Source organism: Callionymus lyra, chromosome 7 (genome assembly GCF_982586985.1).
Source record: "Callionymus lyra chromosome 7, fCalLyr1.hap1.1, whole genome shotgun sequence".
In the NCBI taxonomy this organism is placed as follows: domain Eukaryota; kingdom Metazoa; phylum Chordata; class Actinopteri; order Syngnathiformes; family Callionymidae; genus Callionymus; species Callionymus lyra.
Window position 1 is genome coordinate 24,833,128 of NC_141824.1, and position 576,716 is coordinate 25,409,843.

The window sequence follows — 576,716 nt, forward strand, 5'->3', positions numbered from 1 at the left end:
CGGATTCCTTCTCTCAACACTTAAGTCTCTTCTTTCTTATTAAGCTGTAAAACAAGTTTTTACAAACCTTTTTCACCAAAACTATTGTATTATATAATTACATTGTTATGTTTATGTTATACCATATATATATATATATATATATATATATATATATATATATCATCATCATTTTTGTTGTATCAAACCGCAAACAATTGTATTTTTGTTTAAATTTGCTTAGCTGTAATGCTAACTATCATTAGCTCAACAGAATATTACAATCATTTAAGCAACACATTCAGGGAAAGTAAAGTGTGCCCTGAATGATTCATTTTTATCACAATACAAAATACAATAAAAAGATTGTAGCAATAAACATGTAATCAATTGAAACATCATTATCGCTGTAGGAACATTACCTCTGAAAATCAGTAGCCATGATGAGATAAAGTCCATCTTATCTGCCGGCATAATAGAGCGTTTGTTTAGCCGAATCTTTAACATGGAAGTGACTGTTGGGCTTATCAAGCCCAGTGTGAAGAACACAATCTACTAATGATTACTACTTACATTACTTCCTAATAGATTGTGTGTTAATTGACATAAAGGTTGGCAATCTAAAACTCAATCAAAATATTATTTGCATGTAATCCAATGATTTGTTTCTGTAATTCTGAGCTCAAAAGTCAAGAGAACTCTTATCGACCCAAGACAGTTTTAATATACTGACTTTAATTTTTCTAGGATGCTACAATCCACAGATTCATACTCATTGGTTATACCATGAAACTCAAAATGAAGTTATGGAGCCAGGGCCCTCAGTTATAAAGATCCTCGGCTGTGGGACCAAAATTACTCGCCTCAGTTGAGAGGGAAGATATCCTCTCTACATTCCTAAAACTCTCCTTTTAACAAAGCCTTGAGTGAACTTTGTATTCCATTACCAATCTGAATACACCAACAAAGAATTGGGAAATTGTGTTTATGCCCCCCCCCCCCCCCGTAATTTGGAGTGCTACCTTGGATAAGACCCAGCAATAAATAATATCTATGAAATAGTGACTTTTAGTACTCTCTTAACCCTTTAGTACGCTCTAAAGTCTTGTATCCGAGGTTTGTAAATTGTACTATCTGCACTTTGTCCGAGATGCCATTAAAACATGCTGAATCGAGACAGGAAACAATGAACGTGGATACTCATGCATTCAAGGATTGTGCAGTTTTCCCAGATTATTTGCTGACAGTGTCATAAGACGGAGTGACTGAATGAAAGGCAATATATTTATATATATATATATAATCAAAGGTTATAGGAAGTGTCTGTTGGTTCCAAGGTAAAGAGGACGGAGATAGTTGACAAACAGAAACAAGAATAGCATGTTTTGGTGTTGACTATACAGCAGCCTTTGTATCAGTTACCAAACAAATGTACAAAAACTACAGACTGTCTTGTACCATTGTCAGTTGGTAACCCTATATTTTATTTAAATATTTATTGAAACATCCACGAAACAGCCAAAGATAAACGCAACATGGTAAGCATATTTATTTCAATTCATGTATTACTTATTCGGATCGCAACTGGAATGCTCAGAACTCGGCTGATTCCCACCTCCGAGTTATGAATGCAGTTGTGCTTGGAAAAAAACTTAGGTTACTTAGATTCACCAGAAAAGACGTAACTTGACAGTTGACTGGGTTGAAGCCTGTTTGGTCTCTTCCTGTCAGCTGTTTCTTTACATGTCAACAGAGGGTCTTACCGCAAACAATCTTTTCTTGTTAGGTCAAATTAAAGACTTTTCCTTTTTCATTAACACTGACGGCATTGTTCATTTTTGACTTTATTTTAGCGATTTTTACTTCACACATATGTTTCAGCTAACTGTGGAATTTCTTGGCGCATACCAAAGGACACCCTTGGTTAAAAAGAACATTAAACGCTTAAACATTTGCAGGCATAGAACTTCCACACATGTTTGCTGCATCTGTTTCATTTTAGTTTAATATACCTTCACTTGTCAAATATTTAGAAGAGTATTTCAAATTATAAAGCCATGTTTACTTGTAGATTCGTTTACTGTTTTAAACAACATCTTATTTTAGCCAACATGTGTGACCCATCCCCCGTCTCACCTAGACGTGCTGAGCTGAGCTTGTTAAACTGAGGCACTCGTGTACAAACCAGCGCTAGCAAGAGAGATCATTCAAAAAATGATATTTAAAAGGAGTTCTCATTTTTTTTCCCCTTTTGGAGAGAGGAGGAGTATCTAATTCAATTCAAAACAATATATTTAAAGTTGATTCATTTTGCTAATAAAAGCAATGTTAACTACACATTTAATTATTGTTATTATCCTGTAATTTTGCTTAACAGGAAGCACAAGAAGTGTGTCCTTAATATCGATTTTAATTATTCTGCATGTTTTGTCTCGTGATGATGACAATGCAATAGTTACCTGCTCCGTGACTCACAGCTCTACACACCCTGTTCTTGTGCTACATTGGGTCGATTATTCCGTCAGCACTTGCATTAAAAGGTTTAAAACAAACATTTGGCTAAGCTCGGCCAGACTATCAGGCGAGACAATACAAGGGCCGTGAGCAGATATCATGAGAACACGGTGTGAGAGTGGGGGGCAGGGGGCGACCTTCATGTGGCTGAGGTCGATCAATAACACACAAAGAGCCTTGTGGTCATTATGGACTTCATTTAGAGATGCAAATTCTCTTTTCTCACTTTCCATCTCCTTCTCCCTCCCAGATAGTCACAGCTGAAGACCATCCACACTGAATAGGGTTCTGCTCAAGGTTTCTGCCTGTCATAAGCAAGTTTTTCCTCGTCACTGTCGCTCACTATGATCGACCTGGACCTGTTTCCTCTACTCAGAGTAATTTAAAACGCTGACATTTGAAATAATATTGAAATGAAATTGCATTGACAGTGTAGTCAACACAACAACTACACAATCAGTAAAGTCCTGTTTTCTTCCAGCGCTCTGATTGAGGTCAAGATCGGAAGTAATGTTCAAGTATTTATTACCTCTCTGATAACCAACAGGGTTTTTTCAGTTCAACCGTTCAGCGGCTCTTGGCTCACATCTTATCACTAATTATCCGGTCTTCACGAGGTCAGCCTGAAACTATGAACCTGTGGATGTGAATGGATTATTCTAAAATTGGCTTATTTTTGTCTCTGCAGTTATGTGCCAGCATAACTGGCTGCCCAAATCCGCCTGTTGATCCCACGCTCCATTCTTCATTCACTCGTGAACAAGACCTTAAGGTACTTAAACTCCACTACTTGGGGCAGGATCTCATCCTCAACCCAGAGAAGGCTTCCCACCTTGCTCCGTCTGAGAATCATGGACTTGGAATTGGAGGTGCTGATCCTCATCCCTGCTGCTTAAAATTTGATTGTGAACCTTTCTAGTGAGAGCTGAAGTTAACGCTTTAATGAGGACAACAGGACCATGTCATCTGCAAAAACCAGTGACCCTCCAAACCGGACTCCCCTCAACGCCCCCAGCTACACCTCGAGAAACTCTGGGTGGATCCTTGGGGCCCTGCCTTCGAGCAGCAACGTCCATCATGTCTACGTCCTTGAAAGACATGATGGTGGGCTTAAGGAGGTCTTCGAAAGTATTCTTTCCAACGACCAATTACGTCCTGAGAAGAGTAAGTAAGTAGGTAAGTAATTTTTATTTATATAGCGCTTTTCCAGACCAGGGTCACAAAGCGCTTAAACAATCAAAACAATACTCAAAAAAGTATATACTTTAAAGATCAAGATAATACTGAGAACAACACAGGAGTTCCAGAAAATCAAGGAAAAGCCTGAACAAATAGAAACGTCTTAAAATGTTTCTTAAAGGAGTCAGTAGATCCATCAAGCGCAAAGAGAGAGGAAGATTGTTCCAAAGCTTAGGAGCAACAGCCTGAAAAGAGGGAAGCATCACCACTGTATAAAGTGTTGAGAGCGCACTGTCTCCCAAACCTGAGACGCCTGATGGCTGTCGTTCTCTATGGCCAGGATTTTTGTCTCAGCTACTGCTGAAGCTGGCCTGCTGATACCTACCAGCTATTTCAAAAGACCCACAGCCCAAAGAGGGCAGATAGGCCTCTTTCTTCAGCTTGATGGAATCCTTAACACACAAGCTCCATCAGAGAGATGACATTCCATGTCCCTGGATCTAGCTTCTGCAACCAGAGATCGGCTCGCCAAGGTCCCCGCTTTAGGCTCACGATACACCGTATTATTGAAATAATTACAATCACAGATAAACAGAATATTTACCCGTAACTCAGATTAATAGGACTTCTGTCAGAAAGAAAGTACTTGAAGTACTAGAAGAAGTCATCTAGCCTTCCAAAAATACTTTTCTCTTGAAATACAGGAAAGAGAAGTTTAACGGTAAGTCCTTGTGTTGAAACTTCATCAGTTGGGACCAGATTAGATGGGTATCAAAAGTTCCCCTTTTCAATGGCAAGTTCTGTAGGATAGAATAGAATAGAATAGAAAATCTTTATTCATCCCCAGAGGGGAAACACACTTTTACAACAGCACAGTTGAAAAAAAAAAAAAAAAGAAGAAAAAAAATATATATATATATCTGATCTGATTAAATCTCTGGTTTACGTCGCCTGAAGTAATAAACATCTGATTCTTCTGAGGATATCTTAGTTTCTGCACCACCTTTAGGACGTCACAGAGCTCCTTCACAACCTCCAAGTGCCAAACTATTTTATAGTGAAGGAGAAAACAGCCCCAATAGGTTTAAGTTAGTGAGTTTAATGAAGTTTTTTCAGTAACAGTATCAGTAACAATTAGCAGTTAATTGTAAGATGTATTATTTAGATGAGAAACCGACATGTTCTCTGAACTACTCTAACATGTGTTCACATTTGTATGAGTCATACTGTCTATATATACCTTTGGGCTTTACTAATTAAAGTTACCCTTCATCATATTGAATCAGCACTAAAACAAACTCACATTTGCTTCCCGGAGAAGTTTCTGTGTCCTTGTCATATTGAGGGAAGTCAAAAGTGTTTCAAATGAGGCCGATAGCTGTAAGACTTTTTCTCAGACAACTTGGCAAAATGTTGTGATCAAGTTTGAACGTTGCAGGCGTTCATGAGCAAGTCGTCAGTCTAGCCGGGCTCTTGTAAACGTCTTGCAGCGAGAACATATGGAGGGAACATGCGGAACAATAAAAAAAAACAGGTCAGGTTTAGCTCGGGCTGTGATTTGCTGGTATTCCCACTCCCTCCTCGACACGCCTTCCAGTTCTGCTGTGAAGTAACAGGATACTTGGAATCCTACAGTTGCTTCTTATCTAACTCCCACTATACTTGCCTCAGAGGTCTTCTTTGTGCAGGGTCTCAACCCTCCGAACTAGACGGAGAAAAGAGCGACTTGTTCTACTTGTTAGCTTCTTCAAGCAAAGAACAAGATCAGACAGATTCCTGTCGCCTCACACAACAAATTAAGTCGATTTTCACATGATTTAGTGCTTTATTTGTGATGAAAATCCAGAAACTTGCAGCATTTTACTGCTCTCGCTGGCAAGTTATGAATCGTGTTTTATGGCAAACCGACCCTGATTCTCTGGTCACGATCAAACAACTCTCTTCATCGTTTCATTTTGATCGTTGGAACAGCAGAATTCCCTCATTACCCATTTTACCTGAATTCTAAAATATCATCTTTTATCTCCTTTATGATAAATAATACACAAAAAAATAAGACTTGGGGTGAGAAAAAAAAGAAAAGAGATGGAGCTTTTCAAAAAAATGATATTTATCTAGAAGTGTTCAACAGTAGTTAAGGTAAGGTAAGGTAAGGTAAAACTTAACGCCACAACATTAGAATATGAATTAATGGTGCAAGCATGTGACTCGAGGCTGCTCCATTATAAAATTCTCCATTCAAGTCATTTTGGGAAGAAGTTGGATAAAGATTCCTTATAATTAGAGCGAGGGACTAGTCTGAAATACAATAATTTAATTAAGATTTATTTTTCTTTTAGCATGTTCTGTCAGAGGCTGTCACAGCTTGATGTGCAAGTGATACGATCGAGAATAATAAACTGAAATAATAAATAAAAAAATTAACAAGTGGCCGAGATCTTTAAGCTGTTTTCTACTATCACCAAAGACAAAGTAATTAAGAGTAAGAGTAATTTATCTAATCAATCTTAATTATATCTGTGTTTTTTCCCCTTTATCCAAATTAAATTCCTTTCCTTTAATATATATAGTATATAGTATATATATATATATATATATAGTTTTACTCATATTAGAATTATCTATAATAATCAACATTATCCTAGTTTAAACATTGGCCATTGTAAAGGTCACAAAAATGAACATTAATCCACTTTAATTTTGAGTCATCCATCCAGCGGGCCACATAAGAATTACTTGGTGGGCCAGATTTGCCCCTGGACCATGAGTTTGATCAACAGTTGATCTATAGGGATATACAGTATATATTTATTATTATTACAAATAGCAACATTGTAATTGCCAACCACAAATGAACATACACAGGAATTTAACACTGTAAAGTACACAATAGTATCTGTAGTTAATAAAATGGATAAACACAACTATATGTAAATAATACTACAAAAGGTCCAAAGGCACCAATTGTTATTCAGCATGTCAAAGTTTTAGACAAATGATACTAATAAAAGAATAAATTAAGAGTTTGAACATGAAACCCTAAACAAAACTGCAAGATTCTCTAATAACGAAGGTGTTAAGTCCATCAATAAGTAATTGACGCAATAAACGCATTAATAAATAATAAATGAGATGACAAGTTAAGAGCAAACAAAGGATTAGAGACAAGCACAACAGCATACAAAGATGAAGGAAGACAGTTAAAAGACAAAACCTAGACACAATCTCTAAAGTACACAAACCTACGTGAATGATATTTTCACAACTTAGTCACTATTTTTTTCTAATTAGACTGCATTAGTGGAGTAAACGTAAGAATATTATCTCTGGTTTATAATCTTCTGTTAGTATGTTCTGTTTCACTATCCAACAAATTGAATATTTCATTGTTGTACAAACCACTGAGACTGAAACTTTTGAAGATGAAAATGCTTTTTTATATGGTTAATATATTTTATATTGAGATTAATTTACTTTAGATCTAATGTTTCGGGGGTTTTTTTGTTCACTTTAGAAACATCGCTAAAGACAATATGTTTCTATATAATTAATATTTTGTCTAAGTACTGACTTCCTGGTGGTAAATAAATGATTGTTTTAAAAAGTTTTGGTAAAAAGGCCATTGTCTTTTGCAACAATTTGGTCATTGAACTAATCAACACATAACAAGTTCTCGACCCGACATCGTAAATGATCTCTAAAGACTTTGGACAGCTTTGTTTGTGTCTGTTAGGAGTTTGTTTCCGGCAAACATGTTTTAAAGGATTTCCTTTTCACACTGTCCACAACTATGTTTGATGTACTGTTTGTCACTGGTCAGTCAGTTCTAGGTACTGATAAGGTTTTACTTATTTCAGACCATAAAGGGGAGATACTAAACATGGATACGATTTTTGTGTATTGAAGGTAACTTTTCGTCTGAGACTAGATTATTGTACCTGAGTTCCTCGCCTTTTTCAATATATGCTACATTACAACAGCAACAGAACATTATATGAGCATATTGATGCTATCAACTCTATCACAGCCTTTTGTATTAAACCAACTCTGCATGAGCACATATGTTAGTGTCAGTGATGTGTAGTGTTAGCGTTGTATTAGCATTAGCATTTGCACCAGCTATGGGTTGTGTTAGTATTGCATTATAATTTGCGTTAGCACGAGTGATGTGTTTCATTAGCATTTCATTAACATTAGCATTAGCTTAACGGTTGGCACCAGCAATGTGTTGCGTTAGCAATTCATTAGCATTTGCATTAGGGCGAGTGATGTATTGCATTAGCATTGGATGTTTGTTGCTCTTTGCACAATTTATGTCCTTAATTAGAATTTTATTTGCATTAGCATTTGCACTAATACAAGTACATTTATTTTTATTTGCATTGATTCTGTGACTGTGTGAGGACAAGTTACACATTCATGTTGGTTTGCATCTTTGTGTTGTATTTTGGTGTGCTTATTTTTTGTGTGCTCATATTTATTGAGAGCTTTGTTGCCAGTGTTTAAAGTAATGCTTTGTGTTAGCATGACTATTGCATTAGCGCTTGCATTAGCATGATCAATGGGTTGCGTTAGCATTGCCTTGATATTGTTTTTTCTTTTTTTGTGTTATATTTTACTGTGCTCGTTTTTCTATTGCGTTTTCTTCGAACTTGAACTCTTGTTTTGTTTTTTTTATTCAGTCTAGTCTAGGCCTCTTTGCTGAGGCTGCTGTCCACATAACTCGACCTACAATAGGTCAAAGAGAACAGATGTGAGTTAGGGCTCAAATAAAAAAAAAGGTAAAATAATCAATGCTCTTCACATCTACACAGGTTGCATTATCCTACTGAATTCAAATATGTGGTTAATATGAGCTGAACTTGCTATCTTAGAAACTTAACCTCCTCCATCTGCCCAAATAAACCTCCTAATTTCTGCTGCCATCCTTTGCCTGTCAGCGCTTGTGTGTTAGCAAAGCCTAAGAGCTTCCTAATCCCCGCTAATGCCTGCTGGCTGGGGGATGATAGTAGTAGTGGACAGAGGGAAATGCATGAGAGCTTTGTTGCTCCGATAAGTTGCACCTACTGACATAGTTTCCTGCTTATGTGTGCTTCGACACATATAGAGCGTCAGATAAATAGCAGGTGTATCTTCATTATCTTCTTCCTTTAGACCCAGTTTCATTCATCCTCATCTTTGGCTGCGTCAGCATTTACACATGCTGACCTTCCGTGGCTGTGGGACGATTTTAGCGTCTGTTAAACACTCGATAATCCAAATATATTTATCCACTTAAAACACTCTTAACAGTTTCCAAAAAATAAAATGCAGCACAAAGTTCACGACAGAATCAATAGTGATTGAGTTGCAGGAGCTCTCACCACGGTTTTAAATCCCATCACAGTGTATGGACGGAAGATCTTCCAGGGTGACGCAGAGATGTCCACAGAATATTTAAGATGGAGCTTAACTGAACAAAGATGACACACAGCGAGAACAGGTTTGTGTAGGTTCTTACTCATCCACGTCTTTTACTCAAAGGATTTAAAAACGGACCCAGGTTTGATCGGCACAAAGGTCACACAGTTCTCATGCTCAATTCTACCGTACAAATAAATAAGATGTTCAACAATCATAATTTAATTTACTAATATTTTACAGCAGAATAAGCCTGCTGGAATGTATCATAAGGTATTTTTATAAATTAATTCCCATAATGCACTGCAGCAGTTTAAGCAATATGTGAAATGAGCGCGTGGACATGTCTTTTATTCATGATCAGTTGATCGGATGTATATATTCAGGAGTCTATTTGCCTCTTTTTTTTTACAGTTGTGTATTATGTTGTATTTACTGCTTGTTGATTTTTCTTCTTCGGCAACAAACCTTTGTTGATTCTGGGCTTTCAAAAGCCACAACTGTTGACCAAAGAGCTTACTTATGCTTTTTATTAACAACCACAAAAACAGTAAATGATAATCTTTTCTTTGCTGTTTTGACTGACATTTTCCTTTGAATATTATATAATAGTTTTGTTGTATAATACTGTTGATGACGCTTCATGAAACAGCTGATGAGGTATCATGATACAGTGTCTTTATTTTGAAAGACCACTAGATGTCACTTTCAGTTAAAACAACTAATGCCAGGTTTAATTGAAATAGGAGATGAAAACCAAGTGCGCCATCTTGTGGCCTTTCAAAATAATACACTGTATCATGATACATCATCAGCTGTGTCATCAACCACTACCAATGTTTATTATATTTTAACATTTCCTGTTTTATATATAAAGTAATTAAGTGCAGGAACAACATACCGCTGTTATAAAAGGTTTTATAAGCTTGCTTCAATCCAGTCAAGGGTTTATTGTGGCCCCCAGGCACATTTCCCAGGTCTGTTTTATTGAAGGTAAGTCTTGTGCAGACTTGTACATTTTTGTGTTTTGGGGTAAAGTTCATTAAGAAGTGTGCGACTTTTAAAGAAAGTATCCAAATATACAAGAGCAGACGCCAGTCAAGGCTTGTTTTGGGGACCTTGAACTGGATTGGAGAGGCCCGACGTAAAGGTCAGACAGTCTAAGCCTTCGCCTGTGTTCAAAACTGCCTTTGGGATAAGTGTTCAAGCCCTTGGCCCACCAACCCCCGCCCTACGCCCCTCCCGTGAGAACAGCAACAGTGAGCGGCTCCCCTGGGATATACCCTGCAACCCTGAACTCCTGTCATGTTCGTGGGGCCACAGTGATCCTCATCAGAAACTCATAAATGCTCTGCTAAGGCCTGTATATCGTGCAATGTGTGCGCAAATTTAACAACAGTATGGACAGCAAATAAGAGCCATCGGAATTTAAAAAATATCAAATTAAATAAATATTTTTAAGTATTCAAAAAACATTAAATTAAACCTTTCAATGTACAAATTATTGAATTAAATTATTCAATAAAAATAATGAAACATAATGAAAACATTTAAAGTCTTAACATTTAAAATGTTAAATTAAACCATACAATATTCTGATGGCACTGATGTACTACCAGACAACAGCCTTCCAGTCCAGGTCTGTCTATTGTCTATTGCGATAGGAATAGGAACAGATGTGACCTCAGAATAGAGGACATGGTTTGGTTTGACTGGTTTGAATATTTCATCAGAGGTGTCCATGGAATATACGACAGGATGTGTCAGAACGAATGAAAATACTATTTTGGAGAATTACGTCGATTCCTTGGAAAGAGGAAAAGATGAAGGATTCGTAGAAAGGCGTTAACTCAGACCTAAAATGGACAAAAGTGAGTCATATCCCGATGAGAACAAGTTTTAAAATGAGTTGACTCGAGTCAAGGAGAAACCAGACTCAAATTTCCTGTCCAGACTGAAGGAAGTCTTCCCGTCGTCAGCCAGGTTTAGATGCATCATTGAACTGAACCCGAGCTCATGTTCGTTTGTCAAGATTGAGATCAGAAGTTAAAGTTTTACTTAAAAAAAGATAAACTAAATATAATGGTTTACTAATTTTTTTCTGATGATTTGTTATGAAAATGAAGCCCTCATCAAAAACATAAATATATGTAAAGTTCTGTCATGAAAATAGAATCTCAAATAAAATAAGATGTGTAAAAAATAAATCACATTATAGTTCATTCATGTAGCATCACACTCAGGTTCTTGAATAAATAAATGAAGGTTATAAAGGAACATTTTAACCCTAAAAAAATCAATTAAGGTCAAAGCAGACATCATAAAGGTTTCCTGGCTATTGTTCAATAACTGTGATGGGAACCAACATCATTGCACCAAGAGAGGTAGAACAATGCAGGTGAATGAAGAAACTGGGAGAGGAGGTGGATTAGAGGAAGATGGATCGATGCTTCTCTATACAGAACATAGGAGTTGGGTTGGGCCGCCTTGAATCACCGTAGGAGGAGGATCTGTGGTCAGCCGTGATTCAGTATGTGCAATGGAAAGGCCAATGTTGCCATGGTAACAGAGGATTGTGTCACAAGAAGCGGGAAGTTCAAAAGGTCATGAAAAATGGTACAGTGTATTTAACGTTAGTTTGCATGAAGAAGGCTGAGTCACATGACCATTCCTATAAGATTTACATTCAGTTCTAGAACACGTGATGATTTTAATATAAATTAATCAATAAAGTAACTTGTGGTCTACCTGTGAGTCACTGGTTAAGAATTCCCAATCGGTCCGTTTACTGAAATCCTGCTGTTGAAATCAATGTCTACTTCCCTGCATTAGTCACATGTTCCACTTTGCTAAACTCTGGAAATGAAGCCCTGAGCGGCGAAAACACAAACACAAACATGTGGGTCAATGAACACAGATGGTAATACAACCATGAAGTTTACATATGCAAACAATTACGAGAGCTATAGTGGCGTTTTTTTGCGACTCCATCCACGCATAAAACAAAAAAAGTATTGCGTCACTTGTTAGTTAAACAGGACATTAGACCAGAGAAGGAAGCGCTCATAAACAAACTCAGATATAAAGAGGGAATTTACAAGGAGGTATATCAGAGTCTGATGGACGTTTATGGCTAAACAAATCAATCATAAAGTAAAGCTTGATGTGTGCTTATGAACACTACAGTCGTTTGACAGCACTTCAGCATATCAACACTTATATTATCTACACATTTAAGTAAGTAAGTAAGTAATGGCTATCTGTACGGCGCCTTTCTAGACCAGGGTCACAAAGCGCATTAACAATCAAAATCAGGGAAAAGCCTGCACAAATAAGAATGTTTAAGATGTTTCTTGAAGAAGTCAGTAGATCCATCAAACACAGAGGGAGAGGAAGATCAGTAGATTCTGATCCACAGACCTAAGATCAAGAGCTGAGGTGTAAGGCTGGATCAGATCACTGATGTAAGGAGGAGCCTGACAATGAGTAGATCTGAAAGTAAGAACTAGAATTTTAAAGTTGATCCTGAAAGAAACTGGCAGCCAGTGAAGAGTTTTAAGGATCAGAGAAATGTGAGTTCTTCTACTAGAGAGAGTCAGAATTATTGCTGCAGAGTTTTGTATTAACTGCAGGCGAGACAGCTTCTTCTTGTTAAGACATGAAAATAAAATGTTACAATAGTCTAAACGAGAAGACACAAACGCATGGATTATAAACTCCAGCTCGTGTTGTGACATCGTTTTCCTAAGTTTAGAGATTTTTCTCAGTTGAAGGAAACAGTTTTTGGTCAGTTTTCTGCAGTGTTGAACTAGAGACATTTCTTTGTCAAATACAACACCCAGGTTTCTCAGGCTCAGTTTGACAGACCCAAATATTGACTCAACCCTGGAACCTTATCATCAGGAGCAATAACCAAAGTTACAGTTTTTTCCACATTTAGCTGTAAAGTTTTTCACTCAGCCATTGTTTGACTTCTAGCAAACAATTGACTAAGCTGTTCAGCCTCTGGGGCTCAGTTGGATCAAAAGAGCAGTAGAGCTGGATGTCATCAGCAAAAATGTGATAAGAAACATCACGAAATCTCTTAATGATTTTAACCAGGGGAAACAAGTACAGCAAAAACAATAAAGGACCCAGAACAGAACCTTGAGGGACTCCACACAACAGATCTGCTGATTCAGACCTCATTTGATTGGCAGATACACTGAAACTGAGCCCAGAAAGGTAAGATGAGAACCACTGTAACACAGACCCAGACAGTCCCACTTCATCCCTCAGTCTTCTCAGCAGGATCTGGTGATCAACTGTGTCAATGGATGAGGACAGATCCAAGAGAACCAGAACAGTGCAACGTTGAATCGTGTTATTAACCATCTCAAATGATCAAAGACTATTAAATAAATGTAGCATTTCTCCCTGAAACAGATACTGCAAGTTTATAAATACTTTTTGTTCTTTCTGAAAAAAAAATGTACTGAGCAAAAAGTTTTCTTTAATATATATGGTTAATTAATAATTGAAAGTATTTATTTATTTAAGTAGAATAAAAAAATGTTGGGGGTTATTTCTGTCATCCTTTCTGCTCTTTCTTTTGGTAAATGTTTCTTCAATCTTTTTGGGGTTCATTTAATTTAGTTTCTTAGTCTGTTTGTAAGTAATATTTTCAATATAATCCAAAATCTTGACAGAACCTCCAACCTGCAGATGACTCCTGACTCCTAGGGCAGGAGCTTGTGGTACAGAAGAAAAACAATAAAATTACCAAAAGAAACAGAAAAAATACCGGAAAGATTAAATCGTAAAAAATGGAAAAAAGTTACTTCAGAAAAAAAAAAATATACAACTTTCTGAAAAATATCTTCCACAAAAAAAGATATGTCATTAAAATGTAGTTGTCACATTTCATTTGTGAATGAATGCAATATGCACTCTTATAATAAATGTCAACATTTTGCAGTAACAGAAAAAAGGCAGTTAAAATAATAAATAGAATGTCTGTCTCGGTGCTTGGTTCTGTTTTTCTATTGCCTATTTTGTGTGTTATTTTATTTCATTATTTTATTTTGTACTGACACCACAAAACAATCCTATGTTGGCAATAAAAGTTCCTGATTCTTGTATGATGAAAATGTGACATCTTTAAAAAATATACATGTTGAAGGGTGTCCTCTCGTTAAATTAGTTGTTGTTGAAATACTGGCAAATATTAATACATATAAAAATAATGCTCTTTTTTGGTGAAATCAATTCATTAATATTTGTTATTATAAACTGAAAGAGTGTTTTACTAACACTTATAAAACTGAGCCTGTGTTTTTATTTCTTTAGTCACAGACTTTTGATGAATAAAGTCATTCCTGCGCTCTTTTAGGAGGTAACGCGCTGCCCCCTTCTTTTGATCAATGGTATTACAGAAACAAACTGACTAGTGCTGCTATGAAGGATTAAAACCACAAGATGGAAGACGAAGACAACATCAGGGAGACGCTGCTTGTAATCTTTGCAAACTTTATTGGGACATTTAACCTTGACAATATATCCGTGTTTCGTACACTTTCTGGCTCCATAACTTTACTATCAATTCAATACTTCTCACAGCTAAAATGTGGAGAAAATAACCCAACAAATAATCCATAAATAAATCTTCATTATATTGTAATGTAATTGCTGCTTTATTTGCCACTAATGACACTGAATGTTGTGGTTATTCAGGTAATAATCGTAGCACATGTTAACTGTCACTGGCTGAAAACCAAATGTTGATTTTGGCCTCTGAAGCTGTCATGACCTCCTCGCTGTGTCTGTGTGGGCAGACTGACCCAGATCATCCATCCCACTGGGGGTGAGCCGAGGACACAGTCCAGTCACAAAGATTCAATTTATTTTCAAGTGTGCGATCATACCTCAAGACACTTCACGGTTGTAATTCCTCTTTTAAGAGAAAAGAAAAACTGGTTCCAGCCAATCAGAGTGAGGGAAATTGGAAGAAAAAAGAAACTTCAAGCAGAGCCAGACTACTCAGTGCAGTAGTATATATATATATATATATATATATATATATATATATAATGTCTTTTATTATTATTATTATTATTTTGTAGTATTCTTGTTTATTAGTTCATTCCTCTTCCAGGGAAAAAATCTTCTAAGAGACATGGAGGAGAGTGTGTTGAGGATGGAGGCCAGCGACTGCTGGGACACTTTGTACTCCAATGAGATGATTGTCACGATAAAGAGAGAACACATGAACTCTGATAGGCATTCATGTCATATTTGAATTCAATAAAGATTTGTAATATAATATGATTGTATTTTTAATTGTTGCATATCATGATCTTTTTTTGCTGACGAGCATCAAGATATCCCCCGGCACTATAAAAAGCTTGTGTATGAAAGTAAATCCTATTTTAAAAACAACAGTAATAACCATTACGTACTTACTTAATTAATTGGATACGCAACTGTAGCTTTTGCCCACAAGATGGTGCTGTTACAAAAGTAAACATGTGTCCTTTGGTTTCTTGTCTACTAATTGATTCTGTTTTCAAGTGGTCAGTGCGCTTGAACCCAAAGTTCATGTACCTCTAACTTAGTTCTTGGTAAGAAATCAGCCTCATCTTTTCCCATTTAAATCAGAATTTGACGGAACTTTGTATTAAATTTAATGACTTTTAATTGTAAATAAATTGTGTCTTTTCCTTCTGTGGAACAGCGATGTTTCCTGTGTTTTCCATCCCTTCAAGCCACTGTGGTCATTGAGGAACTAGAGGAAGAGAATTGTCAGTCAACACTGACCCTTTAAATTTGGCTCTGATAAGCAACATATTTATTTGAACTCTATATACACTTCCTACTGGGAGCACTGTAAAAACTATGCGTTCTTTTTGGATATTCTGGAATGTTAAAGTAAAAAAACAGACACTGTGTATCAAAAATGAGACATTTTTAATTAAATAAATCAAAATTAAGAAACACTCATCATTTGTTCACACTGGTGTTGTTATCTATTGCATTTGAACTATCAATGTTGCTTTCTCACCACACTCGAAACAATAAAGTGCAATTTGAAAAAAAAAATTATATTCTCTTTAGCTGGACACACACATCTGTAAGCAACCAGACATACACACACACACACACACACCTGCAGCTCTCACAGTGTTAACTCGTCATTTTGTACACTTAATAAACTGTAAGGTTGTAGCTTCACAAGCGACACATTTGAAAAATCATTTGCATTTTTATATATGTGCCAAACAATACATGTTCCTATTTAGGGGAACATTCAAGCAGATTCTGAATACTTATACATCTACTAAAGTGAAAAGCTTCATCGCAGCTATTTTTTAGTTTTTTCTCCTGATTTTATGTTCATTTTAGATTCTACATGTAAAGTTGTGCCATAAATGGAGCTTCAATGACATCAATCGTTAATATATTAACATTTTCAAGCTGGTATCGTGAATACTCGTGAAGGAAAAGTTCAGCTACAACTGTAATATCATGCGCTCGAGTGTTCGCCATACGTCGTCTTCAAAGCGAGCGCACATGTAAACATTTCTCTGCCCCGCCAGCGAACGAGCAAGTTGAGAGCGTGTGCAATAATACTTTGGAGAAACACATTCAACAGTTCCACCTGAAGTCAAATGAAGAAATTGTCATCTGCTCGTTGTGCCTTTGTTAACCCTTTGACATCAGAGTCACTCATCAGACCTGATCAAGCGATCGTCTCATTCGGACATCGATAGTTCTTCATGTTGTGCACTTCGCTCTCTTGGTTGTGCTCTTCTCCTCCTGTAGGGGGAGTCGCAGAGACCCTCGTTTCTAGGACTGTCCCGCAAAGGCACAAGATTGTTCCACTTCCTCCTGGTTATGTCCTGCTTTGAGTGACGGGCACTTGGACACCTTTCTGTCCGGTTGCTATGGACACGGGTAGAAGATCGTCAGCGATGATGAGATAGACAAATTTTTGAATTATTGATCACAAGACTCACCCAGTCTGTATTTCTCCTTCGCTTCGGCCCTCTCTTTGGCGTCGAAGTACCAGACCGTGATGGCGTAGCTGCAAACAAGTCGACAATAAAAGTCACGTTCTTTGAGAGGTCAGAGGTCGAGAGGGCAGCAGAGGGTTAATGACAACAGTCCCTCCTCGGTCCTCGGAGACCGTCTTGTTTATTCCTGTCTCTCATCTGCAGCACGAGACGTGCGATCCAACCTTCCTCCCCCTCCCCCCGCTTCACGTTCCCGTCAGGAAACACACACTTCCTGTCTGTTGTGGCCCCCAGCAGACAGGAGGGGCCGGAGGATGGAGCAGCGATACAATTACTAGGAGCTGAAACTGATAAATCGTCGTCCGGCTGCAGATGAATTTTAAGCAAGGACATCTAGATAGATAGACCTAGACCTCGCACACACACCTCTATAGCAACTTATAGTTTCAAAAGAGAAACTGCGAGGAAATATATATGAGAAATATAAGACTAAATAGAAACTTGGGCAAATGTAGAAATGTAAAAATAAATCTAAGATATGAAATATTAACAAGAGAGAAATATGGTAATATAAAGTGTAACTGGTCTGGTTTGTTCGTTTTAAATCCTATACAATCTACAAAATTGATCAGCAATAAAACAAATAATAAGTCAAAATATTAACAGATTCTTGAACCTACTTTTTAACCCAATACTTCTATTCATGGCATATTGTTTATTATTCTCTACAATATAGTCATTTATAAAGTGTCAAAATGTCCCCTCAATAATCTTTGCTATATAAATATATTCAAATATGTTTAATATGAGACGCAATATTGTTCAAGCATATTTGATTTCAAGCTACTTTGACTTCAGTCAGGGGGATCAACTGATCCGACTCATTTCTACATTGTCCATTTTTAAAATTAATCTTAAAACTCACTTTTACTCCATGGCTTTTAACCAAGCACACAGCTGATTGTTTTCTTGTTCTTCCTTTTTTATCCTTAATAATGTCACAGTTTTATACGCTTAAGCTTTCTTATTGTATCATTATTGCTAGTGTATGTCTTAATTATCCCCTTATGTACAGTAGTACAAGTGGCCACCGTGTGGTGTTTATAAGTGCTTTAAAGACGGAATGGTAAGCAGTTTTTGATATTGGAAAGCGGTCTTAAAAATGTAAGTATATTAATGTGCATATTGGTGATAAAAAAAAGATGCAAGTTTTTGAGATAAGAAAAGGAACAGAGATGATGGATGTCACCAATAATATTAAAACTGATGTTGAAGGAAAGGAATTTGTTTGGTGAAGTAGCACAAAATTATGAATTAAATCAAGATAAATTGATGCTAAAAAAATACAATAAAGACTCATTCTTCCTATAAATTAAAAATATTTTCTTATCTAGTTGAGTTTGACACCCTCCAACTTAATAGTAACAGATCATTGTTTAACTGCTTTATTTTAAACAACTGCTTTTCTGCAGACACAAAAACATAATAACATTTTTGCGTGAGTGGGTCTGCTTTATATTTTACAAAAATAATTTATATTAATCATTTTTGAGTCCATGTAATGTCAAACAATCTAACATGATCAACACAAACAATATAATTCTTGAATTAATTTATTCATTACTAGTTAACATTAATATTAACTGTAGATAATTTGAGAATATTATTTCAATTATTTGTATTTAAAAACTCGTACACAGACCATTCTTTTCCCATTTTGTCTTTCGGCTTTACGTGCCATAACAGGCCAGAACAAATGACGAGGTGGACAGGATTGGGCCCCCAGTCTTTTTAGATGAAAATTTTTCCAGAGTTCCTCAAACAACCTTCCCTCCGATTTATATTTTTACGTCAACAGCCTGAAGCCGATTCTACTCACCGAGTTGCAAAAGCAGGTTTGACTTCATGCGGGTTCCTGCGATCGGACCAGAATATGAGCAGCCGGTCGAACAAGGGCTCGATGTTGGCCACAACATTTTTGCCTTCGGGGTAGATCTGCAACAACCCTCCTTGTTTCTACGGCGACAAAAGGCCACAGGGAAATATTTCAGAACACTTGAAACGACCAGTCAGTAAACAAGTGTCTTATAACGGATTATTTACCTCGACATCCCAGTTCTTGTTCAGGTAGTAGATGCATGTGATGCAGCGGCCGTCACCGTTAGGGTTGTCGACATGGCGCACGTATCCCGCTCCACTTCCCGGGTAACAAGCAACCATGGCCTGGAAACAAAGGTGTGGATTGTTAAGCAGCAGGCGAGGAGGGGATGTGAAGAAAAGTAGAGCCTCAGGGATCATCAAGACAGGAGTGACTCCAACATGATGTTCCACGTATAAACACCACAGCCATGAATAATTGAACAGGACGTTCAAATTAAAACCTTCAATAACACTTTGTTGTTGATCGAAGTTTTGACAAGGAACAGTGTGTTCAAGATGATCAATTCAAGCACGACCGTGAATGAGAAACAAGATGGTTTGTCAGCTCGGAGGGAAAAACGCTCTGATATTCAGCCATGAAAAGCACTTGGAACGTTGGAGATAAAGAATGAATCCTTTATTGATTTGACACACATGGTTCAAATACTTTTAACTTTTTGAATTTGAAATTTCAAATATTTTTAACAGTTCGATGGACTATCTAGGATATGTTTACATCTGAGAGCAAAACTCTTAAACATTTCCAATAATTTCTGGAACCACAAAGCTTCCCAATAGTTTATGCTTCATTGACATACATATTAAAATACAGCCACTGAAGGGATTTACTAGGAGTGAACCAAAGCGAGAGATGTTTGAAAAAACAAGCTACACGTTTTTATCAAACTATTAAGTAAATAAAAGGTAACTTCATTAAAATTATAAGGTTGGTTGAGAATTGTTAAATGACATTTATTTATTGTGAGAAGATCATGAGCAAGCAACTTAAAATCAACTACTAGTGATGCGTTGATGAAGCTTCATGAACAGCTGATGAGGCTTCATGAAACAGCTGATGATGTATCACAATACAGTGTGTTCATTTTAAAAGACCACTTGATGATCAAACAGAATGACATCTTGTGTTCTTTCAAAATTAAGTCACTGTATCATGATACCTCACCAGCTGTTTCATGAAGTCTCATCAACACAACAATAGTTAAAAATGTATAACCTCAGTTTTCCATTTAATGTCATCATCTTAACATTTTGTAAAGTTGAAATAAATGAAATGTTTTATAATGTTAACATACTCACAATAATGGTAAATTAAAATAGAATTCATCTTGCTTCTTAGACAGAAACACTCACTCATTGGATATTTGAAACAATTCTACTACACTATAAACATATATTCGTTGCCTCAACACAGTTTAACTGTGACTCCTAATTGACAAAAACATTGATTGGTTCCCTAAATCGGGATGTGGGGAAAAGAAGAATATCCCAGGGAGAGAAGGGAGACACCACCACAGAAAAGTTGCAAATGTCCATTGTTGTCCCACTTAAAGTTTACAAGAGTGAGCAATACTATCATCTAGTGATGTGTTGATGAGTCTTCATGAAACAGCCGATGATGTTTCGTGATACAGTGTCTTAATTTTAAAAGGCCACTAGCTTTAATAATCTTTGACTTTGATCTACTAATTCAATGAAACCTATCATTATTTTCAAACTGAGAGTGACATCTAGTGGTCTTTCAAAATGAAGACACTGTATCACGATACATCATCCATCGTTCCATGAAGCCTCATCAACTTACCACTAAGTATCATCATCCAAGTTCCCTCATATCATGGTTGATGATCCCGTCTTACAACATTAGCAGTGATCCTGAGTCACAGAGCATCACTTGTGTTGGTTCTGCACAGTCAGCAAAGGTCAAAGGGCAGAGAAACAAGTCAAAAGTTCAGTTGTTGTTCCTGGCTGGATCTGGTGTCTCTACTCAAAACAATAGCCTTGTGATGGTATTTCCACCGCTTGACGCCTCTGTGCTCAAGGCTGAGGGGCCACAGTGTCCAGGAGGAGGAGGAGGGGGCTCTCCAAACATGATGGTAGGAAGAGGAAATCTTGTTTAAAGCCCTGGTCATATAAGAAGTCTCAAGTTTGTGTAATGTTTTCCCAGAGTGGACCAAAAGTCAGCGTGTGCTCCAGCAGAGCCTGATAGCCGTATCAAGTAAGAATTCCAGGTTTATCTTTTCCTGCCTGGAAACAAGAGCCTTCTGTCACCTCGCTGACGTCTATTGTTCTGCGCATCACCAGCTTCAGGACAATCTCCTGATCCAAACCATCACTGCAGTCTTCATTTTTATCGATTTCTCTTCCCAGACAACAGATGTAGAACATCTCCGCCCCTGAGGATGCAACACAAACACCGTTGTCGACATCTGTCTTATGAGCAAGGAAGTGTTGCTAGCATTAGACGAGTCGTGTGTCACTGGACTCACGTCTGCTCTGATGACTGAGCGACACTTTCACTGCCAGCTCACCCGTCTCACAGCATTTGGCTCCCGGGCCGGAGCCGACAGTCCGGATAAACCGTCCTGAATGACCAGATCCACGAGGCAGAAAAGCACCATACAGTTTGGAACTCATTAGGCGCCCAATGTTTAATGGGTTGCTTTGTTTATGAGGCACTAAAATGTTCTTTGTGACAATTATACAGCAGTTTGTTTTCGCTTTTACTGCCAATGAACAATGAAATGTGGCGTGTAGTTGACGAAAGAAGCAACAATAGAGCTTGTTGTGAAACAGCATTTGCCCGGTGGCACCATCACCGGCAATCTCCGACCAGGATTTGCACCACAATGAAGAAGTTACTGACTTGGTTCTACACATCGAAACAAAAGACACCATTTAAAACAGGGATGTCAGACTAAATTGCACAACAAGCCAAAATCTTATCACAGGGCCACAAAAAAACAAGATGTAGCTGTCTTCGATATTGTCTTTGTCTCAGTTTATATTCATTATCTCTGTGTTCTCCTTTACCAAATACAATAATTTCCTTTAATATCAGTTTTACTCTAACTGTTGACATCTGCAACCCCTGTTATCTTAAATACTTACATCTTTATAGGGCTGGATTTGTATATAATATAATATCATAAAATAATTAACAATCAAGACAAGCTCCATACCATGAAAACCCCTAGAAAATAAATGATAATCCGACTTCAAGAAGATAGTGCGTAGATAGACCTGTCAGATAATTGTCGCAACATCAAATTAGAATAATGTTCATGATAATATCATGACCTGCAGAGATGCTACCATTAAAGGAACTTATATTATGTCAATAATTATACAGAGACTTCTAATTATAGAACAACGGATGTTGAAAGAAAGGAATTTAATGGGAACACAGAGATGATTAATATTGGCAATATCGCAATCAGAAAACACTTCCTGTTTCAGAAAAGTCTGGGAAACATTGTTGCCTGTGACTTGAAATGTTCACAGATGTGAGCTCCTTACCGTAGTGAGCAGTGAGAACTCTGGTTTATGATGTATTATGATTCTTGCCCCAAATAAGTAAGTAAGTAAGTAAGACAACGAAAAATGAATCTTGAATATTTTGATGTCAAGAGCAGCCTCTTAAACTTAAACAAAAATGACCCCCAGTGGTAGTCGTGAGGGCCTCATGACTTGCCTGGAGGTGGAACTGTTGAATACTGATGTGGTAAATACAGTTTTTCTTCTTTTAGTGTTGCATTAAGCTTCACAAAAATACATTTTATGTAATTTTCCAAGAGGAAATGAATGATAAGAAAACCTGTTGTTTGAGGGGTTTCAGCAGAAAACTCCAGCTGAATTAAATTGTTCTAGGTTTGAAGGTAATTCTGGATGACGACATGAGTAACTATGTGTTCACCCCTGATGCCCAGAGTCTTGTTTATGTCATGGTAATAGTGCTTTAATTCATCTGTCCGGACAGCTCAGCCGTCGCCTGGAGCATAAACTCTCATGACATTTCTAAACCGTGTGATTTAAGGCCTCGCAGTCCGAAACCAAAAACCATCAGACTTTCCGCTTTCACTTTTCACTTGGTGGATGCCTGGATACACAGGACCACCATCATATCCTTCATCTCCGTTCTCTTCCCTGCATCTCCACAGACTGACTCTACCCAGGCAGTGCTTTCAAAGGTTTTTACTGGCATCAATCACCTTCACCTCTGGCCAAAATTAATACATTACACTGCTAAATAATTGAGTATAGAGGTTAAGAAGGTCGACCAGAGGATAAATCTCTACTTGCTTATAATGATAACAACTAAAACTAATAAAGGCGATACAGAAGGAGGACACAACAAAGCCATGAAAATAAAACATAAATGAGAATAAAATACTAAATTCAAACTTATGGTGTTGCCTCTACATTTTAGGAATCTTTAACAAAAGAGTAGCAAACATGTTCCAGATGTTCATGTCACGTTTCCTGTAACCGTGATGAATTAGGCTCAGACTTTACAGCCCTCGACTAGATCAACCTCGTCCAATAATGGTCGGTGTGATCCCGACTGAATGATGATGAAGTGCGTCGCCGCCCCGAGCTTCTATCTCAACCGTCTCTGCTGGTCTTTATACCGCTCCATTACTCAGCAGATTTACTATCCGAGTTACGCGGCAGATAATTGGTCCAGCCGGTGACATCTTTCAGCGACCTGCCGCGGGGAAATCGGGGCATGAGCCTTTGGAGAACGCTCGCCATGATGCCGTGATTGTGAATCCGTTTAAGGACAAACAAGCGGCGTGGTGAGTCAGTTTGAGTGAAGACAGATGCTGCAGTTATTCTACGTGACTCATCCGTTTACAGATGAAGGGACTTTTGTCCGTTAGGCTGGTATTACCAGAAGACAACGTGACTACAAGGTCACGCGTTAAAGTCCCAAACAGAGAAGGTATACAATACATCAACAACAGTCGATACTAAAGCATATGCTTGTCGAGAATCATTGCGACTACTTAACTGACGATCCAAATACAATGCAGCATAACAGAAGTTTTTAATTTTCTTTGTTTTCAAATGTTTCTTTGAGTTTGAGAAATGTACGAAGGTGCATAAGTAAGCTTAACAGTTTACTAAGAAACAGATATCTTCATAAAATAATTTACGTTGGTTCAACAAGAGGCAAAAGGCAGGGGACACCCTGGACAGCCACTTACAGGACACACAACCACTAATGCAATTATATCTATTGAGAAAGCGTACTGAATAAACCTCAGTATATATATTGGCGACTGTAATGGCTGTGGAATACAGTATAATTGTGTTAATATCTATAAATAAAAATGTTTTATCAAATGAAAACGATTTTTGAATAGAAAAAAAGATGACATATTTAGAAATAGCAATAATACATTTTCAAAATTGTATAAACTAATAAGATTATTAATAAAACTTGATTTATATAGTAACAATTATATTTAATTACATAATTTTGATATGGCCATTTTAATGTACGACATATTTTATTCTACTACTAAGTTTTCTCTCTTATTTCCTTTTAGTTCATTCTATTTTATAATATATCTAAAAACCCACAAACCTTCCTGTGCCTTTACGCTCAGCTACGTGACAGGAGAAACATCATAGGTTTCATTTGTACTTAACCTGTTGTTGCCAAGAAACTACTTCACTCATCGTCACTTCTTAAGATTCAAAAATCAAAGCTAGCGTGTTGAGCTACTGCACCATCATCCTGCGTGCGAGCGCTCATGCTAGCATGTGTGGCTGATCTTCGTGCAGTTGTCTGGCTGCATCGTGGCAGACTCTGCTGAAGACGAGGGCATCCGAGGACGCGCTGCTGCAAAGATCTCATTATTCCGAAGCTGCTGCTGCATCGCCCGTTCTCACACTTACACCACAATCCTCTCACACTTCGCAACACTGTCACAACACACGTCATGCATTTCAATGACTTTACAAAAGGGTTTATGTCTAGAAAAGAGGAATATTCTGAACGAGAATCAACGATGTCTCTTGATGGCAAATCTAACGTGCAGGAAGTCTTTGAACCATCTACGGAACAAAACAAGCTGCTCACAGGATGAGATTTTTCTTCACAAAGAAGACCTTCACTCAGTGTACGGCTGTTGCCACGGAAACGGTGATGAAATCATTCTTCAAATAATAGTTCAAGCACTTGATAGGGTTGGATTCAAATACTGGGTACATTTGAGGCTGTTTTTTCAACACCCGTCAGTCCACACAAGACCAGCTGTGCAACACTTATATACTTATATTTCCACAACCAAAGTACATTTATGTTCATGTGGATAAATTGAACTATTAAGATGCCAGTGTTCAAGACAGCATAAGAGACTTTCAATAGAAGTATGTTAATGACCATGGTGTAAGAAAATACATATACACTTAAATATTGCGATATACCGTATCAATATTCAACAGCATTGTATCCATTTTATTGTTATATACTTTTATTTTCTTTGTCATAAATGTCAAAGTCCATCATACTTCAAAGCTAAACAGTAACAATGAAATCCTGCAAGATCATGGCAATGACTTAGGACGAGAGGATACAGTCGACTCCTGCAGCTTTTGGAGCTGATTTTTGGACTAAATTTAGTTTCAAAACAAATGTAAACAGTTACAACTTCATCAACAGTCATGTGGTCTGTAAATTCTTCAACACCAGAGTCAAGTACTCGACAATACTAAGTAAGTATGTTAGTAAGTCTTTTCAAGACCAGGGTCACAAAGTGCCTAAACAATCCAAAAATATCCAATCAAATAAATACTTAAATGGTCAAGACAACACAGAGAAAAACACAAGAGTCTCATAAAATCAAGGAAAAGACTGCACGAATAAAAGTGTCTTAAGATACTACAAATATATTCTTGTTTCTACAGTATCACAATATATCCAATATATTGCACCGTTGCTCCTGTATCGTGATATATGTAGTATCAGTGGAATACTTTTTTGTCAATTTTGCCAAAAACACACCCCTACTGTTAATGGAAACTATTTTGATAAAAGAGAAAAAATACAGATATAATCAAGATTAAGAGGGGGAATGATCCTTCAGTTTTAAAAGACAATATCCCAATCTGAATTATACTTTAGTTTACTGAATATACCTTTTGTCAAAAGGTGTGTGTCAGTCAAAGTCATTGACTTAAAGCAGATTATTTTTGGCTTCACACACACAGACGGGAGTGTGAAGAGAGCAATGTCTGCAGCAATGTGCACACAGAACCTTCCGTGAATGATTCAACATGCAGTGAGGTCACTGTCTGGTGCAACCGTTTAGGTTTAACAAGGTCGACTCTACCCTTTTATTTTGAGTGCTAAGAAAAAAAAGATGAGGTCAAAGTCTCACTATGTTCTAACTGTATTGACGCCTAGCCTTTACATAAGATAACAGATAATAATTCTGGGAAAATGTCAGATATTTCAGTCTGTGTGAAGTAGAGAGATACCAAAATAAATTATTTAGAGCTCAAATAAAAGAGTAGCACAAGTTTACTGAGGCCTGTAATGATTGTTGGTAGATTACTTGAAAACAGTTGTGACTGAAGCACACCAGATGGTGATCAGATAATCTAACACAGGTCAGAGGTCGACCTCTGACTTGTGTTAGATTAGATGCGTCCGATGACTTGCATTATAGACGAGCATTTTTTTTAAACAGACGTCAACAAGCCAATCCATTAATCAATATATACAGAAAAGTGGATATTTTACATGTTAAAAACTAAATTAAATGCCGCTCAATAATAAAGCAACGTTAGCAGAAGCACAACATTATCGGCCAGCTATGGTAGACATCCGTTGACGAGTCAGCAGAAATAAAGAGTTAGGAATTATTTTTGTATATTCAGGAAAAGTTTCACAGGTAAAAAAAAGGGACAATCATCCATTTGTGTTCTCATTCTCAGTTGGGTTTATAAGAGAGTTTAATTTTTTAGTGGTACTAGAATAATAGCTGTAGCAGATACAGGCAAACAAGCCAAATGTGTAATTACCATTTATATTTAATATACATGTCACACTCCAGTATAAAACGCAGGACCAGACAAACCATGAAAAAAGTGCAACTTCAAGTCCAAAAAATACGGTATTCACCTTGACATTATTGTTTACTTTTAAGAACATTACTAAAAGTCACATACAATATTTTTTTTAGTTCCTCTGGTGACCACAAATGTGCAGCAACGGATGTAGTCATTTAAAAAGTGCTTCTTTAAATCTGCTGCGTCAAGACTGCGTTTAAACTCGAATCCCTGCTTCGCAGAAATCTGTGGGTTGCCGTAGCGTTATGCAACCCGTCTGGCATTATACAACAACTTCTACAGCGCGACGTCCAAAGTGGTACAAGCGGGAGTTAAGAAGCGTTGCCTTCAAAGGCAAGAGGAATAGTGATGGCAGTCACGATTATCCTCCAGAGGGGCGAGTTGAAGAGGGAAAAAGCGTCGCATAAATTCAGATTCAGAGCAGTTTTCGGAGGAAATATCCACCTGCAGCAGGTTCTCTTATCAAACAGGTCTGTTTCTAAAATAAACTGGAGTTCTGGTGCCAGAATGTTAAAAAAAAAAGCCTAGAATGGTTACGTAAAGCTTCTCACTTGAACCACGTGAGGTCATTTATAATTCAGTTATTGTGAGAGTTTCTATTGTAGATCGAATGTGAAGCATCTTGGTGACAAACCCAAATTAAAATGAGGTATTGCAGTAAATATCAATTAACAAATGAAAATCAACACAAATGGTATAGATGTATAACTACTAATATTTTACACTTTACACTATACTTTTTAATATGACGCTTAAAAAATGTCTTTGTCTTTCCACCTGTCAAATTGTTTTGTCTCGAGTACAGGTGAAGAGGACAGGTCATGTGACTGGGTACCTCAACCTTAGGTAACCCAGATTATCATTGCTGATCAGTGTTTCCTTTTCGACTTTTCAGGTACATTGGAACGTTTTAAAACCCCATTATTGAAAAACCTTTTAGCAATGTTTGAGAGGCATATTTTTAAATCCAGGTGTTTCTTTTTGCACATTTCCAAGTATAATAGAAACCCATCTTATAATGTGAAAGTGTGATATACTTAAATTATTCAAATTGCAAATATTTGGAAGGGGTTTCTCTATATAAACTATTTTATGATATGAAAAATGTATATATGGGTGTAAAAAAAAGATTAAACTTAAATATCGCTTTTATTTTCATGATACTGTATTAATATCAATTCTTTTTCCTTTTTTTTGCTTTAGAAAATAGTTTATCAAAGTTCTTCTTCTTTTTCTTTCGGCTGAACAAAGTTATTCTTATGGTTAAAATTTTTAAAAAGTGTATGATACATTAAATATTTCGATTTTGTCAAAAAAATATATATATTTACAATTAACATGCAAATATTTATAGCATTTATTAATTTTTGTGTTGCAATTAAACTTCCTACTTATTTACTTAAAGAAACAATGAAATCCTACAAGATCCCAGCTACGACTGAGTATGAGAGGACAAAGTCGACTTCAGAAGTTTTTAAGATGATGTTTAGACATATTTTGGTTTCAAAACAAATTTGCTTTCTGTAAATTCTGCCAAGTCAAAGTCAAGTACTCGGACAATACTACAAATCTATCCTTGTTCTTACAGTACTACAATATATCTGTCATTATCATCACTAGCCAGATCCTTGCTAATACGTCCCCCTAACAAAATATAAACGTGTGTACCCAACAGTAAAATTCATTTTGGGTGGGTTGCAAGTGTTCCAGACTCTCACCTTGGTTCGCCCGTTGATGACGCAGCCTCCCAACTGTCCATTGGCAGCGCTGTGCATGATGACCTCATCAATGTGCGCCATCAGCAGGTTGATATTTTCACAGCCAGGCTCCCGACCTTCGACCCAGGCGATCTGGTCGCCTCGGATGTTCCGGGAGGGAATACTTTTCTGGCTCACGAGCTGCCCGCCCCGGAACTTCCCGCTGCTGTTCAGGACCTCCACCTCCTCCAGGACCTTGTCTCCTAGAGCGGGTCCGAGAAAGTTGTCCTTCATGCACATGCCGAAGAGCTTGACGCAGGGGACGATGTGCTGCATTGCGATGCGCTCGGCCGACCATTCCTCGGATCGCTGCAGAGTCAGGACGTCATTAGGGGACGACGTCTGGATAAGTCTTGAGTTGGGGGTCCCCACTCGACGTCTTTTGTGCTTGATAACATGGTGGCCCGGAGTGAAGGGGGGAGAGTAAGGGGTAACACAGTTTCCAAGATCATAACCAACTTGGTTGCTATGGCAGCTGAAAGCACAGTTCACGGGGGTCACTCTGGGTGACTCGGAATATTTGTTCAACCCGCATCCGTCCGCGACTCTTCTTCGCTTCAGGTCCACTGGATCGAAGATGGCGTCGGCCACACCGGTGTCGGACAGGAAGTCCTGGTTCTCCACACCTCTCCGCTTCTGTCTGGCCTTCAACTCATGGTTGATTCTTCTCGCCAGAGCGCAGTCCTCCAGCGCCGCCCAGTCCTTGTCGTCAAGTAAACACGCGCTGCCGCTAAGGGGGTACAAAGGGTCCCCCAAACTATTTATCGGATCAGGATAACTACATGGAGTCTGAGCCAAAGCGCCCGCTTGGCTTCCCTCCACGGTGGCGGACGGTGAGACCACGCCGGCGTGTCGAGGGGGAACGCCGGTTTTAGACTCCTTGGTGAGGGTCACGATTGGTGAGGGGTCGGTCTTGGACGAGGCCAGACCGGCCAGCAGGTCCACCGCAGTTTGACTCCCGATCGGGGGCGCGGGGAATCCGTTCAGTCCCATATTCGATGTGTGGCGATGAATCTCCTGCGACGACAGTGAAGATGTGGAGCTCAGAGGGTCCGCGTAGGTCCAGCTCTCCATCTCATCTCGTCCTCAGCTGGATGCGCACGTCGCTCACGTCCTCGCTTCATCTTCAGGGGTCGCTGGCGTGTGAGGACGGATCTGCTGCAACTTTCATCACACACACGTGTCGCCAGAGAGAACCCCTCACACACCCCGCAGAGGATCTGTTCAGAGCACAAGTGTAAGTTTATTTATAGCTTGATGCGATACACTTTAATATGTATTAAAAAAAAAGCGTTTATTGCACAGTTGAAAATATAGGTCAATATGACACGAATTCTTTTTTTTATTATTACTTTAAAATATTTAAAATTCGCTTTTGCTGCAAATTACATTATTCTGATCGTTTCTTTTAATAATAACAAATAATAAACGTTCAGCCAGATAAATAACGGTTGAAAATGAAATACATTAAATAACAAATTAATTTGGTTTCACTTACTCATGTCCAGAGATGTCATGGATCCAGTGCAGATATAAAGGGGTCTGACGGGTCCACGGTCCACTCCTCGCCTCCAGCGCCCGCGCGTGTGGATCCACGGCGAGTGTACGTGACAGACTGAGAGTACGCGGCTCTGGTTTCCGGGATCGACGACACGTCACGTCACACCGAGACACGCGCGACAACACTCGCGAGCGTCAAACTGGAGTGAGACGATGATGGTCGAGGAAAGAATAGAAATGTATGTTGAGTCTCTGAGAGACGTCGGTTTGTGACCGTGTCTCTCTCCCTCTCCCTCTCTCTCTCTCTCTCTTTCTCTCTCTCTCTCTCTCCCACACGCCTCCTCCCCCTCCCCCCTCCTCCCCCCGCACAGTCCACTTCTCCCGCTGTCACACACGCGCTCTGACCATGTGACCTCTCGCTACTACGACAGACGCGTACAAAATTAAAAATAACTTTCTTTCGACTGGCTGATGGAGAAGTTCTATTTGTTAACACATATTTTTATTTATTCATTTGAACTTTAAACTTTGCAACAAAGCAACATCACATGAATGACAATATTAAAGAAGATAAAGGTGTATCACCAGACGATGAACTACATTAGCTTCTATTAGATTAAAAATTATTGTACACTATACGTATACGCCATACTTAAATCAACGCTAAAATATCATCAAAATATAAAGTATAAATTACGCGCTTCATCTAAGAGCTTAAACGTTTGAATACACATTCACAATCAACATTTCACTGATTTACACTGTTTCAAGACAAGCTTGAAACGGAATTAGAGGCATGACACCGGTTATTTAAAAAACGTCTGTTTGTCTGCCTTTTCACACCTTGGGTCGTGTATCAAAGAGCGAAGCGGGACACACCCAGGAGACGGAAGCTTCCACCCAAGCAAGAGGGCAATTTAGGAAGTTTCTCTGCGGGTGATCAAGACACAGGAACCATGAAAGAACCATTTGCCCCGGAAAAGACGACCCCCGGGGCGGGAAATTTGCCTTAAATATCACAATGTTTCTACAGCTCGAGACCGTTTCTCCCGGGGCTATTGACCTGTAACGTCGCCGGGAGAAAGTGCGTCCGATCGATCGTAAAGCTTGTATTTTGTTTGACTTGAAGCGGCGAATAAACGACCCGTGACTCTCTGCATTGACCATTTCTCTCCACAAAGCGAAGCATAAGAACCGGAAGTGACGGCGTGTTGGAGCGACCGGAACGGACTCCTGTTTTGACCGTTTTACTTCCAAGGCTATGTTCCAACTTTGGTCATCGGTAACTGAACAAAACAGAAGGAACTATTTTTTCATTCGTTTATAATGCTACAACAGCCTGGTTAACAGATAACGGATAAGAAACATGTATTCATATAATTTATTCAATTAATGTCTGGAGTGTGTTTTATTTTGAAAAAAAGAGACATTTTCTCCAAGTAACAATAGCCTGTGACTCTTGACACAACACTATGTTTTTTTCAGTTTCAAGTTTACTCAACAAATTAACATGTAAACCAGAGAAAATGAGCTATTTTTAAATTGTCTGTACAGGGCCTTTGACTGCCCAGAATGGTACCTTTAAATAAAATGTTAAATGTCAAAATTATTATTATTTATATGATTTGTTTTTACTGTTTTCATCTAAAGGTTGGTCTGTCAATAGTATGCAGACATTATAAGGTGTTGCAAAAAAGGTTGGGGGAATTCTGAACCAGGGGTAACCAACCTTTTCATAACTGCAAGCTACTCCAAGGCCACCATGTGACCCGAAGGGCTACCATCATTTTGGTACACACTTAACAACAGCTAAATAACTTTCTTGACAGGCCCAATTAATTACTACTTTCTTGTATGCGGGGACCATGTTGGTGACCCCTGCTCCACACCGTGATCAGAACCAAGGGTATAAACAGTGAGAGGATGTGAGTTGGTGCTCCTGTCACTTTCCAATGGCTACAGACAAATAATCTCTGCTGTGAAGCAATATGTCACCAATATCTTCACAATAATCTCTCAGTTTTTTATCATTCTGGCCTAAACTACTCAAGCATAGCAGACGAAGTCTATCACTCAAGTACCTCAGCCATTCCATGTTTCACTTTACCAGCTCATCTTTGAGAAGAGATTCCTGCCAGTACTGGTAGAATAAACCAGGTAGTTTTTTTCAGAGCCCATTGTTGTTTTTTCATAGACCAGGACTTAAGAAGCATAAACACACAAGTGTCAGTGCATTTACGCCAAAAAAAACTAGGTTTGGAATATGACTAAATATTGTATAATACATTCATAATATTTTAGAATGGGTTCAATTTCAGATGATCACATTGAGACTAGAACTATTGTAACCTCTTGTTCGCCGAAATTTCAGACCAGGAAAACTTTATAAGTAAGTAAGTAAGTATTATTTGTAGGAGTAATACCTTGATTTTCTGGAACTCCTGTTGTGTTATCAGTTTTATCTTGCCCTTTAAAGTATATACTTTATTGAGTATTGTTTTGATTGTTTAAGTGCTTTGTGACCCTGGTCTGGAAAAGCACTCTATAAATATAAATTACTTACTTACTTACTTACCTTCGGAAAATCATCATGATGAGAGACTTACTGCATCTTGGAGAGGAAGACTTCAACAATTGAAACATGTGAGTGAGTCAGGAGAGTTTTTTTTTTTACATTAGTTGACCTGTGAATTATTATTAGGTCCTTTTAACATCTCAAGACATTTTTATTCTTGCAGGCTTTTCCCTGATGTTAAGAGACTGTGTTGTTCTCTGAGTTATCTTGACCTTTTAAGTATTTATTTTATTGAGTTTTGTTTTGATCGTTTAAGCGCTTTGTGACCCTGGTCTGGAAAAGCGCTCTATAAATATAAATTATTTACTTACTTCTAGTTGAATCTTGGTCTTTCTTAGCTCCGATCGGTGCTTTCATATAAAACTGTTGTTGTATGTTTATGACCTTTTCACAAGACATTAAAAACGTCCACAATAATTAATTAACCATTTGTTCTTTGGTTTTTAACACGTCATAAACTTGGAGCGAGAAAGACTATTGATCAGTTTGAACAAATACGTAAAGCCAGTGCTGACCAGACATCCGTCTGGTGGAAAAGAATAAGCTGACATTCAGTTTAAAAAGTCTGGCCACGGGTTAGAATGCTGGATTAGTGCTTGGCCGTACGGGATTAGGGACGCCGAGTATTGACATGACACTCGCACGCCACATCAATCTCCTGCTTTCAGCGCCCGTCTACAAATAGACCCGTGGCTGCATGAAGTGACTGCACGTTGTCACTCTTCAGCAGGAATATGTACGGACGTGCAAACTGCACGTTAACACAGCGCAGTAAAAAACAAAACAAGTTTTATGATTGTCATGTGTGGATGGAGTGATGAGTTTAACTTGACTTCTTTTATGACGATATGACAAGACAAGAATAAGCAAAAATCTTGTTTTAAAACATGACTCACTGTCTGTTGTTTGTTTTCCCTACATAATGAACTTTGTGTTTGCTGGTTTAGTGCTCATGCATTAGTGAATCATATCCAACACAAACATCAGTGCCTGTAGGAGTAAATATGTTAGTAAAACACAGACCAAAATAAGTTAAACATTTATTTTTAATTCACCCTGTTACAGTTTGTGTCAACTCATGGAGAAAATAGACATTTCAAGCTCCAATCTCAGTTAAGTGTTCTAGATATAATGAAAGAAGTATATTTTTTAAAAAGAAGACAGAAATTGCTAGCATGGTGCTACATGTTGTCTTTTAATTCTGGGAATTGAAAATTAAACAGCAGAATAAGGGATTAAAAAAACGATAGAAGATAGTTTGACAGTTTGTGAATATTCATATTTACAGATTACATTTTCGGGTTTGGTTTAACTTTCATGAGAGGAAGGTTTTCCTGATCAAATAGTGTAGCATAGTTAGCAGGAAAAAGCTATTACAATCTTATCATAAGCATTTTGAACAATTAAATAGTCGTGCCGGTTATATAAACTGCTTGTTTTGTGCCGCATTTTACACTTAAAATAAGACTTGTAAAGATTCTAGCTTTCAAAGAATTTAGCATTAGCAACGCTAGAAATATTAACATGGTTAGCTTGAAGTAACATTCTTTCTATAACCTACTTTTAAAAAAGGAATCAAATGTACATATTATATTTATAATAAATGTAATACATGTTAATATATCCTTATTTTTATAGATTGATGGACGGATACATTACAGAGAAGAAAACAAAATAACATCTGTGCTACAAAAGTTGAAAAAAATCTTCCCTTCGAAGGGAAGCCACAATTGGAGGAAAAAACAATTCTGACACCTGCGACGTTTAATAATGCCAACATGGTCACATCCTGTTTCCTGCAGTGCCTCAGTATCATCGCATGTTGACCACAACCATACTTTGTAGCCCAAAAACAAAGTGAGTAGTATTTGTTAGCTAGTGACACATGGCTGCTCATTGTGTAAAAAAATTTTTTTGCAACATACACAAAATGGCTGTTTTAGTAACTTATCTTTTAAGGAACTTTCTTCTCAAAAACATCCTCTTCAAATTAAACAGCTGTTCAAAATGTGTGTTTCCTGTCACACCCAATTTATTGAGAGCACGTGCACACTAGAACGTGCACACAAGGAGAAGCAGTTCCCCAGAAATGTTGCGAGTATTATTTACACTCGTGTTTCCTGGTTTGATCAGCGGTCGTATTGTGTTTAGATATCTGTCAGACGCTGCGCTGAGGGAACATTTCCTGAGCGCGCTTGGGTGAAACCAAATATTATCATGGAAGAAATTGAACATTTCCGATGTCGCCTTGACTGGCATTGTTCGAGTTGATGTTGTCGTGACCTTTAGTTGGTCAACAGCTGCTGTCAATTGTTGTTTTTATTTTTGCTTTGAATGCAAAGTGTCTCTTCAGGGCCTGTTTGTGCCCATGAGCAGCGTCATAAATCAGTTGTTCTGCCGACGCTTTAACACGGGTGTCGAACACTTGTTTGTTCCACGGACTGAATAACAGTGCAGTCACTGCCAAGGTCAGCGCTCCCCACACAGCTGCCTGGAATGAAAGTCAGAGGAGTGCTGCTCTGCACGTATACATCTCCTCCTCCTCCTCCTCTCTATCACTCCTCCTCTCTCTCTCGCTTTCGCCTTCCTCTCTTGAAACCACAGGAATCAGCAGGAGAGGTGATCGAAGGGTTAACAGGACTTCAGGGCTCGTCAAATGTTTTTACGAGCGACTGATTTGCTGCGAGGATCTGGTCTACATGCACGCTGCACGTACAGAAATACGACCCATGTTTACATCAAACAAATAGATGAAGAAATAACTTTTTGAAAAACTTTTTTTGTCCTCTGATTAATTGTAAATTTTAAATGTTACGTCCAAATGTGTTACTTAAATGCAGCTCAAAAAGCAAACTATTGTCCAAGATCAGACTTTTAATTTTAATCGTATAATTATTTTTTATTAATTATCTTTTTATTTGTGCCTCCAAAAGAAATAAATAAAAATAAAGCCAAATAAATACAAAATATAACAAAATCCTAGTTAGAAAAAGGAGTGAAAATAAGTGAAAATATGTTTTTACTACTTTTTAAATATTCTTGTTTGTTTGTTCATTTACCATATTTATATAAAGATATCCATAAAAATACACAATATTTAAGCACTAATAGCAATACACAACATATATATCGCCTCGTATTATCTATATTACAGAGTATAACATGATATAGCATATACTAAGCAGATATCAATATAAATACATCACATATACACATACACTACATTATACATATAAACACTGCATTATTATTATCATCCCTATACAATTAATTGCAATATAACCGTCAACATTATTTTCATCCTCAATTATAACACTTCCTGTTCCATATTTAGAAATACTCTTTCGTAATTTTTTTGAAAATAAATTTATATTTTTCACAATGAAAAAGTATTGATTTTGACAAAACCAGGTGCGAGGACTGACAGACTGTATCCATGAGAGACAAGTGGAAAGTATTCTTTGTGTTTTACCGTCAGATGAAAAGAAGAAGCTGTTGTGACAGAGATCAGGATCAGAGTTTTGCTTCCTGTTTCCGATGTGGAGGAAATCAATGATGAAAATTAAACTAAAATAGAAAAAAAACACCATTAATGGATAACATCTGGTGGTCTGGACCGAGCTGATGAATCGAGAACAAGGAGGATGATAACAGGAATACTGCTTCATGACAGTGTGGCTCAAGGAATGCTTCGGAAATAATGCTTTTCCAGACCCAGAATCAGGATGTTATGTAACTTGATGTCCTGAGGCTCACTATGACATTTCACTGTTTTGTCCTCGAAACACAACACATTTGTCAACCGTGTTTGACATCTCATGAAACAATATAGTGGGTCTCGCTTGACCCGCCAGCGTCTTCCTCTTTTTTATCTGGTGGTATCATATCTTAATTAATTTATCACAGTCAAAAATATATATCTTTTTAATGACATGAATCATTGTTTAATCTAACTGAACTGCTTCTGCTTATAAGTTGTCGGTTTGTTACTTGTTTATTTCTGTGTAGTCTTCTTGTGCTGGAGTTGTCGGGGTGAAAACAATGGTCAGTCACCTGAAGAGGACATTAGGGTGGTCTGCTGAATGGTTTAATACTTCATTTACAGGACCTCATGACAACCTGATGGTTTATGTTTTTTTCCGCTGATTTAGATGAAAGGCTGCAGCAACATTGGAGTCTTAAATACAGAAGGATGTCAATAACTAAAATTGTATTGTATATTAATGAACTGAAAAAAACTGAATCGAAAAAGAAAATTAATTTAATTAATTAATTAAAGAACAAGTTATTCTCTCCATATTTTCAATGTCTTTACAGCACTTTAATTATTATTATAATAGTTCCTGAAATATATGAAAGGCCAAGTTGTTTTTATCAAGTCTTTTTTTTAATCTTTTGATAATTATTTGTTTTTTAAACTAATGTGCTTAAGAACTTGTCTGTCCAATATAGCAAAACTTACCTCTTCCCTTAATTACAAAGAGTCAGACTTTTTTCCCCCAATAGTTTTCATATTAATGCCGGTTCAAATTATAATAAAGGAGAACACATTGTAGTTCAAGGAGATTTTTCATCACTGACAAGGTAAGAAAGTACCAAATAATCACAAATTTCTGGTCGCTCTTAGTGACCAGTATTATTTTTCTGCATCTTAAAAAAAAGGTACACACAAAATAAAACATATTTTTAAATCATAACCAAAAGAAAGTGCGACAAACAGCCACATTAATAAACTGTATTTGTATCTTATGTAGCTTAAATAATATAATATGAAAAAAATAACATTTAATTGATTATTGTTTAAATGTAACTTGGAACGAATAAAGCAGCGACCAAATAATTTAGTTCCATACTTAATTAAGAAGAAGACATTTAAGATATATTGAATTATAAAAAGAATCAATCTCAATCAGACTCGTAAATTTTGGTAAATATACATTTTGTTCAGCCCACGACTTGACGGCTAAAGGATTTTAGCCACTTGTGTGATGGACTTCGACACCCCTGCTATAGGTTTAGGTACATTTTAGCTTGTTTTCATTATTTGTTAAGTTCCTGGCATGTATCAAAAATGACCAGGAAAGGCCCACATCATCTATAGTGATGGTGAATTCTATTGCAAAGTAAGAGGGTGAGAAGATCCCATCCATGTGGAAGAACTATTCTTCTCCACATCGAGCACAGCCTTCATGGAAATTACTATTGGGAGTAGTTTAAATAAACACGTGATGTTAAAGTGGAAATTTGAGCATGTGTAAGTGTATACAAACATCAGTGGTCCATTGTGTTGTGGTCAGTAGCGTGAGAGCAGAGAGAAGGTCAGAAGTGCATGACATCAAAGATTTGGCCTCTTAAACACAAACACGTGCACACAGGACGTGAGCTCCAGCTCCGAGCTTCATGGAACAATCAGGTATGACAGGCGCAGCTTCACAGGAACCACAGGGACCAGCAAAGACAAAAGACCCTCAAAACGTTTGACATATGTCCCTCACACGAGGCCAGAAACATGTGAGCTACTATAAATATACATATTAGATTATGTTGTTTCAGAAAGATAATTCACCACTAAAACAGTTAAGAACAGATGTCAATTACATTTATAGTCAATTTTGATGAAAACATGACTATGTTTTGACTTGGCCATTGATGGAAACCCATTTATTCTTCCCATAATGGTGAACGTTGTAAACAATTAGTAAACAAATGACGTATTTAAAGTAATTTGTGTTAAAATGTAAGGATAGCAACAGGAATGATGTTTTTTTTAATTGGGAGAAAGATTTAATTTAAATTTAAAATATTAAAATATATAGATATGAAGATCAATGAGGTATTCGAACCATGGTATGTGTTATAATATCTGTGTGCACGGTGGTACTTTAATACAATAAAAAAAACTTTAATTTTAAATGCATTCTTTAAATATGAATTATTGCGCCATCTCGTGGTGGACAAAATAAGAGATAGTGTTGTGGGTTATTCGCGTCCATTTATAACAACGATCAAAAATCAATTGTTTAAAAAAATAAATGGAGAGTTAACATTATTCGTTTCAGGTAAAAATGTAATTCGTCTAAAAGTTAAATACACGTGTAAGGAAGTGGCCGCTTAGTGGCGCTGTTTATTTCTGCTGCTCTCTTCCAGCGCAGCTTCCGGGTGGTGTCACGTGACAGGTCGCAGGGCATGCGGACGTCGTGTTTACGGGTGTGATGGCTTTTCTAGGTTTGTGGTCGAGGCGGCAGTTTCCCTGGGCGGCCTCCCGTCTGGTCCGGGCGGTGACGCGAGTGCGACCCCCTGCCGCGGGTCTGCACGGTTCCGCCCGGCTGCGGGTGACGGAGAACGGCCCGTGGGGGAAGGTCCGGGGTCCGGAGCCGAAGCAGTACCAGCTGACGGACCTGGACCGGGGGGATGCTCTGGTGAGTTCTCAGCGTCACAACATCGATATACGTGTGTCGTTACGTCATGTATGACAGTCGAAACATGTCGTGACGTCAGAACAGCTCGATCAAGTTTGTAAGTTCGTTTAGTTTCAGTTTCGATTTATTTCTAAGAAAACAAACTTCCTTGTTGTCATTTAAGATCTGATCATTCAAATTTCAACACTTTTCAGTCACAATGATAATGTATTTGTTGTCTTTGCAGATGCTGAGGAAGTCTCATGAAACAGGTAAATAAATGCACCTCTTTTATACACAAGTATGAACAAACACAAAAAGATCAACAGTGTTTTAAAATATAATCTTTATTAAAAGTCAACTAATATGAAAACCTAACTCTCCTGACTCACATGTTTCAAATGATAAAGTCTTCCTCTCCAAGATGCAGTAAATCACTGATCACTATGATGTTTTTAAGTTATTACTTTATAAAGTTCTCCCCCGTCTGAAATCTTGGCAAAGGAGAGGTTACGAGAGGGGAGTCCATTATGACGTAATAATGGCTTCGCTCCTCCTTGTAGCCAGATGTAACCCAGAGTCCCTTGGAGGTGGAGACTTCTGGGATTGGTGACGCACTGTGACAAACCTCAGTGTTTTGACCACAGCAGAGCGAGTGTGGTTATGGTAAACAAGATTTAATCTCCAGAAAAATCTTTCAGTGGGTGTGAATTAAGCGCATTTTATGTATTTAAAAAGAGAGTTTTGTACAAATACATACAGTACTGATGAGTACAATAGAGGAACAATATCTATTTAAGACACACTTAAATCAACACATTAGTTGAGCTTTAAACCCATTTTTTCACCTCTACATACCAAATTGAATGTTTTCTAACATTATTTTGTGAATGTTTAAATATTCTCTTGTTCCTTGTGTTGTCTCTGGGTCAAGACATCAGAGGGGACGTGACAATTGTACTTTAATCAATCTTCTAGACGTTTCAAATAATCACTTGATGAACAGGTTATATTTCATATTAAAGTAAAACTAACTAATTGTTGCTTTGCATTAACATTCACAGTCAAATGATCTAAACATGTTTTCAGACAATTATTCTTCTATTAATCTAAACCTATCTAAGCCTCTCTTGACTAGAGTATTAAGTGTTAGTTATTTTGTGGCACAGACCATAATATAAATCATCGTAACATGCTTTGTCTTTTTCGGGAGAGTTTTCAGTTATTATTGTTAGAATTGATGTTAAAAAAGTGGTTAGAAAGAAGTTTTGCTCAGGAACTAGTACCGAAGTAAAGGTATCAGTATCGGTAGCTCTAAGAAAGTGTTCTTCCGCACTGGACTCTATCTTTTCTGTTTAAAAGTATTAAGTATTAATAGTTATTTTATTTGAAACCAAAGCAAAATGTTTTCTAATCAAGACCCGGAGAAAAGATGTTCAGTCGAGCGAACACATCGTGCATGAATGTAGAATCTTTTCATTAGCACTTATCAGTTAATAAGTGAATTACGTTTCAACCCAATTTTAGGTTTTTGACAAAGCGTCGCAAACTAATCACAAGACATGACATAATTTAATTTAATCTCAGAAGCCTATTACAGCCAGTCTTAGTTTAAATAAGCTGTTATCTTTTAATTAAAAATGGCTGATTTGGAAAATAGAAAGTTGTAAAAACACTCAAGAGCTCTGATGTAAATGAAAGATCGGTTCTGTTGGGTCCGTCGGACAGAAGCTGGATCTTCATGCGTCTCTTAAATTCTCTCGTGACATCCTTGTGTGTTTTTCTAGATCAGAAGGAATGTTTTTAATCAAAGTGTTTGAAGAGTGTAATTACATGTCGATGAATATCTCAGGTTTATTCAACACCTTGTCTCGCCAACACTTCAAATGTATCAAATCTAGTTTTTTTTTCTGAATACTAAGTCAGTCTAACTCAAGTCAGGTGATATTAAACAAATGTCATTTTGTATTTTAAGAGGGTAAAAATATGTTCAATAATAAATAACAAAGTCTAATCTATTTATGTTATTACCTGGTGTTGTCTTAGGGACTCAAGATTAAGTGGAAAAAATAATTCGAGCTTATTTTTTATTTTAAATATTGTTAATATTGATACAATTTAATATTTTGTTTATTTACGAACAACTGAATCTTGTTTGTTGGCTCTCACTGATTTTTAAGCAGCTCTAGTTGCGTACTTGGGACGCTAAGGGGCGCTGTGGCAGTAAAGTAGAAAAGCCATGAATTGTATTTTAATTATCTTAAGCTCCATAAATTGTATATAAACATGTGTTCTCACCATTAATATAATAATGAAGGCAAAACATGTAATAAAAAAATCGTTGATTTAAATGATTTAGAAGAAAAATAATTCATGATATAAATCAGATAAATCATGTCTGTTACGTTTTTAATCATTGAAGTGCAACGTTTTTTTTAATTCCAATACTAATCGAATGACCTTCTTCATGATCCAGGCTTCCTGTCGTGGTTCAGAAACGGTCTGTTGTCGACGGGGATCGGTGTCATATCGTACGTCCAGAGCGACGTTGGGCAAGAAGCGGGATATGGTACAGTACCTTCAATAAACCAACATGGTTTCTCTTGATATATATATATATATATATACTCTTGGTCCTTCTCAGCGTGATGGTAAAATGCACAAAGTGAATAAGAAAATATATTAAATTATCTTTTTGGAAAGCAGGCCTTCCCAACTGTTTTTGCACCAGGAACTGGATTAACGTCGTAATTTTATTCATGGACAGGATAAAAACAGTAAAAATACATCACGCTCACTAATTTACAGGTTTACTTTTTGAGTAAACTTGACTGATACAAGTCAATGATACATGTCACGAGTCAAAAGCTGATGTTACTTCAGAGAAAACACCATCTTTCTTTAAAAAATACACATTACAGACAGTAATGTACGAGGTTTGGGACCACATACCTCCTGTTTCCCACAAGAAAACAGTCTGAGGTTGGATGTGTGATTGAAGAGATCATGAGTTGTACTCAGGTTGACCTGGGACCACCTCAGCATCCCCCCCAGAAGAGCCATAGGATCCAGTTTAGAGGGGAGTATATTTTCTCCAGGTACTGCCCTGTAGACCTACTTCATCTTTCGATTACCAAGGCCACTAGAAACTCTCTTATAAATAGTGGTGTGTATTGGTATAAATCTGGCGACACGATATGTACCACGATACAAGGGCAACGATACGATATATTGTGATACTGTATGTACAAGGACATACTATTAGTACTTGACTCTGGTGTTGCAGAATTTACAGACCAAACCAAAATATGTCCAAATCAGCTTTTAAAGCTGCTGGAGTCGATTGTATCTTCTCGTCCTCAGTCATCGTCGGGAGATTTCATTGTTCTTTAAGCAGTAGACGTAATGACTAACTAGTGGCCAGAAGTTTAATAGCAACAAATTAACAAATACCTTAAGTATTCGGTTGTTTATTGTGAGTTTAAATCTCATCGTTTTATTTTACACACAATTTATTGAAATGTAAACCAAAATATCTGCAAAGTATCCTCTCGTCCTCAGTCGTCACAGGGACCTCCCAGGATGTAGTTGTTCCTTTAGCTTCGAGGATGTAATGACTGCTCTAGTGACTGGAGGTTTGATCGCGACACAAAATTCTGTTAATACTTCGTGTTAATTATACTAAATAAAAATGGACATTTTATTTTATACAAACTTTATTGAAACATAAACCATTGAAACTTTGATCAAAATATGATTTTAAAGTCCTACTGCCAGTAAAATATCCTAATATATTGACAAATTGAAACAGTGTTGTTGACGATCAAGATGCTATTGTGAAAATAAATAGAGTAATTCAAGTGAATCTATATTTTTTTAAACCCCTAATCGTAAATGTAGATGAAATGTGTCTTTGCAGCCTTAATGTGTAAACCAGGCGTGAACATGAGTGAGGGCCAAGGATTCCTGGTATTGACTGGACTCTGGAGGTTTGTTTGGACCTTGAAAGATCAGTTCCTGGTCAGACTCGTCCAATCAACCCTTAATGAAGTCCTCATGCTCGTCCTTGACGAGGTTCTATCTCTGGTCCTGCTGTTTTTATTTCCCCACTGATGTCGTTTTGTTTCTCTTCAGCCTTCTTCGTGCTCGGAGGCCTCTGCGTGTCTTACGGCGCCTCCTCCTACCTGGCGAGTCTGTTGATGCTGCGCCGGATGATGCTGATGTCGGCGCCAGCGCTGCTGCTGCAGGGAGCCTTCGTGTGCAGCGCCGCCCTCCTCTGGCTGTGCGCGGTATCTCTGTACGTGGGCCAGCTGACGGTGGAGGTCATCATCGAGGACGACTGCGAGGACTGTCAGGAGAGGCGGGGTCACCGCAGACGCGACGACGACGACGACGACGGGAGGAGCCCCAGGAAGTAGAACTTTTGAACCCCCAGCGTAACTTAAAAGAATCTGTTTACACTTGAAGAGTGTGTTTGTTAAGTTCTCCAAAAATGGTGACGGTTTAGAGACTTCTTCGAACAGGTCATGGAAATGGGAAAATTGTCTCGTTGATTTTTCTTTCCGCCATGTTTTATTTGAGGTTTTGTATATTTTTATATGGCAGACATGGATCATCATGAAGCGAGAGGACTCCTGGTAACATCTTCAAGTGTTTAAACACACTCTTGTCTCCTGCTTCTGTCAAGACTTTTCACGTAAAACACTTTACATGAGAGGTGTGTGTGTGTGTGTGTGTGTGTGTGTGTGTGTGTGTGTGTGTGTGTGTGTGTGTGTGTGTGTGTGTGTGTGTGTGTGTGTGTGTGTGTGTGTGTGTGTGTGTGTGTGTGTGTGTGTGTGTGTGTGTGTGTGTGTGTGTGTGTGTGTGTGTGTGTGTGTGTGTGTGTGTGTGTGTGTGTGCACCACGAGAGGAGCAATAAAGTGAGAAACACTTCTTAATACGGTTGCAACAAACACAAGTGTTGTGAGGACTCTACTGTACGCTGATGTAACAAAGACAAACTAGTTGGTGTCTAGAGGTGATTAACACACTGTAGTTTGTCATTAAATACACAAATCTGAAGCACCACAACTCCCAAAAATATCAATACCGTGAAATGATATTGACAAACGATCCAAATCAAGTCCAAATCTGTTGCTCTACACAACAATCCAACAAAGCTACTGTAAAGGCTTATAAATATTGAGTTTGTTTGTTTTACTAATAAAACAAAAATATTATCAAGTGAAAATGTTGACTTGTGTGAGAAATATGTTTGATCTAAGATGGACATTTTACATTGTGGGGTGTATTGACAAGAATCTGGTGATGAGATGCGTTTCACGATACAGTGTATTTCGAAACTGTAGAAACAGGAATATTTGTAGTATTGTCCGAGCACTTGAGACCACATGACTCTAGATGAAAATATCTCCAAAAAACATCTTTAAAAGCTGCTGGACTCGACTGTATCCTCTGGCCCTCAGTTATCACTGGCATTTTGTTGTTTTTTAGCTGCGGAGGACATCTTGACTACTGCCAACTAGTGGCCAGATGTTTAATCTCAACACAAAAATTAACAAATAGTGTAAATATTTCAAGTTATTTGTAAATACATTTTTTAAATATAAACCATAAAATAACTGATTAAAATAAGATATGCTCTGAAAGCCAAAATTATAATTTTCTAAAATTAATTTGGTGTTAATATTGGTACAATATTGTGAAAAATAACATTGAGATATATCTGTATTGATATTCTCTCACACCCCTCATTTCCACAGCGCCAAAAAACACATGTGCCATATGTTGTTAATGACAACATGATTTTGACATATTATGGTTATTATATCTGTTGTTTAAAGGCAACAAATACATCATTAAATGTGTTAAAGAATAGTTAAAAGAAAATCCTGGGAAGGCCCAGTATTTGTATTAACTCAACACACTGACGTCTGATTTAAACATTAACCCAACTGACCTTATAAAGTTCAAATTGAGTTAAAATAAACAAACTAAACTGAACCAAGTAGCATATTGATCGTTTCCAAGGTAAGTTACTGACAACCTCTCACGCACACTGTCCTGAGACCAAACTCACCTCTTCTGCCCCCTTGTGGACATCTTTGATAAACACACACACACGTCCTAATGCTATAATGAAAACATGAGATCTGTAAGTTTATTTATTAAAACGATCTAAATATATATGTTTCCATCAAGATATTTATGTTTATTATTTAAATTGTGTGGCCCTACTTGTTTTACCACACAATTATAGTTTAAAATATTCACTTACTTGAACTACTTAAATGAAGACTAAGAAAATCGCCTGAAATTTACTGACATGTTTCTTTAAGTTTGTGCAAATATTTTTCTCAATGTTTTGAAATTATATAAGTTTTTCTCACGAAAAAATGATTCTGATGATTCAGGTTTTATCTCCAAATTAAAAACTGGTTAAACTAGGAATTAAAGCATGTTTTTTTTGTTAAATAATTGGTATGGTTTTGCCTAACAGGTGTGATGTGTTGATGAAACAGTTTGGTGTATCATGATACAGTGTTTTTAGTTTTAAAGGGCACTAGATGTCACTCTCTGCTTTATAATCTTAGACTATAAACTACTAATTCAAATTAAACCTTGTGTCGTTTTCAAACTGAGAGTGCCATCTAGTGGCCTTTCAAAATGAACGCACTGTATCATGATACCTCATCAGTAACAGAAATCACAAACGACCAAAAGGAGAAGATAAATCATATCAAATTGTTTGTAAGATTGTTTTCTTGAGACCTTTGTTGTAACTTAAATCAATAGTTTATTTGTAATAGCAAGAACATGTAAGCGTTACTGGGTGGTAACAAGCACAAATATCTATTTTGATTTAAAAAAAAAAAGAAAAAGAAACAGTATCAAGAGCATCACATAAACAGGAAATTGTAGAAAATTAGCTTTGAAAATGTGGAAATTGAAAGTATTTCAGAATAAAATTTAACACATTTTTTCTCAAGATATTTACATAATTCTCTAAATTTTGTGGCCACAGTTATTTTACAACATGATTATATATTTGAATATTCACTATATCTATGTACTAAAATTAATTCAAAATCTCCTGAAAATCAATGACAAAACTTCTTGAATTTGGTTCAAATATTTCACTCAATTCAATTTGTATTTTCAGGCTGATAATGACGAGCTAATGTTCGAAAGACTTCCTCTTTGATGTTTCTCTAATGCAAAGAAAACTGCGTGGGACATTAAATAAGCTGACGTTAATGTCAAGACACAACTGGAGATCATGTTTCATGTCGACTCATTTGAAAAAGACGTCTCCAGGAAACGTCAGCGGCTGCAGTTGTGTTTTCCTCCAGGACTCGAGCGTCCATACATGTCAGTCGACGGAGCAGCCCTGATCTTGATGTCTTTGAAAGATAATATGCTAATATGTTGCAGATCAAACAGCCGTGCTATATAAATATTACATGTCATTAGTGCCGAAAAGAGAACATTCCAAGGTGATTTGAGCTGCAAAAGGTTGTCCAGCCCAAAAAAAAAAGGATTCTTTGAGCATAATAAAGTGATCATCACATTTTTAATTTCTTTCTCTCAACAGCTCGTCACACTAATTGTCTGTAATTATCCATCTTTTTTTTTTTTTTACTATTTTCTCCCTAAAACACTATCTTTTGAATGTATGAATTTATAGGGGATTTGAACCAGCGACGCAAAAAATCCTGGAATCAGCCTGTAAATGTAGAACCACTTATATATTTTTAATTGTGGATCATTAACTCCGGGCTGCAGGAGAACACATCATCCCCAACGTGCTGTCATATTTTGAGAACTAAAAGAAGGTCAGATATGCGTGCGGCTGCGTCCGAAGCTTCAGATGAAACACACACACATCGCACACACACACACACACACACACTCATGCCCACACACACAAATCGCACACACACACACACACACACGAGCTGCTCAAGCATAATTTCTATAATAAGCTGCTCATCTGTAAGTACATGAATATAAGAAGTGTATGTGTGTATGTGTGTGTGTAGGTGTGTGTGTGTGTGTGTGTGTGTTTGTGTGTGTGTGTGTGTGTGTGTATAAGTGTGTGTGTGTGGGTTGTCACTGATAAGTATCTCTGACTGGATGAGGGCGAAGGTCTGTGATATCTTTCGACCATCGACACACAATGTTGCTGTTGATTCTCACCCCAAAGTCGCCCTCACTTCCTCCTCCCCCCGCCTCCCTCACCCCCGTACCCCCCCCCACACACTCATTGCTCTTCTTGGCTCTCAAGGCCGACTCTCCCATCAGGGTGTGTCCGGATGAATGTCCGCCGCCGTAGTCAAGATAACTGGGCACCAGCTCGACACTTAGGAATTATTTGCTTTTGTTGTTTTTCTACCTTCGAGTCTCTCCTGTGTCTTATATATTTACAACTCTTGTTCAATATGTTTGAGATATAGAGTCTTCTTTGCTTATTGTCCTTAAGTTTAATGATGAGTAAACGATTAAGATTATCTTCATGAACTATTGTTGGATGAAGTGGCAACTTATCAAGTTTATTATAAAGTGTGTAACATTTGTTCTCTTGCTGTTTAATTGTGTCTCATTAAATCCATTTCTATACCATGTTACCGCCTCAAAATGAGCAAATAGTTAAGCTAGTTAGTAAAGCTTTAGTATAGTTATGCCTCAGAGTAGTGATGTGTCGATGAAACATCTGATGATACAGTGTCTTTACTTTGAAAGACCACTAGATGTCACTCTCTGCTTTATAATCTTTGGTCCTTAACTACTAATTCAAATGAAGTTGGCATCATTTTCAAACTGAGAGCGCCATCTAGTGGTCTTTCAAAATGAAGACACTGTATCGTGATACATTGTCAACTGTTTCATGAACCTTCGTTAAAACATCACTTGTTTTAACCATTTTCTCTCAAATACGTTGATTTATTTTCTTGCTTTCCAAACCTCTTTTTTTCAGCCAGGGTGTGACTGCTAGCATGTACTTTTGGAACATGCTTAACAAAGATGCAATTACTGCTCGATAAAACTCAAACTGAGAGCGCCATCTAGTGGTCTTTCAAACACCGTTGAAACCGTATCATGATACCTCATCAGCTGTTTCATGAAGCCTCAGCAACACACAGAACTGATCTAACTACCAAAAAAGAGAAAACTAATACTAATTAATTTAAATTGCTTGGAAAATGTTCTGCTTGAGACCTCGGCTCTTGTTGTTGTTGTCTTCGTTACTTAAAGAAACCCTTGTAACAGCAAGTATATATAAGTTTTACAGGGTTATTACCAATATTAAGAGCATGAACATCTATCTTGATCAAATGAAACAGTATTAAGACTATCATGTAAACAGTAAAAAGGCTGTGAGATCCGGTGAAAAGGTGAAACACAAACTTCTCCACAAACATCTGAGCGACCTTGAATGGGTCCTACGGTTCACCATAAACATGACCCCGACTGCTCTCCAGAAGATGTTTAGATGCAGGATATTTAAAGTTGTGCCGCACGTCTCTGACTCTGCCCATGTTGTGTCGAAGATGAAGTCAATCTTTACGTACGGCTGGAGAAACAAGCCTACATATATTCAGATGAAGGCCTGACATGATCAATCATATATCGACTCGCTGCTCTCCTTCTCCCTCTGAGCTCGTCTCCTGCCTCTTGTTGCTCTCCTTCACATCCCTTTCTACCCTTTTGCCCTTTTTTTTTTTCTCTCTCCAGGACCCCCTCTCTGCTCTCCATGGCTGCATCTGACTGCACAGGTCTGCTTGGCATGCAGGAGGCTCCTGAGGCCTGCCGCTTCTAAAGGGCAGGGTGCCTGGAGGCAGGAGACGCGCCCTCACTGACAAACACCGTCCAGACCAGACTCGCTATAGGAGCCACAACATCAGCCGCAGACAAGCCTCGCACTCCACATCTGGCCTCCTGCATCCCCAAACAGCTTCACACCCCAAAAGTAACCTCTGCTGATTTCTCCTCGGCGCGCAGGTGTGAAATGCCACCAGCACGGATCAGAGCATCTGCGTTCTACGTGGCCTGGTCAAGGAGTGGCAGCAGGAGCCCCAAAGAGGAGCTTCAGTCGCCGTAAAAAACACTTCATCATGAATAAAAACCCTTCATTACCTCCTCCAAGGAGGTTATGTTTCGTCTGTCTGGTTAAAAAAAAATACCCACGAAAAATGCATAATTAGATTTCAATAAGAAAATCGGACCAGTTTGTCTTTGTTAAAAATCACCGTCTGCATCCTCACAGTCATTGATATCGATAGTTCTAATGGTAAAATAAGGAATCAAAATGTATGAAAAGCATCAATAAACTAATGAAAATCTTAACTTTATTCTGTGAATGATCTAAAACTTGGTACATTTTCACACCTTTACTTATTTATTTTGTATTTATTTATGTTAATATAATATATTGTGTGTTTTTTTCTCATTGTTTGTCTTTTTCTTTTCACCCTTGTGTTATCTCAGGGTCAAGGTGACCTGAAGGCCCAAACACAAAGGTGTTTGTGGTATCCCTTGTGTTGCTTCTGGGTCAAGGTGAACGAAAAGTATGAAAACCTTTAGGCTCAGTCTTATACATCCACGCTGCAGGAAGGAGAGATTCAAGCGCTCCCTTCTGCCCTCTGCTGTCAGGTTAATTAATTTTTTAAAATCTTTTTAAATGGTGTTTTTAACGCTGTCCCCCCACTTATGTACTGTGTTGAATTTTAATTTATCTACAGTTTATTGCTGTGTTTATATTTATCATTATTTTATTTATTACGGCTTTTGTTTTAATTATTTATTTTATAATTAATTATTTTATTATTAATTATTATTTTTAATATGTGAACTGTATGTTTAATCTTTTTTTTTTTTAGATTTTTCTGTTGATGGAACTCAAATTCACCATATGAGAGAAGAATAAAGGAATATCAAAAATATAACAATTTACAGTTGAGGCCAAAATTATTAGCCCCCCAGGAATTATGGAACATTTTCTTAAAACTCTTTTCAATGTTTTCAGCACTCTGGCCTCTTCTGGAGTTGAAGGAACACAGTCTTCATCGTGGTGGGCTCCACGGCCATCGTCTGAGAGGAAGCCCCTCACTCAAAGAGCAGCAAATCACAGCAAGACTGAAGTTTAACTGTGAACATTTGAAAGATAAAGATGAGTTTTGGAAGTTTTTGCTTTGGTCTGATGAGACTAAACTGGAACTGTTCGGACACATGGATGTGATGTATGTTTAGCAAAGAAAGTGAATGACCTTCAACCCAAAGAACACAGTTCCTACAGTTGGCTTCACGGAAAAAGATAAAATAATATGCAGAAATCTGCTTGTAGTCTATCCTTAGGTCGTCGCTGGGTCTTCAACAAAACAATGACCCAAAGCAGACATTGAAATTGTTTTAACAGTTCCTACATGATACCAAAACCAAGGTCCTGGAGTGGCCCTCAGAGGCCAGATCTCAATCCTATTAAGATCTGTGGCGGGTGCTAAAAGTGAATGTCCGTGCTTAGAAACCATGACATTTGGACCAGCTGGAATAATTTTCAATGAAAGAATGGGTCAAAATCCCTCAGGAGACCAGATCTCAGAGTTGGTTGTCTTGTGGCGAAGAAGTTGCCAATTCAATCCCAGCTCCAGATAGGATAGTGTGTAGTTTTGTCCCTGAGACACAAAATCTCACGATGGTGAGCAGGGGCGCTGCATCGCAGCCTACTCCCATCAGTCTGTGATGGTGTAAACGCAGCACTGTATCGTGATATTCTAACATCTGTTTCACGAGGCCTCATCAACCCATCACTAGTTAGTACCATTGACCATCTCTATTAGAAAATATGCATTTTCTGGACAAACCAGCTCCTACGAAAACGCATCTGCAGTATCTGATAAAACTATCTTGCCTCAACGACAATGATTCATTAGCAAAATTTTAAGGTTTTACCAATGAACCAGACTTGTTAACACCTCACCCATGGCATATTATGCTGATTTGAATTTACACTTTTTGATATCGTAATGTATTAACCTATGTGTCACAGTAAAGGCCCAGGGGCCAAATCCACCTCAACTCAATTCATGTAGCTGGCATGTGATTTAAATACTCATATGGTTATTATAAATAGTTTCTATATTTTAGAAAAATGTACGTCTGTCACCAATGTATGTCAACCCCTCTTAAAACCCTCATGTCTTTCAGGGAGGGGAGAGAGGTTCCAAACCATCTTCTCAGCCGCACTCACTAGGAGATGGAGGTTCTTTAGGCAGGATGCGCTGCAGGCTCGTACCACACAGGGATGCAGCTGGTCAGGAGGCTCTCTATGGTTCCTCTGTAGAACAAGTGCAGGACGGGAGTTTTTGTCCAAAATAGATCCTATTATTTCTTCTCCACTCAGATATCGACACTTTTATCCTCTTAAAGGTAGGGTAGGAGATCTTCTAAATGTTTTGCAAAGCACTATTTTGATTTCAAAAGTTTAACCTTGGATGACCTTCTCTTGAAAATGATTGTCGTAGCTTCTCCTGCTACACAACAAGCGTGAATGACACCGACCAGGGAGAGAATGTTGTCAACGTATGTCCGGGGCGTCTCCCTCCCTCCCCCTCTCCCCCCCCTCCCTCTATTATTCCTTCCCATAATTTTACTCTTTCAAATGCATTTACATCTGCTCAGGTGCTTCCCTCGGGTGCACAACTCCAATCCAGGGGCTAAGATAAGCCATCACTCCTGACATTGAGGTGAGTCAATGACAGCGTCTGAGACTCTCACACCTTCAGAGCACAGAGCAGGAAATAAAGCAGATGTAAAGATGATCATTCTGTGGCTTTGTTCACGTAAACATCCACAGACAGAGAGACTGGAAAAGATAAAGGAAGACTGAAAGAAAGCAGTGAGAGAGAGCAGGGGAGAGAGAGAGAGAGAGAGAATGAAAAAGAAAGATGGAGGGAGTGAGAGTAAAAGAGAGAGCGAGGGAGAAGAATAGAGGGGGGAGAAAGAAAAAAGACTGCAAAAGAAAGACGGAATAAGGATGGAGAGATGCAGAAAAAGTAACGGAGAGAGACAAGAGACAAAATTGTGAGGGGCAGAGAGAGAAAGAAAGAGAGAAGGAGACAGAAAAGGAAAAAGGGAGTAACAAAAACCGAAAGTGGGAGAGACAGAAAAATAGAGGTAAAGAGAGAAAAGAAGAGAGGGAAGAAGAGGGAGAAATGAAAAAGCAAGAGTGAGAGATGAAAAAGGAGCGCGAAGGAGAGAAAAAGAGGGAGGAAGAGAGAGAGAGGGAAGAAGAGAGACAGAGGGAGAGAAAAAGAGGTAGGATGAGAGTCAGAGGGAGAGTAAAAGAGGGAAGAAGAGAGACAGAGGGAGAGAAAAAGAGGGAAGAAGAGGGGCAGGGGGAGAGAAAAAGAGGGAGAGAAAAAGAGGGAAAAAGCGAGACAGATGGAGAGAAAAAGAGATGGAGGGAGAGAACAAGAGGGAAGAAGAGAGACAGAGAAAAATAAGGAGGAAGAGAGACAGAGGGAGAGAAAAAGAGGGAGGAAGAGAGACAGAGGGAGAGAAAAAGAGGTAGGAAGAGAGACAGAGGGAGAGAAAAAGAGGGAGGAAGAGAGACAGAGGGAGAGAAAAATAGGGAAGAAGAGAGACGGAGGGAGAGAAAAAGAGGGAGAGAGACGGAGAAAGGAGGGACAGCGACTGATACAGTACATATGCTCCTGCACGTACAATGGCATTTTCTCCCCGACAACTGCTCTTGTTTAGTATGCGCTTCCTTTGGTCTTGAGGAGGAATGATCCTCACTCTAATGAACTAGGTTCTGCCACTTGAATGTAAAACAGGATTTAACCCGTCTTCAATGTCAGAGCCCCTCCCTGGGGCTGCTTCAGACAACACACACACACACACACACACACACTTGCAAATTCATGGAGATGCACACACACAAGCAGGAACACCATCAAACCACCAATGTACACATGCACACATGCTAATGTCTGGATCCTAAATGAGTCGCAGCCTTTGTTCCTCCACATCTGAACCACATCTGAACCACTCGCTCATTAACGGGTCGTTTGTCAGGATCTGCTGGTCGTAATGTGACGACAAACTCATCTTCAGTCACACATCAATCTTGCTGGGCCTGGACTGATCAGAACAGTTGTTGCAGCGGAGGACGCTGGTCTGCAGGATGATGACGCACACTTGTACACAACATTTTAGAAACTGGTACTACACACGTTTAAGATTGAGTTCTAGTTACAGGAAGTAATTGAAGAGGCAATTAATGAAAGTATTTAAAAAAAAGGTGCATCAAAATGTTTTATCACAACCTACAAGTAAGTTATAGTTATTTGTAAAGTGCCTTTATAGACCAGGGTCACAAAGCGCTTGAACAATCAAAACAATACACAGTTAAAAATACCTAAAAAATAAGAAAACTATAAAAGGCCAAGACATAAGCCAAACACAAGAGTTCCAGAAAATCAAGGAAAAGTCTGCACAAATAAGAATGTCTTAAGATGTTTCTTGAAGGAGTCAGTAGATCATCAAAAACAGAGGGAGATGAAGATCGTTCCAAAGCTTAGGAGCAACAGTCTGGAAAGATTTCTCTCCTCTGGTCCTGAACCGTGTTCAGGAACCATCAGTAGATTCTGATCCACAGACCTCAGAGCCCGAGCTGGGGTGTAAGGCTGGATCAGATCAGTGATGTAAGGAGGAGCCTGACCATGAATAGATCTGAAAGTAAGAACCAGAATTTTAAAATTGATCCTGAAATAAACTGGGAGCCAGTGAAGAGTTTTAAGGATCGGGGAAATGTGAGTTCTTCTACTAGAGCAGGTCAGAATTCTTGCTGAGTTTTGTTTAAACAAAAACACAAATCTATCTAAAATAATAATTACATATAAAAAGATAATTTTCCTATAATAAAAAACGAGTAGACATGTGTCTCCTCCATAACTGGTCGCACTCTGATGACATCACATGATCAGTATTTTACTGCCAAAGTATTTTTTAAGTGTTGCAGGAAAGTTGAGTTGTTTACGATGAAACTGATCACACGTCGTCAAACACACACACCACGTTGAAGTGACGACACGATCAATGCTGGCGCACATCAGAGGGACATCTGTCCAGACAACTGTCTTCACAGCCTCCTGTCATCTTCGAGTGAAGACATTGATGGATCAGTGCCAGAGTGAGACGCAAATGTCAGCAAAACTGAGACACGTCCACAAACTTGTATGTTAGTGACAGACTTTAGTTTCATATGTATGACATCATCCCGTCATCGTAAAGGTTAAATATATTCTGTTGTTGTCATGCACGGCACTAGCCTGTCCTGTCACAGGTTTGATGATCAGTTCTGCAGTGGCTATCAATTAAAGATGACTTTCACTGGTAAAATCCTTTGAAAGAATTGTTGTTTTATAGTGAAAATTGAAAAAAGAACAAGCCTTTAGACTGAGCTATGATGATCCCAAATGATAACTTGTGTTATTACAACAGTTTTACTCTTGTGAACCGTTTTTAAGTCTGTTTTAACTAGTGATGTGTTGATGAGACTTCATGAGGTATCATGATACAGTGTCTTCATTTTCAATCTTAGCTTTTTCAATCCTTGACTCTGATCTACTGATTCAATAAAACTACGTATCACTTTCAAACTGAGAGCGCCCTCTAGTGGTCTTTCAAAAAGTAGACACTGTATCATGATACATTGTCAACTGTTTCATGAAGCTTCGTTAAAACATCACTTGTTTTAACCATTTTCTCTGAAATATGTTGATTTATTTTCTTGCTTTGCAAACCTCTTTATAAAACAGTTTTCATAAAAAAAACTAAATAAAGTTGAAGTGACAATATCTTCTAGTGAAGGTCTGATGAAGCTTCATGAAACAGTGTCATTATGTTCAGAGTCCACTAGATGGCAGTCTCTGCACTATTTTCTTTTGTTTTAAGTGTTCTAATGAATCATCACATCATTTTTAAACTGATGGCGCCACCTACTGACCTCTAAACAACATGACACTGCTTCATGAAGCTTCATCAAACTACTATCTTCCTTCCTCACTGTCACTTTAGTCACTGAGATAAAACGTCCAAACATCTGTCGTCATAAACACGAGTCAACAGAGTTTGTTCTTTATAACGTAAGCTGGTGACAGTTAATGCTTCTCTGTCTGTTCCGCTCTTAAAAGAAGCTGCAGATGTTTTGTGTTGACGTAACAATGAAGAATTGTTTTTCTAACAAGATTATCGTCTTCTAACAAACGTCAGCAGGTGTGACTGCTAGCATGTACTTTTGGAACCTGCTGAACAAAGATGCAACTTCTGCTCGATAAAACTCATCTCGTGAGCTAAATATATTAAGAACTACAGTATTTTTTGGATCATAACATGCACTCTAAATTTTTCTCAAAAATCGACATTTCACTTTATAATCAGTTCAACCTGCTGTATTCATTTTGTTTATACTCACTGACTGAGGTATATAAGACTAAAGTATCTGTCAAAGACCTTTGAAAAGCTGTACCGCAGGGCTTTCCCAGTATTAGTCTGCGAGGCTCAGTAATATTACTCCGAGATAATCATTTTTCTGCTAGGCTTTGTAGTAATACTCAGTGAAACTACATAGTATTACTGCAAGACTCCGTAGTATTACTCAAAGAGGCTTCTTAGGAGTACTGAGCGAAACTGTTGTGTAACTGCGCAAGGCTCGTAGTAGGTTCGTAGCATAACTCAGGAAAACTACTTCATATTGATCGGCGAGATCTGGTAATATTACTATGCCAGTCTTTGTACTATAACTGCTTTTGGCTCTGCAGTATTACTCCACAAAGCTTCGTAGGATAACTCTGCTAAACTACGTATATTACTCTGTGAGTCGTATTAATGAAGGAGCGTCTTAGGAGTACTCAGCCAAACTCAGTTGTCTTTGTAGTATTACACTACCAGGCTTCGGAGTACAACTGCTTGAGACTCCGTAGTATTACTCTAAAATGCTTCTTAGGAGTACTCAGTGAAACTCCGTTGTATAACTGCACAAGTATTTGTAAGTTTACTCAACCAGGCTCCGTAGTCAGTCGCAGAATAATACTACAAAGCCTTAATTTGCCTTATGTATGGAAATACCGATTAATTGATGTTGCAGTTTACAGTAAAAAATACTGTATTTCAATCCGTTGAAAGATCCAAACCATTGCATTCTGTCACAACAAATGGATTCGTCCTTGTTTTGATGCTGGAATGTTGAGGAAATGTAAACGTAAAGATGTAAATCTATCATCACCAGACATAATACACACAAACTTACTTGGATAAGAAGTTCAGTAAAAGCCTTTTGTCTCAGCTCTTGTATTTGTTAACTGAGACGTTACATTAATCCGCCTCATGTCGACACGAGAACGTTCATTAGCAGCGTTTAGAAACATAAAAAGATCGGCCCGGCGTTCCGACAGGAAGTCATTTGTAATCCGGGGTTTTCCGGGATCCAAACGACCTCAAGATGAATACGTGTGTTTGTTTCTGCTTTTAATTTCCTTTTGTTTCATTTGAATTTGCAACGCGGCACAAAGAAAAATGCAAACTATCTCAGATAAAGATGATTTATATTCAAAGTCATTATGCTAATGGCTACGTTAAATATGTGCTCCGGTGATCTGCCCGGAATCCTGCGACGCCACGATTAACTTCGGAAATTAATTGGAATCATGTATGTTTAATTAATATCTCATTACGGTGTTGTTTCTCAGCGAAGGAAGACGCACGCAAACACAAGAGCTGTGCTCCTACTGGAATATTCTTTTATTGTTATCATCATTTGTATCACTGCTTCTCTTTTTACATTTGTTCATTTCATTTGAGGGGTATTCACAGAGATGTGAGGGGGCATGAGATTCACAGTGATAGGCAAGAGGTTAGCTATTCAATAAAAATGAAACACACACGGACGCAGACATAGTACTCAGGCGCACACACACACACACACTCACGCGCACACGCACACTTTGTGGCAGCTACAACATCCGGACAATCAAAAAGTTCCACAATGTCAAATCAAGAGACAAAAACAAAATCTGATATGGCGTCACAAGTAGTTTTGAGCAGAAAATCAGAATTTTTCAAAGTGCTTAAAAATTAGTATTTAATGGGTTATAAATCCCTTTTTTTATACGAAATGCTGAATTAAAATTTCACATTTTTTTTAATAACATAATAAACAAAGAGCATCCTTATTTGATCCTGAGAGGAACGTTTCTTTTTTGTTGTTTTTTTTCCATCGCGAGAATGTTTTTTCAAAGTTCACCATTTCATGTGTTGCCGTCGAATATTTACTTCCTCTGCTCCGCGACCGTTGCATTGTTTTAATCACAGAAAGTGTTAAGTGATGAAGTGCTTCGAGTTAAGTGCTGAGACGGTTTTACTTAAAAGTGTTTTTTTTTTCTTTCTTTTTTTCTTTTTTCTGAGAACAAAAGAGCCAGGATTATATTGTGCGTCACGTGACGGATGTTCTGCTTCCTCAGAAAGACAAACGAGAATATGGCTTTCATACACAAACACATGTCGAACAGAACCGGTAATAAGTCGAACAAACACAAACAGCATCTTGTCATCATTGCATTTTTTCCCTTTTGGATCGTGGAATGTGCGGGACAACCTTTTTTATTTTTATGTCCCCAACAGTGTGCTTTAAGTTTGCAGACTTTTTTTTTTTTTTTTCATTAAAGTTCCATAGAAAAACACCAGGGCCTCCCTTTTTAAGCGGAACCCGATAAATCAAAATCACCCGATAAGAGATGACTCCTGTAATACTGCGATAATAAAAATTTATATTCCAAAGTGACTTCCTCTCACACAGACAAGTCCGTCGCTCTACTGCAGGGGTTAATGGGGTTAATCGGGGGGGTGAGGGGGCGTGTGAGCTGAGGGTCTTCATGGTTGGACTTCTATGTACAATATGGCTTCTCTGAGCGGAAGAGACAACACAGTCACGGAGAGTTCATTATCGACACAGTCTTGAGGGACGGACCGTCAAAAGTTTCCATGTGGCGTTTTATTTTCTCGCCGCCGCTCGTGCGCGACGCTCCCCCCCCCCCCGCGGCACCGACGTGTCACCGGCTTCAGATCGCGGTTATTCGGCCGCTTCTCCAATTAGCCTCGTCCTCCCGAGGCTTATTGTCCTGCCACGCCTGTCTCTCCTGCCCTTTTCAACGTCTCTCTCTCTCTCCCTCCGTCTGATCCGTCCTTCATTTCTCGTCGGTCTTCAGTCCTCCTCGGAGCCGGCGGCCCCCCTCAGTCCGTTCATACAGAAGGACAGGCTGGAGGAGAAGGGGCTGTCAGACGGGGAGAACCCACTGAAGGGTGGCAGACCTGCCAGCCGCTGCAGGTGGGGGAAGAAGGCCGGCGGGGGTCCCTTGTGGTGGTCCGAGCGTAGCTGCAGGCCGTCGCCGTGTCCCGCGCTGTGATGATGGGAGGGCGGGAGCTCAGGGGGGGCGTAGCGGATGGTGCTCGGGGCGTAGAGGCTCTGCGGGCCCTGCGGGCCGAGGGCCAGCGGGTGGAAGAGGACCCGGCCTGCCGCCCCGCCCGCCGCCAGTCTCTGCAGGAGCTCGAAATCCGGGTTGCCGCCCCCGCCCCCGTTTCCCCGGCCGACCATGGCCCGCTCCTCCCGGGGCAGGGGGGACGCCACGGACAGGACGGGGGACAGCGCGGGGGACGGCGGGGTGAACAGGCCCTTGACGGGGGCGTCGCTGCTGGAGGAGTCCGGGATTGGGGTGGTGGGGCTGTCGCCGTTCAGGCTACTGGACGGGGTGTGCGCGTGGGAGGGCTGCGGCTGGTTGGTGTGCGGGTGGGACCCCCAGCGCCCCCCGGTGGTGAGGGCTTCGTGCTCAGTCTTGATGCTGGGGTTCCCCGGGAGCGAGGACGGCGCCACCACGCTCTTCAGCTGCTGGATCACCGGACGCCCGTTGTGGACCCGGCTCCCTCGGTCCCCCCGGGTCGGGGTGTCCCCGCCTCGACCGGGCTTCCCGCCTCCCCCGGCGTCCTCCTGCTTCAGCTTGTCCCCCCCTTGCTCCCACTCATCCTCCTCCTCCTCCTCCTCCTCCTCCTCCTCCTCCCCCTCGCTCTCGCTGGCCAGGTCCGAGGAGGCGGAGACGCTCTCCTCCGCCTGCCGGAGCTCCTCCAGGCGGCGCCGCGACTCCGGCGGCGCTCCTTCGGGGTCGGACCTCAGCGGGCGCTTCCTCCGGTCCTCGGCCTGCCCGGCGGCGGCGGTTGGGGGGAACTTCTCCCTCCCTTTGGAGTCGGGGTCACTCTTCCCCAACGAGGCCTTCCCGGGCTGCGATCCTGAGGAGCAAACTCACAAGTTAACACAACAACAACACAACCGAGGCGAGGTATAAGTATTACCTCTGGTCTGTGGGGAGGGGTCCGGGGGGGACGCGCTCACTCGGAGTCGCTCCGCTCTCACACTCTCGGGGAGCTGCAGCAGGTCCAGCGGCGTGTCGGGGAGCTCGGTCGGACTAGAGGATCAGGAGGAACGAGTCAAGTCACTGGTGTAATTACAGTCATTACGAGAAACAGTGAATTCTGATCCATTTGTTGTCATTATCAGCTTCAATTAGTGCTGAAGCTGCGTGGGCTCGTGTGCTCGTGTCGACTCACACAAAAGCGCAAAAAGAAAAGCAGCGGCTAATGGAGTGTGCGGTAAATAAAATTAAAAGATTAATGTGGTATTATCCCACAAATTGTCGTACCAATGTCACAGCAAAGTCGTTTTCTGGAGCGCGGGTTATCGGAGCTTTACCTGCACCGTTCTCTTCCCTCTAGTGTGAGCGAGGAGCAGAGAATTCCCAGGGAAGTCACTCAATATTCCTTTGTTGTGCGATCGTCATGTTCAACACACAACCTGTGGTGTTGCCAACAATTTTTTTCTATTTGAATTTGAATAATTTTCCATCAAACACGTTGAAATATGAACTTTAATTTGCATGTAGACGATTAGGGATGAACTGACACACTTTTAATCATCAAAGTACACACTGGTTTGTTAAAAGGGACTTTTTTTGTTGGTTTTGTGAGTCATTTGTTAAAAGCAATGTTGAACTGAAATCACTTCCATCCCTGATGGACCCTGGCAGGTAAAATGTTGACGGTCCCTTGAGCAAGTTAAATGATGCACCAACCTATCAAAACACACACACACCTACATATCCACACACACACCAACATATCCACACACACCAACATATCCACACACACACACACCAACATATCCACACACACCAACATATCCACACACACACACCAACATATCCTCACACACACCAACATATCCACACACACACACACCAACATATCCACACACACCAACATATCAACACACACACACACCAACATATCCACACACACACACACCAACATATCCACACACACCAACATATCCACACACACACACCAACATATCCTCACACACACCAACATATCCACACACACCAACATATCAACACACACACACACCAACATATCCACACACACCAACATATCCACACACACACACACCAACATATCCTCACACACCAACATATCCACACACACACACCAACATATCCTCACACACACCAACATATCCACACACACACACCAACATATCCTCACACACACCAACATATCCACACACACACACCAACATATCCTCACACACACCAACATATCCACACACACACACACCAACATATCCACACACACCAACATATCCACACACACACACCAACATATCCTCACACACACCAACATATCCACACACACACACACCAACATATCCTCACAAACCAACATATCCACACACACACACACCAACATATCCTCACACACCAACATATCCACACACACACACCAACATATCCTCACACACACCAACATATCCACACACACACACCAACATATCCTCACACACACCAACATATCCACACACACACACCAACATATCCACACACACACACCAACATATCCTCACACACACCAACATATCCACACACACCAACATATCCACACACACACACACCAACATATCCACACACACACACCAACATATCCACACACACACCAACATATCCACACACACCAACATATCCACACACACACACCAACATATCCTCACACACACCAACATATCCACACACACACACCAACATATTCTCACACACACCAACATATCCACACACACACCAACATATCCACACACACACACCAACATATCCACACACACACACACCAACATATCCACACACACACCAACATATCCACACACACACACACCAACATATCCACACACACCAACATATCCACACACACACACACCAACATATCCACACACACCAACATATCCACACACACACACACACCAACATATCCACACACACCAACATATCCACACACACACACACCAACATATCCACACACACACCTACATATCCACACACACACACACCAACATATCCACACACACCAACATATCGACACACACACACACCAACATATCCGCACACACACACACCAACATATCCACACACACACCAACATATCCACACACACACACCAACATATCCACACACACCAACATATCCACACACACACACACCAACATATCCACACACACCAACATATCCACACACCAACATATCCACACACACACACCTACATATCCACACACACACACACCAACATATCCACACACACACCTACATATCCACACACACACACCAACATATCCACACACACACCAACATATCCACACACACACACCAACATATCCTCACACACACCAACATATCCACACACACCAACATATCCACACACACACACACCAACATATCCACACACCAACATATCCACACACACACCTACATATCCACACACACACACACCAACATATCCACACGCACACCTACATATCCACACACACACACCAACATATCCACACACACACACACCAACATATCCTCACACACACCAACATATCCACACACACACACCAACATATCCACACACACACCAACATATCCACACACACACCAACATATCCACACACACACCTACATATCCACACACACACACACCAACATATCCACACACACACACCAACATATCCACACACACCAACATATCCACACACACCAACATATCCACACACACACACACCAACATATCCACACACACACACCAAGATATCCACACGCACACCAACATATCCACACACACCAACATATCCACACACACACCAACATATCCACACACACTAACATATCCACACACACACACACCAACATATCCTCACACACACCAACATATCCACACACACTAACATATCCACACACACACACACACCAACATATCCACACACACTAACATATCCACACACACACACACCAACATATCCTCACACACACCAACATATCCACACACACTAACATATCCACACACACACACACACCAACATATCCTCACACACACCAACATATCCTCACACACCAACATATCCACACACACACACACCAACATATCCACACACACACCTACATATCCACACACACACACACCAACATATCCACACACACACCAACATATCCACACACACCAACATATCCACACACACCAACATATCCACACACACCAACATATCCACACACACCAACATATCCACACACACACACACCAACATATCCTCACACACACCAACATATCCTCACACACACACACACCAACATATCCACACACACCAACATATCCACACACACACACACCAACATATCCTCACACACACCATCATATCCACACACACCAACATATCCACACACACACACCAACATATCCACACATACCAACATATCCACACACACACACACCAACATATCCTCACACACACCAACATATCCTCACACACACACACACCAACATATCCTCACACACACCAACATATCCACACACAAACACACACCAACATATCCTCACACACACACACACCAACATATCCTCACACACACACCAACATATCCACACACACCAACATATCCACACACACACACACCAACATATCCACACGCACACCAACATGTCCACACACACCAACATATCCTCACACACACCAACATATCCACACACACACACACCAACATATCCTCACACACACCAACATATCCACACACACACCAAAATATCCTCACACACACACAAACATATCTACACACACACCAACACGTCTACACACACACACCTACACATCCCCACACACACACCAGCATGCCTACACACACACACCTATACATTCCCATACACGCACCAACACATCTACACACACACCAACATGTCTACACACACTAACATGTCTACACACACACACCAACATGTCTACACACACACACACACACACACACACACACACACACACACACACACACATACACACACACACACACACACACACACACACACACACACACACACACACACACACACACACACACACATCCAGAGTCCAATATATCCACACACACACACACACACCCAGAGTCCAACATATACACACACACACACACACACACATAGTCCAACATATATATACACACACACACACACACACACACACACACACACACCTAGAATCCAATATATACACACACACACCCACACACACACACACACACCCAGAGTACAACATATCCACACACACACACACACACACCCAGAGTCCAACATATCCACACACACACACTCACAAACACGTCTACACACACACCTACACATCCCCACACACACACCCAGAGTCCAACATATATACACACACATACACACACACACTCACAAACACGTCTATACACACACCTACACATCCCCCCACACACACCCAGAGTCCAACATATCCACACACACACGCACACACACACACCAACACGTCTACCCACACACACACATACAGAGCTGGACACCATGTTTACGTTTCTTGCTCAAAGTAAACTTTTTAAACAAGTGTTGATTAAGAAGTGAAGAGAAAACACAAGTATGTCATGAACACTGTAAAGTATAAAGTAAATCATATAAATAACTATGATTTCAGCCTGAACTGAAAACTCTTCTGTGTGTGTGTGTGTGTGTGTGTGTGTATTCTTCAGACACGCGTGTGTTCGTCACCACGTGCACATAATGTGCTGAGCTTTCATGCAACTTTTCTCATCATCACTTCCTCGTCCAGTGAGGTTCTGGTTTCATCAGCAGACCTTCAAAGCGGCTCTGAACTCAGCAGGGGTCAGAAGCGCTGGTGTCAGCAGTCCTGGACCAGGAGCTCGGGACTGACCTGAGAACGTAGTTGACCCAGATGACGTTGCGCTCGTGCGGGGCCTTGTGGTTGATGGAGACGGTGGCGTTGGACTGGATCCACAGGTAGCCCCCCCTCCTCTGCAGCCAGCGGTAGTACCCGGTCACCACCTGACCCTTCCTCAGCACTGGGGGGACAACAGGTCACCGTGAGCGGCTGCAGTTCGCGGCGCGGCCAGTAGAGGGCGCCTGAGATGCTTGTGTCTGCTGTGAACAGGCCTCTTCATTCATCAGGCGCCCCCCCCCCCCCTGACACCAGATAAAGGACTCACAGTCTTCGTGGCTCTGCCGGAGGTTCTCCAAATCTTCCACATGGACGAAGTGGTAGCAGGTGTGACCCACCACCTCAGCTGGGGTCAGATCCATGTACTCCGATATCCTGGATGTGCATGAGAGTGAGTCACTAACACTGATCTGTGATCAGCTCACTTTTAAATCAAGCTACATTTTCATCACTTAAAGTGATGGTTCACCTTCAATTCAAACGTCACTCATTTTCTACTCACCCGTGTCGACTGATTACGGGATTATTTTCAAAGTAATCTGTGTCCTTTAGGAGTTAAACATGAAATGTATTTCCACACTCAGTTTCCTTCGTCCTCCTTGTCAAAAAACAAACATCCAAACACCTCCAAGTTGCTCGTCTTTAATGTCCATCTTATATCTAAGCCTCAATATAAGGAGTTGTTCTAATTTTTTTTTAAATAAGACAATAATTTGAGATTGTTTTGGGCAAAATGTCACCGACGAGAGTAAATCTTGTGCACTGATACCAGCAATAATTGTCAGTGTGGAGACGTTTGGAGCTTCGGCTACTAACACATATCAAAATATATACAAAATGCAATATTTTTGTCTTTATACTCAACAAATTCTCGTCAAATGTCGGAGCTTCAATACAAGATTTATGTTACAGGTGAACAGCATTGATGTATTTGGAGGTTTTTAAAGGTCAACTAATGTGTTAATTTAAGTGTGTCTTAAATAGATGTTGGACTCTATTGTACACATCAGTAAAAGTATGTGTTTGTACAAAACTCTCTTTTCATTTAAATATTTAAATTAGAAAATGTGCTTAAGCCCCGCCCACTGAAAATGATTATTTTCCTGGAGATTAAATCTTGTTTACCATAGCCACACCCAGTCTGCTGTGATTGGTCAAACTCAAGTTTGTCGCCGTGTGTCATTAATTCTGGAAATCCCCACTTTCAAGGTACTCGTTGTATAAATAAAGCAGGGCCGATTACATCTGGCTGGAGGAGGAGGAGTGAAGCCATTATTACATCATTATGGACAACGCTCTCGTAACCTCTCGTTTGCCAAGATTTCAAATGTGGGAAAACTTCATAAAGTATTAACTTCAAAACATCGTGATGACTTCAACATTTGAAAGAGTAGAAAATGAGTGAAGTTTGAATTTTGAAAGTGTTCTTTCACTTTAAGGAATTAATGGTTTCTCCTGCTGCTCACCTGTTCTCACAGTAGGTGACCTGCAGGTCCATGTTGACCCGGAAGACAAACATCTGGCTCTCCATGCGTACTTCATTCAGCGTGGAGGGCGGGAGAGTGTGGGCCAGAGCCACCAGACCCAGGGGCCTCCGCATGGCCCGCGTGGACCCGGGCACGAGAGCCGGGCGACACCTGATCCTCCCGGTCACATGGATCACCTGAGAAGACGAGGAGTAATAACCATAAAACAACAACCATCAGTCGGCGGAACGACGATCGCAGCGAGCGGCAAATATTCATCTGTGGATGTTTAACATAAACATAAAGCCCATTTTGGATTCTGGAAATGCAGCGGCGCCGCACACTCATCTGTTGTGCAACAATCCCGCGTGAGATAAGGTCGTAACCATAAAACACCGCGAACGAGCTGACAGAGCTGTGAAACACTGGCGGGGAACAACAGAGTGACACAATGGCGCTTGTCATTCGTCCACAACGTTAATGTGGAGGAGAATAAATGATTTAAAAACAAATATATATGCGAAAGAATGCAGCTTGACGCGCCCAGTAGAAATATGACTGTGTAGGAAAAATATTCATGACGTTCTTATCAACATTTTTTGATTTTCTAGAACGACAGATTGAGGTCTTGTAAGGTCAAGATAAAGTCACAAGCTTTTCATCAAAAACATTTTTTTAAACATCGGATTTCATGTGATTTGGTCTTTAACAAACAATGTATTTAGACATACTTATCACTAGCATTGACTAGATTTATTTAATAACATAAGTACATATTTTTTCATTATATTATGTCATATATATTCCACGTCTGCTGTCACACTTTTGGAAAATTCTATTGGATTTTGTTGTGATTCTTGTAACAGATAAAAGATACCTGCTAGCTTAGCTAGCTTATAGCATATCAACTAGCTAAGTTGCTAGCATCATAGCAACTTAGCTAGTTGACAGTGTCAGTACAGGATTGAGACATTAATCTCCTTTAACGTTATAAAATAAAATGTACATATCTAGTATAACAGCTGAAAGGAGACGTGGAAATAAAACTAGAATCAAAATCTTATTTACAAACTAAAATATTCTGACTCTTATCTTGTGTTTTTATAAATAATTTGACTTGTCTAATAAGTGATAAGAGCTTTTTTATCTTCTATACGAGAGTGTTAGTGTTTAATTCACACAATTGCATAACATTAAATTCAGTGTGCTTTTAGAAAATATTTCATATGAAGCCGAGTGGTCATTTTATAGTTGCAATACTTCTTGAAGATTGTAAAAAATGATATGAACGTTGATGAAGCTAACATGTGTGTACATCATCAATGTGGTACTTTAGACATATCAATAAAATCAATAAATATCAATAAAGATTAATGAATGAATCTTTTTATTTGAAACAAATAACTTACAATATCGTACAGTTAGACAAAGTCACCACACATAGTCCATTCTCTGTCCCTCGAATCATTTATGTATGACTCCTTAAATAATAGAGATATTAATTATTAAATGTTTTTTTAATTTAAGTTAACAAAGGTTCGCTGTTTGTCGCCTGTTAACTGCATTACAGAACATAAGAGTCAAGTTAAGTAATGTCATGAACTAACAAGCAACCTAGATCTTGTAGTATCCCAGTTTTAAAATAAATGTTTGTATCATGACTAAAATTGAGTGCATCTCATCTGTGTTGGGGTGAAGGCGGTTCACCATACGTACTCTTTTACATGGACATGTGTTCTTTTGAGGTGCTGCCCATAGCAAAACTATTTATCCATGTATTCAGAATATGAGTTAAACTAAGTTAGAAGTGCCTAAAAAACACTCAGTCTTATCCAAAAGCCCTCAAAACTTTTCGGATTTATCCCACGGACCATCAGTTAGACACGTGTCTTGGATTATTAATTTTCAAAAATGCAAAAAGGAAACGACTCCGGATTCTAAGAACAAGTGTATTAATCTTAGTCTAATTAGTCTTTGTGACTACCTCTATTAATATTATTATTTTAAACTATTTTATTTGTCTTCCTTTATTGATTTATCTTAAGTATTTGAGTTGCTGTTGGTGTCATTATTTTTTCTTTGTTTTCTTTATATTCTTTGTTAATAATTATAAGAAGTTACTGTTATTCCTGTTTATTAATTGTGTCATATATGTAAATCTTGTGTATATATATACATATATATATACATATATAATAATTTAATTTAAATTGTGTAATTGTGTAAAGTTAAAATGGTGGGAAAAATACAATTCTCTTTTTTTGCGCTTTTTTATTAATCTTGTCTTTTGATTTGGTTGTTTTTGAATGTACTAATGACCTTTTGACCCGACTCTCCTGACTTCAGTCGCTTCTCATTCCTTGTTGTGTTTTGTTTAACTCATGCTGGATGGTTCATGGTCACATGAACTGTTGTTCAAGAGCCTCTAAACCCTCACCTTGTATCCAGAAGACTTGACGTGCAGGCCTCTCTTGGTGAGCGTGGACTTCATCCTGATGAAGAATCCACGTTCGCTCGTCTCGTCCACAGGAGTGTGAGGACTGGACGGAGCAGCTGAGGACAGCGGTGGTGATTTTAAACAAACTTTTCACAAACTCCATCTTCGACTTTGACTCAGTACCAGGTTCCGGAGTCCCGGCCAGGGACGAGGCGGAGGCGGAGCTGGACGCGCTCTCGGGCCCCGTGTGGCAGCCGGCCTCGGCCCTCAGGTGCGGCCTGATCCCGAGTCTCTCCGCCATCTCCACGTGGTCCGCAGGGTGGATGTAGTCGAACACGCTGCTGCCGGTAAGCTCCACCTGGAGGCAGACACACAGCTTAGAGCAGGAACACACACACACACACACACACAAAATCAATATGTGTTATGACAGGAAAATGAAAACGTTGCTCTGGGTTACAATTCAACGAGGAGTGTTGGAGGTTGTAAGACATTCCTACACACACACACACACACACACAGATGCATTAGTCTCAGAGGACTAAGTGACTCCAGTGTTACACAAATAAAAGCAGGGAGATAGAAATCAATCGTATTTGCTGATTAAAAACAGGTGAACTCCGAGTCTCTCCAAAGGTCGCATTACTATTTTTATTCCGCTCGGCCCAGCCTGCTCTTCATTTAGTAGCCGCCGGCAGTCCATCCCAGCAGGCATAAAGAGCGGCGCCGCAGCTCATACAACTCTATATGATCCCATCATCATAATACATCACCGTCGCATCTCTAATCATTTAAAGGTAATAATGGCGGCGCTCGTGCATGACATCCATAAAAGCAGCACAATCGTCGCAGGTGCGACTCCCAAGACATGTGTGTACACCGACACACACACACACACACGGGCCGTGCGATACATCCGTGCACGTGGGCAGGAGTGTTTTATCTGATAACGCTGCAGCAGCCTCACACCCTTGTCTGTAGGACACAGCCATTTATTACCGGATTAGAGCCATTTACTGCGAGCTTTATGGGAGCCTCAGCAGGCCCTCAAGGACATCACAGCCGGAGAGCCGGGCAGGCGGGAGCGGGGACGGATTGGAGTGACGGGAAGAAAGGTGGAGGAAACCCCCAGCGGGGATAAAGTGCGGTGAACTGGGCTGTCTCTGAGGGGATGCCCGCTTTAAGGGGCGAGTTTAACACCCGTTATAAAAGGCCAAACTGCAGACATAAAATAACTTGACACTCGTATTTTTATACGAGTTTGTCAGAGTCGCAGATAGCAGCGTGCAGGACGACAAATGGAAAAAAAAGGCGATGACATAGACAAGATGTTTAGCAGCAACAATGTATGTGGCCCTTGATCGAATTTATGGCCAACCGGGGGTCAAATACAACAGTTTTCGTCTTTTTTCTCAAGAAAGTCTGAAAAACAACCTTCTTTTCTTCTTCATTATTCATTTTAAATTTTCCCTCTCAATTTTTGAGACTTCTTGTACACTTATATCTTTCACATGTTTTGTCTACACTTATACAACTTATATTTTAATGATCATAACTGGTAAATAAAACGATCTTCTCTTATTAAAATACCACTTTCTTCAGTCATGTTGTTTCATTTTCTATTTTGTTCTTTCACTTTTAGACGATTAGAGACTAAAATATTTGACCAAGGACAGGCCAGTGACCCATCATCACCGTTTCCAAGTATGTTATGTTCTTTTAATCCTCTTCTTTTAAAGTTTACATCTTCATTTGGTTCTTCACCAATTCCTTCTATTTATGAAAAATGTTCAAATATATCCAATTTCATTTTATTAAACATGCATTTGTTTATCATACATATTGATCTGTTCACTTCAAAAACACTTAAATAATGTACATTTTACATATTTCATTACTCATTATTACATTTTTAATCAATATCCCTGTACATCGTTTCCTTTTACGACCCTGATTTCCCCTTTGAATGCATTTGTCTCTCACAGTTATATAATTATTTTCTTGTCTTAGTTATGAAGTACAATACATCCAGATTTAGGCCGGACTGTCATGAATCTAGATATATTTCTCCTCCTTTTTTTGGATTTGCACTTCAACGCAACTTTTATCTTACCCTCCAAAAATTTAAAATATTGCCCCTTAAAGCAGTTGTTAAGGACACTTAAATCAGTTTAATATACACCGACTACATGATGTTTTCTTACCATATTTTCTTGTCAACATAAAAAGGGTATTTTTAAGAACTGGAATGTGTATTACTGCGTTCATGAAATGCAATAAATGGCCACCCTAGGCAACAGTTGATGTTTGGAATAATAGGCTGAATCATAGCAAAGGCAGGTTTCTTTCAAGGCTTTCATGCATACAGGTGGAGATGAACAAGAGAAGGTTTTCTAAAGGAACAAAAGTGGCCAGTGGGTGAGAAGGAACATCGATTCATGGCGACAATGTGAGGTGCTGGAACAGGATGTGTTGAAGAAATATCTCAATCAAAAACAGTTTGAAGACCTTCAGTGGCGGAGATGTTGGATATTCGAACACTGACGTAAACAAACTTAAAATCCTTGCAGAAAGAGACAAAATCAAGCTAACATAAGCTAATGGGCTCACGATAGAGATGCTTGTCATGTTTACAGAGTCGTGGGATTTTTTTAAAATATCCTTAGATGTTCAATGCAGCAACATTCTAGGTCATATTTTCTGGTATTCACTGGTCGACAGAAACACTTTGACACAAAAGTGATACTGATCAGTCAAATAATGTTTCGTCTTTAACCTTGGCTTGTTGTCATCAGGATCACGCCGAGCTAAAAGGGAATATCTTTGAGATTGAACGTAATCCTCGGAATGTGTGCAGATATATTTAACCTCATAATGTCAATAAAAAGATTAAGTTATAAACAAACCAAAACCTGTGATTCGCTGTGATGATAACTTTATAAAGGTGTGGAGAGAAAGTGGTGGTATAAATATATGGGAACTAGAAAAGAACACAGTTTAGACCTCAGTCAAGCAGCTCTTTTAACCCTTTTTCTGTCCTACATTCTATATCAACAAACTCCTTTTTTAAATTTTCATTGATATCATAACCAGCCAATCTCTAATGAGCTAAATGAAATGTTTTCCGAATGTCACTCGCACAACCCAGTAGAAAGCGAGGGATCCAGAAAATCACCAAAATGTTTTCTTCACTTCAAATCTCTCATTGTCAAAATTTCCTGGTAATATAATTAGAATCCATTCATGCATTTATTTTTTAACTCAACTTCCTTGGTAGAGGTAGTTAAACTTTTAGAAAGCAGAATTTATTTAAAAACATTTGAATCAAGTTTTATTTAATTACATTTTTAAGGAAATAACTTAAGTTTAACTCCTTGGTTCAAAGAGAAATATCATAAGTATATAACAGAAGAAGATTACTGTTTCACAAAATAATTAAAATAAATAAAGATTTGTATTTTTAATTAGAAACAAATTACATTTTAAAATAAAAGCAATGATTCAATGCAAAGAGAAAAAATGTGTCAAAAATAAACTCAATTAGAAAAAACTTGAGTCTCAAAATGTTGATTTTAAGAACTAAATAAGTCAAGTGTTGAAGCAGCTAGAAGTGTCAGAGATGAAGATTACCAAGTGATTCATTGTCAAAGAACACGATCGTGAAGCTTAAATCCTTGAGCTCTAGCTCAGAAGTTTGGAGAGGAAGTCAGAGCAGGAGTTATATGATGACATGAAGATCAGAACATAATCGAGATGTTAAAATCAAATTCCAAAATAAGATGAATGACACAAAAAGCCAAACAAATGTTGTCCTCTGCAGTGAATGTTTAAAAACACAAACATGACGTCACAGAAGCATGACTCATCAGAATAATCTTGCACCGTGAGACTGAAATACAACAGAAACATTATAGAAATGTATTAAAATCTTAAAATCTTTCACTTCATTTCATGATCTATGAAGTTTCAACATGAGTATATCAACTTTATTAAATAACTATATTAAAATGCTGACTTTAGACTCGAGCCCTTCATACGAACACACGGCAGCGTTTGAAAAAAAAAAGTGTTTTGGATTCACTCCTTCATTATGACATTTATATCGTGTGAATCTTCAAACGGCGACCGGCTCTACAGAGTAAATGTTGTTTTTGATCCGGCGTTTCTCCGCCGTGTAGATAAAACATCAGCTGTGCGATAACTAGGTGTGGATTTCTTTTTTTTCTGCCAGATTTCTTTTGATTTCGACATCAAAACTGACTTTTTCATGAATATTTAAATACCAATGTTTTTTTATCTATATGAAAGAGGCTGGATATTTGACAAGCAATTAGAGTGAGTTTATCAAACTCTGCCTGAACCACGGATTTATGGGTAAGATTCAGGAATTCTGGAGTTTTTCCCCCCGGACCGGACCTGAAGGAGACAGAAACGTCTCGGCCCTGTAGTGTCGGGGAAAAAAAAAAACAATGTTGAGAGACAAACGGGTCCTTACAGGCTTTAAGAGGTTTAAGGCCTATTGGAATAATATCACTCCATCAGGAGCCGGAGTGGAGGGATTGAAAGAAGATCAGACAAAAATGGGAAGATGAGAAAGAGCCGGAGCGATGGAGGGGATGAGCCGGGATCAGGCATTAAAACAGGTATAGGAGGCGGCGCAGACGTGTCGAGAGAGAGCGCCATCATCTAAGTGTGTGTGACTGAAGGCGCACAACGCACCTCTGTGTGTGTGACTGGACTGTCTGTTTGCGTGTCATTGCGTGTCATTGTTTGTGCGAGTGGATGTCTCTCAGTGTGTTGGTCCGGGTGACGGGAGGGGGGGGCGGTGAGGTGGGGGGGGGGGGGGGGGACGGGAGGGCATCAGGCAGGGGAAGGAGAGACATGATATAAATAATAGCAGGGGGCTTTAATATGTATGAGGCATCCGGGCAGTGGTCCACAACACACTCTCAGCCCTCACTGACTGATGGGAGGGAGGAGAGGGAGGGAGCGGGCGGGAGGGAAGAGGGGCTGCATACTAACCATTCCCAGATCAATTCTCTCCTCCCTCAATCTAGCATCCTTCTTCCCTTCTCTTTACCCCATTTATCCCCTTCCCTTCTCCTCCGAGCCTCTTCTGTCTTCCCCTCACCTCCCGTGACCCCCCCCTCCTCTGTGCACCCCCACACTTTAAATCCCTGCATGTGTCCGCTTCCCTTCATCCTCAGCACGGCCTTCCCCCGGTTTATCGGGCCGGGAGACCCTGATGAGAGGACAAATGATATCGGCGGGCGCCGAGGGAGCGGGCGGCCAGGCTGTGCCCTTGGTCAAGGTGTCTGACCTGGGCTAAGCCCGCTAAGCAACCCCCTGTCAGGGGAGAAGCCTCCAGTGTAAGCCGGGGCGGAGGGGTCAGACGGTGGGGACAGGAGACGGTCCGCAGGGGCAACATGCCCTCTAAAACAAACCACCAGTTACACTTTTTCACTCAGAACATCGTTTGTTTGTCTGTCCTCCCTCCATCCCGTGAGTCCACCCCCCTCCCCGCCTCCCCGCACCACACCCCCTCGACTTTTTTCCATTTGCGACCATAAACACGAGTCTACACACTCCCCTCCCCGTATATCCGCCAACTCTCCATATCGGCTCTATCTAGTTGTCTCTCTTCCTCATCATAAAAGCTCCTCCATCACTGCTCCAGGTATGCACAAGGTTTTGAACATAATCTGTGATCATAAATAATTTCATTAGAATGCTGATGGCTCAGGCCTGTTTGAGTAGATGTGATGGGTTAGGCCATCTGCTCAGCTGATAACAACAGCTCTGTTTTATTAGCATCTCCACCAAAGCCTCGGCTGTCTTGTTTACCTAGGCAATCCCAAGGTGAATTTCATTCCTACTGCACATTTAAACTCTATTTACACAATCACACTCTCTCTCCCGTTCACCCTCCTCCCTCTCTCGCTCACGGCTTCCCTTTGTCAGTTTTCCTTCATTCCGATAATTGTCTATTTCACTCATTTGCTCTTCTCTCCGCTTCCCATTTGTAGTTCTGGCCAATCTAGGCTGTTGTTTCAGTTTTTATACAAACATGGTTTAAAGAGTCCAAGCCTGCTGTCAGCTCGCTGTGCTAGAGGAATTGCAACTAATGTTCACTTTAAAGGGCAACTAATGTGTTGATTTAAGTGTGTCTTAAATAGATGTTGGACTCTATTGTATCATCAGTATGTGTCTGTTTGTACAAAACTCTTGTTTCATTGAAATATTTACATTAGAAAAATGTAAGCCCCGCCCATTGAAAACACTTTGTTATCCTGGAGATTAAATCGTGTTTACCATAACCAGACATGCTCTGTTGCAATTGGTCAAGCATCAAGGTAAGTCACCGCCCGTCATCAATCCCGGAAGTGTTCACCTCCAAGAGACTCGTTGCACAAACAAAGTGGGCGTAATTACAGCTGGCTGAAGGAGGAGATGTAATGGGCTTCACTCTCATAACCTCTTGTTCGACGGGAGAGAACTTTATAAAGTAATAAGTTCAAAACATGGTCATGATGAGAGATTTACTGCATCTTGGAGAGGAAGACTTCAACATTTGAAACATGTGAGTGAGTTGGGTTTCCTTGGGTTTTCATATTAGTTGACCTTGATTTCCTTTAAAATCTCAGAGTTATCTAAAAATATTGCAAATATCATGCTTTTTAACTGCAAAAGTTGTATTTAAATCTTTTGTCATCAATAACAAATCACAAAACCTGACGCACCCAATCACATTTACTGTGAAGAATATAGCGTGATACGGTAAAGCAATGGTTTGAGAGTCAATCTTCACGATAATGTGCTCCTGTCAGTTCACGACCTGGGAAATCTGCAGGATCTGTTGACGCACGAATTGGCCTCTCGCTTCTCTATGTTTATGACAACACCAAGAAGCTAATTATACAATTCAGCCTATTAGCATATGCACACGACTTTAGAGCCAAAATGTGCACTGAAAACACGATTTTGTCAGTCTGGCGATATCTAGAGAAAAGGCAAATGCCAGAATAATCCAAGTAATGTTGGAGGATCTGAAATTACACATGCTAATGAATTATTAATTTCCTTGCCATACTCATTGTAAACATGTATTATGTATCATTAACCAGCTGCTACCCATAATGAAGAATGTGAACAGAATAATTGTGTCATTTTACGAATTATTGTAGATGATGTATAGAGTAAATGTACACACTTCCACAATAAATGATCACATATATAAAGGTGAAAATAAGAAAACCAGTCATGACTCTATCCCTCCATCTACTTTCTCTTCAGGGTTGCGCAGCCAATTTCAGCATCATTGGAAAAGTAACTGGGAACCAGAAATAAGTCTCATCATAGGGCAAAATAAAACTCAACCACAGACGGGGCAAAGGATATTTATAAACTGTACCTTTTCCACAGATACTAACTCACTGCTTCAACAAACGTATTTCATCTTTTCACTAAATAAATCTTTCTTGACCAACATACAACTATCAAAACACACAATAATGCATAAGCTTTAAACTAATATTGTAGGCAAGTCAGGCTCTTGTTCCATTACAATTTAGGTAAACATGAAATAAGTGACTCTTATCACGTTTTAATTACAATTTTCATCCATTTCAAGAAACTATTTTTAATTTTCTAAATTTTTTCCTATCAAGGGTATCAATAGAAAAGTTGTCCTTCATCTTAATCGAGTCCGATCCATCCTCTTCACTCCACCTTTTCTTTTTGTGTCCAAACCATCAAAAACTGTTCTATGATGAACTCATTTCTGATCATGTCTCACTGACGTCTTATGAAAATAAGCTTCTTCAACTCTGACTTTTCTAACTCTGATGCCATAATTTATTGAACCTAATAAACCTCATCATTACATGCCTATGGTGCACCTGCCTTCACTCTCTTCTTCACCTCACTCAATATCTTTCCATATATCAGGAGGATTCACACCAAAGTCATCTATTGTACATCTCTTTTATTGAAATTAGGAAATGCAATCAATAGTTTATAAATGTTAAGAAGTAGAAGAAGCTGGTGTTGATAAGTAGAATTTAAACTATCAACACCTTCATGTGCAAGAGTTCAAAAAGAAGTTTCTGTCATTAGATGTTTGCAACTGATAATTTGACAAAGTGTTAGAGATTAGTTTGTTTCACGGTCAAGATTTAATCAACTAAAGTTTCACGGAACAATAACGGTTTTATTGCACCAGCTGCAGTTTGGCCGATCCGGCCGTGGAAATTGGACTTGCATGGCTTCATTTTTGATCCGAGGTGTCCACGGCGCAGGGTCGAGCAGGTACGTCGAGACAAAATTGGGTAGATACAAAAATAATAATGGAAATTGATTTTCTTGAGAAAAAAAAAACACAGCAAGTAAAAGCAGCTTCCCAAGGACGTCTTTTCATAGAAGAAATTTAATATTCTTTTAATGATGTCTCTTCTGCAACTAAAAATGTGAGTTTTTTTGTTCAACTCTCAATCCTTCCTTCAAAATAATAGATAACTTAAAGAGTGAGGAGCGAAACAGAGACAGAATTGAAGTCTGGGAGGTTTTTTGGTTTCAGTTCAAATGAGATTTAAATGTTCAAATATGATAATCGACTCTAATGGGACCCATGCTACGATGCTCTTAACTAAAGCAGCCATTTAAGTTCATGTTTGTGTCTGAGTATTGTGATAATAGCAGGATCATTGTGAGGACCATTAAAAGCTCCTTCATCAAGCCCCTTTTAGGGGAATTTAATGTGTCTCTTTTATACGATGAGAGTGACTTTATCTCTGAAGAAAACGACACTAACTGCTTAGTTATTGAGTTAAAATCGAAAGATACTTCAAAATGTACCCCAGCTTTAGACACATAGACTCTTGAGTTCTGTTTATTCATTCGTTAATACACTAAAAGTGGGTTGTTGAGGTCATTAAATCGAATTAGGGAACTGGATAAGCCAGACATAACAGGAGAGGACTGTGAGAATATCTAGAGATGTTGAGCAAAAAAATACATATTGTTTTATCTTTAATGACTTAAACATAAGGATCTTTATTTTAATATAAATTATGTAAAAAATATTAAATGATATGTAATAGGTAAGACGTATGGTCCCAGTTAAAAAAATAAATAAAAATCTGCATTTAACTGTGTGTTTGTATCGTGACAATTTCAGGTTAAAAGTGTGAAGCAAGTCCTGATGATAATAATAATAATACAGATTTCTATTACATTCATGATACATTGATTCTGTTCATCTCGCAAGTAATAGTTGATTTTTACCAGGGGTGTCGAGATATTTTAGCCGTCTTAGTCATCGGCAAAAAAAAATGTACCCTACAGGTCAAGGTGTCTTTTAATTTGAGGCTCAATTTATCTTAGTTATCTTAGTGTTTGTCCTAAAGCAACTTCCAGTTTTACTCTTATTGGTGACATCAATCATCTCTGTCCCTTATATTATCTAAAACAAGCAGAATCTTTATAGGTAAACATATTTGGCCCCCAGGCTTCGAGTTTTACATGCGTTTATAACCTTCCTTTCGTCAAATTTTCTATTTCATAGTAAAGTATTTATGAGCTTTTTCACCTGTAGATAGTCTCACTTATTGGAAAATTATCTTTAGAAGCTTCGTCCTCCATAAGAGGCTAGAACGTCATGTCAGGAGGTCTATCGGGGGCCTCTCTCGTAAGGTGTATGAAGAGGCCCCGGGGCAGACCCAGGAGATGGTAGAAAGGTTGCATCTATGCATTTTTCCAGAGAAGACTGGAACATTTGTGTGGGAAAATATTGGTTAAAAAATACTGAGAGATGTTTTCAGAAGCATTTATCTGTCAGTTAGCATTATCTTAAATTAAAAAAAATATCCAGTCATGTTAAGTTATTTTGCTGACTATAGGAAAAATAATGATACATCTTTGCTGGTGTTGTGGAGTGCCATCTGGATAAATGAAGCTTTTGAAGAATATGTTCTTACTAATAAAAACACAACATACAATCTAGCTCGATAAACTGAGGAAAGATGCTAAGCTAACGTCACTGGTGTCCCAGTGGTTAGTTCTCAGATGTTTCACTCATTGATTTCAAGTTTGTTTTATTGATCCAATTGTTGTGTTTCTGTTAAGGTTCAGGTAAGTATGTTCACAGTGCTTTGAAGTCAAACAATATATTAATAATTTTTTTTTTTACAAAATAGAAAATAAGTAAAGCATAATTAAGGTTAATAATGAAGATAGTTTTTGTGTACGTCAGTGTACATTTCTCTCTCAAAAAAGTGTCAGTTCAATGACAAGCCACGTCGTTGTTAAATAAAATCATACAGCGTATAAAATATGGTTATTACCGGAATGAAATTAGGGGAAAAGCTTGCGTCTCCTCTATAATGCATCCGTGTGTGGGGCTCTCAACAAGTGAGATGCGATGATGAATCATAAATCAAAAGCGTCTTGCATCATGCATACATCCTTCAGAAGAGATAGAGGACAAATAAGAGTGTTTTGAAAAGGCAGGCGACAGAGAGAGAGCTCGTCGATTATTGTCTGGAAAACATCCCAATGTCGACTGGCGACAGAAGCGCAGAGGGGTGACCTTTTCCCTTTAAAAAAAACAAACAAACTTCAGATTGACTTTTTTTTCCGCCGGAGCAGTTAGTAAAATGATGATTAGAGTGAGTGATGCACGAGCCCGGGCGAACATGGCAGCTGCTGTACCTCTCATGGATGCTCGCGACGCTCCATCACCGCACTAAATCACATCTGCAACTGTAGTAATTCTTCTTACTTTCAAACATCTCTTTCTTATCACACCTCTCCTCCCGCCTTCCTCCCCCTCTCTTTCTCTCCACGCCTGTCTCTATCTATCTTCCCATCCCCCTTGCTGTTTTTCCCCCTCCCTACAATCAATGTGGCTTTTAAGATGCTTATCGATTTGTTCCCCTAGACAGGCTCGGCACGTTGGGGCGACACTTTGATTGCTGGGCCAGTAATTACTGTTATTATTTATGCATCTGGGCAAAATGGCAGGACTTAACATCCACGGTACAAGAGGCCACAGGCAATCAACAGAGGTGAGCACCTGGAGGGGGAGGCAGGTGGGTCGGGGGGGCAGCGATGCCCCCGCGAGGGTTACACTCCAGAGACGAGCGCCGAGTCAGAGATATATTCACACACACACACACACACGTGTGCAGGCGGACACACACGGGAGATGATATGAAAGTGTAAGCAGGGATGGGAAATAGAGCTGAAGCGTGTGTGCGCAAAAGATTATTGTTTTTTAAAGCCATGTGCGTGATTGCATGTTGAGACCACAGCCACGGCAGCTTTATATATATATATATGACTATATACGGCTATAGGAAGGAGGCAGTTTTAAGACTGTTTGATGGTGGCGCTATCGAGTGTATCAAGTTTCATTTTTTGGGGATCTTCAATATATAATTTATCTTATAATACAACAATGCAAACTGATTTAATTCAAGCTAGAAAAGTGTGGCACAGGGGCCACACAAGGACCTTTGCCTCCATCCATGTGGCCAGCAGAACTTTACTGATCATATAGAAATGTTTTTGATGGCCATTTAAAATGTTGGAGTATATACATTTTTTTTTTTTTAAAGATACTGGTTTTTATATTTTAGCATTATTTTTATGTCATATTTTTTCATGAAATTTACATAAAATTAAACATTTCATAATTTATCTTTAACACCTTTTTCTGCATGTGATTTTTATTTATTTTAAAATCATACATACATGAAATATGCAATGTTTTTTTCTTTAGAATCATTGAAAAATGAAGATTATTTTAGAAAATCCTTTTAGTTATTTATTTTACCAATTTTTCCATCATATCAAATTCTTTATATGTCCATTCCTTTCTTTTGGCTTGACGGCCTTGAATAAGTCAAAGTGTATAATTTATGTAAATCATTCATTTTTAAAAGATATTAGGAACGGGAGATACATCAGTGACGAAATTTGGTAAATGCAAAAATTACCATTGAAATACATTTTAGAGAATAAAAAAGGTGAATCACGACAGAAAGTAAAAGAAAAAAAGCTTCTCAGGGTCTTTTTTCCTTGAATATATTTCATATATATTTTAATGATCTTTACTGTGCTTCTGACTATTGAGCTTTTTAAACTCTTTAAAATGAAGGATAACGTGAAAAGTAAAAAATAATAATAATAAAACAGAGACACTCTTGAGCCAAAAAGTTGTTTGGTTTAATTTCAAATGAGATTTAAATGTTAAAATGCCATAATTGACTTTAATGGGTTCATCAGGGTCAGAAGATAAGTGACACTCTAGTAAAGAGACTATAGTGTGGAGACTAACTGGTTAAATAAATGATAGGTGATGATGGGTTGATGTTCAGCCTTTGTTTGCTTTATCTTTTGCTCTGAATCAATGGATATAATGTTATAATTGGATATGTTTGGGAGATGTTTCGTTTGGAAGCTTAAGATAGTGTGAGAGTTGATGATAAATGGAGAGAAATAAGGTCAAAATAAGATCAAAGGTAATTTCTAAAACTCAAAATACTTACCAATACCAAATATTTAAGTGTTTTTAAAATGTTTTAATTAAATACATCTTTAAAAAAAAAAACTATTAAAGGAATACAAAAGTGATTGTTACTACGACAGTGAAACAGAAGTGTGTGTGTGTGTGTCATTGACTTACTTGTGAAAGTCCCAGGTAGATGGAAACCGTCTCAGAGATGTAAAGGAATCGTCCTTCCTGGCTCACAACAAACACAAATCCATCTAGAGACTGCACACACACACACACACACACATATACACGCACACACACACAAACATGGAAACAAGACAGACAAATTAGAGCAATTAGTGTGTATCGAACAAATTACAATGAGCGAACAAACAACCCGTCACCCCTCGGCCCTTTTTTTCAATTCAGGAGTGAATACACACAAGTATAATGATCACACACACATACAAGTACACAAACTCAAGATCACACATTCATACGTTGACGTGATCAGACATCAAACAACTCATAAAATGCAGACTGCAGCTTCGCATAACAGCTGGCAACAAGACCCGTGCTACTGCACACATGTAAACAAGGTGTGTGTTTGTGTACGTGGAGCACACACATACACACAGACACACATACACAAACATAAAAAACATTAGAGAGACGGGAGAAAGTGAGCTTATAGACCAGAGCTGTTTCAATCTGCCGCTATAAAATCAGAATCAAAGTGTCATCCTGTTTTATGGCACACACAGACACACACACACACACACTCATTGACAGACACAGACGGACAGACACACAAACGAGGAAAGACATGCATGCAGAGACACACACACTCACAAACACAGACTAGCAAATGCAGAGACAAATTTAGACACAAACACACAACAGACACAGGAAACACACAAACGTATACCTATACAGACACAGAAACAAAAAGACACACAGACACAAACACACACACATGGAAACAAACAAACACACACAGAAAAAAACACACACAGAAACAAACAAACACAAACACACAAATACATATGAGACAAACACTCACAGAAACACAAAGACACACATACAGAAACAAACAGACACACACACAGAAACAAACACACACAGAAACAAACAGACACATAGAAACAAACACACAGAAACAAACAGACACACACACAAAAACAAAAACACACAAAGACACACAGAAACAAACACACCCCAATACACAGAAACAAACAAACACACACAATTACACACAAGACAAACACACACAGAAACACAAAGACACACACAAATAAACAAAAACACACACAGAAACAAACACACACAAGGAAACAAAAACACAAACAGACACACACACAGAAAACAACAGACCCACACAAATAAACAAACACACACACAGAAACAAAAACACAAACAGACACACACACAGCGAAAACAACAGACACACACACAGAAATAAACAAACAAACGCGCATAGAAAGACAGAAACACAAAGACACACACAAATAAACAAACACACACACAGAAACAAACACACACACGGAAACAAAAACACAAACAGACACACACACACACAGAAAACAACAGACACACACAAATAAACAAACACACACATGGAAACAAAAACAGAAACAGACACACACACACAAAAACAAACAAATAAACAAACAAATGCGCATAGAAAGACAGAAACACACACACACACACAGAAACAAACAGACACACACACAGAAAAACAAACAAACAGACACACACACACACATAAAAACAAACAGACACACACAGAAAGCAACACACAGAAGGGCCACTCTGCCTGGAAGAATGATTGCCATTTTGGCGGCCCCGTGTTTAAAGTGGTCATTGTAATTTATGCATGTGACACCTCCAGTATGCAAATGTGTGTCCGGGGTGCGGGGCGTCGTGTTGTGGACGAGCAGGAAAGCAGCGCCTGAATGTCAGAGAACTAAAGTGCAATTATCAGGCTATTATGGCGGGAGGACAGCTGGGAGGGAAGAATCATACAGTTTTTCTGGAGCGTTAATTTGATTTCTATCAACGCGCTCCCTAAGTATCCCGTCTCCTTAAAACAGCGGCAGACCTGTGTCGAGTTCTTTGTTTTACCACCGGCTTCCCACTTCTCATTCCCCACCTCTACTCCCTCGTTCTTATCTACACCTTCCTTTTTTCCCGCTGCCTAATCCCTGTAGTTACCTCGTATCTCTGTGCTCTAGTCGCTCCTCCACTCCGCTCCGACTCATCCTGCACACTGAATCATGATCCACCTTCCCTGCACTTCCTCCGAGTCTTTGTCTCCACATCCCTGGTGCCCCAGAGATGCCCTCCAGCTCCATTCATCTGCCAGCTCCAGGAGGGACGAGGGGGCAACGACGTGCTAACCTGAGAGGAACGTCTGCCGCCGGTTTGTCCGGGAGACTTCGAGTCAAACGTAAACAAGTTCCAGAAGATAAAATGCTGATCGCGACACGGTTTAAGTAGAAACGTACGAGGATATTTCAATTAAATTTTTTTCTTAAAGAATTTTCACTCTTGGTTTCCATTATAGTTCTTTTATAGGGGTTGTATGAAAATATTGATCCAACCATATATTGCGACATTCTTTTCACAGTATTGTATCGGTATTTGACAGCACTGTATACATTTCAAATCATATTGTATTTACAACGTATTTATTTATGGTTTAATAAATAAAAAGGAAAAAAAAAAATTGTGTGATATTTATTTTACAAATACCATGCAAATATGAACTGCTAATTTTTGTGTTGAAATTCAATTTCTGACAACAAGATGGTAGCAGTCGTCACATCACCCACGAATAAAGGATCAAGAAAATCCTGTGATGACTGAGGTTGAGAGGATACAGTCGACTCAAGCAGCTTTTAATGCTGATGTTTGGACATATTTTGGTTTAAAAACAAATTAAAGCAGTCAAGACTTAGTCAAGAGTCATGTGGTCTGTAAATTCTGCAACACTAGATTCAAGTACTCGACAATACTACAAACATATCCTTGTTACTACAGTATCGCAATATATGGTATTGTTGCCCCTGTATTGTGATACGTATCGCCCTATTCTTGCCACTACACAACCGTTACTTCTAGTGTAGTAGTAGATTTTCAAAAATATCTAGTTGCGCTATAAGATATTTTTTAAGATAACATGATCACAAGCACTTTTAACCTTTGACCTCTAGGGCTATAACTGCTGCAGTGCATTTCGGTGCTAATGTGCGACTTGTCAATTATTACAGATTCAGCCCACATGCTTTGATTTCATTTCCCGTTTGTCGCTATATTTTAATGATTTTTGGCCAGACTAGTTATTAACCACCTTTTTAAAAAGTAGTATCGAACCTGGGACTCGAACCCGTGTCATTTTAACGCTCAACCACAAGTGTGTAACGCAACATGCCGAGACTACTAGCTTTCACTCCTATTCTCTTTGCTACACGTTAATAGTCATTTTATATACAGCTCAGCTCTTTGTTGGCCTGTTGGTCAATTTTTTATGTCCGGTTGCTCCGAGTCAAAGTTTCACCTCCATTTTTTTCCCCACCTATCATTCTCTTAGATGGATCATAGAAGGGTGTGATGAACTGGAACATTCCCCTTCAAAAAAATATGATTGATATTTCACAGGTGCCACTTTTCCTACTCACAAGGATTTTATTTTCCCGTGAAAAGGAAGTCAAACAGATTCAGGTACGATGGGGTTCAACCGGCTGCTGCCTGCTCTGGTTTAGGACTATTTAGCTCACTTTTTTAAAATTATTTATTGAGATTCTACTGTGTATTTTCTTTTTTAATGGGTGAGAAACAAAGGGGTGGTGAATCTTTTTTAATAGCACAGGGTAGTGATGGTTTGATGAAGCTTCATGAAACATCTGATCATGTATCATGATACAGTGTCTTCATTTTGAAAGACCACTAGATGTCACTATGATTTATAATATCAGGCCCTGATCTATTATGCCACAAATTAACTGAGAGTGACATCTAGTGGTCTTTCAAAGTAAAGACTCTGTATCATGATACGTCATCAGCTGTTTCATGAAGCTTCGTCAACACATCACTAGCAGACGCAGAGACACTTGTAACCACCTTTCAAGCTAAAGGAAGGAGGGTGAAAGAAATTTAAAGACGTTTAAATGACACAATAATGAAAAACATTTTTCGGTGGTTACCTGCAGGAGGTGAGCCCCGAGATGCTGCTCAAATATGTCAGTGGCCAGAGAACGTGATGACCGTCGTACTGCGAAGAGAAAAGTTGGAGATAAGTTTAGACGCTCATACAGTTCAACTTGTTCTTGGTCATTTTCAGTTCATTGTGTCAAGAACAAGACATTTAAATGGAAAACCTTTGTTTTAAACACATAAAGGCAACAGAAATAGTGTTTATTTTTATGTTTACAATTCCATTAAGTGGAGAAGCTGCAGGTGAGCAACAGAACCGAGCGAACCCGTCGTCTCTGAATCTCTGTCAGGAACTGATAGATTGAATTCAAGTGTTCCAACTAATCCCTATTCAAGACAAACAATATGGCTCGGAGGTGGAGAGAAACACCGGCTTCTTCCTGGAAGATCATAAAAGTTTTTGGCACACAATGTATCTCGGAGATGGAAAGTTACTGCAGAAGGCTGAAGGTAAAAATCTATTTTAAAAAAAGAGGCTGCGGCCAAAAACCAAAAGTTGTCTGCATTAACCCCATTGTTCTGTTGGAGAAACATCTCGATAAGATGATGAAAATAATCAGTTGGAAAAAGATAAAGAAAGCGTTGATCTGTCAGAAGCTGGTACTTCTTGACTCCAGCTGATGATTTAAAGTAGTAGAAATGTCGTTAGCAACACTTGCTACGTAAATATACTTTGTTTGTTTGCGTCGTGTCCACGACATAATTCATTCTTTCATAATGTTTTTGGCATACGGCCAGAGGAGGGACGTGTGGTCGAGTCTCCATGTTCTACTGACGTCTGGCTCGCATCCTAAATCCGTTTATACAGTCGGATGACAATGATTAGCATCTTGCTAACGGCTGCAAAAACCTCTACTTTATAGTGGAAAGAAAATAAAGAATATCACAAAAAGATGTGGCAAATCAGACGATTAAATCAAACATTTTAACTACTATATTGTGAAAACAAACTAATACAGGTTTTTAGTTATGACCACATCAGTATATAATTACTAAATAATATATTTTATTTGTCGATGTAGAGGGTGTAAAGGGTGTCAAACTCAATCACACATGGGGTCAAACCTTAAAACCTTAATAAATGTATCGGAACGTAACTGGAAGTACTATTCTTGGAGGTACAAACCATCTTTATTTTCTCTGTTTTCCCTCCATAAAACACATCCCATTCCTTTCCTTCAACCTCAGTTTACTCGTATTTAAAGTGTCCGTACAATTGTCGACATCAATAATATCTGTTTCTTATCTTATCTTAAACAACAATAGCTTTTCGGGGCAACCAAATGAACATTAATCTACCTTTGATTTTGTTTCCATATAAGACTTGACTGGCCAGATTTGGCCAGATTTTGACACATGTGGTTCAAAAGATTCTTCATTCTGACTGAATACTTTCGGTCCAGGTGTGGTAAGAAATGTTTCCTTCATACATCCATTGATACCAACTAATGGAATTCTCTGACGCAAAAATGAAACAGAACCTGTTGTTACCGAAGTTTTCAAAACATGGAAAAAATACACGATGATGTAACTTTAATGACAGAAGAGAGAGATGTTGAGATGATTTCAATTGAAAACCCTCAACAAGCCCTTAAGGAGGAAAAGTTTGGAAAAAGAACTGATTCCTTAAGTGACGGTCTTGTGTATAATGAGGAAACGATCTGAAATTAAACCCTACGTTTAACACACGTTCCGGCTTTAACGGCACATGACAAGCGAAGCTGTCAAGAATTCTGTGTTGACATTTTACAGGAACTTGAAGAAGACTAGTTCGACAAGCGTCTAATTATTCATAGACGTTCAATTATTCATATTCCAAGACGTGCACAGCATGGCTCAAGCTCAAAACAGAACAAAATTAAAACATTATCTACAAAATCTTCACCATTTCTATACATTCTGTGAACATATTTATCAAGAAATGATCAATTTATATACGTTTATTGATCCCTTGGGAAAATTCCTTAAGTATTGTCACATTTTTTGGGACACCCTGTATATATAAGTAAGTAAGTTATTAAGTAAATGTTATTTGTATAGCGCTTTTCTGGACCAGGGTCACAAAGCGCATAAACAATCAAAACAATATTCAATAAAGTATATACTTTAAAGATCAAGGTAAAAACTAATAACACAACAGGAGTTCCAGAAAATCAAGGAAATTATATATATATATATATTTATATATAATAAAAACATATATATATATAGTATATATGTTTTCAATATAAAATAAATACTTGAATAGTATTTTATGGACTTTCAGTAGAAGACATCTGTTGATAGAAACTGATGTATCCATATTAGTTACAAGGTTCACAAATATTTGTATTTAAAAGTTCTACACAAGTTTAACAATAATCCATGTTTTTATTTATCAATTGATAAAATGGTGAAAGACATTTTGTTTGGACGGACGCGGTCGTTTCATCTGATTTGTTATGATCAACGACTGTCAATCATTTTGATTTAAATCAATGGGTCTGAGAAAAGTGCAGAGAAGAGAGAGTGAAAGGAATCATGGGATATTCAAAGGAAGATGCGAAAGAAAAAGGGTTCGAACGTCATCAGAGATCAGCGGCTCAGACGGAAGGAGGCGCGCGAGGAGAAGCGGAGGTGTTGGGTGGCAACATGGAATTAAAGAAAACAAAAGCGGCACCTATAGAGGTATGATGCATAAACCGCCAGCATTTGTAAATGTGACACGCTCGGCAGAGGAGCTTCAAATCAGCAGTGTGTCTGTGACATCTTTAAATCAGCGGCGAAATAGAAAGAAACTTGAACCAATCACGACGATAAACAGAGAGGGAGAGGGGATACGTGATGCACACCACTTAATCTCCGCCAGACACGCAAACAAGCGCGCGCACACACACACTCATGGTGTCTGCATCGCCACTCTTAATGCATCCCAAACACAAGCTATCAGAGCTGCTTCAGTGCCAAAGTGCTGCTGTTTACCAAGGCAATTACAATACAAATAGAGTTGGAGGTGGTTAGGCAGGGGAGTCGGGGGAGGGGAGGGAGGGAAGGGAGGGAAGGGAGGATAGGTATACGAGAGAAGCAGAAAGGGTGAGGCAGGGAAAATGAGAAAACACTAAGGAGGGCGAGAGTGATCACTTTCTTCCAAGCAAACGCAGGCATGAGCCGGAGCGCTGACATGGAAGATTAATTTAGCAATCTGCTGTATTTACTGTTTTATGTCCAAAATACTCTGTGATGTGTTTGTGTGTTCATGTACGTATGTTTGTGTGTGTGTATCTTCATGTGTATGTGTGTGTGTGTGTGTGTATCTTCATGTGTGTCTGTGTGTTTTCATGTGTGTGTGTGTTTGTATATGTGTGTTTGTTCATGTGTGTGCATGTGGGTGTGTTTTCATGAGTGTGTTCATGTGTGTGTGTGTGTGTGTATTCATGTGTGTATATCCATGTGTGAGGTGTGAGTGTGTTCATGTGTTTGTATGTATGTTTGTATATGCGTGTACGTGTGTGTGTAATAATGTGTGTGTTCATGTGTTTGTATGTGTGTGTTCATGTGTGTGTGTGTATAGGCGTGTGTGTGTCTTTGTGCATACGGGTGTGTGTATCTATGTGTGTATACATGTGTGTCTGTATGTATACATGTGTGTATATGTGTCTATCTGTGTTTAAACATTTGTGTGTCTGATTGAACAAATGTGTCTGTGTATAAAGATATTTGTGTGTAAACATGTGTATCTGTGTGTATACGTGTGTGTCTGAGTTGATTTGTGTGTGCGTATCTGTATGTGTAGATATCTGTGTGTTTGTGTGTATATTCGTGAATGTCTGTATTAAAATGTTGTGTGTCTGTGTAGATATATGTGTGTCTGTATGTATACATTTGTGTTTTTGTTTGTATACATGTGGGTGTCTGTATGTATACATGTGGGTGTCTGTCTGTATACATGTGGGTGTCTGTATGTATACATGTGGGTGTCTGTGTGTATACATGTGTTTTGTGTGTATACATGTGTTTTTGTGTGTATACATGTGGGTGTCTGTATGTATACATGTGGCTGTCTGTATGTATACATGTGGGTGTCTGTGTGTATACATGTGTTTTGTGTGTATACATGTGTTTTTGTGTGTATAAATGTGGGTGTCTGTGTGTATGCATGTGTGTGTCTGTGTGTATACATGTGTTTTTGTGTGTATACATGTGGGTGTCCGTGTGTATACATGTGTGTGTCTGTATGTATACATGTGTTTTTGTGTGTATACATGTGGGTGTCCGTGTGTAGACATGTGTGTGTCTGTATGTATACATGTGTTTTTGTGTGTATACATGTGGGTGTCCGTGTGTATACATGTGTGTGTCTGTATGTATACATGTGGGTGTCTGTGTGTATACATGTGTGTGTCTGTATGTATACATGTGTGTCTGTGTGTATGCGTGTGTGTCCGTGTGTATACATGTGTCTGTGTGTATACACGTGTGTGTATGTATACCTGTTCATTTCTGTGTGAATACATGTGTGTTTGTGGGTATAGGCATGTGTGTCTATGTGTGTGTATTTTTGTGTGTGCTTGTAAGTGCACCTGCAACTTTATGTGGCAACTAATCTTAGAGCAACTGCAGTGTTCATAAGCACAATCTTACCTGTTCATGTGTATCGTTGTGTCTGTGTGTGCGTGTGTGTGTGTGTTGGCTGCGCATAAAGGTAGCTTGTGTGTAACGTTAGGGATCATTGGATATCTGCGTGCCTGTAAGTGTGTGTGTCTGTGTGTGTTCTGCAAGGTTGAGGGGAATCAATACGCGTTATGACAGGAAAATGAAAGGACTGCTCTGGGTTACAACAGAAGACTCGAAGCGCACGCACACACACGCACGCACACACACACGCACACGTACACATACTCACGCACGCACACGCACGCATGCTCACACACACACGGCCAGCTGCCTGCCTCAGATCTGGCTTCAGTGAATGGAAGAAGGAGGCTTTCCATTAGAGTAGCGGACACACACGCACAGATTAACATGCCTTCTGATGAAACAACACAAATATGGGGGGGTAACACACACACACACACACCCACACACATACACAAACTTTCTCACGTAAACACGGAGTTGCCGGACAAAGCCACAGTGGCATTGTGAGATTGGGGTCCCCCCTGTGTGACTGAGTGTGAATATAAATAAGGCTAGTCAATTCAGGGCAGTGAAAGGGGGTCTGGTGTTGGGACCCTTCAGCCGAGCCAGTGACTGCCTGGATGGAAGGAGGTGAAGGGGGGGTGAGGGGGGTGAGAGTGGGGGTCTCTTGCTCTCCTGCCCGCCGTCATCCCTGGTGGGGCTCGGGCGGTAATACCGAGTCCAGGGGAGGCTCATCATATGAGCGAGAATCAAACAGGACACACTGCCATGTCAGCTGCTGGAAGAATGAATGAAGAAGGTGTGTGTGCGCGAGTCCCCGGAGGAGAGGAGGTGACGCCGGGTGATCAGTGGCGCTGAGTAGTGTCAGCAGGGCGAAGGAAACGCTTGATGTGACATGAGGCCGGGGGGGGGGGGGGGCCTGACGGATGAGTTTAAACACACACAAATACACAGAGGACCATTTATTAAAGACTGCCAGGGTACAATAGGGCGGCCAGGAAACCACAACACTAGTGGTTGTGTGTCGCAGTGTGTGAGCGTGTGTGTGTGTGTGTGTGTGTTCGGGCACGCACAGTCAAGTGCACATGTGAAGAAAGTGGGAAGTGGAGTCGGTATCTAACGCTGGGAACAAAGATCCTTCTGTGGTCCTGCTGATTTATGTGTGTGAAAGTGTGAGTTCCAGTGCAGGTCTCAGACCACAACAAGACGTGTGTTTGTAAAAGTACAAATGGCGTCATTTCACACACCAGGATGGATCCAGTATTCCTTATCTTAAGTTAAACACTGATATCTTTACGTGTCATCATATCAACAGAAAAATTCATCTGCTTTGATTTTATGCCAAACATCAAGCGGGCCACGTAACATGACTTGACGTGCCAGGTTTGGCCCCCGGAACCACAAGTTTGGTTTCTTCTAAAAGGTACAGTTTGGACTGTCCAAGAAAGTTCTGGCCTTAAATCAAGTATACGACACGATCCTCACACAGCGACTCACAACTTCTATTGTTACCACAAACACTTTAGTGTGCGACGGCAACAGTAGCCACGAACCCACCGCGATTATGTCATCATGTTATCAATGATCTGGTTGGAATCATTTCTCTTCTCAAACTGTATTATTATTATAGCGTGTAAATGTGCAATGTTGGTCCAAATGTTTTTAAAAACTGTGAAAGCCAATTTCAATGTGGTTTATTTGACTTGAAAAATATATAATTTATTAGATACTTCATTAATGATGCCATTTAATTGCACCTTTAACATGTTAAGATGCAATATTTAAGATTTAATAGATCAATCAACAGTTTTTTTCATTGTTTTAAAAGTGTTTCTACCTCGAACGTTTTGTATATACATGTATGTTAAATAATTTTACCCAAAGATCCTTAATATATATTTGCCACTATTATAAAATAGATTTTTTTTGTAAATTTACTTAGAGAGACACCATGGTCCAAAACTCCATCCGTCTGCTGTCCGGATCATGAATATTGTTTAATTGTTATCTCAGGGTCAAGTTGACCCGAAGGCCTGAAAACAAACGTGTTCAAGGTATCCCTTGTGTTGCCTTTTTATAGTAATGTATCATATTTTATCTTGATTCATTTTCCTTTTTTTAAATTAATCTACCTATTTTGTTCATTATTTCATTTTTATATATTTATATTTAGTTTTAATAATAATACAAAAACCCTTGTCGTGTGTACATCAATTAACCCTTTTTAATTGAATGTTTTTTGACGGTGGGAGGAAACCAGAGTTTGAAGGGGAATCTCAAATAAGCACAAGGAGAACATAAAAAATATCACTTATTTGTTTGAGATAAGAACATTTAGAGTAATCTTCAATGTTAAAATCGACATAAGCATGAACATGACTTAATATATATCTTGTTTTAATAAAAACAAATGTTCATATTTTAGTTAATCCATAAATGTTGGACATGGAATGTTGAGATAAAGGAAAATTAGGAACAGATTATGTCCATGGATGTGGTTAAACAGAAGAACGATGAAGACAGGTGAAGGTGGAGGACGAAGCATGAACGGGATTATTTCAACATCTTGACATGAAATGTGAGCGGAATGTAGAAGAGATTAAGAAGGATTTAATCCAGATTACACACGTGTATTCCCCGTTATTACCGCACTCACAGCGTCGCTTTAATCGAGGAAATTCTTCTGCGTGCCGATAAGAAATTGCACCTTCACCAGGTTGCACACATCTGGCTTCATTTAAATAGAGTTGCCCTTGAGCAACGTTTCAGGATTTAATTGCCTTTTTTCAAGGTCAATGTGTAATCAGAAATGCACAGTTCGTCATGATTCCTCAGAAGCCTGGTAGCTGTTTGTAATTCCAAACTTTCCCAACGTTTCCCTCGTTATCGGCACATTTTTTTATCCATCCATTGTTTTACGTAAAGTTTTCTAATATTTCTACTTGAAAATGTACCTCGTTTATCTCGTTTTTTTACGCGTCTAGATTCCTGGGGTGTTTTCCAAGACTCCAGCATGATGGTCTGGCACGTGGGAGAATAAATGGGTTATTTTGACGTGTCGTCAACACGGCCCGGCTCCTCTCGCGAGGACTCGACGCTTGATTTCATGGTGGGAATAGGAAACAGATCGGGACATGGTGCGATCAGACACGTTAATTATGGACTGACTCGCAGGGTCAACTCTCGGGTCTTCCCGGCGCCTCATGAGAAGAAAAGATGGAAATTTCATTTGAATGATTTTCATTACACCTCTGTCTAATCCATAATTTAGTGCCGCTCAGGTTCATGAGAGACAGTCACACACACACACACACACACACACACTCCCGGGAGCCGCCCACATGCAGATAGATGTCCACGTCTTTCTCTCCTCCCCCATAGTCAACCTTTCTAACCAGGTTAGGATGTTTCCATGGAAACCAAACAGAGGGAAGATTCCTGCCGTTTGTCACTCTTGTAGTCACATGTCGCTCTTTTAAAAACAAGGGCCTGATCCGGTTTGTTTACCCGATGTGACGTCAAAGCAGCATCTTTTCAGACACAATCATCTTCTCAACGGCGTGTCCATCCCCCTCTCCCTCGTCTCTCCGTCATTCCCTCACTCGTTTTCGTGGTGGAAGATAATTTGAGTGCAATTAACTTTCCCTTAAAAGCTCCGACTGCTCTTAACGCTGTGAATCAGAGGGAGCGGCAGACGCGGGACGGAGACGCTGAAGGAGAAGCGAAGGGACGAGGATTGAAAGTCAATGTCAACAGCGCTCTGCAGGAGGGATGCTGCGTCTGACCTCACTGAGCGAGACGCTTAAACACTCCCGACAGCCTGTTGCTGCACTCAGCTGTCGTTCTACAGTAGACTGATGCCACCACAGTACATCCACTGTCACCACAGTACTTCCTCTGCCACAGCGATACATCTGCTGCCACCACGGTACATCATCTGCCACCACAGTAATCCACTGCAACCACGGTACATTTTCAGCCACCAAGGTACATCTTCAGTCACCACGGTACATATTCTGCCACCACGGTACATCTGGTGCCACCACAATACATCTGCTGCTGCCACGGTACATTTACTGCCACGGAAGTACATGTAGTGCCAGCAAAGTACATTTAATGCCACTACAGAACATCTTCTGCTACAATAGTACATCTCTTTCCACCGCAGTACATCTTCTGCCACCACAGAACATCTGCTGCCACCACAGTACATCTCCTGCCACCATTGTACATCTCTTTCCACCGCATTACATCTCCTTCCACCACAGTACATCTTCTGCCGCCACAGTACATCTGCTGCCACCACAGAACATCCCTTTCCACCGCAGTACATTTTCTGCCATTGCAGTACATCTGCTACAACCACAGAATCTGTTCCACCATAGTATATCTCCTGCCATTTGAGTACAACTTCTGCCACCACCATACAACTGCTGCCATTATAGTACATCTGCCACCACGGTACATCTTCTGCCAACACAGTAATCTGTTGCCACCACAGGACATCTTCTTCCACCACAGTACATTTCTTTCCACTGCAGTACATCTGCCACCACAGTACATGTTTTGCCATCACAGTATATGTAACCACCATAGTATATCTCCCGCCATTACAGTACATCTTCTGCAAATACAGTACACCTGTTGCCGTTGCAGTACATTTTCTGCCACAACAGTACATCTGCTGCCTTACAGTACATTTCTGCCAACAAATACGTTTTCTGCCATCACAGTGCTGACAGTAAATGCCAAAAGACAGCAAGGAAATGAAAGCGAAGATCATCCAGATGTTACAGCCCCTTTGCTCGTATCTCAAGGGCCACATGGAGGTGTGGGCCGCAGCGGTAAAATCATCGTATAATGACTTGAAAACAACGACTCAAAGTAAAAGTAAAAACAACGACCGGCCAGTCGGAGGTGTTCCCCGCTTCTATCCCCGAGTAGCTTGGACTGTCTCCATCACACCTGGACCTCTGTTCATGAATTCTCTTTAAACAATCTTTACTAACACAAATGTATAGATGGATCAATAACTCATAACCTGTTAGAAAAAATGTTTTAGAATATTTGAAAATAGCTTTTACTGTTGATTCCGCGTACAAGAATGAGGTACACATGATAAGCCAGTATGGTTGTAAAAGAGAACCATAAGTTTTATTTGTATCGCTGTACTGCCGAGTTAAAGCGTGAATACGTTCGAAACACCTACAGATTCAAACTCGCCTCCGAGACTTTGTTGAAAGACTAATAGCGCTTGAGTTTGATTGCTGTGTGGGCATCACTCCTTTTTTTCTTTTTTGGAGTTGTGATTATGAAAATTTTATGAACTACCGGTTCAGTTTTCAACTCGCGATGAGGAGTGAATCCAAAACCGGAATATTAGCATAAATAAATGGAAGCTGTCACAGATGAATGATCGCAGTCTTTTAAGAGAAAGTCATCCGTGTGCGTCGTTCCAAAATTGCATCTAAATTTGCGTGCGGGTCAAGAAAACAGTCCAACCTCTCGGGTCGCATTAGTTTAGATTGATTAGCATGTGATGCACATGTTTGTTTAGCTTCACGTCCGGCCGTGTGCAGTCAGGGCGAGCGGGATGAAACAAAAAAGCAGGAGGGAATTGGAATGAAAAGCAGGAAAGCACAGGTCATTGTCCTTTTCCTCCCTCCAGCCTTTACTTTTCATTTTCTCCTTACTTCTATAATCTGTCTCTTTCCTCCTCCTTCTCCATCTCTTGCCCTGCACCCCCACCTCCCTCTCTCCCTCTCTCCCTCTCTCTGTGAAGGTCATGCAATTGATTTTACTCTGTCTATTCATTTTTCAGGACTGGCTTTGAAACGTGGGAAGCAGACAAAAGCCACACCGGGCTCCTCCTCTTGGCTCCTCTCTTGCTTCATTCCTCCACCTTCCTGCCCCCTCGCCCATCCTGAGACACCCGGACCGGTCCTCTCCTTCTTATTTTGTCCCTTTGAATATTTCCCCTTTCCCCGTCCTCTCCCCCTCTTCCATCATTCCTCTCTCCTCCAGCGGGTCTCTGACCACGTTCCACTCACGGAATTAAAGTCATGCATCACACTTAAAACCCTGCCAATGCATTGTGGGTAGACTTGTTCAAACTGATGTCCAAATTAGCATTAGCGTTTTTCAGCGCCGGGGCCCCACAGAGACCCGGCTTGTACGATTCTCCAAACATTCAATAAAACCGGCCCGTATATTAGAAGTTAATCTGGTGCTTGAGATAATTCATACTTGTTACTCGCCGGCCGCCGGCGCGCTGTTGTGCATTTGTCAAGTGCTACACAATTCACCATGACCTTCACGTACCTGCTGCAGGCTTCTGTAGATTCGCCGTTATGGTCACCATTTGTACGACATGTCGCTTACACTGGAGCGCTACGAGCATCTGTCTTCCAACAATAAGTCCAGTTTATGCACAAAAACACACCTGGTGTTCCCGAGACCATTTTCTATCAAGGCCAGGGTGGAAAAAAAAGAACAGCGCGAGAACAGTGAGGCAAAACAATTACGAGCATGTAGAGAGCAGTCAGGGTGACAGATGTGTGGAGGCGCCGCGGACGTCACTCAGACGCTGCACTGCATGCTAGTGAAGAATGGTGTTCCTCTTTTCACGATTGATATTTGGAGCCTGGAAGTTTTCATCACGGCTCATTGTGTTCAATGAACACTGTGTATTTCATGTTACGGTGTTGGAAGCTGTAACTACACGGTTGTTGAAATAAAACTCAAGATTACTTTAAAAAGCATCTATGATTTTTTTAGTCTCTCCTGAAGTCTCTCCAAACACTCCTGGGTTCTGCTTGAAGTGAGTGTTTGAATATGTTTTATAATTTCTAACTCCGGACTCACGGTCGTGGCTCACCGGCTTTTTAAACACCAACGCAAGACTGTCTTTAGATGTTTTCCCACAGCCCTAGTGAAAACCTATTGATAGTTATATTGCAATATTCTTTTCATGATGTATTGATATACAACAGTGCTGTATCAATTATTTTGGCTTTACAGTGTGTTCATTTTTGTGTTGCAATTAAACCAACAGCCGCTAGGTGGAAGCAGCCATTATGTTGCACCTAAAGGAACAATTAAAATCCCGCTAGATCATGATTACTGAGGACAAGAGGATACAGTCGACCCAAGCAGCTTTTAAAGCTTTGGACATATTTGGTTTTAAAACAAATTAAAACAATTATGACTTTATCAAGAGTCATTTGGTCTGTAAATTCTGAAACACATGAGTCATGTACTCGACAATACTGTGAATAAGTCCTTGTTTTTACTGTATCGCAATACATTATATCAGTGCCCCTGTATCGAATCTAGAGATTCTTGCCACTACACACCCCTAGTTTACACCCTCATTAAAAATACCTCAACTCTTAAGTGCCCAACGAAAAAAATCGTTTAACTACAAAAATGATCTTGAACTACCACAACAAAACTGTGTAGAAGACTTGTAGTTTGAGATCCGTCTTAGTCTGAAGAGCAGTTTTTCGAGGTCCAGTTGAAGTATCAAGCTACGCCTCATGCAAGTCCAATGCCCATACATTTTTAAAATAGTTTTTATATTGCTAAAACTAGTGATGGCTTGATGAGACCTCATGAAACAGCTGATGAGGTATCATGATACAATTACTTAATTTTGAAAGACCACTAGATGACACACTGCTTTATAATCTAAGTTTCTAAATGATTTCAGGAATGAGTAAATCAGACATGAGAGTGGCATTTAAAAATTAAGTAACTGTATCATGATACATCATTAGCCATTTCATGAAGCCTCGTCAACACATCACCACTAAAACTGTCATGAGACTCTTAGCTTATTATGTATAACATGGCTTGTCACTCAGGAATTCACCAAAACTGTAAGGGCACTTGTACTTAACTGCTGATGTAAACATGAAATTATAATTTGTTATTTCCAACATTTATTAACGCTAACAACACAATGGAGGTGTCTATAGAAAGTTAAAGATAAAATCTACACACACTGAGTGACATTCAATATTCATTCGTACAGAATTAAACATGGTGTATGAGCCCCCCCATTGAATGTGAACAAAAGCAGCATAAAAATTCATCCGTGACCCTGCTCTGACCCCGTCCACTTAGCCGGTATTTCCACAGCTTTGAATCACATCTAATATTCATCCTGGTCTTACAGGTGTCCAGCATAAGAAGTAGCCCAACAGAACATCATATTAGTAATGATGGACTGCCAAGGGAGCGTTGAGGACCAGGAGGATGTCACATGCATCACTCAAAAGTCAAGAGATAGTTAGATAGAGAAGAATCCTCTGTGAAGGGCAAACAGTCTGCCGGGCAAGGTTAAAATACAGGTCATGGGATTTAATTCAAGTCGCGGAAACAAATTTAACATAACAAAGACACGGGAAAAGAAGAGGCTGAGATTGTTGAATTGAATCTTCTTTTTTTTAAATATTATATTGTATTATAGCTTTCGGTGCTTTGATGCTATTTATTTTTCAATGTTCTTTTCCGTCTGCTTATCCAGGTTATAAAGCAGCATCCAACGTTGAAGATAAATGAGTCCCTTACTCTAGATGCACTCGTAAAAACCGAGTATATAAACATGGGAATATCATGAAGAATTCTAAATATCATGTCACAGGCGTAGGTTTGAAACCCCTGTTCTATACCGAGTCGAGTCCTCTTTAAAACATTTTCAAACTGCCTCACATGGCATGCAGGTCCAATACTGTATATGAAACTCTCTTGTCATGGTCATTTACTCTGAATCATCTCTTTAATATCATCTTCCTCTTAATCTCAGGAGATTATCATTTATTTTCTCAATTAAATCCTGACAAGAGCCTGTGAAGTCCAGTGTTCGGTCTCTTTTTCTGCTGAGAACCATGTTCTCCGACTTAATACAAAGCAAATTCTTATTAATGCCAATTTTAATTTTCCTAATTACTTCCAATTTGGTCAAGTAAATGTTGCAGTAAAAGTTGTAAAATTCTGAATTATCCTGTGAAGGGCTTATTTTCTTTGCACCTCTCCTTTCTTTGAAAAATATTTTTCTTCCTACTCCTTTTTTGGACAACAGCGTTTTGTTATGTTTGGGTTATATTTTTTCGCCTATTTTTTAAGGCATGGTTTGATTAGTATTTTTTTTATATTGTATGTAAAAACAGTTACACATTTTAAACACGTTTTAAATCCATTAATTCATCCAGACAGATGATTCCTGAGAGAATAAACAAAGATCATAAATACCGTTTGTTTTTCTTGATATATTTCCGGATCAGTCTCACTTCTTTGATATAAAACTCCTAAACACTCGCCGTGCTGTTCTTTATGGTTCAAACGTTACATCTTATCTGTGATGTTTGATGTCTGATCTGCTTTGTCGTCTCGTCGCACACTTCCACACACAATCCCACGCTGACACGCTCGCTCTTGTAATTGTACTGTAGCTGCATTGTTTCCCCCCCCAGTAATAGTATCAATTAGTCAGGCTGTGTAATTACACTGTCCTCGTTATACAGTTAATTTCTGTAATTACAAATCACACTCTTTCTCCCTCCCTTTGTGAATCATCCATCGCTCCTTCACTCTCTTTCTCTTCGCGGGCGGCCATGTTTGCCCCGCTTGAATGTCACGTGTTATTTGGGGGGTTTACAAATGGATGCAAAAGTGACGCTCACAACCGGACAAAGTCCTGGTGGCGAGGCGTCGGAGGAGATCAGACGATGCTTTGATACAAAGAAACATGTCAGGTGGGGGTTAATTATTTTGGATGCCTGCTTCTTTTCTTCAGTCAACAGTTTGCAAAGGTGATCTGAGAAAGAAACGCTGGCCACGATATCGGTCAGAAAAACCTCCCTCACCGAGCGACGGCCGCCGAGGCGAGATTGTTTGCCGTCCTTGCTCCCGAAAGGTGGAACCATCGCTCCGTTTAAAATCAAACGGCAGGGAGCGAGCACGTCCTCGCAGCGGGTTTGAAATGCATTGATTGCGTCGTTGCGAAGAACATCACGTACCTTGAGACGAATCTCACCCATATGTGGTGTGAGATTCTGCTCCGGCCGTCTCAGGTGTAAAACTGTTGTGACCACGGCTACCATCTGAGAGGCCGTCGGCGAATGATAATTTATCCAGTGGACAGAACGATCGAGGTCAAAATGTAAGCGTCAAACTTATGGCCCCGGGGGGCAAATATGGCCCATCATGTCATTTTATGCGGCCCGCCAGATGATTGTCTCAAAATCAAAGAAGATGAATATTAAAGTTGTAATGGTGATCTAAAAAGATGTCAATATTAGTAAACCAAAGAGACAATTAGGCCGATTTGAGCCACAAATAATTTAAAGATAATTAAATAATAAAAACGATCTTTCTCTCTCTTTGTGTTTGATGGATCTACTGACTCCTTTAAGAAACATCTTAAGACGTTTCTATTTGTTCAGGCTTTTCCTTGATTTTCTGGAACTCCTGTTGTGTTATCAGTTTTATCTTGCCCTTTAAAGTATATACTTTATTGAATATTGTTTTGATTGTTTAAGCGCTTTGCGACCCTGGTCTGGAAAAGCGCTATATAAATAAAAATTACTTACTTACTTACTTACATACAACGGGTAAAGGAATTCTTTTCCTCCTACTTTTTCAAACATTTATTTTTTAAATATAGTTTTCGATGTTTTTATTGAATTTTACGCAATATTTAATTCTTAAAATATCTCACTCAAGTTTCTCCCAGGTCTGGTCTGACAGTACAATGGGCGAAGGTATGAGTTCTGTCAACAGGAGAAGTCAAAATATAGAGATATGGATCTGAGCAAGTTTTCTCTTCGTATGAGTTGAGGATGATGAAATAAAAAGCTGAACTTCTTTGGACTCCATATAGATGAGAATCTTGAGGAGAAGCTGACGCAGAAATGTCTGACCTGGTCTTCAACAGTAGTTTTGTAACGGTCATAAATGATTGTTGTGCAATACTGAGACAGACATGAAATGAGGACACGTTTAGATCTGGTTTCATACAATGTTTGATATTCTCTGTAAAAACACATGTTCAACAAAGTAAATATAAAACACTAAATAGGATATGAAATCAAAATAAAGAACTCAGTCAGATATTCTATACTTCAGTCAGATATTAATCTCAACAGAATTCATTAGCACAGTACTCATACGCTATTAGCAAATTAACTCCACAGTGTACTCTTGGTTTTAGAACATGATGTTCCTGGTCTGTTCATGTTGGAACGATCCACAATCCTTTCTCAAGAATAATGTATGGAATGAAATGATAAAGAGCTGTGTAGACTCGTCTCATTTCCACAAACACCAAGAGGCCGCGCTTTGAACGAGTGAAGGTCAGCATTTGATTTATTATTTTTTACTAAGAAAATATAATAATATATATAATATAATAATAATTTTGCTACTTCACGATGGATTCAAAGTAAACAGGTTATTTGGTATTAATATGATATTCTAGAGAGCGATTAAATATAGAAATCCAATCCAACTGTATTCAGATCACAATAATACCACTTTACATTAGTTACCACTAAAAAGGTAGGTAACATAACATTTAACTTTAAATTGTAGTTATTTGTAGAAAAAAATAAACGTTTTATGTATTTTCGGAGGAAGTCCAGGTGCGTGTCTTATGGCCCCGGACAGCTATCCATGGTTCCCAATTGTGACCTTTAATATGCTTCATACTTTTCTTTAATAAAAACTTTTTTCATGTACAGGTGTGTTCCCTCACCTTTGTTGCAGTTGCTGTCTCCCTCCAGCAGAGGGTTCCACGGCGGGTCCCCTTGGCTGGCGAAGGTGCGCATGTGCAGGTAGCTGATGGTCAGCCGGATGACGGAGGCCTTGTCCAGCTGGCTGGTGATGGCCCCGGGCAAGGGAAGCATCTTGGCCAGCTCAAAGAACTCGAAGTTCTCCTTCCCGCGGCGTGATCGTGCGGCATTGCGAGACTTTTCTTTGCGCAGGTTCTGCAGACTGAAAGGTGGGCAGTTGGGGGGGGAACGACACGGAGACAAAAGTAAAACTGCGAGCTCGAAATCGCTGGCGATGAGATTAGCATCATGCATCTGGAGGATGTCTCACCTCACGGCCATTCACAACCCCATGATTGATCCGTACTTCACAGAAAAACGACACGCGTGTGAATCTAAAAGCTCATTTCATAAATAGATATATTGGTAATAGCGGGTGCGACTGGAGTGAGACAATCTCCATTGTGACCCATCTCTGGCAGATTGGCCTGGTAATTACAGACAAACCGTCTTCTTCTATCCTGCAGAGCAGAGTCCTAATAATGCCATTTGCTCCAAAATCCATACAAGTACACAGAGAACCCACACACACACACACACACACACACACATAAACCTCTCCGTCTGTCTCTCACACACCCTCCCTCGTTTCCCTCCCTCCGCCCGCCGTTCTCTCTCATCTGGTCCCGGGCTAGTGAGCCGCTGCTGTGATTGAGGGATCAATAGTGGAGGGAGGGGCGGAGTGACAGGGGGGGTCCATGGCTCAGGTAGCCTGTCTCTCTGATTGGGTATTGACTCTCCTCAATGGGGCCTGAGTGGTGGAATTATGTTGTCACAGCCACTTCACAATTTGTGTTGGTGCGGCGCAGGAATAAAATGTGTGTGTGTGTCCGTGCGTGTGTGTGTGTGTGTGTGTGTGTGCGTGTTGGTGTGCGTAGAACAAGCCGAATTTCCAGCTTCTGTGTTTGTTTTTTGAAAAACACAAACAGATCAGGTAATAATTGCACGCACCCATGTGTATAAGCTAATGTGTTCTTTTCTTTCTTCCCGTGATTATACCGCCTCGCCCCGGCCACCAAGAACAATCAATACTCCCGCATTGATTGCGCTTAGTTTTTATATCCGCCCGCAAATGACTGGCCATTAATAATTCCAGCCAAATGTACTTCATCTCCCACCCCGGGACGGCGAGCTGTCAGGGCTGGCAGGTGGGCAACAACACAGGTGATGAGAAGCACTGAGGAGACTCGTGTGTTTCATTGACGGGGAATTCTTTTTTTTTCAAAGCTGTCAGCGTAGACAAGAGTGTTAATGCGTGGATGTCACCTTGCCCAGATTAATTCACAGACATGCACAAGGGCTTATACAGTATCAGTGTGTGTGTGGGTGTGTGTGTGTGTGTCTCACCAGGGCAGGGTGGGAGGCTTGGCCAAGAGTCCTTGTAGGAAATCCCACTCCACGCTCACACACTTCCCCTCATTGACAAATGGCATGGTGGCCATCCTTCTCCCAGTCACGTGCCGACGCCACTGTCAGCGGAGGCTCTGATTGGCTGACGACTCAGATCTGCGGAGACCAAAACGAAGGTTATGAACAACCGGTTTTAACTTGTTGACACAAATGAAGAGACGCTGGCGTGTGTGTGTGTGTCCTTTTTTTTTCGCAGTCACGTCCCCGTCGTACCACCGAAGGCAGGAGGAAATACCTCGTCTCAATTTGTCAAGTCGACACAGCCGATTCAATTAGAGACGTTACTTTCATGCATTTATTCATCCTGTTGTGATGTTTGCATGAAGTCATCAACACTCCCGGCTGTAATCCGTCATGTCAGCTGCCACCGTCACGTGGCTCTTATAGGTTGTCACTTTGCGAGATTCGTCTGACGATCAGGGATCCTCGAAAATATGAAACAGAGCTAGTCGAATCACTCCAGCACCACCGCAGGTTCTCGGCACACACACTGCTTTTGTTGCTCCTTCTGAACCAATTTAGAGTCTGGAAACATCTTCAAAGCGGCAAAAAGGCGTCCCACGAAACTGGTGCAATTTACACTTCGCTTTTTTTTTTTTTCCATCTTCCAAGACACAAACTGGAAAAATATTTTCCCACCTCAGGCTTACATCTCTATTTTATTGTGAACCAGGTGACAATTTTCAGGAGCAAATTTTTTTTTTTTTAAATGTATTTAATTTGAAACATTTCCCCATTTATAGTGTGTCATGAAATGGTAAAATTAAGCTCAACTTATATCAAATTGTGTGTTAACTACCTAAGACCTAGGCTCCTGCCAGGGTTTAAGCGATTGAGCCAATGTCAAGTATGAAGGCACAATGTCTTCTTAATAGCTAGAGAAGGCAAATGCTATGGGGTGGCGTATGGACAGGCATGAGATTGGGAAAAAGGCTAAGACAAAGAAAATTGTTGTGATTGTAGCCGTCAATATACTGCCCTTGCTTGAAGTAACGATTAGCATTGTTTGTGTTTCATGTGACTAACAGATTGTAAAGAAAACATGAAATGCCTAAAAGCCTTACAGAATGCCATAGCAAAATCACATTTTGAATGCTTGGGTGAGGTTTTCGGTCTCATGCCTTGACGTCATACCAAAAGGAACAATGAAAAAATGCTAAATCAATGGACAATTAACTGACGATCCATATACACACTCTTGAGATACTTATGAAATGAATTCTGTTAATATTCTCTAAGTTGTGGGCCAAAACAAAACTGCATATTTACCAGGAAGTATTAGTGTGATTGAGATATTTTCTTATACTTGGAGGCTCGATATATCTTAATTATCTCCATGTTTGTCCTCATTCACTTATTAAAGTCCTTTACTTCAGTTTTACCGTTATTGGCAAACTCTTTATAATTGTTCAATAATCTCATGTTGTTACCTCATCTTCAACACAAGCAACTTTATAGCTCAAAATATTAACATGAATATTAATCTCTAATTTGGCCCCCGGGGACTTAAGTTTGACGCATGTTTTGTCGACCATCTAAAATAAAGAAATCGTACCTTATAATTGTGTTTAAAGGGTCAGACTTGGACAACATGTCTTGAGTTTCAGATACACATTAAATGATAAAAGTAGGTCCAGTATATACTGAGGCGTCGATGATGCAATAGCAAAACAAAACTTGCGCAATCAAAACACAAACAAGAGAATTAGTTTGCGCTCTTTTGTTTGTGCTTTTTTAATTAGCTGCTGGACAATACAGTGATGAATATGCATGTTCTGGTCTGAGAGAATGGTTAAGGTATCGAGGGAAACGTGCAATCGCCACAGTGAGCGGAAAAAAAAAACGCAAGTTGATAGAATACGATTAAGATCCGATTATACACAGAAAACCATAATTAGCATTAAATGCTTGGATGAAAAACCATCTTATAATTTCGTGCTTGATCTAATTGGATCATTTGCATTTAAGAAAAAGCTTCTCACGGATGGACGACTGAAAGATTTAGACGGTCTGACGTCAAACTTAACAGAGTGTGAGGCGGACGTGCTCGCGATCCACTCACGAATGTTGATTCTCTCTCCCTGGAATCTTTTGCTGAAGTGTTCAAAGTTTTCAGATCATTTGTCGAGCGTTTCGTTTTGCCCTCCCACAGCCGTTCCCCAAGTTCTCGCCGGGCCTTTTGGGAAAAGTAATTTCCCTCCCCTGATATAAACGCAGAAATGGAGACAGAGAGCGAGCAATTAGGCTTCTCATCAACATAAAGATGAAGGAAGGTTCTGGAGATAAAGATCTCACACATATTTTGTATCTACTGGTGTCTTGAGACAAAAGAAGTTGATCGTCTCCATCACAGTTTCACGCCCGTATCTCCGCTCTCTGTGCTGCATTGACATTTAAAGGGCTAGCGTGGCCCCGAGCACCCTGGTGTCATGCCCTAGGGCCCGAGACGCCCTCTCCATCTCCCCCTCACTCTCTCTCCGTGATCCTCACTCTCGCACTCGCTCGGTCTTTGGCCTGGCTGGGTCAGCACAATAAAGCCAGAAGAGTTTTGGCAGGGCGGAAGAAAATGGATTGTGTCTGGAGTTTCTCTGCTAGCTGACCCCGGCTAAGAGGGGTCAGTAGTAGCCGGTCAGGTTCCACAGATATGATTTTCACAAACATGATCCAAAACGGCAGCGAGCATGCACAAAAACTTCTTGGATCAGTTTCAAATGCAAATGCGGGATCAGAACGGTTGGATGAGTTGTTGAGGAAACTTTTATACTTTAGCTTTGAACAGAAATGAAGCTGTGGATATTGCAAACACGATCTTAGGTCAACTGCAGACTGAATGAGTGGGCATACCAATTCCACTGAATATTTTCAAACTGCTAAAATGTATTTAAAAAAAAACATAGTATTGATCAAAGTTTGAATCAGTTCTAATGACAGAACACAACCGCACTTGAAGACGAACAAACATTTATGTAGGTGGATTTTTTTTTCATCTGTAAGCATCACAATAATAATAAACAATGATTTATTCTTTTTTACATTATAGTATTTTTATAGTGTCCAGAAACATCTTCAAAGCTGCAGGAGCCGTCCTACAAAATTGGTACAATTTACAATTAGCTTTTTTATATTTTTTAATCTTCCAAACGACAAACATAAATCTTTCATATTATTTTTTTTTTAAACATTTTCAGGGACAGGTGACTTCATCTTGTAACAGGAAGTATGTTTTGCCAGCGTTTATCTAACTGGATCCACAATCTTTTTAAAGGATCTCTCACTCTGTGGTGCAGAACTAGCAGTTCTTGCTCTTGCGTGCAGTGTGTTGTGATATCCAGAAAGGGAAATGCCACTAACAATACCAATCTATTCAAACTATTGATAGTTAAAAATCAAAGCAGATTCTAAAAGGCTAAAAGTTTTGTAGCCTTAACATGTCTGAAATGACAGGAAGTCAAGCAGCACGTCAAACTGAACAGGTCAACACCACATCGGGTCAAGCCGGACGAGATTGAAGAGACACAACGCAAACCAATAATGCGGCGATCCCTCATCGACGATGTGTCAGGAGTAATGAGCGTCAGACGCTGAATTAAAAAGGGCGTGTCAACCTTCAGAGAGGAAACTGAAAACCCTGGATACGACCTAACTTCTCCGCCGTCAATTCGCTCTTCCTGCCGCACACTCGGAGACATCATAGTCGTCTGGTCAAACAACAGCTCAGCCAATGGCGCGCCAGGATTGAGTCAAGCTGGACACAGGAGGATGGCTCTAGAATCTACGATCACACTTGGGATTTCTCTGCTGTTCACATCTAGTCAAGTAGTAAAGTAGGTTCTGGCTGATTTTGGGAAACACAAGTACACTAATACTCTACGGCAGTATTGTCAATCTCAGTCACACATAGGTGTGTGTATGGACAAGAATCTTACGATACACAATAAAGAGGCAACGATACGATGTATTGTGATATATTGCGATACTTTAGAAACAAGGATATATTTGTAGTATTGCCCGAGTACTTGACTCTGATGTTAACTTACACAGTCGTGACTGTTTTCATTTGTTCTGAAACCAAAATATGTCCAAATATCAGCTTAAAAAGCTGCTGAAGTCAACTGTATCCCCTAGTCCTCAGTCACCACTGAGATCTTGCAGTCTTTTATTGTTCCTTTAGCTGTGGCTGACATAATGACTGCTACCATCTATTGGCCAGAAGTTTAATCGCAACACAAAAATGAAAAAAACCCTTCGAATATTTGCCTGTATTGTAAATTAAAAAAAACATAATTATTTAAATGTATACACACTTGATTGAATTAATTGAAACAGACTTTGATTGGCGAATATTTATACAGTCTATTGATATTTTTATGACACCAGATACCAACATCTTTGAGGCCGCGAGCTGGGATATTTTATTTTATATTGTTGTGGGATAGCCTATGTTAGCTATCTCTATGTCCTCCACTCCCACCAAATACCTTCAAAGTCGGTCCTACACAAGACATTGATTACTTATTTTCCTTATATAAAGACATCCTGATGTCTCCATATCTACATGTTCATGTATTTACTTTTAATTTTCGACAATCATCCAGAGGGCCACAGAAAATAACCTGGCGGACCGGATTTGTCCTATTATTTGTCTTAACTTTAGGATTAAGGTGTAGGATTTCTCCACACTCGTCCTCCTCCAGAGTCCATCCTGCAACACTTGCTAAAACTCTGCTGAAGGTGAGACGGGCTGGAGCGGTGGTCGCACCACCTCTGTCTAACAACTTCACCTTTGTCACCTCTTCTATGTCACCAGGATAAATGCCGGAGCGCCGGAAAGACGGTCGGAAAAGAAGCAGGGGAGACGATTTACAGTCACTCTATCGTTACCACACACCTTTCACTGTCCTATTTTTTTTTTATCTCTTAATTGACCTTATCTGGGCTTATCTAATCTCTCCTGCCATCTTTCTGTCTTGAACAATCGCTCCATCTCTCTCCGTGTCTCCCTCTATCAGTTCAGACACATCGGCGTAATGGACGACGGCCTCCACAGTAATTATTCAATCAGCCTCATAACCTTGTCGCAGGTTGGACGGGCCGTTAATGCACTCGCCCAAATGGACCCGGCCACTTTGAGTCTCTCTCCGCAAAAACAGGCTGAATGTCAGGAGAGTCATTCCAGACGCAAAACTATCGTCTCTGCGAGATGTAAGGAGGAGGAAAGTACCGAGAGGTGGAAATTATTTGCTTCAAATGAGACATTTATTTTAGCTGGAAGAGCTTAAACATTTTATTCTACTTGAATTGAACACAAACAAGCTTTTGTAGGTTATAAATGTATTTTCATAGATGCCCAGCAAGAGAAAACAACCACCCAGTTCCAGAACACACAGCAAAAGTTGAAGCTTCTTTAAGCAACGAATACTTAAAATCTCCTGGTTCACCATGGTTACTTTCATGAAAACCAACAAATATTTAACCGATTACTGTTTTTCACTCTGCCGACGAGGTGACATGGTCATCAAACCAGGGTTCTAACACAGGGCTATTCAACTTAAAGGGATAGTTCCACTGAAATTATATTTAATATAATATTAATTATAATAATAATTTAGTCATTATCTACCCACTCTTATTTCTACTAAGGTTTGGGAGAAGTTTCGGAATAATCTGTGCCTTGTTTGGAGTTACAGGGTGGGTCTGGAGAGCAAGGCATGTCAATATATATGGACATTTGCTTTTTCTTGATGGAAAATACACATAATACAAAAATCCAAACACCTCCATACTGCTGAGTGACTTGTATTAGACCCTAGACATGAGAATTTGTCACAAGAAAAATTTGAGCTTAACATGACAAAATAGTCTGTGCTATAAAGCCTAGAATATATATATTTTGGAACAAATTCTTATGTCGAGGCTTCAATACAAGAGTGACATTATAGATGATGTGTTTAGGTGCATCTTTCTGGTTGTAGAAAAGTGATCCCCGTTCGCTACCGTCATATGGACAAGAATTACTGGCCGCACCCCTGCTTTAAATCCTTTGAAACTTCTCCCATCCTTTAGTCATCATGAAGGTGAGTCAAAAATTAGTGATTTTCTTTTTTTTAAATTGCAGATTTGGACCTAATAAGGACATAATAAGGGAAAATTACAATACAAATATAGTTTAACTTTGCAACAGTTTTCATCGCTTTTTGACAAAGGCCTATTTTTTTTAAGCAGTAATCCGGGAAGCCCCAGGTTAGGTCATGCAACACGGGAAGAATTAACAACAGATTGACTGAAAAATATCTACACAAAGTCAATGCCAGAGGGATTCCCTTGTCACGATGTTTGTGCCATAGACAGAGACACTTATCTGTTGCTATTTCCATACATAAGTGCTCAACGATGTCTAACATCGTGAATGCATCGTCATCCATTCGCCTAACGTTCAACAGGAAATAGGAGAAGTGGGTTGATCGTCCCACGAAACTGGACATCCTTCCAGAAATCCGGCCCCTCAGGACATTGGAAGTCGAACGGCGGCGCTCTAATGCATCACGCGGAGACGAACCGGGCGTGGAGCGTGACCGCAGGTGTTGTCGACTCGCTACATATTCATAAGTGTGCCGTGCGAGTGTGTACGTATAAATGTTTGTTCGAGACCCCCGACCCCACGGAGTCGTGCTCTCTTGGCTGGCGCTCAACAGTAGCAGAGCGGCTCGCCGCTTTCGGAAAGCCGCTGTTCGCCGGGGCTCGTCTCTCGCCGCCCGCCTTGGCTCCCGCTCTGTTTATTTTCAGTGGGGACGTTTAATTAGGGCCTCCAGCTGTCAGGGGTTCGTTAGCACGCCCCTCCTCTCCCCGACGTGGAGCCCGCCCTATAGGGAGTCGGGGCGCGTGAGGCAAATGAACACATTTAAGTCCGGCAGCACGCAGACAGACAATAGCTCCTGCGTCGTGCCACCAGCTCCCTAAGGTGGAGACATGCTTGTTTTATGCCTCATCTGCACAACCCCTGGGGCGCCATCCACAGTCGGGCCAAGACTGAGAATGTGGCGGCAGCTGAGCTTTCATGGCTCACTAGAGATCACATGCACCACGCCATCATGCCAAGGTGAGAGCCGAGTCGGTTTACGAGGGAGCGACGAGGAAACGGCGCAGAGCCGTCGTTTCCTGTCACCTTGTTAGCTTTGAGTGACACGAACCCCTTCTTGTGATGATAAAACAACAACACACGTTTAATTATATCGGATCTTATTAAGATGAGTCAGCAGGAATCACTTCCTGGATGAAGCCCGCTGAGATTACAGATTTAAGCAGCTACAGAGTTTTCTCAGGACACTTCACTGTTTAAACAATGAAGAAGAGAAAATAGGTTCCAGATCCCCTCAGTTATTGATAGTAGCAAAGAAAAACCTGTCTACAGGCAGAAACCTTGATCAGAACCAGACTTAGGATCTGTTGCTAGAACTATGCATGCATTTGATCAGGGACCCATTTGCTTAAAGTTAGCAAGTAGAATAGACTTGGGTAAAGCCTGGGGTCTGTTGTGGCCCTTTCACTGTATTTATACAACAAAAATAATATAGAATGAAAATATAAAACTGGTAGAAACTGGTTGAAAGATGAACATTACTGTCGTTTTTAAAATCATACCTGTGTCAACCCTAAATATATCTTCTTTTTTGGGGGGAATATTTCCTTTTTTTTCTCCTCAAAAATACTTTAAAATAATGTTTAATAATAAAGTATATCCATATAATATTTATATATTTTTTCAGCGATATTTTTAATCAGAATACATTGATAAAAATGTCATATTACAGATAAGAGGTTTCTATATACAACTTAATTAAAATTTAACTGTGTAGCTTTATCCTGTTACTGGTCAGAAACATCTTAACATTTGCTGAGACTAAAATGTTTTGTTCTGTAGTTGTTTTTTTTACAATAAGAAGTTTTCATATAGTCCCAGTGGTCCAGCTACCAAAACAACAACATCATACAACAAGTCCAAGATTACACTGCAACAGTTGAAGCTTTTTGCAGCCAAATTCATAATAAAACTTCCTGTTTTGACGTTGTCACTTTCATGAAATTCGAGAAATATTTAACCATTTACTGTTTTTGCCTCTGCCAAGGGGATCCTTTCATGTGGATCAAACAAGTCAAGAATTTTAGAAAATGTAAACTTTGGGTAAACATGACTACATTTGGTTGTTCCTTCGGATCAATGAATCATTCCAGATCATTTCATTGAGCTTGTGGCTATCAATAATATTTCAAATGCTAAAAGAGGTACTGAACTTTGTGGATGAAAATAAACTTTCATCTACACTCTTTTAAATGCTCTTCAGCTTTTTTTTTAAAATATATTGAGCTGTTCTGGTATTTTCATTAATATATATATATATATAAATATATATATTATTTAATCAATACATAGTCTTCTGCACTGTTTCCCAGGAAGAGTGACGAGTGAGTTAATTTTCTTTCACACTATAAGCACAGCTGTCAGGAACCAACAGATGCCGAGTCAAAACACATTTCAAAGCTCGTCCTTTAAATACATGCATTATAGAAATGAAAAAAAAGCATCTCACAAAGTCAATACATTACCTGAGGCTAAAAAACCAAGACAATTAACATTATTTAATACTTTTTTTCTGCTCTGAAAGTGAAAACTCTTTCATTATTAAGTCTTTAGTGGATGTTTTCAGCGATTGTTTACCTAGAGATGAACATGTTGAATAACATTTACAGGACGAACATTCCATATCATGCAGGAAACATGCTTGGAATGACACAACAAGAATACTTGATGGAGCTGCTTTTTTTCCCTTCCATCCAGCCTTTCATGTTGTTGAGTAGTTGTAAATGAGTGTCTGGAGCGTCGGGGGAGATGAAGTTTGGTATTCTGGTTGGAGGGCTTAAAGCTACTTATCATGCATTACGGCTCTGGTTGGACCTCAGGATTTGGAAGTCAAAAGACTTTTTTAATGTACAATTTTTCAGCCGCTGATCAATCGACAGCTGCTGGACACGAGCCTCTCTGCCCTTCTCTCTCTCAACATTACATATTCGGACTTGCTCCGTATTCTGCTTCCATATCAGAGCGCCGGCTGCCTTTGACCTTGACGACTCTAGATCATTCCCAACTCAAGGTTCTCTCCAACTCTCAAGGGCCCTGGAGCCCCCCCTCCTTCTTTCTTTTTCCCCCCCTTCTTCCTCCATCCCATCATCCAAGCACCCCCTCGTTGCTCCTGCCTGGCCCCTGCCAGGGTCATTAATTATCTAATGGAATCAATACGCCGTTAGATTGGACCAGAGTGACCCCGCCCGCCCCCCCAGGTATCTCTGGACTGATGAGGAGGAAAAGGAGGGATCCAGAGGGGGTCTTAAGGAAGTCCACGAGTGGCCTGTCCCTATACTGGCGAAGTGTAGAATAAAGAGATCAGCGATAAATAAATGATAGGGAGGGGGGGAGTCGGGAGGGGGGGGGGGGGGGGGTCATAAGTAAAGGTAGAAGCAAATCAGACAATCAAGAGAAAGGGGGGAGAGAGAAATGAGTGAAGGATGAAGTTGAGAGAAAGGAGAGAGAAAGAGATTTGCTAATGTTCACGCTCGGTAATCAATATCCTTCTCCTCCTCCTCTTTTATTACAGCCGGGCTTTGGTGAGCCCGCTTTGATGTCCAGAGCTCACGGGCGCGCCGAGCGACGCAGAATCCAATCCACGTCCGTCATAATTACCATCCACCTCGGCGGCGTACATACAAAGGAAACGCTCCACTTCACCTGCGCCGTATTAAATATCAAGTAGAAATGACCGCCACACAAACCGGCTGCTGCACCACATCAATCCGAGGCAGGCGGCGCCACACGAGAATCAACATTCAAGCTAATTCAGACGTCAAGCTGTGGAGCTATTTGTTAGTAACCAGGCTGGTAATGAAGAAAAATCCTTCAGAAGGTCCAATATTTGACTACTTCCTGTGAGGAACTTCAACTTTTGATTTAACATTTTCTCTGTGGAATAACACAAACATGGTGAAGGGTTTGTTTATTTCTATGTTTATATTATAGCACCAATTAAATGAAGTTAAAAAAGGTCAACAGAAATTATAGTCTACTTGATTTGTTGTGCAACTACAACAAATTGGTTGGCATTCATTTAGTTGCTAGCTTAGCGTTCACCAGATGCCCTAAAGAACATTTTTGTTGAAAGATATTCGTCAGTGGTGAACTAAAACAACCATATGAATAATATAACATAAAATGAAGAGAATAACCTCCACTTATGAAGTGTGGCGTATACTTTCGCCAGCTTGAGAAACTTATTAAATCTAAAGTCTTGATCTTTAAATCTTTAATATAATTGTTTGATAATTGAAAATATAAGATTGTGGCTTACTTTAAAAATTAACATTAGTAGCTCTAAAAACAATTTTGGTTTGTCTTTTTAGCTTTTTAGCTTAGTTTTTAGTTAAGTTGATGCATTTTAAATATCCTTCTGACAAATAATAATATTCACAAATAACCATAAATTACTTTATTTTCACTGACAATTTGGAAAAAAAATTCAGATTTTGAGATTGTATTTGAAAAAAAAAGCTTAAAGATCATTCCTCTCACAACAGTTTAAGATTTAGTTCAGACTTGTAAAGCTTTTTGCGAGTTAAAAAATAACACTGTCAACAGCACAGATGAATCGATTCACTTCCTCCATCAAGTCATTCAAGGTGTTCCTCCCAGAGATGCTCCTGCTGCTGTCCTGAGCCCGAAGACACCAGATCCACTTCCAGAGTCCGACCACATTAAAACCCGACCTCTAAATAACCACAGGCCACAGCCTCAGCACTCGGGGTCACCACTCTCCTCACCGAAGTTTGAACGCCCGGATTTGAGAGAGCAGCAGGGTCCACATGCAAATGCTCGAACATCAATTACAGGGTCAGGGTTCGGAGCAGTGGGGTCGAGATGAGAGGTGAAACGTTACTGAAGCCCTTTTGGAACGTGGCCATTTCAACATGTCTGAAATCTTCACGAAGAATTAAATAAAAACAACTTCTGAAGAGCTGGATTTGGATATGGAAGTGAATGTGAGCGCAGATACCGACACATTGTGTGTGTGTGTGTCACTAAGCAGTGTGTGTGTGTGGATCCCTCCAGGACAGCGTGTGAATGACAGCGGGGTTATGTAAGGAGCCACAGCGGGGCCGAAGTGGACAGTCCGACCGGAGATCAGGTCAGCAGAGTGTGACACTAAACACATCTCCCTGACACTGCACTGACACTCTCTGTCACAGACTCACACACTGTCTGTCAACACTCTGCACACACACACACACGCGCACGCAAGTGTGTGAGAGGCTGTCTGTCAACACACCCCGGTGTGTGTGTGTGTGAGAGCAGCAGAGAGAGACAGAAATATCAAGAGAGGAAGAGACAGGTGGATCGTCTTCCTACCTGAACTTGTCAGCGAGTCATGAGAAGATGCTACTTCAGTTTAAAGAGGAAACTTTGCTGCGCCATAGATTTACGCCTCAAACCTAAGAGGCTACCACAAACAAAAAGTATGTTTAAAAAAACAGTTTTTTTCCACAGGACAGTCCAATAACTTCCTTTTTTCCAAAAGTAATCCACAGTAAAAGGGCTGTCCACTTGAGCTGCCTGTTGGCATGAAGCGCCGCGCCTTCAACTCCGTGTCTGGCTCTAATAAAAAAGGCCTAAAGGTAGGGCACGGCCGGGAGTCGCTGCATATGCATGAGAAGTGCAACGGATGGAAGAGCTCAGTGGATCAGTGGGCCGGTGCACAGACGCAATGACACAGGTCTGTTTCATGTCAGCGTCGCATTCCCAGTTTTATTGAAGCGCCCGCGTGCCAACGCTTAAGTCAAACTCCAAACTCTTTACTAGTTTAAATAAATTAAAAAAAAGACCAATAAACGCTCTAATAGAAAAGAGTTGAATACTTAAAAATTCAAATATTTAGACACACAAATATAACAGGCGATTAAAAAACAATTATCCAAAACACAGGATGTGTTTTTCAGGATAAATGATATAAAATAAGCAGAATTATCGAGGAATAAACGATTTAAACGACTGTTTGATGTTATTTACTTTAGAGCAGCAGCAAACACTGTGTCACAGTCCTTCAGCCAATTTTCGGACCACCTGCTGCAAACACCCCGAAGGCATCGAACGTTACTGAGCCAGTAAACTGTGACCAATTCTGCCACTGCAGGTGGAGACGAAGCCCCTCACTCAGCCTCTCTATCTCAAAACTCCTGCACACACACACATGCCTGAAAGTACATTTTTTGAAGCGGTGGACCACAATTATTCAGGTCAAACACACATAATTATTTTTTGCTTATCTCTAAAGCAAAGCTGGAGACGAATTGCACGGCGTTTGCTAATCAAAAAATGTAATGGATGAAATTCAGCGTGAACTTTGTGAGAAAAAAATAAAAAAAACCTCCAATAAGCTTCATGTAAGGGAGTTAGAGTCCATTAATAATTGAAAATATTCATTTATTATGAATCCTAAATATGCACTTTAAGTGAAGCATCACGCCGGCTGCTCATTGAAGAACGGTTTGAGGGAGAAAAAGTGTGAAAAATGCAAGAAAACATGAAACAAAACTCTTAATTCAAGATGATAACTTCGAGGAAAAAAAACTAACCAGAGAGTTACACGGCGCCTCAATAAGACTGACAACAAAAACTTTTCCAGAGTACGATGAGACGGGACTGACCGAGCGCGAGTGTGTGTGTGTAGAAGTTGTAAGATCTTTTATCTACTCACCTGACGGGCATTTCCAGCGTTCAGGCTGCCGCTGTTAGTGTGATCCACTTTGTCTCTCCTCCTCCTCCTCCTCTTCTTCTTTCCTCCTCCTCTTCTTCTCCTCTGTGGTGCCCCTGCTCTGCCCCGATGATGCCACCCCACCACCGCACCACCACACCACCTCGATCTTAAACACAGCCAACAAACACTGTGTGTGTGAGCCAAGGGGACTGGGACAGGGGCAGCGTCAATCCCCTCACTTTCACAAAAGCCACGCAGCCGGACACACTGAGGACTCCCGTAGCAACTGTGTGTGTGTGTGTGTGAGAGAGAGGGAAACAGAGAGAGAGAGCGAGAGAGAGAGAGAGAGTGTGTGTTTGCGTTTCCGTGGCTCTCAGACTCACTTCACTAACACTCTGCTCCGCTGCCTCTTGGAGATGGACTCGGGATTAGGACACAGCCAGTGTGAGAATCTCTCCCCGGCTTCTCTCTCTCTCCCTCTCTCTCTCTCTCACTCCTCGACTCCCTCTCTCGGCGGCGTGCTCCCTCCCATCCTTCCTCTCCCGCTCGCTCATTCACTCTCCTCGCTCAGCTCTTTTCTTTTCATTTCCTCTTGGGAAAGCCGTGCACACCAGTTGTCTCTGCCTTCAGCTGCTCCCTCGCTCCCTCTCGCTCCCCTCAGTCACTAGTAAATATAAAAGGCATGCTTGTACAGCCCCTCGCCTCAGTCTCTTTCTGCCGCTCCCTCCCCTAACTCAGTGTGTCTCATGCTTTCGTTTACCCCCACCTCGCCGTGCCCCCCCCCTCACTTTCTTTCTCACTGTCAAAGCTGCCTTTCAAATGCTGATTAGCAACCGGAGTAAAAGACAGAGATGGAGAGAGAGAGAGGAAGACGAGTGGAACAAGTGGGAGATTCCATCACATGCAAGCATATTGTAAATGCTGACTCCTGTCCCATACACACACACACACAAACACACACACACTGACACACACACATGGTTCAGATTCCCCAGAGACTTCGACTAATCTCAACATGTATCTTGTTCGAGTGCATTTTTCTGTGAGAGTGTGTAATGAGTGTTGTTTGGATGTGTTTTGATGGACACGTTGTTTTCTGTCGACATACCAACACAACAAGTCAACTTTCTGTTTGGTCAAAGTTTGGAAATCACTTTTTTTTTTACCAAGTACCATGTAGATGTTTTAATTTTTTTTATAAATAATATTGTGGCTAACCTCTAAATGTGTATGTGTAAATGTTTAGCTCTAAAATCTTTTAGTGGGTTTAAAATGTATATATTTCAAATATTAATCTGATCCGATTCATTCATAAATAACCTTAAAGAACTTTATTTTCACTCGTTCATTACAGATTCAAGAAGAAAAGGATGTTCGCAGATTAGTCAAATTGATTCACTGGTTCCTCTGTTCAAGTTGCTCAGGGTCAGAAAGGTACCAAGTAGAACCAAACTTTTTTGGTACTTTCCTGCTCAAGACCTTGGCTCCTGCAAAGGTAAAACTGATGTATTCTGCTGTATGCTAAAGAAACACTGTCTTAGAAATAGCCATTAAAGTGTTATAGGGTTGTATGTAAAACTCCCAGGCAGGCATAGATCATGATTAAATATATTATAGTAAAGGGCATAATTTGTCGACATACTGAATATTTCTCTTCCAACAATAAGTCAACCTTCTGTTTGGCCAAAGATTTGAAAGATTCTAAGATTTATGGACGTTGGGTACCTGCATGCTTAAGACCTTGGCTCCTGCAACTGGTGTCTTCCGCTGTCTCTGATGTCACCTGAAGAAATAGCCAGAAAAGTGTTAAAGTTGTTAAGCCTCTGGACAGGCATGAATCATGATTTTCATATAAGAAATTGTAATTTAAAAAAAACATATGATAGTATCAGGGGCGTCATTTTAACTACAAAATTAGTGAAAGTTTGGTTTGATAAACAAAATTTTGAAAGCATAAGTGAGGTGGTAATTTTGGACAAAGTAACATTGAGCAGGAGCCGAAATCTTTGCTGCAAGAAGATTGAGATGTAAAACCATAATAAGGTAATTTGATGATAAGAAAAGTCTTTTCTCCTGCTATCACCTCATTTTATTTCCTGGAGAGCACTGGTCGAGGCTTTTGACGAGTAACTGTAAGAAAAGTTGCAACTTGTACTTTAATGTCTGAAAAATGGCCTCATGCATGCAACGTTTTTAAAAATACAGATGTTTCCATAACCGCTATTATTGCACCATTAAGATTTTTGGTACATTTCTCAAGACATCGTCATTTTGGAATACGTGTCTTACACTATTGAAAAAAGGCCACTCCAAAAAATTTTTAAATAAAGATGTTTTTATTTGTAATTAGTGAAAACAATCTGCAAGTGAAACAAGATAAAACTCAAGGTACTGAAAAATAACATCTAAAAATGTACCCTTAACACCTCCACTAGATTTTTTTTATTTTTCATTGATCAGCCCAAGACAAAACAGGACCTGATGAAAAATAGCAAAAGATATATTTTAAATATGTTTTTTACAAATGTGTAATTTTTGGATGATTTTTTTTTAATCAGGGTTTGAGTGTTGAAAATATTACAATTAAAAACACTGAATCACTTGGTTAATGGGCAAATCCATTCTATTGAGATGCATAATTTCAAACCACTTCCCATCTAAAGAAGTAATGATGTGTTGATGAGGCTTCATGAAACATCTGATGAGGTATCATGATACAGTGTCTTTATTTTGAAAGACCACTAGATGGCGCCCTCAATGATGCCAGGTTTCATTGAATTAGTAGATCAGAGTCAAAGTTTATAAAGCAGAGAGTGACATCTAGTGGCCTTTCAACATGAAGACACTGTATCACGATACCTCATCAGCTGTTTCATGAGGTCTCATCAAACCAATATACCTTCCAGAAATGTGTACAAAAGTAAGTATGGGATAATCATACTGATTTTCTTGCTCAAGAGCAACATGTCAGCTAAGCAAGACAACATATTTTTTCATCTGCTACAGTTACACGCATCACAAGCTCCTATTTAAAAAAAAAGGGTTTTGAGGAACTTCCTGTAGTGAAGATTGATGTGCAAGTGCTGCTTAATGTGAACAAAAACAGGAGAAAAGTCTGTATTTATTAACTACTGCGTTCTTGTCAACATAGCTTCAAGCTTCAACAACAATTTACCGTAAAATAACTTTAGACAACTTACTATTTTCGCTACATAAACAATGAATTTCTTTGTGGTTTCTCTATTTTTTCTCCATATCTGCCGAGCACCCGCTCTCCTGCCTCATCTGAAGGCATCTGCATGGCAAAGTTTGAAGCAGTAGGATTTGTTTATGAGTGTGTGAAGCACCAGCTTCTCATGCACACGAGCACAAACACTCTCAGAACCCGAGCAGCTGTGTTTCTGACCTTTAGCCAGTTTGTTATTACCTGTGTTTCAGTCTTTTCTCCACTCATAGGTTTATTGGCAGGCACGCTGCGAGATGGAGATTTAATAATATTGGCGTTGACATCGAGCAAGTGGTGTGCGCCGTGTACGTGTGCGTCAAATTGTGGTTTCATCGGAGTTTCATATACACGTCATCAGCGGGTCATCACCTGTGTTGCTATAGAAACACAGGAAGTTCTGACATGATCTGGACGTATCTTAAAGCGACACAATTCATCGGTGAACGCTAACACACTCTCAGAGATGCTAGTCAAGGCAACCGTAAACCAATTATTTTGTTATAATCTTTCATTTGAGAGCTCGACACTGAAAATAAACATGGATATCAGATGAAGTGAAGGGCTGTTTGTTTCAAAACATTCAAGGTTTCATATAAATATTTTGTATTAATCTCCTAAATCTGATGTTTCAAATTCTTGCTTTTTAAATTGTTCTGAAATCATAAAGTATTGCCTTCTCTTTTGTACAGGTATGTACAAAAAAACTGACTTCAGCTAGCAGCGTTAGCAACTCTACAAAACAAATAATCCTCCATTATGTTCAAAGAGGGTGAAAGGTTATGTTTAATAGACATTTTTTAAGAAGAAATTATTACAAATTGTGTGAGAACTTGCCTGCTTAAGACCTTGGCTCCTGCAGAGATACATCTGATGTGTTCTGCTGTATGCTATCAATTAACTATTTCGATCATTTCAAATACATTTCTATGACTTCAACACCCACAAAAATGTAGGTTTCAGTAAGTTAGAAACACCAGAAGCACGAAAAGCTACCTCTTTACATCAATGTCCACTGTTGAGTGAATATGTGAGGAGAGAGTTTGTTTGAAGCAGCAACATGTCGTTGATTAAAGTCAAACTTCCCTGGTTTGTTCCCATGTTTGAGTGGATGACCTCAAAGTGCGGCAGGTTTTTTTTATCCAGTTAGAAAAGTTTAATTGGCGACAGACGAGGGCTGTACCTGTAACCTCTCCTATGGACCGGTGACCTGGCTCCACACTGATGAGGCTGGGCTGGACTCAGACTGAAAACAGAGGAGAAAATATGTTTTTGTTATATTTCTTTCTTTTACTGTTCAAATCTTAACACAAGAAAACCATTTAAAATCTATTTTAATGTTTGATTGACAAAGTGACTGCACATCTGAAATCATATGATGGTGAAACATTTATTATTATTATTTCTCTCACAATATATATATATATTTAAATATATTTAATTCCCTCACATAAATCTGTTGTCAAGTGTTTACCCGTCGTATATTGAGGGAAAAAGGGAAAAATACACAGAGTTATTATTTAGTTATTAAGTACATAAATGGAGTTAGAAATCAGGCAGAAAGGTATGAAACTATACGAGTTCCATCAGAATATTGAATGGTTTTATTTTAGATTTTAAATGTTTAAACTTTCTGTTCTAGAAATCATTTTTTAAGGCATTTAACAAATATATTTGAATAATTGAATTAAATAATCCAACTTTAAGTCAATCATTATCGTTATTGTCTGGCAACACTTATACCAACATTTTTTATATATTTAACCTAAAAGGCTATGAATTAAATGTATTGAATTTAGATTTGTATTATAACCATTATTATTGGAAATGGAATTCAATTCTACTTTCATCTTGGAAAACATAAGATTTCTTTTTAAATTAAAAAAATTCTGAAGAATAGAATGACGAAAAACCCTCAAAGCTGAAAAAAACAACAACATTTCAATTAAAAATGTCAATGTTGGATATGTTTAATCCAACCATTCATTATTTTAATGCCTCATAGAAAAGTGTGTTTTGGTAAAACTCTTCACATCATTTGTCGGATCACTGATGTGAGGAAGTGATGTCACAACCACTGAATAATTGTCATTACGCACCAGTGATCCTCAATGCTGTAACAGAAGATGTTTCCCTCTCACTGCGAGTTACCGAGGAAACACGACTCCCGTTTGTCACCTGAAGGTAGTGACGTCTCCATCCCGAAACTGCGACTGAGATTTGACCATCTGGGTTTTATTTTGAAGGGCACCGCTGGAGTAAATGAGTGGCCATTGAGCCCGTGTGTGATTTCAAACGACCAATAATCGACGAACCTGCCTACAAGTAGACGAACGTCAGCCCGACTGGAGGTGCTCATACACACACACACGTATGTGTATACGTGACAAAATAATCACACTCAGAGACTCACTCAAGCACATTCCCTCGCTCGCCACCCCCCCCTCACCTCTCCTCTGTTCGTTCCCCTTGCCCTCAAACACTACTCAGAATATTGATACATCACCCTCCTCCCTTTTTTTTCCCTCTCTCCTTCTGTCTCTCTCTCTCTCCTTCCATCACTCACTTTCTCTACTGCATACTGATAGGGTGTCTACTTCGTGGTCTGTGTTTCAAATCTCCCCCCCGCCACCCCCCCCGCCGCCGCCGCTCCGCGTACGACAAAATAGCGGCAACATAAAGAGAAACAGCAGAAGTCATTGCACCGAGGCAGACATAAATTCACTTAAGTACCATCTCAGATTATGTCGAGCCAGGAATAGGCTTACCATTGTGGGGAAGGGAAGGTGGGGAGGAAGGGAGGATGGCGGTGGGGTGGGGGGGACAAAGGAAGGAGGGGTAAAGTGTTGCTTTGGTTGGGGGTCTTGCCAGCGGAAACAGGCAGAGCGGCTTCGCAGCGCCGCCGTGGACGAGCGGCCCCGCAACAAAAGAGAGGAGACGTGTGAAAAGTTCAGGCAAATGAAGACGCATTGAGTGTTTCTGTCGGACTCCCACCCTCCCGCCTCATTGTTGGACGCAGGCACAGGAGAGGGGAGTGAATGAGGTTGTCAAAGAGTCCCAGAGAGCCCCCCTCCACTTCACACACACACTCACACACACACATTCAACAGCTTGAAACAGCTGAGAGCGAGAAAGGAAACAAAAAAACAACAACTGAAAATGTCCTGCTTTCTCACATAGATGGAAGGGGCAAGGGCCTTCTAGGGTGTTTGTGTGTTTAACTTTGTGTGTGTAATGTGTACGAGTGTGTGTGTGTGTGTGTGTGTGTGTGTGTGTGTGTGTGTGAGAGAGAGTCTCTTCAGATGGAGCTTTCTGTCTGCATTAGAAGTGCAGCATGTCTGAGAGACTAGGAGAGAGAGTGTGTGATTTTGTCCTCCAAGTCTTCCCGAGGCGTCCTTGAAGCAGACTTGTGGGGAATACATGTCTCTCTCTTGTGTGTGTGTGTGTGCGTGCATGTGTGTGTGTGGGTCTTCGCAGACTAGTACCGCAGGCTTGCCTTACGGAGCAGAGTTACAGGTGTTCCCTTTACGAGCCAGAGAGCTCCAGGAAAGTTGCAAAAACCGTCGGCTGGAGAATGAACTGGCCTGATGAACGAGAGAAGAATGAAGTGAGTAAATAGAAGTGTGTTTGCAGTGAGTGTGTGTGTGTGCATTTATGCAGAGAGGTGAGTGACGACTGTAGCCGTCGGTGAGACGGTCACACCCATGTCTGACCTTGTTTCTCCGCCTGTCTACACATGACATGGGCTCTGGTCAGCTCGGTGAAGGACTCCAAGAAGCGCCTCTGTTCCTGAAGCAACACGTATGAATATCTCAGCGTCTAAGCTCCAGCTTCCTTCTCTGAAGCGAGGCTTCTAAGAATTAGGGGAATCGTCGGGAGTGTTTCTATTCCGGCGTGACATTGAGAGAAAGCGCGAGGGTGGATTTTAAGAAAGTTCTTTCCCTCTTTTGAGGCTTCATTTAACGCCTGAGCCCCGCACGGTTGTGAGTCATGATCTTCAAGTTTGAACTCAAACTTAGACGTAGAATGGGAGCAACATTACTACACCGTCTGCAAGTCAGAGTTTGCACACATATTACTATTTAATCAAACACATCAACAACAGGTATAAACGTTCAGTGAATCTGAATGAAGCTCCTCTGTGGAAACACTTCCTCAAAAATGTTGATACACTGAAAATAAATTATGCTGGGATTAAACAGCATTTTTGTGGAATTAAAAGCACTACAAGGTGCGAAACATTAGTTTGACGGGTTCAGGTTCTGGAGAAGTTCAGCATTATGGGCAGTGGGAGACGAAACACTCGCCATTGCCTCCAGACAAGTTTTGGCTCCAGATTACTGTAATACATTTAAATCAGTGGAGCTCAAACACGCAAAAGAAGCGAGTAGAATATTTAGAATTTTAACTCGTGGTGGGAACTAGTTGTGGGAGGAGTACCTGGAAACTGAAAATCAAATCTTTTCATTTGAAACAAACACGAGCAGGAAACAGGTAATGTGTTTTTAAACTTCAGTCAGCAAAGTCATACACGAGTCATATTCATATTGGGCAAAATTCATATAAAATCAGAAATGTATACATTTTGGGAGGTTTTCAATGCTGCATAAGAAAATAAAAAAAGTTTAATATTTAATGGTATGCAATAACAGTATTGTAGCACTCAAGAGCCCGTCTGTGTGGTGTTTGTATATATTTTTTGCCAAATCAAGCCAAATTAGTTAAATAAACTTCCCATTTCTACTTCTATTTCTACTGATTTATCAGCCTTTAATTGACCCTTAAATATTCCCCCAATTATAAATAGGTCCTGCAAATTTGATGTTACTCATTCAGCAATTGATTCCTGAATTAAAGCACTTTTTTTCATTCTATAGACGACACATGAATGTAACATTGGAATACCAGGTATTAACTGCTGAAAAAGGAATTTAGAAATTAGGCTTTTACCTGCGAAAAAGGTTGATAATACTTGAGTTTTAAAATAAAAATATGTGCTGTGAGGGGTCAAGGTTCAGTGGTTGCACTAGTCTATTCCTTTTTTGTTTTTTCTACGGATTAATAGTTGGGTAATAATATTCTTTAGGCATTCAGAGCGTCGTCTGTTATGTGGTTTTAGGCTCAATATATAAACATTTCTTGACTTTAAACCTAAGTTAATATCAATACACTACAGTAACTACCCATGTGTTTTCAGGAGTTATAAAGAGGTTCCGTGGTTCATTTCTGTGGGGTAAATGTAAGACTATACTAATCAAGCATGGCAGGACACATCCTCTCCAACGCCGCCTGAATCAACCCCCACACTTGATAAGCACTAAAGGCCTGTTAAAAATGTTATACTCCAAATCTATCAGGCAATTCTTTGAGACCATGTGGCCATTAAAGAGTCATTTCGCCTTTTGTCGAGTGTGCTGCTCCATATTTCATTGAGATGCATATCTGCCTCTCGCACTGTCTGGCTGCTCCACTATTCTCTATTCAACAGTGACCTATTGCTCCCTGCCATACAATCCTTCACCTTTCTGGGCTTAAAAGTAATTACCACTTTAATTTGCTGTCTGCTTTTGTGCATGGCTGAGTCTATCGGTGGCCGGCTGTGTGTTTTTCAGCGTGTGTCCGGGCGTGTGTGTGTTTATGGGGAAATAAGAATGTTTTTTTACAATTGAACGGAACATCTCAAAATATCAAGTGAAAGTCGGGAGGCAAATTTAAAATTATAATCCAAGGAGCATTTCTTAAATTAATCTCCTCACTAACTGTGGCCACCAGTACTTACTAGTAAACTCGTGAGAACATGAAGGGGAGAAGATGTGTTATGGACTTTTAGTGTAAATGTGAATTTATATATAGAACTTCAAATATATATATATATATATATATATATATATACAAACACTTTTTAAAAATGCATATTTTGTAAAAAATAAATAAAAAAACAAAACCAAAAAACAACATTAAAATAATGTTAATAAAGAAAAAAGTTGATAAAGAAAAAGGACAGCATCTAGTCCAAATAATCAGAGAGTGAATTAACAGAGGGTCAGTAAGTCCTTTATGTTATGCTCTCAAGATCCATTTACCTGATTTCAATGAACTTGACAAAAGAACACCAGATCTAGAGACATTTTTAAACAATAACAGAAAGAAAAGGATCTTATCTCAGAATACAAGAAGGAAGCCATGTCATTTGACCAGATGTTTACGATGAAGTTAGAATTCCATCACCCAGTAGAAGATCAATATCTCTGTTGTAAAGTTGTCAGTCAATATTTTTAGACCTTCCACAGTCCCTCAAAAACACACAATGTCTTACCCAGGTATAGCGAATGTGGATGAGTTCAATCGTTTCTCGTCAGTTAAATGACATGGAGGGGGACCAACAAAGATCATAATTCTATTAAGGATTTTTCAAGGTCAACTAATGTAAAGCCCAACTCTCCTGACTCACTCTCATGTTTCAGATGTTGAAGTCTTCCTCTCCAAGATGCAGTAAGTCTCTCATCATGACCATGTTTTGAACTTATTACTTTATAAAGTTCTCCCTCGTCTGAAATCTTGGCGAACGAGAGGTTACAAGAGCAAAGCCCATTATTCTGTATCTATTGTACTTATGAGTACAATACAGGTCCAAGATCAATTTAAGACACTTAAATGCACACAATAGTTGCACTTTAATATGTTTCTAAGTCAAATATATTCTTCGACATACAGTATATACATTTTCTGCTGCCTGTTTTTTAACATGGAGCCTGATCCAATAATGGCTTCAAAGGACAGAACCTGCTTGCTCTGAGGATGTGGGACTAACTGTGATGCCACTAAATCTAAATGATGAAAAATTCAGATATTTTCAACCAAAAATCTAATGTCGATGTACATTTTCTTATCACTAAAGTTGACATAATCGACTAGAGCTGGTACAAAATGGTACATGATGGATGATAAAGGTCAGAGACGCAAGTCAGACATGGTGTTGAGATGACATGGGAGTATAACAAAAGACATTCTGTACCCAAACAATGAGTTGAACTAGGGAAACCTGTGTCAGTTTGGATGTAGCAAGATGTTATATAATGTGTATCAACAAGGTTAAGATGAGCTGCAAGATAAGACTCATATTGCCTACTGTTGTAACATGTTATGTCAAAACGTCTAAAAATAAATAAATAATATTTTTTATGTCAAAATGTAATAAGCAAAAGAAAATATTTCATTTTGTGAGCATGTACTTTCGGACGTGTACTGTATTATTTGAAGATGAAATGTGATGATGATGTTATAAACTGACATGCCCGAAATGAACAAATAAATAAATAAATAAATAAATAAATAAAAACTTAGGAATCTTTACATTAAGCTTGTTCCAAAAGTTCAAAGTCCGACTTGATTTAGGACACCACAGTCAAAATATAGCAGCTGCACTAACTGTAACTGTTTGCATTTCTTAAAATCCTGAGATCCCTAAAAAGTAAATAAAAGCCCTTTTACCCCTCATATCCTTCATATCTTTGTATACTGTAATGTAAAGGAGGAGATATTGCATTTATATGGAATACTGTGTATGGACTGTGTGTACTGTATTACTGTATATAGTGGATTCTTGGAATTTAATTGTGGTGACTAAGCGAGTAATTGAGAGACCAGAGGCCAAAGCAGAGCGAGCTGGAAGAATAATTCTAACAAAATATTATAAGAAAGCAGAAAATCAATGAGATAAACGTATTTACCTGTATTTCTGTGTCTTTGCCCTATAAATATGTGCAACTATATATCCATTTAAACATATATTTCAAGTTTATTTAAAAATAAAATCCTGTCTCTATCTATTTCTATCACTTTTTCATGACCTTATTACAGCACTCCTGGAATACCATAGAAAACACTGTATGATGACATCAGGCTGAATCCTCCAAACAAATATTTCAGTCTTGTGCATCGGTTACGTCGACTCATCCAAACACAGAGCGATGCCACACAAACACCACCTAAAGACACGCACAGAAACACAGCTTGCTGCTAAAACCCACTGCAGCTGGGATGAAAACACTGACGCTCACTTTGCTGCTGGACTTTCAGAGTCCCAAAGGTCCGTAGCAACAGGAATCAGATTCTAAAGATATGTGGCTTTTTATTTGTGTGAGGGAGTTCAACAGGTCATGCACTGAAGTCATAAAACATTGCAAACATGTACTGTTTTGACTCTTAATTCATTGAATGTTTTCAAGAATCATTGTAACAAACTCATCATTGATTCTAAAAGAACACACAAAGACGAATATTTCTTTAAGGTACAAGTATATATAATGCCACTTATGTATATCTCAGATGTTTGAATGCAAATATATGGATCTTATTTAAAGTATATGGAGCATTAAACAATGATGCGTATGATTAAATAATAATATGTGTGCATACAAATGGATATACATGTTAATTTGTTGACTTTGTTGAAGTGTGCCTTTGCATAGCTGTGTGTGTGTGTGTGTGTGCGTGAACATGCATGTGTGTTTGTGTTCGTCCTCCCATTGGCCCAATTACTACAGCTCCAAACCTCATCTGCTTGCGAGCTTCCTTTAAAAAATCCCTCACCCCTCTCACCTCACATTCCCAGAGGTAGACCCCAACCTTCCACCCGCCACTGAAACCCCCCCTCCACCCCCCCCATCCCACATGGCCAGATTGTCCATCACAATACACCCGACCCCTCACAGGACCTCCATCACCCCTCCGCCTTCACCTGCCTTGCGTCTCCATGAAATCAACAGGATTGTTCTCACTTTGTTTCATCATCGTGTCCTTCTCCTTCATTTTCCCCTTTAACTCCCCCTTTTGCCCCCCCGTTCCCCTCCCTCCCTCCCTCCCCTCCCCTATTCTTTCCACTTTTGCTTCCCTCTGCCCTCCCCATTCCCAGGTGAGCTGACGACACAAGGAGAGCAGGAACACTCCAGGAATATCAATGGTTTGATGTGAATATTAATAAAGCGTGCATCTTAATGATCTTTAAAAAAAATAAATAACAGACACACTCATAGACCAACGGAAACCTGAGCGCACACACATCAGGTTTAACGTGTGAATCATCCGTCGACATCCATCATCGTCTAACCTCTGGCCCACAACTTGATTCACAGAACAACGTCGAGTCTTTAAATCTCAATTTGTGTTACCGCTGACGCACAAACATGGCTGCCGTACTCACGCGAAAATGTTGTGATGTGTGAGACGCGGTCAAGTGATGACTTTGCTTATGCAACGGTTTTTGTGTTACCTTTGAAACATGGCGGACGTGTTTAAAAAGGTAGAAATATTTCTGCGCCTTATTTCGGGATGTGAGATAAAGTTGAGCATTCTTATGAGGCCAGGGTTTCATTGTCAGAATGTCAGTTTTCAGAAACTCATGAACTGGACTGAGCAGCTTCTCCACCTGTCTGAGGTCATCCCTGTAACCAGGACCCTCGTGAAGAATGTGTGGATGGGCTGGAAGTGAGCCAAGAGCCTGTCCACACACACCTGTCTCTTTAGGATTAACCGTCTTTAACCAACAATTGCCACAAAGGCCTAATTCGTGAAAGGTCTTACAAGGTCAAAAGGTGTTTTAGTTTTCTGTTAGAATCACTTAATTGACATGTTGCTCTTCACCTTCGACAACTCTTTCAGCCATTAAGGCACAGATCTGTTGATGGAACATTTTATCTCTTAAAGTCTGGCTTTAACGGCTTCATCCGTCTTTATACCTAATATTTGATTTTACATTTTAATTTGTTACGTTCATCTGCATGTTTTAATATTGTCTCATTTCTCACAGTGGTTTATCTTTTTTCTGACATGAAGGTCTTTTTCCAGTGGATATTCATAGAACATCTCCCACAGATGGAGGCCTATTGGCTCAGCTCTTTCTTTACCAGGATGCTGTTTTTTTTACAACGTTGCACAACAATTTCAGTTTTATTGATCAATTATTAGTAAAAAATATGAGATTTTATTAAAAGTAACATTTGCTCTTGGCTTTTACTGAGCCTGTAAACGAGTGAACCAAAAACTCTATACAATTTAATTTTACTGTTTTTATCTGAAAGTCCAATGATAATGACTTCATAAATAAGGTTGGAGACCCCTTACGTAGAGGATGGTTGGACAGACTCTTATTTTTGACCAGATCACGTGGAAGAGCCTAGCCTGGTGCTGGTTCCTGAATGCAAGCTTGGATCTATGCTTTCTGGGATGGTGCGCCCCCTGCACCTTCATAAGCTTGTGGTGCCATTACAGCCCTTCCTCTAAACAATTCAAAGCTTGTGCTTGCTAGAAACAGCACTTAACAGACAGAAAAAAAGGGTTTATTCATCTTCTCGTGATAAATATATTAGATCAGCATTAGGCTAAATACAGACACTCATACAGACATTGATTCATCTACATTGTTATCCAAGCATCTCTCCTCTGACAGCATTTGATCTTGCTTAGCAAGCCACATTAAACATACAGTTCATCCCCAATGGGTTTTCTTGGTCAAGGTGACTTGGTGGCCCGACATCAAATGTGTTTATGGTATCCCTTGTGTAGTCTTTGGGTCAAGGTGAATGACCTCCACCACTGCATATGCCTTTCTGGAAGCCACGGAGGTCGTTCACCTTGACCCAGAGACAACACAAGGGATAAAACAATTACATTTGTTTTCGGGTCACCTTGACCCTGAGATAACAGATGACAGCCTTGAACAATTGAACTACTTTACTACAAAACATACAATTCACTTTTCTGTTTATCAAATGCAAAAGAAGCCAAAGAAAGTTGTCATCTACGCATCATTAGAGAAGTCAGACCAAATATTTTCAGATGATTTTCAGGCTCCTTAGGAATTACCCAAGTTCATATTTAGATGGAATATTCAGCTTTCCAAGTCCACAAAGCAAGTGTGTGCGACTAACTCTTTACCTGAAGTGGGTTAAAATGATGCGACCTGCTTGTTTTGTTTACCAGCGTGACATCCTCGCCACCATCATCGCAGCCAAGCTCCGGCGTCAGAAGAATCAAAGGCGAACTCAGCGCCGTGGCATTATCCTTCAGTATCACAACAACGTGTGCAGGCCTCACAGCAACAATTGTTTGAAAGAGAAAAACATTTCTCACCGTGATAGGACGTACACACACACACACACACACACACACACACACACACACACACACACACACACACACACACACACACACACTTAGCTGAACTACACAATGTAGATTAGCTGAAACAACTTCTTATCCGCCAACCCGCTATTTAAATGCGAGCATCACGTTCAAGACAAATGTGTTGTCTTCTTTCCCTCAGTAAATGAAGACACCTCTCCTTTCCCACGTCCTTCTCCTCTATCTCCTCCTGTTGCTCTCGTCTTTTTCTTTTTATCTTTTTTTTTCCACTCCTTTAGTTCACGCAGCCCCCCCCCGCCCCCCGCTCCCGCTACCTTTGCCTCAAATGGTTGCCCCATTTCAACCCCCCCCTCCTTCTCGTCTATCTTAGTCTATCACTTTCTCACCAGATTACCCCATCTCTCGCTCTCTCCCAGCCTCACCTACTCGATATTCCAGCCTTGTTCTCCTGCAGTCTCCAGCACAACTTTCTGACCCACTTCCTCTCTCCTCCCTGGCCCCCTGATCAAAGCCTGCAGGACGGCATTGCCTTGGGCAGTGGAGAGGGAAAACGCAAGATGGGGGGATGAAGGGATCCGAGTTGAGAGAAGGGAGAAATAGATGGATAGAGAAGGGATAGAGTGGCATGAGAGAGCGGGAAAAGACAGATCACAAGGACAGGAAGAGCAGCCAGGTGCCCTCTCAGCCCAAGGACAAAAGCTCTTCCCGACTGATCACACACAAAATTCCTGTCAGCGCCGTCGTTCCTGGTCAAGTACATTATGTGTGACGACTGGGTTGACATTAATAAAGTGTGATAAGAAAAATATCTTTTTCTCCCCCCCCCCCTCCACCCTGCAGCTCTAACCTCCCCAAAAACAACTCAAATTTAGGAGTGATGGACATTAATATTCAACAGGATGTTTAATAAATTACACTTTTAGATTACATGTTGTCCCATCTTGTTATTCTGCTTTGCATTCCCGCGCTGTGCAGGTGAGCGCGCTGACAGTGTGTGTATCTGGTATCTTAGAACGTGTCAGTCAAGGTGTGAGCCCGACTTATCGCTCACTTGCTTTCGGGGTCCCCCCCTTCACTATTATTTTTACACGAGCCGTCGTCAGCCACAATCCTCCCTCCGACAGACGAACATGTGTATCGTTGGCAGGAGAACCGGCCGACCGGTTATTAGGTTCAGATATGGTTAAAATATTCTCTTCATTGGACATTTATGCACAATCAATATTTTATTCATGTGCTACGGAGGCTCGCGCCGTAGACGGCGAGGAATAACATGTTGACAAAACCAGAGGTGATGTCACCGCCGCCATCTAAATGTTTAGAGAGCCGCCGAGATGAGGTGAAGGCGAGTCAGGATTCATCTTAGGACGGGAACGTGGGAAGAAAATACATGAATCTTTCAAAAATACTCAGACAGTTGTTCTTATTAAAGTGTTTTCATTTACATAAATGCAGTTTTAATATTTAACATATCAAAACCCATTTTTATCTTTTTCTTTCAACCTTTACTTAATTCAATTTCCAGAGGTTTTTTTTTTTATTAGATACTAGAATTATTCACAAATTTCATTGAAGGTTATTTTCACGGCGATGCAAGAACCCCCTTCCAACATGATGATGTCACATGCTGCATATACAAACCTTGTTACCCCTTGTGTATTCTGAGGGCCAAAAACAATTGTTTGAGATATCCCTTGTGTCGTCTCTGAATTCATGTGAACCTCACAAAGTGGGCAACATTTTGACTGTGGCTGGTGATTAAGTTGATTTTCTGATGTAAATATTTCAATCAAAAGAGAGATTTGTACAAACAGACACGTATTGATGAGAGCGATTTATTTAAGACACTCAAATCAACATGTGTCGTCTTCACATGTAGCCCAGACAAGTTTCGTTGGGATGGGACGTCACATGCTTCTTTTTGTTGATATAAGTGTTGTGTATTTGGTACAACAAGTCCTCAAATGGTTCGATATGAGTTTTCGTTCATGTACATCATGTAGGAAGTTGCAGCGGTAACAACAACATATCTTCACTAATACTGTGTGTTTTTGAGAAAAAGCTTTGTAACACTACTGCAACACACACGCTGAGGTCATTGCTAAAACGCCGGTATTCTTTATCTCTGATAAAGGTTGGGTATATGTCTGGCAGTAAGAGAAGTTGAACTCATCACAATATGGATGGAAATGAGCTGATTGGTGGAAGTCGGAGCTCTATTGACGAGTAATATGTTTCTTGTGTGGCTTCTGGTTCCATCTCACTTTCATAAGGCCCCTTCAGAGCATCTCTTTTCTCTTCTCAAGCTCCTCCCTACCAGCTGGTAACAGCCAAAAACCGTCCACACAGAGTCTGGTTCTACTCTGGGTTTCTGCCTGTTAAAGGTTTTTTCCTCACCATAGTCACTCATTGTGATTGGCTGGGACCAGTTTTTCTCTTCTCTTAAAGATTGAAGTGAGATAATGGTTATGATTTATCACTTTCAATAACATTGAATTTAATTTGGCTCGTGGGTTATTTGTGAGAGGATGATCCGCGGCCCTTGACACGTTTAAACTATAATAAACATTTTTAGTGCAATTGGACTCCATCTTCCAACAATGTCAGATTGTTAAAAAAACACATTTATCATCACGTTTAATTTGATTACTTATACATTTGTAATTTCATATAGTAAAGATGGAACTGATTTATAAAACAAATAACACTTAAAATGACAAAAAAAGATACACAAATTAAATAAAAAGTAAAATTTGGATCCTAGAGGTGCAAGAAAAACAGCTTGAAGACCATGCGGCCCAGAATTTACCTCTGTCGGCCCCCTGGCCAGTTGATTTTGAGACCCCGACACTGGGTCATGTTCTTTGCAAATAACTAAAAAATATATATTGTTGCCAACGGGAAAAGTTTTGCAGAATTAGTAGCATTTGGATAAACATGATGAAGGTTTGACAATTGACTTGAAAGTTCATTTGACTGGATGCTGTGTTTTGACAAAGTTATTGTGCCGTCGTTTTCCTCTAATACTTGTGATCCACCAACAAGTCACGCCTGTGGTGTAACAAAGCGTTGGCACACTGACCTCCAAAACACGTGCGAGGTGTTCGGTGGAGTGGTGCCAAGAAGACGAGGGACAGCAGCTCTCCCTGGGCGGAAGAAGTAGGATGGCCGCCACAAGGCTATGAAGAGTACACACTGTGTTTGTGATTGGTATGAAGAATGGACAGGAATAATCAAATGTGTGTGAAGGACATGCTGTGTGTGCGACGACAGGTCTGCTGGAGAACACCTTCGCTCTGGCGGGGCTCATCCTTGGTATGCAAGACTGCGGCGCCAAGACATGTATTCCCTCCAGAAGATTATTGAAGAACTATCCTGATGGGAAAACACACGGTAGCGACTAAATAGACCTTGACTCCAAACAATGGGATGTGTCTGCATACCTTCGCTTACTTTAGTTTAATTCTGTCTTTGTTTGGAGGCGTGTCATTCCCCCCCCTTTTCTTCATCAGCGCCATCACGCCATACCAGCTATTCTGCCACAATAAACTAAATTTGACCATGTAACTTTTTTCATAAAACACAAGACAATAATGAATCTTGTACATTTTTAACTCCATGTTTTTGGGTTTTGGTTTGCACTACCTTACATCCGAGTACATTATAGACTTACTGGTTTGCCTAATGTATTAATTATGGTTGTAATTACTTTCGTATACTTACTTTCTTATGTACACGCCACTCAAAAATCTGTCAAAATGTTGGTAAACTAATAAACCGCAACACAAGACTCTGTAGTGAGGACTAGAGCAGTGTATTGGCAAGAATCTGGCGACATGATACACATCTAATCTAATCTAACCACAATACATGCGTGACAAAACTAAATACTGTGATAGATGTCGATACTGTAGGCACAACGATTTATTGTTTATTTTAAATAATTTAACAGTATAATTATGCTATTACATGCTTAACATCAGTCATATTAGATGCACATGAGTTACAGTCAGATGTTGAGGAAACTTATTCACTCAAGATTTTTGTGGAGGAGGCAAACTGGTCCGCATGCCCAGATTTCATACTGCAGATCCCATGGTTCTTAGCAACGTGGCCACTGTCTTTACCGATTTAATATCAATACAGGGCTATTGAATATCGAGAAATAGCCCCAAAGGTTAAGTTTTGCGGCCTGTGAGATATTGAATTATGTTGCATGCTTGTCATTTTGTGGCCTACAAGGTATAAAGTTATATTGATGGGATAGTTCTTAGGATAAAAACTTAAACCGTGTTTCGGGGAACAAATCAGTATATATTCCATCACTAACCACAGCAACAAATGTCCTTGAAGCCTCTCATTCTCATCACTGATTAAAGTTTTATGAAGACGTTTTTCTCCAAGTGGCTTCTTCAGTTCTAAATAACTTAATTGTTCTCCGTCTCGCCGCCAGCCAGATATATACCAGCTTCTGAGATCAGTTATTTCGAACTGAAGAAGCCTCTTGGAGAGAAAATCTTCCTAAACTCAAAGTCCAGTCATCTCACTTTAGAACTGTTTGGATAGCAAAGCAAAAAAATACACATAAATCTGGGAAACAGATTTCCAGTTACTGACTCGTCAGTAAAATAAACATTTTCTTCAATGACCTTGACTGTGTTACCATTAATGGCTCCCCGAAAAGTAGAAAACTGTTTGTGTGGCATAATAATCGCACCGATCAAATGAAAAACTACACAATGATGTGCAGTTTAAAGACAATGCCATATACAAGAAAGTATATCACGAAAATGTTTTACAATGTAAACTCCTCACTTTTGTAGAACTAATAGTGGAGTTTGTCAAAAGTTTTTTTTAATTCATGTTAAAAGAAGCTTAAATTGTGTTTTCATTATAAAAAAGGGATCCCTTATTATTGTTATACAAAATTCAACAGTTAACATTGATGAGGAAACCAGTGGAAAAGTAAAACAAAAGTAAAACAAGCATACTTTAATGCAAACAAGCAAACAAACAACACACAAATTAGGTAACCTAAGTATAAATGGTCGACAACACTTTTTCCATTGGGTTTTGGGAATGCCCAGAAATACTGAAGTACTAGAGAGAAGTGGAAAAGTACAGGTCAATAACTGTTGGTCTAAATAAAGCTCATCATGCCAAACTCGTCATACGAGAGGATCTGTCCAAAATAATTTGTTGTTGATAGACTCTTCACTCCTGCAGGCCAGGAGTATAATTGCCTTATTTTGGAAAAAAAAATAGAACTTTGGATAGTAGAAATGACAAGTAAAGTTTACACTGTAAAAAAAATAAGCTACATTATTAGAAAGGGCAAATGAGTTTGAAGAAATCCTGTTGCACAGCTACCTCAGTAGAAATAATGCATCTCTAAAGTAGATTTATTGGTCATTTATTTTGTATTTTGGTTGATTCATGAGTGGCTTTTATGTAGAGAAAAAAAATTAAAGTAGAATTTAAGATTTGGATCAAGATCAAACCACCTATATTGCCCACTTTTTATTAGTGTAGCTAAAGTTTCACTTTTAAAATATGTTTTCAGTTTTATGGCCCATTCATGAATTCAATTGTTTTATCAATGGAGGAATTTAAAAGGGCAATTCTTAAAATCTGGATGAAGTTTTAAATTCGACATCGTCGCGAGCCCCTCGTCCATCCCAGTGGCCGTGTCACCGGCCAGCCGGGGCCGGCGGAGAGGACGGAAGAACACCAGCCCATTTGTACCCAGAGTGAGGTGGCGTGTACTTTAACATTCCCCGCGCATCCCGACAAAGAGCACTAATTATAAATAAATTAGGGACACGACACGGTGTGCCACAGGGGGACCAGCCAGAGCAGTCGCAGAATAGAGCGACTGATAGAGAGAGAAGAGAGTGTGTAAAAGAAACAGATAGAGGTGGGAGGGAGAGGAGGAGACAGAAAAGAGAGGAGGAGAGAGCAGACAGGAGAGATTTGGCAATGACATAGAGGAGCAAGTAGGAGAAGAAAGTAGATAAGAAAATAGAGGAATGGAGCGCAGGGAGGCCTGGGGATAGAGGGAGCGGCGGAGGGGGAGAGGAGGTGTAAGCGGGGATACAAGGCCTGAATCCTTAAAAATATTGCTTCAACATACATCTGCTGCCAAAAACTGACAAGAGTCTCTCTAGATGACAGAGGCGGTGCAATATGTTTGAACGCAGATAGAGGCGACGGTGGCAGGAAAATTAACAACCAAAACTGAAACGTGAGGAACAATGTCTGCGAAAGAAACGTATCCTGAGGAGGAGGATCTGCTTCGGCACTGCCAGATACCTGCTTGATAATTTGGGGAGGAAATAATAGAAATTTGATGAGAAAAAAAACTAAAAAACACGATCAACTAGAGGTGTCTAGGCACACTTTGGGGAGTCAACCGTTCTGACCTGTCACTCACACTTATCTGCGATGACTTGTCAGGCAAACAAGTGCACGTCGGGAGACTTGTGTGTGTGTTTGGATGTATATGTTGCCGTGGAGATCTGTCTCTTTGTCTCCACCACAGGGTTGTGAGTCTGCTCACATCTGTGTGTGTGTGTGTGTGTGTGTACCACGCCACTATCTAAATGGATCACACTTCAGAGTGTACCACCATTTCTCAGAAGTCGAGACGCACCGAGACAGACGGACGGACTGGGTGGTGGCAGGGTGGCGGTGGTGGCGGGGGGGGGTGAGCCGGGCGACGCCGACTCGCGCCACTCAAGGTTACGTCCCGCCTGAGAACTGATGACTGTTGCCACGGCAGGGGGACGCCACGGCGTCCGAGAGGAAAAAAAAAATAACCATTATCTTTACCGCCGGGCATTTCTCTAGTGTGATGTGACGCCCGGTGTCTTAAATGATGGAAGTTAACAACCTGCCGGGGCGATAACCGCCGGCGGACATTTATCCTGCGCTAAACAACTGCTTTGTGTCGCTCGCCGGCGGCGCAGCTCGGAGGGGTCAGAGGTCGGCCGAGCGCGACAGAGACGGAGGAAGGTCTACCGTCTGACCTGCCGGTGGCCCCCTTGCCACGGCGAGTCCCCCCCCCTTTAGTAGCCATGACGACTGAGCTGCCGACAAACATGGTGTCGGGGTTGGACTATCCGGGCGAGGTGCAGAGGAGAGGTCACATGTCGGCGCAAACACACAAGCCTTCGGATTATAATGAGTAGGGAAGGGGTGTGAGAAAATATCAATATATCGAGATATTGAGGTATTTTTTTGACGACACGGGATCAATATTCAACAACACTATAGATTTTATTTTTGTATTATACTTTCAAATCATGCTTCATACAAATTATAGTTATTTAATGATTTAACATCTAAATAAATGGTGTGTCAAATTAAATAAATGTATTTTTTTATTTATTTTAAATTCAAAATGAACATGCCTATAATATAATAAAGCATTTCTTATTTTTGTGTTGCAATTAAACTTCCGGCCACTAGTCATTACGTCCTCCAACGTTATCGGGACGAATGATGACTGAGCACGAGAGGATACAGCAGGTTTTAAAGCTGATGTTTTGACATATTTTGGTTTCAAAACAAAGCACTTACGACTTTGTTAAGAGTCATGTGGTCTGCAAATTCTGCAACAGCCGAGTCAAGTACTCGGACAACACTGCAAATATATTCTTGTTCCTACAGTATCGCAACATATCGTATCGTAGTCCTTGTGTCGTGAGGCCCGGTATCGCCAGATTCCTGCCGTTACGAACCCCTTAATTATTAGCAGCAAAAGCGTCGACACGAGAGGTAGATTCTCAGGTGTTTCGCCAACAGACTCGAACAATTAACATGAAAGAAAGAAGGTCCGCATTATCAAAGTCTGCCCATGTGTCTAAACTTTCTGCTCAGAGGAGACCTGAAGAAGAAATGGAAAGGTAAAGAGGGGAGGGAAGACAAGAGAACAGCAGCTTGTTGCATTAGCATTCCACCAGCAGAGAGGCTGTCTGTTTGCCTCCGGCAGCAGCCGAGAGAGGGGGACACTCTCTGCATCCTCACACAGCTCGTCTGTCTCTCCCTCTGTCACTGTCTATCTCTCGCTCTGTCTGTCTCTGCCTGTCTCGCTTCCCTCTCCTACCACGTCTGTATGTTATACTTCCTGCTCAACTCTGCTCTCGGTGTCACCGCCACCGTTCACCTGTCTGGAGCGTTTTCACCCCCCGAAAAAAAAAAAGTCTTTTATCTTCGCCCACTTTTGATGTTGCTCCTCACTAATTTATATTTGACTCATTTCCTCGCCGACTGTTTTTCATTCCGGACCACACCGGCTCGCTCACCTTGAAATGATGTTGCTCACTATTAAGCAGTGGCGGTTGCTCTCGTGACATCACTGATGAAAGAGCATTCATGGAGAAAATATACTTCATTTCATATTTCATGTAAATAGATTTCTTTGTGAAGGACTGACACATTCTTAGTAGTCCATTTAACGACCAATATGAATTCATGAGTCTGAGCGAAGTGTGTGTGTGTGTGTGGGAAACTATGTCAAACAATTTAACGATGGACATGGAGGGGAAATTAAAGTTTGTTTGGACTTCGGAGTCTTGCAAATGAAAAAGCTTTGACGAAAACATACAACTTTTTAAAGAAGTGGCTAGAATATGAATGACTTTAACTTCAGCATTAGCTGAAGATGGTTCCTAATGTTTTTATTTAACAGGTAATGTGCATTTGTTTTTAAACACCACGACAACAAGCGCAACTGTTCTTGGAGCGAAGGCATGATTGAGTTAGAAGGAGCGCGAGGGCATATCCAGGAGGGAGGAATATTTTAAACTCTCGTTACAGGTATTAAAACGTGTCTCCAGGTGAGGTCAGGGAATTAAACTATTTTTATGCTAAATTTGGTTCTTAACAGGCACGCAGATGTTTCAGAGGCATTGTTTTCCTCTGTGATGTCATTTTAGTCGATTTGAGTGTAATCGGATTTTAAGGTTTGTCAATGATTTTAGTTTTAGTCCTGACATTTATCCGTGTTGCCAAAATCATGCCTGAGGTTGTTGGTCCATATTTCACAAAGGAAACCAATTTGCTGTTCTAGACCCCGGCAAAGTGTGGCCTTGGGGGCCAAACTCATTTAACAGTATTTAAGTAGCCCTTAAAAGGTCAGACTTAAACTATGAATCTGATCATGTAGAAATGTTTTTTTGACATTTAATAAACAATTTTGGATTTTGCTATATATTCATTATTTTATTTGCATAATATAAATATATATATAAAATGAAAATAAAATATAAACATGTTACAAGAGTATGATTAAAATCGTCCATCCCTGTGGCCGTAAAATCTATTTTATAAATATGCTGCATAGTTAGACTGTTGTTTATTTCTCTTTTTTCTTGTTTTTTAGGTTTAAATTATTCGGAACTTGTATCTTTTGTTCATCATTGGTACTAAACATATTGTGTGATCTTGCTTGCATGAGTTTGTAGCCTCTCCCAGCTACCTGGGGTGAGACGCAGGGGACACCCTGGACAGGAGTCCAGTTTTTCAAGACGTAAAAATCATGAATGTTATTGAATAAATAATGGTAATCGTTTCTACATACATTGCACTTGTTCATTAGAGACTTTGACAAATCTCTGTAGATATCTAAAGCTTTAAACCGGAGTACTTGAAGGAAACATGAATATTTCACCCGGGACCTTATCGGCACGCAACAGTGATGCCCTAGAGGAGGCACAAGTATGTTTTAATTGAAAGCGATATTCCACGGGAGCATCCATACGGAAGAAGGGAATATGCATTGCCACCGCGTGTCACTTAGGTCAGAGTGCTTCTTGCGTGTTGCCATGGCGATTCCAATAAACAGAAGACTTGACCATTTCCAGGCATGCTGACACATAAAAATCTATCTATTAAATGATATTATTTTCTTTTTCAATTATTCATTGAATGTATTAAAGGTTAGTTTTGCATGAATTATTAACTTCCAACTCCTGCATTAAGTGAACATACGAAAGAAAGAAGTAGTCAGCCAAAACCAAATGTACATTTCATTTTTTATACTGGATAATGACCTACATGCTGGACTGTAGTAAGATTTTTCTTTTTTACTTTTATTTCTTTAAATGGGGAAAACTTATAATAATGTATTTATAAAACAAGATTAATGCAAGGAAAGAGAGAAAAAGAGCAAGACAATTGCTAATATTAAGGATATCAGTTTTTTCTAGTATTTTATTTAATAGTAATTGATTCTATATACATTTCTAGTTAAATATGAACCATAAAAACATTTAAATGTGATTTATTTATATATTAGATTAATTCATATTTATATGTATGCTTTATTTCTGTCAACAAAATATCTGTGGGATAGTGAGTAAATTACATCAACATTAAAAATCTGTACAAATTGTTAGATTTTTAAAATATTCCAACAGTTTTATATTTCTACTCCTCAACACCGTGGAAACGCAGTTAAAGGGCCGAAATGCGGCATGCACACCATACTTTGCTTAGATTTGTATAAGCTTTGGATGCAAACCAATCCATTTAAACAATTATGACCAATTGCCTGATACAACGGCTACACATATAAAGGTATTTAGAAATAAACTAGTTGTCCAAGTTAGAAACATGGGTCCACTAAGAAGCTGAGTGCATGACTAAAAACACATTTTCTGACTGAGCATGGTTTCTAAGGCATTGCAAAGTAATAATAACTTATCTGACAAACCTCGACCTGCTTAATGAACAACACGTTCACCGTCTCCACCGTCATGTTAACCCTTTTTATTCGAGTGATTCAATTGTATGCTATGTGATACGTCATATTTTACTTTTACATTTTACTTATTTTTTCTAGACAAAGCACGGTGTGTAAGCAGCAACCCATTATCTTCTAAACTGAGGTTCATAAAGAATTAGAACTTGTCAGGTTAATAACAGGGACACACAAACCAAACACCACATTATCTCTGCTCTTGTGACAGAGACCTGTTTTTTTTTTACATTTTTACATTAACAAAAGAAATAATTGCTCTTGTCACCCTTGTGAGCTGTTTTACAAACAAAGCAGGATCACACAAAGACAAAAAAATAATTATTTCTCTAGGGCACCAATTACAGGAGCCGTGTTCCAGGTCTACAGGTCGCCATACCCTCCTTTACATCATCATTTTAGGGTCAGACTTGACCAGACTTGCTGACGAGACAAGGGGTTACGTGAGAGCGATGGGTTAGGAAAGAGGTCCTTAACCTCCATGCTGGTTCCAGTCCATGAGACACTTTTTACTGGGTCAAATATTAACAGTTTAAAATGGTTAATAGATTTTCTCTAAAGTAACAATCTGTAATTCAAGAAGCTTCCCTTTACTCGAAAACAAGCAAAAATTATAAACGATATGATTACGTTTATTATACGCACTTTATTATTTTTAGCTGTTTTCCTTTACTAGTTGTTTCTTTTAATCGAAAAGTGAGTCCGTGAAAATAATGTCAACATTAAACTGGTCCGTTTGCTTGAACCAGCAAGTATGTCACACTAATTATCACTTAAACGTTCCTTCTTGACAAATCCCAAGCTTTCCAAGAAAGCGCATGAATAACATTTTGATCTTATTTTAAACTTCAGAGGGAGGAATGCTTATTAGGAAGCCATAATGAAAACATGTCATCTCGGGGAAAAGACAGCGTTAGCAATTATGCTTGCAGAGAGAGTGAATTAACAGAGCTGCTCGATAACAAGCATCTCCATGACAGCGCCTCTTTCATGTGAAGAATATAAACAGTTTTTTGACGCCGGTTGTCCTTTTAAACAAGCAGTTCAAAGTAGGTTAACCAGCGACATGCAGATGCCACCATTAAACACGCCGGCAAGTAGATATTTAGTGGTTAAATTGGATTCCCTGATCTCAAGTAGCCGAAAAGAGCCACATAATGTTAACAGAAATGTGTGTCTGTCTACTTTTATGACTCATCTCTTCCGAACGCTCCCCCCTCTCAACATCTTAAATGCCCTAATAAGCCTCACACTCAATCCATTAGTCATCTCTCTTGTCCCCTTTGGAAAAGATCTAGTGCTTGATTGTTTCCTCCCTCAACTGCCGCTTGAATGTCATTTTTATGTGGCGTTGGTGAGAATTATCTGCTGAATAAGTGAATGTAGCCGTCGAGTCTTTCGGGGCATTTTGATGACAAGATGTGAAAGAATTAAGCTCTTGTTAATTCCAGTCCTCCGTCAGTCTCGTCCTACTTGGAAAATATGGCGACAAAAGCCTCAAGAGGGGGATATTGAGGCACCTGAGGCAATTAGGGGTTGAAGTGCCTTGCATGAGGACACGCTGTTATTCTCTGGAGGGAGCCTGGGAACTAGACCATAACCCTTAAGTTGCCAGCGGGACACAACCTCTTAAGCTATTGCACATTTAAGCGTGGCTCGAAGCAGAAGTAGACGGACTGGAGAAATTATTATTGTCTGGGATATTTTGCTAATCAAACATTTCATTCGGTTCAAACTTTTGAGAAAAGATAACAAATCATTCACCGGAAAGAAGTGAAAACAACAAATGGATTGGAGAGGAGTGACACCATCTGAAATGCGTCCCCATCGCGCCGTTCCTAGACTCGTCTATTTGTACAGTTTTGCGCACGATCTTGTCTCAAATCTTCAAAATAGTATTTTTCAAGCTGTCAGACTTCAGCGTGACTGAGCCATGAGAGACGTCAGATATTAAGAGTTTGACTTTTGTCAGCATTCCCCGTCGCACGAGTTGATACCTCGTGAAAGTCCAGGAGAATTCCTGACTGTCATTCTCACTCCTGAGGAACAAACACCATTTTGTTTACCCATGGCTGTCATGAATGATATATATTGAGCTTTTTTATTTACTTGAAAATAAGCAACAATATTGAGTGCAACAAGGTGGTTAAAGCCTTTGAGCATCTGCCTTTAAACGACTGTTTGACGACTGTGTTTTTTTCCCTTTAACCTTTACCTGTCTTAGTCTTTACAGAAATGTGTTAATTAGAACAATAAGTCAACATTCATTTGCTGTCTCACTTCTTACAGGCATTTCTTTAAATGGGGAAAACTAATGATAATGTATTTAGAACACAAGATGTATGTAAGGAGAGAAAAATAGTAAAAGAAATGCTGATAAGGAATACTTTTAAAATGTTTCATTGGATTCTATAGTCATTTCTACTTCAATATGAACCACACAAACATTTAAATACGATTTAATTATATATTAGATGAATCAATGTTCATATTCTTGCCTTTATTTTTTGACACAAAATAATTGTGGCATAGTCAGTAAATTACTACATAAAAATCCTCACAAAAAAAGGAAAAATGGGATAGAGAGATTCAGTATTCAAACAACCGTTTGAACTACAAATGAACATTAAAAATCAGTACAAAATACAATCGTTTTTTTTGTTGAAAGAAGCTCTTTTATCCTTAATCTTCACCTGCCTTACAATTATTATTTCCAAAATGTATTAATTAGTCCAATAAGTCAGCATTTATGACATTTATGATTTTACTGCATCACCTTTTTCTCAAGCTAAAGCAATACTGTTCTTATAATGTTGGTCACTATCAACCAGACATGGCCAGAAGAAGCAACAATCTACAAGAACAAGGAGCAGATCAAGATCCAGGTAAACCTTCCAAGATTACCAACTCATCACTACCTGGAGAAAAAAAGATTATTCCGTCAATCCGGGAAAGGTTGTGTTAGGGTAATACCTAGTTGCCTTCCTTTAGATGAGAGAAACTTTTAGCTTGGAGGAGACTACAGGTAAGACAGGGGTCCAATTAGAGGTCTGCACAGGATTCATTACCGAGACGTGGCTGGAAAAGTAGAGTTACCGAATAAAGATCCTTGATCCTGGAATAGTTTAGAAGACAGTGATGTGAGGATATTCCTCTACAGCTACTATTGGAGTTTTCAGTCAGTAGAAAGTCGCTATAATCTGTGACACATGGACATCACTCTCAGCTCCGTCATATATGACGGTAACTTGGAACTACGTCAACACGGACTGGTGCTAAAGACCGAATCAAAATATAGCGAACATTATGAATCAAAATTAAAAACAATCAAGGAAACTAGCCATGGTACCCAGCCCACATGACTACCAAAAATGTTTTGTCATTTAGCGCAGCAGTATTTTAAACCCACTGCACCACACGTAGAACCAAAAATTGCTTGTTTTGTGCTTTTTCCTCCCACAGAGAATGATATAAATACATCTTTGCAATATAAGCACACAGTTGATAAAGTTAATTTATGTTAATTGGTGATATTTATCAAGAATAACATTAAATATACAGTACAGGCCAAAAGTTTGCACACAAGCCCATTGAAAGTTTTTGTATATTTTCGTAATGGCTGACCTTTCCTAAAGTAATGATGATCACTCGTTTCTTTTAATTTAGCCGATTGGTTCTTGTCATAATATGAATTCTAACAGTTGTCCAATAACCAACCCGAGTTCTGTACAACACAACTGATGATCCAACTACATTAAAAAGTAAAGAAATTCCACAAAAAAGTAACTCAAGACAAGACACACCTGTGAAGGTAACTACCTCTTGAATTCATCAAGAAGAAAAGAAAAGTATGCAAAGCAGTATTTAGAAAAGGTCACTACTTTAAAGAAACTAGACTATAAGACATGTTTTACCTTTTAAATTTGTTTGTTAAATACATAATTACACACAGTTTTGATGCATTCAGTGATGGTCTAAAATCTAAATAGTCAAAGTAAGGAAACACATTGAATTATAGGATGTGTCCAAACGTTTGGTTTGTACTGTGTCCACACTTTGAAATAATGCCAATGTTGTCAGTAAGAATACTCATTATTATTTTTGTTATTATTCATTGTTTCTTTTAAACTAAACGAAACAGTTATTTTAATTGAATGTCTTTGTCAACGTTAGTTATGATAATAATGTTGTTTGTATTATTGTCAAGACTATGAGGTATTTACCCTTGATCATTTAATTGTAATTGAAAATCACACTATGGTAAACAAACGCTGGTTTCCATCCATGAAAGGCGTTTTCCTCCCATTTCCTCGTCTCCATTAAGCGACCAGACTGACTGTGAACCTGCTCCAGCTGGTTTGATATAATCGACACACTTCGATGGTGATTATAATTAGCATAAACACAAACTAATCTTGATTTAAGATTGAAGGTCAAAGCAATAGTAGCCGGACCAGACGCCGCGCCCTCCTAAGATCCCTTTCCTCAGTACTCTCTGGCGCTCTTGAGCCTCGCAAAGAGCTGGGAAAAATGTGTGATTCAGCAGCAGGATGTGACTGTACTGTAAAAACAGATGAAATGCCGTTGAAACTAATTAAAAGTCCATTAAATAGAAGTCAGCGAAAGGTGCCGTGAAGGAAAAATTAGCAGTAGTACCTGTTCCACTCCGAGAGGAGTTAACAGACATTTCCTTCCTCTTAACATACGTGTGACATCATGATGGCAGATTTCATCCCTAAAGTGCTGTGAGTGATGGTGCGACACGACCCCGACATGATCAATTCTTCCTTCTTTTCCTCTTCCCACCTCGTTTCTGGCCTGTCACCCAAACTCATCCCTCTCATTTAAAAGCTACTGTATCTTTCTTGTCTCAATTCATCTCCGACTCTCCCTCTGTTTGCCCTTCCGCTTTTCCTCTCGCCACATTCCCGCATCCATCTTGTACCTGCCCTCCCTGCTCCCTCAGGCCCAGTCGACGCTCTGGTATTCCCAAAGTCATCCGCAATCAGACATCTTCAATGGATTAATTACAGTGTCCTCACACGGCTTGATGGAGCATCGAACATCTAGACCCCACCTCCGCACACTTACGGACCTCGCGTGCTCCCTGACTCATATTTCTTTTTTTTTCCGGTCTTCCCTCCAGTCTCCACCCCGACCGTTAGCCGTTCCCCAACATTAATACCGCGAGCGTCCATCCCCCCTTTTTTCCCTGCTCCGCTTCACTAATTGGACATCGATTGACGAGGCCCTTTTCCATGATCTCCCTTGAATATCGGGATCACTCTAATTGAAGAATTAACTTAGGTGAGGCTCAGGCCTGGAGAAAAAAAAACGGAGAGAATGAACGGCAAAGACGGACAAAATGCCTGAGCTTACAGAAATACAATAAGTACACACCAGGGTGTATCCACGTGTGCGTTTACCTTCCGATGATGCTCAACTAAAAGAGTTGCAATTAAGAAACGAAGCATCGATGTGTGATCGCGAACAGTTGCAGGTGTCGATCAATTGACCGGACAATTGCGATCAAAGCTAATCAATAAGACCACTTGTGTCAGATTTCACTGGAAATTTACATCATTTTTAAAGGGTTCTGAGACCGAAAAAGGGAAAATTCGAATAGTTTAACAAAGAAAACTATTTGCAATTTGAATTCAAACAAAACAAACTAACTGTTAAATGAACTGATGAATATCAAAAGTTAAAGGTTTTGAATTAAACACACAGTTTCAGTTGCATGTGTCTCAGTATACCAGAGTTAACGTATTGGCATAATATGTACATTAAATTAAACTAATTTATATGGAACTTTCAGCAAAAGCAGTATGAAAATTTGATGGCAGTAGATGTAGATCAGGGGTTTCAAACTTAGTCACAGAAGGTGCCAAAAACATTATTGCAGTCCAGTTTATGAGCTGAGCAAATGTGCATATGTACCCAACCAAGAGTTTCATAAAGAGTATTTTCTTTTCATTCTTGAAATCTTGTTAAAGGGCAACGGATGTGAAAGCTCCAAGTTCTCTACCGACTTCCTCACAAGCCCCGCCCACTAACAATGCTTGATCTTTCTGATTAGAATCCTTGTTTACCATTACACCAAGTCTTATGTGATTGGTCAAACATCGGGGTCTGTCACCGCGCGTCATCAATCCTAGATGTCACTACCTCCAAGGGACTTGTTGTATAAACAAACTTGCTTTCCCAAACTTAGAGCTGGCTGGAGGAGGAATGAATACCATTATTACGTCATAATGGATTCTGCTCTTGTAACCTCTCGTTCGCCAAGTTTTCAGACGGGGGAGAACTTTAGAAAGTAATAAGTTCAAAACATGGTCATGATGAGAGATTTACTGCATCTTGGAGAGGAAGACTTGAACATTTTGAAACATGTGAGTGAGTCAGGAGAGTTGAGTTTTCACATTAGTTTCCCTGTAATAATACTTATGATGCTAATGAAGCTATTCAATCAGATACATAAATTAATTTTAGGTAATAATGCGTCTAAACTGAGTGATTGTTTTTTTTTTACGTGTTAAAAGTCATTACTTTTATACTAATGGAATCCAGGGATCTGACCACCGAGGCCTCGACCCGTCTTGGGATGTATTCAGGACAAGATGAAGCGTAATATTGACAGGCAAATCGATGCATCGTCCCTCATCATGTAATCTCTACATCCTTTTGTTTTGGTCGAGAAAGAGCTGAGCCAAAAGGCAAAGCTTTCCATTTATTTGTCCATCCATGTTACTTTTATCATCCTTGGTCACAAACTTTGGGACCGAAACAACAAGACAGCGGATACAAGACATACAAGTTTGACTTAACCTTGGGCGAAGAGCTCAGTCATTCGGGAGATACTCAAAGTAAAACTCCTGCTCCTCCATTTAAAGACAATGCTGCTTTTAAAGAAACCCCCCAGAATATGATTGGCCGACAAAATGACACATACAAGTCTTTTTTTCTAAAGATTCCATAAATCTTCAAACACGTGAGCATAAGGCAGTGAGTAAGACAGCCATGATGGCGGTCGTGTGGAAAATCTTTGTTGTCAGGGAAATGTCAACCAAATGGCAATTTGCAATATTTTCACCCACAAAAAGGTAAAGATCAAAATCCCTTAACACCACCAAGTGGACAAGATACTCAGGTCGCCGAACGCTAGCTGGAACCGCAAACAAAAACAATGCTAAACCTCCTGCCAAGAGAGACAGAACAACTCCTCTACAAGAATGCAGTTTATTGTTCTGGACAAGCATCAGTTTTCTGAGTCAATGTACTGGTACTGACAGCGAGGGGCTGAACTCAACTTGGCCCGACATATAGTCGATAAAGAGTCTCTCAGGTGATCAGACTTTTTTCAAAAAATGTAAAACACTGGTTTAAACAAGTGATGAGTGAGGCTTACATTGTCGTTTTAAATGCTCATTGGTCTACTACTACTGATTATTTTAATTCTCAAGTTATTTATTTTATTTTTAACACTTTGAGTTTTGTATTTGTTGTTCATTTTCTTTTACAATTTTCAATGTGAGTTTTCAATATTATTGTTATCATTTAATAGGTTTGTGTAATATTGAAAAAGAAAAAAGACTTTTGAATGCATTGTAAGTTGCAGTTGGAATTACAGTTGCAGTTTGAAAACATCCATTAGACTAGTTCGGGTTTCTCTCTGAACAGAAATTCTTTATTGTGCTAGAAGTCAAAGTATAAATTGATCAAAGCACTTCTATTTGAAGACACTAGTCCTTCTTAAAACACGTTAAGCAGCAGCGGAAGGGTGCGAATGAGATTCTACAATGACTTGACTCGGGATTCTGGACGACGACGATATCAAACTGGCATTCATGTCACAGACACGGATATGTGAGGCGCTTTGATAAAACAATTAATTTCCAGCAGATGAACCGGTCAATCTCATTCCAAACACACACACAAACAAAACACACAGTCCATCTCTCCTCGGCAACACTTCACATCAATCATGGATCTCAGATCATAACCCCAAAAGCAGAGTTCTGCTTTGAGTCGCTCTAAAATCATGATGGATGACAACTTCCCAAAGCAATCCCTCTGCGTGCCAGCATCATTTAACTAAAGCTATCAACCTGCCTCTCTCATTACCCGGCCTGAGAGCGCCGGACCCCGCCTCTCGTACCCCCGACATCCTCGGGAAAACATCCTCTTGGGGAGACATATGAAAGCTGCCACAGAAGAATGAGCTTCACCCAAGTTTTTGACCGTGAATCTGTTATCTGCTCCTCTTTCATGAGCGGTAAAGACAGGATTGTGAGGAGGTTACGATGACCTCGGGCTCATGCTTTGGAGTGGGCTTACCCTGGAGTGTGAAATGACAAAACATTTAGCCCGATCTTACTTGCAGCTCACTGACAGGCTGAAACAAAAGCAGCCTCGGAGGAATTTTCAAATCACTGAATGAATGTCAATTAATTTCGCGGGACGGAGTTGAATTGATTAGAATATAAAACAATCTTTCTTGAAAGCAAAGGGGAATTGATGTCCAAAGACTTTCAAACAGAGATAGGGGGTTGCAGAGAAATGACAAAATGAAAGAATGACGCGTGTGTGTTTTCACAGGTGTGTGTGTGTGTGGTGTGTTTAGCCGGCAGGGTGTGTGTAAAGTAATTAACATGATAGCCTCCCTCTCAGCCTGATAGCTTGTTCCCTGCAGCGAGGTCGTTCTACAGACACCGGAGTGGCGTCTCAGACAAAACCCTGCAGTGCATCTCTCATGCAAACACATGCACGCAAACATGTCCGACCGACGTTTCCTGGCGCCGGCAAACACTGGAAACATACAGCAATCAGCCAAGAAAACCGTCACTGAGGGAAGAGCATCGGAGATGAAAGGCATATCGAAGATAACAATACATGCAGGAAAAAAAAAGTGTTCCTCTTAAACAGCTAAACTCACCAATAAAATGAATTAATACACTATACATCGTTAATCCCAGCAAGTAAGGATCAAATGGTAGAAAATGTGGCTGTTACACACAATAACCTGTCAACGTGAGCAATCCATTACAGAACAAACTGACTGACGCTCACAATTTAGATGACATGCGTCAAACTCAATCACACAAGGGACCAAAATCTTGATCAAAATCAAAGACACAGGCCAGACAAAATGTATATTTATCCCGATTACTGTATCATTGTATTTTTCCTTTTCTTACATGTTTGTTGACATCAATTTCCTTTGTGTTTTAGCTCATCCTAAACACTGGAAACTTAATTAACAGGAAAAGAAAAGTAAAGTAGGTGCAAGAAGCAGATTCTTACTGAGAGGTTGCTTATCTTGAAGTCACTTTTGAGGCGATTCAATTTAACAAGAACTTTATAAATCAAAGCAAAATTTCAAGAATATTGCAAAAAAGAGTGATAATTGTTCAAATTGCTTCATTAAATTGTCCCTTGTTCAAAACTAAATGTATTACAATCAGGGAAGTTTTATTTTACTCACCAGCCTAAGTTTGTAATATAAGGCATTTCTTTATTAGTAGTAATACAGATTAGATTAAACACCCAATGCAAGACTGCAAAAGCATAAATAATAATAATAATAATAATAAACAATATAATTGAAAATGAATCCTTACAATATAGGAATAGGAATTGCTGGCTACTGGAAAAAAACAATTTTCAATTTTCAAGTTTTACCTTACCTTTACCTTACCTTAATATAGACAATAGTAGTATTGCAATAAACTCAACAACACAACAGTTATAATAATTAATTAATTAATTAAAAATAATTAATATCAAATAGTGGTCAATCATATAACTTTGGTTATCCTACTCAACTTAAGGGAGCGGTTCGCGAACTCAGGTACCATAATGGCACTGGTTCCGACAGTGGTAACCAGACCGAAAAGCAATACAGATTAAAGGGCCTTGTTTCATTTTTTTTGCATTATTGTCCTTCATATTTTAACATTTTTGTCCAAAATAAAAAATTCAAAATAATTAAAATAATAGTAATGACAATGAATCCCTCGGAACTTGCCTGCCAGGCCACTCATAAGAGTCTGTTGCGATTGACAAAATCCTGTATTTTGGGGCAAAATGTTGTTTTAATTTTATTATTCCAAAGTTAAAAAAAATGTTTTAACATATTTTGATTTAAAATTAAATAGTCACTCTTTCAAAACCTAAACAACACATGCTCAAGTTTAGGTAAGGTAAGGTAAAACTTTATTGATCTCCTTCGGGAAATTGTTTCACGTGACTCAAAATTGACTTTACTTGTCACAAATCATTGTGTGAAGCGTTCAGGTACAGATTTGCCAGTGACATTCTTTTCAACTGATGATCAAAGAGTTTTTTTCCTCGACATTTCAATAGCTAAATGAAAGAATGCAGCTCGAAAATTCAAGAGAGGCTCAATACGTTCATTTCATGATAATTAACTCTTTTAAAATGAACCACTGATAAAGTAAGAGATAAATAACTTCAGACTCAAACCATTTTGCGAGTGGAGAATTCAAAATTAGACGATGGGTTGGGGTCAACAGAGTGGGAGATTATGATCTGTTTTTGAATTTCAATAGATTTTCAAATTCAGAAAGTATGAAAAGGCTTCTTTGAATAAACAAAAAGTGAAATTATCTGAATCCCGTCGAACAATGTTTGGAACGAAGGCTGTGATTATTGTGTGCAGCCTCGACAAGTAGAAGTCAGAAGTTTCCATTAAGTCAGAGACCAAAACAAGACTTTTAGCATACAAATATAGACCTGAACCATAATCAGTCATCAAAACAAGCAACAACACAAAAGCTGGAAATGTCTTTTGAGCGTTTTTGTATCACAGGCAAATGTAGGAGAGTAAAGAAGAAATATTGTGGAAACCAAGATCCCACTCCATTAGTGTACTTTTCTGCTCTCTCTCTCTAGTGTGTCTTTGCATCATTTGTTCACCTTAAACTAGAATCATTCAGGTCGGAGTCGAGCACCAGACGCCAACATGACTCGCGGTTCATATGGCTGGAAACCGCCGGAGCGTGAAACGGAAAACTAGTGGGAGCCCTGAGAGACTACGACAGACTATGAGAGCAGAAGACTCTGCAGCTGTAAAGCAGAAATGAAGTTAACAAGCTTTGCTGTGATCACAGGGCCATTACACTGAGGTGCGTGTATAATTAAAGTCGGCACAAAGTGATAATGTGATGTTGTTTGAGGCTGAGAAGCCGTAATACTTTCTTAAGTGGTGCATTTGCATGCTTAATTACTGTCAACACGGCTACTCACGTCGGCTTCTTCATCAACAATACGAGGACCTTGTCATCGTTTAATGAAAGAAACCTTAAAGACAATCAAGTATCAAAGTCAACGACATCTGTTGGTGGTCATACAATGTGAAAAAAGAAATCCCCCTTTTTTTCCTCTGGACAATCCCTTCTTTCTATTCCCTCTATCCATTGTAACCTTCCGACCTCCACCCTGGTCCTTTAATCCTAAAACTGTGGTTTGGCAAAAGACCCCCAGACACCCCCTCCATCAGCTGCACACATCTCTAATTTGCTCAAGGATTAAAGTGGGGGCACAGAGGTCACATACAGGGCCACCACCAGAGACCCTAAAAGAGAAGAATAGTACACACACTGGGGAGCAGAGATCCAGCGATGCACATGCAAACACACACACACATATATTAGCATTGTGGGAACTCTGCACACATGACAATCGCTCGGAGCAAAAGCGTCTGAGGAGCGGCGGCGTCATTAGGTATGCAGGTGCTGTAGGTGTGTTGGCGGGACCCTCATCTCCAGACAGGTAAAACACAGACACGCATTTGCATGAGCAAGTGCAGAACTAAACAAATTGACCTTAACTGTGTGACTTGGAAAAAAATAATAAAACATATTTGTGCAACTTTAAAAACCAGGGTCAAAAAACTTCAGAGGAAAGAGAAAGAGAAAGAGAGATAGAGAGAGAGAGAGAGAATCGTGGCTGCAGGAAGTATACCTTCGAAAGCAGTATAAGAAAGAGAGGAAGACAGGAGGGAGAGTTAAGCGGGAGAAGAAAAGTGATTGTCAGGGAGGGAAGAAACATCACTCTGAAAAGTTCTAAAGAAGGCCCTGCTCTGGGTTTTAAACGCTTCTCCTTCCTCTATCACTCCCTTCTCTTCCCACTTTCTGCTCATCCCTTTCATGAATTAAAAGCACGGCCGGTCTTTTGGGAGAAGCATAGTTAATTCCGATCAGATCTCCTCCACCCCCCCTCGCCGCCTCCCCCCATCCCACTCCCTCCTCCCCTCCTCCCTGGGCGACGGTTGCCAGCAGTCTGACAGACGGAGATGGGATCTGACAGTAAACAGGCGTGTGGATGCCCGGCGCATGATTGACACGTAGGCAGGTCGGCGGGGGCCCGCCCCCCTCCTAATCCTGCCCTGTCAGCTCTAATTGGGGAGGTGGGGCTCCATGTCACCAAGGTGACTGATTGACAAGACCCCAGCTTTGCATAGATATGAGGGAAAGGTTGGGGAGGTTCACGCATGGCATAACACCGTTAACTCTACTACACTGCTAATAGAGATGTGCGCGTGTGCGTGTGCACGTCGGTGTGTGTCACACATTCACACTCACAGGTGAATAGACTCGTGAACACGACTGAGCCCATAAATAAATCCGCAACAATAACCATGAACTAAACTGACATGTATACAAGACATGTACAAGAGTGTGTCTACAAACACACACACACACACACATTTGACACGCTGTGATGAAGATCAGAGGGTGAACACACCCCGGAGCAGCAGGGCCAGGAGCCGGAACATTCTCGGCTAAGGGCACCTGTAAGGCTATGCTAATGGGTTTAAGGGAGGGAGAGAGTTTGATGTGAGAGGACGTTAGGAAAAATGTTCATCCCGTCAGGCCTGACGTTTTGTCGTTTTAAAAAACTTTACAAGAGCACGTGTGTATCGATGCAGATCTTCTACATGAGTTGTGTCAAACTCCGTCATGCATGGAGTCAAAATCTTAACTTAGAAAGATATAAGTCAAAACAAATGTCTGTGTCTTCATTTAATCATAAGAGGTTAAATAAGCCTCTAGTAAATACAAAAGGTGTGCAAGTCAGAGGCTCAAAAGTTACAAGATTTGTACCGTTAATACTAACCTGGAACCTGGATAAAGGAAGCGGCTCAGTGAAGATCCTGTTCCTGGACTTTTCTAGTGCCTTTAACACCATCCAGCCCACTCTGTTCCAGGACAAACTGAGAAAGATGCATGTGGACCCTGGTCTGGTCTCCTGGATCTTGCACTATTTCACTGATTGAACGTCTGACACTGTGGTGTGCAGTACAGGAGCACCTCAGGGGACATCACTGGCCCCTCTCCTCTTCACCGTATACACTTCAGACTTCTGATACAACTCTGAGCGGAGTCCTGTCCAGAAGTATGATGACGACACTGCCATTGTTGGACGCATGAGGGACAACAGTGAGGACGTCTTATGTCTGTGACTTTGTGGACTGGAAGGAGAGGAACCAGCTGAACACATGAAAGACCAAGGAGCTGGTCTTGGATTTGGGAGGTCCAGGACAAAGCCACGTCCAGTGTCCATCAGAGGCGACGAGGTGGAGATAGTTCACAGCTATAAGTACCTCGGTGTGTGGCTGGACAGTAAACTGGACTGGTCCTGCAACACAGACCATGTGTATAAGAAAGTTCAGAGTAGACTGTACTTTCTGAGCAGGCTCCGATCATTTAACATCTGCAGGAAACTCCTCTGCATGTTCTACCAGTCTGTGGTGGCCAGTGTCCTGTTCTATGCTGTGGTGTGTTGGGGTGGGAATGTGTCCAAGAGGAGTGTCAACAGGCTGGACAGGTTGATCACGAGGGCTGGCTCTGTGGTTGGAATGAAGCTGGACTCACTGATGACAGTTGCAGAGAGGAGATCATTGAACAAACTACTGTCCATCATGGATGATGACAGTCATCCTCTGAACACTGTTATCAGTGAGCAGAGAAGCAGATGGAGTGCATGATTGCTTCTTCCCAGATGCAACACTAATAGACTCAGGGACTCATTCATTCCTCGTGCTATTAGCTGTTTAATTCCGAGTTTGGGGGCAAAGATGTTTCTATTCCATGTTAATCTTTGTATCCTTTTTACTGGTTATTTTTCTTTGATCTATGTTTTTTATCTTTAGATTGTGTCATCTTTCACTTTTTTATTGCACTTTGTTCTTGTTTTGTGAATTCATCATCTATGTTGCTTTGGGCTGGAAAAACAACTTCCCGAAGGAGACCTCCAGAAGGATCAATAAAGTTTATCTTTCTATCCATCCATCTATAAATGTAGTGTTTTCCCCTTCAAGAGCAAACAACTATTCAGCTTTTAAAGTTGATATTTGGACATATTTTGGTTTCAAAACAAATTAAAGCATTTACGACTTCGTCAAAAGTCATGTGGTTTGTAAATTCTGCAACACCTGAGTCAAGTACTCGACAATACTTCAAATATATTGTTGCTCCTACAGTATTATATTATATATGTTATATATATTATATATTATATTGCAACATATAATACGTATAGTATCACCAAATTCTTTCCAACACATAACTTTTAATGTGAATCTTCTGTCATAGACGGGTGCAAGTGATTCGTTCTTTCTGTGAGGCCCTGCACCAAACGACCGGAACCGGTCCGTGGGCCGGTGGGTTGGGAACCGCTGTTTTATACGAATTTACGCTCATGCAATCTCAAGTCTCTTAGGTGTGAATAAGTTATGGAATTGTGGTGCGACTGTAACTCTGAGAGCCGCTACATCTACACTTTTGCACTCTTCCCAGAGGAGCTTGATTTCGCCACCACAGCAGCACTTTTCACTTAAGAAATTACTCTCATGCAGAATTATCTTCTCATGTCTGTCGCCTCATATATCTGTATTTATTTTCATAATGCACGCAACAAGAAAGCGTCACAGCAGGATGAGAATCTGTTGCTGTGAACCGTGAGCTGAGGTGGAGACAGACACCATTTCAATGTCCAGCCTTTCACCGACGCAGCATCAACTACTAAAATTTGAAGATAAAAGCATTTGTGTCGCAGACTACACAGTGAAAAAAGTAACTGCTAGTTTTGTGGCAGGAAATGAACAGGTCTTGTATAATAAATGCATCAATATCAAAAGGTCAGCTCTATCAGCCCAGTGTTTCATTACAGCTCTGTAAACGTCTTCATGGGACTATAACTTCGCTTCTCTTTCAGAGGCTGTGCTCAGTTTAGGAGGCTGATGAAACTTCTCTGGGTTCTAACGTGGGTTATGGGATAACCTACTGGTTTAGTATCAAATGTGTTAAGGTGAATAAAATAGCAGAAATCAGAGAGTTACAATTTCTTTTAATTCAATATAATGTGCTTTCCTGTAGTCTTGTAAATCGTTTTTATTCCTCTGCTTATTTTAGATTTTCAGATACTTAAACCCTTAAAAAAGTGTTAACCAATCTATTAAAAAAATGGTACAGAAGCTTGTCGATTTTAAGGAGTAACTCAAATTTAGGGAACCTTTTAATTATTCAAGTACACATTTATAAATCCTAGAACTTCCCACTGGAATTTACAAAATCTGCACCTACTGTATCACCTTTTTAGTACTTGAGAAATATAAGAGTCCCTAAAACTCATAGGAAAGTCAGTTCCAAAGTCAATATTGTCGAAATGGTGTGTTCATAATTGAAACTTTGACTGGGGAAGACATGGCCAGCAGCCAAAACATTCATTATTTAAAAACACCAAACTAAGTCTAGACATTTTTTCCCCCCAACCAGTTTTTTTTAGTTTTTTTTTAAGATTCAAGTAGGGAAAAAATGTTGAAAATGAATTTATGTTTGTGCACAGATGTGTAAAGAGTGTGATAGTAACGTTTGATGATGACAAACAGAGAAAGAAATAATAGCTTTTTAAATCCACAGACAGAAGCGAAGACACCACACAACTATTTCCGATGTAAAATCATCCTTACACTGACAAGTATTTGACATTTAATAATAAAACATCCACATTAACCACCTCAATCAAGATTTCCTATAAATGCCAGGATCATTTAATAACTTATTGGTCCAAACTTACATTTTCACAGAGGTATCAAACATATGCAGCAGGAGAACTTGATATAAAAGTGTGTATTTTGGTGTGTGCCGGCATGCGTTTGATTGACAGCTGCCACTGACCTGTGCCAGACAGAGTGCCATGCTGCGGGGCGGCAGGGTCGATCGCTACGGAGACGACCTTCGCCCTCATCTGCATCCTGCCTTCATTAGCACCGCCAGGCAAGGAGAATAACAACCCAATAAATTAATAAAGAGGAAGAAGGAGCGGGGCAGGAGGACAGGAGGGAGGGAAGAGAGGAGGATGGCAGGAGGAGAGCGAGGAGAGGAAAAGGGCAGGGAAGGAGAGGTATGAGAGGAAAGAGCAATGTAGTGAGGAGCAAAGAAATATCTATAATAATTGAATGTGTGGGTGGAAAGGTGAGACGGGCAACTCTGGTTTTTTGAGGCTAAGACATGAGACGAGCATCTAGTTACAAGGCGACGAACAAAATGAGGTTGGCGACTCAAGAACGACTTTTTTAAAAATTGCTAATGCGGGTGCATCCGTGGAGAGTCGGCAGCGAGTCTAGCGAATGTTTAAACCTATCTGAGGATGGGCAAAGATACTGCCAAAACATCTCTGGGGCGGATAGGAAATGTAAAACGTGTAACTATGCATAAGCTTCTAAATGCCAGATTAGAAAGGGACATGCTTCTCTGCATGATATAGCATGACGACCTCACATCCAACTTTTAAACGTACAAGAATTCAAGTTATGGAAACTCACTTGAAAAAATATTATGGTAAGACGCTGTAGAGCAGTCGAAAAGTTGAAAAACAATGAAATAATTCATTACGAGATCACCGTTTTACTTCCTCCCTGTTTAAGCTGTGTAGGAATCAAAAAGGCATCAGTAAACCTTCTATATACATGACATGATTCCATCATGCTCTTTAATCTCACTCCACCAACTACATCATCAGAAAACATTGTCTGTGGAGACTAGAGGTGGAAAAAAATGTGATTTTTTTTCAATATATTGTTGTGGTCTTTGTCCCAAAAATTAATTGGCAAACATTGACCATTGACATTGATCAAATTGTCAATATTTTACTCCAACACACAATGTGGATTCACCCTATTGTCACAGTTGCTTAATCTCTTCTGTCCTGTCTGCGGGGGCGCTAATCCCATAAATGAGGGTAAAGTAGGCAGTACAGTAAGGAAGTTAACAATATAAGAAGAACCATAGGAGAAGAACAGATGCAAGAATACTGAAAAAAATATGATCAATTAAATATTAAGAAAAACATTTGCTTGGGAGCAGAACAACGTGTTGGTGGAAACGCGACAAAAAGTCGAGTAGAGCTGGTGGAAAAGGTACTAGTGCACATAATTGGTTGTATACTGCCCAATAGTACACTTAATTTTATGTTGTTCTTATCTTGTTTAGATATTGCTGAACTGAAATGGACCCAAGATTACATGAAAAAAAAGTTAATCAAAAACTCATATTGTTCGATCCCTAGTGAAGCCTCCATGTTTTCTTGTTTTTTTTGTTTTTAAACTTTCAGTAGTCATCGATAGAAACAAAAAAAAGGTTGTTTTTTTCACATTTTGACCAGGCAAAAACTTTTACATCATCTTCTGTATGTGGTTAAGGTATTATTGTGAGAAAAGGTTCTATGTAAAAAGTGAGTGACTCTTATAAAACTATTTTTTAAATACATTTTGAATATCTGCATATTAGCTAATGATTTTTATCATGGAAAAAAACTAACCAAATGTGTTCTAGTTTGTCAGAACTAGTGCCATTATGGTACAAATACCCATTCCCTGTAATGAGCTGCTTGGCAGAGGACTGTGTGTCAAGTTTTTTTCCAGTTTAATCCTTAATCAAATTAATAAAAAGCTCAGCAGGTCTTGATCATACGCAGACAAATTCCTTAAAAAGAAAAATAGAAAAACACTTCTCTAGCAGTACCAGAGTAAAACACACACGGCAGAGAGTAGCTAAACTCCCCTTGTCAATAAATTATGAACACGTATGTTATACAGGATGGACTGTTGGATAAAAGCATTCCCGGGAGGACTCTGGTAATGATGCTTTCTCATCTTCTTGCAGAGTTGCAAAGGAAAACCATCGTCTATTACTCCGTCTCCATCAGCGTGATGGATGGAAGGACATCCCCTCCTCGTTAGCTGTGAGATCTTTTCTCAGAGTTACTGTTTATAACTATGGACTTTTTTTTAACTCCTCGTGCTGAGCTCAGAGAGACGAGTACTCTTGGCGTTTAGACACTTCAAGGGCGTCCTCAGCACCCGGTCTAAGCATGTTTGAGCCCTAAAGCCTGCTACATTTGACTTGTACGAGTGCTTGCAGCGCGGTGCTACGGTTGGGAAAAGGTCTACTTGGGCACGCTTACGCATAATTTACGCGGGAGCTTCTTCACAGATGCCTCTGCAAAATGTACTCATGCATGCTGCTCTATTGACCAAACTCACAACCTTGCAGATTATTACTGAGCCTGGAAATTCATCTTTGCTTTCCACTTCATTTTTTATATATGGCTGGCACTGATCTCTGAATAAGTGCCAAAGATTCTCTCCATGAGCGAGTCTATTTTCAATGTTCTCTCGGAGCATCGGTGGGAGTGTAATAACTTCATCATCATCATCTCTCGGGAGGAACCAGGAGTGCGCGCTCACTCATCTGCCGACAAACACTAGTTAGAAGACAATGTGGCAGCTCCCAAAAAACATCTCACCAAACTGAGACGTGCCGGCCGCTCAGTTCAGGGTGGAGGAGTATAAGCGCCTGCTGCGCTCAGGAGGAAATTCTCAGGGCGATCGATGTGGAGGATTAGGGCCGGCTTTGGGGCTCAGAGGCCTGGATCTGAGCAGTATTCTCACTGGGGCCCCTGAGAGAGCAGAGGAGGAGGGCGGGAAGGGGAAGAGGAGAGGAGAGAGGGCTAACCTGGAACTGTCAGGAGGCTGAGAGCGGGTCGGCCTTGGTGGGAATAGAATCATGATCGGGGTCCCATTTGGCGTTGGGATCGGTGTGGACCCCGCCACCCACTCGGATGAAACCCCCCGGCGCCTCTGATTGGATAAGCTGCGAGCGGTGGGAGCGGGGCCAATTCATTGTGACAGGGAAGAGAAAACTGTTTGATAAACGCTGATGAAGTTGATTATTGTGTCTCCTTACTTGCACGTCTTTTCATTTTCTCCAGGCCACATCGCTGGTTGCCTCCTATCTTGATGAGGGCAGCAGAAAACAAAAGGGCTGCCGTCGTCTGTGTGTCTGCCTCTGATGCTCATGATTGGTCAGCCCATTCGCCAGCTCGCCGCTTTCCCCCGGGTACACACAGTCGGATCCTTGATTCATTTTGCAATGAGGAGAAGAAAAAAAAAGAAGGAGAGAGTGCATGTGTGAGAAGAAACAGCCTAGACCACTGGGAAATTATTCGGCGGAGCGGCGTGGTGGATCTGGAATTAAACGGCATAATTAATCAAGCAAAAAAACAAGCACGTTGCTCATACATTTATTATTTGCATTTTTTCCACTTCAGGAGATGTAATCAGCAGATATATACATCGGGGCCCCCGATCCGTGTCACGGGGAATTGGGAGGCCGAGGGCCCATTTCGACCACTGACCCTAAAATTGTGATCAATTCTCCTCACAATGCCCTCTGCCTCCGAAGTAATCTCCACCACGAGCCAAACAAGTCCCAGAGAATCACACAGTTGTCTGGCTCTTCTTTAAATTAGGGAGATTGGGTTCACACATCCACGCTCCCGGCGGAGTAATACCGCATGTTTTGTTCTTGACCCGGCCGAGACAAACCCGTGTGGCTGTATTCCGCAGTACTTTAAAGGAAGGATCAAAACAGCTTTGAGCAGGATTTCATCAGGAGGAATTGGTTTTGCCTAAAAAGTCGAAAATCATGGCCGTTATTAAGCAATTCCTGTCCAGGTTTGAAGAGCTTAAGTGTCTTAAGGGAAAGAAAAACGCAGGTCTCTGTACTGAGCCGTCACTTAAAGAAAGAGTTAAGCTACAAGGAAAGATTTTAATGAACATAAGTTTCTACGAAGTATTGTAAAATTATTGGTGAAAGCTTTTTGGAAATGCGGAAAATAAATTGAATGTACATACTTCCTTATTTATAAATGCATTTCTCCCTTAGCATATAAATTAGTTTATTTAGATCCATTTACACATATGCCGAGATACTTTTTTTTTTTTACTTTTTCCCGTCTACTTCTCCATTTCCAATGGCTTTTTTAAAATGTACGTAAAATGTGTGTAATTATGGCAATCCTTTCATTCCATAGTCACAGAGGGAGAAAAATATTTTTTTATTTTTAGTATTTGTTTCAGTTAGCATTGAGAAACAACGAGCTAACTACAGGATTAAATGGACGTCAATATCCCAACTCACCAGGAACACCACGTGGACTTTTATTATTTCGGTGAACGAACCACAAGCATCCGCTTTTGTTCAGTATTTTAACTGGAGCATAAGTTGTCGCCAGTTCCACCGTTCATCCGTCTCTGATCAACACACTTAGACACTGCTTTACACACTGTCCTGAACTCCATGTTTGGTAAGAACTTTGGTGACTTTGGTTCAGGGTGAAATACAACCTGGCCTGAAAGCAAATGAGTGGTTTAGATAATTTCCCTGGTATTGTTTTTTAAAAAACAACCGATATAACTGTGCATATGTCAAGACAATTGTGATGCGACTTTTTGTTTTAAATGCAGGCGTCATTATGTCTCATCCCCCTTAATGGGACAACCAGCCATCATCCGTCATGTTATTTTATTCCTGCTGTATTTATCTGGCAAACCTTCAAGGTCATAATGACCCGTAAATATGTTTTTGCCAATTCCAAGTGACAAATAATGTTCAATTTCATTATACGTCCTTAATATCTGTCGTTTTGTTGCCAAAGTAGTCGTGCCGCCGAAACCCAATTGGAGACTATTTTAGCAAAGCAAGGCAAACGGTTGAGACAAAACACACAGAGGACTTTAATTAAGACGCAATATGTAGAATGATAGCAGAACAGAATTCCCCCCCTCAACACTTTTATCACCCTCCTCAGTGGCTTCATATAAATGGCAAGACGATAACGAGGAAGATAAAAGTAGACATCAGTGATTCATTTCAGAGGAGCAGGGAAAAAAAAGAGGCTGTGGGTCATTTTCGAAGATTGCACTAAATTCTTAAAAATTACACCAGATGATTCAAAAGGTTACAAAACACATCATAATATGGACATGAAATATTCCTTCAGAAACTGGATAACAGATAGTTTGCCAGTACCTCCCCTTCCCTCGCTTTATATTATTGATAGTTTTTAAAAAATGTATTTTCACCAACCAAAGGAAAGTCACATGTGTGATGTGTTTGGAGAAGATCCCTACAACACAACTTAAGTGATCTAAAGAAAAATGATGTGTTTCAAAGTGTCTAATGCAACTGGATGGATTACTATTTATTATTTTAGCAGTGTTTATAAAATATAATTCCTAGTGTGAAGGATTTACTCACTGGGCTCAGTTTTTCAGCAGCTTGACATCAGAAGTGTATCTTGAACTGAAAAAGAAAGATGTGTCAATGAAGTACTACTGTTGATGAGTCAATTATTTAGCTCATAAGAAATACATATTCTTGTTTACTTGTGAATAAAATTCAGATGAGGATTACTTAAATGAAAAATGTAGTTATGCTTTCCAGGGATTTGTGCAGCAGCAGCCAACTGGTTATCTTGACGGTAATACAATTATCTTGAAAAACCTGGTGTCAGATAACTGGTTTAGATTTATTGGATATTTATTAAGAACAAAAAGGATATTTCAGTAGATTCTAGAAAGAATTACACATTTGTTAATGTCCTTGAATGGAAAATCCAACCAGATAAAAGCAGAAATAAGTAGTAGAAGTCGCCACACAGAAATCAAAGGTTCCATCTCCTGAACATGATCCAGTTCCACAGAACCAGCCTTTGTTCACGCCCTTGATGCGACAAGGGGCAACTAATGGAAAATTAATGCAATTTTGAATTGATGCAAACGTTTCTGTGATTTTCATATGCAAAAACACAATGCAATAGTATTTCCATTTAAACGGAACAGAAAAAAATGGCACCAACCCCTTATTCTTTCACGATCCTGTAAAAGAAAAAGGCAAGTGAACTAAAAAGCGTCAAGAGATTCAAGACGCTTCATGAACAAGGGGTTTGTTTCCAAAGAATTACGTTATAGTAAATATATTTAAATGGCAACTAATGTGAAAACCCAACTCTCCTGACTCCCATGTTTCAAATGTTGTAGTCTTCCTCTCCAAGATGCAGTAAATCTCTCAACATGTTGTCATCTTGAAGTTATTACTTTATAATGTTCTCCACTGTCTGAAATCTAGGCGAACGAGAGGTTACGAGAGCAGAGTCCGTTATTATGTAATAATGGTCCTCACTCCTCCAGCCAGCTGTAATTACACCCCGCTTTATTATTTCTTTATACAAAGAGTCCCTTGTAGGATGAGACTTCTTGGATTGATGACACGTGGTGACAAACCTTGATGTTAAACAAGATTTAATCTCTATAAAAACAAGTGTTTTCAGTGGGCGGGGCTTAAGCACAATTTTAATGTAAATATTTCAATAAAATATATTTTTTTACAAACAGACACATACTGATGTTACAATAGAGTCCAACCTCTATTGAGGCGACACTTCAAATCTGACAGTAAATGCTAGGACAGCGTCTGGAGCCCATTTGACCTGGAAAAATACTTCATTAATAAGCGTTTACAAGTTAGTGACAAAACCTTCACCTCCTTACTAGATCCAGATGGAACTACAGAAGACCACCAATGTAAGATTGTTTCATTTTCACTATTAAAAAGTTCTGATTATTAGTCAATGTTGTTGTATTTTTTTTGTTTAATAGATCATGGATTTTCACCATTTCAAAATAAATAAAGTAGCAATGTTATGTGCTTTAGATTAGAATATTTAATCAACACCATCGTTGAATCTGCAACAAAACTAAAAGTTGATATGTTGAAATATTCTACAACTTTGTTCTTGGAATTTCATCAAACTTAAGAAAATCAAATATTTCAAGCAAAACAAAAGGTCTGAAACTTGACTTCAGTATTTTCCTAGTTCTTTAAACAAGAGTATTTGTACTTGTTAGTACTTCAAGGGTTAGTTCACCCAAATTTTAAAATCTAATTTTCTACTCACCCTCGATTACTAAGGGTTGGGGCTCACTTTTCTTGGTCCAAAAAGACACCAAAAATACCTGCTCATCTGTAATGTCCCTCTTGTATTGAAGCCCCAACTTGAGAAATGTTCCCAAAAATATATATTGTTTGTAGCGAAATTTCCCAGTTTTTCAGGGTAAATCTCAAGGCATGTGCACGGACACCGGTCAGGCAGTGAACTTGAAAGTATTTGCTTAACATCATAATAAATCTGCATCAAAACGTATAGTTTAAATATTGAAATGTGAATAATTAATCTGCATTATTCAAACTTTATGAAGACCAATAAATATTTCAACCAATACTAATTCATTTCAAACATTTGTCTCCAAACTTTAAGCAAGGATCTGGACTCGCGACCTCTCTGTGGTGTCCCAAGAATACCTGGGCTCAGCTCCAGCTGCTGCGACACCGTTAGAAAACAAGCTGAAGAAATGAATTCATAAAAAAAAAAATTAAGAGGCAAAGTCACAAAATGAACTTGGAGGTAAATGACGCATGCTTTCAAGTGAGCTAATGAGCGTTAGCAACCTAAGCTAACAAGTGTAAGCTAGTTTAGCTAATGTGTTCAAGCTAGTTTAGCTAATGAGTGTATGCTAGTTTAGCTAATGAGTGTATGCTAGTTTAGCTAATGAGTTTATGCTAGTTTAGCTAATAAGTGTAAACTAGTTTAGCTAATGAGTATACGCAGGTTTAGCTAATGAGGTTACGCAGGTTTAGCTAATGAGGTTACGCTAGTTTAGCTAATGAGTGTATGCTAGTTTAGCCAATGAGTGTATGCTAGTTTAGCTAATGAGTGTACGCTAGTTAAGCTAATGAGTGTACGCTAGTTTCACCAATGAGTGTACGCTAGTTTAGCTAATGAGTGTACGCTAGTTTAGCCAATGAGTGTACGCTAGTTTAGCTAATGAGTGTAAGCCAGTTTAGCTAATGAGTGTACGCTAGTTTAGCTAATGAGTGTACGCTAGTTTAGCTAATGAGTGTACGCTAGTTTAGCTAATGAGTGTAAGCTAGTTTGGCTAATGAGTGTAAGCTAGTTTAGCTAATGAGTGTACGCTAGTTTAGCTAATGAGTGTACGCTAGTTTAGTTAATGAGTGTAAGATAGTTTACTGTAGCTATTGAGTGTACGCTAGTTTAGCTAATGAGTTTAAGCTATTTTAGCTAATGAGTGTAAGCTAGTTAAGCTAATGAGTGTAAGATAGTTTACTGTAGCTATTGAGTGTACGCTAGTTTAGCTAATGAGTTTAAGCTATTTTAGCTAATGAGTGTAAGCTAGTTAAGCTAATGAGTGTACACTAGTTTAGCTAATGAGTGTAAGCTAGTTTAGCTAACGAGTGTACGCCAGTTTAGCTAATGAGTGTAAGATAGTTTAGCTAATGACTGTATGCTAGTTTAGCTAATGAGTGTACGCTAGTTTAGCTAATGAGTGTACACTAGTTAAACTAATGAGTGGAAGCTAGTTTAGCTTATGAGTGTACCCTAGTTTAGCCAATGAATGTAAGCTAGTTTAGCTAATGAGTGTAAGCTAGTTTCGCCAATGAGTGTACGCTAGTTTAGCTAATGAGTGTACGCTAGTTTAGCTAATGAGTGTACGCTAGTTTAGCTAATGAGTGTAGGCTAGTTTAGCTAATGAGTGTACGATAGTTTAGCTAATGAGTGTACGGTAGTTTAGCTAATGAGTTTAAGCTATTTTAGCTAATGAGTGTACGCTACTTTAGCTAATGAGTGTACGCTAGTTTAGCCAATGAGTGTACGCTAGTTTAGCTAATGAGTGTAAGCCAGTTTAGCTAATGAGTGTACGATAGTTTAGCTAATGAGTGTAAGCCAGTTTAGCTAATGAGTGTAAGCCAGTTAAGCTAATGAATGTACACTAGTTTAGCTAATGACTGTACGCTAGTTTAGCTAATGACTGTACGCTAGTTTAGCTAATGAATGTAAGCTAGTTTAGCTAATGAGTGTACGCTAGTTTAGCCAATGAGTGTACGCTAGTTTAGCTAATGAATGTAAGCTAGTTTAGCTAATGAGTGTACGCTAGTTTAGCTAACGAGTGTAAGCCAGTTTAGCTAATGAGTGTACGCTAGTTTAGCTAATGAGTGTAAGCTAGTTTAGCTAATGAGTGTACGATAGTTTAGCTAATGAGTGTAAGCCAGTTTAGCTAATGAGTGTAAGCCAGTTAAGCTAATGAATGTACGCTAGTTTAGCTAATGAGTGTACGCTAGTTTCGCTAATGAATGTAAGCTAGTTTAGCTAATGAGTGTACGCTAGTTTAGCCAATGAGTGTACGCTAGTTTAGCTAATGAATGTAAGCTAGTTTAGCTAATGAGTGTACGCTAGTTTAGCTAACGAGTGTAAGCCAGTTTAGCTAATGAGTGTACGCTAGTTTAGCTAATGAGTGTACGCTAGTTTAGCTAATGAGTGTACACTAGTTTAGCTAATGAGTGTACGCTAGTTTAGCTAATGGGTGTAAGCCAGTTTAGCTAATGAGTGTACGCTAGTTTAGCCAATGAGTGTAAGCCAGTTTAGCTAATGAGTGTACGCCAGTTTAGCTAATGAGGTTACGCTAGTTTAGCTAATGAGTGTAAGCTAGTTTAGCTAAGGAGCGCAAGCTATCTTAGCTAATAAGTGTAAGCTAGTTTAGCTAATGAGTGTATGGTAGTTTAGCTAATGAGTGTACGCTAGTGTAGCTAAATTTGCTATATTTACACAAATGATGCTAAAAATATAAGAATACTTTTTCGATATCTCTGTTTAAAATGAGATTAATGTATTAGCTTTAGCACAAAATAAAGACGTGTATGGACCAGAAGCCTCGTAAAGACCCAGGATGAAGCCTCCCAGCAGGATCACCGAGGCTCTGCTCACTATTTACCGAGCAGTGGATGAACGTAAACCCGCTCGTGTTCACAGAGGGACCGAGTGTTTGAGCGGCATCACTTCCCCGTCAATACAGCTTGTTCCTGGAGCTCCGTCATCAATCGGGGTATCAATATGGAAACACCGGTGTGACCCAGACATTAATCGATGGCTCCTCGGGGAGGAGGGAGGAGGAGGAGGGAGGGCAGCCGCTCACAGTCATCGATGAGACGGATCGGCCGGGAGTCAAACCCGGACAGTCCGTATTGATAAGAGCGTTTCCACCTGTAGCCGCAGAGACAGCATCTGAATTCAATAGCGGCGCTCAGAGCCGCAGAAAGACACGCTCGAGCGGATCTACGTGCCTCGACTCGTCATCAGAACTTTCTCCATAAATCTGTCTCGTTTCTTTCTAAAGGCTTCACTTCTGCGCAGCCGTGACTCCAAATTAACTTCTTTGTCTGAGATTCACGGGCTTATTTTCCTGTCGAACTTCAGTCAAACCTTCACTTCTGAACTTCCATCTCTTCCGTCTCCTCGGGATTAGAACCTCTCGCTTTTTTCCCGCTGACATCCCAATCCTGACCCGGGTCGGCGGCTCGGGTTCGGTTTCACGCTGCGGCGGAGGGTGGGACGAGGGAGACTCCTAGCGGCGGGAGTGTGGTAGCGCAGGAGCGCTTGCCGAGAACACCTGTTCAAAGGTTTGTTTAATGGAGACACCTGCCGTATAGGAGGAAGAGAGGAAGTACAAGATGGAGTTGTGAGGTCTTATTTAATTCATATTTTGAATTCCCCAAAAGACACTTCGCCCCAAAACATCCCCGTAAAAGAGGAATAATGGTCACTATACTGTTTAGTAAATTCATATCACTCAATAATTCAATGTTTTTTTCCCACAGTTTTCATCATCTCACTTGAGCATTGAGCGACCTTTTGGTTGACCTTGTAAGATTTCACTGTCACATCGTTCATTCTTCTACTTTTGACCTTCATATGAATTGTAATTTTTTTTTATTGATCTATTCATTTAACCTACATGAATGAGATAATGCATATATTATAAATTATAGTTTATATATACATATACTGTATATATAAATGATGATTTAAGACACTTGTGCTGTGATCTTTAAGATATATTAAAACAAGCTTTATGTTTAAATGTTCTTTATCTTTATCTTTAGACTTAGATTGTATCATCTTCTCTTTATTTCTCTTTGTTCTTATTTTATTTTGATTTATTTTTTATGAAAAATTGCTGTATTTTCTGTGGCTATTGGAAGAAAAAAAAAATCCAGAAGGAGACCTCCTGAGGGATCAATAAAGTTTTACATTACCTTATCCTTATGTAATGGCTGCATCTATAACAAGATTAGCTTGTATAGCATTTAGTATAAAATGTTTACATTACACTTTGAAAGTTCTAACATTTTCTAATCTATTATGGGTTTGCGATGGTATAATTACAATTGACCTGATTCAACTCCCTTAGAATAACCATTCTTTTTCAAATCAAAGTATTTTAATTGATTTTAAGATCATTAATAATACAAAGCAACAATACTTATTATTTATTATTTCTTTTCCATCATCCCATTTTTACGTATTTTTAATGGCTTGAAAGCTGACCTAACGTGGCTACAGTAGCAACTGATTCAAGGGTAGAACTTCAGGAAAAAGTTGCATCTTCAAATACTTGATACGCTCCCATATAATTTCCCATAATTCCTCTCCGTTAAAAAGAAAGTAACAAAAAACGAGTCGGCCTGTTTGATTCCAAAAACGAGTCCAACAAACCAGACGTTCATGATCTGGCCGCGGTCTTCTCCTGATGATGTCGATACCCACTTGGACTCTCCATCAAATACCGCAGCGCTCTCCCTTGTGGAATGTTGAAAAGGTTAAAGTTCAAGGGTCGTGTGTCCTGTGCGCTTGTGGGTCTGCCCTTTTCAATCCCAATCAGCTCCTCTACTGTTGCTCTTTTTCTTCCGGTGCCAGAATGGAGAGATGCTCCTCAAAGGTCACGGACATGGATTTTCTTTGCTTTGACTCAATGAAAAGGTCAGATGAGGGCATCAGGAAATGGCACTGAGGCCTCCATGTTGCTCTCTCAGGAGCCCCGGTCCCGTCACACCAGCCTCGCTGGAGGACGGCGACCCGATTGGAGAGAGCTGAGGGAGGTCTCCTGAGCTTTGGTGACCGCTGAACCTCCTGCTGACCCTTTCCTGTGGCTTCCAAACAAAGTTTGCTGTGAAACATTGCAAGGCTGGAACTGAACAAAACAGAACTTTTGGAAGCCAAATGTTTTTTGAAAGGACAGATCAATCACATTTAGAGTTCTGACAAATAGGTTTCTGTGAATTTAGGAACATTTATCATGTGTTTTGGATTCATTAGCTGATGATTAGTGACACTTTAACATATGGTATTAAACCTTTTCATGATATTCTAATTATTTTGGATTTTGGGGGTTTTCTAAGCCATTAAATAACCAGTGAAGGCTTGACATATCTCACTGGGCATCTCATGAGTTTGTATCACATCTGAAGTTCAATTGCTGACATGAATATACTTTTTGCCTTATATTCCAATTACTTTGAATTTCCGCTGTAATTCCAGACTTGAATTGGTGGCACTGGTGGTGACGATGTGACCACCTGAAGGGTCAGAGTCCATAATGTTTCACTCCACAACAACTTTCCAGAATTGATTGCTTGTTTGAAAAAAAAAAAAAATGGAATAATATTTGATGTGGTTCATTTTTCTTTTTCACTTTGAAGTCTTCTGTCGAGCCAAGCAATACAGTTAGCAATACAGTAGTTAAGTTGCCTGGTCGTTGAGGGCCCCTTTAATATTGTGGAAGTTACTGAAGAACAACTCATTGGCCACAGAAGATCCAAATATGTTCATTAAATTTCAGACAATTCAAAGTTGTGATAAGTACAGTGTGTGGGCAAAGACTTCTGCCATGTGTCAATTTTGGGGTTTTAACCAAGTCGACACTGAGAAAAACAACCAGTCTGGACATGTTGGGTTTGGCTCTGATAACTGCATTTATACAAACCGATAATAAGTAGATTTTATCGTTTATATCAATTGCCTTCTACAGGAACAATCGTTAAAGTTTTGGCATCCATCCCTTAAAAAACCCAATAGCTTCATAGTGACCTTCCTACTGTTGGAGCCATTTGTCAGACTGTCTTACCCAGGGTTCTGTCCATTTCCAACCCAATTATCTGTACAGCATTTTCTAAGAATACTTGGTGATGGTACAAGAAGTCTGCCTTCTATTATTGTCTATCGCATATTGGTCACATTTTTCAGCCTCCCATGGAGCTTTATTTCCATGAGCTTAATACAAGAAACCACTGATGTTCTAACGGCTGCCCTAAGTAAGTAAGTAAGTAAGTAAGTAAGTAAGTAAGTAAGTAAGTAATATTTATTTATATAGCGCTTTTCGAGACCAGGGTCACAAAGCGCTTAAACAATCAAAACAATACTCAAAAAAGTACATACTTTAAAGATCAAGATAATACTGAGAACAACACAGGAGAGAAATTCAAGGAAAAGCCTGAACAAATAGAAACGTCTTAAGATGTTTCTTAAAGGAGTCAGTAGACTCCATCAAGCGCAAAGAGAGAGGAAGATCGTTCCAAAGCTTAGGAGCAACAGCCTGAAAAGATTTCTCTCCTCTGGTCCTGAGCCGTGTGCGTGGAACCATAAGTAGATTTTGATCCACAGACCTCAGAGCCCGAGCTGGGGTGTAAGGCTGGATCAGATCAGTGATGTAAGGAGGAGCCTGACCATGAATAGCTCTGAAAGTAAGAACCAGAATTTTAAAGTTGATCCTGAAAGAAACTGGAAGCCAGTGAAGAGTTTTAAGGACTGGAGAGATGTGAGTTCTTCTACTGAAGGCTACCTTTACGATGTTGTGACGGTCACACCTGGGTATTGTGTCCAGTACTCTGTGGTCACTGAACAGAGATGATGGGGCAGAAGTATGGTAGGATGACGGGAGAATTAGGTACGTTCCAGTGAAAACACCGGATCTGTCTTTCCAAAAATCATGCCGCCATCCGACTCTTGGTCAAGAGGCACTTCCACTCGGATTCTCTTTCTGAACAAGGGATGAGAGAAAAAACACTTGCCTGGAGTACACTTGTCTGCAAGTGTTATGTTTGCCAAGTGATGGAAACTCAGATGGTTTACTTAATCTTGCTCACCTTTTGTTTCGGGCACCATGAACAGACACTTTTATTTAGGGGCGAATACTTTCAGCAATACTAGTAGTAATAGGTTGAAATAGAAGCTGAAGAAGCTTCAGGGTTGCTCCCTCTTACAGTACATACCTTAACCAAGTACAGCCTGAATCTACCTCTAGATCAAATGTCACGAGCAATCTCAAAAAGACCCCAAATCTCTGTGGTACGTCTTGTGTCTGACCTCAAGCCTCTGAACATTGAGGCATCCATTAAGAAAACACCTGGAGCAGGAGTTTGAAGCTTGTCTGAGCCTGTCCTGGACGACCAAACTCTTCAAAATCCAGCACAGAAAACTTGTATTCAGATGGTTTTTACTCAAAACGAGTGACAGCAACACTGTTAAATGATCGGTCTGGGATTCAAGGTAATTGTACTTGAAAATGAATCTCAGAACAAGATTTCATGAAGGCTTGATAAGAGTTCTAAATACTAGTTTTAGATACAATTACTTCAACACAATTACATTGGAATCTCCTTTACTGTGAAAAAAAAGAGTATATTTTATTAATTTAGGTTTAAAGATCTTATATCAAGATGGCAGAATTTAAGAATAAAAAGTAATCTCGAACCAACATATTAAACAAGTCCTTAAATTGAATTATGTAATTACTATGATGATAATTATTAATTATATATTACTAATGAAAGACTTGATATCATTGTTAAATGTAGTGGTTTTAGAACTGTTGGCCCTACTTTGTATTTCTTAAAAATAAAGCAACTGGGCCAGATTGGGATTAGAGCCACCAAATCTGCCATCTTTTCTTTAACAAATTAGGTTTTATAAAATACATTTTACATTAAAGTTGTAACTGGAAAGAAGAATTAAAAAGTTATTTTCTTCCCCATAAAAATAAATACTTGAAGAATGAAGTTATTAAATCTTTGTGTTAAAATCACCAACCAATCTTATGCCTTTAATAGAATAATTAAAAAAAAAAATACTTGACACGCTTAACACATTTTTTTCCAAGTTCAATAACAGACAAAAAACAAGACTTTTTAAACAAGATTTCATTTATTAACTATAATACAGATCACATAAGGCCTTGCTGTTCATACCGTTCCCATCAACAAATTACTCAGCAGTTGTTTTTCTTTTTCTTCTTTTTTTTTTTTTTTTTTTAATTTGGGTTACCTTATGATTTATACAGTACTTCATTTTATCACCCCCCTCGCCCAACCTTTTGTTTTCACTCTTGAAACATCTCTTAAATATCGAGAGTGGTGGAGCCCTCTTCCTCAGGGAGGAAGACATCATGCATTATAGCGGGCTGCTGCTCAACACAAAGAAAATACTTAAAAAAAAACAAAAAACACATTTTACATTTTTTTTAATTAATAAAATAAAACATAAAAAAATCTTTTTTTTTATCTCCACTTGCTAGAGTGTTAGCCTCCTCCCCCGACAATATAGTTGAATATAGTTTGCTTGTTTTAAATTAACAGACATCTGTCACCATGGAAATAAAAAAAAAGCTGAACTGAAGTCACATTTTCATTGTTCTTCGACACTTCCCGTTTCTCCCTCGACCCCCTTTTTTTTTTTCCAGTCTTTGGCTGCCTCACAGTCGGTTCACTATTAACACATTGATACACACACACAAGTACCAGTGGTCGACACTCCTTCCTCTCCCAAATAATGATGCCATTCACCCCTTCCCTGCCTTCCGTTCTCCCCCCTCCGTCTCTCTCACACTTTCTCTGAGGATCAGTGTGTGATCTGGACGAGCTAACAGCGGGCAATGACCGCAAGGAGAACCACATTCCTTTCCTTCACGTTTGTTTGGATCATGCTGGTGTCTGGCCGCCCGCCAACCACAGCCCGCTAGCAGGTTAGCATGAAAACAAGTCCACCCGCCTCACACACACACACACACACTCACACACACACAGTGAATAGGTAGTATCGAAGGAAGCCTTGTCATTGGACTTTTCTCCAGAGCTGACCGAGTCCGTGTGATCGCGGTGAGCTTCACACGACTTTAAAAAAAAAAAAAAGCCACTTTAGAAATTATCCTCGAGGCCCATCTCGCCCGGTTTCCACGGTAACGGTAGGCAAGGCCCAGGAATTTGCGATGCTCCTCTCCACTCATGCAGATGGATGAATGGACTGTCTGTTCTGCTGCTCGATTCTTCCAAGGCCAAAACGGGGCTCACTTGGAATGATGGAGCAGGAGTGACAGCGGGGGGGCACTGGGGGGCACTGGCGGCTGAGTTAAGTGGAGGTGTTTTTCTAGGAGAAGGAGCTGAGGGCTGTTTGGTTCTCCCAACTGTGCGCTTGGGAGATTCTAAAAAATGATGTGTGACACCACGTGGTACACCTGCGCGGAAAACAAGCTGCAAGCATATGTCGCTGCAGTACCCTGTTCCCCCCGCTAGATGTCAGTGGTGTGATCCCATTAATGAAGGCCGAGAGTGGCAGCTTCATGTCTTTTTTTTAAATGCCTTTCAAAAGTGCTGGGGAAAGTGCTTTTAAATCGAGGTCCAGAGAGTAGGAAAACTGCAGCATGACTCGCTCGGGGCAGACAGACGGCCAGACACCGGTTGAGGCAGAAGACTGGAAGGAGAAAAACTGCAGGGGGAACAAAAAACTAGTTTCAAGTGTTCACGAGGAGACAACACCCACAATCGTTTGCGCCGAGTGCAGTCCAGCAGATCTAGAGTTCGCTTCCTCCTCTGTGCCTAAGAGAACTTCCTGTTGTCGATGTCGTCTCTTGGTTCTCCACCAACGCTACAGATTTTTTTTGCTTTTTTTGTAATTTTTTTCAAACGCTCTTCTCAATACCACCGCTAGGGGGCCTACTCGCCTCGGTCTCCCTGTACATACTGCATATATGTCAGTGCTCTCAACTTCCTCGACTCATTCTTTCAGTTTCAAAACCTAGTTTTTCCTAAATCCCTAAATCTCTGATTATTCTTCCTCCCTGCGGTTCCCTTGATCCCTGGTTCACAGTGTGTGTTGTTCCGCGGGGGGGAGGTGGGGGTGTAGGGAAGGTGGAAGCAGGGCGGGGAGTGGTGACTGCGGGGTCGTGGGGGGGGAGTGAGGAGGGGACTGGTGGTGGTGGTGGTGGTGGAGGTGATGGTGGTGGATGGGAGGGCCGTAGTGCGGGATGACGGGCGGGGTGGCGGGGAGCACGTAGGGGGTCGGGGACGGCGCCGGCGAGGAGGAGGCGTAGCCCCCGGACATGCAGGAGTACGCCGACGTCCCCCCGGAGGAGGAGGACAGCGTGGACGACGGCGAGCCGGGCAGCCCGTCGGCCAGAGGCTGATTGTAGAAGAAGTAGGCGCACTGGTGGATGAAGCTCTCGATGATTGTCTGGTAGGTCCGGGTGGCCGTCAGGGCGTCCATGGTGAGGAAGTCCGGTCGCATCAGCGTGGGCCAGAAGCAGATGGACAGATTCTCGCTGGTCATCAGGTTCAGCTTGCTGTTCTGACTCACCCTGGAGAGACAAACGCGTCAGTTGGCAGGAAAAACTGAACAGCTGAACGTGGCAACAATAAACTGAATCATGTGCTAATTGTTTGTTTGTTTGTATGAGCAGGAAGTCGAGGATTGCAGTCGTCACAGGTTCATTTTACACAAGAACTTCTTTCAATCAAAAACTACAGTCCCTAGGGGACATGGAATGAAAAAAAGATCTCAGGAAGTTAAAATATTTACAAGGAAAAATAGTAGTTTTGGAGAGAAATATTTCCTACTCAGGAATCGCTCTTGAGGAAGAAGTCTTACAAGTTATCTTCCGTCGTCAAGTTGAATTCTGATGAAGGTTATGGAGGCTCTCAGCAGCCAAAATGAAAAGATCTTGAGAAGAGATTTTGCTAAAAGCAGAGAAGTTACATTGTCCTCTTCAACTTTGAGAACAGTTTTTAAACATTTATTTACTTCTCAAGACCTTTTTTTAACTTCGAGAACTTTTTTAACTCCTCGTGATCTTGGAGAATTTGTTACTGGACGAAAGGATAATTTATTGTGATGGATAGTTTTTATAGTCAATGTACATGGTCACACAACGTAATTGTTGCGACTATAAGTGGTGTTATCAAATATAAAATACATTTAAACACAACTAAAAAGGACATACCAAAGTAGAGGTGTAACAGTGCAAACCAGAGTCTTAAGTGCAAGTATTTAACAAACAACAAGAACATTTATATCTATTGTTTTGATAAATACTGTCAAAAGTTGTTTTATTAAAAAAAAGAAGACCTGATTTTCTCTTAAGTGATTAGTTTGTGACTCCATACACAACAAGACACTTGTTTTGGTCACATCTATTAGAAAAAAATAAACCAGGAAACAAGTGAAAACTCTATATGGGACTAACCAGCCCAGTGCTTCTGATGACTCAGCTTTAAGTTAAAATGTATTTTTTAATGCTACTATTTTTGCAAGTGATGTTATTTTATTTCTACCTGAACCATGTAAATAAACACCAGATTTTTTAAATGAATAAATACACAATGTAAATGTCTCTGATGATTGTGACGGCTGAGAAAGTAAAGAGTGAAAATATGTTTATGAATTTATTTTAATACCATTCTTTTTCAAGTATTCAGTCAGACAGAGGTTAACATTGAAAGTGAAAAGCATAAAAAGGTTGTAATTCAAGAGAGCTGGAGAGCAGAATAATAATAATAAAAAAAGTCTTTATGGTGTCACTACTGTGACTGTGATCTGAACGCGTGTCAGAGGTCGCCTCTGACCCCGTCACTCACTTACTTGTTCAAGTGGCTGATAACATATTTGAAGACCTCATAATTCTCCTTGGGGAAATAGCGGAGAATGTCCTTCATCGTCTGGAAGCGCTGCTCCCTATCGTTGATCTCTGAACGGTGGCAGAGAGAGAAGAGAGATTAGAGGCAGAGGAAAGTGGCTGAAAGAGAAGATTAGGAGAATCTGAGGCGAGGATGGAAGAGACTGGAGAGCGGAGGAGATAAGGATGGACGGCGAGGGAAAGTACAATGGACATGAGGGAGGAGAGAGTGCAGAGCTGGAGGGATTTTATTGGGCGAAGAAGTCGCTACACAGTCCGAAAATACATTAAAGCAAAAAACCTTTTGTTTGTGTGCAGCGACCTATAAAGATGTATAAAGCAGTATATTTAACAAGCATAGGTACAAGAAGTCAAGGGAGATAAAGTTAGTTATTAACTCTTGTGTTGTCTTTGGACAAGTTGAACGACCTTGACCGCTGCATATCTATTGATAGAAGCCAGGGAGGTCGTTCTCAAGCAACACAAGGGACACCACAAACCCATTTGTTTTCAGGCCTCCGGGTCCATACTTTACCATACTTCAGTTTTACTTGATTGAAGTAATCTTCTTTATTTTTGGGCAATATAATGGGTAAGTCTTTTTTATTGATTTGTTTATTGGATTGAAGCCTATTTTTTTTTAAATTGAAAAGTTTTTCTTTCAATTCTTTGTTTTGGATTGAAACAGTATTTTTAATAGAAGACACGATCGTTTTCTCTTCAACTTCTGGTCGACTAAATCATCTTTTAGATTAGTTTCAACAGGGTGAGGTTTTCCAACTTGACCGAGTGTTTAGACAAGGCCTGATCATGTGACTCCAGCTGTCGAAAAAGCGAGACTTCTAAAACTGTACGATTCAGGCTGACATTGTCTGCGTTCTATCAGTATCACTTTGAGGCAAACTTTTGTCTGAGTGACTTGCCAGGTGAGTCAAGTCTGCAGCACATCAGCTTGAAGTTCTCTCATCAATGGTTGTGAAATGTGCGTCTATGTTGTTGGTCACATCGGTTACACAATCCATCTTAGTCCACCTGGTCTCATACGTCAACTGAGGAATAGTTATTACACTATAATTACTGTGATTGTTTTAATAATCCAGTACAACTGTGTGTTAATAATTATATAGTGGCCATAATGCGCGAAGGATTAAAAGGTGCAGCTTCATAATCCTGCGATCCTCCCGACTACGAGGCAACGCCTCATCGTGAGTGATTCTGTGGCTTTGTTGCTCATCAAAGTCGTACTAAACAGATTTTAGTTCAATTAATTTAACTATTATTAAATAGTTTTGATGCCATTAGGTAAAACCAGAATACAGGCAGGACGCACTGGGTTATGAAACGCTTTGTTTTTTTAGAAAATTAGAAAAGGATTTTAAGTGCGTTTTATAATCCGAAAAATACAGAAAGTTACTTTCCAAAAGTTTTAAAACAACAGAAAAGAGAGTCATGCCAGGAATTATCGTAAAATCAGAGTAACAGGCTGTTACAGAAGCAAGTCATTCTAACGTCTGAGACCCACCAGTTGAATAATTTGATCATGTAAAACCTGAATGTCCAGTTAACCATCTTTGTCGCTAAAAACTTCCTGATAAGACAGACGACATAGTTCATGTATTTGTCTGAGTGTTTCATTTATGAAATATGTACCAGACAAACACTGTTGTGCCGCTGTTGCCAAATCCACATGGATGGAACCCGGCCTATAAATGCCTGCAAAAATAATGTTGAACACATATTTATTTAACTAAGAAATGTATAAATCTAAATGTATCTTGTATAGATAACCTGCAGAACTTATGCTGTACATGAGAGTTAAGAAAACACTCAGTGTGAATACACAAGTATACACACAAGCACACAGGGTGTGTTTAGCCTGATGGCAGCAGGGAATGACTCAGAATCTGACGTCATTAACTAACACCGTGTGTGTGTGTGTGTGTGTGTGTGTGCAGGCACTGAGAACAGCAGATGTTCTCCTCCACGTCGCAAACATGATTTACAATCAGGGAATCAGAGTTTTTATTCCCACAATGAGGTCAGTGTGGATCAAAAACAGATTTGAGGCGGAATCGTTGTTACAAGCTCCGGTTACCACGGCTGCACATCCATCACCGGACGACGACCAAACTTCCCGTCCTGAATCTCTCTTTCTTCGGCGAGAAGGCTTCACCACACCGGAGTGTGTGTTTTCTTGCCGACGCCGGGCTTCTATTGGGCAGCGTCTGTTGTTATCAGGTCCGTCACGGCTGAAGGTCTCGCAGGAGACGCTGGAGTGAGACGCTCACAGAGGAGTGACGGCAGCATTTGCGGTCCACGGCTAAATCTCTCCGGCGCAAGCCTGAGATACGCCTTAAATCTCAATTCCAGCAGATTACAGGAGACGAGAGGCTCCAGCCGTGTTTATCCGACGCACGACTGTTTGTCTTCGCCGCCGAACATTATGACCTTTACGTCCACAAATATGCATCCTCGGTGACGCCTGATCTCACGAGCACAATTTAGAAGCCGTTCGACTTCATCCTCTTCTCCACGGCTCGCCAAATCATCTCCGGGAGGCAAATCCAATTCTCTCCATGAGAGGATTTAGACTTCAGGGTTCAACTCGGTGGATTTTGACAATAAAGGGAATAATATTCGATGAAAAAGGAGGAAAGAAAAAAAAAAACTCACTGAAGGCGTCGACCAGCTCGCCCTGCATGCTGTAGGGCACCAGAGGGTCCGGCAGCTCGGAGAAGAAGGCCTTCATGGCTCCTGCCACTGAATTGAGGGTGAAGTCCTTCTCCACCAGGTCCAGGTTGTGATCTGGTGTAAACAAAGAGAAGCTCTTGTCACATGAACCACATGTTGCACTTTGCATGTCATCTTATCCAGACGAACATAGCATTTGCTGATGAATAAACTTGAAGTTCTCTAGTTTTCTCAAAGACAAAAACTTCAAAAAAGATTAAAAAAAATAAAAGATAAAATTAAAGACAGAATACGCAACATTTAAAATTACTGTGAATAAAGGTTTTTCCTGGCTAGTACACTCAACCCAGTAGCACAGATCCAGGACCCTCATAGAATGGTCATAATGTTTGACCATCTGTGATAGCCGTTCCTAACAGTAAGTTTGAATCTGATTGATATATTGCTTTTTTCTTGGAGGTTCAATATATCATTTTATTATCTCTGTATTGTCCTCCTTTATCAAACACTCACCAAGCTAATTCCTTTAAGATAATCTTTACTGTTTATTATCGCTGTATAATTATTGACATGACAAGCTATGCATGTTTCTTATCTTATCTTAAACATTTGCATCTTTGTAGGTCACGATATCAACATGAACATTAATCTAACCGACCACTGAAAATGATTGTGTGGGCTGGATTTTGACGTGTGTTCCAAAATACTGATAAAGTATCAGGATACTGTATCGATATTTAACAGCAATGTATCGATTAAGAAAAATAAATACATATGCTTTTATTTCCTGTCAAATCATGAAGTTTATTATAAATAATTGCAGCATTTTTGTGTTGCAATTTAACATCTGGCCGCTAGATGGCAGCAGTCATTACGTTCTCCACAGCTAAAGAAACAGCGAAACCCTGAGAGATCCCAGCGATGACTGAGGACGAGAGGATACAGTCGACTCCAGCCACTTTTAAAGTTGATGTTTGGACATATTTTGGTTTCAAAACAAATGAAAGCAGTTACGACTTTGTGAAGAGTCATGTGGTCTTTAAATACTACAACAACAGAGTAAAGTACTCGAAAATACTACAAACATATCCTTGTTCCTACACTATCGCAATATATATCGATAAATATTGTATCAGTGTCCCTGTCTCGGGATACGCACAGTAGCATGTTGTACACAGAAAGCCACTGTGATGAGTTCATAGAGAGGTAGTGAGAGTTTTTTCCCTAAGTAGGAAAATAAGTTTGACACAGTTTTGAGTCTCTGAGAGTCTCTCTCAAAACTTACTTGTCACAGCAGGCAAGAGTAAAAACAAGACTGCTCAAGCTGCATTCATCATGGTCAAAATAAGTGATTATTAAATGGCCAGGACTGGAAATAAGTTATTCTACACATGAAAACCTAATTCAAAAACAGGATGTGACATTGGAAAAGAAGTTTGCCTTTACAATTTTAATGAAAAGAATGTGATTCCCTGACAGAATATAATCATATTCATAAGCCGGCAGCGGTAATGAAAACTATTTAGCATTAGCCGGAAAAAACAAAAGCTGCATCAGTTCCTACGATGACAGTTAAAAATGGTTGTGCGTTTGTTTACACATCACTGACAGCTCCGCTCACACACTCGCACAACTGTAATTGACTTGGCAGCTTGGAAAGAAACAATCAATGGCATCTGCTGTTTGGAGGATTTGGAGTAGCAATTATATTTAGAGCAGAGTGGAGCGAACGGGGCGATTGTGCGACTTTTTTTTTTCTGTGCGGTGAAAAAAAAAAAAATTGAGTGAGTGAAACACTTCATTAAAAAAAAAAAGCACTTTTCTGATAATTGTTCAAAACCGGGCGTTGAAGGAAGCAGAGCCACAGACGTGCCAGGAGAGTTCTTAAGAAGAAGCATTCCTGGATGGAGATGTTCTTGAATGGTCTGTAATGAACGGGGCGAGTCTTCGGGGAGCGACTCCGGCGCCATCGTGGTGGTGAGGGTGGAAGACACCTGTGCGGCACATTCATCTGTGGCCGCTGTGTCCCGTGCACCCCCCTCCACCCCGGACCCCCCGGCTCAGAGTGATTCAGCTGTGAGCTTCAACTCTGATTACTTGGGTCGGATATTACCTTGACTGAGCATGGACGCACACACACAGACACACACACACAATCTAATAGGTCGTCCTCTGCTGCCATCCATCTCGCCAGCAGCATGCTTCATTAACCAAACCAATCTGGAGGTAATTAACTGCCCACACCTGACACACACACACACACACACTGGTGCACAAACACACAATGGCAGGTGGAATATTGTGGCGACAGCTATGCAGTCTAAAAGGAAGTCAATTCCAGCGGTGGAGTTGAGGCTCTCTGGTTAATTAAGGGGGCGCGAGCTTGTCACTGATAACAGCAGGCATGTAGGTTCGCATCCCTGCTGACCTTTTCCGCGACACGACACGTGCCCGAGCTGTACACACTTTTATCATGAAGCTGTGATACCTCAGGGCCACTCACGGTTGATGACGACGTTAATTGATGATTTGAAATTCTACTTGGACCGTTATTGGTGGACTGGGCGGCAAAGCATAATTGGAGCTTGAACGTTCAGGTCACCGTTACTAGGAGGGCTGTTAGAGTTGATATGCAATGTCAATTTGCAAGTTGAAATCCGTATTGTTAAATGACTGAGATAACACAAGGGTTAATTTGTTAAAAAAAATTAATAGACATTACTTTTTAATGTGTGGTTTTTAAATACATTTATCCACCGGCAATGTTGATGACACCAGCTCTGATGTAATCCTCAGTAACCAGACTCAGATTCATTTCAGCTTTGGTTTCACTTTATTTTATACAAAAACATAAATCTTTTCTTTTTACTTTGAAAATGTTGCTTTGATTTTTAATAAAAATCAGTTAAAAAGTCTGTCTTTTAATTTGAGATGCAGTTACCTTATATTTTATTAATCAATTCAAATCCCAAAATCATAATCAGAATATGCGTTTTTAGAGCCTATCTTAAAAATTCCAAATACAGAAAATAAGTAATTTCTTATTATATTTCTTATAAGACTTCACGAAAGTTGCGAGGCTTCTGTCCATGACAGTGTTCATGTAAATGCATTAAAACTATAATGGAAGCTCAAGTGAGACCTGGGTCCGCCCCTGAGCCTCCCCCCGACAAACATACCTTGATCAAACTGCCGCTGCATGCTCTCCATCTCGGCTTTGTTGCCGCTGACCCTGTAGATGCCCTCGGTGCTCAGACCTGGACGAGACAGAAAGATTCATGTAGTGTTAAAGGTCTTTTCTTGGAAATACTGCAGTATTGGACAGTCGTCATAACATACAACAACATATACAACAAGGGGGGTCCTCGTTTGTGTCGACATCAGCGTTTTAAATTTGAAATTGATGCAAGTAAGTAGTTAATAGTTAATTGAGAAACAATCGTCATCATGTTTCACGTCAGAGACAGAATATTATTTTAGAATTGTTAGATTTTTCTAAATCACTTGTTTAAATAAATAAAAAAGCGAAATTATCCTTCAATCGATCGACATATGAAATTATTATTAATAACATTCGAAAAGTATATACATATAATTGTAATCTTTTCATAAACTTGTATTTAATTTTACTGAAGTACATTATCAAAAAATTATATTGGAAACTTTGACTTTAAATACATTTCTGCTTCAAATTAATATACAGATTTGTTTTCTGTGTGATTGTGTGTATACCATTTTCTTTGTTATTCAAGTTTAAAGTAAAAAAGTCAAATGGTCCACTTCATTATCAACTCCCTGAGATCTTTTATGAGATGTTTTTTTCAGCTTTTAAAAAAAGTCTTTAATTATTTTACAGAAACTATGAAAAACAAACAATAAAATGTGTTCGTCAGCCCATTTTTATTGTCATCTGAAATAACACACAATGTTTTGTAGCTTCATTTTTATCTGCACATTGTTACATGTTTAACAAACAAACACAGGTTTGCATGACTTTTTCTTTTTTCATGAAATCGTTTATTTTCTGAGCTGCTCTGCAGCACAAAACTCCAACTTCAATCGGAGCGACAAGAGGACACAAAAGAAACTTTGGCAGCAAAGAAGCAGAAATTGTCAATGTCTTGTTGATGTGGATTTTAAAGAGTGAAACAGAGACAGGCGGGGAGGAAATGCAAGTGCATCGATCTCCTCCGTTTACCAATCAATTATCCACAAAAGCTTTTCAAACCAGACACTCGGAAAATGAGAGACGGGAGGACAGATGTGGGGGTGGGAGCAAAATCGCACCCAAGGACGAGTCAGATAGTCGGGGAGTGGACCGTCCAGACCGATGAAAGAAGGAGGAAAATACAGGGATTAAGATAAGAAAGATAGCAGAGAGGGATGAGACAGTCGCTTGAAACAAGACAACAGAGGTAATCTTGGGACACCCTCGGTGCATTCCACAGTATTTCTCCCTTTCAAACATGTTTACCTTTCTATTTACAGAACACACTATTACACATATTGATGATGTTATAACAACGGGATCAGCAGGGACACCTGAAGGTATCCAAAGAAATCCCTGTGAACCTTCCAGCACAACAACTCCACAGATGTGTCGCCGCCACACTGGCGTCGCTCCAGCTGATCCTACATCGACACAGATTTCTCTCCCGGGTCAGTCGCCCGAGGGATTATTTTCCTCGCAGCCGCCGTCGGGTGCTGCCCTTCACGTCACTGCGGAGGCTTGACTTGCTAAGATGCATTCATCACAGCGGCACCATGAGCGCGCCCGGGCTGCCAGGGAGATAACAGCAGTCACCCAGGATTGATTTTATACGCTTGCTTTTTTATTTTTTCTTTCTCGCTCAGTGTGCATGAAAATAACGTAAAATACATTTTCACAGCCAATATTTGGAGCATCAAGAGCTGCTCAGACAAGTCAAGAAAATGTTTGCGTCTGAACCAAGTGTTTAAAAGACAGACGATTGAACATATCATGATGAAAGAAGGAAGAATCTGACCTTTGAAGCAAGAAGTCCCATAGTGTTGACATTTTCTTGCAATTACAATGACACCGTTTCTTTAAGGGTCATCACAGAGAGTATTATATTAAGATATTTATATAGTACAATTAAATTCTAAATCTATTATTTGTAAAGCTCAAAATACACATTGAACTTATAATTTCTTGTGTTAAACGGAGGACATTTTTATGACATACATTTTTGCATCATTTCTCAACACGTGGTAAATCTAAATCATAAAAGGTCATGATGACTTGTGTTTTGTCAAAATTCTTGTTTTTTAATTTGATGTAAACAAATTATTTCATATTCAAAGTCACAGAGATCCGGCTTAGCTTCTGTAAATGTAGAAAAATTCACTTCGTTAATAGGTATGACTTAGTTGTTTAATGAATTGAATTTAAAATGAATTAAATGCAGTTTTTAGTATTTCAATTATAATTTAATGATGGGTTTTATTAACTCAATTATACAAAAAGTAAATAAAACATTTCAATATAGACATGATTTAATTCAATTGGGAAATACATTCAACTTCCCGTTATAAAAATGTATGAACTCAGTCATTCAAAAAACAATCAAACGCTTCACTGAATGAATCAAAATGTGTTGTTTGTTGAATTTAACTTTTCAATATATACTTCCACATTTGACAGTTCTAAAACTGTTTTAAAGAGCAAGTTATCCACACTGAGACAAAAGACGTGGAAAAGCCGACAGTTATTGTTGGGGAAAAATGCAGGAAGGGAAGGATGTGGGTCAACGCTTCAGGGTCAGCATCTCACCGTCACTCATGGCCGCCTCACACTACACACATACAGGCACAAGTCTATATCATAATTTCCTGCACCATTACAGCTGGAGATCGTGGCAGCAGATACCTGCCCAGCGGAGACACAGACTCACAACAACCTCAGTGCGACTTCACTACACATTGTTGTTCATTTCCGCTTCAGGTCCCAGCGTGTGTCCAGTTATTTCTGTGCATCCACACAACAATAGCAGCTGATGAAGAGCGAAGCAAAAACATTCCTTCAACGTCCCTGCACACAAAGAAACGTCCTCAAGAAAAACAATCGAGAGTTATCAGCACAGATAAGAAGGACTGAGAGTTGATGAGCGCGATAGAGGAGGAGCAGAAATAAAGGTTAGCGGGAAGATGACAGAAATCAAGTGTGGCAGGTGATTCAGAGGGAGAGAGATGGAAGGAAGCGACGGAAGGAAAACAAGGACGAAGGAGGACAAGAAGTGCTGATGTTTCGAGCATTGAGGGATTCAACAGTTTCCTCACGTAGGTGACGCCAAACAAGCTGCTCACAGGTGAGACCACAAGTCTTAACTCTGAGATAAAAGCATGTTTTGTCAAGTGTCAAGTGACAGTAACCCACAAATAGAGTTGAAAACCATAGTAAGAAAACACAAACAAACATTTAAATTTGTTTTTATAAGAGTAAAAAATCAACACGAGAAAAGTGTGATGCAAATAGAGAGTAAGAAAGAAGACTGCTAGCATAACGGCATTACAGTTTGACCTCCAGGACATCAGATGGCGCTGTGACGAGGCATGTTGGTGATGGACTAGTAGCCTTTTGATGGTTCTTCGAGGCCTAAAAATTCTACATCACAGCACCACCTGCTGTACTGGGGCTGGAATCACCCATCATTACATGTCGACAACACCAGGTTTTCTTTGACTTTCCAGGTTTGTGAGGTTACTGCTGAATCGTTGAATAAAGAGCGACATCTTCTCTTATTTTAACGCCAAAATATAGATGTTTTATTCAGTGAGTGACGTTTTTTTTAAATATTAATAAATGTATGATTATTTAAGACAGCAGATACCTCTGCCAAGGAGCCAACTTCACTTGAAATTAAATAAACACAGCATTATAATAATTGAAAAAACTTCCATGATTCATGTTAATTCACTAAAACAATTCAAATTAAAATATTTGCTGCACAATCGGTGCATCTCATCATTTATAATCCAAACAGACCTTTAGAACAAAACCTAATCACTTCTTAATAATACTGCTAAGTAAAAAAAAACGCATAATCTCCTTGGCAGGGGAACTGTTGTCAAAAGTGCTGTGGCCACTCACAATTTGTTGAACTTTTTAATTTAATTAGAAATGAAGCTTGACTTACTTTGAAATATTATGGGCTAGTAATGTTGATATTAAAGGGAATTTCTCCACACCCTTCCAAGAAAATAAGACGTACAGCAGAGTTTTGGGAAATACTTCTCCAACAGTCAAGTGCCTCCCCAGAGTGCTGAGAAAACCAGCAGAGCTCAAGACCACCATTCAAGTATAACCGCAAAGCCAAAAGGCATCAAATGTGTGAGCGTACACAGAAGAAAGCGGGGAAGTACACACTGGTAGAAAAGCTGTGTGGATTCGAGCGGGCGACGGAGTGGCACTCCGACTGGTGAAGACCAAAGTAGGTAACAATCCCACTTGGGAGGAGGATTAAGATAAGAGGGAATGCAAAGGAACGGAAATCAAAGAGCACAAAACTGGAGAAGCCGTCTTTGAAAAGAACTTGAATGTGGTTACCAGCAACAGAACAAAATGTATATAAACAAATGACTGGAAAGAATCAAACAGCCTCTCACCTGTGGTTTCAATGAAGCGGATGCATTTCTCAATGAAGACTGGGATCGGCCTCTCGGAACTCACCACGCTGACCAGGGGCATTCCGAAGTAAGGTTTGGAAATGGAGTATCTGGGTTTGTTTCGCGTTTTCTGAAAAATAAAAAAGGGGCAGAGAGGTTTTTTCTCATGTTTTTGTTTACTCAAGAAAGTTTTGAAATTGTAGTTACCATTTCTTACTGGACTTTCATAAGTCACATTTAGTGTTCCTTAAACTAAGTGTTTTAGGATAAAATGTATCACAAATAATGAGAAAAATAAATGCACATCAGCCAAGTTGGTATAAATGTTTGGCTAATTTAGATATACCAGCTTACGTACACATATTCACAACTTAATCATCAAATATAGAACACACGTTTTAAAGTAAACAATTGGATTTCAGTGGAAACAGAATTCTGCAAACCTGCACTTGATTTTTGAGCCCTTTGTTTGTTTGGATTTTTTTTGATTGACGTTGACATTTTTCGATGCATATGATTTGATGGTCGAAAAAAAATTGTTCATAAAAATACTTTTGAAAATGAACCGTAATGCTGTTAAACAATTTTGAAGGAGTGCACTTCTTGGTTTGAATTGTGTATTTTGCTGTCGTTATTGTTATTTACAGCAAATGAAAGTACTCGTCTGAAGACCAGAGATACCAGAATATCAGTTTTTCATAACTGCTTCCCGCAAAAAACTGTAGGCAATTTGTCTATGAAATTAAATATAAAAATAAATTAATGAACATATCGGTATCGGCCATCAGAAGCAGGAAATTGTCAGTTGAAACACATATCCTCCACATGTGTAAGGTGAAAATTGATCTCTATCTTTATAACCCTCGCCTATGACTAATGTAAGTCGTGGGTAGTAACACAAAGAACTTGATCGCATGTCTGGGAGTTAGAAGCAAAGTCATCCGGGAGAGACTCTGAGTAGAGCTTCTTCTCCTTCACGTGGAGAGCAGTCAGTTGAGGTGGTTTTGACCAGAGAATGTCTTATATATATAATGACGAGTCAAATGATGAAAGTGTCGATGCTGATTCCTAAATACTCGAAACGATATTTCATGCAAGTCTGTGTTTTCTCTAGAATCGGGGTCAATGATATATATGACGATACAGGGACGATAATTAAAATAAACTGCACTGTAAATTGAGATATTGCTGGAACAAAGATATATTTATAGTATTGCCCAAGTCAGTGACGTTAAAATATTTACAGACCACATGACCACTGAAGAAGTCGTAACGGCTTTCATTTGTTTTGAAAGCAAAATATGTCCCAACATCAGCTTTAAAAGCTGCAGGAGTTGACGATATCCTCTAGTCCTCAGTCAACACTGCAATATTAGAGGATTTCATTGTTACGTTAGCTAGAGGACGCTGCCATCTAGTGGCTGGAAGTTTAATTGCAACACAGAAATGAACATTTTTATAGAATGTGATTAAAAGATAAATATGATTTTAGAGCACATAAATAAATAAATATACTTCAATTTTTTTTAAAGATAAGATTCTTTACAATATGAATACAGTATTGTGGATCAAAAAATCTTGCAATCGATATTTTCTTACACCGTTACCCCTGATCTGACCCCGGATAAAGCGGAAGAAGACTTGATGTTTGGACATATTTCTCTGACAATGTAAGCCTGTTTTCTTATTTTGGCCGGTTTATACTTGCGTTAAACCCAAACACGGCCATCCCGCACATTCCTCCTCGTAGCCAGCTGATAAGCAATCACGCATTCCATCATGAGCTTTTTTCTGAGTATCAGTTAGATACACATCTGGACCTCCAGCACCAAAGCCTCACCTGTCTCCAGCAACTACCTCGTCTGACCTCCTGGTCATCGACATGCTTCTGTACTTTAGTCTCTATCAGAAGAAAACATTTCACTTCAGACCCCCCTCCTCGCACAGCAAGTTGTAATAGTTGATAGAGTTTGACGGCAGTGTTTTGAAAAGCCCCGAGGTCTGGATCTCTAGTGGTCTATCGCCCCCCCAAGGCAGTGCTGGGTGGTGAGACAGGGCCGCACGGTCGGCTGGACACGTAGTCTGTGGGAGGAACGTGGGTCTGACAGACCGAGCAGAGGAGCTCATTAGAGCTCGGATCTGATGAACCCTCCACTCCTGGTCGCAGCCTGACTGCACAGCAAATACTTTGATGCTTAAATAATCCCTCTTGTGGAAGCAGGAGGAGAAAGAGGACGGCCTTCGGTTGAACGTGCCGTCTTAGACTGAAGAGAATTTTATTCGATTAAGAAAAGTTTTTGTGTGAGAAATATTGACATTATCCAAGCTAATATTTAACAGAAACATTTTAGCTTTATTTTAAACTTTAATGGCTTTCAAATAATATTATTTTAATCACCATTTTATGGTTTGTATTTCAATAAAGAAAGTAAGCAGAGAACGAACAAACCTGGTTCTTAATAATTTGGTTGCAAAATAAGTGAAAAGAAGCTTTAACTTCATCAAGAGTCATGTAGTCTGTAAATTCTGACACACCAGTGTAAGGTAAGGTAAAACTTTATTGATCCCTCAGGAGGTCTCCTTCGGGAAATTGTTTCAAGTAGTTGATTAATTGAGTCAATTAATTAATTGAGTTAATTGAGTCAAGTAGTAGAGCAATACTACAAATAAGTCCATGTTCCTACAGTATTGCAAAATATCACGAAACAGTGGCAACAAAAGAATATTTATTGTATCGCCAAAACACACCCCTTACATAAATGTGTGACTGCACTAAAGTTAGAATACTTATGTTTCTAGTGGTGGAAGGATGAAGTAAATTTAAGGATGTGTGAAGCTTCTTTATTAATAAAGACTATTCAACAGAATATTGAGAGTATTTAAAAGGATCATAACCGTTTCTGACCTACAAATATTTAGCAATGAGCTTATTCGAGTTCAGATGCCCATGAAACCAAGTTATGTTATTTTTACATACAACATTATAATGTCTTAATATTTTTAATTAGAATTTACAAATGTCCAACATACCATACTGTATCTTTTTCATGTTATATTTGATAGTTTAGTTAATCAATGGCAGTGCTAGCTTAGCTTGTTAACAGCAGCGTTAGCATAGCTTATTAACAGCAGTGCTAGCTTAGCTTATTAACAGCAGTACTTGCTGAAGTCATTTTGAGGTAAAATTAAAAATGTTTTCTTTTACATGATGTTAAAATGCCATCTTGGTCACAATAAAAATGATAAAACTAGGTGGAAATTCGTACTTTGTCAAGTCGAATGTGTCATTCACGATGTGAAGGTCTTAAAAACGGTCTCAGAGAAAATGCAACCTTTTTCTTTGAGTCAAATATAAACATTAGTACTTTCAAGAGGCTACATTGTAAAGTGTTTTTCAACGGCAGCAGAATAAGCCGTGACTCAGTGGAAACTGCATCAATACTGATAAGGACACAGTACTGGAATAAACAAGTCAATCTTTGACAGCGTGACATGTTGATTGGTCACTGAAACCCTTCTTATCTTTCCGCCCCCTCGTGTTTTCCCGGACATTCCGCCATGTTGACACACGTCCACAACACAGCTTGCACATTTCAACCACGTGTTTGTGATTTACTGAGCAGTAGTAACAAATGTGACACCGTAAGACAATAGCTCTGCGGTTCTGATCCGACCCTTCATAAATCTCACGCTCCTTTTCATCGAGGCTCGTGATTTACTAGACTCTCATCAAACAGTGAGTCTTTCATACACTTTTCATTCCCTCGTGTTTTCGCGTGGTATGTTTTGAATGTGTCTCAGGGCACTTGACTAAAACTAGGTGACTGAGGAATTTGAAACATTCCACTTGCTGGATGTGAAGATTAAAAATTGAAAAAAAAAAAAAAAAAACAGGAGAGAAGGGGGGAATGTTTCCGGCCTCTTGCTCAGGGAGGAAGGGAAGGAAGTTGGTAGCCGAAAATGGACTCCGGCCAGGCAGGAAGTGCCCAGGACCAAATATGAAGGTTTGATGGAATAAACGAGTCAGGATCACAGAAGCCACTGACTTAAGTTCTACATTCTTTGTATTTATTGTCAATAGTTTTTTCCCTCCACAGCTCTCTTCCTTTCGTGGAACACTCTCAGCTTAATGAGTGACCTCCCGATACGACCATTTATCTACTTAATAAAAGCATCAGCACAATATTGAGTCTGATGAGCCATTAGCTGGATGAAAGGTTACAATTAAAAGCTACGTTTCACTCCACGTTTATCTTTTCATGAAGAACATTTGAGCCGACATCGTAAAGATTCTCTTGCATCACAACTGAATGTATGATGGCTTAATCACCAATTGCTTGTTTAACCCGTTTCAAGCGCTGTAATTATCCATGATGCACCAGGAAAATCGTGCACAGCTGCTTCTTCTGTGCAACACCTTGGGCGAATGATGCCATCCGGATAAGCCTGACACTGTCAAATATTAACTGTGTAACAGACACGAGCAGCACCGGGGAAGTGGGTGCACGTCACATTTATTAATCTTTAGGATAAGAAAAGATTAAAAAAACAAGACAAATGGGTTGAAGGTCTGACACAGAGGTGAGTAATAAGACTTGCCCGTTTGAAAGCATTCATGAGATCAGAGTAAAGAATTAAACCGATAAAGTGGAAATGTTCCTGAAATAAATTTCCAATTTTAAAACCTTGTGTATCTTGCAAACTAAATTGTTATTTTTGTGAGTGCATCTATCAAATACAATTGAAGATACATATACATTTCCTTTTTTAAATTCTTGTTGAGCATAATGACAAAATGTATATTTATACAATCGTAGATGGGGGGTTATTGTATTTTCTTTACAAACCAAATAACCATTAACAGCATTTATTCGTACAAACAATTTCTATACATTTTCCTTTAGAAGTTACAATAATTTTACAGTTTTATTTTTCAGTTTTATATGCCATTTAACATAATTATTTCTATTTCAATTTAGTGGCAGGAAAAAATATATATAAAAATAATGATAAATCAAAAAGTTTAGTCATATTAATCTCCCTAAAAAACGATTTATTTACTAATATTTTATTTTTAAAACAATGTTTAATAAGACCAGTGGCTGCCATTCAATATTACAAATTCACACAAAATATCCTCGAACACATAAATCTATTTGGAAATGCAGAAATTTATGTGTTAGAAAAATATATGAAGGATTTTTTGATCTAAAAAGGTTGATACTCTTTTAGTAGTTATAATGATAAAATGCCAACATATGCCAGTGTTATATAAAAGTGTCTTTTGTTAGTTACAGTGTCAAAGTCCAAAGGTTTATAGAAATGGCTAACAATTGAAAAAGCTGTGTTGTGCGCACAAACATTCTGTGGCTGTGTCCGTTCTCATTAAGGGTTCCTGCTAGAGGATATAGTGGGCCTCTTTCCTCTGATGATCTAGCTTGTCTCAAAGGCTCCCACTGGGGGGTCAGTAAAAACTGCGGCACAGATGCCTTCAGAACCTCGTAAAGTATTTTCACAAAGTTGTGCAGAACATAGAGTCAGACCCATTTGTTGTTTTCAAATTCAATACAAGCCCTTATTTGGCACAGTGACAAGCTTTTAATTTTTTTTGTGTTAGAGTTCTGTGTAATATTTTGCTTAATAGGCCAAGATACTTTTGTTATACAAACTTTTGTGTTTGCTATAAATAATTAACATCCACCAACCTTTGTGTTTCTGCGCAGACTCTTGAGGATATTTCTTCTTTTCGGGTCCTCGATCTCCTCAATGGAATTGTCTTTTTGAGCACTATCCTCAAGGCTTACTTTTGGGGGGGCGCCCATCTCGTCATCACTGCCTATTGAGAAGCTTGTCCTAAAATGACTAAACTTTCCAAGCCGTTTGGATCTGTCCCTGTAAAGTTTAGGCTTCACGCCGATGGCGGAGAATTTTCTTCTGCGCTCCAGTGAACTGCTGTCGGCCTCGCTGTCTGATCCGTTCCCTCCGGCGCTCCCGTTGGAGTGGCCTTTGTTGGCGTTACGAATGGTGATGATCTTGCCCTGTGTGCTGTCGTGAGGGACAGAGTAAATGGTCTCCTCCTCTCGAAGTCGAGGTTTGCTCACAGCGTCCATTGGCTCTGCATAGTCTGAAGGGTCATAACCCCCATCGCTGCCAGGGGCTCTCGTAACAGTCTGGGGTAAAGAACGCCGAGCGGTTCCAACCTGCTGATCCATAAAATGGCCGATGTTTACCTTCCTTACAGGTTTGGGCTTTACTTGAGGGGGGACCTTGTTGTTTAACTTGCTCTCAAATGCACTTAGTTCAGAAATTACAGAGAATGTGTCACTTGACTCCAGGTCTGGTAACTTGAAGCTTCCTAGGTGAGAGCTGAGATTTCCATCGTCTCTCAGTGTAGAGTAAGGAGGTGACGGGTCAATGTCATCCTCCGAGTCCATTAGAATGTTGACTGGACTTGGAGAGCCACAGCGGGGGCTGGTTCTTTCATTGGTACATGCCTCTGCCACGTTATCATACATGTGTGTGGCTTCAACAATAGTGCGCTTTTCCACAACTTCCTTGAGAAAAGCGTGGAAAAGATCAATCTTATGGAGCCCACCAACCACACCACCATGTCCACATATAACTGTGTTGAATCTGGCATCTATTTCATGTGCAAGATCTTCGCCTTGACTTATCTGCTCCTTGGCAGACTCAGAGTCTGATAGCTCCATTTGGCTCTCACCGACGGCTATCAACTGAACGGGTATGATGTCTTGGACCTCACACAGGAAAGCACACAATGTTTCCATGGATGCCTTGCGCCGTGCAGAGAACACAGAGATGTAGCCATGTACAAGCTTTGTCTTTCGGAGAGAAAACGTAGAGTGAAAGGAAAGGATGGAGAGCTCAATAGTTTGCCGTTGACCACCGATGTTCAGATCTAACAAAACAGAGGTACCACTGTTGAGACTAGACACAGGGCGACAATGCTGTGGCAACAGGAAGGGAGCAAGAAGTTGGTCTAGATCATACGTGTCTCCACACATTAGGCACATGACAATCTTGAGATCCGTTTCTACCATGACCTGGGACTGAGGATCTCGCAAGGCAGAGGAAGGTGGTGGTAAGGGAGGAGAACAGCTTCCCTTGCTTCTTCTTAATTCTAAGAGACCTCTCAACAGTTGGTTGACCTGCCTTTCGCTGACATTACGCCCATAACCGACACCTGGAGAGGCCGGGTCCAAATAGGAACATTGTAGCTTTCCTGCTACATGAAGCCCTTGTTGTATGAGTGCCTGAGCTGTCTCCATGCCAATGTCCCCTATGGAACCAACGCCTCTTTTAGTCACAAGAAGGAGAGACAGTGGGGGTTGTGATAAACTGTTTTCCCTTTCTCTCCGACTTATAGTTGACTCCCTAATCTTCTCCAAACTGTCAACCACATAGGATAGAGACTCCTTTGAGTTGTACAAACATAAACAACCATGAGGTGTGAAGGTTGGAGTGTGGAAGGAATTGACTGGCAGGCGAACATTGCCCTCAATCGGACGAAGGGCTAGCTCATAAATCTTACCGTCTAGAATGTACCTATCATCACTGCTGCACATAGCCCTGATCTCATTTGCCATTTCCCTTGCTAGCCCATCTTTTCCCAAAATAACTAGATTAATCCGTTCTGCTCTTCCCCCTTCCATTCTGGAAGTGTCAGAAGCATAGCGTGTCGGGAATTGAGATGCCAATATCTGCTCAATTTTGGTGTCCACGCAATGCGGACTGTTGGGACAGGTGTCTTTTGTGGGGTGGTAGACAAAGTGAATATGTTTCAAAACAAGAGCACCCCTATCATCCTGGAGCTTCTGCAGGGCTTTGAACCTTTGCTCCTCGCCTAAGACCTCTTGAATGGCACCCATTTTCTCTTTACTTGGCTTGGCATCAACTTCTAACTCATAAAAAAGCTCAGAGTATTCTAGAAGAAGTTCCTGGAAGTCCTCTTTGGCTCTGTCGATGATCTCTTTCTGGTGTTTATTGTAAATATCAAGATATTCAACTTCGTCAAGCCACTGATAAAAGTCTTCATTCATGATGAAACTCCGGGCTTCCTCCCATGGTTTTCCTGGAGTAATGAATGGAGAAACGCTTAGCTTTTCCTTGAACTCCCATCGCATCTCAGCGCGTTTGCGTTCATTCCTAAGCTGCTCCAGGTGAGTCTCATATATGGCTTCAGCTGTAGGAGTTTCAAGAAGATCCTGTGGAATACGGTCATCGTCCATCTTATCAATATGCTGAGTTGTCTCCCAAGGTGTGTCATCCAGTACTACAAACCACTGGTTAAATTCTCTTTTAGTCTCCAAGACTTTCTGAACTCCGGACCAACTAAGATGATCAATCTCATCCAACTCGGGTAAGAGCGTGGACAAGGCCTGTGGTAGGGTCGCCAGGTAAGCCTTTCTTCGTTTTTCAATATGTTCCTGCTTAAGTCTGTGCACATGCTGCTGGAACAGTTTCTTGGCTTTTGCCGTTCCCTCAAGAAAAACATATTCCTTGTACTCCGGGTCACACTGCATTCGACGACTCGTAGCGGGCCATGTCTCATTGTGGTTCTTCACAATTCGATTCACAAGCCACTCGTATCGATCTTTTGCAGAGGCAATTTGTTGACTTTGTTGCTTCAGTGCCTCAAAGTAGGGGATGATTTTGGGCTTCCCTCTACCTTTATCTATTAACTGAACCAATGTCAGAAAGGCTAGGTCAACGTTGACGTTTGAGCGTGCAGAGGTTTCTATGACTTGGAGGTTTTTCTTGGCTAGGGCGAACGTGTGCGAGTCTTTGATGTAGCGCTCAACGCCTTCATCACATTTGGTGAGAACTAACACCACAGGTTTCTTTGTTTTGGCTAGCTGGTTGTACAAGTTAGTAACAAACTTCATCTGGTCCTCAAAACTCCGGTTCATTCCCCTGCTAACATCCACGCAGAGTAAATATCCGTCTACCATTATTTTGCCTTCAGGCATTTGTTTTTGCTCAAAATCCTGTTCCAAGCCCAACTGGTCCGTGCAAAAGTACATCAGCTTCTCCGCAGAAGCTAACTTGGTGGAGGCTGCCCTTTTGATGTACGGTTGTAGCGCCGTGCTTCTATGTGGTTGGAACGTCTGATCGTCGATGAACTCGGTTTGCTCGACCACGTTCATACGACACTCCGGTCCCTCCTCCAGTGTCCGTCCAGCTTCTCCCCAAAAGAGGAAATGATCATTGTTGACCACCCTCCCACCAAAGTCGCTGGTGCTTAGGACGGAGGTGTGGTCCAGGTGGAAGTCATCTGCACTTGGTCTGACAAATCTGTTACACAGGCAGGACTTTCCCACACCACACTGGCCTTTCTCTTTCTCGGTACCAGACAGCCCGACCACGACCAGGTTGTAGGTGGGTGCTCGGGCCTCTTGCTTCTTGGTCATCATCATTGCTGTTTGAGGCTCATCCTGCCATGCTGGCGTGGAGCTTTAAGTTGAGACTGCCCAGAGGCAGTGTTTCCTTACGAGGGGAGGTCACTGGACTGGGGTCTTGCCCTGTAAAGTGAAGAAAAAAAAAGGTTAGCTTATTTACCAGGAAAGACAAATCACAAAAGCGAAAAAAGTATTTTTTGAATTTCGTTTTTTTCCCAAAAATCCTACATTACTACCCCACGCCCTTTCAGAAAACTCATTGCAGCTCTAACATTAAGCATGTGCATGCCATAGATGACGTGATTCTGTGGGTCAGAACGAAAAAGTGGATCGCACCTTCGAGACCCTTTTCCTGGGCAAAAAAAAAAAGAAGTGATTTATACATTAAATTCTTTAATTTATTAATTTTCTTTTCCCAGCTACCTCGGACCAGAGACGGGGGACACCCTGACCCGGTCGCCATTCTGGCAAGGGGGACTCAGAGACACAATCATTGACAAGAATAGTCACACTAATGGAAAATTTTAGAAATTAATCAAACTCTGCATGTGTTTGGACTGTGGGACAAAACCAAAGATTCGGGAGTAAAACCGAACAAGCACAGGGAGAACATGCATATTTAATTGAAGAAACCATTTTTTTTTTCATTTTAAGTAGAGCAGGATTCACTAGTCGCTCCGCTTTTACGCTCATTTCACTGCTCAAGTTCTTTCAATCATAGTAACTTTTATCCTATTAATGTTTTGGAGAAGATTCCTGTCGGAAGAGAACCTGCAGCAGAGGCTCAGCGAGAGGTCATTATCCCAGTTAAATGTATTTACAGTTGTGTAGGAGTTGAAGAGTTTAAATCGCACACTCATGATGGCTGCATCATGCTAATGCTGTACGCAAATGTCGCACAATTAAAAATAATCTCCATCCCCCCAAAAAAACAAGTACACAAAAGATGAAAGCGGACAAGTGTAGCAGTGCTGAAGTTATTAATTGGTCGACGAGGGAAGCTTGCGTTTCAAGATCTGCCTGTTGGCTGCTTGACTTGGAAGAAAAACATGTCCCCGTCATAAATATCTCTTCATGAATTTGCTGGAAAACACAGTGTGTTGGTTTGATAAACCAGGTCATTCTTTCGTTGCAGAAAATCTCACTAGTGGCGAGAAGAGCAGTTTAAAAACTGTCAAAACTTTATCACCAATTGGTCGCAGCATGTGTGGCAGTGGCATGTAAAGCACATTATAATGAGAGCTGGATGACTGAAACACTCTAAAATGATCTTTCAACCAGCTTTTTAATAACGTCACGGCGACCTCGAGGGGAAGAGGCAGGTGCTTGTGTGAGTCACATTTACAGCGTTATGCAGTGAACCGTTATGACACCGATACCGAGCCACAGATCGACAGAAGTATGGACACCAGACCTACATTAGCAACAGTGACCTACATGAACATACATCAACATGTATGTGCTGACAGCTCCAGAATAAACCAGATTATATTATCATTTATTCAACCTGCAGTTCACCGCCGCCTGCTCCGGATCAAAATGTGAATTAGCTCCAACACTCGGGTCGATTCATACCTTACCCCAGTGTTTTTATTAAAATGTGACCGGTCTTTTTGGTCCGTGTGTGTGTGCAGTTGTGGTGTGTATTGGCAAAATTCTAGCGATACAATACGTATCATGATACAGGGGCAACAATACTATATATTGCGATACTGGAGAAACAAGGATATATTTGTAGTATTGCCATTGCAGAATTTAAGTACAATGTGACTCTTAACATAGTAGTAACTACTAAACCAAAATATGTCTGACCATCAACTTTTAAAGCTGCTGGAGTCAACTGTATCCTCTCATCCCCGGGATCTAGCAGAATTGCATTGTTCCTTTAGCTGTGGAGGACATAATGGCTGCTACCGCCCTGTGGCCAAAAGTTTTATTGAAAAAATCGATACAGTCCAGTCTTAACCTAAACATTATCTAAAAAAAGGGTTGCAATATATCAGCGTATCAATCATTTTATCACCCCTAGTGTGCAGGTGTGTGGGGTGGTGTATACGAGTGCATGTATTGAGTTGTTTGTGTCTGGGGGGCTGTTTTTGTTTTCATTCACGTTTTTTGCTTGTGCGTTGAAGTGTGCGTTCCGGTGTAAGGGTGGAGTTTGTGGTTCTTTGTTGGCGTGGTGTGTGTATACGTTTGTACACCTTTGCTCGTGTGTCGATGAGTGTGTTTGACTGTTAGGTTGGTGTTTGTTTCGGAGTTGATTTGTATTTAAGCTTGTGTGTTGATGCAAATGTGTGTTTTCATGTGTGTTAGTATTGTGTGTGTGTTGGGTGTGTGTATTAGTTTCTGTTTTCATGTGTGTGTGTGTGCACGCGTGCGGGCTTTTTTTCTATAGGCCTATCGTTTGCGTTTTCGTTCTTAACTGAACACGATTTAGAATCCAACAGAGAATATATTATTAGATTGATATGAACATAAAGACCCTCTGGGTCACACTGAAAGACCAATGTATTATCAAATCCAATCATCACATGATTCTTTTCAAACGGGTCTCTGACAGAGGAATAGACAAATTTTGCTCTGTCCGTTTGAACGGCCCACCTACCAGCAGCTGAAGAGCAACATTAGCAGCACAAAACAACCAGTCATTCAGGAATACACTTCCTCCTGCTGAACACCAATAAAAGCAGCAGTGCCAGAGCTGCAGTTCAGTGAAAGAGCAGTCAGCCAACCAGTCTCCTCGTTCACCCCGGGGCCTGATATCTGCTGCGCATGTCCAACCACATACCAGCGTCTCCAGGCCTGGGGGTGTATTAGTGATGAGCCGGATAGGTTAGGGCCTGTGCTACGTCTGCCCCTGACCCCAAAACACAACACAAAAAAAGTAGGAGGAGGTGAAAGACACGCAGGAAGGAGTGGAAGCTTTTGTTGGGAGGAGGCACAGGTCAGCAAGTTAGCGCACAAGAATGGCTGTGGAGGGAAGAGGGTAAAGGTCGGCAGCGCAGGTCATGTGAGCCGCACGCTGGAATGCCCTCAGGAAAGAGGGGCGGGATCTGGGTGAAGGTCTGGCCTTTCATAATCACAAACAGACTCGCAAGCACCACCAATCTTCATTTGCTGTAATTGTCATTCCTGCCCGTCACGAGGGTCCGAAGAAGGCGGTGGAAAGCGACTGTGATGGCGGTCCTGTGCTGACTCAGGCTTTCTTTCTAGGTCACCGACGTCTAAGGGACAATAGCAGCTGATATGATGGGATGCATATGTGGGGTACTGGAGAGGAGCACCGGGGCGTGAAGTTTATGAAAACATGTGCTACAAAGTGCCGCAGAGAGACACTGTGTTCACCAGCCATGATAAAGAATGATGTAGCACCAGGGACGCATTCCTTTCATTTCCCAGCTAACAAGGGTTAGAGCATTGGCCTGAAGTTTGAGGAAATGTGCGACGTATTGGTCTAAAAAAAGAAAACCAGCCTTAAGAAAGAAGACCAGAGTCCTGTTAACTAGTGCGCTTATTGTCAAAATCCTGGCAATATGATACGCATTACAATGCAGTAGCAACAATACTATATATATTGATACTATGAAAATGTAGGAACAAGGATGTACTTTATGTATTGCATGAGTACTTGACTCTGGCATTGCAGAATAAACAGAGCACATTACTCTTGACAAAGTCGTCATCAACATCAACTTTAAATTAGGATCTCACTGGATTTCATCGTGCCTTTATCTACTGGCCTGAAGTTTAATTTGAAAACAAAAAAGGATTTAATGCTGTGATAATTTGCCTGTTAATTGTAAATAAATTATATATACACATATACATACATTACATTTTTTAAATATCAATACGGTGCTGTTGACTATTGATGCGATATTGTAGAAGAATTGCAATATTTGATTGTATACAATGTTTACAATTTGCTTACGTGATGCATGAAGACATGTTTTGAAGAGAGAGGGAAACTAGCAAAGTGCTTTTCTCGCTCGTCTCCGAGTTGCACAATCGTCTTTACTCAGAAATGCTGGCAGTTGACGGCAACAAAGGTCATGAAATAATTATGAGGCAGTGAAATGGTGGGGATGGTGATGAAAGGGAGGCAGCGTTAAAAAAAAAAGTACTTTCTGCTCGTCTCTGAAGGACATGCCTGGACAGCAACAACCTCCTCTCCTACTCTTGCCAAGGCTCAGGTTTTCAACCATCTTTGAAAATCTATAACACCAGAGCTCAACTTCCTCGAGGTCTAAACATATGCATTGAAACATGGACGAATCGTTTTAAGGTTTCAAACACGACTTAGTTTCATAAGGTTAGTGAATCAAAAGAGTATTCGCTGCCTTCTAAAAAACTGCGAGTAGTTTTGCAGTACCAACTCAAGCTGTTCTTTTTTTCGTCTTCTTCTTCTGCACTGATCCATCTGTGTTTTAGTACATTTTAAATGCATTTATCAAAGAATTATTCGGGAAAAACAAAGCATTTTATTCTTAATATTTTGATTATTGTATTTACTTGCCATTTGCTATCAATATATTGCAATAGGTCAAGAACTCTTCTTTGCCTACCATGTAATGTTAAACGATTTACATAACACTACTGTCATTTATTGTCCATTTTTCGAAGACGCAGCACGTCAATATTGGCCATCTTGCCATTTAATCAGTCAATTATTGAGTTAAAGCTTAGCTTTAGATTTCATTGTGCGTCACACTAGCCATTTGATGACCATTAGCCAAGCTAGAACATGGAGGCAAAAAACTTTTTTCACTTCATCTGCACAACCCATCGTGGACAACGTCAAGGAACAAGCCAATGATGCATATATGGGATACCTCATAAATGAAGAAATTATGGCAATATTTCTTCTACTTAATCCCATCTAGTTGAAGACAAATTTAGGCGTATCACGTCTAAAAAAAGCGGCTTGTTAAGCAGTTCAATTTAATCTGCTAATTTAGCATGTTTAAGACGTTTAAAACAATTTGTATCGTCTTCTTATCAGCGTGTGGTTAAAGGGTTTTGTCGAACAGTATATAATTATTTCCGTGATGAGACATTGTTCAATAATGATCCAGCAAACACTGGCGATGGATCAGTGTTCCGCAAATATTGGCAAACAAAAACGGCTTTTTAATACAGGGATGTGCTCCGAGCCAACTGGCAGCCTCTGCACCGATATTGCCAGAATCAACGGAGGGCTGTTTAATAATCATCACAATTTAAAAGTCAAAGAATTCTGCAGCACACTAAACCTCCAACGGTCTGTTAGAAGAGAGCGTCTGACGCAATCAACAGCTTCACAAATGGCTTTTCTATCCACATGCAGGTTGTGATCCAGGACAGCGGGTCAGTTGTGACTGGGATTACGGATTAGCGTCGGCTGTTTTCATCTTTCCATTTGCACTGTCTGTCCATCCACGCTTCATCCTCTTTTATAATGTCGTATCGCTGACTAATTTCACTTCATTCCTAGTGAATAAATGACAATAAATAATCCTTTAGCTACTAACCATGTCAAATGTGTTCCCCATATCATGGGTAGCTGGAACAGCCATTTAGGATCTTATTAGGGGAAATAAATGACTAACCATCTTCTTTCCTTTAGCCCTCTTTTATGATGGAGAGAATTTATTGAATCATCTATTTATAGACGGACTTCTTTGTGAGTTCCTGTGGGGGATTATAGAGATTACTCCTTAAATGCATCGCTAATCACACAAAAAAGAGTTTTTGATCAAACAATTTAACAAATATAAATTCAATAAGAAGATCAAAGGCTTGTTTGTTTGTTTCATTTTTAACCTCAAAATGGCATCTGAATGACAGCTTGACTGCTGGGAACTACATTCTGGGAGACGATGGGTGGACTTCAGAGACAGGAAGGATGTCGGGGAGACTCCAGCGTTACACAAAATTCATCATTCAAAACTGGAAGCTTCGAAACGAAGGATGTCCAGGATGAGATAAAACAAGGAACGACGCCGGCGACGACCGTGACACTGCGGTGGAACTTATGTCGCGGGAGGACTAACTGATATCACAGCTGGCTACAAGAACACCAGCGAACAATGACTTTTTATCTTCAGACATCGGTATTTTACAGACAAAAAAACAACAAAAATATACTTGGAAGCAATGTGGAAGCACAACATGTACATTTCCTCGACTCAAAGTTGAGAACAAGTGAGATCAGTCGGTGGTCTCAGCGATGGGTGAACATTAGGCGGCAACATCTGCTGCACCTTTCATCCATCTGTAGACCAACATGCTGCATCAACGGAGGAGAGTCGGTCACAGCTGTCATGTTCTTATTTTAACTTAAAGATATGGATGTCTTTCTCGCAAAAAAAACACATCTAAAATGTATTGTAGGTATTTTAAATAATAATTCTAATAAATATTTCCCTGTTATTCAATTAATTGACATTTATGGTCGATTAAAAATCGATCTTTTAATCACTAAATAAAATTCTGACTCACGGTCAAATCATTCATCTCATAATATTTATTGACATCTTTGTTAATGATTTTTTAATCATATCTTTTTATAACCCATTTTAATTGCAATAATGCTTTTTTAAATAGAGTGAATTTGAGGGATCCTCAAAAAGGATTGTTGACATAATGTGAACTGATATTCTATAATCTTGATTCGATTTGCCTTGAGTCGAGGGTTGAGCTACAGGCTGCATGCAAAACTAATGCAACCCTCATGTGTGTATAATAAACAAGTTGCTTCTTGCTATAAATAATGTTTTTTTTATTAGCTGCTTTAGACTGTCCACTCTAAAACACACTTCCTGTCGAGGCAAATATGATTCTTTTTAATGAAGCTGCCGGTTCAAGACGACCCGGAGCTCTTTTGAACCGGGCCAGGAGGAGAGCTGATCTGTTCCACTGAGCCAGTGTGTGCGAGCGAGTATGGCAGCGCGCCCCTTGTCTCAGATTTAATAGCCTCCATTGTTGAGTCTATTGAACGCATTTGCATATGCTCCATATCCGTCTGGGTTGTAGCTGCTTGTTTGTTGCCGTTGTGTGGAGTTTGGCAGCGGTACAGAACAGCTGGGCCGCCTGCACGCGGCGGCGCCGCCGACGCCGACAAGAGCTCCGGCGGTTGAATCCACATCTGTGCTAATATGACCGTCAGACGGCCGCCGAGCCTGACACTACCCGGTTTATGATAGACGCCTCAAAATCGAATGAAAGAATTGGAGGTTCGAGGGCCAACATATGGGCCGCCAAGTTAGTTCATGTGGTCCGGAAGTGTTTTTTAACGTGAATCAAATTCAACTTGCCAATCCATGTATTGTTGACGTTTTAAATGCGACATTCACACATTAGCATCACAAAAACAAGACCCCTCATGTTTTAATGCTACTTCATTCAACTGAGAAATATAATTAGTTTCAATCTGAAGTCTTCCCATCTGGACATGTGACCTGCTTCCTTGTATATATTAAGGTGCCATCCATGCTCTCTGTAGAGGGATCAAACATCGACCAGGAGATCATCCAAACACTTAGTAGATGACAGATGGTCCTCACACATACCACCCTCTGCCATATGCTCTTATCTACAGCCCACAAATGCCCTTTAACTTTGTAGCTGTTGGCTTAAAACAGCTAAATATGATGGAATAAAGTGTGATTTAAGGATCAGTTCTTCCCGCTGCTGCAGTGTAATTCGGTTGGGAAATGACAAGAATGAAGGAAGGAGGCCGGGCCGGAAGGGAAAGTAGATAATAAAAAAAGCTATTTCTACAGGAAATATTAGTTTCACATGCAAGACTGAACTCATTCTGCAAAATGTTGTACTCTGACTTAAGTTTTCCTAGAATGACAATATGAACTGGAATAATAGACTTGTAGTTAAAATTTCGATGTGAAATAAGTGTGAAATTGTTTGAAAGCCATTTTCTTAATATGTTCTGGAGGACATGTTCATCGAATTCTTGTGTTTAAGATCTTGTCAAAGGATTTTGTTTTTTAATGTGGAATGTCTAACTCAATCACAGAGGGGGAAACACCGCAGTGCATCATGGGAGTAAAAGTCTTCAGTTTTTACTGGTTATTATTTCTGTCTGAAATGTGTTCCGTTCATTGGTCAATTGATCTCCAAGAATAAAACTGTAACATGTGAAAATGAGTTAAAAAAAAAACAAGATTCATTTTCAATGTTTTTATCTGAAGGCTGATCTGTGAATATGATGCCGACATTAAACCACATAAAAGAACTTTAGTTTTTAACATCAATTTCCAAGAGAACATTATCACAACCCAAACAGACACTGACATTTTATTTAACTCTGAAAGTATTTGTATTGTATTGTCCTCTAGCTTGTATTAAGACATAACTGTCAATGTGAATCAAACCCCCATTTTTGAATGTCACCTGTTGATGTGCATCCGTTACTTGTTTTGAAATGTTGAATTAGCCGCCACAGTCAACTGTTTTTATTTAATTAAAAAAATAAACAATAACAAAGGCTTTTTACAAGGTGATTGACCCTTGCAGCACACAACCATTTTTCATCAAGACTCAAAATTGAAACTAGTTTTAAATATCAACTTTTTATGCGTCAGGTCAATCTCTCCAGGTTAACAAAGGGCAAAATAAAAGTGTGAACTCATTACACAGAGTTGGATGAAGGGAGGAATAGGAATGAGCATTGTGAGAAGGCAAAAGTGAGGAAGTAAGAAAAGGGGAAGTGGGTTTCGCAGTAGAGCGGGGGTGGAGGAGGGCTAACACCGGCAGCTTCTGGTAAGTGTTTAGCGCTTGTGGTTGGCTAATGGTACACAGACAACAAGACTACTTTACAATCACTCTCTCCCACTTTTACTGCCATTACGCTGACGAGCGTCAACAAGTAGGAGCGACGCCTCTATTGGAACAGACAGTCCTTCATCACGGATCCGACAACCTCTTCAGATCCCACAGTACTAAAGTATCGTAACAGCCCCCACGGGACCGCCCGGCATCGGAGCGGCGGCACGAGGACCACGGTGGGGCGTCAGACCAAAGATGGAGACTAAAACCACCGACGGGACTGGAAACACCTGAACCTGCCAGAGCGTCAATTCAAGATAATTGCTGTTTAAGTTGTTGCCATGGCAACCAACTGTTGGCAGACACTACACCCCCCCCACACCCTTCCTCACTTGCACTCTTTCCAAGAGATGCAGTCTCCCCGCCCGCCAGCTGAAGAGCAGTACACTCGTAAAGAGGCAAAGAAATGAATCATTTCCACAGTTTAATGACCTTCTGAGAGAGTTGCCCACATCTGTTTCCTCGTGGCATCGAATTAAGAGAAATCAAGCAGCAGAAAATAATTCATAAAAGTCGTGCAGTGCTTCACAATGCTCCACATTTGAGGACCTTTAAATAGATCCAAAAAGAAAAATTACCCTTTGTACCCTGAAAAGAAGAAAATCTTCGAAAATAATGTAACTTCCTGCTCCGAGAGGTAGTTTCGCAAAAGAAAAGTACAATTGGTTCCAATTCCGCGTCTAAACTGAGCCCGGAAAAATAAACAATGCACGTAAACAAGCACACGACTCGCCATGACTTGTTTACAGCACTGCAGGACGTCCAAGCTTCTAGAAACACTTCTTGTACGCCTGAGCTGAACCTTTTAGAACCGTTGACACTTAAATGGATGAATTGTTTTCTGCTTGTATTAAATGTTTCAAAATCTAGGGCGGGGGGGAGCCAAAATAAAGTCGACTGATGTGTCCCACAAGAGCTTTTCAAACGATAATTAAAAACATATTCGTGAGCTAAAGTGAAAGTGTTGATGTCAATCCAACACAAAGGGAAAAAAGTGCAAAGGTGTGGTCGATGAGATTACTGTTTTATATTTATTTTCAACGCATCATTACATTTCTGACTAAAGTGATTTTTGCCTTTAAATAATGAATATTTATCTTTATAGAAGCCTCCCATTGAAAGATGATTTGTGGAATTTTTTGGAGCGTAGCTTAATCCAAAAATCACAGTAAGAGCTAGAAAGAGCGAAAAAGATGTTGGCTTGCTACGTAACAATAACATAATCATAATACACCCATGGACTTGATAGACTAGTAAAAGGAACTAAAGTACTAAAAACGTAAGCATAATTTAGATGCATATAAAAACATAAAACATATAAAAAAATTACAGTCTTGGCAATCGTTTATATCATAGACAATCAGGAAGTCTTTTCAACTTTTTTTCTCTACGTTCAAAATAAGGTAAATACCAAACTATTAACCCGTTAAAAACAGATAAGAATAAGTGATACAACTATTTGGGGTAAAACCTTGAATCAAATAAAATGGAAAGGAAGAATATACATTCAAAGTTGACCACAAAATAATATTTGTGTATGTGTAAGGCAATCCAAACAAAAGAAAATAAAGATATGCGTCAGAGGGCAGAGCTTGCCGAGCCCCCCATATGAGCCAAACATTCCGAGAAGAACTAAAAGAAGAGTATTTCCGACTGATAGATTTAAAATTTTGGATGCTTCCATACATCAGTTGTTCACTCCTGACTGATGCTTCAGACTATAAAGGTTCCAGAAGTTAGGCTTCTTGTTTAAAGCTGCAGAGACTGCAACAGCAAACGGTCGACGTCCAATCGAAACCAGAGCACCACCAGCATGGACTTAAATCGACCTTTGATGACCTCCACTCCCCCTCACTTCAGAAAGTTCCATATGTGCCGGCTGATGCGTGAATCTATGAGCCGGATTGTTAAAGGAAGACTAAAGACTAACAGAACATCTCAGGCTGGCACCGCTGCCCCCAAAACTTTATCGTCTTTCAGGCTTTTGTTCAAGTCTTGCTGTTGACAGTTTGCTGACATCACAAAATCATGCCAGAGGGAAGTAATGTGCAGTTATTAATGCTGTGAAGGACACTTTTTATCTCCATGAAAAAGGTTTACTGGCACCAAAGTTCACCAAAGTCTCTTTCCACCAACTTGAGGAATCAAGTCCTTCAATGAGCAGAGATCTGACCAGAGGACTTGAGCTCATAGTGACAAAGAGATACAGATGAAATATAGAAATTAAGTTTCTTACTCCGCCTGAGATGTTATTTTTCTGACCTTTCAACAACGATGACTCATGTTATTTCAGCGCTAGAGTCGCTGCGTTTGTCTTCCTGTTCAGACCTCAAACTTTAGTTCTGATGGCCTGAGAGAAAATATACTGCAGAGTTCATGCATTTACCGCCCAGGCAAATTTTTATTTATTCAACTTATTTATTAATAATTCTTATTTGATGGTATATCCTATCCTTTAATTTTCTTTTTTTTAAATTAATAATTCAGTTTCTGATATATTGTCTTTCGTTGGCTCACATTAAAAATACATTCCCTCAACTATGCATTTGTTTGAGAGATTAATTTGGATTTAACTACATTTTCGAACTAACATGTATTCTTCCAAATATTGATTGTTTTTAGTTTAAATTATCCTGAAACAATACATGAAATATTGAAGATAATAGTATAATTTAATAATGATGTTTTCTCATCCTTTACTGCACATTTTATTATTTTACAAAACATATCATGTATTTTCCGTGACACTTTTACCACAATTTTTATTCTCGTCAGGAAAAACAATAATTATCCACCCAGGATGAGTATGATAGTATCAGTATAAATATTACTACGAGTATAAATAATTGTAAATGCATTGTAAGTCAAAGACAGATGCTGAATATTTCAATGAAAAGTATTTTTTAAAGCATCTTTGCAGACTTCTGATCAAGTCTCCTTCTCTTCAACACCTTTTCTTCAGCCTCTGCACTCGAGAGAGTCTCGGATGCAACAACACTCCCCTCCTCGTGTCGACGTCACCTCAGATAAGACATAGAAATGCACTCGCTCTGTAAGCCTCGGTAATCCTCGATCTCAGACAAAGGCAGGGGGACGCTCACGCAGACACTCCACCTGTCCGTCCTGGAGATTTGGGTCCGTCGATGGACGACCGCTGTCAGGTCACAACTGCCACTGGCCTGTGAGGGGCTTATTTCACCAGCGTCCTCTCAACACATATCAGGGGATTTAAAGTTCTATTTCTCCCCCTCCCTTTAGCAATTCTGCAGCTTACTTTTCACTTCCTCCCTCGTCTCCAGGGGGATTTGAGTGAAGGGAGGCGACTACTCATTGTTTTTCTTCATCTCACAGATGAAGAAAGTATGTGAGAGCTGTCCCTGCTCAACAGGGACCAAATGGTCAAGAGCGGGTTCAGACACAAAGACAAATGCCCAGAAGAGACTAGATATGGCCCGGGTTTGGATAAAATTGAACCAGATTTAGAAGTTATCTTTAGACTTTACACTTAAAACTAGGGTTGTCACTATACAGGGGCAACTATACGGTATATTACGATGCTATAGGATAAATGATATATTTTCTAGTATTGTCAAACATTAGTCTAACACTGAAAATGTACAGACCACATTAAAATGGTTAAAAAAAATTGGAACAAAAAGGAACCCAAACATCAGCTTTAAACGTTGCTGGAGTTGACTGTATCCTCTCATCCTCAGTCAGGATACTGCGGGATTAGTTGCGGATGACATAATGACTCCTGCCACCTATCGACCGGAGGTTTAGTTCCAAAACGCAGTGAAAATTAATGGTGTATCAATTGCAATTGTAAAAAAAAGTTTCATTTCATATACACTTTATTGAAATATCTACAAAACAACCATGTTAAAAATAAAATGCGCTTACAAAAATGATTATATTATGATACATTAATACAAATCGATACAGCCCTGTTGAATAACGATGCCGTAAGTTTTTATATTTTAATACACCCCTACTTAAGCATACAAATAGTGACAAAGAGTTAGTAAAGTGCAGTTTGTTAGTTTAAATATAAACTCCATCGTGTGCACAAATTTATAACCGAAGCTAAATCAAACGTCTGGCACAATCAGACTTTGTTTAGACCGTCAAATATTGTCCTGTTTTAAATAATCTCTCCTCCTCCTCCTCATAAATCCTATCCCCTCATCTCCCCATTAACTGACCTGTCAGACTGTCTGTTTGCCGGGCGGCTCAGCACCACCGTGTGTTTACCTGCGGTTAGATTTCCATTTAGATCCCGAGCCAGGCGACAGAGGTAAGAGTTTGCCAAGTCTGCGATCACATTAATGGATATACGGCTGCTTAAGCCGTTCAAAGAAGGTTGAAGGTTCACAATATTTCACCGTAAGATCAAAGTATTGGTGCAAGCTAGAGGTTTGCTTTAAAATCTGTAGAGATAAATATTGTGATATTTTTAGTCATGATCGATATTCAAATGAACACGTAAATATTCAAAGTTGAGTTTTCAACAGTCAAGATATCATGTGATAATAAATCACAGTTAGCTTGACAACAACTGGTTCCAGCCGCTCCACTGTACCAGACCAACTAGAAATCGAGCGAACAACACACACAGTGTGAGTGTCTGGAGGCCAATTATTCAGCTTCTGCTTTGACTGCATTTTCACACATGGAGGCTGGCACACACTCACATAATTGTCCATGCAAATTAACACACACACACACACACACTGCCATGAGGCAAGTGGTGCACAGGTGCATGCAGGGAAGAGGCATCAACGTCGTGTTCACACGACATAAGGAATATTTACCTGCTACATGAAGACAAACGCCGTCACACTAGAGATGAGACGCTGAACATGCAGCATAAGGCAGCTGGACCTGGCTGGTGACAACACTCCCATTCATCACCAGCCCCTGGAGACCCAGTAACTTCACAGTGACAGCAGTCAGCACAGCACACACACAAGTGTACACACACGTACACACAGTTGTATCACAGTGAGCTCAAAAACACAACAGTCTATGTCAGCACCATCTCCAATTAAACAATCAATGTGTGTGTATGTGCATGTAGTGTGTCTGTACTGTGTGTCTGTGCATGTACTGTGCGTCTGTGCATGTACTGTGCGTCTGTGCATGTACTGTGCGTGTACTGTGTGTCTGTGCATGTACTGTGTGTCTGTGCGTGTACTGTGTGTCTGTGCATCAGTGTGTGTATTGTGTGTCTGTGCATCAGTGTGTGTATTGTGTGTCTGTGCATGAGTGTGTGTATTGTGTGTCTGTGCATGAGTGTGTGTATTGTGTGTCTGTGCATCAGTGTGTGTATTGTATGTTCGTGCGTCCAGTGTGTGTATTGTATGTCTGTGCGTCCAGTGTGTGTATTGTATGTCTGTGCGTCCAGTGTGTGTCAGTGTCTCTGTAGTGTAATGTGTGTATGTGTGTAGTGTATGCGTGTAGTATGAGTCTGTCTGTGTTTTGTGTGTATATGTGCATGTAGTGTGTTTGCATGTAGTGTGTTTGCATGTGTGTGCATATAGTGTGTGTGTGTGTGTGTGTCCATTTGTGTGTCTGTGGTGGGTGTTTGTGTGCATGTGTGGTGTGCTTGTGCACATGTTTTTGCGTATATTTAAAAATGATGTGTACACATGTGTGTGTCTGTGGTGTGCAAGTGTGTGTCAGTTGTGTGCGTCCAGGTGAGCAGCCACACACACACATTATTCATCTTCATGTGAGCACACAGAGGAAGAGTCTCTGGCTGGAAAGATAAGGGCATCTTTATTTCAGTTTCCTGCTCATGTTTGTGTGTGGTAATGTGCGTTTGTGTGTGGTAGTGTGTGAATGTTCAATCAACTATTAAAGAGTCTGTTTCTTAAGAGCGGGAATGTGGAAATGACGAGGAAAATAAGGAAAAGGGTTTCTAGGGCGAGGAGAAATGTGATGAAGCAGCGAGAGAAATCACAGAGGGGTAAAAAAAAAAAACCGAGGGACTGAAAGAGGAAGTGCGGCTCAAGGGGGCTTATCTTGGCCATATTTTCATTTTCGCAGACAACCTTGAATTTATCATAAAAAGGAATTCAGACGCACACGGTACAAGACAACACAGCAGATATGCTTTTTCACACTCAGCATTCATCCGCCCCGTCAGCAACAACAAGCCGGTGCTGTCAACACTCGCAGTGGGATTTACTCCTTACACACAACTACACTCAGAATGAGACACACACACGGCCAGAACACAAAATACATTTTTCTTCTTAACCATCCAGGCATGTTTCCATCATCATTATCTACCACCACAGGTGAAGTCATCAAGGGTTGAGAGGAAATGGTCTTTAGAATCATTCCTTACGGAGGGAAAACCTTCCATGACGGCAATTATGCTGTCATAGCAGCTCCCAGATCAGCAGACCGTTATCAGTGCGTTTTCCTCCATAAATATCACTTGTATGGGTTCATATGCTTCTAGTGGGTCTCATAGGCCCCTTTCTACGGCACACCTCTGTCAGTTAATACTCAAAGACCACCTCTGTGAACACATTATGTGAAGGTCCAACAATCTTTTTTGGATTCATTCTCAAAGTTACGTCAGCTCTCCATGGTCAAAGACAGACCCATAGAACGGAGTGACCACAGCCCTATGTACCAACTAGGAGACGTAGTAGGGCCCTACTGACCCATATGAATAGGTAAGGGAAATTGCCAGGGGGCCCAAATCTAGCACGCCAAGCCATTTAATATGGCCTGCTGGATGGTTTGTTTAAAGCAGATAAATGCTAATATTGTGACAGATAAAGCTGTTGAGGATAAGCTAAGGATAATTATCGATATAAAAAGTAATACATAGAATCCAATTAGAGTTGAACTGAGGACAAAGGATATGTATTTAAATATATTATAAAGATAATATTGCAAGAAGACTCATAGACAGTCATTGGTAATTATAGATTTAGTTCGACCCCCTCAAAAGCTTGAGTTTGGCCCCTTGCGTAATCAAAATTACATGTGAATATAGTGACAAATGTGTCACTATTGGTCGTTAAAAATAATAGTTTGCCGGGTTTCCTATTGATTTGATTGTATGAAGCTCCTTGGCTAAGGTACTGTCCTTTTTTTCAAGGACCTTTTTTCAAAGTCGTTACATTGCATGTGATTTCAGATTGTTTGGTTAACCATACAGGCAACTCTGAGTAAACTTCTTTGATCAAGGCTAGTACTTATAAAACAGTCTCTGGATTACACAGTTGATTTTATGCGTCTTGAAACTCAACCCCAAATGTACAATAGCCAAGTGCATATAGAAAGTGTTGAAACACACACAGCAATATAATTATAATTAGATAAGAAAGTCTCCATGAATAGCTCCACTGGAGGTCCAGCAGAACAATAACATCGACGTCCAGACGTTAACAACAAGAAACAGCAGCGAGGAAATTAACCAGAGGAGAAAGTCTGTCAGTGAAAAGGAGGGAGAGCTGCAGGTGCTGTGCTGGTGGAAGATACGGCTTCTGTCCACCTCAGCATTTCTAAACACTCTCGGTTATCTTCCCTCTCCACAGGCGGAGAGGTCATTTCTTTTCCCCCTCTTTCCTCCTACATCGCAGTCTGCTCTTCATTCTAGCTCACACTTTCAGCTCCCGTCTCATTCATCTGCTCTCCACCTCCGCTTTCATCTTTCCACCCCCCCTTTCTTTTCGCAGCCCATCCTTGCCTTTCTCGCCCAGCTTCTTGTCGTCTCCTCTGCCCATTCAGCAACTAAACAAATCTGCCTCCAGCATCACACTCTGGCTCACCATGCGAGTCCAGACTGCAGCAGCCCTCGGATACACTCAGCGTCACAATGATGCTGGACAGCTCCGGGAGTGGAGCAGGACAAAGCAAAAATGGCTAAACAGTAGTTCCTCGCCATATCGCGGTTCACCTTCTGCAATATCTCCGATTAATTTTTTGCAAATGTTACTGAATATTTAAATATATTCCAGCAATAGAAGTCAGAATATCCTTGTTCTTTCCCCTCTGTTACGAACTGGTGGTATACTTTTATATTATTGACAGTTTAGGAAACGGTTCATAAATAGTGCAAGGAAGGATGTGTATTTAAAAAGTTCAAGAAAATAAATGAACAGTCATCACTTCCTGAATTTTGTAAAATAAAGGAAACGCATAAAGGAGCCACTGTCCCTGAAAGAGGGTTTATGAATTGAATAAGAACAGGCTTTGCTTTCACAAGATTATTTCCACATCACTGTTAGTTAAAAAGTATTTGATCATAACCTAATGATTAAATCAACAATAAAGCTTGTTGTTCCCAAACACAGATCCCAATAGTTAAATTATCAGCTGTGATGATAATAATAATAGACAACCAGGTTGCTAGGTCAAATCTTTTTGTGGCGGATGAGTATCTGGTCTGAAATGTATCATTTTGGATTTTGTTTTTCAAAACAGAAAATCGATTTCCCATAAACAAGATGTAAAAATTTGTTGTGGCCCGTTTCTGTTAGATGATTTCAGAATACTTCAACAGCAAAATGGGAATCCTTAAGTACGCCAAACCATTTTCCAAGTAAGAGATGTTCAATTACCACAATTTGAATCAATATCCATGTGTTTTTTCCCTTTTATTTTCAAAATAAAAGTCAAATAGCCATGTCTATGTGACAAGTGTACCTAGCGCTCCCTACAGTGGACACTTTCCTGACTGACCAGAGTCAATATAGAGGAGCTGATCTGCATCTTGGCTGCCCGATGTCTGGTTCTGAATCACAACAACAACAACTCATCAGATGAGATCTCAAGGTCACCAAACCAAGAGAAACACGCTCCATAAAGTTCACAAACTTCTTGAGACGCCTCCATATTCTGAATCTATCCTTGGTTTCTCATTAGTATGCAAACCTGCGGTATTAAGAACACATGCTAGCTCCATTAGCACCAGCGTTGACTATGCAGCGTTCAATCATTTTAAATTGACTTGTCACATTAACTCTTTTTAAGTGCACAAAAGGAAAGTGCTTCACTATGCATTAGCACATTAGCAAACAGTTTATGGTGTTGTTGTAGTTGAGGTTTCTTCTACAAAAATCCAAATCAAAAACATGACTCGACACTCGAACAATCCAAATACAATTTGTCCGACACACTGCGACACTTTACTTTATCATGTTTTTTGTTTTAGACATTATAAAAGTTCATGGAGATGCAGTCAAACTTCAGCCAACTTGCCCATGCAGGCATGAGTCAGCGCTTCCTAGACAGACCCTTCACCAGCTTAACCAGTTCTCGAAAATATCTACTCAAACGTGAGTATGAACTACTAGCTCATGGGAGCCTCCATAATAAAAGGCCACTCATGGTCAGCCGCCATTTTCAGGTTGCCTTGAGGGTAGATTTGAAACAGAGAAGCTGGTCCTGCATGATGAAGAGATAGCAAGACGCGTAAACATGAAGCAGCAAAAACAACAACGTGGGGCCGCATCAGGAGCCGGCAATGAAAGGAGAATTATTCATTTTCCTGGTATAAATATTTAGACTTACGATCAGGGCATGACTGAGAACGATTGTGATTTGAGGGAAGCAACATGAAAAATACTGCAGCAGAAAGAAACAGCTTCAGGATTTTTTTTTAAACAGAGTGTGTATTATTGATCCGGCGGAGCAATATAATCTGCTATGATGGACACTCCTGTGCTGCTCAGTTAATTAAAAGCATAAAGCAGATCATTGATAGCCAGAAGCCACTACAATCTTCAACCTGCAACATTCTTCAGCTAAACACTGATGATGGGCTAAACTTCTCGCCAAAAACATAACCAATGAAATTGTTTTTTTTTCTACCTCAAGCATCCCGATCAATCCCGATCAAATTAAATTGTGTCAGTTGAGACCTTGGCTCTTGCAAGCACGTGGAAGCTGGGAACTTTAAGTGAAACTGCAGGATGAGCATAAGTTACTAGTTTTATAATAAATTTAAAAAAAATACATTTATTTTAAAATGTTTTAGCTAATGAATATGTTGGCATGAACATGGATATGTGTATTTTTGTGATTTTTTAAAAATATTTTGAAAAACAAAGTGAGTTCTGATCTGATCATAAGCAAGTATACAGTATGTCCAGGACATTTGTTGCCTCATGTGATTTGACAATAAGATGAAAAAAAACAAATCGAAAATGTGTCAGAGTGACTGAAAGGCATGAATAATGAATAGAAAATATTGATTACCCCTGTAACCCTGTTGAATATTTGTTTGTATTGGACAGAATCTGGTTATTCGATATGCATAACTATACAGGGGGAACAATACCATATATTGAGATACTGTAGGAGCGAAGATAGATTGAGTTTGTTAGTTTATTGTAGGAAAAACATGGCATTCCACACACATAAAGTTAAAGTGGCTGTATCCTCTCGTCCTCAGTCATGGATTTCATTGTTCCTCTTGCACGAAGGATATAAAAACTGCTGCCAACCAGTGGCGGGAGATTTAATTGCAACAAAACAATGATCAAATGCTGTTCAAATTTGCACTTATATTGTTTATTTAGAAACATCTTTATAGTCCTGTGGTATATTGATACTATATCAGGGGAGGAAATATCCTGATATTGAAGTGTATCGATAATTTCCATATATTCCTAATGTTGAATAGATTGAAAAGATGATCAATTAATAATTTTCTTGACCTGTGGATAAATGAGGATGCATCCTTGTGTTGCATAAGGAAGTCAAGATGGATCCAGACATGACAGGGAGATCATACGTGTGGTTGACAGCCGGGCGGCAGCGCTGTGAGGATCTGGAGTGTGATGCTCAGAGAGGGCGAGGCTATGAAACGGAGAGAGAGGCGCAAGTGATGGCAGGGAGAGGAAGAGTGTGATGGCAAAAAGGGATTTGAGTCTTTTAACTTCATTAGTTCCGCCTCAGTCTGGGGTCCATAGATTACGTCTAATTAAGCAGCTTAACATGGCTTAAAAAGCACCACACAGAAGAGTCTTATCTGTCGAACCTGCTCAAACATTCTCCTCTTCTCCTTTTCTTCTGGTTAGGCCAACATGAAATCCCTTTGCACGGCCTTCATGCTGGAGAGATTAGAGCCGTGACACGGGCGAGGGCTGGATGGCGAGCATGTGTGATGAGCGGCGGGGGAGGCGGATGCTTTCTTTCAGGCTGCAGGGAAGACGAGTCGATACAGGAGGGTGTAGCCTGAGCAGACACCGGTGCTGCTGTGGTCCAGGGTTGCATGGCCAGGATTAGGCTCTGCAATCTGGTCATTAAGGAGTCCGCTAAGTGTGTTTATGTGCACTTTAACATAGAGGTTACACTCAGATTTCCAAACTAAGCTGATTTCTTAACTGTTGTGATGGTAAGAGGAGGCAGGAGTCGTGTTCAGGGATTTGAAATCTAAACAACCGGCGACACATTACACCTTTCTCAGTCAAAACCTCAATATCTGACAGTGAAACAACATGTTTCGAGTTCATCATCCCTTCTAAAAGTGCTGAAGCCAGAATGAACCAGGATCTGACAGATTATAAATCCAATCTGATTTGGGGAAGATCTCTTGATACATTCGGATACTAGCAGCTTGTTGGGGTTTAGTTTCACAGCAGGTACAGGTGGTCAGTGGCAGAGATTGTGGGAGAGGGTCAATTTTGATAGTCGACTTTCTAGATTACCATCCAGCTTTAACATTCATCGTGGAATATTCTACCCTTTCTAATACAATCAAGAAAATACAAATGACAACTTTTCAGATTTTTTAAAAGGTTTTACCGTTTGACCTTTAAAAAAAAAATATTAGAACGAGACATTTGTCAGAAAGATGCTATTCATTCATGAAAAAGCAACTGCCTCCATGTTGTCGAAGGCACCCATCATGGACGTGGACCGAGGAACATCAACATCCTTTTCTCAGTTTCAGTTTATTTATTTAAAAGGACAATGGTAATAGCAAAATGCCAGTGGAGTTAGCTAGTCAGGGTCAGACATCTCTGATGGTTATTTATTGTCAACTACATCAACTTTAGGCAAAAACAAAGTCCAACATTTCTGTGACTCAGGTCCTGAAATGTGGGACTAAAACTGAGCCTTGAGGTGAGCATCCAAGTACAAAGGTGATTGAAATACAAAGCCGGTGGTTGTTCGTACGAGACCATGTGAGACCAACGGTGTCCAGATGATGTTCATCTACACCTGCTGGACACGTCAGAGCAAAACAGTGCTGACGTGTCGTCACGGCTAAAAGTGAAGCATGAGAGTGAGCCGTATGCAAACATATGGTTGTAAAGTTGGCAGTTATATGCGTGTTGGGAGGAGGGAAGAGGAACTCCAACCAGGTTGTAGAGGTCAACAGAACATTCTCAGACTCTTTCAGTCAAGACAGGTTTTCCAAGCTTGTCCTGTCACATCATTTTTTTATTCTCGCTACGATATGAATTTTTCATATACCGCCATTCCGGTGAATAGCCCAAACACCTTTTTTGTGGGTCGAGAAAACGAACGCTATCACATTCCACCTCATCCAAGATATGGTTCCTGTAAATACTGTAGATGATAATGATGGTAAACTGCACCGATTATGAACACTAGGTTCAATAAATAGTCCTGCAACCATTATCATTCTCATCTTGAACTTAATAACTTCCACCATACTATAAGGGGTCATGCTTTTACCCGTGTCTGGACATGAAAAAAAACATGATACAGTCCTTATGACAGTACAATGGTCTATTTAAAGCCAATCAACTGCAGTTATTATTTTCTTATAAGAAGAAAATGCGGTTAAGTAAAAAAAAAAAAAATACCGTCAAATAATGATATGAAAATATTGTCATACCGCCTAGCTATACCTCCTGCTATAGAGTACGGAAAACTTCCCTGGGAAACGAGCAGAGAAAAACTTAAATACGCTCAACCTTCCTGAAGCAGCTTTTTTTTTCCTGAGCGGCCGAATCAATATCTTGAGGCGCGAATAAAAGAACTAATCAAGCAGCGACTGAGCATGAAAAGTTGAGCGCATTGACTCAAAGTTTGATAACAAAAGTGTCGGACTAGGAAAGAGAGATTGAGAAAGCTGATAGGAGGGATTTGTCCTTCCTTGCAACAGTCAATGACACATTCTGAACACGACCAACTGATAAGACCAGAGAGCTGCACCTCTAGTAACACATAGTCAGGTGCAGGTACTAGTGAGTAACGCGTTACTGTGTGAACCAACTATAGTGGTCCCTCGCTATATCGCGGATCACCCCTCGTTTTTTCTCTGATGCTTTTGTGTGTAAATTTGCATGTTCTTTTTACAGCGTACAGTATGAACGTGCATTGTGATTGGCTAAGGGAGAACCGTATATGTGTTCTGTGTCCTGATTGGCTAAGTACCAGCCAGTATAAGGTGGTATTGTGAGGTGTGCCAATGAAGGGGCCAGCTAAGTTTTGGAATTTGTTTTTTTTTTAAAGCGGGTCTAACAAGGCTCAAGACGCCAGAAAGGCTGAAAATCATTTACTTATATTGTACTTGTTTTTTTTTTATTCTGTGAAAACTTTGAGCTTTGAGAATTTTTAAATAAGAGAGAACTGTGAGAACATTTTCATGTCTGTATAATGTACAGTATACGTATAATAACTGTAAAGAATTAAGCTGATTACTTTGTGGATTTGGACTATCGCAGGTTATTTTTACAACATATCCCCCGCGATAAACGAGGGACCACTGTATACAACTTTAAGGCTCAATGCACTAAAACAGTATGTACAACTGATAGAATAGAATCATAGTTGAAATGGTCAAAACGGACACTACAGAGAATATTAACCAATTACAAACCATTTATCAATTAAAATCAAATCTGCAGCTAAAGAGATTCCTGCGACGACTGAGGACGAGAGGATACATTCGACTCCAGCAGTTTTTAAAGGTGATTTTTTTGCATATTTTAGTTTCAACACAAATAAAAGCAGTTACAACGTAAAGAGTCATGCGGACTGTAAATATTACAGATATATATATATAGACTACAATTATAGCTTTGTTTCTTAAAATACCGCAATAAAATCATTTTTGTGCCCCCTGTATCGTAATACCAGATTGTTGCCAATAAACACTCCTACTTTTAGCCAGTTTTTCCTCAAGTGGCAAATCACAGATCACTGATAAAATCCGGAACAAAAAACAAATTGCAACTACTTGCAATTTACTCAAGTTACCCAATTTCTTCTTGTGAAATACAGTGATAAGGTTGGTAAATATTAAACACCCTAAAATCAAGTTTGTCAAACTCAATGAGACACAGGGCTAAAATTGGAACTCTTGGGGGCTGAACAAATTGTATATTTACCAAATTTCCTTTAACAATTAGTAAAAAGTTCCAATTAAGCTCAGTTTTGCTGTTATCGGAAGTTAGTGTTTCATTGTTGACATCCATAATCTCTGTTCCCTTCGGCATCTTTGTAGTTCACCATATTAGTATGATCATTAATCTACTTTGATTGTAAGCGAAACATCCAGTGGGCCACAAAAGACGAAACCAAACCATGAGTTTGACAAACGTGCCTTAAACACATAAATAAAGGGCGACTATGATCAGAGGCGTATCATCCTGAGAATGAGATCTGACACAAGGATTTGCAGAGGACGACGATGAAGAATCGTGCCGAAACAAAGTTTTCAACAGAAAAACAAGCAGCTTACAAACGCACTGATAACAACGTACACAAACAAACGAGCGGTTCTTGGCTACGAACGCTGGACCATCAACATCCCGTGTCTCCCACTTTAGCACTGACATGTGAGAAAACAAACACAGCAGAACAACAGCAAAGCTGTTCCTTCCCTTTGCTCTGCCATCGCAGCTTCCTGCCTCGTCTTCAAAGCTGGTACCCGAAATCAGAGGGAGCCTCAAGAACTAACCCCCCATCCGTTCCCGAAGCAGCAGGCTGACATCACCCGCCATGTCTCCTGTCAACTACGACCTCTACAGAAGACTGGGAGACGGGAGGGGAAGACAGGCACGTGAGTCACGCCGAGAATCCAGTTATTGTCAAACACGAGAGTCTGTGGGACAAACAGAGGATGAACCAACGGACTTTTGAAAACAGATGACGTCATCCTCACGTGGACGACAGTGAGCCGGGTTCAAGGGCACGTTGTCATGGTCGCTCGGCCAAGCCACACACAAACAAAGCCGTCTCGGACATCAGACCAGCATGACTCGAATGAAACGACATGAACAACACGCAGAACTACAGACTCTAGACTCAGCCCTTTCTTAGAATCAATCACTCGTGTGTGTACACACACTTATAGTGATGTCACAACATTATCATTTTATGAGAAACACAATGGCACGAATGTCAGCAAAGGACTTCTAAATCAGCTGCCAAAAAGAAAAATCGGAATTGTTTCATGTAAAATAAAGTCTAGTTAATAATATCCCTTTCTGTTAATTTTTGTTATCAGTTCCTTCTTATCCTAAATCCCCAGAGGACGAAAATACACACCAGACAAAAGCTCGGGTCTCAAGAGGCTAATTGTTTTGTGCAGAGTCTGATATTAGTTCTGTTCATAACAATGTTCTGTATTTCTTGCCTCTCAAATGTTTTTTCAGCATTTGGGAAATAAATTCTGTTTTTTTAAGTTTTGGTTTTACAGTCAATGTTGAACACGTTAAAAATTAACTTTCAAAATGTGAACCATGTGCACATATCAGTTCAGGAAAAGAGTTTTTAAGAGTGCAACACAATGGAAATATATAAGGGCCATCAGAAATTGAAATCTCTTAATATGTGTAAGTTTTCAAACTTTAAAAAACAAAAGGTTATTTTCTTGATATTCTTCTTCCAATAATTCACAAATAACTTTTCTAAATTCCATGTCTTGTTATTTAGCCTTTAAAATTCATCATAAAAATGTTGGCATAATAGTGCAACGAGCATATGATAGCATGCAATGTAAAAGCACATGATAAAATAACCTCAACATTCATTGATTTCGAAATAAATCTTGTCTTTTTATTCGATTAATATAGATTTCAAGCTTGTGGATATTTTGATCAACAACGACGTCGCACTTTTATTCGTGCAGGTTTTTCCTTGATTCTCTGAGACTCCTGAATCTTGACCTTTTAAGCATATATTTTATTGGGTATTATTTTGATTGATGATGATATTACTTACTTACATAAGTGATCGTCTATTGTCGGAGGCAACATTATGGTAGCTAATAACTCTGATCTAATGACTGACACTTTAGGAAAGACAAATAATCTCACTTGGCCTACATATCACAAACTCTAAACATGTTTTCATGACTGATGCTTGCGTGCCAATATATTACCAAAAGGTCTTCCATGATGCAACTCTGGGTAATCTTGTTTTCTCCGACCCCGGGCATCTTTGATGAATACCACTCCCTTCTTTCACTCCATGAAACATCCACAACATGAATAGTCGCAGGAAGATTCAAAAAATTATTTCTATTAGTTTGTTCCTCCCCAGGTGAAATGCAAATGTGGGTTTTTTTTTTTAATGGACAAGCTGTCAACAAAAAAAAAAAGTGTTGGACAACTTTCTCAATAGTTTCAAGCGATGAATTATTAGTTCATCCTCGTGGATGATTAAGAAGCGTGAGCAGAAGGAAGAAAAAAAAAACTAATTGGTGCCATTACTGTGCGAGCCATAAAGATTCATTGGTGGAACTGCCAGGCAGAAAACACAAAGAACCTTCGTGAAGGAAGCTTTAGGAGTGAGGTATCGATGATAGATGGACCGTCCTTCTCTCCGCGAGGAAATATGATTTAGCAGTTTGATAACTCAACTGTCTACCTCGCGGTCGACTCTGACGGGGAGTTCGTCTTGTTCCGGCGAGCTGAGAAGGCATTATAAACAAGTACTTTCTCCGCAGGAGCTCATCCTGACCTGACAAACGGCATTCCTCGTGACCTTTTCCCTCATTGGGTGAGGAAAAAAAAAAAGGTCTGCATTCTCTCTGAGACACACACGTCTGTCTATCTGCTCCATGAACAACCAAACTGAAACAGTGTTTACATTCTTGCATCTCGCTTCATACTTCATCCGTCAGACTGCACGCGTCACAGCCGAGCAGCTCGACGGCGGCGCAGACGTACAACTAGAGAGACCACAATTAAAGCATCTTAATTTTCGACAAGAGATATTCTGTATTCTTGTCAGGAATGCTGCAAAATGGTGGATGGTCAGGAGCAGCTGCAGCACTGCAACAGGAAATGAACTCTGACATAAGAGCTATGGACTTTCGGGGGCCCCGCTGCATCCTGGGAAATTGAGCAGACTGAGAAGAGAAATGACCCATGTCAACTTTGTGGAAAACCAACTCGGAGTAAAAGCTCTTTACTCAGGGAATGGCACATGGATGCATTAATGTTCTCCGTGTTGAAACATGCAAGACTTTCAGAAACGCTTACATTGATCGACTAAGGCTGTGATGGACTGTATGAGCAGCTTCACATTTCTGAAGTTGAAAAAGAAAATGCCAAGTCACTGCAACACTGAAGGACAACAGCAAGCTGTTCCTTCCCTTGCACTGAATAAAATAATACATTCCTCAATGTTTATTGCAACACAAAAATAAACTAAAGAGAGAAAAGGGTCAATGTGACTTTTATCCGTCACTTCAGTCTTGATTAAGTTAGTAAACAGTTACAAGAAGGCTCAACTAGTAGCATATTTCAGGACTATAAAAGGTGCACAAGATTATAATGAGTATTAAGCAAAACTACACATACAAGTTAAACTTTATTCAACTCATTTACAAACACTATCAACATTGTTTAGTTGTATGGCTGCACGATATTGGAAATATGTGCGATATTCGTGTATTGGTGTTATTGCAATATTTTTACCTTCACCTAAAAATGTAGCCGCGTGCACGCGCAGCCTATATCACCAAATCAATAATAAATCTCACCTACTTCTACACGCACACATAACACTTTATGATCGACCTGATGCTAACAACTTAGCTCATTAGCATACAGCGAAGATGGACGTAGATTAAAAGTACTTACAATATGTTGCTTTGGCAAAGGAGGTTGAAATAGATGAGTGACTGGATCATTCGTGTGTGAGTAGCGTTCATATGTTAGTCTTACTTCCGTGTATATACTGAGCCGCACGCCAGCAAGATGCGTCGCCATAGCAACCGAGCCTAGACATAAACGACTACAAGACAGAAGTACAAATTGACAACTTTACAGAACATGACACCGATTGGTCAAAGTTCTGATTTAAGAAATGCTTGATTTGACTGATTGATTGATCAAAAAATTATTATTATTATTATGTTTATTGCACATGTTTCCCATATGCATATCGCACGTGCCAATATCACGATATCTATATTTTTTCAATACATCGTGCAGCCCTAAGACATAAAATGCATAACGCTAACTTCTTCAGTACATATTATTTTATATATAATACTACGGGACTAATGTGGCTTAGTAGTACTACACACAGCTAGGCTCAAGAAAGCGGTAATGCTCTGACATTCTATCGTGATGCTCCGAAAGCACAGCTTCGTAGCTTAGCAAAGACAAAATCAAAAATTTTGAGAGATTGAATTGACAAATGAATGCATTTGGCGCACCTGACTATATGTCGCACTTTTGATCTTTGACAAAATGTAACAATTGTGAGTTTGGATTATAGGCCGCAAAATACGGTGCGGTATCTTTAACCAACTAAAAATTTCAAATAATTCAGTTTCTCATCGATCATGTCCATTTGTGGCCTTTGAGGGTAAGGAGACAAAATGCTGTCTGTCTTTCTTCAGTGAAGATGGATCAGCAGATCCACAGATCAGCGAAAGCCACGGCTCAATAACAGGGATAAAAGAGCACCAGTTGGCCGAGGCGGTATTCGGGTGAGCCAGTCTTGATGGTAAAACCCATCTCTCCTTATACTCTTGACGGTCGCATCTGTTTTTTACGGCCGTTTTCCCGGCTGCGAGACAATTGTATGGACATCATTAGCTAAGTGGTGGCTGGACGACAGGCCGCGACGCGCCGATCAATAACAGCAGGCACGGCCATGCGCGAGCTGAACTCCCGCTTCCTCATCAGCCTGGGACTACCAGGAGCTATGGCCAGAAGCTGGGAACGGAGCAGATAAGCGATGTGGAGGTGTCGGGGGCCCGCTGCTCGCGATAACAGATGGCTATGAACAGCCACCTTATCTTTGCACTGTAAAGAGAATATGATGCGCACCGTCACACAGCTGAGCCCGGGTGACAGTTGTGTGTTAGTGTGTGTGTGTGTGTGTGTGTGTGTGTGTGTAGGTGAGAAGGTCGAGTTGTTTGTTACCAGCCTCCCTCCACATTAATGTGCTTAATGTGATATGACTTTTTTATTAATAGAGACCTCTCTGTACCAGAGGGGCCGACATATTAATATAGTCGGTCGGGGGTGTCGTTAAATGGTGTGGAACGTTAAGAGTATATTTGTTAAGGTTTGTATTGTTCGGCTAGGTTGTATGAAGCGACAAAAGAAGGTGTAACCATTTATATCGATTCCCTCGCTAGTATATGATGCCACCTGATAGCATACATTAGCTTAACTGTTATTAAAACTGCTATTTCCAAATGTGTTTTTTTGGTAGCATAATAGTACATATCAGTGGTCAATGACTTTTTTGTCATGAACACATCAACACAGTCCTAGCCTTAAATTATTTGTTATGATTGAACACGAGGCGTCTTGGTCTAGACTGGAACTCTGGGACTAAGGACTTCCCTTCAAGAAACTTATAGAACCTTAACAAGTCTAGCTGTGGCAACATCACCAACTCCAGATCAGCAAAATTCATATTTTAATAGACGGCTCCTGATATTTTCTCAAAGTCATCCCTTGTACAACGACACTAACATCAGGGTAGTAGTGTTTGAGTCAAATATTTAACAACTCCACAACTACTCGGGTGTTTAAAACTAAATAATTACCAACTTGGATGAAAATGTAAAATCTAGTTTTACATGCCATCTCACTAACCACCCAAGAGAAAACCACAATCTTTTCCATATTCATTACACCAGACAGGTTTCGACAGAGATTTAGTTTTGGCAGTGATGTCTAAAGACATACAGTATGTAGTGCTGACCCTTCTGTCACTCGACCCCCACTGACCTCCTAAAAAGAACATTTCATTAGTGGGAAAGCACAATTAAACAACACAATAAAATGGCTTCCATTGCCCAAGATTATGTTCATGAAAAAAATTACACAATCACAATTACAACAACGTTTGTCAGATGATATAATTGCAATGATATGATCGTACATTAGCAAGGCAAGGCGCAAAAGCCACACAAACTAATAATGAAGACCTGCCTGGATCCAGGTAGAAATACAAAACACAACCGTAATTGAATCATCCGTTCCTTTTCCCGTTTCCTAGAAACATCAATTATTTGTACGTTTTTGAGTATTCTGCTAACAGAAAATATGGATACCACTTCACCCAGGCTGTATGATGCAGGATTCATCCAACGTGTGCCGTGGCATCTCCATCGTTCACAACATCACAACTCACTGTGTCGCTGAAGCGTTGATGAGTTACAAGCCTTTGCATGCTTGGTGGTTGCAGAAAGCCACAACCACAGAGAGACAGTAAAAGCCTTTATTCATAATGACTATATTTAAATATCATCACGACTTCCTTCTACATGGTTTCATTGTCAACTTTCAGAGCACGAGAAAAGAAATCCCGTATCAGATTTCAAAAAGCAGACCTGTCATTAGCGATTAGTCAGCCTGGACCACGATGACGGCGGATTCAAACAATAGCTACAGCGTAAGCCACTTTGAAAATCTTGATACTAATATACAGAACATTTTGAGCACATTTTGAGCAATACACTTATTATTGCTGTTCCTTTATTTACAGAAAATATGAAACGCATTACCAACTGACAAGACAGTGATAGAAACGATCTAATTATGGAAATTAAATGTTTATTATATGATAATAATATGAGGTTTACTTAAATGATGGTAGCAACCACTATCTGGAGTTTTCACTGAATAATATGGAGAGTTTCAAACCTTGACGCTTGACCAATCACAGCAGAGTGGGTGTGGTTATGGTAAATGAGATTCAATCTCCAGAAAAAGTAAATGTTTTCAGTGGGTGGGACTTAGGCACATATTCTAATGAAAATATTTCAATTAAAAGCCTTTTTTTTTTTTTTTTTTTTTTACAATCAGACACATACTGATGAGTACTATCGAGGTCCAAAATCAACTTAAGATACCTAATTTAACACTTCTAATGGTTCTAATAAGAGTGAAACTAATGTTAAATGAAAGTAATTTAAGGAGTGGTTGAAAGCAAAACAAACCCAGATGACAGTTTGAGCTTTGAGGAATGTACTGTCGGTTATAGACAGTTAGGTAAATAAACACGTTGTTTGGCCCAGAACCACGTTTGCTAAAATATTTTGGTACCTCGTATCACTGAATTTGACACCCCTGGACAATGTGAAGGTGTTTGAAAGTCAAAACTACAGATTGGCATCATCGCGATAATCTTTTTTCCAGTGTTATTAAATCATTTTCATTATGGGCCAATCGGCACTGCAGAATTAACTTGAATATCTCCGACAACGTGGTGATCACGCAATTTAAAAATACAATCTAGACTCAGAAAACCTTGATTGTTGCCTGATTTAGACTGTCGAATTATAATAGTGCAAGCACAAGTGTTCATGTTGCTACTTTGATGGTGAATAATAGTCATTATGTCAAATCTCAGGGTTTGGTAAACAAGAATATGAAATGAGAAAAATGTTGATATTTTCGAATAACTGCGTTTCAGTTTGTTGACAAACTGGTGTTGGAATGTTAAACTGATAATGAGTCATTTTTTTTCTTTTGTGGTGACTAGAGCCGAACAGGTTCACCCTGACACCACGCAGACGTAGAACTTCAACGTATTTACTCGTCAACACGTTCTCACTGGCAGCGTCTCAATCCTAACGTCTCATCTTCGGACATGCTGAGTCATGGAATTCAACTGCAGTGGAGCCGCTGGTTCCCTTCAGTGATTGGCCGACTCCTGAGCTGAAAGGCTACATACCAGAAACACAGCCTGCAGCCGAAACTAAAAGCAGTTTACTGGTTTTTGTTCATTACTCAGCTCCTTCTACTGACAGGCTTACTTTGTGTGGTGGCTCCTTCACCACTCCTAGTTTCTCTGTTGTGTGCCTGGATCAGGAATGGCTTCCAAAGATGCCCCCCCAGTCGCACCACCTAAAACTAAAGGGTTAAAACATGTGTTCAGCCATCAGGAAATTGACATTTTAAAGTCAAACTACTCCAGACTTAGCTTTATAATTGGGTGAGACAGCAAAACAGCGCAAAAATGAGTCTGTCGATCTGTAATGAGCAAGTGTGGTAGGCAAGAGAGACTCTCGGTTCAACTGAGGCAGACACACTTTATCATGGAAATTCAGATACAATCACCCCAGAATGCACTTCTCCCTGCCTCATAATCGGCCCGAAGAACAAGGCGGCCATTGAAAAGGAGAGCGACTGTACTCGCGACCACCGAGCTGCTGCTATAATTAGCTCTTTTCTCCACCAAACACAGGGTTAACACCCACTTACAAGTGACCCCCTCTACATGGGGGGGAGGTATCTTTGGCGGCGAACACACCTGCCGACAGGTACAGAGTGAAACAGCAGGTAGGAGGCTACGGTGGTCGTAGACAAAAGAGTCATTGACAACAAAGAAGATAGTGTCGAGCATGTTCTCTCACGGAGAAGGAGTTTAGATACAGCCGCCAATGAAGCCAATAACGCTCAGTGGTCTTCGTCTTCATCCTTCTCCAAAATTACGCAATTAAAAACAACCATATACCTCCATTTATCTATCTATCCATCTACGGTAAGTAAGTAAGTAGTTTTTATTTATATAGCGCTTTTCCAGACTAGGGTCACAAAGCGCTTAAACAATCAAAACAATATTCAATAAAGTATATACTTTAAAGGGCAAGATAAAACTGATAACACAACAGGAGTTCCAGAAAATCAAGGAAAAGCCTGAACAAATAAAAACGTCTTAAGATGTTTCTTGAAGGAGTCAGTAGACACCATCAAGCGCAAAGAGAGAGGAAGATCGTTCCAAAGCTTAGGAGCAATGGTGCTCGTCTGTAACGTCAATCTTGTATTGAAGCCTCAACGAGAGGAATTGTTTGTGAAAAACTAAAAACATGTCTATGTTTGTTTGTAGCGGACTCTTAAAGAGCTCACTACACGGACCACGTTCAATGGAAAGCGGACCCGCAGACCATCTGCTTAAGAAGTGACAACGGAGGTTTGGGTTCAACTCCCTCTACAGAAGGGAGTTCTCTTCAAAGCAGGGCCACATCTCTGCCCTAGTTCTGATGAATGAAACGTGCCCTCCGCTAATCCCGGCAACATGTTCCGACGCGAGAATTCACAACATGATCCGGACGCCCAGAGGCAGGCCGACCAGGGCTGAGCCGGTCGACTACTGCCCGGGCAAATGGCACAACGATTAGAGGAAGACGAGCCTTCCTGGGCCGGTGTGATGCCGCTGCAAAGGGCCTAATCAAGGCGAGAACAGAAGTGCTGACAGATGCTAATTCATTTACCTGGGAGTACAGACTTTCTTTCAGTGTGTGCGCTGGTGGCACAGCGTGGAGCTGATAATAAAACGCATGAAAACGACCACAATTTAAAAAAACATACTGGCAGGGAACATTCAGTTAGATTCTAAATATCTGTTCTTTTAGTATCACGACAAAAACAACAAGTCTTGGTTTGTTGAAACTAATCTCCCAGCATTGACACGTCGTATAAAAGCCTGAATTTAAGACACACAAGAGGGAACATGATGAAGCTGAGTCTTGCCTCTGCTACATAATGACCTTTGCATTTGAAGCAACTCTTAACACAACTGAAGGCTACACAAGATGCTTGGAGGAGGAGACTTATGGACACCATTAGTAGCTTAAAGAATAATTTCTCAAACCCTCACAACGATGATGTTGAAAAGTCTTTTTTTTCCTGAAGGTATAGGTGACGAGTAACACTTAAAATGATATAAAACGAATGCATACAACGCATTTTATGTTTCATAACATAACTATAGATACCGTATTTTTTAGGCTATTAGACGCATCGGGTATAAGTCAGTTAAGCCTAGCGTTGTGATACCGCGGAGAAGACTCACACTATACCACAGAAGAAGACTAGCGTTGTGATACCTCGGCAGAAGACTCACACTATACCGCAGAAGAAGACTAGCGTCGTGATACCTCGGCAGAAGACTAGCATTGTGATACCACGGAGGAGACTAGCGTCGTGATACCTCGGCAGAAGACTAGCGTCGTGATACCGCGGAGGAGACTAGCGTCGTGATACCGCGGAAGAAGAATCGCGCTGTGATACCGCGGGTGAAGACTAGCGTCGTGATACCGCGGGAGAAGACTAGCGTCGTGATACCGCGGGAGAAGACTAGCATCGTGATACCGCGGGAGAAGACTAGCGTCGTGATACCGCTGGAGAAGACTAGCGTTGTGATACCGCGGAAGAAGACTAGCGTCGTGATACCGCGAAGAAGACTCACACCGTGATACCGCGAAGAAGACTAGCATCGTGATTCCGCTGAAGAAGACTAGCGTCGTGATTCCGCTGAAGAAGACTAGCGTCGTGATTCCGCTGAAGAAGACTAGCGTCGTGATTCCGCTGAAGAAGACTAGCGTCGTGATTCCGCGGGAGAAGACTAGCGATGTGATACCGCGGGAGAAGACTAGCGTCGTGATACCGCGGGAGAAGACTAGCATCGTGATACCGCGGAGGAGACTAGCGTCGTGATACCGCGGGAGAAGACTAGCATCGTGATACCGCGGAGGAGACTAGCGTCGTGATACCGTGGAGGAGTCTAGCGTCGTGATACCGTGGAGGAGTCTAGCGTCGTGATACCGTGGAGGAGACTAGCGTTGTGATACCGCGGAGAAGACTAGCGTCGTGATACCGTGGAGGAGACTAGCGTCGTGATACCGTGGAGGAGACTAGCGTCGTGATTCCGCGGGAGAAGACTAGTGTCGTGATACCACGGGAGAAGACTAGCGTCGTGATACCGCGGGAGAAGACTAGCATCGTGATACAGCGGAGGAGACTAGCGTCGTGATACCGTGGAGGAGACTAGCGTCGTGATACCGTGGAGGAGACTAGCGTCGTGATTCCGCGGGAGAAGACTAGCGTCGTGATACCACGGGAGAAGACTAGCGTCGTGATACCGCGGGAGAAGACTAGCGTCGTGATACCGCGGGAGAAGACTAGCATCGTGATACCGCGGAGGAGACTAGCGTCGTGATACCGTGGAGGAGACTAGCGTCGTGATACCGTGGAGGAGACTAGCGTCGTGATACCGTGGAGGAGACTAGCGTCGTGATACCGTGGAGGAGACTAGCGTTGTGATACCGCGGAGAAGACTCGCATCGTAATACCACGGAGAAGACTCATGTCATTATACCGAAGAGGAGACTAGCATTGTGATACCCCAGAGGAGACTAGCATTGTGATACCCCAGAGGAGACTAGCGTCGTGATACCGCGGAGGAGACTAGCGTCGTGATACCGTGGAGAAGGCTTGTGTCAATGTACCATTATCACATAAGAAATGACCTATGCTATACAAAAGTGCTGAAGTTATTTATGTAACAAAATAACAGGCAGTTTTAATGCCCCCAGAAAAACTTAGATCAATATTAAACTTTTCGGATTTAGAATTGACCAAAATAAAGAACATTTAGTTTTGGATCATGGCAGTTGTGATGCATGAAGGCCATGATAACGGGTGAAAACAGTTCAAAGAAGATCGGACAAATACTAACAACAGTAAAATTAGCAGCGAGTACCAAGTACCAGATCGAGACATCCCTGCAGGAAACTATTGTGAAATCACATTCCGCGAGACTCGTTGCTGACCGTGCAAGCATGTCAGAAATACGATGCTTCAAAAAGTCTAACACTCCTTGTCAGTCCAAGTGTATTACGACAGATTCTCTCAAAATGAACAGATCATGTGACTAGCTATGATTTTTTTTGCAACATGTTTTTATGTAATGGCAACATTACATTTCTCTCCATTACATTAAAGTAAGTAAGTAAGTAATTTTTATTTGTATAGCGCTTTTCCAGACCAGGGTCACAAAGCGCTTAAACAGTCAAAAAAATATTCAATAAAGTATAAAGGGCAACTAATGTGTTGATTTGAGTGCATCTCAAATAGATCTTGGACTGTATTGTATATATCAGTATATAGTCTGTTTCTACTTTTAATAAAGAGATTTACATTAGAAAATGTGCTTAAGCCCAGCCCATTGGAAACACTTGTTTTCCTGGACCACACCCACTCTACTGTGATTGATCAAACACAAAGGGCTGTCACCATGCATCATCAATTCTTGAAATCACCACCTCCAAGGGACTCGTTGTATAAACAGTGTGGGGCGTGATTACAACTCCCTGGAGGAGTGAAGACCATTATTACATCATAATGGACGACGCTCTCGTAACCTCTCGTTCGCCGGACTTACAGCATCTTGGAGAGGAAGACTTTAACATTTGAAACATGCGAGTAAGTCAGGAGAGTTGGGTTTTAACATTAGTTGCCCTTTAATCAAGTATCTATCATTATCTCTACATTTCTGAGGTATTAGCTTGTTGGTATCTTAACACAACCCTGTAATGCGACTGAAGGAACCTTTGAGCAAACACCTAAAGGGCTCCATAATAGTGAGAAAACAATGTTTCTAATTCATTGTTGACCCTTCATTAACGTGTTTCTGATATCCTTGTTTGAAAGGCAAAGCAGTTATCTTGGACTAAAAAAGATATTTTAATCAATGGCCACAGTTGAGTTGGACAGTTATTCCACCAGCGTACACATTAATGAGCTGAAATCTTAAAATGTGTCAGTTTGAGATCATCTCAAATGGACCTGGGTCCGATGTGAGGTTCAGTAGCCCTTCTTGTCGCCGGTGACACAGCAAAAGTGACCCTCAAACCTCAAAGTTCCTCTGACATTTGACTCATCACCTGTCTCTTATAAACAATCCAGCGGTCAGGATCGATACCGTATACAAACATCTCTCTGGTGGGGAAGACACCCAGAAGTCCAGCAGTCCGACTGATAAAAAAAAAAGGGAGTGGCTGGCCAGGATGACCACTCTGTCTGTGGGAGTGGTGTTACTGCTCTGACACATCTGTGACTAGGTTCTGATCCAAAAATAGATTAAAACAATTGACATGGTGAGGTCACCCTGGTTTTTAAACCAAGCAGGTAAGGAGTCAGCCCCAGCTTAAGAGACCCACATGGATTTTCTGCTGGCTCAAGGGCCAGAGGACTGAGACAAGGGTTTAAGATCCATGGAGCCTCACGAGAAAGTCTTCATTGTTCCTATATGTAGGACAAAGTGGGGAGTTTCTCCAGGCCTGACAGCACCATCACATTCTAGGTCAAACACCCCCTCCTTCCACCCCCCTTTTTACGAGCCCCCCAACTTTTGATAAGAACATGCACTAAGAACCCTAAGTGTTGAAGGGCGTAGAACTGCAAGAGGGGTGCGAGGGTTGAGCCCACATGCTGCAATGTGCAGATCCACTGGAGCATGTAAACGCCTCGAACGCGTTTGAATCACCAGAGAACTGTGGCTGGAAGATTGTAAAAAAGAAGAAAAAAAATGGACATACCATCGCTGAACTGCGTCCTCTCCGTGTGGAAGTCTGTTGAAAACACTCCCAGCGATCGGTTTTTTGTCTCGTCAGAAACAAAAACCACTTCCCGAGCTCGTTCTATTCAGAAGTTTTCATTTGCATGAGTCGATTTCTTCTTCTTCTCTCCGGGTCCGAACCGAAGCTCGTCACGAGCAGAACACGCTGAAGAAAAATTCGGTCCAAAGTCTCTCACACACCAGGCTGGAGGAAAAAGGGAGGAGGCGCTGGAAAAGTGCTGCTTCGGTGTGTTTTTTTTTTTTTTTCCTTCTTGGTTTTTTTTTTACCACCACGTTGTTTTGACCAATTATTATTTCCTTTGTTGTGTCCAAAATAAAAGATCCGGAGGAGCCGCGAGCCTGGAGGCAGCACAGCGACGCGTCCAGACAACACTCGGAGGTTCGGGTTCTGTTCGCGAGTGTTTGGTTCCGAGCAGCGAAACGTGTGACGCTGTGTGTGGAAGTCTATTTTCTGTCAGCTTCCCAATAATGGCGGACCTTCTCCCGAATCCAGCATCTCCCCTCCCATTCACACCAGCGAGGCAGAGAGAGAGAGAGAGTCTCGCCCAGCGGTGTGTGCGCACAACTACAACACGCACTCCTTCAACACCCACATTCATGCCACTCGGCTTTTATTTTGACGGGTTGGTTTCCGGTATCTGCCATACGAGAGAAATAAGAGGAATTTTATTGTTGTCAGAATCACAAAATAATTTCTACTTAGGTTATTCCTAAGACCCCAGAATCATTTCCCACCCTTTTTGTTTTGTTTCAAAATAAGAACCTTTTAAAGACTATATTACAATACACATTACACTGTTCACCTCAGGAATAAATAAATTATATATTTATAATCTAATTTTATAGAGCAGGTGAAATTATCTTTACCACCTCTTTAATGGACACCCCCCAAAGACAAAATATGAAGTAAGTAAGTAAGAATTTAGTATTTATAGAGTGCATTGTCACAAGTATCACAAATCGTTAAACAATCCAAAAATACCCAATAAAATAAATACTTAAAAGACAAGACAGAGACAAACACAACACAAACAATTACTGTTTTCCTGTCATAAAAATGTGCTCAATTTAATGTTAGTTTAAAAAATATATATATATATATATATATATATATATATATATAGATATATTATGGGTATGTATTGGCTAGAATATGACATTACGATACAAGTCATAATACAGGTTGCAATCTATTACAAGTGAGTAAGTAATTTATATTTGAGCTTTTCACATACTGTAGGAACATGTTGTTTTTTAACTATTGCACAAGTACTTGACTCACGTTGCGAAATTTACAAAACACTTGACTCATGAAAAAGTTGTTACTGCTCTCATTTGTTGAACAACAAAACGCCCAAACATAAGCTTTCAAAGCTGCTGAAGGCTATTGTATCCTCTTGTCCTCAGTTATAGCCAGGATCAGTCAGGATTTCACTGTATATATCGCTGTATCAATATTTTCTCTAACCCCTAATATGTATATTAATGTATATACTGTATATATATATTGTAATTTTCTCAAACAAAAAAACACACTTCAACAATACACATATTTAAAATAACAGAAAACACAATAAACGTAATAAAAATCAAACAATAAACGAAAATACAAATACATCCACTCACTCCCTTGCACTGCTGTATCTGTAAATAAATATTTACAAAGATGTAAAAACAAAACACATAAGCGATTTTCATATTTACTTGAAATAAACAGATTTAGATTCTAATCCTCATGAAATGAAACGTTTAAGAGAAAATAAAAAAGTATAAATGAAAATGTTAGGAGCTAACGCTAGGTAGGATTTTTGGGAAATTTGTGAGTGTCTTCGGGAAAAGCTTCTGAAAATTTGAAGATTAATATTTATATTATAACGACACGATCATAGTGTTGTACAAATAACAATATTTGCTCCTTTTAAAATGCATTTTAAAAATACAATTTCATAGAATGAACCTAATGCATTATGAATCCATGTAAACGTGCTTATGTGTTCATCACAGCAACTTTCAAAACTCATGATGGAATCTTAAGGATAGAAACTTGAATCAAATGTTTTGCCTTTTAGCTCAGCTCTTTGCTCTACATGCTCCAATCATTTCACCAGTCAAGACTAAGACAACTAGATTAACTGTGCCACCAGAAAAAAGGATTTCAACTCCTACTCGGACAGGGAATTTTGGCCCTCAATTGTGTATTTTGGTTATTTTCACTTTCACTGTTTCGATTGGTTGTTCGTCTATTCAAGATCCAACGTTAACCAGAGATGTCCAGGGAGTCCTCAACCTCACTCCTGAATTAGCTGCGATAGGCTGCAGCTTGTGTATTTAGATGATCTTCTTTTTTTAATACAAGTTGAGCTTTAGTGACTGTCACCAGATCTATTTTATGGTACAGATAGAAATCCAATATTGTCCTTGTATCTAATTTGCTACGGTGCAGCAAGTTGACGGATTGCATCGTCCCTTTCTAGCTTGAGAGGGAAATAAATGAAAGTATTAATCTGCTCTTGGCTTTGCTTGCATTTATTTGTTCTATTTGTCTCTCAACACTTTCTTTTACAACCACAAGCGATGCAGAAATAGAATTATTTGTCATCCCCAAATGGATTTCAATGTTCCACGGCTTCATCATAAATTTACTGTGAAATCATCCGAGCACTTCTCGCTAAATCATTATTGAGCAGCGCGCAGGAAAATATTTAATGCTTTACCTGGGAAAATCAATAACTTCAAAGGTTACTCCCACTTCTGTGCGCTTGTTGAGGGTGATGAAGTGATGAAGTTTCTCTTCTCAGTTTCGTAATATGAAAGAATAAATCAATGACTGAGTGAGACACGTGTCTCTCTGTAGCTTAGATGTGTTTGAAACAACATGCAGAAAACAAACTGATCCTTATGGTTAAGAACTCTGAGTCAATATTAACCCGTAACACTAGAAGTCAGGGTATAAAGCTACTTAGCTAACCTAACAAAGATTACTGATATTTTATTTTTTGACAGATTGTAACATGATGTGCCATTTTGAAAAATGACAAACCCAGAGTGTTCCGATCAGGTCCATAGGCTATTGTCCAATCACATCACTTGTTGTGTCCTCAGCAATATTTGCACGACCCTGAGAACACGGAGCTAGATTAGCAGCAGGTCAAAGTCTGTGTTTAATAATTTGCCCCAGCTTTCATTCCAAATCAGATTCTTTCAAATTAAATGAATTAATAAATTAATGAATGATTTAAATAAATGAGTGCTGTGTAAGCAGTTTTTTAGAGAACGTGTGTCAGACTTTCGATCAGATCTAAATTTTTGAGCATGATGCATAAACATCATTTGTTGTAGCATCAGCATTACAGTCTAAATCATAATCTATTTATAATACTGCATGTCTATTTCATAGCATATGCCCCTTGAAGTCCCACATGTAAACACCAAACAAGGTTATTAAAGGTAAATCTAGAGCATTTGACTTATACTAAGTCAATTTATGATAATAATTATAATTATGTAATTATATATTTCAATCGGATTTGTAATATTCCTTTAACGTCTCACGTGATCCAAAACACGACGCAAAGGCAGTCACCCACTGGAGAACTCTGGGTTCTGTAGTTATATGTAGACTTCGGGGAGGTCTAACTGTGAGTGTATACACTACATCCCCCATGATGCAACTGAAACCTAGTTTATCGTTGCACTTCCGGTTAGCCGTGAACGATAGCGGACGGGCGGTCAAAAATACATTGATGTTCGAATTAAACTAACCTAAAAGCCTTATTTAGCGTTTGATTCTGGAGTTTCTGAGGTTGATACATAGAAGACAAAATGGTAGGTATCTCTAAAATGTGCTACATTACCTGCCAGTGTAGCGTTTAGAAGTAGCTATGCGCGGTTGAACCAGATACGATGCTAACTCAGAATGTCAGAATTCCTAACGTCTGCTCATCTTTGTTAGAACAGTGTGTGTTTGTATACAAATATATTTAGAACGTTAACTCTATGCAATTGACAGCGCTATGCGGCTGTCTTTAATTTGAATTAAAGGGTGTGGTTTTGTGACTACTTACTATAAATATATTGTTAGAATGTGACATTTATGTAAATACTTGACATCTATTATTTCCCTGTCTCTTCCCTCACTGTGATGCCTCGTCCTCCCCAGATCCGATTCATCTTGATCCAGAATCGAGCTGGAAAAACAAGACTTGCCAAATGGTACATGCAGTTCGACGATGATGAGAAACAGAAGCTGATCGAAGAAGTTCACGCTGTTGTGACTGTGCGTGATGCCAAGCACACCAACTTTGTGGAGGTATGGAGAATAAAAATAGATATATGTTGAGATAGAAGCTAGTTTGACGTAATTCCTTATGCTTGTTTTAGAATATATGGATGTGAATAGATGCAGATGCTAGTGTAGATAGTTTTATCTAATGATTCCCCACAACATTTGTCATCCTATGAAAGCTTTTCTACATCCATAATGACTGGAACCACAACGTCGTGTCTGTGGCGAGCTCTTAGTAGAGTTTGTGGTTCACTCTTCGGCTACCTCAGCATCAATGAGTCAAAACCAGAATCCTCCTTATGTCAACCTTATATCAACCTTGCAGTAAATCTGGTCACTTAAACAATAGTTTGTCATCCATGTTTACGCTTTCCTCTAACAAGCATTACAGAAATGTGTATTTGTTTGGCCATTAACAAAAATATTTTAAATTTAAGATCCAACACAAATCTGATTATGATATTCTGCTTTGTATATCTAACCTTCAAATTCTGCTACAACACCACTTTAATCTGATTATTCATGGGAGGGGTAAGAAAATATAAATACACTTACATATTTATTACCTTTTCTTTTAATAAAGCATCTACAAAATATATAATTTGATGTTTTTATTTACAGTTAACAGGCAAATATTTATAGTGTTTATGTCAATTAAACTTCCATCATCTAAATGGCAGCAGTCATTACGTCATCCGCTGCTAAAGGAACAACAACATCCTGATCACTGAGGACAAGAGGATACAGTCGAAATCAGCATTCATATTTTTAAGTCTTAAAAAAGTAAATCATATTACATTTTTAAATTTCCACTGACTGCAGTAAAATCCTTTAGGATCCTAGTGATGACTGAGGGCGAGAGGATACAGTCAACTTCAGCCGCTTCTAAAGTGGATGTTTGGACAAATTTTCGTTTCAAAACAAATGAAAGCAAGAGCCTTGTTGTCTGTAAATTGTGCAACATCAGAGTCAAGTACTCGGACAATACTACAAATGTATCCTTGTTGCTCCAGTATTGCAATATTTCGCAATATATCATTATCCCTGTATAATGATTCGTATTGTATATATATCCTATTGTTGCCAATACACACCCCAATTATTGATCAACCTGCATTAATTTACGAGATAATTGCGCTGTATTGCGATCTGTAGGAACAATGATATATTGTTTGTATAATGTAACAATGCCTTTAATGGCTTTTACAGCAAAACAAATTGACCAAATACTTTTTCTAATCAAATGTGAAAGTGCTTCTAAAAATACGAACAAAAAATGTAAACTTATATTAAAAATGCACAATGAAGTGCATTAACATCTCAAACAACCTGAGGCACACATGAAATATCCAGTATCTGTCAGTGTTCAATTCTCTTTACTTTAAACTTTGTTTTAAAGCCAAAATGCATCCAAATATTGGCTTTAAAAGCAGAGGAAACCTGTTGTATCCCTTTTGTGTTTTGTGTTTAATCATCTGTACAATAATAAGATTGTTTGTGAATTGTCATGTATGCAACATAATAATAACAAATAAAAATCACAATAAACGCTAAAGTAAAGAAAAAGGATCAAACCTTATATTTTCTGTTGTACATGTTCAAGTGATATTATTTTAATGTTCTTGGGTTCTTCTCTGAGTGTGTGACAATCATAGTTTGAAGTCTTTAAACAGACTGACAGGTTGTGTTTACCCTTCAGAGCTGGGAAACAAATCTCATGTAAATCTGCTGTTATTGTACTAACATGAGACTAAGGACCTGTGTGAACGTTCTCACTTCACAGTTCAGGAACTTCAAGATCATCTACCGGCGCTACGCCGGCCTGTACTTCTGCATCTGCGTGGACGTGACCGACAACAACCTGGCATACCTCGAGGGAATCCATAACTTTGTGGAGGTAACACAGACTCGCACGCAGCACATGATGCATAAAAGCTACTCAGTAAGTGAAGTATGATGATTTGGTCGACATGGTCTGATTGATTTTTGGAATGTCGGTAAATGATTTCCTTCAAAACATCCTCTCCGTGACTCTTGCGCTCGGACAGAGATGCACTCTGGACCGTCTACATAAAGACTTCAATTATTCATCTACAGAGAGGAGCTGGCTGCAGATATCAAAGAAGTCTTAAACTATCAAGTTTACTTGTAGTTTAGTTTCGTCAGAACACATATGGAGCAGACCTGGGCAAAGGCCTGGGGGCCACATGCTGTCTTCTTAATGTATTTATGTGGCCCCTCATGAGGTCAAAACTTACATTTTTATTTTGCTTTTATTTTTATTATTCATAATGATGGTTCATGACTAGTTCAACTTTTAATATGGTTATAGGGTTCTGCTGTAGATCTTTTATCCTATTTATTGAATCTCGAAAATATTTAAGAAAAAATAGCTTTTATGTCAGAATTTAAAAACAAATTTTGATTTATTTTTGTATTCTCTTTATATTTAGGCTTTTTTCTCTTTTATTTTTTGTTTGATGGCCCCTTACAGCAGTCACTGTATAAATGTGGCCCCTAAGAAAATGTAATTACCCACCACTAGAGGTCTAGGTAGTTGATGATGCTGATTTGTATGTGTGGGTATTCGTCTCTCTACAATGTCGATGGTCTCCTCAGGATCCTCTCGCCTAGACAGCGGTGTGAAAGCATTTGTGCCCGTTGTGTGATTGAGTTTGACGCCTCTGCTCAACGGATTCTAACATTTGAGTTTCTTCCTCAGGTGCTGAACGAGTATTTCCACAACGTGTGTGAGCTCGACCTCGTGTTCAACTTCTATAAGGTAAAGTCAGATGATGGAGGAAAGTGATGAGATTGATCTCGAACATTCAGAAGAAGGTTTTCGTCGCGGGTTTATTGTTGAGAATCCGACTGAAGCTGCACGAGTGTCGACGATGAGCCTGCAGATCATGTTTCTGATCAATGCACTCCATCAATACTGAACTTGAAACAGAGAGTCAAGACTCTTCTCTCGTGTCCTGGATCGATGTAGTCGTAGTAAATATGTAATCGACACTCGACTACGAACCTCTTAAGCAAAATGCTTCATCTGCTCATTGTGAGAACATCTGATCCCATGTGAGTTTCGAGGTTCACAATCCGACCTAAGCTGCTTGTCGTGTATGACATGAAGCTTCTTGAGAAGTGAAACCGGATTGTTGCGACAGGTTAGTAAAGGAGGCTGTTTAACCAGAAGCATCTCTGCTGCTTCACTAATCACCTCTGGTGTCTGAGCCCACACGGCAAATTAAATCACCAGCTACCCACGTCTGCTGGCGCGGTTTGATGTGTTACAACAGGATATTGACAAACAAGACAAACCCGCAATTGTCTGCTGCTCCCCGAATATTTCACAACTCCGTCGCCCACTTGTGTCGGGCGCTACAACTGCCAGACGTGGCACTTGTTCAGCCGCGCTGCAGAGATGCCTTCAGGCTCCTTCACTTCTTTTCAGGAAACGTTATTTTAGTTTGTCATTCACTGCAAAATTCTACTTTGAAAAAGAGGCCGTTTTGGTCCTTACTGAAGACGGTAACCATGGCAACTGCTGTTTGAAAAGTTATGAGTTAATTTAGAATCAAGCGCGTTTCTATTTAGAGCTCCGGCTCCACGCTAACCTTGAGTTTTATCTCTTGACCCTCAAGACATTCACCACAGTTTGGTTGCTTTTGAATTTAAGACGTTTTACTATGAGAATAATTTAAAAAGAACTTTGACGTTGCATGAGTCAGTCAACCTTTGATCAAGGATCAGTCTTCTCTCCCCAAAACATTTACTCCGACTCCTATTCAATCATTGTAATCCCCATCCTTGGTATCGTCCAGAGCCTCCACCCAGACGGAGAACTCAATTAGGTCTAGGAGTCAAAGAAAATATTCATACTTGAATATATTACTATTGTATCTTTTGTCTTTGTTATTTGTCTTTGATCTATGTTCTTTATCTTAAGACTTAGATTGTGTCTTCTTTTTATTTATTTTTATTTCTCTTTGTTCTTGTTCTTATTTTTATGAATAATTGTCTGTATTGCTGTGTCTAATTTGAAAAACAATTTCCTGAGGGATCAATAAAGTTCTACCTTACCTTACCACATTGTCAAGATACCGTATTGATAATCAATAGCACTGTAACAAATGAATATATATTAATAATGGATGCAAATATTCATTACTTTTTAATATAGTTGCAACTAAACTACCTGCAGCTAAATGGCAACAGTCATACTAAGGACAAGAGGATACAGTCGTCAGATTATAAAGCTATTATTTTGTCACTCGCTGTAAATTCTGAAACGTCGGAGTCTACTACAAATATAAGGTAAGGTAAGGTAAAACTTTATTGATCCCTCAGGAGGTCTCCTTCGGGAAATTGTTTTTTCCAATAGCCAGCAATTTTTCATAAACAACAAAAAAAAAAAAAAAAAAAAAATAAGAAGAAGAACATAAAGAGAAAGAACACAATTACACAATCTAAGTCTAAAGATAAAGACAAAGAACATAGGTCAAAGAAAAACAACAAAGACAAAGGATACAAAGAAAAACAACATATCCTTGTCCCTAAAGTATTGCAGTATAACGAACAGTATTGTGATACAAATTGTATTTTCGGATTCTTGCTAATACACCGCTGACTAAAGAGAGTCCAGCTCTGACTCGTCCTGTTCCCTCCTGCAGGTCTACACGGTGGTGGACGAGATGTTCCTGGCGGGCGAGATCCGGGAGACCAGTCAGACTAAAGTCCTGAAGCAGCTTCTCATGCTGCAGTCGCTGGAGTAGAAACCTCCTCAGAATAACCCATTTTTTTTTGTTTACATTCAAATAAGTGTAACCTGAAGTCACTATATATATTCTGTATCTCTAGTCCTCAGCTGACATTTCAACTCTAATCATGATCCACTTTATATTCGTTGTGTGGCGTCAGAATCCTTCTATGACAAGCGAGCACCAGATGGAAGAGACTGGATGACTGTAGTCCAATCGTGACATAGCGTCGGCGTCATCTTAACGTTAACCCTCGAGCTCACGTTCAGTTGTCACGCCGACCTGACGCCGACAATATAAGGGCATTTCAGGTAATCCAGATTACTCTCGGTAATCTGTGTCCTACTTAAAACAGGTATTTTGGTGAAACAAAGTGTTGAATATTGTCATTCCAGAGATGTTACGTCAGTGGTCCAAATGTGTTGAGTACCATCTATGTCACTTATGAAGTCCAACGTGTGTGTGGATGTTTGCTTTTATCGATGACGTCATTCTCCATGTTCTCCCGTCAGTGTATGTGTGAGTGATATTTGAGTGGATCATTACGTCTCAATACATGTAAATAAATGATCAAGTCAAAGTCGGATTCTTCTGTTTACATGTGTCTTACAATAAAACGTCACTCTTATAAAATTAGGATAATGTTAACGAGGCTCGCGGGAAATTACAAACGTCACGTTAAAAAATTAAATTGAAGTTCACGCAGGGTTGTGAGGCGCCACCTGGTGGCCAAAGCGATTCTCACCGCTCAATATATGACGTCACACACTTGTCTCAGGTCAATAGAGGTCGATCAATTCTCTTCTGCTGAAGAGCACTCAGACTGATGCTTGATGGACACACGAGCATGAAGGTTGACAGAAGACGTTCAATCTTCATCACAGACGCACTTTGTTGACCGACGGTGCTGAGAGTTGAGGTGAACAACATCAAGACACCAGATTCCTCCAACTATCGGTTCTGAATTCAGATTCAAATATTAATAGTTTTTTTTAAAGCATTCAAGTTTCCTCCCCTGTGAAGTTTTAAGTTGAATTTCATAAGGAAATGATAATAAAATATTCAAAAGTAACAAGAAAAGAAGCTAAATTAAACATAAAGCAATGACTCCAATCCAACACCTTTGAGGAAAAAAAAGGGAAATATTTGGTGTTAAAAGTGTTGAGTGAATAAAGCCCGCCCTGATCCAGAGTGACACCTCATCCATCCACACCAAACAGACTCGGAAAGCTTTTGAAAGAGATTTTACTGGGGACAGCTTGATTGTTACAACCGACACCCTCACAGACGAACCATGTCAACACCTCGGGTGAGACTCAGCAGAGTCAAGATGTACAGTTCGACCGCACCACAGGCGACCGCCGAGGTGACTGAACCCAGACTTGCGTTGCCATGGCAATGCAAATAACTCCTTGTTACACATGCGAACGATGATACAAGACGCTGCAGCATCTCCTCTCAGCGGGAGGTTTTAAAAAAAAAAAAGAAAAGTAACTCACATTTAAAATCTTTATTTCTCATATAGTTCTCAGTAAAATGTACATTTCTATAGTTACAGCATATAAACAGAACATTTGAAAGTAAAAGTGCACTTGCAGAAGGAGACAAACTAGCACACGATGCAGATGATGATTGGACTGGTGATGTCTGGAGGACGAGAAACTTCGATTTGTCTCGACAGCAGGACGGGAGTTTCAACTAAAACCAAATCCTTCTTCGGAGTGAACCACGGCGCCGACGCAAGCGGATGATTTAAAGACGACAGAAAGAAGAAGTCGGAGTCATTAGTGAAGACGAATCTTTTTGAGTCACGATGACCGTTTAAATGAGAACGCTCTGATGATCAGTCCTGGTCGAAGTCATGAAATCTATTGCTCGTCTATTCGAGATATTGTGGTACCAAAGTTTGCCTTAATAAACAAAGATTATTTTATGTTGACATCAACCTTTTACTTGTATTACCTTCAATAGAATGAACTTAAATGTAAATAGAAGTCAGTAAATCAGATTTTGTGCTTTTCGCTTTTCTTCAGCATTTCTCAACTTTTGACAAACTGAAAAACATCTGGATGAAAGTTTAACAAGACGGTTCTGGACGGAATCATTCGATATTTGTCGTTAACAAAACGAATTAAATAAAAATAAGTTTGAAAAGTATTGTAAATTTGAAAAAAAAAATGTTGACTGTGCATTAACACATTTTAAATATCCGTTTAATTTTCTTTTTCATAACTTTTAAGCTAAAAAAAAAGGAAGAAATAAATATATAAAATAGAGAAAATTTAGTTAATAATTGCTTCCCATTTATTCATGTCATTACAGTAGACAATTCAAAAAGTCTTTTCGTATGTTTCGCTAGTAGTTTTGTTGTTGTTTGTGACATGATGGTGAAGTGAACGTCCTCCTGACAACCTCACCAGAAGAAGAAGAGTCCGGCCTGCGTGAGGAACCGTGTGGGCGTCAGAACCTGTTCCCAAACACATGAGGCTCGACCCAGAGTGGTTCTCCTGTGACGTCCCAGAACGAAGAGTCTCACAGCAGGAGTGAGAACGAAACCTTCGGGTAACATTATGACCTCGTGTTCGTTTACATTTGATGTCAATACAGTGTTGAACCGTTTCAGAGCCTGACATTTGAAAGTGGAAACCTCTGACTGGAGGAACCGTGTTAAAGCTGAGAGCAACGTTTGCAGAGAAGGATGGACATCGTTTATCGTGAGTATTAAAGAAAAAGAAAGTCAGTGACTAAAACCGAGAATACAGATGTTGGAGCAGCTTTACACTCCAACATCGACATGTCCTTGTTTGGTTAGAATCTTTTTTTTTTTTAACTTCATCAAGAGTCTTTTAAGTCCAGGATCCGAGATGATCTCCGAGCGCCTCACCAGACGTCGGGGGTCGTCCAGGTGGTCTGGGGTGTGCACACCACTGTTTTCCAAAAACACCGCAAAACACCTGGAGCTGCAGGAGAAGGAAGATGAGACCCAAAATATGTTTCCGACCCGAGGTCCCGACTCGTGACTGACCTGTCCAGGGCGTCCCGTCCAGCTCGGGCCTGTGAGCGGAGGCGAGGTCGACGCCGGCGCCACCTAGCAGTTGCAATGCTGCTTGTTCTGTGTGGCGTTCCCTCGGGGCTGTCGCAGCTGCCTCAGGGAAGCGTCTCCGTACTGGATGCCGGAACCCATCCTCTCTGGATCCAGCTCACCTTCACAATGTTCAGGATCAAAGGAGGCAGGGGACAGAAGACGGCGTCTCAAACATCAATACCTGATTCTATCTTGTTGAGGATGGTGCGAGCGCACTTGAGGAAGCCGTCCTCCACGTTCTCTCCCGTCAGGGCGCTGGTCTCCAGGAACATCAGCTCTGCGTCACAACATTCCTTTTTAAAAAAACATCTCACTAAGACTTCCAAGAATCCAAAATACCGTTCTCCTGAGCGAAGCGCGAGGCCTCCAGGAACGTGACCTCTCTGTCGGCATCCAAGTCCTTCTTGTTGCCGCACAGGATGATGACGATGTTGGGACTCGCCAGCGTCCGGGCGTCGCTCAGCCAGTTGGTCAGAGCGTTGTACGTCTCCCTGCTGGACAGCAACACAACACACGGCGGGTTAAAGACGGAGACACCGACCTTACTTACGGTGCCAACAACACAGTGAACACCCCATGAAGTCACTGCTTTATTTAGCAACAAATGATTAATCGCTACAATACTGAGTTTAAATCCGACGTCTATGTTGCCATGTCAAAAGTGATCGGCAGCTGTGATTGGTTGGCTGGGCGGCAAAGCAGTGCAGGAGTTGCTAAGGTCATCATTACTCGTTGAAAGGGACGCACTTTCTTCACTGGTTTCTCTTATAAATGCGGGGGATTTAAACTGTGATAAACGAGGGACCGCTGTAGTTCATCTTGGATGACAGTTCAACAGTTCAATACGCCCCAACACTCCTCCGAAAAGCCAAACCTCTAAATAAATACATCATGATGAACCTAAACACTCAATCATTTTTTCACGAGTTCGACATGTTTCCTCACAATCATTTGGATGATTCAGCCGAAATGATTGACCGGTAGATACACAGTATATACGTTTTTAAGCATCTCAGCATTTTTGGGATCATGTGAAACACCTCCTACACTACAGTTAACGACAGAACACTTCAAATGTGACCAAGTAAAGTGGACACACATGTGCACATGTGACCTAAACTTCAAGTTATTCACCTTCCAATGAATGAAATGATGATTCTCATGAACATCAACAAGGTAATCCTCCAATGGGCGGACATCGCTACACATTACAGTCAAACACCTCAAGTATGCGTGAAGTCATCACAATATTCAAACCTGTACACAATTGTTGGATAATGTTTAAGTCCACATTCCCAATGACGTATTCATCCTGTCAATCACACCCTCGGAATCGTCATCAATGATACTCCAAACTCTGCTTTCTGTGATGCCCAAGACAACTTGGTTACGGTCCAGACCGTGACATCATCACTCCACCCTCAGAGAGGGTGTGGGTCAGAAGACGTGATGTTCAACATCTGTTCAACTCAGCAGTGACATCATTCCTCATCCTCGCGCCGCCTTCAGCTTCACATCGCCTTTGTTTTTCCGCCAGCTTCTCCTCCATCTTCCTGCTGACCTTTGCACCCGGGAAACTGATTAATGCCCGCGACTCCCCCTCTCGCCTGCTCGTCTCCTCCCTCCGTCTGCAGACTCTTCTCTGTGATCTCAGCGTTCTTCTCTGTAGGTAAGTCTGACGTTCTTTTGCTTTCACGTGTGTCGTTCTGATTCATATTCACCAGTTTCTAAAAGTCCACAGACCGTCTTCTCTTCGAACCAATACACAGATATCAAATATTACACTTGAGTCCTCAACTGCAGATGACATACTAGTATTTGAGAGAAAATGATTTAATGGTCAGGCAAAAGTGCCTTCTACTAATTATTTACAAATTTGACGACACAGACATCAAACAGGATTTCTCCTGGTGAAGTCATTATTAGATCATTATTCTCTAAACATATGCAGGCTTCATTAAGTATATTCTTGCTCACATTTCACAATTCATTGACTAGAAAAATAGACTTTTAATGCTTATACTTAAACTTGGATTTAGACTGAATCTAACCAAGTGTTATTGTCTAGATAAAAAGATGCTAGATGAGATGAACAGAAAGGGTGGATGTCAACGGTTACCCTGGTTTGTGACCCTGGTCTAGAAAAGTGCTCTATAAATATAAATTACTTACTTATGATTATACAAAGAGTTCCAAAGAGATTCAAACTTATGTTGAAGGAATTTGATGGAAGTGACAGATTGAACCTCCAAGAATCAAGAGATCAGACTTTTACTTGATTTTGTCCCCTTGCGACATAGAGTTTGACAACCCTGGTCTAAAACAAGTGGATAAAAAAATGGACCAAAGAAAAAAAGAATGATTAAGCAGTGACGTTATAACAGACTGTATTAATTATTCAAGGCTAATTTTAGCCTAAAGCAGCTCTAGTGTTCATCATGAGCTCCTCCTCAAACACAAGAGCCACTAGTTTCTCTTGAAGAAGCAAACAAATCTATCCATCTTTCATTAAACTTATATCTACGTTAAATCTACACATGCCCTGTTGACAATTTTATATTAATGCAGTCTCTGCTTGATAGAAAACAAGAAAGCAAGCTGCTCCTGGGTCATAATAAAGTCATGTGATCTGGTTTCAGACAATTTTACGAGCCACATTTGACCCTTGAGTTTGACTGTAGAACCTCAGGATGAAAAGAATCATTGGTCCAGCATCATGTTAGCATCATTATAAGAGTAAACCTAAGAAACCAAAAGCATTAAAGAAGCAACTATATTCAATTTCAGCCATACAGAGCCAAAGATTTTAAAGAGGTCTTTCAAAATGAAGACACTGTATCATGATACGTCATCAGCTGTTTCACGAGGCCTCATCAACACATCACTACTAGCAAGATATGGACCGGAACATTCTGCATCCTGAAAACTATTCATGTTCACCCGAATATATACAAATCAATAAATGTTAAAAATGATGAAAACACGTTTAAGACTTTTACCTTGTGATATCGTAGACAAGAAGAGCTCCTGCTGCGCCTCGATAGTAGCTGCGCGTCACTGACCTGGAAGGAGACATTTAGTTAGAAAAACATCGTTATATGATGAAGTGCAACAAACTCTACAAACAGTGAACAGGTGGAAAGAAAGAAGCACTTTAATTGGTATATAACTTTGAAATATGGTGGATTTTTATTCGATGTTGGCCTCTTGGATCTCATGGTATTTAGAATTATTATTATTACCAACTAATTATTTATCAGATCTTGTGTTAGAAGATATATTTTCCAAGGTGTTGTATGTCAACACCAGTTAAAACTGAAATGTGATGTTTAATATTTAACTTTTGTACTGTGAAAGCGTGAAACATTGACAGATGTTACCGAAATCGCTCCTGCCCCGCCGTGTCCCAGATCTGCAGTTTGACAGTCTTGCCGGCGACGTTGACCACCCGGGATCCAAACTCCACACCGATGGTGTGGTTAGAATCCTGCTTGACTGCAGGGACGAAGATGAAGGAGGGAAAAGAAAGAAAGTCACAAAGCGCATCCACCAAATGAGGAGTGTCGTCGCCGACAAACTCTTTTAACTCCGATCTTGTAGCATTATGCTTCATCTCCTGCCCCCGCTGTGTTGCATTAGCTGGAAGAGACGTGGACGCCACCTTCAAACAGCTACACGGATCAGAGGAGGAGAACTATCATGTTACCTTCGCTCTTCATATGCATAGACTTAATACAGCGAACATGAAATGTGTTCATCTGTCAGAACATCTTGACAGAGGAGATCAATAGGGGTTTTGTCAAAATTCTGGTGATAAAATACACATCAGAATACAGGGACGACAATATGATATCTTTTGCAATAGTGTAGAAACATCGATATGTTTGTAGTGTTGCCTCAGTACCATTTGTTTTCCAAACAAATCTTTCCAGCTTTGAAAGCTGCTGGAGTATCCTCTCGTCCTCAGTTGTCTCCCGGATCTCAAGGGATTTCATTGTTACTTAAGCTGAAGAGGAGGCAATCACTGCTGCCATCTAGCGGCTGGAAGTTTAATTGCAAAACAAAAATAAACAAACGGCATGAATATTTAATTGTAAATAAAATAATAGTAATAATAATCAATACATTTCATTTTAAATACACTAAATTGAAATGCAAAGCATGATAAAAGAACCATGATGACAAAATAAAATGTGATTTGAAATCAACAACAACAAAAAAAAGTTACTGATCGATACAGTATGGTGAAAATAAAAACGCAATTTATTAGTTTGGAGATATTTTCCTCACACATTTAAAGATGAATGTTGTTGTTTTTTGCTCAAGAGCAGCCGGGATAGGGACAACAGTACTTGTGCATAGGCAAGCAGCATGCAAAGTAATGTTTCCAAAATAAAATTCTATGAGTATGATGACACAAATGAAGATTAAGTTAAGTCAGTTTAAGATAATTTAATGAATATTTGTTTTGGTATTTGCCCCCTCTGTGATGGAGTTTGACATCTCTTAATTAAAGGTTGATGTGTAAAGATTAATCATGATAAGCATTTTGAAAATGTGTCCAACATAGATGGTAATTATTGTACTTCCAAGAACTAGCCTGAAATGCAAGTCCGTCCTGCCAAACATGATTTCATGAAGATCTTCCAAGTGTAGCAATTACTTTGTTGTTAAGGAAATGATTAAGGACACACCTGGCCTGCAGTTTTTTTTATATTTGTACCTTTTAGATACCCCTTTTTAAATTGTTTATATTGTTTTTTTAAATAAATGTGAAGACCACTTCAAGCTCATATTGATTCCTTGACTTTCATAGAAAAATCAAACCCTCAACTTACACTTGTTCTCAATGAACTGGTGAAGAAGGCAGGATTTTCCTGCTCCAGCGCTGCCGATCACCAAGAACTTGAACAAGAAGTCTGAAAGCACAAGAGCAGATCGATGTCAGCGAGGAAACCGTTTGTAGCGTCGCGTCTTGTCGAGAGGAGCCGTGAAGATTCTAGTCTCACGGCAAATGAAATTCAGAGCATGAAATCAACCCAATAACAATCCAGTGTTAAATGTAATCAGCATGAAATGTCACTTGAGATTCTAATTTAATTGTGTGCACCTACGTTGTCATTCAAGGCAGATATTTTCATACAGACAAGTTCTCACTTGGTAGCAGTAATGAGTATATTTGTCTACATAGCCACGTCAATTATATGCCTTGACTGACATAAATGGAACAAATCTCATGCTTAGCCAGTTGTACACAAGAAAAACAACTATATTTATTTTGTTTATTTTGCTAGAATAACACCCTTACTATTTAAACTCAGTCTCAGATGTTTCTACAAAGTAAAACACACAAGGTCTTATGTAGGAGAAAAGAGTTGATGAGCGTGATCCACAGCAGAGCCCTGCCTCCGGCGCCTTTGATTTTACACCTTTGTTTGTAGAAGTGGGAGTTTCTTCAACCAGCATGAGCTTATATTATCAACTTCGATAACCAAAAAAAACAAGCAGTTGATTTTTTTTCCCCTTCTTCCTGGAGCAACCATCTTCTTTAGATCTCATCCACACACCGTCAACGTCCCTGACAGGCGGCTGACAGAATCGAAAGCTCACGGCTGTTTTAAAAGGCCTGCTGCCTCTCAGTGCAGCGAGAGATGATTCCCAGGGTGCATCTGCATACAACAATCAAGCTGTCACTGTGTCAGAGAAATATGGAGCGCAGAACCAATCGCATCTTCTTGTTCTTTACGCGTTATTAAGTAACACCAGCGGGAGCGGGCAGACAGTATCGTGTTCGCTCACTCACTCTAATAAAGTTGATGTCACCGAGTCTCGTCTGGCTTTCGCCACTTTGCTACATTGTGTTGGTTTCAATAAAAGATTAATAGCAGCAGCACGATTGAAGATCAACAAGAGTCTCCAAGGGTTTTCAATACTTGACTGTTATGTTTCAGAGTGAAAATCGCTGAATTTTAATGTTTAGAGTTGGTGTAGTTACAAGTGCTGTGACACAGAAACTCCTATTTCTGCAAAAGCAAAAAAGAAAATGGATTGAGAAAAGGGATTGCGCACTTGCTGTGATAAATGGAGTCAGATATGGGATGGTAAAATGAGACTATTAGGATAAAAGACTTCAATATTGATTGAACACAAAATACGAGATTTTACTTTAGGCAGACAATTGTTCCTTTTGGATTTCCTGTTATCTTAGTTTAGTTACCTAGGTAAATATTTACAAAATATGTGTAGGACAGAATGATACTTGAATATTATTTGGGGTGTGTGTATTGGCAAGTATAACGATATAGTCATCAGCCTTAAAAGCTGCTGAGTTGACTGCATCCTCTTGTCCTCAGTCACCGCTGGGATATTGCGGAATTTCGTTGTTCATTTAGCTACAGAGGATGACTTCTAGATGTTTAATTGCTATGCCGAAATGAACAAATTCTGTGAATATTTGCATGTTAATTGTAAATAATAAAATGAAATTATTTAATACATACCTTCATTAAATATACAATAAGAACACACATATACATATTTATATATTTTCAATAAAGTGCTGTTGAATACCACTAAATATAACCTTTGATATCTTAATTTATCCAAACGACCACTACACTCACTGTAATATTTCAAAACGTATTTATTGGGATCTAAACTTTAAAAAATAAATGTGGAAAACGATCATATAATGCACAATAGAGACAAGACAGATCCGACTTTTGTTCTCTTTCAGCCATTTGCTATTTCCATGACTGGTCCTACGGGAGAAAAGACAGCACAGATGGTAGTCGAGAAGCATAAATCAATGAGAGCTATTAGAGCAGCCATTACATACAAAATTACAGCCGGCTGGTATTATATTTCATGCTAAAGTGAGATGGAGATGATGAACGGAGCAACTGACAGTGTAGCTGGTGGATCGTGTCTCTATTCAGTAGATTGTGAGGCCTGTTGGTTAAAAAAATTAATTTGAGGCATTAGATTTTAATTATCTTACCAAATGAAGTGACAAATGTAAGAATATTTCCATTCACAAGATTGAAATATGTTTCTTTCTGTTATGATTAGATTTTTGACCATCAGAAATGTATCATGAAATACTTCTCTATCGTTTCAATCATGTAGACCAAATTCCCAGTTCAATGATTTTTTTTTTTTTCAGAATCATATGGGAGCTAATATAAAAGAAGTTTTTCATAATAACAGCCATAAGTGTTTTTGCAATTCATTTTAGGCCAAATTAGCTATATTTACAGTACATTTTTAACGAGCAAAATTACATTGTATTAAACCATTTGTGGTATTGACACAAGAATATAATTATTCTACTTGGTTTAAACCCTAAAGTAAGGAGCCCCAGACATGACAGTGTCAAAAAAATAAATAATTTGTGGCCACTTGCTAATTTAAATCTTTCAATTAATGGATGGCAGTTTATTCTGCTCACATCGTCAGCGAGTATAGCTCAAGGCTATAGCATACAGCACTTCACCCGGAATTCAGGGTTCCAGACCCGTCTGGTTGTTGTCATTTTTACGTGATTTGTTTCTTAAATCTTATTGTGACGTCAGAGAGAGAGAGACATTACATTGTATGTTGTCAAAAATGTGAATATTCTTACAGAACTTTTATAGACCACGGTGTTGGTGATAAGATGTCATTTTTGCTGAAATTTTGTTGGAATTCAGAATATGCATTTAACCGAGTTAGAAGCACATAAAAATGGTCACCTTACACGTAACAATTATGTGCACATGTGACACCTTACTTCGGTAGCTGGGTAAACAAACCAGGTGCACCCTCACTAGAAACCACAATCAAAGTTCCTGTTTCAAAGTTGGTTCTGTATAAATATTCAGATGTTTAACTACAATGCAATACCTCTCTTGTAGTCTAACAAATGGTAGTAATATTAGAAGAGTAGATTTTTTACAACAAACTCTCTGGTGTCCATAATGAGAGAATATAAATAATGTCTAAAGAAAAAAAAAAAAACAAGAGTTGGCCTATTCATCGTTTAGTTTTTCTTTAAAACAATTTCCATAATGAGACTAATCCCAAATCTCTACAAGACAATACAATTTTAAAAACAATCACGTAAAAATGATAAAAACTAGACGGGTCTCGAACCCAGAATCGTAGCCATGAGCTGTACTGGCTGATGAAGTGAGCGGGGTAAACTGTCATCCATGAATTAAAAGATTTAAATTATTTTCACAAGATAATTACTTGTTTATTTTGTTTTGTTTTAACCATGTCATGTTCTCTTTAATAAAGAGACGAAACGTTAAATGAACAAAACTTGGGTTCAAGTTGACATTAAGATGAAGAATTAGTCAAATTGAAAAGAGCAAAGTAAAAATAATTCCTGGTTCAGATAGATTTTCTGATAAAAATACAAAAATAACCCACTAGAAGAGGCTATTTTAAAATGAGTTCAGTATATGTTTTTCCAACCATCCCTTTTCTAATATGCAAATAAGTAAGTAATGGTTTTACAATAGGCTTTCTTCAGGCCACTGTTCCTCTTTGCTTTGAATGGGCTTCGGCTTAGAGCATCAAACAAATAAGGACCCAGTCAAGTCATTTAAAATTACCAAAAGTCCCAGAATTGTCTTGTTTTGGTGCAGCAACCCATAAGCAGCATTTTTTTTAAAGAAAAATCATCAAAGTAAATAAACGGTGTGTGTTTAGCAGGTTGTAAAGTGATCGAAACCAAACAGATGGAGACATGACCTGTCAAAAGGTAACTGTAGGTGTAATCCTCCACACTTCCTCATCCAGGCCTTTAACCCACTAACACTCCTCAGCTCTGATACAACTATGACGATGACGTCATCCTGGTGACATACTGATCTATAACAAACTAGCCTTCTTGTTATGACGTGTTTTAGTTAGAATAAGTTTTTACCACATAACACAGGCATCTATTTAAACAGTCCAGCCAGTAAATATATTTATATATTTTTTAATAACACGGATGCTTCACTCAAAATAAAACACTTGACGTATTTGTTTGCAAAGTGACGAGCAGACGTGGATGAGTGTAAGCGGAGGAGGCAGCTAGCCTGGAGCTACAACAAGCTACCATTGTAGCATCAAATTGCGTTCGTGGTCAAACATACCGTATGTCTCGGACATGGTGACCGTCGCTGCAGTGAGGCTTCAGACGGAGGCTGGTGTGTTCGCCTGGTCGCTACGACAGCTGTTAGCCACCTCTTTGTGGTGTTTAGCTGCGACGCTAACGAGCTTCACTTCAACCACATACACAACAGCAGCTGCGTGCTGACGTCATCATGGCGCGCTGCACTCAGTGCGACGTACAAGCGTCGGAAATTTCACTCCCAACTTTTTATGAATAATGATTTATTTTTTTTACTCCCTTCAGTCAATCGTAACCATTTGAAACATTCGTTTAAAACTAAAAATAAGCATTCCTACATAATAAGGCAAGTGTAATGTGAAATTAAATATGAGACCAACTTGACGTTCACAAACACTGAAAAGAAAACAAACCAAAACACTTATAGGTTTAGGAACATTTTATCGTTTTTATTTTAAAATTAAAATAAACACAAGTCCACTGGAAAACTGAAATTCCAGCATGATGATTTTGAAATTTTTACAAAAAAACCCTGTCCATCTTAGACATTAGCCTTTTAGATTTCATACAAATGTTGGTTAAATTCACATTTCGTTACGTAAAATATAACTAAATGTTTTTTTTTTAAGTTTTGAATCATAACGCCTTACTTATCATCTCGTTAAGACTTCAATAAAAATAATAATTTCAGAGATCAATACTCTAAAGCCTTATTTTTACATTCATTAATTTAATGCCTATTAAGTCTTTTAAAGGATTTGCGGGGAAGCCTGACTATATACTTTTTTAAAAAGTGGCACATATCTTGATAACACTTTTTCTTCACTTATTTTGCTGCTTTGTTTTCCTAATGCCTTGTTCTTGCCGCTGGAATATAAAAGATTAATAAAAAAAAATATGATCTACTGTTTAATTAAATAAACTTTCAATTCAGAGACCACAGCATTACGAATCTAATATAATAAAATACAATATCTTTAATGTCAAATTGCGATATAGTTGGGACATTGGTGTACAATGAAACACATCAATTTTGCACACAAATATAATACGTAAATGTAAATCATAATAATAAATTCGAATCTATAAACATGATATAAATAACTACAAATTTATGGATATAAATACATGAAATACGAATGGAGACGAGTCATAACCAATAAACCAATATTTTTTTAAACTACACCTATCCCTATGTTTAAAATGGAAATAATGGGCTAACATCCATAGAAAATAGAACGTAGGACTCACGAGAGAAAAAGAAAACGATCATGTTTAATTCATGCAGGTGCAACTATAGGCCACCAGATGTCAGCCAAAGATAAAAAAAAGTTCACAATAAAGTCAAAGTCAGCTCTAGTGAGTCTTTAAGTGTTGCATAACCTTTTATGAGTGAACTTTTTTTTTGTTGTTGACATTTTTGTTTCACGTTTATAAGTATATATTTTTTAAACATCAATTCGAGATGTGGGTTTATATGTATGTGGAAGTAGTAAACGTCAATCTCTAACGTCCCTGTATGTAGACTATATCTTTAAGGATTCATGTAAAACTTAATATGTTTTATGAGCAGAAGGTTTATTGCCCTTCGTCGACTTTCATGCTCTTTGATGAGAAACTCTCCTTCCTGTTCTTGTACTTGTCAACCCTGCTCAGAGGCCGGTTCTTGAAGCACACACTCGCCCAAGGGCAGCAGGTAATAAATTACAGAGCCCTTGACTCTGCTGATGTCTCTCAGAGTTCCTCTTTGGCTTTGTTCTGATTTGCAGAACCCCTCATCCTCCCAAAACCTGTTAAAAGCTCTTTTCACTCAGATAAGACAGGGGGCTTAGCGATGTGTGGGGGCGAGGATGTTTTCCTAACATGGCCGACAAGAAAAGGTGTGCAGCAGACGAGCTGGGCTTCTTTGGTTTTATTTGTTCCCCCACTTCCGACAGTGAGTCTCTCAGTAGTCATTGTGTCTATTCTCTTTCTTGAACTCTCATCCAGAGTCATCCAAACGGTTCCTATGTGTGACTTGTGTGTGTCTATAGGGGGGTTACTCTAAACCTTTGTGTCTCAACTGTCGTCTCCATGCAAGTTAAGAGAGTCTTGACTCACGCCAGGAGGGAGGAGGGGGGACTCAAACCAAAACAAATGTGCTCACAATGATCCAGCGGGGTAATCCCCGTTTTAAACCCAACGATATTTACAGTGTTTACCACAAACAATGAGTCATTTTCCACGAGATAATGTGTCTGATTCATCTCAGCAGACATAGGTGAGCTCTGGAGGTGAGAATACATGTGTCACTCACTGTAAACCAGCGGGATCGTGGATACCTGCTGTTTTATACACAGCTACAAAGGCCGAGCGCAAAATAAGGGCTGATGAAACTGTGATGAACACACGACTTGTGAATGTGTTTACTGGAAAAATAATAGTTAAGTGTTGGCGGCAATTTTTCCTCCACTATTATTTGTTTTAAAAAAGTTGGAACTATGGGTGTAAGAAAATATCGATACACGGATAAATTGCATTTTTTTTTCACAATTCTGTATCAATATTCAATACCACTGTATCAATGTTTTGGATTTATCATAGGTCTTTTATGATCTGTATTTCAATAAAGTGTGTATTATACATACTATATATATATATATATATATATATATATATATATATATATATACTGTATATATATATATATATATATACAATGTTTACAATTAACATGCAAATATTCACAGTGTTTGTTCATTTTTGTGTTGCAATTGAACTTCCTGCCGCTAGATGGCAGTAGTCATTACGTCCTCCACACCTGAAGGAACCATACAATTCTGCAAGATCCCGGCAATGACTGAGGACGAGAGGATACAGTCAACTCTAGCTACTTTTAAAGCTAATGTTAGGACATTTTGTATTCCAAACAAATGAAAGCAGTTACGACTCCGTCAAGAGTCATGTGGTCTGTAAACTCAGCAACATCAGAGTCAAGTACTTCGACAAAACTACAAATATATACTTGTTCCGACAGTATAACAATATATCGTATCGATGCCCCTTTATCACGTTACATATCGCATTGCCAGACTCTTGCCAACACACATCGCTAGTGGGAACACCGTAAAGTGTGTTAAACAAAAGCCCGTTTGTGTACAAACCAGAGTATCTACACAATTGCTTCACGCACTCACTCTTCTGTATCCTCGTGGGTCTCTGTCTAGACCCAAAGCTATTTGAAATACAGCAACCCCGCGTCAACAAAGACCGCCAGCCGCCTTTGAAATGGAGACATGAATGAGAATAATAACGGAGCTTATTCACAGTCATGCTGGGGTGTGGACATGAAAAAGAAAGAGAAATGAAGGTCTTTAGAGCTTTTGCTAGTTTGATTCGCTTTTTATCTTTCAAATATCAAAAGTCGAGTGATGCAGGAGCCGCTTGATAACGTTTGAAAAGTGTTTTGGAAAGAAGGTTTCCCCCAGAGGACGACCATAGTTCTTTAAAGACTTGAAGGTGAGGTGGATTTTTGTCGTATTTAAAGTTAAAGGTGTTGAGAAAAGTAAATATAAAAGTTGGTATTTCAGGGATTTTGTGTATTTTATGGTTAAGAAATTAAATGATGACAGGGCTACAATGGATTTTGGATATGACATACATTTACTTATTAAAAAAGTCTTTCTGTTTTTTACATTTTGACTCGTTTTTAAAAATCCTATAGCCATGAACTCAGACTAAGAGAACCAGCAACAAGTCTTAGGAAGCAAAGAAGTGTTTTTCTCATGCAGCTGTCACGGTTTCCCTTTTAAAACAAGAGTAAGGACCTTGGTAATCCTCTGTGTCAAGACCTGGGGCCAAAATCCAGCCGGACAGGTCACTTAATGAGGCCTGTGTTAGCTAGAGAGCTTGACTTATTTTTAAACCGCTCAACATTCTCCCTCAAATATTCAAAATGAATTTTTACACAAGCAATTTAAGGACAAACTTAACGTATTTTATGTTGAGTATTATATTCCAATCACTGTGTTCAATACACACCTGGATTAACAATGAACGGCAACAGTTCGCTCTGCTCGTTCTCAGGACCATCTGCTGAGATTTTCTACAACAACAAGTGTTTGTTTGAACAGGTGGGGTTTTCTGGGAAACTTGGTTTAAAATTGCCCGCTGATCGCTATCTTCCAAACCCCATCGGCATCTCCTATTAGTTTGCTGCTATCTGAAACTCACCTCTCTTCACCTTCACAACACAAATTGTGGATCCTTTTCCGCCCGTCAAGCCGAAGCCTCTGGCACTGAGGACAGTCAGCTGCCTCCTGTGGTCAGGTGCAAGAACAGAACCTTGACACTTATGCAGAGAGGCTTGAAGAATCATGGCGAATAAACAAATAGTAGTATACTCTTAAACAAGCAATCTGAGCCATATAGGTAATCAAGGAAAATATCTAGTTTCAAAACGCCAAAATTAGCTAAAAATGCTAACACATGCTTCAATAAAAAATGTTTTTTTGCATCTTTACTACTTATAAGCTACAGTAATTTCTGTTTTTAGTTGAAAATGCTTTAAATTATTCTTCATAAATGAAAGAGTAAAATAATGATAAAGAACCAATTGAAACAAGTGGAAAACACAAACATTTCGGCTTCTGGTTTACATGAAAACAATCTTTTATATAAATATATATATATATTTTTAAAAACACAACCACAATTACACAACAGACTTAAAAATAAAACAACTAATTTGCCAACATTGCCTGATATTTGGTTTAATGTAAACAACTTTTTGGAAAATAATTAATTATTATGCATTATACGTTATAATATGAACATTATTCTTTCTAAATAGTAAGTAGTAAAACATGGATGTAGTGATCTGATCATGTCGGTCATATACCTCCGCTGTCATTGAAAAGATTTGTCACGTTTGTCTCTTATTTTTGTGTATTTTTCTTTAAGACCTCTTGGTACTAGATGTAACTTGTTTAAGGAATTCGGTGTTATGTCACTCAAAACATGTGGAATTCGATTTAGCGGAGATTGACGTGAGTCTTAAGCATAGTTGCCACATCATACCTGTACAAACTGACTTTACTCTTGTTTCCATACCAACCACTCGCTCATGTTCTTCCACTGAGGAAAGTTTGCTCCTCAGTTTGTCAGCTCATCAGTCAACACACACTGCAAACATAAAAGTCTCTCCAGAATCAGTGGAATCCTGCTGGAACGAAAGGAAAACAAAAAAAGTATCTATCTTTTTAATGTTTGTGTGTCTGCAGAGAATATAGCGGAAAAATAGAATTAGTATTAATTATTGGTTTGATAAAGATGGCCTTTGAAGAGGTTTCCTTCGAACACTAAAGTACCTTTGTAATCACTTCTATCTCCGGGGTTATCTCTCACGTTCTCAGATATACTTCGCCCCAGGCAGAAATACTAATCCAGCCAATCCATCTCCTTCCTTTACACACCTGTCAGAGCTTAAGTACACCTTCTTTCAGAGATATAACACCATAGCTGTTGGATTATCTCACCGCATTATGTAATAGAACTCAGCTTTACGTTCGTTTCAATGAAAAAGAACCAAGTGTTTCCTCTCATAGAGAATCCTAAATAGGTCAGTGGAAGCGCTGATGAAATCCAAACATTACGATGGGAATAGGAGCCTCTCGGCCAGCTCTGGAGTTAATTTGTGAGCTTTTGCAAGTTCACTCCTGCCCTGGGTCAACCCTGCGGCGAAGTGTCAGAGAGGCAAAACAGTAACCACAGGAAGATGATGTCAAAGGTTGTGACGGATGACATCAGTGACCACAACATCCATATATATTCTCACACCGGGGGCCTCGCGAGGTTCAACTGTTTCTCTGGGGTCACTCCGCCAGAAAACATGACATTATCTCATAGATTTTGAGATCTTGGTTAAATACTGAAGGCTTCCAGATGTCCATAGACGAACCATAGCTGTTCTTCTCTGAAAAACTCTTTTTATTAATAATGGCGGTATGTATTGGGAAGAATCTGGCGATACAATACAAAGTAGATCCAGCAACTGTACGATATATTGCAATATATTGTGATACTATAGAAACGATAATATATTTTTTGTAGTGTACTTGACCACATACTTTTCCAGAAATTACATTTGTTTTCAGACCAACATATGTCTAAACACCAGCTTTAAAAGCCACTGGAACCGTACATATCCTCTCATACTCAGTTATCGCCGGGATTTCACAGTTTCTTTGGTGTGAATGCGTTTGTCGTATCCTTGTGTTGAGATAAGACATATGAGTTTCTGGAAACCAGGCAGGTAAACCACCTTGGCCCAGAGGCAACACAAGGGATACCACAAACACTTTTTTTTTCGAGCCTTTGGGTCACTTTGACCCTGAGAAAACTCAAGGGTTATAGTAAGTGAGTCCCTGAACGATGAAAGATTGACACAGACAAATCCACTGCTGGGGTCATTGGGATCAAACATCTGAAGACACACTTAAAGAGATAACAAACAATAAAGCGATTCTCAAAAACAGATAATTTCATCATAATCACATCTACAAAGCTTTGAAAACAGATAACGCCTGTTAATGTGTCTTAATTCCTCTTCAGAGAATCCTCGCCTGATACCTGTGGCTGTGAAGAGGGTCGTGGACCTCGGCCAGGCGGGTTAATCTTCAGCTAATGGCCACATTCAAAGGCCCAGGTGTGTCACACAGCTGTGCTCAACCAGGTGAGTGTGTGAGTCATCGCAGAGTCTCCCTCCTTTACTTCTTAAGCCCCTCTTATTGTCTGTTCATCCCCTTGAGACCATCCAATCACAATGAAGGAGACGGTACTTTGATTTTCAAGGTGCACAATATGAATATTTTTAAACATTGTGACACATTAAACACATTATTTACGATAGAAGTATAAATAAGAGTAAACTTGACTTATGATTAAGATTTAGAAACATAATTTCTCCTCGCACATCCATCCGAGAATGAACTAAAGTGGTGACCTCAGCCTCCGTGAGTAAACTGAAAGCGTCATAAGCAGCTTATTCTGGAGGAAACAGTGCAGGCATTTAGGCCTTTGAGCTCAGGTAACAAACCCTTGATTGTAGACTCATGAATGAGTCCAGCTGCTGCCCTGTCCTTACTTCCTCTCACTGGCAGTCACTCAGAGGACAGCGAGTGTGTGCCATAAAACTGTCGTTCGTTTCAAACAAGAGTGGGCCTTCACTCCAGCTCCTCCCACCAACCACCTTCTCATTGTCTCCGTCAGCTGCTCCACCTGCAGCACCGATCATCAACCTTTACGTCAGGAGAGTCAAACCCAATATCACAGGGAGCTATTCTTCTTTTGAAGTCAAGGTAATTGAAGAATGAATCTGATGTAATATTGCAATTTTATTTTGACTTGATCAATCTAAATTAGCTCCATCTTTTTTCTGCTATACAAAGGGTTAGCAACCTTTATTGTGTAAAAAGCCATTTATGACTGTTCCCCGCCAAATTAAAACTGATACAATGAATCTGATACAGGTAATAGTATGAAGCTAGACTTCTTTCTTTATAACTGAATTTAGGAAAGTTTTGTTGCATTATTGAAAAACAAACTAACCCTCCTGAGTCATGTTTCAAATGTTGAAGTCTTCATGTTTTTGAAATGATTACTTTATAAAGTTCTCCCCTGTCAGAAATCTCAGAGAACGAGAGGTTACGGCAGTGAAGCTCATTAAGCATTAGTAATGGCTTCGCTTCTCCTGTGAGCAGCTGTAATCATGCCTGCTTTGTTTATACAACAAGTCCCTTGGGGGTGGAGACTTCCGGTATCGATGAAAAACTGTGATACTTGACCTATCACAGCAGAGTGGGTGTGGTTATGGTAAACAAGATTTAATCTCCAGAAAAAACAACAGAAGTTGCTTTATTAAAAACAAATATTTTCAATCAAAAAATTGTTGCTCCATTGAAAAATGAATGTATTTTGTTTAGAAAACTTTCTATTTGAAGCTGTTTTGATTAAAGTAATATTTTTTGTGTTAGGGCCATAAAATGGATAGATTTTTTTTATCCTAGTTATTATGAGTTAAGTGCAAAATATTTGAAACTCCTTTTTCTCTTTTTTTATTTTTATTAAAAAACCTTTTGTATTTGATAACTGAATGATTGAATAATAATGATTGAAACAAATATACTGTCATATAATAGTCCAATCAAATATTTAGTATAAAAACAAATACATTTTCATTTCTTTTGGAATCAAAACCCCATATAAAAATACAGGCATTTTCATTAAGACCTCTTAGTACTAGATGTAAAATGTGTATGTAGCTAAAATGTATTGTAAATCTGTTGGAATCTATAACAAATAACGTGGAGAAATCATTAAATTAAACAGAATTCAAATTATATGAAAACATTAAATGTTTAGAAACAATAGAAATATAAGGTGGTTAAAAAAGACAACAAGAATGATATTATTGTGAATTGATGTGTGAGGTGTGAACATGTGTTTTGTGTGTTACAATATGGTTGAAATACCATTAGTTAAGTAGAAAGACAAACCTGTGTCTTGACAGTATCGACGTACTCTCAGCGTCTTCACTCAATAACAGCAGTTCAGAAGAGGATCTTTACGAGCTGGCTTTACATTAGCCAGCCTCACGAGGGTTCCTCCCTCAGGGTCCTCGTGATGAGTGACCCCAGCACAATGGCTCACGTGGAGGTGACTAAGTCGGCAGCTTCAATGGCTTTTAGCAGGAAAGTGGCAATTAAGCGTATCCCTCCCTCGGTTGCCGTGGCAACAATGCCCCACAACCGCCGACTTGCAAGTGTTGACAATAGCTAGGTATTAGCCACTCGGCTATTATTAAAAACCGCTCCGGCTCAAATAATGCATTTCTGATTGGTCATTAGTGGAGATCCAAGTAGAGCCTCAGGCAGATTCCCTTCAGGGACCCCCGACTCAAGCACTTTATTTACCCCGGACCCCCTCAAGCCAGGAACAAATAAGCTCCCCTGTGAAGTAGCGGTGAAGAGGACGTTCCCGTGTCCATCAGCTGTCGGCAGGTGTGTGGATCTGGAGAAGCCCTTTTGCTCTGTGTGCCGGAGTGTGACCGGAGTTTACAGTAAACAAGGTGAGGACATATGGACGACATGTGGCCCTTCGTAACGCTCCTGCTTACACATGGGAAGTAGTCCAGAAGAACCTGGTGACGTGTGCCAGTTTGATGACATACAAATGTTGCCCTGGTGCTTTGATGGTGTGTAACCGATAGCAACAGTGAGCAGGAAAACAAAAAACAGGTGGAAATGGTGCCATGAAATCTGATGGTCAAGGACGAAATTAAATGTAATCCTAGTGTGTGTTGTGCACATGTGTGCACGCCTGTTTGGGGGTCTGTTAGCCTGTAGCTAGTTGACTCAGTGTGAGTCAGTGAAGACAACACTATGACTTCACTTCCTTTACTTTACACACCACCATGTTGTGTTTGTAGATCTGCTTCCAACTCTGATGGTACACACTGATCGAGGTCAAACATTTTTTTGATTTGCATCCATTGTAGAATTTTCAGACAAATCAAATCTTTTACAATTTCCACTGTAATCCAAGAATTTTTAACTGTAATCCAAGAATTTTCAACTGAATTCAAAAGGTTTTCAACTGTAATCCAATAATTCCGACTGTAATCCAACAATTTTCAACTGTAATCCAACAATTTTCAACTGAAATCCAACGATTTCCACTGGAATCCAACAACTTTCAATGGTAATCAAGCCATTTTCCACTATAATCGAACAATTTTCAACTGTAATCCAACAATTCTCAATTGAATTCCAAAGGTTTTCAACTGTATTCCAACAATTTCATCTGTAATCCAACACTTTTCAACCGTAATTAAGCAATTTTCCACTATAATCCAATCATTTTCAACTGTAACCCAACAATTCTCAAGTAAATTCCAAAGGTTTTCAACTGTATTCCAACAATTTCCAACTGCAATCCATTAATTTTCCACTGTAATCCAAAAATGTCCATTGTAAATTGACAATTTTCAACTGGAATCAAGCAATTTTCAACTGTAACCCAACAATTTTCAACTGTAATCCAACAATTTTCAATCGTAATCAATCCATTTTCAACTGTAATCAAACCATTTTCAAACCATTTTCAACTGTAATCAAACTTTTTTTTTTTTTTAACTTAAATCAAACTATTTTCATTTGAATCAAATAATTTCCCACTATAATCTGACAATTTTCAACAATAGTCAAACTATTTTCATTTATATTCAAACTAATTTCAGAATCAGAAACCTTTATTGCCAGTGTTTTTTCTGTAACCAAACTATTTAAATTTGAATTCAACAATTTTTCTGTTTTATACATTACAATCTTAAAAAATACCCTGTTATATGTTTATATTTCTAAAGAAAAATATAAAAGGTTTAAAAAATGGCAAAAACATTTTTCAAAAAACATTTTGCACATCTGATCCAGGGACCTCTCAAATCAGACCGTGTACAGACATATTACTGAGTCTGCAGTCAGACACCACCACTAGGCGGAGCTAATGAAGCTCCACGGCAGAATGATCCCTTAGCAACAAACTTGTCATGGGAAGTAACGTGAGGAAACACCAGAGAAACAATTCTACAAACAACAAGAACAAATAAATGTGTGTGACTCTGTGCGTGTTTGTGTATTTGTGACCAAAGCAGCCATTATGAAGAGCAACATGTGAGAGATATCAAGTTAGTTTACACTCACAACACAACAATACACACACGTGACAAGACAGTGAGTCTCGCATGACATCTGGCTATTTTTAAATGTTTGTGGGCGTGAGGTGAAACTCAGGAAGTTTGCCTTCAGCTTCCACTGATTGTGTTTGTTTTTCACTTTTTGTCTGGCGACAGCTCCTCAACACAATGGCTGAAGAGAACTCAATATGGACGCCTTGAATGTCTTTGTGAGTCTGGTGTGAAAGCAGGTCAGGGTTATATTAAGCTAACAGGGACATCAGTGTTGCTGCTCCACCAGAATAAATTCACTGTCGCCAAACACACATACAGAAACACACATACAAAAACACACAACCAAAACATATTCCCCAGATGCTCACGTCAACATATCTACACACACACACCACACACTTGCATACACACGCACACACACACGCACACCCACTAGCATATCCATACACACACCCCAATCTATCCAACATAAACACACACTCGCAGACACAGAAACACACACACATCAACACATCTACACACAAACACAAACATATCCACAAAAAAAAAACATGTCCACAGACTCGCATACACAAACACGCACCAACATACACACACATACAAAATCTACACACTCCAACCCATGCATAAACACACATCCACAAACATATCCAAACACAAACCCCATCCTATGCACAAACCAACTGATAGACACACACAGACACGATGACACACACACAACAAGATATCCACACACACTCAAACACACCCCAACCTATCCACGCACATACACCAACATATTCACACACACCTACACATCCCCCCACACACAACAACATATCAACAAACACACACCAACATGTACGCACGAGAAAACACACACACACCAACATATCCACACACACACACCAACATATCCACACACACACACACCAACATATTGAAAAACACGCACCAACATGTACACACTCAAACACACACACCAACATATCCACACACACACACCAACATATCAACAAACACGCGCCAACATGTACATTACACACTCAAACACACAAACATTTCAACACAAACATATCCACACAGATACAGATATGATCACAAACACCAATGTATCGCCGCACCTACACACAAAACAACATACACACACACTCAAATGCACACACATCCACAAACACACTCAAGCACGAACCAACATGTACTCACTGCCACACAAACAAACACAGACACACTTTAGGTCAAGCCGCGATAAGTTGAAAACATTTGTGTATTTTTGTATGTATTGTGACATCACAGTACATTCTTCAGCAACAGAGAAGTCAATCTCTATATATCACGTCTTTGACGAGTACGACTGCAAAATCAACTATAAATCTGTCAGCAGGCATTTCTCTATGAGAGGATGTTTGGCTTTAATAAGCAACTACACACATCTCAAGAACACACACACACACACACACACACACACACACACACACACACACACACACACACACACACACACACACACACACACACACACACACACACACACACACACACACACACACACACACACACACACACACATATAAGGTTTGTAATTATCATTAGTGGCCTGAGGCAGCGGGAGGCGCTCAAACAATCATTCGTATGTTATTACATTCATCACCTCAGGTGTTACACAATATGACGCGACAATATGCAACATGTTGAATCAACAAGTGAATCAGGAAAAATGTCTATTTAAAAATGCTCATATTTTAAATTATAAATGTAAATTTCTATTTGAAACTCTTGCCAAGAATTATCTTTTTTCTTTGACTCCCCAAAATAATCTTTATCTTCACCTTCTGTATCTCTGGGGTTCAGGTCCTGATTTTTGTTCTCAGTAGAATCGATGGACAGACTGACGTCAGCTCTTAACCTGCAGCGCTTTAAAATGATGACTTGTCCTCACTTGCATGCTTCAGTCATAAACCTTACGATTCTTCCCGCACCTACATCCCATAATTTCATGGTATATATGCTCAGCTTACATCATTCCACGAGCTGTGCATCTCAAGGTCTGTTATTAGGAGTCATTTTGTCAGAATATGAAATCATGCGTGTTGATGAAGAAGCTTCTGTTTGCTCAGAAGTCTCACACTTTAATTACTCACATACAATATATAGAGTTGTATGAGATGAATCAGACAATGTCTAAGCCAAATGGGTCAAACGCAAGACGTGGTATTACTCCGCCAGGCGCTGTGGTATTACTCTGCAAAACGCTGTGGTATTACTCTCTAACATGCTGTGGTATTACTCTGTCAGGCGCAGTGGTAGTATTCTGCAAGGCACTGTGGTATTACTCTACAAGGCGTCGTGTTTTTACTCCACAAGACACCGTGGTATTACTCTACAAGATGCCGTAGCATTACTCCACCAGGCGCCTTGGTATCACTCCGCAAGGTGCCATGGTAATATTTCACCAGGTGCCGTGGTATTACTCAACAAGGCGCCGTGGTATTACTCCGCAAGGCGCTGTGGTATTACTCTCTGACATGCTGTGGTATTACTCTGCCAGGCGCAGTGGTATTACTCTACAAGGCGTTGTGTTTTTACTCCACAAGACACTGTGGTATTACTCCACAAGATGCCGTAGTATTACTCCGCCAGGCGCTGTGGTATTACTCTGTCAGGCGCAGTGGTAGTGCTCTGCAAGGCACTGTGGTATTACTCTACAAGGCGTCGTGTTTTTACTCCACAAGACAATTTGGTATTACTCCACAAGATGCCGTAGTATTACTCCGCCAGGCGCTGTGGTATTACTCTGCCAGGAGCAGTGGTAGTACTCTGCAAGGCACTGTGGTATTACTCTACAAGGCGTCGTGTTTTTACTCCTCAAGGCACCGTGGTATTACTCCACAAGACGCTGTAGTATTACTCCACCAGGCGCTGTAGTATTACTCTCTGACATGCTGTGGTATTACTCTGCCAGGCGCAGTGGTATTACTCTGCAAGATGCCATGGTATAACTCTGCAAGGCACCTTGGTATTACTCTGCAAGGAGCCGTGGTATTACTTCAAAAGACGTTGTGGTATAACTTCGCGAGGCGCCTTGGTATCACTCCGCAAGGTGCCATGGTAATATTTCACCAGGTGCAGTTGTATTACTCAACAAGGCGCCATGGTATTACTCCGCAAGGCGCTGTGGTATTACTCTCTGGCATGCTGTGGTATTACTCTGCCAGGCGCAGTGGTATTACTCTACAAGGCGTCGTGTTTTTACTCCACAAGACACTGTGGTATTACTCCACAAGATGCCGTAGTATTACTCCACCAGGCGCTGTGGTATTACTCTGCCAGGAGTAGTGGTAGTACTCTGCAAGGCACTGTGGTATTACTCTACAAGGCGTCGTGTTTTTACTCCACAAGACAATTTGGTATTACTCCACAAGATGCCGTAGTATTACTCCACCAGGCGCTGTGGTATTACTCTGCCAGGAGTAGTGGTAGTACTCTGCAAGGCACTGTGGTATTACTCTACAAGGCGTCGTGTTTTTACTCCACAAGACAATTTGGTATTACTCCACAAGATGCCGTAGTATTACTCCGCCAGGCGCTGTAGTATTACTCTCTGACATGCTGTGGTATTACTCTGCCAGGCGCTGTGGTATTACTCTGCCAGGAGCAGTGGTAGTACTCTGCAAGGCACTGTGGTATTACTCTACAAGGCGTCGTGTTTTTACTCCTCAAGGCACCGTGGTATTACTCCACAAGACGCCGTAGTATTACTCCACCAGGCGCTGTAGTATTACTCTCTGACATGCTGTGGTATTACTCTGCCAGGCGCAGTGGTATTACTCTGCAAGATGCCATGGTATAACTCCACAAGGCACCTTGGTATTACTCTGCAAGGAGCCGTGGTATTACTTCAAAAGACGTCGTGGTATAACTTCGCAAGGCGCCCTGGTATTACTCAGCAAGGCGCCGTGGTATTTATCCACCAGGTGCCATGGTATTACTCTGCCAGGCGCTGTGGTATTACTCAACAAGACGCCGTGGTAATACTCCGCCAGGCACCGTGGTATTACTCCGCCAGGCACAAGGCTTATCATGTAGTGCCCCAAATGTATAATGAAACACGCATGCATTGATACTGCACCATATGGTCAAAAAAATATGGTAATACACAAAATGTTTCTCTTCCTTCATTTTGGAACTATGTTTTTAAATATCAGTAGTCGATACCAAAACCAGTACATTTCTTGATACTTTGGTACCTTTTCAATATGCAAAAAAATAGGACCCTATTTCCTAATAGGACTAAAAGATAAGACAAGGGGTTCACCTTAAAAGATTTTAAATTGCAGAAGCCGTGAGAGTGTACTCTGGCCCTGTCGCTTCCGCCAAAAGTTTACTTGTATATCCAGTAAAGAAAAGCTAGTATTGTTGTATTTTCAGTGTTGGTACCGAATTGTTAAAAAAGTTTTGGTTCTTGTGAAAACGTTAACCTACTCTGTGAATATTTGCTTGAATTGATGAGGGATAGAAGAGAAATGACGCTAATACTCGTCCCTACGATATATATCGTGTTATCATCACTGGTTTAAGATAAGAAACAGATGTCAACAATTATACAGAGACTTCCTATAAGAATAAAAATAAGGAAATAAATGTTTTACTGGTCAAACACATAGAAAAGTAGGATAGATTGAGCCTCCAAGAACGTAAAGACAATATCACAACCAGACTAGACATTTTGTTCGACCCACATCGAAGTCTGCTCAAAGATTTGGCCCCTTGTGCGATCGAGTCTGACTCTCCTGGTCTATAAGTCTGACACTCCTGCTCTATAAGCAGATGAGAAAAACATCTCCTCCCTCCTGTTGTCTCAGTGGATCCTTCAGTCTGATCCATCTCAGCCTGAATCCTAACAAACTGGTGTTTGGAGAAGAAATTGGGCTAATAAATCACAACTGTAACCGACACCAGCACCACGCCTGTGTTTCTCTGTGTCGTGACCCCAGGAGCCCCATTAGCCCACTCTCACAGCATCCAGGGGAGGAAACGCAGCAGCCTGAACTCCTTCTTCACTTCTGCAGCAGTACCTTTGCGACGCTCGATTCCCACACGCCGCCGAGGCTCACCTCTGACCTCTACCCCCTCCCGAGGAGGAGGCTATGTTTGGTAGGAAGGGCCAGACCACCCAGCTCGACTCTTATGGGGGCCCCCGTGGGGATAGGATGACCGAGGGAAGTGGAAGTAGTACGGTCGGTGAGGGTGAGGGAAGAAGATCAAAGGCTGGTGTGGAGAGTCTTTGTTATTGTTGACGGGTCACTTTATCCTTCATCAAGTGACCGGCGGACTGACTCCAGTAAACACACTTGCTAATAGTGCACACAATGTTGTCAACCTCTCAAGTTTATACATTTAATTACCCCTTTCGAGGAGGTTGTGTGTTTATCTCTCTGCTAGTAAAATAAGCCAAAAAGTTTCAGAAAACTTGACAACAATGAGCATTTTAGTGGCATTTCTGAATAGTTTTATATTTACAAGCTAAGAGTTTTAACAACACGGGAATACTGCTACAGCCTGTCCGAGAAATGTTACTGGTCCGTGAGGCACTTGTTACCAGGCTGCACAGAAAAACTAATATTTTATGTAATTTCTGTTCCCTTTACTGTCTGGAAGGTGTTCTGTTTTGGATAAAAGGTTGTTTTTTTTTTCTGGAGTAACATAAGCCCCTTGCTTTAGTGGACGTTTTCACCCTTGTCGGCAAATATTAAAAAAAGGTAATTTCAACAATGATTTATATGCTGTTATATGTAATTATTATTATCAGTTGAACATTCATTTACATGACAGAAACCTTATCTGAATAAAGATGGTAAGTTAGTTAGCCTATTTCTAAAAGATAATTTCATGAAAACCAAATAAATGAATTGCTTACGAAACAACAAATACCTGATTAAATCATGACCTTGGCAGAGGTAATAATACTCAGTTGATAAATCACTTCAAATTATAGATATTCATATTATTATTTTTGTTCCTTTTTGGTTTGAGTGTATAAAATAATTCTATTTACAAATTTACATAAATATTCACAGGGTTTGTTCATTTTTTGTGTCGCAATTAAACCTCCGGCCATTAGATGGCATCAATTATTACGTCGTCCGCAGCTAAAGGAACAATGAAATCCCGCAAGATCTCGGCGATGACTGAGGACGAGAGGATACAGTGGACTCTAGCAGCTTTCAAAGTTGATGTTTGGACATATTTTGGTTTTAAAACAAATAAAAGTGTCATCTTGTCTCGGATCATATTACAAAAATACTGTATATCCTTGTTGCTTTTGAATCTCAAATTAACGCAGTATCTTATTGTTGCCCCTGTAACGTGATATGTATTGCATTTTATTGAGTGAATAATCATCACATAATGAAAAGTCGTTCTACTCCCTTTCGGAACTACAGTGTTTTGTTACGGATATGATTTTCTTCTTTTTCATTTTCATAAAAAATAAATGTGTACAAGTAGTAACATGTTAAACATGTTCGAAGTTAATGTATTCATTCATTCACAGCTCAGGTGAAGCCACAAGTGCACGTAATGTACCTGAAAACAACTCTTTTGAAGCAGTTGTGTTCGTTTTTCTGGTCAAAAGTGATCAGCTCAGGTGAGCAGCAACCGTCATGGTGTGTTTGCAGGAGTGTGTCTGGAGACGGATGACACGACCGGCCTGAAAGAGTGACAGTGGAAACAGCAACACAAAAGAGGTCTCACAGGAATGTGCTGGTAGGTAGTCGAGGGGCCCAGGAAGCACTGAGACATGAGACAACATGGGATGGGAAACAATGTAAAAGGGTGAGGGTGTGTGTGTCGGTACATGGGGGGCAGGGACCCTCAAAACCCAGGGGTGTATCAGTTTACCTTGCGGTCCCTTACCTGCTAGCACCTCAAAGAGGGGGACGCTACAATGGCCGCCATTCATATCGCCGCAGGAATGTGTGTCTGTGACGGACGCGAGCGGCTAATAAAGTGATGCCGAAAGAAGAGGGCGGGGAGGAAATCTTTCAGACGAGTGTTTGGAAAACAAACACAGATGTTGGAATCACCTGTGTGGGCAGCAAGATTTACCGTTCTTGATTTACACAGAGAACATCACACACCGAGGAGGGTTTTCGTTAAAGGAAGCACACGTCAGACTTCACTGTCCATTTTGAGCAAACAAAACGAAGACGCTGTCGCTCTGGACACAGAGGGGGTCATTCCGAGAGCAGTCCAGGGGATTTTGACAGGACTTTCTACTAGATCAATGCACGAAAGTTTTCGTCTATTTTGTTATAAATATTTTATTGACAAGAAGAAGTATAACATAACGTCAGATATACATTTTATTTTTCATATTTTTTATCCATTTCACTAAAGCAAGCTACTACATGAAGTTTAACACATTCCCGGATTGATCATGCTGTGTGACAAACCTATCACAGCAGAGTGGGTGGCTAGTGTGCTGGGATTCAAAATATTTTGTTATTTTTAAAAAAATCAAGGAAAAAAATAAAAATCTTTTTAGGTGCCGTTTAACCACAAATTATTATCACCTTCAGTCAGGCAACATCTGCATTCCATTAATGAAAGACATTTTCCGTGAACACTCACAACATATGGATTTTCCTCCCACTTTGAGGAAATAAATCACATCTTTGTTGAAACCAGGTTGAAACTCATGGTGGCTTCAGAGATACACACAATAGATGTTCAACAGGTTTTTGGCATGAAAAACACAATTTGTTCAAACCAGAATCAACTTAAATATATAAAACTTGAAGATTTTCACCAGAGAATTCTATATTTCCTTATCAGAGTCGAAGGGGGGCTAGGGTCTATCCCAGCTGCTCAGGGCGAGAGGCAGGGAACGCTCCAAACAGCTCGCCGTCGTTATTCTGCCAATAACAGCAAGGATTTGAAACAGTAAACACATCTCCAAATAATCGAAATATGTCATATTTGACTTAATTACATGTGTTAAACTTAAGGCTCATGGTCATTTGTAGTGAGTTTGTGTATGTGTGTGTGTGTGTGGGGGGGGGGGGGAGGATCCTATAGGGTTTCCTATAAATTAAATTTACACACTTAAGCTAAGCAGAAAGTAGATCTCCCACAATGCAAACTGGTTAAAGAGACCTGCCTGAATAGTTTACACTTCAGTGATAATCAGCTTTTTTCATGGACACATCGTGATTATAAAAGTCAACAACTGATATAAATAAAAGGCACATTTAAATCATAATGAGTTTTATTTTTTTTGTTATTAATCTATTATTGAAGATGAAAGAGGTGAAAGGTCACAAAAGCTAAGCTGAAGCTAAGCTAACTAGTTGGTGTGGAAAATTATGGCATAAGTAAGTAAGTCATTTATATTTATAAAGCGCTTTTCCAGACCAGGGTCACAAAGAGCTTAAACAATTAAAACAATATTCACTAAAGTATATACTTTAAAGGTCAAGATAACACCGAGAACAACACAGGAGTTCCAGAAATCAAGGAAAAGCCTGAACAAATAAAAATGTTTCTTGAATGAGTCAGTAGACTCCTTCAAGCGCAAACAGAGAGGAAGATCATATATTTTTTAATACCTTTTATTTAAAGTAACATAATTGGACACATCCATCCACACTTGCTGTTTTAGACAGATGTCAATTTAAATCATTTGAAAGCTCCTGACAATATGTCATGAAATGTGTTTCAAATATTGTCGCAACATGTTAAGTTGTGTACTCTGATCTGATGAACCCACACTGTGTTGAGGAGACAGTGGGGGTGACCATGTGTGTGTCGTGCAGCAGATGTTGGGGTGTAACACGATCCCCGTCCCTGGTGCAGAACTCCACAGCGACCGGTACAAGTGACCGGCAGCCACTGGGGAGGACGCGAGTGTGTTTCCTGTCGCCGGTGCATATGTTTTGAGAGTGTTGCGTACATACGTGACATGTGATCGTGTAGCGGGCAGATGCTGGACGGAGAGATAGCAGTTGTCGGGTCGTTCCCACGGAGCTTCATCCATGAACGGGCTGCAGGAGAAGATCCACACACTTGTGTTGCTCAGAGAGGAATTTAAAGGGTTTAGAAGATGATGGGAGTGAAACTCTGACAGCAGTCATGGTGTCATATTCTGACACGATATGCTGCAAACTTGTCTAGTTTTGAAGGACCAGCAGTGAAAGTCTACAAAGGTGTAAATCACAGCTGACAACACACTCATAAATCTCTGAGAGTTGTTGAGTCACATTAAAGAAGTGCCACATGTTGCACTTTGACTTGATCGGATGGAAATGGTTTCACTACAGTTGAAAATTGTTTGATTATAGTTAAATATTCTTCAATTACAGTTTAGTATTGTTTAATTACAGTTGAAAATTGTTTAATTGCGGATGAAAATACTTTAATTACAGTTGAACATTGTTTAATTACAGTTGAATATTGTTTGTTAAAAGTTAAAAATTGTGTAATTGCGGATGAAAATGCTTTAATTGCAGTTAAAATTGTTTATTCATATTTGAAAATTGTTAGATTAAAGTTGAAAATTGTTTGATTACAGATACAATTAGTTTTATTACAGATGAAGTTTCTTTGATTATAGTTTTTTACAATTTTCTTTATTTTACTTAAAAATTGTTTAATTAAAGTTTAAAATTGTTTGATTATAGTTTAAAAAAACAATGTTTAATTACAGTTAAAAATTCTTTCATTGCTGTTAAACAATTAAATTTGAAATATTTTAAAATTGTATTTCACTTGGTTGATTACATTTGAAAATTATTTGATTTTACATTACAAAAAAATTGTTAATCATTTCAAGCGTACAAGTTTGGTACACTCTTCTGAAACTACTTAATATATATAATTATAAATTATATTCCTCTAATACACTAATCACATTATTGCTACAAAAAAATACCAATGAAGAAACACAAAAACAAAAATCTTTTCATACATAAGATGTATGAAAAATACTATTTTTACAGTCCCAGGGGCTCCTGCTTTGGTGTCTGGTGACCCCTGGTATAAACTTTAAATGGACACTTAAATAGGTACTGATGCAAAGGACAAGTTGAGATTTAAAAAATAAACAAATTAAATTAAATAATGAAATAAAATGGTATTCCTTTGTTAAATATATATGTATTACCAGTTCAACTTTAAGTATAACTTTTGGTACTTTTTGTATTGTGATTTTCTGTTCTACCTCAAATGTTTTACAATGTTAAAAAAAAATAAAAAAATGAAAATGAATTATGCTTGAATAGCGTATTTTCAGTTAAAATCTATAATGAATTAAATACAATAAAAGAAAATGTATGAACTCTGTTCATTGTCTCTTCTTTCTTTTGGCTTGACAGCAACTTAAACACAGAATATAATGGGGATCTTTAGGAAGTATAAATTTGCGCCCCAGATCTAAAAAGGTCGGACAAGGCAGAATTCCAACCTAAATGAAATTCCACATGTACTAACTGAAACCTTCCTACAATGCAAGTTTGAATGCAGGAACTTCCACTGCTGGTAACAACTGTTTCAGTTCCAGCGTTTAAGAGCAAAGGTAGTAAATGTTTGACATCTTTGTGTGACCTCAGCTCGTGAAAAAGAAGAGTGTAACACGAGCAAACACGGTCAAACCAGCAGATCACACGAGTGACATATATGTGGACAACACCAACATAACACTGGACTTATGAGTGTCTCTGTTAGGTCACATCGTGACAAAGTGCGTTAAACGCTGCCTGATATTTACTGTTCTCACTCCTGCTGAGAGTGTTTGACGTCACGTTGTAAAGACACTGACAACTCGAGTGCACATCTCAACTCTCTGGACACTTTTTACGGCCTCCAGAAACAGAAGATCCATCTCTCGTTGACCTATTTTCCCCTGGAACACTTCAGCAGGTTTCAAACTCTCGCTGACCTCCTCCTGGTTCTTTATCTTCTCTCTTTCTTCACCGCATGTTCTCCGCTATCTCCCCCTCTCAGCTCAATGTTTTCCCTTCCAGTTGCAGCACACACCCCGTTATTTACTTTTTTTTCTACATCCTCTGGTTATGTCATCCCCTCCGTCTGCAGCCCGGAGGCTCCTGTCAATCAACAGTTTGTAAAACTGCATCCTGGCCACGCCCACTTTCCATCAGCTCACCATAGTGTTTGTCTTTTAATCGTAAGTACAGTTTTATACACAAGAACCAGAAAAAACAGAATTTATCGATAAAATGTTATACAAATGATTTGTCATTCATTTATTCATTCATTTCATTTTTATTAAATGTGATTAATAGAAAAATATAGCGGTAAAGGTGAGATTAAATTACTTAACGTTTGGTTTCTAATACAAATGCAAACATGGCTTCAAATGTGACAAATAAAAGTTGTACACGGAACAGACATATCGGAAATAAAACTTGATCCACTGTGAGACTAATAGAAGCTCTTTCCAAAAAGTTTCCAAAGCTAAATACCACATTCTGGACGGACTCTAGAGACCAGGAAAAAGAGCTGCATGTATAATCTATCAGTGACATTAGTGGGATAGACTTTTATTTGTTTCTTAAACAAGTGTTATTAACTTATTTGTATATTAATATAAACACATGTACCTTTTTTAAATCAATTATTGTATTTCTATTATTGTCGCATTTTAGTGTCGAAAAGAAAGTGCTGTGTTTACTCTTCATGTATGTATTTTTAGTTGCTTTTTAATTAATTTATTTTATTTTATGAATTTATTTTTTTATTTATTTCTTTCAAGCATTACAGCCTGACCACACATTTTACTTTTTTAATGGTTTGAACAGCCTTTTTGCATGATGTTGTGCAACCTTACTACATGTGTCTTATGTACTTGCATCGCCTGTTAACATTAAATACATTTAAGTTAAAACTAAAGTGTGGAACCTTATGTAAAGGGCAACTAATGTAAAACCCAACTCTCCTGACTTACTCACATGTTTCAAATGTCGAAGTCTTTCTCTCCAAGACGTAAGTCTCTCATCATGACGATGTTTTTAAGCTATTGCTTTATAAAGTTCTCCCCCGTCTGAAATCTCAGCGAACAAGAGGTTACTGGAGAGGAACCCATTATGACATGATAATGGGCTTCAAACACACACAATAGAGGTCCAAGATCAATTGAACACACTCAAATCAACAATAAGTTAAATAAATAAGAAAATAAATGCTTTGGCAAATAAGGCTAATGCTATTAATGATTACATTGAATTTTCTCTGTCACTTATTATAAATAATAAACCATCTTTATTTATTTTTATTTTCTTTTGACGTCAGTTCACATATATGTAGAGCTTTAAATAAAATTTCATTAAGAATGAACTTCTGTCGAGACTATAAAACTGTTGACATGAATAGAGTTAAGAGTTGAATGAATTCACATGAGTCGAGCTATTGTTTGTCACACAGTGTGTGTGCGTGAGGAGCAACAGTAGATTACAGTGCTGGAGTCGGGAGTGGGTTACGTAACAGTAGGAGTGATGGAAGAAGGGAGTAATGCATCAGACATACAGTCCGGCGTCCTTCCATGCTCCGACATGTTGAGATAGGACTTGTTTATCTTCATCACGCCCCTGAAAAAAACTCATCAAAAAGACTCTTTGACAGAGACAAAGATTCACTGCACTAGTTGACCCCCGACACCCCCGGACACGTCCCTCTGTTCTCCGCCGACGTCAAAGAAAAACAAAGCACACGTTCAAATTGGTTGTAAACATGAGTGGGTTTTTTGAGAATGTTCCAGCTTCTGGGCGACACGTTGTGTCGTGTGTCATTGTTGTGTCATCGAAGCAAGTCCGGGAGCCAGTGATGGTTGAGGAACATTGCATGGAAATGTTTACGTCCATAGACACTATAATGAAGTCAAACTAGAATGTTTCCAAAACAGATGCATTATTTTTTTACATAAAGAGTTTGATAATTACAAAAATTAATACATTTCTAAATTCAACTTTTTCTTGATTTGTATCCTTTTAAATTCACCATTGTCTACAGACTCAACATTTATATAATAACTTTAAAATACTACTAATTAAAAAAAAAATGTAACTGAATTTTTTTATTTTATTTATTGGAATAAGAATATCAACTTTGTTTATATATTTATTTTTATATTATTTAATTCAATTATTTGACAAATAAAAAAACAATTCAATCTTTAAATATAGAAATGATAAATTAAAAAAATGTGATTTGATTGAAAATAAATAAAAAAGATCCTGTGTTTCATCATTTGAAATGTTACATTTCAATATTCAGATGGCCCTAATATACATCCATAGGCTTTTCTCCAAGCCTCTCCTGGATGACTGTGCTTCTCACTCTATCTCTAAATTCAGCCGTTTGGACAGTTCAGTTGGTTTTAAAATTAAATTAAATAGAAATGTGCAGTTCAGAAACAAAGGAGGAAAGTATGGACCTCTTTGCTACCAAACCAAATACATTATTCTCACAATAAACTAATAAAATACAATATTTTGTCTTTTGTTCCCTGTTATTTAAGTACAATGTGAAAAGTCTAAATATTATTCAAACAACGGGAGAATAATACACACACAAATCTGGCCTCAAATGTTGCACTGAGGCTTCTACAGGTGAGAACGTGTGTCATTGATAATCACCAGGTACACACATTATTATTATGTTTATCAAGTTATCACTGATGCTGCTTCATCCAGGATGAAGATCATTAAACAGCCCGTCGATAACCGGGCCCTCGTTGTTTTCCATCCAGGATCCAGGTGGAAAAGCAGACGGACTCTGATGACAGCGCTGTTTAAACAGATGTCAGGTGCCACTTGGTCTCAAGTTTTCCACGGAGAACAGAGCTCAGCTTCTCCTCACTCAGCAGCGACCGCGCACTAAATACAACAGTGTGGTTACTATGCTAGGTGATGCTGTGTCAGCCTCACGCTAAGATCTAAATAAATACATGACTTCAATAGAGTGTCTATTACAGGCTCTGCTCTCAATTGTTTGGATGAAGATGAGGGACAGATTTACAGTGTAAAGTAATGTTACCTCTAATCTAGCTCTAGAAAAACCGTATCATTAAAATTAAACTTCTATCAGAAGTTTTTCTTCGCTTCCTTGAAGAAGATGTTATAGATGAGTTCCTTTTCTTCTTTCTTTTTTTTCACATCCATTTGTACAAACAATATGAATCACCTGAAAATAATATGTATAATTCACTCCTTTCAATTGTGGTAAAAAAAAACAATTTGTGATTAAATAATACTGTTCTTTCAGATTTTCATTCAACTATGTTAATGTATGTATACATTTGTGTATATCTCTGTCATTATTATTTACCCTTACGACTAAATAAGAAATAGGGTTTGTTCTTTTTTAAGAATCAAAAATCGCTCCGATGAGTCGGTCCGAGTGTGACTAGTCGAGCTAATTTTGGCCACGAGATTGACCTGTTGGTCGGGTCAGGCTCTATCTTTAGTGACTGAGACATCTGCAGCAGTCACCAGGCAAAAAGATAATTTGGGGGCCACACTCCGTCACGTAGAAGGTATAAATTAAACATGGATGACAGAATGAAGGCAATGAATGAAAATAATTGATTAATTGTGGCTAATCTAAATTAATCCACATTAACCCTGGGATTAATCTGATTTAAAAAAATGTTAATAAATTAACAGTACTAATTTGAAGCCAACAAATAGGATGGTGAAATAAATGTAGTCATAGCTCAATACCCTATTTCAGAATAACTGTGTTTAAGGTCAAACTATCAGAATAGCAACATAAACTATTTGTTCATAGAGTGGTTGAGCAGTAGTGGTTTTATTTATCATTCATTTAAATGTCTTTGTCAATCAGCTGCATCATATTTTAGGGATTATATTGTCTATATTAAACAAATCTTTGAATGTCAAGCTCGGTTAAAAGAACCGGTAACATACAATTCATAGTGTCATAGAGAAGGAAACAAAGTGTACAGACTTGTGCAGAGATAACTCACAGAGAGACATTAATGCAGTCATATTTAATCCAGAAGGATTTTTCCTTAAAACCCTAAGACTTTTGTTGCCAAATTCATTCCACATCTGTTGTCCGGATATCGAGCAGGTTTTTTCCGGAGCTACAGCTTTAAAGCGTCCAGAATCCCTGAACCAGATTCACATCAAACACGTCAACAAATCCATATGACCCGAGACTAATGGAAAACATGAATTTGTGGCCCTATGATTATGTAACGTATTTGTTGTCCAGGTCTGACCGATGAAATGCAGGAAATGTGTCCACCATCTGTTTCTATAGTGTGTTTCTTAAAGATATATTAGAAGGACCTTTTGCTGTATTACTTGAAATGTACTTTACTGTTGTAAATAAAAAGGAACTGTTAAAAAACCTGCAAAACTCAATGGAATCACTATATCCATGATTCCATCCCCCCTCGACCCTCCCAGTCAGTCACAGCAGGAGGCCGTCAACACTAAGTCTGGTTCTGCTCCAGGTTTCAGTCTTCTACAAGGAAGTATTTCCTCGCCACTGTCACTCATTGTTGATTCTCTGGCATCTGTTTTTATTTTTCTCTAATTTAGTCTTACTTAAAGTGTCTTGAGATAACTCCATAAAGATATGACACTTTAAATAAAATTGAATTAATTAAAGTTGAGTCAGGTTATGACAAAAATGTAGTTATTTGTGTTGCGTTGATGAAGGTACATCAACAAACATTGTACAATAATTCTCAATATATTTATAAATAACAAAATATTTCCAGTAGGCCGATCATTTTGACTTTATAAAGAGCTCACGTGATGGAAGTGTGAACAGTCCTGATCTAGAATATATAAATCGCATATTTACCTATTTCAAGAACTTAACTAAAAAGCAGCATGATAAATACGATGAAGTGAAATACTATTTTTTTTAAGTAAAACACATGCTGTAGAGATGAACACATGATTGATTAAAGTGAGGTTTGGTTGTAATTGATCCAGTCTTGCTTAGATGTCTTGACTTGAAAGTCAGTCCTTGCTCCTTCATGCTGGTTCAGAGGTCGGTGAACTCCAAGAACTCTTGAGACCAGTTAAGGATTCTATTCTGGTCTGAAAAGACTAAATTTGAATGATATTTGGATCATAAAACTCAATCACGTGGTTAGTTATTCCAACTTTAATCCGACATGGTCCTGTGTGGCAGACAACGACGAGCGAAAGCAACTAAAGAAAAGCAGTGAATAAATCAAAGACGTCTCTGACGATGAGTTAGGATTGATGGTCTCGATGAATGGAACACAGCGACAGAGCAGATATTCGGGCTGCGTTAAAACACGCATCCACTGGCCCGGAGGTCTTTTCCTTTCCCTTGTAGTGACAATTAGCTACTGTGAGCGAAGGAGAGATTCTGTTCTCTGCACCGACACAAGGACATCCAAGGAGAAAACACAGAAGCAGAGTTAGCAGATTTTTATCTTCGCTTTTGTCACTTTTCGCTCGCTAGACTGAGAGAAAGTAAGTCACAGATGCTATCAAGAAAACTCTACAGACACAACAAAGACATACAAAAGGGACAACAAAGCAGATACGAACTGGTTAACAGAGGGAAATGGATTTTGCTGTTAAAACCTATTAGAGAAAAAATGGAAAAGTGAACACAGAAAAAAACAATCTAATGAAACAGAATAATGAATTACATCTCAATGAATTAGATCAACAAAAATTGTTTTTTTTTTTGTTTATATCATGACCTAGATAGATGCAAATGTTTAAGAGAAGTAACTGAAATACGATATTTATTACAGAGAATTCAAATACAAATAAAACCCATATTGTAATATGTTGAGTAATTCCTGAAGAAGGTGAAACAGGTACAATAGCCTCCAATAATAAAAAGACAGAAAGACAATCAGGCTTAAGCCCTATTCACACAGGACTAGTTTTATTTGTGGACCTTTGGTGATTTGTAAATGACCCCCTAACTCTGTTATTTTAAGTACATTCGCACCAGATGAGCGTTGTATGTAGAATAGTCTGTTTAACTGACATTACAGCCGGATATGTCCGCTTATCTCAGGCAATGACAAGATGGCTGCGCCCGCTGTACCTCGCGCTCCAAAACGTAAACACCCGAAACAAGGCAATTAATTTAATATCTGTATGGGTCGAGCCCTGATACCAAGGCTCGCAATTACAGAAAGAGACAGCTAACATATATGCGGCAAGGTGGAAAAGCTTGCAATTACAATAATAAACATTATTAGTATTATCATTATTAATACTAATACTTATCATCGCCTGTGTTAGGCAAAATACAGTAGGTTATTTGCGGTGGAATTATTACATTATAAATCAGTTCAGTTCAGACATGGCGCATTTGCACAGAAGTAAATCTCCGACAAATCAAGCCTTTGGTCCACAGGTAATACTTATCCCGTGAAAATCTGGCATTTGTCCGTCCCATCAATCTCCTCATTCCTCAAGCTTGTTGTTAAAGCTCAAAATTCGCGCTCCCGTGACGAGTAAGGGTTTTCCCAATACTCAAAAGTTGAGGAATGAGGAACAAGAGTGAGGGGTGTACCTTAGCTTGGGAGTTAGTTGTTTCCCAGAATGCCTTGCACATCAAAACTGAAATCAATGGCGCCTAAACCAGGAAAACACCTGCTACAAAAGTTTTTTTTTGTTAATAAAGATGTAAAAATTACGAAAACCACACGTTTGTCTTAGTTTAAAGTCATTTTATACATTATCATAGCTTAACTTTTTGAAAAAATCATGATCTTTAGCCAGGTGCAGATGATCCAGCATTGAGCTTTAAAGTGTATTTTTGTTCGCAGGTTGAGTTGTTTTATCAGGATACAGCCCACATGCACCAACATTTATTTAAGATGTACTAATATTAGGCGTTATTGATAACTACGCCTGATTTTTACGTTAACATTAGTAGTCCTAAAGGCCGTGTTATGATGTGATTTCCCGTGGAATATGTCCGAAAACCTTTTTTTTCACAGGTTATTTGGTTTAATATCTGTATACAGTTATACTAATACTTCCTGATAAATGTACATTTTGTTTAAGTCTGGTAAAAAAAATTGGCCCCCATTGAGTTTGACACCCCTGATCTACACCTTGAGAGGATCCTGCAAATATAATAGTACGTTTTATATTATTTTACCTAATCTTTGCTCATAAACTGGAACTGTCTGAGCAACTTCAGAAAGTCAACCCATCAGAATAATCTGTCTCCACTAAGAACCGATCAGGAATCTGTGGTAAAGTCAAAGTGTGGAGAGTTAAGGGCAAATTGACCAATCAAAGTTTTCACAGTTTTATATAGGGGCGGGCCCCAAAAAGACCCCCAGCCTTACTGAAGACTGACCAGCAGAGTGGTTAGAAGGGGAGATTATTCAAATGACAGCAGTGGACAGGTGGAATGTATTTTTTAAGTAGGCCATTCACTCAAAAATGTAAAAAGACATAGTAATAAATTAAATACAAAGTCAAGAGAAAGAGTTGAGAGATAGTTTAAAAGATTATAAGGAATTTAAGGACATAGAATATCAGTCCTATATTTAAATGAGTGACTGTAAGGCAAATGTATGTTTTCGGAATAGTACGGGTTTTTCTTGTCGTTTGTTGTGGTGGGTGAATGCTCAGCTGTGGCGCTCCACAATATGCTATAAAGAACGATTTGCTAATCCTCCAAACTGTGTTTTACCACTACCATCAATCACTGATCTGGAACCAAGAGCTCCTTGAAAAAGTTCTGTAGTTTTTGTCCGACATGGTCTGCGTTAGTTTCTCTTTACGAGGATCAGTGTCACCCACACACGCTTCATTTTTCACGCTCCACACAACCCTGCAACACAATAACCCCCACAAGCGCACACATATTGTCCATTCATATAGACAAACACACGGCTCGACAGAGAGGCCGGTTGTTCGTCCCTCGGCTGAGACCCTGAGAGACGCCATGGGTCTATATTTCAAAGTCCAAGGTCAGAGCGTCCACCATTGGCCAGGAAGTTGCACAGTAATGAGCCCAATTATGAGGCTGCTGCCGGGAGGTATCCAATCTCTCACATTCCCAACAGAGGATAAAGCTTCACTTTGTCCTCTGGAATAATCCACATTGTAGCAGAAGAAGGTAAACACAATAAATTGAACTGCTGTTGCCAGTGGGCCCCTAGAAAGAACAGTGATACTTACTCATCTTGAAGGGAGTTCGAGAGTTTGGGAATTAAAGCACTAAAATCAGAGAAAGTTGACTGTGAATCATCTTCAACTCAAACCTCAGATCTTTTTTTTTGTTTTAGCCACGCAGCAGATGACACTTCTGACTCTCAAGTGTAGGTTAGTATTTCCCATAGCTCAAAATTATATCTAACAATCATGACATTTAAATAAGGAAAACCTTTTAGTTTATTATTGTTTTAAATGCAGAAAACAGGGTAACATAAAATGAAATAAATCTACTTAACTAGTCTCTTAATAAAAAGTATTCATTTGTGATACATCTTTTCCTTTTCAGTTCAGAGTGAAAAGGACAACCTTTTTTATCCTAACGATCAGGGGTCCCACAACTGATCTCTGAGGGCCACATAACTTTTCCCTTCTCAGATAGGGAGCCGGGGTCAGTTTGTAACAGAAAAAGTATTACGATCGAGTTTACCAGAAAGCCACATATAACAAAATAATTATTCTAAATAACATGGAAAAAAAAGTCCATGGAGCATTAACTGTTAACATTTAAGGTCCTAAAATGTTCAAACCAGCCCTTCTTAGATAATATAAGTAGAATATAACAACAAAAAACATACAGTGATTTTTATTTAGCTACTCTAACAAATAATTTATCCCCTAAAATTGGTCGTCCTTTATTTTTTTCACCAGTGTACATGGAAAAAAGTCTCTGGTATTGTTCAAGGGGCCGGGCCAAATGTGAAGTAGGTCGTGGAAAAGCTGTAGTTTGGGGACCACTGCTATGGATATTAAATCTATTCGTTCCTCTGTAGGGCACGATTAAAGTAAATCACAAACTTAATCATTTTGTTGTCATTCATCATGGAACTGTTTTAAGTGTTTGTCTCAACCGATTTCCTACATTATTTGCAATAAGCACAACACTAGCTTTAGGCTAGCAGGACATCTGGGTTTCATGGAAATGCACCGTACTTAGAATTAGACGCACTAATTTTAGACAAAAGGCCACGATGAAGCCTTTTCTCATTCTTCACAGTGACTTTACTGATTGTGATAAACTTCACATTCAAGCCTTCCAAGAAGTCACTTTGCCACCGGCATTTTGATGATCACATCTTATCTAATCATGCTTGGCTAACAAGACATTTCATTGATTCATTTCCTCTGACATTTGGCAGTTCTTGTTATCAATTGAAACTTAAAACAATGTTAACACATTTGACAGAAATTCTTTGGGGTATTTTGTGTTTTTGTTCTTTGGTGTGGGTGAGCAGGCGTGAGAATCATCGTGCTGCTTGTTAGAGAATCTGATGAGATCCAAATGATTACGATTCTTTTGAACAATCGAAGCCCTTGATATTTCACAATGTGATAGTAACTCTGGGAACATCATCTTCCCATTTTGAGGTCATTTCTGGGAACATACCAAGCCACAACTTGGTCATTTATCAGAACAACTGTTGCTGTTTAACCGCTGGTACTTAAACTCTCACAATCCGGCAGCAGCTCTTTGTTCTCCTTCTGCGGTGGTGAAAGGAGCTTTGCTGCTGACACACACCAGACGTCATGACCCCGTCCACAACGTGTCCAAACTCTCTCCCAGTTCACAAGTGCTCAGCTCTTCCTGATGTTTTGTTGGCCGATGATGTGCAGACCAAAGAAAGAAAAGAATCAACAATCCTGAAAAGAGTTTTTGACAAAAAACGATTGACATCATCAAAGCCGTTTTTTTGGATGAATGCTAGAGCTTGGGTGGTGGTTTGGTGTATTCACTGGCGCTAAATCCTGGCTAAACAGCGAAACAAAAGACAGTGAATGACGTAGATTCACATTGGAGTGCAGGAACACAAAAAGAGCTTGTTCTTATAAACATTACTGGCACTGACCGGACACATTCATGATGTCACAGGTGAATGACGAGGATAAAAAAAGAGAGGAACAATGCAGTTAGAGGAAGACATTGTGTGCATCTGGATCAGTGGTGGGCAATAACATTTTCTCAGGGGCCACATTTTATACAGTGAGGGGCCATCAATCCCAAATAGAGTTGTCAAAAATATAAAATCAGGTAATACAACCGAGCTTAATATTTTTAAAATAGTACTTTATTGTATTTTATATAACTTTTTTCCCTGATTTTCTTTTTTAATATTCACCTAAATATTTTTTTGGGACAGTAAATACTATATTTGACAAAAGCTGAGGTTATAGATCCTAAAACAAAACCCTTGAGTTATATATTTAGAGACTAGTAATAGATAATAAAACATAAAAAATAATACAATTAGTTAGTTTCTACATGACCTTTGACCTCATCATGTAAGAAGCCAGATCTTAATGCATGAAGTTGAATCAAATGTTTTAATCAAGGATTTCCAATGGTGTGTTTATGATTGATTATATATTTCTGGATTCTTGAAAAAATGTAAATGTATTTAAGGTTCTAAATAGATGAAAAAAATCTATGATTATGTGAAGGGGTTCCAATTAAAAATGTAATATATTAGTAAAACATTCAAATATTTAAGTTACTTTATTACAAAGTATCTTCAATAAATAAAGCAAGTCTTAAAAACAAAAACAAGTTACATTTAGGATCGAAACAACAACTTATGAAAACATTTAATTATAAAAAAACATGCCTTTTGGTTAGTTGTCAGTAACATATCCACATAATCCCCGTCCTAGTTTCACTCTGACTTTATAAATACAAGCAAAGGACCAGATGTATTCTCTTTTCTCAGGTCTTACTTCTTAACTGCCAACTTTTCATGACAAAAAGATTGAGAATTTTCTGATTTATGAATCATAAGTGACTCGTTTTTGTCTCATGTTAAATTTGACGCCTGATTTCATGACTTTATGGGTGAGTTTCTTTTTTGAATTGATCCTTATACAAACCGTCTATCCTTTCCAAAGGCCAACCCTTCCATTCTCTCACCAAATTAAGACCAGATTGTCTACATGAGAACTTGTGTAGGTGATGTATGATCAACAACTAACCAAACAAACTTATTTATCTGACCACCAAACATCTTGTTATCAGCTCTCGCCAGTCACATGTTGGCCTAGACACCTAGTCTGGACAGTGTCTGGGGTCAAGGCCCTCCAACAGAGCTCTCCTCATAGGTCACATCCTGTCCGAGGGGGGAGAGAGAGGAGGTCTCCCTTTACCGTGGGAGGTGGAGGACTGGGGTCGGAGGTCGGCATTGCTTTCTCAGGTTTCAAAGCTAGCAGGGGATTTAGGTCACTGAGAATAGTTTAGCCGCAGTGAGGCTGCCATGTTTTGCCAAATCAAGGTAATGGTTTCCGCAATTAAACACTAAAATTGGAAGTGTTTATATCCCCCTGGTGAGAGAGTGGGACAATGATGATTGTCGTGACAGTCCATCATGGGATCGGACCCTCTGGGCTCCTGCTGGGAAGCGGCTCATTGTTGTAGGTTCGTTAATGTGGTTTGTGTTTGCAGGTCTGGACAGTGGTTCTGGATGATTTACTGACGTGACAGTAACGTTGGTTGCTAACAATTAGACGACTGTGGCTGAGAGACAATGTCCCACTAGTTCAGGTGGACGAATGAGGAAGTATAAAACTTTCGGTGACCATTTCATTGGTTTGATAACTTTCCTGCAGATTGGTACCTGGATTTTCTGGAGGTGCATTTGTGTTTTTATTAATTCCCTTGTATAACAGAGATGGAACAACATTCGACTGACATCAATTAATGCTTAAACATTTTCTCTAAAAGAGCCGCCATTCTTAACAGCAGCCGACAACAAAGTCGTCTTCTTTCGGCAAATCTTTGGCTCCTCCTCCATCATAATGAGCAGTAAACGATTGTATCTTGATTTTTTTTTATCTAACTTGGAGTCTATGATCTCCTCTATATTTCTTGCAAGGTCCTTACAATTCTACCCGCAGTCTTGGCATGTGTATGACATCATTACCAGAGCTTTCTGTTTAACCCTTGTGTTATCTCAGGGTCAAGGTGACCCGAAGGCCCGAAAACAAATGTAATCGTTTTATCCTTTGTGTTGCTTACTGGGTCAAGGTGAATGACCTCCACCCCTGCACATGTATTTCTGTAAGCCACAGAGGTGTTTTCGGGCCTTTGGGTCACCTTGACCCTGAGATAACACAAGGGTTAAGATTTAATAAAACTGTCTCTATTGTCGAGTGTTATTATCCGTTGGTTCTGATGGAGCAAAATAACTTTTGCCTGCAGTGGACATCCCACCTTTGACACCTTTTGTCACAAACTCCACCAACAACCTTGAAAATATTAAGCTGTTTTCACCACAGTGGTTGTATATAGTCACTCCACTGACTCATAAAACCAAGCATTGCATCAACAACATGATCGAAAGGCGTACTTGCTGCACATCAGCAGGAATGTCTATCTCCTGAAGAAGGACCAATCCAAGTTCTTGCAAATAAAACAGCCTTTCTGCTAACTCAATTAACATTGAATAGCTGCCTCCAGTAGCAAGTTCCTGCCAACATCGTTGTGGACTGAAACCCAAGTCAACCCATAATGAATTGGCAGTTCAGTCAAACTGTTAATTTGGATTATGGACTCTGGAGAGAAAAGTGGGAGGAAAAAAACAAAGGCGTCATAGAGAAAAAGGGGACAATGAAGGGCATATCTTTAATAACAGACAGAGTTAATATTTTTCCAAAGTGAACCCAGCCTAAGAACCAGCAGTACGTAAAGAAACACGCTGGATCCTGTTCATGTGTACTGATCTGTAAAAATGACGACGCTGTACTGGAACACGACTGGAACACTTGTGCAGGCGTTATCTCACAGATAAAGACCTCTGTGCGCAGCACGGCGTGGAGTGAAGGAAGTGGGCCGCGGAGCCAGAGACGGACTCGCTTACATAACCGACAGCTGCCCAAGTCTCAGCTTGCAGTGCCAAAGTCTGTGCTTTACTAGAGAACTGAGAGTCCCGGAACAATTGTGTTGCCGTTTTCAAGTTCCTAATCATTGACACTTTACTTTGCCTTTTCAAACACTTTGAAACAAATGGACAAGCGTTGTATCATTCCCAGCTGCGAGCTCAGGACCTTACACAGTTCAACCAGTGTGAGGTAAACTGTTTATCTTCCAGGGCTCGTACAGGGATGAGATGCAGCTGGGAATAAAACAGTTGTAAATATCAGTTAACACAATGAAAAGCAATCATTTGGACTGAAATTGAAGGATAAAGATGATGCAGTTTCATGTGTTGTTTTTTTTGCAATAGTTATCATCAGAATTATGATCATGATCATCACAACATGCATGATGAATCTGGTTTCAGCTGCATTCGCTTTGAATTTGATAATCTAACGTCATTTTTTAAAAATTGAGATGAGGCTCAGGTTGGCGGTTCTGCTGTTTGAAAAAATTGGTATAATCGTTAATGTAAAAAACTTTTAGTATAAATTACTTATAGTTATTTTGTACTTTAGATGAGCTATCATCAAAGATCTCGTTTTATACTTTAACTTTAAGATGGTGAAATGCAAAAATTGTATTGGAAAAAGAGATGAAAAGAATTCAAAGGGAATTCACCATATCAGTGGTGAAGGCACTGAAATATTAACCTCTTCCCTAACCGAGACCTAGGCTTTGCATGACTCTGGGGTTGTCATAACTACAGCAATTTCCATTTTTCATTGAGTGAAAAATTACACATTTTTGTATTTTTTTGTTACAGTCAACTTCCCTGATGTTGTTGTTTTTTTTTGCTTATTATAAATTTTTAAGTTTATAACGTTTTTTGGGGGGAAATTCTATTGTAATTTGTCATTTCAAGGTCATGAAAATACAATTCACACTTTTGTTGTAACATGTTGACTGGATTACCCTCGGTGTCTTTTCAACTTTTATTAATTTCACCATGTTTACAAATGTAAAATAACAAATATTTCCTTCCTAAAGAACACCATCAGAGACAGAAATGATTGGTTCTGTTCATTTAATTAAGGACCTCATTTGTTGAGCATGTTTGCGAAACGGAAAAAAAAAATGACTTGGACTTTGGAAGAAAGACAGAAGACAGTGTGACCAAGTAACCTAGTTAATAACTTGTTTAGGCCACAGTAGATTCACCAGAGCGTCGGACAGATTATCTAATGGGGCACTAAATTTGATCCACAGTTAGAACGAAAACAGGGTTACATCTTTTCACAATCACCTGCTAGTTAGCAAGTATATCTAGAGCACGCAACTCTCCTTCATCACGTCTGATCTTGCATGACGATAGCACTCTGGTCTACTTTGTTTTTTTTCATTTGTTCCACGGAATGTAGAAGATTGAAGTGGCCGTTTAAGCTGAGAGTTCCATTACCTTCTCACTTGCAAGTATGTCGAGGACTCAAGTCTTCATTCATTAAATAATTATTTCGAAGTAGATAATGAGTGTTTTTTTTTTTTTTAACAGCGACCCACTAGTCCCCAGAGTAGCATCAATAAAAAAAGTAGAAAATACAATTTTGCTGCATTGTTTGTCATGAAAAGGACTTCAGTGTGTGATGCAGGTGAATGATCACATGCGAGCATAAACACACAAAGTCCCCAACACACACTCCTTGGTCTTATCTGAGCATTATGGGAGATCAAAGCGATGCCGTCAGCAGTCCGAGAGAGAAAGAGGGAACGCCAACAACACAAACTGATAACAGGAAAGTAAGAGATAGACAATGACAGGGCAAGATTGAGGAAAAATAAGATAGGAGCATTTAAAGAGGTCAGTTGCGTGTCAAAGCAAGAATCAGGACCACAAATCTATGCTATGTCTGTCTATGTTGGATCATAACTGGGAAATATGAAGTTTAAAGAGCGGGTTTTTCCTCCAGTCATCGATACCGTGTCGTATTAAACCCCTTAAGTCTTCGGTTTAAATTTCACCAACATTATTGCTCATGAGCGCCAGAGGAGGGTCTATTCTATACGCCCCAGATACAACTTGGCTCTTAGAACCGGAACCGAGTAAAGTGTCAAGCAACCCGAGAAGTTTTTGCACACAGCAGTCGCTTTTCTTATCATGAAGCGTGCAACATCTGGTCAACGTCAGAGACAGTGGACGCTCTGACAGTATAGATTCTTGCGCTCAAGGTTTAGAAAGGTGAAGCGCTGACGTAATTCCGGTAAATGATTAACTGGAAAACTGAATGGAGAGAGGTTTCTATTGTGTGGAGTGAGCAGGAGATAAGAGGAGCTTGTGTGCCCGGAGGTCCGATAGCAAAATAGAGAAAGCTTTCTTTGTCCTTAAAATACAAAATTAAACACCTTCTTGGATCACTTGTAGAAATGAAATTTTCTCTGCAGCAATTACATTTGTGAACTTTGTTTGATAATTCTATGAGAGTAAACAATGACGAATCTGTTTGGGGATAAAAAAAAAATTGGGTAAGCTAAGCCTCCTGGGTAATTAACTTCTGCTGTTAACCATCGTGACTGTTGGTCTAAAATAGTTCTCAAGTAGTGAATCTTAAAGGGAGCCTTAAGGCATAAGGAGCCAAATGTCTGAAAATAGATACAATTTCCGTATATATATAAAGAAGTAAATCATCGTATATAAGGGCTGTGTTGTTGAATCTTTGACAACACTGTATGGTCGCACATTTGTTTGGTGATCTAAGATTTAATCTCCTCAAAAGGGATACTATGCCATTTGGAAACATTTATTCAGATGTGAAAAGACCCTGTTTTCATTCATATCAGGCATTTATTCACATTAGTACTAGCTAAGGAAATCAGGTTGACTGAATAATTTATTGTTAGGTCACAAAACAATTTCCCGAAGGAGACCTCCTGAGGGATCAATAAAGTTTTACCTTACCTTAAGGTAAGGTAAGGTAAGGTAAAACTTTATTGATCCCTCAGGAGGTCTCCTTTGGGAAATTGTTTTTTTACCAATAGCCAGCAATTTTTCATAAACAATAAAAAATAATACATAAAAAATAAAGTAAGAAGAACATAAAGAGGAAGAACAAGATGACACAATCTAAGTCTAAAGACAAAGACAAAGAACATAGGTCAAGGAAAAAACAAAACAAAAAAACAACAAAGACAAAGATACAAAGACTAACATGGAACAGAACATCCAGATACTTTCACTCCACTCCTGCCCCCGAACTCAGAATTGTAAAATTTAATAGCCCGAGGGATGAATGAGTCCCTGAGTCTATTTGTTTTGCACCTGGGTAGGAGCATTCGTGCACTCATTCTGCTTCTCTGCTCACTGATGACAGTGTTCAGAGGATGACTGTCATCATCCATGATGGACAGCAGTTTGTTCAACGACATCCTCTCAGCAACTGTCGCCAGTGAGTCCAGCTTCATTCCAACCACAGAACCAGCCCTCCTGATCAACCTGTCCAACCTGTTGACACTCCTCTTGGACACATTTCCACCCCAACACACCACAGCATAGAACAGGACACTGGCCACCACAGACTGGTAGAACATGCAGAGGAGCTTCTTGCAGATGTTAAATGATCGAAGCCTCCTCAGAAAGTACAGTCTACTCTGAACCTTCTTATACACATGGTCTGTGTTGCAGGACCAGTCCAGTTTACTGTCCATCCACACACCGAGGTACTTATAGTTGTCCACTATCTCCACCTCGTCGCCTCTGATGGACACTGGACGTGGCTTTGTCCTGGACCTCCCGAAATCCAAGACCAGCTCCTTGGTTTTTGAGGTGTTCAGCTGCAAGTGGTTCCTCTCACTCCAGTCCACAAAGTCACGTATCAGACTCCTGTACTCGTCTTCGCTGTTGTCCCTGATGCATCCAACAATGGCAGTGTCGTCAGCATACTTCTGGACGAGACTCAGCTCTGAGTTGTAGCAGAAGTCTGAAGTGTAGATGGTGAAGAGGAGAGGGGCCAGTACTGTCCCCTGAGGTGCTCCTGTACTGCACACCATAGTGTCAGACTTGATGTCCTTCAGCCTGACATACTGTGGTCGATCAGTAAGGTAGTCCGTAATCCAGGAGACCAGACCAGGGTCCACATGCATCTTAGTCAGTTTGTCCTGCAGCAGAGTGGGTTGGATAGTGTTGAAGGCACTAGAAAAGTCCAGGAACAGGATTCTCACTGAACCGCTTCCTTTATCCAAGTGGGAGTAGGTCCGATGCAGGAGGTAAAGGATGGCATCTTCCACACCAACTGCTGGCTGGTAGGCAAACTGCAGGGGGTCTTGCGCGTGCTGGACTTGTGGCGTGAGATGTTTGAGGACCAGCCGCTCCAGTGTCTTCATCAGCTGCGAAGTCAGTGCCACCGGTCTGTAATCGTTCAGCACACTCGGTCGGATCTTTTTAGGGACTGGAACGATACAGGAAGTCTTCCACAGTTGGTACTTTCCCCAGCCGTAGACTGAGGTTGAAGACATGCTGGAGTGGCTCAGCTAGTTCAGCAGCGCAGGTCTTTAGCAGTCGAGCAGACACCTTATCAGGACCAGCAGCCTTCCCTGGACGAATCCTCCGAAGTACATCCTGTACCTGGAGTGAGGTGAAGCTGGGAAGTGGTTCTGTGGAGCTGGGGGGGGCACAAGAAGGTGGGGCAGGTCCTGAGGCGGGCAGCAGTGAGGGTGAGGTGACCTGCTCAAACCTGTTGAAAAAGTTGTTCAGTCCATTTGCCTCATCCACCGTGTCCACTGCAGTCAGAGAGGCCTTGGTCTTGTGTCCAGTGATGGTTTTAACACCATCCCAGACCTCTCTTATTTCTTCTCGGCTCAGCTTCTCCTCCAACCTCCTCCTGTAGGTGTCCTTTGCCTCCTTCAAGCATCGCTTCACCTCCTGCTGAGCTGACCTCATGGCGTCCCTGTCTCTGCTCCTGAATGCCACTTTCTTCCTGTTAAGGACATCCTTGACCTCCTTTGTTACCCACGGTTTATTATTAGGGTAACAGCGGACAGTCTTAGTAGGGGCGACAACGTCCAAGCAGAAATTTAAATAATCTGTTAGACCTTACCTTACCTTAAAAAGGTTATACATTAAGATAGGTTAGCTAATCATTAGCTAACCATCATAATAGCTGCTAATGGGACAATGTGTTGAGCTTATTGAAAATTAGGATACTTTTTCAAAAGTGAGGATGCTTTTAATTCAGAACAATTATTTTCAATTATTGTATTTCCAAAATACTCAGATTATCTAAAGCACATAGTCAAACAACAGAAATCAATATATACTTAACACTAATTGTGGTTGCTTGCTTGTTGATCCAACAAAACTGCTATTGTAATGTTAAAAACTGTACATAGAAACCAAATATTTCAGCCAACAAACTGAAGTACAAGTGTGATATTGTCTAATTATTCTTGGAGGCTCAATCTGTGTTTGTTTTCCTTTACGAATAACTCCTTCTACACAATTTTCGCCCTCATTGACATTCATAATCGCCCATCATGAACACTGGCATAGTTATAGGAAACAACATCAATGAGTGTTAAATATCTTGAGAGATGTTGACTTGATCAACTAAACAGCTCACTTCAGAAGAACGGGCAAAGTGCCATCAATGACGTTCCCTGTTTAAACACAAGATCATTTCTCCTTTAATAGTTAATTGAGTTTATAGTCACTTTAATCTTCAATGCCAACATGTGAGGGCACCCGGGGCTGCAGCTGAGGAACCCTGTTACCATGTGTGCGTATGCAAGTGTTATCCACAGCCAAAAAGAAGGCCTTAAGACACACACATGTTCCACAGACCACAGGACAGATGTTGTTTCAGCAGAGATAGCAAAACACAGAGCGGATTAAAGGGGCCGACCGACCCCAGGACAGAGCGACTCAATTAGGTTCACATAATGAGAACAAACTGTGGGGAGTGTTTACATAAGCTTATTAAAACATAATCCTACTGGCTACGCCACATTGTAGCATGTAGACAGGCACATAATAGTTGCCGGAGGGATGGATTGGGGTCGGATTAAATATCGGTTTCATACGCCTTTGAACGAACATTTGATAGGTCGTAGCCTTGAGACAGAGTAGTGCTAGAGTTGTTGACTGTCTTTACAAATGTTCTCAATAGATTCTGTAAACTTTATCTTCCTGTGCGTCGCCTGAATCCTGCTGTTCATGCCCTCACTGACGAGAAGTTCTTTGTTCAATGCACCAGGGATCTGTCCTTCACCCAGGGTTTTTCCCCAACATGCGATCGGGAGTCAAAGTTTATCATTTTATGTTTTCCAGATAAAAGGCTGAAGATGCATTGACGGACACTTTGAGTCGTTTGAATAGTTGTTTACGACGTGCATTCACATATGAAGCTATAAAAGGCACATGAGATAGACAACTATAAAACAGTTGTAAACATTGAGAGTGCTGTGGACGATGGTACACCGGCTGATAAGAGCAAAACAACTGAAAACAAATTCAAAAACTCTGAGAAAAATGTGACACTTATATAGTGGTTTGTTAGTTTTTTTTGTACTTGTCAGCCACTGCCAGGATGAGACGCTAAAGTTTAAGTAGGAGTCGTTACCTGCATGTTGTGTAGCAGTACTTCAACACATGAATCAACACATCACTCCAAAAGAAAGATAAGTAGATGCATGCTAGCAGGGAACCATTAGCATCATAGCTAGTAAAAGAAGTTAGAAGTAAGAGTATGTTTTTTCGCTTAAAAAAATACAATTTACAGAGAAAAGTACATGTCAAGAAAAATGATGTGTGAAGTTTAACAACAAAACTGGATATGTGGGTGTGTTGCCTTGAGAGTAAAAAAAAAATGTAATTCAAAGCATTATTTAAATATCACATACCATTTTGGTATATGACAAGTTAGTTATAAAATTGCAGTACAAAGGTTTAAGAGACTATTGTTCAGATGTTCATGTATTATATTTGGGGTTTAGAGTCTTTTGTTTGAACAGCTTGTCTAGTTCTTGGCAGAACATTGTTGGTCAAAGAACATTATTCAGCAATTACAGTTAATAAGTATTGATTGTGTAAATTGTTTTCAAATCCATAAGAAATGTTTCGTAACAACAATTAAAGTAGTTTCCATAACGCGTTCTTGAAGGTCTGTTTTCAACTTGGATAAGTCTCTGTTTGGAAGAGGTTTCTTTAAAAAATGATGTCATTTATTTCTTGCATAAGACTTAAAGAATATCATAAACATGAAGAGAGGCTGGAAATCTGGACCCTGACTGTATCCATTACAGCTCAAAACAGTCCAGAGACCCTCCTGACACGCTGCTCTAGTTTGAAACAGATTCACGTCCTAATAACGATTCGCAGAAATATTACATGAGCTCAGCCTCCTCAGATCCAGCTGGCGGTCTGGGTGGGCAAAGTCACAAATGTCTGTTTTAAATGAACGTGAGGAGATAATGATGTGAAATGGGTGACCCGGTCAGATGCCGCCTGCGTTAACCGTGAAGACTCTGACGGACGCCGAACTTCTCCCGCCTGTAAACCCACTTTCTTACGCAACTTCTGGGAAACGTTTAGGTAACGATTGAACTCTGACTCCACATGAAAGAGCGGCTCGCTAATCAGTTTGGATGCCTTAAAGTTGGCGTAGGATTTCTCCGGCTCTCCTCCCATAATTGCCTACATAAGAACTGGGGCTCAGCCTACTTGGGGGGGGATTACCGGCGGACATTAATGATGCAAGTCAGATCTGTAAGGGATGGTGGGGGGGGGGGTCTTACTAGCAGGCAGTGGTCCACTTTGTACATTGTCTTTAGGATTAACTGTTTCAAAAGTAATGCGATGCTAAAGGTCTGAGGCACTGATTAGCAGACACCCACACATGGACTTTGAATAAGTACGCTCGATTATTGTTCAGTCTCTTTAGACTCCTGTCACGTTTGAGGAGAGATGAAACTTTAAGTATCTTTAAGTTTACAGAACACCGTGGTACAACTCACAACAACTAATATACAGTTTTTGGACCTGAAAGCATAAATAGGGAGACCATACTTATTCTTTTACCACTGTTTTTCCAGGACTTGTTGGACTACAAGAGAGTTAATACATTGTATTTTATTAAACTCTGTAATAATTTATTAACTTTGTTCTTCATTAGGCTCCATTGAGTGTCTTTTTGGAATTGAGAAAATAAATTATATGCGAAACACTCGAACCCACCCAAAAAACCCAGTTTTTGCAACAACTCCAATCCTATATGGATTCAGATTCCAAATACGGCAAACATTTATATTGATCTATTCATTTATCTGTGTTTTAAAAAACAAGCAAATGAAAATGAGAAATTGCTCAAAGGTAGAGGTCTACAGACCGGGAGCACATTTTTGAAAACCAAATCTGAAGAGAGCACCAGTATATTATGTACCCAACGCAAACATTAAAAAACATTCAAGCTTTTGTAAAACCTTGACTGGGGCAAAGTATTTATAAAAGCATAGTTAAAACAGGTCTGAGATGCTAAGGAAATAAGTCAGGTTAATACTAACAATAGAGCTAGTATAACTGTTTTTTATGCTAAAACACAAGTTATAAATATATATAATACATTATAAAAACAAATTAAAACATTAAAAGCATTTTTCTGGAACCAACCAATTAAAACTTTTTAAAATTTTGCAATTTTCTTTTTCCATATTTTTTTTCTATCTAGCAGCAGTTCCACCCAATAATGACCAAAGACAGTCACGGTAGGAAGACTCGTGACTAAGGTTCCGGTCTTATGTATTTGTGCTAGGCGTGTCGTGCCTCCTCTTGCTCTATGAATAGATGTGCTTTGATTCTGTTGTCTCTTGTTTTTTTTTGCTGAATCCTTCATTTCTATTCAGCTCAGTATAAAAAAAAAAGTACCACAAACCGTCAGCTCCTGCAGACACAACAATAGAAGAGCCGATCTGACTATTATGATCACCACAATTCACCCATTCTCTGTCTGGACGACATAATCATCCTCAGTCTGACTCAAAACCCAAACCCTGTCCTCGCCGCTCGCCCTGTCATTAGCATGTCTAAACAGGCAGCAGACGCACGGCTAACTGTCATTTTCGCCTCCTTTTTGTAAACTGTGCAGACGGCGGAGCTCTGATGAGAAAGAAAGGCAATTTCGGCAAATTATAACCATTCAAGGCCACCATTTTTGGAGAGACTCGTGTCACCAAATGTTTTTAACGAAAGTTTTTATTTGGAAAAAGGAAAATGACTAGCAGTAGTAGTTTTGTATGGTAACAATATAGGATAATTTAATATTATTAAAATATTTATTTCGATCACTTGACTTCTCACGTGTCTTTCTGCTATTTTCTTACATCTTTATCTCTCTTGGTCCACATGTGCCGCTCAAACTTATGAGGTTCATGTGGCTCTAGTTGTCATCATGGCGGCCATTTTGTCTTTAAGATATCAGCAGCCATCAGTCGTTAGAGAAAAGTACAAGTAAGATGGTGAAATGGTGGCCGTTTAACAGGAAATGGTAAAATAACGTAAAGAACTAAAAACATATGTTGTCTCACTTAATCATGGGTCATCATTGTGTGTGCAGGTTTTTTGTTCCAGACAAAATTTGACCAATCAGGTGAATGGAAACTGACTGAAAATAGTCCAGAATGAGCATCCGCAGCTTATCACATTTTTTTCTTGCAGGAGAAATTACAAAATGAACGCATCACAGTTCAGGGAGAATTAAGTATAGAGAGTAATAACCAAGAAGATATTATCGAAATTCTTCGTAGTTGTGTTTTTCTCCCTAAAAAGGTAAGACTTTTTATTTAACTCGCTATATTATAAGCGCTCAGGCTAGCACAACTCCACAGGTAGTTTGTCCAGACCAGGGGTGTGCAACGGAATCATACAAGGGGCCAACATCTTTTAACAGTCCAGGCCGAGGGCCAAACAAAATCTATATTTTGCAAATTATCTGCAAGAGGAAAGATAAGTGAGATTGTGATTCTATTTTTATTTTGTTGTCTCTGTATAATTATTGACATCTATTATCTCTGTTTCCTACCTTATCTTAAGCATCTTATTGGCCATTAAAGATAAGCCAATCATTAAGCAGGCCACATTAAAATTACATAACATTATAAAAACTCAGTATAGAGCTTAAATCAACAAATGTGTTCCTAATCCTGCCTCAAAAGTGTAGTGCAGTAGCACACTTTTGAGGAAAAAGGAATTAACATTGAATTTGTGTCATGAGTCACAAGGACGACCGCCTCCAGAAAAACAAGACGTTTAAATATTTCACATTTTATTTCCTTTTCAATCATCCAGCTCACTTGAGCTCCACGTCGGCACACATTTATGATTCACGAATCATACATAACACACACATACATATCTGCTGTGTCACCGATGACCGAATAACATGCTTCTGAAAAATGAGAAGCAAACATAGAATCTTTGGTGTTTTCACCTCACTTCCTGCTGTGAAGCTTTCCTGTGGTCAAGGCTTTGACTGGACATTTAGTGTGATCTGTGGAGGAACTAACAGTCCTCTGTTGCATTTAAAGTTTGATTCATCCGTGAGACGATAAGTGCAATATTAGTGGCACTGCTCAGCTGATTATTTAGCAGTTGAAAAAATATGTTGCTTTAAAATATGGAAGTATATCAGTGCCATCCGCATTTTGAATGGTTGAATTTATCAATTCATTTTTATATTGAAATTTCAAATGATTTTTTTTTATTAATAATTCAAGTAAACAACTTGTACATTGAAAGGTTGAATTATAATTGAATTTAAAAATATATTTTTTTGTTTTCAAATGATTTAATCTTTTTTCACACATTCAAATTTTTAATAATGAAATCTTATATGTTTACTAAATTCAATAGTGTTAAATCGTAGCCTTTTAAATTCGATACACATTATTTGGTATTATAGTACCACCAGACAATATTGAATTAAATCTATATATAGATTTGTTTGTTCATTCAACCCTTCAATATACAAATAATTGAATACAATTGTTAATTTAAAAGAAATTAAAGTATAGAAATTGTTCAATTTGATTATTTAAAATGGTAAAATGGTAAAATGGTTACAAAACAACAACTCATTTTCTTCCTTATTATAATGTAGCTCCACCTTTCTCGTTCTTTTAACCTCCAAACCGTAGCTGAATACAAATATGTGTGCAAATAGATTTGTAGATCAACAATCAGATTGGTAGCAACATTCCACAAAAAATATGAGGATTAATTTAAAATTATCCGAGAGAATGCTACCACTCATGAACTCCTGCTTTGGTCCTGATAAGGTGGAGGTGGTCTTCAGTAAGATTAGGGTCAGTAGAGGTCCTGATGGTCGACTTGAAGTCAAACTACACAGCAACACACCTTGACGTGAGGCAACACTGGTGACATTTAATCTGGATTAAAGGATATATTAACATAATCAAAGACAAATCATGGTGTTCCAAAGTTAGACGGAAGGTGCAGCTGTGGCTTTTTTTTTAGGCTGAATTCCTGTTTTCATTTCATAGCTTGAGATGTTCAGTGTAGAAAGACGGACACACACTGTTCAAGACGAGTACCAAAATGGCAGTTTGGAAAAAAACAACACAAGGAAAAGTCCATCAGCTCTTAATATGCCTCAAAATGTCCTGAATTTTTGGTAAAAAGCTCACAGTCAATAGTGGTTTTAGCTTCTTGGTGATTGTCCTCATTTGGCACGGATTGACTTCCAACCACTGCAGCTGTGAGAGTCTTGGTGGACGTCAACGGGGGGTTAAAAGTCCTTTCATTGATCCCCCAGAAAAGTTCTCTGGTCCCGATGATGTCACTACTGGACGCAGACGTACTTTTTCCACCAGGACTTCGAAAGCATCTTCATCTTGTCGGCCGTGTTCCTCACCTTCCTCTCGCGCCGGGCCCTGCGGTCGGACTCCCGCAGCCCCACGGCGATGGCGGCGTCGAACACCTCCTTCAGGTTCTTCTGCGTCAGTGCCGAGCACTCAATGTAAGTCACGGCGCCGATTTTGGCCGCCAGCGCCGTGGCGTCCTCCTCGGCCACGGGCTGCTCTCGCCGCCTGGCCAGCTCGATGAGCACCTTGACGTCCTGCCGTAAGTCGCACTGTGTTCCCACCAGGATGACGGGCACCAGGGGGCAGCGGCGTCGGATTTCCGGAACCCATTTCTCCCACACGTTCTGGAAGGAGGCCGGGCTGACCACGCTGAAGCAGAGCAGCAGGGCGTCCGTGCGGTTGTAGCAGAAGTGTCGGAGTTTGTCAAACTCATCCTGGTGAAGACAAAAAGACACGTTGAAACAATAAATCATGATATAAGGAACTGTATTCCTTAAATATTTACTTTTTTTTAAATTGTTTAACTAGTAGTTCATGATACTGTATCAATATTCAACAGCCATATTTAAAAAAAATAAGAATTTTATTTTTATTTTTTGGTGGGGATCACAAATCATATTTTATTTTCATCATAATTCTGTTATGGTATAAATTTCAATTAAGTGTGTGTTTTTTAATTAAAAATTAGAATGCAATTAGACATCTGGTCACTAGCTGTCAGCAGTAAGAACAATAAAATCCAGCGAGATCCCAGCGATGACTGAGAACAGGAGGATACAGTTGACTCCAGGAGGTTTTAAAGCTGAGGTTTACACATATTTTTACTTTATCTAAGTATTTAGATAATACCACAATATTTCGTATTGTTGAACCTGTATTGTGAAACGCACCCTATCGCCAGATTCTTACCAATACCCCCATTAACTAGACAGTAAACAAAGTGTATACCTCCGCCAAGGAGCCAACTTCACATGATTTTACAAATAAACGCAGACAAGTAAGTCAATAAAACAACTTTCAAGATTCAAAAAGTGTGGTGAGTGACATGGTCCATCACAAGGAATTGAACTTGCGCCATTTGGTTCACATGATATTAAATGACAATAACACGACATGCAAGTTAAATTATTTTAGTTACATGATTTGTTTAAGATAGTACTTATTTTTAATGAATCTGGGTGTGATGGCACCCGCGAGAGGCCACACAACTGTATAACAAATCCTTCAAAACCTTCCTTAATCCAGATGGAAGCCCAGAACCAAGATCTTATCATGTGTTCCCTGTCTCAATATAAACATTTTCTTACATTTAAACACGTTATATTGCTAACTGACTAACCAATCAGCTGTTAAACTATCTCTAAGATCATTTGACAAAGTCATTTAGACGCTACACAACTCTTCTTCACTACCACAAACACTGACCACACAAGCGCAACATCACACGAAAGAGATAGAAAGCCAATAATCTCTGGAATAACGCACCGCCAAAAGACTTTTGCTGACACACGCCTGCCCACTCACTTTTATAGTCGGCCGCAAATCTCTTAAACGAAAACTTTGACGAAACCTCTCTAAGACGTAATTACACGAATTAAAGTGGCCACACTCGCTCTCGAACCCTTCAGCCCCGATAATCCCGGCCCGTTGCATAATCGATGTCTGGAACTGTTTGATTTTAACGACAGAATTTTTGAACAAACACACATAATTGGATGTGCATGTGTGCGCATTTCGAATCCAGTCGACACTTATCGTGATTTCTCCGACGACATCATCGCAGTAAATACAGACGTCAACATCTCCCGACTTTGTTTATCAGCCCCGACGGCAGCTGTTATCATTTTACTCCAGACTTCTTCTGTCTCGTCTCACAAACGTTCTCATCTTTTCTTTGGCACACCTCTCTCCGGGACCGACTCCCCCCCCTTTTATGAAACAGCATCAGTACAATAAGTGTGTGAGTCGTGTTCACCCGAGCGAGTGTGTGCGCCACATGCTGGGAGGTTTTTACGTAAATTGGGAGCTTGATCAAACACCTCCACACACTTAAGGGCCAAGTTTTTTCTTTGATTTAGAGTCGAACTGGCAGTCGCCGAGCACGATATGTGAATGTCAAACATGCTGCTCTATTGAGGTCGGTTATGAAACGGCAACACATGCCCGACAGACACCGGAGTATTTTCCATGTGTTCCCTTCTTCACCCCGCATTATCGCTAATCTCCCTCGTATTCAATTATAACTTTATTTTCCCTCGACGAGTCGGGGCAGCAATGGCTCCACGTCTTCTATTCATGATTTCAGATTAAGATTGACTGCGGAGAACTGGAATGTCCTTTTTGAAACATTGACAAATTTTCTGATGAAAGAAGTCCAAGCCCTGAGGATGTACCAGTTGACTTAAAGTTCCAAAATAACTGGGGCTTTCCAGCTTCATAGTTTTATTTTGGCATATGAATCAAAGCTGCAGGAACTACTTGTGTAACGAAATGATACTTTCAGAAGAGCTAGATTTTTATAAATGATAGATAATTAAATAAATGTATTACAAATGGAACAATTTTGACACAACAATATTTAACTTTCTATGATGGAATGTTTAATATTTGTTGCAGCTTTGTAAGATAGTTAGTCAACACAAATGTGACTTTCCTAATAGATTATCATTTATTCAATTGTTAGCTATTTTTCATTGTTCAATCAATGCAGAGTAAATATTTTAATTTTCGTATCTCTAAAGTCTGTTTAAACACGAACCGACAAGCATCTTTATTCTCATGGTCATACTTTTTTTTAAACAGAAGAAAAAGTCGAAATTTGCCAACTTTGTGAAAATTAGCAATATTAGCATTAGCATGTTAGCTTCAATTATTACATTTTTTCAAACCAGACAGAAAATGACTGATAAATACTAAATTTTTCCCCCTTTTTTTAAACTTAAATATAAGTCCTTATACAATACAAACATGGACATTCTCAATATTTGACAGCTGAGGTGAGTCATGTATAGTAGATGTAGCATCATGTTACTTCCACACACAGAGTTATCATGAATGACTTTTTTCTATTTTCATTGTGCATCCGTAGATATTTACTTTTGTGATGGACTCTTACAATACAAATAATTTATGGTAGCTTCGAACAGACATGTGGATGATATGTTCAGGTGTACTGCAGTAGCTCACCTGTCCTGCCGTGTCACACAGCTGCAGTCGAACTGGGTTTCCATCCACCTGAACGACGGCTGCAGAAAACAAGAGACAAGAAATCAGTGAAACGGACTCAGAACCAGGACCAAGTCTCCAGCAGGGAGTACACCAAAGCTTGTCAACTGTTCCACGTATTGTGTAACCAGCGGACCCCTCAGGAGGGGTATTATCATGAACTCTGTTTTGATGAACGTCATTCCTCGTGTACACTTTCTGTGTGTGTGTGTTTTTGTGCGTCTTTGACACACTATTCCAACTGGCCTAGTTTCACGAGGAGAAGTAGACGAGTCATAATGCTGCCAGTTTCATTAAAAGGTCATTTATTCTTCCGAGCACAATAGCAAACAGCAGGCGCATGGAAACATTTAAGTTCCCCCTGGAGTGTGTAGTCGACTGTAGCACCTGATCAAAAGGCTCTTATGGATCCACTCAGACGTGCCAGGAATCTCAGAACCACTCCCAAACTTCGTTCCACTTCAAGAGGTTTAAATGAAAGATTGTTTTCGAACAAACATACAATCTTAATGCGCGATTTATTGGGAAAAAGTAGGAAATTCTTAGATATTATGAATGGAAAATGGTTTAATGTAACTTTTTTTTAACCATTTTCAGTGTTTTTATACAGACTTAACTGAAACTACTACCACAGAAACGTGGTTACACAACTTAGGCAATCAGTGTGTGCAAAAAAGTGTATGTGTATGTCTTTGTGTCAGTAGGTGTGTCCGTATGTCCTGTGTGCATGAGTTCTATGTCTGCATTTGTGTCTTTCTGCGTGTACCTTTGTGTGTCAGTGCATGTGTTTGTGTGTGTCCTTGTGTTTGAGTAAGTAAGTCATTTATATTTGTAAAGCACTTTTCGCAGATCATGGTCATAAAGTGCACGTGTCTGTGTGTGCGTGAGTGCATGTCTGTGTCTTTGCTTTAGTGCACGTGACCTTGTGTGTGAGTGTGTGTGTCTTTGTGTGTCAGTGCACGTGTCTTTGTGTGTCAGTGCATTTGTCTCTGTGTGGCTTTGTGTGTAAGTGCATGTGTGTGTATGTGTCTTTGTTTATTAGTGCAAGCATCTTTGTGTGTGTCTTTGCGAGTCAGTGCATGTGTCTGTCTGTGTTAGTGTGTCTTTGTGTGTTAGTGCATGTGTCCTTGCTTGTGAGAGTGCGTGTCTTTGTGTGTGTCGCTGTGTGTGTGGGAGGGTCTTTGTGTGTGTGTGTGTGTCAGTGCATGTGTCTGTGTGTGTGTCTTTGTGTGTCAGTGCATGCGTCTGTGTCTTTATGTTTCAGTGCGTGTGTTAGCGTGCGTGTCTGTGTATGGTAGTATGTGTGTGTGTGTGTGTGCATGTGTGTAGTTAAAGGACAATAAGAGTGCAAACATTGTGTAATCATTCTCTAATCCCTGACATATGATATTTCTCCAACCCTTTTTATCTTCTGTATCCGAGTCTGATCATGAGTCCCGACCCCTTTCCACTTCCACCTGTGGAATTGTGTAACTACTAAAGTGTGATTCCGGGCACGAAGGGATGACATCATCACTAGTGTGGGCCTCCAGAGTGCACAAACGCTCTGTGTCAGGCGCTGCTGAAAGACAATCTCTGCTCCAGAGCTGCTGCAACAGATGTGCCCGGTCCAGTTTAGAGGAGGGTCTCCCGGGTCAAGGCTGACAACAATAGACAGAGTTGTGCAACCCTAAACCTGTGAAGCAGCTCACTCTCCCCTGACTCTAAAACAAGATCTCATGGGACAATGGAAACTTTTCCAGATCTTTACACTGATTCCGGAGAAGGTTTTATGATTCATGTGTAGAGATAAACCTGTAAAAGTTAATATGCTCTCACTCTTAACACAAAGGTCACGATCAAACCACGACTGCTCTCGGCTAACTTCACACACCAACCTTTTCTTCAAACATTGCTTCCTACTCATCCATTGCAACAGTTAATTCCTCTTCCACCACTGGATGAAGGTGCATCATTGATGAATATTTCAAAATCATGAGGCGGCTTCTAGTCTGAACACGTGTAGTTGATTGACTGTAAAAACATTTAAAAGGTGTGGACAAGTGTCATAATTGGCATCAGTAGAAAAAAAAGAACACAACGTGCTCATTCTTTTGCCTTTTTCAAAAAATATCCACTTTGATTTTGATTGGAGATAAAAAATATATATATATTAACATCTTAAAAAACTATTTTGTACAATAAACGTTTGTGTGACATCAGGTAAAGTGAAAGAATGTGCTATAAACAAGAGGGAAAGTTTCTAAATCAATAAAAAATAAAATACTGCTTTATTCAACAATTGAATTTGTTCATAAAGAGAGTGAAAACCGTGTTCTAGGTCAGTGTAAATGAGACTTCCTGATTAGTCACTTCTATTAATAATATTAATAAATCATAATTACAAGTCATTCATGTCACGTTCCCCTTAATAAAGTATTTACAAAACATTTCTAAACAATTTGTATGAATACATAAATGTATAAGTCAATTATTATTGATTTTATTAATGGTAGTTTAAAATCATATTTAAAAAGTTTTTAAGTAAGTAAGTATGTCTATAAAGAAATATTATGGAAAAATGAAGTTCATATTTTATACAATTCGGTGGTTGTTTCTTTTTTTAAAAAAAGTTAAATAAATATCGGAGATAATTTGATTTAAGAACAACTTACCAGAAAAGTCGTCAAAAGCAGTGGGCACGTACTTCGTGGGGTACCCGTTGGTGGTGTAGCTGACCACCAGGCTGGTCTTCCCCACCGCGCCGTCACCGAGCAACACGCACTTCAGCAGCCGCTCCTGAGGAAGCCCGAGCCGGGCAGGCTGAGGCTTGTGCGGCGGCACCGGCGGAGCCATGGTCCTTCCGTAATCCATGGAGGGTGAGGGAGACATTCACGATCTCTGAGCTTCTCTCCTGCGACCTGCAGGCCAGACAGCCACCATGAGAGCGGGCAGGTGGAGGTTCGTCCCTGAGTAGTTCAGTGCGTGGATCCTGCTGCTGCTGCTGGACCTCTGGACCATCACGACCCCCGAGCGCCTCTGAGGGAGGAGAGGGCGGGTCAGCGAGCCTTTACCCGCAGGTTCATTTGACTAATCCAGCCCATTATTACACGTCCACGCCCAATTCAGGCGATTCAAACTTAGTCAAGTAGAATGATGATAAATCGAGCGTAAAAAAGAAATAACAATGTCTATTAACTGAGTTTACAAAAAACTCACTTAATTGATATACTGTCCCTCTTAGCATTGTTAGCTAAACTCGTGTTAGCATTTTTAGCAACAAAGTTTTTACTCTAACTTCATGCTTAATTTATTAAATTGTTATGTTAAAATATTTTCAGTAAACCTTACGAATACTATTTATATAATAATAATGTTCAAACTTAAGAAAATAGAATGATGCTATTGCTGAAATTACTAACTCTGAAACATCTGAAGCTAATCATGCTAATGCTATGATGAAACTAGATACAAGATGAATTGTTTTCTGTTCTTGTAGTTTTGCTTGATCGATTACACTCTTCTTTTATGCACTAAAATTTTACTTTTACAATTTTTCCTGAACGTAATAAAAGGTTGTATTTGCTACTATTCACCCACATATCTATAAAAGTAAGTAAGCAAGTCATTTTTATTTATATAGCGCTTTTCCAGACCAGTGTCACAAAGCGCTTAAACAATCAAAACAATACTCAATAAAGTATATATTTTAAAGATCAAGATAAAACTGATAACACAACAGGAGTTCCAGAAAACCAAGGAAAAGCCTGAACAAATAAAAACGTCTAAAGATGTTTCTTAAAGGAGTCAGTAGACTCCATCAAGCATTATAGGAGTCAGTAGACTCCATAAAAGATAGTTTAAAAAGCTACTTTAGAATACCAGTAGATCTGTATAGTATTTAAGGAATAGTATTCAAGGCAGGTTGTTGTCAATGAGTAGGTATGTGAGTATTTGCTGCTTCCTGGAAATCGGCAGTGGTCTATCATTGTTCATGTTAGATTTTGATCAAGAATATCAAAATTTACAGCCGCAACAAATCTCTGACAACATTTTCCAAGTTTTCAATCGACCAAACTCCCTCACAAAACAACAAAGACAAGTAAAAAAATTAATCGGAATCTCTATAATAGTATACTTTATACATTTATCTTTTAATGATCGATTCGCACACTGATCTTTTGGACCCCTTGTTATCTGACTCAAGTGGAGTCTGACTAAATGTCATTGACCAGCCATATTTACTGAAACTTTCCATCACTTACAACACTATCTTCATGACTTTAATCATTAAAAATACATCATAACTTTGCTTTACATTTCCATTACTGTACAGTATATTTCAACAATTTATGTTTGCGTGTTTGTTTAATCTGGGGTATTCATTTGCTTTTTCTAGGCATATTTTTAGATCCAAATAAAGTTTAAAAGTTAAAAAAAAAAAGTAAATAAAAGAAGAAAAGAAAATCCATTTTAACATCATTATTACATAATTAATATTTTTTTCTGTTTCTATGTTTAGCCAGAACTCTAAATGCCATAAATGATGGGGTAAATATTAAGCATTTAAGCATTAATTCACAAGCATGAATCATAATCAAAATGTAATCCTGCCATTATTAGTGGAGGAGTCCACTCATCTGGAAATTAAAATGGTACACTGTGAAACATCAAACATTAGAAAATAACATATTATTTATTTTCTAAATAAATAAATTCTGATTCCGATTCTGATTCTGATATTAAACATAAATCCAATACCATTTACATAATGCAATTACATTTTAGTGCTAGCATCTCTCTCTGTAATTTAGGGTTAATTTGGGGATATAGATGTTTCAAAACGGTCACAAAATTCGTGAAAGGTTGTACAAGGACGCAAGTGTCATTTTGAAAACACAGCTCACATCACAAAACACATATTATATAGAGATAGATTGATAAGTAAGTAAGTAAATAACAGTTAAAACAGTATCATCATAAATGTCAACGAGTGATGTAATTATATATATATTTTATGGCAAATGGTTTCCCCCACAAGTTTTCTATTTCTTTGCTTTGGGAAACAGGTCTAGTGGACTCTCATGGTAGAAGTGGTTGCCGACTCCTGGTCGAGGCAATTCCGCCATCTGCTGGCACGATGGCGTCATCGCAACAAATGGGTCAAGATGAACGACCTCTACTACTGCATATTTATTTCTTTGACCCAGAGACAACACAAGGGATACCACAAACACATTTGTTTTCGGGCCTGGGGTCCCGTGGAACCCTGAGATAACAAAAGGGCTAATGATGTCACTGACATCAGATGGTAAGCCTGTAGATAAAGATGGCTGGCCTTCTAAGTGACTGTAGATAGACAAATGGCTGATTGTGAACAGATAGATTTGGTTGTTAATGGAGAAAAAACGTATTGAAGGATATAAACAATAAAGATAAACTGTAGAGGTGTTCCTGAGAAACGAAATCGGCATTTCAGTCGAAATAGTTTTGGTTAGTCCAGTTGATTCAAGTCTCATCTTCAACAAACTATTACAATAATGTTAAATAAAATGTGTGAGAACATGTTTGATTTATTTCAGTGAAGGTGGCACACAAATAAAAGTCACAGGGTTATTTTTCACTATATTTATTTTCAAGATTAAAACTCTAGTTATTGAATACAAAATAACAACTTGTGTCACACAACTGATTCTGAATCAAAAATGCTTCCATTCTGTCATTCACGCGGCACAATTAAACAAACAAAAAGCTTTGGACAGTTTACAACGAGCATCTGGTTTGAGTTAGTTAGAGAAGTCACTACTCCATTACTATCTCTCCATCCGTATTTGAGTTCTTCATGGACTGTTTCCCTCACGTAGAGGAAAACATTGAGTGACGGACGAGTGCAAAACGTCTTAATTAAAGAGAAATGTGACCCTGAATAATTGAAATATCACTAAAACTAAGGTACTTACAATTATTATATGGCGTACAATCACTTGGCTTCTGGATAAGTATGAATAAATATGATCATGCAAGGTTGGAAAGGCACCTGCTGTTTATTAACTCCAGACTTTAAGTTTCCTCCACAACAAACGTCAGTGATTTTTGTTCATATCCAACACAAACTTGTCAAATGTTTTTTTTTTTTTTTTACATGGAATCAAAATCTTTCATCATTGTCTACGTTTGTAAAATGTAAGTGAAGCGTCTCGACTGACACATGTAAACACGTTTTTCTCACAGACACACACATACCTCTTGATCTCCCCTGACCAGGTAAATGCCCTCAAACTCATGCATCCTATTAGTTATACGCTGCCATGTTGATTATGACCCCCTTACTCAGAGCTTCTGTCGTCATGGTAACCTCTTAAAATTACTACTGAATCCTCTTATAAGATCTATTCTCATCTCCAGCATGAGTTGCAAGAGCCTCACTCTCTTGTCATATACCTGCGGTTCAACCTTTGACCCAATAAATAAAGTTAGTTGTAGAAACATCACCACCCCCCCCATCCTCTTGCCATCACCCCCCACACTCCCCCGTTTTGTCTCTGGTGCTGCCGTCTGTGGAGCTGTAGGCGCAGACCGCTGGGTAAGACGTCAGAGTGACCGTCCAAAACTCCGGTGGCGTCGCTCAAGGTTCTGGGTCCACGGGATCTTACTGGTCTTTGGGCTTGGCACCGCCTGGGGTCGTGTCGGGAGGAGGTCCGCCACCGTGGGCGAGTCGTTGTAGGCTGGTGGGGGACGCAGAAATTTGGATAAGAGTGGATGTTGACGTGACCATTTAATATACATAAGAAAAGTGATTTTTTTTAAGGTCTTTACGTCCACAACTAGATTATGACGACTCCCTGTTGGCAGCTCACTGTGGACATCGTCAGTTTTACTTCTGATGTAATGTTTTTAAATGTGATATTTCTCTTCATATGACCTTTTATAAAAACAGTATTTAAGATAAGTTATATATAAGTAAACTGTAGTGGATAGTTTTTACATTTCACATTATATTAATTCCTTTTTTTACTTTCATTTGTGACTTTAAAAAAAAATATTTAACATTTTTTCTCCCAAATTACTCAATCACTCAAATAACAAATGGTTATCATCACAGTTTTGTTGTGATTTTATCCTTAATGCAAACTATATTTTTAAAAGCACTAAATTGCCTAGATCTTTAAAAAAAAATATCTCTCGTATTTAAAATTAAAATGTCCTACTCGTTCAAATGCAGCCTCCATTCACAGATTTAATTTTATAATGAAATGCATTTTATAATTCTCAAAAATAACATTTTAAGCTATTTTTAATTATTTTTTTCAACTGTTATTCAAGTAAACTTAAAAAAAAAGTATTAAACTCTCACGCTCTAAATTATCTTAACACGTGAGTAATTATATTTCGCCATCTTTGCGCGGTGGTCCTTTGATCACGTGGTTAAATCGATCGTTCTGCTGCAGTGGTGTGAAATAACGGCATTAACAGTTTGGCCAGCAGATGGCAGCATACTCACGTATCCTTGACGTTGTCAATCTTGCCCTGAATCTTTGCGATAAAACCATCGACCTGCTCCTGTAACACGAATATATTCAGCAGTAAATACCTTAAACGATGGAATCAAAACATTCAAACATAGATTCTGAGTAGTTTGACTCACCTGGCGTCGACTGTAGAAAAGTGGCATTGAAAAGACTGCAATCACACCTGGAAGAGAAACGAGGGAAATGTCACGGGATGTGTGGGTTGATCTAAGATGATCTAAGAAGGAGATTCTTACCCATGATGACGAGAGTAAGGCCATTACACAGAGCTCCCAGGAACGTGGTCAGGTACATCAGAAAGAGGAACTGAAGATAGACAAAGCAAGACTTAATAAAACCGACTGATACATTTTTATTAGTTCCAATAAATAATAACAAAAATACAAGTGTTAACGTTTCCCTTTTTATCTCGGGGTCACATGTGGGGGATCCAGTGTTGCCCTGACATGGGACACTGTCTCTGACGGTGTCTTGCCGGGACATCTCCACATACGGAGCCCAGCGTGTCGTGTCACATACCGTCCAGGTCAGGGTTGACGCTGCAGGGTCTCGGGGGCTCAGGTGGCTCACACCCTCTCCCCAATTTACTGTCACTCCCCCAACTCTGTCGTACTGCTGATCACAGCAGCGTCCACATATTTTGTCTCATACAGAGTTGGACTCATTTTAGTATGTCGCGAATAAAGTTGAGCAAATATAGGAATAAAAATGACATCTGAGGCCTTGAAATTTAAAAGTCGTTCAATATACTGTATTTTCAATATTCAACATCAATAAGGATACATTTAAATATTGTCCTAATAATACGATATTCATAGAAATAATAATCAAAACACCAACATTATATCTTCAATTTTGTATGTCTTTTTAATCATATTTTCATCTTTTAAAATTTTGTTTCAAAACGTTTTTTTTATAAAAATATTTTGATTTACAATTAACATTATTTTTGTGTTGCATTTAAACGCCAGGTTACTAGATGGCAGCAGTCATTACGTCCTTAGCAAATAGGGGAAGCACAAGGGGAAGAATGACATCTCATGAATGAGGACGAGAGGATACAGTTGTCTCAGGCAGCTTTTTTTTTTAAAGCTGATGTTTGGACATAATTTGGTTGGGAAACAAATGCAAGCAGTTACAACTTTGTCACGATAATACAACCAAAGTATCCTTGTTCCTACAGTATCGCTTTCAGTATATCGTATTGTGATATGTATTGTATCGTGATATGTATTGTATCGTGATATGTATTGTATCGTGATATGTATTGTATCGCAGGATTGTTTCAAATAAACACCCCTTATATTCATTGTTTTCAACAAAATGACTACAGACCACCAGAGAAGAGTTGAGAATACAGGTGAGACATATTTTAAGCAACTCTATATTTTATGTGAGATGGAAATTTTGTATGATGGGTTGTATGACAAGTACATGAAGCATAAAGCTTCAAGCAAAAACTAGCAACACTTTCAACTTCAGAAAAAAAAGACCAAAAATATAATGTATAAATGATGGAGGAAAATTATTAGATAAATGATAGTATGAAGAATACACATGCAGATATGAATCAAATGACTATAAATAAACTAAATTAAAATATTTTCACAGTTTTCCTTGACGAGTCGAGTTCATCAGGCGCCGTGCTCACCTTGAGGGAGTCGAAGACGTTCACGACCAGGAAGAGTCTCCTCAGTGCGTCGACAGCCGACAGAGTCATGACGATGATGTTCTTCATGTAGGTTTGAGCCTGTTCTCCACTCAAACTGATGTCCATGTCCATGTAAGACCTGAGACACACGAAACCCAAGACACACAATAAGATGAAGGTGGACAGAAGGAGTTTGAAGGTTGACAGATGACAAAAGAATATATTATTTTATCCAACCATCCAGCGGGCCTCATAAAAATAACTTCTCAGGCCACATTTGGACCTGAGTTTGACACATGTAACATATTCTATAGCTTTATTATCAAATGTTTCTAATGAGTTGATCTAAGAAAGACCAAATCAAGAACTTTCAACATCCAGAAGTTGACGTCATTAACGTCACCCGAATGGGTCACAATATCAACAAGATAATAAATCGGAACCGGCCTTGACTTTTGAGCCGACCACAGGAATAAGTTAACAGGGACGGATACGATCCCCGGGCCTCAAGTTTGCCACGTGAGACTTATGCAATGACAGCGACGTCTATTCTCAAACCGACTCAAACGTGATACGAGACGACATCTTCCAGCTAGTAAACCAGGGGTGTCAAACTCAATCACACAAGGTGCCAAATTGTTTCTAGCCGTCCAAGTTCCGCGCCAAACTAAATGTATATTTACCAAACAGGACGTAAGAGTCTGACTTTGATATTGTCTTTTCATTCATTGAGTCTCACTTTATCCTAATTATCCCTGTGTTTGGTTCTCCTTTACCAAACAAATTACAGTTTTAAAATCATACATCAGACATACATCATCAGTGTCCTTTATCCTATTTTAAAGACCTTATTAATCCCTCTAGACTTGCAGGGGTGTCAAACTGGTCCAGAAAAGGGCCGAGCCGGTGCAGGTTTTTGTTTCAACCAGTCAAGCACACATGAGGTAACCAATCAGGTGTCGGCTTAAACAAGCAACACCTGACTGACAATTAATTGATAACTGTCTTCAGACGCCTGATTGGTTCAACTATAGGTGCTTGACTGGTTGGATCCAAAACCTGCACCGGCTCGGCCCTTTTCTCGACCAGTTTGACACCTGTGCTCTAGAGAGTTCCTTTGAGAAGTTAGATAGCAAGAACAAGAACAGTACAAATAAAAAGAACAAAGTTCAAGGAGATAACAAAGCGCAAATATAAAGAGCATAGATGATCCATATTTATATATTTATTGGGGCAGGATTTAGCCAACGGTCCATGAGTTTGACACCCGTATTGTAAAACCAAGAAAAAGGTTCCTGTGTCAGAGTGGCGACTTACTTGAAGGGGTGCTCTCCGTCGCCCCAGTTCAGGGCGTAGAGCAGCCTGTAGTAGATGCGTGCCGAGATGGTGAAGCACATGACGGCCAGCGAGACGTTGGAGACCACACTGATAATGCTGAGCTGGAACAGCGACAGCAGGCCGACCACCACCCCGGTCAGCACCATGCCGGATCGCTCCATGTCCTTCCAGTAGATCAGGTCCATAACTGAAGGAGGATGAGACACAATTCAATCATGACTTAGGGAGTCAAATTTAAAAATGATCTTTTTATTCTTTGAGGCTCAATTTATTAAAAGTATCTGTGTTTGTTTGTTTTTTTTTCAAACAAATTCCATTCTTCAGCGCAATTCAACGTCATGAGGTTCAGTGGAGACAGACGGGATTTCAGCCTCCAGCTTTGGGGACACGTCAGGCCGCGGCTCCGACTAAATTTAGCCCTCGGTTGAGCGAGGAGAGCAAGCGGTGGACCAGCACCTGCTGACAGCCGTCAGGCGGTGGCAGCACCTTTTCTACACACGACTGCTCTGGTGGTAACAGCTGTCGGGCAGACAGAGGCGTGAGCGCCGCTCTGAGGTGAGTTTTTAAGCCAGACTGAGGATTGTTGGGAACAAATTTAATAAAAAAATGTATAAAACTTTTCCAGACAATGAATACCCACAATGACCCTGAACAACTCTTGACTTAAATATTTTAAAATTACATGTTCTTCAAAAACTATATTTTTCTCTTATAACTTTCATAATAATAGTCTTTTTTTTATTTTAAATTTTTATGTAATAGTTGTTTAAAAATAGAAGAACGGAAAATTTAAAAAAAATCTGAAAATTCCAAAGAAAATCTGTCAATCATGACAACAAAACAAAGAATTCTAATGCATGCTCGATTGAGAAAGTAAGTAGAATCTCAGTTAGCAGGTATAAATCATGACTATAAATCATATTAAAAATTCTGTTTCAGTGTGTTCAGCGCTGCTGCCTGGGTCGTGAACCCAGTTAACAGGGAAACAAGGAGCCAAATAAACAACCAGCTGAAGTGTTCAAATGCCACTGATGTCATACATGCTCTCTACACTACCATAGGACAATATAAATAATAATAAAAATACCAACATTATGACAGACATTATAAACCCCCAAATATATAACACGTTCGCCTGCATGCTGCTAACAAGCCAGAACAGATTTAAAGACGAGTCATGAAATCAAAGACTTGGTCTCATGAGACTTCGGAAGTGTCTGCAGACACGAGTACATCTTCATTCAAATCTATCAATTAAAAAAATACTTTCAACTATTTCTGCATGAAATTCCCGCCATAAGTTCCTCACCTTTGCTCTCCATTTTTCTTTGTGGTTTCAGGCTTTCCCTTCACACACCCTCTGTCACCTAAACTCTCTGGTCCACTGAGCTCCGCTCGACTCAGCGAGCTGTTTTTGGCCACCGCCTGCTCGCTCAGCAGTCCAGAAGGCCTGCGAGCCCAAAATAATCACGTCTGCTGTTCCCGCCCCGTCACTGACATCTTCGCTCATCCAGAAATGACTGACGTCGGTGACGGGACTCTTCAAAGTCAGTTTAAACGTAAAAGCAGCATTTGCTGCACAGATTAAAAATATTTATCCTGCTTCAACTATGATTTTGTGCTTTTGGATACAAGGGATGGGTTAGTGAGGCTTTATGAAACAGCTGATTAGGTATCATGATACAGTGTCTTCATTTTGAAAGACCACTAGATGACACATGAAAATTATACCAGGTTTCATTGAATTAGTAGATGAGAGTCACAGAGAGTGACATCTAGTGGCCTTTCAAAATGAGACACTGTATCACGTTACCTCATCAGCTGTTTCATGAAGCCTCATCAACACATCAGTAGTTACAAGTGAAATTTTCAGGTAAAACAGCACACAAAATTATTTTTTCTCGTACATGTAATACAGCTGTGTCCAACTGAAGGTCTGGGTGCTCAACAATTTGTTTAGTTTGGCTCAAAATTGAATGGTACAGCTAAGAAGAAAACAAATAATGCATACAAAGTCAAAGGTTTTAATTTTATTGATTATATCTAAGCTAACATTATGGTTTTCAACTTAATTCGACTGAAATGAGTTACAAATTAAAGTACTTAAATAAACATTAACATTAGTTAAAGCAACTCTATGCAAGCAACGCCAGTGGACTAAAGTTTTGTTTAGCCAGACGGGAGAACACATTTCCCATGAGCACTCGCTAAAAGTCGCAAAAGTTTAATTTCCCGGTTTGCAGCAGTAGGACTAATTTTCTGTTTCTAGTCTTCCATTGACTAAATGAAGGATGGATATCGATGAGGTAATGAATCAGATTGTGGATAATGGAATATGATATGCTTTATGACGGCTTTGTAAATAACATAATTTTAACTTTGTTTTCGTACCGTAACTCACCCCTCCACCCCCTACACACACAACAACCAGCGCGATATGTAGCATGTTCACACTATCCCCAAGAACCTTTACAGTGAAAATAAAAATCACACAAAACGTCATTCAACTAGTTTTAGGTCGATGTGTCATCACAAGTTATTTTAGTACAAAAATATTAAGGTACTCAAAACTATTCAGAGCTGCTTTAAATAATGAACTTTCATTTTATATTTGTAACAGCCACACACCTTTGGATCATTTAGAAACCAGATGGAACTGGAGGAAAGTGACAGTGTGCTACAAATTGTTGTACAATAAAACAATGACTATAAATATATCAAATCTAAAATAAAACATTTGGACGTTGGAAGGAAACCAGAGGGTCTTAAGTAAACCTATTCAAGCAACTCAAAAAATAGTTGGAATGTTTTTGCTTAGAGGATGCAAAAAACGTTATGTCAACAATAAGATCGAGAATAGACATCCAAAGATAAATATACACTGTAAGATAAACATCCACAAATCCAAGCAATAAAATATGATCCATGTGTGCCAGTTATATTCTGTCATCAGCATTACCACACTCATCACTGCCCTCCTCTGATGCCTTCTATAATAAGAACAAGCTCTTCTTCCAAGTGATGTCCACTTAAAGTGACATCAGACAGTCGCCTGTCTGTCACCATGACAACAAGGACTACAACCACAACCAGCTTTATTTTGTAGTAGCGGTACCCTCTGACATCACTTCCCGCCAAAACATCAGAATCACTGAAATGCATTCCCGTCAATCTGCCAGTCATTCCTTAAACCTGTCGAGAGGCTGTTGCTAGGAGACATGAAGGAGGAGGAGGAAGAGGAGATAGAGAGGGAGGTGAGGGAGCAGGAGGAAAGTAGGAGGTGAAGAAGAGAAAAGGAGTTGGTGGAGCAGGAGAAAAAGGACGAGGAATAGGAGGAATTATGGAGGAAGAGGGTGGGATAGAAGAGGAGGTGGAGGAATATAAGGAAGTGGAGGAGGAAGAAGAAGAGTAGAAAAAGGAAGAATAAAAGAAGGAAGAATATTGTTGCGGATGAAAAAGGAAAAGGTGAAGGAAGCAGCTGAGAGGAGGGATAAAATGAGGAAGAAAAGGAGGAGAAGAGGTGGAGAAGGAAGAGAAAGAGGTCGGAAAGGATGAGGAAATGGGAAAGAGGTAGAGGATGAGAAGAGAAAAAAGGAGGTATAAGAGAACAAGGGAGGTGAAGAGAAGGTGAAGGAGCAGGTGGGGGAGGAAGAGGTGGATGAAAAACAGGTAGGTGAAGGAGGAAGAGGAAAGGGATAAGAGCAGAAGGAAGAATAGAAAGTAGGAAGAGAAGAAAGAGAAGGAAGAGGAGAAGTAAAAGATGGAGAAAGTGAATGCAGAGGAGAAGGAGCCGAAGGAAGAGGAGAAGAGTGGAGGAGGAAGAATGAAAGGAGAGAGGGGATTAGAAAGAGGAGAAGACAGAGGAGGAGAAAGAGGAGGAGGAAGGAGATGCAGAGTAAAAAAGAGTGGGTAAAGTAGGAGGAGAAAGATCTAAATCGTTGACCTTTTAAGAGTCAGTGAGTACCTGCTTCATGGGCACATCCTGGAGGGTCGTCTGAGAGGTCGAGGGTTGAAAACCAGTCATCACTGAGCAGCTGTTCCTGAGAGTTGAGATCAATGTGGGCTGGTGATGATGATGATGATGCAGTGAGCATCATGGTTCCTTCATTGACACTGGGTTCTAGCTCTGATGCTGTTAGGGAACAACATGATGCTACAAGTTAGCTTTCATGCTACACATAGTTACGTTTTTAGTTAATGGAAGACAAAATAAATCCAGATTATGATTTTCTGACTTTATTTTCTCACCCTGGATGGACTGTGAGGGCACGTGTGGAAGGAGGGATGGAGAGTCAGAGATGGTGTTTGTCAAACACATTTCTTCTCTTTGGATTTCTTCACATCCGTCCTGAGTCTCAATGTTGTCAGGAGAGTCCTGCTCGCTGACGGCCTCCAGCCGCCTCTCCTCCTCCTCCTCTTCCCGTAACAAAAAGGCCTGGGGGTCCCAGTCCGAGTCCGGGGAGTCCAGCAGAGTCTCGAGTGTGTCTGCGTGCACGAGGGGAGAGCGGCTCCGGACTGACCCGGTCCTCCTCCGGTGGCTGCGTGATGCCCCGACAGCCTCCGGCTCAGCGATGGCGATGTAGGAGAAGGTCAGCTCGAAGGAGTTCTGACGCGGCGTCCCCCAGATGGAGGGCGACGACGTGAGTGCCTCCTCTTCCACGACTCCTTCATCCCCCTCCTCCTCGTCCGACCACTCGCGAGCCGTTTGCAGCTCGTACGCTTCAGACTCCTCGTTTCCACCTGAGTGGAGGCAGAAGTAGGTCAGAGCTGAAGGTTCATGGTCCGTTGTTAAGCAACAAACGTGGAGGATTAAATATAAATGATATCTGCTAACTAGCACCAACTGCTCCCTACAACCCTGGCTAGCTTAAATCTCATCACTTGAAGGGTTTTGAGAAAAGCAGTACCGTCAGTGCATGGAGGCGTGGAGTCAGGAGTAGACGCCACCGAGCCATATTCCTCTGAAAGACACACAAAGTTACACAACAGCAGTTCAACATTCAGACACTTTACGGATCTCTAAAGGAGAAGTCGACTGAGTAAACAAGCAGACATTTTTAAGCAGTCTTTTTCATATTCTGGTCGTGACCCCAAGGCCGGTCGCTAGGGGGCGCTAGTGAGGCCTTAAAAACAGAAAAGGTTTCCCCCCTTACATGTGTGCTACAGAGGTTTTACAGAGCTTTTCTTAGGTTCAAAATGACGGTCATGGACTGCTCTGTCTTTGGACTAAGCATGGATTTTGTTTTTGTTTATTCCACTGCAAAGGCCAAAAAGACTGAAAATGGTCGTGCACCAACTGCTCCTTTGTCACTAGTGCTAATAGGATGAATATGATCATTTTCTTAGTCCTGTTCCAAGAAAGGTTTTAAATTAAATAAGAACTCCATAACTCAAATAATAAGCAGGTTACAGCCTTTTGAAATATTGCAAGTCCTCTAAGGTTTTTGGCCTTTTCGCTACGGGGAAAATGCTAGGACTCTATAACCCTTTTAAGTCCACAGAAGATTGTTAAATGGACAATATCATAATTTAAACTAAATGACATGACTTTGGAATTTTTCAATTGAAAATTAATTTGGCGCTGTTATATTTACTTAAAATGAGTAAAGAGATCCTCTCAAACAAATTGTTACGCTTAAAAAAAAAAAAATCAGCATCACTTCATGCAAAAACCTCAAAACAGAGGCCGAGAAAAAAGTAAACTAAATACAATCCGTTGAGTTTACCCAGCAAGCTAGAGTACCTGAGGGGTAAAATGTACATTTTCATTCTTGAAGGCTCAAAGTATCTTAATTATCTCTGTTTGTACATCTTTGCCAATTCAGTTTTGTATTGTTGACATCCATCAACTCGCTCTTATGTCTTATCTCAAACACTGACGTCTTCATAGGTCACCATATCCACATGAACAATTTTGAGCCAACCATTATATATATAGTAAATGTTATCGAAAAATTGTAGCTAGTTTCTACACAACACTACAACACTTTTCATTCATTTAGTTTAATTGACAGCAGCACACTTACATATAATATAAGCTATAGCGATAATAATACGGATCTTTAAATACAAGTCACATGATATTGAGTGTCACTCTTGATGTACTTCAGCCTCGAGGCCTCGACTCTCTTCATCCTCCAGCGCCAGTGTTTACTGCTGGTTACACACATCTCATTTATTTAGCCTAAAACTAAAATGATATATTATATCACGTTGAGATCTGCACAAAAACATATCTGCATATACAACCATTCATCCACGAGAAATACGGTAGTAAAAATGGATGAGGGGAGAGAGGGATGTGAGGAAAGAGATGAGAGGAGAGAGAGTAGAGAGGGAAGAGAGGAGAGAGGAGGGGAGGATGTTTTGCTTTTAGCAGTTAGCAAGTGAAGGTGCTGCGATATCAACACAGTACAGTACAGGAAGTGTAACACACGGGCACACCAGACTCACGGCAGTGGGAGAATCCTAAAACCTGGCCCATACTCCATCAAGACCTTGCGGGGCCCGTCCAGTCTGGAAGACCCATCCCTCCTCCTGCCAGCTATCCCGTGGACATGCGAGCTTCCCTCTCCTTGAGGCTCGTGCACGTCGATGGAGGAGCAGCTTCCTGCCTTCTGCTCCGTCACTCAGCAGCCCCTCCCTGACTCACACCAGCATCATCCTCCCCTCGGCCTCGTCGTCATGACTGCAGCCAGAACAACGTTGCGTGTCCGGAGGTTGAGAAAGAATGCGAGACTGAAGATGCTGAGGTCATCAATGTTAGATGAGGTAACGACAAAGATGAAGACAAAGACCTGCAGTCTGATAATATCATACCTAAAGTCAAATAATGATTTATATATCAAATATAATTAAAATAAATATCAAATAATGAATTATATATCAAATCTATAAGTTATAATTTACAGAATCATATATGTCAAATAATGATTTATATATCAGATATAATTATATAAATATCAAATAATAAAATATATATCAAGTATAATTATATAAGTATTACTTATCCTCATATCCAATTTAATATAATGATTAATATATCAATTATAAGTGTACACATTATCATTTATATTATCATATATTATGTAAAATAATGATTCACACATCAAATATAATTATATAAGCAATACTTAATATTATCATGTGAATTGTAATGTATAATTAATATATCAGATATAATTATATATATATAATTAATCATATATTGTGTAAATTCATAGTTCATATATCCAATATAATTATAAAATACAAAATAATGATTTATATATCAAATATAATTATATAGTTGTTATCTTATAAAAAATAATAAATTACATCTCAAATTATACAAATATAAAATATAATACATATAAATATATCGTTTAATAATTATTGGCTCAAAACATGTTATTTCCCTTTTTACAATCTTCCTTATTTTATCTGACTAACCTAAGACAATCTCCCACATGATGTAGGACACGTTTGACCAGCAAAAAAGCTTCACATTAAACTAAACATTAATATAAAGGTGCCTTTATTGAGACACAGCTGTTATTTTCAGCAGAAAAATGTATCTTTTCCACCAAGTCACAGACAAGACAAATTACATTTGACAAATAAAATGTTAAAATTAAAACATTCATTTGTTTTCTCTCAAAACGTTGTCTTTAAAATAGTGTAGAAATCATAGGATTGTTATCCAATTACTGATTCAGAAAACAAATTGAATCCGTGGGTCCTGCAAAGCTTTGACGTCAGTAAAAGAAAAAGTGTCTCCATAACATATCTCATAAAAGACACATAGAAATCAACATTTGTACATAACACAATCATACTTTTGTCTTTTATGTATCATGATCTTAATAGTGTAAATATTACAAACTGAATGAAAATTTGGTTTTGAAATGAGAACTTTGGATGATTGCGTTACTTTCTAGATCTATCTTTCTGAATGTAGGAAAACTCCATGTTTCTAGTATACATTTATATTAAAAAAAAGGTAGATTTATATTCATAATTTCTATGTTTCGTTTACAAAACTCGTAATAATTTCTGATTCTGATTCAGATACATATATATATATTCACAATAACATTATTATGATTATGTAATTCACAACGCTCTAACAATTTTAAATTATTATATTGCAAATACATTTTCAAAATGTATTCAAATCTCAGAGAAAACTGGAATCACAAGCTCTGACAATTATAACGCTGAGAGAACAGCCCAACAGGTAGACAGTAGAGGGCAGTGTTGAGCGGCTCATGAAGCGTTTCATTCATGAACACTTGAAGGGGTCACTCGTCCTAGAAAAGCTGAGAGAAAGATCCCCGTAAAAGATCATTTAACATGGTCTGCAAACGCCTCTTCTTTATCAATGAAACAATATGGATGTATTTTCTTCCCCTAAAAATGTTGTTAAAATCTACAATAACGCTACAATAAATGAAAAATATGACGTTTCTAAAACATTCTAGAAGATTTGATTCACAGTGTTCACAAAAAAAGGAAAAAAAAGGATTTGGGTTTTTCTAATAAGTTGTTTTTCTTGTGAGCAACACATTGGACAAGGACACGTACTCTTCAGGATCTCAACAGTGATCCGCTGTGATAAATGGTTTAGTGCATCTCATGAGTGGATCAGAGAGACCTATCACACATTTAGACTTTCTCTGCCAAGCAGGGGTCAGAGGCCTGAAATACACTGACTCGCTAGGATTTAGAATTTATACCTGGAGACAAAAATAATCCAAAGTTCAACTGGTTTTACAGATTCGCTAATATGCATTAGCGGGACGTGTGAACGTGTCAACATGAAAAGTACATTTGAGGTCAATCAAAGGAGAGAAAAGGTTTAAAATATTCCAAAAATGACTTTTTTGCTATTCATGTAAAATAAAATAATCTAGAAAATAAAGTTAATAAAAGGAACTTATAAAAAGTTAATTGAGGTTCGCTTATGAATGGGGAATATTGTGTTTAATTTTTTCATATTTAGACTCTGATGAAATGACTTTTGCATTTGTTCGAGGTTAAATAAGTGAACATACGTCTATAAAAGCGTCGGTACCATCAGAATACTGACTGGTTGAATTTAAAATTACTTTACATTTTTTAAGCGTTTCATTAGTTTTCAAATAATTTAATTTAACAGTTTCTACATTGAAACTGTGAATCCATTTTATAGAATAATTTAATTACATACTTTCATATACAGTGCCTTGCGAAAGTATTCGGCCCCCTTGAACCTTTCAACATTTCGCCACATTTCAGGCTTCAAACATAAAGATATAAAATTTTAATTTTTTGTCAAGAATCAACAACAAGTGGGACACAATTGTGAAGTGGAACGAAATTTATTGGATAATTTAAACTTTTTTAACAAATAAAAAACTGAAAAGTGGGGCGTGCAATATTATTCGGCCCCCTTGCGCTAATACTTTGTAGCGCCACCTTTTGCTGCAATTACAGCTGCAAGTCGCTTGGGGTATGTCTCTATCAGTTTTGCACATCGAGAGACTGGAATTCTTGCCCATTCTTCCTTGCAAAACAGCTCGAGCTCAGTGAGGTTGGATGGAGAGCGTTTGTGAACAGCAGTCTTCAGCTCTTTCCACGGATTCTCGATTGGATTCAGGTCTGGACTTTGACTTGGCCATTCTAACACCTGGATACGTCTATTTGTGAACCATTCCATTGTAGATTTGGCTTTATGTTTTGGATCATTGTCCTGTTGGAAGATAAATCTCCGTCCCAGTCTCGGGTCTTTTGCAGACTCCAACAGGTTTTCTTCCAGAATGGTCCTGTATTTGGCTCCATCCATCTTCCCATCAATTTTAGCCATCTTCCCTGTCCCTGCTGAAGAAAAGCAGGCCCAAACCATGATGCTGCCACCACCATGTTTGACAGTGGGGATGGTGTGTTCAGGGTGATGAGCTGTGTTGCTTTTACGCCAAACATATCGTTTTGCATTGTGGCCAAAAAGTTCGATTTTGGTTTCATCTGACCAGAGCACCTTCTTCCACATGTTTGGTGTGTCTCCCAGGTGGCTTGTGGCAAACTTTAAACAAGCCTTTTTATGGATATCTTTGAGAAATGGCTTTCTTCTTGCCACTCTTCCATAAAGGCCAGATTTGTGCAGTGCACGACTGATGTTGTCCTATGGACAGACTCTCCCACCTCAGCTGTAGTTATCTGCAGTTCATCCAGAGTGATCATGGGCCTCTTGGCTGCATCTCTGATCAGTCTTCTCCTTGTTTGAGATGAAAGTTTGGAGGGACGGCCGGGTCTTGGTAGATTTGCAGTGGTCTGATACTCCTTCCATTTCAATATAATTGCTTGCACAGTGCTCCTTGAGATGTTTAAAGCTTGGGAAATCTTTTTGTATCCAAATCCGGCTTTAAACTTCTCCACAACAGTATCTCGGACCTGCCTGGTGTGTTCCTTTGTCTTCATGGTTCTCTCTGCGCTTTAAACAGAACCCTGAGACTATCAAAGAGCAGGTGCATTTATACGGAGACTTGATTACACACAGGTGCATTCTATTTATCATCATCAGTCATTTAGGACAACATTGGATCATTCAAAGATCCTCACTGAACTTCTGGAGTGAGTTTGCTGCACTGAAAGTAAAGGGGCCGAATAATATTGCACGCCCCACTTTTCAGTTTTTTATTTGTTAAAAAAGTTTAAATTATCCAATAAATTTCGTTCCACTTCACGATTGTGTCCCACTTGTTGTTCATTCATGACAAAAAATTAAAATTTTATATCTTTATGTTTGAAGCCTGAAATGTGGCGAAATGTTGAAAGGTTCAAGGGGGCCGAATACTTTCGCAAGGCACTGTATATATATATATATATATATATATATATATATGAAATTTTCCCCTCGTCTTATTAAAATGTTTTTTTCCAAACATTGAGTTTGATATTTTTATTTCAAAAATTTAAAAATACCTTTCCCAAATTCTGTATTTTTTATTTGTGGCCAACGTAAAGGCGTAAGATATTTAATTAAACATTTTTTTCTTTTGAATCATTGGAAATAGAATATTAAGTTCTATGAGTAAGAAAAAATGTTGGTGCAATTTTACTATTAGATATATTAGATATTAGATATAGATATATAAGATCTTTTTTTTTTATTATTATTATTATTGGAATTACAATAAAACTTTTCTATGGTACAAATTCACAAGTTCAAATATTTAAAAAGGAAAAATAAATGCATAAATTCAAAGTTTCAACATTTAAAATTTTTAATTCAACCATTATATTCTGATGGCGCTGATATACCTCTGTACATGTCACAGGTTCCTAAAAACCTTCTGTGAGTCAGCGTTAGCTTCCTGACCGAACGACGGAGGCAGACACAGGTCGGCGGGATGTTGGTGATTATCCATCGACAGACAAAAGAGGGATCAATCGGCAGGAATAGATAACCAATGGGAGCTCAAGGGTAACGAGGGAGTGGCGTGAGGAGAAGGACGGCGAGTAAGTCTTCCAGTCATTAGCTCCAGACACTCACCGTCGCTATGACGATGAAACACAAGTGACGTTTTTCTTTTCTGATTTATTTTTAATTTTCATTGTTTACGGTCACAGCAGGAGTTGCACTGGACATCCTGCGGAAAACAAAGGGCCGGAGGAGGGCGACCAGGAGGGGACGGGCAGGCAGGGCCAGCAGGAAGCTTGAACACAGGTTACGCGGAGTCATGAGGACAGCCAGGAGGGCCAGCAATGTGGAGGTCCCCTCCTTTCTCCGGCACCTGGCCAAGGAGACCGAGAAGATGGTGACCTTCTTCTTCAAGGGGGGGTCCAGAGAGAAGGACCTGGAGGAGGAGGACGAGGACCTGGACGAGGACGGCATGCCCAGCCCGTACCTTGAGCGGCCCATTCTGGAGAAGCACGTGTCCGAGGGGGGGTCTCAGTCTGGGATGAACTACGCGGTGGCGAGCATGCAGGGGTGGAGGGCTCAGATGGAGGACGCCCACACCTGCCTGCCTCACCTGAAGGGCGAGCTGACGGAGTGGGCTTACTTTGCCGTGTTTGACGGACATGCAGGGACCATGGTGGCACAGTACTGCTCCAGAAACCTGCTGGACCACATCCTGGCTACAGGTACCTAGTTAGGGTGTCACCTTGGTGTGGCTCAGGGGTGTCAAACTCAATCACGAGGGGCCAAAATCTTTTAACAAAGCCTAACCAAATGTATGTTTGCTAAATATACAGTATAGGATAATGAAGTCTGATTATTATTATTATTATTGTTATTATTATTATTATTGTTATTATTACATGAAGCCAATGTGTAATTATTGAAATCGCTACTTTAAACACATGCATCTCCATTAACATGAATCTAGCGGCTTCTGGCCCCAGGATCATGTTAATGAGCGTCACAGGAGACAAGTTTAAACAGAATCAAATCAAATTTTATGTGACAAAATATGTCATTGATCAGTCAACATTTTTCTAAATACTGAGAAATAATGACTAAAATGACTAATCGATCACATGTGCAATAATGGTTAGAACCCAGTCACGAACCCGACTATATTGAAAACACAACTCTTGATTAAACTGGGATTATTTTGCAAGTAATGTGAAATAAGGCTCTTGGCAGAGGTATGCTCTAGCTCAGTGCTCTGGCATTGTGTTCTGCTCTTGAGTCTCTCGAAAGACAGTGAAGAGTTAACAACTTTTTAAATCATTATTTGACTCATCACAGACTAAACATCCTGCACAGTCGTCTCTCGCCATATCACGGTACAACTTTAGCTATCTTTGCTTTTTGCAATTATAGAAAAGCTTCTTGTTATTGTTCACACCATTACAAATACAAAAGTTACATTCGAAAATTCTTGGAAAAAAAACCCAAAGAACTTGCCAATTACAACCCCACCAAATATGGATAAATATTGTGCTACAAAACTCCCATGATGCCCTTCTACACACTGCTCCATTAAGTGATGACTATTGGCTGCTAGAACACCTCATATAAATTATACGTCTATGTTGTGTTGTCAAAGGGATCGACCGCTGTGACTCGTTTGCTGGGCGGCAACATATCAATGTTTGTGAAAAGTCACATTTAACAAAGGAAACATGATATCAATCCTAAACAGATTGTGTTTATTAGTAAGTAAGTAAGGAAGTAATTTTTATTTATATAGCACTTTTCCAGACCAGGGTCACAAAGCGCTTAAACAATCAAAACAATATTCAATAAAGTATACAGTATACTTTAAAGGTCAAGATAAAACTGATAACACAACAGGAGTTCCAGAAAATCAAAGGAAGAGCCTGAACAAATAGAAACGTCTTAAGATGTTTCTTGAAGGAGTCAGTAGACTCCATCAAGCGCAAAGAGAGAGAGGAAGATTGTTCCAAAGCTTAGGAGCAACAGCCTGAAAAGATTTCTCTCCTCTGGTCCTGAACCGTGTGCGAGGAACCATCAGTAGATTCTGATCCACAGACCTCAGAGCCCGAGCTGGGGTGTAAGGCTGGATCAGATCAGTGATGTAAGGAGGAGTCGGACCATGAATAGATCTGAAAGTAAAAACCAGAATTTTAAAGTTGATCCTGAAAGAAACTGGAAGCCAGTGAAGAGTTTTAAGGATCAGAGAAATGTGAGTTCTTCTACTAGAGCGGGTCAGAATTCTTGCTGCAGAGTTCTGAATCAACTGCAGGCGAGACAGCTCCTTCAATAGTCCAGACGAGAGTATTAAAGTAGAGAGAGTAGAATGTATAGTAAGTACAAAAAATTGTTTGGATCTTTGAAGGGCAATGTGTTTTTATGAACAGGTCAAATAAAAAAAAGGATACAAGAAGGACTAAATAAAGGGAGGGACAAAGTATTATTAGTAATGGGTCCCTTTAGAAGATGTTAGAACATTTCTAGATTATTTAGCTTCTTCACGATATCTACAAGAAGATCCAGTTGATTGACAGAATCATCCTCTGCAGGTGCGATCAACACCAGCGAAGACATCGACCAGGTGAAAGAAGGGGTTCGCGAGGGTTTCCTGGACATTGACCGGCACATGCACAAACTGACCCGCCAGGACAACTGGGAGCGCAGCGGCTCCACGGCGGCGGGTGTCATCATCTCGCCGCGCCACGTCTACTTCATGAACTGCGGCGACTCCCGCACGCTGCTCTGCCGCAGCGGCCAGGTGGTCTTCTACACCGAGGACCACAAGCCTTTCAACCCGCGGGAGAAGGAGCGCATCCAGAACGCGGGCGGTTCAGTGACGCTGCAGAGGGTGAACGGGTCGCTGGCCGTCTCCAGGGCGCTGGGGGACTTCGACTTCAAGGAGGTGGACTGGAGGCCCGAGACGGAGCAGCTTGTGTCGCCGGAACCGGAGGTGTACGAGATGGAGCGCACGCCGCAGGACGAGTTCCTGATTCTGGCGTGCGATGGAGTCTGGGATGCGATCGGAAACGAGGAACTCTGTGCTTTTGTGCGAAACCGTCTGCAAGTTTGTGACGATCTGAGGGAGATTTGCTCTCAGGTCATCGACCTCTGTCTTTACAAGGTGAGGAGTCAGTGATGGTTTCACATACACATAGCTAGGGGTGTGTACTGGGCAGAACCTGGCGATACCATGCATATCACGATACAGGGGCCACAATTCGATATACTCTGAGAAGAAGGAAATATTTGTAGAACTGTACAAGTACTTCACTCTGGCTTTACAATAGTTACAGTTCACATGACTCTTAATGAAGTCGTAAATACTTTTGTTTGTTTTGAAACCAAAACATGACCAACATCAACTTCAACCCTTGTGTTATTTCAGGGTCAAAGTGACCCAAAGGCCTGAAAACAAATGTGTTTGTGGTATCCCTTGTGTCGCCTCTGGGTCAAGGTGAAGTACCTTCCTGGTTTCCAGAAATACATACGCAGTGACCCTGAGATAACACAAAGGTTAAAAGCAGCTGGAGACCACTGAATCCTCTCGTCCTCAGTCATCGTGGGACTTCATAGAACCTTTAGCTGCGGACGACGTTATGACTCCTGCCATCTAGCGATCAAAAATATCATTGCAACACAAAAATGAACAAACACTTTGTATATTTGCCTTGTTAATTTTAAATATAAAGATAAAATTATTTTATCTTATACACACCTTATTCAAATTATAACAATAAAAAAAATATATTCAAAATAAAAATCAACACAGTGCTGTTGAATATCGATTAAGTGTCTTTGAAAAAATATATTGGCGTATCAATCTCTCACCCCTATAAGTGATTGTGTATAAAGACTTTAATCTTCGGTGTCAACAGAATCTTCCCCCATAACTCCACTCACTGACCGTGGTCCAGGTTCAGCAGGTGGACTTATGAATGAAGAGTCCAGTGAGTCGTCGCACTTGCATAACTTCTTAAAGCTTCTTGGTGGCTGTGAGCAGTGACACGCTCAGGGCTCGCTCTAAGTTTAGATGTTCTGAGATCAGCCTGGACACGGCGGAGGAGGGAGCTACACATGAAGAGGATTAGGATCAGCCCGAGAGTGTCAAGACGAGCAGTACACGTACACCGGCTCAGAGGATTTATGGTTTTATTTGGAGCTTGTGGAAAGCTGCCTATAGAAACACTGGATGTACATTTGTGACGTCATGACTGTCAACAAGGTTTACACAAGGGATTGTTTATTTACTTCACTGTCTTCTGATGCTTTATACGTTTACACTTTTAACACTCAGACATTATCAACTGTTACTAACCAACATTTTAAACAGTAATCCAACTATTCTTAACCGTAATTCAACATTTTTAAACTGTAATTCAATATTTTTCTACTGTAATTCAAAAATTGTAAACTGTAATTCAGCATTTTTAAACTGTAATTTAACATTTTTAAACTGTAATTCAATATTTTTAAACTGTAATTCAATATTTTTAAATTGTAATTCAATATTTTAAACTATTTTTAACTGTAATCAAATTATTTACAAATAAAAACTTCTTTTTTTTTAAATGTTTTCAAATGAATAACTGCAATCAAATGATTTTCAGCTGACCAGTCAATATATTTTAGAGATTAAAATAGGAAGAACAGTTATTATCTGCCTCTTATTTATGTTCCCATTTTACTGAACAATACAATTACTTTAATAAAAAACGTATTTTATAATTATTATGCATGTTCAAGTATGCCATCATGTAATTGCGTCATCTTTGTCATGTCAACACTCTACATTTAAACTAAAGTATGAACTAATCGTACAGTCAAATTATATATTTCCCGTAAATTAAAAAACCTTTCAGACATTAAAGCTTTTCTGTAGAGAGTGCGAGGCTAAAAATAACTTTTATCTCACGCACAGGGCAGCTTGGATAACATGAGCATCATCATCGTGTGCTTCCCTGGCGCCCCCCAGGTGTCACCGGAGGCACTGCAGCAGGAGGCGGTGCTCGAAAAACACATCGACATGAAAGTAGAAGGTGAGCGAGATGAGAGACGAACCACGACATGAGCTTTAAAACGCTGTTATTTTTTAAAACAGAGATCATCACGGCGATGAAATCCAAAGACGAGGACCCAGACCTGCTGTACGTCATCAGATTCCTGGCTGCGGAAGAATTGCCTGGACTACCACCAGGGGGCGGCATCACCAGCAAGTGAGAACATGACGGTTGACGTGTTCAGTGATGAACCAGATCTTAAGTTTGTTTTTCTTTCTCTCCAGACGAGACTGTATCATCTCATCGTACCAGAAACACACTATGACCAACAAGAACCAGGAGCCAATGGTAAATCATGTGGAAAATGAAATATTATATCTATCTATCTATCTATCTATCTATCTATACAAGTATATATATATATATGTATATATATATATATACCATTCGTCAGTGTCTAATAATTTTGTGTTTCAGGACATTGGAGCATCAGATGAGGACTCGAGTTGAAGCAAATTCACAACAAAAATTCCATATTTTTATTAAAATTTATTATCATTCATTTTAACCCATTAAACTTCTATTCCTTTTGTGTTTTGTTGTTTTATACTACAGTACAAACATAGTTGTAGTAGTGGTTTCCTTGTATCCTTAATTTAATATAAATAATTTGTAGCAAGTATGTTTCATTGCAGCACAAAAATGAACAAACACACCTGTTTATTTTAAATTAAAATATACAATTATTTTTATCTTAAGCACACCCTATTGAAATTAAAACCATAAAAAAAAAACGAAGCGAACAAAAATTGATTGAGTTTTCCCCCCTTTAAAATATGCAACAAATATGTGTATAAATAGTCAATATAACACTAGAAAAGGTCTCGTGACAAGTCTCTCGTTGAAGAATGAGTTGACACACCCGCGACAGGAAGGTGACCCTGATGACGACGACTTGTTAAACGTGAGCTGCTGGAGCACAAACCGTGAAGCATGGCTCGCTAACAGAGGGTCAAACCACGGCAAGCGCCTTCCAGGAATTACCTCACGGGTTGCTTTCATGAATGATGAAAGTACTGCACTCTCATGAATACTTGAATACTCCTGCTGTTTATTACATCAGTATGTTTTGAGTGGAAGTCAAATTGAAATTCATTTAGCTCTTTAATGTTACATTCCCAGGCCGGCCCATGAGCTACACAACAACAACAACAACAACAACAACCAGAGGGACGACTTATTAGCGTATTATTTCTATTTGATCAAATCATTTTTTTCAGCCCTGACTTGCTTTTCCTGGGCAAGAAAATAATGTCTGGTTTCTTCACAACAAGCTGGTCTAAAATAGATTTTATCTTCAAGTAATTTTCACCAAAGACAGGTTAATTCTTTGGGTAAAGTTGACAGAAATAATTATTTCAATGTTTTAGAGTCAAAGGCTAATGCTACTTTGGAGATAATCCAGTATTTTCTAAAATGTTTTCTTTCTGTTCAGCCCAGTAACAAACGCCTCATGGACTGGTACCAGGCCCAAGCCCAGAGGTTGGTACCACTGCCATAGAGGAAGCAGGAGGTTTACATGTCATTGTAGGGTTAATTTGCTGAGATCATCATTGTTCCGATCGTTGAGTCTTATTGTTATAACTCCACGTTCTACGCAAGAAAATTATTTCTTACGGAAGTCCGATGAAATGTTAGCCATTCCTCCATCGACATCACACAGTTTACACTTTGATACATCTTTAGTGTATTTATGAACTAATCACTTAATAACTAAGAACCTTACGTTTTTTTTTACTTCTTTTGTTATTTTAAGGTTGTTTTTTTTGACACACGGTATTAGACATCTGTTTGTGATCGATACAGTCAATCATTTTAAGATCCCATTTCTTAATACTGCTGACATAGGTGTTTACGATTTTGAAGTTTAAAGCCAAAAAAAAGTTTCTGCATCGACTGCCCATTAAGATTTCTATTTAAACAGAGTTAAATAAAAAACAAACTTTATTTATTCAAAAACTTGGTTCTTGTAAACAAATAAATAAAGCAGGTAGTAATGTTGGATTCAGAGAATATGATGTTATCCTTTTTTTTTTCTTAAGTTTTGTAATAAAGTAGGACGAGATCAAGTTCGAGCGCTTCATGGCCTCAGTCATGTGTTTTGAGAATGTGTTGTGATGGTGTGGGAAGCATCATCACCTCTGTATGAACTGACCCAGCACGGCTCTCATTGGTCCACAAAACCTTCTCACCTCCTCAGTCCTGACGGGACGCAGTCCTTCGTTTATTTAGTCCACGAACACCAAGCTGGACTCACTGCGCAGAAGAAAAGGTGAAGACAATGAGGACACAGGTTTGTTATTTAGATTTCATTCTATTGTAATCACTGTGGAACATGTTATTGTGAGAAATTCAGGTTGTGAGCAGATGAATTCATCTTCATTTCAAAACATTCACTGTTTTCCTGTCCTAAAATTAAGTCTGTTTAAAATGGTAAATTCATAGAATTGTAATCTTAAAGTGTCCTAAAGTAAGTTTTACCTCAGAATGACTCCAGCTAGCATCATTATTAGCACGCTAAGCTAGCGAGTCCATCAGTGACTCAAATGTACTTTACCTGGAAATGATTCATATAAGTCACATAGTCATTTAAACTTAAGTTATTAAAACATGATTAAACTGAAGTCATTCACAACTCATGTAATTAAAGACATTAAACTTCCTTTGACAGTTTCACTAGATGTTATGTGCTTCTTACCGATTCAACTTAAAAGGACCAACAAGTGCAAATAAATCACATTAAATGTCTGATATTTCTCCAACATAATGACTTTTCATATATATATAATATATATATATATATATATATATATATATATATATATATATATATATATATATACACTGTATATATATATATTATTTTCTTAAAGATTTAGATGAAATAGTTTAAAAGGTTTAATTTGCTTTTATTGAATAATTTGAATATAATTTGATAAAATGTTGGAGGTTTTAAAAATAGAAATATTTGAATAAAAGAAAAAAATGTATATTTTAATCAACGACGTAGAACTCATGGCGGCACAATTATACCCACATTTTTATATTTAATTGAAAAGGCTACCGGATTAAAAATATTGAATTAAGCCAAAATACATTTTTTTAATTATTGGAATTACAACATTAATTCTATGTGTAAATACACCCACATGTAATATACAAATTGCAGGATTAAATTTTCAACCAAAAAAATAAAATGTTAAAAGCTACATTTAATAAATAAATACATAAAAGTTGCAACATTTAAAATGTTTAATTGTAACATTCAATACACAGGGACGTTAAGGCAGGTGGTCATAATATTACGGCTGATAGTCAAAGGTAGAAGTAACGGCGGCTCACCTGAGAAAATCATGACGTCATTAACACACCTGTGTGGAGCAGGTAACAGGAGCAGGATCTGAGCAACAATGTGAAACTTTGGCGGTGGTTCTGTTCCCCCTGCAGGCCGCCATCATGCCTCTGGAGGCCGCAGACTCTGGCTACGGGGCCGTGAACGCACCAGGGACCTCCGGGGCGCGCGCGGACGTCTCTGAAGCGGCGCCGCTGCTGGTCCCAGACGCGGATCTGGAGGAGTCCTGGAGGCCCATGAGCAAGGAGGAGCTGGAGCGGAAGGCGGGGGGTCCCGGGTGGACTCGCGTGCGGCTCTACCTGGTGCTGCTGTTCTGGGTCACGTGGCTGCTGATGCTCGTGGCCTCCGTCGTGCTCGTGTACTTCAGCCCGAGGCCCGTGGTGACCCCGCTCAGGTGGTGGCAGAGGTCGCTGTTCTACCAGCTGCAGCCGCGCCTGGACGTGGACGCGCACGGCGGGAGGTCAGAGGGCATCACCGGTGAGGACACTCTCTCTCTCCCGTCCACAAAATGGTCTTTAAAAAAGAGTTAAAGAAAAAACTAGCTTCTTAAGGTTACAAGACCGCCCTCTAGTGGATAAAACATGCAAGTCAGAATATGAACATTGAATCATTTTGAGAAACTTAATGCCAGTGTTGTAAATACAAAATAGGAATATTGGTGGCGTCAGTACGGAATAAAATAATAAAATAATATAACACACAAAATAAACAATAGAACAACAGAAGCACCAAGGCAGCCATTCAGGTGCGTGTATGAATGGTTGAATTAAACATTTAAAATAATAATAATAATAATATGTTGAAACTTTAATTTTTTTTTAATTAAAATGTTGTTTTGAAGTTTAATTATTCTTTTTTTGAATGGCCATCAATATAATTTTTAGCCTTAACATTTTTAATAATTATACATTTGAAGATTTTTTAACATGAATTAATTGTTACAGAAAGATCGATTTTCTAATTACAACAATTCATTTTCTATTGACTTTGAGAGGCTGAGAAATTAAAAAATATGGAATTTAGAATACGAATTATTTGAATTAGATTATCAAATTCTGTAGACAAAATAATATTAAATTCATTAAGATAACAAGGGGGGGGGGGATGCAATAAAGTGATTAAAATCAGAAAACATTCTGATCTGCTTCTATACCAAGGCGACGTATAACATGTAGAACTAAATGTGTTCAAAATAATTCGTGACACGTGTGTGACGAAGTGATCTCTGCAGCTCTGTGCGCTCAGTTCCCTCACCTCAAGTCTCTGGGCTATGGAGCTCTGATCCTGGAGGGTCTTTTCCACCGGAACGGATCCTCGGGGAACCTGACCGGCGAGAACATGGAGACGTGGCCTCAGATCCACCATCTGCTCGGCGAGAGCAACAAAGCAGGTGAGAAGATGTTGCTCACGATCTGTTGAGTCAGTGCTGAGCATCAAGTTCATGTTGCAGGTCTCAGAGTCGTGCTGGACTTTTGTCACGTGGATGATTTAGAACACAGAGCTGAAAACTCAAGTGAGAGATTAGAAAACGTTCAGGTTGGTGAAACAAAATCTCCCCAAACATGTTTAAAGGCAGTACATCAGTGCCAGCAGAATATTGATGTTTAAATTATAATAATTTAACTTTTCAAATTTTGAAACTTTCATTTATTTCCTTATTGAAAGTTGTTTTTAAACATAGATTTTTTTTTTTTGAAATATTTATTCAAATATTTATTATTTTTATTAAATGTAATGGTTTGTATATTGAAAAATTGAATTAATTTAACATTTTCATTCTTTTTTTTATTTTATTGACATACATTTTGAGCATTGAATTATCTTTTTTTTAATAATTTATCTTTTTATAATTTGTATATTGATTAGTTATTAGTATTGAATTTAGTTTTTAATCATTTCATTTAAAAATCAAAATTTATATACATTTTTTAAAACATAGTTTTAATTCCAAATGCCTTTTCTAAATTCAATTTTTTTATATGTTTTTTTTTAATCAATATAAAAATGTTGTATATTAGTGACACCAGACATCGCTAATCATTGTACCAACGTTTTTATACTGAATTTAAAAAGCTAAAAATGTACAACATAATTTATTTAAAATAATTAGTAGGTGTTTAAAATGTATTTATTTTTTAAATATTCAATAATTTTAATTAAAATTATTATTATTTTGATTAAAAAAGGACAATAATTCAAGGTGTATACACACACACACACACACACACACACGTATATACTTGATGATGCTTCTACAGAACACACTGCGGTTCTGGCTGGACCAGGGCGTGGCCGGCTTCGCCATCTGCGATACAGACGCAACTTTTTCTGAACAGGTAAAGAGTCTGTTGTTTTTTTTTTTGGTTCAAAGTTTAACGCGACGTTTATTTCAGACTCTGTTGATGTGGCGATCCGTTTTCCACGAGTTCAACCATGAAGAGGAGGAGGAGGAGGAGAGGTAACCATCATGTGACGTCACGGCGCCGCCGTCGTTCTCACTTGCGTTTCTCTCTCAGGATCATCGTTCTCAAACAGACGAGCGACGTCCTGCCTTCTCTCAACACGACTCTGGTGGACGTGGTCATGAGGTCTCTGCTCCCATCTTCGTCCACACCTCTGTCCAGTCAGGAGGTGGCCGTTGCCATAGAGACGGACCTGCAGAGGCCCGGAGACATCTGGCCCAGCTGGACGGTACGTGTCCTGGACATGGGTGTTACCGTGATGATGGTTTGTGGTTCTCTCAGGTCGGAGGTCACGCATCGGATGACCTAAAGAAGCTCCTGCTGGTGTTGACCATGACTCTGCCGGGGTCTCCGGTCGTCCAGTACGATGAGGATTTGGAGCAGAAACGGGTGAGAAGATGTTTGAAGAAACCAAAGTCATTTCTGATTAATAATCTCTTATCGTTTTCCAGATTTTTTCTGTTGCATCATCACCTACAGAATCAAACACGACAACGGTAAGTTTACAAAAAGGTCGTCATAAAATCGTTAAATTAAAGTGATTTGGCGTTTCCTTCCACAGCACAGAAAGAAGAAGAACTTGTCTTCAGGTCTCTTTGCGTCCCTCAGTCACTCCAGATCCAGAGAGGAGGCTCTTCTCTACGGAAACTTCACATTCCTCCCCTTCACACCCTCCAACTCCTCCTCGTCTCCTCCCGTCCTGGCCTTCCTGCGCTCGTGGGGGTGCGTCCACTTCCTGGTTCTGCTCAACATCGGGTCAGAGTCAAACCCGTTGGATCCGTCGTGGGCTCGGAACCTGCCGGAAGGCGGCGTGTTTGTGGTCAGCACAGGGATGGACCGACAAGGTCCTGTGTCTCTGTGCACGCTGAAGGTGAAGCCTCGCGAGGCCGTGGTCATCAAACTGTTTGAGTCTGGAAGGTTTTCCTCCTGAGACCTCGAGGAAATGTTCAATCTTTTGTATCTCAGTGCATGTGATGATGAAAGTAAAGAGATTTTGATGTAAACTCGTTTTTTATTTGGACCTTCATGTGTGAATGTTAAAACATGCTCAGTTTGTCTCCGTAGATGTTGAAATCAATATTGTTTCTCCAACGTGTCGAGGTTTAATCTTTATCTTGACACCGTCCATGAAGATAAAAAGTTAATCTCCTGCTTGACTGACCATATCAGAAGCTAAGAATGATGTAGAGTTAAAGGTTTATTTTCAAAAATTGATGCACGAAGGTTCTAATTACCACAAGTCGACACAAGATGGCGCCAGTGTCGCACTTGACAATCTGTCAAAGGCTTTGAACTTTATTTTACAGCGTAAAATAATAAATAAAATAAACTTTGACCGATGTTTTCTTTAGAACCTAATGATTTGCGATTGTTAATCTGTTAACTTTCACAATTTTAGATTACGTTATTAAATAAATTCACTTGTCTCAGAAGTCGGTGTGATGCACATGAGACGGCCAGCAGAGGGCAGTGTTGTGCCTAACTCCAAACGTCTTTTTGAGCAAGCGTGACATGAAATTGATCTTGTTTCGTTGGTATCTTGTTTACAAGTTAGTAAAACGGGAAGTTTAGCTAAAGAACGAAATGATACATTTTTATTTTTGACTTTTTGTAAATATGCATGCATTTAAATGGTTCTAATAAGTAATCCAATTAAATAAATACGAATTTAAATAGTAATGTTTGACTGATTTATTTATAACTATTTAAATTCAAACATAAATAATATGTATAACATAAATTAAGATTTATAAACAAATGTTTAGTATGAGAAGCAAAATAAAACTGAGATGATTTATATAGCAGATGTTATTGTTAAGTAAAAATGTTAGTTATTAGTAAAAATATGTCTCAATAAAAAACAGATACAAAACAGGAGAGAAATTATACAGATGTTCAAAAATGTTGCTTTCTGATGTATAAATTGATGGACAGACATTTAATTTGTTTCGTTTCTATCCTTCTTTCGGAAAATCATTTTAAATAGTTTCCTATGCCACTGGTACGTAACATCAGGTCTTCCAGGCTCCACTATGTAATCTTAAATATGTTTTACTCCTCATATAGTGAAGGCCACCTATGAGTCTCAGTCAGATAGCAGCAACTGTTACTCCAACACAATCGTTGTGTTTAATCCTTTCACGTCTTTTGTATACAACAGACAGTGGCAGGTCTCCACTACCATAAATAAAGTGGGATGAAGCACAGACTCTCTATGTTTACATGATCTGCAGAAAGCTACAGTATCCACAGTTGTTTTTTAATAAATAAAGAAGTAGCAGGTGAATAAATACATTTGTTTGATCGATTTAATGGTTCGAAAAACCCAGATGCAGATTATACACATGTGCATATATCGACTGTTCATCATGCATGAGGAGAATCTCTGAAATGTCAACGTGCAACAACTTTAAAGGAAACACAGCACGACACATCGCACAAGGACACACAACATATCACAGGACATAAATAAACCTGATAGACCACAGCAGAGGAGGATTTTTAAGAACGGCAGGAATGACCGGACAACAACAAATCATTTAAAGATAATTAAACTAGTGACGGTCTGATGAAGCTTCATGAAGCAGTGCCATGTTGTTTAGAGGTCAGTAGGTGGCGCCATGAGTTTAAAAATGATGTTATGTTTCATTAGAACAGTTGTATAAAATAAAGGAAAATAGTGCAGAGACCGCCATCTAGTGGTCTCTGAAAATAATGACACTGCTTCATGAAGCTTCATCAGACCATCACTAAATTTAAGGTAGTTCAGACATGAGCGGGAGTCAAATACTATGAATTGAACAACTCTGGTTTCTACACAGACCATTATGGAAGTATTTCAGTGCCATCAGAATAAGTTAACATTTGCCATCAGTTCAATTTTATACTTAAAATGTTGAAACTTTTATTTTTTTCATTTATTATGTAAAGCATTTAAATATTTATTTGAATAATTTAATTAAAAAATGTATATAACTATATTGAAAAGATGAATTAGTTTTCTTAATGAAAATATGAAAAAAATTCTATATATATATATATATATATATATATATATATATATATATATATATATTAAATAAATGCAAATTTCTTTACAATTTTACACAAAATGTTGGCAGAATTATACAATGACATCTAATGCACGAATGCTTCTTCCCAGATGCAACACTAATAGACTCAGGGACTTCATTCCTCATGCTATTTAATTCTTAGCTTGGGGGCAGAAGTGAAGTGAATAGATTCTATTCCATGTTAATCTTTGTATCCTTTGTCTTTGTTATTTTTTCTTTGATATATGTTCTTTATCTTCAGATTTAGGCTGTGTCATCTTGCACTTTGTTCTTGTTTTATGAACCTATCATCAGTGTTGCTGTGGGCTGGAAAAACAATTTCCTGAAGGAGACCTCCAGAGGGATCAATATCAAATCTATATTTTTATTGCGTTAAGAAGGATACGAATTGAAAATATAATTTAGAATTTTTATTTTTAAATTATTAGAATAAAAAAAATCATTACATTTAAACATCTCGATTTTTAAAATTCAATTATTTAATAAAAATGAATTGAATGACTGAATGAATTGATTAATTAGATCAATGATGATTAAAAAATAAATAAAAATAATTCATAGTTTTAACATTTGAAATGTTAAATTCAACGTTTTAGTAGAGTGTTGTCACTGATATACTCCCATAGACTCTTCCCTTTAGCTTTAAATGATTGAAAAACATCTGAAACTTTACGAAACATTTCTCAGCCTCTACACTTACTAAACTCCTCAGAGCTATTGGATATTCTGCAAGAACTCTTAATGCTTTTTCTCGTGTGGTGACAGCAGCATCTAACCACAATCCTCCAGCTCTTCCGCAGCCTGCACCTCTCTCTAGTGAAACTTAAAGACGAGAGCAAAAGTCTCAGCTCTCTTCTTGTCTCAGTTTCTGTTCTTCTCACCCTGGCTGAGCCACGTTTTCATTTGTGTCCGATCAGAGGTTCAGCAGCAGGATCTCAAACAACACTCTCAAAGTCACACAAAGGTCCCACATCAGGCGAGTTTAACTCGTTTTTCATATATTACATCTGGAAAAAAAACTTCATCTTCATTCAGGGGAACTGGACGAGCCAGCCGTACAGGAAGTGGACAGCTATAACCATCTATATACATGCACCAGGATATCCTGATGGTGTTTCAAGGTCATTAAAGCCACAGAACACGAGAGTAAAACGCCCCCTGCAGGCCAAACACCTTTGTGGACATAAAATAATCTTCTCTTCCACAGTAACGATTTGAAAGTTTGCTTCCGAATATTTGCGTAACGGCTCAAGTATTCTGTAACAACACTCCTGTGTATAAATCTCTTTTATTTCAGCACCATTAGGAGGATCATGAGTTTGGAACGCTTCCTTCATTTATTGAGACCGGACTTTTGAAGTTTCCCAAGTTATGTTTTCAAGCTCCTCAGTTTGAGAATTTCTCCAAAGTTATTTTGTTTAAATTAAGGATATCCAACGTCTAGTCCAGGGGGCGTTATCATCCCTCAATGTGATCTAAAGCACAGTTACTTTTTAAACAACCAAAAACTTTTTCTGTCTGTGTTCTGTACACAACTAGGGCGGAGGTAGCGATGGAGGCAGTTGAAATGAGTCCTGCTTGCATAAAAGTGAGTCTTTGAATCAATGTTTCTTCAGTGATGATGGCAGCGTAATGTCTCATCGTCTCTTCCTCTTGTTCAGTCGTCCCGAGCAGCAGACCGGTCTCTCTCAGGACATCGGTCAACTACGATACTGTCACGTCGCAAGGGGTGCATTGAATATGGTGATCCAGCGGCAGAGAGAGGGCGCAGTGCGTGGCGTTCTTCACGGCTCCTTTGCTGAAGCGACAGCTGAGGATGGAGCACAGGTGGCGGAACACGGATTTGCGGAAGATGATGAACACCCAGGGGTCCATGATGGGGTTGAAGGCGTAGAAGCGGAAGGCCACCAGGTTGGCGTGGTCGCCGCAGAACGGGTGGATGGCGTTGATGAAGCCTGCGATCTGAACGGAGAGACATGAATTAGTTAGAAAAGTCGATCACAAACCTGCAACGACAACCAGGTCTTGAGCTCGAACCAACAACATGAGCTTATTTATTTAGTTTTCAGTTTCACTATTGTTACATCTCATCCATCCATCCATCCATCCATCCATCCATGGAGTTGACTAACTTTGCCTACAATAAAAATATTATAAAAAGTGTAGAATAAAAAGAAAGAAGCTCTAATGCAACCATAAACTTTGAATTCTTAAGCATTTACTAAGGGAATAATAAACTATGTATGTGACAAACACGCTTACAATTCAACTTATATCTGACAAATATGTTAATTTTTTTTCTCACATCTTACTTTTCTTATATTAAAAAACATGAATACTATAATTATTATAATTATTATCATTTTAACGTCACCGTTCAAACCCTGTACAGCGGGTGTCCCACAAGGTTCCATTCTGCCGTTACTATTCAGCTTGTACATCAACAATCTACCCTCCATCTGTGACTTTATTGCAATGATAATCTCGCATTTTGTGTACTGCTTGCCATCATGGTCCCAAGCGAAACCCACAGTTTTAAACTTGCTTAGATATTTGCATAGCCAGGCCTTAAAAATCCTTGATCAAAAACCTTGGCATTACCACCATTGCTTCATCCTTGAAAAACTTGATAAGGTCCATAACATCCGTCCGGTACATAAAGTCCTTCATGATGCTGCCCCTCCTCCCCTAAAGAACTATGTACAGCCACGCTCTCAACTAACAAGCAGAGCTTTAAGGTCAGTGTCCAGGGACTGCAATGTTCCCAAAAGAAAGTCTTCTCTCAATCAGCCTTTTCATACAAAGGCATCAGAGAATGAAACGGGCTCCTAGACAATCTAATGAACAAAGCAGATGGACAGGTATTTGGCCATCAGATGACCTTATTAGATTGTACTGTGTTTTTGTATATTATTGTCTTCTTGCTTTATTTGTACGTTGATGTATTATGTAAACTGTCTGCATCTTTGTTGAAGACTACAGATGGAAATTAGCATTGTGCTAAATACTTTTAAATGATTAGAATGAGGATATGAAAACACTTCAATTATATTGAAAAATAAACAAAACAAAACGCTCTGAATTCATAATAATTCATTCAAATTTCTCTTTAATACCTTCAGAAAATTTATCAAGTCATTAAATATATTTAAAAAAAAAGGTTAAAAAATATGTTTCCACTTGTCGGAGAGAGTGAAAATAAAATGTCATTAATTGTCATTTTGAAAATGGTTAAAGTATAAAAAGTTTTGCTGAAATTTTGAGCATTTTAAGAAGACAGTAGAAAGTGTTTCTATGGACACAGACACACCACCTCAGAGAGGGTGAAGGTTCGACTGATTTCAGGAGCAATTTTCGTCATTTGTGCTGTAGATTGAAAAGTTCTGTGACAAAATGGTATCTTTGGAGACATTGGATAATTATATATTTTAAAAAAAACCCACTAATGTGTCAAACTCAACTGAAATGTAATAATCCCTGTTTTAATATATATAATATAATATAAATAAATACAATCTAACTCACTAAAGAAGCAGGTTAGCTTATTAGGTTAGCATTAGCTCACATTGTGAACACAAAACACCTCCTGACCTCTTGACCTCTCAAGAGTGGCTTTGAAAGTAGTGAGTCAACTGAAGAGAGGGACAGAAGCAGCTGTGGCAACACACTCATGTGGGTAAGATCACTCATTAGGTCAAAGAAAAGATCCAACCGGGGGGAACTAATGATGACAAATTGTTGGGGATTCCGAGAACAAAGCTGACTGCAACTCTGTGGATGTTCTAATCTTGTGGAGCCGTTTTTATCACTTGAGGTTTCCAGAAGTGTGTCGACATCCTGCATTAACCACAGCTATTAAGCACAGAGATCTGGCAACCCACAGATGAAAATGGGAGGAAAAACCCACACGAATAAACGACCCTAAACTCAGGGAGTTCGATATGGACCAGTATTAAAAGTTTGAAGTCTGCAGAGTCACCGAGCACAGAGTGGCAGAACACACACACACAATACTCCGCGCAGTAGCTACAAACTGTCAATCATTTCAAACAAACATCTTCACCCAGTGACCACACATTAGCAGCCTCCTCTCTTTTACAGCGCCAGGATACCACCCTGCCTCTTATGGTCCTCAGACCTGAGGCTCGCACAAATCACCGGCCGCCCGAGGTGTCGTCGCGTGTAAACAGCAGCGGATTTATGTGCGACTGTGGTTTAAGAGCCAAGCTGCTCTGCTGCGCCATGTGTTGACGAAGAGATGCTCGCTGCAGACTTCAAACCAAAGAGAGCTAGAAAAAGTCCTGACCTTCAATTTCATCTTCCTTCAATCTCCTGCTCATATCTTAAGTGCATTCAGGCCTTTTTTTTTAGTCATTGTCAAATGATTCACAATTCATCCTATGAAGGAGCTGAAACTGCATGCAAGCATGTGACATGCTGCCTCTCCATCATCACTTTCTTTTACCTTTTTTGCTTTATGCTTATAAGCAGAAGCACATAGACGTAAACATAGCTAAACGTTTCTACAAACTACTTTTGTTGAGAGACACTTAACTGGAAAATCAAATAAACCTTCCAATAAAAGTAAAGACTCTAATGCAACAATAACCTTTAAATGACAAAACATTTATTAATTAAATACTATTCATAAAATATAAGTGACCAATATGTTTTTATTTTTTTATTTTTATATTAGTCAAAAATAACAATAATAATAATTTAAAAAAATACTTTCTTGTAATGGAATATAAACATAACAAAATGCAGTGAATCAATATTAATTTGAATAAAATGGCCCTTAATCATCTTCAGAAAAGTTCAACACAAATATATAAACTTTAAAAAAAAAAAAAGGAAAATAAAATGTAGTTAATTATCATTTTAAAAACAATGAAATACATTTTAAAATTGTACATTTAAAAATCATCTGTCATTATTTCACATCAGTCAATAAGAAAATATAACTTTTAGTGAGTCAAAGTTTTTTCAATTCATGTTCCTGTAATAAGAGTAAAAAAAATCACATCATGAATCGTTTGCAGTAAAAAGAAAAAATGACATTATAAATATTAGAAAAGTTGTAAACCCATTGCTAGTTTCAGTTTGGAAAGTTCCATTTATTTTATTTACAATTTGTTAATAACACATGCATAAAACATTACTTTCTTTTTAAAACAAAACAAAATTAAAAAAAGAAACCCTACCAATCCACTTAGACTTTCAAATCCAATGATTTTTATTATTATTATATTTTAAAACCTCACAGATGTAGTTTCCTATAACCGCACACACTAAAATACATTAGATGCTATTTTCACCCAACAAGCTTTCAGGAACTCTGCCATGAAATGGAAGTCGGCCATCTATGACCGATAATTGTCTTCACGACTTCCTGATACTGTTACACGGCGGACATATTAGACACGGATGTGAGGAGCTGTAGAGCCTCTGGGGAGACATGAAGACAGACTGCAGGAGTTCTACGGAATGTCCTGTTAAGAAATGCGTCTGCTTTTATTCAAGATGATCAAAGAGAAATTGACAATATCAGGCTTTGGTTCATCTCGGGATGAACTATTAGACGTGTGATTTACTGTTTACTATGGTCGAGAGCGTCGCTCGGGATTTGTGGCGCCAAGAACATTTACAGAACACTTAATATCGAGTCTCTTGGAAGAGGTTGTGAAAACAATTATATAGATATATTTCAGTGTTTCTAATTTAAAGATGCCTTACTATGATGATAAAAAACTAAAAGAGGATCATTTATAAATCATGTCTTTAATGATCTGAAATATAAATCAATAAATAGACGCTAGAGAAATGAATTGTAAGATATGGAGAAACATCTTCCTTATTAATGCATATGCTATTAAAAGAATATATAAATATATATTAGAACATAGACCACAAATATATTGTACATTTGGACATTCAATCCTGAATATCTCATAAAAGCTAGTAGTAAATAGTAGCAAAAATAAATTGTATAAAATTATAGTAGTAAAATAGTAAAAAAAAGTAGTAAAAAAAGTTTGTTTTATTCTTTATTTGGACCTGATGAGAGCCGGATAAACACAAACTTCAGAACACGTGTCAAAACCTGGCCTGCCAAGTCATTTTATGTGTTAATAACATTATGTTCATTTTGACATATGACCTTAAAGATGTCAGTGTTTAAGATAAGTAACTAAGATATTAACAATCAAACAGAAACTTTGAATAACATTGAAAGTTAAAGGAAAGGGATTTGCTTGTGATAGAAGGGCGGACACAGAGATAGTTAAGATATATTGAACTTCCCAGAATAAAAAATAATAATCAATACTATCTGAACAAATCTCATACTTTCTGGTAAAGTTACATTTTGTTTGGCCCGCAACTAAAGGATGTTGTCCCCTGGTGTGATTGGGATTGACACCAGAGCTTAAGACAATTCTCCAGCCAACATTAGTCACTCCAAGGAAGCTTTCAATTTGGGCGGCGTCTCCACGCAACCTCGCCTAAGATGACGAGAAAGATTCCTCTGCTAATGGTTCAGGCTGAAATCACACTGACCTTTTTGACTTCCTGAAAGTGATGGGTGAGTCACATGGTTCAAGGACGCCTGAACTTTGTGTTGTGAGGTGATGGAGAGGTACGACAGGACAGAGGAACTGGACAGTGAGTTCAAGACAGAAAAAAGGGGAAGTGAGGCGCTGACGAGGCGTATTTACACATAATCAGTTTATTTTTTCTAACTGGGAAGTAAGAGTGAAGGCAACATGAACGTTTGTTTTGTGCATCCATTAGTGAGGAATGTCTTCAAGGATCTAAAGTAGCCATTTACCCTCTTAGGAGTGAAAGAGCAAGAAAACAACTTGCACCTGGAAGTTAAATGACAGTTTTTGTGTGGAAGTACGAGATGTCCGTCAAGAGATGTGGAATGTGTTGAGCCCGGAGAAAAGACTGAGGCAATAATAAAACTAGAAGAGCAATCGCAATAGCGCAGACCTCTGCTAAGCAGCTCATTTACACATCAACCTATTAAGAAAAATAAATAAATTCTGTCCATCCCTTTTCCTTCCTTATATATATATATATATTTATAATTTAAAATAACATTGCTATCAATATCAATAGCAATAGGAATAGCTTCTTTATGCACCACAGAGAGTGATGGATCCCACATTATTCTGTGGATCCACATGGATCTCAAAAATGTAATCATCTGTCGGCCCTAACATCAACACTTCCTAAATAAAACAAGTAATCAGTACATCAATTGTACAGCAACTACAGTAATTTACTTTTAGAAAGATGTCACATTACCTCCTTATTACCAGAGGTTACTAGTAAGCAACTTTCTACCAGTTTTTCTCTGGACAGGATCAGGGGGACAGAGCCTATCCAAGCTATGGGAGTCTGGAATCTTGATTTGTGTCTGTTATGAAACGTTACACAACGATGATGTGCTGACAGACGAGTCTATGCAGAAGTGCTGATTCAGCAACGACTGTTTGTTTGTTCCTTAAGCTCGATTGATCTGTTGATCGTTCGGTCTCCAGGGCAGTGTTAAAGCTAACTAAACGCTTGTTTTGCAGGTTTGAGTGAAAAGATAAAATCACTGATACTGACAAGACTCACTGAGAAATGAAGACGCTGCACTTCTGGTCAGTTGTGTTCATAAAGAACTACACAGTAACTAAAACTGGAGGAAGATCAATCTTCCTCGTCACAATTGGAGGATAAATATAGCATTTAAAAATGTCCCCACTGGTAACACCAATGAAAGGTCTTGACTTAGCAAACTTTGGACTTTTATGTGCAGGTGATTTTGTTGGTGTGGACGGACTTCAAACTGTTTCTGAAACTAAAATGGCTTGTGACAAAGGTTTGGGTGACAATTTTGCTTAAAGAAACAAAATCTGCAGAGAAGTCACCATTGCATTTTTCACATTTATTTAACAAGATTTATTTATGTCAGTAGACAGGCCAGGTTTTGAAACATGTGTTCTAAAGTTTGGCCCTTTATCTGGCTCTCATCAGGTCCAAATAATTTATATCAAGTCTAGAAAAATATCACAACTGGTAACCAAAGCTGCTAACAGCGTGTTAACAGATTTTGGACTTTACAAAAACATCTGTCTCTTTTCTTCATCTGTTGCAGGTAAAGTGTTGGCATACTCAGCTACAATAATACATTTGGGTTAAAAAAAACAAACGTTTATTAGTTATTTAAATACTAAACTTTACAAACATACATATCTTGGCAAAAGTTGCATCGTGTGACACTTGACAAAGACTGAAGTGAGACTTCAACCACAACATACACTTCCTTTAAACTTCATGATGTTTTACACACAGTTGAGGCGACAACAGGTTCCCTTTCTTGTGTCATTCTTGAACTTCTTGCCTGAATCTGGGTCCATAAATGAAAGCATCTTGTGTCAAGACCTTTTTCTTAATACGGGAATGAAGCGTTTATTGGCATTAATCTGAAGGCGTAATGATACTATATATATTGCGATACTGAAAGAATGTTATTAGTATTATCCAAGTACTTTATTCTGGTGTTGCAGAATTTACAGACCACATGACTTTTGACAAAGCCGTAACTGCTCTCATTTGTTTAGAAACCAAAATATGTACAAAAATCAGCTTTAAAAGCTGCTGGAATCAACTGTATCCTCTTGTCCTCAGTCACAGGATATCGTGGGATTTCATTGTTCCTTAGGCTGTGAAGGTAATGACTGCTGCCATCTAGCAGCTGGAAGTTTAACTTGCAACACAAAAATGAATGGTATTTGTAGACAAATATATATATTATTTTATTTGACACAGCCACTCTTATCCCAACACCATTGGACACTTCACAACAACAACTGAGAGGAACAAATGAAACTTCTTTGTGAGTCAACGCTGCTCTTTGTAGGCAGACACATTGAAAGAATCACTGCGACTCAAGAAGAAAATATCACAACGAAATAATGATTGAAAACATACGTTGATGTTCGGTCGTGAAAACAAAACAAGAATATGTTTGAAATCATCAACTTGATTTTAAGAGACAACAACTCATGCTCGTCACTGTGTCACTCATTTTTCGTTGTGACGTAGCACATTTATTAGGTTGTTTCTTTTTGTGGAAAAATGCTTGTGTGTGATGCGTTTTTGTTATTTTCTCTGCACGGCAGGTCCACAGTGGTTCTGGGAATAGTTTCAATCTGGTAATAAATGAGAGCTACAAAGGCTATAAAACATTTCCTGCCTGTGGCCAGAGATTCTCACAAATGATATCAGTGTTAGAAACTAATTTAGATCATATTTTTAATCAGTAAAGTAAATATGATGAAAAATATAGGATGAAATACAAAATTATAAACAAACATTATATAACTGAAAACAATAAATAAAGGGGCATCTTTCAACAACCTTTAATGTAATTTAAAAAACAGCCCCATTGAATCTGTTTCCATAGTAACACACTTTCAGTTATGATCTGTCAGTATAATTTTGGGGCTTTTTGTGTGCTTGAATCATAGTTTTAGATACACTTTAAAAACTATCAAGAAAATGTCACTTAAACCTAAATAAGTAGCAGAATTGCTTTTTGCTCTGGTTACTATTATTGATGTCACTGGTGCTATGATGGTAGCAAGTATCGTTATCAAGTAACTCTAGAACATGCTTTTATTGAGTCAAATAAAAGGCAAGTTTTTTTATACAACAGGCTCAAATAAATTCTAAATTCAAAGGATTGAATGTGAAGGAAAATGACACGTTCTGAGTTCAAGAGCCACAGAAAGTTTTGTAGAGAAGTTTTCTCCGGTTTGACCTCCTGGTTCTCCTCCCACATCTCCAACTACCACCACAACGTTTCCATAAACAACTTAAAATCTAAAACCCTTCCAGTCTACACTGGTGTTCCCCAGGGTTTGGTGCTCGCCCCCCTCCTCTTTATCATCCACATGCTTCTCATCGGCCATCACGGACTTCACTTTCACTGTTGTTGACGACAACCGGGTCTACATATCCACAAAATCTCCCCAGTCATCCTCTCCAGCATCACACACTGCATTTCCAAATCTCTCCGACCATGGATGGTCACTCAGTCATTCAGTCACCCTCTGGACTAAATACTACAATGTCCCACCAACAGCCACAGTGGCCCCCACTCTCTAGAACTTCCTCAACCTATCAGGAACTTCAGGCTTTTTAAATCATCCTCAAAAATACCTACCCATAATCGTCTTCTTGTACTTTAGTCCTGTCCCCTGTAAAGCCTCTGTGGGTCCTCAAAAGTGATCAATAAATATTATGTATTGTTAAGATTATTATTATATATTATTATCAAGTCACTTGGTAGCTCAAGAGGAAGACGATATTTGAAACATCTTCTCTTGTCTGTGCTGTGAGAATCTCATCTGTTGTTAACTGCTCTTCACGACTGTTAATCCCAAGCTGGAAACATTTTGTGGGCTCCCAGGGACTTTTAGGGGAATCCCAAACATCAGCATAGAAACAGGAATTCAACGGAGAACACGGGATCTCGACCAGTCGATCACAAGTGTGTTCAGGCCTGTAGATTTGATACAAAATAACTTAACTTAACTTAACAAACGTAGATCAAAAGACACACAATTACATTTGAACTGGAGCCTCTCGTTGCCGCCATGGCTCAACAGGGGAATACATCAGAAAGATGTATCGAAGTCAGTATTTGGGAAAATCCTGGTCATGTCCAAGATAAATTAATAAACAAATCCCCAGGTTCCGCACATTTTTTTTCATGGAAAATAGTTTCTTTCTTTTTAGCATCAAAACAACTCTCCCATCAAGTCTATTTAGGTGGTTAACTTCCCCCAAAAATAAACTGTTAATAGCCTAAAAGGCTTCACCAGAACGTAAACACGCACAAATCAGAACTGCCGAGTCAGCAGTCTCAGATGCATTAAGAAGTGACGTTGTTTACTTCGGTTGTGTTTGTTTGTTGGCACAAACGAAAGAAGCGACTGAAATCAAACGGCTCGTGAAAAGTCTCTAAACAACAACTGGTTGAGCAACTGAACACCAGGGTGTGGCGATCTTTTCAACAAAGGCTGCTGATAAACTGTGGACAGAGAGAAGTGAAAGGACGGACCTTGAACCAACATGCTATATATCAGGTCAACACAACACTTTAATGTCATGTTTGTTTACGTATCTTTTCAGTCTCTTTGCATATAAATGTTGTTAATGTTAACCTTTTTAATGGAAAACGTTTTAATTAAATATATTTTATTACCTTTCCTGTAAAGTTGTGTTGTTTTTATTCATTTTATTTTATTTTTCTCACATTGTTTTTTTTGTTTTGATAATTCGTTACCAAATTATTGCCATTTAATGATCATATTCTGTTTTATTGTTTTACCTTTTTTTCATAAAACATGTTTTTATTTTTTTTATTTTAAGGTTTTAAGCATTACATTTATTTAAGATCTGATGTTTGTTGATTGTATTTTCAAGCTCCTTTTATGTTTTAAAAATTATAAGACTTCTATTATATATCTTTAGTCTTTTATATAGATTTTATACAAACATCGTGACTCCAGATTTCAATCTAAAGCCAGAAATAAAGAGTAAAATGAAGAAATGTGCAGAAAACAAGAGAATCTTTGTTTTAACCTGAGGAGAAAATATTGAGCGAATCAGAGGAACATCCATCATCATCTTCTGTCTCCAATGTCTTAAAATTGATTTTTATAGAAGCCTCTTATTAAATTTTGCTTTGTTTTTTCATTTATAATTTGTCATCCCAAATTAAATAAGCAGCTAGAACCCTGTGAGGGGTCTAGTTATCTATGAGAGCGACAGATTTACCTCTCGTCGACTCCGCAAATCATCTCCCGGAGCCGTGGGCAGACAGAAGGCCGATAATATCCTCTAGGAATCAATAAGATTTTATCACCCTCAATGTCATAACAGCCAATAAGGGGAGTCCAAGATGTATTTGTTTGGTGAGTTCACAACATAGGCTCACTCGTATTTCACTGCTGGAATCGAAAAATAAGTAAAAAGTGTTGATGTATTGATAATGAACCTTCACTTTGAAGTTAAAGTGATGAGGAAGAAGTGGTTTTGAGAAGATACGTCTATGCAGCTACTGTCTCTTCTGAATTAGAGTACAAGGCAATATGACCTCACCACACTGAAAAACATCCTCACTATGTATGTCCACTCTATTTCTATTTTAACGGTACATGAAAAGGAAAGTATATAACATTGAAATATTCAAAGAATATAAGCTATTATTTTTCAACTGAACCCTTTTTAATGCTAATAATGTGTAATACAGGGTGAGTTTGAGTGAACGTCATAGTATAATTCATCTCAACTGTACCAGTGTTAAAACAAATAACCACCTCAAGTTGATTTAACATAAAACAGGAGTAAACTTTCATGTCAAGGTTTAGCTAATAGTAACAAATATCTGCTCACATCAGTGTGTTTACACAATTTAAAATTTTACTTTTGTTTACCGTCAACATCTCTAACTGTGGCACAACTAGCACTGGCTTAGGCTGGGCACCTTGACCCAGAGGAAACACAAGGGATACCACAAACACATTTGATTTTGGGCCTATGGGTCACTTTGTCCCTGAGATAACATAAGGGTTAAACACCCAAATGTTTCCTGATTCAATACCCTGATTCAACACAATAAATATACTTTAATGCTGAAAGTGATTTCATGAGATGAAATATGAGAAGCAAGCAATCACACTGAAGAAAGTTTGAAATTTAACTATTTTGTTAAGGGTTTCAAACTTCTGCACCCCACTGGATACCACCAATTTAAACATTTATTCCTGATTTATAAAACTTAATTTAGTCTTTCTCTTTATGGCATAATAAAGTAGAAAAAATACTTTGTGAGCCCTAAACTGCAATGTCCTGGATCTGCCCCAGAGCCTCCTCCCAGTATTGCACAAAAATATTTTAAGGATTAAATCTTCTTCTAAATTTAATCTCAAAACATTAATCTATTTTTATTCTGTCAGCAGTTCATATCCCTTCAGCACCTGCTCACCTGGCTACGCTCTCTAGCCTGAGGTTGAAGTGGAACCACATCAATCTAATACACCTTTGTTTTTCCAGATAAACGGGATGAAACGTGGCCGCGAAGGCGACTAGAGCGAGCGAGAGAAGCCTGCAGCGCTAACGTCTTTCTCAGCGTGTGCTCGAGACGATGTTAAATATATCTGCCCCAGGGTCGACGCTCGCTCTCCCATCGTCCACTTCTAACATAAACGCATCCTCGTGTCTTCGTGTCGCCCGAGCAGATTACCGACCAGAGGCTGCGAGGAACTTTACATGAGTGATGATAACATGCTGCATACTTCTGCGGTCATGTCTGGACCTGCTGTACCGCTACTGGATATGTTGGACTCAACAGGTTCGAAGACACGGCAACTTAATATCTGTGTTGTGCTGCTACACTGCTGCCCTCCAGGCACGGCCTTCATTACACTTAATCATCCTTATCGCAACACCACCTGTACCCCTCCAGGATATTCCATCATTTATAGTTAGTTATTCATGTTTCATACATTGATCAGAGGGGAACACCTTGACTTCTTGAGAAACAGAACAAACCTGCGCCAAAGTCGATTAAATCTCTCGACAGCCCAACGAAGCTGCAGTTAGCGATATGGTTAGCTAGTAGAGGTTTAATAAAATGCAGACACAATTAAATGTTGTATTTTTTTCACCATACTGTATTGATATTTACCACGATTGTAAAGATTTTTATTATTTAAAATTAACATGCAAATGTAAGATCCTGCAGGTTCCTGGCTGAGGACGAGAGGATACAGTCAACTCCAGCAGCTTTTAAAGCTGATGTTTGGGAATATTTTGGTAACAAAACAATTGAGAGTCATGCGATCTGTAAATTCTGCAACACCATAGTCAAGTAGTCTGGCCCTATATCGTGATACATCACACCCCCCTAGTCAGTTCAGTTATTTCCTGGTGTAAAACTTACACAGTAAATCTATTCTATCCTACTTCTGACATCATTTGTCACAGAGAGAGATGAACACCTGCTACTTCTTGGCTGTGTAGTTAGCTATGTATTATCTAGTAATAGCCAGAGACAATTAGTAAAGTTCGGGGCTATTCAGCTAAAGAAACTGCGGGCCATAGCTGGCCCTTTAATCAATATGGAATTGCCATTCACACGTAAATAATACATGCATGAAAAAGCCAATAAAGGTGAAGTTCACTTTAACAGTAAGCTTGATTTTAGGTGACGCAACATCTTAAAGTGAGGTAAAGTTGACAAAATATCTAGACAAAGCTATGTGCCTTTTTGTGTCACGATGTCTGTGCCGTCATTAAACTATTTCAATACAATAGAGCTAAATGATTATTTGCCTAAAATTCAACAGCAAATAGTAGTAAAGAGGTTGGACGTGAAATTTGAGTTGAATAACGCGGGTGTAGGTGAAGATGATAGAGATGATGACGTAGATGTAACACAATCTAGTGCTGAATGAAATACAATGTTTCAAGTGATTAGACTGTGTGTGTTTGTCTTGCAGTGAAAAGGGCACATCAAAGATTTACAAGCAGTTTATTGACCCGATTATTGATCTGCACAAGAAGAGCACTGGTTGTTCCCACGGGAGCCAAAGAGAAGAATTATTGTTTGTCCTAAAAAGCCAGTGAATGTTGTACCTGTCAGAAGCTAAGGATTATCGATGTGATGTGATAATGGAAATGCTGACTAAGGAGATGAGGAAATTTAGTGCAAACATTATCTGTTTAGAAAGTAGCATGAGTGGAAAATGAAGAAGGTCAGATCTTTTGTTTTCTTTTGCTTAACTCTATCGGGTTATGGGGGTAGCTGCCGGAGCAAAGAGGGCTCGGACCTTCTTCTACCCCAGGGGTGGGCAATTACATTTCGTCAGGGGCCACAATTTATACAGTGGTTGTGTTTATGGGCCATCAAGCAAAAATAAAGAAGCCAAAAATAAAGAAGCTAAAAGTTTAAATTCAAGCCTAATATGCTAAAATCTTTTTATCCATTTAAATTCATGTTATATACTGTACATTTTATTTGATATAAAAGCACCATTTCCCAATCTTTTACACACAAAAAACAAGGGACATAAATCCTAAAACAAAAGCCCTATACTCATATTTAGAGACTCGAGATGAATAAAATGTTGTCCCCGGGCCACACTTTGCCCAGTTGTGTTATACCCAGACTCCCTTTTCTGGGGGGAATACGAGGTAAAAACATTAGGTAAGACATTATGGGAAAAATGAAGCCCTCATTTCCATTTCACATGTAAATACCATTTTATTAGTTTAACAAAACACCTTTTTTTACTGAAAAATACATTGAAAATTGTTCTCACAGTAAAGAGGATGAAAGTGAGATACGAAGGGGAAACTTTTCCCAGCACAGTGACAGACCACCAGATCACGAGACGATCAAAATGTTTTTGTTTTCCTTCTAACATCAAAACAAACATTAAGGACTCGTTTATAGAGTTCACAGCACCTTATAAACTTGAAGGTTAACGATCGTGTCGTTGCTTTACGACTGAAATCTTGAGATCCTCTTAAGGATTCTTTCAGGATGATCGACGAAGACAATGTGGATTCAATGTTCCTGAGGACGTAATGATCGGCTGTTACGCCCGTGCCGTTGTTCAGTCATCGGTTGACACGGAAGTCAATATATATGCAATCAGCCTGAACGTGTCATCATCTGTGCAGCACATGTATGGCCTCCCAAGACCTTTCCGTCACCTTCAACACTGTCGGGTGACTCACTGTCTCTATGGGTGTCTCTATCTACTGCACCATCACTGAGAAGACACTAGAGTTTATTCCAGATGTTTATCTTCATCTTGACAACTGGTATCTGTGTATGATGGATGGATGGATGGATGGAGGGATGGATGGATGGATGGATGGATGGATGGATGGATGGATGGATGGATGGATGGATGGATGGATGGATGGATGGATGGATGGATGGATGGATGGATGGATGGATGGATGGATGGATGGATGGATGGATGGATGGATGGATGGATGGATGGATGGATGGATGGATGGACGGACGGACGGACGGACGGACGGACAGACAGACAGACGGATGGATAAATAAACAATTGGTTAATCCATGGTTGGAGTGAACGTGAACAATGACATCATACACAGGTTTATCTCAGAACTTACAAAATAAAACCCCTGATCGATAGGAACCTTCTTCACAGGCAGACAAGAAAACAATATCAGTATTAAGGAAACTTCATTGACTTCAGCGATCTCACAATGAAAGGTTTCAGGGAGGTCCCCTCAGTAGGTTTCTTGCATATAAAATACATTAGTCATATATCTATATCTGTTAATTTGGACTAGGTAAGGTACTCGTCCCTCATGGTTGATCACCCACATTGGTTAATACTGATGGAAAACGTGGAGTCAATGTGAAAATAGATATAAAATATAGTTTTTCTTATAATATTTACACATTTTTCCACCCAATTTTAAATTGAATTGTATTTTTTTTGTGTATGTTAATTATTGGGTAAGTACAGTACATTGAATCTTGTTAATTCTTGGTTTTTTTGTCTTTATGGTGGGTGGGTGAAGGCTCTCATTTTATGAATCATATATATTCTAATTAGTAATGTAAAAAATAAATAAAATATAGAAATAGATGGAAAATGTATAATAATTAAACACAAATGGATTAAATTAATAAAAACTAGGTTGTTTTCACCCCAGAAGTAACACCTATCTTGTGTTGATACTTTTGAAGGCAGAAAGAATCAAAAATATATTCTTAACAATGTTACATTTTATATTATTATTATATTACTATATGGTTTTGATACAAACAACTATAAAAACAGCTGTTGCAGTGCATTAATGGAATTGTATTTGAGTGCTTTGTACCTGTTGTTCATGAAGCTACAAACGTTATGAAGCTGATATTCTTAATTAAATTGAAACCCATGAACCTTGTCACACATTTCTTCACGTCTTGACCCAGTACGCACCCGTCACACTCAACTGCTTTATTGTTGTTACTGCACACAAACACAATATCAACTTGCAAACACAATCGTCCGTTGGGAGGGGCGCCTGCGATTATTTTTCACTCCGCTCACTTTCCACGCACTTTACAAGAACCTGATCTGACACATCCGTCACAGCGTTGAGACCTCAATTCTTCAGAGAAATTATTATATTTTTGTTGTGCATCCGTCGTTAAACACTGGACAAGAAAAGGAAGTGTTCACTTCCTGACATCTGTTTGTGATTTCTCTCCATTTCTCTGGTGTATTAAATACACCCGAGTACAGTGAAGTTTGACTACAAAAAAAAAAGTTTTTGAAGCTTTCTTGCCTGTTGAGAAACCTCAGACGGTGACCAAAACCTAGAGACGTGACACAAACAGATGCGTGTTCAAAAGCATGAGGTCATAGGTGGCGACCTTTAAGATCAGGCAACAGATGATCGTCCAGGATTCCTCAATTTCTTGGGTTGCCTAAGACACATGAAAGAGGAACCAGTTTCATCTGTCCAGACGTAGTTGAAAGACGATGTGTTACAATATTTGGCTGATACTCCTGAGAAAACTTCACTTCTACTCTCTTTGAACTCCAAATGCAATGGAAGCATGAGGAAGAAGAATTGTTCATCTGCCTAAAGCCACAGCGGGAAATACTTTTTGAAACATGAAAATATTTTTATTCAGTGGGTATGAGAAAATACAGATACACTTAAATATTGGAATAACATATTAAACAGAACTGGTTCAATTTTTTTGAGCTTTCTAATCAGGTTTTATTTTGATCAAAGTTCTTTTTTGGTTTGTATTTCAGTATAGTATTAATCAAATAAAATAGATTTTTATTAACAATTAAGACGCAAATATTTACTACCTTCAATTTTGTTTTGCAATGAAACTTACGGCCGCTAGATGGCCGCAGTCGTTACGTCCCCTTGCAGCTAAAGGAAAGATCAAATCCTGCGACTGAGGACGAGAGGATACAATCTACTCCAGCAGTTTTTAAAGCTGATGTTTGCAAATAATTTGTTTTAATAACAAATGAACTGTCTCTCTGATACTGTATCTGATATACATGTATATTTCTGATACACACCATAAGATGCTTTAGAAGTCCGAGCCTTTTCAACTCTACTAACACAGCTTCTTGTCTTTGTGTTCCCAAACCAACACAACTTCCTCCACCACTCTTTGTTGCTACTCTTCTGTCACCTGTTCTACGGAGCATGGACTCTCTTCTTTGCCTTATTTACTCTTTCACAATAATGGAGGCCATTTTAAGGTGACAGCTGTTGAAACACGTCATGATGACCAGTCAACACAAACCAATTAAAAAGCTGATGTCATGTGGTTTCCACAGGTAAGACCAGACGGTATCAATGCGTGACTTTATACATTCTCCACCAACGCAATTTCAGCCTTAAGCTATGATTTTCTTCGCGTGAGACATCTGCTTATCTGTAAGTATCCTGCCTCATTGTTACTCTTCAGTTTGCACATGCCTGCAGGTTATTTTCTGTTAAAATCATTTCCCTTGACCTATTTTCATCTACACATGTAGCTTAAAACTTTCCAGAGCAAACAAACCACCGCGAGAAAGACAAACCCTAAACCAACCAATCGTGAGGCAGAACAGTTTTTCTTAAAGGTACAGTTCATGCCAACCACACGGCTGGGGAAGTCCACCCTCAGGGTAAGGCGAGTCCCGACCAGTCCGCCGAGGTTCTCAGGTGTTTTTTTGTGCCACGCTGCGGAAGTTTCGACCGTTAAAAGAGAAGTCAAAACAGACGTTGACACACGCCTCCCTCAGGCGTCGCCGCGATTATTTATTGGACCATTAGACCGAATGAAAAAATGGTTGAGCGGGTGCAGAAGGCACAGCAACAACATGTGTATACATCAACTCAGGGGAAGGAATTTGTTTTTATTAGAGCCCACACAAGCCTAATAAACAAGATCAAAGCTAATTTATCTGAGGAAGGTGATGATGGTTTTTCTGACAGCAACTCTGAGGGTTCAATTGATCGTCATGAAGGGGTTAAACTGTGATAATAACCGTAATTTTTCCTGATCGTGTTGGACAATGTTTTCGTAATTCGAAGCAGCAAGACTCTCTAAAACCATCTATCATTTGATGTCAAAAACACAGATCAATCCATAGTCACTGCTGAGATGCATTGCAGCGGACAGGTAAGCAAGTAGAGCACAGACCACCTGTGGAGTTTTGCTTAGATCAGATATTTGGCCAGTTTTTACGAAAAAAAAACATTTTTTTTCAACAACAACAGTAGTCTCCATAGGTACCAGTTTGTGAGGCATTTGTTACCAACCACATATAAATTATTTATGTAATTCCAGTTTCATTGATTATTTTGTGTTTACACATCAAGGCGCTTGTTTCAGTGACGGTTATCTTTAAAATACTAAAATTGAGTAACTCAAACTCTATATGGTTTATTTTTTACTATATTTTCTCTGAAGGTCTGTCTATGTTCATTTATCGCCCTTTTAATCGGTTTAAAAGGTCCAGAACCCTCAAGTGACAAGACAAAAAATGATCAACATTAAACAATCATTATATCAGTCCACGGACATGATTAATGGTGCGTTCAGAACAGATTGATTCTTGAACAAATCTATATCATACAGATGGTAACAAACTGATGTTTCATTTTAATTTTGTCTGTCACATCTTTGGACAAACACGTCTCCCAAAACCCCTTTGAATCAACTTGCATTTGACAGTAGACGAAGAGCAGACTGTGAAAACTGGAAAAAAAAAGGGCAATTGCTCACGAAAATCACTACTTTTTTCTTTAATTGCCAGCTAGAAATCATGTTCTATTTTCACAGAAATGATTTTGAAGTATTTTAACCCCCACTAGACTTAGCAGATCGAGAGAAGAATGAGAATCTGACCAAACACCTGTCCAATAGTATTTTGGTCTTGTCCTTATCTGTAACAATTTTAGAACGAAGGAAGCGAGCTCATCTTTAAGGTATTGGATATATAACTGGTGCAGTCAAACACATTAATTTTTCTGACAGATAAGATTTTCTCAAAAATTGGGACAATATCCACCACGAACATTTGAGATATAACTAGGACTACTCATTATGAATGACTGAATCCAAATTACTTCTTGTTTATTTTGTAATTTTATATGTTTCAACAGTTACGCCAGATTAGGACTGGGTTTCGATCTAAAATCAAATCGATACTTGGGCTTCTACCAAAGTATACTTTTTTCAATACCGATACAGTTCTTACAAAAAATGTAATTATTAGCATATTATTACACACATCATTAGTTTAATTGTTGAGCTTTGAATAATTACCACGCTATGCTTTTTTGTCACAGAAAATATTAAATACTTGTGAATCTGATGTTGAAAAAGAACAAACAAACTCACTACTTCGTCCATCACGGCTCCCATACTGGCGAGAAGACCAACATTTAGGTCATCTTGTGATTGTTTCAAGCATAGTACGATCACACAGATGTTACAGCCAAAATACCTTTTACTTGGTACTAGGTAAGCATTTGGGTCGGTGCCACTAAAAAAACTATTATGAGTATAAGTATTATTTAAATATATTTGTTTATCTGTAAAGGCTCGAGGGAATAGATGGGACTCACCGTCAGTGGCAGCGAGCAGACCACGAAGATAAGAGTGATGAGCGCCAGCAGGACCAGGTGGTCCATCTCCTCTTCCCCATGACCAAACCAGGCTAGACTTATCTTCCGTCTCCGTCCCGTCGTCCCCATGGATCCTCGTCGGATCACCTGACTGCGGTGCATCCGACAGAGGCTGACGATGACCGAACCGTTGCACAGGAACACGGCGAATATCAACAGCGCCATGAGCGTGGAGTAGGACAACGAGAAGGCCAGGACCAGGTTGGGATTGGCCTCCTCGTTGGCGTCCATGTCAATGAAGCACCACGTCCCGGGACAGTACTGCCGGAACCTCCCGTAGCCGCTGTAGGGCAGCAGACAGAACGCCAGAGAGAAAAGGTAAATAAAGAAAAGCGCCAACTTGGCAAAGTTGGGCCGGATGTGCTCGGAGTAGAAGTATGGGTGGCTGATGGCCAGGCATCGCTCCACGGCCATGGCACACAGGATGAGGGTGGGCGCCAGACCGAAGAAGCTCATGGCGAACCCGAACAAGTTGCAGAGGCTGACGTCCCCCAGTCCTATGAGGGAGATGTTCCGGGCGTAGCAGATGAAGACGGGCGGGCTCAGCAGACAGGTGCCCAGCAGGTCGGTCAGCGCCAGGCCGGTCACCAGGATGCAGAAGACCGAGGACCTGGACCGGTGCTCCCTCTGGTGCACCCCCAGGATGAAGAGGGCCAGCAGGTTCCCCACCACCCCGGCCAGGAACATGATGATGCTGACCGAGGGCTTCCCGTCATCCTTCACGGTCATGTTGTTGGTGCAGGTGATGTTGTGGGCGCACAGGTCGTTCGACGTCATCTTTTGGGTCAACTCGGAACCAATTGAACTATCTACCCTGAGCTCGTCATGTCCTCGCAGCTCATCCTTCAGCTCCGAGTCTGAAGAGACGAACAACTTTCATACATTCACTCTCGTCCAACAGGCTTCGAATCTGACTCACCCCCGCGCGCGCTCCACACGTGGCTCCCGAGGACAGATATATTTGGAGATTTTACGCGCCAGTACCGCGGAGTAGATCCACAGTTTGGCGCAGAAGTGTTTCTCCTCCTCAGAGAGACTGAGGCTCTCAGACTGTGCGAGGCTCACGCTGGCCCCGCCCACTCCCACCTCGCACTGATGACACGCCCGCCGGGCGAGCAGGTCCCTCTGGGGGCCACATGAGTCACGCCCCGATGGATCGTCGATGCGAGAGTGATGTAGGAGAGCTCTGGTCGGGGGACACAAGATAAACGATGTTAAAATAAGCATGTGAAAAATGTTGGATGAGAATCACGTGATGTCTCAGTACTTGGTTCATTATGGTCACAGAAAATAGAAATCAGACCAAATGAAGATTTATCGTGATATTATTAAATTTATAAAACTGTCATGTTAAGTGTTATAACCAGTTTTTTATTTATTAAAAAAAAAAAAAGAAAAAAAAAGAGTGATGACAAATAAGCTCATCCGTTTTTTATGTTGATTTATTTGTTACAATCTCCTTCTGTTCTTAACGTAATTTTCTGTAAACTCTGTGATTTTAAAACGCATACATATGGTTTTTAAACATCACTCTACGTATAATCGCAGAGTTTATAACAACCATTAAACATTTGTAACTGTAATCAACCAAATACTAAAAACCAATATTCAACTGAAATTAAACAGTTTTCAACTTTAAGCAAAAAAAAAAAATCAATGAATCAAACAGTTTTAACTGAAATCAAACCATTTTCCATTATAATCAAACAAATCTCAACTGAAATCAAACAATTTTCCATTATAATCAAACGAAATTCAGCTAAAATCAAACCGTTTTTATCTGTGATCAAACCAGGTTTTTTAAAAAAGGAGCATGATCAGAGAGAAGATTAGGGAATACTTCTATTTCTCTGGACAGAATATATACTTCAGCTTTTGATGAGTCAATTATATGTGTCATGTGATCATTTATTCACGTCATATCATAATATGTGTAATAAATAATAATAACAATAATAATAAAATAATAGCCTTTTTAATTATGAAATGCCCATTGTTGCAAAAATGTAAATTTATTTATTGGAATTTGAATCTTACTGGATTATACATCACCTTCATGTGGAACTTTTCATATTCGTGCGAGTCATATTGCCATGAACAAACATCTTCTCTTCTGTTGGGTAAATGTAACAAAACAACACTGTTGTTGACTTGAGTGGTTGTTCCGTCGTCTTTATTGTCCAGAGAAATAATGAATTGACATGTGGAAGAAATGTATGGATTCTTTAGGTGCTGCTGTGGATATACAAAGAAAATGACTTAAACAAGTAAGCGAAAACAAAGGAGAATTTTTTCCATTTATACCAGTGACGGCAAACAGAAAAGTGTTCCCGATCAATCTGTAGAAATTAATTACATTCCCTAGTTAGATCTATACATGGATTTTAGATTTGCCCTCCAGAAGAAGTTCCATCAATGCTCGCATTGAATCACCAGGAGGGAAGAAGGAGTGATGAGAAATAATCCGATAATAGATTCCTAGATCACATTTTTCACAATTAAAAAGTGATCAAACAAAAATAAATGACAAAACAAAAGGAAATATTTAAAAAGTGAGAGTGTTTCTTATTTTTCCACCTGAGAACCATGGTCTCTAACTTGTAGGAGCTTACATTTTAATATTGACATGACATTTTTTTCATTCTCTTCAGTTCTTTTCTTTCATTAAGAAAACTGATAAATAAATTGATATGAAATTCGAACCCGCACCTGAGGAAGCGTTTAGTCAACAATAACCACGAGTGATATGTTGGCGTTTCAGGAAACTGAAGCAGGGGATGTCAGATCAAAACAAGTTTTTTATTAAATGATTCTCGTCATCATCAACGGCAGCAGAATCGGATGGGAGCCGAGCTAGAAGGATGTGAAGTAATAACATTTTGCCACAACATTTGCAAACACTTCCTGCCTGTGTTACCGGCACAACTGAGCATGCCTCAAGACGAGAGCAACAGAGCTCATCATCTGAGGGTTGATTCGTGTGTGGACTCGAGCGTGGGCTGGAGTTTACTGGCAATAGACGCTCTAGTAGATTAAGTTTCTTCTTTTCTGCTCGCCATCCTCGTTGATTACTTCAGCTGTTGTGGAAGTCTCATTTAGAACTGTCATCACATAAAAACATGAGGTACAGTAAAATCTTGAAGAGACATTTCTACATGAGGGAAATACTCTTGATTAGATTCCCATAAATCAACCCTGACTATATGGGACAGGCACCATTGAAACAGCAGTAATTTAAACATTATGGCAATGAATGCAAAAGCTGTCTCAGAGGAAGGTCTACCAGACGGGATGGATACTACAACACTATGCAAGAATAACTAATGACAAACGTCAAAATAAGTGGGTAACAAAGTAACATTTCGTCAAGTACTTAATTCTTGTTTCCCAGGAAGATGTTGGGGTGCTAACAAGTAGGAATGTCGCAAATTCAGGAAAACACAATGAAACAAAAGGAAAAGATCAGATAGAATGAAAAATATAAGTAAGTAAGTAAGTAATTTATATTTATAGAGCGCTTTTCCAGACCAGGGTCACAAAGCGCTTAAACAATCAAAACAATAATCGTTCAAATATATACTACAAAGGTCAAGATAAGAACACAGGAGTTCCAGAAAATCAAGGAAAAGTCTGCACAAATAAAAACGTCTTAAGATGTTTCTTGAAGGAGTCAGTAGATCCATCAAACACAGAGCGAGAGGAAGATCGTTCCAAAGCTTAGGAGCAAAAGCCTGGAAGGATTTCTCTCCTCCGGTCCAGAAGTGTGTTCAGGAACCATCAGTAGATTCTGATCCACAGACCTCAGAGCCCGAGCTGGGGTGTAAGGCTGGATCAGATCACTGATGTAAGGAGGAGCCTGACCATGAATAGATCTGAAAGGAAGAACCAGAATTTTTAAATTGATCCTGAAAGAAACTGGCAGCCAGTGATGAGTTTTAAGGATAGGAGAAATGTTCTGTATCAACTGCAGGCGAGACAGCTCTTTCTTGTTTGGACACGAAAATAAACTGTTAAGATAGTCTAAACGAGAAGACACAAACGCATGGATTATAAGCTCCAGATCATGTTGTGACAACATTTTCCTAAGTTTAGAGATTGTACTCAGTTGAAGGAAACATTTTCTGGTCAGTTGTCTGCTTATTAGTGATCATCTGGAAGGTTTCAGCAAAGTGTCCATCAAATATCCTGAAGAACCCTAAAAGAATGTTGGGTGGAGAATGGCAACAGAAATGGTTGCGTAAGTGGCAGCAGTTAGTAGCCCCACGAGTGAAGGAAGATTTACTGAAACCATTCTAAACACCACCATCATCAACATGTCCTTGATATTTCATTAAAACACCTTTAGAGGTTTTTTGGTAACAGACTTACCTCAGGTCAACTCCGTGTTGAATATTTTAGTTGAACAAAAAAAGATTTATTTGCGTTCCATTCACACCTACGGACTGCTGAACAATTAAAACAAATCATGTTTCAGGAGTATAGTACTCGTCACCAGGCTGTACTGTGTGTTCAATAAATTCCTCAACTTGATTTATCTTGATCAAAGCGTAGCCGTTACATCACCGCTTGTTGTTTTCACAGCAGGATTTTCTTGATGCTGACTTTAGCTTGTGTGAGCAGTTGAAATGATAAGGTCAGATGGAAATAAAAGAGATAAGAAGACATCCTGGACTAGATTTGAGCCGACACCGTGTTTGAAACACACAAGCGTTAAATACATTTTAGTTTGAGGATAAAAACGTTTCCAAAGTCTGCAGAACCTTGTTGTACAATGTATTTATCTATTGAAAATATCGATAATAATTTCCTTCACGTCCACCAGGGGGTCCCAATTTATCATAGGATAAGATAACCCCCATCATATAAGTCAAACCTAAGACCAGTAATTTTATGTGGCCCACATTATGATTTGCTTAAAGTAGATTAATGTTCTTTTCAAGACAGTTCGGACATATTGTGATAAGATACGAGTGAGTGACAGGGTGATAGCCAGATGCACGAACAGATATAACAAAAGAAGAATAAGGAAATCAACGAAAATAAAACTCACCAAAATCAAGTAAGGTTGGGCCAGGGGAGGTCCAAAGAGTCCGGGACATCATTAAGCTAATAAATTATGGAGCGAGAGAAGTTAGTCATACCAGAGAGAGCTGTAAAACAATCTCACTCTGGTCTATGGAAAGACTGGCGTATATGGAAGGTTGGATGATTGACACATAGGTAGCATCTGAAACTGCCCCTGACAACTGCTGATAACACAAGGGGAAACAATGGACAAGACAGGAAATGGCTTGACAAAATTAAAAAAAAAGTATTTACAGGGAATCATCACAGAATTTAAAGACAAAATAAAATGTTTTGACCCTTGAGGAAAACTACTCAAACGTTTTTAACCCTTGTCCGAGTTTAACACCACTGACCTTATGCAAGTTAAGTTTTTTAATTTTAAAGTTATAATATTTTAGCTTTATTCTCTCCATAGTTGACAGTTCTGTAGAGGGGCCACTAAAGACTTAGACCAGGGGCCACCCAGGCATGAAGATGTAAATCTGAAGAACTAAACTTGTAATTTGAGCCTCTGACAATTCATTTCTCATCATGTGTTTCTTCAGTGCTTTGCGGGAAGAAACCAGAGCGAAAGCAAGGCAACCTCAGGGAGAACATACAGTCGAGCTCCAGTCAAGTGAATTGTGGGAAATGAACCGTTGACTAAATAGGAAGTGTACGAGTCCAGCACAAGATGATCATAAATGGTTTAGTTGTCTTAACGACTGGACCTGCACATGAATTGAAGCTCTAACGAGTCCGGCCTGCTCGCTCGCCTCCTTTGATGACATCCATAATGGAATTTGCACATTCTTCCTATGACGCGCATCTGAGATGATGTCAACAAAAGTGGCTTCAGACTCAGGAGAGTTTTCCCGAGAGGTCAGATTAGAAAGTGGAGCATGAGATTATGACCAGCGAGAGGTCGTAGGAAAGAGTTTAGGATGAACAGAGACTCTTGCTCGGTTCATCTGCTAGACCACATTTGGAACATTTTGTTTGAAGAAAAGGTCAATTTACCTTGACATAAACTTCAAGCAATGATCTGTGAGAACCACAGACGGAATGTGTGTGTGAGTCACAGTTTCAACCACATTCAAACAATCTCACCATCCTTGACACTCACTTGGCCTACGACTAACATGGGTAAAGAGCTGGTTATTAAAGTTTAAATCAGTTTAAATTTTAATTAAGTTTCTCTTTTTTGTTTATATTTTCATTGCTTTTTTTAAATCCCCATTTCTTGAAAAAGCTTCTTGTAATCTTTATTTTATATCTATTAATTCATATTTAATAGCATCAAGAAAACATATTTCTTATTCCCAGATGTTTATCGCTCTATGCTGTTTCCTAAATCTATGAAACGTTTAACATGATTTTCCTTAAAAACATTTTTAAATATATCAACTGCTCTAAATACTATAATATGAATAGACATGTATAAATGGTCGTGAAATAGAAAAGGGGGTAAAAATCTTTTAGCACTTACGGTCGGGGATAAAGCTAGTTTCATATTTACCAAACTAGGGATTACCAAACCTATAATCTAATGTTACTGTTATTAGAAGTAAACATGTTTGTATATAATCTCTGTTACTTATCTTAGCTGTCTCATCTTTATAAGTCACTATATCAACGTAAACATTGATCTATGTTGATTTTGAGACTTAGCAGGCTTAATCAAATGACTTAGAGGGGTATTAGTTTGACACGTGTCATTACATGCTGTCATTATTTATCTAAGTACTCATAAGTATTTGCATTCAAAGCACTTTCAAAATGTTCTTTTAGACTAACAGCCGTGACGTGAGACCTAAACAAGGCCTGCTATCTTCTTTCTTGCTCAAGAACAACTCGGTTTTGTTCCCTTTTTATGGACTTAAAATTATTTCTCACTTCTCTTTTCGTTTCTCTTTGGTTTGGTCTCTGCAGGGACTGTCGGATTCACACTGGGCATTTCCCAGCGATGTTCTGATGAATCACGATGGCAAGAACCTGGACTGGGTTTCACACATTCCTGTCATGATGTCACATGTGAAACTGAAACGCGATGTTTTCTTCCACAGCAGATGGAGAGCATGAGTCTGAACGTCGAGGACTTCTGTTCCAAGCTGGCGTGAAGCAATATCAGTGAATCATTCACCGCAAACTGGGAAAAAAAGAGTTTCATGGCAACAAATGTGACTTTATTTTCAAAATATAATAAAACTACCCTGACGCTTCTGTTGGTCATATTGTTTCATGGTGCGCTATTTTTTCTTAAGCAACAACAGAGAAATGAAGAACATCTGTGGCTATTAAGGTACTTCCCTGTCTACAAACGTTGATCATGGGACGATTAGGAAACTATCTTGGGGTTTGATCTGTGTTTTCTTTTTACCTGGTTTCTTGTCAGAAGACAAACCCTGACATGATCTGCTAATGTTATAGCTTCGCTGAGTAGAATAAGTTTAATAGAGTTGTAAACCTCTGAGTTTCTACTAAAATAATGATCTTTATAGGGCATTTCGACATAAAATAGTAGATACTTTGGTTTTGTTTGATCAAAAAGAGGGTATTTAAAATATGTATATATTAAGTTTGCTTCAAGCTAATGTTTTTGAACAGGTTTTTCCAACACTAATTTAACATTAAATCTGAATAAAGTTTTCTAATTTAGGTTAATTTAAAATGTTTTTGTCAATTTTATGTAGTTCAATCTCAATTTAACGTGAAACTTTAGGGGCATCGTCTTCATTTTATTTATGTTCCATTGTTGCACATATATGTAGCTAATGCTAACTTCTAGTTTGTTTACATCACAAGTGTGTTTTTTAATGCCGCAATTATTTGGGTTGTAAAGTTATTTTTAAGACTGTTAAATTAATTTCTTCTTGTCAATTTTAGATTTTTAGATTTAAACAGATGGATTGGATGTTCGAGAGTCACTCTAAATAAATAAACCTTTATTCTGTCGTGGTAACAAGAAGATTGACAATTTGACAAGAAAAGTGTTATTACCAAATGTTGTATTCATTCTATAATTAAAATAATCACATGACACTATGCTTAAAGTATTTCAAAAACAATAGTTAATAATAGTTAAATAATAAAGATCATTATTTATGGCTGTTCCATCAACCATAACACTGACTTGTGGCTTTTATAGTTTCTTTGAGGGGGCCATCACACATATCACATCACTCAAATCCTTGCAGGAGCCAAGGTCTAAAGCAAGTTCCAAAATAATTACATTTAATGTACTAGCTGTTAACATATCCTGGGTTTTGTGACGTCCCTTCACTTCTAAAGGGAATTTGATGAGCACAGTAAACTCATGACTTATTTAAAGGTTTTAAATGGCAATACATTCCGACATCCATTGTTAATGATCTTCTTAAACATTTGTCTTGTAAAACAGGCTAGGCTACATTACACCGGGGGTGACGTCACACTCATGCAGTCTCGCCCTCGGAGAGATGGAAAAATGGATCGACGGATAAAGTTACGCAGCATCCGCGGGTTGTTGTGCGAGCAAACACTAGAATCTGATCCGCACTCACATGCTATTCACACCTGCACCGCGGCAGCTTTATTAATAAAACAAACAGCTCCTTCTTTATTGGTTTAAATATGAGCTGTGTGCGAAAGGAAGAGTCCAACACAAAAGAATATAAATAGAAGACGAGTTGTTTGCCCGACCACGCCATCTAGTGGCGAGATTTTTTCTCAGGGGCCACGTGACGTACGGCTCTGGTCCATGTAGTTGGTATTTATAGCGTTTGGAATGAACGGTCACGACTCCTGTTGACCCGGATTACCACTTGTTTGCCCCCAAGAACCCATATATAGTGTGAGAGACAGTGAACACGACCCCCCCGGTGACCCCCGCCCCCCCATCTGTTCACAATGTAAGTAAGTATTTAATTTATATTTGTACATTGCTGCATGATTCCTGGACTGTTGAGATAAACATTGGTTTCTTTATGTTAGACTTAATTCGTCAACTATATATATATAACTTGATCCAAAAACTTTTGTTATAGTATTATAAATATAATTGACATTTATAAGTAATTTGTCTTTAGCTCTTAATTATGATATATATTCAGTATATTTTAATAAAATTAATATTAAATTTAATTACTTGAGATTTGGTTGTTTTCTTGTATCGTGTTTAGGTTTTTCCATCAAATGAAGGCTCTTTTACTTCACGTCTTCTTTTAGTTTTCAAGTTTAATGGAACCACCTCTGGTGTAGATGCAAGTTTATAGAAAGGATTTATTATTAATGTGTGGATGAGGTTTCATGATACCGTGTCATCAACAGTAGGTTGCACTCAGTTAAGAAAAGTGGAGACTGCTTTAATTAGTAATTCAAAGCTAACGATAAGAGTGCAGTGACATCTAGTGGCCACTGAAAATTAGCGTTTCATGAAACCTCGTTAATCCATCTTTAGGATTAAAGGGACTAAAGAGCCAAAGCAAAAACGGTCTTGGCTAGGAAGTATACTAGCTCGCCCTTCTCATTTTGAAAGGCCACTTAATGATACTCTGCTTTATAATCTTTGAATCATTTTCAGACCGAGAGTGCCATCTAGTGGCCCTTGAAAATAAGACACCGCATCAAGTTACCTCACCAGTTTCATAAAGCCTCAACGACACTTCTTCTCAGCCCAAGACGCACACATGGTTGCACACACACACAAAGTGAAGTAAAGCTCAGTCAATTTATTGATTCATGGAAAATATATAACATCTTTACATTGTTGTATAGATTCCTTCACATTAACCATCTCCTATCATCTGTATCTATGGTAACCAATTCAACAGTACCAAATCAAGTTTAAGTCCACATTCCATTTTACCGCCACCGGGAATTAAAACAGTCCAAATGAAACATCAGTAAACGAGGAGTATTGTTGAATATACAGTCGAGTAAAACGGCAAGCAGGTTGAAGGTTGAATCACTGGACTACGAGTGGAAGATCAGACGACAACGAGGACAAATAATTGAGCGGAACAAAAGAGTTCTCAGAGCAGTGACAGCTACATTTGGTTACTTCTTTTCTTACTTTAAGACAGAATGTTGGTATATCCACATGGTTTATATCAAAGTCCACTATAATCACGGTGTGCATTCTAATATTTGGGTATATCAAGAAGGTTATCTCGGATGGAATACGAGCAGGAAAGTTGAGTAAGTTTAAGTGTTATGGCACGTTTTCAAACCAAAGAGAGAGAGAGAACAGTTCACAGGTCATTTCCACAACAATAAGCAATGCAAACTTTACGATACACCAGTATATATATAGATATGCTTTTAAGGGCAAAGTTAGTGATAATACATTTATATTTGATAACATTTATAAAGCATTACATCAATATAACATCATCAGGATATCAGTTTGCAGCAGTTGCCAAGTTTGATCCTCCTGATGTTTAAAACCTTCCTCATCAATTTGGTGACATCTCAGGTGCCACTCAAACAATACCATCGGAAGAGAAATGACCCCCTTCTACGCGTTTAATTCATGTAAACTCTTCAAGATGCCAGATCCCCCCTCTCTGCCCAACACTGAACCCCTTTGTGTTGCAGTCATCGGCTCTTTAGATTGTAAATAGAGACACATATGTTACAGAAATATAGCTAGATATTCATGTATATACCTCCACTGTGTACACATTCTGTCACCAGCTCTCATGGCTTTAGAACCACCTGGTTAATACATGAGATCGCCACAGAAAAGGAGCATGCAACAAGAGTAATCAAATTGGTAGAGTCTCACCACAGCCACAAAAGAGTCAATGTACTTTGTTGAATACTGGAAAAGAAGATTTTTCCCTACAGGAACTGTGGTATCAGTACATCTCTGCTTTCCATTTCTGTGTTGCTTTAACCCCTAAATAAATCATAAGCTGGGTGACTAGGCAGAACCTAGGACGAAGAAAAAGGCCTTTTGGCCCATGTTAACCCTTTGTCCGTTCACTTCTGCAGGGGTTCTCCTGTCCGTGTACAGACAGACGCCTCAGAAATCGCACAAATATTCTACAGATTGATCGTTTTAGTGGGGGCAATTTTGTTAACCATTTTGATATTTAGTTCCTTTGTTGTTCTTAAAGACAGAGATGTCGAGAGGACAAGAAACATGAACAGAGACTCCTGTCTTCTCTTCACTTGGCGGTCATCATCTGGACGAACTCTGGACAAAGCAGAGAGAAAACACATCAATGAAGACTCACAAAAAAAAATCTTTTAGTACATTCTAGTTGATCTCTTCTCTCAAACCTTTGCTCGTCTCAACAGGCAGAGTCAACCTCCTCTTAGAATCCAACACGTTGAATTATTAAACACTCACCTTCATAGTTGACCTGACCGTCTCCGTCAATGTCCGCCTCTCGAATCATTTCGTCCACCTCCTCGTCGGTCAGCTTCTCCCCCAAGTTGGTCATGACGTGTCGCAACTCTGCGGCGCTGATGTAACCGTTTCCATCCTGAAGAGGATCACACATTAACATACCTTCTCTACTCACCACTCAAAATGACATACAAGACGTTTGATCGATCACCAACATTACTACCATATTAGCTTTATAATAAATTGAGAAATGATTGACGCCTTTATAGTCACATTTGCTTTAATTTGACTTTACGTTCCGAGGCTTCAGCTCTTCATGGTTACAAGTCCCAGAATACATTGAATAAGAATCAAACCGTCTTATCCAGCAAGCTCAATCCAGTAACACTGAACTAACAAGAAACCTTCAATGTTCTGCAGCAATGACGGATTCATGGAAATGTATTCATTCATGTCTACTCAACAGCTTTTCCATCATGTCCAGTGAAACATCCCCCTCCGCCCCCCGATAATCCTGGAGGTGCACTCCTGTTGAGCCAGTTTTAGTTGTGGAAAAATGTACGCACCTTGTCAAAGACCCTGAAGGCTTCTCTGATCTCCTCCTCACTGTCTGTGTCCTTCATCTTCCTCGCCATCATGGTCAGGAACTCTGGGAAATCTATTGTGCCATTACCTAAAAGAATAAAAGCAGGAAAGGTAATTAAGACTTTTGCTTTGAGCTCAAGTTCTGCATTTGATAGTTTATTATTAGAACAGAAGGAGAGAAGGGTCGCGTCTGTGGAGTTAAGCGGATGCATGCAAATTACCCACTTTACTACACTTGAAAGAAGTGCCCTCGCTATCCATTATCTAGCAATTTCTGCGAGTTACAAGAGGAGTGTGGGTGGCACAAGAGAGAGAATGATGAAATCACATTAGGCTGCACGTCGTCACAGAGAAATATAGTCACTCTGGAAGAAATGTATTCATTTATTGTTGTTAAATAACATTTAAAAATTTTTTTTTAAAAAGGGGAGACATACTTGATGTAAAAGAAAATGTAAACTTTTGTCTTGTTAAAATGATCATGGATGTCATTTTAGAATCAGCAATTATGTTTTTGGCTTTAATTGTGAGGTTAGGGTTGCAATCGGTGCACGTTAACAACAAGTCAAAAGTTTATTTGTTCAGCAGGTTATCTCAGACTATATGCAGTTTTTCTTCTTTGGAAGCTTCTAAAAACCCTAACTTTCCTGTTCACTAAATAAAAGTGAGTATATTTCCTCAGTCAAGTAAACATAGTGGTCATCGAACAGCTAAATACAAAAAAAAAAAAAAAATCAGGTTTGCTTATTGTTTTAAAGACACACACGACAAAAGCCGGAGAGAAACACAGTCGCTCTGGTAACCTTGACAAAAGATTTGTGCATGTTAGGAAAGTCATCAGAGAAATATCTGTCCACACAAGGGGAACTAATTTACATCCCAAGATGTACCAAAAAATATACAGTGTGGAACTATTGTGTAACCCATGATTGTGCCCATTGACCACTGATGTGCATCTCCAGGGTTCATCTCAAGATCCTGTTAATTAAACAACGTTTTCTTTGGTCAAGATTTAAAATAGATTTTCACATTTTGGTTGATTATATCATGTGGTGGTATTATACGTACAGAACTAGATAAAGCGGAGACACTCTGGTGTGTTCATGTGCATTCAAGTGCACCAGAATGTAGATGTGAACCTGGCAGGAATGTGATACCGCCGTTTTAAAACTTACTGTGTCAGTTTCAGTGCAAGACCTGACATCTTCCAAAGACATCTTCACACATTTTTCAAAGCAGAACTTTAACTCTTCAGTACTCAGACTACCATCTTAAAAATCATCTTCTCCGTGTTCATCCTCCTTGATCAAATACTCACAAAGCAAATTCCTTTCCTTCAACATAACATTATTCAAAGTTTCTGTACAATTGTTGAAAACATATGCTCCTTTTGTTACATTAAACACTGTCAACTTTATAGGTCAAGATGTCAAATTAAAATCCATCTACTATGATTTGAGCCAAACATCCAGCCAACCACATAAAATGACTTGACAGGCCTGATTTGGCCCCCAGGCCAAAGTTGGACACAGAAAGAATTAAAGGATCATCACTCAAGATACTTGGCATGCGTTTCAACCTTTTCTTTTTGGTTAATATTTTATCAAGTTTATAATGGCACACATGGCTAGTAATAAAAAAAAGGAACACAAATGTTTTAAAATCTGAGGTGAAACTACTGAAACTAGTGTATGGATTTTGAGCTATGAACCAGCATGACTGTCTCACCGTCAGCATCCACTTCATTGATCATGTCCTGCAGCTCGGCCTCAGTGGGGTTCTGTCCCAGAGACCGCATCACGGTCCCGAGCTCTTTGGTTGTGATCGTTCCGTCGCCATCTTTGTCGAACAGTGAGAACGCCTCCTTGAACTCTGTGTGCAGCCAATGACTCGGTAAGATGATAGAATTGAACCCAATATAACAGTAGCAGAAGTAATGTGAAGCAAACTTTTAGTCGACTTTTTCCCCCCATGACCAGGGTCAAAAATAAGCTGGATGAGGTTGAGCAATTTATATGCACCAAAAATTCAAAAACTCACTCACCTGCAATCTGCTCTTCAGTCAGCTGATCCGCCTGTGAGACAGAGTCATTCAAACATCAGTATTTTTATTATTTTAATTATTTGTTTACAATCAGCCAACTCAGACCTTGTTCTTGTGGTTTCAAAAAATATATATATTTTTAACATATTCCAAGTTCAAAAGAGGGTGGCAATTCCAAAACATTTGGTGTATTTTTGCATCAAATGTACAACAAATCAAAGTTCATTTTGTTTCAAATCAATAGATAATAACATAGTATTGGTGCAGCTTTAATCTTCATTAATGGTGGAATTGAGTGAACTTAAATAAGAGGACTACGGAGTTTCTACTTTGACCTTGTCGTATTCTTGAGAACCTTGTTGCGTGCAGCTCTGGCTCAAAATGCGTTAAACACTTGATGTCTGATATGGTCAGTTAACTGACAACATTTTCAATTAATGATTTACACCAGACGATCACTCCCAAGACTCTTTAAACAGTCCCACCGGCCGAGCGAAGTCGGTAATCTTGTCCACTTCTAGATGAGAAAATGTGATGAGGGATTGGTATGAAAACTCCTTAGCCCAAAATACACCCACCTGCTATAATTAGTGAGACGTGAACAGGGTCGCATAAGTAGCACACTGAATATCACAGCAGTGAACCGCAGCCTCACACGTCTGAGTTCACAAAAGTGACGGAACTCTTGGCCTCGGCAGCTGTTGCCTGATAAGTAGCGTCTGTGTGGACTCAGTCATGTGATGACGAGCAGATGATGAAAAGCGTGAACTTGCAGAGAGACAGAAACCACACAAGTCTGCAAATATTTTTGATAGTAGTCATCTAAAGTTGTCTGTACAGAGAACTAAAGGACCATTGTTTGCCACATTATGCAACAATGATGGTGTTTGAAAACCAAGAAGAGCTTTCTCAGCAGCATTCGTCATCTTAAGTTCGTTCTAATCTGTATCTATATTTTGTAACTATTCTTGTTCAGTCATTTCTCTTTCGTACTAAATAAACGTGCATTTGTGATGAAACAAAGAACCAATCTTCACATTATCGTAAGGATAGATCGAAGAGAAGGATAGAAAATATCTTTTTCTTCAAGTATTTCCTTTTATATTCTAAACACATGTGGTCTAGTTATTGAAGGGCTACTACTAAAGTGTAGATTTAAGTGTCTGTCAAATTGATCTTGTACTCATCAGTATGTTTCCATTTGTACAAAACTCCCTTTTCATATAAATATTTACATTAAATGTGCTTAAGCCCCGCCCACTGAACACACTTGTTTTTCTGGAGATAGAATCTTGTTTACCTTAACCATAAATGAATGAATGAATGAAATAATGAATGAATGGATCAATTATTTCAGGCATGACAGTTAGATCATCAACATTACATTTCATCATAGTTCACAAATTACATGCATGTCCCGAAAGGGAAACACATTGGTGATTGGTCAAATACAATGTCATGCACTGTCTTCAATCCCTGAAGTCTCCACCTCCTAGGGACTTGTGAATAAAGAGAAATAAGGCCATCTTTACTGATATAAAAGAACCTCACTCTTATAACCTCTCATTCGCCGTGATTTCAGACAGGAGAGAACTTCCTAAAGTAATTACTTCATTCATGATGAGACTTACTGCATTTTGGAGAGGAAGAATTCAACATGCAAGTCACATTAGTTGCCCTTTAATGGTTAAGATGAAGAAAGTGTTGTAAACATGACCGCTTCATGCGTTTATTTGTAGTCACCCAGACTTTCAAGTGGGAATCAGAGGCCTGATTATAGGTCAAATATTAAAGGCAAAATCAGAGCAGGGGTCTTTAATACTTAACATGAATACATAATTTGCAATGTGAGGTTTTAGTGATCTAAAAATGAAGTAAAAACATTTCAACCTCTCTTGAGTTTGATTAAAATACTTTGTCGTTCCCATTATACACTATTTTTTTCTTCTTTTTTTTTTTAAACCTACAAGAGGAATTTTGGAAATCTTGCTTTTGTCAAAACCACTGATGCAGTAGACTGTAGACGTAACACAAGCTTAATAACAGTGAGCCTATTATTGTGGAATAAAATTAAGATTTACCCAAAATCATGTCTACCCTTTTATAATATCAATTAATCATTTATGATCATGATTAAGATCATTATTATTATGAATTGGACAGCTCTCAGTTTGACTTCCAAATAGCATTTTTAGGTGCTAAACTCTGAGATTAAACATAAATTTAAAAAACATGGGAGGAATTATTAATTTGGCCTGCAATCATGGGAATGAACTGAAAGTTCTAGAGTGTTAGCGCTCGGTAAAGCCATGTGTTCTTCCATTCAGTTTCATGACTCATCCTGGTGGATTATTGGGGAGGGAGGGGGTAAAAAAAAAGAAAAAAAAAAGAAAAAGAAGGGCGCAAGACACACTGCAGTCTGTCCACCGCCAACCAAGTAGGTGGTGAAGACAAGCAAGTGTCTGGATGCGATCGCACCGAGGAAATGCATTAAAAGTTTGTCTTCACAATCATCCTGGTTATTAAAACCAAAAGTGCTGCAGTTGTTTTCTGACAAGAGCAAGTGGTTGACATCTTGCTTGGCCAACATCATCCATCAGAGAGCAGTCTTTCAAAATAAGACGTGGTCACCAAGTCTCCTGGGCGGAGGTTTGAACGAGCAGGTCCATGTTGAAGGTGCACTGCGGGTGCTGACAGCTTACTGCACCAAGCATGGTCTGGTTCAATGCGGGGGGGAAGGGAGGCGCAGGAAGAGGGGTGGCATAGACAGAATGCAGTCTGACATTATGGCGCAATGGAGCAGAAACGTTTTTCAAGTGTGTTTCATTCATTGCATCTGTGGATGTGTCGGGACAGGATCGGCTGTCAGTCGCTACCTGTGGGCTGTGTTCTTATGTAACAGCTATTGATGCCGATTATAGTCGGCTTGTTGCGCATGTCGAGCGAAAAATAACCAATTCTCATGAAAGGAGCGTGGATTTGGTGCACAATACTCGGAATATACTCGGAAATACACGAGATATATGCGAGAATAGCATGACAGCAGCAGCTCTCGAATGCGGATTTAAAGACATAATAGCAGGAACAAGAACAGCTTCCCTTAAGAGTGCTTTTTAAAAACGCATTATTCAAAACACAGAACGCCAGAATGCATTCGAGAACATGCGTTGCAGTGAACCGAACCCTTGAAGACACATTTCATTTCAATACATCGCCATTAACGTGGTTGCAGGAATGCTAGCTAGCGTTAGCTTCTACTCACCATCGTCCCGTTACTTCCGGAGCTTTTTGTGGATGAAGTGTAAACAACGGTTTGGCCGTTAAAGGGATTTAAATGGTCTTCGCGCTCAGGCTAAGTTCAATTTAATGTTTGGAGTTAAAAGCAAGTCAGCGAAGGCAGGAGTGACAGCGTTGCGCTAGAGTTGCCCGGAAACCCCAATCCAGTGACGCCGGCTTGGTGAGTCTTATTTTGAAAACAGATCCTTCCGCCGGGAATTTTTTTAATTTGCTTTTCTGCTTCTGTCCAGCACCCCTGGATGTGTCAGTGTTGCGGTTTAAATTACTAAAACTTGATATTGATGCTAAAAGTAGATATTTGAAAACGCTTATCGTCAGGTATAAAATATTTGTCGGCACTATAATGCAAAGCGCGCAGTGATATCATGCCCACCACTATGTCTCGAGCCAGAATGTGTATGGAGGATGAAAGGGTCCAACTCTATAAATATTATTTTGTAAATAAATCTTTATTTGCTTTTTCTCGCGTCTATATGCAGTAACGAAACGCTTTATAATAGCATCACAGGAGATATTTACGATTAAAGTGTAAAGTAAAATACACGAAAGGCAAAGAAAATAATATTTCTATTTTAGTTCGGGCTTTATGGAGGTATATCAGTGTCATTAGAATATTGCAATGTGGAATTTATTATTTAAATGTTGAAACTTGGATTTCTTTTTTCATGGAAATGTATTTGTTATGTATGCATATAATTCTCTTTTTTTTTTAAATAAATACGTTTAGTATTTTCTATATTGAAAGGATGGGTTTGTATATATTTAATAATTCAATTCAATAATTTCTATAGTGAAAGGTTGATTTGCATTTTTAATTGAATGACTGAATTTAAAAAAAAGATATTTTTTTCTACACAAAGGGTTGATGTGAGTAGATTATAATTACAGTAATTAAAAAATAAATGTGCTTTATTCCTTTTTTGTTTTTCAAATGTGTAGTTTTTTTAATTCAATATTGTGCGGTTGCACTGTTATACCAACATTTTTTATTGAACTGAACAGCTATAAAAAAAATGGAATAGAAAAAAAAATGTATTTTTGAATTCTTGGATTACAATATAAAAAAATATTAATAAAAAAAACATAATTAATTAAACCTTTCATAATAAAAAATTGCATGAAATTATTTTAAAAAAAGAAGCTGAATACCTTAAATATACAAAATATTTAGTTGAATTATTTAATGAAAAAAAGTGTAACCTTTCAATATATAAATTATTTAATCAATTATCAAAAGGAAACAACAACAATTCAATTAAAAGTTTTTAAACATTTAAAATGTTCAATTTAATTGTTCAACACTTTGATGGAACTGATATAATTCCATCAGCTTTAGTAGCTATTCAGTAGACATTCCATCGGAAATCCACCTATAGATAATATAATGAGATCCGGTGTTCGATGGCTGTTAAGTTTATCTATCTATCTATAATAAGAAAGACACATGTTTGCGTAATGCTGCGTCATAAAGCTGAGTCACTTGAAGAATAACCTTTTTTTTAGGAATTATATTAAAAAACATGGAGGCAAAAAGCAACCATCTCAAACTAATTCTTTTTTTTTGCAGAATAAGTCCAGATTCCAGTATTCACAGTGCTTTTGTTCTGTTTACAGAGCCTTCCTGGTGTTTTCACTTGAAACAAAGCCGTGTTGTGAGTTTACTGTCAACCTTCATCTGACTTTCACTTTGATGGCACAATAGACTTGCTGTCTGCCGCTTGTGTGCCGCAATTCACTGGTACGACAGTCATCCTCGCACTGGAGGAATAGAAACATCAATCAATGCTTCGTTAAGCTCCTGATGTCAAAATTCAATGAGAAAGCCGTCGCACATGTCGACACCCGCGGCAACAGATTATTGCTAATGCATGTGTCATTAAATATGTGACCTTCAGGATGAATTAATGTTCCTGTCAGATGCTGGAACCTATTCTGTGTCACCAGCTGTTATCCCGCTCTCATATAAAGCATCATTATTAAGAAAATAAATCATCATCTTTAGAAACAAGTAGAAATAAAATGTTCAAAATGTAAGAAGGAAAAGATTCTGAACTGGTTGCCAGACTGTGTTGATGAGGCTTCATGAAACATGTTTCATGATAGTTTCCTCATTTTCACTAGATGGCACACGTTCCTCTATAATCTTTGGTTGTAAATTGTGAAAAAATATTGATAAACTTTTTTTTTTTTCATCCTACTGTATTGACATTTAACAGTACTGTATCGAATTTTTCAAGTTAAATCTTTTTTTTTTAATTATAGTTATTTTATGGTTTATATTTCAATAAAGTGTGTGAAATATTTAAAAACTGAAAATATATTTACAATTAAAATGCACATATTCAAATGTTTGTTAATCTTTGCGTTGCAATTAAAGTACCGCTAGATGTCATTAGTTCCCATTTAAATGAGCAATGAAATCTTGCGAGATCCCATCTATGACTGAGAACGAGAGGATACAGTCAGACTCCAGCAGCTTTCAGCTGATTTTAGAGAATATTTTTCTTTCGAAACAAATTAAACTAGTTATGACCTAGTCAAGAGTCATGCAATCTGTGAATGCTGTAACGCCAGAGTGCTCGGACAATAGTACAAATAATATATGCTATTATATATCACAGTGTATCGTATTATTGCCCCTGTCTTGTGACACATATTATAATATCACTAGTTCTGAGCCAGTACTGAACTCTTAAAATGACCACAGTGTATCATAAAACCTCATCAGCTGTTTCATGAAACCTCATCGCCCCAATTTAAAGTACTCAATCAATATTTGTATGTTTTGGACAGTACAGGGAAAATATACAACTTTTTAATGAAGATAAAAGGTAGATTTTATTTATTCACTTGGAGAGTTAGCTTTTTTAAATCTTTCCTGTCCACTCTGATGGATACTCTCTCTGAGTATCAGCGAGAGTGGAGAAACTTGACCTTCACAAAATGTTTCACCCTCAAGACACTACTTGAACTTGCTGTTTACTCGTAGATTCATCCTTGCAAAAGCGTCCTGGCTCAGAGGAGCAGAGATTAAACAGCCTCAAATGCTCCTTATAACTACAGACGTAGTAAAACATCCAGGTGAACGTCCCTTTGGCGCCGTTGAGTGCTTGTCTGAGGATCACTGAGATGATGTTGAAGAGAGAGATGGTGCAGCAAACTCCGAAAAGCATCATGAGACAATTGGCCACCTGGTGCACCAGGATGTACTGGTGCTGTTGTCTCTGACTGCTCACAAAGTCCCCGAATCCCACGGTGCTGAAGGCCACGAAGCAGAAGTACAGCGACTCCAGATAGCTCCAGCCCTCCATCACCGAGTAGATCAAGGCGAAGACACACGACACCACCAGGACGAGGAGGAGGAGATAGAGGGCGATGAAGCACACGGACGGCTTCAGTCGTCCACACGTGTCTCTTCCCTCCGAGCTGATGGATGGAGCGTGATGACACCAAGATGTGACGAGGCTCAGCACTGATATGACTCTTTCCAGGAACATATTGAGGAAGAGCATCGTTGCTGAGCAGCCGAACAGACTGTAGAGAACAATCAGGGCCTTTCCTGTTGTTGTAGTCGGAGCAGAGACTCCGAATCCTGGAAAAAAAACATCTTTATTTTCATTGAACTCATTGAAATACAAAGACTCATAATATAGGCATAAAGATAGTAGGTATTTGTGTCTGTGTGTGTATGTTTGTATGTGTCTGTCTGTCTGTTAGTGAGTAAGTAAGTTAGTAATTTATATTTATAGAGCTCTTTTCCAGACGAGGGTCACAAAGCGCTTAAACAATCAAAACAATTCTCAACAAAATATATACTTAAAAGGTCAAAAGTGTGAGTGAGTGAGTGAGTGTGTGTGCGTTGTGGGCTTGTGTAGGCGTGTGTTTGTCTGTCTGTGTGCGAGTGTTTGGGTGAGTGTGCTGTCTGTGTGTTTCAATAAATGTTTTTTAAATAATAACATGTATACTAGCATGTAGTTTCAAAGTGGTTGGAGAAAAATTTAAATAACCACAATAATCATAAGACATGTATTGTATTATTCCGTTTTTTTTTCATTCTCGTCACATTTCACTAGAGGGCAGTCTTCCCAACATTAAAATAATCAGTTAGTAAAAACATATTCCGACACGTATTGATGAGAAACAGCAATTTTGAGTTTTTAAATATTCTACCCATGAGAGGAATATAGGGTTTTCTTATCTTATTTTCTGCCTCTTGTGTTTCTGAACCGGATCATTACATGAGTGATTGCGCGCTGATAACTTCACGGCGGGCCGTCCAGCGTCTCTGCACCTCGCGATAAGTGAATCCAAGGTGAACTCCTCCCGAGTTCACCTTGGATTCACTTATCGCAGGCTTTTTTTTTGGACATTAAGTTGGACTTGAACATTGGACACTGATCGCGGGGGATTTGACTGTGGGGTTGTCGCGGGTGTTCATTGTTTTGTTTCTTGTTTGTTTGATCCCTCCGTTAAGGAGCGCTTTTTGTTAAATCTCTGATTAAGTTATGAAGTAAATATATTTTGATTAATTTCTATATCGGCTTCATGTGTGGTCAGTTTTGTTTGAATTAATGCTGTCACTCTGGAGCGTCACCAAGTCCGCACCAGAGCTCCGCCCCATGAAAAATGTGTGTGTGACGATCTCTCGAGGAGTTATTTGAGAAGGTCCGTTACAAAACCACTGTGGAGTAAGTAAGTAAGTAAGTAAAATATATTTATATAGCGCTGCACAAATAAGAAAGTCTTAAGATGTTTCTTGAAAAAGTCAGTAGACTCCATCAAGCGCAAAGAGAGAGGAAGATCATTCCAAAGCTTAGAGCAACAGCCTGGAAGGATTTCTCTCCTCTGGTCCTGAACCGTGTGTGAGGAACCATTAGTAGATTCTGATCCAGAGACCTCAGAGCCCGAGCTGGGGTGTACGGCTGGATCAGATCAGTTAGTGTAAGGAGGAGCTTGACCATGAATAGCTCTGAAAGTAAGAACCAGAATTTTCGTTCATTCAGAAGTCATTAAGCTATGGTAAAAATTTAAGGGTAAGAGGACTTTTAAATCAGAAAACCTATTTTTATAGTTCAATTTATTACTTTACAATGTATTATATTAAAGGCATGGTCAGTGATTTGCATACTGGAACCAGAGGGCTAAAGAAATGCTCCATGGACGACTCGAGCCTCTTCTTTGGCTGCCACCGCAGAAGGACCAGGAACAATCACTTCTGGTATTTATTTTTATTAATATATGATATATACATTTTGGGTGATAATTAGATTGTGTTTACTGTGCTGTAGGATCACTCAGAAACTGTATAATGGATTGATGATAATCCAGGTGTTTTCCGCAGGTAGGTGAGGATTCCTTGGTGCCGTGGCTTAATGAGAGCAGGAAGACGCTGTGACAGGTCTGTTGAACGAGGAAGTTGAAGACGACAACTTGGTGGCCAGGGATCCTTTCATGTTTGTCTTTGACAACAAGGAGGATATGCAAATGTTTATGAGAGTGTCTTGATCGGATAGATCCGAGAGATTGTGCTGAATGTATTTTAGATGCTTGTGAGTCTTTGTGTTCAACTGTTGCATTTGTAAATAAAGTGGGTTTGTACTTTTTGTTATGAAATTGAATTGTTTCCTCATGAAAGTTGTTTTTGTCATAACTACTGACACCTTGTATTAAATATGTATTAACAGGTCTCTCTTGAAAAAATAAAGGTTAATGATGCAAAATAGAAAATAAAACTGCACAAACAAACAATTTACACATCTTGATTTTAGAGCATCTATGATTTTTATGGCAATAAAAATTATATTTAAGATTTTGAGTTACAAAAAAGTTTGATACCTGAATAAAAACATTTAAATTCCAAACTAGCTAGAATGACAGTAAATATATAAAGGCTTAATAAAAGATACATTCTCGAAATGTATACTCAAAACAAAATAAGGGTAAAAGCCTAATAAACATGTTTCCTGTTGACAGTGTTTCATATAAAAAAAAAAATCGTAATATAGTCCACGCCTAATTACTGGATATTTTCTCCTAACTCGTTCATTTAAGTACGAACAAATATTTCGTAGTGATCGTAGTCAAAGTTTATATTTAGATTCAATTATTCTCTGTCCAAACATTGATCTAACTGTGTTATACAAACAAGTATTTGTTTAGAAATAACTGGAAATAATTGATCGAATAATTAGCTTCACTAGTATTCAAAGTAGCATTTGATGATGTACAAAATAGTTTTTATCAACGCTCGTAGTTAATTCATTTTCATTTAAGTTCATTTTTATTATACACATTACTCCCATCTAGTGACCATTTAATATAAATACATCGATTATTCTAAATAAATTAGTTGGAATATTCTGTATTTTTAAATCTACAACAATTTGGAGTACAATTACTGTATGCAGACATAGAAATAAATGTGACTGTGTTCTTGTACACACTGAATGTTTTTTATTAACACACCATAATAAATAAAACGACTTTGTAAAAAAAAAAACTGTTCTATGTTTTGCAACATTGGATCCTCCAATTTTTAATGAAGAAGACGAGGGTGAGAGGCTTTGATGCCCAGTGTCGATGCTTAACAGAAGAGTGGCTAATATGCATTTAATATTTATATTTTTGAAGTTTTGAAGAGGAAAAAACAAACAAAATTGTTTTTAATGTTGGAGTTTTGAAGAGGTAAAAAAAAAGAAACATTTTTTTTTTTTTAATGTTGGAGTTTTGCTCCATGCTCAGTTTTGTGGGCGTGTTAGTACGCCAATTTAGTGTGCACGGCGCACTAAATTTCGCATACTAAGAATTGAGACGCACTAACGCACTAAAAATACTAACTATGAGTACGCTAGAATGCGATGCTGTGTCTCAAATCGCATACTACTCTTAGTATGCTAGAAGTTAGTATGCATCAGTTTAGTGTACGTACTAACTAGTACGCAAATTATCCACAGATAGTATGTCTCAAATCAAACACTGCTGCTACACACTAAACGGAAATCACATGACAGCTTCTTCTTCTACTTCTATTTAATGATGTTTCAATCAGCTGTTTGAACTCTATCGCCGACACCTGCTGGCAGCAAGTTTTGCAAGTTTGGAAAAAGAAATAAAGAAAAAATATGAAAATCGAAATATTTGCGAGATATTTAAGCTGGTATCAGCACCGAAGACGTGTCATCCTTCTACTGCTGCTGAAAATGCACCTGTAAGTATATTAATATATATGCATTTATATAGGACGTAACTTCCGTTTAAAACGTCATTAAGATGGCGGCTGTTTAGTGTGTGTAGACCGGCTTAATCAGCTGTGTTTACTTCACTTCCGTGTTGACATGCGCTGACGGGGTTTGACCGCCGATGAGCGTTGTCAAAAAAATCCCGGCGCCATGCATGGCGTCACGTTTGGCGGAGAAACGCCATTGAACGGACGCGCCATGGAGAGGAATGGCCCGGCAGGAGGCGGCGCAGCTCCGCCATCACCTGCATGGGCGTGATGACGAGGCGCGACGGCGATACGGCGCTCGGAGACGGAGATCCCGTTTGTCGGCCTCATCATCTGGTGCTGGGGGGAAGCGTCACGGAGCGTCGCCAAGATCCGCAGCGTGAGCCGGGGAGCCAGCAGCAGCAGTGGAGTCGACGGCCGAGGGCTCCTCCCCCCTATTCTTTCAAGGGCATGTGTAGGGAATAAAACAAGAGCACATGTGACGTTTCTGTGGTCCGTTCTGAGAGATGTTAGTAGTGTGCATCTGTTTCCGCCTGTGAGTGTGACGTATTCACAGGCGTCATTAGAAACTTTCGCCGCTAATGCTAAGCTAACATGCTCCACCGTTCATAGACGGCGAGAGTTTCCTCTCAGAACACAGTTCGGAGGAGGTGTTAAACCCCTTCGTCCGGGTCATGCCGAGACTGTAATAATGGAGTCTGTCCACACGAATGAGGGGCAGACTCCAACCACATGTGTTTTATTTACAGGCGAGCAGAGGTCCGCGGTGCCGGCTTCAGCGGTGTTTACTCCCGCGTCGACCAGCGCTCGTGCCCGACAGAGCTTGACAGCTGAGGTGAGTGGAACTAGTCCGGACATGTCTATGTTGACCGGAGGTTGTTCCTTCCCCCACAGCGCTGTCAACAAGCACTGGCACTGTGGAGGACGTCACGTATGGCGGCGGAAAAGAGAAAACGCCATGGAACTGACGCAACACTGCGCTTTTACGCGCTAGTTTTCTCGCAGTTCTGAGACCAGACGAGGGCAAGGAGCTTTCGCCACTTCTGGTCGATCATCTGGAGAGGTGCGTGGCGGTCGGATCTCAAAAGTGATGAGCAGGTCAGGACCGCCAGCGGAGCTTGAGAATGTACTGGACGCGGTGAGTGATGCGGTGCCGACGCGCGTGCGCGCGACCTGTTCTGAACTCACATCAGTTACATTTAAATTCTCCAGCACATTCCTCCAGATCTCAGATTTTGTCAGCTGCGGTGACACTAAGAAGTGCTCGGGGAGCTGGGAAGACTTCCCTTTCCCCCCCAAAGGGAACACGCACGACACGCATCTGAGGTTTCTCACGCGCACTTGCGCGTTTCTCTCACAGAGCCGGATTTTATGTATGAGAGTGGGGGTTCTAGTGAATCCAGCTCGAGTACATGCTCTGTTGATTCAAGAGATGGAGAAGTGGCTTGTGTGATGCCCTTTCGTCTACGGCCCGCTCTGGGACGTTCGCTGGGGCGGGCCGGAGGACAACCCAAAGTTCGTCAGGGCTGCGGTTCTGACAGAACATTATTCGGCTTGGAGTCGCCTGGTTTTACTTCATTCCAGATCTCAGAGGGAAGTAATCAGGCGGGGCTATGCGCTCCAATTTGCCCGTCAACCCCCGCGTTTTTCAGGGATTCTCTGGACACGCGTGGCGGAGCAGGAAAAATTATCATGTCCAAGAAACGAGGTCTCTACTCTGCTGCAGTAGAACTGCTTCCTGCAGCAGAGATGATGACAGGGTTTTACTCCCGGTACTTCCTTGTGAAGAAGACCGGGGGTCGGAGACCCATACGGGACCTCAGCTATTTGAACAAATTCATAGCTACCCGCCCGTTTCGCATGTTGACGGTCAAGAAACTGCTCACAGGTGTTAGTCCAGGAGATTGGATGACATCTATCGACCTGACCGACGCGTACTTTCACATCGAAAGTACTTGCTTTTGCCCTCGAGAATCATGTGTTTCAATACACTCTGTTCCCGTTCGGCTATGCTCTGGCACCCAGGACCTTCACCAAGTGTGTGGAGGCGGCACTGGAGCCATTAAGAGTGAGTGGGGTGAGGATCTTGACCTATTTGGACGACTGGTTGATACTTGCCCGGTCAGAGGCAGAAAGTTACACTCACACACAGAAGGTGTTGAGCCATATTGCCACCCTGGGGTAAACCTCAGCAAGAGCGCTCTGACTCCAGTTCAACAGTTAGTTTACCTGGGGCAACTGTGCCTCCCGGACGTGCGTATCCAGCCCATTCTCCGACTGACAACACAGTTGCTGGAAGCTCGGCGTCATGTGACGACAGCAGGCACTGTTATTACCCTCCTGGGGCTCATGGCATCAGCTCACACGGTAGTTCGGCTGTGCTTGCTGCACATGAGGGAGCTTCAGAGATGGTTGGTCTTTCAAGCTAGACCTCAAGCGGGAACAGGGTCGAAAGTGCGCCTTCCCGCTCGGGTTTTGCATGACATCCAGTTTTTGGGACTCTCTAGCCAACCTCAGACGGAGAGTTCCATTGGGTTGCGTCCTTTACACTCAGGTGTTTATGGACGCTTCTCTGACAGGTTGGGGAGGCACCTCGGGTCAGGCCTACGCCAGCGGGGTAGACCAGTGTACAGTCACATAAACTGGCTAGAGCTAAAGGCAAAGAAGATTGGCTGTGGGCAGACCGTCACTTGCTTTCTCTCAGAGCTCAGCATGTACCGGGCGAGATGAACGCAGTAGCGGACAGACTGTCGGGTGGGGACCGTCCATGACGAATGGGGTCTGTCCAAGGCAGTGGAGAGCCGAGATATGGTCTTGGTTCGTTCACCCGGTGGCAGACCTCTTCGCCAGCAAGGAGAACTTCAGATGTCCTCTCGGGTTCTCCCTCAGGGCGTCGGATTGCCCCCACTAGGCTCGGACGCTTTAGCCAACTTGAGTTGGCCGGCCGGACTACTGTTCGCCTTCCCTCCTCCGCGGCTCCTTCTCCCCTTAGTTCGGGGGACGAGGCGCTGAGGTTAATATTGGTAGCGCCAGACTCCCTGGTGCGCATGGCGGTCAGGACTCCGTGGGCCATCCCTTGGGCCCCCGCTGCCCTGGACCGGCCTCTCAAGTGTGGCTCCTGCACGGGACGAGCTGAGCGGGACTTTGGACCCGAGTGTTCTCCACACGCTGGAGAACGCCTGGGCCCCATCGACACGCAGGCTTTATGCCTCGAAGTGGGGGATTTTCTCCCGCTGGTGTGCAGACAGGTCCTTGGACCCCAGCTCCTGTTTGGTCTCTGCTGTCCTGTCTTTCCTGCAACTTTTGCTGGATAGCGGATGGACTTTGGCGACACTGAGAGTGTTCGCATCAGCCATAGCAACGAGGCATGTCGAGTTGAGGGTGCTTTGGCTCGCACCCACCCTCTGGTGGCGCGTTTTTCTTACGGGGTGCCTGCAGGCTTCGACCTCCTGTAAGGCCTTCCAGCCCTCAGTGGGATCTCCAGTTTGTACTGGACTCTCTCACAGGCCCGACCTTTGAGCCTCTTGACCAAGTCCCACTGGATATCTTGTCTTCAAGGTATCGCTCCTTCTGACACTAACAACCACAAAGAGAGCGAGTGAGCTTGTGCTCTCTCCACTAGCCCTGAGTGTCTTTCTTGGTGTCGAGGAGTCTTCGGTGTCTTGCTGCGAGTGGCTGTGTTTAGGCGCTCTGATGCCCTATTCATCTGCCGCAGTAGATGCCGACGGGGTGAGGCGATCTCCTCCCAGAGGTTTCTCATTGGGTGAGATCGGCCATTATTCGGGCCTACCAAGCAGCGGTTGGATCTTCTCCTAGCGGACTGAGGGCACATTCCACCCGTGGTGTGGCAACCTCAGTGGTTTTTTCACTGGGTGTGGCAGCAGAGGACATCTGCTCAGCTGCTTCTTGGGCGTCCACGTCAACCTTTGCTAACGCCTATCTCCTCGACGTGACGGCGGGATCAGTAGCTCAATGTAAATCCCTTTGGCTTCACCAAAAAGATCCTCGGGCAGAAAAAAGCAGCTGCCTTGCATGTTCTGAGGTTAACAAATACCACAGTGCCACCTACAGTGACAGTGCAAGAGATAAACCTCTTGGACCATGCAAGACTTTGATAACTCCGCCAGAACCCATCTCTGCATTTAACATCAAGGAGCCAACTTTGAAAGAAGTTGGGGAAATTGCCAAAGCTGCTAGAACTAGTTCATCCCCAGGTCCAAGTGGAGTGCCATATGTTGTATACAAAGGATGCCCCAGACTCTTGAAGCGACTGTGGACAACCCTCAAAGTCATCTGGAGCTCTTCAGTGGAGACATGCAGAGGGGGTCTGGGTTCCAAAGGAGGAGAGCTCAAGTACCATTGAGCAGTTGAGGGTCATCTCACTCTGTCAGGGTGCGGAAGGAAACCCAGGCGCAAAAAGTGTCTGATTGTCAAACTTGACAGATTTATTAGCAGACAGAGGGATCGTCACAGGTAGTCCAGGAAATCTACATCCGACAGGTACGATATCCAGAAAACAGGTCAAGGGCACAGGCAGGCAGAAAAACGAGAAGACGTACCAGGGGTCAAAACCGGGAAGGCGAAACAATCTTGAATAGGGAGTCTAAAACGTGAAACACGAACTAGACGCACACGGGACAACAAGTGTGACGAACCGACAAAGACTGAGGGAGAGTGAGCAGACTATGAAGGTTGCCAGCAATCACTGGCAGCTGCTGAACACAAGACAGGTGGAGACAATAACAATCAGCAGGGGGAGGGACCGGAAAGGAAACTTACAGACACAGAAGGGAGCAGGTTTTAAAATAAAAACAGGAAACACCAAGAAGGACACACGAGACATAACAGTGCCCCCCCCCTCAAGGGACCGCCACTGGCAGACCTAAGCCCACCATGTAGCCGACGAGAGGAAGACATAGAGAACATGGAACGAACAGGCAGGAGAGAGTAACAACACAGAACAAAAAACAAAACACAGAATGAGGCAATAAGACAACAAAAATACAACGTGCAAAGACTTAGCTCTGGGTCTTGGGTTCTTGATTGTCTTTTAGTCAACATTGTAATCCTCAATCAGGCGGGGGTCGAGAATGTTCCGAGTGGGCTCCCAGGAACGCTCCTCAGGCCCGTAACCCTGCCATCCGTACAGTAAACGCCTTCTCACCCTCAACCACCCTAGGAGGGGGAGGAGGTTTAGAGGCCGGAACCAGCGGGGACACTCTAGCGGGTTTAACCTTTGAAACATGGAAAGTGGGGTGGATGCACATCTCCTTAGGAAGGCGTAGGCGGACCACAACAGGGGAGACTAGGCAGCGGAGAGAGGTCTCTAGGTCCTGGTTGACCCTCTCTGTTTGGCCATTGGCCTGGGGGTGAGGCTGGGCCGGGCCCCGATGAGTCGGCAGAACTCTGTCCAAAAGGGGGAGGTGAACTGGGGCCCCCGGTCCGAGACAATGTCCCGGGGCAGGCCGTGGAGACGGAATACATGGGCCAGGACCGCCTCGGCCGTGTCTCGGGCGTCTGGTAGCTTGGGCAGCGGGACAAAGTGGGCCATCTTGGAGAACCTGTCGACGACAGTCAGCACCGCAGTCATGCCCTCCGAGGCCGGCAGTCCGATGACGAAGTCCATAGATATATGGGACCATGGACGATCAGGCACCGGCAGAGGAAGCAGCTTCCCAGACGAGGGAGCAGATGAGGTCTTGCTGGTTGCACACACCGGAGACGGTTAGAAGGACCAGAAGTCGGAGGAGGAGTATGGCGGTTGGCTCTCCGGTCTCGCTCCTCGTCCTCCCAAACCAGCGACCCCACGACAAGCCCCGGCTTCAGAATCGGGGCAGGGACAGATTCAGAGTCAGTGGGGTCAAACATGCGCGAAAGGGCGTCCGCTTTACAGTTCTTGCTCCCAGGTCTGTAAGTTACCATGAAGTTGAATCTGGCGAAGAATAATGACCACCGGGACTGGCGTGTATTCAGCCGGCATACAGTTCTCAGATATTCCAGGTTGCGGTGGTCGGTCCAAACCACGCACGGGTTCTCCGCCCCCTCCAGCCAGTGGCGCCACTCCTCCAGAGCCCCCTTGATGGCGAGGAGCTCTCGATCCCCCACATCATAGTTTTGTTCCGCGGTAGTGAGCTTGCGGGAAAAGAAGGCACAGGGGTGAGTCTTGCCATCTGCAGCGCATCTCTGTGACAGGACCGCGCCCAGCCCAGTGCTGGAAGCGTCGACCTCGACCAGGAACTGGAGACGGGATTCAGGTTGCTGGAGGACGGGGGCAGAGGTAAAGCGGCGCTTGAGCTTGGACCACCGAAAGGGCTGTGACTCAGAAGTGAGAAAGTGTAAGGGAAAGTAGACAGTACTGAAATTACGGATGAAACGCCAGTAAAAATTAGCAAACCCGAGAAACCGTTGCAGAGCCTTGCGTTTATCGGGGGCCGGCCAGTCAGAGACCGCCTGTACCTTGGCGGGATCCATAGATATTCTACCAGTGCTAATGATATAACCGAGGAATGAGACGGTCTGGACCTGAAACTCGCACTTCTCTGCTTTGACGAACAGTTGATGCGCGAGAAGACGGCTAAGGACGGAGCGTACATGTTGGCGGTGGGACCGTTCGTCCTTCGAAAAAAATCAGGATATCGTCTAAATAAACGAAAACAAACTGGTTAAGGAACTCCTGTAATACGTCGTTCACCAAGGCTTGAAAAACCGCAGGGGCATTGGTTAAGGCGAACGGCATGACTAAATACTCGTAATGACCGGAAGGAGTATTAAAAGCAGTTCTCCATTCGTCGCGCTGGCGAATGCGAACAAGATGATAGTTGCGCAAGTCTAATTTCATGAACACAGTGGCCCCTTTAAGAGTCTCGAACGCAGATGACATAAGCGGGAGGGGATAGCGGTTCTTAATAGTGATGTTATTAAGCGAGCGGTAATCAATACATGGTCTGAGGGACCCGTCCTTCTTGCCTACAAAGAAAAAACCTGCGCCAGCCGGGGAAGAAGAGGGACGAATGATGCCTGTCGCCAATGACTCCTTAATATAAGTGTTCATGGCCTCAGTTTCAGGGAGAGAGAGGGAGTACAAGCGCCGTCGTTGCGGCTCAGCACCGGGTAAGAGTTCAATCGCGCAATCATAGGACCGATGAGGAGGTAGACTTACGGCACGAGTCTTAGAAAAAAGGTCATGGTACTCACGCGGAACGCAGGAGAGATCGGCGACGAGGTTAGACGCGCTGGAAGGAGAGGCGAGCCTACGGGCAGAACAGAGAGAAAGAGAGGTGAAACACTGCTGGTCACAACCCAACCCCCACCCGACCACCGAGAGAGGAGACCACTGGATCCGTGGCTGGTGTTGCTGGAGCCAGGGGAGACCCAAGATGAGGGGGTTCGGTGAGCAGTCCAGGACGAGGAGCTGGATCTCCTCAACGTGGCCATCAGCGAAAGAGCGGTAGGGTGCGCTGCTCTACTCGTCTCAGGACATGACTGTCGAGAGCGTGGACCGGGATGGGGCGTGGCAGCCGCTGGAGAGGAATGTCGTGTCGACTCACCAGCGCCGCTGAGACGAAGTTGCTGTCCGCTCCTGAATCGATGAACGCGGGTACGGACCAGGTGTGCCCGTACTGGCTCAAAGTCACAGAAATGGCCGGACGTGAGGGATGAGGAGATGGTGGTGCCGGACCCGTCCTGACCCTCCTTTCCTTTACCGGACAGCTCCTGGCACGGTGTCCCTCGATGTCCTCAGACTGTACGTGGCAGAGTGCATGGGCGGAGTGGAACCGCTGGATGGCAGAAGGGGTGCCCGACCCCCCGACTCCTCGGCACGTTGACAAATCTCGATGCGGGTGACCAGCTCGATCATCTCGTCCAGGGTCCCTGGCAGCGACAGTGGGATGAGGTGAACCCGGATCCGGGGAGCGAGGGCCTCGATGAAGACCTCAGCGAGCGTGGAGTCGGGCCAGTTGCTCTCCGCTGCCATGATGCGGAACTGGATGGCGAGGCCAACACGTGCTGTGCCCCTTGGCACAGGCGGAGGAGAGGGCCGCGCTGAAAAATGCGCTCCAGGTCCGTGGTGAACTCCACGAAATGAGCAGGTTTCAAAATAAAAACAGGAAACACCAAGAAGGACACGAGACATAACACACTCCTCAGTGTTGAGAGCAAGATATTCTTCAGTATCGTTGCCAAACGTATGACGGAGCTCCTGAGAAACAAATACATTGATACCTCTGTGTCCCAAAGGTTCCAGGATGAGTCGACCAAACAGGAGTTGTCACTCAGCTGATCCGGGAGGCACGTGAAGGAAAAGGAAACCTGGCTGGATCTTGCGAAAGGCCTATGGGTTTATCCCACACAAACTGGTGGAAACCTCAATACAACGACACCATGTTCCAGGCAAGACCAGGGACCTCCTACTGGACTACTAGAGCTGCTTCAGCTTGAGAGTCACCTCTGGAACAGTAACGTCGACATTTCATCGGCTTGAGAAGGGCATTATCACCGGATGCACTATTTCGGTGATATTGTTTGCCTTGGCCATGAATATGGTGGTGAAGTCAGCAGAAGTGGAGTGCAGAGGCCCACTCACCAACTGTGTCACGCGGCAGACCCCCATCAGAGCATTTATGGATGACCTGACAGCGACTACAACATCAGTCCCGGGCTGTAGATGGATCCTGCAAGGACTAGAGCGTCTTATTAGCTGGGCACGGATGGACTTCAAGCAAGGAAAAACAACCTAAAACGGCCCTTCAGTAGTCTGACGGAGGTTAAATGGTAAGTATATTTTACTTGAAACTGGTGAGTGAATTATACTTAATATTTCAGCAGTACAATTTACATACTTTGAGTGAGTGCAAACAGTTACGATTTTTTTTTTTAAAAGTAAATCTCAGAGTTTTTATGGGTTGATGCCAAATAAGTGGGGCGGGCCTAACGTCTCTCTGAAGCAGTAATTGGTTAGACAAGTGAAACAAACTAAAGCGATCCATGTCGATCTCGAAACTATCGTTCCTGCAGCAACTAGTCTATAGCATCCACGCTTGCACGAAGAGTGGAAGAATCTTTTCTGAAATCTTAGCAAACCAACTTCACAAGTTGCCAGTGTACATGTGCATGATATGGATTTAAAAACCATGAGCCTCATGAAAAAATTCCGGTATAATCTTCCAGTATTTTATCATTTATCAATTCTTCACCAAATCTGTGGAGCAGAAGTTATTATTTCCCCTTTTTAAACCTGTGAGAATAACCGGTAAGGATCAAAATTAATGCAAGAGAAACGATACATCCCCACTAGAATTTAAGGCACACTATAAACATCACATGATATAATGCGAGTTCTTATGTTTCATTAGATGAACATAAGAACATATACAAAAAAACAAAAACTATGTATATGGAATACAATGTACAATAGACACATAACAGTAACAAAATATCACATAGTAGGTTTTGGCACGGGTTTTACGTTGGATGCCTTTCCCGTCACAACCCTCTGCATTTATCCGGGCTTTGGACCGGCTTAAGAAGACACTGTCTTGTGATCTCTTAAGGCTGCATTACCTGTAGAAAGATGGATGGAGAAAAATTTAGGGAGGATACAGTGAGGCAGAAGAGTCCATGAAGGGTGCTGGAGAGAAATTTGATCCGTTGACATGGTCAAGATCCTGGATCCAGCAGCAGCTCTGTAGTCCTGGAAGAGACAAAGACCAACATGTGTGCCTGAAGGCCCCCCCACTCACCTTCTCTGGAGCCTGAAGCCTCACCCCATTTTACGCTGAGCCAAAGGGCAATCGCACCGACTCTGTGGTCCAATTGACTCAGAATACTGAAGTGACCGCAGCTCATTTTTTGTACACTTGGTACTTGTCGCTCGCCATCTTTCTCAAGCCTCAGGGTCCCACCTTTTTGCCTGAAGGTCAGCCATGGCCTGGAAGCCCCCTCGACTGACCTTCGCTGGAGCTTCACTCCATTTTGCACTGAGCCAAAGGAGTCCAGTATCTCATTTTTTGTACACTTGGTACAAGTCGCTCGCCATCTTTCTCCAGCCTCAGGGTCCAACCCGTTTGCCTGAAGGTCAGACATGGCCTGGAAGCCCCCTCGACTGACCTTCGCTGGAGTCTCACTCCATTTTACACTGAGCCAAAGGAGTCCAGAGACGGCCGATCACACCGACTCTGGGCTCCAGTACTGATGTGACCGCAACATCATCACATCTCACTTTTGTACACTTGGTACTACTCCTTGGGACAAGCCAACTTTCTCCGGCCTCAGGATCCAACCGCACCGTGATTTGCGCTAGGCCAATGGATTCCAGAGACGGCCGATCACACCGACTCTGGGCTGCTGTACTGATGTGACCGCAACATCATCACATCTCACTTTTGTACACTTGGTACTACTCCTTGGGACAAACCAACTTTCTCCGGCCTTAGGATCCAACATGTCTTCTCTATAGCTTGAAACCACACCGAGATTTGCGCCGGGCCAATGGAGTCCAGAGAGTGCAGAACTCTTGGCTCCCCTGTTTCTCGAGGTACTACATGTATCCAACATGCATCTGTAGGGATCGCCTTACTGCAACACAAATATTTTCTTGGTGAGAAAAACTGACTGACACTCAATGTGGTCGATCAGGGGGTGATAATCAAATCTGTTTAGTTTATGTAGCCATCGGTATTAAAAAAAAAGGGTCCCTTGATTAGTTATCATAATCCCTTAAATTCTGTCAAGGTCACCATTTCCATTTCACTTCAGCTAGCCTGGGTGCCATCCCATTTCTACCAAGTGCTCTCGCTTCCCTGAGAAAAGGGTCTGGGATGGCTTAACTAGCTTTGGTTTGAAATTCCAATATTTGTCCAAAATCTGGACAAGGACGCCGATTTGTTCCTGCCATCTCCACCCCATCGCCAGGGCTTCATGTCATTAACAACATGGCCGACACGGAAGCCGACACTAGTAGCTTGATCATCTAAATCTGAAAGAACAGACGAAATCGCCTGTTCGGAGTTTAAGAGCTGAAATGTGAGTAACATGAGTCCCTGAAAGCTTTTATAACCGGGAAAGATGTTCTCGCCCTGCTGCCAACTGTGGTCAAGTGAAAACTTGCACTTTCTTGAAGGCGTTACGGTAGTGAGAGAGAAGTCACACGTGGAAGGATCTACGACACAATCACTGATGGATTCTCAAAAATACTCTAATATGGTGAAATTAAAGTATCGTTTCTCTCAATGGATTCCAGAAAAACTTCTGTTCTAGATTTGCGTGATAAGACCAGAGTATTTTTGAGAATCCATCAGTGATAGTGTCGTAGATCCTTCCACGTGTGACTTCTCTCACTACCGTAACACCTATACAAAAGGGCAAGTTTTTTAAAGTTGCGGCTGGATTGCAGCTCACTTAACCGCAGTTGGCAGCAGGGCGAGATTGTCTTTCCCGGTTATAAAAGCCTTCAGTGCCTCATGTTGCTCACGTTTCAGCTCTGAAACTCCGTCTTAATCAGAAAGAACATATGAAATCGCCTGTTCGATCAAGCTACTAGTGTCGGCTTCCGCGTCAGCCATGTTGATGACGTGAAGCCCTGAAGATGGCGGAGATAGCAGGGACCAACCAAAGCCCTCGTCCAGATTTTGGACGAATATTCAAATTTCAAACGAAAGGGGTGAAGCGATCCCAGACCCTTTTTTCAGGGAAGCAAGAGCACGCGGTAGAAATGGGATGGCACCCAGGCTACACTTGAGCGCCATGGTAAGACAATGTTTTCAGATGTAGCTTAGCATGCACTGGTTGACCCGGCCAAGAGAATCATAGCAATACAATTTTACCTGAATAAATAAACTCTTGTAGAACTAAATCATCACAATAACACAGTGCAGATTAACTCATCTTAATGTTGGTTCATGAAACACATGACATCCGGCTGGAGCCAAGGACAAGAGAATGAAGCTCGATAGCGGCGGCCATTTTAAAGAGGTTTCCAAGGAAGTGGGTGTGGTCCCTGGATGCTGATGCTGCAGATCGATTAGTGCAGTGTCTCCTTCTGGACAGGAGGGTTATTGCAGAGCTAGCACTAATGTGAAGCAACCATTTTTTCTGTTTTAGCCTGGATCCAAAGAACAATTTAGATGTTATAAAGAAAATAATAAATCATTTGCATTCTGTTATTTTACTAAAATATCTTAACACTAAAACGTATTGTAGCTTTGTTAAATTGTATTATGGGAACAGAAATTCCAAAACTATTTTCTAATTATAATTAGGATTATTGTCCCACAATCCCAATAGAAAACATAGATAAGCTACAATAATTTGATAAAATGTGCATTAAATGTAAGTCATTTATGAATCAGTAATAACAAAATATCAGGAAACTGATTAAGTTTACAATAAACTTAAATAAAGTGATTTAACTGACCTCAATGTTATGTAACATGATATGTACATATAAAGTTGATCTACTTAAAAATATTAGCACGGAAGAAAAGGATTATTATTGTTTTGCTTTTGATGTAAAATGTAATTTTTAGACAAATTATTGTATTTAATGACTCATTACTACAACCCTTAAATGGGATTTTCCTGGTACTTTTATCAATGTCATAATAATTACTCAAATGATGCAAATGTGTTTAAATGAGCAGCGACTCCCTCTCTATAACTCTGAACCACACACACCTTTTATTTACACTCTCCCTTTTCTTTCGTCACTATCCATTTATGAGGGACGATAAATGACTGAGTATAAATTAATAAATGTTAAAATGTCTAAATACATAACTAAACGATGAATGAATGTAATAATAATATGACTTGAAGAACCATTCTTATCTGTATATATATATATATATATCATGTATTTATAAATTTTGTCTTTTATTTTATTAAATGGGCGGGCCTAACGTCTTTCTGAAGCAGTGATTGGTTAGACAAGCGAAACAAACTAAAGCGATCCGTGTCGATCTCAAAACTATCGCTCCTGCAGCAACTAGTCTATAGCGCCCACGCTTGCAAAAAGAGTGGAAGGATATTTTCTGAAATCTTAGCAAACCAACTTTACAAGTTGCCAGTGAACATGTTCATGGTACGGATTTAAAAATCAGGAGCCTCATGAAAAATAAGTCTGTGGTCCGAAGTCCTGTCATTTAAAAAAAAAAAAAACCTATTATAATGAAGCTATTCTATGTATTGATATTGGCAACAATTGAACAATTGATCATAACTTGGCCCCTGACAACAGTTGCATGTATTATTTGGCCCCTGGCAACAGTCGCATGTATCATTGTGTCTACATTTTAAAGTTTGAATTTCGTTTCTACGGAAATGTATACCAGAGCAGGAGATGTTTGAAAAAAACATCACACTTTTCATCCCCTTCATTCCTTCTGAGAAATGAATCGCAGTTCTTTACGAATTAAGTCTCGAAAAAGTTTATTCTGGGAGGAGAATAATAGAAGTGCGAGTCCGATCTAGCTGGACGTTTTGTTGTATTTGTATTTGTTTGTATACGCTCAACAGTGCAGGGCGTGAAAAGTGCCAAAAACAGTATAAGGATAAATAAGGAGAAGAGGCCCAGGGTATAACAGTCGTGCGCTGTAAGGTGTTACGAGTTATGATGTTATGTTATGAGGCGTAACAATGACCATGATGGCTATTTAAGAATTATAGTTGTATTTTTAAGAAAATCTCACTGTGTTTTGTCTTCTTGTTTTGTCCCTATATTGGGTGTCTTAGTCACCAGAGCTCCACCACTCAAGAATGAATTGTTTATCAAAGCTCATGTGAGCCGGTGAACCACTAATCATGAGAAACAACATGATCCGTGTGTTGCAAAATAATAGAAAACAATAACTACCATCTGCAAATAAACTCCACAATTTCCTAGTTAGCACCAGATAGAACTCTTCTCCGGGTCAATCAGACTTTTTCCGACTTGGTTTATTTATTTTCGGGCCCACCACTGAAGCGCGTCATGAAGTGTTCAACCAGCTACCGCGCTCCTCAGAGTCGGCCACAAAGTGGAAGCGTTGGTTCTCGGTGCTACAAAATGTCATCCTTTAAAAATTAAAGCTACAAAGGAGCCCCGAAGTCATGCGCTCAAAAAATATACAGACATGTTATCCTTTACGTTTAAAAAATACACACGTGTTTGGAAAGAGAGGTGAAAGGGGGGGAAAAGGGGAAAGTGAGCAGACGTCCTCATATTGACTCAGCGGGCTATACGCCACGCAATTAGTATAAAATACGCAGAGGGGGGAGGCAGGGTGAGGTGAGATAACCCCAAAAAAATGGAAAAGCTGTCTGTGGAAAATTTGGAGCTCTTCCCAAAATACACAAACTTTCCCAACGAGCACATTTCTTAGCTATGCTGTAATCTCATATGGCTGGCCTTTTCTGAGCCCCTCTGCGAGACCCCCCCCCCCTACACACACACACACATACACACCTAACTCACAGTCTGGCCTAGTCTCAGAACCCCCCGCCCCCCTGCCTCCCTCGAAATCCCCCTTCCAAAAACCCACCGTCCACACATGGCAATGATTAGGCAACTCTCTTAAAGAGCAACATTATACCACCGATTGCAGCCTTGCATGACATTTTGATCACTTAAACCCATCTTAAAGAGGCAGCAGCCACTTTCTCCCGCACCATGAATGGTAGTGCACTCACATCTCAATTGTGAATCACCCCCCTCCTCCTCCCTCATTGTACCAGCCCAACAATGCCAAATGAGGCTTGTAGCCACTTACGACAAGCGGCACCATTAAGGGACACTCTTTAAATAAACCCCACCAAGGAAAAAAAATAACACTGTAATGCTTTGTGATCATTTATTGGCGATATCAGATTCCCCATTACTTGTCTGAGTGGGAATCTTCACAGATGATGTATCATCTAGTCCGAGGGTGTTTTGGGCTGCATTTCCTTCAGCTTTATACATGACAAGAACAAAACAACCTTGGTGAAATCATGGTGGTGAAGGGAATGTGCTTTTTTACACCAAGTTATCTTTGGAAAAACAATTTGGTTTGTTTCCCACATTCACATCTTGAATAATTAAACATCATTTTCCACATCTATAGACACTTTTGATGAGAGGGCAAGGCAGGTGTTACTGTATTTATTCATCTTGACCTCATGAGTTCATCAAACTTAACATTTAGAAATGTTTAAGTGAGCTCCTCTCTTGTTATACTTAACATGCCTGCTATCATATTATGATTCAATATTATTTAAATCAATTGTATTTATTTTTCAAATATTTATTTATATTATTTGTTATTTATATATATACACAAAATATTATTATCTTGATATACTTGTTTTTTTGCAAAGTTTTAAGGTACTAATACTAACTATTTGATCTAAATATTGATCTGCAAATCTACCGGTAACTACAAATATGTGGTATATTAAATATTTGACAGTACTGCATTTCTTTCTTAAAAAATATTATTGTTCATATATTTAATCATCTATTTATTCATTTGTATTGATATTCCTTCACCTGTAAATACAATAATATATATATATTTTTTAAAGGTAATGCATTATAGCATGTCCATATATACTGTATATGTTTTTTTGTTCATACCAATAACAAATAAACAGACAAATAACAAGTAACACACAAGTATTTGAACCATCTCAGTAACTATTATAAGTAAATAAAAAGTTTGACTTTTAAATCTACAAAAAACATAGTATTTATTGAGCAAAAACAATAACAACTGTAAACAAATAGTTTTAAAAATGTAAATGTCATCATTTTGACCTGTCAAATATGTCATTAAAGAATGTAATTCATATTTACTAAACGGTCTATAATGTTTATTTTTAGTAGTTTGTCCCCCCTTTCCTGTAGATGACGAACCCCTTCAAATAATCGAGCTGTTGTCACATCAAAAGCATTTTACAGTCCTTTTAATCCCTGCTTTAAATCTGTGGTTAATAATAATATATAGCACTTTTCGTCTTACATGAGTTAAAAAAAACGTTTTTGATCTCTTGTTCGAATTAGTTCTCAACTCATTCATTCATTGATTTATTTGTCCTCTGTTCTTACCCCATGAAACAGAAAGAAGGAATATTCCAAGAAACATTGGGACAAATAATGAGACACAACATCTTTGGAAGAAGGAATATAGATGGAGACGTGTAAGCATGATGGTTTCTTGTAAAGGATGATAAAAAAAAAACACTACGCTGTCTAATTAGCAAAACTTTAGCTTTAACAGTCGAATCTACGGTTGTAAAATTCACACTTTCTGGACAAACAGCGGAGTGGATTCATGGGGTCCATGGATTTCACGAGCCTCTCCTTTTGAAGCGTTTGTTTCTCACGGCGTCCCAACAGGCCGCAACATTTAAAGGGCGAGAAGGTAGTAGAAGAGGTGATTTAACGGAGCTGCAGCAGGGAGAGGAGATAAAGCTCGGAAGGGCCTCAGACGACCCTTCAGACGGAACACGATGACGACAATATTAAAGGCTTCAGGGAGAGAGATTTCCTTTTGCTTTATTCACATCTTATCTTAAGTCTATTCTGATTAATCATAACTGCAAAATGTATTTGATGGTTTAATTATTTCTACTCAGACAACTAACAGATCCTGTAATATTCCTTAACCAGAGTGTGACATCCGTGTCAAGATTTTTTAATCCTAACCCATTGAAAATTAGTATTTTCCTCTCTCATAAATATCACAATTTCTTCTCATGTTAAATTTATCATATTATTTCCGAACCCTGAAGCTGACATGAATGTAATACTTTTTATCTTATGATATCAGTATCTCGTGATCATATTCAAATTGAACGTTGTTTTCGAAGTGCAAGTTCAAATTCCAATCATTCGCCCTCACGTCGACTAAGGGTTGGGATTATTTTGAGAGTAACATTTATGCTCCTGTTTACAGTTGAAGTCCATCCGATGGTTTTAAACAGTGATCAGTTTTCTTTGTCAAAAAAGACACACTTAAAAACATCCAAATACTTCTACACTGCTGTATCGTCCGTCTTGTAATGAAGCCTCGACACGGTAAATTGTGCACAAAGAAATGAAACAGGTCTATATTTTAAGCTTGTTCGTAGCAGAAGCTATATACATTTTGGGTGATAATTAGATTGTGTTTACTGTGCTGTAGGATCACTCAGAAACTGTATAATGGATTGATGATAATCCAGGTGTTTTCCGCAGGTAGGTGAGGATTCCTTGGTGCCGTGGCTTAATGAGAGCAGGAAGACGCTGTGACAGGTCTGTTGAACGAGGAAGTTGAAGACGACAACTTGGTGGCCAGGGATCCTTTCATGTTCTGCTTCATTGGTGCTCCGCCCTCCAACGGCTTCGCTATGGGTTTACCCCGAGGCACCGCCTCGTCTCTGAGAAAGCTTAATGAACTCGCCACCCAGCAGGGGGCAGTACCTTCCTATAAAGGCGGGCAGCACCCGCCGCACTTTCTCCTTTTCAACTCAGCGAGAAAGCTCCTGACAGTGGAATGTAATGATGGCGAATGAATATTGAAGTGAACCATGTGTACACGAAGACTCCCTGAAGAGGAGACACACATGTCCGCTTCGTTTTGCCTAGAGGCCCAAATCACACGTGATGATTATGTGGCCTTCCGAGCGCTTCCCACGGCTTTTGACAGTGTTGGGAAGCGTTCGAGGCTTGTCGACCCACGCCGCCTCAGATCATGATTATGATCAACACAGGACTGCCGTGTTGTTTAAGAAAACAACACGGCAGTCCTGTGCGCTGCACTCGACAAGCTCACGTTCCAACGTGTTGGGCCCTGATGAGTCGAGCTAAGTCGTCCATCGGTCATGAACAGATGTCGACGAGGAGGACGACTGGCTCGCTGCATGGAGTCGACCATGGGGTATGCGAGAGCGATCAGGTGAGTATCTCTTGCAGGTCTCATGGCCCTCCTGCAGCACTCGACGGGTTCACTTGAGAGGTATTAGTGTGCATGTGGCTCCGCCTGTGAGTGTGACGTATTCACAGGCGTCATTAGAGACTTTCGCCGCTAATGCTAAGCTAACATGCTCCGCCGTTCATAGACGGCGAGAGTTTCCTCTCAGAACACAGTTCGGAGGAGGTTTTAAACCCCTTCGTCCGGGTCATACCGAGACTGTAATAACGGAGTCTGTCCACACGAATGAAGGGCAGACTCCACCATGTGCTTTGTTTCCAGATAAGCAAATGTCCACGAGACCGGCTTGATCAGCTGTGTTTACTTCACTTCCGTGTTGACATGCGCTGACGGGGTTTGACCGCCGATGAGCGTTGTCAAAAAAATCCCGGCGCCATGGATGACGTCACGTTTGGCGGAGAAACGTCATGGATGACGTCACGTTGGCGGAGAAACTTCATGGATGACGTCACGTTTGGCGGAGAAACGCCATGGAACGGACGCACCATTGAGAGGAATGGCCCGGCAGGAGGCGGCGCAGCTCCGCCATCACCTGCATGGGCGTGATGACGAGGCGCGACGAGGATACGCGGAGAAGATCCCGTTCGTCGGCCTGATAAGCAAATGTCCACGAGACCGGCTTGATCAGCTGTGTTTACTTCCGTGTTGACATGCGCTGACGGGGTTTGACCGCCGATGAGCGTTGTCAAGAAAATCCCGGCGCCATGGATGACGTCACGTTTGGCGGAGAAACGTCATGGATGACGTCACGTTTGGCGTGATGACGATGCGCGACGGGGATACGCGGAGACGGAGATCCCGTTCGTCGGCATCATCATCTGGTGCTGGGGGGAAGCGTCACCAGAGACCAGCCACCCCAGCAGCACCAACAACATCGGCAACAGCGGCGGCGTGCGACGAGTGAGCGTCGCCAAGATCCGCAGCGCGAGCCGGGGGAGCCAGCAGCCGCAGCAGAGTCGACGGCCGAGGGCTCCTCCCCCTCCCTAGGTGGTTCGTTATGAGAGAGATGTTGGTAGCGTGCATGTGTTTCCGCCTGTGAGTGTGACGTATTCACAGGCGTCATTAGAAACTTTCGCCGCTAATGCTAAGCTAACATGCTCCGCCGGTCATAGACGGCGTGATTTTCCTCTCATAACACAGTCCGAAGGAGGTTTTAAACCCCTTCGTCCGGGTCATACCGAGACTGCAATAACGGAGTCTGTCCACACGAATGAGGGGCAGACTCCAACCACATGTGTTTTGTTTACAGACGAGCAGAGGTCCGCGAGACCGGCTGAATCAGCTGTGTTTACTTCCGCGTCGACCAGCGCTCGTGCCCGACAGAGCGTGACAGCTGATGAGGTGAGTGGAACTTGTCCGGACATGTCTATGTTAACCGGAGGTTGTTCCTTCCCCCACAGCGCTGTCTACAAACACTGGCACCGTGGAGGACGTCACGTTTGGCGGCGGAGAAGCGCCATGGAACTGACGCAACCTGGTGTTTTTACGCGCGAGTTTTTTCGCCGTTCTGAGACCAGGCGAGGGCGAGGAACTTCCGTCCCGTCTGGTCGATCAACTGGAGAGGTGCGTGGCGGTCGGATCTCACGAGTGACGAACAGGTCGGGACCGCCAGCGGGGCTGGAGAATGTACGGGACCGGGTGAGTGATGCGGTGCCGACGCGCGCGCGACCTAACTCACTTCAGCTCCGGGTTAATTCTCCAGCGCTTTCCTCCACATCGCGGGTTTTGTCAGCTCCGGTGACACTAAGAAGTGCTCAGGGAGTTGGGAAGACTTCCGGGGGGGGAAGGAAACACGCACGACGCGCATCTGAGGTGTCTCAAGCGCACTTGCGCGCTTCTCCCACAGAGCCGGCTTTTATGTATGAGAGTGGGGGTTCTAGTGAATCCAACTCGAGTACATGCTCTGTGGATTCAAGAGATAGAGACGCGGCTTGTGTGATGCCCTTTCGTCTACGGCCCGTCCATGGGGGGCGGGCCGGAGGACTACCCAAGGTTCGCCAGGGCTGCGGTTCTGACAGAACATTATTCGGCTTGGAGTCGCCTGGTTTTACTTCTAGGACCCACTTGGCTGGGGGGAGTAATCAGGCGGGGCTATGCGCTACAGTTTGCCCGTCAACCCCCGCGTTTTTCAGGGATTTTCTGGACGCGTATGGTGGAGCAGGAGAAACTATCCTGTCTGAGAAACGAGGTGTCTACTCTGCTGCAGAAGGAGGTCGTAGAACTGGTCCCTGCAGCCGAGATGATGTCAGGGTTTTACTCCCGGTACTTCCTCGTGGCGAAGAAGACCGGGGGTTGGAGGCCCATTCTGGACCTCAGCTATTTGAACAAGTTCATAGCTACCCGCCCGTTTCGCATGTTGACGGTCAAGAAACTGCTTTCAGGTGTATGTCCAGGAGATTGGATGACATCTATCGACCTGACCGACGCGTACTTTCACATACCGATAGTCAAGAGACATCGAAAGTACTTGCGTTTCGCCCTCGAGGGTCGGGTGTTTCAGTACACTCGACTTCCGTTCGGCTACTCTCTGGCACCCAGGACCTTCACCAAGTGTGTGGAAGCGGCAGTGGAGCCTTTGAGAGTGAGTGGGGTAAGGATCTTGACCTATCTGGACGACTGGTTGATCCTTGCCAGGTCAGAGGCAGAAAGTTACGCTCACACACAGAAGGTGTTGAGCCATATTGCCACCCTGGGGTTCACAGTGAACCTCAGCAAGAGCGCTCTGACTCCAGTTCAACAGTTAGTTTACCTGGGGGTACTGTTGAACTCGGAGGAAGGATACGCGCGCCTCCCGGACGTGCGTATCCAGCCCATTCTCCGACTGACAACACAGTTGCTGGAAGCTCGGTGTCACGTGACAACAGCAGGCACTGTTATGTCCCTCCTGGGGCTCATGGCGGCAGCCCACACGGTTGTTCGGCTGGGCTTGCTGCACATGAGGGAGCTTCAGAGATGGTTTGGTCGTCTCAAGCTAGACCTCAAGCGGGAAAGAGGTCGGAAAGTGCGCCTTCCCGCTCGGGTTTTTGCAGGACATCCAGTTCTGGAACTCTCACGCCAACCTCAGGCGGAGAGTTCCATTGGGTTGCGTCCTTCGTTACACTCAAGTGTTCACAGACGCTTCCCTGACAGGTTGGGGAGGCACCTCGGGTCAGGCCTATGCCAGTGGGGTCTGGAGCAGTCCGGTGCTCAGACACATAAACTGGCTAGAGCTGAAGGCGATTCACAATGTCCTGCTTCACCTCTCTCCCCAACTGTCACAGTCCAACGTCCTAGTATTTTCAGACAGCTCCACCGCCGTGGCGTACGTAAATCGCCAAGGTGGAGTCAGATCCCCAGCCCTTCTGTGTGTGGCAAGGAAGATTTGGCTGTGGGTGGACTGTCACCTGCTTTCGCTCAGAGCCCAGCACGTCCCGGGCGAGCTGAATGCAGTAGCGGACAGACTGTCGAGGGGGGCCGTCCAGGACGAATGGGGTCTGTCCGAGGCAGTGGCAAGCGAGATCTGGTCACCCGGTTGCAGACCTCTTCGCCAGCAAGGAGAACTTCAAATGCCCTCTTTGGTTCTCCCTCAGGGCTTCGGACCGCCCCCCACTAGGCGTGGACGCTTTAGCCCATTCGAGGTGGCCGGTCGGTCTGCTGTTCGCCTTCCCTCCTCCGCGGCTCCTTCTCCCCCTGATTCGGAGGACGAGGCGGGGGGGGCTGAGGTTAATTCTAGTGGCACCAGACTCCCCGGGGGCGCTCTGGTTCCCAGAGCTGGTGCGCATGGCGGTCGGGGCCCCGTGGGCCATCCCTTGGGGCCCCGCTGCCCTGTGTCAGGCGGGGGGGGACACTGACAGCGCCCCCGGTGCTGGGCCGGCCTCTCAAGGTGTGGCTCCTGCACGGGACGAGCTGATCGGGACCCCATCAACACGTAGGCTTATGCCTCAAAGTGGGGGATATTCTCCCGCTGGTGTTCAGACAGGTCCTTGGACCCCAGCTCTTGTTTGGTCTCCGCTATCCTGTCTTTCCTGCAACATTTGCTGGATAACGGGCGGACTGTGGCGACACTGAGAGTGTTTGCATCAGCCATAGCGACGAGGCACGTCGGTTTTGAGGGTGCTTCGGTTCGCGCCCACCCTTTGGTGGCGCGTTTCCTGCGGGGTGCCTGCAGGCTTCGACCTCCTGCAAGGCCTTCCAGCCCTCAGTGGGATCTCCAGTTGGTACTGGACTCTCTCACAGGGCCGACCTTCGAGCCTCTTGACCAAGTCCCATTGGATATCTTGTCTTTCAAGGTATCGCTCCTTCTGGCACTAACAACCACGAAGAGAGCAAGTGAGCTTTGTGCCCTCTCCATTAGCCCTGAGTGTCTTTCCTTGGCGTCGAGGAGTCTTCGGTGTCTTTGCGTCCTAACCCAGCGTTCCGCCCGAAGATTCTGAGTTCCTTGTTCCGGGCGACGACCTTCACGCTGCGGGCCTTTCACCCGCCGCCTCACTCGGACCCGGGTCAGGAGCGTCTCCACCTGTTGTGTCCAGTGAGGGCGTTGGCCTGTTACTTGCGGCGGGTGGCCGAGTTTAGGCGCTCTGATGCCCTTTTTGTCTGCCACGGTAGATGCCGGCGGGGAGAGGCTCTCTCCCCCCAGAGGTTCTCTCATTGGGTGAGATCGGCCATTATCCGTGCCTACCGAGCAGCGGGTGGATCCGCTCCTAGCGGTCTGAGGGCACATTCCACCCGTGGCGTGGCAGCCTCAGTGGCTCTTTTGCGGGGTGTGGCAGCAGAGGATATCTGCTCTGCTGCCTCTTGGGCGTCCACGTCTACCTTCGCTAAGGCCTATCTCCTCGACGTAACGGCGGGATCAGTAGCTCATACTGTCTTGAGCGCTGTTGTGCCCCCCTCAGGGCCCACGGCTCAAGTGGGATTGGGCCCTGGGCCGGCGGGGCCCTAGTGATGCTGCTCCAGGAGCGGCGTCCAGCTGGGGGTACATTTATCCCGTCAGGCTTCGCCTTTTGGGTAAACCCATAGCGAAGCCGTTGGAGGGCGGAGCACCAATGAAGCAGAACCCCTGAGTTATCTATTATAACCTCAGGTTCTGCGAGTTGGTGCGAAGCCCTCCAACCTCGTCGCCCAGCGGCCGCCCTTCTCGCTGAGTTTTCAGTTGGAGAAAGTGCGGCGGGTGCTGCCCGCCTTTATAGGAAGGTACTGCCCCCTGCTGGGTGGCGAGTTCATTAAGCTTTCTCAGAGACGAGGCGGTGCCTCGGGGTAAACCCATAGCGAAGCCGTTGGAGGGCTTCGCACCAACTCGCAGAACCTGAGGTTATAATAGATAACTCAGGGGTTTGTCTTTGACAACAAGGAGGATATGCAAACGTTTATGAGAGTGTCTTGATCGGATAGATCCGAGAGATTGTGCTGAATGTATTTTAGATGCTTGTGAGTTGGTGAATTGTCTTTGAGTTCAACTGTTGGGGAATTTGTAAATAAAGTGGGTTTGTACTTGTTTTGTTATGAAATTGAATTGTTTCCTCATGAAAGTTGTTTTGTCATAAACCCAGTTAACCACTGACACCTTGTATGCAATATGTATAAACAGGTCTCTCTTGAAAAAATAAATAAAGGTTAATGATGCAAAAAATAAAATAAAACTGCACAAACAAACAATTTACACATCTTGATTTTAGAGCATCTATGATTTTTATGGCAATCAAAATTATATTAAAGATTTTGAGTTACAAAAAAGTTTGATACCTAAATAAAAACATTTAAATTTAAAAAGAAATAATTGATCCAATAATTAGCTTCACTAGTATTCAAAGTAGCATTTGATGATGTACAAAATAGTTTTATCAACGCTCGTAGTTAATTCATTTTCATTTAAGTTCATTTGTATTATACACATTACTCCCATCTAGTGACCATTTAGTATAACTACTTCGATTATTCTAAATAAATTAGTTGGAATATTCTGTATTTTTAAATCTACAACAATTTGGAGTACAATTACTGTATGCAGACATAGAAATAAATGTGACTGTGTTCTTGTACACACTGAATGTTTTTTATTAACACACCATAATAAATAAAACCACTTCTGTAAAAAAAACAACTGTTCTATGTTTTGCAACATTGGATCCTCCAATTTTTAATGAAGAAGACGAGGGTGAGAGGCTTTGATGCCCAGTGTCGATGCTTAACAGAAGAGTGGCTAATATGCATTTAATATTTATATTTTAATGTTTAAGTTTTGAAGAGGTAAAAAAAAAATGTTTAATGTTGGAGATTTGAAGAGGAAAAAACAAACAAAATTGTTTTTAATGTTGGAGTTTTGAAGAGGTAAAAAAAAAAAGAAACATTTTTTTTTTTAATGTTGGAGTTTTGCTCCATGCTCAGTTTTGTGGGCGTGTTAGTACGCCAATTTAGTGTGCACGGCGCACTAAATTTCGCATACTAAGAATTGAGACGCACTGACGCACTAAAAATACTAACTTTGAGTACGCTAGAATGCGATGCTGTGTCTCAAATCGCATACTACTCTTAATATGCTAGAAGTTAGTATGCATCAGTTTAGTGTACATACTAACTAGTACGCAAATTATCCACAGATAGTATGTCTCAAATCAAACACTGCTGCTACACACTAACCGGAAATCACATGACAGCTTCTACTTCTACTTCTATTTAATGATGTTTCAACCAGCTGTTTGAACGCTATCGCCGACACCTGCTGGCATCAAGTTTTGCAAGTTTGGAAAAAGAAATAAAGAAAAAATATGAAAATCGAAATATTCGCGAGATATTTAAGCTGATATCAGCACCAAAGACGTGTCATCCTTCTACTGCTGCTGAAAATGCACCTGTAAGTATATTAATATATATATATGATTTATATATGACGTAACTTCCATTTAAAACGTCACTAAGATGGCGGCTGTTTAGTGTGGTTAGTGTCCATTGAACCATGCTCAGTTTTGTGGGCGTGCATGGCGCACTAAATTTTGCATACTAAGAATTGAGACACACTAACGCACTAAAAATACTAACTTTTAGTACGCTAGTATGCTAGAAGTTAGTATGCATCAGTTTAGTGTACGTACTAACTAGTACGCAAATTCTCCACAGAGTATGTCTCAAATCACACACTGGCGCTACACACTAACCGGAAATCACATGACAGCTTCTTCTTCTACTACTAATTAACGATGATTGCAATCAGCTGTTAACACTATCGACACCTGCTGGCAGCACGTTTTGCAACTTTGTGAGAAAAAGAAGTAAAGAAAAATATGAATAATGAAATATTCCAGAGATATTTACGCCACTATCAGCAGCGAAGACGTCTAATCCTTCTACTGCTGGCAGAAAATGTACCTGTAAGTATATAAAATATACATTTATATATATATATATATACAGTATACATATAAATAGAGATTATTATTATTATTATTATTATATATATATCTATATATATATAGATTTATATATATATATATATCTATATATATATATATATATAGAGAGAGAGAGAGATAGATATGCATATATATATATATATTTTTTTTTACCTGATAAACTGTGTTCTTTGCTAATAAACTTTATGTGAAGGAAGGAAAGAAGGGAAAAGGGAGCACAGACTAGAGGTAGGGAACAGGTCAATCGGATAAAAAAAAGAAAAAACGTAGGTCTGTGATAAAGGGAAGGAAAAAATGATTGTGGATAGAAGAAGGAAACAGATTGGGATATACATATCAGCATTGTAAAAATTCCAATATTAAAATAAAGTCTCAAAGTGGATACTGAGCATGACTTATGCATTAATGCACTACTGCATTTTATAGCTTGTTTCAGTCATTTAAAGTGCAATACAAAGGAAAACAAGAAGATATACTTAATATAACTTTATTAAAACATGAACTTTTTTTCCTCCAACAGGCTCCAAACCCCAGGCAGTACTTCCAAATAAATGCCACAGTGCCACTTTTGGCACTGTATTTCGATGGTGGAGACCTCCGTCCCGACTTCCGCCTCTCCAGGTCATCTTTTAATGCCCTGATGGTTGCCCTTGGCAAGGTGAGTGACCATGGCTGGGGACCCGTCATTGAGGCCTTAGTTTTTCTTTTTTGGTTAGCCAGTGGGACCTCTTACCGTGTGGTCTGAAGAGCTTTCGGCATGCCCCGAGCCACAGTCCACCGTGCCATACATAATACGAGCACGAAGGTCCTCACCCTCCACTCCAAGGTCGTCCGTCACCCGTCAGAAGAGGAACTGCCACTGGTGGGAGCTGGTTTTGCCCGTTTGGCTGGGACAGCAGCCTTCCACAATGTTGTTGGCAGCATTAATGGCTGCCACGTCCGGGTGAAGCCACCCACCCAGGACGCAGACTGCTACATTAATAGAAAATTATTTTATTCTATTCTATTTATTCTATATTATATCTAGTTTCAAGCTGTGTGTGACCACACAGCTAGATTTATAGACATTTTTGTGGGGTTCCCAGGCTTTGCCCATGATGCGAGGGTGCTGAAGCACAGCCCTCTTTATTTTGAACGGAGGTACCCCCCACCAGGGTACTGTATCATTGGAGACGGTGGCTACCCCTGCCTGCGCCAGCCCATCGCTCTGTTGATGCCGTACCGCCAGCCTCTCCACAACCATCTTCAGGCCCTCTACACCACGCCCGCCTGGCAAAAGCCAGATGTGTTGTGGAGAGAGCCTTTGGCATCCTTAAAACAAGGTGGAGGTCCATCTTCCTGAAGGCCTTGGAGGTGGACGTCCGTTATGTCCCGGAGGTGGTTGCCTGCTGCATCATATTGCACAACATCTGCCTCAGCAACGGCGATGAGCTTGAGCCAGAGGATGCTGATGTGGAGGGAGCAGCAGGCGACCACAACCCAGAACCAGCAGCCCCAGGTGCCATCTGTGGAGCAGACGACAGACACAGGATGGGAATGTTGTGTGTTGCGCCTGAGCACGACTATATCTAACAATAAATAATGTACATAGCAGTCACGACTCCTTATTAAAATGTGTCACAAATATGTCCTTACACTAGCTTAAATGAACATTTAGTTTTTTCTACAAAAAAAATACACAAAATAAAAATAATTTTTTTTTTTTAAAGATGATGCCAGAATGTCAAGGAGACGCTCATCCCTGGCAGCAGTATCCTTGTCTCTCCTCTCATCCCTCACCCTCATTTCCATCATGATCCTCTCTTCTCTCTCCCTCATCTCCCTCATCATTCGCTCCTCTCTCCACGCTCTCCCTGTACCTCCTCTCCTCTCTCTCCACACTCTCCCTGTACCTCCTCTCCTCTCTCTCCATGCTCTCCCTGTACCTCCTCTCCTCGCTCTCCATGCTCTCCCTGTACCTCCTCTCCTCTTTCTCTGAGTCATCTTTTCTCCTCTTCTCTTCTCTCTCCATAAGCTCTCTTGTGTTGACTTGCTGGAGCTCCAAAAAGTGTCCATCTTTTTCTTGGAGCTCATTCAGCGCATCCACAACATCCACATCCCGCCGCCTTTTCTGGGTAGATGCTGTGGCCGTGGGGTCTGCAACCAACCTTGTATGCTTGTTTAAGGTTTTCCCACTTATTTTTGACGTAGGCTGGGGTCACCTTCCCCCCAGCTCCTGGGCATTAATGAACACCCTGATTGAAATACAAGTTGACACAACTATGCAATGACACTCCTTACAGTAACATCAACGTCTACAAACATGTAAGTTATTAAGGTGTCATTCATGTTAGCATGATAAAATATGTTGTTCATTAACTTACTCATAGCCAGTGATGGCTGCATTACGCCTCCCTGTAAAAAGGGAGGCGTTAGCAGATCGCCACTCAATGAGGGCCCTTGTGTCTTCATCGCCCCCTTAAAAATAAATACATTTTTAAATGAAAATAAATACAATAATATCTATACTCAGAAAAGTAAAAACAATATCGTTTATATACTGTGTGCTGATACGCTAGCTTCAGCAATTCGGCTGTGAACACACATCTTATACCACAATAAATGTAACGTACATGTCATCACGTATGTTTAGTGACTGTTCGCTCGCAAGCTAGCGAAATAACATTAGCATTCACGTTTTCGTCCAAAATATACATAAACATACGTTACTGACGTTTCTATACAACAGCACTAGTGCAAACATATGAAATGAAAAACTTACATCGGTATAAAGTTGAAAAATTGACCGAGGGGGCGTCGTTCTCAACTTGCCGCCTCCATTTGACTGGTAGTGACGTAACTTCCGTTCACATCGTCAACGTCATTAAGATGGAGGCCGTTTAGGGTGGTTAGTGTCCATCGAACCATGCTCAGTTTTGTGGGCGTGTTAGTACGCCAATTTAGTGTGCATGGCGCACTAAATTTCGCATACTAAGAATTGAGACGCACTAACGCACTAAAAATACTAACTTTTAGTACGCTAGTATGAGATTTGAGACACAGCACATGAGTTTCGAGGTTGTCAACCGGAAGTGTTTTGAGACTATTTCTATTCACAAGAGTTTCTTTATTCATTTGTTTTAATATGACCTTGATGATGATTTGATTTAAGTGATAGCAATGCACCTTAATGCTAATGCTTTTTAAGTTCTGTTCTTGTTTGGAACCAGTGCTAACGCCGTTAGAACTCAACTTAAAGGGCACCTATTGTGAAAACCCAACTCTCCGGACTTATCACATGTTCTAGATGTTGACATCGTCCTCTTTAAAATGCAGTAGGTCATTCATCATGACGTTGCTCTGTTTTGAAGTTATTACTTAATAAAGTTCTCCACACGGTTCTCTCACAGACACGAAGCTCGTTCAGCCTACACTATCACAGCTGCGCATGGCGCGGGATTTGCTAGAAAGCGTTTTCGAGAGTCAAAGTATTTCAACAATGATTTCAAAGATATTTACGTTCTGTAATAAAGTAAACACGCGACGAAATCCTACCTTTTGATGTGAATTATATACTAATGAAGTAAACACTGTTAATTAACGGATCGTAGTCAAAGTTTATATTTAGATTCAATTATTCTCTGTCCAAACATTGATCTAACTGTGTTATACAAACAAGTATTTGTATTTGTCATCAAGTTTGTGACATAAAACCAATAACACATCGTACTTGAAAAACGTTGCAAACTTTATGACGTCACTAATTAAATGCATATTAGCCACTCTTCTGTTAAGCATCGACACTGGGCATCAAAGCCTCTCACCCCTCATCGTCATTAAAAATTGGAGAATCCAATGTTGCAAAACATTAGACGGTGGTTTTTTTTTTTATACAGAAGTTGTTTTTATTTATTATTATGGTGTGTTAATATAAATGAATGTGATTGTGTTCTTGTACACACCGTTTGTATTTAAGTCTGCATACAGTAATTGTACTCCAAATTGTTGTAGATTTAAAAGTGCAGAATATTCCAACTAATTTATTTAGAATTGTTGTAGTTCTACTAAATGGCCAATATAAGGTGGTAATGTGTATAGAAAAATAAACTTAAATGAAAATGAATTAACACGAGCGTTGGTAAAACTATTTTGTACATCATCAAATGCTACTTTGGAAATAATTGAACCAATAATTGGCTTCATTAGTATTCAGTTATTTCTAAACAAATTACTAGTTTGAATCTAAATATAAACTTTGACTAACTGTGTTATACAATTATTCTCTGTCCAAACATTGATCTAACTGTGTTATACAAACGAGTATTTGTTTAGAAATAACTGGAAATAATTAATCCAATAATTAGCTTCACTAGTAATCAAAGTAGCATTTGATGATGTACAAAATAGTTTTATCAACGCTCGTAGTTAATTCATGTTCATTTTTTTTATACACATTACTACCATCTAGTGACAATTTAGTATAACTACATCGATTAATCTAAATAAATTAGTTGGAATATTCTATATTTTTAAATCTAAAACAATTTGGAGTACAATTACTGTATGCAGACATAGAGATAAATGTGACTGTGTTCTTGTACACACTGAATGTTTGTTTTTATTAACACACCATAATAATAAATAAAACCACTTCTGTAAAAAAAAAAAAACTGTCTTATGGCTAATATGCATTTAATTAGTGAAGTCATCAAGTTTGCGACATATTTTCAAGTACGATGTGTTATTGGTTTTATAAGCATCCCGGCTTCGGTGACATTGCCAATTTGATGACGTCACTAATTAAATGCATATTAGCCACTCTTCTGTTAAGCATCGACACTGGGCATCAAAGCCTCTCCCCCTCGTCTTCTTTATAAAAATTGGAGGATCCAATGTTGCAAAACACAAGACGGTTGTTTTCTTTACAGAAGTCGTTTCATTTATTATAAAAACAAACATTCAGTGTGTACAAGAACACAGTCACGTTTATTTCTGTCTGCATACAGTAATTGTGCTCCAAATTGTTGTAGATTTAAAAATACAGAATATTCCAACTAATTTATTTAGAATTATTGTTGTAGTTCTACTAAATGGTCACTAGATGTTAGTAATGTGTATAGAAAAATGAACATGAATGAATTAACTACGAGCGTTGATAAAACTATTTTGTACATCATCAAATGCTACTTTGAATACTAATGAAGCTAATTATTGGATCAGTTATTTCTAAACAAATTACTTGTTTGTATAACACAGTTAGTCAAAGTTTATATTTAGATTCCATTATTCTCTGCTCAAACATTTATCTATGATCCGTTATTAACAGTGATGTGAATTGTATACTTATGAAGTAAACAAAGGTTGGATCTTCGTTGCATGTTTACTTTATTACAGAACGTAAATATGTTTGAAATTATTGTTCGATTACTTTGACTCTGTGACTATTTGAAATGTGTGTTAAATCTAGATGATTGTTTACAGTAAAGTTGTCATTTCCTTACACTCTCCACGTCAAAAAGTTTCCAAAAGCTTTCTAGCAAATCCCAGGCATGCGCAGCCGCGATATTTAAGGCTGAACGACCTTTGTCTCTGTGAGAAAACTGTATTGATATCAAGTTTGCGACGTCACCGTACATGCCCGGGATACTGTCCGTTGCCCCGATCCTATACGGATGGTCTAAGCTTGGTTTCTTAATTTTTGCTTTAGAAAATGCATTATTTCGAAAGTGAAATGGGAGTTAAATGACCTGGAGCAAACTAGCCGGGGGTTGCGACTGTCATAAAAAAAGGTTTGGAACTAAACAGAAACTAAACAGATTTGATGATCACTCCCTGGTTGACCACATTTGGCTGAATACCAAGCAAATATTTGTGTTGCAGTAATTTGGAGTGAGGATCAAGATGAGAGTATTCTGTGTGCTGCTGCATTTGACTGACCTTTCTTCCTGGGGGTAAGTCGTATCTTTAAAACTCGCCCTTGTCATTCAACCATTGGTTTTGTAGTTTGTCTGAGTGTTTGCGGCTGCGAGGCAGACCTACAGATGCATGTTGGAAAAATGTATTTCCACGAGAAAGCTGGGGAGTGGAGAGAAGGTCAGTGGGGGAGGCCATGGCTGACCTTCAGGCAAACAGGTTGGATCCTGAGGCCAGAGAAAGTTGGCTTGTCCCAAGGAGTAGTACCAAGTGTACAAAAGTGAGATGTGATGATGTTGCGGTCACATCAGTACGAGAGCCCAGAGTCGGTGTGATCGGCCGTCTCTGGACTCCATAAGCCTAGCGCAAATCACGGTGCGGTTGGATCCTGAGGCCGGAGAAAGTTGGCTTGTCCCAAGGAGTAGTACCAAGTGTACAAAAGTGAGATTTGATGATGTTGCGGTCACATCAGTACTGGAGCCCAGAGTCGGTGTGATCGGCCGTCTCTGGACTCCATTGGCCTAGTGCAAATCACGGTGCGGTTTCATGCTCCAGAAAAGACATGTCGGGTAAAAGTTGGATCCTGAGGCCAGAGAAAGTTGGCATGTCCCAACGAGGAGTACCAAGCGTACAAAAATGAGATGTGATAATGTTGCGGTCACTTCAGTACTGGAGCCCAGAGTCGGTGTGATCGGCCGTCTCTGGACTCCATTAGCCTAGCGCAAATCACGCTGCGGTTGGATCCTGAGGCCGGAGAAAGTTGGCTTGTCCCAAGGAGTAGTACCAAGTGTACAAAAGTGAGATGTGATGATGTTGCGGTCACATCAGTACTGGAGCCCAGAGTCGGTGTGATCGGCCGTCTCTGGACTCCTTTGGCTCAGTGTAAAATGGAGTGAGGCTCCAGCGAAGGTCAGTCGAGGGGGCTTCCAGGCCATGGCTGACCTTCAGGCAAACGGGTTGGACCCTGAGGCTGGAGAAAGATGGCGAGATACAAGTGCCAAGTGTACAAAAAATGAGATACTGGACTCCTTTGGCTCAGTGTAAAATGGAGTGAGGCTCCAGCAAAGGTCAGTCGAGGGGGCTTCCATGCCATGGCTGACCTTCAGGCAAACAGGTTGGACCCTAAGGCTGGAGAAAGATGGCGAGCGGCAAGTGCCAAGTGTACAAAAAATGAGATACTGGACTCCTTTGGCTCAGTGTAAAATGGAGTGAGGCTCCAGCGAAGGTCTGTCGAGGGGGCTTCCAGGCCATGGCTGACCTTCAGGCAAACAGGTTGGACCCTGAGGCTGGAGAAGGATGGTGAGCGACTAGTACCAAGTGTACAAAAAATGAGATGCGGTCACTTCAGTATTCTGAGTCTATTGGACCACAGAGTCGGTGCGATTGCCCTTTGGCTCAGCGTAAAATGGGGTGAGGCTTCAGGCTCCAGAGAAGGTGAGTGGGGGGGCCTTCAGGCACACATGTTGGTTTTTGTCTCTTCCAGGACTACAGAGCTGCTGCTGGATCCAGGATCTTGACCATGTCAACGGATCAAATTTCTCTCCAGCACCCTTCATGGACTCTTGTGCCTCACTGTATCCTCCCTAACTTTTTCTCCATCCATCTTTCTACAGGTAATGCAGCCTTAAGAGATCACAAGACAGTGTCTTCTTAAGCCGGTCCCAAGCCCGGATAAATGCAGAGGGTTGTGACGGGAAAGGCATCCAACGTAAAACCCGTGCCAAAACCTACTATGCGAATCGAAATCTGATAAGATATTTTGTTACTGTTATGTGTCTATTGTACATTGTATTCCATATACATTGTTGTTTTTTTTATTGTATATGTTCTTATGTTCATCTAATAAAACATTAGAACTCGCATTATATCACGTTGTGTGATGTTTATAGTGTGCCTTAAATTCTAGTGGGGATGTATCGTTTCTCTTGCATTAATTTTGATCCTTACCGGTTATTCTCACAGGTTTAAAAAGAGGAAATAATAACTTCTGCTCCACAAATTTGGGGAAGAATTGATAAATGATAAAATACTGGAAGATTATGCCGGAATTTTTTCATGAGGCTCATGGTTTTTAAATCCGTATCATGCACATGTACACTGGCAACTTGTAAAGTTGGTTTGCTAAGATTTCAGAAAATATTCTTCCACTCTTCGTGCAAGCGTGGATGCTATAGACTAGTTGCTGCAGGAGCGATAGTTTTGAGATCGACATGGATCGCTTTAGTTTGTTTCACTTGTCTAACCAATTACTGCTTCAGAGAGACGTTAGGCCCGCCCACTTATTTGGCATCAACCCATAAAAACTCGTAAGATTTACTTAAAAAAAAAAAAAACTATTTGCACTCACTCAAAGTAAGTACATTTTACTGCTGAAATATTAAGTATAATTAACTCACCAGTTTCAAGTAAAATATACTTACCATTTAACCTCCGTCAGACTAGTGAAGGGTAGTTTTAGTTTGTTGTTTTTCCCGTACAGGGCGATGGTGCTGAGGCTTCGTGGTAGGCCCAACCACTTCCCGAGGAAACGGCTGACTTTCCTCTCGAAGCACTCGACGGTGGTCATTGGCACATCATACACCAGCACCACCAGAGGAGTCGTGGCAAGATGCCGTGCTGGTAGATCCAGGCTTTAAACTTGCCTGGAAGCCCCGGCTTATCCACCCCTGTGAGCCAGGTTCCCAACTCCTCTGTTGTTGATCGGAGTGCTGCGGTGTCTTTGAAGAAAATAATTATGAATCCGAGAGAAATATAATAAACCTGTTTTGATTGGATACTCACCGATGCTGGACACCACAGTTCCAACAAAGTAGAAAGATCCTGGGATGTCCCACAGTGCTCTGCCTGGTTCCACCTGGATTCCCGCTATCCTGGCCTCTTCATAGTGGCGCAGCAGAGTCTTCAGGGACTCAGAGCTGATGTTCAGATTTTGACTGAAGTCCCTCAGCCTCCTCTTCCACAGCTGATGGGCCTGCAGCTCAGCCGGTCTCTCCAAGGAAGAGAAGACAGCAGCACCAGCCAGCATGTAGAGCGCAATGATGAAGCCCAGAAGAAAGAACGTGGCCGTGTCGGAGGTGTGGGACAGCGAGGACCTGCTGCAGGATAAATCTCTCTTCAACAACATTAACGGGTTTGTCATGATGCGTCATCTGGTAAATTCAATCAACAGAACAAAGTTATCCAAAAGTGTGTCCACATCAGGTGTGGTTCAGGTGCAACTGTTGCCCCTGAGTCTGCAGGGTTTCTAACCATCTTCTGCTGCTTATCAGCAGCTCAATAATCTGTCTTTACTCATCCTTTATGAGTCACAAACCTCTGAACAAACAAGCTCATATTCTCTGAGATTCATGGAGACATTTCAGTGGATCTGCAAACAATCTTTAGCTGACTGTTGGTAGACTCAGATCCCTCCCACCTGCTGTTTTAGGAGCTGCTCCTAATGATGTAACGACTTTGATAGATTATATTTATAAAGAATTTTAAATTAATATAATTTAGTACTGTTGAGTCAAAATGATCACAGTAACCCCTCAGTTTCAGTTTCAGTTTATTTAAAAGGACAAAATGAAGTATATTTATACTACAATTGAAGTCCACTTTTGACATTCTATACTTCAAAATAGTACACTGATGTATTCTTATACTTATACTCAAGTATACTTTATAAAATGCATTTCAAGCACAGTAAACTACTGTTTTCTTTGGGCATTCATTTGGATTATGGGATTATTATACAAAATACGTCCTAAAAAAACTCATGGAACGTTAGTAAGGATATTTCTGTAAACTAAACTATAAACTGTAGAGCTAGTACAGTTTCAGTAAAGAGATGAGTATCCTTGAAAGTATTTTTTTGTAAACCTAAAATGTTCCAATTTAGTCCAAAGAATCAAAATTATCAAATATATCATAGAGATTTACATTAGCATAAGTTTAGTATATACACCTTACTTACTTAACATATACTTATAGTAAAGTATACTTGGTAAATTAACTTCAAGTATAATCATTTTGCTAAGGGAAAGCATAACTTATTTAATCTTTTCTTTCTCTCAAACAGAAAACACAATTTTCTAATGATTCTGATTCTGTTATTGTTCCATAACATCACAATGAGCATTAAAAAATAGCAAAGAGAAGAATTACTCAACCAATTGTGCGAGGGTTAATAGTATTTTAGAATCCTCTTTCTTAAAATAGTGAAAAGCTCAAATCAGTTTGTCAGCAATAATACAAGATATATTTATATAAATAAACATTTAAGATTGTTATTACCGCACATGGCTGTTTAAAAGTAACCTTTTCTAAACACGATAATTACTTCAATGTGGACATCTTTTGATCCATCTAGTATCTGTTGAAATCTTAATTCAGAAGTATTCAACGCTTCACCTCACAAACGTACTAGTGTGGGTGCTCTCCTGTACAGCAGGGGGCAGCAGCGAACTCTACTACTATTATAAAGAAAATAAAAAAACGTCGAGGTAGAGCAGTAGCGTGTTGTCTGCTGCTGTCGTTTGTAAGTTACTTTTTAAGTGTTTAATTTAACTTGTTCAATTAACAATAGATATTGTTTAACTTATGTTGGCATATAGTATAAATATGGATTTCCCATTGTAACAGATTATAATCGAGAACTGTAGCACGTTGCTCCTGTTTATTTGTTTGTAATAGGCAGTGCAACATGACTGCATTATTCTTGTGACACCTTTTGTTTGCACTTTTAAATGTTACTGCAAACTATTATTTTAACAACATGTGAATAGTTACAGCCTACTCCAGGCGACCGAGTTTTTTCACTGTTTTAAATAAGAAAACGTCATTTTTTTTAGTATTTCTCTATTGCATAAACGTACACAAATATAAGACAGTCATTGTGTTGTGTAAGGGTTAAAAAAAGATGTTGTCTTTTTAAATGGGGTTTGAAAAGATAATCTTCCAGTGGAAAATTGACTTATGCAAACATTTTCTTTGGCAATTCTTTCAATTTTAGGCTGATGGCTGTACCAGTGTCCGTGCTTCGTCTGCCCAAGGGCCCGGACCAGAACAGTCGTGGATTCGACCCCACGTCACCGCGCTTCATCGCGCTGTGTCAGACCTCCATCACCTCCTCTCTGTCGTCGCAGACGGACGGGGAGGAACTGCAGGAGGAGCAGCAGGTCAGATCTGAGCTGAGAGAGACTTTCCTCCGGTGTCTCCTGTCGATGAGCAACAAGAAGGTGCGGTTTAACATGTACGAGAAGGTCAAAGTGGAGGCGACGTTCGGCGCCTCTGACATCGACGTGCTGAACTTTCAAGTGTCCAACCTGCACACTCCCATCGGAGTTCAAAGAGAGGCTCTGCTCAGATGTCAGGATGTGATTTCATTCACGTTTGATTTATAAACGCATGAGGCATTCATTCTTGACTACTCGAGTGTGTCATGTGCATTCCAGTTTTGTAAACACACGAGGGCGCCAGACTCTATTAGAATATCACGTCGAGGACATGTATTTGTAATCCAGGAAAAGGTCAGTCTTCAAATCTTGACAGTGTTAATATATTTGTTATGAATGAATGTCTTTTGTTTAGCACTGATGTAAAAGTTTCATTGCACTTCTTGTAAAATGTGGATTATTTTGAAATAAATCAATATAAGAAATATGTATTTAACTTTCAGCCTTGACACAGGCTTCCTAGACTTTGAGTGAAGAGTGATACAAAGAATTGGACTTGTTGTGTTTGACATAGGTTGGGTTAGATATGTCTAAAAGCTGAGGAATTGCATCAGTAGTAGGTTTTTGTTTTAGTTGTCAAACTTTGGTTTAAAAAACTAACTTTAGTTTTAGTTGAGTAAGATTCAATCTTCTATCTAAATATAATATATATAGTATTGAGATAGAAGATTTAATACGCATGTATGAATGACAAAATATCATTTACTGACGAGTACAATAGAGGTAAAAGATCAATTTACATTACATTACATTTGCCATTTAAGCTGTAGGTGGACAGAAGACCTCCATAAACATGTTGAACATGAACATTCATTTAATTTAATTTTATTAAATTGAAACTATAGACATATTTGCATTATTTAAGGTCCTTCCTGTAATTGTAATATATATCATATATGTTTCCTTCTGTGTGTGTATATATATAAACTTTTCTGCTCAACTTTCTAAACCAAAAGACATGTTGTACTGTCTCACCACTAAACACACATTGGTTTTCTCCTTGAGGAACAAATATGCATTCGTTTTCTGGTTTTCTCCTGCATTGCCCACATTGGTAGTCGACATCTGTAATGATATGTTTCTGAAAAGCAGCCTGTTGAACAGTGGGGTATCATCCGTTATGCCGACTCCAACCTGCGGTTTTCAAGAAATTTGTAAGGGAGGACACAAGGTCGTCACGATGCAGGGATGACGTGATCCGGAGCCAAAAGAAGAGTCTTGAGGAGAACTTTGAGTTCCATTAGAATATTGGTCCTGGGACCAGACTTTCACTCCGTAAGCAAATCAAGCAACAATGAACCCCAGTTGGCCGACTGCACCCAGATCAGTTATTCAAATGGTTGGCCATGAATATAATTCAGACAAGTAAGATTCATCACTGTTTAGTACCGACCCGCCGGGGAGGGGGAGTCGCCGGTATCAATACTATTTAATCTTCCTAAAAGGTGTATTTTGCGAGTTCCCAATAAGTCATTTTATTTGAGTGCCATTAGGCGGTCATGCCGGGCCGGTGTCTCTCTTTGTACCTGAATTATCTGACCACTCAGTGGAGACAGTCATCAATGAGGCGGTGACTCATCCTCTCTCTCTCTCTCTCTCTCTCTCTCTCTCTCTCTCTCTCTCTGCCTCCTCCCGCTCGCCCTCCCTAATCCTAAATATGAGTGAGATGACGTCATCGGGGCTTCGTGATTGAATCAGGAAGCCCTCAAGGACACGCAATGTTAATGTTGATCTGTGAGCAGCAAGCCTACGACCGGCTCACTTCTCGCCTCTGTGATGACCAGTGTGTTTCATAAAGATGTCGATTCATTGCTATTATTCTCCACGCCTGGCCTATTGCCAGACGGAAGCAGTGGTCAGTGGTTAGAGAGGTTTAAGATGAGGTGCAACAAACTACAGAAATATAAACCTTAAGTCAACTTGACCTGAGAATGGGTTACTAGTCTATGGACTTGTTAGTCAGAGACTATCTTTATTGGTGCGTCGTGTGTTTTGTATCTAGTCTTGTCAGGCGTTGATATGTGTATATTTAATTTATACTTTACCCTTAAATTTTTCTTTTGAATATAGATGGTGCTTGAAGTTTCTCTCTGTGAGATCAATCTTTCTACAAAAACAAATCTACTCACATCTTTTGTGTCATTGTGTGTCTGGGAGAAAAATGATTTTACTGAATTTACAGAACTTACATTCTAATCATCAAAATAAACAAATGTTGTAACACATTTTTCAAGTTTGTTGTAATACAAGTTTGAAAACCATTTCAAGTACCAAGAACAGCTAATAAATAATTAACTTTTTAGGTCCTCTACTGTCTGTCACTTAAATAAACAGTGGTCAGAACACGTCTTGTGTTGGGGAAAAATTGCGTCTGGGAAATAAGTCAATTTATATAAAGAAATAAAAACAACTTTATTTTAAATGTATCTTGCATACTTTTGGCAGTAATTCTACATAGGACCTTCTGGATATTCTTATCAAAAATTGCCAAAAAAAAGTTTAGACAGCTTTACATGCTGAAACACTTTTTAAAAGGAAAGCTAGAGTGGAAATTGCCCAACAGGTTTTTTTTATTCAGCATATGCACTCAATAGCAGTTTCTAGAGTCATATATAAACGTTGTACCCAAAAGGTAGGTTCTCTGCTGCCTCCATGTGGCCAAAAGATATATCGTCTTAATTCATGGATGGCGTCATCACTGGGCCTCTATGGCGGTGCCACGTTGAAGACGCAGCTGAACTGTTTGAGAATGTCAGCCTTGAAGGTTGAAGTGAGAGGAAAACGTCGTTCCAGTTTATCTCCTCGAACTGTTTGTCTTTCCTGACGGCCGGCCTCTCCCTGTGGAAAGAAACATTCCTGCCTCTTGGTATGTATCCTCGTGCGTGTGCCTCGCTCATGCTGGTTTGGAGAAAACGACCGACAGGAAGCACATTCTGCTCCTTCCTGTTTGTGGCCATCCCTCACTTCCTGGCTGATAACTGACGAATCCTCTCCGTTCGTCCGGCGCTGCTGCCCGCCAGACTGAAATAATTTGGCAGCGAACTTCTGATGATTATTTTTAGTGTCTGGAAATTATCTTTCGCTCGATAAAACGATTTTCATGGAAGAATGTTCTGTCCGTCCTCGCTAACTTCTGCTAACCCCTGACTGTGAAGGTTGACCCACAGTCTGTCAATCTGCCACAGAAGAGACACCACTTTAGAAATACAATTTGATACCGCAGTGAGACTGTAGGGGGCAGAGTTTGATGTAACTCGCTTACACAACTTACACAGTAGACGAGAGCAGAAGATTCTTCGAAATATTATTAGATTCAGGTTTCTTTTTTGTAACTACAGTATTTCTTTGGACTATAAATCTCACTTGAAATCATTTTATTTTATGAATAATCGATATTGCGATACAGGGGAAACAATACGATTTACATTGAGATGTATTGCGATACTTTAGGAACAAGGATACATTTGTAGTATTGTACTTGACTATGGCAGAATTTACCGACCACAAGACTCCCCACTAAGTCATAACTAATTTCATTTGTTTTAGAACCAAAATATGTCCCAACATCATGTGGAGGATTCAATGACTACTGCCATCTAATGGCCGGAAGCTTAATTGCAACACAAAAAAACCCTGGTGTGATATATATATCGATACAGTACGGTTGAATATCAATACAGTATAGTGGTAAAAAATACCACAATATTTAAGTGTATCAATATATATTATATTTTGGTGTGCCTTATGTTTATAAATGTTGTGCCTTCCGATAAATAGGGTACCTGCTATGAATGCTGGAGAGAATATCCATCCATCCATATTTTTGATCTCACCTGAACTCATCTCAATATTCCACACTCACAAAAAAGAATTCTCCCAAAAATAAAGATCTATACCAGATCTTTATTTTTCCAGCATTTTAAGTTTCAGTGAGCAGACCAGTCAACACAACAGGAATGCCTGAGTCACCGTCAGTCTCCAGGTTTGTTTGAGTTGTCGTCAGCCGGGAATGTTGGAGGAGCTCCAGTAATTGTGAGGAGCAGAGGCTATGTAGCGACATCACTTCCTGCCCCGAGTGGCCACAGAGATTAAGAAGGAGGCTGGCGTCTGACGGAGCAAAACATTCACTCACACACTACCTGGTTCATCCTTCACAAATATACTGCCTTTAGTGTCTGTCGAGGCTTTGGGATCAAGATGTTCTTGTAATACTTACAGCTCAACTTTTTTAATATCTTTATTTATTGGTTTTCCAGATTCATTATATACGGTGAAGTGACAACTTTCCACGTCAATACCAGTTTAATACACTGGTTAAAGTAGTTCCATTCATCTATAAATCTATCATCCATCAATCCATACATCTCTAACGCCATCATCTCATCCATCCATCTGTCTGTCCATTCTCTCAACCATCCATCTATTCATCATCTATAGATCTATCCTGTCATCCATCCATCCATCTATAAAGCCATCATCTCATCCATTCATCTATCCACCCATCTATCCCTCATCAATAAATCTATCATCTCATCCATCTATCCATCCATCTATTCATCATCAATAAATCTATCATCTCATCCATCCATCTATCCACCCATCCATCCTTCATCAATAAATCTATCATCTTATCCATCCATCTATCCATCTATAAATCCATCATCTCATACATCCATCTATCTTTATATCCATTCTCTCATCATCCATCCATCCATCATCTCATCCATCCATCTATCCATCCATTCAGTCATCCATCCATCTATCCATCATCTATAAATCTATCCTGTTATCCATCCATTAATAAATACATCATCTCATCCAGCCATTTATCCTTCCATCTATGAATCCATAGTCTTATCCATCCATCTACCCATCCATTTATAAATCTATCCTCTCATCCTTTCATCTATAAATCTATCCTCTCAGCCTTTCATCTATAAATCTATCCTGTCATCCACCCATCATCTATAAATCTATCCTGTCATCCATCCATCATCTATAAATCCATCCTGTCATCCATCCATCATCTATAAATCTATCCTGTCATCCATCCATCATCTATAAATCCATCCTGTCATCCATCCATCATCTATAAATCTATCCTGTCATCCATCCATCCATCCATCCATCCATCCATCCATCCATCCATCCATCCATCCATCCATCCATCCATCCATCCATCCATCCATCCATCCATCCATCCAGCCATCTTTAAAGCCATCGTCTCATCCATCCATCTATCAATCCATCCATGTATTCATCGTCAAAAATCTATTCTGTCATCCATCAATCCATCCATCTATTAAGCCATCATCTCATTCATCCATCTATCCATCCATTCACTCATCCATCCATCTATCCATCATCTATAAATATATCCTGTCATCCATCCATCTATAAATACATTCTCTCATCCATCCATCTATCCATCATCTATAAATCTATCCTCTTATCCAACCATCTACCCATCCATTTATAAATATATCCTGTCATCCATTTCATCTATAAATCTATCCTCTCATCCATCATTCCATCCATCTATAAAGCCTTGATCTCATCCATCCATCCATTTTCTCATCCATCCAACTATTTATTATCTATAAATCTATCCTCTGATCCATCCATCTACCCATCCATTTATAAAACTATCCTCTCATCCATCCATCTATAAAGCCATCATCTCATCTCATCCATCCATCTATCTGTCAATTCTGTCATCCATCCTTCATCCGTCCGTCATCTAAAAATCTAATCTGTCATCCATCCATCCATCCATCTATAAAGCCATCATTTCATCCATCCATTCTCTCATCCATCCATCTATCCATCATCTATAAATCTATCCTGTCATCCATCCATCTATAAATCCATCATCTCATCCAGCCATTCATCCATCCATCTATAAATCTATACTCTCATCCATCCATCTACCCATCCATTTATAAATATATCCTGTCATCCATTCATCCATCTATAAATCCATCATGTCATCCAGCCATTTATCCTTCCATCTATTGATCCACACTCTCATTCATCCCTAAATACATCTTTACTTCCATCCTCTCATCTATCCATCTATGTGTATTTCAATCGATAAAGCTATCGATAAAGATTTCTTCTCATCCATCAATCCATCCATCTATAAAGCCATCATCTCATCCATCCATCTATCCATCCATTCTCTCATCGATCCATCTTTCCATCATCTATAAATCTATCCTGTCATCCATCCATCTATAAATACATCATCTCATCCAGCCATTCATCCATCCATCTATAAATCCATACTGTAATCCATATCTAAATGCATCTTTCCTTCCATCCTCTCGTCCATCCATCCATGTGTAATTCCATCGATAAAGCTATCCTTCCATCCATTACTCTATAAATCCATCCTCTCATCCATCCATCCATCTTGCCATCTTTGTTTATTTATCTTCATTTACACTTCCCACTACTGAAGAGAAATTGTTAAATATAATAATTAAAAAAGAAATTAAGCGTTATAAATAGCATTTATTATTCATCCAAATGTCATATTAATTTGTTATTCAAATAACCACAGGAGTGCAGCAATTATTATATATGAAAATGTAAGTAAAAGGTAAGTTATGAAATGATATTAAAACATTTATATAAAAAACACACATGGAAATACAGAATAAGGCATTTATGTGTTGAAATATACAAACATAAATAAATAAGGGACATTTAAAAAAAAATAATATACTAATTTACGCATTCATTAGTGAGTAAATTAACATATTATTCCCCAATAGTGTAGGAAAAATAATGCTCTTAATCTGTCCTTAGAGGTTATCTAACAGCGACGTGAGTGAACATGACAGGGGATTATCAAAACAATCAGCAGTGAAGTAACTTAATGCTCCTGAAATCTTCTGTTAACTTGGTTTCAGCGCTCGGGTCAGATTAAGATTGAAATCTGTTTGAAATCAGGAACTTGTGAAAGTTCAGCGTGAAGTCACTGTGTGATGTTAACGAGGGTCACACATGTACAACTTTAGTCTAGACAGGAAGTGGTACGGCGAGGTGGGAGGAGAAGGGAAGTGCTAATTAGAGCCAGATTAAAGTAATCTAGGTTTATCTATAAGTCGCTAGACTCATCATGGTCCCCTCCCAGCCTCGCAGGAGTAAACACAGGAAGATGATGCTAATTATTGTCTGTGATGTTGAAGACTTGCTGATATACAACGTCCACTGACTGATGACCGAGCGCACGATTCTACTTTCGAATGAGTCAAATCTCGTTTTAAATAATGTTTGTTTTTTTTAGGAATTTTTATGAAGTTGCAGAACAACAGACAATAGAATTAGAGTTGTTACATTTGACAGAAACATTTTTGTTAACGATTTTAATGGAGAAACACCACTTGTGATTTTCAGTTCTTGCTTTAAAAAGGCTTGTATTTTTTTATCAAAATCTAGGTGGGAAAACATATGGTCCCGCTCCCCAGCAGAAATTCCTGCAGGAATGTTTTCATGACCTCAAATGTCCGCACTCTTTTGTCGGGAGAAACATGATGATCGGAGATGATACGTCCACATAGAGATATTTCATATCTTTACATTCTTGTAAAAGTTGACTTTACAAAGCACCTGCAAAACATTATATATCTTCATGAGCATTGAATGAATCACACACTTCAAAGGTACACAAATGCATCATGGAATGATGGAATGGTTTTAACATTCCTACAACTACTCATCACAGTGATAGTACATACTAAAATTGTAAAATTAAATCTATACATCTAATAATTGAAAAGAGTCCAGCTACAGGGCTCTTGATTGTTCGAACTGTAAACATCCATTGATACCATCATGGTTCATTTACCACTACTGATGCTAACTTTTTTTTATGACCTAAAGAGAAGTAGTAAAGAAGATTATTCATGAGTCAATCAACCAACATCTGAGGCAGCAACAAATGTATGCTAAGTGCATCGTCTCATTTTCATCTGTAGCGTAATGACTCATTCCGTAAGCTACTCCATGTTTTACTTTAATTCACTTGCCCACAGCCAATTATGTTAGCAATCTTTTTATGGAAGTCATTGCAATGCACCTGCTAATGTACATTTTCTCCATTGATTACTTCTGCCTCATCATCTTCCATCTTCTTCCATCAATTAGCTTGGTCTTGGTCACCCTTGCCTGCCTGTCATCTTGTATGTTAGCCTCAATGCTTTCCAGACTTCGCAGTAGGGCTACACTTTGCCAAAAATATACGCCCAACTTTTGAGCCCAAGTCTACCCAGAGCAAAGTAAATCATTGGCTGGAGTGTTTTGGTGTGGGGTAGGCTCAGCCAGCACTTCGATGGCACTTCAGTATTAGGCCATTATTGCAGAAACCAGGGGTTATGAAATTCAACAGCTGGTGAGAATCATCAAGCAGATCGCTAAATTGAAGTTAGAGTGACCATATTCTGAATCTCAAAAAAAAAAGAAAACTACTATACAAAGTAGAGTTTTCACAAAATCCTAAATATTTTGAGTCCAGACGAGTGTTTATTTTTAGAAAATTATAACCGCAATTAATAGCCTCTTGGAGAACAAAGTTGTGTTCATAAACAATAAATCAATTATTTTATTAACAAAAATATTACAGCCCTGTATATGTGTGTTTATCTGTGTGTTTGGTCAATAACAACAGAAAGTCAAACCTCAATGTTTACTGTTAGCAAAAATATAATAGATAATCTCTCTTCTAGTCTATCAAATCTTAGAAAAACTTTAGATTTCTTCAGATGTACTACCTCTCTGAGATTGTGTTTCCGAATAAACCACTGAATATGTATTGTGAATTCAGTAGTGATGGATAGTAGTGATTTGTTGGCTGGGCGGCAAAGCACAATGGGAGCTGTTGAGGTTGTTTTTGAGTAACCGTTACTGAGAGTGTTGTCAATAGGGATGGCACCTCACATACAATGTTGTGTTTCAATTCTCTAATAAACGTTTAAGGCATTGAGACTTCAATCTTCTTGTCTTCATGGTGTGTTTGTCACCACCCTACAGGCCGGACAAAGAACATGATAAAAGAGGACGTATCGCCAGCCTTCCAAATAGCTTAGGATTTGTGCATAACTACAGACTTTTTCTGTAGTTATGCACGTGTGATCTACGTTCATCATCTGTATGGCAAAATTCAGTCAAGAAACGACTATTTTTAGGATTGTAGCTTACTGAAACATTACTTTCAGTAAGGAGAGGTACCGCAGGTCCTTCCTCCCTGCTGCCATCAGACTCCACAATAAGAACTCAGCAAGATAAATATTTAACAGCACCTTTTCTTCCTGTTATTTTCTTCTTGTTATTTTTGTCAATATGATAGTGTATATAATATAGGGTAGATTTTTATTCTATTCTATTTCGATCTTTCTTTTCATTTTATTATTCTATTTCTGGGTGTCTTTTTTTAAAATTTTTATTTGAGGTATTGCGCTTGCTGTTGTTTAAACTGAATTTCCCCTTGCGGGACAAATAAAGGATTTCTGATTCTGACTTTCCATTTCAGTCTGTTGGGTGTGGTCAACGGAGGTGATGATCTGAGGGGTCAGGCTTAAGGGACTTAGCAGAAACTCATATTTGGCTGTAATAAAGTGATGGACAAGTAGGCTTTGAAGTGAGACAGTCGGTCACACTGCAGTGTTTGTCATGACAGACCTCAGCAGGCATGTAGAAAAACATCTCTGTGATATGTTTAAGATGGTGGAAGGTTGATTTAGCTGGAGCTCTCAGAAAGCAGATGTCTCAGCAGCCTTCCTCCCCACATGCATGCTTGACTTTATTTTCCATTCCTCCTTCTCTTCCAGATCACCTGTTTCCCAAACTCCGGGTCAGCCCACTCACTCCCTCACAGCTTGAAACACTTCGAGTCAGGCACTATACCATCTCTTCTGTCTTTCACATCATCAAAGTAACATTTGTACAGTGCACACGAAGGCTGAGCTAATTTCTTTTAATTTCACTTAGACACGGACTGTGTGCTCCCCACCCACAGATGGCAATCTCCATCTCTGCGTCAATCCTTTCATCCTCCGCTCTCCTCTATCTGGTTTATTCTTCCCCTTCAGAGAGACATGATTTACTCGTGTCAGGGACAAGGACATCTGCCTATTAGGAAGTGCCTCTGACGTAGGCACCGCCGACCCCTCCTCCACGATGTCCCCCCTTTCCTCATCGGCCTTCTTCTTCCGCTCCTCCTTCTCCTGCCTTACTCAAATTGGGGTCGCCAACCTTTATCATGGCGACTGGTGAATCATCGGTGGGACTCTTGGCGCACAGGGAGGAGGGAGTGCCCGCCCAGGATGCTTCCGTCCTTTCCAAATTACCAGGGTAATCCGACATTGTCTGCTCTCTGCTGTCACATCACTCTTGGAAAAAACGAAAGGAATAAAAAGGGTTGCGAGGTTTGCAATATTCATAACAATGTTATTGTCTGAGCAAAAGTATGAGGGATTGACTCCAGGCTTGAGGCAACCCTGAGTTGCAGAACGACTCGGGTGCTTCCTGTTGGTGCCCCTGCCACTGTACCAAAACATATACTGTAACAATTGGTTACATTAAGTTGCTAATGGACTTGTGGACCAAGAAGTTGTGGATTCAAACCCTGCTCTGGATAACATGGTGTTAATGTGTCCCTGAGCTCCTGATGGTGAGCTTGCACGATGCGTTGCAGCCTACTTCCATCAGTGTGTGAATGGGTAAGTCTACTAAATGCAAATACGTGTATACGCATGTTTCTTTATCTACTTCATCTTTGGGAATTTTAAATTTCATCTCTACACATTTCACGTTTTAACTGTCACCAACAACAAGAACAACGACAACAAGAAACAAACTACTTTAGTGTGAGATCTGGGTATATAAAACTAACAATGTTCAGACTCCCTTCTAGTCCCGGAATGTCCTTGTGTAAGGGCCACATTAGGTGAAAACAAGTGGGGGCCAAATGTTAGAGACATCTAAGATTTATCGCACTCAGAACTCCCAACTAAAAGCACAAAACTGAGAACGTCTACATTGTTTTCTGTATAAAGCATAGCTAGCATCGACAATTGTATTTAGAATTTCATATTAACAATTGAAATCCTTTCCTTTTTTACATTCTCAGGTTTTTCTAGTCCTATCTGGTAAGAGAATCTGAAAATTCATCAGATCCCTCAACCTGTTCTGGGGTCCGCGGAGAAACTGGACAGCACGGCGTGACACCGCAGGCCACAGCTGGATGCATCTGGGCCAGGAAGGGCAGCTTTGCTGTGACCCTAGCACATCTGGAGCTGAGGAGGTGTATAAATAACGCTCACACATATGTACTGTATCCTCTTCATGGGAGATACTCAACAGACATGCTCGTCCATGCCAAAAAAAAACATTGTACGCATCTGAGCATTTGAATACATGTGAGGGAGGACGATGCATGTTAAATCATCCGCACACCCACCACAACTGCAGCTGGTCCGTCCAGCTCGTGAGTTATGAGCGCGCTCTTTTATTTTATGCATGAAAAGAAACTTGTGTTTTATCACACTGTCTGAGGGAGAAATATGAGCAAGTGCTGCAGATGCTGGAGGGGCATTGAACCTCCCAGAAGAGCCTGGTAACGGTGCTGGACAAGACATCCCTGAAGAAAACCCAGATATGAAATCATCTGTGCTGTAGAACGCACTCAGTGTGACTCATCGCAAGAAAATATGGCTGCTGTTGAACGCTTCGCTAACTCTTTCAGAATTCATGCACAAAACATTTGTGTTGTGAAATGTTTCTAAAGATGAAGACCTAATTATGATAATGGACTTAACATACATGCACAGTTCTTAAAAAAAAAGATCCAATAATTGTGGTCTTGAAAACATGCTTGATGAGCTAACTTAGCCAATAGCATGAACTGACCGGGAACAGATGATGATACGGGTGACATCATGTCTAGGACAATTTTATTTTATTTATAGTAGCTAGTAAGTAGCTAAAACACAGACACACAACAATACTTTCCTTCAGAAACTTAATATGAAAGTGTTCTTAACACCATCTGCTACGCCAATTCAAGAATAGAAATGTGAACGATGGTCAAAATTCATGCAGTCCTACTTTTGTAATGACATCTAGAATAACTCTGTGTTCCCCTCTCTATACTCTTCTAAAAATAGGATTCATCTATAATACATATGGTGCTTTTAATGGCAATTTCATGAGCCTGTTTAAATCTTCCATTTTCCTTTGACCTCTCTTATAGCTAATTCTTCTCTCTCTATTAGACTATAAACTCTTGCGAGCCAGCGAGTGGCCGATCTCCAGGTGTCCCTGTAAGGGTTTGGAAAAGCTCCGTATTTTTAGTCCGTAGAATTCCAGTGTTTGTGGTTTGAGTGGGCCACTCGCTTGTTTGTTTATTTATGCTAGATGACCAATTGGACGGGCAGATTTGTGTCAACATGGAGGTTTGGCTTCCTGTTATTACTGACCACACACACACAGACACACAGATATACATATACAAGGCTTGAATATATATATGTATATATATATGTACAGTCACTGGTTGCCAGCAAACACATGCAAACGCACCAGCCGAGGCCGATCCATAAACATTCGCCCTCATGTCTGCTTAAAGTTCGTCCTCTCAGTCAGGAACTCACTTGCTGAAGTTTTTTATAAGAAAACATGAAAAATGGAGAGGCTGTGGTATTTAGTTTTGAATATAGCATTGTCCCTTTAACATTGCATGATTCTAAAAGGGTGCTAGGGTTATTTTTTGGCTAATGGCAACCGATTCCAAAAAAACTAAAAACACAGAGAGCAACAAGAAGACCAAATACGTTGGAGGACTTGTGAATTTTTGTCTGTGACTTGTTTAACCTTCCTTGCAATGAGACAAAGAAAATTACCCTATAGTAGCACTCATATAGGACAAGAGAAATGGTGGCCAGGCCAAGTCAAGTGCCGCTTATAGATATAAGATTTGAGTTTTATTTTATAATCTCATTGGGGTTTTGTCTCTTTTGAGTCTGACTCTCCTTTTCATAACTCAATGAATCCAGGAACCCATAAAACCAAGTACAACTTTACAGCCTCACAATGCGTAGGTTGCTGGTTTGATTCCAGCTTGAGGCATCTCCAAGCAAACATGGGTAATCTATGTTGTATTTGTACCCTCAAGGAACTGTGGTTTCCTCCCACAACCCCAAAATACAGAGGTTCATTGATTACACCAGGTTGTACAAAAGTGTGGTTGTTTGTCTAGAGCGAGTGTGCAAGTGTGACACCTGCACCTGCCTATAACAAAACAAACATATTGATGCAGTCAGCAGATACAGAATAAGGAGAGAAAGAAGGGTTAGATTCAATATTTGTCTTCATACAATATCTCTTGATTTTGGATTAAAGGTAAAGTTCAGATTAATCCAAATGAATAGAATAGAATAGAAAAGCTTTATTCAAATGCTTCTGGGAATTATCTATAGTTTTTTTTTTCTTCTATTTTGGCCATTAATCTTGACAATCCTATGACCTTCAAGAGTTTATTTTTACATATGTAGACTTTTCTAACAATTAACTGGCACAGCTATTGTATTACGGAATACACATATAACATGTAAAACTATTAAAAGGTTCTCATGCTTCCAAGTTGTGGTTTGGGTCCCTGAAACTGTTGGTGTCATGTTTAAGAAAACTGTGACGGGGAGAAGAGTGATGGTTCGAAACGTTCAAATCAATTTAAAAACAGACACACATGCATGACCAGTGTGTACACATGTGGTGGATGACTGTACAACTAACCCCACAGTTGCTCTTGAAGAAGCTCTGACGACTAGACAAGAGTCTTCCGACTGCAACTTATTATACCGTGTACTTGAGCAAAGTGTATTCGTTCATCCAAGGAGACCGATTTTCTGCTCGTAAATCACGAATATTCACCTTTTAGTTTGCAAGGCCGGCAGCTGAAGTAAAGTTACCCAGACCTCTTTCTACCCAGCCCTCAGTGAACCCATTTCCTGTATCTGCAATCTTATCTTACATGTAACCACAGGTGAGAGTAGGAAGGTAACTCGACTGATTAGTGTTCCCTGATCCATCATTGATCTCACCCACCATCCATCCCTCACTCGTGCACAAGGTTATTAGACACCTGAATTGGGAAACATGGTGTTGGAGTTAAAGGAACTTATGGAGTTGACCTCAATGTTGCATTAAGTGTGTGAGATCACCTGCCTTTTTTGGAACCAATCCTTTTTAAAGCAGGACAATACAAGTGGGAGTCAGTATGAAATTGTACTTTTCACTATGGAATTGCTGCAGTGATCGTTTTGTCGTCCATCGTTTCACTGTCCTTGCGCCGCCAGATGAATGCCAAGGCTCTCAGAAGTATCTTGAAATTGTTATGACCATGTTGGCAAGCATTCACAAGCAACCAAGAAACACTTACCATTACTTTGTTTCTGAGAAAATGTTTGGAGCTATTACTGTAGTCCGGTGAATCATTATCCCTAAGAAATGGGCATAACAGGTTTCCAAAAGCAAACACACCCGCCCTTCTCTCTCTGCCCGCAACAGTGACCTCACGTTGATGGAATTAAGTCTTATCACAAAAACTTCCCTTTGCATTCCACATGGAGAAAAAAGAAATATCGGCCGTTGTTTGTGTCTCCTCAGCATGTACATGTGTGTTCACTTTGCTCTCACACAGTCGCACACTTGCACATTCTGTCTCTTCAACGTCCAATAAAAATCTGTCAAACCTCTTTGACATCCATTTGTCCTTCGTCACATATTGGGCTCACAAATCATCCTCGTCATTTTGCAAAGTCATTACCCTCCAAGCCCTGATGTCTAAGAACAAAAGAGAGACTGGAGATATTTTTTGGATAGAGCTCTGACCGACCTGGTAACTTTAATTGGGACCCAAGAATGGACTTGGCAATGGTAACCTTTGTGAGGGTCACCAGGTTTACAGAAAACAACTAGAATTCTGTGCTTATGAATAACTCAGTGTTCTAGTACCAGATCTCACAGACCTAAAGAGCTCTGCATCAAATTCACATTGTAAACAATTGTTCCAACTAATAGTAAAATACTTGTGAGGCTGATGAAGTATCATGATACAGTGTCTTCATTTTGAAAGACCACTAGATGGCACTCTCAGCTTTATAATCTTTGTTTTATAAAATCTGGTGCCATTTTCAAATTGAGAGTGCCATCTAGTGGCCTTTTAAAATGTAGACACTGTATGTGTATTTTACTCCTCTATTGATGTATGAAGCATTATTATTAGATTTACCTTGTTGTACATGTTCAAAGAAGGGGGATACGGATTCAGTCAAGGTGGCGTAAGGAAAGACAAAAATACGACCCTCAGCCTTACAACGAAAATTACATAAAACTGGTACTAGTGATATCACTCAAACTCCCTGTAGTAGCTTGAGTCGGTGAGTATTTGGCGCATCCCAGGTTCCCTTTTGCGCTCCACTCAAAATACGTAGCGACCCCAAATGTCTTCGGCAACAATACTTTTGTTAGAGTAGAGTGAAGGAACAAGCTGTAGGTTTCTTTGCTTAGGCTGCTCTTACTAAGACCTGATCTGATGGCCCTTTACCTAAACTTGACTTGACTTTACCAGGTTTGTGTTGCATTTCCCCAGCTCAGTTCATCGTGGCAGATACTATTTTAAGTACCTGATTCGCTCTGATTTCAAACAAAATTACTTACTTACTTTCTCACATTGATGCGACTGCCAAGCACTTGGTTGGGGAGTGACGTCACTAAAAGGAAACAAACTCATCAATTAAAAGTGGTTTTATTGTCTTTGGACCAGGTTCAGACCTTTTTGTGTCTGGTTAACACACCATTGTCTCCAAGTTTTGACGACCCTGCCCACCTAGAATAGGTAGAAGAGCCGGTGGTTACACAAAAAAAAGATTAGTGTCGAGTCGAGTCAGAGAAGGCTGTAATCTTTCTACAACAAACTTAGCTTTTCATCTGATATCACTGATCATAATTCTTTAGATTTGATTTCTATCCAACATGTTTTACTGAGAACTTTGATTATCTGTAGTCGCGTTAGATTATTTTCCAACTTCTCAATCAGGATAACTGGATTCAATAACCGACTGACAGATGATGATGACAAACGTCTGCTACGTCTTCAAGCACCGCGTCATTTTCCTGATAATAATTCACATTCTTAAAAGACGCTGGTGGACGAGAGGTCGTCACAGTCACGACGGCTCCGCTCCTTCATGTTCGTCATTCAGAGCATCGATCAAGTGTTTCATCAATCTTTGTTCATTCAGATGTTGTGATGCTTCTTTCTTCCATGAATCACTCGCCCAGTGACGTTCCCTCTGAGGATAATTTCATTTTGGAGAACGAGTCAAGATGAGTCAGTCATTAAGCTGCATCGTCTCTGTGAGTTATGTAAACATCACAACTTAATTTGTTCCACTGTTGGAAGCTACAGCTTATCAGCCACGTTGAATTTAAAAAAAAAATGCCCATAATTTCTGATTATTTCTTTTCAATATATATTTGAAAGTATTTTTTTAATTTCGAAAACCCTCTTTGTCAAAAAAATTGACTCTTAAAAGGAACTGTCCCAGTCTTTACTTCATTAAGTATGAGGTCATAAAGACAACTCCGTAAAATACAAAAGGTTGATTAGAGGTCAACCCAAAGGTACACAACCGTAAACCTGACAAACAAACACCTTTGAATCCTTTTGTTCCTCAATGAATTTTCTTCACAAAGTGTTTAGCTGAGACCTTTATTGTGGAATTTATTGGGGGAATAAAGTGTCTCATAAATTCCTTTATTATCACCTTGTAACATATTTATTTACTGTGCGCACAAATACACGCTTTAGTTGGAGTTTATGAGGCTTCTGAGTGTTGGTATTATTTTACAAACAGGTCTGGAAACAGACCGTCGTCTCCTGACCAAGCCGCTCCATGTGTGCATATATAGAGCAGCGGCAGTATGGAGGTGGGAGCCGGGATGGATAGATGGCTTGTTAAATGTCTCTCTCCACCCCCGTCGGAAGTTAGGAGGAAAGGCAGCAGACGGTTTTTCCAGAGGATGGGAAACCTGGAGGCTGGAATGACTTCTCCTTCCAAAAAGAAGGTGCTTAAAGTATGAGTAAGAACAATTTCCTCCCAAAAAATCCAAAGTATTCAATTTAGAAAACAGAGTTTACGATCATTGTGCAAATAACAAACAGCTCTATTTGTGTTCACTTGTTGCTTGGTTAATTTCCCAAAGAATTTTCTTTTCTTCACAAGCTCATTTTTATTAACATGAACACTTAATACTGATGGGCTGCTAATTATAAACAGTGTTTTAATAGATTGTATTAATCTTTTTTGTTTTTCTCACTAAACACTTGTAATGCCTTGACTCATAAAGCGGAGCATTGACCTCAATTCCCGTTTCATAGCTAGCAGGGCTTTGTGTATTAAAACATGTTCAAAGTGTTTATTATTTACTGTATGTGAGAGTCTTGTTGCATTACCTTCCTGAAAGAGTATTTTGAAAGAGTTTCTGCATTCCTGTTTGACCTTACAAGACTTGGCTATCCAACATTTTCCTTCTAAAATAAACTGAAACTAACTGAAACTAAACTTGGAAGTTTTCTCTGAGAGTTTTTCGACTTCCACGTTTATTCATTTTTATTTCTTGATTGCATCTTGGAATTTTGTTTGCAATGAAAAGGTACCCTTCCTTAGTGTTTATAGATCACTACAGACCAAATTTACTTTTTTGGGCACTTCTGAATATAAATACATAGACTGATGTGCTTGGCTTTGGCTTTGCACATTTTTTGTCTTTGTCTTTTTGTCTTCCCAGAGTGGAAGTGTGGTACACAAGGAGAAGTCATAGAATTATGTGAGGGTTGTTCAGAACATGTTTGAGGACAAGTTCTGTAAACCTTTTTTCATTCACTGAAACTGAATCTTGTCTGAGAGTGGACAGATCTGGTCTTTCACAGTAAGTCGACATTCGACAACAGCGACAACTAGTGATGTGTTGATGAGGCTTCATGAAACAGTTGATGAGGTATCATGATACAGTTGATGAGGTATCATGATACAGTTGATGAGGTATCATGATACAGTTGATGATGTATAACGATACAGTTGATGAGGTATCATGATACAGTTGATGAGGTATCATGATACAGTTGATGAGGTATAACGATACAGTTGATGAGGTATCATGATACAGTTGATGAGGTATCATGATACAGTTGATGAGGTATCATGATACAGTTGATGAAGTATCACGATACAGTTGATGAGGTATCACGATACAGTTGATGAGGTATCATGATACAGTTGATGAAGTATCACGATACATTGTCTTCATTTTGAAAGCTTAGTAATCGTTGGCTCTGATGTACTTTTTCAATAAAACCTGACATAATTTTCAAACTGAGAGTGATATCATAAATATAACATGACACATGTTCAAAATCTGTCCATGGCAACTATCTAATGTTTTAACTAGTTATCTTCTGTGTACAGGCATCTAGCAGAAACCACTAACAGCTTCTAGAGCATCGGCGCCACTTAAACTGATTAAACTTACAGTTCAGCAATCTATCACGGCCTGTTATCTCTTTATATGTAACTACTGTATGTTGCTGCTGTGACTCACGTACATCTATTGATCCAACATGATTAATTACTGTGATAAACATTTTACTCTCCACTTCGTTTCCACCACCAACCTTACCTGGATCCATCAGGATCTTGTTTATCCACAGATCCAAACCGACGTCCTCGGCTATACTTCCAGTGGTCTGATCTTATTCTTGAAAAAACTCCTCCTATTGTTAATAACCTCAGGTTCAGAATGATAATAAGCAGATGGTCTGGCATCTCATTCGCTCGATCGTCAGACTGACCACAGTGAACCTGAGTGGACAGTTATTTGACTAAAGAAGTGAAAGTCAGTGTGAAGTAAATGTTGCTGTCTCAGTGATGCAGCGCTTGAAGAGCCATCCTCGCGTCTTTTACTTTCTCTCATTCTTGAGATTCACTGCCCCATTTTTCAAAAGTAAAAATATTATAATACCTTGAAAGAAAATATGGATACAGGTTGTTTGCCCAAAACATCTACTCCCGAAGATTCTTGCAGCAATCCAATATCGTAATGAAAGTGAGTCAGAGGAGGAAAAAACATCTTTCAATTTCAACCATTTAATCAGCTTCTTTGCTGTTATTGTTGCTATTCACTCCTAAGTCAAGGTAATTTGCTGCAGACTAATTGCCTAATACGAGGATTCAATATCAATATTTATTGTTTTATGAATCAAATATTATTAGATTTTATTTTAATTCATTATTTAAAAATGGTTAGTAGATGAATGATTTAGGTGTGTTAACATATAAAAGAGAATTAAATAGCAAAATTAAAAGTCATCAAATTAAAAAAAATTGTGTGTTAATTTAATGCCAATCCGGCGACCCCGCAACACCCATAAGGGATAAAGTGGTAGAAAATGAATGAATAGTTTGATTACAGTTGAAAATAGTTTGATTTAATTTTTTTAAATGTTCGTCAACAGTGGTCAATTGTTTGATTACAGTTGAAAATTGTATGATAACAGTTGTAAATAGTTTAAATTTAGTTGGAAATTGTTTGATCTCAATTCATAATTTGGTTTCCAGTTGAAAATGCTTGATTTATATGAAAAACAACTATAAATCAATGTACAAAATTATTTTTATTGTCATTGGACTTCACAATTGTAAAAAAAAAACAACAGATTGTAAAGATACTGAAATTTTTGTATAGGATGAGATTTGTTTGAAACAAACAGTGTGGTTAATGTGGTTGCCCATCTTCGTGTGTGTGTGGGTTTGTATGTAGGTGTGTGTGTGTGTGTGTGTGTGTGTGTGTGTGTGTGTGTGTGTGTGTGTGTGTGTGTGTGTGTGTGTGTGGCGAGCCGGGACAATCACTCATCTTGGAGATGAATGAGGTCTGTGGATGAATTCTTGTGTGTTTGTGCTGGAGTGGTGGACGAGCGGAGAGGACAGAGAGGAGGAGCAGCAAGTGATTCTCCAGATGAGATCTAATATGTGAGACGATGCATCCTAAAGAGACGTTTTCTCATGAGTCCACCACATGAATACAAATTTCGCCACCGCTCGCTCTGAGCTGGAAGGACGGACGCACCTTGCCTCATTCAGTCGTGGAGAGGCACGGCCCGCCTTTTTTTTTTCTCCTCCATTTACCTCAAAGTCTTCATCCCTCCAATCACAAAACTAAACTGCTGTGACTTCATGGCAGCTGTTATGACTCATCCATTCATACTTTTTGTGGTGTAGCCGCATCTCTTGGTGCTTCTTCAGTGTCATGGAGCCTCGTATTTATAATGAAGGAGCCTGTGGCTTTGAACATGGTCGCCCAAAAGTAAAATGGTGGCAACAAGAATCAGGTGAGTCTGTCAGACTGGACGGAAGACTTTATTTCTGGATCTCCATTTTTAACTTTTGTCTCATTTATCCTATTATAGCAAGTGTCTCTATCTATTGCTGGGTTTGAGTCAATCATAGTTGAACTTATTTAACCAGGGAACTCAAGTTTAAAAAAAAAAATGTGTAAATGTTTGTCACTCTATGGGAGGAGAGAGAGAAGCTGAGGGAGTGAGAGAGAGAGAGAAAGGGGGAGGAGATAGAAAAGTGGAGATAATGGGAGAGGGACATAGTAAGAATGTTGAGCAACAAGCAGTAGTTGTTGCCAGTGAGTCAGACAGAACTATCTTCCTTGAACACTCACGAGTGGAAGTAGCTCAGACGGAGGGAAGGAAGCCGGAGGATGTTTTGAAGAGTTCTCTTATCTGACACTGACAAGAGAGAGGGAGAGAGGGAGAGAGAGAGAGAGAGAAACATGGACAGAGCGTCAGCTCATTTACATTGGAAGCATGAGCAAGAGAATCACTTGCTGTCCTGAGCATAAACGGGGCACAAAAAAAACATCCAAATAAGATTAACATGTCAACTATGTCTATCCTGCCCAACGAAGAGGGAGAGAGAGCCGAGGGATCGTAACACTGGAGCTCAAGGATAAACCATGGACTCTGCATACATCCCACCACACCTGGACGTGAGTACTGCATCCGTCTCACCACACACGGGAACGCCGCTCGCCGAGCCTCTCGGGAGGGAAACTTTGACTTTGAAACCTGGTGTCGCTTAAAGTGGTAGCATGACTTACTTACATTTCACTCAAAAGAGGAGGTGATTCCGAATCCTTTGCACAACTTAGTTGGACATGTCTCCAGTGTTGCACCTCAACGTGGTTTCCTGATAACCACTTGTAGCTGTAGGACCTCTAGAGGTGAAGACAGGAAATAATCCAGCATGAAAGCATGACAAGTGACATACATACAAAAGTTATAAGTACATTTATGCAGAAATTCATTAGTTAGAACGATCAGTGATGGTTTGACGAGCAACATGTTGGGATGTTAACTCTTATAACCTGAGCGACAAAGATGAACTTATCTGATGAACAATTAATAAATGAATGAATGAATGAAAGTTCTGTCACGGTTAGTTCACACTTTATGTTGCTAGAGCTGCTTCTCCACGACCACCACCGTCTTGGTAGAACTGACAGTATCAGTCTCAACCTGATGCTAAGAACTAAGTCTGCCCACAGTCTGGATCATGAACACCCCATAATAATGCACAAACCCACCTGACAAGGAACACCCCGACAATGCTAGCTGCTCTGAGGTCTATTTATTTAGTGTTAATTGCTATATATTGTCACTTACGTAACTTAAAAAAAAAAAAATTTGTACTGTATTTGACAAAAAACAGTTTTATTTTCACATTATTATCAACAAACGTTTTCATATTCGAATTGTATGTATTTCATTTTCAACTTTGCCCAAGTTTATGAATGTAGCTTTATTTTTTTAATTTCTTATTATTGCCTTTGAACCACATCCATAGAGGACTTATCCATAATGCAAAATGAACACAGATAATGTTTATCCAAGTCTTCCAACAGGTAAGTGCAGAAATAGAACCAATACAACAGATAAACAAAGGTAAATAAAAAATAAATTAAAAAAACGAAAAATCTGTTCCTTGACAATTGACACCCTTGTCTTAATATACTATCTTACTTACTTCAAAAACCCTTGATGATGGACTGAAACTGTACCCCAACTTTCTTTTCTTGGGTGCTCAAAGTGTTGAACCATCTCTTGATGAATTGAGTTAAAAAAAAACATGACCATGTTCGTGTTTCAAAAGTAGGTTTAGTAACACAATATCTTTTTCAGTGTCCCCATTTTATAAAAAATTAAGCTAAAACTAAAACTTTGTTTTGCATTCACATTGGCACCAAGTCTTACACGTACAGAACACCATCGTCGGCATATACATAGATGCAAATACTCAAACAAAAACTAACACTGGGGAGAAGAATCCTCACCAGAACCATTTCTGGGAGCTAGAAACACATTTTGAAAAAACAGTCTAAATTGTTTGCTAATACAAAAGCCGCAGGAAAAAAACACGTGTGTGTTAGCATGTGTTAAACCCATATACTTCCTCATATATAAGAGTGTGTGACGTCCGTGCGGGTCATTAACCAGCTAATCAGCCCAGCTGGGATCAACTAAAGTCGTGCTCTAACAAATGATCGTAATAAAAAAGCGCCCAGGAATATCCCTCTAATGATTTCACGTGAAAAGCAGAACCGCTTCGCCGCTCGCAACTGTTTGGGAGTTTCTTTTAATCGCACCTCCATCACATGTCAGCCCCTCGGCTCGGAGTTATGCATTAATGAGCGGCAAGCATGTGGACGACGGCGCATTAATAACCTCACAGTCAATGAAACAGTCCCTGGTTTGTTTTATGGCGTAAGAGCCTCAGTGGAAAAAGAGACGTAGTGGATACAGATGTATCCTCAGAAGTCTTCTCAGGTGTGTTCGCTGTTCGTCACATTTTGGTTGCCAAACATGACATATCCTCGCACATTAGAGCTCAGAGGTGAAAAATGAACCCTGTGGCTTGTGCTCTGCATGTATCATATTTTGGTAGAAGAATGACAGAGCGGCCGATATAAAAAAGAGAGCTGTAAGGGGGGGGGGGAGCTGGAGAAATCAGGGAGAGAGAGAGTAGGAGGAATTTGGGAAAAGAAACACGGGAAGAACAACAGGAAGGGAAAGTTGAGGGACCAGGCGTAACATAAGACAGCAGCGGTGGATAAATCAGCCGGCTGCGGTGACACTCCAGCCCTCGGTCCGCCGCACTCTTCCGCAAAAACACCATTTATTAAAGGAAAAACAACCGACGTTAATAGGAGATTGAGAAGAACATTCAAGAGAGAGGCCCAAAGCACGACATGAGAGATGGACTCAGGAAGGAATTCAAGCAAGACAAATCAGCAGCAAGATTATAAAAGTGCTTATGAAGGATGTGTTTTAGGAATAAGACGGAGCTGAAGGACAAAGTTCACGGAATGCACAGGGTAGGAGGAAGTGGAAAGCAGTCAAATTATTCAGATAATGGAGTCCGAAAGAAAGAGACGCCAGGAAAAGGTCAGAGGTTTGAATCAAAGAGGCACGAGGCAGGACTGCGAGCGCCTCGCGCCGGGGTCAGGGCGTTGTTGACTTCAATGATTGAACCGTGTCTGGTCACAGAGAAGATAAACCCTTGAGTTCACCTTCTCCATCACAATACATCACCTCTTTGTCTCCAGCAGGGGTGTCAGACTCAAGCACACCAGGGGCCAAATCTTTGAGCACTCCTGGACACGGGCCAAACTAATTACACATTTACCAACAGTAGGAATATCACATTCATTTCCTTCGGCGTCAGTTTTATTATTATTGGAAATACGATTGTTAATCTCTGTTACTTATCTTAACTTAACCACTGGCATTTTTACCTGTTAGCACTTGAGTTTGACACTCATAGTTAACATAATTTCCAGGACATCAGAGATCATGTGTTGAATAGGGGTGTGAACAGAAAGAATCTGGTGATATGATACAATTAGTATCACAATACAGTAGGTTGTGATACTGTAGAAAAAACTGAATAGTTGAAGTTTCAAGAGAACTTGGTTCAGGATTTACAGACCACATGACTCTTGATAAATTCATAACTGATTGAATTTGTGTTGAAAAGACAATATGTCCAAACATCATCTTTAATAGTTGATGAAATTGACTATTAGTATCCTCTCATTCTCAGTCATCGCCAGGATTTCATTGTTTCTTTAGATGATGAGGATGTAATGACTGCTTGATTGCAACACAAAAATGAATGCCGTAAATATTTGCATGTTAATTCTGAATCAAAATATATATACATTATTATTATTATTATTATCTTTAACCAACGTTATTGAACTATGAAAACGATAAGATCTTTTGAAAGCAAAAAAAGGATTATTTTTTTTTATATCTTTTTCAATAATTGATACAATGCTGTTGAATATTGATACAGTATTGTAAAAAAAACTATATTATTTTTATTTAGGTTAATCAATATTTTCTCACACTCTAAATTTTGAAAGCCTTAAAGTCCAACATGGAAGAAGAACAACAGCCTTCGCTCCAGACCTCCGTCAACAGCCGGGACACACCCTGGTGTGTGAAACTTTGAACCTCAGAGTCAAGGGAGTCGACTAAATGAGGAAAGTACAGGAGAGAAGTGGCCGTTGTTGTCCCTGATGTGCTTCACAAGCCTCCACAGAATCCGGGAGAGACTCTAATCTGTAATTGTCCTCTTGTGCGCCGCCTCAGGTGAAACAACCCTGGGTGGGGCTGTGGGATTCTAATGGCTAGCTCCCAACAATCCCACGCTTGGAGGTGACTAATGTTCCCAAGCCTGCCCTTTGAACCACAATTCACAACACACATACTCGCAATCTTGTCGAGCGGGAGAGCACGCACAGATAGCGTCACACCTGTGACCTCCGTCTCACCTCTTTTATGACAAGGTGGGAAGATTAGCAGTCATTACAGCGTCATTATGTGTTCGCTCAACCATAAACACTTTGTTATCTCACGGAGAGGCTAATTTGACTCTCTGTCCCTTGCAGAGATGAGCCGGGGAGATAGACGGCCTGGAGAAGAGATCAGGAGGGAAATCAAATTGAAAGCGGAGATAACTGGTCGTGAGGTGCTTTGAGTGACGGCTGGTATATCTCGACCTGAGGGGTTCAACACAAATATCAACTTACGTTATTAAAGATTCAAGACTCTTTAGTGTTATTATACAGCATTTGCACAATAATGAAATGATGTGATGACTTCAGGCATTCAGATAGTACACACACAACGAAGAGTATAGTGACAAACAGAGTCTGTAACTCAATAAGCACAACAATTGTACTTCTGTCAAGGAGCTATTTTCAGATTTAGGACAGAGTATACGACTCATAATCACTCTCTATCCCCTCTAGATAGTTAAAACAGGATCTTTGGAAAAAATTGGAGTATCCGGATAAACTGGTGAAAACATACAAATAGCATGGTATAATACCACAGGTAGCTTCAAAATGGCCAACCAACAACCTTCTTGCTCTGACTCCATTGTGGGCCCCACACAGAATACAATCAAATGAACAAAACAACCAACATGATTCTAGATGTATCGTGACAAAAAACTCTTTATAGTATGTAAGAGGATAAGGGTGGGTGGCAAAAAAGAAGATCCCAGAATTTTAATCTCAGTTTCTCACTTTAGTAGAGTAGAAATGATCACTTTAATCACAGAATTATGATTTAAAATTGAGAATTCTGAGATTAAAGTCTGATTCTGGGATCTATTTTTTCTTCACTGGTTTAATTCTCAATCTTACTTTATCTAGTCTGACAAAGTTGAGACACGTTCTTGCTGTAGTCGCATTAAAGTCCATTTGACTTTGAGCTTAATCAAGTAAAATTGTATTCATTTTTATTAATTTAAGTAATTTTTGTATCATCTCTTACTACTTAAATGGACTGGGTAGTTAATCCACTTTAACTAATTCCAAAAAACTGTTGACAAACAATCAAATCAACACTGGTGGAACATCATATAAGATAGAAAAAAATCATGTTATGATTTTAACACCTAATTTGTAAAATGTGTTAAAATGTACATTTATAGATTGTATAAAAAAAAGTATTTCAGGAGTTTTTTATCTTGTGTTAAATAGACCAACTTGACACACTTCAAACAAATGTATCTTTTATTTGACCAAACAAGCAAATATTTAAAAAAAGCACTTCTTATGGTCACTTAAAGAAACAACTGCTGATGATGTTAATATTTCTAATGAAGCTAAGGTATAACTTGTTTCATTTTCCTCCAACAAGAGGAAAAGAAATAGAGGCAAATGAATTCCTTCTGGCGAGAGTCGCAGGTGAGCAGATTACGGCGGTCGACAGCTTTACGTTGACCTTTCACACCTTCACAGCACTGCTGTCTAATGAATGGCTGAGTCATTAACACCTGCAGCTCAGAGGTCGGGTCAGTAATTGTTTGACCTCCTTTTGTTCTCAGACTGTTGCATTTTTAAACCCGCTGAATGTTTCACTCCCATCAATTACCTGGCGGGATCTCAGACTAATAGTAGAGTCATTTTAAATTCCTATCCAGGAACTGAGCACAGCCTCGAGTCGTCGAAGCACAAACTGGATCAGGACATGAAATGAATTAAAAAAAGTGTCTGTTATAGTTTTTTAAGAGTCTCTTAAATAAATGACGACATTGATAACCCATTTGTCCTATCTGAGATGATTTTTATGATGTGATCAATCATTTTTAAAGACTTTTCTGACACTTCAAGTAATGTCCTCCCAGCATCTTCACGATGAAAACATTTTCGACTCTGGCCAACGCACACACAGTGAGTGTTGGAAGCGACATATCGGCGAATAAAGCCGAGACGATGGATTGATGGTCCGGTTCTTTCATATGCAGCGTCATGCTCCACCGCACACACAAACACGCCGCAAGATTAAATTACACAATGTGACGGTTTAATTCCTGCTGCATAGGTGTCCGAGCAGATATACGGGCCAGGGGAGTAAGAGGCTTCCCATAAATCCCAAGCAGAAATAACACACTTTTACTGTTTTTACAGTTTTGGGCAACAAGCAAACAAGTTCATTTGGGCGTGTGGACGGTAAATTTCTTGAACATATGCCCCCTGGACCCTGAAGACTAATGAGAAACTAGTGTGTCCAGGAAGGAAAGGACATAAGAATGATATATACAAGCATCTAATAGGTTCATGGCTTTTGCAGATTTCCACCGTTGTGCTTTAATATAGAGTTATAAGTCATATTATTTATTTAACTTCACCGTGCTGTATCAACTGACCTAAATTTAGAAAGCAGGAGAATCCAGAGGTAAGAAGAGGAAAGGATTTTCCAACTTTTGCTCGTCAGCTGTTTGGTTCCTGAGGGAGCGATGCTTCCTGCTGTCGGCCAAAACTGATGCAAAAATACTTTCAGTGACAAAGTCCAAACCAGGACTGACTACATCCTTCCAAAAATGAGCAATATCCAGCTGTCTCGTTCATACCCAATGAGGGGAAGTTTGTGGTCTTCAACTGTAACGACTGGTAAAGAATTTGCATTGCACGACCTTGTTTGTTCAACGACATGGTGTCAGTGTCTCCCCTGATTTTTGATCATCTTTGCGCTCTCTTGTATTTTCAGGTCCACCATGTTCCCTGCTAACCTCCTGCTCCTCATGGTCCTGCTGCTACCTCAAGCCTCGTCTGGTCGCCAGGGCGGAGACAACAATGAGATCGACCGCGATGGTTCCCCCCTGGAGCCGAGCCTGGCTCAGACCATACAGAGTCTCCTCTTGAGTCGACTGGGCCTACAGTCAAAGCCAGATCCAAAACCCGGCGTGCACGTGCCGCGGTACCTTTTGGATCTGTATCGCTTCCACCAGCAGCAGTACCACCTCCTGGAGGATCCGTCCTTCAGCTTCCCGAGCGAGCATATTGAGCAGGCCAACACCGTACGCAGCTTTCACCACACTGGTAAGACCACTGGCATACATTAAGACAAAACTTTCGCAATAACTTTAAATTTAGCAAGACCTATGGACTTCTAGGAGAACTACAGGTTTGTTGGTGGCATTATCAGCATCAACATCTTTATGTCAGCTTAGAATTGTCTGTTCCAAGAAAATGTGCACCTTAAGATAAGATACGTAATCTCACCACCAGCCTTCACAATTTTGAAGACTTCTCAACTTTATTTTAAATCAGTATAGTTCAAAAACTTTTGGAATACTTCTTTACACAATCGGACCAGTGGGTCAAAAAGGTACCTTGTGTGCGTTGCAAAACACGGAGAAAATAAAACCAGAATCGCAAATGATTTTTAAAGAAAATACTAATATCTCAAGTATATTTGATACTTGCTTGTTTATTAAATTACATTTTTGTCAAAACAAGTATGACTTCTAAAAGGTGGTTATATCACCATAGCATGGCCATTTATAAAAATAGCTCTAAAACCTGTGAAGTTTGGCCAACACTTTTGGGAAATGAGTGTACATTTGGTGCTGTAAAAATAAAGTTTGATTCAATTAATTGTAAGAGGCTTCCAATGAAAACATCCGCTAGTTGTTATAAATTTTTGTTTTTTATTTATTTGCTAACTTACTGCAGGCCTCCTTTGAGGAATGAATAACAATCTTAATCAATCCCAGTAAAGATTATAACTTTAAAAAACAATTCAATTGACTACCTTTTAGTTTAGTAGTATTTCCCTTGAGCCCTTTTGCTGGCTTAAAGTTGCCAAGGAGAATTAGAAACTCCTGGCATGGAGAGAGTTTAAGGTCTTACAAAACGTTGTGTGAGATATTGTGCTCCTCGTCCTTGTGTCTTAAAAACCCTCTACTTGATTTTTTTTAGGCCAAAAAGCAAACTGGGATTTGATAATATATTCGGCTTGGGTACTGTGTTCTTGTCATTCAAATTGTTCCCTGATAAAACGAAAGATATGAAGCCAGATTCTATTCCCATCTTTCGTCTGTTTTTCTCATTTTCCCAGAGCCCCTGGTAGCAGAGGATCAGAGGGGGGTGCACATCTCCTTCAATATCTCGTCCATCCCGCAGGAAGAGAAGGTGGTGTCAGCTGAGCTACGACTCCTCCGCAGCGGCAGGGCTCCACTGGGCTCGGGACCTCACATACTGAACCTTTACCTCTCCGATGACCAAAAAGACGATGAACGCACTCTGATAGAGACAAGACTGCTGACTGCTGACCCGAGCCGAGAGGAAGGTCTCTGGGAAGCTTTCGGTCTGAGCTCGCAGCTTCTCCACAGAGCCTTAGATGGACCTGGTCACCTGGGCTTCCTGCTGGAAGTCAGTCCGGGGAACAGCACGTCTTCGTTGAATGATCAAAGTCGTAGTATTGCTGCGGAAGAGGAAGCACCGGACGGACACAAAAAAGGACATTTGAGAGTGTGTCGGTCCTTGGGTCAAAATGACCACAGTTGGGCTCAGGAGAGGCCCCTTTTGGTGACATATACCCATGACGGCCGTGGTGAGCCTTTAGTCAAACACGGGCAGAGGAAGTCAAGTGGTGGGCAGCGAACACGAGGGAGAAAAGTAACAAAAGACAGAAGAAGTAGCAAAAACAATTATAGAAACCAAAAACGGTATCAAGATATGCCGAGTCTGGAAGGTGAAAGAGAAGCCAGCTGGAGCGGGAGGGTCAAAAGAAACGGAGGCCGTGCCGCCAAACTGAAGCGTCTTTCCAGAAACCGATGCCGGCGCCACCCACTGTACGTGGATTTCAACGACGTCGGGTGGCACAAGTGGATCATTGCGCCCAAAGGCTACCACGCTTTCTTCTGCTTGGGTGAGTGTCGCTTTCCCCTGGCCGACCACATGAACTCATCCAGCCACGCCATGGTCCAGACCCTGGTTAACTCTGTGAATGGAGCCGTGCCTCGAGCGTGCTGCGTCCCCACCTCCCTCAGCCCCATCGCCCTGCTCTACCTGGACCCTCAAGACCGTGTGGTGTTGAAAAACTACCAGGACATGGTGGTGGAGGGCTGTGGTTGTCGATAGTCTGCCACAGATGAAGCCCGAAGGATGATGAATGAAATAGCTGATGGTGAGACTGACCAAGTCAGAAAACAGACTGATGTAGCAGGAGAGTTAAGAAAATAAAGGAAGGAGACGAAGAAACATGAAGAAAAAAGTGAATCTGTCATGGGGAAAAAAATTAATCTTAAGAGCTGTCAACTCAGCTGACAACAGTTCAGTGTTGCAGCATTTGCTTTAGTGACAAGCTAGCTGCTATCTGGTTAGCATTTGAACATTAGCATATGGTTAGCATTTAACTGCTATCATCTGTGTATCATTTTCTGTTCAGAAGCAACTTAAGCAAGTCAAAAGATATGTAACTTTCATTGAAAGGCGAACAAAGAATAGCAAAGTCCAGTCTGTTGGTATAGCACCCAAATATTCCTTTATAAATCAAAACAGATGCAATTGTTCAATTATCATCAAAGCTATTCTACAGTTCATAAAGATTATTAGTACTTAATAATAAATGAAGAATTGTCGCTATATCTTTTTATTGGACATGACCAGATTCATTTTCACAGTAGAACACCATTAATGTTGGGACTCTCGAAACCCCAAAATTGTTCATATGAACAATAAATGGCTGACCGAGCCTGCTGTGGATGTTGTCACTCTAGAAACCTCATAAGATGCTTTACAAAGAAACGTGTGGAAGAAAGTAAGGATGGGAGCAGGAAAAAAAACTAGCTTAAATGGTGTCAGTAAACAGGCTGAAGCCACTTTGGCACCGGAATTTACCCCAGACGTGGAGATCTGAATCTTTAACGTACATGAATGAATAATACATGGACTTCACAGGCCGGCATATCAAAGTGTTGAGATGTGCGGCAGCAGGGACCCGGGGTCAGTTCATGAGACTAGAACCAATGACCGGACGACAGGCTGCAACATGACAAAGGCATCAGCAAGGCATTAATAACTGTCGGTGCATCTGCTTTAACAAGTACTTCCATAGTGACAGGCGGTTCTCGTCCACCTCCTGACCCTCACAAGCTATTTAAAAACACTTAAGTTGAGTAACTATACTATTGTTTGAATGTACTATCAGTGGTATTATTTAAAGAAACTTTTGTACATTTTCTTTTGCAGGCGTTAAGGAAATACAGCCGTCTTGTGATCGATATATTTAAGTGGCAGTAACACGGTGTATTTAATCTTGACATTATTTAAGATACCCGCACTACAAACACACAGCAAACCTAAACTCCGCCCCTGGGCAAGCTTTACATCCGTACAAACATGTCGCGCATCAAAAGACAAGTCTGTGTTACATCAGCTGCCACGATCATTTCAGTGTACAACAACATGAGTGGTGTCGCCAGCTCCACTAACAACTCCAGCTCTATGTATCGTCGCTACTGAAGTGTGTAACAACAGGTGTGTTTGCTAGTTGTTGTCTGCATGTGTGAAGTCAAATAAGTCGTATCAAAAACTGGGACTTCAGTGCCTTTTCCGACCGGAGCCAGCGTCGAGCTAATTGTTTTTCAGTGTTGCATTCTTCTCTTCAAGTGGAAACAGTTAAGAAACAGCTTGTAAAATGTTTGACAATGTACCTCTAATAAACAGAGCAAACAGCAAAACTGCTGCACCCGTTTCCTCTTGTAGTTTCACTTATTTTCTGAGCACCACTTTCCATTTTCAGGGAGGGAAAAGATGAAATCCCACCGGGCTCACAGATGCACACAGATTTGTGTACATGACATCCACGGAAGTGCTTCCAATTTGACCAATAAACAACTATATTTTAAAAGATTTAGATAGTCAGATAGGTCTTCTGAGGTCTGACCAGCACACATGTTGCAAATATTAAAGGGCAGATGAGGATATACATGAACGATGTTATAGGTATTTTGGTTTCTGTCTTATATTAAATTAATACTTTAATTAATACCATTAATCTTGGTTGTTTCACTGCTTCCACTGCATATTTGAGGTCACAAGGTTAGCTGGCCCAGACTCTTTTATTGGTGGAAATACAAAAATATTTCCATGTTACCCGAAAGCTTCCAAGAGTGATGGTGAATATCTAATTTCTCGAGTATCACAAGGAGAGACGGAGACAGAGAGTCTCCCAACTTGTTAACAGCAGTGAACTGTTACAATCAATATTCACTTTGAGGTACAAAAGAGGGTAGAGATGTAGTTCGACATACAGAGAACTTTGCCTCTTAGCTTAGCTCTCTTTTTTTTACCACCACAGATCAGTGCATCGTCCACATAAGTGCTTATACCTCCACAATCCACCTGTCAACGCCATCACTCGGGGCAAGATCGCCAAACCCCATCACCAACCAGGAAAGGGTACCCCATCCTAATCCGTCTGAGAACCATGGACTCACATTTGGAAGTGCTGATTTGAATCCATTGGAAGCATGAGCTAAAGCTAATATACCTTTGAAGCCAACAGACCGTCATCGGCATATATATAGTTATTTATACCCTGGACAGGACACCAATCAGTCGCAAAACAAACAACCATTCCCCAAGTTCCTGATCTACCTCTGTATGTTTTTGGACTTTGGTAGGAAACCCGAGTGCCCAGAGTAAACCCACTTAACACAGGGATAACATACAAACTCCACACAGAAAGTTCACTTGTTAACTTTTATTTGAAAGAAAAAAAACATTCCATAAAGAAATGAATGAGAATTAATATTACATTACATTCTTTATTTGTACTTATTCTAAAAATGTACTTATTCTAAAAAAGAAAGTGTAGACTTATATTTACAACATAATTGACACATTTTTAGCACTACAAGACCTTTAAAGGATGAGTATGTGTCAACGTTCAATCTCATTTCAACACTTTTGAAAAGGTGCCAAGATGAGACAGTAAATTAAGATAATGTGGCAAAAGTTAAACTCTTCAGTTTGAGGTCAGACCTTAACACCGGGTTCAACACAATTTCACAACTTCTCTGACCTCCAAATTCCTTCTTGACTGAATGAAGGGCTGTGAACTTTGAACCAGCAGAGATGAGATCAACAGCAGCCAGATGTTTCTCCTCCATCTTCCACAGCTGTACGGAGAGTCTCAGCTTTCTAACCTTCGATCCGACCTGTTTCATTTTGATAATAAAAGCTGATTATTAAATACTGTGTACAAAGAATAAAAGTCATGCAAACCTGAATCAACAACTCATGATTGGCCACAGAAACTATCCCCCAGTGTTTGCAACACACCGCGGTTGACTTCCCAGCAGAGTGATAACCTTTGAACTCACGCACTCGACCCCCTGTTTATTCCCTCTGTCCTGTCTTATCTCTGCCTCTCTCATCCTTCAGCATCCCTTCAACATTCACATCATCAACTTCTCCTTTATCTGCGTCTGCTCAACCACCTGCTTCAGCTGATTCTTCACAGCGATCTTTTGTGATGAAGTCAGTGGTTATATGTTGATTTAATCTGTGTTTCTGCAGCGCTTTCTGCACTAGAATAGAAATCTTTAGATGATGTTGGTGCCTCAACTATATTCCTAAATTCAACTCTTTTTCCCTTTTTGATTTGTTTACAAGTGTTTTCAGTTAACCACAATTGATCAGCAATAATGATCATTATTATTGATCCGTCAAGTACGTGTTATTGATTTGTGTATTTTTTTGCTTAAAATGCTTCAAAGCCAAAGTCCGAACAAGTTCATTGTGTCAAATATTTCTATTGACAAGAGGAAATTCAAACACTTATCTAATTATATAGACAAAACAAACTACATTACAACATAAATGTCACTTAGACACAGGATAAAAGACACAATATAAATAAACCCATCCCACATACCTTTTCCATACTTACTCCCTACTAACTTAAAAAATATTTGTGTATTGATAATTTATTTATTTACAGTTTAACAACATTGCTTTCACACACTGGACTTAAAACAAGCAAATAAAAATATGAAAAAATGATGTAAAGTGCAGATAGGTCTAGAAATACATTTTAGACAGTAATAATCAATAATTCAATAAAAAAAAAAATGAATTAACATTTTTTCTATCTGCGCAGCCATGTAACGTAAATTCCCCAGTTTAATGTCAACATTATATTTACAGACCACCCTTCAGATAAATGGATTAGCAGTCAAAATAAATCATATGGAGTTTGTGTAAAACTCATTTTAATAAGCTTACGACAAAACAAAAAACTTTAAAACAGTAATAATCAACAGAACAGAAATTTTATGGATATTCTTTTACAAAAGAAAAATTATATAATTAAAAAATGCACGGTTGTATATCTGATATTGTGCAAATAAAACTTTTTAATGGCCTTGTTGATAACAAGTCATATTTGGAATTACTTTTCTCATAAGACAAAGACTTCTTTCTTAATGGTCTTGGTTTTAGTATAGTAAAGTTTTTTTTTTTTTTAGGTTAATTTGTTTATAACTGTAAGAAATATTTATATAACATATGCTGCTAATCCACTGCAAAAGAAAGTGAGTATTGAAACAACCATTATCTACGCGCTCCGTCACCATTAATGGTGGCAGATTTATGGCTCATTATATCTCTATAAATACATTTAGTGGATCATTATTCTCTGTCACCTTCACGCAGACAAGCTAACATTGTTTTCTATCTGCCAGGTTTTATTGGCTGATTCATAGCTGCTTGTTTAACTTCTTTGTAGTCATGACACATGTGTTCAGAAGCAAAACCTCATCATGACCTAATGAAATCAACCGACGAACCAATGTTGTGGCTTTTTTCCACTGGACCTTGACCCCTCGTCTCCATCCATATCTTCCACATGAACTCCTCTCTGCTCCCGCTCAGGTGCTTGTGATCGCTGGTTATGACCTGGCTTATCGAGTCAGGTGGTGAGTCTGAGGCTTGAAGGCGGAGCAGCCTTGACCCAGTAAACCCTGTGGAACACCTTCCATCAGCACGTAAATCACTGCGCCCCGTGACAGGCAGCAGCTCAGAGCAGGTGTCTGGATTTATCGGTGATGATTGCCAGATCAGGGAAGCGCAGCAGGGGGAGGCGAGGATTCATATTGTGCAGAACTTGGCTACAATGAGCAGGATATTGTGGTCAAACTTCCTGCTATAATAGACACCTCATGCACCCTTATCTGCATACACAGTGATCCTTGATGATGGAGGATTTATTGGTGATTAAAATACTATAAATACGTGAGCAGTCATTTATCAGCCTGAAGCTGTTTGTAGAGGCTAGTGTGAGTGAGTGAAGGGTGGACAAGGATGTTTATGGTTGGGTGGGTTGTATTCAAGATGATTGACACGTTTGTTTTTATTGTTTCCTATTCTAGTTATACGTGTAGCCTGAACATGCCACATGTTACCCTTGGACCTTTCATAGTGCATGGACAATAGCCGGTTAGAAATAAGCTTGTTGGCCAATGCAACGCAACCAAAATGTGTATTAAACGGTTTTGTTTTGGCTCACACTGTGGAGTAAATCGGACGAGAGGCTGGAACGTTTTAGCAGGACCAACTCATTTTATATTTACCAAACTGTCTTTCAGAGGGAGTATCAAATTCTCCCGTAACTTCTGTTATTGGAAGTCTGTATACTTCTTGACAGCCATAATTTATATTCTGTAGCATAATCACTGTCATCTCTGTAGGTCACTATATCAACATGTACATAAATCTACTTTCATTCTGTTCAAACAATCGGTCAGATTTTGCCCCCGGACACGAGTCTGACGTATTTTGAGTGTGTGTCCACGCCTTCGTTATAATCATTTCTCTCTCCTTAGCATTGTTATCTGAATCCCTTTGTCATTTTGTTTAAAAAAAAGTCTAGAGTAGTAAAGTAGAGTAAAGTAGAGTAGTAAAGCAGCATCTTAGCAGGGAGAATTATTTTTGAAGTTTAAAAAATATGTTTGGCTCCTTTTTGCTTATTCCAAAAGGTTTATCAGGTGTAGGTGTATTTACATCAACATGTGAACAACATGTACAGAACACATGTTTTTGTTTGCAGCAGGGTAAACATCAAAGTGTATGTATTTGTATCTTTGAGTGTGGGGGAAATTAATAGATGATTTGTTGGGAGTGCCTATGAGAATATTAGGTGTTCAAGTTCCATTATCTATCCATGTTCATCAGTGGCATTAGAATATTAAATGATAAATATTTGATGATTCTTTAAAAGATTTTCACTTTTATTTTTACAATACTTTAATTGAATAATTAATACTTTTTATATATATAGTTTGATATTGTTATTCCAATAAATACAATTTTTTTTTTAAAAATTCAAAGCTTTTTAATTCATAGCCTTTTAAATTCAATAACAAATACAGATATATCTGTATACATATACATGTACATTTTACAATTTAAATGCAATTTTCTGATTGCCCATTAAACTTAATTATCTATAATGTAAGTTCGGAATGTGTACTTGACAGGCGGGATGACAGTAAACTACTGGCAGCTTAAGCTAACACAGTATCTATTTCTGCTGAGGTCAGAGACCCTGAATGGCTGCAAAGGATTATCTTTTGGACATAAAAACCCGGTTTCAATCATGCTAACCCCTTAAGTACACTAAATAGCCGTTTGATACATACTGTGTGTCACACAATCATACGATAGTGGCTGAAATCACTGCAGCAGATGGTAATGTATCTTCCAGTTGCAGCTTGTGTGTGTTGGCGGTTTCTGTCAGTATCACATAAAACAGATAGCGACAGTTTTGGGTCTTTCCTTGGAGCTTCAAAGACAGTCTGCAGAACTGAATCAGCACAACTGGACCTCTGGGTTGCAGAGATATGGGTAGGTGGAGCCTGTCAAGACTCCTGGCCGGAACCCGGTCTGTCACAAAGCAGAACGCTGACCCCTGAAGGAGGATCTGGCCGCTACATCCGTCTGTCTGTTTCCCTGCTCCTTTGATGTCGCAGAGGTTGTTGCGTAACGGCAGCTGTTGTCTAACATCCATTATTGTCAGTTTCCTCTGACTGACAATGAATGCAAGAACAGATCTCGATGAGTTGAAAGTGAATGAATGTCTCAATCTGTGTTGTTGCCTCGGCGCAGTTTACTTTCAGCTCGGCGGATGAAAAATGGTGTTTTCACAGGTGTCTCGCGGTGCAGACGCTGTCGCTGCCTGAACGGAAAGAGCATTTCTTTCCTCCGAGCTTTCTCCACCTCCTACCTTCTCTCAACGCCTCTCAGAGGCTTCTGACACCAGAGGCTTGTGATCAAGAAAAATAGTCTTCAATTTACTTTTGAAGGCAGCCCTGGAGAGTAAATCCATTTCACTCTTATTTCTTCATCATGCATGTTGTTTTCATTTGAGGCAGAGACTCTCGACAAGCCTGTGAGTGAAGAGTCTCTCGTGGGCCCCGAAGGGTTATTCTACCAAACCAGGATCGTTTTCCACTTTAAGAAATTCACACGTAAGACACATATGACCTGCAAAGAATGTATTCCCAGCATAGACAAAAATAACTATTCATATTATTTATTTTGTCATTGTGATCATAGAGCAGACGATTCATCTTTTATACCCCGTAACATACTCAACGCACTCCATTTGAGACATAATGCAAAGACATTATTTCAACAATGTAACTTTCTCTTGTGAATTGAATGTTCTTAATCTTAAAGAAATAAAAAAAATAACAGGCTTCTTATTTTCTGAGACATCTTTTGTATTCTAATCTTAAAAATAAATAAAATAAAAAATAAAAAAGATTACTAAGATACTAACGTCATTGTTAGCATCTAGCTTTGCTAGCAATTAAACCGAATTGGTTTACGGATTTCTTCACCTTAAACTCGAGCAAAAAAAAAGAAATTTCCTTTTTTCCTTTTTTTTTTCTCCCAATAATGCATAACAGGGTGACAAAGCTCAATGAACCATAACTAACTAACCACAACTTGTTGGACTGTAATAATTTGTGTATTAGAAAATTATATAAGAGTATATAAGTATACTTTAAAGCATTGTGGTTTTTGTGTGCAATATTTGATTTTAAGTATATTTTATTTAGACATGTGGTATAAAATCGCTCTATTTCCAGAATATCCCACAAAAAAGGACAAATGAAAGACAGAAAAAAGAGAAATATATCGTAAAACAAATATGACTTATTTCTGCGCTTGATGGATCTACAGATTCCTTCAAGAAACATCTTAAGACATTCTTGTTTGTGCAGGCTTTTCCCTGACTTTCTGGGACTCCTGTTTTTGTCTTATGTGTCTTGGCCTTTTAAAGTATATAGTTTTAACTGTGTATTGTTTTTTGACTGTTAAAACACTTTGGACCCTGGTCTAGAAAGGCGCTTTAGAAATAACCATTACTTACTGACTTACTTACTTAAAAAATACAATAGTTTGACATTAAAAACATTATATCTGATCATTCTAAAAGTTTACTGTGAGCTCACGGGTATCACATAATATAGGGCCACACATTGTCCATGTCTGTGTTAAATGAATTCCTCCGACAGTGTGTCTCTTATCTCTTAGATCAGTGGTGACAAACTGAGTTTAGCACCGTTAACAATGTATATTAACCTTTCAGGAAGTATGATAGTGGTGTTGTCTTTTCATTCTTGGAGGCTCAATGTTTCTTATTAATCTTTGTATTTGTCACAAGCCAAATTCCTTTCCTTTAAGGTCAGTTTTGCTCTAATTGGAATTCTCTGTATTATAGTTGTCACCAATTATCTCTGTCTCGTTTCTTGTCTTCAACACTTGCATCTTTATAGGTTGTCATATCAACATTAATCATCTTTGATTTTGATCCAACCATCCGATGGGCCACATAAAATGACTTGGGCGTGCCAGATTGGGCCTCCGAGGCCTCGCGTTGACACGTGTGTCTTGGACCTCAACTTTGCTGAGTTTGGCACAAACACATCCATCACTCGTGCTCCATGCCAGCAGTCCACACACACAACGAGTGGAGCAGAAAGTCTTGCTCCTCCCGTGGAGAAACTGAGGATGGAGTGATGAAGGAGGAGAGCGATGGTGAGCTGGTGGACAGCTGTTGCTCTGTTTACCTCCAGCACAACACTCTTCTCCAGATGTTTCGCGGCACACGGAGAAGGGGTGAGGCAGAGGGGGGAGGCGGTCGGCGAATGAAAGTGTTTGGTTTGGAAAGTTGATTTTTGGGCCAAGTTGATCCCATTATCACTGCTCTTTAAACAATAATGTGTGTTTTCACTCTCATCCGAAAATGCTTCAGGACAGACCACAACTCAGATCACACGGCAACAGTCGTAAAATAAAACACACTTATTTACTCACAACTTCAGTCTCATGGCTACATCATTCTTCAGTCGCAGTCAAACATCCACCTCTAGATCTGTGATTATATTCCCAGCTTCCGTGTAACTGGGGAATTTTTCTGGCTGTGGTTTCACTGTTTCTGTTCTGGTGTGTCAGCAGGAAGAGGCTTCTAACCGCAGGTTTTTCGGGATGTGTCTGAATACCTTCTAAAACTGATGCACAGGTGCATCTGCTGAAAGTGGAAAAGTGCTGTCTCGAGGAAAGTGTGTATGTGCGACAAGTTGTATTGACTTAAGAAAATGTTTGTAAGAGAGAAAGGAGGACAGTGACGAAAAGGCACATCTGTGGACGTCACTTCACCACAGGGTCCTGATCGCACATCTACTCCGGCTCTTCATTTCCTCTTCACCGTCCACCGCGTGAACGAACGACCATGTGTTAGAATTGAATTTGACTAATGAGCGATAATATGCCTCCGAAGAGAAACCAGAATATGCTTCGATTATTACTCTTTTCAACACCTGCCATAGAAAACTTCACCCGCCATCCATCACCGATCTGAGGGGAGCGGGATCTATTCTTAGTCCTGGCGCGGTGCCTCACAGCTGGTTCCTGTGACATCAGTGGTTTGAGTCCCTACAGGGAGGGTCTTGGGTTAAATAGAAGTGCTTGAGCTACTTCAATTAGGAAACACTTGAATGGCAAGAATCAATGAATGATGTTGTTGGGAGGAGTGCGTATCCCTGCTACTTTAGGCAAGACATATAGACGGACAAAGACTCACCTAGAAGACGTCAAGTGTCTTATATTGTCTTCTGTGGGATTTTGGACGGTAGCAGAGCAATGTGCTGCTCTTGTATATCAATATTTTTTATAAAAATAAGTTTAATATTAGCGTACAGTATGAGAAACAATGGCTAGGGTTCGGGCTCTGCAGATATATTCCTATATTATTAAGGTAAGGTAAGGTAAAACTTTATTGATCCCTCAGGAGGTCTCCTTCGGGAAATTGTTTATTAGTGATGGTTTAAGCCGATAATCTGGATCGGTATCAGGTTGAATAAAGACCAAAACAATTTTAAAAACTATCAATTTACTTTGCATGATATGATTAAAAAACAATGAAATTAAATTGACCAAAACCTTAATTCGAGGGGTGGGAAAATGTTGGGGCCACATTATACACTGAGACTGTTATATGGGGCCGTCAAGTCAAATAAAAGAAGAGACAAATAAAGAGCACTTTTTTGGGAAAAGTAAAAAAAAAAAAATGTAATACAAAAAGGTGATGAAGGTGAAATAAGCTTTATTCCTAATTTCATGTTTTAGATTTAAAGATTCTAAAAGGAAAAAAATCACATTTATTTTCTTGAATTATATTTTACTATTTCATTATATATATCTTATTAAAAGAAATGGCAAAAAAACACTTTTTTTAAGATTTTTTCATTAAATAACTATAAAAGGAGAAAGAAAAGGAAGAAAATAGGAGAATAAAAGGTCTTCAAATTGTATGTAGAGCTAAACTAAAATGATTAGATAGCCCGCAGAAACATTTCTGGTCAGTTGTATTTTATTATTTTGAGCCGCATATGGCCCAGGTCAGCTTCTGTTGAGATGTGTGTCCAGAATTTTTTTTTTTTTTTTAAGGTTTTTGGCTCAAACACTGGAAAACTACAACAACAAGAGTTCGACTTCTATAATTGCTTTATCATGCACTCTTGTCTATTTTCGGCATTCAGATGAGATTGTTATAACTCAGTTAAAGCTGTTTTTGTTTTTTGTATTTCTATAAAACTTGAATTAAGTCATCCTGGCATCAGTTTCCACATGAACAATTGGTTGTGAGCTTTCTACGATGACAGTATGGGGCCACAATCGAATGGAGGTATCGCACCAAGAGTTATGTCATTCAGACAGTTCTTCAAAAAAAAAGCTCCCACATCTTATACCAGAGAGACAAGAAACACATTATATGTATTCTGGAATTAGCATTGACACTTATCAGCTTCACTTTCCTTTGATCTTGTCTTGAAAAGCATGTGCTATATTCACCTGACAGGACAAGAGAAGAGTTTTGTATAAAAATACTAAGACAAAGAAGAAACCTTAAGTACATGTTGATAGTTATAAAAAACATGTCTAATGTACAAGAAACTTACCTTTTTTATCACCCCATTAGTATATCATTTTTTACAAGCAATTCAAGTCTCATTTTTGTCTTTCAATTTCCTGAAATAACACTTAACTAAGTCTATGCAGACTATAGCTATAGCTACTATAGCTAGAATATAACATTGTCACTTCAAAAGCATTTAAAGGGAAACTTATGTGAAAATCCAACTCTCCTGATATGTTTCATATATTGAAGTCTTCCTCTCCAAGATGCAGTAAGTCCCTCATCATAAAAATGCAATTATATTATTACTTTATAAAGTTCTCCCCCGTCTGGAATTTCGGCGAACAAGAGGTTATGAGAGCTGAGTCCATTTTGACTTAATAATGGTCTTCACTCCTCCTCGAGTCAGCTGTAATCACGCACCACTTTGTTTATACAACGAGTCCCTTGGAGGTGGAGACTTTTGGGATTGATGGTGCACAGTGCAAAAGCTTAATGCTTGACCAATCACAGCAGAGTGGGTGTGGTTATGGTAAAAAATATATTTTATCTCCAGTGTGGGGTTTAAGTACATTTTCTAATGTAAATATTTCAATGAAAAGAGAGTTTTGTACAGACACATATTGATGAGTACAATAGAGGTCCAAGATCTATTTAAGACACACTTAAACTAACACATTAGTTGTCCTTTAACAATAACAAACCCACTCAGTGTTCTTCAAGTTTATCCTCTCTTCTGATCTCAGTTGATCTTCCATTGGCTGAGACGATGATTCATTCCATACTTAACCAGATGCTTTTTGGCGACTTTACGGGAAGCACCCACTTAAAACCATCTCACCACATGTTTCAGGTCTGAAAATACTGAATGGGTCAAACTCAGGTGTCTGTGTGGATTCAAGGAAATCACTATTGGCAGGCGAGCGCTGCTGTAGGAAGGAAGATGCCAGAAGCCAAGAGAGCGTTTCCACCCCGGCCCTGCCGGGACACCAACAAAGTCAGTTGTAATAACAATGAGCACTAAAGCAGGTGTCTGTGGTTTTGAAGATACAAGGCATTTTTATTTTTGAAAATTCTTTGTAAACTCATTTGGTTTTTATTGCTGAAGGGAAACATCCTGTTTGTGGTTTGGCAAAGAAAACAGGTTGTATAAACATTCCTGAACCGGCGTTTGGGAGGCTGAAAGGTTAAGTTGAACTATTCACAAACTATTGTGACCGCAATGGGAGGAAATGAAAATATATTAGAATGTTAATCCACAAAGCACACGGCCCAAGGTTTGAAGCTTTTTCACACGCATTTATCAACTTTGATGCTGTACTTATAACATTTTAACCCAGTTTTTTGGCTCCTCTGATACCTGGCAACTGACCTCGTCATCCTTGGTTACACACTGGTCAACCCTGACGTCCTACAGACTTGTCATAGAAAGTAATTTGACTGGGAGGGTTACCTTACTTTCTGTGAGCTCAGCAAAACATGACGCTTTTGCGTAAACTGGTCTTTGTGCCTTTGATGTACTTGTATTATAATGCGAGACTTGAGAAAAACCTTAAAACGTGAGGGTCATAACATCTGAGGAAGGATGCAAAATTTGTACATTTTCAATTTGTACATTTTTCTGAAGTGTGAAAAGAGTGTTCTTCATTACTTCATTACTCTTATGAATAAACATGAAAATGTAGATGTAAATACCTAAGCTAGCTAGGGAAGATTTTCCTTGAACAGCGACAGAACAATAATGATTCTTCAATAATGAAAAGTTCTCTCACGTCGACTCACGTTAACATTACTTTTCTGGATAAAACACAGTAAAATAAATCACAGAAAAGGAACAGCAATTGTTCTTATGAAGATATTTTTATGTGGAAGTCTATTTTTATACCTACAGCTATGGCACAAATCTAAGCAGGAAGGAAATCTTGAACCACAGATTAAAGCTCCACAGCATGATTTTTGGAAAAGTATTTAAGTAAGGCACAAAAGAAGGAAATAGTTCCATCACCAAGGCTTAATTCTAAATCAGATTTGTGTTTTATCTAACGAGGAAGAGGCCAGTCTGTAGGTCTCCTCTCGAGGTTCAGGTTCACAGCAAGAAGGTTGGGCGTGAACTTCAGCTCAAGGCTACTCTGTACTTCTATGTAGAGTTTGGATATTTTCCTCTTGCTTGTCTGGGTTTCCTCTTGCACTCTGATTTCCTCCCAAAGTCCATAATGAGTGTTTTTTTTCCCAACATGCGTCTGTCCAGGATTTGACCTGCGTAACTTGAGAAATCGAATTAAATTAATCATTAAAATCCATATTGATTGACTTTAACTTTATCACTCAATAAGCTCTTGCCACGATGATGCTGCAAAACCAGCTTAAATCACGTACTTCTAAGGATATAGATCATAGATATCTGTGTGTCAATAAAGTGTAACTTCAATGCTGTAAAATTTCGGATGTATTGTTGCCAAATAAATCATACACATTTGTTTACAAAACTAGATTAAGTACTGTCAGTTTCATCATTTTCGTGGCTTCCTCGTCTGGTTAGTTGAAAAAGTATCTCAGTACTTTATATGAATACACTTACTTCAAATTGCTTACTTCTGCACTTACACTTAATATTTTTGCGTCTTCACACTTAACAGTGTGCGGAAATGTAGTGCCCTTTGCACACTCAATTGGCGCACCCATATGGCCAGAAAATTAAGTGGACACTTTCCATCCTCAACTGCTGCCATTTTAGTGACGTAGATTACGCTAGAACTACGTCGCTAAACGGCAAAAACGTCACTTCGGGGCGGATACCGGCGTAGATGTCTCTAGAAATCAACAATAATAACAACAATAATAACAAAATGAAACACAACTTAATGACTTGTTTCGATTGGCGAAAAGGTGCTGTAAAGTGTGGGCGATAGGGTTATAATGGCCGGTTGCAATCAGTGTTAAAAAGTAGAAGAAGAAGTTTGATTTGAAACAGTACTACCCTGTCAAAATTTGGGCACTGCACAAGTAAGTATGCTGTCTTACAGTGTACTGTAAAGCAGTGCACTTAGAGAAGTGCTCAATTTGAGACACTTACTGTAGTTAAAATAAGGTTCAACTGTGAGCACCATGAGAGAAAATATGAAAGAACATGAATAATGTAAAAGTTATTTGATTTTGCATGTGCTTTTTTGTACAATGCCATGTCTCGCGAATCACCAATCAAGAGGCAAAAATGTTTCAAACAGGTTTATTAAAAGAAAAACTGTACCATGTATAAATCAGAGTTCCACGAAAAAGTGTCCAGAGGCACAAAACAAGGTAATCTAGAAAGTCGTACAGGAGGCAAATTCAAACATGACATACCATCTAGCGAAATCTTTTATTGTTGTTTTTGAATTTGTACTATATTTAAAAATGTTTTTTACAACACATAACATAACAAAGGTACATATGGCCTGATATTTTTATCTTTTTTTCCATCTCTGTCATTATCTTTCAGGTGGAAATCTGACAAGTGAGACGTGGAATGCCAGGACCACAACTTCCTACATGGCTGTTCTCAGGGAAGCAGGATAGCTGGGAACAGGAAACTCCTCCGAAACACATCACAGGCTAACGGAAATGAATATTTAAAGAAATGAAGTGTGTGAAGGCCCATGTGTGTGTTGGATGATGAGGTATGAAGGGTGAAGGAAGAGAGAGAGCACATATTGTAAGTTGCACAGTGGAGGATTCCACGAACCACAGCCAAATGGAGTTATGGTTGAAAAGAGGGAACAAGAGAAAAGCAGATGGAGGGAGAGCAGGGAGGAATAGCGTCTGCACAGGTGGGATGAGTGGCTGGGTGGATGAAGGAAAAGCTATTTTCCTTCCTTCTTTTCCCTTTCGTCAGTTTGATGTGTTGCTCGTTTGCCGGTCGATCCCACCACAGAGGGGCTCATTGCGAAATTATATCTTACCCCGACTTTACAATTCCCAGGTCCAACCTGTGTTTTCCCGAAAGAAGAGGTTTTATTGGCAGAGCGCTGGTGTGTGTGGTACAGACATGTGTTAGCCATTACAGCTGCTGCATGATACCAACGATTTCAAACTAGGTGAGATGAGGGGGGGGGGGGGGGGGGGGGGGGGGGCATGAGACTGCAGGAAAAGGAATCACCAAAATCGTCTCCTCAAAACTGTTTCCAGAAATAGAAGGATCCGGAACTGTTTCATTTTAACGGTTCAACCTTATGTCCTTAACTGTAAATGGCAAAATAGGAAACATGGAGGATTGTTGGGGCAACTCAGTTATTTAGTGTGTAAATACTTGTTCGTAACTCAAACACTGTAATATTTTAAGATCATGACTTGTAGATTTTTTCACCCCTTAAGTAAGAGTAATACAGCACAGCAGTGGTCAATGTTGACTTTTAAGCACAGGGTAAGTAATACATTGAACAAGAGGTAACTCTATATACAGAGGCAAGACCAAGACCAAGACCAAGGACAAGACAAGACAAGACAAGACAAGACAAGACAAGACAAGACAAGACAAGACAAGACAAGACAAGACAGGACTAGACTAGACTAGACTAGACTAGACTAGACCAAGACCAAGACCAAGACAAGACAAGACAAGACAAGACAAGACAAGACAAGACAAGACAAGACAAGACAAGACAAGACAAGACAAGACAAGACAAGACAAGACAAGACAAGACAAGACAAGACAAAGACAAAGACCAAGACCAAGATATAGGATTTATTTGAATAGTTTTAAGGCAAATTTGGAGGCTTTAGTCCATTCAGTCACCATCTGACTTGGCCTCAAAAGTTGCTGTCACTCGTACCTTTTTTTTAATGTTTCTTTTTTTAATCAACAGCCATTTTTTCTGTCTACAGTGTGTCTACACGTGGTAAAGTGGATATTGCTCATTGAATTTCTTTCGTACTGATGATTAATTGTCTTCTGATGGCAGACAAAGTCAGACGGACATCTCAATGAAGGAAAGTAAAGGGGAGAAACTAGAAGACGATACAGCCCAATCTTGCTAAAAGCTGTCGAGTCAGGGCCGAATCTGCCCTCAGTGTTTACCTGCCAGTCAGGTGACGCAGCCATCAACCAGCGTCTCAGACATGATGAGATGCTGAAAACATTTTTTCCCCCTGTTTGAACCTGCAAGACTTTAAACAAAAGAAATCTTGTTTTGGGGTCTGTGCTCTCTGGTTTTGCTTTCAATCTCAAGTTTGATCATGTGCTTAGATCATTTGACAAGTCTTCCTGCTCGCTGCCTTTCATCTCACCTCGTCACTTGGCAGCCCGGTGCAAACATCAGTGTTACTAGCTACTGTTGCTAATAAATACTGAGTTTCTTCAGTCTTTATCCAGACGAAGCCTCTCAGGAGGACGACAGAAAACAAATGGCTTGTGTCAATGATGACAAGCCAGCAGATGAGAAAATGAACCTTCAAGTCCAAAACATCATAGCAATTGTTTCACAGATTAGTGTTCCCTGTGAAGCGTATCTTTGTTTTAACTTTCATCACCTGATATGCCTCAGCACAGTATCTGCTTCGAGACTGAAACAATCAATGGCTATCCATCCAAGGACGACCTGTTAGGAAGGTCCCAACTTAATTTGTTTTCCCATTGCTCCGCTATTGGCCTCTTGCCATGTTTGTAAGTGAATCCAAAGAGTCAAAATGTCTTTCTTCCACTCTTTATTTCATTGTCAGTGGCAGCTGAGGCAGAGGACGGTGAAATTCAGACTTTTTTTTAAAATTCATTTTCATTTATAACTGTCACTATGTAATGAAAATACTCAACAAACAACATAACATGTTTAAATAATTTGAAATTAGAACGAAAAGGAGATTTTAACATTTTGGTGGGGTTCTGATTTACCATCTGGATCCATCAATCAGGCCTAAAAATCTCTGTGGCACAGAACAAGCTAAAGGTCAAGCTCCCATTTGAATAAAAGACAATAATTATAAAATAAATTTACGGCGGGTATATTGGTAAAAAAACAAAACAATTACAATATGTGTGGCAAGTGCTGAAGAAAATTCAGAATTTATATACATTTTCAAATATTCTAACCATAGTTGCTAGTAGCTTAATTGCATATGGCTTTTACTATTTGCGCGTATATGCCTGCCTGAATTAATTATTTAATATGAAAGTGACTGAATTGACGTTCCTTAATGATAGGGGTATATATACGATATATGGAAAATTATTATATTATTATTTTCACGATACTGTGTAGATGTTAAACCGCAATGTATCATATTTATTTTTCAAAAATCTAAATGGCAGCCGTCATTATGTTTTTCGCAGCTAAAGGAAGAATTCAATCATCTTATATGGCTGAGAACGAGGGGATACAGTTGACTATCGCAGTTTTTAAAGCGGTTGGATGTTTGGACATATATTGGTTTCAAAATAATTTCTGCAAAACCAGATTTAACTACTCATACAATACTACAAATATCAGTTGTTTCTACAGTAGCCTAATATTTTGCATTGTGCCCCTGTAACGTGAGTGTAAAGATTCTTGCCTATACACATCTCTATTTAATGAATATATAATTTATTGATGTTCCAAAATGTTTAATTTTTAATTTATACTTGTTCTGACAAAAGGACAAAACATAATTAACATAATAATAATGATTCAGTCATTTATATTGCAGCTTCCCTTTGTGGTGTTGCCAGGGTGCTCTAGAGTCTATCCCAGCTACTATGGGCGAGAGGCGGGTGACACCCTGAAAAAGTCGCCAGCTTATCGTAACCATTGTCGTAACGCAACCACTCACACACGCTCACACCTATGGTACAATTTAGAGTTGTCAATCAATCTATGCATGTTTTTGGGCTGTGGGAGTAAATCAGATAACAGAGTAAACCGAAGAACATACAAACGTTTCACAGAAATGGTGTCACTGGAAGCAAAGCATATAAATATAAATGTCATTATTTTTAAAAATACTGGAAAATATGGATTAAATCTGAATGAGTTATATCGTGTTCATCACTACGTTGGTGGTCAGTCATCTTTTTGTGCTCTTTTTATATTTCATATCCCAAGATACAAAACACACGGCCATAAATACGTCTGAGTCATTTGCTAATGTATCTCTTAGTCTCTTGATGACGCATTTCCAAGACACTTTAACATAGTTTATTCGGTTTTAATCCACCCCACATATTCAAGAATAGACATATGCTGACTCAGCAGGTTGTTTTTTTTAAACTCAGGATAAAGCAGGTAAATCAAGTGGTTGGCGCTTAACTCGTCTTTATCATTGACACCTTCACACATTCATTACAGCAGTTTGTCCGTCTGTGTTTCCACAAGAGTTGGAGCTGGACAAAGTGCTGAGCTATGAGTCATCACTCCACAAAATCCAGTTAGTAGGCACATCAGGCTCTCAGGGAGGCAGACACAGTCAAGCACCTCATCATTAAACGAAGGAGCATCACAAGCTCAAGTGGGATTTTTTTTTTTTGTTAAAGTGCTTAATCATCGAGAGAATTTAATTTAAGTAAAAAATAAATAATAATAAAGACTTCCAAATGGCTTGGCTTTGCGTTTCAGCTCTCTGCTGTCATCTGCTGTTGAACAATGGTACTTGAAAGAATGATTAAAGGAGGAAGTAGTTAGCAAATATATTTTTAAATTAACCACATTATATAAAAGTGCTGTTGTGAAATGACGCCAAACAGATTCAGGGAAAAATAATTCATTTAAGTTGAGATTTTGTGATTTTTGTAAATAAAATGTATAATAAGCAGTATTGTAATAAGGTTATGAAGCATTGATTTTATTACAATGTCACATTTTCACTGAGGATAATAGCAATACAATTATGATAAAATGGTAATAAAAGTATCAAAAAGTTTGGATTGTCAAAAATATTCAGTGTATGAGACTGATGAAGGAGAAAAAACATTTTATTTTAATAAATTGAATATCATCAAAAATATATACTTACCGAACATTTTAATACGTACAAAATAGAAGAAAAAAGATAATAAATAATAATAAAATAAAAATAATACACACGCGCACATATAAGATACGTGTGGAAAGAGCAGGAAATGACGTCACGACCGTGAAGCACGCAAGTGTTGTCCATCAATGAAATCAAACAGGTGTATTTAAACAATATGTCCGAGCGTCGTCTTCCTCTGCGATTTCAAGCTAGTTTGGTGAGATCGAATGTGTGTGGTGGAGACCGGTTCTTATGTTTTAGGAAGAATGCGTCATGTTCGAAGCTTGTCTTTTAAACTAGCTTTAAGTTTATATTCGTTAGTTCTAAGTCATGCAGCTAATGCTAAGTGTTTGACTAAAACCGTTAGCAGTTGTGTTCTAACCTAAAGTGACTATTTTTGTCACTAATTTAAAGTTTCTGAATGACTCTTTCTGGAATAAAGCTAATTTATTTGGCTTTTACTTGTATATTTGTATTAATAATGTTGGCTTTTACATGTGCAGTTCAGTGGTTTATGTACTTATTGTTGTTTCTGTGTAGTTCTGTCCAACCCACTGAAAAAAACCCCAAGATGTCTGGACGTGGCAAGAATGTTGTGGCCAAGAAAAACGTGTCCAGGTCTTCCCGAGCCGGACTCACTTTCCCAGTGGGCCGCATCCACAGACTGCTGAGGAAAGGGGGCTTCACTGAACGAGTGGGGAACGGCGCTGCAATATACCTGGCCGCCATCCTGGAATACCTCAGTGCGGAGATCTTGGAGCTGGCTGGGAACGCCTGCCACGACAACAAGAGGCTTCGCATCACACCTCGTCACATCCTGTTGGCCATAAGGAACGACGAGGAGCTGAACAGGCTGTTGTCAGGGGTCACCATTTCAGAAGGGGGCGTCATCCCCCATATCCAGGCCATCCTCCTGCCAAAGAAGACCAAGGAGCCTTCAAGAAAGGACACTTCTGTTTCCGAGGATGTTCAGTCTCAAGAATTTTAAGGTTTTACAATTGTATTAAAGATTTCGCATTTATTCTTAAATTGGGATGTTTGTTGTTGGCTTTCAAACAACAATGTAATTGTGATGATTTTTGCTAGTAAATCTCAATTTCAGAGTATGATTCAAGGAAATTCCAGCTTGTCAAATGCAACAACTGAACCTCCAGACCTTAATGTCTTCACTTTAGCAGGGAAGTTTGTTACCGTTTAAAAATCACACAATTCTAATAGTATAAATGAAAATGTATTGATGTGTATGACAGGATGTGCTTATGACACAGTAACATGAGCAACTTTGCAAACATGTAGGTAATTTATATTTGTAGAGCGTGTGCAGTAAAGTCACTTATAGTTTTGCAGAGGTTTTTAAAGTATTTAGCATAAATATAGTACGTCTGTTCTTTTTTTTTTTTCTTCAATAAAGTGCTATAAGTATTTATATTGAGGGGGAGAGGAGAAATCGTGATCTCAATTCTAAGCAAAAGAGAAAAAAAATAGTTCTCATTTTGTCCAGAACTGTTGGCGTTTGTATTACTCAAATCAAAACTTTTACTGCAAATTAATAATCGGCTCCGAATATTGGTTATCGGCCTACTTGACTACTCATCTGTATCGGCCCTGAAAAAAACATATCGGTCTATCTCTTGTAAGAATGATGGAAAAAATATTCACAATTTGTTTTAATCAGCAGATTCATACCTTTCAAATGTACATCGAAGTCTAAAAAGAACGCTTGGTTATTGAGATCTTGAGTAATCTGAACATGCATTTCCCAATGATTTATTAAAATGCATTCAGACATACCTCCAGATGCAATGTGTTTAAAGCACACTGGAACTGTTAAGTGCACCTAAATGGTGCTTGACATTATTTTGCTTTCTATCATTTTCGTATCATCTCTGGATTTTCCTGATTCTCTTCAGTGTCATTTATTGTGTACTTTAATTATATAAATTCCACCAAATAAAATGTTTACATTTCAATACATTAAAATACGTTTAGATATTATAAAACTACAAAGGGTCTGTGTTGTAGTTTCACATTTTCAGAACTTGAAACTTATTATAGATTTTTTTATTGATCTCTGAAGAAATTATTTTGTAAAGCAGCAATAACACACCCATCCATACAAACATCCATACATGCATAAATACAATCATTGTACTGAATAAGTAAACTTATTTAAATGTATTTCCAGTATTGTAAACATAAAGGAATTGTTTGTGGTGTCAGTACAGATTAAAAGAATGAAATTAGATTGTGAGACACATGTGGCCACCAGGTGCTTTGCCTTTGGTCTAGTTATCAATCACACCGTTGGTTTGCAATTTGCAGTGAATTCTGTTTAAAAATAAACAAGACATTTCAAAACATAATCTTTAAACATAAAGTATATTGATAGGTACTGACCACTGCAGGATTTTCTTTCGGTTTTCATACAATGTTTGTATTAATAAACCTGTTTAATGTCAATGTCAAATCTGTAATTGTAAAAATATAACAAGCAAGAATTAAAAGTATTTTGTTTAAAACATGTTTTTAAACGTCTTCGGATAGAACTTTCAAACAGCTTTGAAGTAAGATAAAAATGTGTTTGAGTGAGGAAGATGTGGAAAAGGCAGGAAATGATGTCACGGCCCTGAAGTCAGCAGGTGTTGTCAATGAATGAATGATACAAGTCATGTATTTAAACAGCAGCCACATTTGTCCGAGCATTGTCTTCTTCCTGGGCTTCCAGCCACTTCGGTGAGTATGAATGAATGTTGGGGAGACCAATGCTCATGATGAAAGTCGGTCATATTTCAAGCTAGTCTTTTAGACTAGCATTATGTTTATATTTAATAGTATTGAATCATTGAGCTAAGGCCAGTGCTTTACTAAAACCATTAGTTGTGTTCTAACCTAAAGTGACTCTTTGCCTCTGTCTGGACCAAAGCCTATTGTTTGGCTTTTACTTATATTTGTATTAATGTTGGCTTTCACATGTACAGTTCAGTGGTTTATGTACTTGTTTCTGTGCAGTTCTGTCCAACCAACTGGAAAAAAAAACTCCAAGATGTCAGGACGTGGCAAGAAAGTTGTGTCCAAGCCAAAATCCTCAGTGTCCAGGTCTTCCCGAGCAGGACTCACTTTCCCAGTGGGCCGCATCCACAGACTGCTGAGGAAAGGGGGCTTCTCTGACCGAGTGGGGAACGGTGCTGCAATATACCTGGCTGCCATCCTGGAATACCTCTGTGCGGAAATCCTGGAGCTGGCTGGGAACGCCTGTCACGACAACAAGAAGCATCGCATCGCCCCTCGTCACATCCTGTTGGCCGTGAGGAACGACGAGGAGCTGAACAGGCTGTTGGCAGGGGTCACCATTTCAGATGGGGGCGTCATCCCCCATATCCAGGCCAGCCTCCTGCCAAAGAAGACCAAGGAGCCTTCAAAAAAAGACACTTCTGTTTCCAGGGATGTTCAGTCTCAAGAATTTTAAGGTTTTACAGTTGTTTTTAATCTATTAAAGGTCTTACATTTATTCTTAAATTGTGACGTTTCTTTAATACCTGAATATTGTCGGATACAATGGAATTGTGCCAACTCTTGCTTGAACTAGTAAATCTCAATTTCAGAGTATGATTCAAGGAAAGTCTAGCTTGTCCGACGCAACAACTGAACCTCCAGAACCGTCCTTAATGTCTTCACTTTAGCAGGGAAGTAGATGATGTCATGTCTCGACTAGTTATAAAATCCTAGGAGCTGAGCCTAAATGGCCTAAAACTTCCTCTGCAAAGTGAGTTGTGCTTAAAAATGATATCTCGCCTTAACTTGATAAACTAGTGAAGTCATTTAATCCACTAGTGTTTTAACTTTAATGAAAAGGCTGCATGAAATCACTGGCTCAAAATTGCATTCAATCAGCTCACTGAAACCATATTTGATGGAAACAATCAAGAGACCCGTGCTGTTTCTCAAATTGCATACTTCTCTTAGTATACTAGAAGTTAGTATGCATTAGGATAGTGTGCATATTAACTAGTACGCACATTCTCAACAGTGTCTCAAATCAAACACTGCAGCTACACACTTACCGAAAATGACTCAACCACTTCTATTTAATGTTGCAACCAGCTGTTTGAACGCTATCGCTGGCAGCAAGTTTGGAAGAAATAAAGACAATGTGAATCGAAATATTCGAGCTATTTAAGCTGGTATCAGCACCCAAGACGTGTCATCCTTGCTGAAAATACACCTGTACGTATATGAATATATATGCATATATATATGATGTAATTTCCGTTTAAAACATTAAGATGGCGGCCATTTATGGTGGATAGTGTCCATCAAACCATACGCAGTTTTGTGGGCGTTTTAGTACGCACTAAATTGGCGTACTAAGAATTGAGACGCACTAAAAATACTAACTTTGAGTACGCTAGTATGCGATTTGAGACACAGCACCAGACTAGAGATGCCTGGTCCCATTGATGGGTTTCATCTTGCTGCAAAGGTTACGTTGATTCAGAAATGTCCAATGTCCAATGTTGGCTAATTTTAACTTTTAAATGTAATACTACTTATTAAAAGTGATTAAAAATCTATTTTCTGTTTCATAACTTTCAAATATACCTCAAACCCTATAAAGTACACTTTGTTATTGAGAACTTGAACATGCATTTCCCCAAGATCTTAACATTCCGTTTCCTGATTCTCTTCAGTGTCATGTACTGTTTACTTTTATATAAATTCCACCAAATAAAACTCGCACAAAATAAGTTATTAATGCAAACAGTGTACAGTACAGTGTTAGTCTTTTCGTAAGGAAATGAAGCACATTTTATTTCCCTAAATTGACCAACATGTAAAAAATAAACTCTTTATTTTAAGGGTTGACGTTTTGTAAAGTGTAAAATGTAAAGTTGTTACAGTTTAAAAAAGAAAAACATTTTGCAACGCGTGATCCTTGAACGCAACACCGCTGGCATGACGTGCTGACGTCAGACGTGTGAACAACAAACAGTTCGGGACTTCAAGCTAGCCGCGTATGGACCCGCCAGACAAAACAATTCCTGCCGACCCGTCCCAAGAAAAGTGATACACGTCTACGCGAACCGGAACATCGCTGAGGCGTTTCCCCCAACAACAGCCGGGAAACCGACAGGTGTAGCGTCGGTACCGAGCCCCGGCGCTAACATTAGCCACGGCAACATGCTCCGACTGTGACGCCTGTTTTTTTCCTCCTCGCAGCCTGTGATGCACCACGACGGTGGGTGAGACCAGAACCGAAAAAAACGCTTGTTTGACTCCGGCAAAAAAATGGGCTTTTTCTAACAGAAATCGAGCTAAAAAGAAATCATGAGGGCGAACACCGGCCTTGGTGTCGCTCGGTCCGTGTAAGTGAACGACTGTGGGCTGCTAGCGTAATGGAGGCGCCCTGAGCTCCACTGGATTCATTTCCCTCGTTTGAACTGTGACTGGAGCGAGGACACAAGACGTTTTAAACGGCTAATAGTTGACCAAATAATTGTCGAGACACTACTTGTATCGATAAAAAGTTGTTTCTTTCGTATCAAACTTGTTTTTTGCTATTCTGTGCATCTCATGGTTTCCTAGTTTTCTGCTCCACCATGTCTCACACACTTTAAAACTGGGAAGTGAACCATGAATATCCAGGAGCAGCGTTTGGACTTGTGCAATATCAAAACGATCAACAACGTGGATGATGATGGTCTGACCACCACCACCAGCAGCAGCAGCAACAACAGTGACGTGGTCATCACGGCTCTTTCAGACTTGGAGAGTCACACAGATAAATTAAACATTGTTGCCAGCAGCACCGAGGCCTCCGACGGCTACCTGATGCCTCAGCTCACGGACAACATCCCAGCGGTGGTGGAGGAGGACAACCATCAGCCACGAGACACATCGGAGATCGACGAAGTCAACGGGAATAAAAGGAACACTGCAGAGGAGACTAGTACTCTGGACAGCCCTCCGGGCTCGGTCAACGATGACCAGCGTGTTGACACTATCGTGGTGGACAAAATGAAGGGAGATAAAGATGACGAAACGGAAGATGGCGGGGACATGGACATCGGCGTCGATCTGAGTCTGGATGAGACCGGGGTGTTGGAAGGCGACTCTGCAACTATATTGGACTCTGATCTTTCAAGTAAAGATGTTCCAGGAGATGTTCTGCAGGACCCCAGCCAGACAGGTGGACCTCAGTCTACAGAGCAGGCCGTGTTGTATCCTGTGGTCGAGGAAGTGGACAATACACACAAAGCAAGTGGGAAACGGGTGACGTTTCCGTCAGATGAGGATATTATATCAGGAGCAGTGGAGCCCAAAGACCCCTGGAGACACGGTAATAATGTACACATTTATGTTTGTGCGTCTGTTCCCTTAGAAACACTTCACGGTTCTCAAACCGCTTTACCAGGGTAGAATCATATGGAAGTTGTTGAGTTGAGAACTTGATGAGATTTCAGAAAGTGGTTAAAAAAATAATACTTGGACTAACAATTAAACAGTTTTTGTCAGACATTTAATTCTAACTACGTTTGTCGCTTGAAAGAAAAAGCCGACATCTACTGAAAAAAACTGTTCAAAGTGAGTTTTAACTTGTTTGAAGATGTCTTATTGTTTACTATTTTAAAACCATTATACTTTAGATTTTTGTTTCTGGTTAAGTTTTCTGTCCCTTTCAACAACAAAATAATATAAATGTGGATTGCAAGTAAAAATGCTAATACAAATACAATAATAAATGTCAATTTAATTTGGAAGCCACCATTTCAACTTCCCTCTCCGGATGGTTCCACAGGTTGTATAGTCATTGTGCTGGCTCCTGCCAATCCCAACTTCTTTTCAAAAGAAGAGGCGCAGATATATTTCTAATCTTGTGTGAAGATGTAGGCGCACGCACAACACTTTGTGCTCTGTATTGTGAGTGGATCATCCCTCCACTCCTTGAGGTGTGTCGGTTTTAGCTCACTCCTGTTCCTGTTTGTTCAGTGAAAACACTTTTTCAGGAAACATGTGCAGGATATGCTTTTAAACTGAGCTCAAAGTCAGTCTGTGAAGCCACAATACCATTACTCGTGTTCTTAAAGTTAATATTTTACCATTGATTAAGGTGGAACAGGAAATAAAACCGTGTTTTCTCCTTCTAGCCTTCAAAACAGTACTGAAACTATTATTAGGAAATTATAAAGAATTTACTGGTTTATTCACAAAGTATTTAACGATACGTTTACAGTTCTGTCTGGCATTTCCAAACTTCCTCTTTCCCATTGACACGATCACTCTGACTAAGGGATCCTGGTATTTTTTTCATGTGTCTGCACTTTGTTCTTTATCGCACTGCCTCTTTAACTTTCGAATAAATGTTCTGGTTACATCCCTAGCACTACCCTAGCTAACCAGCTAACTGCCTTGGGCCTTTGGGACAGTTTTTTGGCAATCTAGTGCAGCAGAGCAAACTTGCACAACACTGTATATCTTGTTTGTTTTTTAAACTGAGTGTCCTGCCAGAGTTAAAAGGTTGTTCTGTAAGCAAAACCATTTGCTGTCTGTGCTACGTCTTCTTTCCGCCTGATGTATAAACTTCAAATGTAGGCCAGGTCAGACCAGGGTCATCAATGCGTCCAGATGGTGTTGAAGATTGATATTTTCAATGACTGCATGTGCATTTGTTGAACAGGATTTTTTTCCAATCTTCGGTAGAAGCAACTAACTTCGTAATGTATAAAAAAATATATATGTTACAAGGCCATGTTGTTTTTAAACAAGTATTCTGTTTTTTATACAGCAGTTATTAGAGCTGTGTATTGGCAAGAATCTGACGATACGATACGTATTACGATACATGTGCTACGATACGATACATCGCGATATGGGCTTCATGAAGCAGTGTTATGTTTTTTCAATGGGTCAGTAGGTGGTGCCATTAGTTTTAAAATGATGTGATGTTTCATTAGAACAGTTGTTCAAAATGAAAGAAAATAGTGAAGCTTCATCAGACCATCACTACCCTTAAGTGCCCAGAATGCCATGTTAAAATAAAATGTATTATTAAGTAAGTAAGTAAGTAATTCATTTTTATTTGTATAGCGCTTTTCCAGACCAGGGTCACAAAACAATCAGAATAATACACAATAAAGTATATGCTTTAAAAAAAAATATTCATAATACTAATAATACTTTTAAGAAGTTTTTTGGTTTTATACAGTACATGTTATTTATTTGATTGTTGTCCAATTAATTTCTTGGACAAAGATTCAAGATCTTCTTCTTTGTCATTATAACTCGTATAGAAATGCACTATTTTGTTGTTGTTTGTATTTAGCGTCAAACGAAACACAAAGAGGAGTGACTTCTTCTCTTCAGTGACTGTTTTACAATTCTCTTATCAGACTTCTGGATATTGAACATCAAATCTCTTAATACAAACATACTGTGGCAAAGTCCAACAGTTGGACTATATATCTGAAATGCTATAAAACTCTGCCAACGATGTCCTTCAGATAAAAAGCTTAAAGTTTAGCATTGCATTTTGTTATTATCTATTAATAAATTGCTATTTGAAAATTAAACACGTTAATTAATTGGCTCATTATAATTGCATTTTGTTATTTTTTTAATAAAAAAGGACAGGGACCCAACCCCCAGTTGAGGCATTTGCTTGGGGCATGTGTTACCAGAAAAAACAAACATTTGTATGATTCTATTGATTATTACTGTCTAAAAGATGTTTAGTTTTGAAAAAAGTAGTAACTTTGGCATGCGACCAGTCTTTACTCTTTAAGATGCTCATTTCAATCAAGTTTACTGAAAACAAAACCCCAACCTGTTCACTAGTGAAAATGAGTTAATATAATGTATAAAGTATGTGTGTGTATATATACAGTATATATTTTTACATTTATTTTTTTCAAGTGAACATCACCGATTAAATACTGCCTAAAGAGCGAACGACTGCAAAATTTCTACTTCTGATCTAGACCTTGTTCTGTAGTCTTTGAAAGGCCAAAAAGTACTCTTGCTGGTATTTCTTCCAGTTGGTTTTCCCTAGATGTTAGTCTTATTTTGAACAATTTTAAAAAGTTTGTAGTTTTTCCAGTATTCTTTTCTTCTGCCATTCATATTGTTCGTTACCCCAGGTAGCAATTGCATTTTCTGTCAACGTGCTGGTTTGTTTTTTAAGTTGACGAACGAAAGAAAGAACACACTTTTAAAATAAGCGCAATACATTACCATCCAGCTTTCCTATTGTTCTACTCGTATGCCAGGGGGGTAGAGTACAAAAACTCAACCGTGGACATGTGACTGTAACTGTCCCCCTTCCTTGTGTGTTTTCTACTTCTTGTTTTATGTAAAAACAAATATGGCCAGAATATGACCTTTGTGTCTGAGGCGAAGTCCAGCAACTGAAATGCATCTTGATCTCCACCGCAGGGCTCTTCATTATCAGCGAGGAGTGGACATTGTGTCACAAATGATTAATTCAGATACTCTATCTGCATCTCTGGACTCAGGTTTCCTCTTGCTGTCTCACTTCTTGTGTCACACAACAATAGAGTTGGCCGGAGATCACAACGTTAGGAACTGCTGCCATTAAAGGAATGCGACGCTGTTGTTTGAGTGAAGGGAACCTTTGCCAAATTCAAACAAGTCACACATTGTAGGTGTTGCACAGCGTGCACCTATGAAATTCTGTAGTTTGTGAAACTGTTGAGACTAGTTTGAGTTGAATTTTCTCTATTAAATTGAGCTTTGAAAAGAAATGACATTCATTGTTAAATGTTTGATCATTATTTATGTCAAAATCCACATGTTGTTTTTACAACAAGGGATTCGCCTGAAATTCAATTTTTTTTCTTTATGGAGTAAGAAAAGTGAGCCCTGTTTGCGACCATCATATGTACATGCACTCCACAAAAAATCCCCTGTAACTCCAATAAGGATCGGAGTGCTCTGAAAATGTGGTTATAAGTGAAATTTGAATTTTGGTGACCTATCCCATTAAGGCAGTCATGTGTTCCGTTTAACTCATTACTCAAATATATATTGTAAAAGTTTATTCAATTGTTATAGGCATTGCTTTTTGTTAGAAGTCCAAAAGTCCACATTTCTGTGTTGACAAGTTGTGTCCTTTGTCGGCTTCTTTCGCAAATGTAATCTTGATCCTGTGGCCCAAACTGTAATCCTTATATATGATGTATTGAACCACACTGAATTAGGAAAACTCTTTGGCCTACATTCAGGACTTTCTTGTGTCATCTGACCCAAGGTCCACTTGGCACCAGGTTATTAGTGGATCTGTGACCCATGAAATGTTATGTACTTTGGCTGTGGACCAAGAAACGACTTGATAAGAACAGCTCTTAGATTAAACAAAGCACAACAGCTTTTATGACTTAGTCGCTGCTGGGTCTTATTTCTTTTTTTTTTTTCAAAATGTTGCGTTTATTTGTTTTTTTAATTAGTTTTTCTCTCTTTTTGTTCTTCAATAACTATCACACTGCTGTAAGAGTTCTGGGCAATGTTCTCTTGGTTCCCTTGCATGTTGGTACCTGGAATAAATTCCAGAGTTTGTGTATAATCACACATCTTCCGACACTGTTAAGTCTTGTTGATGGCAATTATCAACTTCTAATACAGTTTTTCTTCCTCGAGCGAGTGAACCTTGATATCACTTTTCTCAGAGTTAAAGGTGATTATAATTGTCGCAAATGACAAAATATTACCGACTACTTGGATTTTATTACAGTCATCTGTAAAATCTGTTGGTTCTGCAAGTGCAGAAGAACCCTTATAATTGAACTTGTGTAATTGTGTAAGTGTAAATAAATCAAGAATGTGTGATCACAACATAATTATTAAGTCACAACAGTTTTCATGTATTGATTTTTGGAGAGATTTTCAGTGGCCTTGGTGAAAAGAAAAGTCTTGGGTTTTTGTTTTGATAAACCAATCTGCAAGCGATTTAGTTTTTAAAGATCTGCTCAAGAGCGTTGCCTTCCACAACCCTACACCCATGTCGCACCTCAGTCAGGCAGCCAGCTGTCATGTGTGAATGATGCCATTATGACCGTTCGAAGCACAACACTGGAAACTGGCACGGCAGTTGACGGAGAGATTAGAATGGAGAGTTTGAATCTGGCACTGAGCTGTTAAAAAGTCAGCGACACTCCCTATTCTACAGCCTTCCTTCTATTGCTGTGTTCATATAAATTCATGCAATACTAGAATGATTTCACCTCAAGTTTGATTTGTAGATTATTCCCTCGATAGATTGAAATTATTATTATTTTTTTAATATATACTTGATAGAATTTTCTCTTTTTTTAAAATAAGAACGTGGTAAAAAAAAATCTTACTAAAAATGTAATATAAAAGCGAATAAAATAAAAATAAATGCATTCGATCCAATGTTATTGAATGTGTCAAATCATAATCGTGATCTCGAGACACAAAATAAGACCAAAACAGATCCTAATATGAGCAAGCATTTGGCGACAGAGGTGGAGAAAGGGCGTCCTTTTATAACGGGCAGAAACCTCGAGCAGAACCAGACTGTGTAAACGGCCTACTGCTCTGACCGGCTGAGAAGGGAGATCAGTGAGAACAGTTTAGAGGGTCAGCATAGTCCAGACAGGACAGAAATTGGCATATTTTAGGCTTAAATTATGTTAAACTTGGTTTTCTTAATGTTTTTACTTTTGTTTTTCTATCCTTTTTTGGTTTCTTTTCTCCACACATTTTGGCTTAATGGCTCCTTACAAAAGTCACAGTATATAATAAAGAAGCCCCTGTGGGAATTCAATTTCCCAGCCTTGGTGTGGGAGATCCGGACTGAGAAAAAAGGAGGAACTATGGTGAAGATGGAATGTTAGAACTGTACAGGTGGCGACGTGATGGAGAAAAGATCTTTAGGAGTGGAAGGTGGTAGAAGTTGAACAGGAAAAAGAGTGACTGATTTTTGGATCACAAAATGAAAGTTAGGTTAACTATTATATTCCTTCATTTTTTTTACAGACAATTCTAGCTTCCAGGTGTGTTTTGTAGATGAGCTCTGTCTTGCTGGTGTTATCTGTATATCTGAGAGAGAGTGGATTAAATGCTAAGCGTGATTGGTTGGACACCTGGTTGTCATGTGGTTCTGTCCTATCTCATCCGCCTGCTTACCTTGTGTGAACTGTTTTCTGAGGGTATAATTTACTCATGCAGCCTGTGACTCGTGGTAACTGGATACAATACAGACATTTTGATGAATTTTAAAAGCTTTTCAATTTGGAATGAATTATCCAGTTTTATGCTCATGATAATGGGTTTCTTCTCAAACACTTAATTATTAGCCACTATTAAGTCTTTTAATTAACATCTTCTTTGCCACAAGTATCAGTAAATCATCGTCTTCATCTTAATTCGGCTATAGTTTGGATGACTGTAAGCCAGCATGTAATCGCTCACACTGTTCCTATGATTAGATGTTTATTCAACCTTAAAGTCAGGTTCCACTGTCAACCGTAGCCTGGCAAACAGTTGGGGCTCTACCTTCTCATCAAATAACAGTAAAAGCAGTAAAGGGCAGATGGGTTTTTATGTGGTTGCTTATTCATAGCCAACCATCTGTCGTGTTGTCTCCTCGAAACATTGTAAAAATGTCTGTTGATATAACCGTAGACCAATGTTGTTAATTTAACATTCATTTTAAGGTCACAAAACAAGTTGACATTGCAAGCAGGAAATGCTGGACCAGGATCTATTGGCAGTGAAGTTCAAGAACTTTTTGGCTCAGTGTTGTAAACTACTTCATCCTGCCTTTTTTTATTTATTTAGAATTTTTGAATAGCAGTTGAGAATTAGTTTGACCCGAAAGATCCTATCCCATGTGACCACTTGCCATCTTCCTGGCCATCTATTTAGATATCCATCCATCTGCTTTTACGTGCAAGTAATAAAAGTATTGTCTCACAATTCCCTTGCTCGTTGTGTCTCAATTGGATAAATGTTACGGATGAATGGATAAATTGGCGGTCACATGCATTATGGCTGCTGCAGTTAATGCACTTCTGCAAGTTAATACATCTAATCACGTATTAGTTTGAATTATTAAATAAAGGGAACACCTGCAACTTATAGCAGACTCAATATTTATTTACTTTATAATTTTAGTAATAACATTAACAAAATGGTATTTTTGATGCTGTTTTAAGTTACAGTGCCAATGAAAATGTAGTGATTTGGGTGTTTATTCTCCGGAGTCAAGTTATTTATTTAGTTTGAGTGTGTGTTTAAATGTTTACTCAAATGATTATATAAAGGTCCATCATGTTGACGAAAAACTGAAGGTTATAAGATGTTTGGAAATAACATTCTCACCTGGTTAATGTAACACAACTGAGTCAGTGTGAAGTGACCTTTCACAAAGGCATTGCTAGCAACAGGATAAATGCATAACGCACCAATGCTTAATTCCTGCTAAGGTTTAAAAACAATTGATTAGGCTTTCATTCTGGATTTGTTGGAATGTTTCACATCCATGTTCACTTTGTAATTTGCACTTATTTTTTTAGTTATTGAGGTAGGTGTTAAATACATGAGTAGAGAGCATGGGACAGCCCCCACCTACAGACCACACCTTCCCTCAGGAAGTGTACACACACAAACACACACTCGCCCCACAGCAGCCCACAATAACACTTTTTCCAAGGACGGAGTGTTGACTTCAACGCACACAGTGTGCTCTACAAACCAGACAGTGTTCAAACACTGATAGAAAAAGTATTTCTGCTCTCTTTCCCCATGTGTTGGTCATAATACTTTTTGCAGGTTCACACAAATATGAGATGCTAAGTATAGCTTAGCGGGACGAACGATCAAAAGCAGACTTAAAATCAGATCAGAATTTGTTTACTCGAAAGTTTATTTTACTCAAATGATAAATGGAAATTAGTGTTGTTTTTTTTTGTAGGGAATTGAAACAATTCAGATGTGAAATACTTTGACTAATTGTACTGGGGAATTGATTCCAGCCATGTATCCAAAGAGCCACGGCAGAAGTGTGCCTGGTGCTTTCTTTTTATTTATTTTTTACCACATACTGACCTTTCATGATCATGCTCTTCCGGGGCGAAACACATACTTGTACACGCCCTCAATTTCCTGTGTTCATTTATTTAAGAATTTACTTGAAGTCTTCTTGAACCTTTTCAAGCTCAGCTAACCAAAAAACACAGAAAACGCACAGAATAAGTACATTGTAGGTAGTACATTTCTAATACACCAACAATATCTAATTGATCACAAATTTGTTAATCAAAGATTTTGCAATGCTAAACAATACAATAACAGTCTTTCTTTCAGTTTTACTACTGGTATGAAAGAAAAGACACAAGCCTATGTTAATGTGTCGCATAAAATTATTTTTTTTACAGTATTGTACATTTTACAAGTTACAAGAATGTTTATTTTTTGCGTAGGAGCACAAAATCCAGTCCTCCAAATCATTCTATTTGGACAAGCTTTATCGGTAAAGGTTGGCATCGATCAGTAACACAAATATTTGTGGTTGTAAGAATCTAATCATTTATAAATATTCTTATTTTTTTGCTCCGCTTCATTTCGTATCGCTACAGGCATGAACACATATTTTCAAGTCATCTGACTGAGTCAGCAGAGGTCTACCACGCACTGTGGACAATAACTTTGCTGACTTAATTGTAGGAGTCCTTCAAGGCATCATGGTCTGATCTGTCAAGCAAGCAATGAAATTGAAAATAACAACTGCCTAACGTGATAAATTCTCAGACTTCTGGAGACTGGAACGCAGACTGGGTGGTCTTTTAGCAGTTTTCTTTGTTACATTTGATTGATATGTTGTTGTTTGATGTTTAACGGATTTCTGTCTGGAAGAACTCGTAGAAACTGGAACAACAAAAGGAGGGCCACAGTATATCATGTCACGGTCCCAAAGTTTAAGACCCCTGATTCAAATCCTTTTGGATGCCTCTTTTTGTGTCTTTTCATATTACTATCACTGCTTTAGTGCTTTAGTTTAATTACTTTACTTTAATGCTCAAGTGAGACCATCTAACTTGTCTTCTCTTTTCATGTCCAGCTCTGAATGTGACTGTGGATGACATCCTTTCCTCGTACAAGCAGGCTTGTCAGAAGCTCAACTGTAAACCAATTCCCAAAGTGCTGAAACAGATACAGGTGAGGCATATTCTAAAATGTTGATGCTTTTCTAAAACGTTTGCTTAGAAGCCTTTTGATAACTGATATGAAGAAGCTGAGTGTTAGGCATAGGCATAGGACGTTTTCAGCATTATCCTACTTCTCCCTGACCTTCACTACACTCCACATAAAAAGTCTTTACTTTTGTTTCAAGAGGACCACATGGAGATGTTAGGTCTTTTAGACAAACTAGGGGAGTTGCTCAAGACGGCAGGGGCAGTGTTTCCAAGCCTACTACCCCACAGTCATGTGTCCTTTAATCCCTGTGTCAATGCTGTTCTCAAAGTCTTGTGGGTTTTTTCATTGTTCAGAGATCACAGCCTCAAGCTCTTCTTTTTCAATGGGAACCGTTTGTGTGTTGTTCCCATCAATCATGTTTTGCAATGAAAAAAATTGAAGCAAACTATGGAAGTATATTGGTGAATTCAGAATATTGTTGGGTTGAAATTAAAATGTTGAACTTAAATGTTGTAATATTTTTTAAGCATTAAATGTATTATTTTAACTATTAAATTCAATAATCGCTATACTGAAAGGTCGAATTTGTTTTATTGAATAATTATAATCAATCATTTGTACATTCAAATGTTGAATTCTTTTTTTTAAGAATTTAATATTTGAAAAAAAAAGGGGTTTTAAATAGTGTGATATTCTAATTCTACTAAATTATGAATTGCATATATTTTTATTCTTGGCCTTTACAATTCGATAAATGTTAATATAATACCAAATAAATTACCAATCTGATTAAGCTTTGCTCTTTCGGCAGTTAAGATTTGGAATTAGAATATCAATCTCTACGTAGAGAATCCATTTTTTAAGACCATATTCAAATTTTAACCTTTGCTATACAAATTATTGTAGCAGTTATTCAATAAAAAGAAATTCACCCTTTTAATATAGTAATTGATGAATTACATTCATAAATGTTTACAAAAATAACATTTAAATTTAAGAAAAGTTAAATTCAACCATTCAATAATCTAATCGGATCTACAACCATACCAAACCGTATGTGAATGATTCAGTGTTTAATCGATTCCCCAATTGTGTTGATAAAGCAACTAACACTTTGCACTGTTAAACATGTTCACATAACCGTCTCAGAGGCAGCAATCCTCTTAACAATAGGATTTACCTCGAGTACAATTGATTGACTACTAAGCGGTGGCTCGAGTCCCACCTCTTCATAATCTTGTTTTGATTTACAGTTAAATTTGAGAGATTATTTCAGTACATTTATTTCTGACTTTTTTCAGAATATCTTCCTACTTAGGCTAAAAATAGAAGTTGCTGGAATAAACTATACTCTCAGAGAAAATCTGCTAAGAAACTCCCACACGACCGATGATGTAAGCCAGATTCTCTCAACAGCTACTTGTGAAAATACACATTAGTCCGCTAAGCTCCCGCATCTATTGCTCTAATGGTCTCTGGGTATATTTCCACTGGTCAGGGACGATTACACGTTACAGGAGAGTCCCCCCCAAACCATGAATTCAACTCTTAATTCCTAAAGTGGTGGTTGGCTTATTTATTACTCTCTCCCGCTTAGTCATCCCGGCTGTTGCTGGTGATATAGACGAGCCAGTCAGAGCAAACCTTCAGCCTGTGGGAGGTTGTCAGAAAGTGTTCAGCTTAACTGTAAATGCTTTCTTTCTTTAGACCATTCCTATGTATATGTGGCCATTTGCCAGGCAACCCGTGAGTTGTTTGCTTTTAGCTTGTTTGTGCCTATATTCGCTTATAAAGGTCAATTATTCTGATGCTACGTGTTCAATTCCAGACGCCTCAGATCCTGACAACACATTTTTATTCCCTCCTTCTTAAACAATGTGAACAATTCCTCTGTTATCTGCTCTGTTTTTCCAGACAACATTATCTAGAAGCCGTAAAAACAATTCCGTGTTATTTTTCCTCTCTATTCTCCGACATGATTAGAATCTGTAGTTGCAACTCTCCCCCTCCACCCAAGCAGAAAGGCCAAGAATATGATGTAATTCAGGAACTTTGATCTTTTCCTATTCAGAACTCCTTTTGACTGGCATTAACACCTACACGTTACAGCTGTATACTTAATATTTCATGTGAGATCCATGATGAGCTACTAGGAATGTCTAGATATTAATTATTGGCTTTTATTTGGTCCTCAAACATAAAAAGAGAATTGGTAAAGGATTAATAATGTCCATGAGGCATTAAGTAATTTCTGTATTGATTATGATTTTCTTAAATTTATTTTGTTTTGAATAAATTTGAACTAAGATTTGCAAGTGACTCTTAACATGTCAAGATGCTAGCATTTATCAAGTTTACTAGTGAAACAAAAGTTGGTGAAACTAGTGAAAATGAGGAAAATACAAATTAGATTTATTTTTTATCTCAAGACTTGACTGACTTAACTGACATATGTGCCAGTCAAGGGTTGACGAGGTTTCATGATACAGTGTACTCATTTTCGAAGGCCACTTACTAATGGGGGTAATTTTTGTTAAGATTCTCACATTAAGATACATATAACAATACAGGGGCAACAATGGAATATATTGTGATGCATCTCGATACTGTAGGAACAAGGATATATTTGTAGAGTACTTGACTCTGATGTTGCACAATTCTTTTTAGACCGCATGACTCTTAAAGAACTTGCAGCTGCTTTTAACCCCTTCTGCTGAAGTCTACTGTATACTCTCCTCCTCAGTCATCTCTGGGATCTTACAGAATTTCATTTGTTTAGTTGTGGCCAGAACACCCTGAATATTTAATTGTTATTCGTAATATCAAAAATTGAATTTTATTTTACATACACTTGATTGAAATATAAACCAAAAAATATTTATCTTGTCTCCTCTTCCTCCAATTATCCGGGTTTGGGTCGTGGGGGCAGCAGCAGCTCTAATATTGAGACCCTCACTTTCCTTGCCCAAACCACATTACTCCTCCTGAAACTGAGGTTTGACAATCCAACGAACACTCTTTTCCTGTGGAAAGGTGTGATCCCCAATAGTACTTCCAAAGAAGAACTGATGAAAAATAAAAAAAAGAGTTGAAAGCCAGTTAAAATGTAAATACAATTACTAAAAATAAATAATTTTAAGGGGGGCCACCCACTGAGCATTGAAACCTACCACACTCTATCACAATACCTCATCACCAGTATCTTCTCATAATTTAATATTTACCTTCAATTGCATCAAATACTGTTTTTTGATCAAGCAACTTCGAAAAAAAACAAACACCTCAGAGTGAATGTACTGTACGTGACTGGTTTTAAACAATTATTTCAATATCTTTCCTGAACATTAACTAAGGACGTTTTGCTAGCGTTGCTGTTTGGAAGTTTTATTTCCAAAATAACTGGACATATTGATGCTTTAAAAAAATGTGATTGTCAACCAGTGAATCACTTTGTCATCCTGATGTTTGGAGACGAGATTGATTCAAGCGTTTTTTCAGAATGAACAAAAGATTCACCAAGGCTCATTTTCTGATGACAACTGCACAATCCTTTGCGACTACAAAAACGGCCCACCAGACAACGGCTATTAAAATGACAAGAAGAATGTATAATGACGTTTTCATTCTTGATTCCTCTTTTCTAGGAACTGAGAGACCTGACTCAGCGAAATGAATGCTTTGATCTAAAAGGTAAGCATTACAATTTTGGTAAATTGACATTTAAGACTATCTTAATATACTTTAGCTGAATGTGTTTGTCTGCTTTTTTTTAGGTGAAAAGTTAGACTACAAATCATGTGAGTCTCTGGAGGAGATCCTGAAGAGAGTCCAGTTCAAGGTGATCGACCTGGAACAGACCAACCTGGATGAAGATGTAAATAACATTTTTTATCACTCCTGTCGGCACTGGTTTTAATTTGTACTCTGCAAATTGTGTTACAATTTCACACGACAGGGATGTTATTTCTTTCTGCACAGACCATGTACGGAGTGTTTGTCCCACAGTTTGTCTTCCTGCCAGAAGTCTACTAGTATAAACACTATTGAAGCATTTCACAGCAGAGACAAACATGGTTTTAAAAAGCAGCGGAACGTTGGCCTTGAAGCATTTCCTGTGACACAGTGCTCCTGATGTTTCACTTGCTTAAATGACACGTAACATTTCCTATTTTATTGTCAAAACAAGTGTCATCCGAGCGTAGATAGATGCTCTCAGAAGACAAAGATTGTTGCTAGAAAAAAGAAAAACGATTGCATGTGGATAAGAGATCACAATGTTTATGTTTAAAACGGGTGTGGGAGACAACTTTGATTCCATGGCAAAAAACCGGGAGAGACGTGCTGAGATAAAAGACATGAAATTGGTTTGGAACTGAGCTTAAGAATCATTAGGGATAAGTAACATGCGGCACATTAAAAACTCAACCCGCTGTTTGTTGTTTATCTATCGGGTGGAGGAAGATGGTTCTCTCTCTGTGTATTCTCAGTCTGTTGTTGAGGGGACAAATGACAATCCATCTTTTTCTATTCCTCATTTGTGCACAGTAGCAGTAACATCTCCAGCTCTTTATTACTGCTGAGTCACTGGTGAAATATCTGCAGACCTTCTGCTTACTATCGTATTGTACGTCACCCAAAAAAATTGGAAATGGAGGAAACAATCGTCTATAACTAGGGGTGTGTATTGGCAGGAATCTGGCTTTGTGTATTTGTGATTATATTGCGACATCCCGTAATTAAACTTGTCCGAGGTGAGAAATATGTTGGGCACCTCTGACGTAGGTGTACATGATGATGAGGAATTAATTCAACAGATATTTCTCTTTTATTTTGACAGGAAACTCATTGTTTATCTATTTAGTGGCACCACCTGAAAAGCTCATTCGCACCATCACAACTTTTTTCAAACCATCTCTGTTAACGTCTGTAACTGCCACATGTTGTGACTCATCTACTGAGCGTCATTTGCTTTTATTACACAGGGATCTTCGGCTTTGTTCGACATGATTGAGTATTACGAGTCGGCCACACACCTGAACATCTCCTTCAACAAGCACATCGGCACACGGGGCTGGCAGGCTGCTGCGCACATGATGAGGAAGGTGAGAGAACAACAACACAACTCCAAAAAAAAGGTTTTTTTTTCAACGTCGTTTTAAATTAATTATTAAAGTCCAGTATGGTGTTTTATAAAACTTTAATGTCACAGACAGACACAGAAACACACTTCGGTTGTGAAAGGAATTCCCCAACGGATAGATACAGTTCTATCTATCTCTCTAAAGTTGTTGCATGAAAGGATTTTTTAAAGCTCAACAAAATAAAACGCTATATAAATATAAATTACTTACTTACTTAACTTCAACATGTAAACTTGAAGTACTTAAAAATGATTTCCTTTATCAAATTGTCATTTGTTTCAATTTGTTGACTAATAATGCTTCTTGGTGCTTGTGTCGATCCTTAGACAAGTTCCCTACAGTATCTGGACGCTCGTAACACTCCACTGCTGGACCACTCGGCTCCTTTCGTAGCCAGAGCTCTCAGGATCAGCGGCAGCCTCGCTGTCCTGCACCTGGAAAATGCCGGTCTGTCTGGCAGACCTCTGATGTTACTGGGTGAGTAGGAACGGCAGTGAAGAAGTCCTAGATTCCAGCTCCTAAATGTACACCTTGCTGATGCTTGGTCTCGATCGGTTCTGTTCTCAGCCACGGCTCTGAAGATGAACATGAACCTTCGCGAGTTGTACTTGGCGGACAACAAGCTCAACGGCCTGCAGGACTCGGCGCAGCTCGGCAACTTGCTCAAGTTCAACTACAACATCCAAATACTGGACCTGCGCAACAACCACATCCTGGATTCGGGTACGCTCTCCTCAGACTTAAACTGAAGACGAAACGAATTAACCCACTTATGATACACGTTATATCGATGCTGCATAAGTATTACTTCATAACGTTGACAGAATTTAATGGAGATTTGATGGGAAGTACATGAACATTTTAACATCCACTGACCAAACACTTTTCTTTTTCTATTGACATTACACTTAAGAATACATGAATATCGAAGTAGATCAGTGCCATCAGACTATTGTATAGCTACATTTAACAATTAAAATGGTGTTGTTTTTTCATTTAAATCTTTGTTTAAGCTTTGAATACTTTTAATGAGTAATTTGTCTAGAATTAATTTTTGTTGAGAAATTTAATCAAATAATTTTTTTTTATTTAAAGGTTACTTTATGTTTTTTGGGAAATTTGATTTCTAATATGTATGTATGTATGTATATATATATATTTACCAAATTAATACATTTCTTTACACAAAGAGCTTCATATTCCAACTCATATAATTAAAGAACAAATTTTCAAAATGTTATAGCTTGTTGCCAATACCTGAGGAGTACCGAGGTAAAAAAAATAAATATATATATATTTATTTATTTTTTTAAATTAAAAGAATGTATCCATTTTGAAAATATGTTATTTAATTAAATTATTTTTAAAATGATTTGATGCTTAATAAAGTCAATTACAATAGAAAAAATGAACATTTCAACTGATTAATTTTAACCTTTCAATATTCAGATGACACTGATATCCTTCCATATGAATGGAATTTAAATAATTTAATGTATCTGGAATCTGTTTAAAAAACGAGACATTGAAGGAAAACATCTTCTTTAAATATTTGCTTTTCTTAATGTCAAATAACTTTCTATATCTATGTGTATACCTTCATAAAATCCAATTCTATTTTCTTGCCTTAAAAATCTGTTTTTTTTCTACTGGTCCGGAAAACATCTTGCATGCTTCTGTTATTATTCCAGACAAAGAACCTCTGTGATCTTTAGGTGGGGTGTACAGATCTGACGACTGATAAACAAAGAAAACGTTATTAATAAACATTATTTTGGATGATTATGATGATTTCATTAGGATAGCATCTCTGACAGTAGCCACTGGTGGTATGAATGTTAGGAAAGTACAATAGCTGTTCTGTGTACTTTGAACATCTGACTGTTCTGACACTGGGTGATGATACGAGGCAACAATAGATCTAAGATACTATTCAAAGATTCTTCTCACTTTTGCACCTGATGATAAACTATCTTTTCCAGTCTTCTTCAAATATACGCTGACTGTCTCTTGATGGGTTTCTGCAGGTTTGGCTTATGTGTGCGAAGGTTTGAAAGAGCAAAGGAAAGGCCTCGTCACTTTGGTGCTATGGAACAACCAGCTCACACACAACGGCATGGGATACCTCGCTGCTGCACTGGTAGGAAAACACTCGTACATGCATGACGTACACGTTAGCTTGAATTAATACGAGAGATAAGATATGTTAAAAATGATTTTTAAAACTGTTTTTTATAATAGATGCATTTAAATTTAATGTAAATGAATGGTTCTGTGCTTGACTTACAGAACGTATTGTTCAGTGTTGTTTATTCTTTTGTTTTGTTTGGTCTGACGGTACAAGCAGACCCACTAGCTGGGAGAGAGAAGTCAAGTAATGACGCCTGGACCAGATCTTGAGACGTACACGCTCAATGATCAAGTCGTTGTCCTTGTGCTTTTTGTAGCCTGACCTATTGATATTGTGATATTTTACATTAGATAATGAGAACTGTCCTGTTATGGTATGTTATTTAAATGTCAGTCGGGAAGGTTCTGGTGTCGTTTGTGTCTGAGCGAGTATAGCAGCATTTCCTATTGTCTCTGCCATATAATCCTAAACCGAATCATCAGCCTCCTTTTCTGGTGCTGCATCCAACGTTATCCGAACACTCATGTCTCCCACTCTGCTGAGTCACAGTCTCGTCACATGATGATTAAAAAAAACATTTGCCATCTGCTTTATTTGTTTTCTCTACCTCTTGTATGTTTAGTTTTTTTTTGTTGACATGAGATGTGTGCTGTTAAGAAAGTTGATCATTTTATTACCAAAGCTTCATCGTGATGTTGTACTGAGTCAGAATCTGAAGTGAGTTGTTAACCAAAGGAAACCGTGTGTCAGTCGTAGAAGTAGGCCAAAAATCTTCGAGCCTTTTACGTCGCTGGCTCAACAAAATATAGTATAGTTACCAGACTAACCGGAAGCATGAGTCAGATTGTAATGTTTCCATTAATGAATGGTTAATCTATCTTAATCGATCGCTGTGTTTGTTATCCTTCACCAAACCACCCACCCATAAAAGTCCTTCAACATTAGTTTTACTCTTATTCCAGGTCCATATGTATATGTTCTGATGATGTGTTACTGGTTACATGATCTGGCAAAAAAGAATCATGACCTTAATTAAGACAAATTAATCTTTTACTTGCTTCATAACCCTTGTGTTTGTCTCGTTCACCATGACCCAGAGACGACACAAGGGATACAACAAACACATGTTATCTCAGGCTCAAGTTGACCTGAAGGCCCGAAAGCAAAATGGGTTACATTTTAAATAATTTAAAAAACAAACTTCCCTCATTTACTCGCATGTTTCAAATGTTGAAGTCCTTCCTCTCCAAAATGCATTAAGTCCCTCATTATGACAATGTTTTGAAGTTATTACTTTAAAAAGTTCTCCGCTGTCTGAAATCTCAGCAAACAAAAGGTTACGAGGGCAAAGCCCATTACGTTATAATGGGCTTTCAGTGTCTCAGGTATTCTGTGTCTTTAATGCAAGTTTAAATATACTAAAATAAGTAATTTATACTGTTTTTTCCTCTCAGCCTTGCACACAGAGCCTGGAGACTCTGAACTTGGGCCACAACTCTGTGGGAAATGAGGGAGTTCACAAATTGAAAGATGGACTCATTGGCAACCGCTCTGTGCTCAGGCTGGGTCTGGCTTCCACCAAGCTGTCCTGTGAAGGTGCGCATGGCTTATCTCCGAAGGTGGTACGTTTGTGACACCTGTGTGGCCGCAGGTGCCGTGGCTGTGGCCGAGTTTATCGCAGAGAGTCCCCGCCTGCTGCGTCTGGACCTCAGGGAGAACGAGATCAAGACCGGCGGACTGATGGCGCTGTCCCTCGCTCTGAAGGTCAACACGTCGCTGCTGAGGCTGGACCTGGACCGGGAGCCCAAAAAAGAAACAGTGAGTCACGTGATGTGAAGCAGGATATATACATTATTTCAACAAGATTTCTGTTATTTTAAACTTGTATGTATTCTGTCTTTCAACATATTTCCGGAGTATTACCTTGAAGCAAAATAACATTTATACATTGTGTCACATTTTCAATAATGTGTCCTTCAAAATAAGACATTTATTTTAAAGGATTTTGTTTTTTAAATCAATTAAAATATTGTAACACTTTTTTTTTGTTATATAATTAATCACTTTTTGAAAACTCAACAAAATAAATGCCAATCTTATTTAATTTTATTTCAGTTTGTTGTTTTTTGGGGGGGCCCAGGGGGCAATTGGCGTTTATGAATAACTTGTAAAAATGTAATCACATTTCACCAAAAGTGAATAATTTATTGATCAATTAGATTAATTGCTGAACTATGATTTAATTATTCTTCTAATTACTTACTACTATTCATCGGGAGGTGAATTTTCCTCTGCATTATCAATCCTGGTGACAAGTTTGTTTTTTGTCTTCTAGGTAAAAAGTTTCATTGAGACACAGCGCGCCCTGCTGGCGGAGATTCAGAACGGCTGCAAGAGGAACTTCATCTTGGCGAAGGAGAAAGAAGAGACGGAGCAGAAGATGAGACAGTCGGCTTCAATGGCAGAGATTGCCACAGAAGATGGAACCAGAGAAGAAGAGGAAGAAGGCACAGCCGTGATAGAGGAGAAGACGGAGGGAGGAGGAGAACACCAGGAGAACAAGCCGGAGATAAGCTCTCCAGCCGAGGCCGTTGGTCCTCAATTGACAGAGGACTCTGACTCAGACACGGAGGACGAGGAGGAGGTGCAGGTGGTCACCAAGCCCGCTCCCATCACTAATGTTGAGGCTCCAAAGACTTCAGAAACCCTCACCCAGCAGACCAGCGCACCTTCCCCGTCTCCTGCTGCACCAAACATAATTTCAGGGATCACCGTCACTGAAGCGCTGGTTCCTCCTGGCACCCCGCCCTCCCCAGGACGCTGCTTCTCTGTCTCCAGTCCAGGCAGAGGCCACAAGATCTTCATGGTGACCCGGGTGGAGAGTCCACCTGAGCAGCAGCAGATGCCTGCGGCCAGCAGCAGAGAGGATTTCAAGAAATGTTTTTCCACAAAAACAGAAGATGCCGCTAAGGCAGCACAGAGCACTACACCAACCCCACTGCCCACAGCGCCCCCTACAGAGGAGGCGGCTGTGGTCGGCACTTTAGACTCACACGAGACGGAGCCAAGTCCACAAGAACCAGCCTTGCCTTCCCCGGAGCGCCCTGAGGAAGAAAGCACTACGAAGCCCAGTCGAGAGAGTGAGGAGGAGGACACACCAGAGACAAGCACAGAAGAAGAGCAGACGCTTCCAAACGATCACGACATGCTGAGCCAAACCACAGAGGAAGAGTCGGAGACAAACCAGCCAACACTGCCCGGCCCCCAGGAAGCAGAGCAGGTCCAAACTGAGCAACCGGAGGAGCCGGTGGAGCCGGAAGCTGTGGAGGACGCTGAAGATGCTCCGGAGGAGTCGCCTGAAGAGAGCTCGGCAGAGGAGGCAGAATGTTGCACAGAGGAGGGCGACGTCGTCGGTTCGACTTTGCCCAACGGCCTCAAGTCAGAGTTTTCTATCCACCTTCTGGAGACCGAGGCGCCCAAACCTGGCAGCTGTGTGATGGAGCACGGTGAGTGGCAGAGGATCTAATGTTGTTTTGTGACAAAATGTGGTGCGGCCCTTTGACTTGATTTAAGCAGCTTACAATAATCTAGTAAATCCTTCAATCAATTAATCAACCTATAATTGTTAGCTAATTCTAAAATGTACTACTTTATCATTTATTATTTTTTCTATAATAAAGCTGCAAAATTCTTTCCTTGGTTAAATGTATCTAAGTGCTAGCTAAAGAACCTCACCGTGACTAGGGATTTTTAAAAGAGACAAAAATAGACAAAAATATTTTGAATAAAGAAATGATATTTCAGTAGCTATTTTATTGGAACTTTAACATGCTTTCATGGACTTGATTGGGGGCCAGGGTCATCCTTCGATCAATCGGAATAGATTCCAAAAAATAATACACGAGCTGCTAAGGGCTAAAAGAAGATCAAAAAACGTTTTAATATTTCCACTACAGAGCTCTAATATAGTTTAAAAGCTTTAGTTTGATTGTGTTAAAAGTGATTTATTAAAAGAGCATCGACAATTCAATAAAATAAAAAATGAAACCATTCAATGATGGCTATAAAATGCGACTATAATCATGCAGCCGACAACTGTCACAGTGAATAATGGAAGTCAGTTGTGTGTGTTTGGTTTGTGCGTCACAGTGAGTGTGAGCTGCTCCCAGGACCTGGAGGAGCTGCTGCTGGAAGCCAGTCTAGACACGGGCAGGGACGCACCATGACCAGGTGACCTGACACACTCTTGACCAGGGCATAATATATTGTAATACTGTAGGAGCATTGATATATTTGTATTAGCCGAGTATTTGACTCTGGTGTTGCGCAATTTACAGACCACATGACTCTTGACAAGTCGTTACTTTTTTTTTTTTTTGAAACCACAATATTTTTAATCATGGAGTCGACTGTATCCTCTCGCCCTCAGTTATCAAAGGGATCTCGCAGGAATTCATTGTTTCTTTTCACTTGGCAAAGATGTTGTAATGTGTGTATATAGATACTTTTTTTTACAACCCCTACTCTTGACGACTTTGTATACCTGAGAAATGTGACGACTGAGCACCTTTTGATACTTTTGTTTTCTAGGAGCTGAAAGGAAGTCAAAGAGCTTCTGAGGATTTTTGTAACACGACGACAGACCGGCTTCTAACTGAACAGTGATTTTTGGAAACTTGACCACAGGAACAGCTGATAGCAAAGACCCCCCTCGCCCCAGCCACCGACCCCCCCCCCCCCCCCAAACCAGAGCAGATCAGCCACACTACATTAACCACTGACACACAAGGGGTTCAGACGAAAGCGGAACCGCAGCCGCCTCCGTCCGCTGAGCAGGACGGGAGAGACGGGGGACACGGCGTGGGAGGACGACGTGCAAACCAAAGACTGTCTCTGGCTCAAAGAGGGACACGAGTCCGGTGAGACACGACGGCCAACGCTGATCCTGCTGACTTGTTGTTTTGTACGTGGGACGACGTCCTCTTGTCTTGTCTTTTTATCGTCTTCTCTGTCTTTCCCGCCGACAATCACAGGAACCTTAAGTACATGTCCCCCCCACCCTCCTCCCGAACCCCTAACCTCAGCTCGTCGATCATGACTCGCCCGGAAAAACCATGGAAGAAAAAAAGCTTTAGCAGAACAACGTAAACATGGCGCGTCGTGGCTGTTGAAAATCAATGCTCATCTTCTCAAGTCATTACGGCATCTCGAGTGCACCGTACCTCTTTGTTGTTGCGTCCTACCATAATGCCTCTAGATGAGCAACAAAGTTTGAGAATTTCATGAATAAAGTTTATATTCCGTTGTTGGTGGTCGGCCACGAACACCCCGAGCTCGACGTCATCTCTGGACCTCGATGTTTTTACGTCGTCTTCAACAGCCACAACAAGCCGTCAGTCACCTCAAGCTCTTCACCATCACGTTGCCTTTCAACTCCACATTTCAGTGTGTTCATCCATCCAAAAACGTCATCTTGTATTTATTTTAATAGCTTATAAGAGATCTTTCTATCCCAAATTTTATCCTTTTTTCCCACCCACTCCATCTTATGTTGATGTATATTTCATTTAGGGCAAATATTTAGTTTTACTTTCTCTGCTTAGTTTCTCTGGGATACCGGGGGCTTGAAGGTAAATGGAGGGATCGAGTTCATTCATCAACTGTTCTTTACTGTAACTGCTGGGTGGACACGTGGCCACCAGATGGCGCCACTGGTGAGTCGAGAACACTGCAGGGCTCCTGTTGAATTTTACGCCCCTTCAGATGTTTATTATTTTCTTTTCTTTTTTTTTCTTGGAATATCAGATCCACCCGAAGTACAGATCAAAGTGTTAAATCCTCCCCCACCCTTCAACACCCCCTCCCCCAAACACACACTGTTTGTAATGCTTTACTTTTTAGGAATTTTTAATGATGATTTGTTAACTTAAATGAAATGTGCTGGTAATCACAGAGATATGTATGTACGGCAAAATGTGTTCCTCTCCAATAAATGCATGTAATGGTCTATTGTTTGTCAGAATCTCTAATTAAAGTTACACTTCTTGAAGAAAAGCGGCTCAACTTCTCTTGTATGTTCTGCTCGGGTGGAAATATGACTGAACCTTCAGAGTATTCAATGGTTTACATTTCTATTCAATTCTGAGATGTTAAAGTGCAGTAATTAAAAAAAAAAAAATAGTTGTATTTTTATTTATAGCCTTATAAATTCAATATATTGGTGTAGTGTCTTATACTTTTTTAAAGGGTGAGGATACACCAAAATTGAATTTAGAAAATGTATTTTTTAATTTTTGTAACAAAAATATTAAACAATATGTGTACAAATTATTTCATACATTTTATATATATATATTTTTAATTCATCCCATATGCAACGCAACAAGGACAACTAATGTGTTGATTTAAGTGTGTCTTAAATAGATCTTGGACTCTATTCACCTCATACTCATCAGTATGTGCCTGTTTGTACAAAACTGTGCTTAAGCCCCGCCCACTAATGATTGTCTAATGAAGCTTCATAAAGCAATGTCATTATTTTCAGAGTCCACTAGGTGGCGGTCTCTGCCCTTTTTTCCTTTGTGTTGAACAACTGTTCTAATGAATCATCACGTAATTTTCAAATTGATGGCGCCACCTACTGACCTCTAAACAACATGACACTGCTTCATGAAGCTTCATCAGCCCGTCCACAGAAAACATTTTATTTTTCGCATTCTGCTGTGATTGGTCAATGAGGTTTGAGGTTTGTCACCGCCTGTCATTGATCACAGAATCCAAGAAGTCTCCACTTCCAAGGGACTTGTTGTACTAACAAAGCGGGGTGTGATTACAGCTGGCCGGAGGAGGAGTGAAGACCATTAATACGTCATAATGGACTCTGCTCTCGTATCCTTTCGTTCGCTGAGATTTCAGACGGGGGAGAACTTTATGAAGTAATAAGTTCAAAACATGGTCACGATGAGAGATTTACTGCATCTTCGAGAGAAAGACTTCAACATTTGAAACATGAGAGTCAGTCAGGAGAGTTGGGTTTTCATATTAGTTTCCCTTTAAGTTGCAACTTAAATTTCAGAATTGCTTCTCAATATTTAATCACATCTTTTCAACACATTGATGGTTTGTCATCTGAGAATGGAGTCAACAATGGAAACTATATCAATGGAGGTTTATGAGCGAGCGGGCTACCTTTCTGAAGGTAAAAAAAAAAGCTGTAATTCTACGTCGTAGCTCTGGTACTGTCCTCGTCCTCATCCACCTCCAGGAATGTTCCGATCTGAGACGAACGTGTCAACCTCCATCGGATCTGTTGACTCGAGGGTCAGTGAAGTGCAACGTGAGCTCTGGATTGAAGTCTGGATGTTCGAGAGCAGCAACGTACACTTTGTTGTCAGACAAAGAGGCGACAGACCCATTTTTATCTAATTGAATTTTGTCACTCACTTGTGACAAAACCACAAGTTGAACTTGTATTTGCATGAGAGCCGATCCTTCAATCCAAGCAGTTTTGGTGAGTTGAGACTATTTTCTTTGGTTTCGCAGTGTTGCTGTTGTGTCCATCATCATTTCTCTTAACTCAGACCTTTCTCACAACTTCACCTAGTCCGAGAGTGACCCTTGACTTTGATGTGGAGCTTTTCCCATGATTTTTCCTAGAAAAAAAGCACCTTGCAGTAAGTCATGTGACCTGTCATTCTAGTAATCCCTTCAGTGGAAATCTGAAATCAAAATCTGAGAAAATCAATTGTGCTGAGAAGCGATGAATTATGATGCGTTAGTTACCGATCTTGGAAAATAAAAAGATTAATGTGTAATCATGCGATTAATCTGAATTCATTTATTAATTAATCAGACTCATGATAAGTGATTTATTTTTTTAATTCACATTCATATTCATTTTAATCTCTAACTTTGCTTTTTCTATGTGAAAGTTGTCTTTTTGAGAAATCATTTTCTCACGTTGGTCTTCTTGTGCGAGAGTTGTTTGGCTAAAAAACGATGGTCAGTCACAGATACAAGATAATATACTTGTGTTTTTCATGTGTTCACTTACAGCACTTTATAACCAGCTGATGTTTGCTGGTATAGATCAATGATCCCAAAACAGTGAATCGCAAAGAAACAAATTATTAGCAATTTCAGGTCAGATTAAAGTAGAGATGAATGATCTGTGGGACAATGGAATAGAAAACGCATTCTCCCACGCACCTATATACCTTCTCTCACACGCATATATACTTCCTTTCTCACACACTTATATACTTCCTCTCACATGCATATATACTTCCTCTGTCACACATATATACTTCCTCTCTCACACACATATACGTATGTACTTTCTCTCACACACTTATATACTTCCTCTCACACGCATATATACTTCCTCTGTCACACATATATACTTCCTCTCTCACACACATATATGTACTTTCTCTCACACACTAATATACTTCCTCTAACACGCATATATACTTCCTCTACTTCCAAGCACATATATTCTTCTTCTGTCACACATATATACATCCTCTCTCACACACATATAAGTACTTTCTCTCACACACTTATATACTTCCTCTCACACGCATATATACTTCCTCTACTTCCAAGCACGTATATACTTCTTCTGTCACACATATATACCTCCTCTCTCACACACATATATGTACTTTTACTCACACACTTATATACTTCCTCTCACACGCATATATACTTCCTCTCGCACACACTTACTGTATATACTTCCTCTCTCACACTTATATATTTCCTCTACTTCTACTCACACATTTATACTTCCTCTGTCACACACATATATGTACATTCTTTCACACATTTATATACTTCCTCTTACACACACATATATATACTTCCTTTCTCACACATATAAACTTCTTTTCTCACACATATACTTACTCTCTCACACACACATATATGTACTTTCTCTCACAGGCTTATATACTTCCCCTACTTCCACACGCATATATACCTCCTCTTACACACACATATACACTTCCTCTCTCTCACATACATACTATATACTTTCTCTCACACACTTATATACTTCCTCTTACACACCTATATATATATATTCCTCTCTCACACAGACATATATACCTCCTATAAATATCCTAAAAATCATCTTGAGGTACTGAGGTGGTTTTAGGGTTTGGAAATGTTTCCCTTTCATTTGGTCTTTTGATGCGTCATCTGGCAGAGAGAGAAAGCTGGGTGTATTGAGGTCTTTTATACCAATACAATTTTATAAATAAAATAAAATAAAATAAAATGTTATGACCAAGGAGCTGGTCTTGGACTTCGGGAGGTCCAGGACAAAGCCACGTTCAGTGTCCATCAGAGGCGACGAGGTGGAGATAGTTGACAACTATAAGTACCTCGGTGTGTGGATGGACAGTAAACTGGACTGGTCCTGCCACACAGACCATGTGTATAAGAAAGTTCAGAGTAGACTGTACTTTCTGAGGAGGCTTCGATCATTTAACATCTGCAAGAAGCTCCTCTGTATGTTCTACCAGTCTGTGGTGGCCAGTGTCCTGTTCTATGCTGTGGTGTGTTGGGGTGGGAATGTGTCCACGAGGAGTGTTAACAGGTTGGCAGGGCTGGCTCTGTGGTTGGAATGAAGCTGGACTCACTGGTGACAGTTGCTGAGAGGAGATCATTGAACAAACTACTGTCCATCATGGATGATGACAGTCATCCTCCCAACACTGTCATCAGTGAGCAGAGAAGCAGAATGAGTGCACGAATGCTCCTTCCCAGGTGCAAAAAAAATAGACTCAAGGACTCATTCATCCCTCGGGCTATTCAATTATACAGTTCTGAGTTCGGGGGAAGGAGTGGAGTAAAAGTATCTGGATGTTCTGTTCTATGTCAACACGTCCTCACACCCAAGGCGTCACACCGTCCTACGCCGTGCAATGTCCCCCTGGCGTCACTAAGGCAACGCTACAGGGGGGACAAGAACGGCGGTATTTGCCGACCCGGGTCACCCAGTACTATACAGAGCACCCCCCTGCTTTCCTTTGGCTACCGTAATACTACAACTATGAAGCGCACTTGAAATGTTTAATGTCAACAGTGCGATTCTAACCCCGATTGTGCTTACCGACCTCAAACCACTTTAAGGAGGTACAGAGTGAATATAAATCGGTAAAAATGCTTAATTTAAATTTTTTGAAGCTTGGATTGTTCACGCTGAAAGATTATATTTTCATAGAAAAGCACCGGATTATAAAGAATAAGCATGTATTAATCCGCGAGAGCCTCTTGACTTCCGCGATGCGTGAACAATCCAAGCTTCAAAAAATTTAAATTAAGCATTTTTACCGATTTATATTCACTCTGTACCTCCTTAAAGTGGTTTGAGGTCGGTAAGCACAATCGGGGTTAGAATCGCACTGTTGACATTAAACATTTCAAGTGCGCTTCATAGTTGTAGTATTACGGTAGTCACGTCACGTTACCATGGCAACCAAGAGGTGGGCGACGCGTCAAATGTAACCCGGGTCGTTTTGAATCCGACGTCGGGGGGTGCTCTGTATATTACTGGATGACCCGGGTCGGCAAATTCCGCCGTTTTTGTCCCCCCTGTAGCGTTACCTTAGTGACGCCAGGGGGACATTGCACGGCGTAGGACGGTGTGACGCCTTGGGTGTGAGGACGTGTTGTCTATGTTAGTCTTTGTATCCTTTGTCTTTGTTGTTTTTTCTTGATCTATGTTCTTTGTCTTTATCTTTAGACTTTTTGATTGTGTCATCTTGTTCTTTCTCTTTATGTTCTTGTTCTTATTTTATTTTGATTTATTTTTTATGAAAAATTGCTGTATTTTCTGTGGCTATTGGAAAAAAACAATTTCCGAAGGAGACCTCCTGAGGGATCAATAAAGTTTTACCTTACCTTACCTTACCTTTTTACTTCCATTATCTCCTAAGAAAAAACTATCTCTATACCACCTTTCTTTTCCATCCATCCTTTGTTCTCTCACTCCATTCCTTCCCTTCCATCCATCCATCCATCCATCCATCCATCCATCCATCCATCCATCCATCCATCCATCCATCCATCCATCCATCCATCCATCCATCCATCCATCCATCCATCCATCCATCCATCCATCCATCCATCCATCCATCCATCCATCCATCCATCCATCCATCCATCCATCCATCCATCCATCCATCCATCCATCCATCCATCCATCCATCCATCCATCCACCCATCCATCCATCCATCCATCCATCCATCCATCCATCCATCCATCCATCCATCCATTAATCCAATGTAACACTACAAGGATGTATGTAATACTTTTAGGCTTCAGGCACTCAAGTTGTGTATCTTTGTGTTTATGTGTGTGTGATATTGTATGTCTATGTGTGTGTATGTGTCGGTAAGTGTGTCTCTGCGTGTGTGTCTGTGAGTGTGTGTGTGTGTAATTAAGTAAGTAAGTTTAGTGTTTGTATCTGCATGTTTGTGTGTGTGTTTGTTTCAGCGTATGGTTGTGTGTTTGTCTGTGGGACTTTGTCCCGCCAACTGGCCGGTGAGGGAATACAAACAGGGAAAGAGGGGAGAGGACATCCCACACCTCCTCCCGACTCACATGACAGGGATTTCAGTCGAGGAGTCGAGATCGTGATCCCTTTTCTCTCGTTGCAGGGCTGAGACCACACAAGCTGGACTGATTGAAAGTCCCGCTTCTCCAGGTAACTGCACTATTTTATAGATAATATTTTATCTACTTATTTGTTATTGATTTACTGAGGTGGTTTTAGGGTTTTAAAACATTTCACTTTCATTTGGTCTTTTGATGTGTCATCTGGCAGAAAGAGAAAGCTGGGTGTATTGAGGTCTTTTACTTTTATTATCTGTTAAGAAAAAAACACAATTTATAAGGAAATAATTAAAGCAAAAAAAAAACGATTGATGTAAATCAATGAGACTAGTATTTTTGACAAAACAACATTTTGGACCGAATTTAGCTGTACAGTAGTAAATAAACCTACTAAATATTATTCATATGCAACAACCAAATAACATATAAAATCACAAAAGATTCTAAGACATCTTATTATGTATTTTAAACTAAGGATGAATATTAGGATGGGAAAGAAATAATTGTCAATTCCTAACTGCAGGAAACAATAATCAATAAAAGTTCTAACAAATGATTAGGTAATGCAAACTGTTTTGAAATAACTTTGAGATCTTTTGAGACTTGAATTCTGAAACATCATCATGTCAAGTGACCGTAACTGAATGAATCTACGATTTATTGAATTGGATCTGAACATTTGTGTGTCCCCAGTATGAGGGTCTGTGACTGGTTCTTGATGGCGATGGCCATCCTGCTGCTGCTGGCCGACATCGTCATCAGTCAAGTGTGCGGTTCGCTGATCACACTTTTGGACGGTTTCCACACACTCTTCGTTCTCATGCACATGCTTCTCACTGTAGCACAAGACAAAGTGGAGAATGGTCCCGGACCTTCGGAGGGTCTTGTCTACCCTCACAAGAGGATACGAGCAGTCGGCACTTTCCTGTCTGCCCTTTTCCTCTTCTCTTTCTGTTTGGCTTCTCTGCTCGACGTCGTCAGGCTCATCCTGGACCTCCACAGAGTCCATTACCCGCTGCTGCTGGTGGTGGTCGGCACCCTCAGTCTCGTCCATAATGTGGTCGTCCTCGTGCTGAACTGGAATCAGATCCCGGTCTCGAATCAAATAGAGTGTGTGGCGTACATCGAAGAGAACCGCGAAGGTAACTCTCATGTTCAAACATCTGCATGTCAGCGTGAGGAACATCTGTTTGTCATTGAACCCCCACAGCTCTGGACGGAGAAGCCAAACAAGACCTGGACGGGTCCCACCAAGTTCAAGCTGATCTTGGCCAAGTGGACAACTATCTCCACAACGAGGCGCTTGTTTTCAGTAACCAGACGGCTGTGGCCCTGGAGGAGGTCCGGGCGCAAAACACAGAAGAGCTCAAGCACCAGTCTAACGGTGGGAGTCTGACCAGCCCCGTTCTACAAACATCTGAAGATCTTTCCGGCCGAGGTCTACCTGGTGAGTAAATTTATCCGCTTAAATCACATGTCGTACATGGCTCTAGGGCCAAAAATGGCCCGCCAAGTCATTTTAGGGGCTACAGTTGATGATGAGTACACCAGCTAGGGAAAATTTGAATATTTTTTGAATACTTGAATTTGATAATTTCTCTATTGCAAGGTCATTTTTGTTTCTATTGAATAATGTTTTGTTTTTTTAAATATGTATTTTTTTTCTATTTTCGAAATGGATTAAACAATTTATACAGTTTCGATTTTTATATTCTAATTCAAATAATTTAAAAATGCATTTTCCCAGTTAAAATGTTTTCATTGGGAGCTGTCTCGCCTGCAGTAAATACAAAACTCTGCAGTGAGAATTCTGACATTTCCCTGAGCCTTAAAACTCTTTACTGGCTTCCAGTTTCTTTCCGGATAAATTTTAAAATCTGGTTCTTACTTTCAGAGCTATTCATGGTCAGGCTCCTCCTTACATCACTGATCTTATCCAGCCTTACACCCCAGCTCGGGCTCTGAGGTCTGTGGATCAGAATCTACTGATGGTTTCACGCACACGGTTCAGGACCAGAGGAGAGAAATCCTTCCAGACTGTTGCTCCTAAGCTTTGGAACGATCTTCCTCTCCCTCTGTGTTTGATGGATCTACTGACTCCTTCAAGAAACATCTTAAGACATTATTATTTGTGCAGACTTTCCCTTGATTTTTCCAGAACTCCTGTGTTTGTCTTATGATGTTAAAGCGCTTTGTGACCCTGGTCTAGAAAGGCGCTTTACAAATAACCTTTACTTACTTACTTACTTACTTTTAAATTCAACATACAACATGTTTTCACTATACAATCTTAAGTTATAATGGGACCCTTTGCTGCATTGAATCTGTTAAAGTGCCACAAATGGCTATAGCTAGTTCAAGACACTTTTTAAAGAACTGATGCTCTCTTTGTTGTCGGACTATGAACAGAGGTCAGGATTATTTTGTTAGGCTGTCTGGGCCATTACATGAGAAAACATCACATGCTCTTGTCACTCTCAGAGACCCAAACTTTCAGCTCAAAGAGCGCTGAGCGGCTACTCTGTCTTCCTGCACTCTTGCTGGTGAATCAGAGTCTGCTGACTTCATTGCTGGCTCTGGCCAACGGTCTGGTGATGCTGCTTGCCGAACGTCACTGCCACGAGAGCTCCTGTAACCTCCTGGCCTACTTGGACCCCAGCGTGTCCGTCCTGGCTGTGATCCTGCTGTTGGCCAGCGTCAAACCTCAGGTCCGACAGCGCACGGAAGCCTGTTTCAAAATATGTTGTTTTAAACACTCGTGGTGTGTTCAGTTGCACAGGTACGGGCTGCTGTTGCTGCAGGCTACACCTCCTCACTTGTCTACAGCAGATCTTGAAAACAGGATCGCAGACGTCAAAGGAGTCCAGGCGGTGCACAAACTCCACGTCTGGGAGTTGGCGGACTCTTTGACGGTGGCGTCCGTTCACGTCAAATGTCACGACCAGAAGGTCCAGCAGTACAGGTGCCTGCAAGGATTGAATATATGTATAATTATTTAACAAAGTGCAAAGTTCTTCTAAATACTTCTTAGGTCTTCTTAATACGCTTAAGGTCTTCTTTATGCTCTTTAGGTCTTCTTTATACCCTTTAGGTCTTCTTAATACTACTTAGGTCTTCTTAATACTTCATAGGTCTTCTTAATACTCTTTAGGTCTTCTTAATACTTCTTCGGTCTTCTTAATACTCTTTAGGTCTTCTTAATACTTCATAGGTCTTCTTAATACTCTTTAGGTCTTCTTAATACTTCTTCAGTCTTCTTAATACTCTTTAGGTCTTCTTAATACTTATTAGGTCTTCTTTATACTTCATAGGTCTTCTTAATACTCTTTAGGTCTTCTTAATACTTCTTCGGTCTCATTAATAGTCTTTAGGTCTTCTTAATACTTCATAGGTCTTCTTAATACTCTTTAGGTCTTCTTAATACTTCTTAGGTCTTCTTAATAGTCTTTAGGTCTGTTTAATACTCTTTAGGTCTTCTTAATACTCTTTAGGTCTTCTTAATACTCTTTAGGTCTTCTTAATACTTCTTAGGTCTTCTTAATAATTCATAGGTCTTCTTAATACTCTTTAGGTCTTCTTAACACGTCTTAGGTCTTCTTAATACTTCATAGGTCTTCTTAATACTCTTTAGGTCTTCTTAATACTTCTTCGGTCTTCTTAATACTTCCTAGCTCTTCTTAATACTTATTAGGTCTTCTTAATACTTCTTTGGTCTTCTCAATACTCTTTAGGTCTTCTTAATACTTCTTAGGTCTTCTTAATACTTCTTAGGTCTTCTTAATACTTCATAGGTTTTCTTAATACTCTTTAGGTCTTCTTAATACTTCTTCGGTCTTCTTAATACTTCCTAGGTCTTCTTAATACTTATTAGGTCTTCTTAATACTCTTAAGGTCTTCTTAATACTTCTTAGGTCTTCTTTATACTTAAGGTTAGGGTCTAGTAACTTTGTCGTGGGTCAGGTCATTATTCCTTCTTAGTCTACTCATTCTCAGAAGCAGTTTTATTAAATGTGTGATGATTGTTGAATTGTTTACAGGCTATATGCTATGAAGCTACTCTCCTGTGGTAAACTTTATTAAAAGATAAAACGCATGCACGTTGCTGTACCGAGTATAACTTTATTATTTTTTAATGCCTTGGGCTACCGTTCTGCAGCATTACAGTAATGCAAAGTAAATTTAAAGTGACTTACATTTAAGTCACTTTACCAGCACTGTATAGACCAAGATCGTACACAACCTTTAATCGCACTGGGATTTCTGGGACTGGTAAAGTCGACATTATATTTACAGACCGACCCTCATATAAAAGTTCTATTAGGTCTATTATTTTCATTAAAGTTGGATGAAACGAGTGTCTGGACGTCCCACGAGTCACAAACTATTGTTACCTCAGAGGAAATATTTAAGAAAAAAACAAACACTTTTCAGACAGTTATAATCAATAGAACATAAACTTAACTATTTTTTCTTTCTGTGCGGTCTGGTTACAAATGCCTCAAAGACCAGTACCAGTTCCCGGACCTCGGGTCAAGGACAACTATACAGTTTGATGCTGTAACTTCTTAAAACTTCAACTGTTTCCTCCTGGAAATATGAGACTATTTTTATTTTCTAACGTAATATGTGCGGACAAATAAAAATACCATAAAATATATTTTCTTAAAATATTAATTAATTTCATTCAATTATAATATAAAAGTAGAATAGATAAACAAAGTAATACAAAATAATAATACAGAAATCATCATTTAATAAATAAAAAAAGAAACAATATTACACAGTATAATTACACTGTAATACAAGTCTGAAGTTTGTGTTGAAGTCTCACAATACACTGTGTCCAGAATGGTCGACCTGCTCTCAGAAGTGACCAGGGTGCTGAAGGGTGTGGGCGTGACCTGCTGCACCGTTCAGCCAGAGTTTTTCGTCGCCTCCGCCTGTCCTCCAGCTGAGAGCGAGGATGCCTCTCCAGAGTCCCACAAAGAAGAGACCTCTACGTCAACGACTGCAAACAAACCTGGAAAATAAGTCGACGCCATAGCAGGATGAGATGAAAACAATGTGTTGAGATGCGAACTGCTGCCCATTTGTTGTCAAAACATGTCGTCTGGGAAACAAAGATAAAAGCTGTTACTAAACTAAATTATACTTTTATATAGTCTTTTTTCTTGTTTTAAACTGATAGAGATCAAGAATACCTTTTTGGTAAGTTGAAGCCTCATCACAAGAAACACATAGATATTAACGAAGATATTAACTTGAAGAAGTGATAGGCCTGCAAACGTGAAGCTGAGTGGTTGACTCTTCACGTCTTGCTTTTCCATATTTGGGTGAAGATGATGAGAAAGAGTGTGTACAAGAAGAAAGGTACTTCGATGAGAAGGGTACTTGGTGTATGTTACTCATTGCACTGTCCGAAGCTTTGAATGTTGTACTGGAGTCTCTGTTATTCTTTATTACATTATTACTGCTGATTCCAGTCTCCAGTTTCGTCCTTACTTCGTCTGCTGACTGATCCCATCATTCAGATAAAGAATCTTATTTAACAAAACGAACTAATACTAAACTGAACTTGGGTTTTGTTTGATTCACATCAACATATATTTCCTGAGAAATACTCGACTCTACATGAACATACTCTCTGACATATGGCCAAAGAAGCCAAGGAACTAGCTGAGCCAGCATGTAAGTAAGTAAGTAAGTAATTTTTATTTGTATAGCGCTTTTCCAGACCAGGGTCACAAAGCGCTTCAACAATCAAAACAATATTCAATAAAGTATATACTTTAAAGATCAAGATAAAACTGATAACACAACAGGAGTTCCATAAAATCAAGGAAAAGCCTGAACAAATAGAATTCTCCTGCAATACACGTTAAAAATCAACTAACAATTTATTTGAGAAGTTTCTATCTATGGAGTTGTTTCAGGTGGTAACAGAGCCTCAATACCTATATACTGAGGAGGTTTTGAGATTTACACTAGGTAGTACATAGTATAACTCAGGAGTTAAAAATAAATTCGAATTTTATGTGGTACTTTCATGTGGATATGGATTTTGTAAATACATTATTTTGATTAAAATCATAACCGCATATAAATAAAAAGCAAACCCTTCTTTCACAGTAAAAAAATAAAGGGTATTAAATAACTTAACAATACAGCGATACTACCCATAGTTTAATGGTACTTGTATAGCTATATGAATACATTTAATTGATTTTATTTTAAATCAAATGATGAAAAAACGTTTGTGTCTTAGCAGCCAATCAGAATGCATCATATTTACATATTATGTAAGACTGCAGGTACGCCAGCATTGTGTTGCTTTTATTACTTCATAGACTCATCAAAGGTCGATCAGACCTTTTAAAATACTTTTTTATTTTTAAACATGATATAATTCGGGTCACTTCCTGAAAGTACTACACCATGACTAAAAGGATGATGGCAAATACGACATATTTATTGAGGATGGATTACACTTTGTAAAATGCCCGGATGAGCCTCGGTGGTCCGGGGTGCAGGCTTCAAACCTGTAGTTGCTTAGCGGCAAAGTGGTTCAATTCCACCTTTCGGGCGAAGATTCATCTTCTCTAAGTTATTTTGGCGACAAACGTGAAGCGAACATGTTTTATACATTATAACGATGAAATCAAACTTTACCTCAGCTACGTTGTTAAGTTTTAATTTATAATTGTTCACTGTTCGCACTTATTATAATATATAATTTAGATATAATTTCACTTTTCAACAAACGCCTATTTAATCCTATAATCTTGATATGTTACGTCATTCATTCAAGACCTCATTTTACAAAAACAAGTAACTGAGTGACAATAATAATAAACTATGAGAAAAAAAATAAAGGGAACACTTCCGTTTCACCCGGAAGCTGAACCGTGCTAACGATATATTGATCGACACAACTGTAGGCCAATCACAAGACAGCATATTCAGTACCTTGCCCAATCATGTATCTCATAACACTAGGCGGGCCTTGCGACAGGGATGTTCGGCGTGTGTGAGAAGCTGACACAATGTCCTTGTCGTGAGTTTTTGGTTAAACGTGGACTCTACATCCGCATTTTTATCAAGAAAACCATATTTTATTAAACCTGAATGTAAGTGGAATATACAAATTTGTCATTATAATAATGTACTGTGAAAAAAAGCGGATAAACGTGTGTTCTTGGTGTACTATCGATTGGTATATCTCTCCTGATACAGCAGCAACATTAAAAAGCTTATATACTCTTTAAATATAACGTAGAGATGTTGGCTTCAATATCTCGTCATGTATTTGCAATATCAATATAATGTTTAGCAACTAGTGAGGTCATTATTGTTCACGTATTTTGTTTAGAGTTTGTGAATTAACGTATGACCACACATTTACCAGTTAGTCATGATGTTTTAGTTGTTTTTGTATATAGAACAATTGAGTATGTTGTAGTAATGTTTTTTTTTTTTTACATCTGCTAGAGGCTAAAATACACCACGTGATGCCACTTCATAAATATCCCCCCAAGATCTGGGGTGCCCTGAAATTGAAGGAGGGCATCTATGCTCGACTACCAAAACATTACCTCAAGTCCCTGGAGCCCAAGGAGCCCACGCCCGTCCACTGGAGACCACTGGGGGTCAAGTATCGCCTGAATCCAAAAACGGGGCAGAAAGAGCGAGTTCAGGACGTCCCCATCCCCGTGCACCACCCTCCAGAGTCGCAGGACGCCCTGTGGGGGGGAGAGGGATGGATCTCTGGCTTCAAATATGCCAAGGACAACAAAGTAAGTCAGCATTGATGAAAACTATTATAATATCATGGGAAAAGAGGCTTATAAATTGGACACCAGTAGTTGGACTCCTTCTTCAGTCGTGGATCTAGAGCCAACCTTTGGTCTCCAACCTTTCTACAACTGTGAGCTACTCCAAGAGCACTGTGTAAACAGAAAAGCTACCATCAGTTTGTAACGCACTTCTGAAACAACTTGATAAACATGATCATTGATAGAAGAAAATTATATTCCCTCTAATACACTATAGACTCTTCAAAAATGGCCAATAAGAAAAAAAGAACCTTGAACTCAAAATCAAACCTAATAAGATGGTTATTGCATTAAAAACAAGTATAAACTACTATTTTTTTTTCTACGATAGCGTAACTTTATTGAACATTCCTGAATCATTTAAAAGAAATGTTATCTATATATATATATATATATTTTTTGGGGGGGACTTTCAAATCATTTTATTTTTCATCATAGTTCTTTCTTTATATTTCAATATTGTGTGTATAAAATAAAATCATTTTATTCACAATTAACATGCAATTAGTCCTTGTGTCGGTTCATTTTTGTATGCACTTTAACTTCCGACCACTAGAAGTCAGCAGTCATTACATCCCCTCTCCAAAGACGAGAGCGTAGAATCGACTAGCAGCTTTTAAAGCTGACATATTTTTGTTGACGTTTTGGTTTCAAAACAAATTCAAGCAGTTACGGCTTCGTCAAGAGTAATGTGGTCTAAATTCTGCAACACCAGAGTGAAGTACTAGGACAATACTACAAATATATTCTTGTTCCTACAGTATCGCAATGTAAGTAAGTAAGTAATAGTTATTTCTAGAGCGCCTTTCTAGACCACGGTACCAAAGAGCTTTAACAATCACAAACAATACACAGTTAAAATATATACTTTGAAAGATAAAGACACATAAGACAAACAAAGGAGTACCAGAAAATCAGGGAAAAGCACAAGAAAATGTTCTTAAGTTTAGAGATTTTTCTCAGTTGAAGGAAACTGTTTCTGGTCAGTTTTCTGCAGTGTTGAACTAGAGACATTTCTTTGTCAAAAACAACACCCAGGTTTCTCAGGCTCAGTTTAACAGACTGGCCTAAATCAACCAAGTACTGACTCAACCCTGGAACCTTATCATCAGGAGCAATAACCAAAGTTACATTTTTTTTACACATTTAGCTGCAAAGTGTTTTCACTCAGCCATTGTTTGATTTCTAGCAAACAATTGATGAAGCTGTTCAGCCTCTGGGGCTCAGTTGGATCAAATGAGCAGTAGAGCTGGATTTCATCAGCAAAAATGTGATAAGAAACATCAGGAAATCTCTGAATGATTTTACCCAGGGGAATCAAGTACAGTAAAAATAATAAAGGATCCAAAACAGAACCTTGAGGGACTCCACACAACAGATCCGCTGATTCAGGGCTTATTTGATTGGCATACACACTTAAAACTGTATCTAAATATATCCAGTTCTTTTCTTCTGTATCGTGATACGTACAATTGCCAAGAAACGCACTAATAAGAGTCTATATTGCAGCGCCGCTGTCTGAACCAAGAAGCACAAAAACTGAACTGATCATTTATAAAAACGAATCCTTCCGTTTAGATGAAGCCTCGACTGGCGAAGATCTGGAAACCTCAAGTTTTCAAGAGAGAGCTTTACAGTGAAATCCTCAATCACAAGTTCACCATCCCTGTCACGCTTCGCACCCTGAACCTCATCGATGATGCTTACGGATTCGACTTCTACATCCTGAAAGTAAGTCGAGCGCCTTTACTAACACGGACATTTGTTCTCATAGACTAATTGACTTATAAACATTTAAACATAATAAAAATGTATTAATAATCTCTAAGGTTTTTTAAATGGCACTTGTATCAAGGACATGCATGCCACAGTCCAATTTAGAAAGATTTACACTTAAATATGTAGTCAAAATTATTTTTATAAAGTCAAACCTACCGATTTAAACATTTTCAAAATTATTAAAATCCTTTTTTAGCTTTTCGTTCTAATTGTAATATCAAGTGACGGAAACTTTCAACTAAATGCTATGCATGCTAGCTTAGCCAGTCAATAGGTGAAATTCACCAGCACACTTTTTATCTTGGTAATACTATGTGTCTAGAATCTACGTTCAGTCATTTAAATCTTCAATGACGTCAAAAATGTCTTATTTAAAATTGGGATGAATGGATGTTCAATTAAAATGTGTCCATTTTTGCACAGCAGACTGGTTTAATGTTGGCATTATAGTCACAGACCTTCAGATAAAAACTAATTAAAATGTTTCTTTCACTCCTTTTCACCAGTTTACAGGTTTATTTTCCGTGTAACCTTGACTGAAACCCAGGTATTTTTGTCACTGGCTAATTTTAGTTTAGAGAAAATACCACCTTTTTTTTTTTTAAAACAAAAAACCTTCCAAACGGTAATAATCAAAAGAACATAATATAAATATAATAATAAGTTGATGAAACAGTATCATTATTTTCAGAGTCCACTAGATGGCAGTCTCTGCACTATTTTACTTTGTTTTAAACAACAGTTCTAATGTAACGTCACATCATTTTAAAACTGATGGCGCCACCTAGTGACCTCTAAACAACATGACACTGCTTCATGAAGCTTCATCAGACCATCACTATGCTGAAAAAAAAATGTAATCTTCATAGACGCCGAAAGAAGATTTGTGCTCCAAACTTGGGATGGACCTGAAGAGAGCGATGCTACTACGCCTGGCTCGCAAAGACAAGGAGCTGTACCCCGACGACCCTGCCAAGAGAGAGGTCATATTCAACAAATACAAAGTATGAACTTCATGAGTTACTTTATCTTGATTTCACGCAAAAAAAACGTACACCTGAGAGCTGCTGCTGTGATGAAGCTGTTTCTTCTGCCTTTTTCTTCTAAGCAGCATTTCATGATCTCGGAGGAGGAGGCCGAGTGGGTGGGACTGAGTCTGGAAGAAGCTGTGGAAAAACAAAGGCAGCTGGAGCACAAGGTGTTTGTTATTCTACTATTGTAGAGAGGATGACTTGCCTCTAATTTTTAGGGTGTGGTTCAAGTCTACATGTAAAAGATGGATATGATAAAGTGAATGAATGTGTCTAACTTTCATCTTTTTTCTTGTTCTTTCTGTTCTTGTGTCAGGAGCCGGAGCCGCTGTTCAAGGTCTGCACGGAGAAGCTGGTGGAGAAGCTGAAGATGCACAGTCTCTCGGAGCCGCACGTCAGCGAGAAAGTGGAGTCTTGACCGGGGTTTCCAACACGATCGATTCACATGAATTAGTGTTTGATGTTTCCCTTCACGACTTATGTAAAAAAATAAATTCCTGTGGCTGAAATAAAGCAGATCTTTCTAACAGCGTTGTGTGCCACAAACTATCCAATCTATCCACTAGACCAAGAAGCGGTGACGCATTAACTATTTTATTTTAAGCGATAGATCCTAAATAGTGAACTTGTATTTTCTTGAATTTATTATTTATTTTATTAACTTCAGAAAACAAAAAAAAGCAAAGGAAAAATACTGTTTTGTTTATTTTCTTTAATATAAATAAGTATACAGTGAAGGTAAACAAGCACTTCGTGTATTTAAATTGAACAAAGACATTTCAAATGATTTTCAAAGCATCATATTTTAATAATTCGACATTTTAAGTTTTTCCTCCTTTAACCTCAGTGTCTATTTACAGATGCGTCCATCTTCATGCGTCTTTGACTGACATGAGGATTTAAACAATGGTTTGACTCTGAGGAATCGGTGCGATTCAAGTCTGACATCTGCAATATTTAAGATAAAGAACACCTTAAAAATACAGTGCATTTCTCTGAATATTTGAGTTCTTCGCCCCCTGGTGGTTGGCTTCTGAAAATACTACGACTTCCTTCAATCCAGTGTGTCTTTCTGTCTCTGTGGTGCGTCTGCCTTCTTCTTGAAGTCTTCCCAGAATTCAGAGTCCTCCTCCGAGAGAGGCGTGGCTGAGGCCATGATGTCACTGAACGACAATAACGTGAAGTTCTCAGCAGGTGGACGAGGGAGGGCAGGAAGCTGTGGCGAGAGAAAGCCGAGCGTCAACAACTACAAATATTTCATCAAAATAATTCTCAAGAAAAATATAATTCTGACCCCAGAGCTGACTGATGGTCCAAGAGCCACGGCCACTTGATGATCTTCATCCAGCAAGCTCTCCTGCAAAACACAACATTTTATACATCCCTGATGGAAGTATATCAGTTCCATCAGAATAATGAATTGTTGAAATTAATGTAAAATTGAATTTAATAATTTGTATATTCAAAGTTTACATTTTCTTTTTTCAAATACTAAAATAACATTTCTAAGTTCAATATTTTTTAAATTCATAGGCCTTTAAATTCAATATAAAACTGCATCAATGCCTCTACATCATCACATGATTGGCTGACAGTTTGCGCAAGTAGCTTGTTAATCTTTTGATATTGTCTGGTGGCACTATTATACAAACATTTTTAAAAACCCAAAACATTTGAATAATAATAAAAGAAATTCAGCTTCATAATTTGAAATGTTAAATTCAACCATTTACTGTCTTTTATAATTAAAAAGGCAACAATTTAATCCCCTCTTTTTTCTTCAGCACCGTCACGAACAGTCTCTGACCGGACTCACCTCAAACAGCCAGTCTTCTTCCTCCTCTTCATCCAGATGCATTCTGGTTAGTGTGAGCGGTCGCCCTGGCGTGAGCGTGTCAGTCTGCAGGTGAAACTCCACTCTTTGCAGGTTGAATCCCAAACCTGTGCCGATGGCTTTGATGAAGCTCTCCTTCAGGGCCTGTGAAGTAGAACCAGTCTGGTGGAATATTTCGTTAGAAGACGACATATTCGTAAGACTGTTTTCGGCCGTGACAAAATCAGTTTTGCACTGATGGATGATAAACACTGAAGCCATGCAGAGGTCAGCTTTTACAGAACAGGTCATGTGGTTGCCGTGGTTACCCAGTGGCGGTAGAAGGCCGCGAGCTGCTGCTTCTCAGAGCCAGCTGATTGGATGAAGCTCCATTCATGTGGTGTAAACTGACGAGTCATGATACGGAAAAACTCCGACACGGAGCTACTTCCTGTGGAGGAAAAAAACATGAGGAAACATGAAGATGGTTAATAGGTATCAGATGAACATGACTTAAGTAGATAAAACTAAACTTAAGAAACTCGACCATTTCTATTCGTGGGACAACAGTGGCATCTAGTGGTAAGGACTGGAAAGCCAATGCTGTTTTCACAATTTTTAAACAACAATAATAATTGTGTTTAAAGGCACCTTTGAGACATTTAGTGTCACAAGGGGCTTTACATAAAAAACAAACATGAATCATCCAACAATCTCACAGTGAAATAAAAGTAACGTCAATATATTAAAATACATTATGTATAACATTAGTAAAACAATGTAAAAGGATTTTTAAAAAAAAGAGTGAAAACCATTAGAAAAAAAAAGATATTAAAAAAAAAAATCTATACCTTAAGGAAGATTTTTTTTTTAATTGAAAGTGTATCAGCAAATTATGTTCAACTACTAAAGATGGAGAAAATGCATATGAACTTTGTATTTGCAGTGATGTAGAATTTATGAATAAAATGCAGAAATTCAGAAACACAACAGTTGACTTTTACCTGGCATAGTGTTTTTCATAACATCCACACCAACCTGGTGCTGTTGTTCTGCAGCCAACACTGCGAAGTCTCCCTGGTGGGAGATGTTGAAACTCCAATGTTTGGATTTCTGAGACAAGAAATGAAACAAGTTGCAGAGAATTTGAAACATAAAAACAAGTCAATTGTGGATATATTTGTAAAAATGTTCCCTTAATTACCATTTAAACTTTTCAACAACATTGTTTAAAGTAACTCTGATATTAGTTTGAAAGCTTGTAACATATTTTAAGACGTTTAATTGTGTGAATCTCTAAATTAAATATAAGTAAGTAAGTAAGTAAGTAATTTATATTTATAGAGCGCTTTTTTAGACCAAGGTCACAAAGCACTTAAACAATAAAAAAAAATACTCAAAAAATATAACTAAAAAGATCAAGACAACATAAGAAAAACACAGGTGTCCCAGAAAATCAAGGAAAAGCCTGCACGAATAGGAACGTCTTAAGATGTTAAATTAATAAATAAATAATAATAATACCAATAATAATAATAAATAAATATTTATACTTTTTATATATACATTCACTCTACTGTGTATTGTAACAGTTGCCAAGCAACGGAATTTTGTGGCCAGTTTCACTGCTGTGTTTTCTGTGCAATGACAGTAAAAGAAAGTCTAATGTCTAAAGGCATTAATAATACATTTTGAATGTTTCGATTATAAATAAATTACACAAATAAAATAAAAAGTGATAACGGCATTGGTTTATGTCCATTTAATGGAAGTTCTTTCGGTACTAAAAATAAATTCTCTGTGTCATTGCATGTTAATAGATGCTAAATATTTAAACATTATTATGTTATAGTATTTGAAACCTTTATTTAAAAATCTGAGATAAGAGCATGTTTAGCATGTTTTAGCCTCAAGAAAAAAAAATCCAATAGTAAATATATGGCATGTTTGTGTCAATTGTGCTTTTGTTTGCTAGGGTTTCCCACCTCCTTCGGAGCTGCCAGGTAAGGCTTTCCTCTCGGGGATCTTTCCAGGCGGATCTGTGACCAGGGGACCAGCATCTTCTCGCACACAAACTTCCTCAGCAACAGTCTTCCCGCCTGAGACACGGGGATGTGAGACTTCTGCTCGAACATTAAAGAAGTAAACACACACCATGGCTGACTTGGCATCTTTGGCGAACACGAACTGCCCGATCCTCTTCTTCTCCTCGGGTTGGACGCAGCGAGCCGCCAGGAGCCACTCGGAGCGGCTCGGGAGCCACGAGCCACAACGGAAAGCCCACCGAACCGAAGCCATGCTGTCCGTCATCTGGACTCACCGTGATGTCCGTCGAGTGGTCATGACACGCTTAACAAGTAGCTCATTTCTGTGTAAGTCGCTGGAATGATTTAGGATATTTCTCATATCTGCAATACCTTATAAAAACAACATCTAAACTATCTGCACGTCCTTGTTTACATTGTCGCGCACTTGATGACGTCACGATGGTGCCGTTAAAAGGGACAAAATACCTGGAAAGCGGTTTAGTACTGTTCACTGTGTCAAAACAATCGCAAACAATGATTAAAAACATAAACATGCAGAACTTAGTACTTAGTATTTTGTGCATATGTATGTTATTGAAGGAATACATGGTTACTTTGACAAACTATACGATATTAACAAGTCATTTATTTTATATGAATTGATTCATAAAGAGATTATTTTTTTAAATGACTAATAAAAGTAGCATATCAATGAAGTAAAAATATTAAGGTGTATTAACATTGATATTTATATTTACAATTTCCTCTTGAAGAAAAGGAATGCAACTAAAAAAACAAACATTGTGGAGAACTACGACTAGTGTGTTTTTATGAACAAATCTTATATAGCAAAGTCATGTTCTTATAGATACTGATTCTGTTTGTGTTTGTGTCTGTGTAAGGTATTGTAATATAGTTCTAACAATCTAACTTCATCACTGAGTCTACAACTATTTTATTTATTGTTTACAATAATGGATTTAGTTATAGTAAAATAAGGTAGTAGTGTGTAGAAGTGTTTATAAAGTATGTAGATTAAGGACGATAAGAAATTGAGTTAAGTTTGAATATAGGGTGAACAGTCACTTGCATTTGTAAGATTCTGATGTCACTGCTCAGAACTTGATGAAACACTAGAAGGCTCCGGATAAGTCTCTGGGATGTGATGGTCATACTCCTACTTTTACAGGCATTTTTGGGGGTTTATTAAAATATATATATTTTTCCTAATGATTAAAGAAGCAATTGTTTGGTTATCGTTTCCCACAACCATGAAACAAGAAATAATCTTATCTTAAGACTTATTTTACCATTTTAACTTATGCTAACAGACTAAAGAAAATAATTTTACAAAATTATAAGCGACTCCCAATCTGGCTTAATGAAGACTAGATCAATCCACTTCAACATTTGATTAGTTTTAGTCCTCTAAATCTCTATGATTACAGTCACCTATTCTAGAATTAAGGTTTAATTTTGTTCCTTGACTTTTATAAAGCCTTGGACTCAGTTGAGGATCCTTTTATTTTGTAGTCTCTAAAATATTTTGGTTTTGGAGAGATATTTAGAAAGATTAAAAAGTCTCTTTCAATGACATCTCTCAATAATTTGTGGATATTGAGAGACGTCAGTTTGCTGGGCCGAGTGATTTTTTCCCAAGGTCTCCAGATGCATCTGTGCAGCATATTCTTTGTCTAATAGCCTTAAACAATTTGAATAATCTCTGTAAAAGAAAAGCTCATTATATTAAAAAAGCATATATGATAACGTAATATAAATACGGTGGCTTACAAGTTATATATTTTCAATTTACAAATGCAACTGTTGTCTGGTTTTGCTCGAGGTTTCTGACTTCAAAAAGGAAGTTATTCCTCACCACTGTCACGCATGTGATTCACTCATTGTTCAGTTGCTTGGATCTGATTATTTTTTCCCATATAGTCTTACTTAAACTGTAGAGTGACTTGAGATAACTTTGTCATGATAAGACACTTTAAATAACATTTAATCCAATTCATCATTGGAAATTAATTGGTTAAAATTAAAGTCACAACAGTATTTGGTTTCACATTCCTCGAGAGATTTTTTTTTAAGTTAGGTGGCATTGACTTTCTTTTAAGGTGTGACTTCACTATTTAAAAAATGCTGTTAAACTATCCAACTTTCACCATCAAGTTCTATTTATCTGGAAAATTCTGTATAGTCGTAATTTTAACAACCAAAACGTAACAATTTGTAACAAATTGTTTTTCTCCAAAAAACAATCATTTTCAAGACGCAGCTGATGGATAAAGGAATTTTTTGTCTGTTGGGCATTTTCTTGATGATGATGACGGGTATATATTATGTCCAAGGCTCAAGATGTCTGCTTTGAAATAAAGTTTCTGTTTATTAAATATTTTTCTACTATCTACTAGTCCTGTACGTGACTCTTCAACTAGGGGGAGCTGTCAGGAATATAGCCTCAGCTCTGTTGCCAAATTTCATCGACGAACGCAACAAACCCTAGAAGCCCAAGAAAAACAAATATCTCCAAAGCATTCCTGACATTCACGACCATCCCTGTGTCAGCAGTTTTAGACAATGAAATGAAGGGATGGTTTTGCTTTGTGGTTCTTATTCTGTGTCACATGGCCAAAAATAAAGTTTGCTTCAGAAAAAAGCTTTAAAATCACTTATTTTATTTGTTTGTGTGCAAAAGAATGGGGGTCGGAGAGCAAGTTGTGTTCGGTAAAAAGAAACATGTTTTGTATAGTCATGTGGTCAATAAGAGTCCACCGTGTGATGGAAGACACTTGTAGGTGATGACCCTGCATTAGACGTGTGACATCCCAGTGGACTCCTTCCTTTCATTCTCAGCAAGTACTCGTTCAATAAGAAAAACCTCGGGAGTTGCTGTTAACCCACTCTGACAAACTGCTCAAGTCTCCGTGGATTCCTCCTCTGAACCTCCATCTCTGACCCGTGATGCTCCGTCTACTCTCAGGAGCCTCCACTGCAGGGCTCCTCCAGCTCGCTCACGGCGATGAATCCCCTGAATATATTTCATGTTTTTCATTCAAACCTAATTACTTTTTTGTTCTTCTCTTCCAGTGATTGTTCTTAAACCATATTGAATTCCTGAATGTAAATTAACATTTTTTAATTTGCTATTGCTCCTTTTACTATTCACCTTGTTTATTTATTTCATGAAATGAAATAGCAGCAGTTTTAAAGAACTCGGATCAAGCTATCCTGCTCAAGCTAGCAACACATTTCAGTAAAACATGGCAGAAGAAAATAAAGATTTACTTTGAGAAGAAAAAAATGCTCTGGGCGGATTTCAGACCTTGAAGCTTTAACTGCAAACATTTTTGATCATTTAATTAATTTATTGAATACTTTGAAAAAAGCAACACAATTACAATGAGTTTATTGTGCGTGTGTGTATTCAGATTTTAGACCTCTAAAGCTTCCATGGAAATGTTTCTGTTCATTTAATTTATTTGAGTTGGTTTTAAAAATCCGGCAAATTATGAAGTAAAGGATTAACAAATGGATTTGGACAGTAAAAAATCATGAAGTCAAGGATGTTAAAGGGGTTCAGAGAGAATTTTAAAAGGCGTGATGGAGGATCTGAAAGCGACACAGAGAAACTCCCTGAATGAACATCCTTCTTCTCTTCAGAGACACAAATCCTTTTGTCACGTTCACACACAGCAGCGTCTCTTTAATGAGGCGCTTGAGACTCGACACTTCTTCCTGGGTTTCCACTCAACACGCAGCAGGACACTGTTGATAAAATACTTTGAGATTCTTCAAATTCCAATTTACAAACAGTTGGAATAATACCTACTAAAAAAACAACAACCCAAAAATGGGAGAAATTGTCAGAAAACCCAGAGTATCAGGTTTTTCCAAAGCATAGAAAAAACTGAAAAAAAAACCAACCCACCTATTAAGGCAGCTGCTTACAAAGTGGAGTACTTATCATTAACGCAGTAGAACACAGGAAAAGAGCAGGTGCGCGAGAATTCTACATTACAGAGTCAAGTAAACAAATGATTTGCTTTACAAACTTGTGCGCCTTGGATGCCCTTGAGTGAACACACACAACAACTGAAGAACACACACAACAACTGAAGAACATACACAACAACTGAAGAACATACACAACAACTGAAGTTGGGGAGTCGTCAAAAAATAATAATGCAAGATTGAAACTCAACATTTTGAGCTGCTGTTGTAAAAGTGTGGGGATGAATAAACGTTTTCTATTTTTCTATTTCTATTGTTCTCCTGTCATTAAAATGCCAAAGTAGTCCACCGGTAAAGGGCTCTGCCGAAAGGGACTGAGGCCAAAAAAGGTCAGACCAATAGTTACATAGAATGACACTCACAAAGTGATGAATGGGGAGAAAGTTGAGGAGTCTTGCTGTCTGGGGCCATGCCTGTCTGGGGGTCGCTTTACACTCTTTCGAGGAAGACTTGGGTTCAGGGCTGTCCTTCTTGCCCCTTTCGGTAGGCAGATCTGACACTGCGGGATGAACTGGGTGCTGGGTTGAGGCACCCGATGATGCTGATCATCGAGCCCCAGAAAAAGTGTTGATCGATATAAACAGCAGGTTGGTGGTCATGGCAGTCAGTTTATTCAGTAGGTGGGTCATTGCACACTTGTTTTCTAACCATGAAACTGGAGAATAATTGTTCTTTGGAGATTAGTGGATGCTGTTTTTTTGTTGCACAAACCTAAAAAAAATGGGATGTGACGCAGGATGCTTGGACGCGATGGTGAATCCGTACATGCTTGGCTGTTGGCTTTGATGGTGAAAGCAGCACATGTGTTAAATAGGGGGTGTTATGAGTATCGTTTTCACAAAATGCAGCAAAATCTCAAATCTGGGTTTGAGTGACAGTCGAAATTACATCATTTGCAGCAATACTCCTAGAGAAAGTTTAATGATTATGACAATATATCACTTGTGCTGCTCTTGTCCACCAATCATTTATATCTCGTAACTGTAAAATAAGTGATAATAAACTCAAATTTTGACCACACCTGTCTTTAAACAAGTTTGCACCTTAACATGACAAAGGGAACACATATCCAACGTTTTAGTGTAGTTTAGTTAAGTTAAATCATGTTTTAAGAGTGTGACAAAAACATTTTTAACGAGTTGCAAAATTGTATAAAATCATTTTGGAAGACGATGAAAACATTCGGAATTAGTGACATATATTTTAATTTAGTTTTAAAAGGGCTTCATGAAATGGTATTTCTGCCAACTCGCCGCTAGGGGGGAGTATCGGTTTATTTAAACCGTTGATGATGTTCTTTAATAAGAAACTATTGGGCAAAAAGATTTCATTCTATAAGTTTCACTTCAAATTTCACAATCAATAAAGCATTTCTTAATGGTCCCCTTATCATCTTAAAACATGGTCAATTAATTTTCACCTTTTAATGACAAGAAGAACACATTTTAGTTACAATCTTGTCTGAATAAAATGTATTCCGAGTGAGTTAAGCACATTTTGGATTGTGTTGTTTGAACCTTGAATTTAGAGTTTATTTAACTACATGCATCATTTTCAAACTCTAAATGACATGAGAAACACATATCTGAAGTTGTTTTATAAAGCTTTAGTAAAAGTTAAATATTGTCTGAAATGTTTCCAGAGTGTGTTAAGCATGTTTTGAACGTGTGTGTGTTTATTTTCTTTTCAGTTGTCTCAAGATCACTCTTTTTTTTATTTATTAAAAAACATCGAATTGATTTGAAGCATATTTACGTTTCTGTAATGCAGTTAACAGGTGACGGACAGTAGATCTTTGTTAACTTTATTTGTATGTTGAGTATGATGAGATTAAAGTGCTATTATTATAACAATCATCAATAAATGAGAGAAGACACCAAGTGGTGACTTTGACTAACTCTAGGATATTAATAAGTCATTTATTTGAAATAAAATCATTGATTCATGGTCTTTATCTGTGTTTGGCTATATTAAAGCAGCACATTGATGAAGTAAAAGATGTTTAGCTTCAATTATCATATGCATTTTTAATTTCCTTTTTTCAAAAGAATGCAACTAAGCAACAAACACTGTGGCATCATTTGAGTGACAGTCAAGTTTATTTTCTTCCATGTGAGACAAGACAGTTCTTTATTCATTGAAGTGTTATTCAATTATTTTTATGGTGTGTTTTTATGAATAAACTCTATATGGCCGAGTTGCGTTCTCCTAGACAACGATTCAGTTTTTGTTTATGTCTGTGTACGGTAATTGTAGTAGAGCTATGATAGAGAACAATTTTATTTACTGTTTAGAGTAATGGCTGCAGTATATTAAGAGTCCACAGCTCTGGCTGGAGCTCGGTGTGTTTGAGCTATGTGGTGTTTGGAACTGTTGGAACATTGCCGACACTTGACAGCAATTTTTGCCAATCACACAAGTTATTAGGTTGTTAATTTTGATACTCACATGTTTCAAATGTTGAAGTCTTCCTCTCCAAGATGCTCTAAGTCCCTCATGATGATGATCGTAAGTTTTGAAGTTTTTACTTAATAAAGTTATTCTCCGTCTGAAGTTTCGCAGAACGAGACGCCACAAGAACGGAACCCATTATTGCGTAATAATGGGCTTCTTTCTTTATAAACGTCACTTGGAGGTGGAGACTTCCTGGATCATTGACAAACCTCCATGTTTGACCAATCTCAGCAGAGTGGGTGTGGTTATGGTAAATAGGATTTTAACAAGCACTCTTAGTGGGTGGGGCTTAAGCACATTTTCTAATGTAAATACTTCAATCAATGATAGTTTTCTAGAAAAAGACACATACTGATGAGTAAAATAGAGGTGCCCTTTAAGGATGACAGGTTGGATATCCACGGACTAATAAGCCCAATGACAAAATATGATCCCATAGTCAAAATGTTGGCAGCGCTAGGTGTGGCGTATATCTCCCCCCACACCCTGAGGATGTTAGAGCCACCAGCCGGTTTAAGGACAGCACGTTGAAATACATCCAGGACCAGATACAGATGCTGTGAATATGTATTAGCTAATATCAAATGATTTCATTTAACACAAACTTTAAAATCATAATTTATATTTTAACCATGGTGTTTATTAAGTATTTATATTATATATCAATGTAGAAAAAAAAAGATGGTTATAAAATATGGGCATAGTTGTAAAAACTATTGCAATATATCGTCGTTTTGATATTTTCCAACACCATTACATAGATAATAATCCAACTTTTTCATATTATGTTACTTTGATTACACTACTTATATCAGTCTTCCTGTATTTAAATGATTGCTTGTTTTTTACCCTAATATCCACTATTTAAATCAGGGGTGCCTAACCTTATATTTGCACCCCTGACCATATTAAAGGCTGCATTGTTAAGGGCGTCTGACAAAAAGATTTTCCGATAGGGTTTGTGTTTCACTTGTTTATGCTAGTTTACTAGTTTATTTTAAAACAAACTTGAAAAACAAGAAGCTCAACAACATTGATATCTATGCCCCATAAAATAAAAACATTAAAAAATACATTTATTTATTTTTTCTGTTGGTCAGGGTAACTAATGCCTCAAACGGCCTCCCAGCCTGGTGGTTGGGGAATTGGTTTTTATTATTTGTGACAGAAACAATAAGATACAGTGCACAGTATTGCAGTGGTTATGGTCCCCATAAGGGATTAAGCATCAGAAAAAGAATGAATAAATGAACAATAAGATACATACAAACCTTATGATTCATCTATATCTTATGAAATTTATGCAAAATGTGTTTGATGGCCCTGACGTGAGGTGCATCATAACAACAAGCCTTAGCATTAACGCTGCACTAACAACATCCCCCTCAGGCTTTAGGTAAGAGATGCATACCGAGAACACACTACCTGTGGACACAAATTGGTTATTCATCATTGAAGTTCTTTCAAAAGAAGCACAATTTTGAAAGATTAATGAAATAATTTCACTTTCTGAACAAGAATGTATGCAGAAAAAGCTCATATCATCAAACCTTTTGTTTCTTTCAAAATAGTTTGTTCTGCAAAACGGTGGTTCTTTTCGGAAGTTCGCAGTTTGTCAGAAATAATTGTTGTGTTTCAACTAATTTTTCATCCTAGAAGACAAAGTATTCCCTTAAGATTTAACCAGTGGCACCAATGAGTTGTTTGTTTCAAAACAGAGCACAAGATTGTCTGAATGATTCCTGAAGACACGATGATTCGAAGTATTTAATGCCAACGTCTTTGTACTTGTTTAAGTACACACGAACATTGTCAATATTTAATATTTCCTTTGCAAACAATAATTTCTTTCCCCTTTATTTCCCATTACAGGCTTGCAGACAGTAGCATGTCCCAGCTACAGAGGGCAGGAGGAACAGAAAACCGTGGTTAGTAAAACTCATGTATGAATCATCACATGTCACATGTCATCTACCGTGAGTTTCGGTACTCCCGGAGGAAACTGGAGTTCCTGGATGAACCATATACTTATGATGGAAACATTTAAAGTTTTATTTTAAAATTGAAAAACAAATAAAAAATAGCAGCAGTGGCATAATTCAGAAATAATTAACTGTTAAACATAATTTGTTTTTTATTTATGAATGATGTTATTCCTGCTATTCCATACAAACGGACCAAAATAGCATATAAAGAAGCTGGAATAGGAAGAAAAGGAGCGGATAGGAGACAAAGGGTATTTATTTAATTGCAATCTGCCATATGAATTGACACTGCGACTTATAAAATGGATAACTTGATTCAATTGAAGACAGAAAAGAGAAAAAAAGAAAACCGGGATGTGTCAGGGAATCCTGCACACACAGAAACTATCGTACAGTACCATGATGTCATCCGTTAGCACACCAAATTTATTGATATAAATCCATAAAAATAGTCTTTTTATTTGCTTTTTCTTTCCCCGAATCAACCCGCTGATCACACGAACGACATGGCGGACGCGAAACAATTCCTATACATTTTTCATTACACATGTTCCGGGGGTCAGACATGGCTGTAGCTGATCACATGATGTGGCTAATATACATCTGCTGAAGATGAGTGACAACATAAATCTCTGAGGCAACGATGAACACAAGAACCCAACAGTCTACAGTAGAGTTGTCACAGTGCTTCATCCTCCACAGAGGCGCGTCTAAAGTTGCTCCTGGTGGTGAACACAGGAACTGCATGCTTCAAGGGGTCCCTCTACTGGCCCCTCAACGAGAGATTAGTAGGCTAAAAACACGAGTGGACGAAGAAGAGGAGTCTGACCAGAACCTCACATGAGCTGTGTGTGTGTGTGTGTGTGAGATAACACTGTGGACATTCACTGTTGAGTTGCACAAAGACAGTGACTTCATCTCAGATATAAAAAACAACATAAAAACATGGCCTCCGACAATCAGTGATCAATGTTACCTATAGCTCCCTATAGACTAGAGATATATATTTCTTTCTTTTATATATAATATGTAGATTCATATAAAAAATTATCGTAATTACAAGTAGTGGCATTTTCTATAATATTCATTATTGCAATGAATTATTATCTAAGATGAGTTTTTTTCTTCTTTTTTTTCTTCAAAAAGCGAGTTCTGTTCTGCTACTGGGATATTTACAACTGTTTTAAAAAGCAAGCTGCTTGACAGATCTGCTCGGACACAGGAAGTGATCTCGAATGTCTTCTTACTGCTTTTGAAACATCAGTTTCACCAGAGATCATTGTTTCTCATTATATGTCGATGTTTTTGTAGAACATTTGTACCTCATATAATTAAAGAACTTATTTTCGATGACAAAAGTGTGCGAGACGTTGTAAATAATCAAATCCGTATCAAATGCATCTTTTAGCAGACATACTGATTTCTCAGATTTTAGCTTCACTTTTGAGGTGATCATCTAAACCTTCCACTCAACACCTTTGTCCTCTGTAAGCGTCCTCGGTGACTCACCTGTGAGACACATTACATACAGCATCGCTCCCATAGTGCACCGCAGCAGTCGAGACAGATACCACATGTCCCATAGTGCACTGCAACATTTGACACTGATACTACATATCCCATATTCCACTGTAACCTTGAGACATATAGTGCATGTCCCATAGTCCACTGCAACAGTTGAGACGCATACTACATGTCCCATAGTGCAATGCAACAGTTGAGAACGATACTTAATGTCCCATAAATGTGTGATGCTTCCTGAACATAATTCCAAAGGATTTTTTTGTACTCCATAATAGGGTTGCAGACTGGAGCCTTTCCCAGCTACATAGGGTCAGGGACTCGAACATTTCGGAAATTGGTCATCTTGAATAGGGAACACAAAATGGATTTAAGATCTTGACTCTTAACTGTTGCATTTCAAAATACGACTAGCAAAGTTTTTCGTGAACAATTCATCAAAGGGTTCGTCCAAATAAAAAGGAATTTATTGTGTTATTCGGTAACAAATCTCTCAGCAGGGAAAATGCTACAGGTTGCTTAGATGCGATCATAAAATTTGATTTTGTATTTCAGTGTTTGTCTCAACTTTGCGCTCAGGATCAGCACTGAATGAGTTAAAGACAGTCTTCATCTTTTACTTTTGGACAAACATCTTATCAGGCCTGAAACATCCTTATTCTTCATCTTTCCAAGGATTCTACCATTCAACCACAGTTGAAACAGTAGTTGTGCGTTTATTACTCGAGTCAATAACTTTATTGCGTCTCTGTCTAGATAAAATCAGAGTGATTTAAGATCTAACCAGTCTTTTTTTTTAATAAATGATGAAACCATAACTTTGCAGAAATAAAATAAAATGTTGATAATTTTCTTAGAGTTCATATATATATAGTGTGTTTTTTTTTAGTCTTTTTTTTTAGAAACCCCTGTGTATTCCTTGGCTCAGTCAGCCACATTTTTAGGAGGTTGTTTCTGTTCTATAGTGTCGGACTACTTTAAAAATTTGAGGAAAGCCTTTTATCATTCTGTGGGAACGGTCCATGGCAGAGTAGCAGGTCTCCACGGTCCAAACAGTTTTCTGGTCTCTTGAAGAGTGAAGGTACCTGGAGTGGTAGCAGGCAAGTGAACGTGATATCTGAATAAGGCGTTTTCGAGAGGTGTGGCCTCGCGGCCATCGTTTTCCTGTGAAGACAGCAGAGATGGTGGTGGTCTTATCCCACTCAAGTCTTCGTCGTCACCATCGTCCGCAGTTCATTTTTCTGTGCTGGCTTTCCCCGACATTTTGTCCGTATCGAAGGGAATTGTCCTTGTCGTAATAATTCAAAAAAGATGTTGCAGGCAAATGTGATCGCTGTCCTTCTTTTGTAAAATAAGTCACTGGCAGCAGATGATGATAAAGTGTGGGTTCATGTTGTATAATAATGTTTGTTGTGTTTGAGTTTTCAAATTTGCTGCGTCTGAAGCAAATGTTGGCGTCTATCAGTCCAAATCTGCATGTGGGTGTATCGTTAAGGCACGGCAGGTGTTTTTGGTTTTCAGGGCAGTCCAGAGGAGACCACTGCAAGGCCGGGGTGTCGGAAGTGGGCGTGTCCTGCATGCACGGCTTTGGGGCAGTCGGGCGTCAGGACGCGTCCGTTTTCCCCGACACTTCCTGTGATGGACAGACGGGCCTTGTTGCGCATGGCTTCAGAGAACGTCAGCTGTGAGGAGGAGAGTGGAGTTTCAGTCAAGACATTGTGAAGCCATTTAAAAATGGAAATATTATTATATTTATCCATGATACATTTATACATTGAAAGGAAACTACTAGTCATGCACAAGACTCAAGAACAGCATGCACACATTCACCTGGCCAGAGGTAAGTTGCAATTACACATTAAAGTAATACTTCATGAGGTGCAATTAAAATCCCAAATTTTGTATTGATTTTGGTTTTGCTAACCTGGTACCAATTTTAAACGGAACATGGCTCTCATAAATCTGTCAAAATGTTAATAATATTACTCTGCTAGGCTCCAAAGTATGACATTGCGTGGATCTGTATTTCACTCTAAGAGGACCCGTAGTAGGTAGGTAGGTAGAACTTTATTGATCCCTCAGGAGGTCTCCTTCGGGTTGTTTATTAGTATTGGTATTAGTATTACTCTGTGAGGCTCCAAAGTATAACAATGTGAGGCTGTCTCGTATTACATTATACTACTTTGCGGGGCTGGGCAGTATTACTCCCAAGGCTCTGTGGTATAACTCCGTGAGGCTGTTTAGTATTACATCGTGATGGTCTGTAGTATTTCTCTGCGAGGCTTCGTAGTATTACTTTGCGAGGCACCAAAGTAATATACAGCAAGGCTGTGTAGTATTAAATTGTGAGGGTTTAAAGTATTACTCCGCAAGGCCCCGTAGTCAGTTATAGTCAGTAATACGTGATAAGCACTTTGCTTCAACATAATATAATGGTGTGTGTTTAAGGGCCGCAAAATGCCACCTCTACAGTACCTGCTCACGAAGCGAAGAGTTTAAATCAGTAATGCAGAAGAATGTAAGAAAAGAGCAGGTGCGAGAAAATTCAACATTACAGAATCAATGGTACGGAAATGAATGAAGGAATTATTATAGAATTATTTATGAAAATAGACCGTTTAATTTATGTTGCGCCGCTCAATCCGTGATAAAATCTAATAATCATCCGACTATTATTATTATTGTCCTATTATATGCACAGGTTCTGACTCTATCCTAGCTACTTAGGGCCAGAAGCAGGGGACACCCAGAACAGTAGTGACGTGTTGATGAAGCTTCATGAAACAGAGTCTTGTTTTAAATCAGTAGGTGGCGCCCTAGGTTTAAAAACTATTTGAGGTTTCAGTAAAATAGATAATAGATAACTGCTACATATAGATTATATAGCAGAGAATAATGTCTAGTGGTCAGAGAAAGTGAGAGACACTGTTTCACGAAGCTTCATCAACACAACACTATTAACAGGTCGCAAGCCAAACTAGAAATCAAAGCTTCAGTTTGAGATCAAAATTATTATAATTTTTTTTGGACAGTAATAAGAGGCGTATGACCTGGAGTGACAAAAAAAAGAAAATTGAAGTTCATTCAAAAAATGAATGTTGAAATTTTACATTTTGTTTTAGCTTTGATAACACGAGATAATTTGTAGTTAATGTTGTGATTGCAACCCAGACTTCAAGTTGATTTGAGCAGAAGAATAAGTTAAACAGACACACAGAAGGATGTGGAGTGCAGACATCTGCATTTGTCAAGGTGCTCATGCAATTTCGGGAGTTTCTGAAGTGATCAGACATGTGGGATTGAGTTTCAATAAAGGGCAAGAATTGGATAGTGACGAAGGAAAAGGTAGGAGTGTAAATAAAAAGGTGTGTGTGGTTCAGAGTTATAGAGAGGGCTGCACCGACTATACTGCTCTAATTTGCTGCTCATTTAAACACGTTTGCATCATATGTACTTGTATCAACGTCATTAATTTTACCAATTACTCACAGACAGTGTTGTTATGGGTCATTAAAATTTGTCTGAACATTTAATTTTCACCAATTTTGACGAAAGCGAAAATAATAATCCCTTTTTCCGTGCTTCGTATAGTGACGACAGGAGCGGGTTGGGAATGTTTGTCATTCACAGTTTTACGTAACATTGAGATCAGTTGGATGTTTTTTGCATGACACTAGCAGTGATGCACAACTCCAGTTTACCTAAGTATGTACCAAGATTCAGTCTTCTCTAACCAGTCCACCATGGCTGAATTTTCTTTTTCTCGTTTTCCTCTTTGTGTCATTTACTTTTATAAAAATTTTATTTTGTGTAACAATTCCTAAAATGTTTCGAGCTCATTTTATCTGAAAAGATTTGGCATCAATATTAAGCACAAAACAGGAAATTGAGACATAGTTGAACATGGATGGATTCAATTTATTATTTCTGAAAGGTTATTTGTGTTATTATATTTGTGTTGCTGGAAATATTTTAATTTTAATGAGTAAAAACCTTCCTGGCAGATTCAAACATGTTCTGCCAGAAGAAGCTTTAACTCTTCAACCATGTTCCAGGTGAGGTGGGGGAAATGGCGTCGGAATGGGCCATATATCGGGCCTTTTTGGCCTGCAGGTTTCCTGAAGAAGTGTACATGTATTGGAAGGTCAAGCGGGCCAAAGCTTCAGCAGTAGCTGAGGCAAAATATTGGCCCTCAGAGGAGATTGACTTCCGTACACCCTCAAAGAAGTTTTGTAAAGCCATCGGTTGTCTCAGGAGGGGGGCAGTTTACTCTTGACACTGTGTACAGTGATGATGCCGGGCTGATGACATCTTCTCGGGACTTCGTTTATCGTTGGAAAGAATACTTTTAAACTCTTAATCCGACCCAACATGTTTTCCGAAGAGGAAACAGGGTCAGGGGTCTCTGACATTGCATCCTCTATCTCTGGCGTTGAGGTAATGGAGGTGGTTTAAAAGCTCCTATGTGACAAGGCCCTGGGGTTGGATAAGATCCACCAAGTGTTGTTTTCGAAGCCTTGGATGTTGCAGGACTGTCATGTCTGACACGCCTCTGCAATACTGCATGGTCATCAGGGGCAGTCCTGTGGGGGGTAGCTCCAGGAATATGGGGTATCAGATACTCTGTTAAAGGCTTTCGTTTCTTTGTACTTTGTCACTGATTCTGTTCATAACTTTTATGGACAGAATTTCTAGGTAAAGCGAGAGTGTTGAGGTGGCCCGGTTTGGTGGGCTAGGGATTGGGTCACTGCTTTTTTGGGAATGACGTGGTCCTGTTGGCATCATCAGACTTGACCTTCAGCTCTTGCTAGAAAGGTTGGCAACCAAGTGTCAAGTGAGAGATGAAAATCTGCACCTCCAAATATAAGTCCTTAGTTCTCTGTCTGAATATTATGGGAAAGTGTAGAGCTCTCCGTATACCGGTTGATCTACATCCCTACCTTCACCTATGGTCACAGACGGTGGGTATTCTTTTGGATATTAGAAGTGAGTGAATATAACCTTTACCATTTTGGAAAGTGGAATTAAAACCAAAGCAAGAACCAGGGCTTTTCCACAATATGTTGGCTAACTTGACATCCCAAAGGAAATTTTATTAGTGGAGTTGTGCATTGCTGCTCATTGATGATTTGATTAGCTAACGTTGCAATGCAGGTGCCTGTTCAAGTCAGCCATGAGTCGTCACCATCATCATCATCACAATCGCCATCATCATCTGCGGCCAAAGATGATGGAACCAAATATGGAGCCTTACAATCATGATCATGTTGAACGTGAATGATTCGAGCCAATGACTGGTTAAAGAAAACAGGCTGCGTTGGTTCCACCATGCTTGACCGCCCCCTCGTGACCACATGGAGAACAACATTTTAGCGTCAGGCCGCTACGACAGCCCAGCATCCACAATACAAGAATCTACAGCACCACAACCAACACCATCATCACCCCACCTACATGGGAGCGTCTAAGTCCTACCCCTATATCTTGACCCCCTCGGAGCCGTACACGTTGTACCCCTCCCTATAAGTGGCTAGATTCTGGGTGCTGGGGGAGGGGCTGGGGCAGTGGGGGGGGCTAAGGTCCACCTTCATGCGCTTGGCTTCGGCCCTGGACTTGTAGCAGAATTCGACCAGGGCCACCAGCATTGCGAGGCCCAGGCCGCCCACCAGGATGTAGAAGACCCCAGCCACGTTGGACAGGCTCAGGGCCTGGGACGACTTGTCCTAGGGAGGAGGGTCATGGTTGTGATGGAGGGAGAAGAGAAGATGGTTGAGGAGAGACAAGAGAGATACAGAGTGAGACACTATGAACACAGCTACCACATATATTATTAGTAGTACTTTGCTATTTCTACTGCCGGTGTTACTATTTACAGCACAACTACTGTTTACATGTACAGCACAGCTACAGCACATCATGTGACAAGCTAATACTAGCACAGACAAAGACAACAGACTAAGAGCTACAACTTTATTCAAGTTGATTTTAAATGTAAAGGCTCCAGTTTCCTGATGAAAAAAACACAATTGGTGATTCTTAATTCTTAAAATTGTAATGTAGCTTCTCTATGTTTTCTAATGGGATTCATGGCATACATGAGGTCAACTAACATTCTAAATCAAGATGCTTGAACACAATAAGCATAATAATCAGAGAATAGTTCCAGAAATCTTTTGTTGCCTTAATACATTTTAATGAAGCCACAGTAAGTTTATCTGATATGGCCTTGGTTTATACTTTGATTTATGTAATATCAATGTTTCTTGTTGTGATTGTTTAATGTTGTTTTCTTCTGGTTTAGAACCGTGGCTAACACTAGTGATGATCTAATAAAGCTTCATGAAGCAGTGTCATTATTTTCCACTAGATGGCGATCTCTGCACTATTTGCCTTCGTTTTGAACAACTATTCTAATGAAACATCAAATAATTTTTAAATTGATGGCGCCACCTACTGACCTCTAAACAACATGACACTGCTTCATGTAGCTTCATCATCCCCTCACTAGTTAACACTGTTGTAACTAAATATTTTTTTTACTGATACAATGTAACATTTCCTGGTGGTATGTGGCTCCAGTAGAACCCCATTATATCAGTTTGTTTATTAGCTCATGTTAGCTAGCACTACTTAGCAGCACCAGGGTTGTATGACTTATGTTTGATGGGTTTATGAAGCTTCATGAAGCAGTGTCATGTTGTTTAGAGGTCAGTAGGTGGCGCCATCAGTTTAAAAATGATCTGATGTTTCATTAGAACAGTTGTTCAAAACAAAGAAAAATAGTGCAGCAACCGCCATCTAGTGGACTCTAAAAATAATGACACTGCTTCATGAAGATTCTTCAGACCATCACTAATAAATGGAGCCTGGTCTAATAACTTTTGTGTCGTTATTATTTGCCGTAGAAAACTCTCATGTGTTAATGACATTGAAACAGAGAACTTTGACTTTCAATTCAGACTTAATTGTTTAAGTATTAAATTAGCTTCATATTTCACAATACTTGCCATTATTTAGCATTTTCAAATAATAGTCAACCAAGAATGGAGGCGACAGGTAAGAAAATGAGTTCTGCATTATGTGCCTCATGTAAAATTCTGTAAGATTGTTTTCACTGCAGTATCATTTAACATGAGATCACACAATCCTGCTGATATTGTTTTTTCTTTGGCCAGTAATATGAGCGACTAAACGTATTCTGTGTTTAATGTGGACAGTGTTACACTGAAACATAAGTATAAGACAATGAATTACATCATTATGTTCATGTTACACATTCAGTTTGATGTTTGCATTAAAACTGGAGCCTTGTAGCCTTTAACATTAAGCGGATGTAAAAAAAAAGAAGGTTTGCCAGTAATGGAAAACGTGTAAAAGTTATTCTTGCTTTGATTCTATGTGCCAGATCAATATCAGTGCGTGCTATGTTGCTGCTGAAAATTGTTCTCTGCACATGGCTCTCAGGTGAAATAGAAATCATGACAGTAAGAGGAATCGATGAATTCTGATGTTCACTGCATGAGGGATGGTTCTGCTACAGATTGCTACAGAAACTGAACTTAAATATTTGATTGGTATTGAGTGAAATGTGGTCCACCAAGGAGAGACAAGTGGAACACGTTAAAAACCGGATCAATGAATCTGTGTGTGCTAGTGGTTAGGACAGTAGTTGCAGTAATCTGGAGCGATAATCAAGATGAGAGCGTTCTGTGGGCCGCTGCAGCGTGGGACTGACCTTACTTCCAGAGTCCTTGGGTCCACACTCGCCCTTGTCATACCACCATTTGTTTTTCAGTTTGTCTAAGACGCCTGCTTCGCTCAGTTTCAAAACCGCAAGGTTTACCGGGGTTCTTTGCGTGTAAAAATAACATAAATAACATCATATGACATGTTATTTTATGTTATTGGACTCTTCACATAATGCATTGAACAGCTCAGACACATTTCAAAGTCAACATTGGGGGTCGTGACCTAGCCTGGATCCCACTGAGTACATGTGTGTATGCTCGTTGTCGAGGGGCTGAGGGGGGAAAGCGAGGAGCTACTGCGAGCTACAGACATATGAGTGGGACCCACCTTTGTCACACCAGGTATCACACGCATGCTGCCCTGGCTTGGTGGCTGTCAAATCAGAGGCGGATACTGTGAATCCACACGTATTCGCACCAGGTACCTTTTTAAGATCTTAAAATAAGAACTTAGATGAATGCATTAAACAAACTAAAAAGTCAGATCCCCACCTTCTTTTCACTCTGCTCTCATGAATTATTCATCCCTGTGCTGCAGAGATGAGTCTAAGCTCTGCTTCCTCCCGGGCCTTTTTTATTTTCTCAGGGAGATGCTTTCAAAACACTTGTGCTCTGAACGTGGGCAACAGTTTCTCAGCAGTGCAAGTGATAAGTGTCAGTTTGACATTTTTTTGCGTCACTTACTTTACTTCTCCTTCTCACATTTTTTTTTCTGTGCGATTCACGCAAGCTTCCAGCAGGGGGCGAATACGTTTACATTCACAGTATCTCAAAAAAGTTTCAGAGGAAGTCAAATATGTTTTGAAATAACGTTGTGATTGTTTTTTATATTTTTATATCAGTGACATCCAACTATTGAAGGCTTGAATGTAACCTTTCAAATGTTGAAACTTTGATTTTTCTTTAGCATTTAATCTTTTTCTTGAATAATCTAATTCAATAATGTATATTAAAGGTTTAATTAGTTTATTGAATATGAACTCCAAACTTCTCATTTGATTTCTGTATGAATTGATTAGTTATTGATATCATGTAACTTATTATTATTATTTTTTAAGTATGAATTAACAGAAAGTATACATTATTTTTTTTAAATTATATTTTTCTTTAATTAATTAAACATTCGACACATATAATATATTATTTAAATGTAAATTATTATATGTATAATATATAAATATATAAATATATATTCATAGCCTATCAAATTCAATAATAAAATATTTGTCTAATAATTCCCACCTTTTTTATATTTAATTAAAAAGGCTACTAATAAAAAACGTGGAATTTAGAAACCTTATTTGTGCATTATTAGGATTAGAATCTCAAACTCTATATGTAAATAATTTATTACATTTTCTACGTTAAATTATTTGGTATGATGTAATTTAATAGTTTCTAGATTAAAGGGTTGAATTAGTTTTTAATAAATAATTTCACCCTTAAAACCACATTTCTTTTGAAAAAAAGTTTCAAGATTTAAAATGTCAAATTCAACATTTCAAAATTCTGTTGGCACAGCTATGCTTCCATAGTTGACTTGGCTTCTATTAAACACCTAGAAAAGCTGTTTTAGCTCCTCCTCCCAGGGCAGGTGCGAGCGTTACACACTGAGGGCGACGGTCATCGCCGGCTGCCGGCGTGACCAGCGCCCTCTAGCGGCGGGGTGGGCAGACATAGAGGGCTAACCTTGGAATCCCCTCCCCCGCTGCCACATTCTCCTTTGTCATACCACCACTTGTTTTTCAATTTGTCCAACAGGCCCTGCTCGTTGAGTTTTAGCACGGCCAGGTTGACCGCGTTTCTTAGAGTAAAAAAAAAAAAAAAAAGGAGCAGATAAGATTGTTTGGTCAGTGCAGAGGATGGAGGGACGGACAAGATGGAGCACAGGCGTGAGGAAGGTGAGGGGCGGGTGAGGGTCAGGGGTAATGTGAGGGCACATAAAAGGTACAAGTGACGGGATGCACCCTCGACAACACTCTCTTTCACTTTTTCTCTGTGACTTTTTCTCCTAAAATCGGTGTGATGCTGAGTCAACGCAACATCCTGGACGGTGCGATAATTGCATCTCTCAGCCTGCTGATGGTGCTCTTGTCACCTGCTGCTCGACCTGCCCCTGTGCGTCAGCCAGAGTGAAACTCTTGTTTCCTCTCGCCGCCCTTCAAGGATGACCTCCAAACAAATTTCACGGAGGCGTCTAAACGGAAAATAGCATTGTCGACATGTTTCTTTAGATTGCCATCTCAGGAGCGAGATTCTAAAAGCGAGAATCAAAACTCTCCGACATGCTGGTGCATCTGTTTTTTTCGTTTTAAAGACGACCCACTTCAAAAGCCTCGGGAGACTGGCTCTTGACTTTAACTTTGACTCCTCCGTAAAGCAATTTAACGATTTGTAAACGTATAATAGGGTGAATCTCCATAAAAGAGGACACTTCTACGCGGGGTAAGTGTTTTTTACGCACTTCCAACTCGGCTAAACTCATATTCTGATTTCCCAAATAGAAACTTTAACCGACGTCTTGGAGGACAAAGTTGTGTTTGTATACAAGAGATTTATTATCCAAAGCATAAAAAATATATATATCTCCGAAAGTTATGATCTGTAATAGTTCTTTATAAACATTCAGATTTTTAAAAACAATGCAATATCTCTCTTCTAGCTGAACAAATCGCCAGAATAAACTACAATAATTTGAATACTGTCTAAACAAAAATAAAGAAATCGGGGTAGCCAATTATTCAATGTCTACTTAAAATAAGTCTTGTGTTATGGCTAATGCAAAAAATATACCTAAGGCCTAATCACTGAACAAAAATAAAAGGAAGCTTGTAGGTAGTTGGAGACAAATAACTGTTGAATGGTAAATGCCATAGTCATTGACAGCTTTGATTGGTTGGCTGGGCGGCAAAGCAAAATGAAAGCTGTTCATGTTGATTTTCGGGTCACATGCACGACTGTATTTACAAGTTACAATAAGTGACTTCAATGTACTTCAGATATTTGCAGGTATTTTTTTTTCATTTTTCCCGGACAGGTCCCCGAAAGAGGAGATGTCTGGGTAAAATAGAACACATGGTCAGGCTACTATATGCTGCTTTTACATCAAAAGTCGTTTGCGACATGACGTTTACCATCATAAAAAAATAAATAAAAAGGAAATACAGATATGCGGAAACTGATGACTCATTTGGTTCAACTTTTAGTTTGCTATATATTGCACGATAGTGAAGGTTTTACGCTCTTGTGTGTGTGTGTGTGTGTGTGTGAGGCGCAGTAATCTGGTGTTTCAACAGAAGGTCATGGCCACTGTTTCTGCTTGTTAAGAGCAGATTTCTTTAAGTAAAGGAGGATGACAACTTATCTGTGGGCAGCAAGTTGAAAAGTGTGAAGAATAAATGTCTGTTTTTTAGTCTGTAAAGATGCAGAAACTGAAGGTTGGGTTTTTTGTCATTATTTATGTTCCGTTGTTTTGAGGAATATTCATTATTTTCCTGTGAAAGTTGCTCCTGAAGCCTAACAAAAGAACAGTGTTACTATTATTATTCACGCCATATCCTGTTTAAGAAGGTAAGACTAGTGGAAGTCAGGAGACTGGGAGCGGGACAGTGTTCTCTGAGGGGACCCATGATACATAGAGATGGATTCATGAAACAAACGGTGAGCGGTGATGGATCAAAGTCATCTTTTTTAAAAAACATGTCAGAAACATTTCAAGTCATCAGCAGAAGGAGGAGAGGCAGCCTCACAAACAGCCACATGTCCTATTCATGGATCAGGATCCTGCAGACCAGGAGAAGCCAGAGACAGCCGTGGATCGTGTCCCACAAATGAGGCGGGTTGAGAGAAAAGGCAAACATCCCCTTGCTGTCTTTTGCTTTTCCCGCATGAACAGAAAACCATGTTTGTGCACGAGGTTTAAGGCATCATTTACTGGGGGAAGTTATAGGAAAGATTTTTATTTTTAAGTTATTTCTCTGTGTGAAACTCAAGTTTGAAACTTTAAACAACTAACATATTGATGTATAAATATTGACGTACATAAATAGTAACTTCCTTTTTTTCATCTTATTTCTTGTCCCCCATGAATCAAGCCCCTCATCTGTAGTTCCTACTATAAATTCCCCCTTTGTGGCTTCAGGACTGGTGTTAGTCTTGGATGCTGCCCCTCCTTACATCATCATCATCATCAACATCATCATCATCAATTCATAAGAACATGAGGGATGGAAAGGAACACAGAGTCACAAGGACGAACAGCAGATGGACACAGTTACCTGCTCGGTGGCCCTAGACGAAAAAAAGAACGAGTGAGTGAAGCAGCAACAGAAGAAATAGCAGCGACCACAGACAGACGAGTGACGGTGACCAGGGAGAGGGAAAATGGTATGAGGTCTGAGATGGACTGTGAGATTTCAGAAACTGTTATAAAGTGGATTGGCGGTTACATTGTGTAACACAAGTTAGAGATGAATTTCATGTTCACTATTTTCTGGATTTCAAAGATGTGACACCGTTCATATATATGAAAAAACATTTTTGATAACAAAACAACAACTTGATGTGTTTTTGAATGTGTTAATCATAGTTTGCGATATATAATTATAATAGCTCATAATTCATCTTAAAAAAAGTTTTATTGCAGGCTTGCCATGATTTTTTTTGAATGTGCTTGACATTTTTTCTGCAGTTCAAAACCTTAAATAAGGTAAACCACCAGAAGCAAAAAGTGTGCAACAGTGATAAAGCCTTTGATGGACATGAAAAATTGCTGTATTTGCTGTGGCAAAAAAAAAAATCCCGAAGGAGTCCTCCTGAGGGATCAATAAAGTTCTACCTTTTTTGTTTGTATTAAGCCAATACAAACCACCACATCAACATTCAACAAGTTTGTCTCCTACCTTCACACAGTTGTGCACGTAAAAAGCTGTTAGTGCAGGGCTTTTCAACTTTAATTTATTTGGACTAGGAGTATAAAATGAGGAGACACTTAGCTGCTGCTAGTGCCAAATGAGTTCTAACATTGTCTCTCTAATTTTTACATCTGTTTGACATTCAACAGTAAAGGGATTGACCGGCGCACAGGTTGGACATTCTTCTAAAAATTCTGTCTCTCAGGAGATTTATGTTGAATAGCGCTTGTTTTTAGTCCCAGTGACAAACTTGTCAGGATGGATGAGCGCGAGGACCATTTATTAGCGTCATGAAATTCAAATGAAACTCTTGATCATGAATCGTTTGCACTGGTTGCTTCTTATTCATCCCTTTTTTGTGTTAAAATTGTTATTTTTATGACTCAAGCTGATTAAAATGTCTGTCTTTTTTCCTGAATAACATGTGCTTGTGTTTGTCTAAACATATCCTGCTGCAAACCACGAAACACAATCTTTGATAAATAGTTATGTCTCAAACACTTATCATAGTTTTTTTTTTACGCCAGAATGAGGATCTTATTCTGCCTTTTATCGACTTCAAACATTTGGACTCCCACAAAAAGAAAGTGGCAGATAGTCCACAAGGATTGTTTTGTGTTACAATCTGAACAATCGGAGTTGTGTTGTTCCCGCTGCTTCCTGTATCAAATCTTTCAGTCTTTTGTCTGACAGCTTGAAATCTCAACAGTGCACCCGAGCGATGGTGAGAGAATCATTGCAACATAAAGTGAGAGAAGCAACACAGCGAAGAAGAGACAACGGAAGAATGATGCAACACATGTATGAACCAAACACTTCAGGTCTCGCTTCTGTCACTGCTGTTGGCTGAAAACTGTTTATATTTACATTTTTGGTCCTTTTTTTTCTTCGACAAATAAGAACTGTGATTCGATCGTGTTTTTGTGATCTGAGTGTTTTCACCTCGCAGCAGTGAGAGAGTTGAAGAACAGTTTGTAAACAAAGGCACAGCAGGGAAGGTGGAATATGGCAGCAATAGTACAGTATCGTCACTGCTACTGCTTCTATTGTTACACTATTCCACCTACCTTAACTGTGAGCCTTTCGGTGTGGCAATTCCATATCCTTTGGAGTCCAGGTTCCCCCCGACTTTCATGGTGTCGCAGGGCTTGCGCTGCTCCGTGTACTCGTTCATGGTGGACTCCAGCAGGAAGGCGTACTTCCCCTTCGACTTGCGGACCCTCGCCACACCCTCCGCAGTGGTCTTCGTGAAGACGGTCGGCTCGGCGGACTTCATATAGGACCACATCTTCTCGTAGACGGCTATCTTGGACCTCTGCGGTGGAGGGAGGAGAAAGTGAGCGGAGGTTAATGAGGAGAGATCTGCATGTCACGCGTGGCAGCTCACTTGACATGTTTTTGATCCGCCTGGAGGAGGCAGAGTAACACATACTAAATAATAATCAGCTTCGAGAGAAATGGTTCAGAATAAAAATGATTGAAGCTGAAGACACAAATGAAAGCTGAATATGTCATGGGATAATATGATATTCACAGCAGCTTAACATCAGTGCAACTCCTGGCTGAAAAAGTAACCGTTATATATTCACATTCCCCACAAAGAACAATTCCCTAAATGTCTGCATTTGATGCTGGAGGAGAGAGTGTGGGAGAAGAATATGAGGCCGACCGTGAACTAAGATAAATAATTTGACTTTGGAATGAAAGAAAAAATGAAATGAATGAAAGAAATAAATTTCGGAATGACCTCCCAAAAGATGAATAAACTTGTGTCCGCCGGTCTATTTATTATCCATCCATTTATCTGCCTGTCCGTCCAGCCCTCCATTCATCCATCCATCCATTCATCTATTCATCAATATATCCATCTATCCTTTTATTAGTGATGGTCTGATGAAGCTTCATGAAGCAGTGTCATCATCTCCAGAGTCCACTAGATGGCGGACTATTTCCCTTTGTTTTAAACAACTGTTCTAATGAAACATCACGTCATTTTTAAACTGATGGCGCCACCTACTGACCTCTTAATAACATGACACTGCTTCACGAATCTTCATCAAGCATCACTACTATTTATGCATCCATTTATCAACCCATCCACCTTTCTGATGTTTTGTTCTGTTGAAGTGCTATATCTGTTTGTCCATTTGTTGTGTTGTTCGAATCCAAAGATAATTCATGAATGGTTTGTTTGGATACTAAACTTCTCTGAAGTCCCTCCACACTAATGATCCAATAAATCAATCCTTAACTGACATTTATCACACTATAAAGCACAACATCAAACACTCACACATGACAGTGGTGCGTCCTCTTGCTTTGCTTTGGATGTACACACATGTAACAGCATGAATAATGAGATATAAAAAGCATCTATAAATAAAGACGTCTACCTCGACAAGCTCAGTGCTTTCTCATTTTTAATGAGATTGTGACTGCAGGGAAGGAGCCGTGACCTTGTTGTACAGTAACTTAACAGTGTAAGAATCTTCGCGTGGCGACAATGTAAAGCACACGTTTCCTGAGAAATACTTTGTTTTGTTTTGTGTAGATTATAATGAAAAGGAAATGAGTGTTCATGAATATGTAAGATAAATACAAAGTAAATTACAGTAATAAAAGCTTTAATAATTCTAATTATCACATATATTTACATATAGCAACAAAATAGATGACTATAGCCAGTGCGGTGAGGTTCATGGTTGGTGAGGCACTGACTCCTTTAGAGTCCTCCTATAGTATTTAAACCCAAAGGGAAGCTTATTCAATTGGCAACTAGTTCTTTCATCTCTCATCTCTGAGACTACTGTTTTTGTCTTATGTGTCTTAACCTTTTAAAGTACATCTTTTATTGGGTATTTTTTTTGATTGTTTAAGCACTTTGTGACCCTGGTCTGGAAAGGTGTTCTACAAATATAAATTACTCACTTACATATGAAGTTTAAAAAATATATGATTTAATAAATTAGTTTATTGAGAACTCTCCAGATTTAAGTCTGGCTCAAGAGTGAATGATCCCGAGCAAAGGCGTTAGACCCTAGACATGTATACATAGATGCCGCATCGACTGCAGACGGATGTGTATAAAGCGCCGCCATCTTGGTACAGTGTCATCAGAGGCAGCGGCGCATTAACAACTACAGGGAAAGAGGTACTTTTCAATCTTAAAATAAAATTCTTCACTGAATTCTGGAACGTTTTTCAAACGGTTTGGTCCGTATTTGTTCCATCTATCAAATTCAATGTTTTTTTTTATAGATTTTATAGTAACATTTTCCTTCTAATAATATCTATCTATCTGGTCTGAGTTTTGAAAAACAAACCCTGTGAAAAAAGTTGACGAATTAGCGATTTATAATTACTTTTATAGTGTAAACACATCATTCCTCTAATGACGTAATGCACTAGGAGCGAGTGGCACTGTACCAAGATGGCCGCCCTGTATACACACGACTCTAGTGGGCGCCACCAGTTGATGCGTCATTTATGTATATAAATGTCTGGGCTTTATTCAGGTGGTGCTATAATGACAGATAGACCCGCCTTTTGTAACTTCTGATTGGTTAATATTACGTCAGGCCTTTATGTGAATGGCTAGATTCACGCAAAACCGGAACAATGTTTATTATGGTGAAAAGATAAATATAGAGTATTAATTTGGTCAACGTATGCGTGAGAAAGACAAACAATATTTGATTCAAGGCCAAAATGTAGATTTTTAATTCGTTTAAAAGTCCACCTTATTTCCTTCAGTCTCTCCGCCTCAATGTGACGTAGTTTGTGGCGGCGCATTAGTGTGTGCCTCAAACTTTTCCTTTTGACGGTTGTATTTCCGATCAGCGTAACTAAATAAGACCCTTACAAACATTAAACTTAATGGTTAAAACATCAGCCGGACCGTGGAAAATCAAGGCAAATAAATGTATTTGTGAGCATTATATTGGCGCTATTTAGAGATAATGCATTTGCATCATGTATCAACGCAGGATTTCTATTGCGCTTTAAGAGGTGAGGCAGTGCCTCACATGCCTCTCCTGACTGCACGTCCCTGACTGCAGCTTCGAAATAAATGATCTCCAGACGATCACAGCTGTTCTTAACCTCCTAAACTGTTAAACATTTTTCACAGGATTATACTTAAAGCGTCAGGGTGTTATATAAAGGTTGGTCATGACGTTAAGAGACAAAAGGCCAGGGAGCAGAGTTAGAAGCTGCAGATGAAGACAGTAAATGACACTCAGTGAAGATGATTTTCACCAGGAGTGACTAGATATATTGGAGGACAAATCAAAGTTTGAGGCAGGTCAGGGGAGGTGAGGCAGGAGTTATGTTGGAAGAAGAAGAGGTGCCTCGTGATGGGGATCAGTGCGCTTCAATGAATGGGTGAATGAGAACATGAGGAGCGCGGCAACTTTCGCACGTTTGACTTTATGATCTGTTTTCATTCAATTGTTTACTGAGAGGCAGCACCATGTGTGTTTATGCTTGAGTGTGTGGAGGAGCAGTCAGGATAATGATGACAGTGCATGAATAAATTGAAGCCTCCGAGGGAAAGATGTCTGTCTGAGTGGTGTGACTCTTCCTCGACTCGTTCACAATGAGCGAGCCCAAAAAGAAGGAGGAAGCGAAAGCCGTGTTCCACCTTAAGGCTTTCCCGCTCGATCCAAAAAAGCCATCGATTCACATCATCGCGCAAAATCTGTTCTCACCTCACACACATATGTGGCCAGACGTGCATACATGCCTGCGTGGACTTCCAGGACTGAAAAGTAGCGACTCCGAGATAATTAATGGTGGTGGTGAATCCCCCTCAGCTGTGGGAGAGTAAATTGCTTTTTCACCCTCCGAAGATTCCAGCCTGCTCGTTACGATGATGATGCCAGAGCGGCTCACAGACGCACAAACTGATACGCCATGTCGCCAAATACACATCTTAACAAAGCATCACTGTAAATGTGGCATGTACACAAACACGACGCTTCAGCACCCAAACAATTCTGACTACGGTGCATGATGACAGAGCACATTTGTTTTTGTGCACCACTCTTCTGCTCAAGCCTCTGTGTGTGTGTGTGTACGGGCGGGGTGAGTGTGTATTAAATTGCATCTTCAGTGCCCTAGTGAATGGGTCAGTGGGTCGAGTCAGGTTTTTCACTGCAAGGCAGTAATAACGTTTACTTTTAAGCTCGAGGAATAGCGGCGCCTGGTAGCTGTTTTACCGTTTCTCGTTTAAACAATACTAAAGTTATCAGATACATTATCGTAAGATAAAGATAGAAATGTACTTATAATAAATAAATAAATAACATGAAGCAAGTTAATTTTGTTCAGTGAATTAGAAATGTAAGTGAGTAATTTGTATTTATATAGCGCTTGTAATAATAATAATAAGAAATATTAATAATAATGGTTCTCTCTGCTCCTTTTTCATCTCTATACATTTCTTGTTTGATTTGCTGAAAATTGTTTCCTTACAATGGAAATTGTTTGACTACAGATGGAAGTTGTTTGATTACAGTTTAAATTGTTTCAATAGAGAACAAATTGTTTGATTTCAGGTTCTTATTTGGTTGACTGCAGTTGGAAATTGTCATATTAAAGTCGCCATGTTTGTCGATTACAGTAATAAATGTTTGACTAATGTTTGGTTGACTGCAGTTTGAAATTATTTCATTACAGTTGCCCTTTTTAGACCAGGTTATAGTTTGGTTGATTACAGTTGAAACGATTTGATAGTAGTAGATAGTAGTAATTCTGAAATAGCACGTGTATGATGTATACCAAACATAAATGAACACAATTGTTTAAAACATTTCCTGAATCTAATTGAAAGGACAGGGTTGAATCAAAGTAAACATAGGGTAAACATCATTAAATCTACAATATCTCGGCAAAAAGAAGCCAATATTAAGTGATTTAAACAAAAATAGTTATTTTCAGAGAATAATAATATTGAAAAATTTAGAAAAACATTCTAAAAAACATCTTGAAAAGATAGCTAATATTAGACATTATTATATCAAAAATAGCGGCAGAATAATTAACACTTTTGTCTTAAGATTAAAGCTACTTAAAGAACTTCTCTAACCAAACCACTTTTTTTTATTCATTGACAGATGTGTTTTCCTAAATCATAATCAGGTTTGTTATTCAACTTCAACTAAGGGAGTCATTTATGTTAAAGCCCCCAAGTCTTTGGATGCGTGTGTGGTTTATTTTCAGCCTCCTCCCCTTGAGTCTATCATGCTCATCCTACCTACACCTAACTGACCTGTTTGTGTCCTTGTATACCACATTCATGCTGCTCCTCTTCTGTGAGACAACACCTTGTTCCACCCTGACAGCACTCTCCTCTTCGCCTCCCTTTCATCTCTGTCCATTACTTTGTACGACCTCTACTCCCTACACAAACTAGTTCTACTGACTTTCATGTGTCTTTCCTCAACTCCGCCTCTCCTGCTTCTCCTCCGCTGCGAGTGTTGTTTTTTCCGTCTTTAAAAGGGGGTCCCTCATTGTCTACTAACTGGGCTGTCACTAAGCACATAAACGTTGCATTGAACTCTTTATAAAAGCCTGATCTAATAGCTTCCCGGCACGCTGATCCTTTAAAAATATATATTTGAAAGTCTTCACTGCTGGCTATCTCAGCACGACATGCAGAGTTGAAAGAGCTGCTTTTCCCTTTTATTCATAAAAAGTCTGACTCGGCTCAGAGATCTCTCCAGTTCATCAGCGAGTGTGAAGGTCTTACTCTGAAGAACTCTTTGGTCGATCCTGAGTCCAGGGTGCCGTAGGCGATCTCCGTCTGCTTGGCCAAGTCTTCAGCGCTTTCAATAGGCGACACCATCCTCTCTACTGTGAGGAAGGCAGCCAGGTTGGCCGTGTATGAGGAGATGATGATGAGGGTGAAGAACCACCACACTCCTCCAACAATGCGTCCAGACAAAGACCTGAGGAAGACGACAAAAAAACAGTGAGTTGACAAGTTTAATTTTAATGATCCACACGTACACGCTCAATTTAAATAAATAAATCAAGCTGTCGACAAAACGTTGTCCACCTTGTGAAAGTGGCTCTTCAAGACGGTTTTCACACGATTCTAGATCAGGTTCAACCACTTTTCTTGATACTAAACCCCCCAAAACAGCTTCTTTTCGGGTCTGATTCAAATTCACATTGTGCATAGAAGCTATTATAATCTGCTACCACCCTTTTCCTTTTTTTCTTTTTTTCTCTTTATTCATTTATTAAAGCAGATGTGTTTGTGAGAGGAAGAAGAAACAATAAACTGATGAATGCATTACGAAGTGCATAAAGACCTTGGATTCGTCTGGGACATCCCGTTTCTATTAAATATGAGCACTTAAGACTCAAGAAAGTAACTACAGACTTATTGAGTAAACCAGTTGATCACGATTAAAACATGCTTCACACTGACTGCTTGATAATGACTTTAAAGGCTCCCGGAACGTAGTTTTATCATTTCAGTTAAATGCATCAGAATACATGATTAAATATTCTATTTATAGGATAAATTCATCAAAACTTCATAGCAACCACTTTCAGGCGTCCCTTTCTCCAGCTGCCCTCCAGACAACTTTGATTGACTGATAAATAATGTAATTTTTCAAACACAAAAGGAGAGCTTATTTTAGTCCAACTCTACTCCCTTTTGATATTATTCCATTTTTTTTTTCCACAGTTAAAGCTCAATTAAAGTATTATACATTGAAACTGAAACATAAAAAGGTTTTATTCCTAGTTTTAGCTCTATGTTATGGACAATTACATTTTCATATGGCTGAAGAAGAAAATAAATTTATATTATGACATTCAAAAAGCTTATAGGTGGTTGGCATTAGTCTCTCCAGAGATAAATAAATAAATAAAACTGGGTTATTTAAATATATATTTTTTAATGTTATGTATATTCTAATAAAATATTCTCATTGTTGATCTTACATGTTTTCTATTCTGGTGTTTTTTTAGGGACAACATGAGAAATCAAGTATTTAAATATTAATTAAAATACATAATGGAAAATGACAAAACTGTTACAAACATCACTTCACATGATAATTTTAAGGGCTATATCATTACGGCCAAAAGTGGCCCCTACGCTGTACACTTGTTGTTGGACAAAATTTTGTTCATGGGATGTGAAGAGGCAGTGTTTAAATGTCAAGTCCCTCATCTATGACAAAGCTCCGGAAGTCAGGAAATACTTCTGTTTTTCTTTATGCAGAGAATCCAAACCAGGTGGATTGAGGACCTCCAGTGAAGGTAGTCGGGACTCTTAACCTCCCAGAACTCTCTCAGACAGAAAAGAGAAGGTTTCTTGTAAAAAGGAAAGTCTGGCCTTTTATTTAGACGGCTGCTCCTGAAAGCAGACCAGAGTGAGTGAAAGACAGGATGGATCAGACGGGAATGCTTGTAGCAAATGTCATTTCCCAGAAGAGATTGTTATTGTCGCAGGGGATTCACAAAAGTCATCATTCTATGGCCTTGCGCTAAGTTGAACATGTTGGCGGGTGAAAGCAGGGAAACCATGTGAGCGTATTGATGCATTGATGTGTCTCACTGTGTGTGGCCTCCATCTTTCACCGCTGTCTGAAGGAATTTTAGTGTCTGAGCTTTGCAAGTGACGTCCTTGATCCTCCCTGTGATACGTGTGCGAGTGTGTGAGTGTGCGGCTGTGTGTGTTGGTATGCAACAGGCGAGCCAGTCTATTGCTGGTCATGTATCATCTATGATAGCCAACAGATTGCTTCCCCAATCTTCCCCGTGTAAGATTAATGGCTCCTCCCCCTCTCTCACAGGCTGTCACAGCACAACACACATATTTCTGATGTATGATGCTTCTTCATGCTCGGCACCAACCAAAGAATACATTTTGACGACGTCTATGGCATAATATAACTCAGATCGAGTGTTTTAGTCATGGCTGGCATTGAATCACACTGTTTTCTTGTGGTAAAATAAAAAACAACAACATATATATTAATCCCACCCCAAAAACTAAGGAAAACATCATCACAAATTCAACTTAAACTATATTTAGAAACACAAACCTCTTTATCATATTCCACTTTTATGTTTGTTTTATTTTGTCTATTCACCTACTGTTCTCTCCTTTCCCATTTTCCTGAGTATTTCCATGGTTCCATTCTTGGACTCATAAAGATATTGGACTCTTGTTTTGTTTGTTTGGAAATTGTGATTTATATTTGAACTCTGTGTCATTTATTTAATTTGTTTTTTATCTAGTTTGTCTGTTGATACAATTGCCTTCACTTGGGTTTCCAACCTTTTAGATTTTGAGACTCGTACAACCCTTGTGTTATCTCAGGGTCAAGGCCAGAAAACAAACGTAAGTAATTAAGTAAGTAATGGTTATTTGTAGAGTGCCTTTCTAGACCAGGGTCACAAAATGTAAGTGTAATTGTTTTATCCCTTGTGTTGTCTCTGGGTCAAGGTGAACGACCTCCGCCACTGCATACATATAAATATATATATATATATATATATATATATATAAATATATATATATATATTTCTGCCAGAGAGGTCTTTCATCTTGACCCAGAAGCAACACAAAGGATAAACTTGGCTGAACGTGGGCCTTCGGGTCACTTTGACCCTGAGAGAACACAAGGGTTTATTCAAAGCTCTTGTGGTAGTTGTAGATAATTGATGTTCTGTCTAAGTTTGTTTTGTAATTTTTGTCATGATACTTTGGAAAAGAAGCAATTCAATAACACATATGTTGCACAATAATATGTTGCAGTCAGAATGTGTGATACCCATTAGGTTAGTGTGAAACTATGAAAGAGATAACGTACAATTTCCCATTTTTTAATTAAAAAAAATGGTGCCTGATATTTCAAACAACATACAACATACAAAACATTTTTTTGCATAAAGTACTTCAATTATTTTCCTGATTCCTTTTGCCGTTTTTATATTTTCATATTATATTCAATACAAGTTACGCGTTGGTGTTTTTATTCATTCTTTAAATATTTTAAGAAGGTGTATATTCAATACAAAAATCTTAATGAACTGTAGTTCACACGTTTCATTTTAATATTTTCCTCTTTTATTCACTTTTAAATCTTCGTCAATCCATCCACGCGACTTGCCTTCGAGGCTGGTCATTAATTACTCAGTATGTTTGACTACACATCTGTGATTGGTTTGTCCTGCCATTATCAGGGTGTGTAGTTACCATTAACTATTTAACACACCCAGGGTCATGTACTCAGAACACACATACACACACACACACAATTCCAGCTGTAATTTCAGACGTTTATTGACCAAAGAAAATCCAATCATTTGAATGTCCTCTGTGAGTACTTTCCTCTCCATTCATTCCTTAATAGCAGAATATATGTAGATACACATTTCTGCCAACTCTAAATAATCGTCATGATCAAAAGATGACGTGATATAAGGATGGGGGATGCCTTAATCTTCCTGGCATAGCTTCAAGAAGATACTGGAAACATTCCTCAGAGAGTTTGGTCCATATTGACATGATAGCATCAGGCAGTTGCTGCAGATTTGTCGGCTGCACATCCATGATGCGAATCTCCCGTTCCACCACATCCCAAAGGTGCTCTATTGGATTGAGATCTAGTGACTGTGGAGGCCATTTGACTCCAGTGAACTCATTGTCATGTTTAAGAAACCAGTCTGAGATGATCCCAGCTTTATGACATGGTGTGCTATCCTGATGGAAGTAGCATCAGAAGATGGCTCTCTGTGGTCAGCATGCTGGACATGGACATGGTCAGCAACAATACTCAGATAGGCTGTGGCGTTGCAACCATGCTCAATTGGTACTAAGGGGCCCAAAGATTGCGAAGAAAATATCCCCCACACCATTACACCACCACCACCAGGATGGATCCATGCTTTCATGTTGTTGACCAGAGTTTTTATTGTTGTGAAGAAATCGAAACTCATCAGACAAGGCAACGTTTTTCCAATCTTCTATTCTCCAATTTCCGTGAACCTGTGCGAATTGTAGCCTCAGTTTCCTGTTCTCAGCTGACAGAAGTGGCACCCGGTGTGGTCTTCTGCTGCTGTAGCCCATCTGCCTCAAGGTTCAACAAGTTGTGCGTTCAGACTTATGCTCGTCTGCATACCTTGGTTGCAACGAGTGGTTATTTGAGTTACTGTCGCCTTTCTATCAGCTCGAACCAGTGTGGCCATTCTCCTCTGACCTCTGGAATCAACAAGGCATTTTCGCCAGAACTGCCGCTCACTGGATATTTTATTTTTTTCTAACCAATCTCTGTAAACGCTAGAGATGGTTGTGCGTGAAAATCCCAGTAGATCAGCAGTTTCTGAACTACTCAGACCAGCCCGTCGGCTACCAACAACCATGCCACGTTCAAAGTCACTTAAATCACCTTTCTCCATTCTGATGCTTGCTTTGAACATGGATACATGCCTAAATACTGGGAGTTGCCGCCATGTGATTGGCTGATTTGAAATTTGCGTTAATGAGCAGTTGGCCGGCGAGTGTATATAGTGATACGGTAGGAACAAGGATATATTTGTTGTATCTTCAGACTTAAGCCTCATAAATCGTCATTGCCAGCGTTGTGGTGTCAGTACAGAATAAAAGAATGATATGAAAGAACACATAAAATACTGTCAGCGATAGAAAAACAGAACCAAACACCAAGGCAGCCATTCTCCGCCGCAAAAAGTATAAAACAAAGCCAACATAACAGATAAATCACATAACTTCCTTTACAGTATTTTTACGACTTTAAGCCACACTTTTCCCAAAACCAACAGTGTGTATTATTGTTCATGTATTAATTCTCTTTTCTTTTTGACCTTGAATGGATTTTATGTGGTAGACGCAACTCAAAAATCTAAAGCTCAAAATGGTAAACTACAACGCCGCACTACGAGTCAGCACAGAATAATTCCTCTGGGTTCAATAATATTACTGCTATAGGCTCCATAGTGGAGTAATACTACTAAATGACAGTGTATTCATTTTGTAATTTACAAACTGTTTAAACCCTGTTTAAATACAATGTGAGTTGTCACTGCTAGTCTCAAAACTTTATTGACACTGCAGTCTGACCGTCTTAGTCTTGCATCAAATAACCAAGGAGAGAAAAAGAAACGGGTAAACTGTGATTGATTTTACTAAACATGTATGATTGGATATCTGTGTAACCGTTTACACATGAAGATAGACGTTGACAAATATATATATATATATATAGAGACGCGTTTATGCAAATGAAGAGACGAGCAGGAAGGAGAAGGCGAAACAGGAGCAGCATGAATAGGAGAGTGTGTTCTAGTCAAGACTGCAGAGATGACTGCAGCAAGGAGAGACGTACCCATGCAGCATACCAATGGAGCTGCTATGGCCGCCTCGTATATACAACACACACTCTTAGGCATGACGGCAGAGCAGCCTGCACAGAAACGATCAGCTCGTGGCCATTACAAGAGACAAGAGCCTTGTGCTCACAAACAAACTGCTCCGAGGCAAAACTTGAACGTGAAAAAAAATAACCGTAAACATGAGTTGTCACAGAATTCCTGTAGACACGGTCTCCTCGCTTTATTCCCTGCCCCACTGTAAATGTCAACCTTCATATCCGTGCTCCCTGGTCCCCACTGGCAAGACTGATGCCACACTCGCGGAGGCACAAGAAGGATCAAGCCAGAGGAAGTGTGTGTGTGTGTGTGTGTGTGTGTGTGTGAGGCACTGGAAGATGGAGCGAGTCTTGATTATGCGCCTGCTGAACGCTGTTCTCTCTGGAATGCTGCTGCTGTTTGAAAGAGTAAAATGTCTGTTGCTTCCATAGAAGTTGTTAGACGAGGAGCAGGTACCATGAAAACAAAGCAATATCATTAGAAAATCATTTAAAAAATGGATGAGCTACTTTTTAATATGTTGCCCGATAGACTTTGAATGTTATAGTAGTAATCATCCTAACCCTTTGTTTTTAATGTTTTTAAGTCTTAAATTGTTTACAAACATGAATACAAAATAAAAACATGTTTATTAAACAGCAGCTCATTTGAAAAAAAGAAAATGAAGAGTATCGTATGAGATTCGGTGTTGATGTATGACTTTCAACAAAGTCAAAACTGTTTTGTTTTGAAACGAAAACATGTTAAAACATCAGCTTTAAAGAATGCTGGAGATGACTGCATCCTCTCATCCTCAGTTATCGCTGGGATCTAGTGGGATTTTATTGTTCCTTTAGCTGCCGAGGACATAATGTCTGCTGCGATCTAGTGGCCAAAGGTTTAATTGCAACACAAAAATAAAATAACGGTGTGAATATTTGCATGTTAGTTGTACATTTAAGAAAATTAAATCTTTTTTTGATTTTATACAAACTCACTTATCCCCTTCTAATGATGTGCTGAAGAAGCTTCAGGAAGCAGTGCCATATTTTTGTCAGCTCAGTAGGTGGCACCCTCAGTTAAAAATTGGCTTCATTAACCCTTGTTTTATCTCAGGGTACACCTTGACCCAGAAGCAACACAGGGGATACCACAAACACATTTGTTTTCGGGTCTTTGGGTCGCCTGGACCCTGAGAGAACACAAGGGTTGAAATCACTGTTTAAAGGATTATATTACACAGCGCCATCTAGTAGGTTTTGGAAAAAAAAACAAAACATCACATCACTTCTGTTAGTTTGAGCTAACTCACCTCAAAGGGACAATACTTAATTTGAATGATTGAAAATATTGTACCGGCTCCCCCTAGTTCCATAACAGTGTAACTGCAAAGTCATGGAACCTCTGTTGCAACATACAGTACATACAGTTGTTAACAGAACAAGATCAATGGTAGTTGATATGTCTCTCTGTACCTAATGTAAAGCACTTTTGACATTTGAAATAGTCATTATTATTATAAACATCATTATCATCATCATAATAACAATAATGACTCTAATTCATTGCGGGGGGTATTTTCAATACCCAAGACCACACTCTCACACACACACACACACACACACACACACACACACACACAGACACACACACATATGAAATACCACTCACGCATTCACACCTGGAGGTCATTCAGTTGTCAATTAACCTCTATGTTCTTGGACTGTGAAGGAAAACAGCGAGCCCTCAGGAAGTCTGTGTGATTTCAAAGAGAACAGAAGGCACATAAGAAAAGAGAGCAGTGACTCATTTAAACGTCATATGTAGCAAACATTATCAACAACAGGGAACTTTTACTTGTGTCGGTGGAACAATACTAATTCTTGAGCCAAGAGGATGGACTCCTGCGGTTCATCAGAGATTCCAGTAGACTAGCTTCATCTCATTTAAATTTGCATCAGACATTATAGTGATTGCAGAACTGTAAGTACTTGTTGAATATTTAATGACGATGGCAGTGAAACTCTCTAACGATTATTTTAACGATGCTCTTCACTACGTAACTTTGTCTGGACGACCCACCCACAGAACCCGCGAGTGTCCACGCGACCCACCAAACTGCTTTACAGAAGTGGGTCATTGTTTTAGTATGAAATACTACGAGACTTTTTTTCTACTTACCAGAAGATAAAAACACCAACTGACACAAGAGTCTTTATCTTCTTTTGTAAACAGATGTACATGCTGTTCGGGGCAACGGCAGAGCTTCAACGTTGCAGCTACACTGTTCTGATGCAAATGTGAACATTTCCCTGAGGCATCCACAAGACAAAAATGTAGATGAATTAAAACAAAGTGAAGTCAGTGTAACCTTGGCTACGATCTTCATCATTTTGAAAAGGTGTCCATCAACCTTAAGGAGAGAAAAAAACCCTCAAAGCAGCCAAATGATTGGATGATGGATATATGGTTCAGAGAGTTTGATGGACAAGATGGAGATCGTTTTTTTCCGTAGAATTTGAAATGGATCTAATTAAGTTTTCCATTTTGGGTCCAGTAAAAAGGGACAGGATAGTAAAGATGCTGTTAAAAAAGGTGTAACCTTAACCCTATTTCGTGAAATATACAGATTATACTTTGAAATGCATTCACTGACACACAAATGTTCAGCTTATAGTGAAGGTGTGCCGCTCAGGTGTGGCGTAGGATGGACGGAAAACGGGAATTTTGCACAGCATGCAGAAATATATAGACCGATTACCGCTTCAAGTATTGAGTGACAGTGCTATTATGACTTTGCCTGCCTCCAAAGGTGAACGCTGGAATACGTGATGAGAAGGACTGAGCCACAGGGAAGGAAATAGTAAACGGTGTGGTGATTTGCAACCAGTGTGGCTTCATACATAACTTGATTTCACGGCTGGAAACTGGGCTCCTTCACGATTTTTTTCGCATCACGATTGAGTTATTAGGCTGGTATTAAAGTCACTCCTTTTCTCCGGGGGCGGTCAGATAAACACGGAAGTACACACGTCTATTTTTCTGGTAATGACTGAGGATGTCACTCCATCTTAATCACTTCCTGACAGGATAATCTTAAAGGGGAGTGACAGCGTTTTCTGGCAGATCCTTCATCGCAGGTACACTGGGATGCGGGAACAGAGGAGTGGTTGATTACATGCTGTATGCACCGCGATGATGCAGGGGGCGCTCAGGCTGAGGGTTGCAGCAGCTTAGAAGGAACAAAAGAGTGAGCGGACCGTGACAGATTAAATAAACCTCTGTGTTGCAAAGCGTGTCGGAGTGAGTGAGAGAGCGTAACAGAGGAGTTAAGACACTCTCAGACTGACTCAGACTTCACATTGTACCTTTGTGGAAGACTGCAAAGTTATATAAGCTAATCAAATATAGATATTTGAAACAAAGTGGCTAAACAGGAGAGAAAAGTTGTATGTCCCATTCGACTCCTAAGGTATTTTGTGAAAAAATGGTACTTTATTCTGGCAACAAAGTGACGAATAATAAAATGAAAATTGAATATGTTAAGTAATCTTAAAAAAAGACACAAACAAGACAAGTACATGCACATCATATCTACAATTGGATTAAGCAATAGTACACCAAATATTACCTTATATTGCCAAATAATATTGAGTAATTCCTCATCAATTTCACAAGAAAAGCTCATTTATATGCAAGTATTTAAAGAAAAATGGGGAAATTATCTCTGCAATACCACTCCTTTTAGTGACAGATGATTGGTCACTATAATATTGTATATTGAATGTTGAAACTTTATTTCCAATATATATTTATATCATATGTCTTTCATTTAGTGATGGTCTGATGAAGCTTCATGAAGCAGTGTCATATGGTTTAGAGGTCAGTAGGTGGCGCCATCAGTTTAAAAATGATGTGATGTATTATTAGAACAGTTGTTCAAATCAAAGGAAAATAGTGCAGAGACCGCCATCTAGTGGGCTCTGAAAATAATGACACTGCTTCATGAAGCTTCATCAGACCATCACTACTTTCAATCATTAAACAATATTGAATGTCACTTTCTCTATTTTACCCAATATCCTGAACAAACTTAACTTAATTACTTTTTGTGCAACCATCATTAAAAATATAAACTTGACTTAATGGTTCATCCTGTTCTTCTACTCGATACTTTTACATCTACGACCATTTCTTAAGCAGATTCACTCGCCCAGTGACATGCATGAAATTCCTAGTTGAACTTTTCTTGGTCCAACCAATGACACGAAACGATGGAGACGGGGAAAAGCACATGAGTGACACTTTTCTCATTGAAAGAATATAATCTGGCGGTTATTGCGGGAGTAAAGAGTGCCGCTCTATTGAGAGTGACAGGGAGTGGTGATTTATACGACCAACGCTGACTTCATGCAAAGTATCAGATTATTGGCGTGACAGAAGTAGCACAAGCATTTATAACAAGGCTCGCGGGTGACTGAGAAAGGTCTGTTTCTGCCTCCGTAAAGACTTAGTGAGTAGGAAATGTGCTTATTATTGTGTAATTGGGGCTGCATAGCATGAGTAGAGGTTCGAAGTAAAGAAATGTGAAATGTGCAATGTGAAACATGCATCATGTCAGAAAAAATGTAACATTTACAGCGCAAAAACATGAACAGAAAGTCCATATATAGCTGGATTACTTGCTTCCCATTTCCAGCAGTATTGCATATAAAGTTTCACTGTTAACCACAATTCAATGAATGTTTTAAAAAGGGATAAGACAATAAGACAATTAATTTTGTTTCTTTCATATCTTGTTTTAAAAAAATGCCTTTATTTTTTCTTTGATTTTCCTTTTTTACGAATGTAGCTCTTTGAGTTGTACTGATGTAAAGGGTACAACAAATAATATATACATATTTTAACCTTTATTTTTGCAATTAAAAATTAGTATTTATCCGCTTGGCTCTACAGTTAAACTCCCAAGTGACTAGTAAGGCTCTTGCTAATCTGCTCTCTATAATCTACAACAGAACTACTGCTGCAGGAGTGATCAGGCCGGATTAAAACATTAAACTTTTATCTGTTATCAATGATACCACCTATCCTGAATATTGTTGCTGAGGGACTACAGGTGACAATTTTAAAAGCAATTCATGAACATATGTTCTGGAGTCTGCAGCACCAGACAGATTAAAATATGAATGAGATGTTAGAGCTAATTTTGTCTGATCATGCTGTTAGCAACAAAGATTTTATTTTTATTGACACATGGCCATTAACACCAGCCAAAGAATAAATACTATAAGAGGACTCAAATCCTATAAATATGTGACAATATAAATAATGTCTAACTACTTTAAATGAAGTGATGCAGAGTGAGCCAGTTCACAGGCAGGTTGCGGGAGAAAAAAGTAAAAGCGATAACATTACATGAATAATTATGTACCTCTGCCAAGACCTTCATGTCACAAGGCATGTATAAAACAGCATGAAATGAAATCTGGAAAAAAACCTCCCTTTATAAAGAAATGTATTGGTTCACAGCCAGAAATATAGGGTCTCTCATCAGGATTCAAACTCACACCTCAGTGGCAAAAGTGTTATTGCATTCCCGAGACACTAAAACAATCAGAAGTCTTACCTAGCATCCTGGAAATCTCATTCAAACACGTCCACCAGTTATGAGTTATTAAAGGAGGTAACAAACTAATAAGACCTGTCAAAGTGTTTGGGTGATCTAATGTCATGTCACAGGGGCTGAGTGTAAAGAAAAAGGCAACATTTCTCAACTTCTGTCTTTGAAGAGATTTAGTCTGAACCTCTGGGAGAAAAAATACATTGAAATGTTCTCTCTGGCACAGTCTGGCTGCTCTGTGTCTGCTTCTCTAGGCACCTTTGGACTATAAACTGCACTTAATCGTCTTATTTATACTAGTATCGATCTGTGTGCTATTCTGTTCTTCTCTCGGCTGCAGTTCTAATTTCCCAAATTACCCTTCATAGAAATTAATACAGTACTATATTTCTATCTGTGCATCCGTTTCTCCCTCTCCCACCCATTAATCCATCCTTCCATTTACCATTCATCCATCTATCCACCTATTTACCATCCTTCCATCCATTAAATTATCAATCATCCACCCATCTATATTATTATTATTATTATTATTATTTTTTCATCCATATATCCATTTACCCTCCTTCAATCCGTCAATCCATTTTTCAATCCATCTATCTATTTACCATTCTTACAACTATCCAATTACCATCCATCCACCCATTTACAATCCACCCATCCATCTTTTTACCATTCATCCATTCATTCACCTATTTAACATTCTTCCAACCATTGAATTACCATTCATCCACCTATTTACCATCCTTCCATCCATTTAACATACTCGATCCAATCATCCACCCATCCATCTTTCCATTCACTATTCACGCATCTTTCCATTTATTCTCCTTCAATCCACCAATCAATTTTTAATCCCTCCATCTTTTTACCATTCATTCATCCATCCACCTATTAGCAATTCTTTCAGCCATGCGATTGCCATCCATCCATCCATCCATCCATCCATCCATCCATCCATCCATCCATCCATCCATCCATCCGTCCGTCTAACCGTCCAACCATGTACTATTCAACATCTATCCAGTTATCCTCCTACAATCCATCAATCCATTTTTTAATCCCTCCATCTATTTACCACCCATCCATTCATTTATCAATCCATCCATTTATTTACCATTCATTCATCTGTCCATCCATCCATATGATTGGTCATCATTGCGCCTCACAAATGTTGGGGTCTCTCTTTTTGTGCCTGCTTCTCACTTTAGATTTGCACCCTAAAGGTCTTGAGCATGACATCCATGAATATTTCACTAAACTGCATTCTGACCTTATCAATAATAAAGTTCCATATTCTTATAAATATTCTAAAAATACAAGTGGATTTTCCAGTCGTTTATTAAAAATGCATACACAACTAACTGGCCACTGAGCCACAGCTCTCTACGGCACGCAGGTGTTGTCTTTTTTCTTTTTTTTTTTTACACTTTTAGCACGTGTGTGCAGCACATCTGCTGCTGTGACAAGAGCGCTAAAAGAGGCGATTCACATCGTCAAGTGTCTGAGTTTCTACAGAATTAAACTCCAGCACTCAGTTCCAGACAGTTAAACAAGCACACTTTCCACTGTCTGGATACCACAAACAGTTTTAAACATGAAACAGCCGACACACACACGCGCCAACACACAATCTGACTCACCGTGGCGAGATGTCACAGCCTTGTTGCATGAATGCTCCAAGTGAAAACCAGAGAGAGTTGAAGATGCCAAACTCATTCGGAGGCTGGTCAGTGGGGCCCAGCTCGTTGGTGCCCTCCTCTGGCTCCTCTGCGTGCCACTCGTACGGACTGAAGCGACTCACCTGTGGGAAATGTGTCAGATCGTGTTCACAGAACATTAATAGTTCAACATATATACTCCTATTTATAACATTTGCTGTTTTATATGATTACAAATTGAAATAGTCCATAATGAATAATCTAAAATATACTCTCCAAAATACACCCTCCGGTGCATAAAGTAATTTCCTTCTAAACTACAATGATGAAGATAGTCTAAAGAAACATTTATATAGAATTTTATGTTTCTAATTAAAATGAAACCTACACTAGAGTGTGTGTGTCTGTGTGCATTTGAGTGTCTAAATAACTGACTCACACAATGGCTGCTATTTGTAGAAAGTCATTATATTAGGAAAGCTTTTTGTTGAATTTAATGTTTGTATTTTCATTAGTTTACAGTTTGTCATTGCTTTGAAGAAAAATAAATACAGAACCTCTTAGTAAGCTCCCCTTAGATCTCGCCGGGGGCTAAACAGGATTGGCTGTCGAGGCAAGTCTAACGTAAAGATGTTCTGATGCATAAAGAAAACGCTTGAGGCATTTTTTTCATAGAAGAATAATTAAACAGCTAATGAGAGCTAGTGAAGGAACGTTGAATAAGTCACGTGGAATGACTTCCTCACCAAAAAGAGCACAACGCTGACGCCTATATAGGCGAACACGATGCACATCCAGATCTCGTAGGCTAGAGGATCCAGGAAGGAGAAGACGCCAGGTTTGGACTTTTGAGGCTTCTTGATCATGATGGAGATCCCCAGAGACATGAAGGGCTTTGAGAAGTCGATGACCTCTTCCCTCACGAGGGTGATGGTCAGAGGAGCCACAGCGATTTCTGCTTTCTTTGGAGAAAAAAAAACAGTTGAAATTTAGATCACAACACAAACCGTTAATTTTAGCCAAACTGGATTACATTTTTCTGAAACCAAAAACTCTGTAAACACTTATCAGTGAGTCAAATTAAAATAATATGTTCCAGGGTCTGACAGGGTCAAAGAAAATTCCCTAAAATTCCCAACAAAACTAGAGAGGAGTTGACATAAATTACATGATATTCTAGAAGAGAAAATGGGAATTATCACCAATAATAAGCAGTCAGTGGAATGCAATGTTCATGCGGTGGAAGGATCATCGTTGAGGACGGTGTTTGGAACAAATCAAAGCGGATTAGTCACCGAGGCGATTGTGCTGCGTCACCTCCACCACCGAGTCTTGAAGCTAATCATTTCTGTCACTACGCTGCAGCTTCGTCTCCACTTTCACTCGTCAACAAAGTGGTGACTGGCGATGTCTTGTGCGCGTCGATAAAGCGAGTAATGCGAATTCTAAGACTGTGCATGGGCGTCAATCGCATTATCAGCTGGCTGGCCAAACTCTCACGGAATTACCTGGGACTGCCGTCGGAATTTGCTACGGTGACAACACAGAGAGACATGGTGTCCGAGATAAGTTCATCTACACTGCTGAGAGTTATTTTCGTCCCCTTTACTGTATAACGAAAGAAACAAAAGGGATGATGATATGAGCTTTTTCTGCATATTTACTTGGTAATTCTTTTACGATTGTGCTTCAACTTAACAACTTAATGGATGAATAACCAGCATTTGTGCCCACAGGTTGTGTGGAAATGTCTCCCAGTGTGTACTCTGTATGTTGCTCTTGCCTACAAAAGCCTGAGGGTTAATGCTAAGGCTTGTTGTTTTTGATCACACTTGTTATGCAATTTTATGAGGGTCATCAAACATGAGATATGGATTAAATATACGTTTTGCTTGTATTTTATTGTTCGTTCATTCATTCATTTTATGCCGCTTAATCCCTTATGGGGGCTGCAGCCTTTTCCAGTCTCACTGGGCGAGAGGCAGGGGACACCCTGGACAGGGTGCCAGTCTGTGGCTTGGCACACAATGACGTACAACCATTCACACACACACTCATACCTAGTGACAATTTCCCCAAGGTTCCAATCAACCTCTGTAAGTTTTTGGACTGTGGGAGGAAACTAGAGTAGTGGAAGCAAACCAGCAACCTGCTGTATCTTATTGTTTCTGTCACTAACAAAGCAAACCCAGTCCCAAACCACCTGCCTGTTATAGGTCTGTGAGGCATTTGTTTATATTGTATTTATTACTACTGTAAGAGGCAGAAATATCAATGTCTTTGAGCTGCTTGTTTTGGTAATGTTAAAAAAAATAATCAACAAACCTGTAAACTAGCATAACTGAACGAAACACAAACCCTTTCAGAGCATCTTCTTGTAGACAAACCTTGAATAATCCAGCCTTTAATATGGCAAGGGGTTAAAAAAATGATTTAAATAGTAAATATCAGGGAAAAACAAACAACCTTCCAAACGCTATACAACATCATTATGTTTTCCGCAGCCAAAGGAACAAGGAAATCTTGCGAGATCCCGAGCATCAAAAGCCGTGACGACGGTGTCAAGAGTCATGTGGTCTGTAAATTCCAGAGTCAAGCACTCGGACAAGAGTACCAATATAAACTTGTTCTAAAAGTGTGGCAATATATTGCATTGTCGCCCCTGTATCGTGATACATATTGTATCTCCAGATTCTTGCAAATAAACACTATTTATCAATTAAAAAAAATAGGTTTATGGCTATGACATATGGTTTTGAATGTTAACAAAACAAATCGGTTTCTCTTACCCCGTAGACAAGTTCTCCGACCATCCCGTTCCATATTTTCGTTTCCGGATCCCTTGCCCCGTACTTGCCGTCTGGGACAATGGAGATCTTGTATTTGATCCCGATGTGCTTGGCGATCTCAGAGGCCAGGTCCACGCAGTATCCCTCGAACTGATCGTTGCCTTCATACAGCTCCCAGTTCTTCTTCAGCATCACGTACGGGCCTTCCTGCAACACAAGTGACGCACGCATATACAGTTACCGTGTGTCCACGTCAGAGAGAGACATTTTTAAGTAAGTAAGTAAGTAAGTAATCTTTATTTGTATAGCGCTTTTCCAGACCAGGGTCACAAAGCGCTTAAACAACAAAAACAATACTCAATAATGTATATACTTTAAAGGGCAAGATAAAACTGATAACACTGATAAAATAGTTGATAAACCTTTAAATTGAATAAGATATTCCTAAAGGTTGAAGTGTAAATATCACTGCTGGATTTGTGAGACCATGTGGAGTGATTCTGTTCTTCTTTTTCCCACCAGACTTCTCTGTGCTTTGTTTTACACCTGGCTCCAGCTACTTGGCTCCGCTGGGACCTGAAACCGAGTCAGTGCTGCACATGTGCTGAGATGAAAGAACTGTACCAGTAAGGGCTGGTCCACGCTGGCTTGTGCGATGTCAAAAGACGAATGAATTTTATATAAATTTCTTGCGAAGATGAAAGCATCATGGGCTGATTTTAGGTGAGTTTCAAACACGCACACACGGGAGCTGGCCAGAGTTGACTGACAGCGCTGATCATGTACTGTGAGTTATGGTCTTCGCCAGAGGCTGTTCTCCCTGTAATCCTCCAACCAAACCAAGCCTATTAACTTGATAAAGCCGCTCTCTTTAATCACAGACTCATCTCATCTAATTAATTGAACAGGCTTTATAATATCCAGCATTTCAAGGCTGTGAAATCATTTACAAAGATAATAAAACTGAATCTTCTGAAAATTGATTCACAGTGGCAACAGCAGCAATTTAGCAAAAGAGCTTATTAGACTGAAAAATTGGAACTGGGTCAAATGAGCAACAAAGACGCGGGACTTTAATTTGTAAATCAATATCAGCCAGGCAAGATCAAAGCAAACCATCAAACGCTGGGTAGTTTTGGTGAATTAATCTTCTGCAATTAAAGGCGTGCATTCAAAAATTGACTGCATGAGCCGCTGAAAATGGGAACTCGGAATTCTGAAAGCTCTTTAAAGGTGTCAGTCTTGAACCAATAGTCTGAACTAATATTGTTAATGTAATTCAATATGTTGGGTTTTCATTAAGGGTTGGATTCTGTGGCCATGGTGTCAGGATTATACCCAAGGCCAGGGAGCAAAATCAAGTTTTTTTTAACCTGCCCTCCAAAAACTTCTGTGTTTCCTTCTCACTGGGACTCTCTACCCCTCTAACTGCCAACAGGTGCCACACCACTCTCATCCATAGACCAATCATTGCTGACTGTCAAGTTTGAATCTGTGTCACATGCTGTCAGTCTATCTTGCAGATGCGCGACACATCCCTCCTCCCCCCCTTGCACCTCCAGTCTTCCTGGTTCAAGCTCTGATCCTCATCCCTGCAGTCATCTTCAGGCCACTCGACAGGCCCACCAGATTCAAGATATCTCCTCTAGGTTTCTAGACTGCTTCTCTGCTCCCACTGTTCTCAAGACTTTTCTCTCCCTCTACTCCCGTTCTCCTATCATTGCTCTCCATCTTAGACGGTTAGAGCAGAAGGCTGTTCTCAAAGAGTCTGGTTCTGTTTGAGGTTTCTGCCACAGATGTAGTTTTTTCTTGGCACTGTTGCTCTTGTTATTTGCTGGGACCTGTTTCTTTGGATTAGTTGTTGGTCAAATAACTCAAGTTAAATCATAATGTTAAAAAAAATTATACACAGCAAATGTACCACCACCAGTGTCAGGACCTTGTCGGGGGGAATATAAAATTCTCAGATCTCCACCCCCCTATAACTCTGATGATGGGGTCTATCTGCCAAAGATATATTTGTAACCTCACAATATTTTTTTTTTTTTAAATCCTAAACTTGTGTCTCAGTCTCTCCTGGTTGAAATCTTTTAGTCCAAAAGAAACTTATCTCTCATCCTGAGTGAACATTTGTCACAACAGACGGTTTTCATACTAGTTGGGATGATACATTTATATTAAACGAAATGTCAAAAATGATAAAAAAGAGTTGACATTCGTTAATAGTTTCAAATTAAAAAAGGTATATAATCGTGATACCAAAGAGGTACATAATGATGCTAAACAAAGTTACTGTATTGTTTCATGTTTAGTGTCATTAATTCAGCTTAGCCCATAACTGTGAGTGTTTGATAACTTTGTGTAGGAAAAGCGATCAAAATAACACACTTTAGGCAGTTTTCTATGAATGTAATAAGCTGGTGTGTTTGGTTGAATAAGCTATCTCTCAGTGTTAGCTAAACGTTCTTTTGCGTTTTTTCCCGATTAAACATATATTCGTCAAAATAGTTTATTTACATTCAAAGACGATTTAAGATGATTTATAAGCGTTGCGGTTGTTCAAATGGCTCATTAATAAGAAATGTACTTTCTAATTGCCTTTTCCTGCAGTCCTGTGGTGTCTTCTGTTCAAAAGAAAATAATTATAGTTTCCACAGTGATCAAATAACAATCACACTCGACCCCCAACAAAGGGGGGGATACATAGAAAAGATATAAAAGATACTGATTTAAAATCAGACACTAATAAATAGGAATCCATGTACACACTGTACAGAGAGAGAGTGAATTTATTCACCAATTTACAATCAATGAATGATTTACATTTTCAATGATTTACAATAAAACCACAATCTCAACGGTCATCCGATTCAATCGATCACAGTAAAGACCCCCTATTGTGTCATTTCATAAGGTTGAAATTGTGTTTTTTTTGCTAAATTGTCATTAAGTGACACATTAGGGATCCCTGTGGCTCTTGATTCGATGACACATAAATCATAATATTAATGAAGGGCGACACATCCTCCCACATACAGATCAACACATCCTCCTAAGATACTGTGAAATTACACCAAAAAACCCCCAACATTTTATGCTGTTCCCAGTTCTTATGCAAGATAATTAACACCTTATAATTCATTGTTGGGAATCTCTTGCCTGCCGTTGTTTTCTTAAAGACACAAGACAATAGAGTATGAGGATGAAAAGACAATTTAAAGAGTTTTTTTTCTGTTTTAATATGTTCACAAAATGATGTGATGACATATTTAGACACATAAGTAAAGCACTTACAATATCAAACACTCTTTTTGTGCAGAATTCACATATTTAAACTGATTTATTGGTTTGGTATATTGCTCAATCCTTCACCAAGGCAACATCTCGTGTTTAATATATTGGACAGGATTAAAGGAATGTTATTTGGGGCAAAAGTCAGTGTGCAAACTTTGGCAATACTCCAAGAAAAACTGAGCACAAGGGACATGAAACCATTTAAATGAGCCAATTATTTTTACTATCTAGAATTCCTACCACGTTTCAAACAAGAAAAACAATTTTCCGTCTCGACAGAGATGTTGTTTTTATTCCACAAGATATGGTTGAAACACATAAAGCAGTACCTAACAGTACACCTTGTATTTATGGTAGAAATCATCTAAAGAAATGATGCTCTACCATGGAAACTGTGACCTGAATTTATCTAAGCGAATAATTCTGGTTGCTGAAATTTAACCTTGATTTAATCTTGTTTTTTTCCAGCCACAACTCAGTGTCTCAGTGTGTGTACAGTGTATTTTGTGCAGCTTCACACAGGCACACAGTGGCGGCTCTGGCATCGGTAGCAAAGTCTCACTCAGGTTTGTTATCAGTTTGCCCCAGACACCTTTGTCTCAGCGTGGTAGTAATGTGCATTAAAGATGGATGTTTGAGCATCCTGGAAGACTTGTTCGCAGCATAAAGTACAACTATTGCTGCCTCTCTGTGGAAGCCTTTGTCATTGTCAAAGGTGGGAACATAAGAGAGCCGTAAAATAAAAAAGCATCAAAGATCAACGGAAACGTAGAAAGAAGATGTCATGGCTGGGGAAATATAAGCTGACGGCAGCAGCACATAACTAAGGATAGCTGAAGGCTCAGGTCAAATACTGAGGGAGATAGCCACGGGGTGAGTACAGATAAATAGGCGAAGAAGGAAGACAGAGGCTAAAACAGACACACAAAGAAGGGAACGTGGCAATGAAAGAGAGGGAAGAGCTTTGTGGAAGCAAATGGTTTGGGCCGATAAGACATGAAACACGAAACGTCAGAGCCAAGAAAAGGCAGACAAGTTGCTAAATAAGCTGGTTAGCTCGCCTCGCAAGAAGACCCAGAAAGTCACCATCCTCTTCTGTTCTATATTCCTCAAGTGAGTGGAGCTACCCGTCATGCACCGCGTCAGCAACATACATGTTCTGCGTCTGATGCAGTCGACAAAAGACACAAAGTCACTTTTCTTGTTCTTTTATTCAAGAAGTCAGTGCAAAACCACATGATTTGGACACATTATTTTGTAATCTAATTTTATTATTATTATTAGTATGACGTTTTCATCCTTATAACCAAACATGCTCTATTCCAAGTGAATGATTGACGATAAATAATCCTTTTCATCCTGTAATATATTAAACTGAAGGTTTTGATCTTTCTACTTCACGTTCACATGCTTAAAGAAATACAGCCTTTTGCAGATTAAAGTCATCAATAGTTGATGAAAGGATGATTTCCAAATACGTATCCACAGAATACACCGTGTGTCATATTATTATATATTGAATTTACCATGTTGCCCAAAGCAAGTGAAGTTGCTACATGAACTGCGTCGTAGAACCATAAAAAAACAGAAAAAAACACAGATATATTCAGATTTGAAAATAACACCAAATCTTACTTCACATTTTAAAAGACTTCAGAACATTTAATTTAAATCATTTTAACGACGATTAAGGCCTTGTTCAGAGACTCATAAATTGACTATTGACTAATAAAGACTTTTGAAGGAGTTATGTGAACCCTTCTTACTTTGCTACCCACAGCTTCAGTCAACCAAAATGATTAAACCACGTCGAGTCAGACATGCCATCATCGCCGGTGTTTGGCTGACACCATTCACGCATCATAAGTGCCAAACGACTACGATTGTTGCCATCAATTCTAATGTTCATTTATTGATCGACACAGATCATGTATGTCTTATCCACCAAGTCGATGGTAAACATCTTTGCAATTCTTGAAATGTATCAATACTTTTATCTATAATTTTATTTATTATTTACACTTATTTTTTATCTTGCATTTCGACACATTGAAGAAGGAGATATTTAATAACTTTTTTTAAACAAACAACCAAAAGGAGAAGATAATCACAGAATTATTTCTACAGAAATCACATTTTCCCCTGTCTTTTCTCTTTTTGTTTTCAAGGGGACTAAGAGATTGAGATACTTTTTTTTAACCCTTTATCCCTTGTGTTGCCTCTGGGTCAAGGTGACCGATAGAGCTGTGTTTGAGGTATCCCTTGTGTTGTCTCTGGATGAAGATGAACGACCTCCTTTGCTTCCAGAAATACTATGCAGTGGTGGAGGTCGTTCATCTTGACCCAGAGACAACACAAGGGATAAAACCAACACATTTGTTTTACAGCCTTTGGGTCACCTTGACCCTAAGATAACACAAGGGTTAAGGGTATATTTAACATTTGAATCGTACAATTATATATTAAATATATAATTAATATAGATAAAACCGTGGTCTTAAATTCAATCATGAGACAGAAAAGGTCTCAAACGTGGACCATTTGTAGCCCATTATTATTTCTATCTCTTCGATTATAGTCAAGATAGCACGGATTTGAAAATGACCCATATTTACAGTAAACCAACACAGAAATAAACAAGTTACAACAAAATATATATATGCAGAGAAAAGACTTATGAAATGTTGCTGTAGTATTCAGCTTTTCAGGGATTGTTTTGAAAAAGGTGGGCAGACAACTATGAGATGCCAGTTTTTGAAAGTAGCTTACAAGCCAAGAAAGTGTGAACATCCTTGATCCAGACTAATTCTCGCCAACAGGACTTGAGCTGAAGGTACAGGCTTGCAGATTTGTGTAACATTCTACTGGAAAGTAAAACACTCACATCCTGGTGAGACGGTTTTAGTATCTCTCAATATCTGAATATATAGCGAGTAAAAAGACGAAAAAAAAAAAAAATTACCTGTGCGTTAGCATTGAACATTAAACTGCTACTTGTGTCTTTTTCTTTTTTTAAACCCATGTCTCTTTTTTTAATTCCTTGTCCCACCTGTCAAGCACTGGATTTCCATCATGGACATGGCTTGTGTAAAATGGTATAAATTGCAACGATCGTGTCAACTTATCACCAAAATGGTTGCACATCTGACACTAAAGCGCTGCCAACATAATTCTATACTGATAGTTCTGTCTAAATGTTTTCTCAGCGGGCGTGGGCGAGTGCTTGATTTATTGGACAGCTGCTCGAAGAGAAAGCTGAACTTTAGTAGAGGTATTTGGTCGGGAAAAATGATTGATGGGGCCTCGAACAGGTTTTCATGGTCATTTCTAAATACTTTAGTCTCGATTTTTCTTCTTCTTTCATTTCCTCACACATTTATTCTTTGAAAAAAAGACAGTTTTCTTTTCTCAGAAAGAGTGAAGGATATGTGTTTGTATGAAGTCTTCTGTCAACGTGATATGTTTTCTGATTATATATACACGGAGGAAAAAAAAGAAGATAAAAATAATGGTGCGCTAGACAGTCAAGATTCCATGTTGTTCCACCTTATCAGAAACTACAGCTAAGAGATCCAACTGGAAAATCCACTAACAGCAGAATTTCTACCACAGGTTGAATTGATGTACAAAAACATGAGACACAATTTCTATCGTAAGATCTATGGTTTTAATAAGTGTAAGTTACACTGTTTGTCGGATATCTTCTATATATAATTCACAAACAGTCACTGACCCTCCGAGCTTATCTACTGCTACTCCATAGATAAGAAAACATTGCAAGAAGCTCTACAATAATTCAGTCGTCGTCTAGGGTCAGAGTTTCATTCTGCCAGCAGACTCGTCCGTCAGTGTTGAAGTAGAGTCCTCCTCTTCATCAGCGGCTGCAAAGAGGAGGAGGTGGCTGAGCTAAGGTTAGCCAAGGTCAGCTGAGGTCACCATCCACAGAGAAATATACAAGCAGCACGGACGTGTGGGGGTGAAGAGAGGAGACACATGGACAGGGAGGAGGATAGACGGATGTATTCTGTGACTGTTGTACATATTCATGATATGAAGTATTTGCTCAAAACAATATAAGATCTTGTTGCCTCGGTATCGACACATAATAGAATTCAATTGTACTCCTGTGTTTGTTTATTTGAAGCCTGCGAGCATCACAGAACTGTAGTCGTATCTGCAGGCCGGACTGTCAACAGGGACATGTCCAGTTTAATTAATTGTCCTTTTTCAGACGTCTGTGTGCCCGCTAGACTAATAAATACTTTAAATAATAGCTGTCCCATAAAGGTTATTGAACACTGTTTGAAAAATAAACACATAGAGAATAAAAAGAAAGGAAACATGGTTGCAACACAATGTTTTTTTCCTAATTCAAAGCAAAAAACAACCCCAAAACGAAACAATAAAATGTTATAGGTAAAAAATTATGTATAAATCTATACGTATAGATGAGTATTAACAAGTTGCTTTAACTAAAAATATTTCCAAAACATTAATTAGAGTGATTTTCTGAAAATTTAGGATTAGATTCTGTGTGTGTTCTCTGGTGTCTAAATAGTATTTATTGTAGAAGACTGAGTTTTGTTCTATCAGAATAATCTTGGCAGCAAAGTGGGTGTGAGACGGCTCGGCCAGTCGAGTTTCGAAGTGATTGCTGCGAATCCCGGCCATGACTTAATTTTTAAACACATTTAAAAAAAAAAAGGGCACCTAATCCGAAGAAATGCAAAGAAACAGGTCATTCAAATCTGGTTGCTACAATTTCTGACAGGTATGTGTGTAACAATTCTTCACTTCATTACAAACCTTTGTTATTCTTGACAAATTTCTAAAGCACAAACTGTTCGTTAATTAAAGCAATGAGTCCACTTAAGCTATTGAAGAAAAGCACACAGTAATTTGAAAATATTTAACAGCTTGTTGCATGAAGTTTACAGACAGATAATAGCCCTTAATCTAGCCTCTTCAGTTACATTTGCCTAAATCATTCCATGTGCTCGACTGATCCAGACTCACTGCTTGGACAAGAAGTGCATGGTCAACATGAAAAAGCAAATGAAGGAGGTGAGTTCAGATGAAAGCAGGGGATCGCATCGGTACACAGATTAGCCTGCACCTCGTTTAAGGAGGAAAAAGAATAATTTAAGCGGCTGCAGTCTGATGTTGTTTTGTGAAAGCCATTAAGAGAAAACTGGACTGAGGTCACTTCTAAATGGTGATCTGGGGTTGGTTTTAGATTTCCGAACTAATGAGCCATTAGAGTAATGAAGTACCACTCCCCCGTGGCCACGCTTTGAGTACACTTCAGCTTATATTGCTCACCCTGCTCAGACGTTAGACATCCCTCCCACGTTCCTCTATCCACGATGCTAACAGAACTCTTTTCCCATAAGACATGTTGTGTGTGTGAGTGTATCCATTGGTTACAAATAATCAAGACACTTTTATGAGAATTTCATTGTTTTTTTGGTTACCGTTCTTTTGATTGAGGAACCGGAAAATCATGCTGATGTTTCAAAACACATATATAGGCGGTAAACAAACTTAATGACTCATGGTAATTACAATGTCATCATGTATTTTACTTGTATTGATTCTCTTTAGGGTGGTGACACAGTGTTGCAGAGAAACAATGCTATGTTTATAGAAAAACAAGCGTAGAAAATAAATAATAAACAGGAGTATATTCAGAATAGAACTCAATATTCAGTGTGAAAAAACAAAGTTGAAATTCAATCTATAAATGATAGGACGTATCAAAAACGTATCAAAAAATGTTTGCTCTTTTGCCTGCATTTGTAAAACTGTTACTGATGGACATTCATTTTAGCAAATGATAAATCACCCAAAAAAAATGGTTTATCTTTATTCACAAACTGAAATATCTGAAAATTTTACTTAACTAGGGTAAAATTTGTCTTATATAAGTTTACATACATGCTGTGATGTGTCGTTCACATCCACAAAATGATATTCACTTCAAAAAGTGATGTATATTTTCTATAATAACTGTGTTAAAACAGTTCCTCTGATTGGTGATTAGTGAAACAAAAGAAGAAAGGAACACATGTTATACATTATGAAGAGTAACAGATAATGAGTACATTACCATGATGGTTGTCACGACAACCGTACGGTTCTCCATCGCAGAGCTCTCATTGGACAGAGCGTTTTCGTTCTGCACCAACACTAGTTTGTCGTTGTCGTTCCAGTAGCCAATCTGTGAGATTTGGAAGAAAAGCAAAGAAAAATATGTATTGTTAAAATCCAACCATAAAAGATGGTAGTAGTCCCAGCTCAATTAAAAATGAAACTGAACAATCTCTACATAGACACGGCTTTTATTAGCCGAAGAAATGGTGATAGAGTGTGAATAAAACAAGACATTGTTAAAGAAAAATGAGTCAAGAGGATGAACAGTCATCCAAATTTCCCTCTGGAACAGTAGAATGTACACAGAGATATTGAATGTGAGTCTAGAACTTTCAATAAAACACACACGCTGCTGTTGAAGAAGGCATGAAACGGGAACATGTTGTAATTTCCTTCTTATGGGAGCAACAACGACCATTGTTTTGGGCCGAGTGCGAAGAAATTAGCAGTTAAAGGCAGTTTCATCTGGAGCCTCCGACCATTCGGAGAAGGAAAGCTCTCTTTGTCTCCGTTTTGTTTAAGAGAACTGAATGCAGCTATCAGGTCTGGACTTAATGCATAATTACCATTTTAATTTTTACATTTAAAACCCACTGATGATACCATCGTCGCTAGAATTGTGTGAGCTTAATTTTTCACTGTTATCATCTCCTTATCCACAGATAGTATCATATTAAATGATCCATGGTTAGATTCTAACAGCAAGACTTCCTTTTGATTCAGCATATTTGCACAAGCATAGCTCAGAACAAAAATGTCAAGGCTTAAGTCTGAGTATTTGTGAAGGTAATGGCATCAGCTTAACGGAATAGAATTGTTATAATAATAATTATGAAGAATGGGAAAGATTAGTGGTCACCAACTTTCTGTGCAACGCAGTACGGTTTAATGTCAGAAGAATATTTACGGACCAGAAAAACGGTAAAAATAAATTACAAAGAGCTTCTGTTTAGCTCATTTATATTATTTTATACGTTTCTTTTTTGAGTAAACTTTAATAAAATAAGCATCTCGACACGTTAAAAGTCACATCCTAATGTTACTTCAGAGAAAACAGGATGTTGGGGTTGGGGACCACTGGGATAGAAGACGACTCAATACTGAGACAGACATGTTCAAAGACGAAAATAAAGTCATAGTAAAACCAGACAATGATTAACACATACAAATGAATATCCTTCAAAATAAAAAGTGATCATTTAGTGGGTTTACCTTGCGTGGCCCATTGCTCTTCAATTCAAACACGTCCATTGTGTAATTAATCCTTCTTCCATAATGGTCGAACTGGACGTTGCCTGTCAGGCCCTGAAGTCGCACCTGTATGTGTGACAGAGTAAAGACAGTTAGTAGACGAACAAATCTATGAACATGTAGTTACAAGTAGTTCAATAATTCACTCTAATCAGATGAAAATACTTCTAAAACAACGCATTAACTATTTCATTGTTCTTTAAAAATAATGTTTAACCTGTTTGAGGGCTCGTTCCATATCAATTCCTTGATTCCAGGGAGCAGCCGGGTTGGCGAGGCAGTCGCCGGCGTTGCCACGTCGGCTTATGTCAATCTTCTGCCGACGAAGTGTTCGGAATGCTTCGGCCATCACAAGGACACCGTCGTAGGTCAAAGATGAGGTGTACTGCAAGAGGTAATCAGACATTTTTTTTGGTTAACTTTAACCAGGTTAAAGCACAATTACTGTTTCTATTTCAATATCTAACGATACTTTAAAACTTCAAGTCCTCAGGTATGTGAGTGAGTGCGTATCGTTAAAAATAATCAATATACTTTTATAAAAACAATCTTATTTAGAGCATATGTTGAATAGTAAGACTAAAATAGTAAAAAAAAAAGGAAAAATAGTGTTTATGTTGTATGAATTACTGTGGAAATGCTGTGAAATGTAAACCTTTCTAGTCGTGAGTGAGCGAGTGATACGAAACAAGACAAAAAGGAGTTCAGAGATTGAACCATGTGGACTGATAATTGGGCCGTTGAAGCTCGGACACCTGCAGTGTCTGTCTCAAGAAATGCCTGATTGAGACCGCCCACAGTTTCTGGAGCCTTTATGATCAGTCAGCGCGGAATCATGTGAAGTTATTGGGATGCATCAATTAAATGTGAGAGTGTTTGGTCGGAAATGTGAAACGATCATCCCAAAGCTATCGTTATTCACATTTTTATAATTTTGTGACCTCAGCAGACTTCACTTCCTAGATCAGTGGTTTCAAAGTGGGGGCCGCCAGGGCCGATGGTTGAGTAATAAAACACAAATTGAATAGTGAATAAAGTTATGCACTCTAAACGTTGATGTTTCTTTATATATTCTGAAACACCTGCCTTCGGGAACCACTATTGTAGTTAATAGACGGTTTCCCCTGTTTCTGTTGGTTTTAAATAAACATTTACATTCCTTCTGAGCTGAGATGCTTCAAACAAAGACTTGTACCTTTAAGACCAAAACAACAATCCTCACAAATGAGCCAGACAAGTCTTTTTAAGTGGCCCGCGGGATGGTTGGCTCCAAATTAATGTTCATGTTGACATCGTCTATATTAAGCTATTTGTTCCTAAAATAAGACACACACAGATAAGATACAAAGGGCAACTATAAGTGTCTCTTAAATTGATCTTTGACCTCTATTGTACTCATCAGTATAAGTAAGTAAGTAAGTAAGTAAGTAAGTAATATTTATTTATATAGCGCTTTTCGAGACAAAGCGCTTAGACAATCAAAACAATACTCAAAAAAGTACATACTTTAAAGATCAAGATAATACTGAGAACAACACAGGAGTTCGAGAAATTCAAGGAAAAGCCTGAACAAATAGAAACGTCTTAAGGTGTTTCTTAAAGGAGTCAGTAGACTCCATCAAGCGCAAAGAGAGAGGAAGATCGTTCCAAAGCTTAGGAGCAA

General features: G+C 39.5%; 22 protein-coding genes and 1 non-coding gene across 29 annotated transcripts in view; 12 read left to right on the forward strand and 11 right to left on the reverse strand.

Annotated features, from left to right (window-relative positions):
* Positions 1–16,000: 16,000 nt before the first annotated feature.
* egln2 (egl-9 family hypoxia-inducible factor 2) lies at positions 16,001–30,624 on the reverse strand. Its single transcript, XM_087795925.1, has 6 exons — positions 30,342–30,624; positions 28,805–30,063; positions 19,167–19,286; positions 18,943–19,079; positions 17,067–17,134; positions 16,001–16,992 (listed from the first exon to the last, which is right to left on the reverse strand). Exons 2-6 carry the CDS (start codon positions 29,915–29,917, stop codon positions 16,943–16,945), a joined length of 1,488 nt encoding a protein of 495 aa, XP_087652051.1. The 5' UTR covers positions 29,918–30,063; positions 30,342–30,624; the 3' UTR covers positions 16,001–16,942.
* An 8,458-nt stretch (positions 30,625–39,082) lies between these two features.
* Positions 39,083–44,547, forward strand: tmem160 (transmembrane protein 160). The gene is made up of 4 exons (XM_087795699.1): positions 39,083–39,337; positions 39,564–39,588; positions 41,793–41,885; positions 43,451–44,547. The coding sequence occupies exons 1-4, from the start codon at positions 39,131–39,133 to the stop codon at positions 43,732–43,734; spliced, it is 609 nt and encodes a 202-aa protein (XP_087651825.1). The 5' UTR covers positions 39,083–39,130; the 3' UTR covers positions 43,735–44,547.
* Positions 44,548–57,095: 12,548 nt separating this feature from the next.
* On the reverse strand, positions 57,096–116,786 carry npas1 (neuronal PAS domain protein 1). The gene is made up of 13 exons (XM_087796258.1): positions 116,332–116,786; positions 115,949–116,114; positions 103,092–103,250; positions 101,669–101,907; positions 85,284–85,351; positions 81,268–81,357; positions 68,766–68,940; positions 68,583–68,698; positions 66,146–66,342; positions 64,948–65,054; positions 64,656–64,803; positions 59,717–59,829; positions 57,096–59,653 (listed from the first exon to the last, which is right to left on the reverse strand). Exons 3-13 carry the CDS (start codon positions 103,184–103,186, stop codon positions 58,578–58,580), a joined length of 2,424 nt encoding a protein of 807 aa, XP_087652384.1. The 5' UTR covers positions 103,187–103,250; positions 115,949–116,114; positions 116,332–116,786; the 3' UTR covers positions 57,096–58,577.
* Positions 116,787–153,337: 36,551 nt separating this feature from the next.
* Positions 153,338–377,806, reverse strand: calm3a (calmodulin 3a (phosphorylase kinase, delta)). Of its 2 annotated transcripts, none has more exons than XM_087795543.1 (6): positions 377,631–377,806; positions 374,369–374,399; positions 374,053–374,196; positions 372,306–372,412; positions 371,699–371,875; positions 153,338–153,352 (listed from the first exon to the last, which is right to left on the reverse strand). In XM_087795543.1, the coding sequence occupies exons 1-5, from the start codon at positions 377,631–377,633 to the stop codon at positions 371,705–371,707; spliced, it is 456 nt and encodes a 151-aa protein (XP_087651669.1). In that variant the 5' UTR covers positions 377,634–377,806; the 3' UTR covers positions 153,338–153,352; positions 371,699–371,704. The 2 variants fall into 2 exon arrangements, with proteins under 2 accessions (XP_087651669.1, XP_087651670.1); XM_087795544.1 differs by lacking the exon at positions 153,338–153,352 and adding an exon at positions 370,092–371,583 and having other exon boundaries at positions 371,740–371,875; positions 377,631–377,804.
* arhgap35a (Rho GTPase activating protein 35a) lies at positions 172,536–233,156 on the reverse strand. The gene is made up of 7 exons (XM_087795542.1): positions 232,613–233,156; positions 192,316–196,152; positions 186,611–186,740; positions 182,164–182,241; positions 178,967–179,098; positions 176,260–176,365; positions 172,536–174,979 (listed from the first exon to the last, which is right to left on the reverse strand). Exons 2-7 carry the CDS (start codon positions 196,045–196,047, stop codon positions 174,487–174,489), a joined length of 4,671 nt encoding a protein of 1,556 aa, XP_087651668.1. The 5' UTR covers positions 196,048–196,152; positions 232,613–233,156; the 3' UTR covers positions 172,536–174,486.
* Positions 236,341–242,278, forward strand: ap2s1 (adaptor related protein complex 2 subunit sigma 1). The gene is made up of 5 exons (XM_087795545.1): positions 236,341–236,478; positions 236,813–236,962; positions 238,722–238,835; positions 239,661–239,720; positions 241,612–242,278. The coding sequence occupies exons 1-5, from the start codon at positions 236,476–236,478 to the stop codon at positions 241,711–241,713; spliced, it is 429 nt and encodes a 142-aa protein (XP_087651671.1). The 5' UTR covers positions 236,341–236,475; the 3' UTR covers positions 241,714–242,278.
* On the reverse strand, positions 243,194–254,050 carry rab4b (RAB4B, member RAS oncogene family). Its single transcript, XM_087795806.1, has 8 exons — positions 253,912–254,050; positions 249,622–249,702; positions 248,164–248,278; positions 247,783–247,845; positions 245,123–245,277; positions 244,965–245,060; positions 244,724–244,902; positions 243,194–244,658 (listed from the first exon to the last, which is right to left on the reverse strand). Exons 1-7 carry the CDS (start codon positions 253,925–253,927, stop codon positions 244,787–244,789), a joined length of 642 nt encoding a protein of 213 aa, XP_087651932.1. The 5' UTR covers positions 253,928–254,050; the 3' UTR covers positions 243,194–244,658; positions 244,724–244,786.
* Positions 298,955–306,752, reverse strand: rhoub (ras homolog family member Ub). The gene is made up of 3 exons (XM_087795111.1): positions 306,402–306,752; positions 303,709–303,767; positions 298,955–300,956 (listed from the first exon to the last, which is right to left on the reverse strand). The coding sequence occupies exons 1-3, from the start codon at positions 306,616–306,618 to the stop codon at positions 300,501–300,503; spliced, it is 732 nt and encodes a 243-aa protein (XP_087651237.1). The 5' UTR covers positions 306,619–306,752; the 3' UTR covers positions 298,955–300,500.
* Positions 310,259–320,838, reverse strand: rtn2a (reticulon 2a). The gene is made up of 10 exons (XM_087795421.1): positions 320,698–320,838; positions 319,152–319,205; positions 318,493–318,984; positions 318,209–318,376; positions 314,224–314,431; positions 312,907–313,045; positions 311,492–311,561; positions 311,372–311,418; positions 311,228–311,286; positions 310,259–310,451 (listed from the first exon to the last, which is right to left on the reverse strand). Exons 1-10 carry the CDS (start codon positions 320,726–320,728, stop codon positions 310,376–310,378), a joined length of 1,344 nt encoding a protein of 447 aa, XP_087651547.1. The 5' UTR covers positions 320,729–320,838; the 3' UTR covers positions 310,259–310,375.
* ppm1na (protein phosphatase, Mg2+/Mn2+ dependent, 1Na (putative)) lies at positions 325,789–331,235 on the forward strand. Its single transcript, XM_087795254.1, has 6 exons — positions 325,789–326,349; positions 328,198–328,769; positions 330,567–330,684; positions 330,747–330,861; positions 330,930–330,993; positions 331,123–331,235. Exons 1-6 carry the CDS (start codon positions 325,944–325,946, stop codon positions 331,153–331,155), a joined length of 1,308 nt encoding a protein of 435 aa, XP_087651380.1. The 5' UTR covers positions 325,789–325,943; the 3' UTR covers positions 331,156–331,235.
* LOC148075793 (amino acid transporter heavy chain SLC3A2) lies at positions 334,085–337,450 on the forward strand. Its single transcript, XM_087794932.1, has 9 exons — positions 334,085–334,534; positions 335,289–335,447; positions 335,508–335,593; positions 336,316–336,393; positions 336,451–336,515; positions 336,574–336,748; positions 336,802–336,909; positions 336,972–337,016; positions 337,082–337,450. The coding sequence occupies exons 1-9, from the start codon at positions 334,162–334,164 to the stop codon at positions 337,448–337,450; spliced, it is 1,458 nt and encodes a 485-aa protein (XP_087651058.1). The 5' UTR covers positions 334,085–334,161.
* Positions 339,643–361,374, reverse strand: ptgir (prostaglandin I2 receptor). The gene is made up of 3 exons (XM_087796208.1): positions 361,276–361,374; positions 360,297–361,213; positions 339,643–341,555 (listed from the first exon to the last, which is right to left on the reverse strand). Exons 2-3 carry the CDS (start codon positions 361,131–361,133, stop codon positions 341,298–341,300), a joined length of 1,095 nt encoding a protein of 364 aa, XP_087652334.1. The 5' UTR covers positions 361,134–361,213; positions 361,276–361,374; the 3' UTR covers positions 339,643–341,297.
* Positions 377,807–380,619: 2,813 nt separating the features above from the next.
* LOC148075795 (potassium channel, subfamily K, member 13-like) lies at positions 380,620–419,230 on the reverse strand. Its single transcript, XM_087794933.1, has 2 exons — positions 418,873–419,230; positions 380,620–381,257 (listed from the first exon to the last, which is right to left on the reverse strand). The coding sequence occupies exons 1-2, from the start codon at positions 419,228–419,230 to the stop codon at positions 380,620–380,622; spliced, it is 996 nt and encodes a 331-aa protein (XP_087651059.1).
* Positions 419,231–420,552: 1,322 nt separating this feature from the next.
* gemin7 (gem (nuclear organelle) associated protein 7) lies at positions 420,553–421,732 on the forward strand. The gene is made up of 2 exons (XM_087795824.1): positions 420,553–420,610; positions 421,085–421,732. Exon 2 carries the CDS (start codon positions 421,089–421,091, stop codon positions 421,473–421,475), a length of 387 nt encoding a protein of 128 aa, XP_087651950.1. The 5' UTR covers positions 420,553–420,610; positions 421,085–421,088; the 3' UTR covers positions 421,476–421,732.
* A 20,319-nt stretch (positions 421,733–442,051) lies between these two features.
* bmp16 (bone morphogenetic protein 16) lies at positions 442,052–452,997 on the forward strand. The gene is made up of 3 exons (XM_087795238.1): positions 442,052–442,427; positions 449,005–449,336; positions 450,358–452,997. Exons 2-3 carry the CDS (start codon positions 449,012–449,014, stop codon positions 451,380–451,382), a joined length of 1,350 nt encoding a protein of 449 aa, XP_087651364.1. The 5' UTR covers positions 442,052–442,427; positions 449,005–449,011; the 3' UTR covers positions 451,383–452,997.
* A 17,871-nt stretch (positions 452,998–470,868) lies between these two features.
* LOC148075798 (histone H2A-like) lies at positions 470,869–472,369 on the forward strand. The gene is made up of 2 exons (XM_087795631.1): positions 470,869–470,911; positions 471,235–472,369. The coding sequence occupies exon 2, from the start codon at positions 471,266–471,268 to the stop codon at positions 471,680–471,682; it is 417 nt and encodes a 138-aa protein (XP_087651757.1). The 5' UTR covers positions 470,869–470,911; positions 471,235–471,265; the 3' UTR covers positions 471,683–472,369.
* Positions 472,370–473,737: 1,368 nt separating this feature from the next.
* LOC148075799 (histone H2A-like) lies at positions 473,738–474,160 on the forward strand. The gene has a single exon (XM_087795630.1). The coding sequence runs from the start codon at positions 473,738–473,740 to the stop codon at positions 474,158–474,160; it is 423 nt and encodes a 140-aa protein (XP_087651756.1).
* Positions 474,161–475,680: 1,520 nt separating this feature from the next.
* On the forward strand, positions 475,681–499,194 carry ppp1r37 (protein phosphatase 1, regulatory subunit 37). Its single transcript, XM_087795754.1, has 13 exons — positions 475,681–477,031; positions 485,792–485,889; positions 489,513–489,558; positions 489,642–489,742; positions 490,851–490,970; positions 491,336–491,486; positions 491,577–491,732; positions 493,037–493,149; positions 494,595–494,736; positions 494,792–494,958; positions 495,476–496,646; positions 497,290–497,370; positions 497,731–499,194. The coding sequence occupies exons 1-12, from the start codon at positions 476,326–476,328 to the stop codon at positions 497,364–497,366; spliced, it is 3,048 nt and encodes a 1,015-aa protein (XP_087651880.1). The 5' UTR covers positions 475,681–476,325; the 3' UTR covers positions 497,367–497,370; positions 497,731–499,194.
* A 5,573-nt stretch (positions 499,195–504,767) lies between these two features.
* LOC148075801 (proton-coupled zinc antiporter SLC30A1) lies at positions 504,768–510,243 on the forward strand. The gene is made up of 6 exons (XM_087795755.1): positions 504,768–504,857; positions 505,460–505,908; positions 505,977–506,213; positions 507,248–507,474; positions 507,538–507,728; positions 509,614–510,243. The coding sequence occupies exons 2-6, from the start codon at positions 505,461–505,463 to the stop codon at positions 509,795–509,797; spliced, it is 1,287 nt and encodes a 428-aa protein (XP_087651881.1). The 5' UTR covers positions 504,768–504,857; position 505,460; the 3' UTR covers positions 509,798–510,243.
* Positions 510,244–511,264: 1,021 nt separating this feature from the next.
* Positions 511,265–511,351, forward strand: trnastop-uca (transfer RNA opal suppressor (anticodon UCA)). The gene has a single exon. It is a non-coding gene; the product is annotated as a tRNA-Sec (tRNA).
* Positions 511,352–511,746: 395 nt separating this feature from the next.
* mrpl28 (mitochondrial ribosomal protein L28) lies at positions 511,747–515,937 on the forward strand. Of its 2 annotated transcripts, none has more exons than XM_087795756.1 (6): positions 511,747–511,893; positions 512,255–512,559; positions 514,177–514,329; positions 515,247–515,381; positions 515,486–515,575; positions 515,725–515,937. In XM_087795756.1, exons 2-6 carry the CDS (start codon positions 512,275–512,277, stop codon positions 515,824–515,826), a joined length of 765 nt encoding a protein of 254 aa, XP_087651882.1. In that variant the 5' UTR covers positions 511,747–511,893; positions 512,255–512,274; the 3' UTR covers positions 515,827–515,937. The 2 variants fall into 2 exon arrangements, with proteins under 2 accessions (XP_087651882.1, XP_087651883.1); XM_087795757.1 differs by having other exon boundaries at positions 515,489–515,575.
* Positions 515,938–516,103: 166 nt separating this feature from the next.
* Positions 516,104–519,678, reverse strand: aasdhppt (aminoadipate-semialdehyde dehydrogenase-phosphopantetheinyl transferase). The gene is made up of 7 exons (XM_087795758.1): positions 519,376–519,678; positions 519,207–519,320; positions 518,226–518,334; positions 517,551–517,672; positions 517,225–517,386; positions 516,703–516,765; positions 516,104–516,624 (listed from the first exon to the last, which is right to left on the reverse strand). Exons 1-7 carry the CDS (start codon positions 519,529–519,531, stop codon positions 516,463–516,465), a joined length of 888 nt encoding a protein of 295 aa, XP_087651884.1. The 5' UTR covers positions 519,532–519,678; the 3' UTR covers positions 516,104–516,462.
* Positions 519,679–528,784: 9,106 nt separating this feature from the next.
* Positions 528,785–576,716, reverse strand: part of gria4a (glutamate receptor, ionotropic, AMPA 4a) — a 112,640-nt gene continuing 64,708 nt past the window's right edge. The window contains exons 8-18 of one of the 5 annotated variants that reach the window (XM_087795760.1): positions 575,271–575,438; positions 575,015–575,119; positions 573,759–573,869; positions 564,356–564,562; positions 562,313–562,528; positions 561,549–561,709; positions 548,638–548,836; positions 542,954–543,201; positions 536,961–537,075; positions 534,811–534,948; positions 528,785–530,907 (exon numbers count right to left, since the gene is read on the reverse strand). In XM_087795760.1, the coding sequence (XP_087651886.1) occupies positions 530,743–530,907; positions 534,811–534,948; positions 536,961–537,075; positions 542,954–543,201; positions 548,638–548,836; positions 561,549–561,709; positions 562,313–562,528; positions 564,356–564,562; positions 573,759–573,869; positions 575,015–575,119; positions 575,271–575,438 (1,833 nt within the window). In that variant the 3' untranslated portion in view covers positions 528,785–530,742. Of the gene's footprint in view, positions 530,908–534,700; positions 534,949–536,960; positions 537,076–538,662; positions 538,778–542,953; positions 543,202–548,637; positions 548,837–561,548; positions 561,710–562,312; positions 562,529–564,355; positions 564,563–573,758; positions 573,870–575,014; positions 575,120–575,270; positions 575,439–576,716 lie in introns of those variants that run through there. The other 4 variants (XM_087795759.1, XM_087795763.1, XM_087795761.1 and 1 more) reach the window with 4 other exon arrangements.

Excerpts from the sequence above, each read along its gene's own strand:
- rhoub (XM_087795111.1), bottom strand. The coding sequence starts at position 306,618 with ATGTCTCCCTCACCCTCCATGGATTACGGAAGGACCATGGCTCCGCCG. Across the intron at positions 303,768-306,401 it reads TGCTTTTGACGACTTTTCTG|CCGTCGTTCAGGTGGATGGA; the intron begins GTAAGTTGTTCT and ends TGTTTTCTGCAG. Across the intron at positions 300,957-303,708 it reads TGTGTGACACGGCAGGACAG|GATGAGTTTGACAAACTCCG; the intron begins GTGAGCTACTGC and ends TGTCTTCACCAG.
- LOC148075801 (XM_087795755.1), top strand. The coding sequence starts at position 505,461 with ATGAGGGTCTGTGACTGGTTCTTGATGGCGATGGCCATCCTGCTGCTG. Across the intron at positions 505,909-505,976 it reads CATCGAAGAGAACCGCGAAG|CTCTGGACGGAGAAGCCAAA; the intron begins GTAACTCTCATG and ends GAACCCCCACAG. Across the intron at positions 507,475-507,537 it reads TGGCCAGCGTCAAACCTCAG|TTGCACAGGTACGGGCTGCT; the intron begins GTCCGACAGCGC and ends TGGTGTGTTCAG.
- mrpl28 (XM_087795756.1), top strand. The coding sequence starts at position 512,275 with ATGCCACTTCATAAATATCCCCCCAAGATCTGGGGTGCCCTGAAATTG. Across the intron at positions 512,560-514,176 it reads AATATGCCAAGGACAACAAA|ATGAAGCCTCGACTGGCGAA; the intron begins GTAAGTCAGCAT and ends CCTTCCGTTTAG. Across the intron at positions 515,382-515,485 it reads TCATATTCAACAAATACAAA|CAGCATTTCATGATCTCGGA; the intron begins GTATGAACTTCA and ends TTTTCTTCTAAG.
- aasdhppt (XM_087795758.1), bottom strand. The coding sequence starts at position 519,531 with ATGACGGACAGCATGGCTTCGGTTCGGTGGGCTTTCCGTTGTGGCTCG. Across the intron at positions 516,766-517,224 it reads AAGAAGACTGGCTGTTTGAG|GAGAGCTTGCTGGATGAAGA; the intron begins GTGAGTCCGGTC and ends TGTGTTTTGCAG. Across the intron at positions 516,625-516,702 it reads GACCATCAGTCAGCTCTGGG|CTTCCTGCCCTCCCTCGTCC; the intron begins GTCAGAATTATA and ends CTCTCGCCACAG.
- arhgap35a (XM_087795542.1), bottom strand. The coding sequence starts at position 196,047 with ATGATGATGACCAAGAAGCAAGAGGCCCGAGCACCCACCTACAACCTG. Across the intron at positions 179,099-182,163 it reads GCAGCGGCAGTTTGATCAAG|ATCACAACCTGGACCTGGTG; the intron begins GTATGTTTGTCG and ends TGTTTACACCAG. Across the intron at positions 174,980-176,259 it reads GTTATCAGCCACTTGAACAA|GGTGAGTCAGAACAGCAAGC; the intron begins GTAAGTGAGTGA and ends TTGTCTCTCCAG.
- LOC148075793 (XM_087794932.1), top strand. The coding sequence starts at position 334,162 with ATGCCTCTGGAGGCCGCAGACTCTGGCTACGGGGCCGTGAACGCACCA. Across the intron at positions 336,516-336,573 it reads GAGGAGGAGGAGGAGGAGAG|GATCATCGTTCTCAAACAGA; the intron begins GTAACCATCATG and ends TTTCTCTCTCAG. Across the intron at positions 336,749-336,801 it reads ACATCTGGCCCAGCTGGACG|GTCGGAGGTCACGCATCGGA; the intron begins GTACGTGTCCTG and ends TGGTTCTCTCAG.
- rab4b (XM_087795806.1), bottom strand. Across the intron at positions 248,279-249,621 it reads CCAGTTCATTGAGAACAAGT|TCAAGCAGGATTCTAACCAC; the intron begins GTAAGTTGAGGG and ends TCGTCCCTGCAG. Across the intron at positions 247,846-248,163 it reads GCGGGGCAGGAGCGATTTCG|GTCAGTGACGCGCAGCTACT; the intron begins GTAACATCTGTC and ends GTCTCCTTCCAG.
- ppm1na (XM_087795254.1), top strand. The coding sequence starts at position 325,944 with ATGAGGACAGCCAGGAGGGCCAGCAATGTGGAGGTCCCCTCCTTTCTC. Across the intron at positions 326,350-328,197 it reads GGACCACATCCTGGCTACAG|GTGCGATCAACACCAGCGAA; the intron begins GTACCTAGTTAG and ends CATCCTCTGCAG. Across the intron at positions 330,994-331,122 it reads ACAAGAACCAGGAGCCAATG|GACATTGGAGCATCAGATGA; the intron begins GTAAATCATGTG and ends TTTGTGTTTCAG.
- gemin7 (XM_087795824.1), top strand. The coding sequence starts at position 421,089 with ATGGCTGTACCAGTGTCCGTGCTTCGTCTGCCCAAGGGCCCGGACCAG.
- LOC148075798 (XM_087795631.1), top strand. The coding sequence starts at position 471,266 with ATGTCTGGACGTGGCAAGAATGTTGTGGCCAAGAAAAACGTGTCCAGG.
- ptgir (XM_087796208.1), bottom strand. The coding sequence starts at position 361,133 with ATGACGTCGAACGACCTGTGCGCCCACAACATCACCTGCACCAACAAC. Across the intron at positions 341,556-360,296 it reads TCTGCTCGCTGCCACTGACG|ATCGCAGGCTTCATCAACGC; the intron begins GTGAGTCCCATC and ends CTCTCCGTTCAG.
- ap2s1 (XM_087795545.1), top strand. Across the intron at positions 236,963-238,721 it reads AGCACACCAACTTTGTGGAG|TTCAGGAACTTCAAGATCAT; the intron begins GTATGGAGAATA and ends CTCACTTCACAG. Across the intron at positions 238,836-239,660 it reads GAATCCATAACTTTGTGGAG|GTGCTGAACGAGTATTTCCA; the intron begins GTAACACAGACT and ends TTTCTTCCTCAG.
- ppp1r37 (XM_087795754.1), top strand. The coding sequence starts at position 476,326 with ATGAATATCCAGGAGCAGCGTTTGGACTTGTGCAATATCAAAACGATC. Across the intron at positions 493,150-494,594 it reads GATACCTCGCTGCTGCACTG|CCTTGCACACAGAGCCTGGA; the intron begins GTAGGAAAACAC and ends TTTTCCTCTCAG. Across the intron at positions 494,959-495,475 it reads GGGAGCCCAAAAAAGAAACA|GTAAAAAGTTTCATTGAGAC; the intron begins GTGAGTCACGTG and ends TTTGTCTTCTAG.
- LOC148075795 (XM_087794933.1), bottom strand. The coding sequence starts at position 419,230 with ATGACAAACCCGTTAATGTTGTTGAAGAGAGATTTATCCTGCAGCAGG. Across the intron at positions 381,258-418,872 it reads AACTGTGGTGTCCAGCATCG|GATTCGGAGTCTCTGCTCCG; the intron begins GTGAGTATCCAA and ends TTTTTTTTCCAG.
- LOC148075799 (XM_087795630.1), top strand. The coding sequence starts at position 473,738 with ATGTCAGGACGTGGCAAGAAAGTTGTGTCCAAGCCAAAATCCTCAGTG.
- npas1 (XM_087796258.1), bottom strand. The coding sequence starts at position 103,186 with ATGGCCACCATGCCATTTGTCAATGAGGGGAAGTGTGTGAGCGTGGAG. Across the intron at positions 85,352-101,668 it reads AGACAGCAACTGCAACAAAG|TACGACGGTCATCACGTTCT; the intron begins GTGAGGGAACAC and ends TTCTCTTCGCAG. Across the intron at positions 66,343-68,582 it reads TCAAGTCTTCTGGATACAAG|GTGATCCATGTGACCGGGAG; the intron begins GTGAGGGTTTAG and ends TCGTCTTCTCAG.
- calm3a (XM_087795543.1), bottom strand. Across the intron at positions 374,197-374,368 it reads GACTGAAGAGCAGATTGCAG|AGTTCAAGGAGGCGTTCTCA; the intron begins GTGAGTGAGTTT and ends GGCTGCACACAG. Across the intron at positions 371,876-372,305 it reads CCTTCAGGGTCTTTGACAAG|GATGGAAACGGTTACATCAG; the intron begins GTGCGTACATTT and ends GATCCTCTTCAG.
- rtn2a (XM_087795421.1), bottom strand. The coding sequence starts at position 320,728 with ATGGGCCAGGTTTTAGGATTCTCCCACTGCC. Across the intron at positions 319,206-320,697 it reads TTTAGGATTCTCCCACTGCC|AGGAATATGGCTCGGTGGCG; the intron begins GTGAGTCTGGTG and ends TGTGTCTTTCAG. Across the intron at positions 311,287-311,371 it reads TTTTCTACAGTCGACGCCAG|GAGCAGGTCGATGGTTTTAT; the intron begins GTGAGTCAAACT and ends TTCGTGTTACAG.
- tmem160 (XM_087795699.1), top strand. The coding sequence starts at position 39,131 with ATGGCTTTTCTAGGTTTGTGGTCGAGGCGGCAGTTTCCCTGGGCGGCC. Across the intron at positions 39,338-39,563 it reads TGGACCGGGGGGATGCTCTG|ATGCTGAGGAAGTCTCATGA; the intron begins GTGAGTTCTCAG and ends TTGTCTTTGCAG. Across the intron at positions 39,589-41,792 it reads GAGGAAGTCTCATGAAACAG|GCTTCCTGTCGTGGTTCAGA; the intron begins GTAAATAAATGC and ends TTCATGATCCAG.
- bmp16 (XM_087795238.1), top strand. The coding sequence starts at position 449,012 with ATGTTCCCTGCTAACCTCCTGCTCCTCATGGTCCTGCTGCTACCTCAA. Across the intron at positions 449,337-450,357 it reads ACGCAGCTTTCACCACACTG|AGCCCCTGGTAGCAGAGGAT; the intron begins GTAAGACCACTG and ends TCATTTTCCCAG.
- egln2 (XM_087795925.1), bottom strand. The coding sequence starts at position 29,917 with ATGGAGAGCTGGACCTACGCGGACCCTCTGAGCTCCACATCTTCACTG. Across the intron at positions 19,080-19,166 it reads ACAAGAACTGGGATGTCGAG|AAACAAGGAGGGTTGTTGCA; the intron begins GTAAATAATCCG and ends TTGTCGCCGTAG. Across the intron at positions 16,993-17,066 it reads GAAGGAGAAATACAGACTGG|CAACCGGACAGAAAGGTGTC; the intron begins GTGAGTCTTGTG and ends CCGTGTCCATAG.